Here is a 576,716-nt window from a genome sequence, read left to right as displayed (position 1 = left end):
AAATTCCAGAGAAGCAGGAACAAGACCAAAGATGAGGCAGAGAAAGACAAAAAAACAAGGGATGAGGTGTCAAGCTGGCTATAGCTTCCTTAAAAGCAGCGTTCAGTCCAGTTGGGCCTGAGCATGGAATGGGGGATTGGAAGTGGCTCTTGCGGAGCGGCGCTGCCCAAGGCAGGGACACCGCGTTGCCGCCCCACCAGGATGGTGACAGAGCTCAAGGAGCCTGCTTTCAGGCAAGGGCAAGCCCTCCCCTCTGTGCCCACCAGAATGTGGTGGCTGCGGGGTGATTTTCCCAGAGCATCACTGAACAGAGAAGCACTGCCCAGCAAATCCAGGAAGGGGCATGGACTGGCTCCACGACAGTAGTTAAAAAGTGTGGCCTGTGATAAGGAGACTGAGCGGCAGGGGGTCTAGGAAACATGAAGGCAATGGAGAGTTGCAACTTTAACAGAGTGGTCAGGCAAGACCCTCTGAGTAGGGGATGGTCATTGAAACACTAGGGAGGAAGCCCAGAGGGACACACATTCTAGACAGAGAGAGGCAACAAGACTGGAGGACAGCATGGAGGCAGTGAATCTGGAGAGAACAGGCTGGGTAGGGCAAGGGGTCAGGGAGTGAAGGCGGCTGCCAGGGAAGGCCACCCTGGGACAGGCCTGTGGCTGAGCTGTGAGGGAGGTGGCAAGCCCTCAGATGACCAGCCTGGAGGACAGACTGATCCTGCACCAAAAAGGAGGTGGAAGGTTATGAAGCCATGGCAGCAACCCGGGCAAGAGGCTCTGATGAGGTGCACCAGACTAGAAATGGCAGAAGGCCGAGAGGCAGACAGGCCTCAGACAGACTATGAGGGCAAAATGAACAGGATTCCGGGAAAATGCATGTGGGGTAGGAGAGAGAGGGAGTAGTCAACGAAGACTCCAATGATTCTGGCTGACACAACAGAAAGGCCGGAGCTTCCAGTAACCTTGACAGAGAAAGCCTAGGAGCGGCAGGTTAGAGGGAATAGAAATTCAACTTTCAGGCATCCAAGTGGAGACGTCAGGGTTGTTTGTAAATTTGGTCTGGAGTTCAGGGGAGACGTTGGTGCTGGAAGTATGACTTTTGGACCTGTTAGGAAGTAAATGGCCATTAAAGCCATGAAACAAGTAAGATAATTGCAGATAATGAGAAGTCCGATGAAGAAAAGCAAACAGGATCATGGAAGAGAAGGCACAGCAGGGAGAAAGCTGGCCAGGCAGGACAGTCGGAAGGCCTCTCTAAACAGGGGAATGGTCAGCTGAATCCTGAACAGTGGTAAACATCTCCACCATCCTTTATACACAACCCCTAGGGAAAGGTCAGTTTCAGAATTGGAATTTTGGGGTTTTAGACAGAGAACACAGTGCACATACCAGATTGTATGACACCCACAGCAGGATCTGGGGCAGCAACTCATGATCAATCTTATGAATACTGCCACAGAAAACATGTATTTATCACATGAAGTGGGATAAAACACACCAATGGCCTCGTCAGTACAGATCACATTTTACAGCTACATGAGTTTGCAAGAAACTTACTTTTTTCACTTTTTTTTTTAATCTGACATAATTTACTCAGATATATATATATTTACTTTTCAATGCAAGGCACTGTTTAAAGTGCTCACACACATTAATTCATTTACTCTTCATTACAATCCTAGGAGGCAGGGGCGCTGTCACTATTACCATATTACAAATGAGGAAATGGAAGCACAGAGGGCTTTCTTGCATTCCCATAACAGCAGAGCCCAGCTTGTCCAGCTCCCAGGTCAGCCCTCTTAATCACCCTGCCACAAGCACATACTAAAGGGCCTGAAGTGAGAGTAAGTGCAGAGTGTTTGAGGACCCAGAGGCTGGAAGTGGTGAACAGCAGAAGTTGGACAGGACGAGACAGAAAAGCCTGGCAGGGCCTGATCCTATGAGTTCTTGTAGACTCCTCTGCAGGGCTGAGTGCCCTGAGTACAGCATCTGTTTCTTCTAAATGTTTCTGTTTGTTTGCTTTTGAACAAATTAATCTGATCCATGTCTTCAGAAATCCATGCCGGCTGCTCTACAGGGAGGAACTGAGGAGGGTATCATGCAACCGGGCGGTCAGGTCACCCCCAAATCCCACATTCTTATGTCTGCCACCCAGCAAACTCTAGCAGCATATAGAGTTATTGAAAATGAAGGAAATTTAAAAGTGGGAATTTTCAGGTTTTCTTGGCCCCAAATTGGACACATTTAATTCATTTACTATTTTTTTTAATCTATTTATTTTGAGACAGGGTCTCCCTCTGTTGCCCAGACTGGAGTGCAGCGGTGTGATCTCTGCTCACTGCAGCCTCATTGCCTGCGCTCAAGCGATTCTTCCACTGTAGCCTCCCAAGTAGCTGTAACTGCAAGCATGGGCCACCATGCTCGGCTAAATTTTGTATTTTTTGTAGAGACTGGGGTCTCGTCATATTGCCCAGGCTGGTCTCGAACTCCTGGGGCTCAAACAATCCTCCCACCTTGGCCTCCTAAAGTGCTGGGATTACAGGTGTGAGCCATCACACCCAGTATGGACACATGTCATTAAAAAGCAAAATCAGCCCAGGCACGGTGGCTCATACCTGTAATCCCAGAGCTTTGGAAGGCCAAGCTGGGAGGATTGCTTGGGTCCAGGAGTTCAAGTCCAGCCTGGGTAACACAGAGAGACCCTCATCTCTACAAAAACTTTCAGAGTTAGCCAAGTTTGGTGGCACATGCCTGTGGTCCCAACTACTCAGGAGACTGAGCTGGGAGGATTACTTGAGCCCAGGAAGAAAAACAAGGCAGCAGTGGGCCATGATGGAGTCAGTGCATTCCAGCCTGACACAGAGCAAGACTCTGTATTAAAAAAGAAAAAAGGGGGGAAGGAGAAAAGAAAAGAGGAAGAAAAATTTCCCCCAAACTTCACTTGCCATCTACAGTTATATTCCATATAAATCTACTCTATTTCCTCACATTAACATGTCAGTACTTTTTGTCTTAACCTTACCTAACTGCCATCTTTACATTGTTTTGTGTCTTTTAAGGTTTTTCCTAACCAGTTATTTCTAGTAAATATTCCCTTGGAGCCCCTTGATGTCTGTCTCACTTTATCACAATGATCAGAATGGGGCCCATGTGTGTGCTTCAGGCTGCTAAACCCCACAGAGGGTCATGTTGTCCTTGTGCCCGCCAGTCAACAGACTTTGGGAATATTCTGCCTGGCAAACTCATTTGTGGGCTCCTGAGGAAAATTTTTTCTGATACATCATTGCCATGTAGGGTTGAGATCATTAAATATCTAAATGTACAATCAAGACCAAGGCATTTATAAACTGGCACATAACAATATTTCCTATCACAGCCGTGTAAATACTTCTCCCAAAACTAGAATCAAGCACATATTTGTTAATGCCACTCTTTCCTTTCCTCCGACCTTTACTGTCCAATACAGAGGCCACAAGCCACATGCAGCTGCTAGGCACCTGAAATGTGTCTTGTCCAAATTGAAATGTGCTGTAAGTGTCAAACACACCCCAATTAAAAAACTTAGTACCAACAAAACAAAAATACTATAATATGTCTCTCTAATAATGTTTACATTGATTCCAATTAACATAACATTTGGGGTATATTGGGTTAAACAAATTTGTTATTTAAAATGGATAGGTTTTATTTTACTTTTTATTATAGCTGCAAACCACAAGAAGAGAGGTAAAGCAAGAGAGAAAGAGGGAGAAGGGAGAGAAGAAAAGGAGCGAGGGGAAAGAGAAAGCGACAGGAAGGGGAAAATAGAAGGAAAAACTATATTTTTCTTAATACCATTATCTATTTTATCTGGTATGTCCTGATTCAAGGTTTCCAGGACTGAGTGGTATTTCTACAGTTCAAAAATATCCCAATACTCATAATTTTAGTCTACGAAGCCACTTTTATCTTTGCAAGAAGAAATCAGCTACTTGTTTCCTTTCATCAACTATGTGTTTCCTTTGATCTCCCTGAGGAGTCTTCCCCTGGCCGCATCTCATGCAGGTGGAGCCTCCTCTCTTCCCAAATGTTACCAGAATGAATGGGACACCTACCTAGCCCACTGGGGGCTTTTAAGATTTTTATCTTAAACCGTGTAGGTAAAATGCCTCAGGCCCACACCTAGCTGGGGTCTGGTTCATTAAAAAATAAGAAGAAGATGGAATTAATCATTTCTTTTTCTTGCAATGTCTTAAAAACTTATAGAAAAAAAAAATAAAACATAGGTTTTTCTCCTTGGAATGTCTATTTTTGAATACCATTAAGGGCAAGCCTTATTTTGCTATGTTGCTAAATATTATAATGTGCCTAAATGTTATATCTTTATGTGACTGTTTTGTAAACTTAGCCTCAGTTAAATTTTTAAAATATTGCAAATGTACCTTCTCTAACAACATCCTTGGAAAAGAAATGAGTTACAGCATAAAAGGATATTTTATAAAATTCTAGTGACTTGATGTGATCATTTATAAAGGAAGTATACTTATCAAGTTAAACTAAAGCACACATTGGGCCTTCCTCATCTTCTTTTGGAGTTTGGAAGTCATTTTACTATACACATCAGAAGACAAACTTTGGGGCTCTGACTCAGCTCTGGACAAGTGTCTCTTCCTTTCAGGGTATTAACTCTAAGAGGAGGATTTATCTGGGCAACATCCTTGGAGAATGCATTTTCCAGTTCTGCAACATCAAAAAGTAACTATTTACCTGATTATATGGTTTAAATTACTTTTTTCTCAGTTATGAAAAATGTCCTAATTTTGTTTTGTTTTTGTTTTTACTTTCTAACTCTAGAGAGCACTTAAAAGTCAGGGCTTAGAGTTTTAAATGATTGTCAAGTGGTCGTAATACTAAGCCACAGGATGACTTAATCGTCTCCGCTCTTCGGCTTCAACCACTGATTGTCCGGAATACAGACCACAAAAGTGACTCAGCCTTTGTCCTCCAAAGCATATAATGAGTGTCATGCATTTTCTGGGCCACAACCTTGATGGTCAGACCTTAGAGCATGGACTTAACATATCCTGCCATTCTTTTATGTCCGGGGATCAACCCTCACATAATAAATCGCGGATGTTTGGCTTCTAAGTAAACAAGTGGAGGAAATTTTATGAATATCAGAAGACATTTATTGCATTCTTACGGAGCCCAGGACAGCAGAGCTCAGCGTGACTGCCAGCCTCCTGGCCAGCGGGTATCCCTGAATCCTACCCAGGACCTATCCTTTCCTCCACCCCACACAGAGAAATGGAACAAATGCCTCTGAAGCCAAGATACTAATGCAATGTGCATCCATAGAGAGAAAAGGCAAGGGGTCAGGAAGAGTAGGGGAGAGAACTGATGTTTCCTCTAGCAGCAAAAATTACTCCATTCAGCTTCCACATATGCCTTCTCGAGGCTGGTCCACTATAGAAACACACTAAACCTTGAAAAGACTTTGTCTCACCACACATAGAAGTGCGCTTACTGCTTGGAGCTGTTTTGGCTAAAGAATTAAGTTCAGAGAAGGAAAAGGGCAGCCAGGCGGGTCATTTTCCATCCACGGCAGCCTACTGGTTGCCTCCCCAATATCCATCTACTGTTCTTTCTTGGTCACAGAAACCTGGACCAAGTGCTCAGCAGAGTGTCCCACTGTCCCCTCTGCACATCCAGTTAGACACAACCATCTATGTGGAACCAAACAAAAGTCTCAATCCATGCATTGAAGTGCTGACAGATAGACTTCGGTACAGCCCTGCAGATTAGGTTGTCCTATTTCCAAAAATCCAATAAAAAGACCATGTATTAGTCAGACTCTCCAAAGAAATAGAACAGGATGTGTACAGATACAGAGGGGTTATTGGAAGGACTTGGCTCACATGATTATGGAAGCTGGCAAGTCCAAAATCTGCAGGGTGGGCGAGCAGGCTAAAGACCCAGGGAAGAACTGTGGTTGCAGTTCGAGTCGGAAAGCAGCCTGCTGGTTGAATTCCCTCTCCCTCAGCGAGGTCTGTCTCTCTTTGTCTCAACGCCTTCAGCTGATTGGATGAGGCCCACCTATGTTATGGAGGGTGATCTGCTCTTCTCAAAGTCTACTGACTTAAATGTTCATCTCATCTTAAAAGTGCCTTCACAGGAATATCTAAAATAGTGTTTGACCAAATATCTGGCTACCATGGCCTAGCCAGGTTGACACATAAAATTAACTGTCATAAACCACCAAACAGAAATGCCTATGAAAAAAATGTAAGGAAACTTATGCCTACGCTAGGATACACAGTGTCCAATCGGGATTAGGAGCTGTGTGGGGCTGCTGTGGGCTTCCTGGTCCTCCCCACTGCCATCCGGCAAGGAGCACCCATCTCCTGCAGTTGCTGACAGTTGTCCAATTCTGGGTGTCTGTGCTGAGACTGCCAAGGCTGGGGTCTTGGTATGGGGAAAAAAATGAACCTCAACACTCACCTCACTCAAGAGTGAAAGCAATTAACTGGAAATGGATCATGCACCTGAAAGAAAAGCTAAAACTATACAACTTTTAGAAGAAAACATTTAGAAGATACTATTCTTGATAGTTAAAAACAGGAAGTGCTTAATAATGTAACGTTGGATACATACGTGTGCATATGGTAAATTCTAAAGAAATGCATGGAAACAATTATGTGATAAAACTCTAAAGAAATGGACGGGAATAAAGTCAGGACAGTGGTTAATTCTATGGGCGAGGAAATAACACTCGGGGGAGGTTCTCAGGGAACTTTAAGAATCTGGTAACATCACCAGCCAAGCAGTGCACCCTCCTCAGAGGCCTACATTTTATCTCTGTGGGTTCCTCCCCTAAGCTTCTAAGTTTTAATAATTTCAGCATCTTCCTTTGTTCTTCTAGCTCCCAGAGTGGTAGCTGCTCCTACAGTTTTGGCCTCTACGACACCTCTAGTGCTTTCCCTTCACCCTCTGCCTACCTAGTTAACAACTGCAGAAGTACTTAGCAATTCTTCATATTAAATTCACTTTGCTCAAATAACTAGCATGGCTTCAGTCAGCCGATTGGACCCTGGTTGAAAAAATATTACTTAAATTGGTTTGGAATATCCTGTAAGTATTCATTTCATTAATAATCTTCATCATGCTATATGAATGTAACAAATATTCTTTTCTATCAAATATTTTATCATTTACAAAACAAAATGATTTATACATCAGATCACATTACTCCCCTGGTTAGAACCCTCCAGTGCCTTCCTACTGTGCTGGGAAAATCTCCAAGCCTCCAGCCTGGGCTGAAAGGCTCTCTACCATGTAACGCCCTCACCAAGACCCCGTGGTAGAGTGCAATCACAACAAAGTGTCATCACATTTTAGAAGCCGTTAGACCAATATTCTTTGATCTGAGAATGTTCTGTTCTCCTCCTACTCTCCTCCCATATGCTTGCTCCTAATTCAGTGAGAAGTGCCTGCTGGAATAAGGAGCATAAACCACTCCAGGAGTTGTTAGCAAGTGACACCTGCCTGCTTCTCACACAGGCAGCATAGAAAGAAGCCCGATGATCAATGATCAGAATACACACCCCATTTTCATGACAATAGTTACCACCCTCCCATTCCAGGAGGAAGTCTGCAGGGATAACAGACCTACAGTTTCAGAGGAAATCCACGCCAACTGCCTATGCAAACCAATATAGGTTGGTTACATTTATACATGAACAGTATGGGCTGATGTTTATTTATCTGAGACAGGGTCTCTTTCTGTCACCTAGGCTGGAATGCAGTGGTGTTATCACAGTTCACTGCAGCCTCAAGCTGCTGGGCTTGAGTGATCCTCCCGCCTCAGCATCCCAAGTAGCTGGGACCACAGCTGCACACCACCATGCCCAGTAAACTTTTTTTTTTTTTTTTTTTGGTAGAGATGAGGTCTAACTATGCTGCCCAGGCTAGTCTCAAACTTCTGGGCTTAAGCGATCCTCCCACCTCGGTCTCCCAAAGCGCTGGGATTTCAGGTGTGAGCTACTATGCCCAGCCCGTATGTATGCTTCATTACCTAATCTAATACAATATCTATCACTGATACATATATATACACATACACACGTATGTCTACGTGTGTATGTATATGTATACATGTCAGGTTTTTGAAGAAAACCAACATCATAAAAGAACAGGAAGCAAATTGTATTCTTGTTAGCAATTTTTTACTTCCCCTTCTTCTGACGGGATTTTGTAACTCTATTGATTGTCTATTCATCAATCTGTAATTCATAGAGCCTCCTGTGGAAGAAACATACTTCCTATCCTCTTGATAGTGGATTTACCATAAGACTTGCTTTGGCAATAGCATGTGAGCAGATATGATGGACCCCATATCCAAGCAAAACTTTTATTTTATTTTTATTTATTTATTTATTTTTGAGACAGAGTCTCACTCTGTTACCCAGGCTGGAGTGCAGTGGCACATCACAGCTCACTGCAGCCTCTACCTCGCAGGCTCAGGTGATCCTCCCTCCTCAGCCTCCTGAGTAGCTGGGACCACAGGCACACACTACCATACCCAAGTCAATTTGTGTATTTTTTGTAGAGACAGGGTTTTGCCATGTTGCCCTGGCTGGCACCAAATTCCTAGACTCAAGCAATCCACCTGCCTTAGTCTCCCGAAGTGTTGGGGTTACAGGCAGGCATGAGTCAGCAAAACTTTTAAGAGCCCTTGTGTGCTTCTCTCAGTCCTCCTGCTCTTTTCCTTCTTCCTCAAGAAAGGCATAGCCCATTTTAAGTCCCCTTGTTTAGCCTCTTGGGATGAAAAGATACAGGGAGCAGAAGTGGAACCGGTATTGACTTTCAGCCAACATAAACAATAAACAAGAAATACATCTTTGTTCTTATGAGCCATGGCGGTTTCTGGGATCACTCGTTACCACAGGACAGCTGACAAATACAAGGAAGAAGATTAATAAGCAGCATAAGGAAAACTGGAAGGAACAGAAATAATGTGGAAAATGGAGAAAAGCCCAAACGTATAAGGAATAGCCTCAGGATGTTTTGAGATGATATTGCATCCAAAATCAGGTTAGATTGTGATGAAAATGAGTAATCAAACATTTTTAAAGAGTACATAAAATTTAAAATCTTATCTGAAATAAAAATAGAATGGCCGGACTGTACAATAAAATCGGCACAGTAAAGACTAAGTGGTCTAGAATGGGGCTTCTCAGCTTTGTGGTGTGTACCAGTCCTGGGGGTCTTGTTAAAATGCAAATTCTGATTTCATACGTCTTAAATGGGGCCTGAGAAATGCATTTCTAACATATTCTCAGGTGATTCTGATGCTGTTCATCAAAGATTCAGAATTTAAGAACCACTGTTTTAGATTCTTGCTACTCAAAGTGCTTAGTAGCTTCATCACCTGGGAGCTTATTGGACATGCGATACTGATCCTCAGACATGCTTTGAGTAGCAAAGATATGGAGGTGTGCCTCGCAGATTGTTGGCCCCATCCCATTAGCCTCAGAATCACCAGATAATTTGTCACAAATGCAATTTCTTGGACCCCACTCTAGAATCGCTGAGTCAGAGCCCAGCACTTTATTTCTTTAACATGTCTCCGAGACGATTCAAATGCACAATACAGTTTGAGAACCACTGAGTTAGAAACAGTAAAAGGCATCTTTTACAAAAGACATACATAACTAAAAAGACAAAAAGAAAATGTGAGAGAAAAAGTAAAACAACAGATGCTAGACCGTCTGTCAAAAGAAGTCATAGAAAAAGAGAACAGGTACAGTGGAAGTGAGAAGGGAGAAGTTTTTCACAAAACACCAAGCAGGATGAATAAAAGTGGACCCACATCTACATACCAGCATATAAATGTGCAAAGAGATAGTTCTAAAATCGTCCACATAGAAAACACTTTTTGTTCAATGAATCCCAGGCAATTCACTTACCCTTTAAATTTATGAACTCTGTAACTCGAAGCTGGTACTTCTAACCTCCTACCCAAGATGAGTAATATGGAATTAAAATAAGTAAAGATTAAAACCTCTCAATGTTCCTCCCACCTACTCTTCAAATTACTTTTAAAACCTGTTTGGCAAATTATTTGGTGTTTTTTAAATTTATTCAGGAACACTGGAATAAAACAGGCGTGATGTCAGTAAAAGTTAGAGCTTACATAGTTTTTTCTTGATGAGGTAAAGTACTTAAATTATATGATATTTGGGTTTTGTTACCTTTTAAATTTATTTTATCTGTTATACCAAACAGGTTTTTAAAAAATACAAGTAATTTTAATTGCCAGTTGTTAGAGAGAAGCCAATCTAGCTACAATTTCTTTAGCAATTTTGAGTCTAGCAACATAAATACTAAACTATGTAATTTATTTACTCTAAAATACATATACATTAAATTTTAAAAGGTACAAGATTTTAGACAATAAATTTAGTCTATGAAGGATTTTATTTTTATACATTAGAAAAATTGAACATACATTTGTAGAAGGCAGAGGTTACAGATATATGAGAAATTTTCATGACCTTTATGCAATTTGGCTATGAATTCATTGTGACTCAGTTCCAAACTGGTACACATTCATTATGCACCTAGGAGGCTCTGAGACAGCAACAGTAATGACAGCCACTGTATCCTCGTGGAGCTTACATTCCCCCATTGAGAACAAGCAGGAAAACAAGTGAAGAAAGAAACTCACTACGGATAGTGATAGATGCTACAAAGGAAATGAGCAAGGTGCTGGGAGAGAATCAAAAAAGTAGAAGGGCACCCTTCCACAGGAGGTCAGCAGCCCGGGTAGGGTAGAGACCCACAGGATGGTCAGCAGCCTTTCATGCAGAGTGAGGGCAGCTCTGGCAGGGGGAGGAGCAAATGTACAAGTCCTGAGAGGGGAAAATGTTTAGGGTGTCCTGGGAAGTCAACAGACACCAGTGTGGCTGGGGCATATATTGAGTGGCAAGGGAAAGGCACCAGATGTGGTTAGGAAAATAAGCGGGGCTAGATATATTCAGGACTGATGACTATGGTAAGGAGTAATTAAAAACCATGGAGAGTTTTAAGCAGAAGGAGACATTTAAGTTCTGTTTTTAAAAGATCACCCTGCACACCCATTAGAATAGCTATTATATTGAAAAAAAAAATCCTGAAACAAAGTAACACATGTTGGCAAGGATGTAGAGAAATTGGAATCTTTGTGCATTGTTAGAGGGAATGTAAAACAGTGCAGCTGCTGTGAAAAACAGTATAGCAGTTCCACAAAATATTAAAAATAGAATTACCATATGATTTAGCGATTCTACTTCTGAGTATATAGTGAAAATAATTGAAAGCAGGGATTCAAACAGGTATTTGAACAGCTATCTTCATAGCATCATTATTCATAATAGCCAAAAGATGAAAACAATCTAAATGTCCATTAATAGATGAATGGATAAACAAAATGTGGTATATATGGGACATTGTTCAGGCTTAAAAAGCAAGGAAATTCTGATGCATGCTACAATAAGGATGAACTTTTAAAATATCACACTAAGTGAAATAAGCCAGACACAAAAGAAACAAATATAGGATGATTCCACTTACATGAGGTAACTAGAGTAGTCAAATTCAGAAAGAGAAAGTAGAATTATGGCCATCGGTGCTGGGGAGAGGGAGGAAATAGGGAGTTCATTATTTAATGTGTACAGAGTTTCCGTTTGGGAAGATGAAAAAGTTCTGCAGATGAATGGATGGTGGTGATGGGCGCACAATAATGCATGTACTGACCTGCACACTTTAAACACTTAAAACGATACATTTTATGTTATATATATACGTATTTATTTGGGGGTTTTTTGTTTGTTTTTGAGACAGAGTCTTGCTCTATCACCAGGCTGGAGTTCAGTGGCACGATCTTGGCTCATTGCAACCTCTCTGCCTCCTGGGTTCAAGCGATTCTCCTGCCTCAGCCTCCCGAGTAGCCGGGACTACAGGCGTACGTCATCACGCCCAGCTAATTTTTTTGTAGTTTTAGTAGAGACAGGGTTTCACCATGTTGGCCAGGCTGGTCTCAAACTCCTGACCTCAAGTGATCTGCCTGCCTTGGCCTCCCAAAGTGCTGGGATTACAGACGTGAGCCACCGCACCCAGCCGTGTCAAGTATATTTTACCACAATAAAAAATGCTAGTGACCTTAAAAGATACATATCACTCTGGTTGTTATGCAAAGAATGGTTTGGAGGGGAACAACAGTGAAGTGGAAAGACCAATTGGAAGACAGTGGCAGCAGCTGAGGTGAAAGGGACCTGGAGGATTAGATTGGGGAGAGGGAGACCCTCTTCCCATTGGTGAGGCCATTTTAATAACGGATTCTGTAATGACTATATGAAACAGGCATCTTCTACATCCACACTGCAAGGAGGTTGAACAAGGATGTGGACATTCTTATTCCAACGAGTTCCACTTTCAGTCAATTCAGTTACCAACCAACAAACAAAGCTAATACTCATCACTGTTTTGCGTGTTGGTGTGGGTGTGGGTGTGGGTGCATGCATGCCAGTGCTTTACAGTACCATGCTCTAAAAAATGAGCAAGTCTTCATGTAAATCCACATGTGCTATTAGCTCAGACTTCCAGATTTTTTTTATGTAAATGAAACCTTAAAATCACAAACAAATTAGATAAAAACGCAAATCCCACCAATTCTAAACTTTTATATGACATGCGTTAAAATATTCCTAAAGACTTTATTTCCACAAATTACCAACATTAACTCTTCTGTGTGAATTTTACTTGATACACTTTTGTATAGTGTAAGTAGATAGACATTTTATTTGACTTACATGATATACACAAGCAGGAAAAAGAGTGATTACTATAATTTTAACTATTATTTGTGCAAAATATCCTTTCTCTAGATTGAACACTGGAAATATACTAAAGGCTTTCTAGATATGTTTCTGTTTAATTTCACAGGAAGCTCCTTGGATTTCTGCAGTACAAACTGCTCCTTGATACATTGTAAAGATGTGAGAGCAGCTTCTATACCAAGCCCCAGGTAGGGAGGCTTGACATATTGACATACCATAACACAAAAATACAAGAGGATTTTTTTTTTCAAGAGTGTGTTTGACAGACTGGGGCCAAAGTGTGAAATGACTACGTTTATCTAATACCTATGTGCAATATTTGAATATCCTCTTTCTATCCTCCCGATCTGCTTAGGAATGACCTTTTTTTTTTTTTTTTTTTTTTTGAGACAGAGTCTCGCTCTGTCGCCCAGGCTGGAGTGCAGTGGCCGGATCTCAGCTCACTGCAAGCTCCGCCTCCCGGGTTCACGCCATTCTCCTGCCTCAGCCTCCCGAGTAGCTGGGACTACAGGCGCCTGCCACCTCGCCCGGCTAATTTTTGTATTTTTTAGTAGAGACGGGGTTTCACCGTGTTAGCCAGGATGGTCTCGATCTCCTGACCACGTGATCCGCCCGTCTCGGCCTCCCAAAGTGCTGGGATTACAGGCTTGAGCCACCGCGCCCGGCCGAGGAATGACTTTTTTAATGTTATAGATGAAAGCTTGACTTAAGGGATACTTTCAGTCTGTACTTTGGCTTTTCTCTCCTTCCTTTACAAATTATGAAAACTTTTAAGTGTATTACTTGGTGAAATATTTCAGAGTGCATTATTTAATTCTGTTCTGTTCTGAAAGGAACATTATAAAGCAATTCCCACTGGCACATGAACAAATAGCTTCCATTTGTTAAACAAAGCCTTTCTGGTTTTTAACTCTCTGACTTCCTGAAAGTTATATCCAAGGAAACAAATTTGAAATGCTGTATTCTCTTTGTTCAGATGGAATTGCTACTTCCTAATGAATTAATGTTCAAAAATTTTGGCATCTTGGTCAGCAGCCAAAGTCCTGCAAACTTTGCTTGTAACGGCAGCAGAAAATGAGATGACAAAGAGGTCTCCGCAAATCCGCTGTAGATCACTGTGTAACCTTGGACCATGTATGGGGAAAATCTTGCTACTAATTGGAAGCATACACACACTTAATGATTCTGCAAGCTGGGTAGCTGAAACTTTTCAAATGTGAGCAGGAAAATGTGCTAAATGACTTTTCAGTTGAGGGGTTTTAAAAACTGGTATTTTCACATGACTATTCCTGCACAGCAAATAGCTTGCTAGTAAAATTAATAGTTTCTAAGAGCTCTCAAACAAAACAAATTAGAAGTAACATTATTGGGAAGTTAATTTCTGATTTGTTCTCAAGGAAAAAGCAGCTCACTTCATTATAATCTTCTGCAATATGAGACCAGGAATGGGATTTTATTTTTCCTGTATTTACTTGGAATTCTAAATTAAACCATATCATAGTTTTCAACTAGGCCTAGCTCATTAAGTATATTTCCCCTTGCTATGCGTAACAGCAGTTCCTCTTCAAAGAGCTCATACTAAGTAATTATGTTCTTAATGAGTCAAAAGCAAAAGTTATTTTAGTCCTAAATATATATATGTAAATTGCTTTTTAAACCGTCTGATTTAGAATTTTAGACTAAGTATTTGAAAATATAAGAGATGATTCTATATTAATTTTTAAAACTACTAAACTGATATTTTTACTTTCTATAAAAATGTAATGTGAAAATCATAGACTTTATTGTTTACTTTAGCCAAAGTATAGGAGAGCTATTGCAGACATCATATTTTAGGAAAGCACTTTACATATATATTTTTTTCACACCCATTTGTTCACCCAAGGAGCATTTTGCATTTTGGCATCAATGTCACGTTGAACAAGAAAAGCCAGTTGCTTCAAAGCACAAATTAAATGGCCATATAAATGTCCAGAATTGTGTTTTACAGGTTTTCCAATGAAAGTAATAATAATTGCATTTGGTTCTTATTAAGGCCATGCAAATGTTGTATTCCACTGTGCCTCAAACTTTTATGTGTGTATGAACGTCCTGGGGACCAACATGTAGCAATTACATGGATTAGGCCTGGCACAGGGCCTGAGAATGTGCATTTCTAACAATGCTTCAGGGTATGTTGTCCACCACAGTCTATGAAATGCTGTACTTTACCCACTATCTAAAATTTGTACATGTTTTGACATAGATGATGTTCATCATCAATTGTTAAGTAAAGACAGCAGATTTCTAATAGTATATATTATAGGATACCATTTAGGGGGAGAAGAAAAGCATTTCTTATACGCCAAGAAGAGAAGGTGAAAACTATTTAAAACACCCAGCCAGTCAGAACTATTTCTGCCCACCAGCGGAATGGCATGGTTTCTCTCTAGCCTGAAATACCCGTTGTTTAGGAAGATGCCTAAGCAGGCTTGGGTGTAGCAACTGAGACACTCCAGAAAATGGTCTGGAAAGAACCATCAAAACAGACCAAACATTGAATTGTTCCTGACAAGGACAGTCACAGGATCTGGAGCAGGAGGAGGGCTGAGTGAAGAGAAACATTAGCTGAGAGACAGACAGACAGACACAGACAGAGACTGCCCAGCCCCGCGATGCAACAGGTGGCTTTCACTCTTGTATAGCAAGGCATCCTCAGGATGGAGTAGCTGAAGGAATTTTGAAAAGGGAGATGTGTTGCAAGCATGCTGTGTTCTTCTGTAACATTTTCCAGCCCCTGACTCTACCCCCGGCAAAAGGAATCTCAGGATCAAGGACTAGGAGCTGTGTTCCATGTCTGCATCTACACAAGTGACTAGACACAAGGGAGATCAAGACAGCGGCAGAAGCAGGAAATTGAAGCAAGATGTGACCAGGAAAACTGCCCAGCCTCCAAGAATCCCTGGGGATATGGTGAGGAATGAAAAGTTTTCCAATGTAAAGGAGGTCCTGGGGTGAATTACATGTAAAATTCCCAGAACAGAATGACTCCCACCAGTTATAGGACTTGGGGTTATTTAAGCAATTGATATTTATGCAATGCAGACAAAGAAAATAGTTGGAAAAATAGACACGAAAATGTTAACTTTGTTTTCTTTGAATGGTGGGATTGTGGATGATTTGTTGTTGTTGTTGTTGTTGTTGTTGTTGTTGCTTACCTACATTACCTAATTTAGGAAATAAAATGGATTCCTTCAAAATAAAAATATTTTTAAATCTCACCCCCTCCCTCAATGATGCCACACTCCAGGAGAAATGATATTCAAGCTGAGATGTAAAGAATAAAAAGTGTTATCTGAGTTAAAAGTGGAATGGCTGGGAGAGGTTTCCATGTACCAAAGCCCTAGGACAGGGGAGAGCTAGTTGCAAGGAAAGAATGGAGCAGGTCAAGTGGGGTTAAAAAAAAGCAGATGACCCAAGCTAAGACTACACCAGCAGTCATGGGAGGAGCACAGAGAGCCTCAGAGGCTAAAAAAGCCGTGTTATTATATTCTTATTGCAATGGCAAACCATCAAAATATTTTAAGCAGGTAGTGACATGATCTGGTTCATGTTTTTTAAATATCAGGGTAGGAGAAGAGATGGAAGTGAGAAAGCTGGGGAAGAGTGGAGGCATAAGAGCCCTTTTCAGTTCCCAGGCAAAAGGGAACAATGGAGTTAGTGCCAGTGATGGAGTTAGAATTGACAGGTTTTAGAGACAGATGGGCTAAGAAATAGGAAATTAAAAGCAAACAAGCAAGCAAAAATCAAACACATACACACACATAAAAACAGTCTCCAGTGTTCAGCACTTGAGCAAATAAGTGGTAGAAGTACCCTTTTCTGAGATGGAGACTTGGGAGAAATGGGTGTTAAAAGAAACAGCAAAAGTTCAGTTTTAGAAATACTAAGTTTGAGGTGCCTGTAAAATAGCTAAGGAAAGATGATTGGTAGAAGATTTGATAAATAAGTCATGGATGAGCTGGAAACCATTGGTCTCTAAGTAAGGAGCGTATATAATTTATCATCCAAACTAGGACACTTCTGAGAGTAAAAGGATATGCTATTAAGAATTTTGCTGAGACAACAGGCATAACTATGGGAGAGTATTAAGGGAAAAGAGAGAGAGACCTAGAACTGACCTCTGACGAATTCCATTATTTATCATTAGGCAGTAAGTGAAGAAGAAAGAGCTCAAATTCCCCAAACATAGTTTGGAAATTAAATCCCCAATGCAACAGTGTTGCAAGGTGAGACCTTTAAGAGGTGATTAGATCATGACGATTCTGCCCTCATGAACGGATTAATACCATTATTGTGGAAGTGGGTTAGTTATCATGGGAGTGTTTTGCTAATTAAATGAGGAGTTCAACTCTCTTCTCCACCCTCTCTCATGCCAGTGCTCTCTTGCCCTTCCACCTTCCACCATGGGATGAGACAGCAAGAAGGCCCTCAGCAGATGCCAGCACCTTGATAATAAACTTCCCAGCCTTCAAAACTATGAGAAATAAACTTATTTTATTTATAAATTACTCAGTTTGTGGTATTCTTTTATAGCAACACATAATGGACTAAGACAAAAGGAATGCTTAACTGCATCAAACATAGTTAGCAGCCCTAATAAGATTGCTGAAAAACATTCATTGAATTTGGCAATATGGAAATCATTGATAATCTCAGCAAAGGTAGTTTGGAAGAAGAGAATGAGTTGAAGAGTGAATACAAACTGAGGAAGTAGAGACAGTAGAGGCAGTTACGTACCACTCTTAGAAGAGTCTGGAAAGGAGAATATAGATATCTAACAGTAGTGGCAAGGGAATATGAGGCAGGGATAGGGACAAGTGAATTTAGCATAAGAGACTGAAAGATTATAAAAAAGATCCAGAAAAATCTTTCTAGTAGAATAAGTGTACCAGAATGTTCATAGTAGTGTTGCTCACAGGAGCCAAAACCTGGAAGCAAACCAAGTATCCATCAACAGAAGAGAAGATGAATACACTATGGTATATTTATACAGTGGAATATTATACAGAAGATGGATGAACTGCAGTAACACAGAAATGTGGCTCAATCTTGGAAATATATTTAAAAAGTAAATCCAAAGCAATTACATACCTTATTATGCTCTTTATAAAGTTAAAAATAAACCTTTAAGATTCTAAATAAATGCAATAAAATTATGTAAAATCAGAAAAAGGAAATGATGAACATGGAATTCTGGGTGATGGTCATCTCATGTCATCTCATGTCAGAGATGCAGGGTGATGACAAGATGGAGTGGATTCTGGAACCTGGGGTTAAGATGAAGATCATTGCAGGTTCCCAGGTTGTGTTTCAAGAAGTGGATTTATAGATGATTACTACACTGTTAAAAAAAAAAAAAAAGCCATGAATAGATCAACGTTGGGAGTATTTTATGAATCACGATAATAGGTGTTTGCACTCAGGCTTGATTAATATAGTTGTTTGCACTCAGGCTTGATGGCCAGGGTGCAAGTATAGGGAAGAATTTAATTGATTAGTTCTATAATGATCTAAAGACACTCACAAAATGCTTCCATAAAAATACACAGCCATCTCCAACATAACAGTTGAGGCAGAGGAAAAGATATTGCTACAAAGACAGAAGCTAAAGAGAAAAATTATTCTGTCTTTACAAGTAAGGTAGTTCCAGCATTTTCTGTAGACAGTAGAGAGATGTTATGCCATCCTCAATTATGAGATTTCCTCTTACCTTTTTCTGGGCATCAGAGAATATTCAGTCTACCAAGATGAGTTGTTTGGGGGCTATTTTTGAAATCTGCTATTCTTCCTGCTTCAATTAAAGCAGCAACTTAATTGTTTCGTGTATGGTCTTTTAAAAATTATTTTATTTGTGATCTTTCTATTGATGTAAAACAATATACCTATTGTTATTTTAACACACCTCACATGATTCATAATCATTACATTAATAGCCAAATCCCCAAAAGCTTGCTTGGCAGTTTTATGGAGAATAGATTTTGCCCAGTTGAGTGCTATGTTTTTATTTCTCCTCCCTTCATGTATCCTATTTATCAAAATCAAATTGCGTTTTAAGAACATCTCTCAAACTATTTGTAATTCCTCCCCAATTTTTTATCATCGGCATCTCATTCCAGTAGAGTACTTTCCACTTTCACTTCTGAATGCTTCAGAAACATATGGGGAAAAAATTGAAACAGACACTCAACAGTAAGCAAGTCAGAATTTTGTTAGACAAAAGCAAATAGGGTAGGACAGGCTCAAACGACTCATTTCCCACTGCTTAGCTGGCAGCTGTGATGCACACTTGTGAGAAAATTCCCAGTAGCTTGGCTTTTGTTCTATCTTTATGACAATCCCAAAACACTCTTTAAGACTGTGGGTAAGGGGAGATCACTGATTTCCTAGGGGTTATATTAACCGAATGTTTTCCCTAGAATCAGCTTTGGCCCCTTTCTCTCCTCTAGGAATTCTTTTGAGTAGAATCCAAGACTATATAATGCAGTGCTCTAATCAGCACCAGAAGCACTGTGACCACTCAGACTGTTTCTGCAGACTGCAGAGCACCCTGAGAATAAGACAGACAGCTGGCAGCTAGATTTTCAACTCTTCTACTGGGTTCTGATTAATTCATTGATTTGTGGACCTATTAATCTCTTCATTTACTTAAGTAATTATAAAGTCTAGCATGAATTTGGCCTATTAAGGGTTTGGGTCTAGAAGATCTGAGTTAGCTGGTTACACTGTGAAGATCTCACTATGGCTCCCCCAACCCACATTTCAACGCTGTCTTCCTCCTCCACGTGGATCCTCCTCTTGACCAGAGAGGTAATGATGCTGCAAGCCAAGCCTTGTGATTTGCAAGATCCAGCATCCTGGAACTTAAAAAGCTTGGCCATAAAGGATATTAGGCCCAGAGTTCCTGCTATGACAAAGGATTGGAAGGAGAGTAGAGAAAAGTCAGGCCATCCCACCTCCGCAGACACAGTCTGTTCACACCCATGAGCAGCACTTTCAGATAGGTGAAAAGAACAGCTTATAGGCTGTGTCTGGTCAGCCCCATTCTGGCTTAATCCCAGAGAAAGAGGAGCACCATAGAACTTTCTTTAGTTATGACAGTAAGGACCAAGGCACCTGTGCCTTGCTTCCTGGGTGAAATCTAGAGAATGGAGAACTTCAGGGGCAAAGATCCCTACAATAGCAAGTCCTGGAAACAGAACACTTCTCTCTGGGTTTGCAAGAACAGAAAGCCCCACAGCACTCCCCATGCCACCCTGCATGGGAGAGAGATGTTTACATGGAGTGCTAGGGCCTTGGTAAGCTAGAAAGTCCATGTGTTGATGATAGGACATGTGATGAGGCAACCCAATGTTTCCCCTGGCAGCAAAGAACAATGCAAGTGGGATACTGAGAAGCAGCAGGCAGGTGTGGATCTTACATTACTAGTGAGAAGTCACAGACTCTGGTGAGAGTACACAGCCCAAATGGCACATGGATTGGGTGAATTGAGCTCAAAGGGAGACTGGGCTGCCTTAATAGGTACCAGTGGGGGCTGTTGCTGATCACTACAAACAGTGGACCACTTGCATTGCCAGAAGATGCCAGGAAGACCAGTAGGACCATCCTGGTCTAGAGGTCCTACCTAAGAACACAGCAGGGACAGCAAGGTCCCCTCCACATGCAGATACAAAAGAGAAAGAAGAATAGGGAAGAAAAAACCCAAATTGACTGAGAACATCTTGAATTTGAATAAGAAAAATCACTGAAGGAAAAAAGTTTACCTGGAATTAAAGAGAATGGGTTTTCTGAATCAAGAATAACGTCATCTCAAAATAGAGATTGGGTCACTATAGAAAATTAAGTTAAATTCTACTTGTACACTCTTGGGCATCTGACCCATGAAACAGTATCTGCTACACAGATAATTAAAGAAATATTCCTTGCATTCAAGGAACCCATAGTCTAACAAAAAGAAATATACTTTGTGCTTATAGTATTTATCATATTATTGTTCCTTGTTCCTAAGCTTGGTGTGGCACTTCCTCACAAAATCCATGAGAGCGGAAACTACTTCTGCCTTTATTCACTATCATGGCCCCACTGCGTAGCACAGTGCCCAGCATACTGTAGATGCTCAACACTTATTCATCATATTTATTAGGGTAAAGACTTTGTTAGTTATACTGAAGAATATTCATTGTTGATTACTGAAATAATTATTAAAGAAAATAATTGTTTTAAGTGACTTTTATGTGCTAGGCATTCCACCAAGACATTCACACATATTATTTGACAAATATATAATCTTATCTTCAGTGCTGAGTAATATGAGTTGAAAAGTGCCATTAGAATTTGATCACAATAGGATTATAACTTAGGAGTCCCTGTATCTCATCTTGGTCTCCTCCAACACACACTATAGTCATAATTATCTTTCTGAAATGCATATCTGACCATTGCCCATATGAATTTATAGCCATAAACTCAGATAAACAGGAAACACCGTGTTTCTTTAACTGTGTGTAAATTTCATTCTGAGCCCATAGTCAGACATACTGTGGAGAAATTCAATCTCAGTCATAAATGTGCCTTCTTCTTTTTGGGGGTCACACAAAGACCCTTCACGGTGGAAGTTTCTTTCATCTTTAGCCAACAGGGTTCACTACTGAAACACCCAGTGTCAGCCCTCCTGTCCCTCAGAGTTGAGGAATCGCTGCTCCTGTGCCCAGGAACAGGCGAGGAGCCCCTGTGATTAGCCAACCTCGCCTGGAGTCTCTCTCATCCACTCACCACTAGTACGGGTCCACGCATTAACTCTCAGCAGAGTCAGAACTCATGGACCACAGGTCCTTCCCAGACTTGGGGAAATTATTCTCTCCCCCACTAATACCCTTACAGGCCCTTCTCCTCTACTCAAAGTCAAGTATCATTTCTCCTGCAACCTTAGCTTTTCAAAATCTAGACATGCCTGTGTCATTGAAGCAGCTTCTCCTTCACTCACCTTCTGTCCCCACCAAAAGTCCCAAAGCAAGAAGACCAAAAGACTAGGATATCAGAATCATTGAATAAAGGAGTAAATAAAGGGAGAAAACACATTTTTAAGATTATGCTACCATTTGATTATATCACTTCCTTGTTTAAAATCCTTCAGTAGTTTTTCATTGCTCCTAAGAAAAAGACCAAACTCCTCTATATGGCCAACAAGATAGCTTCCCTCATACCCACCTCAACTGAACAGGGAGACCCAAAGGAGTCTGGTCTCATCCCACCTCTGTAGCTTTATGGTAAAGAAAGCTGTCAAGTACCCAGTGAGATGATTTTTTCCCAGTTTTCAGGAAACTGTAAAACACCAAAGAACTAACTACCTCACACTGTAAGATCAGAGACCCAGAGAACTGCCCATTGTTAGGGCTTTCTGCCTACTCTCAGGGCTGACAGAAATTGCTATTTCTGCGTATAACCTTAACCCCACTGTCACCACAGCCAAGTTTTAATAATAAGAGGACTGAGTAAAGAGAAAGTTTGCATTTTAGAGGACTGCAGTGTCTGTGGAACAGACTATCCCGGCCGGGCTCGGTGGTTCACACCTATAATCCCAGCACTTTGGGAGACTGAGGTGGGTGGATCACCTGAGGTCAGGAGTTCAAGACCAGCCTGGTCAACATAGTGAAACCCTGTCTCTACTAAAAATAGAAAAAAAATAACCAGGCTTGGTGGCGGGCATCTGTAGTCCCAGCTACTCAGGAGGCTGAGGGAGGAGAATCGCTTGATCCCACGAGGCGGAGGTTGCAGTGAGCCGAGATTGTGCCATTGCACTCCAGCCTGGACAACGAGAGCAAAACTCTGACTCAAAAAAAAGAAAAGAAAAGAAATATACTATCCTTTCCCTAAGCTAACTCTAAGGGGAGTAAAGGGAGTTGTTACGATCCCCAAATCCAAGGGAGGCCCAAGAGAATGACTCACAAAGAATGGCGGTGCCTTTACTCCATAAGTCAAGGGCTAATGATGATTTATTGCCTCTCTTGTCTGAAAGCTGTCTCATCACTAAAACCCTAGATCATCTGATGCTGCTGAAACTGCCACTTCAGGGCATTGAGGGAGTTAGCGGGGAGGTAAGGGAAGAAGCCATTCATTTCCTGTGGGCAAGTAGACCAGAGGAAGGTGGCTGGGTTTGAGCAGTCTTGCTAGTGCCCAACTAAGATGTCCCACTGCTGGTTAAGTAAAACCCAACAGCAAGAGATCATGGAATAGAACATGTAAGGTGGGGATTAGGGAGTAGGACAAAGAGGTTAGATCTCAAGCAAGATCTTCCATAGGTTCTACTCAAGAACCACACAAAGGCCTTCCTTTTGGACAATGCTTGCCTCACAGATGCATCCAATAGGAAGTCAGTATTAGCCAGAGGAGAGGCCAACTGAGTCATCACACAAGGAGATCTCAGCCTTTGTCTACCATCTCTTCTGCCTCAACACCAGAAAGAAGCATAGGAAAGGGGAGAGGGGGAAGGGTGTGAGAACTGACCATATCTGCCTTCCATTTCTTTGTGGTTTTTCTTGTTTTTTTGTTTTTTGTTTTTTTGTTTTTTTTTTTTTTTTTTTTTTTTGAGAGATGGAGTCTCACTCTGTCGCCCAGGCTGGAGTAGAGTGGCACAATCTCAGCTCACCGTAACCTCCACCTCCCGAGTTCAAGTGATTCTCCTGCCTCAATTTCCCAAGTAGCTGGGACTACAGGCGTGCACCACCATGCCCAGCAAATTTTTGCATTTTTTTAGTAGAGATAGTGTTTCACTATATGTTGGTCAGGCTGGTCTTGAACTCCTGACCTCATATGATCCACCCGCCTCAGTCTCCCAAAATGTTGGGATTATAGGCCTGAGCTACCACGCCCAGCCATGCCTTCCATTTCTTAGTTTACATATCTGCTCACATCTCCTTGTGACTCTAAATTCTTCTGCCTCCTATTCTACTTTAAAGAACTCTTGTGATTATTGGACCCACCCTGATAATATAGGCCCAGCTTCCTATTTTAAGGTCAGCTGATAAACAACCTTAATACCAGTCACAACCTTAATTCTCCTTTGTGATGTAATATAACATGTTCCAGGATTAAAATGTGGACATCTTTAGGGAGCCATTATTCTGCCTTCCAAAGCATTTGTATTAGTCAGGGTTCTCCAGAGAAGCAGAACCAGTTGGGTGCATAAAGGGATTTAATGAAATGGCTCACATGATTGTGAAGGTTTGATGAGTCCAAAATCTGATGGGGGAGGCTGGGAGGCTGGAGACTCAGGAAAGAATCACAGTTTAAGTCCAAAGGCTGTCTGCTGCAGAATTTCCTCCTCTTGCTGGGGAGAGGTTAGCCTTTTGTTCTTTTCAGGCCTTCTGCAGATTGGATGAGGCCCAATTTGGAGGGTAATATATGCAGAATATAAGAGAGCAGCTGCTTTACTGAAAGCCCACAGATTTACATGTAAATTTTATCCAAACACACCCTCACAGAAAAATCCAGAATGGTATTTGACCAAAGAGCTGGGCCCCATGGCCCAGCCAGTTGACACATAAAATTTACCATCAGATTGTTACCTTACCAAAGAGTCAAAATGTCTCAATAATTCATTTATACTTATATCTACTCACTCTCATCAAACTTGCCCTCTCTGGTATAGCCAGAAAGCAGACATTCTCATTTCAATCTTTCCACCATAGTGTTTCTAACTCCAACTCACCCTTTGCAACTTTCTTGAGGAGTCCTTTTTCATGTACTTCCACAATAATAGCTTCTATTTATTGAGTGTGAGAAAAGAAAAATATCTCAGAGCAGTCTGAACTATGTAAAGTATGCAAAATTTATCAGACATAAAGACATAAGACACAAGCATGGGAATTCAGTCACCTCCACCCCTACACTCAAGCCAGAGGCAACTGTTTAAAGGCATTTTTTTCCTGACTAGCTGCCTTACCCATTGTCTTTATGTTCCTGGAATTTGTGATACAGAGAATGTATAGCCAATCAATAACTTAAACTGTTTCAATACAAATTATTGGTAAACAACTTAGGAACTGCCTCTTTTTTCCTTTAGAAACCCACTTGTAACTGCTATTAATTCAGGGCAACTTGAATCTATGCTCTGGGCTGGCCATCCTCAAGCTTTGAGTTCCAATAAACCCTACTTAACTGTATTCTCTGAATCTCATTATTTGACTTAGACAAATGTGTGTCCAACTGTGGATTATGTGCCAGGCACTGCTCTGTTTTACATGCATTAACTATTGAGCCAATTAGCTGCAAGGCCACTAAACTGACTGCTTTTGAAGTCAGTTTTGAAGAGGAGAAAACTGAGGTGCCTGGAGGTGAAGTAACTTACCCAAAGTTATTAAGTTGAGCAAGCGGCCACAGCTATGAAACCTCCTTTGCAAAATTATGACAGTAAGAGAAATTTGACATAGTTGACTTCATCTTGCTTCTGACCTTCAAGCTGTCGTTGGTCATTCTTGGGCATAGACCAAGCTAACTTTGGGAGGAATTTAGTTTATAGTTTATCTATGAAGCAAGGATGATAACAGTCCCTCCCTAAAAGTACTCTTCTCCCTGTTCAGGGGCTAACACTGCCTTAGTAAGACTAATGAAAGTCCATAATACTAGGATTATGGGAGGGACCTGAATTCTGCTAAGAGATAGGTGTAGTTTCTATACTCCCTTACTGCTCAGGAACCATTGTAGCTAGAAGTCACAAGATTTGAGACTTTCCCAATTGCTCCTAGATATAACATTACTATTATAGAACCTAAGATTTTTTTTTTTTTTTGAGATGTTTTTCAGATGGATCCAACTCAGCTTTGAGACTCATGACTCAACTGTGGTCTAGTCCTGTGGCCCCACTCAGAGGCATATTCAGCACACAAGGACCATTTTCCACACCCCTATGGATTTATCTCTAACCAATCAACAGCACCCATTCCCTAGCCCTCTGCCCACCAAATTGTTCATAGAAACTCTAACCTTCAAGCCTTCAGGGAGACTGATTTGAGTAATGACTCCAGTTTTCCCATGTGGCTGATCTCTAGTCAATTAAACTCTTTCTTTATTGCAGTGCCTTGGTCTCAGTGAATTGATGGCTGTGCAGCAGACAGGAAAAGCCCGTCAGGTGATTACTGAGCAAATGGCAAAACTGGGATCCAAACATAGTGGCTTTCATAATCTTCCTCTTAATTTCCCGGCTAGAGAACCCAAGCAGAGAAGGTGCCCATGGAGTATATGAAAATTGCCTGTATTCCTTCCATACTTAACATAGAACCATAAAGTAGACTGCTAAAGAAATGTGCCCCTAGTAGGGGTAGTGGTAGAACTATCTAGAGTTTCAAAACTGTTGAATCTGAATACCTTTTGATGAGCAACAGCCTCAAATTCAGTCACAATCATCATCTCTCCCTGATTTTTCTATTTCCCCCATCCTCACTTCCTTCAGGCATTTATGTTACCTGCCTGACCTAAGAAAGCAATGGAATCTGCAACGCCAGTTTCAACTTAGATAAAGGCCAAAACTACCTTTATCTTGTTCACAGTTATGTCCCAGTGCCTAATACAATCATTGGCACATAGCAATGTCTAGTCATCAAAATAGGATCCAGTTAGAAGTGACAGTGAGCAAACAGGGTCAGAGAAATTATATTGCCTAGTATCAGAAAGTCAGAAGGGAGCAGACCTAGGACTCTTTATCCTCAGACTATAAAGCCCACATTTTAAAAGCTCACTACAATATTATGTGTAGATGATGTTTGATTCTGTCTGTTTATAGTTTTGGTCAGTTATTTCAAATAAAGCTGGGATATATAAATAAAAAAGAGAGATTGGCTTAGGAGAATAACTTATCTTTTGACATAATAAATCAAACTTTACAAAATGCATTGGTACCAGACACAATGGTGCTTGCCTGTAATCCTAGTACTGTGGGATGCTGAAGCAGGAGGATCACTTGAGCCCAGGAGCTCAAAACCAGCCTGGGAAACATAGCGAGACCCCTTCTCTGCAAATAATTTTTTAAAATTATCTGGGCATAGTTGGCATATGCCTGTGGTCCCAGCTACTCAAGAGACTGAGATGGGAGAATCGCTTGAGCCTGGGCGGTTGAGGCTGCAGTGAGCCATGATCATGCCACTGCACTCCAGCCTGGGTGACAAAGTGAGATCCTATCTCAAAAAACAAAACAAAACAACACATTGCTATCATATGTGGCATTTGGGGCCAGGAGAACTCTGCATAGTCCTATTCTCTAGGAACTTACCTCTAGAGAAGCTGACTTGGATCAGTTAAAATCATGAGCTATCCCAATCATGAATGAAGTTTTGCAAAATAAGGTTAACGAGTCCTATACCCACAGGATTTCAAAGATTAGAAGTCTATACAGACTTCCTTATCTGTGTGTACTTTCCTCAGACAACTGGCCTTTGAAGGAAATAGATAAACCAAGCCACAGACCAGACAATTACCAGTTTGCCAACTTCGATTATGATTTATTAGACAAGAAAGTAGAACAGTGCTACTCAACTATTAAACAACCTCTGATTTACAAACGTCATTGTTCTGGCCTAACACACATTATGGAGATGGGATGAAAAGGGAACAGTGGTGAAGTTAATGGAGGTTCTACACGTTTTTCAGTAAATCACACAAGAGCTTGTAGCAAAATAATAAGCTATAAAGTTATCAAGGTGGATGTAACACACAGATAAAATGGTATATGTTAACAAGGGCCAGTGGGCTTTCCCCAAAAACCTTTAAAATAATGCATGCAACAGATTTAAATCCCCTCTAATCACAGAATCTGGCATATTGTTTAAAATAACACAAGGCCCAGCAGGGTGGCTCACACCTGTAATCCCAGCACTTTGGAAGGCCAAAACGGGTGGGTCACTTGAGGTCAAAAGTTTGAGATCAGCCTGGGCAACATGGTGAAACCCCATCTGTACTAAAAATACAAGATTAGACGGGCATGGTGGCACACACCTGTAATCCCAGCTACTGGGGAGACTGAGGCAGGAGAATCTCTTGAACTTGGGAGGCAGTGGTTGCAGTGAGCTAAGATGGTGCCACTACACTCCAGCCTGGGTGACAGAGTGAGAGTTCTTCTCAAAAAACACACACACACACACAAAATATAAATTTAATATAAATTAGATCTAATAGAATGTTCTACTTTGTAGCATTTTTCAGAAATGAAATTATTTAAACAGTAATTTTAATTTCCTTTTATATGTCTGTTTTCTTTATTGATAGAGATCCCCAATCCACATGCCCCTTCCTTCTTAGCATCAGAACTCGTTTTCTTTGATTCAGCAATGCACTTAGCTACAAGGCCGAAGTTCCAGTTCTCTTTGCACCTAGGTTTACCTGTGCAATTCAGTGGTCAGAGATATAAATTGAACTCCTGTGTGGAACATCTGGGAAGGCTTCTTAGTGGGAACTGACTCAGCTGGGAGAAGGAATATTTTGTTCTTTCGTCCTTTCTCCTTTTTTTTTTTTTTTTTTTTTTTTTTTTTGAGATGGAGTCTCACTCTGTCCTCAGGCTGGAGTGCAGCAGTGCCATCTCAGGTCACTGCAACCTCCACCTGCCAGGGTCACTCAATTCTCCTGCCTCAGCCTCCAAAGTAGCTGGGAGTACAGGCACCAGCCACCACACCCTGCTAATTTTTGTATTTTTAGTAGAGACAGGGTTTCACCATGTTGGCCAGGCTGGTCTCGAACTCCTAACCTCAAGTAATATGCCAGCCTCAGCCTCCCAAAGTGCTGGGATTACAGGAGTGAGCTACTGTGCCCGGCCCCTATCTCCTTCTTTCTTGCAGCTGGTACAAACAGAATGGATAAGATGCAACTAAGACAGTGGGGTAGGAAGAAGGAGACCAGGGAGATGCCAGAACAGCCCTGAATTCCCTAACTCCAGACTCCTTATTTCTGGGAGAGAAAGAAACCTTGCTATTTAAGCTAGTAGTATTTCTCAATCACCATAGCCGAACCATATCCTAAGTGATAGACCACAAGGGATCATAATCTCCAGTATCAAGATAGAGTATGTACAGCCTGGCCAACATGGTAAAACCCCGTCTCTACTAAGAATACAAAAATTAGCCAGGTGTGGTAGTACATGCCTGTAATCCCAGTTACTTGGGAGGCTGAGACAGGAGAGTTGCATGAACACAGGAGGCAGAGGCTGCAGTGAACCGAGATTGTGCCACTGCACTCCAGCCTGGGGACAGAGTGAGACTCTGCCTCAAAATAAATAAATAAATAAAATAAAATAAAATAAAATAAAATACGTCATAATTTTTTGGAGGGGGTGCATTTTCAAAGTGGCTAATCCTAATCTTTATATCATTTAAATTGATTTAAAGTGGTTTAATTCTAAACTCACTGAAATCTCTCCACAAATAGTAGTTTAGCAAATCAACAGGAGACTAATTTGGCAGACTGGACAGAATAACCAATTCATTCTTTCAGATATGCATCAAGTTTCTTCTTTGTCACTACACCGATTTCTGACAAAAAAAAAAAAAAATCAGAAAAGTCTGTGAAGAGAATCTCTATGGGTTTCTCCATTAGCAAATGAATCTGTCTACAAATCTTTCAAATTCAGATTCTGCAACTTTACAAAATTGTAGGATTTTAAAATTTTGAATGCATATTAGTGTACCACCACTAACAACTTGTAGAATACACAAACTTATAGAAGCACAGTCAGTTTTTCTAACACTAATTTACTCGAAATGTTCCATCCTTTGTGAAAAGTCTATTTAAAACTTGAAACTGAGTCAGTCAACATAGCAAAGGTCCCCCACCCCAGTTCTGGCTGATCACCTTTGTCGGATGTTGTTTAACTTATTCTATCCTGTTTCCTATGATTTGGAAGTTAGATTTCTAACTAATGTTAATGAGACTCAAGTTTGATTTCTTTCTTTCTTTCTTTGAGGGGGAGGGGGACAGGTTTTTTGAGACAGGGTCTCACTCTGTCACCGAGAGCACTGGAGTGCAGTGGTGCAATCTCAGCTTACTGCCGCCTCAACCTGCCAAGCTCAGGTGATCCTCCTGCCTCAGGTCCCTCCAGCTGGGACCACAGGCATGCACCACCATGCCTGGCTATTTATTATTATTTGTAGAGATGGGGTCTCCCTATGTTGCCCAGGCTGGTCTCAAACTCCTGGGCTCAAGTGAACCTTCTGCCTCAGCCTCCCAAAGTGCTGCGATCATAGGTGTGAACCACTGTGCTCAGTCAGGCTTTATTTTTACATGATTTTTACTTCACAGATGGTGCCATGTATTTCACCCTGCATCATATCGGGAATACCTCTTGTTTGATTTTCTTACTTTTAGTAATGCTTAAGATTAATCAGAGTTCAGTTCTCTACCACCATTTCTTTCTTTTTTTTTTTTTTTTATAGGGAGTCTCGCTCTGTTGCTCAGGCTGGAGTACAGTGGCACAATCTTGGCTCACTGCAACCTCCACCTCCCAGGTTCAAGCAATTCTCCTGCCTCAGCCTCCCGAATAGCTGGGATCACAGGCATATGCCACCATGCCAGGCTAATTTTTGTATTTTTAGTAGAGACAGAGTTTCACCATTTTGGCCAGGCTGGTCTCGAACTCCTGAGTTCAGGTGCTCTACCAGCCTCGGACTCCCAAAGTCTTGGGATTACAGGCATGAGTCACTGCACCAGGCCTCCACCACCATCTCAATGACTATTACCTGCACCAGATATTTTATTAGAGCCTACAAAATAATTTTTTTCAAATTCTATTATTCCTTCTGCATTTATTAGCCAGAGTTTTTCTGCACTGAAAACTTTTTCCTCATCAACCAATGCCATTTGATTGTCCTGAAAAAAACAGTTTATACCAGAAAGCTGAGATGAATGGTTCATCATTTTCCTTTAGTTATCAATGTTCAGAGTAATGAGCTGGGTCCTGGCTCCTCTTGTTCTTAGCCTAAAAGACTTCGAGTACAGCTTATTCATCATTGTACTGGCCCAGTGCATGTTAATGAGTGTTTAGCTACTGCTCTCTACAAGACCTGTTCCCTGACTCTATTAAATTTTTCTTTATGTTTGAGGAGCACATGGGAGCAAAATAAAGCAAAAGGACCAAGTTAGGGCCAATTTTGATTAAAATTGTAAAAACAGGCACTTCCCTTCTTCCCCTGTTCAATACCCTGCCTGGTCATCCTCCCTAATTCTTAGATGTCTTAAAATGCCACTTGGCTACACAGAGCTGTTCTAAGCCTGCTCCACTCGATGAGGCCTAATGCCTCTAAATTATTCCTCTCCCCATCTGGGTACAAACGCCTGTAAGTCCCATATTCTTCTTTCAGTTGCCAACTACTACAGGAGTCCCCAGCCCTCAGGACATGGACCCCAGTACTGATTGTTGGCCTGTTAGGAAAAGTCCCACACAGTAGGAGGTGATCAGGCATTGCTGCCTGAGCGCCCCCTTCCGTTGCACCAGCAGCAGTATTAGATTCTCATAGGAATTTGAACCCTATTGTGAAATGTGAGGGATCTAGGTGGCTCCTTCTGATAATCCGATGCCTGATGATCTATCACTGTCTCCCATCACACCCATATGGGAACATCTAGTTCCATGAAGCAAGCCCAGGGCTCCTACTGATTCTACATTATGGTAAGTATGTAATAATGGGAGAAATAAAGTGCACAATAAATGTAATGCACTTGAATCATCCCAAAACCATGCCCCCGCCCTCATCCCTGGGAAAACTGTCTTCCGTAAAACCAGTCCCTGGTGCCAAAAAGATTGGGGACCGCTGAACTAGTACAACTTAATGCACATGGGGTTTTAGAATGGAATACTGAAGAAACATGATACTATCAACTTAAAGTATTACAGTAAGAACGATGGTTGATGCTGACTGGTATAAAATGTTTCCAAAGTCCTTTGCTATTACACTTTTCACCTCACATTGTAGATATAGCCTGTTTTACCCTCAAGTAGACTGTGGACTTCTCAAGTATAGGATTTCATCTATTCTTGTTTGTATCCTTTAGCACCTATCATGGTTCCTGACCCACAGTAGGTGCTCAGTAAATATTTTGAGTGAGAATGAAAAATGAAATATTTTCCATGAATAAAAGCTAGTACTATATACTACAGACATACCATCTATACCAGAGCTTGGTATCGAATAAGAGAGGCACATCCACCTTCTGATCACGAATACCTCAGCCACAGCAAGTCTAGGGGCTGGCAGAAAATGGAGGGGGTGCCTCAGAGTGTCTGCATCTGTTAGGAACTGAACAATTCAATTGTAGCTATTGAAAGAGGATGATGTTTCATACCATATAGGTGTTTATTTAAAGAAAAATGTTGGCCGGATGCAGTGGCTCATGCCTGTAATCCCAACACCTTGGGAAGCTGAGGCAGGAGGATCCTCTGAGCCCAGGAGCTTGAGACCAGCCTTGGCAACAGAGATAGACTCCATCTTTGCAAAAATTAATTTAATTTTTTTTAAAAAGTCAAATGCCATTCGCAGTAGCTATAGCACTCTAGTTATTGGCCATTGGGAAAAATTCAAAGTCATAATGAACCATTTCTTTAATTTTATTATTATTCTCTTTATAATTCAGGGGATTTTTTTCTTTTTAAATTATCATTTATTATAGGTTTATTATTATTCTACATTTCCCAATCTACACAAGCCTATAAGACAACTAAAAGAGATGCGAAAACAATTAATCACATGAAGGCTCAGCATTCAATTTCCTTTCGTCCCATAGTACCTTTCACAATAAATCTTGAACATGATGTATTTTCATATTCTCCCTGAACAAGGCAGATAGCTTTTGGAAATTTTAGTTTGATTTAGGAGAACCTAACATGTTTTGCCAACCCTTTGTTCATATAGGTAAAGGTACATTGTTCATGTTCATTTTCAATTACACTTGGAAATGTAGTCATCACTGCTAAACTAAGTGTATTTCAATTTGTAGATGTTTGAATCACTATCATTCTCAATATTTCAGTTTTAGTTGAGGTTAGCTATTCAATTCATGCAAATCTTTGTTGAGAACCCTAATTTACACAAACCTAGACATTCATTTTATTACCAAAAAAAAAAAAAAAAAAACTGTGACAAGGATAATACCACAAAGATTGTGATTTCTAATTGTAACTGTGCAAGGAGGCTGCTGCTCTGTGCGTGTGTAGATTTAAATCCTTAAAAAAACTTCAATATCTCTTTGAGCTGACAAGTATTTTTATCTGACCATTCCCTGATAATACAAACACATAACCTTCCAACTATTTAATCTCTTACACTTTAGACATATTTATAAGACAAAGCTTTTGAAGCTTAACTTTCAGATCAATGTATTAATAACTCACTTCTTCTCCTTGTACTTCCAATACACTAGTGAATCATCCCACAGTGCCCTTCAGTACAAGCAATAGGAACAACAGTCTATTTCCCTCTCTGCACCCCATGTGATGGATACTGGGGCTCTGTCTCAGCATTTACCAAACAAAGATTTGCCTCCTTTCTTCATCAGACCAGACCTTTCTTGATTATTTTTCCTTTATTTGATCAAAGTGAAACAAAAATTGTAGGTCATCAAAAAAGAGATCAGTCAAAAAAGACAGCGCACTGGCCGGGTGCAGAGGCTCACACCTGTAATCCCAGCACTTTGGGAAGCCGAGATGGGCAGATCACAAGGTCAGGAGATCGAGACCATCCTGGCTAACATGGTGAAACCCCGTCTCTACTAAAAATACAAAAAATTAGCCGGGCGTGGTGGCGGGCACCTGTAGTCCCAGCTATTTGGGAGCCTGAGGCAGGAGAACGGCGTGAACCCGGGAGGCGGAGCTTGCAGTGAGCTGAGATCGGCCACTGTACTCCAGCCTGGGCGACAGAGCGAGACTCCATCTCAAAAAAAAAACAAAACAAAACAAAAAACCACTGCACTTTCCTCTTAATCTCTATCAAAATCAATGTCGGGTTATATTTGTTTACTTTTTTAATGTGGTTACTGGAAGATGTAAAATTACCTATGTGGCTCACATTTGTGGCTTGCATTGTATTTCTGTTGGATAGTGCTGATCTGAATCCTACTCATTCTCCCTTAGCCCTGCCCTTCCCTGGAAGGTGGAATCCTTTCAACTTTTGCAAGAGTGCCCAGTCGGTTCATGCCCTGTTAGGAATCAGGCAGCACAGCATGATGTGAGTGGCAGGCAAGTGAGCATTACCGCCTGAGCCCTGCCTCCTGTCAGATCGGCAGAGGCATTAGATTCTCATAGAAACGCACATCCTATTGTGAACCGTGCATGCGAGGGATCTAGGTTGGCACTCCTTATGAGAATCTAATGATAAATGCAATGCTCTTGAATCATCCTGAAATCATCTCCACCACCCCCTCCTCCCACAAGTCCATAGAAAAAATGTCTTCCATGAAACCTATCCTTGGTGCCAAGACCGCTGCTCTATGGAGTCCTGAGCTTTAGAATTGACCTGGTCACTCTGTTGTTGGACAGAGGACAGAGGAATTGCCTACGGCTTGTAGCCAAGCCTATGTGGACACAAACCTACCTGGGCAATGTTCCGGGTGAGGAGATGGGAGTAGCTCTGACCCCTTTATTGCTTTCCAAGGGACAGAAACTGTGGCCCCATTATAACATCCCACTACTCTATCAGGAACACAGGGGAGAGCAGCCTTCTTTTTTAGAAACACAGGAAGCAAATGAGCATGGTTCCTAAACCAAGAAGGAGGCATAGGTAGGAACTTAGCCAAAGTCACATGTGTTCCTTCTTCACATAGATCTTGTCTTGGAAGGGAACGTGGATGTGAATAAACCCAGGCAGAGAATAGTCCATCTCCATTATCCTCTAGTAAAATCCGTTTCCATCACAAACAGAAAAGGTCACCTGGTGATGTTAGGAAGCTCAAGACCCCATCAAAAAGGAATTTTCTAAATGTCTTACACAGAAGGCTCACTAACTTCCAAGGCTGAAGAGACCAGCACTATGTCACCTGTGAACTGGGCTATAAATATCTTGGTGAAGAGAAAATAGCGCATCCATTTTTAAAGGTTTGCAAAAATACTAATTATCAGGATGACCTGGGGGGAGCTTTTCAAAAGCCTGGTCTCCACCCTAAACCCACTCAGTAAGGATCTCTGGAGATTGGTCAATGTAAGCCAATGTCCAGAGCCTGCATGATGCTCACCCTTCCTACTAGGCAAAGAGAAATTCTTACAGAAATGAAATGAGGCCAGATTCTGTCTCTTGATTCTCTAGTGAGTTTTTATGCTGTACGGGAAGAAAGGGTGGTGTGGGACATTGTGCTAAGAACTGAAATGGGGACACATGTTAAGGAACATGTATACCATAAAATGATTCATGGATTACATTCAGCAAGCTTATAACGTATAATATATCCAAACAATATTAGTTGTTAGATACATTTAGACATAAATTCTATGTATTGTTCTCACAGTATTTTAAAAATACACTAATGTGTCATTATGATTCTGTTCTTAAAAATTAATACCTGAGGATGTGGTTTTATTGCTGGGAGATATTAGCTCCTTGTTGAAGAACAGAAAACTCAAGTATAAGGTAGTATGAGCATCTATTGTTCTTATCCATTAGGTTCTCTCTTTCCACGAGGAAAATGCTCTTTCCTGATCCATGTGATATGGGAGTAAGTGTCAATTATAATTATAGGATCTTTCCTGACATCTGTCCACAAGAGTGAGCAAATGATCCAATCCTTGGCTTCCCAATTATGATATTCCATACTGCCATCGATCCAAGGATCAAACAAGATCAAACCCCAAAGTAGGGGATCACACTGTGATATCGAATATATGGATCCTGAGTGAGTCTTTTTCTTCTCCCTGAGATTTTGACCTGGGAGAACCTTGAAGCCTAGAGCATCTCAGAATCCTTTCCATTTGTTCCCAATTAAGTAGGACCCATGGTATAGAGGACTGGCAAAATTCAGCTCCAGGGATGGACACAAAGTTTCATAACTATATTCTCATCTGTCTGGCCACAGTGACCATGCCCATCAGTGTAACATGCAGGATTTCTGTTTGGTGACTAAGGTAAAAGGGAACCCCTCCCTTGTTCTGGACAATATGGTGTATCGCTGGGACACCCGAGGCTGCTACAGCCATTTGACTAGCTGGGAGAAGTCAGTACAAGAATGTGGTCAACACATGAAGGACAGAGCCAAAAGAAACATTGACATGGAGACAGACTGGATCAAACCTCTGCAGTGCAACCTCTAGTTATATAAACCATGTAACTCCTTCATTATTAAAGCCAGTTTAATTACATTTTCCTTCATGTGCAACTCTAGAATTGCACATAGAATTAAGTGCTAAGAATGAGAAAATAAACCTCTTAAAGACAGACTTGGCAGAGAGGAAGCAGGCCAGCAGAGGGCAGTGTGCAACCCGGTGTCCCAACCTAAAGGTTGGTTATCCCTACCCAAAGGCTGTGTCAGCTGCCATTTATCTCCTCAAATTACACCATAATTTCCCTCACAGTAAAGAAACTTTTTCCTGTGCTGATGACTAAAAAGCATGAAAAGTAGAAAATCTTTTCTATTCTATTTAAAGTAGAAAAACTAAAGATAGCAGAGAGTATTGCCTGTTTCAAGAAAGAGGAGAGAAGGATCTCTAGTACTGCTGCGCTCATCAGACATCATGGTCTGATCCCTGTAGGCATTTGAGTTTACAAATCCTGCAGAAACTGCCACACAACTGATTTAGGGAGCAGACGGAGAGTCAGGGAGGAATATGGTATTTAAACATAAGTCCAGTTTAACTGAGAGGGGCAGAAAGAGTATTCTGACAAAAAGGAATATCACGTGCAATGACCCCATGGCAGAAGAGCATCAGCATACAAAGGCAGCAGAGCCAAAGAGGCTGGAATGGAAAGATCATTGAGGAGCCTATAGTTGGTTGACTCTAAAGAATCACTCAACAGCATTTATTCTCGAAGCTTAAACATATGTAATTGTAACCATATGTAACCAATATGTAATGGAGGTCTACAACTTAAAAAGACAATGTATTCTAATAGTTTCTATTGATTTCTTCAGACTATGTTTAGTCACTTAACTAAGGCATGCATAGAATCAGGAGGCTATCATGATCAAAAGAGTATCGCCATGTGAGAATCTTTTTTAAGTTATTAATATATAACTGCTTCAAATCTTCTCATTCATGAGTTTTTATTATATCAAAGTAGCTCATGTCATGTAGTATGCTAAATTTTTTTCCATTACTCAAGCCCACCAAGAGGCGTCAGGATCTTTTTAAGAATACTTTCAAATACAACACCGAGAATATCATACAAAACGCAGTTCAGATGTACCTGTTACTGTAGAGGTTTTACAAGATGAATGATATGTGAAAGTGGGACATAAGGAAATGTATATTTATTTGTGTTTTTCTTTAACGGCATAAATTCCAGGAACAGAGCACTAGGAAAAGAAAATTGAATTGTGCACTCTTTAAAAAACTAATTTTTCAAGGGTTAAATAATAAACTTTAAGACGATATCCAAGAGGTAGGATAATTATGGTTCTGTGTTAGAGTTACAGCCTCTGTAGACACATTTTGAGTCAGAATTTCTAACAGCTTCTGTTTCCAGTACTTCTTACCTCCTGAGCCAGGACTAGCCTGAATCAATTTTTTAAATGACCACGATTAATATCAGATGTTTACAAAATCTTACTAAGCAAAAATCCATGTGATTTTATGTAAGACAGTGAAAGAGAATCAAATATAACCCTAGATTTATTAATATATTCTCTTTAGTTGTAAAGAAAAAAAGATGGGATATCGTGTGATGATATAAAAGACAGAGGGAACTTTCCAAGTGAAGCATATTTCTGCATGGTGAGATAGAGCTAGACTTGTTAAGAGTGAGGACTAGGAGTGAGACTGCCTAGTTTATACCATTTATTACCTGTGAAACTTTGTACAAGTTATTTACCCTCTCTACATTTCTATTTTTTCATATGTAAAATAGAGATGATAATAGTGTCTCATCAAGTTGTGAAGATTACATAAGCTAATCGTGTTTAAACAGAACAGCATCTGGTGCATAAGAGGGTCTTCATAAATATTATTATGTCCCTGGTACATAAGTGTTGTCATTTGCAAGATGTCTAGTAAGATGAAGAAATATTATAGGTTTCCATAGCTTGCTCTTTCTAGGAAACTGCTGATCACTGTCTTAGAATTCATAGACTTCTCCTGATGACCTGGAACTTTGTTGGAAGCTTCAGAATTGATTCCCTAAGCTATTTACCTGCAATATTTCCTAAAGGTCAGTTTCTGAGAATGTCTGAACAATACTTGAATTTTACAGTTCCATGTATTAAGTAAATTATTTTTGTTAAATGATTTCATTTTTGAACACTTATTGGCACATGACACAATACAATGGCTGATGGCCACTTTTCCCTTTTGCTTTATAACAAAACTCTTCTTAAGGTAGGACAAGGAGCTGCTTCTTTAGGCTTAGGAATTTCCCTGCACAAACAGAATGTATGTCAAGTAAAAATTGGGTTACTGTGCAAACAGGGGAAAAGTGATGTGCACATTACTTATTATCCTATTTTTAGATAGCAGCCTGCCACACTGCTGCTAGAGTTATATCTGAAACACAGATGGGATTGTGTTATTCTACTACTTAGTCTTCAAATGGCACTGCCTAGAAAATGTCCAAACTCCTTAACAAGTCCAAGGCTCAAAACAATCTGGTCCCAATCTGCCTTTGTAAGCCTGTCTCCAGTCATTCCCTTCTCTACATCCATGCTGATTTCTGAATGCATCTTGCACTTGCTTCTACTCCTTTATTCATGTGGTTCCTATGATTAGAACACTTTCCTTATCTGGCACATTCTCTCCCACCAAGCTCAACTGATATGCTATGTGTGTCAGGCTTCATGCTTACTTCATCTCTCACTCGCTTCCAGGCAAAATTAATCATTTTCTCTCTGGATCTTGTAAAGGCTTTATTTCAAGTACTGTGCTGGGGATACAATGGGAAGTCAAAACAGACAGAGATAATGTGCTCTGCCTTTGTGGAGCACACAGTTTAATGGAGAGTAAGACATTAATTAATATCCCAAATATAAATTAAAACTATATAAGAAGAGAAATATGGGGATATAAAATCATTTAGGATTTTTAAAGGATTTTCTAAAAGATCTGAAGAATAGCAGTAAACTAGGTGATGTGTGTAGGAAGAATATTCTGATTAAAAAGAATATCATGTGCAAAGGCCCTGTGGCAGAAAAGAGCTTCAGTGTGCAAGGGCTACAGACCCAAAGAGACTGGAATGGAAAGATCATTGAGGAACATAGGCCCTGAAAAATCACAAAATAGCCTTTCTTCCCAAACCTTAGTCTCCTCCAGTTAATCAACCCTCTTTGTCATCTGGAAGAAGATAATGTGAGATTTCAAGAAAATTCAATATGGAATTAGTCGTATTTTCAATATCCTATTGATACTGAAAATTGGCCCCATGAACTACATAATTCATATTTCATAAATAAAATTCATAAGTGATCTTCCAGAACTACTTCCAGCATTCATAAATGAAATTTTTTTTTTTTAATTTATAAACGAAAGCGGTTTATTTGACTCACAGGTCCACATGACTGGGGAGGTCTCACAATCACTGCAGAAGGCAAATAAGAAGCAAATCATGACATACATGGCAGCAGGCAAGAGCTCATTTTATTCTTTTTAGGTCTTTACGTACTGCTTCTGACTGGCTGTTCGTGAGGTACAAAAGCTGTGCCCAGAACCGGGAGTTTTCACTGCTCAGAAGATAAGGTAACAGCTTGTTTTTACTGGAAGGAGTAAATCAACAACTTTCTCCTGACTTCCACCGCCAGTACAACCCTGCCCAGCACCCCCAACACACACACGCATACCCAATATATCTTGTAGGGTGTAAGTAAACTAATTGTTAGGGAAATCAACAGCCCCTTATTTATTAGGTTACATTCTTCACAAGATTTCTAGTATCATTGATATTAGAAAATTGAGCATATTGTTCTGAAAGTAAACTCTTTCAAATATTCCTGAAGAGACTGGTTTGCTGAAGCCTTTTCATAGAAAAAAGAAGGGGGGGATACATTTAATCATTCAGGGTTCATTAAAAAAAACAAGGTTTTTTTTTCTCTGTTTTTTTCTTTAAGACGAATAGTTTTATATTTGAATTCTGCATATATTATAATTATGGTTAGGATATGCAGTGATTTGACATTTATTCCAGTTACTCATTCAACACATATGTATTAACACAACATGGACTCCTCATTATGACAGTTATGATCACAAATATTTTTGATCTATATATTTTATTTCTTTAATTCACAAAACTGAAGTCTCATAGAAAACAAAGTAATTCCTATAAGACTTACACATCTGTTTTATCCACTTGATCTTCATATGCAGAAATATCAGGTATTAATTTCCACTTTGTGATTGAGGATATTAGCATGCCATAACTAATTATAGCGCAGGTCCCAGAAATGACGGATGAGGCGGCAAGAATTTTGAAGATGAGTCCAGAATCAAAGCACTCTATCACTTTTGATAGAATCAGAACAAAACTTTCCATTCCGTTTATGTGAAGTAGGTTACAGAGTAAAGCAAAAATGTAACCAGTTTCTCTCTCAATTCTAAAATTAGGGTTTTTGTGTTTTTACTAAATGCCTTTGTTGGAGCTTCTCTCTACTCAGGACAAGAAGTCCCACGTTGATATAGAGAAAATGGAGTCATGGCAGACAGGGCTGTGCCAAATTTGTGCTGGTAACCCTGCTTATCACTATAAAAAGACCATCATCTGTTTGTCCACAGGCAGCCTGTGCTCAACTAGACATCCAAGCTCATTGTAACTATTCCCTGCTAAGTTCAACTTCAGATTCTCTCTGTTCTCTTTAAAGGAAAACTTAACATGACTCTTTCCTTGTATTGCAGTAGTTTATACTTCTGTCTCCATCTGTCAGGTCTTTAAGTCCTTATAATATCAAACACTCAACCAGAAATTTATGGCTGTGGGGATATTGAATTGCCTCCAAACAGAAATAGGAGAGACGGCATATTGAATTGCCTCCAAACAGAAATAGGAGAGAGAATTTTCCTCCGTTAAATCACTGTTTCACAAATAGTTATCTTTGTGATTTTGGAGAACACACACTCAATATTTTATTTACAACCAAGGGTCACCCTGCTTCTTATGTTTGTGTGTGTTTAGAAACACTTTAAGAAAACAGTGCATTTGCAATAGGATGACCCCTTTAAAATCAGATCCTCGAGAATTTTGAAATTATCATGAGTAGAAGCCGGAAAAAAACTAAAAACTGACATTTAAAACCTGTAAAAATATTTTATCTTGCAAGACATAAGTCACTTCAGTTCTCTTATGAGACTTGCTATTTCTTTGTTTTTGATTAGGAGTGAATGGGCTCCCTTAGCTATAAAAATAAAAAATAAGTATTAATCCATTGTCTTTGGGGATAACTCTGAAGCTCCATAAACACTGAAGCTGGCATTAGGAAAGAGAAACTATCAGCTCAGTGCACTGATATAAACTGGATGGAGTCTCTGCAGACATTGTTGCTTTTTTTATGGGACAGGCAGTCAGGAAGAGAAAATGTTTTTTTTCCTTTGAAACTTAGAGTATACTACACCTAAAAATTATTCCTCATTTGTGTGAAGAGATTGTATTTTTGTTTGAGCAGAAACTCTGAGATGAGAAGCTAAAATCAGAAAACCTGGGAAAAGCATGTATAAAGCCTTCTTTGAATCAAATTAGAAAAGGGACTCAGAAAAGACTGGACAAAACCTAATGACTTGCAAGCAGGAACACACTGTTAATGTTCTTTTTGTGCTGCTTCACCTGAGACAACCCAGACTTTGAGAAATATGCTGATTTTAGATCATTATGTTCTGAGGTCATTAATTTATTGGCCAGAGTATGAGGTCACACCCACACCCAGTAAGTAGAGTTAGGACTGTCCTTGAAGAAGACAGTGGATATCCCACTGTCAATTACCTGTGAAGAGGCAGTTTCACAAACCCTTAGCCTTTGGTGAGAGCAAAACCCTTTTACCTATTTCTTGCCCCATGGCTATTTATAATACACCTACAAAAACAAACAATTTCTGTTGCTTTCCTGGTAATGAGGATCAAGTCACTGTCAGCTGCCTGGAGGTAGGCTGGGGAGCAGCCCTACCTGTTCTAGAGCTAAGCATGAGTGTCCTGGTAAGACTTCCTAGGAACACGAGTCTGGTTCTCTGGATTCTAAAGGTCGCCCCATCCAGTAGCAGTTGTACATTTTTCAGTGCTAAACTTCCATTGGATTATATCCAAGTATATGGTTTAACAAAACAGTAAATACAATAATAACTAAAATGAAAAACTCGCTAGAGGGGCTCAACAGCATATTTGAACTGGCAGAAGAAAGAACCAGTAAACTTTAAAACAGACTAGTTAATATTATCCAGCCTGAGGAATATAAAAGAAAAAGGGTGAATTAAAATATATATAGTCTCAGAGATCTATGGGACACCATCAAATGTACCAGTATATGCATAAGGAAAGCCCAAAAAGAGAAGACAGAAAAGGGAATAAAGAATATTTAAATAAACAATGGTTGAAACTTCCCAAATTCAATAAAAATGATTAATCTGCACATCTGAGAAGTTTAACAATTCTCAAATAGAATAAACTCAAAGACAGCCACACCTAGACATATCATACAGTTAAATTATGCTAAATTTGACCCTGAGGCTGTCTTCATATCTTTATGCCCTACATAAGGAACTGCATCCTAACTTAGTACATAAAGACTTAACTTAGAATATATTTTTGGTAACAACTGGCTGCGTCTCAGCCAATAACAACAGTCAAGCTTCAGCCAATCCCAGACAGCCAACTGATCAGACCATGTCGACATAAGGCAAATGCCAAGCTATACATAATCAAGCTGTTTCTGTACCTCACTTCCATTTTCTGTCTATAAATACTCCTTGTCCATGTTATGAAGCGGAGCTCTCTGAACTACTGGTTCTGATTGGCTGCCCAATTCACAAGTCATTAGTTGCTCAATTAAACTGTGTTCAGTTTAATCTGTCCAACGTTTTTCTTTCAACAATATTGACACTGTCAAAAGACAACAGCAAAGAGAGAATTTTGGAAATAGCAAGAAAGTGATTCATTATATACAAAGGATTCTCAATAAAATTGACAGCTTACTTCTGATCAAAAATTGTTGAAGCCCGAAGGCAGTGGGATGATGATATTCAAAGGATTGAAAGAAAAACAATCTGTCAACCAAAAAATTTACATCCAACATAACTAGCTTCAAAATTGAAGGAGAACTTAAGATGTACTCAGGCTTTAAAAACCTGAAAGTCATTGGCAGTTAACTCCTGGCCAAAACCAACCTATCTTAGATTATTTATACCTTGTGGCCTAATGGGAACTTTATGCTCCCATTATGGCTCCCCTTATCTTAGAGTTGAAACATTTGATCCTCAATTTATTCCAAACTAAAAATGGGACTGTATCTCTGAATTTGCTTCGAATATATTTTATACATCAATGGGAATTGATAAACACTTATTAAACTTTAAGGTAACCAAACAGCAGATTTAAAAGTACACCTTCTCCTATTTTCAACTGAAACGTGGATGCAATTCTGTCTCTCTGAATCTAAGCATATGTCCGTAATGTAATTTGTGTTCTTTCTCTAAATGTATTTATTGGTCCATCAGGTAAGAATCAAGAGAGGTCACTAGGAAGGTGGAAAGAAGTTACTAACTATAACCATTTTCCAAAATTTACATCAAATTTTCAGTAACTCCTAATAGTTGCATAGGCGAATACACCTCAGAAAAAGATGCTCATCGTTTGACAGCTCTGAGTATAGGCTTTGCTCATCTTTAGCAGAGATGATGCTTTTTTAAAAATCAAGCACTAGCTATATTCATTTGCTCATCTGGATATACTGACCTCGGTCTGATTATCTTTGACAATTGTGTTCAAATCAGCCTCCTCTACTCCTAGAAATCCTACCACAGGGCTCTTTGTATGTTTCATTTTTTTTCTAACTCAGTAGCTCCATTAACCTGTCTGGATTACTTGTCTTTTAAAACCAAAATACATCGTCCTCTATAAATCCTTTTCTGATATCCTGAAAACTGGTCATTCCCTCCTTGGCAGTTCCATTTCCACTTTTATTTCTGAAAAGTACATGTCATATTATCCAGTAATTATCTGCCCACATGGCTGCCACTACCACTAGACTCTGATTCCTCCAGGAATAGCACCTCTCGTGGATCTCTGTATCCCTGACACTCAACACAGTAAGCAGCAAAGTGAAGGGCTCAGTGAGGACTGGTTTAATGAATCACCTGAAATACGTCATTAAACTTCACTAATGAATTATATATATAAAAGACTATAATGCAGTAATTGGAGATTTTTTTTTTTTTTTTTTTTTTTTTTTAGATGGAGTCTTGCCCTGTAGCCCAGGTTGGAGTGCAGTGGCGCGATCTTGGCTCACTGCAACCTCTGTCTCGCGGGTTCAAGAAACTCTCCTGCCTCAGCCTCCCAAGTAGCTGGGATTACAGGCACATGCCACCATGCCCAGCTGATTTTTGTGTTTTTTTAGTAGAGACAGGGTTTCACCATGTTGGCCAGGCTGGTCTTGAACTCCTGCCCTTGTGATATGCCCGCCTCGGCCTCCTAAAGTGCTGGGATTACAGACATGACCCACCGCACCCAGCCAGAGATTCTTAACGTAACAGTGTCTAACACCAGCAACCTGAAAATAAGATACTCTCTGAGAATTCACCAGTGTAAAGAAAATCCTCCGCTTCTTCATGACTACTAGTGATATAGAAGGACATGAGTAGTCAGTCAATGCATTAGGGTACTTTGTATATATTTTATTTACTCAAACACATGAAGCAATACCCTTAAGAAATAATGAATATTGGCCAGGCACGGTGACTCACACCTGTGATCACAGCACTTTGGGAAGCCGAGGCAGGCAGATCACTTGAGGTCAGGTGTTCGAAACAACCCTAGCCAACATGGTGAAACCCCATCTCTACCCAAAATACAAAATTAGCTGGGCGTGGTGGTGCACGCCTATAGTCCCAGCTACTTGGGAGGCTGAGGCGGAAGATCACTTGAACCTGGAAGGGAGAGGTTGCAGTGAGTCAAGATGCACTCCAGGCTGAGTGACAGAGCAGGAAAAAAAAAAAAAAAAAAACCGGAATCAGTGTTAACCTCAGCAATTTGATCACTCATGCCAATCTATGTCGGATCAGCTCTCTTTACAAGTATTTCAAATGTGCCAATGTGTGTCTGAAAATAACAGTGAATTCAGCCTTTGTCCCCGAATGCAGTATATACAGTCAAGTAACTTACAGCACCTACGTTAGTCATTTTATCTCCTTTTACCTAGTACAACGTTTGGCATAAGGTCAATGATAAATGGGTGTTGAGTAAGTTAATTAAACACAATTGTCTTGATTTAAATAATATGAGTATTTCCTGCATCTTTTTCTTGTATTTACTCCTGCTTCTATTCCTAGTCAAAGGCATGATCCTCTCTCTCAACACATCTTGTCACTGAGGAAATAAATCCTTTTTTCAGAATGATTTTCTGTAGCTATTCCTCTAGAGATCAATTCAGCCTCCATCTGCAACACTTGATGTCTCAAATAGAATTGCTTTCCTAGTTTTCCATTTCAGAATTTGCACTGAAATAGTAACAAGTATAATTTGATCACACAGAAATAGTCTCTTTTCATTAAACTCACATCCCTTGTGAACCTTCTTGAGTTTATTCTCAAGACCTTTCTAAATGATTTTCTGCAAGACAATGATAAAACTTCTTATCTCCTAATTTTTCTTCAACCTTTTCTTTTCTAAAACCTTTAGTATTTCTTTTTCTACATCAACTCTTATTTACATTTATTTTCCCAAGACCCACACATTGGTCTAAAGATCAGTCTCAGTAATGTTATCTCCTCTTGTCCTACTTTTAAATACTATGGAGTCACCCTTTTGTCTGTGGTAAAATACATTTCAGTGTAATCAACATATTGGAAAATGAAGTGCTTCCTCACTCTCCTCTATACAATGGGTCATTTGGAAAGAATTATATCTGTTGTATGAGAAACAATTCTAAATATATTCATTGGCCATCTTAGATGAATTCATGCTGGTAGAATATCAGTTTCTTACTATATTAGTTTGCTTGGGCTGCTATACAAAATACCATTGACTGAGTGACTTTAACCACAAATATTTCCCACAGTGCTGGAGGCTGGGAAGTCCAAGATCAAGGTACTGATAGATTCAGTTCCTAGTGAAGGCACTCTTCCTGGCTTGTAGACAGCTGTCCTTTCTCACTGTGTCCTCACATGGGTGAAGAGAGAGAGAGAGTGTATGTTCTCTGGTGTCTCTTCTTCTAAAGCCACTAATCCTTACATGAAGGACTAACTCATGATCCCATCTAAGCCTAATTATGTCCCAAAGGCCCCATCTCCAAATACCATCACACTGGGAGGTAGGGCTTCAACATATGAGTTCTTGGTGTACACAATTCGGTCCACAGCACTAACATAACCCTGTTAAACAGAATAAGTCATAGATAAAACTCAGCCATCTCATTCTTCCTTTAAAGTATACATCTTTCTGATTCATATTAGAATTGTTATCAAAATTTCTGAAATGGTAGAACTTTAAAATAATTGACAATACGACTAATGATCACAATGAGCAGCACAACTCTCTGCCAGGCACTCTGAATCTTTTTTTAAATTTCATCTTGGCCAAAGTAGGCAGGTCAGTTTCAGAGGTTTCAACTTCACTTTCTCCACTATGCTATTTCTTATAGCCAAAGGCTGCAATGTGGGTATTATTCCATCTGCTGAATATATCAATCCCAATTATACATTTAGAGAGGCTGGGCATGTTACCACTAGGTAGGTCTGCAGAATGTGAACCTGACTTTAATCAGGACTGCATTTGTTACTGGTCTCCATAGGTCTCCACTTGGGGGTCTCACGATGAATCTGTTCTCCAGATAGGAATGTCAACTCAGATCCCGAGTCTGCTCTTCAACTGTGTGCACTCTTCCACTGCAGATGATAAAGACATCCTTATTATTTAAGAAGAAGATTATAGAAGAATCTTCTACAATTAGATTATAAGGATGCCTCTGGCTCCCACTTAGAATTTATTCTTTTTGTTTCCGTATACCTCTTCTGTGGACACCACTTATTAATCTACTTACTAATCTCAGTCAACTACTTATTAATCTCAGTTTCTCATCCCTCTGCCTGGGAGCAATAAATCATAGCAATAACCAGCTACCTCCACTGTCTTTATAGGCATTTTTGCCCTCTATCTTTTAATTACCTGAATTATGGCATCTGCAAGGGTGTTCTCATCCACAGGGACATTTTCTCTGATCACCTCCAGTGAAACCTTTAGAAATTGGACCACCACCATGCACCAGAAATAATCAATGCCCTACACATCATCCAGGGTGGTGCCTTTTTGCCCGATGGGAGTAAGCAAGCTAGTTCCCAAATATTCATCTTATTGTCAATTTTCTTGGACCTCCCCATGTCCAGTACCATCACTTTAGTTTAGATCCTCAAGAAATAGATGCATCACAGTTCTAAGAAAATTTTGGCCAGGATGGGAAGACTTCAAAGTCATCCATTAGAGGAATCTGGTGTCCTGCACTGGTACCACTAACATGTTCAGTCATAGGCTGGGAGCAGCCAGGGTGAGCCTTGGCTAGTAAGAATGTGGTACTAAATTAGCTGGGTTTGTCAGTTAAGATCTGAAACAGGAGGTCTAAGTGACACTTTTTTTTTTTTTTTGTGGTTGCTACAATAGGAGAGAGTCCTTGTTTGGAGAAATTTACACTGTTATATTTAAGGATATTGGGCATTATGTCTAAAATTTGTTTTTAAATGTTCCAGAAAAATGATAATAGTGAGAGATTAAACAAATGTAGCAAAATGTTAATAGTTGGAGAATACAGATGAAGGTTACATGAGAACTTTCATGCTGTTCTTGCAACTTCTCTGAAAGTTTAAAAGTATTTCAAAATAAATTAACTTTTAAAAATGTTTTAAATCTAAGTTGTTTTGTAAACCTAACTCAAAGGAAAAATAAAATGTTTCACACTTAAGTTAATTATATTATAAGGAAGTGAGTCCACATTCCTTTTACATATAAATTAAATTGGAGGAAGATACAAAGTGAAGAGAAGACTTTTTAAAATATTAAAGTAGCTTTTTATTCTAAAGGAAAAAGCCTTGTTTTACCCATATGAAAGCATATATATATATATATATATATATATATATATATATATATGTGACAATACTGGAGGAGAGAGAACATCTTCAGAAGGTAAGAAGAGGGTGAACCCAGAACACGTGAAGAGGAGTATGCTTTCTACAGGGGGATGGAAACTATTGTAACTAGAGACAAAGCAGACACAGCAGGTCAAAATGGTGCTGGAGGGTCTATAATATTTTTTGGAAAGTTTCTATATTCTCAACGAAAGATGAGGCAATGTTAGACAGTAGGTAGGGAGAGGTATAAGAGGAGATTTGTGAAGAAGGTAGCCTTGAAATAATCATTTGGGAATGACTATTTCAGTAGGAAACAAGCACACTAGGAGGAACAGGGCTATGGCCAGATGGTGGTCAGTGAGTGGTCATCTAAGATTTGTTCTATGTATTGGCTTCTTATTGATGCTGTATTACCACATTACCACATACTTGTGGCTTGAAACAACAGAAACTTTTACAGTCTGAGAAGTCAGTACTCTGAAATCAGTTTTGTGGAGTTAAAATCAAGGTACAATCAGGGCCACATCCCTCTGGAGAGTCTAAGGGAGATGCCATTTCTGCGCTTTTTCCAGCTTCCTACATTCCTTGATCATAATCCCTTTCCCTATCTTCAAATCCACCAGGGTAACATCTTCAAATTTCTCCCTCTCCCGGACCTCTGATTCTATCTTCACAATTCCTACTTTGAACTTCAACCTCCTACCACCCTCTTATAAGGATTCGTGTGATTACATTAGGCTCACCCTGTCATCCAGGATAATCCCCCCATCTCAAGAGCCGTAATTTAATCACATCTGCAAAGTCCCACATTCACAGGTTCTGGGGATCAGGACACGGGCATCCTTGGTGGGGGCATTACTCTGTCTATCACATATGATGACTGAGAAGTGAATACAGTCAAAAAAGTTGCGTTTTTCTACAGCTGATGGGAAAGAAGCCATGGAAGAAGCAGAGAGCTTGGTTTTTACCACAATTGTAACTCTGCCAACCCTGGAGGGAGAGAGGACTAAACAAGCTAAAGATAATTACAATGATAGACCTTAAAATCTAAGTTGGATAAGAAAGAATGAGAAGACACATTGATGGGGGTGAGGGTGATTCATAATGAGACAGCAGTAAGGCCAATGGGCTAAAGGTCTGGATGGTGTCAAAGCATTGCTAAATAAGATGCCTCAAGTAGACTAGTAGATGCTAGGACTCAAGACTTCAGAAGCATAAAATCATGAGGTCAAAGATGTGACCACAGAAAAGAAGTGCTGAGGTGAGGTGAAAAAACACTGATTGGATTCAAAGGGGCCACTCAGGAATTGCTGTGATTAAGAAAGCTGGAAAGAGGTAATTCACTGAATAAAAGGAGTTAGGTTGATATTTGTTGACAGATGCAGGCCATGGAAACTAGAGTAAAACATTTGTTTCTAAACATGCTTATTCCAGCTAATCCTGTAGTTTTGCCTTGTTAACATACCAAAAGCCAATTCCTAAGTATTACTAGATAGAAAATTAAAATCATTCCTGTGCTGATCTCTTTCGTGAATTGCTAATAATCTGGGTTACTTGGTATTTTGGGCTAAATTGTGCCCCCAATAATGCCTACGGCGAAGCCCTAACACCCAGTACCTCGGAATATGAAGGTATTTGGAAATAGGACACTTAAAAAGGTAATTAAGTTAACATGAGGGTGTCATAGGATGGATTGTAATCCAATCTGATTGGTGTCCTCATAAGAGGAGGAAATTAGGACACACACACACACAGAGACACCATAGGTGGGTGTACAGAGTGACAATCCTGATGACATGGCAAGAAAGTGGCCTCCTGTAAGGCAAGGAGAGAGGCTCAGGAGAAACCAAACCTGACTCCTTGACTTCTGACTTCTAGCCTCCAAAACTCTGAGAAAATAAATTTCTGCTGTTTAAACCATCCAGTTGGAACCACCATGCCTACTTTGTTTTAGAGATTATTAGCTAGAAATTGTTCCTCGTTTTAACACTACTTTAGAAATTTCTTCCTACCTGGAAAGTTCTTTTTCTTTAGGATCTCGGAATTCATTTCCTCTTACTTAATTCCGACTTCTCAGAGTCTTAGTGAAAGCGAAGTGAGGAGTATTAATGGGAGCAGAGAGAGGTGGTGGGCAAAATCCCATTATGGTCTGGACTTGACTTTGATCTGCATGGAGGCAGTCTTGGTATATGGAGACTGTGTTGTGAAATGCTCCTTGGAAAATATGCACGAGTGAGTCTTCCACAGGCTGTGTCTGGAAAAGTCTGAGTGCAAGCCGGCAGTAATTTAAGACCAACTTAGGAGTCCAAGTTCTTTCTAGCCTGCCTCTACCACATGTTTTCCTTGTGACAACTGATTTTCCCTTGACAGGCCAAGGGGTTTTGTCATTTTTGAGTTAATATGTTTTTGCTAAAACATTCAGGAAACAAGCAGGAGTAGGAGAATAGGATGTACAGTTCTAAGCAAACAAGCAGTGAAACATAAAAATTAAGTGCCTTATGAAGGAGAGCTTGGCAAGATGATCCGCATTCTCCCACCAAAGACATTAAAAAGGCAAATGTCTCCATTTGGAAATGTTACAATGGGAACATAATGTTGTGTTCTTGTGTAGTCCAACTCATGTTTTTTAGCTACCATGGCATTAATTTGTGGATAGGTTTCTACTCTTTTGGATCTTCAAGTATTGGTAGAAACCATGAAAGTTTTGGTCACCAAATAATTTGTGGAGTTCCAGTAGGGAAAAAAAGAGCAGATATTGGTCAGTAAACACAAGCTGGGTAAAAGTCTTCACATTGTTTATTTCCTGTGTCACCCGTCTGACTCATCTTTGGCAGCAGAGGCCTTTTGTAAAAGTCTACACCTGGTGTCCTCAATTGAGGCAGGCCACCTGCCCCAAGAGGAGCCAATCCACTGTAACTACTTGGAGAGCAACCTTCACAACCTTCACAGCCTTCACAGCATCCATTAGGTAGCACACTCCATCTTTAACTTGTCCTATGAGGCCTTCCTGCTGTTCCGTCAGCTCCTGCACCAAGTGCAGGGTGGATGCTCTCATCCAGAACATATCTGGATTTAATGATGCTCCATTTGACAGCCAAGACTGTGCATAAACAGTAGTCCTGCCACGAATGCCTATCACTGCCAAAAATGCATGACAAGAGGAGAGCGTGTGTTAGAATGCTTACAGCACAAAGGGGTACGTGCATGTATTTTTAAACAAACAGCAAAATTTAAACTGTAATTATTACTCATGCCTCCTTCATATGAATTTCCCTCACTGTGAGAAAAAAATCAATTTTAATGTGTTTCATGAAATCAGAGAAGCGAAACCCCTCATTTTACCAGTGAGACCCAAAGAAGTCTTTGTTCAATGTCACACAGAAGCTCACGATGTTTGCTTAATATTTGATCAAAGATGCTTGTTAAAAGTTCACATGGTCTTAGGATTGCAGGTTCTAATGGAGTGAGCCTGGGTCAGGACCCAGAAATCTTAATTTTAACAACCACCTCCCCTTCAGTGATTTGAATGCAGGTGAGAAATACTTGGAGAATTAATTGCAGGTCTCAGTCACTTCTGTCTTCAGTGGCAGCAGCTACCCGTGACTTCAGTAGCCTGAAGGTCTCTTGCCAAGTACCTTCACCATAATATTCTTGTTTTAAATTAGAAACAAATCTTTGGAACTCATATTGAGCTACAGCTGCTACAAGCATGGCTCACAGGCAGCTAAAGTGTTTGTAATTATTCAGGAGGCAGCAAAAGGATGTTTATAATAAACATTTTATTTAGAAAAGTATTAAATCCTGGAGATGAAATAGTAAAATAAATAGCACTTAGAAAATTGTAAGGCCTAGGCTAAAGTGACTGCCTTTTAAAGGCAGACAAAGCTGGAGTTGAGAAAAGTCTCCCTGATTTCCTCCAAAGCCCTATATTTACCCAGTGTCAGCCAGTCCACATAGGAAGGGACAACTTGGCAGGGAGGGACCACTGGCAGGTGACAGTGGAAAGACACTAATCTGGGAGTCAGGAGATGTGGCCACTGGCTTTCACTGTTCTACTAACTAGGTAGGTAGACTCAATTAGGTCACTAACACTATTGAATCTTGGTTTTCTGTCTGTAAAAAACAAGCCTGCAGTGGCTTCTAATCTGACAGCTCATGAGAACTACCTGGGGGTACAGATTATTTGACTGTACTCCCAGAGATTTTCATTTGATAGGTCTACCTCCCCAGGCACAAAGATATTTTCAGATCCAGTAGGTTCCATGGAAACTCACATCCGCTTCAATGTTCAAAGATTCCACCATAGCCCAGCCTGAAGGTGGAGTGGGGAAAAGACATGAGCAACAAGAACCAGAAAACTGTGCCCAGTGAAACTGGCTTCAGACTCAACCTGAGAGCAACTGACCTGGTTTAGAGGTGACATATTCTAGAAAGTGCTTTCTGCCTTAACTAGGAATCCTGAATTCAGTACACTGAACACTGTGAATGACCTGTTTATTTACATAAATTTACCTTAGAAATTGTTCATGAATTCTCCTTTAGATAGGTTATTTTAATTTTTTAAGTTGACAGATAATCTTGTATGCTTTTATCGTTTATAACATGATGTTTCGAAGCATGCATATATTGAGGAATGGATGTTTTGATTCTTATAGCATCCCACAGCACATCCTATGTTCTCTTGAACACAATTCAAGGTATAAAAAAATCTAGCGGTTGGATCATTTGGAGCTCGATTCTCTTTTAAATTCACTTGTTTCTAGTCATGAATGGATCTCAAATGAATTCAGCCATTTTTCCCTCACTCTTTTGAGGGAAAATGAATGCAGTTATTATAATTTTCACTAGTGAAAGAGTATCTGATGCTTAGACTCACATAAAATTACAATGGCCAAAGTAACACACATAATAAATCAGAAGACAAGGGTTACCTTGTAGCAGTGGTTCCCAGGGGGGACTGGTTTCATGGAAGATAATTTTTCTACAGCCAGGGCAGGGAGGGGGGCCTGGTTTTGGATGAAACTGGTCCACCTCAGATCATCAGGTATTAGTTAGATTCTCATAAGGAGCAGGCAACCTAGATCCCTCGCATGCGTGGTTCACAATAGGGTTCGCACTCCTACGAGAATCTAATGCCTCTGCTGATCTGACAAGAGGTGGAGGTCAGACAGTAATGCTCACTCACCCCTTGCTCACTTTCTGCTGTGTGGCCCGGTACAGCATGGACTGGTACCAGTCCACGGCTGTGGGGTTTGTGGACCCCTGGCTTATAGAATCACTCAGATACTTGGGCAAGTATGCTATGTACTAGAATCACTAGAACTTTTCTACAAATGTTCATTGAGAAATACTGTCTGGAAATCTCTGTGCTACAGGTGTTAGAGGAGAGTCCACATTCTACAATCTTCAAGTTATGTGACTGGGGTAGAGGATGAATATAGAAAGGCAACTACCAGTACCTACTTCACTCACCTAAGTTGCTTATACTACAACATGCGGCATAAATAGAGGTGTGCTGGAGCTGGCTAATATCAGCCTGCAAGATTCAATTGTTAAATTTTCAGGAATTTTGCAAGTCAGTTGTTAAATATAGCCATAATTAAAAATTAAACTATATAAATGTATAATAAAATTATATTACAAGTAATGATGATGAATACTCAAAACTCATCACTTCCTAATAATTTTACTACATTTTACTATTGTCTATACTCTTGGAGTGATTTATATCCATTATATCTGTTGTATGGTGGAAATACAACAAAATAATATACATCTCTTTCCAGCCTCGAATTCAGTGACATCATGTTGGTAGCTTGAAATCAGCCATGATGGTCAGGTTTACACCATAGAAAACAGCAAATGCTACAGACCAGGGCTTGAATTACTGTTCTGTTGATTGTCTAAACTGGGGGTTGGCCAACATCTTTGACAGAAGTTCAGAGAGCACATATTTTAGGCTTTACAGGCCATACAGTCTCTGTCGTAACTACTCAATGTTACTGTCATAGTGAAAAAGCAGCCACAGACAATTTGTAAATGAATATCATGGCTATGTTCCAATAAAACTTTATTTACAAAAAGAGGTGGCAGCCAGATTTGACCCATGGACAGTGGAGCCCAAAGGTTGAGGTCAGCTGAAAGAAATGAGGATGGTCCTGTCACATAGAAACTGGTCCTGTCACATGGAAGCTGGTCCTGTCACATGGAAACTCAAGAGATGCCCCTCAAGGCAGAGAGGGGTTGGTCAAAATACACTGGCTTCTTCCCTCCTCCAGCCCTCCAGTTGCTCACCAAGGTATGCCATTGATCAAACCCTAAGAAAAGCCAGATGACGGTGATGAGAGGAAGCACTGTCTGCAGCTGTCACTCCATACTTAACAAAGTGATGGAGAAAATATTCATGCACATCACATTTAAAAGGATGTTGTGATATAATGCAACCATTACATCATAAAGAGCGCAAAAAAGTTGAGGAAACATTTTTCCAGTATTCTAAAACTATTTTCCAAGTCAGCAAATTCTTCTCATCTCATTGATGAAACAGCATATATCATGGCAATTTCACTTTCATCTGAATTGCTAACATAAAATATCAACAAACACGTCAGAACTTCTTTTAAAACATATTTGTTTTAAAAATAATGCGTCTCTAGACTTTTTGTCAGGTGATTGGTCACATATAATTGGCTGACATACAATCACTTAGGTGTTTTTTTTCCTTCTTCCTTTTTCCTTTCTTCCTTTGTTTTTTAACCTTTAGACTCAGAACACTTACCTCTAGCACTTGTTTTCCTAATTTTCTGTACAAATTAGGATAGTTTATACTACAAGGTAACAAACATCCTAATTCAACCTGCCTTTGAAATGAAGGGAGTTCCTTGGCTTAAATAACTGGAAGTCTAGAACACTAAGCAGGTTTCAGAGTTGATAACGTCTGTGTCTCTGGCTCCAAGTCCTGCTGTTTCGCCCTCTGGTGCGTGTGGCTTCCTGCTTATGAAGTGACTGCAGCACTTCTGGGCACACATCAGCTGCCAACAACATTCAGAGGAAGCTTAGAAAAAACAAAACAAAACAAAACAAAACACTCTCCCAGAAGAGAAAAGATGCACTTTCCTCATAATCTCTAGCACAGCACTCTTTAGTGCTTATTGGCACAAATTAGGTCCTATGTCAATTCCTGAACCAGTCCTCAGAAAGGGGGATAAGCTTATGTATAGGCCCACCCCTGGAGTCTTGAGGCAGGCTGGGTTGAACACCTGAACAAAAGGGAGGAGGGAGGATTTGGATGATGAAAAGGCCACTGAAGAGATCCACTATTATTTATTTCTCATTTACCTTTTCTTTTGGTTCTCATTTTCTCTGCAGCTTAATCTCAACTGAGATTGCTAAAAAGGAGGTGTGTTCATAGCGGTTACGCTAAGTAAGCATTGAAAATTACCCCGTTGGATATGATAAAATAACTCCATTGGTCTGTAAAAAAGACCCATAGCTCATTGATCAGAGCTTCAGTTAGTTCCAGAAAGGTCCAAAGTTCATAGCCCTTAATTGATTTCAGTCAGTTAGAGCCAGTTGTGATGAAATTCAATATTATGTTTTATATCTCCTAGATGAGAGTAAAATATTTTCTTGCCCAATGCAGTGGTGAGCACCTGTAGTCCCAGCTACTTGTGGGACTGAGGCAGGAGGAGTGCTTGAGCCTAGAAGCTCCAGGCTGTGGTGCACTATGATCACACCTGTGAATAGCCACTGCATTCCAGCCTGGGCAACATAGCAAGACCCCATCTCTAAAAATTAAAAAATAAAATAAAATTATTTTTATATCATTTTGAACCCATATCAATCTGCGTTCAGCAAGAAACACAGGAACCACACTAACATTTAAATACAGAGAATTTAAGTCAGAGAATTGGATACACAGGAGATAAAAGAGTTGAAAAATCAGAGGAAGATAAGAGATTAGCAAAAGCAAGAAGCTACTACCCCAACCCTAGGCTGGGGGAACAAAGGAAAAGTTGGTGACAGTGGAGCCCAAAGGCTGATGCTGTCTGAAGTGAGGACCTTGATGGTCCTGTCACATAGAAACTGGAAGAGATGTCCCTCAAAGCCGAATGCAGGGAGTGGTGGTCAAAATACCCTGGCTCCTTCCTTGCTGCAGCCCTCCAATCTCTCACCAAGGTGTCCCATTGGTCAAACCCCAATATAAGCCAGATAAGTGGGAAATTGAGGACAACAGGAAGCACTGTCTGCAGCTGTCACTCCAGTTCCCATCCTTTGCCTATAGAGCAGAGAAAGAATGGATCTGATCACAAATGGATCTGGTACAGAAGGTCTTGGAGGTATGTGTATAAATGTACATTTACAGAGACACTCCTAGAAGTTCATCTACACAGAAGAATGTTATTGTTTTTCTGGGTTATAATAGTCTTATTTTCTTATATTTAATTGTTTTTATTCTCTGATTTTTCTTCAATGAATATATATTACTAAAGTTATTTTTTAAAGATTACAAATTGTTTTAAAGAATTACATTATTAAAAAAGGAATTGCAAATATTTGGTCAACAAGTCACTCTGCTTTCATAAAATTTTCCGTATTGTTGTTCATGTCCATGTTGCCTGGGAGGGCATGTAGGTGTAATCCATCATGAGAAATAAAGTCAAATTCTCCAGGGTGGAGTATTTGCAAGGAAAAACAAACTTCCTTTTGCCACTCTTAGCTGCTTCTCAAGAATAAAATATTAACATGTCAATGTGTTAACAGAACTGATTTTTTTACTCTCAGAAAAGATTCTATCTCTTCCAGGGATAAAAAGTGGAAGTAAAATAATGGTTGAAGAAAAAGAATATTTCATTCTGCCACAGTTCTCATGGTTCAAATATTTGCTCCCTACGGAAGAGTAAAGTGTAATTGCAGGATTCTCACAAGGCTGGCAGGATGCAATTGACAGAAAGGTGCTGATGGACAAAGTTACATGCAAATATATGTAAAGGAGACAGTTTACTGCAGATGAATACACAAATAGGGAGGGTCATATAGTAGCATGTCCCAACTTCCAAAGCCCTGTGAATATACCACGTTACTGGGGGAAAGCAGGGAGGTAGTGTGGAATCCAGTGGGCTCATCAGGAAGGCTCTCCTTCACCATTCTCATAGTGTTTTTATAGTCACGTGGCGCTGTCTGCAGATGCTGGCCACCTGCTTGCTTGAACAGTAGATATAAGTAACTACTAACAATGCCAACCCATTCCCAAATGCCTCTTAAATGATTAAGAGACTAGATGAACTGAAAATCAATTTTCCCGGCATGCTACTCCCTGGTACAAAGTATCTCAACATTGACTGCCCATTAAATTAAGCAGGGAAGCATGTTTTAACACCAATACCAGGATCCCATGCCTAGAAATTATCCACATGTTCTACTTGTCAATTGCAGCCAGGGTTTGAGATCACTCCCGGTGAGGACCAGGCCAAAGTCCACCAAGGTTTATTTCTGAAAGTGTTCCCTGATGCACATACATGAATCTCCTGCTAGGGATAGGATCATAGCTACTCTGCCTCTCTGCCTCAAAGCAAAGACTAAATGGAATTTTCTAGCTGTTAATATTAGACACTTTTAAAAAGACATTTTGCTTAACTATCACCCACTCAAAAGGAGAATTGAAGACAACAAGGTCAATTTAGCCTGTGGCTAGGCAGCAGCCTAAGACCTCTTTCCGCAACACAGAGTGATGTTCAAGAAGGACAAATCATTTACCTAACTTCTCTACAAGTGTCTTGGCTTTGTTAATTTTTAGTCCCAAGACACATCTGTAATAAAATTTAGGCACATATCTATAAACACAAAAACCACAGATAAATTTGCTGGTTTTAGCCCAAGTCCTACTTTGAGCAATAGGACCTTAGCTATATAATTTTCCTCATTTGCAAGGAAAAACAAACCTTCCTTTTGCCGCTCTTAGCTGCTTCTCAAGAATAAAATATTAACATGTCAATGTGTTAACAGAACTGATTTTTTTACTCTCAGAAAAGATTCTATCTCTTCCAGGGATAAAAAGAAACTGAAAAGGGGTGATATGGTTTGGATGTGTGTCTTCACCAAGTCCCACGTCTAATTGTAATCCTCAGTGTTAGACACGGGGCTAGGTGGGAGGTGACTGGATCATTGGGGTAGTTTCTTGTGAATGGCTTAGCACTAGCCTCTTGGTGCTGTTCTCAGGATAGCAAGTTCTCCTGAGACCTGGTTGTTTAAAAGTGTGTAGCACCTCCCCCTCCCTCTTGTTCCTGCTCTCCCCATGTGAGACACCTTGCTCCCACTTTGCCTTCTACCATGACTGTAAGTTTCCTGAGGCCTCCCCAGAAGCTGTGCAGGTACTAAATCATGCTTCCTGTACAGCCTGTGGAACAGGGAGCCAACTAAACCTCTTTTCTTTATAAATTATCCAGCCTCCAATATTTCTTTATAGCAATATAAGAATGAACTATACAAGGGGGTCATTTGGTTTGCAATTTAAATGTCTCTTCTCCCAGGAAAAAGTCCCAGTTCCCTAAGTTCATGTCCTTTTCATATGGTTCTGCCACCCCCTCTACTTCCCTATCAGACCACATTTCATCCTGTTTTATACTGTCCTGGTATTACCCAGTAAAGCAGGGATTCTGTTCTCCTGTTCATCCTTGTCTCACCAATGCCAGGCAGGGTACACACTGCAGGGGAGATAGATAGCTATTCTTCTACTTTCATCAAGTGACTCTCTTCTTCTTTTTATTTTTATTTATTTATTTATTTATTTTGCATGCTTGGAGTCAAATATCTTAATATCTCTTTTTAAAAACCACACTCTACTTAATACTTTAGGGAACATGATAGAAACATGAACTCCTTCACATCCTCGTCACTGTTGTCATACATAGTAACACCTTCAGAATTGACTTGGGAGTTTAAACCAGGTCTACTAATTTATAAAAACAAATCTTAACAGACAACTGAGTAAGACTGAGGAAGGTAGCCCAAATTGGAAAGAAACTCCAAGAATTTATTTCTAGGGAAAAGAAAAATAAACTTGAAGGAAAGTAAGTCAAAGAGTGAGCACAAGCATCAGAGGTGAATTGAAGGGGAGCCTGCTGACTGACACGTGGGAGAATTGTTAGATGATGACAGGCCATTTAGGCGGAGATTTACACTCTTAGTGGTTGGGAGTGCTTGGAAAATAATCAGCAGTCTGTTATCACTGAAAAAAATAATGTTACAAGATGTGAGCCAATAGTACAAAGTAATAATCTCAAATACCTAAAAATCTTCCTGATTTTGTCTTAATATTGTAGAAGGAGATGTCTAATGGAATGTATATTTTTAGAATCTCATACTTTTCCAAATGTTCTCACTTTTCTTCAAGCAAAGCAAAGGTACATTTAAGCCATTATTTTAAAGAAAAAATATCTTGTTAAAAATACATTTTTCCCAGCTTCTACATCAATTTCCTACAGCCTTGAATAAATAAATGTTTGGCTAATGTTATCTCTTTAAAAAAAAAAGAAAGAAAGACAAATTATCTTGTGTTTCTAGGCACTAAAAGCCTCCACTAAGTAAATTGCGTCTTTAAAAATTTGCCCCTTTTCCATGAAAATGTAGGAGGAAAAAAACCTACTAAATCTCTTTCAAACAGTTCTATAGAATTTTCTTTCTCTTCTTGCTGTCTCCATTTTGTGAACACATGCTTGACTCCCAATACCTCCATCTGTCTTGCAAAAATGAAGATCTGGTACATACATTCTTCTCCTAGGTATTTGTCAAAACTCAGAGACAAGGCTGTACTCTCTTTCACACGCTGTCTTTCCTGCACTCCGTATTCTGTCACAGGCAGGATGGAAGTGCTCTTGGTATTTCTCCACTTTTCTCCTCCCCATCTCACCAGCAGATCTTTATATTCCCCCTTCCTGGTGGCAGAAGAGGAAAAGAAGGCTAGTTTCTACAAATACAACGTTTAGCCAAAAAGAAAAACTGTGTCAGTAAAGCAGACTCCCCTTGCTGATAGGGGAAGTAGTCAACTGAGAAATGCTGTTGGAAACCGTTGCTTAAGAACAAAAAATAAATTCAAGCACTCAAACAACCAGGAGACAAGTTGATGGGTTGTGAGCCATGCTGAATTAGAAACTAAAACATTAGGAGACAGTACTAAACAACACGCTGTTGGGCTTAACCTCAGTGGTCAACATCAGTAAGGTCAATACCAGTTTATTATCAGCTCTTATGCTAGAAGTCCTTGTTTAAGGCAAAAGACTGACGTTTCCTGCCGGGCCTGGGAATTATGTACACATGAAAAGCAGGTCAGGTCGCAGCGGCCTGACAGCTACCCAGTATAGTAGGATAATATGTTTAGGGATTAACTGAGGTTTCTCTCCCTATCCCCTGTTTTAAAAAACAAACAATAATATTTAAACAAATTAGTTATGAAAATATATCAAAATTGTACTAAATCTTGCTTCAAGGGAAAAGTCCTTAGCAGACCAATTGAAAGATTCAGTAGGGTATTTTGGAGGAATAAACAATGACTCTATGGGTGTTTCTCAACCTCAGCACTATTAGCATTTTGGACCTGATAATTCTTCATTGTCAGGATGTACAGGATATTTGGTAGCATCCCTGGCCTCTACCACTGAATGCCAGTAACACCAACACCCCAAGTTGTGACAATCAGAAAATACCCTCAGACATTGCCAAATGTTCCCTGGGGGACAAAATTGCATTTGGTTAAAAAGCACAGTTAGATTAACATTGTTAGACTCAAAAAACAAAAACAAAAAAGAATGGTTTGTTAAACGTGATTAAATTCTTGACAGACATCAGCTGGCTAGGTGAGTGACTGGATTCCCAAAACAAGTTTTGATCCCATTAAAATCCCTCAGGAAATTGCTTAAATATTTTTTCAGGAATGCTATTTCCCACCCCCCTCGAAGGAGACTGTGAATTACATCACACAAAAGTTCTGTCCCAGATGAGCATTGGGGCAATTTTCTTTTACAGTCTTCATGGACACATTTATTTGTGTTCATTACCCTCTCCTCAAGCATTTAAGTGATAACAATGACAGCTTTTCATCTGTGCTGCCGTTGAGGGAAGGAAGCATGAAAAAGTAAGATGGATGAATTTCTAAATATTATTATTAAATACCTAGCTAAAGCAATCATGGAAAGTTAGTCCATGAAAGCCAGACCTCCTCTTGTAAGAACTCGGCTTTTTGAAAGACCAAACATGTATTAAACTCAAAGTTTTAGAATCTGGAGCACTGAGAGTAGAAAAAGATGCAAGATGCAATATTCCCACCAAAAGGAAAAAAATGGTAGAAATAGAGATCAAATTAGATACATGGAGTTATTTCTGAAAGGGCTCTATCCCTGACCTCAACCAAAGTTAAAACACAGATATGGCAGAGGGGGTGATACATCAGGAAACACACCCAGATCCCAAAGCAATAAGGGCAGGTCAAAACAAACTCTAACAGGCTACGAAGGGCTGAAAAACTGACTCTGTAGTAGAGAGCTAGTGGACTGACCACCCAAATCAAGTTTCAAATGAGAGTCACAGCTAGACCTTGGAGAACTTACAGCTTCACCAAGAGCTGGGTCAGCTGAGTCAGCAGAATGAGACCTCTCCTCCACAGGTCATGGGAAAAGTATGAGGGAGTTAAACCAGTGGTGGATACCCCAACAGTGGATGCAGCAACAGCAGAGTGGGAGGGGAAAAAGCAGGGCAGTGGAGAAGATAGATCTCAGAGAGTACATGATTTAAAAATTTTAAACAGTTCTTGATAGCAAAAGACAGCACTAGATTTGTGAAGCTAAGAAAACTATACTGACCTCTCCCCTTCTGAGGAGTTCAGGAAAATACATCTCACCTAAACACTAGCAACAGAATGATTGTAATTGAATTCCCCATAAAGTTATAAGCAAAAAGTGAATAAAGAGTAGAACAATATTACTGCAAACAACAAAGTCATCCAGAAATTTATGTACAAATATAAATATATAATATTTTAAGCAGCTTAAAATAATTTAAGGTAATAGTAGAAGCTACAAAAGTACAACCTAAATCATAACTTTCAAATCTCAGAAATGAGATGTTTGGGCAAAAGAGAGCTGACAGAGCAGAAAAATCATAAGGTAAGTCAGGAATTAAGACAAACTAGAAGGAACACAAGAGAAAACAATTGTACCATAAAAGAAATAGGAGATGAAAGGAAGAAAGTTTTAAAAACCAAAAGGAAATGAAGATAGAAAAGATTAAAAGGATCTGAAAGAAAGTAATATAGAAGACAGGCAAAGAAGCCTCAGCATACATATAATAGGAGTTAACAAAATATCTATAATTCAATAAAATTTCCTAAAATAAAAAGAAAGGTACATATTTGAAGGGCATTTTGTCTACCTGGAAAAAAAATTATACCAGGCAGTCAAACATCAAAACATTGTCTAATGAAACTATCACCCAAAAGAATAGGGGATGTGAGGATTCAGACTAACAGACCAAGTCACTTATAAGGGAGAAAAATCAGATTGACCAGACAGTTTAAAACCGCAGTATTTTATGCCAGAAGACAATTGAATAACATCAAACTGGCTCAAGAAAAGAAAATATGACCCAAGTATTTTTATTTTATTTTATTTATTTTATTTTAGAGATGGAGTCTCACTAGGTCACCCAGGCTAGAGTGCAGTGGTGCGATCTCGGCTCACAACCTCCACCTCCTGGGTTCAAGCGATTCTCCTGTTTCAGCCGCCTGAGTACCTGGAATTATAGGCGCCCACCACTATATTTGGCTAATTTTTGTATTATAGATAGAGACGGGATTTCACTGTGTTGGCCAGGCTGATCTTGAACTCCTGATCTCAAGTGATTCACCTGCCTTGGCCTCCCAAAGTTCTGGGATTTCAGGCATGAGTCACCGTGCCCAGTTCAAGTATTTCATATGTAGGTATATTGACCTTTCAATATAAAACCACAGAAAAAGTGTTGTGAACATATAAGAATTGAGTAAATATTGTTCCCATCAATACTTCCTAAGAATTCTAGAAAATGAGTTTTTCTAGAATCTGGAGAGACAGGCACAAAATGACTGTTGTTGAGCATTAAATACATATTTACCTGTAATACTCACTTTTCTTTAATTTTTATATTGTTTTATAAATTGCTACTTTACTAAATTTTTGTTTATGGTACTTTCCACATTGATTTTTGGAGGCTATTCAGATACATAATCATATTATCTGCAAGTAGATATAGCTTTGTTTTTTCATTTTAATTCTTATTTCTCTGATTACTTTGTCTGATTTAAATTTATTGCCTACTACCTCTAACATAATGTAGAGATGCACAACCTTGCAATGTTTCTCATTTTAGCAGGAAGTCCTATTATGCTTGTCTATTAAGTAAAACTGACTTTAGTAGTCTGAAGTATACATATTTTATCTTGTTTAGAAAGTATCCACCATATTCTATTTTATTGAACTGTTGTCTAATATTGTCAAATTATTTTTCTGCATCTATGGAGATAATCATATAATTTTTCTCCTTATTTGTATTAAAATGATAGATAATATTAGCTGATTTTCTCATGATGAGCTTTGCTTTGCAGGAAAACAACTCATTTGGTCATAATGTATTATCTCATTAATTGGTCATTGGGTTCTTTTTGACAATATTTAGAATATTTTAATTGATGGCGATGAGTGCTATGATCAAATATAAGTGTTCTCCCCAAATTCATGTGATGAAAGTAACCCCCAAGGTGAAGTATTAAGAGGTGGGGGGTCTTTGGGAGGCTATTAGGTCATGAGAGTGGAGACTCCTTGAATAAGATTCATGCCTTATAAAGGAGGCATGAGGTTGCCTGCTCGCCACTTCCGCTATGTGAGGATACCACAAGAAGTTGCCCTCTATGAGGAATTGTCCTTCACTGTACACCAAATCTGCAGTGCCTTGATTTCATACTTCTCAACCTTCACAATGGTGAGCAATAAATTCTCTTGTTTATAATTTACCCAATCTGAGGGTATTTTGTTAAAGCAGCCCAAAAGGAACAAGACAGTAAGAGTGACCTGTAGTTCTATTTTTTGGAGCAAATTTTGTCAGGTTTTGGGATCAATTTACTTCATAAAAAGAATTTGGAAGATTTATTTTTAAACCATGTTTTGGAATAGTTTAAATACTGTTAGGATTAACTGATCTTTAAAGTTGTAGTAAATTCCTGTGTGAAACCATCTGGGCCTCATAGTGGAGTGTTGTTTGACTTTTCTATTTCTTATCTCTTAATTGGTCCATTTAAGCTTTCTATATCTACTGTTAAATTGCATTACACCATGAATTTACCCATTTCAAATTTATTTTCAGAGAGTAGTGCAAAGTAGTCTCATAATTTTTAAAGTTTTCTCTCCTCTGGACTTTTTTGTTTCTAATTTGTGTATTCTTGAGCTTCCTCTGTTATTTCTTCATTAATTTGGACAGTGGTTTGTCTATTTTGTTGATTTTTCCCAAAGAACCAGATTCTGAACTTATTTTTTAGTACTCCTTTTTTGTTTTGTTTTCTAATACATTATTTTCCCATTTTATCTTTATTAATTGCTTCCTTTTTTGTTTCCTTTGTAATTCTCTAGATTTTTGTGTAAGGTATACCATTCATTTACTTTCATTTTATTGGCATAGTTATTTAATGCTTTTGTAGAAACAGGAGTCTCATTATGTTGCCCACGATGTGTACTACTGTTCTGACATACTTATGGCAATAAAAGCACATTCTGAAGATCTAGCCTGATATAGAAACTAAGAACATTACAAACACATGAGAGACTGGTTGATTTAATAGTGTTCCACCCATACCATAATGAAGCCATGAAAATAAATGAGTTAAATGTATACAGGTTGCCTGGCAGAAATTTCTACAGAGAGTTGTTTAGTGAGAAAGCAAGACGCATAAAAGGCTATATAATTTTCTCTAAAATAAACAATGATAAGCCTTTCAATACATACTCAAATATAATTAATATCCAAGGAAAAGGACTGGAAGGATAAATACATTAGTTACTTGGAGGAGAAGGGAGAGTAGGTGAAGACAAGAATATATACAGAAAATGTTTTAAAATATGACCAATAAAATAATGACATAATCACATTTAAGATAAATTATAAATTTGTGGAAATAAATATAAAGAGAAACACAAAAAGATGGTCACTAAAATGTGGAATCCTGATACCTCAAAATGGTGTGATTTAAGATGTTTTTAACTTTGTTCATTATATTTTTTTAAGAAAATAAGAGGATAATTAAAAATTTATGATATGGGGAGAGCTTCTCGTAGTTATACATGCTCATCCTAACTGATTCTCATTTTTACCAACATATAATTGTATGTTTTCTATTATTACCAGCTATTTTCCTTATAGACTAAAAATCTGTCAAAGAGAAGTTGATTTTCTGAGTTGAAAAGAGGTGATTTAAAAATGATTTTTGTAATGACTATTATATAAGAATGAGTAATTCTCCTACTAATCTCAAAAATGTTTAGAAATATACTAGCATTCCATGAAAACCTGAATCCCACAATTTTATAGTAGTATGGTAGGCTTATTAATGATTCAGAGAAGTATCAAAAAGATAATTAAAGGACCTGAGAAATAAAATTTATGGGGCAAGTTTAGAGGAAAGTATTGTTTAGCAAAGTAGTTGACAAACTGAATCATTTTTATATCTATAAAACCTCTTATACAGAAGGAGGAGGCCAGCTGGTTTTAATATCCTTTAATGATGTAACCAGAAAAGGGGGTAGGGGGAGGAGGAAATTGCAGCAGATGAGACATGGACTAACTACAAAGACCCTGGTGGCAAGAGTTGTCAAACATGAGATGACTTACTAAGCGAGGTTGTGGGATTACCTCTTCCCTCTCCTAAGGGGTGCTTCCCTCATCTCTCTGGAATGGTTTAAATGCAATCCAGCCTTAAGAAGGGTGAATGCCTTCATGACTTACAGGCTCTCCTTGTGCTGTACGTGAAAGACAAATTTAGACAAGGGTAAGTTTAAAACCAAAACAATTACATTCCCTTCTATCACTCCCCACTCCAGTGTCCAATAATGGGATATTTATTGTAAAAGTTTATGAGGCAACATGGCAAAGACTGGCTCCAGCAGGCAATTTAACAAAGAGAATGGACCGTGGAACAGCATAGCCCTGGCTCTACTACACACGAATTTCAACAAAGAAATTTCATTGTGTCCTGTAAACCTAATTAAAATGCTTTTGCTGGTCTCCTAAACAATTTGTTTTACTTTGGACTATTCTGTTGATATAGGATTTTTTTTTCAAGACAGGGTCCCAACTCTTTCACCAGGCTGGAGTGCAGTGGCGCAGTCACCGCTCACTGCAACCTCAGTCTCCTGAGCCCAAGCTATTCTCCCACCTCAGCCTCCCGAGTAGGTGGGACTATAGTTGCACACCACCACATTTGGCTAATTTTTTTTTGTTTGGTAGAAACAGAAGTCTCATTATGTTGCCCAGGCTGGTCTCAAACTCCTGGGCTCAAGGGATCCTCCTGCTTTGGCCTCCTAAAGGGTTGGGATTATAGGCATGAGCTACCGTACCCAGCCTTGATATAGAATGTTAACAGTGGCCATAGAGCTGGACCTCTTTGCAAGATGACTATATCTTATTTTGCAACCATATCTCATAAGTAGTCACTTGTATTTATCATTTTGATTCTGAATATTAAGAATTAAGTAAATACTTGTCATAAAGTAACAATGAAGAAGAGATCAAAGATTATTCCGTAGCATAAGCATGGGATAATCAAGTTAACGGTGGGATAAAGATCAAGGATTCTCCGCAAAGCAATGTAGAGAAACCTAGGAAAAGCAGGCCGAGAAGTTAGTGAAGAGACTTAAAGTGCCTTAGAAATATTAATAGCTAGTGCCTATATGACCTAATTTTTTAACATTTTTAATTATGGTAAAAAGACATACACACACAACATATAATGGACCATCTTAACTGTTTTCAGGTGTGATGTTTAGGAGTGTTAAAAACATTGACATTATTGTATGACAGATCTCCAGAACTTTTTTATCTTGTAAAACTGAATCACTAATTCTTAAGCCAACTCCCAATTTTCCTCTCCCCCCAGCCCCTGGCAACCACCATTCTACTTTTTGGTTCTCTGTGTTTGACTACGTTAGATGCCTCATATAAGTAGTATCATGTAGTATTTGTCTTTTTGTAACTGGCTGATTTCACTTCACTTAATGTCCTCAGGTTTAATCCCTGTTATAGCATGTGGTAGGATTTTCTTCTTAAGGCTGAATAATAATCCACGGTATATATATACCACATTTTTTTATCCATTCATCCTTTGATGGACATTTGAATATGCCCTCTAATTTTCAAAAATTAAGCATAAAGTATTTCAGAAAGTGTGTCAGTTATGATGCTATTATTTCTTAGCTTCAAATCGACCCTTCTATAAACTGTTTCAGGCTATTGGACCTGAGACTCTGTGAATTCCATTTCTGCTTTGCAGGCTGACTCCCAGTTAGGTTCTTTGAGTAAGGGGGCGCAGGAAGAGTGCTGCTAGGGAAGGAGGAAAGCACTGTCTCCTTGACTCTATTACTTGTTGTACTCTTGTAGTTCCTGTGTCACCCTGCGGTATACTGCACCAAGCAGGGCGGTTCCCTTCTGTGCAGTAGCAGCAGCTCAATGCAGTTTGCAGTTTTTCTAACACTTGCAGAACCAGCCTTAGTGCACTCCCCTCAGTGGACCAGGCTCTTTCCACCTGCCTGAGTTTTACCTGTACAGGTCCCTCCTCCAAACTTCTGCCTTTCAGAAATTTCAACCTGTGCCTTTTGTCCCCAGCCTTAGTGGAGGGCAGTACCTGCAGCTGCTACCTCTGAGATGGAACAGTGTTTTCTTTTTTCCTTTCCAGTTATCTTTCCATATAACTCTCTATATGAAATTCACACCTTCCAAATAACTGGTCTGGTTTCTCCCTCCTGTCTACACCCAAACCGATAAATCATGCAAACATGCCACCTGAAATTCTCAGAACCTTCCAGAAAGCAAGAACAAGCCTGAGTGTAGCCAAATAACTGAACACATCTGTTTAATCATTCATAAGATGAAAGTGAAGATTACGGCACAGTGTAGTAAGTCTTATTAAAAGGAAACGTAGGTTGTTATGGGAAGTCAGATGAAGGGCCCTCAAAGACAGAGAGCAGTCAAAGACAGCCAAGGGAGGCCACCGTGCACCTGTGCAAGAGTCATTGTTCAAGAGGGGCTGGTGATGCTTCAGGCCTGCACTCTCCACATTCAGATAGGAGGCCTGCACCATCTAGTGCTGCTTCTGCACTCTGCCGCCGCCTCTCTCTAGGTGATTCTCTGTGGTCATCCTTGAAGTTACAAAAAAAGTGTGTGTGTGTGTGTGTGTGTGTGTGTGTGTGTGTTCTCCTGTCTTCTTTACGTTCTGAGTTCCAAAGACAGCAACAAGAACAACAAGGAAACTTCTGTCTTGCCTTCCAGCCCCTGGGGTGGGGCAGGGGGCAGCCAGAAGAAACTCAAATAGACAGTCTAGGTCTCTGTGTGCTACAAAAACTCATTCAGATGGAAGGTGTGAATGAGCAATCACAGGGACAAATCCACAGGTGCTTATCAGAATAATAATGACATTTCCTGCAGAAGGGCTATATGCCAGGCATTGTCCTGATTGCTTCATATCCATTAACTTCTATTTTTCAAAAACATTATATCATTATTTTCATTACCACCATCTTACTGATGCTCAAAGAAATTAGACTCAAAGAGAGGTTAAGGAACTTGCCTGACCTCACACAAGCAGGATTTGAATTGTTTTGTCTGATGCAAGAGGTTGCAGTATTCTCTCTACTGCCCTGCTACTGCCCATTCTTATTTTTAAAACTTTTTTTTTCTTCTTTTTTTTTTGAGATGGAGTCTCGCCCTATTGCCCAGGCTGGAGTGCGATGGCACGATCTTGGCTCACTGCAACCTCCATCTCCCCGGTTCAATCGATTCTCCTTCCTCAGCCTCCCAAGTAGCTGGGATTACAGGCATGCACCACCATGTCCAGCTAATTTTTATTTGGTTTGTTTGGTTTTAGAAACAGGGTCTTACTACATTGCCTGGGCTGGTCTCAAACTTCTGGGCTTAAGTGATCCTCCTGCCTCAGACTCCCAAAGTGCTGAGATGATAGGCCTGAGCCACCGCACCCAGCCTACCCACCCATTTTTATGAATGAAAATAATTTTAATAAAGTATTCTGTCTACTGATTTATCTTCTACTTAATTATACTGTTTTAGATATGTTTAAGAAATTTTTTTAAACCATGCTGTTGGCTTTTAAATATAAATTAACTCTTGCTTGACAGTAGAAACTATTCAGTTTATAATATTATATGTAAATATAAAATTATTTTTACATTAAACTTTTGGGAGTTAGACTAATAGAGATATTCTAGAGAGTACTTAGTCAAAAAAAAGTGTGCATATACCCTATGACCCTACTGTCCCTCCCCCTGGGTATCCATCCCAGAGAAAACATCACACAGTCTAGAAGAATCTTCATTGGAGCTTTGTGGCAGGAGAAAACAAGCAATCTGGTTGTCCATCTTAGGGAAGTAGATAAGTTAAAAAGTAGGTAAGGGCTGTGTGTGGTGGCTCTTGCCTGTAATCCCAGCACTTTGAGAGGCCAACGGGGGTGTATCACCTGAAGTCAGAAGTCTGAGACCGGCCTGGCCAACATGGCAAAACCCCCTCTACTAAAAATACAAAAAATTAGCTGGGCATGGTGGCAAACTCCTATAATTCCAGCTACTCCGGAGGCTGAGGCAGGAGAATTGCTTGAACCCGGGAGGCGGAGCTTGCAGTGAGCCGAGATAGCACCACTGCACTTCAGCCTGGGTGACAGAGGAAGACTCCGTTCCAAAAAACAAGAAATAAAAAAAGTAGGTAAATGTGGTGGATGCATATTACTGAGTTCTATGCTAGAAAGCCAAATAATTGCATTTCCCAGAGTCTTTTGCAGCTAGAAGTTAAAATAGAAGTTAATGGATTGATGCTACTCTATCAGATGTATTTGTGTTGCTGTAGGCGCTTCCTAATCATAAGGGCTCTTTGGGTTGTGGCAGGGCAGCTTGATTCTGGCACCAGCAACTTCCCAATACAAGAAGCTTCTTGGTAGCCTTTAGGGGTTTTTTTTGTTTCTTAGACAGTATTTGGCTTCGTCAGTCAGGCTGGGGTGCAGGGGGTGATCTCAGCCCACTGCAACCTCCACCTCCCACGTTCAAGTGATTCTTCTGCCTCCGTCTCCTGAATAGCTGGGACCACAGGTGTGCACCCATCACGCCTGGCTGAGTTTTGTATTTTTATGTAGAGATGGGGTTTCACCATATTACCCAGGCTGGTCTCCAACTCCTAGGCTCAACCAATCTACCCATCTCTCCTTCTCAAAGTGCTGGGATTACAGGCTTGAGCCTCAGCACCTGGCCCCCTTTGGGTTCCTAAATCGATTTTTGAAGGCTCAATCCTTAACCTTCCCAATGATTCTGTAAGCTGATTACCCTGTAATAAGTTTGTTTCTGCCCAGACTTAAGTAGCATTTCTGTTCCCTGCCCTGACCAAAACAAACACCATTGTGTATCTTGAAAAAGAAGCCTTGGGAATAACTTGTCAGGACTGGAGAAGAGCAATCTGCCCCTCTGCAGCAGGGTAAGCAGGCTTTTGGATTTTTTTTTTCTTTTGCTAAAAATAAGACTTTGGTGTCTAGCATGTTAGTAAATTTATTGTAAAAAATAAAGCTTTTTAAAACTAAACATACAACGATATCGCTTACCAGCTATATACACAAAACGCTTAGAAATATAGCCTATCTACATCAGTAGGCACAAATATGACTTTATTTATACTCATATCCTTGGTGCAAGACTCGCAGGCACCTCAAGTGAAACCTTGAATCATGTTTTGTTTTACTTTATACTCCGAGCTAAAATGGAATATACTTTGTTTGTACAGTTTTACTTCAGCTTATATGAAGCTAGCGATGGAATCTGAGGAATCTCAATGAAGCTTCTCATATTCCCCTGCAGCAAAATCAGCAGCCATAATGCTGTATGAGATACAGACCGTGTCACTCCTCTTACAAGGTACTTGCTTTATTTTTCCAGCTAAAAACAGTCATTTTCACCATCTAAGGAAGGAGTGACCAGCCTTTAAAGCTAACGTTACAGAAGGGAGCAGGATTGGACCAGCTGGAACTGGTGCTGGCAATGAAAGGAAGCCCCCATTCAATGGCAACAGTTTTCCAACCACCCAGGCCTCAGGCCCCAACACTTGTAATGTACCTGAACTTTGGGCACCATGGCTAGGCTGCTAGGCTTTTTGTTTGTTTGTTTGTTTGTTTTGAGAGAGAGTCTTGTTCTGTTGCCCAGGCTGGGGCAGTTTTACATTTTTAGTAGAGATGGGGTTTCACTATGTTGGCCGGGCTGGTCTGAAACTCCTGACCACAAGTGATCTGCCCGCCTTGGCCTTCCAAAGTGCTAGGGTTACAGGTGAGCCACCAAGCTTAGCCTTACCTCCATCCTTAATGGTGTAGTCAGCTGTACTTTGGGAAAGAAATTGTTGGGGGCAGGGGTGGAGGAAACCCCTGTTTTCATTTGCTAAATTACATTTGGAAAAAGGGAAAAGTTTAACCCTTAATATTCTAGAAAGGGAAAATGATAATACCAAACCCTAACATCTTTGCTTTTGTTATTTGTTAAATGCAGAACTTGAGAATTAAAAATCTACACATAAGTGTCCACCCACCCCACTACTTATTAGCTCCAGACATTGGGCAAATCACTCAGTGTAGGTTTCATTGCCTCACTGTGGGGATAATTTCTTTCTGATCTAATCCCAGAACTGGAACTGTGAACGGAAAACACTGTGTATGAAGCCACCTTATGAACTTGTGGAAAATCATATCATTGTCAGGTGTTAGTGTAAAAATATGTTACATTCTTGTCGTCCATGTTGACTACCAAGTTCCCAAAACAACATCTGCTCCCCAAACTATTGCTAACAGACATTGATCATACTTCTTTAGTAAATATTTATCAGACATAAGTGTCTGTTGAATGAACACATATGTGAATGACTACAGCTGCGCTCCAGGAAGTGATTGATTGCAGTCATGCAGGGTGTGCATGCCACAATGTTGCACAGAACCAGAAGAAACTAAGGCAGATGCTTCTTTGCTTCATCATCTGTATCTCTCACTGAGAATACAGCAACTGAACTGTAATCACTTTTGAAATCCCTTGCAGGTATTTTTGCTTGTCTCCTCTGCTCTAGCTCCAATGACTTTCCACATTCTGGGATCTGTGGGGATGTCTGATAATCATATGTGGTGACAGTCATTAAATTAGGAAAGAGAGGAAAGTATGTGTCATGACTGCTTCCAATGGATCCAAAACATAAATCTTGCATCTACTATGACACTAGAGCAGTTCAGTAACAGGTGTGATAGTAATACCCAGTGTCTTAATAGACTCACTGATGTTTTTTCCAAAGAGTCATTTCACCAGCGTGGTGCATCTGTGTTAGTAAGTGCACAGCCTTCTAATGCACATAGATAGCAATTGCTGGGTCTGTGAGCAGCATAGAAATACCAAAGAACTGGGAGACAATTTTGTGAGATATGTTATCCAGAAGCTTCTTTCACTTCCTCTTTGTCTAGGGATACTGCTATGTTTGATTTTAAAGGTAGAAGATTCTCAAATAACACTGAAATATGAACTCAATTTTGATTTGTATACTCATCAAAAATCACTTTTCAGATTCACTTAATTACAGTAATGACTAGTTACATGTGTAAAACACAGGGTCTGACTTGACTTTTCTTCCAAAATTTAAAACTTCAAGTTCTTGAAGTTATTTCTGGGCTAATGTTTTATAGAAGATTTCTTAAGACTCTACCATCGCAAAGCAAATAACATCAGAAATGAGAAATCTTGCCAAACTTTTTATATTTTGATGTAGGCAATCCAACTGTCTGGAAAGTGTCCTCCCAAGGATTACATGAGACATATACTCTTTCACTAGTCCAAAAAAACTTCTCCTAATACATTTACCAGTCTTTGGGTGGAAACCGTTTAAGAAAACTTTTTCTCCAATAATAGCATATTCCCATGCCCCAGGCAGGCCTGCTAAATTAGTAACAGTGTGGGGAGGGCAACAATCTTGGGTTTAACCAGTACATCAGGTGATTCCAATGCAGCAGTTCTCTAACTTTCTCAAACTGTAGCCAGCCTGAGAATTTGCACGTCTATGAAGTTCCCAAGTGATGTTGCCGGTCTGGGGACCACTTCTTTACAGTATTTTTTAAATACTAGTATGACTGTCTGACAAGCCAAAACAGGCTTTCCCAAGTAATTTGACTAAAATTATCAATCATTTAAAAAATCTCAGGCCGGGCGCGGTGGCTCACGCCTGTAATCCCAGCACTTTGGGAGGCCGAGGCGGGCGGATCACAAGGTCAGGAGATCGAGACCACGGTGAAACCCCGTCTCTACTAAAAATACAAAAAATTAGCCGGGCGCGGTTGTGGGCGCCTGTAGTCCCAGCTACTCGGGAGGCTGAGGCAGGAGAATGGCGTGAACCCGGGAGGCGGAGCTTGCAGTGAGCCGAGATCGCGCCACTGCACTCCAGCCTGGGCTGGGCGACAGAGCGAGACTCCGTCTCAAAAAAAAAAAAAAAAAAAAAAAAAAAAAAAAAAAATCTCCTTTCTTTCATAGATGCAGTATGTAGTGAATAGATAAAAAAAGGATATTATCCTAAGAAAGCCCCCAATTGATATTTTAATAATACCATGCTTTTTGCAAACAGCTGAGTTTTGAAACCTCTGTTTTGTTGCCATTTGGTGTCTATGGACACACCCCCTGTGAAGCTACTGAAACCTCTGTTTGGCTTTGTCGCTTTCCATGAGTGGTAGACATGGGGAGAGGATAACACTTGATTCCAGAATCCCCCTAGTTTCAGGTACAAATCTATTAAATGCTATATAAGTTATTTCATGGTAGAATAAGCCTTCAGCAAAGTTGAGGACAAGGATGTGACAGCAAAATTCCAGGGGAGCATGATTCACATTGTTGCAGAACAGTGGTGTCTGGAGTTGTGCTGCACACAGCCTGTACAGCCCACTCAGTAACCCACTCACCAGCTACACACATATATTTAGTACTTTCTTTTATTCGTGGCCATTAGTTGACAGTGCCTAGAGTTAACCATCAAACCCTCTGTCCTAAAGAGACAGCTCTGATAATATGCTCATGACTTCATGCAATGTAGGATAACTACTCATCTTACATTTGAGAACCGACACTTTTGGGGGTGCCTGCCCAGCCAGAGCTCCTGTCTGAAACTGCCTTCTTACTTAGGGAAGTAAACTCCTACAGTCATATCCATACTACACGATCTAAACCTCTGGTCATAGCTAATTAGATTATGAGGCGTATCAAACAAAGAAAAGAGGCTAGACTGACTGACTTGTGGCCAACAAAAATCTATCAAGAATTTGAATTAAGAATGTGGGGACTGAAAGTATTAGGAACTGAATCATCATCAGTGCGAAGCATTAGCAGTAGAGTCCGAGGAAGTGCTAAAGTTTCTGTACCTGGCTGGGATACCACTCTTTCTGAAGTCTGGCAGCTTCTGTTGATCTACAAGACAGTCTGTTCTTCTTTACTGGTTATATTACATTTATCTCCGCTTTCCCCAGACCAAGTTTCCCCGTCCCCCCTCTTTCCTGCCCTGGGAGCTGACGAAAGTACTCTGCATCACTCTGGTTCTCTTGCTACCTGACTTCCCTGGAGTTGGCCAATGGGAGGCACTTGCAGGTCATCAAACGGTGGAAGAAAAAGAAACCAGAGTGTTGTTTCCCTTCTCCCTTCCTTCATGCTTCAGTGCCTTCTCTGCTAGTAGCTGCATTCCTCTACAACTACAACCCCCCATCAGGCTATCTAGAAAGCTTTCAACTTTCATCAAGCTCTAGCAATATTATTTTCTCCCTCCTCCCTTTAGCCCTAGAGGCAGTAATGATTTCACACTGTTGCTGGGCTTTGTTGCCTCACCATCCCTTATTTCTTTAAACCTGCATTTGAGTTTTGGGCCCTCATCCTAAAATACACAATCCTGAATGCCATAATCCACAATGTTGAAATCTTTTTTTTTTTTTTTTTTGACACAGAGTCTCTCTCTGTCACCCAGGCTGGAGTGCAGTGGTGCTATCTCGGCTCACTGCAAGCTCCGCCTCCCAGGTTCATGCCATTCTCCTGCCTCAGCCTCTGGAGTAGCTGAGACTACAGGTGCCCGCCACCACGCCCAGCTCATTTTTTGTATTTTTAGTAGAGACGGGTTTTCACCGTGTTAGCCAGGATGGTCTTATCTCCTGATCTCGTGATCCGCCTGCCCCGGCCTCCCAAAGTGCTGGGATTACAGGCGTGAGCCACTGCGCCCGGCCAATGTTAAAATTTTGAAAGATGAAAATCCCAAAAATATAATCCTGGAAAAAAATCTTTTTAATTATTTAAAAGACATTTATTTACACTGTAAAAGAAAATTTAGTTGAAAAACATAAAAACACAATAGAAAGTTTCATAGGACACTTTGCACAAAATTGGCAATAACATACATATTTTTGCAAGCACAAACACATAAGTATACTGACAGTCACACAGTTACGAACAAACTATATTTATAAAGAAATAGGCCTAAAAGCTAAATGTATAAACACATATCACTGTGGTTAGTAATTGTGTGCACCCAGCTTTATAACTGCAGTGACATGAAATACTGTGATGCACAACCCCAGTCTTTTGATGAGATCAGTCCAAAACCTGGATAAGTTATCACCACATCACCACTGCACCAGTAACTCCAAGATCCAAGATCCTGAGAAATTTTATCTTTCATAAATACAGATATGCAAAAAGACGTCTCTTCATTTACTGAGGAAGTCTCAACGTTTTCCCATACAGGCACAATGCTTACACACACAGTCAATCTTGTGATAATGCACTTTCATGGAGTCACATTTGCCAAAAAAAAAAAAAAAAAAAATGCATAAAATGAATTACAACTCTCTAAAAGTCTATACATAATTTTGTACCTCCTGTATTGAAAATGATGTGAAGATGAAATACCTGGCATAGCAAATTGTGAAAAATAATGCTGACAATTTAAAATAATGGAAAAATTTTTTTTTAAAAACCCTCAAAAAAAAAAAAAAACCTAAAATGAAAATGTGCCATAAGAAAAAGTGGATTACCAGGCTAGATTATGGGCAGTCGCACAGAGAGAATCCATAAGAGCTGGCCAACTTTCACATCAACTGTTTTGAAGTCCTGCATCCCAATGAATAGCTGCCTTTTTTTTTTTTTTTTTTTTTTTTCCTTTTAGAGTGTGGCTCTCCTCAGAGAATACATTCACATTCATTTTCTTTCTTTCCTTCCTTCCTTCCTTCTTTCTTTTTTTTTGGGTGGGGGGGGAATGGAGTCTCACTCTGTCACCCAGACTGGAGTGCAGTGGCATGATCTCAGATCACCTCAACCTCCGCTTCCCAGGTTCAAGCAATTCTCCTGTTTCAGCCTCCTGAGTAGCTGGGACTACAGGCGCCCGCTACCACGCCTGGCTAATTTTTGTATTTTTAGTAGAGACAGGGTTTCACCATATTTGGTCAGGCTAGTCTCGAACTCCTCACCTCAGGTGATCCACCTGCCTCAGCCTCCCAAAGTGCTGGGATTACAGGTGTGAGCCACTGCACTCGGCCCATTCACATTCATTTTCTACATGACTCTACTTTTTTGAAATTCTTCTACAATTTAACATACACCAATGTGAGCATTCCTTATTAAATTTCTTCAGCTTCTGTGTCATGCTTCTATGTTATTTTGGGTACTCGGAAATTCATTTTGTTCACACTCATATACAAACCACAAATTTGGCAGAAAGAATACTGGTGATGGAACAGCAACACCATTGCATAACGTGTCTTTTTATCCTACTATTCCTGCCACACACATAATTATTTTCTTTTGTTTCTCTCTCTCTCTTTTTTTTTTTTCTTGTGACGGAGTCTCGCTCTGTCACCCAGGCTGGAGTGCAATAGCATGATCTCGGCTCACTGCAAGCTCCACCTCCTGGGTTCAAGTTATTCTCCTGCTTCCTGAGTAGCTGGGATTACAGGCATGCACCACCATGCCCAGCTAATTTTTGAATTTTTAGTAGAGACAGGGTTTCACCGTGTTGGTCAGGCTGGTCTTGAACTCCTGACCTCATGATCTACCCGCCTCAGCCTCCCAAAGTGCTGGGATTTCAGGCGTGAGCCACTGCGCCCGGCCACATAATTATTTTCAAACCAGTTAGTAACTTCACTGGCTTCTTCAGGCAAATGTGGCTTTAATTTATTAAAAGCTCTTAGAATGTCATCAGCTGGAAGAAATGCTCATTCAGAAAAATGACACATTTTTGAACTGAAGTTTCTATCATTGCTGTGTCGTGTGGCCCATCCACTCATCTGAATTTTCTGCCAAATTCATTGGACTGAACAGAAAAAATAACTTTTTGGTAACACTTTGAAATTTGCTTTTGGAAGCCTCGATTGCACCTGATTCCAAATCTGTCATTATCATTTGAGGACTCTCTGAAATTCATTTTCTTCTGCAAATTTCACCAACTCTTCAAGTAAGAGTTTATAAAGTGCTTCGCTTTTTCTGTTGATACATGAACAAGCAAATAAGTTACAGAATTTTTGGATCCTACAGGGCCATGAATTGCATATAGTTGACAAAAAAAAAATAGGAGGGACTTTTTTTTTTGAGACAAAGTCTTGCTCTGTCACCCAGGCTGTAGTACATTGGCACAATCTCGGCTTACTGCCAACCTCTACCTCGATTCTCCCACCTTGGCTTCCAGAGTGGCTGGGATTACAGGTGGGCACCACCACACCCAGCTAATTTTTGTGTTTTTAGTAGAGACAGGGTTACACCCAGCTAATTTTTGTGTTTTTAGTAGAGACAGGGTTTCACCATGTTGGCCAGGCTGCTCTCAAACTCCTGACCTCAAGTGATCCACCTGCCCATTACAGGCATGAGCCGCCCTGCCCAGCCAAGTAGGGACCATTTTTAAAGTGCCATCCATTAGTCAGAGTGAAGCATGCACTAGTTTTTCTATGTTAGATTTAGTGTTACATATTAAAAAGTCTATCTTCTTCAACAAATTCTAACAAAACCTAGTTGTGTGTAATGTACTTTTTAATATTAGAAAAACCTCTATGTCAGCAAGTGTCTTTGGTTCAGAAGGTCGCTGATCCTGTCAAATTCTTTTTATTCTCTAATGAAGAGTGATTTTTGAAGGCAAGCATGGCACTATGTGAAGGGACATGATTGAATAATTTGGCAGGCGAAATTTCTTGTATTTTCTGCCTGTGTTTTCACTTCTATGACCTTGAAAACCCTCACTGCACTTGTATTTGGAGAGTGGTTGTGGCCTATAAATCTTGCAAGTCTATGCTGCCCATTTGAAAGTCTGGTTATTGCTCAGCCATTCCAATTAAGCAATTTTCTGCTTTCACGACACCAATAATAATTAAGCCAGTGAGCCTGGAGTTCTGATGTCCAAGGCAACAGAAGAGAAGTCTGTCTCAGCTCTCAGAGAGAGAAAATTGTGCCTTCTGAATTTGTTCTCTCCTGGCCCCCAGCTGATTGGATGGTGCCAGGCAACATTTACAACATCTTCCCGACCTAATCCACTCAGATTCACACACTAATCTCCTCTGGAAACACCCTCACAGACACACCCCAAAATAATGTTTTACCAGGTCCCTAGATAGTCCTTAATCCAATCAAGTTGATGCCTAAAATTAAGTCTGAAAGTTCACCCCTTGTCAACTGGGCACCCATACACATCTCCTTAGACTGTACTTAATTTCCAAGTAAAGACAATAACAGGGTAATAATTCCACCTAATATGATGCAACTAACATGATGCAACTATCAGGCAGCCAAAAATGCACTAACCCCTTCCCCAGAATTCAGCTTTTAGGATTTCAACATTCAGGATTTTAGTATTTTGGAACTGTGATTTTCAAAATTTTAGACATTAGAGATTTTAGAGTTTAGGGATTTTTATCTTTCAGGATTTCAACATTTGGGATTATGGCATTCTGGATTGTGTCTTTCAGAATTATAATCAGCACTGCTGAACCTCTGTAAGCATTCTTCTCATTAATGTTTATTTGAACCATATGGGTGAATTCTATTTCCTGCTGGAAGCCAGACTAACACCTTCCAGTACAACTTCCTATTACTACTAGTAGTAGAATTTGTTTAAATTGGTATGATTGAGCTGTGGCACTTGCAAGCAAACATTACTTAACTTAGACATGCTGCCTTTTACAGGGGATTGAAAATTCCAAAAGATATCACTTCCAGATAAACATGGTAGATGTATCTCCTTTGCATAAAAAATTCCACTGACAGAATTAAAACATTTAACAGGTACCAATCCATAAGAATAAAGGAATGAAAGAGAAGGCAACAGTGAACTAGAGAAGCAAAATTTAGAAGATACTAAGTGGACAGAGAAATAATAACCAAATAAATACAGCACAGAAAACTGCAATCTGGCAGACAATACTAAGAGGCAACAGGCTGATTTCCCCTCGCCACACGTGTGAAAAAGTAAGGACTTAGAAGGAGCAGGGAAAGGTGGGGTGGGAGGTGAGGAGCTGGGTGAGACATTTGCCTTTAAAAGGAAGATAACTTGAAAGCCTGTATATGACGTTACTGAAATTCTGGATCTCCTTCTCCAGTCCCCAGGAGATCCAGAATTTCATTTGCGCTGAAGACATGTAACCAGGATCAGCAGAGGATGAGACTTATGAAGTGTGGCTGAGCTCGGGGGGATTGTGTGGGAGTCTGAACATCTATTCAGCCTCCAGAATTCCAGCAGCCAGAAGGGATCGGAGATTTCTCCTCTGGAGAAAGTGACCTACTCAGAGAGAACACCCTCAAATACTGACAACTGGAAATCTAACAAGGGGCTGGATGCATGCCTGTTCACCACACAGAGATCCCTGCAGGTTGATGAGCCTCACTGTTACACCCTGAAAAATGTCTTCTTAGTCCCCTTTTCCGTGACGAGTGAAAAGCCAGAGCAGAACCACTCTTGGGCCTGGACAGGGGTAGCCCCTTCCCTAGCCCTCCATTTTAGAGATCCCCATATATCATTAGTAGAAAACTTAATTTATTAAAGAACACAGTCACTCTGGACTTATCACAAAGCTAATATAATGGTCCATAAGCTTAAACATGCCCTCTAAATATCTTGAACAAAAATGAACTTTTTGACAATATACACAAAAAATAAAATTTTTACTTATTTTACATTCACTTTAACTTAAATTTTCGATTAAAATGTTTATTGTCAATAACAAGTTATGTAAAAATCTTCCTTATAACATACTTAGTGCATTTGCTTAAAGGCAAGAAAAATAATTTATAGAATAGAATATATAAATTATAATATATATTCTATAAATCTATAATATTCTGTTACATATTATATATTACATTTTATAAATAGAATATACAAATTATTTTATTACTCATCCACACATCTATAGATCTGTAGAACACCCAGAAACGAGCTATAATAATTAAATTCAATTGTCTTTGATGCTCTGATGACTTCTAGTCCTATAAAAGCTAGCTTTACATAAATTTATAATTATTATCATCATCATCATCATCATTGTTTGGAATTATACTTGTCAAGATAGGAGAATTGCAGTCTGTTAGCTTGAATCATAATTTTTAAATATTTAGGTATATGATATACAGGCTTACATTTGTTTCTTGTACCGGGCCCCACAAATATTAGTGGCAGCCCTGAACCATAATTCCCAGGACGTCTGAGGAAAGCCTCGATAGAAAAATGAAGAAAAAATATAAAACAAACAAAGCAAAGGAATTTCCCAGGGATAAGATAAATGCAGATGTCAGAAGAAAGCTCCCTCTAAGAAATCTATATGATTAATAATCTCAGAAAAGTAAGAGAAGCCATTGTATCCCATTTAGAAAATGGATCAGGATCATTTTTATTTATTTTTGGAATTCAGAGAATAAGAAATATTCCATGGAAATAGAGAGTGACCAAAATAAAAATTTTAAACTATGTACTGGTCAAAACTCAAAGGTAAAAAATATTTCAGTTAGAGCATGGGCAAAAGATATGAACAGACATTTCACCAAAGAACATACACAGGTGGCAAACAAGCACATGAAAAGATGTCCAACAGTGTTAGATATTTAATTTCCATTAATACAAATTAAGTGCCAAATGCCAATTAAAACCACAATAAAATACAAATTGAAACTACAATGAGATGTCATGACATACCTGTTGTAGTGAATTAAATTTTGAAAAGTGTAAAAAATCAAATGCTGGTGAGAATGTAGAAAAACTAGATCATTCATACGGTGCTGGTGGGAAGACAAAATGATACATTACTCTGGAAAATACTTTGATAGTTTCTCATAAAACTAAACATGCAACTACCATACAATCCAACATTTGTATTCTAGGCATTTATCCCAGAAATATGTAAAACTTATGTTCACACAAGAATCTGTACAAGAATTTTCATAGCAGCTTTATTCATAGTAGCCCCAAACTATCAACAACCCAAACATTTTTCAACAGTTGAATGGTTAAACAAACTGTGGAACATCCATGCTGTGTAATACTACTTGACCATAAAAAGGAACAGACAAATAATACACAAAACAACTTGCATAAATCTCAAAGGAATTATGTTGAATTTAAAAAAATTGCAAATTTATCTGCTTTATGACTTTGTTTATAACATTCTTAAAATAAGAAAATTATAGAACTGGAGAATAGATTCGTGGTTGCTAGGGGTTAGTCTGAGCATTAAGGAAGGGAAGTGAGTATAGTTATAAAGGACCAGTTAAAGGATCCTAGTAGTGATGGAAATGTTCTGTATCTTGACTATATCAATATCCTGGTTGATATTGTACTACGGTTTTACAAAATATTACCATTGAGAGAAAATGGGTAAAGGGTACACAGGCTCTCTCTGTTTTATTCCTTAAAATTGGACACAGATCTACAATTATCTCAGAATAGAAAGCTTAATTTAGAAGTAGAATAAATACATTCTCAAATATGCATAGATTTCCTAGAAAATAAATTGCCAAGCGCCTTCTAGAGAAAACTACCAGCAAGCCAGGCAGCAAATCAAATGAATACATAAAGGAAAAAAATATAAGACATAGTATATAGGAGACTCAACATAACTGATCAGCAGAGAGAAATTCTAAGATGACGGTTAAAGAAATCTCAGATTAACTACTTAGAAGATCATGAAAGCATGTATTATAGAATGGAGAGAAGAAGTGGTGACTTGGAAGGAAGAGATCAAGTGGGAGAGGAGGGAGAGAGAACTGATAGGTTTTATTTAAACATACTATTTGAAAAATAGTATTGACAGAGGATGACAGATCTGTTCCAGTTTGGGGCCTAATTAGTAATAGGTTGCTATGGTCAGGAATGCTTGTTTCCCCAAAATTAATATTAAAAGTAATTACCAATGGGATGGTATTAGTAGGCGGGTGGGGCATTTGGGAAGTGACTGGATCATGAGGGCAGAAGTCTCATGAATAGAATTAGTACTCTTATAAAACAGTACTCAGAGAGCTAAATAGCCCTGTCCACCCTGTAAGGACAGAGCTAGAAAGTACCATTTATAAACCAGAAGCAGATCTTCATCAGAAACTGAATCTGCTGGTGCCCGAATCTCAAACTTCCCAGCCTCCAGAACTGAGAAGTGCATTTCTATAGTTTATGAGCTATGCAGTTTATGATGTGTTGTCATAATAGCCCAAAAAAGCATGTGAAAAAATGGAAACAGTTAAGTCCAAGAAAAGAGTCATGAAAAAAGAGAATAACACTACAGTATTTGACTAGCAGAGACTAATATTAAACAGCCAAAATAATTCAAATAAATACTGGCTATGGAACAACTGTGTTGTAACTATATTGGGAAGATAGATGGAAGAGAATTGGAAGTGAGAGTTACATAAATACTAAATACTAAATTCTCATCTACTAATAAAATATAACAAATTATGTCTCCAATTAACTACAAGAAGTGATAATTCAAGCATTTTATATTAAAATGTGGAAGTAGTATCACAAGAAATAGTTAAAAATGTTGAAAATGGTTTATTCATTGGTGAGTGGGACCAGGGTGTGTGTGAATGAGGCAGTGGAATGGCTTGGGAGGAAGACAGAAATAGTAAGTCATTTTCTCATTGACTTCAAATTTGTTATATATCCTTAAATTCTATATACCTTTCTAAAACACGTGCTTATTTGACTCAGACAAAGTTAAACTGTCTGAGCTGTTTAACTGTTTTAGCCCCACTATTCTTTCAGTTATTAAAGTACCTCTGTTCTCATTTGCTTTACATACTGGACTTCTATTTGCATTAATTTTAAGGCTTTTTTTTCTGTTAAAATATAAATGAAATGAAAACCTAAATAATATAATCTAACAAAATAATTGTGTAATTAAATAAAATAATAATATAAAATAATAAAGTACACTTGGAAAGTACCACCTTAAGGCCAAATAATAAATGTCTAATTATAGGATGTTACATATGAGAAATAGGCTACTGCAGAGATCATTGGAAGGCGATGGGTGGTTTTTCTTGTCCTTGCTGTAGGTCAACCTACACTGGCAATAGACAGCAAGCCCTACCTAACAGTGAAGTTATAATTCTTCTTAGGAAGGAAAATATTCCCTTCTACCTTTGTTCTTATAATAGCCAAATCTTATTGATGTATTTCCAAATTAAGATCTCTTAATTGCAACTGTCATAAGCTCCATTTAAATTATCTTAAAGGTTATTCCAGCTTTCTTGTGATCAGTTAAAAAAAATTAGCTTAAGAGGAAATAAAATGGAACTTACTGACTTGTGTAACTGAACAACTTAAGAATAAATTTTTAGGCTAGGTAGATCCAGGAGCTCAAATATCAGGCATCAGCCAGCAGATCTTACTCTGTTCATCCTTCAGCTTTACTGCTCTATATTGGTTTTATTTCAAGGCAAGTCCTCTACTCACAGAATGGAACTCCAACCTGATAGCCAATAATCTCAGTAGCCCCAAGAAAGAGCCAGTCTTTCAAGACAACTTCACAAAAGTTCCAGATTAGTTCTGATTGAATCAATTTGAGTCATGTGTCCTTCCATAAATCAAAGCCTTCTAGATCCACATGGAACACTACGAATGGGAAATAAAAAAAAAAGGATCCATGCAAATTCTTTGGCAGCATCATTCCTGCTGGGCAGGTACCAATCCAGGAACTGATGCTGAAAAAGGATACAACTTATCCTGCCCTCTATGAGAGTAAAGGTTGAACAACTTGTGAGGGTGATTCCACTCCCTGCTGCCCCTGGATCCTCAAGCAAGGCCACAGTAATGGAGGCTAAATTTTGCCTCTTGGCTAAGTTGTCTTAGATGATAGCTTGGAAGAGAACTGCTTTCCAAAGAAAGTAAGCGACCTGCCTGAGGAAGGTTCTATTAATTTGAGAGTTGTTGATTTGTTTGTTTGTTTTTTTAATGCTTGAGTGTATAGCATTATTATTTTTAAGCCATTAGGTTCAACTTACAATTTCTTTAAATTTTTATGAATCTAATAATTGTTATATTATTGAATTAAATGAGCAGGAGGCCATTGGCCCAAGGCATTCTCCATACTTTTAGTTCCTATGTAACAAAACACAACTAACATAGGATGTAAACAAACTGAAAACCTAACTGAGGAGTATAACAAACAGCAGAGTCCAGTCAGTGAGCAGCTAAGCCTCAGTCAGTCACAGGCAGTCAGCTGATCAGACCATGTCCAAATAAGGCAAACACCTAGCTTAAGGAATCAAGCCGTTTCTGTACTATATTTCTATACTTTACTTCCACGTACCATCTGTAAACACTCATTGTGTACTTTGCAGAGCACAGCTCTCTGAACCTCTTCTGGTTCTAAGTGCTACCCAATTTATGAATCATTTTTTGCTAAAATAAACTGTTAAATTTATCAAAAGTTTTCCTTTTAACATACTGAAGGTTCACATTTGATCAATAATAAATTAACTGACAAGGCAATTTATAAAAAAGATACCTCCAAAGACTGAACCAGGAAGAAACTGATTTCCTGAACAGACCAATAACAAGTTGAATGAAGAAATTTGATCAGTAATAAACAACCTAGCAACAACGACAAAAGCCTAGGACTTGATGGATTCACAGCTGAATTCTACCAGATGTACAAAGAAGAGCTGGTACCATTCCTACAGAAGCTATTCCAAAAAACTGGAGGAGGAACTTCCCCCAACTCAGCTCATTCCATGAGGCCAGCATCCTCCTGATACCAAAACCTGGTAGAAACACAACAAAAAAGAAAACTTCAGGCCAATATCCTTGATGAACACTGACGCAAAAATCCTCAACAAAATATTTGCAAACCAAATCCAGCAACACATCAAAAAGTTTATCCACCATGATCAAGTAAGCTTCATCCCCAGGATACAAGCAAGGTTGGTTCAACATACACAAATTAATAAATGTGATTCATTGCACAAACAGAACTAAAGACAAAAATCACATGATTATCTCAATAGATGCGTAAAATGCTTTCAATACAATTCAACATGCTTCATATTAAAAGCGCTCAATAAACTTGTATTAATGGAATTTACCTAAAAATAATAAGAGTCATCTATGACAAAGCCACAGCCAACATTACACTGAATGGGAAAAAGCTGGATGCATTCCCCTTGAAAACCAGCACAAGACAAGGATGCCATCTCTTACCAGTCTTATTCAACATAGTATTGGAAGTCCTAGCCAGAGCAATCAGGCAAGAAAAAGAAATAAAGACATTCAAATAGGAAGAGAGGAAGTCAAACTATCTCTGTTTGCAGACAACATGATTCTATATCTACAAAACCCCATATTCTCAGCCCTAAAGCTCCTTCAGCTAATAAAGACCTTTAGCAAAGTGTCAGGACAAAATCAATGACAAAAATTACTACCATTCCTATACACCAACAACAGCCAAGCTGAGAGCCAAATCAGAAAGGCAATCCAATTCACAATTATCATAAAAAGAATAAAATATCTAGGAATACAGCTAATCAGGGAGCTGAAAGATCTCTACAATGAGAATTACAAAACACTGTTCAAAGATATCAGAAAAGACACAAACAAATAGAAAATCATTCCACGCTCAAGGATAGGAAAGATCAGTATCATTAAAATGACCATACTGCCCAAAGCAATTTACAGATTCAATGTTATTCCTATCAAACTACCAATGACATTCTTCACAGAAGTAGAAAAAACTATTTTAAAATTCATACGGAAACAAAAAAGGACCCAAATAGCCAAGGCAATCCTAAGCAAAAAGAACAAAGTTGGAGGCATCACATTACCTGACTTCAGACTATACTACAGGGATATGGTAACCAAAACAGCATGGTGCTGGTACAAAAAAACAGGCTCATAGACCAATGGAACAGAATAGAGAGCCCAGAAATAAGGCCACACACCTACAACTACCTGATCTTCAACAAAGCTGACAAAAACAAGCAATGGAGAAAAGACTCATCTCCACTAGTGCTTAAATATTTTTGTTATAAATGGAGAGGATTTACCATCTCAACAAAACTGAGGTCATTGGGTGGAAGGCCTGGGATGCTGATAGGTGCCTTATCTGTCAAAAGTTCTAGGCCAGGACGTGGCATCTGAGGTAAATTACAGGATGAGTCTACCTAAGCCACGGGTGAACACTGTGAGCCCTTTTTTCATAGTTATTCACAATCTGTGATGTCAATAAGCAAACCTAAGTCCACACCTTTTAGTTAAAATGTATTTTGCCAACCAAGTCAATATGCAAGGTATCTGTCAAGTTTTATCTTTACCGGTGTTTGCTGTTCCATTTGGGTAGAATTCTGGACTTCTTGATGGCAAAGTTTTATTTCACCACTATCTGTTTATTGAATAATAAAATTATATATTCTTTTCATATTCACTTGCCTGCTTATAATCATTCTATTGACAGTTATGAGTGCTTAAAAGAGAAAGAGAAAAAACGCAGAGCTGGAGGTAACTCTGCTATCCTTCTCTTTCTCCCCCATGTCTACTAGTACCATTCTAGTAGACATGGGGTAGGGGGTGCAGAAAGAGGCAAACGTAGCTCTACCCAGTAATGAAACACTGCCAATGTCCTCTATACCTTGATGCTTGTGGTGGTCCCAGCCTGCCCACCTGCTTCTCACTTGTGTATGCACTGCCCAAGAAAACCTACCTTGATTACTCAGACCTCAAACATCCCTTCACTCAAGACATAGTGGCATAAACATGTTAAAATTATAACTAGTAGAAGACCTAAAAACAGAGGGGTCGGGTTAAATTGGGATACAGAAGGATTACAAATATTATAGCTCATTTTATGTCCTACATGTCATTTTCCCCATGGTTAGCATATAGTACATAAATAATAAAAAGCTCCAAGAGGGTTGATACAAAGTCAGTTTTGTCCACTGCTTTATCCCCAGTGTTTGGCCCACAGTGTTTATGCTGAATGACTGAAAGCCTGGGTGGATGGATAGGTAATGAGCCATTCACACAGTGAAATACCATACAGCGATTAAAGCAAATAGTTGAATCTCTGAATTGATATGAAAATACGTTATGTTGTTAGTGTTTTGGCTGCAAATAACAGAAAAATTCCCAAATCAATAAGACATGTAAAATAAAAAATTCTCATATAAGGAGTTCTTAAGGAGAGAAGCTATAGTTAAAAAAATCCAGGCCAGGCATGGTGGCTCAAGCCTGTAATCCCAGCACTTTGGGAGGTCGAGGCAGGAAGATCATTTAGGACTAGCCTGGGCAAAAAAGTGAGACCTCGTCTCTACAAAAGAAATCGAAAAAAATTAGCCAGGCATGGTGGTGCAGGCCGGTAGTTCCAGCACCTCAGGAGACAGAGCTGGGAAGATGACTTTACAACTCACAGCAGTCCTGACTGCCTGGGCTAATCATGCCACTGCACTCCAGCTTGGGCAACAGAATGAGACACTCTCAAAAAAAAAAAAAAAATCCAGTTTCTATTCCTGTTTCCACGGTGTCAACAGTAGCACAACAGCCTGTCCTGAGACTGGTTCTCCTCATGTTACAAGGTAGCTGCTAGAGTTCCATTTGTCACATGCCAGTATAGCTGTGTCCAGCAGAAAAGGGGTGGTCACTTTTAATTTTTTTATTTTATTTTAGAGATGGGGGTCTTGCTGTGTTGCCCAGGCTGGTCTCAAATTCCTGAGTTAAAGAATTCTCCTTCCTTCCAAGTAGCAGGGACTACAAGCACACACCATTATGCCTAGCCTTGCGTCACATTTTAGGAAAAAGAAAACCTTTTCTACACTTTCTAATTGTCTTCCCCCCATCTCTCATCGACATTGTAAACACTCATTCCTAAATCAGTCCCTGGAAAAAACAATAAAATTGTAACAAATAGCTTGATGAAGCACATGTTCCTGTGGTAGAGAGATGAGTACCTGAACCAAATCAGAATTCCTTATCAAGGGTGAAGGGGAGAAATGGATGGTCTTTGGCTATGCCACAAGCAGTTCCTGCCGTAGATGTCTGTAATGCTGTGAGTAGAAAAAATGACTTGTAAAAAAAATGTATAATGTCATTCCATGGTGTTAAAAGTAGATATATAGATATTTATAAATATACATTTTATAAATATGTATAATTTATTTATAAATTATATTTTTTATTTATAAATTATATTATTTATTTATAAATTATACATATTTATAAACATATTTATAATATTCATAATATATGACATATATTTATAATATAGATATTTATAAATATATATAATTTATAACTATATAGAGAAACACATTCTATTTCTAGATTTCTTTTAATACTTTGGGTTTTGGGTTTGGTACAGTGAAAATATACATATTCCCTATATGGTAAATAAAAAATTCTGTTACAAAATCTAAAATCCTTTGTCCTTTGTTAGATTTATTACTAAGTATTTAATTCTACTGTGAGTAGTATATTATTTTTTAAAAATTATATCCTGTGTTTGCTGTTTGTATCTTTTAGAAAGAGTTTAATAGTCTTACTACTCGTATCCTATAATCTCCCAAACATTCCTCTACCTACTGAAATATGGTTTTCAACCCTAATACTTCTTGCCCAAAGCGGGAATATCCTCCTTAACCCACACCTTACACTTCATAGAATCCTTTCACCTGGAGGATCATTTCCACTTTCTGGAAATACTCTCTTCCCTTCGATTCTGTGACTCCTCTCCTACATCTCTGGCCTTTCTTTTCAGTTTCCTTTGTGAGTTCTCTTTCTTTGTTCATTCCTTAGGTTAGTATTTCTCAACATTGTTGCCCTAAACCCCCTTCTCATTCTGCATATTTTACATTGGCAATCTCTTCTTCATTCATGACTTTACATATTATTTATAACCAAATGACTACTAACTCTGCATCTTCTGCTCTGTTCTTCCAGGAACCATGCCAGAGACTGTTGATGTTCACCAAAACCCATATTCTCCATATTCTCCTCTTAGTTCTCAGGTACAAGCTAGAATGTATTTTTCAGCCATTTGTGCTGTTCAGAGTGATTATCTGATATTACTCTGGAAGTAAAATTACTACTTCTAGGGCTGGCCCATAAAATCCTCCCATGGGCAATATTCATTCTGCCGGGTGAATAAAAGAATTTCAGAGACCTGAACAAAAGTCCTGGATGAAAGGAGCCAATTAGCATATGGAGCAGATTCCTTTTCTACCACTCCCACCCACATTGGACTTTTAAGTGACTATGAAATAAGCTTTTGTTGTGTTTAGTTTAAAACAGCATTCTCCCCTTATCCACGGTTTCGCTTTCTGTGGTTTCAGTTACCCACAATACAACAATACAATTTGCTATTTAGAGAGAGAGAGAGAGAGAGAGAGAAACCACATGTATATAACTTTTATAACAGTATATTGTTATAATTGTTCTATTGCTATTGTTGCTAATCTCTCACCATACCTTATTTATAAATTAAACTTTATCTTTGGTATATATGTATAGGAAAAACATAGTATATATAGAATTCCACACTAACTGTAGTTTCAGTGGATACTGGGGGTCTTGGAATGTATCTCCCATGGATAAGATGGGGACTACTGTACTAAAGGGTTGTCTGTTTCAATAACTAACAGTATTTACCTTAACTAATAGAGACCCACATATTTAATTGCGTCCGCAGCTTTGTTAAATATAACCAGACACAAAACAAGCTCATCATCTTCCTCTTCCCCACCAACCTCCCTCCTAACCTTCTCCTATAGCTCTGATCTCTCTCAGTTATTACCTCATCCACCTAATTTTTAAAAAGGGACATCTGTCAATATTGAGTCCTTCCTCCTCTGTGTTATACAAGGCTAATTGTCAAGAGCTCTCTGGAATCCAACCACTTTTCTCTATGCCCACTTTTGACACTTTCATTCCAGGCATCATCACCTGGCTCGATTACTGCAATAGACTCCTGATTTCCCTGCTTATATTCTTGCTTTTCTCCATTTTGTCCTCCATAGTGCAATCAGATTTGTCTTGGAAAAGTGTAAGTATAATCATGTTACTATTCTCCTTGATATTCTGAGAATAAAGCTCATCCACCTTAGCCAGGCTTAAAAAGTCCAGTATTAACCATTCCTTGTATATCTCTCTAGCCCCAACACCTGTGCCACTTTTTCTTATACTCAATCTTCTACCATGCTGAATATTGTTCTGTTCCTCGAACATATTATAAACTTTGTTCTTCTCTCTGCTACTGCCTATTAATGTGAATAATGGTGGTGACAACATTTAATTTTTATGCTATTGTGTTTTCAGAGTGTTTGGTATAAGTGAGGGCTCAATACTTTTAAAGTGATTGATAGAATAAGTTTGGTTGGACCGCAGACAAAACCCACATGTATATTCCATATAAAGACATGTCAGAGTTCTCTTCGCATTAATATCTATAAATAGAAACACCAAAATCAACTGTACTTTCAAAATAGTAATTATATTAGAAGAAAAGGATGTACATAGCTGTAACAAAGAGACTCATAAGGAAAGTGGCTTAAAACAAAAAATGTATTTCCCACTCACATTACAGTTCGAATGTGGGTTGTCCAGGTTGGCAGAGCAACTATTGTCCATATGGACATTCAAGGACCTGAGTCCTTTTCTCATACAGCTCCTTCACTCTCTTGGGGATTGTGCCACCATCTACATGGTCAAAACTAGGTCACCATGAGTTCTAGCCAGTGAAAAAGGAGAAGAGAACATGGAAGAGACAAGAGAAAAGAGCACATATCAGCCTGGCTTCTAACAGAAAAGCAGAAGCAGTAGGATAGACATATATTGACGTGGTTTGGCTCTGTGTCCCCACCCAAATCTCACGTTGTATTGTAATTCCCAGTGTTGAAGAAGGGACCTGGTGGGAGGTGATTGGATCCATGGGGGCATATTTTTCCCTTGCTGTTCTCATGATAGTGAGTTCTCAAGAGATCTGGTTGTTTAAAAGTGTGTTGCACTTCCCCCTTCACTCTCTCTCCCCTGCCACTATGTGGAGACACACTTGCTTCCCCTTCACCCTTCTGCCGTGATTGTAACTTTCCTGAGGCCTCCTGTACAGCCTGTGGAACTGTGAGTCAATTAAACCTCTTTTCTTCATAAATTACCCAGTCTCAGGTAGTTCTCTCTAGGAGTGTGAGAACAGACGAATACAAAAAATTGGGGCCAGAGAAGTGGGACATTGCTATAAAGATATCTGAAAATGTAAAAGCAACTTTGGAGCTGGGTATTGGGCACAGTTTGGAACAGTTTGGAGGGACCAAAAGAAGACAGGAAGATGTGAGAAAGTTCAGAACTTCCTAGAGACTTTTTGAATGGTTTTGACCAAAATGCTGATAGTGATATGGACAGTGAAGTCCAGGCTGATGAGGTCTCAGATGGAGACGAGGAACTTATTGGGAATTGGAGCAAAGGTCACTCTTGCTATGCTATAACAAAGAGACTGGCAGCATTATGCCCCTGCCCTAGAGATCTGTGGAACTTTGAACTTGAGAAAGAGGATTTAGAGTGTCTGGTGGAAGAAATTTTTAAGCAGCAAAGTGATCAAGATGTAGCCTGGCTGCTTCTAACAGCATATGCTCATATGCATTCAAGAAGAGATGGTCTGAAATTGGAACTTATATTGAAAAGAAGCAGACCTTAAAAGTTTGGAAAATTTGCAGCCTGACCATGTGGTAGAAAAGAAAAACTCATTTTCTGTGAAGAAATTCTAGCTGGCTGTAGAAACTTGCATAATTGAAGAGGAGCCAAACGTTAATAGCCAAGATAATGGGGAAAATGTTTCCAGCACATTTCAGATATCTTCACAGCAGCCCCTCCCATAACAAGCCTGGAAACCTAGGAGGGAAAAATGGTTTGTGGGCTGGGCCAAAGGCCCTGCTGCTCTATGCAGCCTCAGGACATGGCTCCCTGTGTCTTCACTGCTCCAGCTATAGTAGTGGCTAAAAGGGGTCAAGTTAAGCTCAGGCTGTTGCTTCAGAAGATGCAAGCCCCAAGCCTTGGTAGCTTCCATGTGGTGTTGGGCCCGCAGGTGCACAGAAGACAAGACAAGAGTTGAGCTTTGGGAGCCTCTGCCTAGATTTCAGAAGATATATGGAAACAAACGGATGTCCATGTAGAAGTCTGCTGCAGCAGCAGAGCTTACATAGAGAACCTCTACTAGGACAGTGTGGACGGGAATGTGAAGTTGGAGTCCCCACACAGAGTCCCCCCTGGGGCACTGCCTAGTGGAGCTATAAGTAGAGGGCCACTGTCCTCCAGACCCCAGAATCGTAGATCCACCAACAGGTTGCACCATGCATCTGAAAACATTTCATGCACTCAATGCCAGCCCATGAAAGAAGCTGCAGGGGCTGTATCCCACAGAGTCAAAAAGGAAGAGCTACTCAAAGCTATAGGAACCCACTCCTTGCATCAGCATACCCTGGATGTGAGACATGGAGTCAAAGGATATTATTTTGGAGTTTAAGATTTAATGACCATTCTGCTGGGTGTTGGACTTACATGGGACCTATAGCCACTTTGTATTGGCCAATGTCTCCCTTTTAGAATGGGACAATTTACCCAATGCCTGTGTCACCATTTTATCATGAAAGTAACTAAGTTGTTTTTGATTTTACAGGTTCATAGGTGGAAGGGACTTGCCTTGCCTCAGATGAGATTTTGGACTTGGACTTTTGAGTAAACACTGGAATGAATTAAGACTTTGGGGACTTGTCAGGAATGACGGGTTGGTTTTGAAATGTGAGAAGGACATGAGATTTGAGAGGAGCCGGGGTGAAATAATATGGTTTGGCTCTGTGTTCTCACCCAAATCTGATGTTGAACTGTAATCCCTAGTGTTGGGGGAAGGACCTGGTGGGAGGTGATTAGATCATGGGGGTGAATTTCTCCTTTACTGTTGTGATATTGAGTGAGTTCTCAGGAGATATGGTTGTTTAAAAGTGCGTAGCACTCCCCCCTTCACTCTCTCTCTCCTGCCACCATGTGAAGATGTTCTTGCTTCCCCTTCACCCTTCTGCCATGGTTGTAAGTTTTCTGAGGCCTCTCCTAGCCATGCTTCCTGTACAGCCTGCAGAACTGTGAGTCAATTAAATTGCATTTCTTATAAATTACTCAATCTCAGGTAGTTCTTTATAGCAGTGTGAGAATAGACTAATACATATATCAAGAGATTTATTGCAAGAAATTGGCTTCTGAGATTTTGGGTAGGAATCCAAGGAATAATGGCTAGGAAAATCTCAAATCTATAGAGCAGGCACCTTAGGAAGGGCAGGCTGTAGTAAACTCTACAACAGAAACTAAAGTTCACAGATAGAATTTCTTCCTCCTCAAGGAAATCTCACTTCTGCTCTTAAGCACTTTCAACTGACTGGATTGGTCCCAGTGCAAGGATAACATCTTTTTTGTAAATCCAACTCAGATATCAATCACAGGTACAGAAGGTATCTATAAAATACCTTCACAGGCTGGGTGTGGTGGCTCTTGTCACCCCAACATATTGTGAGGCCAACGCAGGAGGACTGCTTGGCCCAAGAATTTCAGACCAGCTAAGGCAACATAGTGAGATTCTGACTCTATTTAAAATTAATTAATTAATTAATTAATAATAAATAAGTAAAATGCCTTCACATCAATACCTCAATTCTCATTTTATCAAATTAATGGAGACTATCGCCTAGCCAAGTTGGCACATAGAACTGACCATCACAGAGGAGAAAGGAACATGGAGGAATGCATAGAGGAGAAGAACACTAGAGGAGAATTACCTACTGTGTTCAGGCCCAGGGAAGGAGGTACCTTCACTTGCACTCACATTCCACTATGAGATCTTAGTCATGTGGATGCACCTAATTGCAAGGAGGACTAGGAAATGGAGTCCAGCCACGTGCTCAGTATAAAAGTAAAAATAGTTTTAGTGGACAACTAAGTGGTCACCATGGCAATGGTCAATTTTGGGAAAGTGGGTCTCAGTTCTTTAGTTGTGCATGTTTGGTCCTCATGCTACAGAACTGAGAATGGACTTTTCTCTTTCCAAATAAAGTCTTACTAATACCTAAAAACCTGAAATCATTGCTGATACATATTGGCTTACATATGCAATAGACCATACAAGGCTATCTCCTTGGCATTGCTTGTCTAGCTGCTATTTTTTCCAGCAAAGGTATGAGCTTTGATCAAACTTCAGTAATTTATGCAAATTTCCATCATATAACCCTGCTAAATGTACTGAGTCCATATTCTATAATTGACATTCTACTACCTATTTTATAATAAACAATTGAGAACGTCTAGTTCTATCAATTCACCAAGAGAGAATGATAAACACTGAAATATTTTGACTGATTAAACCAGAGAGATTTGATCATATAAGAGCAAGCTTCCTGACTTTGAAACTTGTGAAAGACTGTGAGATAACTCTGGGACTGGAAACATGTTTCATTTCTCTTAGCAGCTTTATTTCATTTTCACTCATTCACTTTTTTTTGAATCTATAGACATGACCCTGAAATAACCTTTCTGCTGCCACCCTTCCATTCATTTTCTCCTCATTGTCACTCTTCCTAAAATCTAATTACCAAGCAAGGAAGGAAGAAATAGAAGGAGACAGCCTGGAATTTCACTGAGTTTGGCTTCCTTCCAGCTCTGATTTTTCCACATGCATTCCCAACACTGCTAAAGTTAAGACGCTTAAGTGACTTCCATGTTGGTGAGATATCATTATCACTATGTTCCTATCACTCCGGGGTCCCTAAAACATTATGTGTGGCCACGTATTGTAGTTACTCTTTTAATATGTCTCACTTTCAAATAAGGTGAAAGGTAGTGAGGAATCCAGTTAAGATATGGTGCCTGTTCTCCAGAAATTTACCAGCAAGGGACATGATAGATGTGCACAGAACAAAATTAGGGCCCATCCCTTACTAGAAGAATCTTTAGTTCTTTATGAACATGCTCCCCTCTTTCCCTCCAGGTTTTGTCTCCAGATTTTTCTGAAAATATTACTGAAGCCAGCTGGGAAAAGGAGCAGTTTGGATGAGACTGGGATAAGAAATGCTTAATAAAACCCGATTATCTATTCTTGAAAAAATAAATAGCTGATACCACCATTCAGAACTATTACAGTGAATTCCACATAGGCACTGGAGGTGCAAGCTTTCATGAATTGCTTGCCTTTGAGTCAGGTACTGTGTTAAGGACATTATGTTTAGGACTAGATTTACTTCTCCAAAAAGCTAATTCCATGAGGTAAGTATAATTAGCCCCAATTTTCAAATAAGGACATCAATATTCAGAGAGATTAATTTGCCCAAAATCAAATTGCTAACATGTAGTAAAGATGTTAACTTATCTGTGTTTTTTTCTACTGCACATAAACGCACAAGGACTGAGTTAAAAGGAATTGTCTCTGGTAGTATCTTAGTGCAAGATGCTAGTTTTAAAATGTTGTTTAAGCCTGGGAGGCTTAAATAACAGAAACGTATTTCTCAGTTCTGGAGGCTGGGAAGTCCAAGGTAAAGATGCCAGCAGACCCAGTGTTTGGTGAGGACCAGCTTCTTGGTTTGTAGATGTCCATCTTTTCATTGTATCCTCACATGGCAGAGAACAGAAGGCAGAAAGCAGAGAGCAGAGAGAGATGCTTTCTCCTGTATTTTTATAAAAGCACTAATCATTTATGAGGACTCCACCCTCACGACCTAATCACTTCCTAAAGGCCCTACTGCCTAATACCATCATATTGGGGATTCGAATTTCAACATATGAATTTTAGGGATAATACAAACATTCAACCTATAGCAGGTATCTTTAAAAAGAATTATTTCCACTCATTAAAATATGAAAAATAAAGATATGAATTATTAAAGATTTTAATATGTATGAGACTGACTTCAGAATCTATTTTCTAGAGATCACAGAACTACTTAGATAAATTGAGTGCAAGTTTAAAGAGTAAAAATGGCACAAGGACAAAGAAGAGGGGAGGAAGAAAGAGTACCTCTTTTTATCCTTCAGCTGCTGAAAAGCTTGGATGAAGTTAGCCTTAACTAGGTTCAGAAATAAATTCCAACACGTACTCAAAGTTAGTGGGTCTTAAGTTATAATGGTATTAGATTCATTTACAAACTAAAGATATTAAAAAAGAAATTTTATTTGTATATATTTTTATTTTCATTAAATATGCCTTTTAAACTATCATTACAAAATAATGTAATTATCACTTTCTAAATGAAATGACCTCAATCTATATTCTACTGGCCCTTCAAGACACCAAGTCCTCAGCTCACATAGTATTTTCATTCACAAAGACAATTCTCAAAGCACCAAACTATTTCTACTTCTATTAACATACCTTTTACATTGTACTAAAATTCTACTTATGTATCTATGAATGGTATCTAACATGGCGCCTGCATAGATAATAGTGGATGAATGAAAGAGGGGGAGAAAGAGAGAAATGAAGGGAAAGAAAAAGAAAGAATACTGATTGATCCTCTTGAGGACAGAGACATTGCTAGACGCAAGAAAAAAAAAAAAAATCTTTGCCCATGATCCACTCACACACATGGAAAAGAGCAACAGCATTGCTACCCCTGGTAGCATTCACTGAGCACTTACTATGTGTCGGGCCCTACTCTATATAAATAGTTGCCATCATCCTTCTCATTATTATCTATGAGTACACTGAGAAACTGAGATTATGCAATTAGCCCAAAGTCACAGTTAGTAAATGATGAAGTCATTATTTAAACTTTAGCAACCTGAGTCTAGTTCCCATAATCATATCCAGGACTTTCTACTACCTTCCAAATAAACAGGTAATTACAGTGTTCCATGCCCAAAAAGAACTCTGTTCCAAGTGCGAAAGGAACAGAGAAGGCGTAGTCTGTGCAGGTGGGAAAGAAAACAAGCAGGCAAAGAGAAAAAATTATCTCAAATTATAGAGATTTGAAAGCACCTGGCAAATTCCATGTGTGAAGAAGGTAGTAAGGGGTGGAGTAGGGGAGCAGGGCTAGAGACTGAATGTGGGCTGGGAACTGATTGTAAAAGATACTTTCATTCAACATTTCACAATCAACTATCTACTGAACACCTACTACATGCCAGCACACAGCCATGAATAAAGCAGACAGAAACCCTTTATGGGGCTTACATCCTAGGGGTGGAGGTGACAGACAATAAACGTGTATATTGTGGCATGTGGTAATGAAACAGGAGAAGTTTTCCCTTATCCCCCTCACGGGGTATGCGATGGGGCTGTGGCTCGCTTCTTCTGCGTCCCCCTGCTCAAACCCCTAGGGGGAACATGCAGAGGGGCAAGTCATGGGGCTCCGACCCCACAGCACATCTAGGGTTGAGTGTTTACAGCTCCGGAAGCCCCAGTGGGCGTGTGTTACAGTGCGCTCTTTCAGTTTTGCCATCTGCAGGCGGCTTGTGTTAATCAGCTCAATCAGACCCTCTGCCTTACCGCAAGGACAGAGGGCTTTCTGTATCCTGGGATTCTTGCCCTAGTGTACTGGAAAAATTAGATCACATGTGGACTTGGAGGATGGGTGCAAGGTTTTATTGAGTGAAGGCAGCTCTCTGAGAGGTAGATGGGGAAGCCAGAAGTGGGATGGAGTGGGAAGGTGGTCTTCCCATGGAGTCGGGCCACCCAGCCACTAGACTCTCTTCCAGTGAAATTCCCCTGGGCATCTGCCTCTTTCTGCCGTCGATGGCCTGCCGGCATCTGCCAGTGTTTTCTTCTGCTTGTGTGTTCCTCTCGACTTCCAGTTGCTTATTTGTGCGCCCACTAGGGTCTTGAGGGTTTTAGAGTCACAGGATGAGGGATATGGTGGGTCAGAGCGGTCTTGGAAAAAATGCAACATTTGGGCATGAAACAGGAGTGCCTACCTCACTTAGGTCTGTGGGCATAGGCCTGAGGGTGGATCCCTCACCAGGGACCCTGCCCTTCTCTACCCAGCACTGCCCTGTCCCCGTCCTGTATCAGTGGTAAGTGCTACGGATGAAAATCAACCAATGTCTGTTCATATCCTTTGCCCACTTTTTGATGGGGCTGTTTGTTTTTTTCTTGTAAATTTGTTTGAGTTCTTTGTAGGTTCTGGATATTAGCCCTTTGTCAGATGAGTAGATTGCAAAAATTTTCTCCCATTCTGTAGGTTGCCTGTTCACTCTGATGGTAGTTTCTTTTGCTGTGCAGAAGCTCTTTAGTTTAATGAGATCCCATTTGTCAATTTTGGCTTTTGCTGCTGTCGCTTTTGGTGTTTTAGACATGAAGTCTTTGCCCATGCCTATGTCCTGAATGGTACTACCTAGGTTTTCCTCTAGGATTTTTATGGTATTAGGTCTAACATTTAAGTCTCTAATCCATCTTGAATTAATTTTCATATAAGGAGTAAGGAAAGGATCTAGTTTCAGCTTTCTACTTATGGCTAGCCAATTTTCCCAGCACCATTTATTAAATAGGGAATCCTTTCCCCATTTCTTGTTTCTCTCAGGTTTGTCAAAGATCAGATGGCTGTAGATGTGTGGTATTATTTCTGAGGACTCTGTTCTGTTGCATTGGTCTATATCTCTGTTTTGGTACCAGCACCATGCTGTTTTGGTTACTGTAGCCTTGTAGTATAGTTTGAAGTCAGGTAGCATGATGCCTACAGCTTTGTTCTTAAAAGAAGACATTCATACAGCCAACAGACACATGAAAAAATGCTCATCATCACTGGCCATCAGAGAAATGCAAATCAAAACCACAATGAGATACCATCTCACACCAGTTAGAATGGCAATCATTAAAAAGTCAGGAAACAACAGGTGCTGGAGAGGATGTGGAGAAATAGGAACACTTTTACACTGTTGGTGGGATTGTAAACTAGTTCAACCATTATGGAAAACAGTATGGCGATTCCTCAAGGATCTAGAACTAGATGTACCATATGACCCAGCCATCCCATTACTGGGTATATACCCAAAGGATTATAAATCATGCTGCTATAAAGACACATGCACACGTTATGTTTATTGCGGCATTATTCACAATAGCAAAGACTTGGAATCAACCCAAATGTCCATCAGTGACAGACTGGATTAAGAAAATGTGGCACATATACACCATGGAATACTATGCAGCCATCAAAAAGGATGAGTTTGTGTCCTTTGTAGGGACATGGATGCAGCTGGAAACCATCATTCTTAGCAAACTATCACAAGAACAGAAAACCAAACACCGCATGTTCTCACTCATAGGTGTGAACTGAACAATGAGATCACTTGGACTCGGGAAGGGGAACATCACACACCGGGGCCTATCATGGGGAGGGGGGAGGGGGGAGGGATTGCATTGGGAGTTATACGTGATGTAAATGACGAGTTGATGGGTGCTGACGAGTTGATGGGTGCAGCACACCAACATGGCACAAGTATACATATGTAACAAACCTGCACGTTATGCACATGTACCCTAGAACTTAAAGTATAATAAAAATAAATAAATAAATAAATAATAAAAAAGAAAAGCCATGATTGTGGATTTCGATATGAATAAAACTCCCAGTTCCACAAAAAAAAAAAAGAAAAGAAAATCAACCAATGTAAGGAGACACAGAGTGAGGGGTGGGTGCTATTTGAGATAGGGTGGTGTCTGATAAGGCATCTGCACAGAGAATGCAAATGAAGGAAGCTTTTATAAGCAGGGACAGTTCATGAAGGAGTTTAAGTAAGGATGTGATTTGATAAGATTTCCTTTTCTGGAAGCCACTTTTGGCTAATGGCTTGGAGTGGTGACAGGGTGACAGGGAGTTGAGGTTGAGGAAAGCTAGAGGACCACTTAGAAACTATTGTGAACTACTATATTACAATAATAATGAGAAATTATGATAGACTAAACCACGGCGGCAACATGTCTGTGGTTGTTAAATAAGAATAAGCTCCTCGTAGAACCTGGAACGCTGAGGAGGTCTCTTTCCAGTAACTTGGACCAGAGACAACTGTAAATGTGCTGAAAGCCAGAAGATGTTGGGGAAGCTGGCAGAGAAAACCTGAGTTATGTATTGCTCACCCTGCAGCATCCATGAGTGACTGAAGGGACTATCTGGACCTTTTCCTCACTTCCAAAAGCAAGTGCTACGAGAAAGGAAGAAGAAAACCTTAAAGTGGTCTTAGCTTACAACAGTGATATTATCCAATATCTTTTTTGTCCTGGATGAAAATGGGAAATAAAAGATTCTGATGGCTCCTAACTCCTTCCCACTCACACAGACATTAACCACACCATGGTCAGTCCCCCACCAGCATGTGTGCCCACCACAAAGGTCACTGCCACTCGACACAGACGCAGTGAGGGTAGGTACTGCCATACAGCAGAGACAGGTGAAGGCTGGAAGCCTGGCAATGGAGAAAAGAGCAGGGGTGAAGGTGGTATGCAGACAGGAGTAAGGGACAACGAGGGCCTGGGCTGTGCCTGAGCTAGCTTTCTGTTAGAAGACTAAAAGAACTGAAAGTAGGCTGGGCTCTGTGACTCATGTCTGTTATCCCAGCACTTTCAGAGGATGAGGTGAAAATCACTTCAGGCCAGGAGTTCAAGATCAGCCTGGGCAACATAGCAAAACCCCATCTCTTCAAAACAGTAAAAACTATGCTGGGCACAGTGGCCTATGCCAGTAGTCCCAGCTATTCAGGAGGATCACTTGAGCCTAGAGGTTCAAGGCTGCAGTGAGCAATGATCACGCCACTACACTCCAGGCTAGACAACAAAGCAAGACGCTGTCTCTAAAAAATAAAAATTTAAAAAAAGAAATGAAAGTCAACAACCTATAATGAAGACAAACACCAAAGACCACCGTAGAGAAGGGCAACGAGGGCTTCAGGACAGTGCCCAGCCTGGAGGCGGTGAATTCTTTCTTTCTCCTTCCCTAAAATTTTTAGAGGGCTGTGGGTCAGATTTTAGGGAAAAATGAAAGAATTCATTAAACTAGAGGTTCTGCAAATAGATAACAGGTGTGCTACAAGATATTGATGTTTGTACTTTTTTTCAGTGATGACAAAATTGAGTCATTTCCAAATTTACAACAGTTGAAATTATGCTTGACAAGTATTTTTGTAAAGGTCTCTCTGAATGTTTCCTGAACTCATGAATTCTTATCTTGCTGGTAAGCTTGGATGAATAGCAATCTACAGAGAGCCCTCTATAAAGGCTACAATATAGCACAAGTCCAGGTGTGTAACACAAAATATAATTTTCCTATGTGCTCCATGAGGTACAAAGACAGGTGGCACTAGGTTAAACTCTTGTTTGTTTTTTAGAAGGAATGTGATTTATGACTAAGTTTTGTTTCCCACAGTGTCCTTGTTACCTAGCAGAGAGCCTGGCACCATAAAAAGTTTACTAAAAGCTTGTTGAGTGGAAAAGCTGATTTAAGAGCCCTGGGAAGCTGTTTCAGGGTCTCTAGTGGCCACCTTGTCAGCTGGAGGTCCACTTGGGGGCTGGAGATACCTTCAATCTGCAGGTTATTTTTTATTCTGAGGAGCTAAAAGGAACTGGAGCAGGGCAGAGAAGAAGGAAAAATCAAGAGACAGAGAAATAAAGGGGCTTCCAAAGCAAAGCTTTCCTTGAGCGTAGTCAGCCCAGGCTCTCCAGAGAGGTAAGATGGCTGGGACTCTAGAGGGATCTAGCAACCACGTGGTGGACAGTAGAGTTGCACGGTACATACACTTAGCTTTCACACATTCACCTACTTCTGCTCCACAACAGGGAGTGAGAGAGTGAGGGTAGGAGTTGAGGAGAAGGAGTAAAGAGAGGAGACTAGAAAGAAAGAATAAATGAGAAATCGCTACATTGTTTTCCAGGCACTGAGCACCTCCAAATGGGAGATATATATCCATTGTTCCCTTAGCCATTTGGTACCCACATGCCTCTCACAATATAAACATCTTGCTGAACTAATCTCTTCAAACATTTAATTTTTTGTAGAGTAAGGCATCTAAACGTAGGTATTTAATCTAGTGCTAAATTATAGAAACAGAAATCCATTCTAATACTTTGTCAGACTTGTAAGAGATGGTGTTTGATCTCTACCATGACACCTTCCTAATGGATTTTCAAAGGTTTGACCTTAGGGGCTGGGCTTCATGTCTAACCTTAGGAGACATTTGGCATTGTTATGTTGCTCAGGGACCTATTCCTCATGAAGCCCTAGTTTTGTCCATTTTTCTCTGAGTAGCTATGTTCTCTTGTTGAGGTTACCCTCAGCCCAGGGACTGAATCATGACTGATTCAAGCCATTCATGGTTGTTTTATTCTCTTGCCAGGTAACTGGTTTAAATATGAATGTATAATGTAATTCTGTCCAGTTATAAGCGAGGGGAAATCAACTGGGATGATTCTAGAAAGGTTTTCATTATTCTTAAAAAACAAAACAAAACAAAAAAGCAAAAACAGGAATATTTCCCCTTTTCTACCTCTGGATATTCTTGTCTTCATAAGATTACTTGGAACTAAGCAGCCACTGTGGGAGTCAGCAAAAGAGGATGACATAAATAAAAGTGTCTCTGTTGACATTTGAGGCAAACTTAGAATTGCCCTGCCTTCAAACTTCTAGGTATGCAGTATAGTAAGTATTCTTATTACTTAGGTCACTTTTTGGTGTGTTTTCCTTTTATTCCTTATAGTCTATGGTAGATTAAAGATGTCCATAAATTATTTACTTCTCTTATTGAGCAGTATTGTCCAGTTCCTCTCCCCTTGAATCCAGGTGAACCCTAGTGGCTTGCTTGATCAATAGAATACAATGGGAGACTTATGAGCTTAGGTCACATGAAGCTTTGCAGTTCCCATATAGTCTTCTTTTTATTTACTTATTTATTTTTTTAGAGATGAGGTCTCACTATATTGCCCAGGCTGGTCTCAAACTCCTGGGCTCAAGCAATCCTCCCACCTTAGCCTCCCAAAGTGTTGAGATTACAGGTGTCAACCACCATGCCTGGCATCCATACTGTTTTCTTGAAAGGCTCCCTCTGAAAGACAGTAGTGGCAATGTAAGAAATTCAACTATCCTTAGACCGTGATGCAGTGAGAAGCCCAAGCCACATGGAGAGGAAACACATAGGTACTCTAACTGATAGCCCAACCTGACTTCCTAACCAGTTTCAAAGACAAATTGCATCGAATAAGTTAAGCAGGCAAGAAAGACTTTATTCAAAACTACTGCAATAGGGAAGAGAGATAGAACTGAACTCTGAATACAACAGTAGCAACTGGGGGGTTAGAGCTAACAGGCAGGATAAGGAAGTCAGTGGATGGAAAAATAATAAGGTGACCTTGATAAGCTGTAAAGGTAGAATATTCTTGCTAAATTTGCTTGGCAGGATTCTTGATAAAACTAGGCTAGGCAGACCAAGAACGAGAGGCCGAGGATGAGGTCTGGTAAAGAAGATGGCTTGGAGAAGCCTGACTGAAGTTTGTTCAAGTAGGGATTCCTTGTCACCAACAGCCACATCAACTGCTAGTCACATGAGTGACACCTGGGATATCCAGCCCAGTTAAGTCTTTAGATGACTCTAGCCCAAGCTGCCATCTCACTGCAACCACACAAAATATACCAAGCAAGAACCACCCAGCTGAGCCCCAACAAATTATAGAATCATGAGAGATATAACAAATTGTTTTAAAACACCAAGGTTTACTTTTTTTTATGCAGCAGTAGATAACCAAAGCACAACCAAAACCATTCCAAGTGATACAAATATCTAGAAGATATGAACAAATTTATTTGCACACAAGTATCTTCTGAGGAATTCAAATGTTGAAGTGACATAATGAAAAGAGTACCAGGACTACTCAAAGGACCTGTATCACTGCAACAGGAGAGAGGGTGCTGCTAAGGCTTAACATATAAACAAGGGTATAGGTCCATTCTTACACTGCTATAAAGAGATACCTGAGACTGGGTAATTTATAAAGAAAAGAGTTTTAATTGGCTCAGCTTCTGGTGAGGCCTCAGGAAACTTGCAATCATGGCAGAAGGTGAATGGGGAGCCAGGCATCTTACATGGTGGAGCAGGATCACGAGAGAGAGAGGGCAGGTGCTGCACACTTTTAAACAACAAGATCTCACAATAACTATCATGAGAACAGCACTAGGGGGATGGTGCTAAACCATTAGAAACCAACCTCATGATCCAATTCCCTCCCACCAGGCCCTACCTTCGACATTGGGGATTACAATTCAACATAGGATTTGGGTGAGGACACAGATCCGAACAATAACAGGACTCACAGGGTGGCAAGAAATTTGAACTAGATATGTTTTGGAGCCTTCTCTGTTGTCATATAAGAATTGAGGAGCTTTAAATAATAGTTGGAAAACTCACTGAATCATTCATTATACAATCATAAAATAATGAGAAACTTACCACAGAGGTAGACCAACAATAAATGAGTGAATGGATAGGATATAAACAGAGCAGGAAACTGGTAGTCCACAGTGATTGTCATTTTTGCTGCCACTCCCTTTGCTACCCTACATGGCTGTGCTGTGCCTGGCCTGGCCCTATCCCTTGAGTGTGCTCTCTGAGTACACTTATAGGCACCCCTTTCCACAGCTCTCTCCTCAACCTCAGGCATGGTCACAGAGACCCTCACTGATGCTCTCAAGGCACTTGGTGTCTAGTGCCACAGCCATTGTCCAGCCATTCCTTATCTGTCCACTGCATGCAAGTTGGGCCTGGTGCTACCACTGAAGGAAACCCTCAGTCCCCATCATCCCCCCTTTTTCTGAAGATGACTTTCTGTCTCTTGGGTTTGTCCACCCTTGCCTGGTCTAACCCTCAGCCATTTACCTTTGGGACAATCCAGGCTAATCCAAATCAGTGATCTAAAAACCCTTCAACTGCTCTACCCAGAGGACTGACAGGTAAGGATGGCAGGAGGGAAAGGAGGCCCGCCTCCAGGGAGCAAGGTCAGATTTCTCTTTTCTGGGGTGGGGGTCGGGTGTGAAAGGAAATAGTTCACAAGAAGGAGAATAACAGTTTTTATTTTCTTTTTATTAATATCTCATCCTATCGCACATGGTATTTGAGAAAGGAGAACTTGGTATTCTTGTCCTTGGGAAAAAATCATTCTGAACTCCTGGAGTACATTTAAATTGTTTCTTGAACTAAAATGATGAAAGTATATTTCAGAGGACAGATTTGAAGGTAAAAAGTTCACAGAAAAGGTTTTCCTTATTTATAGCCCAGCCGTCCTCTGAAATGAACAGTATTTCAGTTCACATCAAGATAACTAATAAACCCGAGAAAGCAATAATCCTAACAAAGATGATACTTAGAAGTGCCTATTTCATTAAAAAGCAAAATATACTACACAGCATCAAGTTGTCCTATGTGTCCATTTTGTAAATTCAATCTTCCCCAAAATATAAAAACATCATAAGATTCAGCACTTCAGAAATTAAACACAATCAGCTAGACATGAAAGCAGGTTTTGATATTGATAGATGAAAGTGCCAGTTTGAAGCAGTAACATTTAACACAAACTGACAGCAATTTAAAAGCGGTCATTTCCAGAGGTATAATCATTCAACCATAGTTTTTTGTAATATAGACAGAGCAAAATAATATGAGAATTACGACTGATTGTTCCATCATGAAGGGAACATATCCACAGGGAAGTTCACTGCAGTTGGAGTCAGAAGCCATGGCACTTGATGGCATTGCAAATATCACCTGGGGGAGTAGAAGCCATGGCACTTGAAGGCATTGCAAATATCACCTGGGGGAGTGGAGGCAAGTTGCTGACCCAGGAGCTCCTTTCCTCACCCCTGTGATGAAGATACTATCACCCACACTGCCTGCCTCCCTGGGGCTCAAATGGGAAATATGTGAAAAATATGTGCAACCTCTTTTCAATATATAAATGCTAACTACCACTGTGGTTATTGTTGTCAAAGCCAGTTTTGATAGTACTTGAGATATAGTGCTTAAAAAATCTTAAGAAATGTTAAATTTCTGTACTATATAGAAATAATAGTTGACGTTTAAGTCCTAAAAATTTTTTTTATGGATCTATTTGTTTTGCTGTTGTGAATTATGTAGAAGGTGACAAATGCTAATTGGGATGGAAGACCAACCAAGAGATCAAGCTATCTCTGCGAATCAGGTAAATAATAGCAGTAATTATTGCGTAAATCTTGCATTCTATTTATTCTTTCAATTAACATTTATTGAGTTTTTGCTTCATGCTAGATGTGGTGCTAAGTTTTAAACATTCAAGGAAAAGTGGCACAATTTTTGCTCAGGGCTCTTACAGTATACTTGGAAAGATAGTCATGGCCCAATATGATAAGAGCAATAAAGGAAGTGGGTATGTGTAAATAAACATAGGACAGAGGTAATTGCGCTCCAAGAACTTAGAGAGCTTAAGGTTACAATGCTATGTGTAGGAGTGTGTATGTGTGTTTGTGGGTGTGAGTGTGTGTATATGCAAATGTGTTGATCATGTCCCAAGAGGACAATAAATAAAACAAAACATTTTCATGAAGAAATATTTGTTTCAGCAAAATGTTTCCATGTGTTAGCTCAAGGATGCAGTATTTTTTAACTCTTTCATTATGAAAAATTTCAAACATAAAACAAAAGTAGAGAGAAATATATGATGAACTCCCATGTATCTATCATACAGAATCACAAAGATCAACATCCTGCTTGTTGTGGACTGAACTATGTCTCCCCCTAATTCACATGTTGAAGCCCTAACCCCCAGCACCTCAGCATGTGACTGTATTAGGAGATAGATCCTTCAAAGAGGTTGATAAGTAGGTTAAAATGGGGTTATTAGGGTGGGCTCCAATCCAATCTGACTTGTGTCTTTATGAGAAGAGGAGACTCGGGCATAGGAGAGACACCAGGGATGTGCATACATAGTCACTGTATGTGGCAGAATCACCGCATCATTCATTATACAGTCAACAAAGGAGGAGGCCATGTGAGGACACAGCAAGAAGGTGGCCATCTGCAAACCAGGGAGAGAGGCCTCAGGAGAAACCAAATAGAACCTTGCTCACTTACAGGGCTGTCAGCAACATGCGAACACCTATGTCAGTCTTGGATAGGATAATAGCCTGGCAGCAACTCCAAAGAGATAAAGGTCAAGGTCAGAGCCCACAGCATTAGGCCAAATGGGAAAGGTTTGAACTGCAGGAAGGTTGGCCCTTGCCATACTAGAGCCTTATGAATTAGCCAAACACATTCTCAGGGCCTATAGGCCAGAGGCTATTTCCACGATGTCCTTCTAGTTCCATCTCTAAAACCATGGCAGCATTCAAGACTTGTGAGTAAAGAAAATGAAATAGGAGAGGAATGGAGCCCAGATGTTGCACTTGCACTTCCGACCAATATGATGTAACAGAGACCAGATTTATCTTCCTGTGTGACACAACTAAAAAACCAAAATATGCATATATATATGAAACACTGACATTAAACATTGCACATCTCCTATGACATTGCACATCAGGTAACAAAGAACAGTGATATATAAGAGATGGGGAATAGATGAGCCCCATGAGTGCCCCAGATTACTGCCTAAAGAAAGTTTTATCCAGACTATGATGTAGGGAGCAGGAACCGAGGCAGAGCCAGTGATCTCTCTGTGTTGAAGATATACAAGGCTGGGAATCTAAGGAGCACAAGGTGGCTGAAATTCAAAGGACATGGTACTGGAAAGGTCATAGCTACACAGAGAGAGAACTCGAAGGGTCCCCCTCAAGTACTCAGTTGAGTAATGATCAGAACACGTATTTAAGGAAACAACCTGAGTTCTTGGCTGGGGTACGGGGTGGGGTGGTAGCTGGAAAGGATTGGCAAGAATAGTGCCCAAAGACCACATAGGATCAAGAATAGCTCCTGCTCTGAAACCAGAGTGGAAAACTTCATCATTAATGGAGCATTGGTTAGAGAACTAAAAAGTCTTTTGCTTAAGTAGTAGGAAAAAGTTAAAGCTTGACTAAACACTATAACAAGGTTTGAGTGCAAGACACAGAAAGATCTAACTGTTTCTAAAAAGCTTAACTGCACTGCAGAATATTGCAGAATAAATTATGTAGAATATTTAAAGGATTACAAAAATAATATACAATTATTAAAATATATTGTATTTTATATATTATTAAAATATATAATATATAATTTCTGGCATCCAATCAAAACTTGCTAGGCAGATAAAAAAGCAAAAATATACAACCCATAATAAGAATAAAATCAATTAATCACAATGGATCCAGAAATTATGTAGAAAATAAAATTAGTAGATAAAGTCATTAAACAGTATTATTGTATTATTTTATTATTGTAAATGTACCGTAACTGTTATTGTAACTGTATTCCACGGGCCCAGTAAATTACAGGAAAGATTAAACTTGTTAAGTAGAGGCATGGAAGATATAAAAAAGACCCGGTTTGAACCTTTTGGAGATGTCTGAGATGAAAACCTCATAGATGGCATTAATAGCAGTTAGATGTTGCAGGACAAAGATTAGTGAATTTGAAGAGATAGCAATAAAAACCATGCAAATTGAAACAGCAAGGGAAAAAAACTGAAAAAAAAAATGAACAGAGCATCAATGAACTGTGGGACAATTTCAAGCAGCTAAATATATATGTATGTAGTTAGAGTCCTGAAAGGGCAGAATGCGACATAAAATATTTTAAGAGATAATGGTCAAAATTTTTCCAAATTTGATGAAAAGTATAACCTCCCAGATCATACCAACAAGCTGAACAAATCTGAAGTACAAGAAACTTGAAGAAAATTACACCAAGGCATATCAAAATCAAATTCTTAAAATCAGTGATAAAGAGAAATCTTAAAAGTATCATATCTTAAAAGATATGCTATATACAGAGGAACAAAGATAAGAGTGACAGTATATTTCTTGTGGGAAACAATGCAAGCTAGAAAACAGTGGAGAATCATCTGGAAAGTACAAAAAGAAAAAAAGTGGGCAACTGGAATTCTTTACCCATTGAATATATCTTTCAAAACCAAAGATGAATATAGCAAATTCTACCAAATATTTTAAAAAGAATTATCACTAATACTTCTTAAACTCTTCATAACAATAGAGCTAAAGGGAATACTTCCAAACACATGTACAAGGCCAGTAATACCTAAACAATTAGGTATTAGTTTGATACCTAAGCCAGACAAAGATACCTCAAGAAAACTACAAGCCAATATCTCTGATGAACGCTGATGCAAAAAATCTCAATAAAATATTAGCAAACTGAATTAAAAACACATTAAAAAAATTATACATTGTGACTAGGTGAGATTCATCCCTGGCATGCAAGGCTGGTTTACCAAATGCAAATCAATCGAGATAACACATCATATTAATAGAGTGAAAGATAAAAACCACATGCTCATCTTACTCAATGCAGAAAAACATTTGACAAAGTTCAGCACATTTTTCTTGATAAAAACTCTGGACAGTTTAGATATAGAAGGGGAGATTCTTAACATAATAAAGGCCATTCACTAAAAACCCACAGCTAACACCATAACCAATAGGGAACTACTAAAAGATATTTAAGAACCAGCACAAGTCAGGCAAGCCCACTTTCACCACTTCTATTTAACACAGCACTGGAAGTGCTAGCGAGAGTAATTAGACAAGAAAACAAGTAAATAGCATCCAAATTGAAAATGAAGGAATAAAATTATCTCTATTTGCAGATGGCATGATCCTATATGTTTCTACATATAGAAACCCTAAAGATTTTACAAAAAAAACCTTAGAATTAGTAAATGGACTTACGAGTGTTGCAGGGTATAAAAATCAACATACAAAAATCAGTAGCATTTCTGTGTACAAATTAGACCTAGTTGAAAAAGAAATCAAGAAAATGATCCCATTTATGAAAGTATTAAAAAAAAAAACTTAGGAATAAATTTAACCAAGAAGGTGAAAGATTTGTATACTAAAAACTACAAAACATTGATGAAATAAATTGAAGAAAACAAAAATAAATTGAAAGAGATTCTGTGTTTATGGATCAGAAGAATATTGTTAAAATATTATATTATTGAACATAATATAAAGATTTAATGTAATCTCTCTCAAAATTCCAATGGCATTCTTCATAGAAATAGAAAAAACAATCCTACAAATTGTATAGGACCCTGCCTGCCAACAACAAAAAAAAAAAACCCTGAATAGTCAAAGCAATACTGAAAAAGAAAAACAAAGTTAGAGGCATACTTCGCGATTTAAAATTATATCATAAAGCTACATTAATCGAAACAGTATGGTACTGGCATAAAAACAGAAACATAGACTAATGGAACAGAACAGAGAGCCCAGGAACAAATTCAAACAAATAGTCAATTAATTTTCAACAAGGGTACCAAGAGAACACAGTGGTAAAAGAATAGTGTATTCAATAAATTGTGCGGGGAAAACTAATCTCCACATGCAAAAGAATAAAATGGGACCCTTATCTTACACCATACACAAAAATCAACTCAAAAATTAATGAAAGACCTAAATGTAAGCCCTGAAACCATAAAAATCCTAGAAAAGAACACAGGGGAAGAACTCCTTGACATTGGCCTTAGCAACAATTTTTTTAACACCAAAAACTCAGGCTACAAAAGCAAAAATAAATAAATGGAACTATATCAAACTGAAAAGTATTCACAACTCACATATTGTATGAGGGGTTAATATCCAAAATGTATATAGAACTCTTACAACTTAATAACAAAAAACAAATAACCAGATTAAAAAATGGGCAAAGGACCTGAACATACATTTCTCCTAAGAAGACATAAAAGTTGCCAACAGATACACAATGTACTCAACATCACTAATCATCAGGGAAATACAAGTAAAAACCACTGTATCACCTCACACTTGTTAGGATGGCTATTCTCAAAAAGATAAGAAATAGCAAATGTTGGTGAGGATGTAGAGAAAGAGAAACCCTGGAACATTGTTGGTGGAAATACAGATTGGTACAGCCACTACGGAAACAGTATGAAGGGTCCCAAAGGAATTAAAAATAGAACCACCAGATGACCCAGCAATCCCTCTGTTGTGTATATCCCAAAGGAGATTATATAACCACCTCATAAAGATATCTGCACTTCCGTGTTCAATCCAGCATCATTCACAATGGCCAAGGTATGGAACCAACCTGAGTGTCCATCAGATGAGTGGATAAATAAAATGTGGCATATATGTACAATGGAGTATTACCCAGCCTTGAAAGAGAAGATCTTGCAATTTGCCACAACATAGATAAAACTGAAAGGCATTATGCTAAGTGAAATAAGCCAGACACAGAAATAAAAATATTGCATAACCTGACTTATATGTGTAATTTATTAAAAAAAAAAAAAAAAAAACTATGGAACCTACAAAGATAAAGGAACAATGGTTATCACAGGAAGCGGGTAACAGGCAGATTTCATCAAAGGATATGAAGTAACATATATGTATGATAAACAAGTCTAGAGCTCTAATGTACAAAATGAGGATTATAGTTAATAAAATTGTATTAAATATTTGGAAGAAAATATAGAAGAAAATCTTTGTGACATTTGGCCAAGCAGAGTTTTTAGATATAACAACAAAAGTACAGTCTATAATACAAAGAGTTGACATATTAGACAATAACAATTTAGAACTTTTTTGCTCTGAAAAAAATGTTAAGAAATGAAAAGACAAGCTAGTGACTGGGAGAAAATATGTGCAAACCATAAATCTGACAAAGGACTTGTATCCAGGTTCAAGAACTCTCAAAACCCAACAAGCAGGAAACAGACCAATTTTTTTAAATGCACCAAAAATTTGAGCAAACACTCCACTAAAGATATACTGACAGCCAACAAGCACATGAAACATCAGTCAGCACTTTGGGAGGCCGAGGTGGTGGATCATGAGGTCAGGAGTTTGAGACCAGCCTGGCCAAGATGGTGAAATCTCGTCTCTACTAAAAACACAAAAATTAACCAGGCATGGTGGCGGGCACCTATAATCCCAGCTACTTGGGAGGCTGAGGCAGGAAAATCACTTGAACCCAGGAGGCAGAGCTTGCAGTGAGCCAAGATCACACCACTGCACTCTAGCCTGGATGACAGAGCAAGACTCTGTCTCAAAACAAACAAACAAACAAAAACCACAACAACAACCATGTAAATTAAAACCACAAAGATGACCAATGTATACCTATAAGAAAGGCTAAATATAAAAAATACATAACAAAGAACTACTCATACCAAGTGTTGACGAGGATGAGGAGCAACTGGAACTCTCATATGTTGCTAATGAGATTGCAAAATAGAGCTGCTCTTGAAAACAGTTTGGCAGTTCTTATAAAATTAAACATACACTTTCCATATGGTCCATCAATTCCACTCGAAAGTATTTACTCTAAAGTAAGAGTCACACGTTTTTGAAAATGAAGTTGTATTGGAACACGGCCACACTTATTTATGTAATGACTGTGGTTCTTTTTATACTTCAGGGGAAGTGCTGAGGAGTTGCAACAGAAACTATATGGCCAGCAAAGCCTAAATATTTATAATCTGTCCCTTTACAGAAAAAAGTTGTTGATCTGTCCCTAAAGAAATGAACACAAATATTTATAGCAGCTTTAGTCATAATTGCCCCCCCCCCAAAAAAAAAAAAACAGAAACAACCCAAATGTTCTTTGATATGTGAAGGGATTAAGAAATTGTGGTAAATCTATAGAATGGAATTTTACTCAGCAATAAAAAGGAATGAATAATTGATACATGAAACAGCACAAAATAATGAATAATGAAAAATAATGAATACATGAATCTCAAAATAATTATGCTGAGTGAAAGGAGGCAGACAAAAATGAAGACTACATATTGAATGATTCCAATTATATAAAGTTGTGGGAAAAGGAAAACTTATAATGACAAAGTGCAAATCAGTTGTTGCCTGGAGATGGGGGCTGGGGCAGAGAGGCAGAGGAAAGGATTGCAAATGGTCAAGAGGAAATTCTAGGGATGATGGATATGTTTGTTATCTTGATTGTGACAATGGTATGTTTGTGTACCCACACACACACACAGGAAACAGACCAGTTTTTTAAATGCTATATAAGTCAAAACCTTTAAATATGTGGTTTATTATATGTTAATTGCCTCTCAACAAAGCTATCAAAAGCCCAGACCTGCATTGAGTCCAATGCCTGCACATTTCACCATGATGTGCTACCTTCTCTTGCATGACAGGAAGGAGTTGCAGCATGGAAAGTCTAACCACTGACACCAAGCTGTAAATAACAGCCTGCCATGTTTTAATCCTGCATGCTCTGATCTTGGAGTGAGGCTATTTAGGAAGACACAAGCTGCCTCTTCACAGAGGAGCTTCGCAGTCATCAGAGTCAGAGCCACAGGCCTTCCCAGGAATAAGCCTGCGTCCTTGCCTTCCACGCCTCCCCTTCCACCCTGACTGCCTGACCTGGCCCAGGTGGAGCGTCTCAGAAATCCTAAGAGAAACCTAGGTACCTCTATTTGTGAGACTCCAAGAACCCAGAAAGCATAGACTTATTTAAAATAAATAGTGTCATTCACTGTCACAGGTTGGGTTATCTGAAAGCAGATACTGATACTGAGTTGGGGGCAAGAGATTTATGAGGAACCAGCCTGTGAAAGGAAAGGGACAGGACTGAAAGAGGGTTGGGCAGAAGGATAATCAAACTGTGGCCAAGGCCAGCAAAGCCTTGGTCAGCTTGGAGGGGAACTCTGAGGTGTCCCTGGTAAGTACGTCCCAAGTCACATCCAGACAATTGGTTCTTTGTACCCCTGCCACACTGACTCACTACATGCAGCTGACCAGGAAAGGGTCAGCATAAGCTGAGTACCCTTCTGCAGCTAAGGTGGATCCTGAAGGAGCTAATGGCTAGATGCTGTCATCTGGATCACAGGGTCTCTGTAGAGTCAGGGTGACTTGAGATAACTATACTACGCTCATTTGTCGTTAAAAAACACAGGCCAAAACAAATCAGTTGCAAAATATAAATGTGGTCTCTTGACCATTTTCACTAGCCGTAAACACAAGACAACAGAAAAGAAATTGGGTCCTCTAATTACAGGCAGATCAACTTCACTAATTTATCTTTTGTCCCTTTCATGTGCTGCCCGAGGTTTCCAAGCCTTGTCACATTGTGAGTGATGATGTTGGATGGCAGATTTCCGAGTTAGCTGAAAAGAAAAAATTAACAAGTAAAACCACACACCTGACCTGTTAGGAAGAAACTGTGTATTATATTCAGAAGGAAAAAGTAGAAAACTACTCGTTAATTATGGGTATGCTTGACTGGCTATAGAAAACCCGATAGGTGTAAAGGAGTAGAAATCAGATGAAGATAATGAGGCAGCCAGCAGAGGCCGAGGATCCTATTTATGGTGCACCAAGCTTAAAATGGGTGTCGGCAAGAGCAGCAGGAGGCACGTGGGCTGTCAGGTCTGTGATGAACAACAGGAGAATTTCGGGGAACAGTTGCTGCGATAGTAAGATTTTGCCAAATACTGAGAGCAAAAAAGTTAGTGTGCTGCAGGATCACAAATACAGACAAGTGAGTGTGAGTTGGTATTTCTCAAAAATGAACTGTCAAGAGTAAGCTTTTATGAATCAAGTGATAATACTTTGCTGTTGAATGGTACTGTTTGCAGAGTATGGAAAAATAATGAATCGGAATTCACAGAATGTTTGAAATGCTGGTCTATGAAAATAAAATACCCTTGCTTTTAATGATGAAGGAAAACTTCAGGAATTTCCATAGAAATGAAAGCAGGGGACAAATGTAAGCAACAGTAGCAGTGAAATACATGGTACAAATGGGCAAAAATGGGCCTCTGGAACTTTCTCTCCTCTCCATTTTGGTCACTTTCACAACTTCATGTGGAGCTTTGGTCCCTGCCAGCTTACAGATCATCTCCCTCTTTGAGACCCCTCTTCAGCCTACTCTGTCCAGATCAGCCCCTGTTCACCGACTGCTTTCCAGCACACCTGCTGTGTGTTTTTTATCCCAGAGGATCTTAATTAGAGTTTATAGCAGAGAGCTACTGAATCTTATATTAATCTCTAGTTAAACAAACTAACCCTAATGTATATGATCCTTGCAGGAGCATTTTGATTTTTTAAAAAGGACTCCAAGATATAGTTTCCTGCATGTTGGTGAGAGAAACATTTTCAGGTTGTTTAGGAGTCCTCCAGGGATTCTCAAGTCACACAAGTTAAGCAGTTACATCTCTGCCTAGTAGTCAGACTAGCGCAGTATCTAACCTTCACTAAATAAAGTTCGTCTAAGCATGAAGAACCTCCCATCTCCCCTCATTTTGAGCACAGTATTTTTTTTCCATGACTCTTTTCCTGCTTCCTTGTCTATTCTCTTTAGATATAATCAGAAGGCAATTGATACAATAGAAAGAACAAGATGACCTGGACTTAAATCCTGACTTTCCCATCATCTGAATGAGGTGCTTGGCAAGTTAAACCTCTCTGAATCTAAAATTCATCTGTAAAAACTGGTGATTATGTCTACCTTTATAGGGTAGCTGCGAGAACTGTTTGATGCTTGGCACATCCTAGGCTCTCAAAAGTCAGTTTCTTTTCTCCAAGACAGAAAGCCATGAACTGAGACTGCCATGTGTTCTCCTGGGCAGCCCAGGCTAGCCAGGACCATAGAAAGAATCCCTGATGCTGAGTAAACAGGAACAGGGACACTTGTTCTCATGCCACTAAAGGCCACATGAGGGAATGTGCCAAGGCTGGAGCTAGGAGACCTGGCTACAAAGTTCAGCTCTGCCACACAAAAGCTGTATGATCTTGGGACACTTAAGTGCCTTCCTGAGCCTCCAAGTCTTCAAATGGAAAGGGAGGGTGACACCCATGGCTCTCTCTATTCCAGAAGAGCATAATAAAGGTCAAGTATAAATACAAATGTCTTTGTAACAATAAATTATGCAAGGTAAACATCACAATTCTAGAAATCCCTTGAGTAGCATAAAGAAAAAGATTGTTAACAACTTTTTTTTTGAGACAGGGTCTCACTCTGTTGCCCAGGCTGGAGTACAGTGGCATGATCACAGTTCACTGCAATCTCAACCTCCTGGGCATAAGCAATCCTCCCAGCTCAGTCTCCCAAGTAGCTGGGACTACAGGCTTATACAACTATTCCTGGCTGATTTTTTTCTATTTTTTGTAGAGAAGAGGTCTCACTTTATTGCCCAGGCTGGTCTCGAACTCCTGGGCTCAAGCAATCCTCCTGCCTCAGCCTCCCAAAATGTGAGAATTACAGGCGTGAGCCACCATGTCTGGCCTGTTAACAACTTTCAACGGAGAGCTGAGAAATAGTGATTTAAGAATCAGTGCCTTGATTTTCAGCCATCTTACTTTCCTCCCGACACAAGATTCAACCTGGCTTCAGATACTACCAACATCTACAAGGTTAAACATATTCTTCTTATTTTAAATTTAAGGCAAAATTAATTTTTGTTTTAGTAATGTTTTAAATGTGGAAATGTCAAATATCGAAATACTGAGGTTATGAAATTTATACACGAAGTTAGAGACTTACAACACATAACACATTTCTTAAATTAACCAGAATATTTTTGGATGAAGAAAGCTGTACTTATACTATATCCTATATAACTCAAACTAAGTTTTGGTTACCAGAAAGAAATTCATACCAAATTGATGTAACCACTGCTATTTACATTATTGTGACCATGACATTTCTGTTCCAATCACCACATCACCTCTTGCTCCCAAACAAATCCTCAGAGAGGGGTCAGAAAGGAAGACAGTATGAGAAAGGTATTTGTAAGCATGTGAGATGTTCCCTGAGGACTCTCAGCCGTAACTGGGTGAGGTTTTCACCTAAGTGGGACTGCAAGTCCTATCACAGTTATGAGGGTTAGAGGGATAAAAGTATGGATTACTTTGTTTAACGTGACCTGCATGTGTATTCATAAGCTATGGAGCTGAGGAAACATCCTGACACCTATACTACTTCCTGACGTCTATAGATATTCCCATCGACAAAAATGCAAAGAAACAAAATACTGATAAAGTACCTCTGGCCCTGAATATTCAACACTGAAAGTCTTCTAAGGTTCCTCAACAGAAGACTTCCAAAGTGAATTGGGTCAAATCCTTTCAATGTCACTTTCCCTGGGGTATTTTAATTAGGAAGAAAATGTATTCACCACCAGCTCTGAATCCTAATACAGTAATTAAATGCACCAGTGGAAAAACCTGTGCTGTTTGAACTAACACCATTATCTTAAATGGTTTCGTTTGATTTAGTCTCAGTCTCTACAAGGATCTTAAAATAGGATGCCATTATACGCAAATGGGAACACGTGTACAAGTGAATAGGCACAAGGAAAGCCACAGGGTATAGTCCAAGTAGAGAATTATAAGGGGGCGGGAAGGCGAAGAGAGACGCCTTGGGAAACATGGTAGACATAGTGAGGTTAGGGTATTTCCTTAACTGCAAGTGACTTTTAAGGTCCTGTACTTGCTTTGCTTGCAGATAATGAAATAAAAGAACAAGCTTTTCTGGAAAAAATTTGTATTCTTAAGTTATGGTTTTTCTTTCTAAAACCTCTTAAAAGCAAAACTTTAGCTTAACTTGAATAAGCAAGAGGTTTTGAGGAGGAAGAATCATGGTTTACGCACACTTCTCTTCAAGTAGAGTGGAGAAAGATCACTGGACCCAGACACAACTGGTACACATTCAAGCCCTACAAGACCACCCATAAGCTGCTGAAACTCTCTAGAAAACATACTTCAGTGGGTTACCTAACCTTGGTCGACAACAGGTGAAATTCTACCTTGTGGAGTTTATAAGTTTCAGGGGACATTGAGTTCTGTGTGAGACTCAGTGTTTCCAATTAACCAAGGCAATTTCAGCTTCTCCACCTCTATCACCTCCCAGCAAAAACCTGTCTGTATAAAGCAACTCCTCCTGGGAATAGTCAGAGGTTTCTTCCCATCCACCAACACCTCTGAATCCCTGCTACATTCCAGGGAACAAGGGACATCACTTACCCTCCATGTGCCACAGATCCATCCTTTGTGGGAAGAATCTTCTGTGAATGTACAGCGTGATATCCCCAGGGTACCTTGACACTGGTTTCGGTTCTGTTTGCCTGGTCAAAGTCTTTGCCCATTTCCTTCATGGATTATTTCTTTTTATTAGGAACTCTTGTCATTAGCTGACAAGCTAGCTGGTATTCCCATAAGCCTGTTCAGCTCCTCTGGTAGGAGACAAAGTTACCTCATCCTCCAGGTTGTCAACTCCTCCAGATCAGAGTCCATAGCTTTTTCTCTGTGCCCCCAATTTTGTTTAATGCTTGTAAAAACAAAAACAAAAACAAAACCGCAAATACTGTACCCAGTAATTCCTGTTAAACCAACCAGCATAGATAGGAAGACAAGCCTTCTTTTGCCACTCTACATCAGTGACTAATTGCCTTGAGAGCAAAAGGTTTCCACAGTTTGCTTTGTAATCCTTCAGAAGATCTCCTAGAAATGTTCTGTAGAACCTGCCTGGCTTTTTCCAGGGCTCCCAGAAAGCCTGCCTCTCAGTTGTCCGTTCTCACCCTTTTTTTTTCCATTCTGTACAAATCTCACGAGACAGAAGCACTGCTTTCCTCACAGAGGAATGACTAGTAGATCCAGATGTCAACTGCAGAGTACAGGGGGTTAAATAGTGTCCCACCCCAAATTCATGGCCACCTGGAACCTCAGACTATGACCTTATTTGGGAATAGAGTCTTTGCAGGTGTAATTAGTTTAGAATCTCCAGATGAGATCTCCATCCTAGATTATGATAGGCCCTAAATCCAATGACAAGTGTCTCCATAAGAGAAATAATACAGAGGTTTGCAGCAGAAGCATAGAAGAGCTGCAAAGAAGGCTACGTGAAGACAGAAGCAGAGACTAGAGTGAGTCAGCTACAAGCCAAGGAATGCCAGGATTGCAGGGAAACTTGATTTCAAACTTCTGGCCTCCAGAACTGCAAATAAATGTGTTAAGTCACTCTATTTAGGGTACTTTGTACAGCAACCTTAGGAAACAAATACACAGAGAAACAGTCAACCTTAATATGCCCAAACCTGTCCTTCACTTTCTGCCATCCCCTTTTAGGAAAAAGGGATGGTAACCTCGGGTTCCGAGAATATAATCTGATAGACGTTGATGAAGACAGTGTGGAATAGTCAAATACCAGCATTAGAATCAGATCGTATGCCACAAATGTGACTGTGTTATTGAGTTACACGATGCCTGCTTCTTTTTCTGGCAAAAAGTAGTACATTCCCTATTAATGAGATTATTCTGATAATTTAGTGAGATGATATGGATAAGGATATCTTGAAAGATTTAAAATAACCTAGTGTATCTTGATTAAAACTGGAATGTAGGCCCATATGTCAGAGTGATATTGTGCAAAAAGAAACATTTACCAAGTTAAATGTTAATAATCTCTAAGGTGATTAAGCCAATCAGTCTTGGTCAAACTTTGGAATCACCTGGAGATCTTTCTAAACCTATGTAAGTCCCACCCCAAACTATCCTCTGTGAGTGGGGGAGGCATTGCTAATTTTTTTCAGTCTCCCTTGTGTAGCATTTCAAATTTGTTTTCATTTCACCAGACATGCTTCTTTTAATAGATCGTATCTACCGACGTCGCCAATAATTTCCTCCCCTCATGTCGCATCATAGAAAACGGGACAAAAGAATGAGGTTCAGTTGCAGAAAAACAGTCATGCCCCAGTGACCCTTGCTAATATCCCTAACAGCACAGGCACTTGGTGACAAGACACCACTGAATACAGCTTTTATCTCCATGACAAATTTCACAGTTAAGATGGCTGAAAATAAACCCTTCTGCTTTAGTGCTTGAGCATGCACAGTGGCTGTTTATTATTCCATGATGTCCACTGTTTTGCTGTTGATGGTGTGCATGTATGTATGTGTGTGCACGTGTGTATGTGTGTGTGTTCCAGTTAGCAATGCCTAATTTGTTATTTTCTATCTATCCCCATTCCTTTAGCTTATTCCAGTGCCTAGCCATACAAAAACTTCCAATAATGCAGCATAGCAAAGCCCTTTAAACATAATCCATATTTTGCTTCCTTAGTGAAGAGGCATTGATTATCTTCCCATCTCAAGCGTGTATAACAAATAAGCCATTTCTGCAGTCACGGTGCATCATAATGCGTCCAAAAATAAATATTATTAAAGCAGATAGCTTTGCATCTCAAATACAGAGCAAACCTTAAGAAAAGCTGGCAGTGTTCTTGGTGACAGAGTTGCCTGTTGCCATGGGAATGAGTCCAAAGATTCTATGACATTTCCAGGGACCACATAAGCTGAGTGGAAAGGACTCCTTTTAGACATCAACCCTGTGCTCATATATTTACCTGGTAAAATTCTAGAGAAGGAAAAACTCAAGATGAAAGGAATATATAAGTAGTCTTTATGTGACTCAGGCATTACAAAATTTCTACCTGAATGTTCTTTTTAGTTGCTATACAAACTGCAAAAAAGCAAAATGAGAGAAAATAACAATAGATTGCCTAAATTGTAATCCCATGAAAGCTTGAAGTATAATGTACGGGATAACAACATTCTCACTGAAAACACCAGTAGACTTCTCATTTTCATGTCTCTAACTCTTTCCCAAGACAAGCAGTACTAAGCTTTGCAATTCACACAATCATGAGGCCTGTAGCCACTCCATTGCCTACCTTCGTGCACATTTTGTCTTAATCTGGGTTTCAAATAAGCGTCCTAAGGATTAAGCTGACTGGTTTTGCTGCAACGGACACTGAACCAGGAAGTTATTCTGACTTCATATAACTCTGTCCTTCATCACGGAACTCATGTTTGGAAGTCGTGATGAAAGTTGGCCTAATCAGCAGTCCGTGGACACTGTGAGGTCATCGCCAAGAAATAGGTAGCTTAGTGCTACATTCACAGGGGTAGGGAGTCATTGGCCAACACCCCTACCAGTCTGTACCTCAGGAAGGCCCATCCTTTTCTAAAAGTTGCTGCATTTTGGATATTAGGTTTAAAAATAAGGAATTGCCTATCTTCAGCCTCTTTTGACCTATAAAAATGGCAATTTCCACCTAATAAATTGTCATTCTGCTAGGCTGTACTTAGAGTGCAGCTACTAAACACTTATATTTGATATTTAAAATGCTGTATGATTTAAAATCTATATAATTGTATAGACATAACTATATCATTTATGCCCTATCTAACCTGGCTAAAGGAATTTATTTTTTAGACATTTCTATATTTTTAGTAAGTACTGAGTATTTACTATGTGTCAGGCACTGTGCTAAGAACTATGTGTGGTTTTTATAATTTAAGACAATAACTATGAGGTAGATAAAGTTATTACCCAATTTTAAGATCAAATTGAGGCTAAAGCAGGTGGAATATTTTGTCCTATTTCTTATAGCCCAGAAGATGTGAAGTGAGACTTTGACCTTGGGCAGTCAGACTCCAGAGCATAACCAGTCAGGGTCTATGGTGAGCTGGGGCCGGGAAGGAGTTCATTTAATCTAGAGTTTTCTTCACGTTTTTTAACAGCAGCAGGAAGCTGGTATTAAGCAAAACTTTATGTGGAACTCCCAGTGATAAAGCACTGGGAACAGAGCTGCTTTGGTCTGTTTGGAGAAAGCAGGGACTGTTGAGACTGACCCCACCGGGCATTTACACCTTTTTAAAATTGTAGGGCACTGTTGTGTCCCTGCTTGCAGGAGTCATGCAGCAGCACATTATGTCCAGCTGCAAGTTCTTGCTGTCTCCAGGAAGCCTGTCTTATGGGAGAATTCCCCCAGGTCAATACATCCCCTTCTGCAAGCATTGTATTCTATTTCCCCTGATCCAACACTTTCAACAGCCCATCCCACGCGGTTCTCCTGGTTTCACCAGTATACATTAGCCAGTTTTCTCCATGAGTAAGCTATGTTCTCCAGGAGCAGGGACGTACTCCCCTCCATGCTGAGCCCTTACCTCAGGTACTGGTCTGGAGGAATGAGGCTAGGTGATGATGAATCTTGAGGAAGACAAGCCCCACCTCCCACGGCATCTTCCTCAGGTCAGCGTTGTAATGGTCTCCAGGCTGCTTTCTCCACCTCAAGACACGGAGAGAGTGGCTGCTTCTGCTGACTGAGATAGTCCAGAAGAATCTGGAGGCTCTAGCATTTTTGGACTCATGCATCCAAATATTCCCAGCTTAAGTCTTCTTTATCAGGGCCCTCATTTTCTGCACAGGAAACCTGTCACTCCGTGCGTTTTATCCCCTTATCTCTGCAATGCAGGCCTGATTTTCAACACAGTCTGCCTGCGGCTTTAGGAGAAGAGAATCTCTTTAAATGCTCCCTTGAAGGACTTTCAGATTTTACACTCACTCTGAGTTGATAGTAAATGGCTAAACTGACCCAGTGGTTTTCTTTCTTGAGGACTTTTATAGCCAGTGCCATAATCTTTTAAGTTACCACGCCCCTCCTACTATTTCGGTGCTTGAGCTATTGTGTGGGTAAATCCCTCGCCTCCCACCTGTACCTCATCTGAATCTACCCAGGTGAGTCTTCGTTTTGGGGATACGTCAGCATGCCACAGGTTACATCAGGAATCAGCAACAGGTCCTTGTAACTATTTGACAGGTGAGTGAGTGTTCCAGAATCTATCCTAACCCGCTGCTTTCGAAAGCCATTCCTGATACCAATTGGCTTGCCTTAGCTTCCCAGCAAATCAGTGCCTGAAACAAGACCTGTGTGTTAGTAGTCTATTTGAGAGCTGATTCCAGGACAGAGGAATGAGCCACCAGGAAGAGTAAGAAAGGGGGAAAACAACAACAACAATATAGGCGAGTCACTGCTGTTGCAACAGTGATGGCAAGGGTTTGAGTTCACCAGGACCTCCCGAGCAGCATAAAAAGTATCTCCCAAATTTGTCCCATGAGAGGACTAGAGGCAGAGAGTTTTATTATTCACTATGTCACACTTTTCACCAAAGTAATCTGGAAGCCCAGAGCTGACCCTTACAGAATGATAGTAAATTCACTTGCTAACATTAGCCATATTGCAAGGTACCAAGTCTGGAAATAAGGCAAAAGAGATTACATTGTCTTGAGTACATAAACATGAAAAACATCAGCTACCCTTGCTATACAAAGGGCAGCCTACTATATTAAACTCAAATTATAATAATGCCCTTTTTCAGAGATAAGATACACAGTAACAACAGATACACTAGAGAAGAAGTTCAGGGTTTTTTGGTGGGGGTGGGAGGTGGTTGAGATGGAGTTTCCCTCTTATCACCCGGGCTGGAGTGCAATGGCACAATCTTGGCTCACTACAACCTCTGCCTCCCAGGTTCAAGCAATTCTCCTGCTTCAGCCTCCCAAGTAGCTGAGATTACATGTGTGCGCCACCACGCCTGGCTAATTTTTGTATTTTTAGTAGAGACGGGGTTTCACCATGTTGCCCAGGCTGGTCTCAAACTCCTGACCTCAGGTGATCTGCCCGCCTTCGCCTCCCAAAGTGCAGGCATTACAGGCGTGAGCCACCGCACCCAGCCAGAAGTTCAGTTTTAAAGTGTAGAATTATTGTACCTGCAAAAATATTCCAGTGGAGACTAAAGAATTCCAGAATGAATCCTTTTCAGGAAAAGTCAGCTTTTCCCGAAGTCTGATCTTCCCTATGCAATTTCTGTTAGCTAATTTATCATATGTTAGTTGCTTTATAACCTTCATGAATCAGATATTTATAGGGCATATCCTATATTCCAGGTACTGTACTAGAAGCCAGGGATAGGTTGGTGAATAAGACAGATGAGGTCTCTTCATGTTTATATTTTACTTGGAGAAGGCAGATAATAAACAAGGAAGCCAACAAATAAACAGAATGCTCCAAAGAAATAAAACAGTAATTAGCTGGAGAATATTTGGGGACATTACTTCAGATTGTGTGGTCAGGGAAGGTCACTCCAAAAAGGCAACATTTGAGACCAGAATGACCCAAAGAAACCAGTCACTGGGAGAGAAAGATCTGGTACAGAGGCAGGTATAATCTTGTGGGTTTGAGGTTAGAATACAATGGCAGAGGGACCAGCAGACGCTAAAGGCAGTAAGTAGGCAGGAACCAAAGTTTATGAGTCATAAGGATCATGCTTAGGAATTTGGGTTTTAAATGCAAACAGAAGCTATTTGACGGTTTTAAGTAGAAGCATGACACAACTATACACACGCGTATCATTAGACAGATACAGATATACACATATATACATACATTTCTTTCATTCACTCTGACTACTGCAGAGAAAAACAGACTAAAGGGAATTTAGTTGGAAGCTTTTTCAGTAACCCTGACAAGGCAATGCTAGGTGATACAAGTAGATGACAGAATTCTAGATAGAAGGAAGCAGGAAGATCCCAGGAGATATTTAGGAGGAGGTGCTGACAGAAACTTGTCATAGATTGGATATGGGCAGTGAGAGGAGTGACATGAAGATGGCCTTCTGGGCTTCAAGCCTGAGCTTCTAGGAAGATGTCGATGCAGCTGAGGAAGAGGGAGAAGACTGAGGGAAGGACAGGTGGTAAGAGGCATGTACTTGTTGAGAAATCAAGACTTTTTACATGATGCTTTGGCTTCAAACTTTTCTAGTTATGATGGTAGTGAATACTGCCGGCATGTTTATGACTTAAGAAAGGAGGGGGAGGTTGCAGTGAGCCGAGATCGCCCCTCTACACTCCAGCCTGGGCGACAGAGCGAGACTCCTTCTCAGAAAAGAAAGAAAGAAAGAAGGCATTATTTTGTAAACTGCAACAAAGAGGCATTCCCTGCACATACCTTGGGGAAACAACACAATCTATCACTGATAAAAAATGAACACATAATCCATGAGGCTTATTCTATCCGTGGAACATATTTTTCATAACTATTTAGAAACTGTTAAAGGACAGAAGTAATGAATGAACACTTTCTTACTCAGAAATTTATTTTAAATCTTAGAGGTGTCAAAATGTTCTCTCCAAACAAAATTTGGTAAAATCTGACACTGGTAACAAATGAACAAATATAGAAACAAATTTTAATAGCATTGATTTTTAAAGTAGCAGAATTGTAATTCCTCAAATTGTCATGTTGAATTCCTCCTCACAACTACATTGAATTGACAGCACAGAGAAATTGATAGTAAAGAACTCTATTGTGATATTTAAACCAAAACAAAAGCCTCCTCACTTGGTGACTGCTACAATACACAGCTTCAGTGTGAAAGCCCTTTGTTTTCACAATGGAGGGTGGTTCACCAGGAAATGTCTGGCCCATGGAACAGGTTCAGAAACATGTCTTCTTCTAGAAGAATTAATCAGTTAGAAGTTAGAATGGCACATAGGAGTTAAAAATCCAATAAAGATGGCACAAGGATAATAGAGGATTTGATTTGTTGGAGGAACAAACGCAGAGTGTTAATTGCCTTATCTTTGTATGGTGGTCTATGAGTGATGTTTTTAAATATTTCCAGACAGCTTGGTATTTCTTTTGCTTGAAAGGCTAATTGAAAATTTGAGCACAGGAGGGGGAATCAATGAACAGATCATGGAAACAAAGAAAAATATCCAAAGTGTAGTGGAGCAGCAACAAGAAGACTGCCATGAGAAGGGAGAGAAGAAATTCAGAATAAGCAGCTATAATTGTAAACCAGGATCTTTTCCCATGTGTCCCCCTGCTGCTCTGCCAAAAGGAATACAGGCCTTCATAGGTACTATCCACTGAAACCTGACCCAAATCTGATGGCAAAGAGGTTGGAATACTGCAAATTCAATGTGTTATTTAGGCCTTTTTTTAACCTAAGTCGTTATATTCTATGAAGGAAAAATCAGAATACATAGTGTCTCAAGTATAGATATACTGATGAGAGACTCTGGGCAGAAAATCTAAAATCTGGACTCTCCAGCTTGCAAGGTCAAATTACTTATACTATATGCACTGATTGGTAGCAACTGTATATTCTAAGTAAAACAGATAAAGAGAACTTTAAAAATATAGACATTAATATTAGCCACTGAGCTAAACTTTTAATCATTGGATAGCTACAATGCCCTTAAGATTTTATGTGAACAAAATTTTTTCCCATTCAGCTGTGTCTCATTACTTTCTTTAGAGATAAGAGATGCTGTACAATATTTATATAAAAGCTATTGTTATTCTCGCCTATGTCAATGGTTTGTTTTTCTCAACAACGAGTTGTGAATTCCTTGTTGAGAAATGCTGAATTTTGTGGTTACATAAATAAAAGACAGTTAAAAGGACTTCTAAGCAATATGTCAGAAGCTGTTAGTATGTTTGTTTATTTTAGTAATTCTAAAATCTAAACATTTATATATTATATTCTATGAAGACATAGTACAGAGGAGATGACAATATTTATGTGGCACATTTGGAAATGGACCAATGCAGACACAAAAAAATCAGTAGAGCAGCATCCAATCTACCAAACAACAGACAACAAACGAACAAACTACAGTTGTCCCTCAGCAACTGAGGAGCAATGATTCCAGGACCTCCCTTGAATACAAAACTGTGCAAATACTCAAGCCTCTGATATAAAGTGATATAGTATTTGCATGTAACCAATGCACATCCTCCCATATATATTAGATCATCTCTGGATTACTTATATTTCATACAATGTAAATGTTGTGTAAATAGTTGTTATACTATCTTGTTTAGGGAATAATGGCAAGAAAAAAGTCTGTACATGTTCATTAGAGATGCAATTTTTTTCCAAATATTTTCCATCGTAGTTGGTTGGAATCCAAGGATGTGGAACCCATGAATATAGAGGGCCAACTGTATACACATTCCTATAAGTATATATTCCAACTTACATATTTATTTTCTAACATGTATGTATATACATTATATACATAATGTATGTAGGTATATATATTTTATATATATATTTCCAGACAGCTTGGCATTTCTCTTGCTTGAAAGGCTAATTGAATAGAATATATATAACTCCTCTAAGATTTAAAATACATTTTGGAGCAAGAAACTATTCATTCATTACTTCTGTCCTTCTTCCACAGTTTCTAAACAATTATGAAAAATATATTTCACAGATAGAATAAGACTACAATATAATACATATCTTTGTGTATACACACATACACACACACACACACACACACACACACACACACACACACACACACACACACATATATATCCAATATATGTATTCATTTTTTCCCAATCTGGGCCTGTGGAAATTTGAAGACTTTAGGAATAATTTAGAGCCTGGAAGATCATTTTTATGTAATGTCACCATGATGCCAATAACATGCTCACTATGATCACTATGATAAAGAAAGGAATCCAAATGCCTATCATTACATCCTCAGAACTTCCTTGAGTTTAAACTGAAATCAGCTATGCCCTAAAGATATTTTGAATGACTTACTTTCTGGTTTCCTTTATCTTGTTCACAAGATACTGCTAAAATTCTTGTGAATCAATAATAAATAAGGAGCCAGTCAGTATAACTTTTAGGATCTACTAGAAAAACAAATATGCTTTGGTTTCCCCAGTAGCCAAATGAAGATGTTAAAAACTGTTGTAAAACATTAGGAGTGTTGCAAAACAAATCATTTCATAGATACTATACACTGAAATGAAATTATTACACCATTTAGGAATAAAATAAACCACTGGGTGCAGTGGCTTGCTCCTGTAATCCCCACTACTCAGAAGGCTAAGGCAGGAAGATTACTTGAGCCCAGGAGTTTGTGACTAGCCTGGACAATGTAGCTGAATCCCATCTCTAAAAATAATAATAAAATTGTATTTGAAAACCATGTAAAGTCATTCTCCTTTATTACCATATAGTTGTTTTTTTAATTAGGAAGTGAAACACTTGCACTTTGGTTTGTTTTAGGTCCTTACCCCTAAAATAAGAAGATCACTAAATAAATAACATCAGATTCTGCAGCTTAAGACCACATATTTAATTTTTCACTCAAATTTAAGAATTTTAATAACATAAAACCCAAAAAGAGAATCTAGCAAGAATAAATGCATGTCATTTTTTAAGGAAAAAAAAGGTTTAGATAAAAAATTACAAGAGTAATCAGAAAAAATCAGAATGAATCTTACAGAAATATTTTGTAATATAAAGTAAGATACTGTAATACAAGACCACATAACATAAAGAAACAAGAGTAATGTAAGGTCACACTTGTTAAAGTTTTAAATTGAATTAGCATCTCTTTTATACTCAAATTTAAGAAGAACTGATTTCTATGAAATAGGAAATCCCAGTGCCATTAATTATTGTATGACCTTATAAAAATTGCTTAATTTATTTGCGGAATAGTATAATTTTCAAAAATGGCAACCACAACATTTCTGGTTTTACATACTCTTCCAGAACCTTGCCGTTACCTCATGAAGAGTTCATGTTTATCCCACCCACCTCCCTGATATTGGGTGTACCTTTGTGGCTGTTTCAATGAATGTAATGTGATAGAAATTATCTATGTGACTTGTAAAGCTAGGTAGCTCATAATACATAGAACAATTTCTTCCTGGCTTGCTCTATCTAGAAACACTCACTCTTGGAACCTAACCACTATGTTGTGAAGCAGCCCTGGCCACATGCAGAGACTACTTATAGTCTTATAGACCTTAGCTCTACTTATAGCTAAGGTCTAAGCCAACAGTCAGCATCCACCGCCAGGCATGGGCAAGAACAAGCCTCCAGATAATTCCAGGCTTATTCCTTCAAATTGCCTCCCAAGTGATGCCAGTAGAACAGAAATGGGCACCCAAGTTGAACCCTACGTAAATTGCAGATTTGTAAACAAAATAATGGGCTTCAGGTTTGGGTGTGATTTGTTATGTAGCAGTAGATAGGCAGAGCAGTCCTTCAGCCTCAGTTTCCTCTTTTGAAATGAGAATTATAATAAGACTGTATTAGTCCATTTTCATACTGCTATGAAGAAATACTCAGGACTGGGTAATTTATAAAGAAAAAGAGACTTAAGTGACTCAGTTCAGCAGGGTTAGGGAGGCCTCAGGAAACTTACAATCATGGCAGAAGGGAAAGCAAACATGTCCTTCTTCAAATAGCAGCAGCAAGGAGAAGTGCCAAGCAAAAGGGGGAAAAGTCCCTTATAAAACCATCAGATCTCATGAGAACTCACTCACTATCATGAGAACAGCAGCATGGGTGGAATCCTCATGATTCATGGGCTCCCTCCCACAACACGTGGGGATTATGGGAACTACAAGATGAAATTTGGGTGGGGACATAGCCAAACCCTATCATTCTGCCCCAGGGCCCTTCCAAATCTCATGTCCTCACATTTCAAAACACAGTTATGCCTTCTGAACAGTCCCCCAAAATCTTAACTTATTCCAGCATTAACCCAAAAGTCCAAGTCCAAAGTCTCATCTGAGACAAGGCAAGTCCCTTCTGCCCATGAACATGTAAAATCAAAAGCAAGTTAGTTATGTCCTAGACACAATGGGGCTACAGGCATTACACAAATACACTTATTCCAAATGAGAGAGATTGGCCAAAACAAAGGGGCTATAGGCTCCATGCAAGTCTGAAAAGCAATAGGGCAGTCATTGAACTTTAAATTTCCAAAATGATCTCCTTTGACTCGATGTCTCACATCCAGGTCACACTGATGTAAGAGGTGAGCTCCCATGGCCTTGGGCAGCTCCACCCTTGTGTCTTTGCAGGGCACAGTCCCCCCCAATCCCCACCCCCAGCTGCTTTCATGGGCTGGCATTCAGTGTCTGCAGCTTTTCCAGGTGCATGGTGCAAGGTCTCAGTGGATCAAGCATTCTGGTTTCTGGAGGATGGTAACCCTCTTCTCACTGCTTCACTAGGCAGTGCCCCAGTGGGGACTCTGTGTAGGAGCTCCAACCCCACATTTTCCTTCCACACTGCTCTAGCAGAGGTGCTCCATGAGGGCCCCGCCCCTGCAGCAGATTTCTTCCTGGACATCCAGGCATTTCCATACCTCCTCTGAAATCTAACTGGAGGTTCTCAAACCTCAATTCTTGACTTTTGTGCACCTGCAGGCTCAACATTACATGGAAGCTGCCAAGGCTTAGGGCTTGCACCTCTGAAGCAATGGCCTGAGCTGTACCTTGGCCCACTTTAGCCATGGCTAGAGCAACTGGGACACAGATCACCAAGTACTTATGCTGCACACAGCAGGGGGGCCCTGAGCCAAGCCCATGAAACCATTTTTTCCTCCTAGGAAAATGATTGATGTCTCCTGTCTCCTTAAAATGTATAAAACCAAGCTGTGACCCGACCACCTTGGGCACATGTCCTCAGGACTTCCTGAGGCTGTGTCATGGGTGCATCCTCAACGCTGGAAAAATAAACATTCTAAATTAACTGAGACCTGTCTCAGATTTTCTGCATTCACATTCTGTTTCAAAAACAAAAACAAGAACAAAAACAAAAACAAAAGCAATCTTAGAGGTTGGTATTTGATAGGTCTGTGATGGGAGGGGCTGCTGTGAAGGTCTCTGACATGCTCTGGAGACATTTTCCCCATTGTCTTAGTGAATAACATTTGGTTCCTGGTTACTATGCAAATTTCTGCAGCTGGCTTGAATTTCTCCCCAGAAAATGGGTTTCTTTTCTATCACATCATCAGGCTGCAAAATTTTCAAACTTCTGTTCTCTGCTTTCTCTTGAACACTTCACCGCTAAGACATTTCGTCCCCCAGATACCCTATATCGTCTCTCCCAAGTTAAAAGTTCCACAGATCTCTAGTGCAGGGGCAAAATGCTGCCAGTCCCTTTGCATAGCAAGAGTGACCTTTACTCCAGTTCCCAACAAGTTCCTCATCTCCACCTGAGACCACTTCAGCCAGGACTTTATTTTCCATATCATGATCAGAATTTTGGTCAAAGCCATTTAACAAGTCTGGAGGCAGTTCCTAACTTTCCCTCATTTTCCTGTCTTCTGAGCCTTCCAAGTCTCTAGGAAGTTCCAAACTTTCCCACGTTTTCCTGTCTTCTTCTTAGCCCTCCAAACTGTTCCAACCTCTGCCTGTTATCCAGTTCCAAAATTGCTTCCATATTTTTGGGTTTCTTTATAGCAGCATCTCTGCAGCATCAATTTATCATATTACTCCATTTTCACACTGCTAATAAATTAACTGAACCTGGGTAATTTATACAGGAAAAGAGGTTTAATTGACTCACAGTTCTGCAGGGCTGGGGAGGCTTCAGGAAACTTACAGTCATGGTGGAAGGCGAAGCAAACATGTCTTTCTTCACATAGTGACAGCAAGGAGAAGTGCCAAGCAAAAGTGGGAAAAGGCCTTTATAAAACCATCAGATCTTGTGAGAACTCACTCACTATCCCAAGAACAGCAGCATGGGGTAACCACACCCACTATTCAATTACCTCCAACCACAACCCTCCTACAACATGTGGGGATTATGGAAACTACAATTCAAGATGAAATTTAGGTGGGGACACAGCCAAAACACATCAAATACCAACCTCCAAGATTACTTTTGTTTTTGTTTTTGTTCTTGTTTTTGTTTTTGAAACAGAATGTGAATGCAGAAAATCTGAGACAGGTCTCAGTTAATTTAGAATGTTTATTTTTCCAGCATTGAGGATGCACCCATGACACAGCCTCAGGAAGTCCTGAGGACATGTGCCCAAGGTGGTCAGGTCACAGCTTGGTTTTATACATTTTAAGGAGACAAGAGACATCAATCAATATATGTAAGCCGTATATTGGTTTGGTCTGGAAAGGTAGGACAACTTGAAGCAAAAGCAGGAAGACTGGAAGCAGGGAGGGAGCTTCCAGGTCACAGATAGGTGATACACAAATGGTTACACTCTTTTGAGTTTCTGATTAGTCTTTCCAAAGGAGGCAATCAGATATGCATCTATCTCAGTGAGCAGAGGGGTGACTTTGAATAAAATGGAAGGCAGGTTTGCCCTAAGCAGTTTCCAGCTTGAGTTTTCCTTAGCGATTTTGGGGGTCCAAGGTATTTTCCTTTCACAAGGGTCTCACTCTGTTGCCCAGGCTAGAATGCAGAGAATGCAGTGGTGCAATCATGCTCACTGCAGCCTTGACCTCCCAGGCCCAAACAATCCTCCCACTTCAGCCTCCTGAGTAGCTGGAACTACAGGTGTGCACCACCATGCATGGCTAATTGTTTTTATTTCTTATAGAGATAGGGTCTCACTATGTTACCTAGGCTGGTCTTGAATTCCTAGGCTCAAGCAATCAATCTTCCCATCTTGGCCCCCAAAGAGCTGGGATTACAGGCATGAGCCACCACACCTGGCCTCTAGGGCTGTATTGAGAACTAACTAAGATTATGTATGTGAGCATTTAACACAGTACTTCACATATAGAAGACATAGTAAACGTTAATTATTAAAGATGTAATCAATCAATCATAAGAAAAAAGAAGGAGCTGGATGAGGAGATAAATAAGAAATGCTTTGACATGCAAAATGTGGTCAAGTACCATAAAGGAAAAGTGTATGAAGTTGAATTTTTGTTGCATGGGAAAGGTACAAGAATATTTCCCATGATTCAAAGGAAAGTGAAGAAAATCAACACGATTACAGAAAAGATGAGGGAAAGGATATAATGATGACATGGCCAACTGCTGTTCCCAAAGAATCCAAAGCAGCTGCAACAAAAGCAAATATTTCATATTCTTATATATTTCCATGTGTGTGCTGTGTGCATGTATGTGTTTCTAATTTCAAAACACACACATACATGCACACAGCACACGCAAAAAAGAATAAAAATATGAAAAAGAAAATGTCTATAAATGGAAAAAAGCTTAATCTATGAATTCACTAATTCCAAGACAAAAGAAAAATTCAACTATCTCCAGCTATCTTTTTGTTTTGCTTTGTTTTTTTTTTTTTTTTTTTTTTTTTTTTGAGACATCATCGCTCTGTCACCCAGGCTGGAGTGCAGTGGTGCAATCTTGGCTCACTGCAACCTCCGCCTCCCAGTTCAAGTGATTCTCCTGCCTCAGCCTCCTGAGTAGCTGGCATTACAGGTGGCTGCACCATGCTCAACTTATTTATTCGTTTATTTTGTATTTTTAGTAGAGACGGGGTTTTGCCATGTTGCTTAGGCTGGCTTCGAACTCCCGAGCTCGGGCAATCCGCCTGTCTCAGCCTCCCAAAGTGCTGGGGTTACAGGCGTGAGCCACTGCACCCGGCCAAATTCAACTTTTTTATTTATTTTTATTTTATTTTATTTTATTTTTTTTTTGAGATGGAGTCTTGCTCTGTCGCCCAGGCTGGAGTGCAGTGGCACGATCTCAGCTCACTGCAAGCTCTGCTCCCAGGTTCACGCCATTCTCCTGCCTCAGCCTCCCAAGTAGCTGGGACTACAGGTGCCTGCCACCATGACCAGTTAATTTTTTGTATTTTTAGAAGAGACAGGGTTTCACGTGTTAGCCAGGATGGTCTCGATCTCCTGACCTTGTGATCCACCTGCCTCGGCCTCCCAGAGTGCTGGGATTACAAGCGTGAGCCACCGTGCCTGGCCAATTATTATATTTTTTAAAAGCTGCCTTAAAATTATTAACTTAGAGGTGCTCCTATGTATTTCTAAGAGCTTTATTGAGATATAATTCCATAAAACAAACTGCACATATTCAAAGTATACAATTTAAATTTTGACATATGTCTAACATGTGAAAACACCACCACAATAATAATCATATATATTATTCCCAAATATGTCCTTATCCACTTTGTAATCTCACCCTCCCCATTCCACACTGACCCCAGGTAACCACTTATCTACTTTTTGTTACTATTCATCAGTTTGCGTTTCTAGAAATGTATATTACTGGACATACAGCATGTACTTTTTGTCTGAGTTATTTAACTCACCATTTTCAGATTTGGCAATTTGTGTCTTTTAAGCAATTTGCCCATTTCATGAAGTTGTAGAATTTATAGGCAGAAAGTCTTCATAATGTTTGTCTACTATCCTTTTAATATCCTTAAAATTTGGAGTGTTATATTCTCACTCCTTTTTTTGATTCAATATTGAAATGATGTCTGATCTTACTCTTGATGTTTGTAATTTGAGTGTTCCTTTTCTTCTTTGTTTAATTAGAGGTTTACTAATTTTATTGATCCTCCCAAAAATTCAACCTTTTTGTTTTATTGATTTTCTCTATTGTTTGTTTTCTGTCTTATTTCTACTCTAATCTTTATTCTTGTTTCTATTTTGAACTTAATTTTCTCTCTTTTTTCTAGTTTCTTAAGATGAAAATGGAAGTCTTTGGTTTGGGAAATTTCTTTTTTTCTAATACAGGTGTTAATTGCTCTAAATTTCCTAAGTATAGTGTTAGTGTTATCCCATGAATTTTGATGTTTGACACTTAAATTCAAAGTACTTTCTGATTTCCTTTTTAATTTCTTCTTTGACACAGGAGTTATTTAGAAATGAGTTATTTAGTTTTCAAATATGTTGAGATTTTTCAAAAATATTTCTTTTATTGATCTCTAATTCCTTTGTGGTCAGAGCACATACTTTATATAACATTAATTCTTTTAAATTTATTGCGATGTGTTTTATGATCCAGAATATGGTCTATATTGGTAACTGCTTTCTGTGTACTTGAAAATAATATGTACTCTGCTGTTGGTGGTGGAGTGTTCCATAAATGTCAATTATGTCGAGGTAGTTGATCATATAATTTAAATCATCTATATCCTTAATGATTTCCTGTCTAGTTGTTCTCTCTATTGAGAAAGATATTGAAAATTCTGACTATAATTGTGTAATTGTGTGTTTCTCCTATCAATTCCACTGGTTTTTGCTTCATGTATTTTGAAGCTCTGATATTAGTTGCATAAATGCTTCGGATTATTACATCTTCTTGATTAATTGATGCCTTAATTATTATGTAATACCTTTCTTTATCCCTGGCAATATTCATTGCTCTGAAATCCGCTACATCTGATATTAATATATCCACAGCAGCTTTCTTTTGACTTGTGTTGTCATAGTGTATCTTTTCCGATTCTTGTCCTTTAAACTAATTGTGTCCTTATATTTGAATTGCATTTCTTGTAAGCGGCATATTATTTGGCCTTTTCATTTTATTCAGTCTGACAATTTCTGCCTTTTAATTTCATTACTTATACAAGTTACAATACAATAAGAGATTTAAGTAGTACACCTTTTACAGTTGTACCTCAATATCAGCAGAAGATTGGTTCCAGGCCTCCTCATTCACCGCTTGCAAATGCCCCATTTACCCCTTGCAAATACCAAAATCCTTAGATGTTCAAGTCTCTTTCATAAAATAACATAGTGTTTGCATATAACCTTTATATGTCTTCCTGTATACCTTAAATTATCCCTAGACTACTTATAATACCCAATTAAATGTAAATGCTATGTAAATAATTATACTGTATTTTTATTTGTATTTAATTTTGTGTTGTTATTTTTATCGATTTTTTAAAGTATTTTTAATCCATTATTGGTTCAATCCACAGATGCACAACCCCTAGATACAAAGGGCCAGCCATATTTATCCCTGCAGTTACTATTTCTAGCTCTCTCTCTCTTCATCTGTTTTTGTACATCCATATTTTGACCTGGAATCATTTTCCTTCAGCCTGAAGGATTTCCTTTAACATTTCTTATAATGTAAGTCTATTGGTGATGAATTCAACTTTTGAAAATTTTTTTGTATAACCTTCATTTTTGAATAGGTATAGAATTCTAGAATTCATTTTTACTGGGTATAGAATTCTAGGATTACAGTTTTTGCTTCATTTTCAATACTTTAAAGAAGTTACTCCACTGGCATCTCATTTGCATGGTAACAATAAGACATATGCTATCTTTCTTATTTTCTCTGTGCATGTCTTTTTTTACTGACTGCTTTTACGATTATCTCATTGTCACTACTTTTGAACTATTTGGCTATGATATGCCTTGGTTGTTGCAATAGTTTGAAGGTGTCACCAAAACTCATGTGTTGGAAACTTAATTGGATTCCCAATGCCAGAGCATTGGGAAGTGGGGCCAAATAAGGGGTAATTGGGTCATGAGGGCTCCACCCTCATGAAGGGTGTTATCATTGGAGTGGGGTAGTTGTAGAGGAGGTGACTTTGTTATAATAGCAAAACCTCCTTCATATGGGCTCTCTTGACCTTCCACCTTTTCCCCTTCTGGCATGGAATTACACTCAGCAGATGCCAAAGCCATGCTCTTGGACTTCTCAGCCTCCAGAACTGTAAACCAAATAAACTTATTTTCTTTGTAAATTACACAATCTGTGACATTCTATTACAGCAGCACAAAACAGACTAACTTGTTTTTCTCATGTTTCTTGTCCTTGAAATTTTTGAGATTCTTGGATCTTGGGGTTATAGTTTTCATTACAAAAGAGAATTTTTTTAGCCATTATTTCTTCAAATTTTCTTCTTTCCTGCTCTTCTCTCCAGTTTCATATATATTAGATTCTTGAAGCTATTTCACTATTCTCTGATACCCTGTTCATTGTTTAAATTCTCTTTTTATTTCTCCTTTTATAACCCTTTTACTGAGATAATTTACATACCATAAAATTCACTCTTTAAAATATACAATTAAATAGCTTTTAGTACATTCACAAATTATGTAAACAAACATCACCATTATTTCTAATTCCAGAACATTTTCATCACACCAATAAGAAAACTCATACCCATTAGCAGTCACTCCCAGACCTCCACAGCCACTGGCAATCATTAGTCTACTTTCTATCTCTATTGATTTGCCTATTCTGGATATTTTATAAAAATGGAACTGTATAATATGTGGCCTTTGTGCCTGATTTCCTTCACTTAGCATAATGTTTTCAAGGTATACTCTTGTAGCATGTATCAGTACTTCATTTCTTTTTATTGTTGAGTAATCCAATGTATGAATATGTAATTTTTGTTTATCCTTTCATCAGTTGATAGACATTTGGATTGTTTCTACTTTTGACTATTATAAATAATGCTGCCATGAACATTTGTGTACAAGCTTTTGTGTGCACATATATTTTCATTTCTCTTGGGTAGAAATCTAACAGTAGAATTTCTGGGTCATATGGTAACTCCGTGTTTTTTTAACCTTTTGAGGAAGTGCCAAGCTATTTTCCAAAGCAGCTGGACTATTTGACATTTCCACCAGCAGGGTAGGATGGTTCCAATTTCTCCACATCCTTGCTAACACTTGTTATTATCTGTCTTTTTCTTATTATAGCCAACCTATTTGGTGTGAAGTAATATCTAATTGTGGCTATGATTTATGCGATCTTAGTTGTTAATGATCTTTAGCATGTTTCTATGTGCTTATTTCCTGTTTGCATATCTTCTTGGAAAAAAGTCTATTCCAATCCTTTGTCCAGTTTTTAAAAATTTGGTTTTCTTTTTAATAAGTAATAGTTCTTTATAAATTTTGGACGCCAGTCTCTATCAGATATATGACCTGCATACCTGTTCTGTGGTTTCTATTTTCACTTTCTTGGTAGTATCCTTTGGAGTATGAAAGTTTTTACTTTTAATGAGATTATTTAGAGTCAATGAACATATTAATATGCATCCAATCTCATTCTAGATTAAAGATAAAGAGAAATAAGATTTTTGTAACTTAGAAGATTGGCAAAGACGAAAATAAGAAAAATTAAATTTATCATTAGCAAAGATTTGAGCACCCTCATAAACTCCTGGTGGGGTTTTAAATTGAACAAGTTTTCCAGAGACTATTTGGCAATGTATCTCAAAATCCCTAAAAACAAAAAACAAAACAAAACAAAAAATCTCTGTATCCTTTGACCCAAGAATTCCACTTTTAGAAATGTATCCCAAAGAAAAAGTTGAACAACTTTGCAAAAATTGATTTTATTACTGGAATGTTTATATAACAAGATATTAGGTGAGTAAAGTCTAACAATAGGAGATTGGTTAAATATATTCTGGTAAGCCATATAATAAGATACTATGTAATTATTATAAATGATCATTAAATTTTTTTTAATTTTTTTAAAGACAAAGTCTTACTTTGTTTCCCAGGCTAGTCTCAATTCCTGGCCTCAAGCAATTCTCTCATTTTGCCTCTCAATAAATGATAATTTTCATCAAGTTTCACCACCTATCATGTCCACAGGGTCCAGATGTAACATAAATGAATGAAAAGACTCTCTAGAAAACTGGACAGCATATGCCCCTTTTGGAGAGGGCAGTTTCAATTAATTGATGCCAAGCAAGAAAGTATATGTGTGGTGGTTTTGAGGTGGGGAGTGGGAGGTGTCCTCTGTTGTTAGATTATCCAGTATTTTAAAACACGCAGGACATTGAACTGTACGTAACATTTTCTGAATTTCAAAAGCTGTCTGTTGCTTAAACATTTTTTTAAAATGTTCAATGACCAAATAAAACACATCGTTTTTGGACTAGATTCAGTTCAAAGGCTTGGAACTCTAATGTAAATACACATTTATTGACATAGAAAGATATCCATAACATATTGTTAAAATTTTAAACACCCTGCTACAAACAGTTTATATAATATCTCAATTTTGTTAAAATAAAAGCATATTTACATGTATGTATAAACTCTAAACAGTGTCTAAACGGATATAAATCAAAATGTTAATAGTGGGTAATTTTGCTTTTCTGTTGTATATAGTTCTCTATTTTTGTATTTTTATATTGACCATTGATATTTTATATTCAGAAAATAAATGATACAGCTCTTTGTATCTGTAGTTATAAAGGTAAGAGTTAATAGTCTGGTTTAAAATGTTGAGAATAAATTTAAAATCAAAATCACTAAGTATATAATCTTGCACATGAAATCAGACAGACCCGAGTTCAAAATCAGTTATTCCATTTATACCTCAATGGCCTTGGGCTTTCTCACCTGTAAAATGCCAGTGATAATACCTATCATCACCACCTCAGATCCCATTGGTGATGTAAATATGAATAAATAAAAATAGAATTAATATCTAAAACACTACGTTCCTAGCATCGGCAAATCTAAGTAGATAGAAGAGAGAAGGGGGCTTTTTCTACCACAGTTCAAGTCTAGAAAGGAGGCAGATGCTCCTCATAGAATGTAACAATGTCATGGAGGCATAATACACACACAAAAACATTGTTTGTTTTTGCTATTCTATCTGGAGACAGCAACATCACAGGAGGCTAGACTTTTCCCTTGCCACTGCTCCACTCCCAGAATCCAAAGCTCCTCCTTGCTCCACATCTCACTCCTCATCTAGCAAGGACACCCAGTGGAATGAAGCAGAGTATGGCTGACGACCCACTGCCAGCAGTAGCATCAGATGAGGCAGAATCCATGTTATGTTTTCGAGAAGTGTTGGGTAGGTCCTAAGTGTGAGTAGAGCTCTAGGACAAATAAAATAAACTAGGGAAGCTACTTCCAAGGATTGGATTTGACTCTGGAGTAAATAAATGTATAAATATTGTTTGAGCATTTGCCATCCTTTATCTTCTCTTCCCGCCTAACCGTATATCCAGTAAAGACATGGATTTACCAAATGGAATTCAAGTAGATGAAGAGGTACACTAGTAAAATCAACCAATCAGCTGATGTGAGGTGGGTTTTGTTTCTGTCTTTAGAACCTCTTTTTCACCGCAAAGGGTTTAACAACTGCATTCCACTATTCCTCCCACCAGCAAGTTAAATATAATAGAGGGTAAAGAAATTTTTCAGGTCATTGTAGTATCATTGGAAACTTGCCTTCAAATGACTTCAGGTACCTCCTCCTCGAGTGCCCAGTTTTAAACCCAGGGAATAATTTCATCATATCTGGTCCATGGAAATAGTAAACTCTTTAAGATATTTTTGATGTAGTAACTCATTTTCATTAGCTTTGCTTTTTCAATTTGCAATAAAAGAAAACAATAAGTGTTTTTATCATATCTTTACTCTTTCAGTAATGTGCAACATGAACGTAATAGTGTTAAGAAGTCAGAAATAACACAGAAGCTATAGGAGATGTTTATATTTGCAAAATTTCAACAATTATCTTCTCTAGGTTTCCCCAAATTAGCATATTTGTTAATCAAATTAATTAAGAAGCTTTTCAAAATAAAAGCAATGTTTTAAATAAATATATTCTTTCATAACCATAGAACATCTAGTTCTGTTGGAGGTAACAAACATTACACTCAAGTACTTTATGAAGACATTAGGGTAAAAATTATCTAGATGCAATTATAAATGTACCCTAATTTGTCATTTCTTTTTGCACATATGCTTTTCTGCGTGTGTTAGGGTTATATCATAGATGTTTGGTAAATGGTTAGTTCTTCAATTATCACAAAGATATTATCTGACCCACAGAATTTATATCAGCTCAATGTGATGACATGATATTCTTTGAACAATATCTTTAAATTTAAATTTAGTACCCTAAATTACAAACAAATAAAGCCAAGACCTCTAAGCTGCCATATCTGTTACAGAAAATGAGTGCTAGACTCTCAGTTTGGAAGAATGAGACCTTCCTACAAATCTTAAAATTATACAACAATATTATTGTCACATCAAAATCCTAATTGCAACAGAGCTTTCAGTGTGTTTCAGAGTACCACACAGGTAGGTATAAATTCACCTATGATCAGCTTTTCTAGTGAAATAATATGCTTAGTAAATGACTACAGAAAACTTCCTAAAATTTGATTTTATTTAATAAATATTTTTTAAAGTTTTTTAACTGAAGAAATGACTTTGCTAATCTTTCTAGAAATTCTGATCATCTGTTTAATCTTTCATTCACTTTTATTTCTACTCTGATTCTTAGGAATTTTTCTAATCTATATTTAATCTACCAAAACATCTATGCTTTGATAAATTTGGCTTCCTTCAATAATAAACTATGCTATGATCACTAAATTAAATATCAAAGGCAGAGAAGTAAAATTAAACACAGCGACAGGTTACAGTAAGTGCTCTTCAGAATTTCAGATGAACACAATTGTCCCAAAATGATCAAGGAATAACTCACTAAATGAATAATGCAACACGGAATACATTGTAACAGAATTTCTCTCTCTCTCTCTCTCTCTCTCTCTGCCACACACACCCACACACACACACACACACACACACACACCCTCTTCCACAGGCATCCACACAGGGGTGTTGACACTTGTCTCAGAATTTAAAATACTGATACTAAAGGCTTTAATTTAGATAAATTAACTACACTAAACTACTGACATTGTGAAAATATCTATATGCAATACCCCATAGAGGGCATGATTTTGTGAACTTCTAAAACATTTAAAGAAAGAAAACAAGAATGAGAAACCAGAGTCCTTGATAAGATGGGTGAACGTGTCAATAATGCCCAGTCACAGCTTCCCATTCTCCTCACTGCTTTCCTTCTCCTCTATGGCTTCCAGGCTTCGCTTGCTCTTGGCCTCAGCACTGCTGCTGGGGGCTTTACTCAGTCCACAGGACAAGCATGCCAGCTGGATCTGCTTCATGTTTTCTAAAGCTTCATTCTTGGCATTCTTCAACAGATCTCCTTGGCCCTACAAACAGAAAAAAATAGGCATGAAAGAAGACAGTTATGGGCCAGGAATGTGCTGAGTGACATCACTCTGTGTCCTTACTGCCCATTGCTGAATAAGGAAACAGACCCAGACCTACAAGCTCACTTTTCCAGGGTTTAACCCAAGGTTCTTTTCTAACATTATTAAGTGACTTTGCTTGTTAAGCCAAGTACCTCAACCTGAGCCTGACCAACTGGCTGTGGTTGCTGGCAGTCTGTTGAGATTCTTGTTGTGAGGAACCCTCCTCTTTATGTGCTGAGGACATCAACTCTTCCATCACCATATGGTGTGAGACTCTGCACACTGCTGCAATACCTACCCCACCCAGATCCAGCATTCCTAGTCTCGGGAGAAAACAAGGAAAGAAGCTCTTCCTTAAAGAAGTGAAAATAAAATCTCCCCCTCTGTACAAGAGCTTACAAAGCAAAGTGTCTTCTGTAAAGTCACATACCCTTATGCTTGGTGAGCTGGTTTTTAATATACTGGGTCATCCTTGCAATCTGCCTGTTGTTAAATTATTAGTTACCCACATTACTTCTGCCTTTCCCGTCATCCTGAAGACAATGTTCCCACCTGGCAGATGGAGAAGAAGAATCTACAGAAGCTCAACATGTTAATCAAAACAAAAAGGAAATGAAGATTACAGGAACACATTAGCTGTCATTTACATCAGTGCCCAACAGAGCTCTTTTCCTGCTATTTTTATTTCTTATTTTACTTCATTGTTACAATGGTAAAGTGCATATGCTGGTACTGGCCCAACGGCTGAAGGACTGAGTGTGGGGGAGCGGGGACAGGTGTCTACGGTGCATAGACAGAGGAGGAAGTAGCTTCTTCCCTCTCCTCTCCATTCTCACGGCAGTGCCTGAAAGTGTGACCTTGAAAGTAAAGGACAATATGGAGGATGTGGGGTTATGACGATTGCTGGAGCATTATTCTACAAAGCAGAGGGTCAGAGAAAGGATAATTCACCTATTTTATGAAAGGCCATTCTATATTTTTAATTTGATAAATGTTTTTTCCTTAGGATGTACGAAGAAACTTGTATTTTACAAAAGCTTGGAATATTTTATTTCTCAAAACCTAAATGTGCACCTGCCAATTCTATCCTTTGTAAAAAAACAAAAACAAACAAACAAACAAAAAACAACAACAACAACAACAAAAGCTAAATCCTTCTAATAGCAGCTTTTAATTATATGGGATGATTAAATAGTTGGGCTTTGCCTGATGTTTGTGTTAAAGCGGACTTCTTCTCAAGTACATCAATTATGGTATGGGATTTTGAAAGAAGAGTTGGAGGTGGATAGTTCTGCCTTCTCATGAGGAGAAATGAAGCTGAGCCTGATAAGGTTAATTGACTGGCCCAAGGTCACAGCTGGTTAATAGCAGAGCTGGGACTAAAGTTCAGGCCTTCAGCCTCCTGGATCAGTGCTCTATTCCCCACACCATGTTCACAATCTAGTCTGAGACTAAAGACTAGAGATTAGAGCCTAAAGACTCTGTCAGTGAGAGATATATTTTCTAAAGAAAAAACATCCACTATACCAGCAGACTTTGGGAAGTCTGTTCTTAAACAGGTTAGACATCATGAATGAGTCTGCTCAACAAACCTGCACGTTCTGCACATGTATCCCAGAACATAAAGTTAAAAAACAATAAGTGAAGTCACATCCACTTTGAAAAGTGCAACTCTTCAGCAATAATAATAACAGACCAACATATGAAGCACTTGCTCGGTGTGGTCACTCTTTGTGCTTTATATATGTGCATTCAATCATTCATTACAACATCCCTATGAGATAGGTACTTTCATTATTCTCAATTTACTGATTAAAAAAAACTGAGGCCCAGAGCACAATCACCCTTCCCAAAGTCACACAGTTGCTAAGTGGTAGAGCTGGAGCTTAAAGTCCAGCAGCTGGCTCCAGGGTCTGTGGTTTTAACCACTACCTGATAGGCATCTTTTAACAGCAAAGCAGGCACTCTCTGCAACGCACCCTAAAGACTCCTATTCATTGTTACCCATGGAAGCAATGCAGATAAAAAGAAAAGTATTGCCCATGTGACACAGCCTGACACAACTTAGAGATAGCATCCGGAATCAGAAGACAGGGCAGAGCAAGAACACACTGGCAGGGACGAGGGTCAGAGCATCTTCCACCAATTTTTATCTGGGCCATTTTCTCTTCTGCAAAAATGATGAAAATATCCTTCAGCCTTCCTCACAGTTCTAAGATTAAAGACAATATGTTGAAGGGCTCTTTATGATTTAAATGATCATAAGTATAGGAGTCACAATGCTATAAGGTAATTTGGAAAGTGGTTAACATTATCTGCTACTATATATAATAAGTATCTTGGTACTATCTATATTTTATTAAGAATTTGACTAATATTTAAAATGCATCTACTGGAGTCTGTTTTACAGAGATATGTATAATGTATATGTACTACTATTTTTACAAATGGAAAGATTCCTTTAAAAATAATCTATTAGTAATGAGATTATATCCTCCTTCATTTTCAGAGTATTACTTTTAAGTGTTTCCTTTTCATTTAGTTTTGAAAGTTTCATCAAGCATTTTAAAAGCATAGCAGTAGAAAAACTGGCAACTTTCCTAATTGCAAGAGAACAGTGAAACATGCAAAACCATCATTTTATCCTACTAATGCACAAAGTTCTCACATCCCCTTTTCCCACAACATTGCATGAAACATATTTTAATAATCCAGAATGTCGTCTCATTGGTTCTATGAGGTGGCATCCAAATGCCAGACTGTGCCATTTCTGGTAAATAGAAGTCAGTCTCTGTAGAAAACAATGGCCAATGGGAGAAAACAGTTTGTACCAGGGCATAACTAACACAGCTACATCATCTCCTGAGAACCCTGGAGACAACACACACTGGCTGTCCCATACAGGCGGAAAAAAGTCGTTAAACTATTAACTACTGAAAGAAGCAAACATGAAAGGCTATGTTGTGAAGAGTGTACACTGAAACACCGATATAAACTTTTGTTTTCTCTTTTTTTGTGAAGGAGAAATAGCAGTCATCTTTCCGTTCTGTGGTTCAAGGAATCACAACCTGCATCTCTTCTTTGGATCTTCCTAATCAAGGCACCAGAACCAGAAAAGACACATTCTGGTGACAATCGTAGAGAGGGCGAATTTGATTGTTAACAACCACCACCCTGGCATTTTCCTTTGGCATGCTGGCTTTTTTCCCATTTTATACGCAGCAACTTTCCCTAATCATCTAGCAATCTCTTTCTCTCTACTCTGTCACAAACACCCCCAGACTTCTCTTAACCAGCCAGCTTATACCAGATCTCCCTCTAAACATCTTTGTCCTGTATATCATTTCCTCCAAAATGTATTAGGTACAGCAGGTATCCCCAGCCCTGGGCATGGACTGATACCAGCCCCTGTGACCTGTGAGGAAACAGGCTGCACAGCAGGAGGTGAGCGGTGGGTGAGTGAGCATTTCTGCCTGAGCTCCACCTCCTGTCACATCAGCGGAGACATCAGATTCTCATAGGAGTGTGAACCCTATTGTGAACTGCACCTGCAAGGGATCTAGGTTGTGTGTTCCTTATGAGAATCTAATGCCTGGTGATCCGAGGTTGATCCAGTTTCATCCCCAAACCATCCCCCGACACGCCCCACGATATTCAGGTCAGCCAAGCCATGTAAAGGTATTTGTCTGTAGTATGTATTTAAAAAATAATCTAACAAGTCACTCTTAAGAAAGTGTTTTAATCTTATTCTCCCTAAACAGAGGTCTTAGGGGAAGAAGAGGAACCCCGGGAGAATTCATTTTCTTTGGCGATATAGAAATGGAAACACTTCTTGTATACTAAAATAAGTTTAGGGTTGTTATGACATGAAATGCAGAATTAATGTATGAGTTGATCACTGAACACTCAACTTGAAAAAAAATGTCAAGCTGCTGCCGGCATTTCTATACTAGCAATCTCATGGGGATTTGAAGTATCCTCTGGTACTGCAGATCCTTCAGGAAAAAAAAAAAGAGAAGGATGCTTTAACTCAAAAGAAAGTAAGGGTAATAGAGAGCAGCTCAGGTAGATTGATGCTGATGGGACAACAAGACTAACAGAACTCCCAAGAGCAATGTCCACCATTTAGCCTCCACAGTGATTTGGCTTCTGGATGTAAGGCTCCATTGGCAGGTCCAACACATTTAGAAAGTGACATGGACTCATGCAAAGCCACAGAGATCATTATAGAAATTCTGAATTTAAAATGAGTGATGATTAGTGAATATTTAAAAAACAAACATTAAGCATTCCTTATTAAATCTTTCCAGCTGCATTAACTTATAATTAAAATACATTATCTAGAAATCAGGAAATAACTGATGCAATTTAGATTGCAAATTGGGCTGCCATACACTGCTGTGGTGATGTATCTCCACAATTTTGATTACCACTAATAAATTTACTACTGACAAGAAATATTGTCACAACACTAAACAGCAGCTAACATTTATTGAACACTTAATATACTAAACATAAACCAATTCACACACATCTCATTATATCCTAACCATAAAATAGGGTAGAATTCTACACGTAAATTATCTTTTAGTTATATATCTTATAATCCATCAAAAGCTGTTTAGGATTTCTGTGACTTCCATTTTTACCAAGAAATGCAGTCCTCCTCCCACCACCACTGAAAATGGTTTTGGCTACAAATCTGGCAGAATTATTCACAAAAGACATCCCTGGCTTCTTCACAACCACTTTTCCCATGAACCGCACTGTCCCTTGTGATATTAGTACACAAAAGAGCAGGAGAACATCATAACTAGTGTTCTCATCATGTGTAAAGGAAATGAGTGGGTTGTTTCAGAGCACAACACAAATATTTAAAGCAGCTAATTGGGACTCTGGGAATAGTAAAACCCTCACATATACAAAACTACACACATAAACAAATGCAGCTCTGTCCACAGGTCAACTCGTGTGGGTATTTCTCAGCCCACACTCATCAGCAGACTGAGTTTTCTGATATTCTTTTATCCATGAGAGAATCCATACCCACAGTGGAATCACCCTTGGACAGTGCTGCAGTAGAAACCAGTCACGGACATCATAGTGGGATGAGTAGTTCTTTATTTGGTCCACTGGTGGACCACACTGGTGGACCATACTGTGGAGGGCTATGCACAACTGCCATCTTACTAACTCAAAAACCATCCTTTGCGACTCTATCATTTAAGAAGTTTACTCCTTTGCTCTGAAGAGGTAAAAACAACTGCTACAATGTCCTCCATTTGAGAAATTAAAACAACAGATCAAAAATGTTTTGATGTCATGTCAGACTTTTTTTTTTTTTTTTTTTTTTGATGTTACACTCTTGGTATGTTACACTGTTTGGAATACTGGGTGAAGTTATTAAAGATGGCCTGGAATTCTTGCTCTTTAGAATGAAAGCCTATCTGTGAAGGAAATATATACAAGATGTTAACAAGAGTTAAAAGGCACAAAGGTGTAGCTATTAGGAAATTGCATATAAAATACCTTAATTTTGCACAAAAATAGAAGTGTCCACTGCACTAAGTCATCTATGTTCAGATTTATTGTTTTGCAACACCTCAGCAACCAAATATTTCAACTGCCTTCTACTTGCTATTTAAAAAGTTAAATTTTTACTCCATGAATACTCAAGAAATATGGATGGATAGTCGTAGAGTAGTTCTGTTTTAACAGTCTTGGCTGAATGAAGCTTTATCTGTTATTCTTCTGAAACTCTAAACCCAAAACAAGTGAAACTCTGCTTTTCAAATCTTTATTATATAATGCAATAAAAATAATCTGTATAGGAACGTGAAGAGAATTACACTGGACATGCTCACCTGAGACACTGGATTTTGTAACTGTATATAAAGTTCATTTTTTAATTAGTTATGTAAAACATGTATTTTAGGATTGGTCATGAACTCTGATTAATTTGAATACCTCTGAAAACTATGGAAACCGAATATAAATACATCTTTTTAGTTCCTGAGAATCTAATTCTCAAGAAAAAATAATTTATAAAGTATAGAAGACACTTTAAAGAAATGTTAAGAATAATTTAATGCCAAAGAGTCCCCAGAAAATTGTTAAATGTAGCAGATGACATGTTTAATAAGCCATATGAAAGGCTCAAAAATTTTTGAAATCATACCCTGTTAAAATTCAACATAATGAAAATTAAATTTGAAAGTTAAATTTGAAAGATCTTCTTTTCCCACATTTCCTTCTCAAATAACACCTGCATTGTTACAATAGCTTTCTTATCAAGCTTTCTTTGTTACAATAGCTTTATTTATCAAGAAATGTCAACTAACTTGAATGTTGAAGAAATGAAGGACTCCAGTTACTTCAAAATAGTAATGACTGCATTTTAAGCAAAAAACCCTTGTATTAGCCATGTTTTTAAAAATAGTTTTAATATAAGGAGACAATTTTTATGTCCTTGTATATATAGAATTCTACATATAAGTGAAGTCTTTCAACATTATTTAAACACTACTCACTAATAATAATATAATAAAAACCTATTAATAATCCAGTGGCAACAATGCTGACAACAGGTCCTGTTACTGGAGGAAGACATCTGTATCACTCAATAAAACCCACTGCATTGAGATGCACTTGGTGACCAGAGCTTAACAAAGAAGTATGGGCCAGGCGCAGCCAACATGGTGAAACTCCGTCTCTATTAAAAGTACAAAAATTAGCTGGGTGTGTTGGCGGGCGCCTGTAATCCCAGCTACTCAAGAGGCTGAGGCAGGAGAATTGCTTGAACCCGGGAGGCGGAGGTTGCATTGAGCCAAGATCACGCCACTGCACTCCAGCCTGGGTGACAGAGCATGACTCCATCTTGGAAAAATAAAAAGTACTAAATTTAATGTTTCAAATTCCCATTTATTGCCCCTGTTATACCTTGTTCAAAGCTAAGTATATGTGAACTGAGATACACCCATCTCTTCCCTGTACTCTGGGAACAATGGTGGTCTCTCTTAGCTATTAATGAGGACTTGCACCTTAGTTTTCATTTCATTCACTTATCCAGCAAACAAATATTTGTTAAACACTTACTGTATACCAGACTTTGGCCTGTGGTTCTCAACCTATCAAAACCAACCCTTTGAAACAAATATTTTGTAAGGTTTCCTTTATTACCCTAAACTTAAATTCATAGATAATATAACCTATTTATTTCTTATTAAAATAAAGTAGATATAATACCCTAGCTATAATATAAAGGAGAAAAAGGGAATGGTCATTTAAAATAAAATAACATGTATTACCTTATGTGAATGGTCAGGCAGGCACACCAGAAACCTGAAGTAGGCAGATGCCTCTACTTAATATGAATGCAATTAGATATGAAAGAGAAATAAGATCAGATGCCATTCCACACAAAAAATACATATTTATAGAAAAATGACAATGCAAATGTACAGATAGACACTAGTATGAAAACAAATAATGGCAATAGAATGGATGTATTTGCATAGAATAAAAGTAGGAAAGAAACAACCTCAATTAAGGTAGGCATAACATGCCAAGACAAATACAAATCTTCACTGTGGAAAGAAAAAGCTGATAATCCCATAAATGAGGAAGTAAATAATGTCCATACACCACATCAAAACTACTGAACCTGTTTTTTTTTTTTTTTTTTTTTTTTTTTTTGAGACTGAGTTTTGCTGTTGTTGCCCAGGCTGGAGTGCAGTGGTGCAATCTTGGCTCACAGCAACCTCCACCTCCCAGGTTCAAGCAATTCTCCTGCCTCAGCCTCCCGAGTAGCTGGGATTACAGGCATGGGCCACCACACCCAGCTAATTTTGTACTTTTAGTAGAGAAGGAGTTTCTCCATATTGGTCAGTCTGGTCTCAAACTCCCAACCTCAGGTGATCCACCCGCCTCGTCCTCCCAAAGTGCTGGGATTACAGGCGTGAGCCACCATGCCCAGCAAAACTACCAAATCTTTAAAAGTACTTCAAAGGCCATTTTTCTTGTGATTGATAATATCAGCTGATACCTTGTGGGACCCAGGCGGATGCCTACCATGGATTATCAATAATAAAAAATAAAGCGTCAAGTTAAAACCATTATCTCTCTTTCCACTTTGTTCCAATATTACTGTGTAGCAATTATACGATCAAGTGGACAAAATACCCAAGGTGAGTAAATTATTCAATAGTTTGGAAACAATGTCTTTATTTCATTTAGACATACCTCTCAATAACTACCTTTTACACAAGTACTGGCCTTCAAACAACTTCTTGTAAAAAATAATAATAATTAATTAATATCATACACTAAAGTATTCTGATTTGCATTTTAGCGGGTGATACGGTTTGGTTCTGTGTCCCCACCCAAATCTCATGTTGAATTGTAAACCCTAGTGTTGCGGGAGGGGATTTGGTGGGAGGTGAAAGGATCATGGGGGCAGATTTCCCCCTTGTTCTTGTGATAGTGAGTTCTCAGGAGATCTGGTTGTTTGAAAGTGTGTAGCACTTCCCCTTAGCTGTTGCTCTTTCCTGCCACCACGTGAAGCGTGCTTGCTTCCCCTTTGCCTTATGCCATGACTGTAAGTTCACTGAGGCCTCCCCAGGCACGCCTCCTGTGCAGCATGGAGGACTGAGTCAATAAAACCTCTTTTCTTCATAAATTACCCAGTCTCAGGTAGTTCTTTATAGCAGTATGACAATGGACTAATATAGAGGGTTTACTCAGGCAGGAATTATTGGAAATCTTGCAGGACACAGGGCAATTTTTCATTATGTTGTACTGTCCTGCCCAGAGCATGACATCAAATATTCCTGTCTGTTTCCAATAAATGGCAGGAGAATCCTCCCAATCACCTCCACAATTTTCCAGAACACACCCTAGGGGGCAGTACTGGTGATTCATTGAGAATCACCAGGCTGGACTCTGGGGAGTACAAAAGTGAGCACAGACATCATCCCTGCCCCTACAGAACCTAAGTTTAGTGTGGGATACAGGTATATATAAAATAACCACAAAAATAAAATTATATCTAACCTTAAATTATGCTAAGTACTTGAGGGAAAAGAATGTATTGCTGTGAGGACTAGGAGATTAGACAAGCCTTCCCACAGAATGTAACAAGAGAGCTATGATTTGCAAGATGAGTAGGCATCTTCATTTATTTCTTGGCATCTTATGATCAGTGAAATGCAGTACAAGGATTTTTTTGATACTTGCCTGGAGGAGAGGCAAGAATCCTCCTCCAGTCTTACAGATACAGATATACATGGTATGGGAGAGTGTTCTGGAAGGTTACCGCCTTTATGGCACAGCACCAAATTGCCTAACACATTCCATTTTTCCTTATGTTTTCTCTATTTAGGATTTATTTTGTTTCCTTGACATTTATACTGAAAGAAACACTGAAAGTGGAAAACAATGAAGTGTCTTTTAGTAACAGTATCGTTGAGTTCTGTTAAATAACAGTTCTTAGTAACTATTTCAAATTTCTGAGCTATTCAAAGGACTGCTTTTATAACTTTACAGGTGAATATATGGACCCAAGAAAGCTAAAACAAACAAACAAACAAACAAACAAACAAACAAAAAAACAAAAAAAACATTGCCCAGGTTCACACAAGAAACAAGTGTGAAGCAAATAACTAATAATGCCGGCTTCCCAGGCCAAGAGTTGTTTTTCTTAATCACTATATTGTTTATTTTTGTGTGTGTGTGTTTTGTTTAATTTAGGTACATTACATGATATGGTGCACATGTCATCAAATAGATCTTAGAAATGCAGAAAAGAAAAATTAGCTTAAGACTTCTTTGGTTTACAAAAGAATTTCTTGATAGAACTTCATGAATGTCCCAGACATAAATACTATCCTTGCGCTGATATTTTGATTTCTAGCTTTTGTTGTTGTTGTTGTTGTTGTTGTTTTAAATTTATTATTATTATACTTTAAGTTGTAGGGTACATGTGCATAACGTGCAGGTTTGTTACATATGTATACTTGTGCCATGTTGCTGTGCTGCACCCATCAACTCGTCATTTACACCAGGTATAACTCCCAATGCAATCCCTCCCCCCTCCCCCCTCCCCATGATAGGCCCCTGTGTGTGATGTTCCCCTTCCTGAGTCCAAGTGATCTCATTGTTCAGTTCCCACCTATGAGTGAGAACATGCGGTGTTTGGTTTTCTGTTCTTGTGATAGTTTGCTAAGAATGATGGTTTCCAGCTGCATCCATGTCCCTACAAAGGACACAAACTCATCCTTTTTGATGGCTGCATAGTATTCCATGGTGTATATGTGCCATATTTTCTTAATCCAATCTGTCACTGATGGACATTTGGGTTGATTCCAAGTCTTTGCTATTGTGAATAGTGCCGCAATAAACATACGTGTGCATGTGTCTTTATAGCAGCATAATTTATAATCCTTTGGGTATATACCCAGTAATGGGATGGCTGCTGGGTCATATGGTACATCTAGTTCTAGATCCTTGAGGAATCGCCATACTGTTTTCCATAATGGTTGAACTAGTTTACAATCCCACCAACAGTGTAAAAGTGTTCCTATTTCTCCACATCCTCTCCAGCACCTGTTGTTTCCTGTCTTTTTAATGATCGCCATTCTAACTGGTGTGAGATGGTATCTCATTGTGGTTTTGATTTGCATCTCTCTGATGGCCAGTGATGATGAGCATTTTTTCATGTGTCTGTTGGCTGTATGAATGTCTTCTTTTGAGAAATGTCTGTTCATATCCTTTGCCCACTTTTTGATGGGGTTGTTTGTTTTTTTCTTGTAAATTTGTTTGAGTTCTTTGTAGGTTCTTGTAGGTTCTGTAGCCCTTTGTCAGATGAGTAGATTGCAAAAATTTTCTCCCATTCTGTAGGTTGCCTGTTCACTCTGATGGTAGTTTCTTTTGCTGTGCAGAAGCTCTTTAGTTTAATGAGATCCCATTTGTCAATTTTGGCTTTTGCTGCCGTTGCTTTTGGTGTTTTAGACATGAAGTCTTTGCCCATGCCTATGTCCTGAATGGTACTACCTAGGTTTTCCTCTAGGATTTTTATGGTATTAGGTCTAACATTTAAGTCTCTAATCCATCTTGAATTAATTTTCGTATAAGGAGTAAGGAAAGGATCCAGTTTCAGCTTTCTACTTATGGCTAGCCAATTTTCCCAGCACCATTTATTAAATAGGGAATCCTTTCCCCATTTCTTGTTTCTCTCAGGTTTGTCAAAGATCAGATGGCTGTAGATGTGTGGTATTATTTCTGAGGACTCTGTTCTGTTCCATTGGTCTATATCTCTGTTTTGGTACCAGTACCATGCTGTTTTGGTTACTGTAGCCTTGTAGTATAGTTTGAAGTCAGGTAGCGTGATGCCTCCAGCTTTGTTCTTTTGACTTAGGATTGTCTTGGAGATGCGGGCTCTTTTTTGGTTCCATATGAACTTTAAAGCAGTTTTTCCCAATTCTGTGAAGAAACTCATTGGTAGCTTGATGGGGATGGCATTGAATCTATAAATTACCTTGGGCAGTATGGCCATTTTCACAATATTGATTCTTCCTATCCATGAGCATGGTATGTTCTTCCATTTGTTTGTGTCCTCTTTTATTTCACTGAGCAGTGGTTTGTAGTTCTCCTTGAAGAGGTCCTTTACATCCCTTGTAAGTTGGATTCCTAGGTATTTTATTCTCTTTGAAGCAATTGTGAATGGAAGTTCATTCCTGATTTGGCTCTCTGTTTGTCTGTTACTGGTGTATAAGAATGCTTGTGATTTTTGCACATTAATTTTGTATCCTGAGACTTTGCTGAAGTTGCTTATCAGCTTAAGGAGATTTTGGGCTGAGACAATGGGGTTTTCTAAATATACAATCATGTCATCTGCAAACAGGGACAGTTTGACTTCTTCTTTTCCTAACTGAATACCCTTGATTTCTTTCTCTTGCCTGATTGCCCTAGCCAGAACTTCCAACACTATGTTGAATAGGAGTGGTGAGAGAGGGCATCCCTGTCTTGTGCCAGTTTTCAAAGGGAATTTTTCCAGTTTTTGCCCATTCAGTATGATATTGGCTGTGGGTCTGTCACAAATAGCTCTTATTATTTTGAGGTACGTTCCATCAATACCGAATTTATTGAGCGTTTTTAGCATGAAGGGCTGTTGAATTTTGTCAAAAGCCTTTTCTGCATCTATTGAGATAATCATGTGGTTCTTGTCTTTGGTTCTGTTTATATGCTGGATTATGTTTATTGATTTGCGAATGTTGAACCAGCCTTGCATCCCAGGGATGAAGCCCACTTGATCATGGTGGATAAGCTTTTTGATGTGTTGCTGAATCCAGTTTGCCAGTATTTTATTGAGGATTTTTGCATCGATGTTCATCAGGGATATTGGTCTAAAATTCTCTTTTTTTGTTGTGTCTCTGCCAGGCTTTGGTATCAGGATGATGTTGGCCTCATAAAATGAGTTAGGGAGGATTCCCTCTTTTTCTATTGATTGGAATAGTTTCAGAAGGAATGGTACCAACTCCTCCTTGTACCTCTGGTAGAATTCAGCTGTGAATCCATCTGGTCCTGGACTTTTTTTGGTTGGTAGCCTATTAATTATTGCCTCAATTTCAGAGCCTGCTATTGGTCTATTCAGGGATTCAACTTCTTCCTGGTTTAGTCTTGGAAGAGTGTAAGTGTCCAGGAAATTATCCATTTCTTCTAGATTTTCCAGTTTATTTGCGTAGAGGTGTTTATAGTATTCTCTGATGGTAGTTTGTATTTCTGTGGGGTCGGTGGTGATATCCCCTTTGTCATTTTTAATTGCGTCGATTTGATTCTTCTCTCTTTTCTTCTTTATTAGTCTTGCTAGTGGTCTGTCAATTTTGTTGATCTTTTCAAAAAAGCAACTCCTGGATTCATTGATTTTTTTGGAGAGTTTTTTGTGTCTCTATCTCCTTCAGTTCTGCTCTGATCTTAGTTATTTCTTGCCTTCTGCTAGCTTTCGAATGTGTTTGCTCTTGCTTCTCTAGTTCTTTTAATTGCGATGTTAGAGTGTCAATTTTAGATCATTCCTGCTTTCTCTTGTGGGCATTTAGTGCTATAAATTTCCCTCTACACACTGCTTTAAATGTGTCCCAGAGATTCTGGTATGTTGTATCTTTGTTCTCATTGGTTTCAAAGAACATCTTTATTTCTGCCTTCATTTCGTTATGTACCCAGTAGTCATTCAGGAGCAGGTTGTTCAGTTTCCATGTAGTTGAGCGGTTTTGATTGAGTTTCTTAGTCCTGAGTTCTAGTTTGATTGCACTGTGGTCTGAGAGACAGTTTGTTATAATTTCTGTTCTTGTACATTTGCTGAGGAGTGCTTTACTTCCAATTACGTGGTCGATTTTGGAGTAAGTACGATGTGGTGCTGAGAAGAATGTATATTCTGTTGATTTGGGGTGGAGAGTTCTATAGATGTCTATTAGGTCTGCTTGCTGCAGAGATGAGTTCAATTCCTGGATATCCTTGTTAACTTTCTGTCTCGTTGATCTGTCTAATGTTGACAGTGGAGTGTTGAAGTCTCCCATTATTATTGTATGGGAGTCTAAGTCTCTTTGTAAGTCTCTAAGGACTTGCTTTATGAATCTGGGTGCTCCTGTATTGGGTGCATATATATTTAGGATAGTTAGCTCTTCCTGTTGAATTGATCCCTTTACCATTATGTAATGGCTTTGTCTCTTTTGATCTTTGATGGTTTAAAGTCTGTTTTATCAGAGACTAGTATTGCAACCCCTGCTTTTTTTTGTTCTCCATTTGCTTGGTAAATCTTCCTCCATCCCTTTATTTTGAGCCTATGTATGTCTCTGCGTGTGAGATGGGTCTCCTGAATACAGCACACTGATGGGTCTTGACTCTTTATCCAGTTTGCCAGTCTGTGTCTTTTAATTGGAGCATTTAGTCCATTTACATTTAAGGTTAAGATTGTTATGTGTGAACTTGATCCTGCCATTATGATATTAACTGGTTATTTTGCTCGTTAGTTGATGCAGTTTCTTCCTAGCCTCGATGGTCTTTACATTGTGGCATGTTTTTGCAATGGCTGGTACCGGTTGTTCCTTTCCATGTTGAGTGCTTCCTTCAGGGTCTCTTGTAAGGCAGGCCTAGTGGTGACAAAATCTCTAAGCATTTGCTTATCTGTAAAGGATTTTATTTCTCCTTCACTTATGAAACTTAGTTTGGCTGGATATGAAATTCTGGGTTTAAAATTCTTTTCTTTAAGAATGTTGAATATTGGCCCCCACTCTCTTCTGGCTTGGAGAGTTTCTGCTGAGAGATCTGCTGTTAGTCTGATGGGCTTCCCTTTGTGGGTAACCCGACCTTTCTCTCTGGCTGCCCTTAAGATTTTTTCCTTCATTTCAACTTTGGTGAATCTGGCAATTATGTGTCTTGGAGTTGCTCTTCTCGAGGAGTATCTTTGTGGTGTTCTCTGTATTTCCTGGATTTGAATGTTGGCCTGCCCTACTAGGTTGGGGAAGTTCTCCTGGATGATATCCTGAAGAGTGTTTTCCAACTTGGTTCCATTTTCCCCCTCACTTTCAGGCACCCCAATCAGACGTAGATTTGGTCTTTTTGCATAATCCCACACTTCTTGCAGGCTTTGTTCATTTCTTTATCTTCTTTTTTCTTTTGATTTCTCTTCTCGCTTCATTTCATTCATTTGATCCTCAATCGCAGATACTCTTTCTTCCAGTTGATCGAGTCGGTTACTGAAGCTTGTGCATTTGTCACGTATTTCTCGTGTCATGGTTTTCATCTCTTTCATTTCGTTTATGACCTTCTCTGCATTAATTACTCTAGCCATCAATTCTTCCACTTTTTTTTCAAGATTTTTAGTTTCTTTGCGCTGGGTACGTAATTCCTCCTTTAGCTCTGAGAAATTTGATGGACTGAAGCCTTCTTCTCTCATCTCGTCAAAGTCATTCTCCGTCCAGCTTTGATCCATTGCTGGCGATGAGCTGCGCTCCTTTGCCGGGGGAGATGCGCTCTTATTTTTTGAATTTCCAGCTTTTCTGCCCTGCTTTTTCCCCATCTTTGTGGTTTTATCTGCCTCTGGTCTTTGATGATGGTGATGTACTGATGGGGTTTTGGTGTAGGTGTCCTTCCTGTTTGATAGTTTTCTTTCTAACAGTCAGGACCCTCAGCTGTAGGTCTGTTGGAGATTGCTTGAGGTCCACTCCAGACCCTGTTTGCCTGGGTATCAGCAGCAGAGGCTGCAGAAGATAGAACATTTCTGAACAGCGAGTGTACCTGTCTGATTCTTGCTTTGGAAGCTTCCTCTCAGGGGTGTACTCCACCCTGTGCGGTGTGGGGTGTCAGACTGCCCCTAGTGGGGGATGTCTCCCAGTTAGGCTACTCAGGGGTCAGGGACCCACTTGAGCAGGGAGTCTGTCCCTTCTCAGATCTCAACCTCCGTGTTGGGAGATCCACTGCTTTCTTCAAAGCTGTCAGACAGAGTCGTTTGCATCTGCAGAGGTTTCGGCTGCGTTTGTTATTGCCCTGTCCCCAGAGGTGGAGTCTACAGAGACAGGCAGGTTTCCTTGAGCTGCTGTGAGCTCCACCCAGTTCGAGCTTCCCAGCAGCTTTGTTTACCTACTTAAGCCTCAGCAATGGCGGGCGCCCCTCCCCCAGCCTCGCTGCTGCCTTGCCGGTAGATCACAGACTGCTGTGCTAGCAATGAGGGAGGCTCCCTGGGTGTGGGACCCTCCCGGCCAGGTGTGGGATATGATCTCCTGGTGTGCCTGTTTGCTTAAAGCACAGTATTGGGGTGGGAGTTACCCGATTTTCCAGGTGTTGTGTGTCTCAGTTCCCCTGGCTAGGAAAAGGGATTGATTCCCTTCCCCCTTGCGCTTCCCAGGTGAGGCAATGCCTCGCCCTGCTTCAGCTCTCGCTGATCGGGCTGCAGCAGCTGACCAGCACCGATCGTCCGGCACTCCCCAGTGAGATGAACCCAGTACCTCAGTTGAAAATGCAGAAATCACCGGTCTTCTGTGTCGCTCGCGCTGGGAGTTGGAGACTGGAGCTGTTCCTATTCGGCCATCTTGCTCCGCCCCGATTTCTAGCTTTTGTCTTCAATGTGGGTACAGGGTTTGGAGGCATTTAGTAATTTTAATCTGAGTCAGAGTTTCAGAAAATTGAAATACAAAAGCAATGATAGAGGATTCACGAGTGGGAGAAGTGCTGGAAAAAATGACTAGTTTTCACTCAAAGGTATCATCATAAGCCCTGACGGATCAGAGCCAAAAAGAACATTATTAAAGAATCATACTCATGACAGGCATCCGCTGAAGATTTTGAAAGATGCTACTAATGTGAGGCCTCATCAGTCCATTCTCAGGGCCCCTGTACCGATTTCTCCTTGCAGCACCCATGAGCCCCCACAAGCCTTCCACATAAGCTGGCTGCCCAAGATGGCAGAACACACAAGCTGAGGAGTGGAACCCCAGGAGTGATGAAGAAATAAATCTGATTCTAAGGATTCCTCATTTCTCTCGCAGAATAACAATCTAGACTAGAGACTTTGAATCGTAACCATATCACCATTCTTACAAGTGAATTTACAGCATGAGCTCCACTCTTACTGTAGCTGGGCTCAAATCCTGGCTCCAAGACTTACTAGCTTTTTGACCTTGGGCAAGATTACTGGGTGCCTCAGTTTCCTCATCCATAAACTGGATATAATCATTGTACTCACCTCATAGATTTTTTGTGAGATTAAGAGAGATAATACATCTAAATTCTTTAGAACAATGCCTGCCATACGTGGAAAACTCTAATGATGGTTAGCAATTAATATTCTATTATATAAACAGAAATAACAACGTTGTAGATGAGTCCACTGTCCTTTGCCTCGTAAAAATGTGAGGAAACAAAAACACTTTGAAACTTAAAAAGACAGGTTGACAAAGTGGAGAGAATAAAATGCGACGGAATAAAAGCCAGGATTGCATTACTCATTAGTCCAATAAATGACAATTGCATTAATGTGGCAACTTTCCTTGGGGAAACCCAAAAGGCATCGTTCTCCCCTCTCAAAAGCTTATTTTCTTATTCATAATTTAGAGACTACAACATTGTTCAGTGTCAAACACAAAAGCGTTGCTCCTATTGGAATAAAAAATGTAAAACAGCTGTTTCATTTAAGCCAGCGGAGAAAGTAAAAATGAACTGAAATCATTTGTCACCAAAAGAAATTAATGCCAAACATTATCTTTTGTGACAGACCTGTTTTATTTCTGAAGATACCATAAGATAGGTTCCTACGGGGGTGCTCTGTTTAAGAAGCCATCTGTCTGCTTTGGGCAAATGACTGCAAGCCTAATCCACTTACAGAAAATGTCAACAAAATTGCTTCAACACCAGTGAGCTGAATAATAGAAAACCCCAAGCTAAACTTTAAAAATATGATTCAACTGCAGGAAGCCTTATGAATTTAGGTTTGTGTGATGATACTGGTATTCTAAGAATTTTCTTGCAGTCATTTTGATAAAAGAACCATTCAATAAAATAATAGCAGTCACTGCTTGCTGATTCCCCTGCTCTCTGCTCTTTCCTTCCCATCATTGTGACCATCTCCCTCTATGTCAACAGAACTAACAGGATAGGACAGAAGATTAATGTCAATCTTTAGCAAGGTGATGAAGGTAATTAATTGCATTTCAAATGAGATTTAGTAATAGATCGTCATTAGCACAATAAACAAACACTGTTTAAAAGTTCCAATATCTCAAATTAACTTTCCATGGATAATAAATGACCCTGAGATCTGAATTCATACTACCGCCATGAGTGTCATAAGCTGAATACAGAAGGAGCTTCTATAGAACTCTCTACCTGACCAATTTATGCTATTCCCATTTCAAAAAATATCATTTATAACAGCTTGAAAGACAGAGGATGGCCCAAACCCCACAGCAAAGGCTATCAAGATAGTTATGAATATTAGTAGAATATTTTTTAAATACATTCTGGTATTTGGTTGGTAAAGGTTTCGCTCTAAAAAGTTACTGTTAAATTGTTGCTCAAATTATTGGTTACTTGATCCGTCCAAAAAGTAATTCTGCAAACATGCCAGAACAAAAGTGCAGACACAATAACAACAGTATACCATAGAGTGAACTGATCACAAAAACGGCTTCAACTGCTTCATCACCTCCACAGTGCTGGATTTTAGCAAGTAAATGGTTTTTCATGGCATCTGTCCCTTGTTACACAACTCCAGGGGCACAATTCACCCTGCCTTCTACGTGCATGGCATTCCCTATAGCCCAATGACAGTTGCATTACATCTGGTCTAGATATGTCCTTTTACCAAGGACATTTATTCTTTATTCTCTGCAAAATCATAATGCTTTTTAAGAGGCTGAAATCGTCCTCTTTGAGAATGAATCATGGCATGTGTATGGCTGGCCCATCCAGTAGCCTTGTAGCCACCCTTCTATGCTGACATGAGTTCCAGGTTCAGTGTTAGCTGAAGTGGCCAAATAGTTATTAGCAAGATATTTCTAAAGGGGCAATTTCTTCCACCCTCCACCCAATGAGTCAGGTTTTAATGAATGAGGCTAAGGCAGCTATCAAATAAAACATGCTAGTTCTTAGTTAAATCAAGGATGTGGCCAACTCAGCTTCCTCCACAATGACTGGTTTGTAGATTTGGTCATTAATGAGATATTCACTCTCGGTGCCCCAGATTCAGCAAAGCATTCATTTAAACACCAGATTAATGTTACTGCAAGGAAAGTCAAGACCTATTTTCTCTAATCTGAGACTGGCTACAATTTCAGATCTCAGACTCAAGCCATCTACACCACCAGACTACTAGTTACGCTTTTTCCTCTAACTTTTTATATTTTTCAAAGATTTTTCAACCCTACACAAAAATTGAATGAGTAGCATCCATATTTCCCAGTTTTTCAGATTGTATCGTGTTGGCTTGATCAACTTATCTATCCCTATCTGTCTAACAATGCATACTTCACCCTAAATACCTCAGTGGCAGATCATGAAAATGAGGACATTCTACATAACTACAATACTCTTATTAACCCCAAAGAAATTAACATTCATTCAGTAATTGCATCTGATATACAGTACATATTACATTTGCCCAGTTGTCCCAAAACATCTTATTACTTTTTTAAAAAATCCAGAATCCAATCACACATTACTAGCACCTTTGAAAATAGCAACTCAGTTATGTGAAGTTAGAGTAAAAGCTTGAGTGAGGGAGAGTGTATTGGCAAACGGAACAGCAAATTCACAGCAGTAAATACCACTCACTCAAAAGACAAACATTTCCACAGCTTCACTCCTGTCTACTTTATGGAATATGCACCATTAAATCATCACATACACTTGTCAAAACATTTCTTCTAAATGTCAAATACCATCACTCTTACATTCTTATTTTTAAATCAACTTTATAAGTATATATGCCTGGAAAAAATTCACCATACATTCACCCAACCCATTCAACTTTGTGAGTGTCATGATAAGGCCTCCCTAATCCGTCCTATCCAGATTTCTTCCCAGAATATCTTACTGTGAAAATCAAACTATCAGCATCTAGTGGGAGAGGACATTCATATTCAATTCCTTAATATGTCAGTAGTTGAGATTTCTTAGAATTTTGAATTGTGAACACTCCAAAAAAACACATTTTTAAAGAAACTTTAAATTATCACCATGTAGGGAATCCAGAGGTTTATTTGACAGCGCTTATGCAACGCTGTCCACATCCACAGACCTCTGCTAAAGAAAATAGCCCCAGGCTGACCCTGAGTTGGAATGGCCCTGCTCTGCAATGTTGGAATCAACTTCCCCAGCCAAAACTGGTTGGACCAAGGATTCACACATGGGCCAAGTACCGCCTATCAGTAGCTGACCAGTGACCCATGAGATGTCCTGATGTCAGGCAGTAATGACAGTAATTAGATAAAGCAATTGGATTAACTCTTTCTGAGATTGAAACTGAAAAATTCTAAGAGTCTTAGTTGTGAACAGAACGAAGCGCTAGAAAATACAGAGAGGAAAGAAAGAGTAGCAGAGCTGAGCCCCTGTAAGGACACAGCACTAAAGTGAAAATCTACAATTCTTGCTCTGAAGGCAAGGAAAGGGGAAATGTAAAAGGAAAAGATAACACAGTCCTCTAAAGCCTGCTTCAAATGTGAAGGATCTTCTAGCCTGAGATTCCATAAGCTGTCCATTCTGTGGCTCCTCTTCTTCCTAGGAGATGTGTTCCCTGCATTGTCACATGCAGTCTCACTTCAAGAAGCCTGAATGAGTCCTGTTTTATTTTAAATGAGAAATGACAGGCCTGCTACAATTTTAACCACACCATTTGATTGCTTGATAACCAAGGCAAAATAGAGTTTAAACCATGTCCCAGCTAAGGCTTTCAAGCTTCTTGTAGAGAAAACCAGCGTCAGTCAAAAGGATAGAAAGAATTGGGGTTATGGCTGACGTCTGCAGTGGGAAGAATGATTATTAAGTTATGAATTGACTTTGTGACTTTGGAAATGTCCCTAACTCCAGTGGGCAGCAGTTTCCTTTTCTCCAAAACATGGGGATTTAATGAGACGTTCTTTGATTTGACCTCAGATGCTAAAAGTCTATTGTTTATATAATTAGGGATCAGGTTAAAATTGCTATGTTAAAATTCATCACCTAATTGCTTAAAATAATACAGACTGTCTAGTGAAAGATAAAAAAGCAATTAAAGTGCTATGATAGTGGAATAGCAGGGTTCTGTGGGAATCCATGCAGGGATACCTAACTCTGTTGAAGATGGGAGGCAGGAGAAGAGGCATCCTGAAGACTCCGTACCTGAGCAAACACAGGTAGCACAGGTAACAGTGCCCCATGCAGTGTGAAAACAACAGGATGGGGGCTCCCAGGGAGCAGGGATACAAGCAGGGTTACACACTTTCAAGGAAGAAGGGACAGTCCATGTGACCACGCAGCACGAAAGCATCCCTGGTGCCACTGAGGAAATGGAGAAAGTTCCGTGTGGCTGAAGTAGTGCATGGAAGAGGAAGGCAAAGAGAGACGAAGCTGGAGAGGAAGGAGGGGAGCTGAGAAGGCAGGCCACAAAGAGCTTCAGAAGAGAAGTTAAGAGGAGCTGTGGGAAGCCGTGGAAGGGCTTTAAGAAGGAAGAATGGTCATGACCAGCTTTACATTCAAAGAGATCACTCCAGCTGCTGGGCTATGGGGTGGGACAAGGAAAGAGGAGAAATGACTTTTCACTAACTCAGGTGATAAATGAAGATAACCTAAGGTGACAGCTATGGGAATGGAGGTTTCCTAGGGAGGTATTTAGGAGGTTGACCCAACAGTGCTTGCTAACCAATTAGAGGTGGAGGGTTAGGGAAAGGATCAAGGATAACCCCCAGGATTAAGGCTTGGATAACTCTGAGTTATCATTTATTCATTCAAGTAGGAATTCCAGAGGTGTCACTGAGGGTAAGCAGGACATATGGATAAAGAAGCACAGTTTGAGAAATGCCGACATTGCTGTGGCTGAGTGACCTCCCAGGTACAATGCCTGGGAGGTAATTTGGTGTATAAACTTTGTGGGAGGATGAGCAGAGAACATCTAGAGATAAAGAGTGACACCTGGGCCAAAAATACACACTTGAGATTTGACAGCCTGGTGAAGATAATCAAAACCCTTTGCATGAACAGTGTCCCCCAGGGACAGAAGGTGGAGTGAGAAGATAGTCTAAGCTAGAACCCTAAGAAATACCAGCATTTAACAGAATAGCGGAGGAAGGGGAACCTGCAAAGGATTCTGGGAAGAAAGAGCTAGAGATGTAGGAAGAAGAGAGAAGGGGATGGTGTCCCAGAAATCAAGGGTAGCAGTGTTGCAAGAAGTGGGGAGTCAGCCTGGGAAACATCACAATATTCTATCTCTACAAAAAATAAAATTAGCAGGGTGTGGTGACATGTGCGTGTAGTCCCAGTCACTTGGGAGACTGAAGCAGGAGGATTGCTTGAGACCAGGAGGTCGAGGCTGCAGTGAGCCATGATCATGCTACCACATTCCAGTCTGGGTGACAGAGCAAGACCCTGTCTCACACAAAAAAAGAAAAAAACAAGTAGGGAGTGATTAGCCATGTAGAATGTTCCCAACTAGTCAAAAAAGATAAAAACTGAAAAAGTGTCCATGAGATTTTGTGACAAGGACGTTATTGGTGACCTTGGCGAGAATGATTTAATGGAGTGTCAGGGGAAGAAGAAAGATTAAAGTTGGCTAAGAAGTGAGTGGGAGGTAAGGAAGTGGATTCAGCAAGTATAAACAACCCTGATAAGAAGTTTGATTATGTAGGCCAGGGGAAAGAAAGAGGAAGGAGATGAGCAGGAGGAGGGGTGAAAGTCCTTTAGAAAAGCCCTTTTATATACATATTGTTGATGAAAAAAGCCAGCCAAACTCTGTAAAATATTTGAAGAGAGTTATTCTGAGCCAAATGTGAAGACCATGACCTGTGACACAGTCTCAGGAGGTCCTGAGAACATGTGGCTAAGGAGGTTGGGTTACAGCTTGATATTTTACATTTTAGGGGAACATAAGACATCAATCAGTACATGTGAAGCATCCACTGGTTTGGTAGGGAAAGGCAAGACAGCTCGAAGCCGGAGACTTACAGATCATAGGTGGATTCAAAGATTTTCTGATTGGCAATTGGTTGAAGGAGTTAAGTTATTATCTAAAAATCTGGAATCAATAGAAAGGAGTGTCTGGGCAAAGATAAGGGGTGTTGAAGACCAACGTTCTTACTATGTACATGAAGTCTTATAGGTGGCCATCCTTAGAGGCAATAGAATGCTTCCTATTCATACCTTTAAAAGGTACCAGACTCTCAGCTAAACTCTTTAGGATCAGAAAAAGACCTGGAAAAGGAAGGGGCTTCTCTAAAGAATGTAAATTTTCCCCACAGGAGACAGCTTTGCAGGGCCATTGTAAAGTAAGTCAAAGAAATATATTTTGGGGTAAAATACTTGATTTCTTTCAGGGCCTGCTATCTGTCATGTGATGCTATACTGGAGTCAGGTTGGAATTTGGTATCTTATTGCTACAAAGAGTCTACTTTGTCTTAAGATCTCTGTTTTAATTTTAAGGCTGATCGGTTCAGCTGAATTCCCAAGGGAGGAGACTATAATGCAGCATGTCCAATCCCCTTTTACCATTGAAACTGCCTTTGCAAAATTATGACTGAGACAGTGAAAGAGATCCAACCTAAATGACTCCATCTTGCCTTTAACCGCCAAGCTGTTCATTCCTGGGCATAGGCTTAACTAACTTTGGGAAGAACTTAGTTTATAGTTTATGGTTTAAAACAAGGACAATAACAGCCCTTTCCCAAAATAAATCCCCTTCTTGACTACTAACATTAGCATTAGAAATTATGGTTTAGGAGTCATGCAGCTGGAGGCTACAAGATTCTGACCCTCCCTAAACTGCTCCTAAGATCAGTACTTGAGATGTTTTGCAGACCCTGAACTTGATGGATCAACTGGCATCACCAGATCAAGAAACTGGCCCATCTGATCCTATGATGCCCACCCAGGAACTGACTAAGCGCAAGAAGACAGTAACGCCCCATGATTTACTCTCCATGATTTCATCTCCGACCCAGCCAGTCAGCACTCCCTGACTCACTGCCCCTCCCCTCCCACAAATTGTCTTTCAAAACTCTGATCCTGGGGAGACAGATTGGAGTAATAATAAAACTCCAGACTCCTGCACAGCTGGTTCTGTGCGAATTATTCTTTCTCTATTGCAATTCCCCTGTCTTGATAAATCAGCTCTTTCTAGGTAGCGTGAAAGGTGAATCCATTGGGTGGTTACACCATCAGGTTCCCATCATGGTCTGAACTAGCTTTTTGGATTTTTTTGGAATCCCCTTGTCCCCAGAGGAGAGGTCCATTCAGTCGGTTAAGGGGCTTAGAATTTTATTTTTGGTTTATAATATAAATGCAGTTAGGCTGAACTACGAGTAAAAGGAAAAATTCAAAATATGAAATGGAATGACTAAAAGCCTCTACTTCTAGGATTGATCATTGTGTTCAAATTTGTGTTTCATAGCATCCTAATTTTTTTCTCCTTATTTTAGAGCCCCTTTATTTGTGTGAAGTGAGAAATTTACTCAGCAAAACACAAAGTACATAAATTTCAATATGTAAGTAAATCTACCTAAACTTTAAAAAAGCAGGGATGACTACCTCCAGAAAATGAAGATTTTTCACACAGGCCAGCAGGTGGCTCCCCTGCTTTGGACTTAGGGAGGGAGTGCCTGCTGTCCACAAAAAGCTTGTGCTCCAGTGATCAGAAATGGCTTCTAAAACCATGTGGTTTATTCCTCTGCTTCCATGTAGACTTGCACCTAAGTCATTCTAAGCATATAAAAATGACCTCAAATAGATTTTGAAAACTTACGACATCATCAAAAAACATTGGTGTATCCCCAATCTGTGTAAATAGGCATTTAAATTAGAAGTAAACACTATGTACACACAGTTTCAGATGGAAACTATCTTTCTTAGTAAAACCCGAAACTGTCATGCCTCTTCAAAGGGAGAAAGCATATCTAGCTATGTGCTTTCATAATTTGGTGAAAGTAGAAAAAAATGGTAATATAAAAATATGTCCAATAAAGTTTACTTCATATAATTGAAAAAACAGGTTACAATAGTCATACCTCATATGTAAAAGACAGTATCTTTATCCTTTTGGAAAATTTTAATATACACAACTTAGTCTAATATGATGTAAAGCTCTCAGGTTTAAATAATTTGTTGGTATTATAAGACAACGTTCTTTCTTCTACTTGGTAGGGGTCATTAGCATGATTTAGCATGTGGAAAATGTTATCATTATGCATTTATGGTTATTCACAGTGAAGAGGGTATGTGGATGGAAGGGCCATTGAAAAGGTACACCATAGACACCTCCCTTTGCAACTCTCCCATCCTGCTGTGCTGCAAACTGCCTACTAACATCAGAAATAACATGGGAGAGAGAAGGGCAAAGGTCAGTCTTTCAACTGTCAGTGTAAAAGGGACTAAGAACACCCCCCCCCCCACACACACACACACACACTCATTCACTATACTAGCTAAAACCAGCATCCCTCACCTGCCAATCTGCTCAGGAAATGGCTCTTTTTGTTGTTGTTGTTGTTGCTGTTTGAGACAGGGTCTCACTCTGTCACACCGGCTGAAGTGCAGAGGTGCAATCATGGCTCACTGCAGCCTCACCCTCCCAGGCTCAAGTGACCGTCCCCTCAGCCTCCCAAGAAGCTGAGACTACAGACACATGCCACCATGCCCAGCAAATTTTTTTATTTTTTGTAGAGATGGGGTCTCACCAGGTTGCCTAGGCTGGACTCGAACTCCTGAGCTCAAGGGATCTGCCCACTTCAACCTCCCAAAGTGCTGAGATTACAGGAATGAGCCAACACGCTTGGCCTGGCTCTATCATTTTTAACTTGCTAATGGTGCAAAATGAATGTGAGCACCTAGATTTGGAATCCCCATGGTTATGAGCTCAGCGCTAAAGTAGGGGTGGTTCCCTCCACACAGCCCCTGGGTGGTCCCCACAGCCCAGGGAGCAAATCATGTCACCTCTCACTTTTTCCATCTTTTCTGATTTTCTGCAAAACCTAAAGACAAAAAAACCTGAAAAGATTAGCCAGTAAGCAAAATCACCTCAGAAGGAGACAAGGGCTTTTTTTTTGTAGGACAGGCACAGATTTATCATCATAAATGCAATTCTTGTTCAAAAAGATGTCAAGGCTGAGTCTTCTAGATTGTAGAGGAGATGGGGGGTAAGCACAGAAGAGAAATGGTGTATGCAGAGACATAGAGGCAAGAACACACATGGCATATTTGGAGAATTGCAGAGGGATGGCCATGGTAGGAGCAGAGGGAGTAAGTGGAAACTAACCAAAGAAAAACAAAATCTGTTGTAGGGAAAGTGTCCTACTTTACATGAGGGAGCAGCCCCACTAGAAACAAATTAAAGAATTATATACACCTAGACAGGATTTTAAAACTTTGTTATCCTAGAGACTTGAGAAGCTATATTCCACTAAAGAAAATATATGTTGAATAATATTTGAATACTGTATATGTCTGCTGTGTTGCTAAAGCAAAAATTTACACATGTCTGTTCAGAACAAACACTGGAGCATTCTGCTGAGTCTACAAGGAGAATGCCATGGCCCATTCTTGCTTACGCTTTACTTTTCCCATATCTTTTTGTTCAAACAGCCAGGCTGACACCTGCCAGAGGACGTTTTAGTACTAGAAAGAAATCGATGGATCCTGGCAGCCATCTCAGCTCCCTTCAAAGAGTGACCTTTAGGTGTGGCAGCCAAAGCGTATCTCCCACCATGACATATTATATTTTATAATCCTCAGCTTCAGGTTGCATGTTTTAATAAAGTCTTCTACTAATGTCAACTTCAAGGGTATTAAACCATCACAGCTGATTTCCGTATTCTCCACCCACATATTTTTTTCTTCTTTTTTCTCTTGTACTTGAAAAAAAATGGGGATTGGTGGTACTGAAGCCGACTTTAATTCTTTCAGCTGTGAAAAGCCCAAACATTGCTATACTATTTTAAAGTAACAGACTCCAACACTCCTCATATCTGTAAACCACATGTTGTTTATTTTATGTAGTCAGATATTTTAAATAAAAAGGAAAAATATAAGAATCCCCTAGTTCCTATGGACAACTTGCTCATACATATGAAAAAGAGCACTCACAAAATGCAAAACCCCAATACTCATAAGACTAAGAGGAAAGGAAATCTGTCCTTGGTTGAAAACCAAGCCCATTCTTCATTTTGAAGGCCAGACTACGAGGAGATTTATACTATGGCCTGCAGCCAAAAGTGGACTATTTTGGTAGATATATATATCTTCTGTTCTCTAAGGAATTAAGTTAAGGGCTCTCTTTCTTGACTTTACTGTTCTGGCACCACTCTAGAGCCCAGATAGCATTCTCTGGTGAAACTTGCAGCGATGCAGGAACATTTTATATCTCTGTTGTCCATCACGGTAGTCACTAGCTACATGTGGCTACTGAGCACTTGAAATGTGAAGAATGCCCCTGAGGAATAGAATATCTAATTTTATTCCATTGTAGTTATTTTGTATTACTTAAAATAGCACACTTATGGCTAGTGCTTTCTGCATTGGACAGCACAGGCTAAAAGGTGCCAACCTTCAGCAAGATAATGAATTAAATAAAATTATTTTTCATTCTCTCTAGCCTCTTTCCAGAGGTAGCACTTGCCACAATTACAATTAAATAACTAATTATGGCTTGTACTTTGTAATATCTGTATCTCCCATAAGAACATAAACTCTGAATGCAATAGCTGCTTGTATCATGTTCATAGAGGTATCCCAGGAATTAGCACAGGGCCCGGCCAAAGTCAGACTCCAAAGTGTTTGTTGAATGAAAAAATAAATTGAGTGCCACTGAATACCTACTGTCCTCAGCCTAGGTCCCAATTTCCCAGGACCATGACTAACCACCCCCAAGAAACCTCATTTTCTGACTTCTTAATTCTGGCAAGGAATAGTCAACTTACCCAAAAATTAGCCCATCCTTTTATAACTAGTACATTGCCCCCAACATTTTATGCAGGCCCATTTTAACAAGAGTTTTCTGGAGAAAATTACCAAAGGACTGACCATTAGGCTAATTAGTAATTTCAAGGTCAGAGGGAATTATAATTATTTTAATTATATTATATTATGACAGGTATATCTGGGAAAGGCAGAAGCCAGCGGAGTAACAGTGTGTGTATTTGTTGAGAGATAAGCTAGTGAAATTCTAATCATGCTGGTTAAGAAGACTGTCCCATCTGCCCACATAAAGAACAAGTCATGTGGCCAAGGGCACCCTACTTTACATAAAAATGCATCCTAATTAAATTACATTTTTCTGCCAAAGATCAAAAGAAAACTGTGGAGTTTTGTTTCCTGATGAGTTTTGCACTAGGAAACTCAAACTTTAGCTTTCTCCTCCTGGGTCCCTGTATTAGTCTGCTAGGGCTGCCATGACAAAGCACCATAGACAGGGTGGCTTAAGTCAGGGTCCCCAACCTTTTTGGCACCAGGGATTGGTTTCATGGAATACAATTTTTCCATGGACTAGGGGGCTGGAGGCGGGTGCATGGTTTCAGGATGAAACTGTTCCACCTCAGATCATCAGGCATTAAATTCTCACAAGGAGCAAACAACCTAGATTCCTCACATGCACAGTTCACAATTGGGTTCCCATTCCTACGAGAATCTAATGCCACTGCTGATCTGACAGGAGGCGGGGCTCAGGCAGTAATGCTTACTGCTGCACGGCCTGGTTCCTAACAGGTCACGGAGCAAGGGTTGCTCCGTAGCTTAAGCAACAGAAATTTATTTCTGACAATTCTAGAAGCTAAAAGTCTCATATCAAGGTGTTGGAAGGGTTGGTTTCTTCTGAGATCTCACTGCTTAGCTTATATAGATGGCCATCTTTTCCCTGTGTCTTCACATGGTCTTCCTTCTCTACCTGTGTAAGTCTAAATTTCTTCTTCTTACAATGACACCTATCATATTGTATTATCCACCCCCCCCCCACCACCACCACCAATTACCTCATTTTAATTTAGTTACCTCCTTAAAGGCCCTATCTCCAAATTCAGCCACATCCTGAGGTACTGGGGGTTTAGGATTTCAACATACAAATTTGTGAAGGGGACACCATCAAGTCCATAACAGTCAACCCCTCCTAATGTTCCGATCTCTGTTGCAAGTGGATTTGTTATCTGCAGCCAACCACACTAGAACCCTCTGTGTTTAAAATTGAGGGAGAGTTTGCCTATTGTAACATGAATAACAAACCCTTCCCTCCCCATCTGAAGATGAGCATCTATCTCTTTGCTTTTATATATTTACAAGTTTAGGAGTTTAATTGTTATTATGAAGTGTGGATTTACCATTGTTATTGAGCTTTTTCATTCATTGTATATTAAACAGCTATGTACCAGGTGGGGCAGTCTTGTCAGACTGTGGACAAGGACTCTGGGTCCACACGGCCTGGGTTTCAATCACGGCACTGCCAATCATTAGCTATTAGCTAACCTTTCTGTTCCTCGGTTTTCTCCTGTAGAAAATGGATATCATAATACTGTGTACATATATCACATAGTTGCTATTAGAATTTACTGATTTATTAAGTACAAAACACTTAGAACACTGTCTACAGAGAATACATATTTTATAACAATAAGTGATTATTTGTTGTTGTTTAAGTGTATTTTACATTTTAAAAATATATTTTAAAACTAGAACAAATTCAGTTCCAATCAGTCATATGCTTGATTTCAGCTTTATGGTGAATATTCTGATTTTCTCTAAAATGTCCCACTTCTTTCTGGTATACCCAATTTGTTTTACAATAATTCTCTAGTTTATTGAATAGAAATAATGAGATCTCAAGATGAGAGGATTATTCCAAAAGTGTAACTGAGACCAAAGGGTTTGCCAATTTGGAACATAAGTGAATACCAGGGAGGAGAGCATTTTCTAAATGCATTTTTATATATTTATGGCACTAGATATATGATGAGTTCTTGGTAAATATTTAAAGATTGGCAGTGATGAAGATGGAGATGATTCACAAAGGAAGGAAGAAACTCAAAGATAAAAGTTACCCAGATTTTAAGAAAAGATCATATAAAAAATCTAAAGTTCAGTCACTTTGATTGTTAATATCTGAACCATGCTGGAAAAAGACAATAAACCTAAAAGGAATTAAAGTGTCTTTTTTTAATCCTCTTACGAGTAACCAAAGGCAACAGTGACCAATGTCTTCTAGCACTGGGATAATTGTTAATATTTTTATAGATTTAAATTCATGTAATTCAATTCATCAATCACATCTTGAGCACATTTTGTGTGCTTCTTCTATAGTAACAATAAAAAATTAAATATAGGCACTAGAAGAATAGAATGTAGAATAGGGCCACCAAAAATTGTATATACTGTATACTCAGGATATCTGTGTACCTATGTATATGGATGCCTGTACACAGTATGAATTGAGGGAAATGGCTTGAAGGAGCTGAAGCACTGATCTAGAAACCTATGCAATTATATCAAATAACCCTGGGAACAGTCACCAGTTGCCTGATAGTCAAAAGATGGCCACCAGAAGGAAGAGAAAAATAAAGGTGGACACTGGTTCTATTGAGAGAAAAAGCCAAAAGCAAATTACCAGTCCAGTGCATATGGGAGCCTGCCTGTATTCTGAAAAGATGGAATACTCTGGTAGGAAAAGATGAAACTGAGTAAAAGAGTAGGCCAGGTTCTTCAAATTATAAGACAGAGCTGTAATAACCAAAACAGGATGGTGCTGGCATAAAAACAGACATATCGACCAATGGAACAGAATCGAGAACCCAGAAACAAATCTACACACCTATAGTAAACTCATTTTCGACAAAGATGCCACAAACATACAATGGGGAAGAGACAGTCTCTTCAATAATGGTGCTAGGAAAACTGGATGTCCGTATGCAAAAGAATGAAACTAGACCCCTGTCTCTCACCATTTACAAAAATCAAATCAAAATGAATTAAATATACGACCTCAAACTATGAAACTACTACAAGAAAACATTGAGAAAACTCTCCAGAACATTTGTCTGGGCAAATGTGTCTTGAGTAATACCCCACAAGCACAGGAAACCAAAGCAAAACTGGACAAATGAAATCACATCAAGTTAAAAAACTTCTGCACAGCAAAGGCAACAACGCACAAAGTGAAGAGACAACCTACAGAATGGAAGAAAATATTCGCAAACTACCTATCTGACAAGGGATTAATAATCAGAATGCATAAAGATCTCAAACAATTCTATAGGAAAAACTCTAATAATCTGATTAAAAACTGGGCAAAAGATCTGAATAGACATTTCTCAAAAGAAGACAAATGGCAAACAGGCATATGAAAAGGTATTCCACAATACTGATCATCAGAGAAATGCAAACCAAAACTACAATGAGATATCATCTCACCCCAGTAAAACAACTTATATCCAAAAGACAGGCAATAAAAAATGCTGGTGAAGATATGGAGAAAAGGGAACCCTCATACACTGTTGGTGGGAATGTAAATTAGTACGGCCACTATGGAGAAAAATTTGGAGCTTCCTCAAAAAACTAAAAATAGAGCTACCATACAATCCAGCAATCCCACTTCTAGGTATATATTCAAAAGAAAGGAAATCAGTATATCTAAGAGTTACCTGCACTCTCAGGTTTATTGCAGCACTATTCATAATAGCCAAGATTTGGAAGCAACCTAAATGTCCATCTGCAGATGAATGGATAAAGAAAACGTCATAGTACATATAGACAATGGAGTACTATTCAGCCATAAAAAAAGATTGAGATCCTGTCATTTGCAACAACATGGATGGAACTGGAGGTCACTATGTTAATTTAAATAAGCTAGACACAGAAAAACAAACTTTACATGTTCTAAGTTATTTGTGGGAGCTAAAAATTAAAAGAATTGAACTCATGGACATAGAGAGTAGAAGGATGGTTACTAGAGGCTGGGAAGGGTAGTGGGGGATGAGGGGAGATGACGATGGTTAATGGGTACAAAAAAAGTTAGAATAAATAAGACCAAGTATTTGATAGCACAACAGAGTGACTATAGTCAATAATAATTTAATTGTATATTTAAAAATAACTAAAAGAGTATAATTGGTTTATTTAAAACACAAGGGATAGATCGTTGAGGGGATGGATAACTAATTTTCCATGATATGATTATTATGCATTGCATGACTGTACCAAAACATCTTATGTACCCCACAAATATATACACCTAGGTAGCCACAAAAATTAATTTTTTAAAAAGAGTAGATCAGGAAAAATGAAACTCCCCAGAGGTTGAAGTAGGAAGAACAGGACAAAATTTCAACCCCATGAGAAAATGGAGCTGCCAAGAACTGCAGAAATGCCCATCCTCCCAAATGACACATGGTGTCATCCAATGGTGACGGTGGACACAATGTCCAATATGAAGAACAAGCTTTGGTACACAGGCATGTACAGTTACATTGGACATCATGACTTTGGATATTAAGGACAGGTTTTGGAGTCACACAGATCAAAGTGTTCACCCACCCTCATGGCTTACTAGTTAGTCGCATCATCTTGAACAACTTGCAGAGCTTCTGTAATCCTGTTTCCTCATCTAAAACTCAGCACTGTACTAAGGCACAGTCCCCACCCTGAAGGAGCTGGATTTTGTATGAGAAAAAGACATAGGGACACATCATTAACATTTAGTGAGTCAGGATGGTGAGCACGGGAATAAAGTTGTGAATAAGATACAGATCTGGCACTAAACAGGAGATAATTTGGTTTTGATGAGAATTGCGGGGTGAGGGGTATGGAGGGACAAGAGCAGGGAAGGCTTCACTAGAAAGGCAATGGATAACCCTAGTGCTGGATCTGAGTGATGAAGAGGGGCTGGCGGGTGACTAAGGAGGGAAAGAGCATCACAGTTGGCAGGAACAGCAGTGCGAAGGCATGGAATCCCAAAACTGCCTGGTATTTCTAAGAAACAGAACTGCGGGCACGGAGAATATAACATGGGAAGAGACCGGGGTAAGCAAAGACCCCATCACAGAGGACCTTCTATCGAGGTCAAGAACTTGGCATTTTTTCTTGAAGCTAACAGACTAACATCAAATCATTTCTCTCACTCAAGTCTTAGGCTTTTTAAAAGATTTATTTATTTTTAACTCTCTTAAATGAATTTAGAGCATTTTTCAGAAGATTAAATGAATTTAATTAAATTTTCTTACACAAGAAGGATGTATTAGATTTGAAAAGAGGACTGGATATTATTTTCCAAATGTCTACAGTTTCTGTTGTCAAGTTACAAACTGAATCAACTACGTTTGGTCGTCAAAACCAATCAAAGTTAAGATCTAGCTGAGTTACAATTGACATTTTCCTCATCTGATGTATGACTCTGGATTCTTGGGCTTCTCTACTGTGCTTCAGTACACAAATAACGATAGTTTCACAAGAAGACACACTACTGCATATGAATCCTTTTGAAGTGACTGAAGATTTATCCTAAATGTAAATCTTAGTAGGGAAAATCACTACATTAGACAATAATTATAATTAATGTAATAATAGTTAAAGACACTCAAAACTTCATGGAGAACAAAAGGCTAGAGATAGAACAATGCTTAGACTGACAACTTCATGGTAACTACATGACAAATCCAGAGGGCACTACTCACACACATACATTCAGTGGGAATGGCACCCCCTACGGTTGTGCGGTACACAACCGACATAGGAGTATGCAGCAGCTCTGGCCAATTCAGGGATTAGACTGTTAAACCTTATGCTGCAAAAGAGAAATGACAGACAAACTGGTATAGAAATGTCTAATCAAAAGCTCCAGGAAAATAATTCTGGTTGTGCTGATGTTTAACTTCAATGAAACTCATAAAGTTTCATGTAATTAATTTTCAAGGTTCCTGTAGTTCAGAGATCTCTATGAAAACTCTTCCCGGGTATCTCTGACAACACCGCCAAAGGAGCTGACCTTCCCAGGAGCTGTTATTTAAAGAGTAAGGACAGTAGTAATCACTTTATTATTTGCTCCTCTCTCTCTGTCCTCTCTCTCTCTTTCTGACCAGAGAAGAATCTCTAGAACAAAATTATACTTCCTGAGATGAACCCAGCAATTTTTAAGGTGGTGTTTATTAAGTAGAGGATGACCGAATGATTCAGTATGGTTGATAAAACTGTGATTTAGTAGCAAAGACTCTATTTTTCAGAATTTAAAAATGTAATTTCCATCGTGATGGCATTTGTGATTATTATATTGCTTACACATTTTTATGCTTTTCATAAGAACAGCTGAGAACATATTTAGTTAACCAAAACCTCCAAGGAAAATTTCATTCCTCTATTATTGTTATTATCATATCTACATGTATTATTACAGAGCTTACAATAAGCAGGGTTTAATAAATGAGTTGTTTAATATAAGAAACCAGAGCCTATGATATAACACATACACAAACACACACTATGCATACATACAATTGTTCCTTTCGATGGTATTCTTCCTCTCCCAGGCTAAAATGTACTATTGATAAAGTAGAACAGGAAGGAAGTTGCTGGCTTTTTCCCTTGCTAGTTTCAGAGTACATGTAAGGACTCATGGATTGACTGAGAGGATACACAATATACATTGTTAAGAAGCTTCAGTCTCACTTACTCAAATTTAATACTAGGACATAGCTACCTCTAAAACATACTTTTTCATATACAAGACTTTATACGCTCGCTTTGTTTTTTAGCAGTCTTAGATATCAGTTTCTTGGTTGATAGCAAACCCACGATAAACAAGAACCTGTTTCCTGCAACATGTGTGGTAAGTGTGAAGAGCCATCTGGAAGGTAAGGGAATGAGGAAGTGGTGTGTAACCATCCATGATTTCACCAGCAAATAAACTGTATGTAACTCTCAAGTGTCTATAGGACTGTTAAAGCATATGTTCAAATTGTGCCCATCCAAGCAGTTTGGAGGAATACACTTGTTACAATAATGTACCACCAGAGAACATGAGTAATTCTAACGCATTTAACTTTCCCTTTCTATGTATCTTTGCTTACAAAAAAGTGAAGCCCAATTAAATCTGAGAAAAAAAAGAGAAAAAAAAAACAGAAAATGACTGATACAGACTCATATTTCTGACCCAAGGAAATCAGAATTTGTTGCTGAAATCCAAGTTATATTTTGAGGGCATCCAGTATATTTTAAATGTATGTGAAAAACACATCTCTTAACACATGCTTAAGAAAAGGAGCTTAACTTTCTGAGACTAGATTTATTTGTAATTGATCAGGATCTTTTTTGACCCAAGAAAAGAATAATTTCCAGGCAACAGATTCACGAACCAATTTTGTTCTAGTTTTTTTCATAATGCCAGCCGCTGAGTAGCAGACAACTGGGAGATCCAGAATATTCTAGCTGATTAAGGAATACCTCTGAGAGATTTGAATCGCAATATTTTTTCCCTGGAAAACATCGTAAAGCAATTTAAAAACTTTCCATCCCTCAGTACAACTGACTCAAAAATCCATTGAGAACAGTTATCTTTTAAATAAACACTCAAAGACTTTAGCTATTTTTAGAACACATAGCTTTGTCCTGGCAGATTTACAAATCCCATCATGAGGGATTAGTGCATTTCACTGTATAGGGAAGGATTCTCTTCTTTGTCTCTGAAACCCTGGAGCGTCTACGTAACTACTTGTTAACCTTTCCATAATATTATGCAATGATGCCAAAGTCTAATACTTAATTCTAAGTCATGGTTCTGTGAGAGTCTTTTCCTTCCAGAAGTTACCTTTTTTCAAAGCATTAATATAATTATAATAATGATCTGTATTTCCTGTCTTATTTAAATAGTTATCTGAAGAGTTATGTGTAAATTTTTATGAATCTAAACGTATTTTTAAAACTCCAAGGGGATATGTTTTTCAAAGAATCTATAATTAATCTCATAAAGCCATGAATTTTTCCTCAAAGGGAAAATTAATTATTCTGCATCCATAGATAGGTATCTTCACTTACCACAAATACTAAAAGTATCAATAATGTATGGAGAGTAATTAATAATACAAAATCATTTTATAAAAAGTGGGAAATGAGATAAAAAGATATATCCTTCTGGCCTATTACTATGAGTATGTAATCTCATATATGATGTTTCTTTGAGCACACTGTATCTACTTGAAATAAGAAATGTTTAATTAAACTCGAAAATAACCACTTATGACTCCAGGGTAACTTTCTTGCTGCTCCATAATTATGATCTTTTCAATGTGACTTTTAAAAAGTAGCATCTAATTTCATTATACTTAACCTAAATTATCCTTTAGATTTTTACATTTACATATATGTATGTACACATATACGTATATACATATAACATTTTATATATACACATGCATACATATATATTTATATGTATCTATTTTTATATATTTAATAAGTATATTTTTATATATTTATATGTATATATTTTATATATTTAATAATTTATATTTAATAAATTTATATATATATGAGATATGGCTTGGCTGTGTCCTCACTCAAATCTCACCTTGAATTGTAATAATCCCCATGTGTCAAGGGCAGGGCCAAATGGAAATAACTGAATCATGGGGTTGGTTTCCTCCATACTGTTCTAGTGGTAGTGAATAAGTCTCATGAGACCTGATGGTTTTATAAATGGGAGTTCCACTGCACAAGCTCTCTTGCCTGCCACCATGTAAGACATTCCTTTGCTCTTCTTCCATCTTCCGCCATGATTGTGAGACTTCCCCAGCCATGTGGAACTGTGAGTCCATTAAACATCTTTCTTTTATAAAGTAGCCAGTCTCAGGTATATCTTTATTAGCAGCATGAGAACAGACTAATACAATATATAAATGCACATGTTGACAATGTTCAACTTTATCTGAACCCTGTGTTCCAGGAAATCAGGGATGGTTAAGAAATCCCCCCATCCTTTTGTGTTCCTCAAAAGACCTTACTCACTGCAAAGAACGCCTCTTCCCCATAGGACTCAGCTAAGACTCACGGAATCTCCCTTGTTTATCTGTAACAAGGCCAGACACAGACCTTTCAGATTCCCTTTCTTGCCTCATAAATTATTAGCTGAACTGTTTGTGTCCACTAACCAATCTGGACAAAATATTAATACCTATTACCTGGACTTGGCCAAACTTTAATTAGGCTACTCTCTTCCCCTTAGGCCCTGGAATTTTGACCCACTCTCACCCTAAGCCAGCACACAGCCTCTCCATAATCACCTCTTACCAAGAAAGGGCTGACCACAGGAAAGATGTTTCCTAACTGTAGGATCAACTGTGGGATCACGCTACCCACTCCCTCATATGTGCTTCTTTCTGACCTCCTTTGCCCTTCCCTATAAAAGAAAAATCCTTTCTGCCTGGCCTTTCAAATGCTTATAGATCTTAAGGTAGGAACATTCTCCCTGTTACAATAGTTCCCCTATCACAGTAGTCCCCTCTCCTTATTGTGATAATTCTTTTGAACAGATTCTCTATCTAAATTCAGATTTGATTTTATTTGACAATGTCTGTGTTTGTACCATATCTGTGTGTGTGTGTGTGTATATATACACACACACACACATTCAGAGAAGTGAAATCATTTTGCTCTGATTTGGGTTAACAATAAGGAAATTAGATAGATGTAGCCCATTTTTGTCTTCCTTGAGTAACAATATCAGAAAAGAAGCTTGTGACTATAAAACCTACAAGGGCTGTAAGAAACCAGAATGAAACAATTTGGTTATCAATGTTTTCTTTCCACTTATATCACTGTAAGAAATAGTTAATGCAGAGTTAAGACATCAAACTCACTTAAGCTACAACTCACCTTAGGCTAAAATTCTGTGTGTAAGAAAAAATTTTCTCTAAAGAAAATTTTCCTGAAAGAAAAGTAAGACCTTCAGTAACTTCACAAGTTGGAGCCAAGTCCTCTGGCCTATGATGCATCTATTCATTAGGATCCTGCCACTTTTGAATTATTCAGATTCATTATAACATGCAGCTTTCATCTGAAAAAAAAAAAAGTGTACCTCCAAGAAATGCTAAATTTAGTTCTACTGGAGATAAAGTGGTGTGTGCTTCCATAATCATGTCAACAGCCTGGCTTTTATTTCTACTAAACTCCTGGGCAGCACAGCTGGGATGCAGCCACCCAAGGCAGAAATCTGGACACCATGTAACCAATCTGCCTATTGCTAAGAAGCATTAACATTCTATTTGAACTGTCCTATATAGTTAGATAAGAGCTATTTGAAATAATGTTTTAAACTTGTGGCTTTTCTTAAATTATAGATGAATCAATTATACTTCAAAAAATTTACCCATATATCTAACACTAATACTAATATTCTATATTATATAACTCTCTCTCTCTCTCTCTGCATCTTTTCAGCTTTAAATTGTAGATATTTCTCAAAAACCAACCTTATGAACATCCTCCTCTGCAACTATAAGCTATCAAATGAATTTTATGGATACACATGGTTATAAAACTTTGCCGCAGATTATATTTTAGAAGGTGGATGATTAAATTAATTTGTTATTAATACGGCCAGATTTGATATAATAACAAATTAGCCATAATGCTAATGAGTGGTAATTAAATGAGCAAGGCAGAAATTTAGACCTCCCTAGACCATGTTGAAGAGATCCAGCACATCTTTATTTTGATGTGTTTTCTTTTCACCATTATTTTCAAATTGTTTTGACAACCACACTCAAGTATCAAGATACAAGGCAGGGTTTTGGAATCTATGAAAGGCTAGAATATTTACTCACCGCTGAACCGGTATTTCCTCATGGAAGACTTCCCTGACCTCTCCGATTAGATCAAACCCCATTGCACACTCTCATAGTGCCATGCACTTTTTAAAGGCACCCATCATAAGGACAAATCTAACACACATTGTGTGATTGTTAAGCGACAGCTTCCCCCACTAGACTGTCAGCTCTGAGACCAGAGGGCCACATTTTTATTCACCAGTACATTACCAAGCACAAAGCCTGTCACCCAGTAAAGATGCAACAGATACATTTGTTGAATTAATAAATTTGGTTTCACCAAAAATAAAATAAAAGTTTGTTAAATTATTATTTGCTCATTTATGGATTAGAAGCCTCATTTATGCATTGCACTTCCTTATCTATAAATGTCGATGTGGAAATAAATGAAATCACCTTCTTGAAGTGGGAGAGAAGGGTCTTTATTTTGCACTAATTAGCCAAACAATAACAATATTCTACAAATGTGTCTAGGAGCATCTTTTCAAATACCCAGTCCAGGGATAAATATATCAAACTTAGTTTATAACCCCCAGATAGATGTTATACCTTCTAAATGTATACTCTACACTTTATAAGGCCTAATAATATTTTCTTTTGTGTATAAAAATAATGGTACTGACACATGAGATTCAAGCTGTTTTTCTAGAACTGATCTATCCATTCTCTCCCTTCTGTCACCCACCTTCTTCCTGATAATCAATGATATCCATTGTAAAGCAGCTGGTTAAGATTCCAAGTGAGATTAGGGCTTACTAGGTTGAGTGAGACTAAACTGGCTGCCGTTGGAATAAGACCCTCAGTTTTAGCTTCATCCCTATTTTGACCCTCCCAGTTGCATTCACCAAATGTTTCTGGCTGTTACCATAACTGTTTGCCAAAATTCCAACATTCTTTTTAAAAGTTTAATAGACAAAAAAAAATTAAAATAAATTTTACAACAAAATGAAAATTGAAGAAGTAAATGTTGCCTAGAGAAGACACAGAATAGATTCTGCTCTAACTCCTCAGTTGATAAAGGGCAGATTGTAGGTCTGAACAGTAGAACTGTGGCTGTGGAGGAGGGGGCATGAGGAAGGAATATGAAAGGAGTATAGCCTTTGTAAAGTTTTTGCTAGAGGCATGGCTCTTAAACTTCCTCTGTCCCATCAAGAAATGGCAGCTGGCAATGTCCATACTAAAAGCCAATGAAGAGCAAAGCTGTCCAAGAGAAACAAGAGGAGGCTGACTGGGCTCTCAGGGGTCCTGGGTCTGGTCTTCTGCTTTGGTATTGTTGCTGTTTTGCTTTGCTTTCATGATTCTCAATTATACCTGTCCAAGGACTCAACTGTATCCATTCGCTCAGGGGTGATCAGGCCCTGGGAAGCTGATTCATGCTAACCAAGCTCACAGGAGATGGACCAATAAAAAAGGAAGTTAACTGATTTACTTACAAAGAGAAATGTGACTACCAGGCAGATGGAACTAGTTATGTCACTTGGTCAATTCATTCTATTTCTCACTAGAAAAGTATACCTGGGAAACTAGATTGAGAAAAAAGAGTTGCTTTGTAAATATAGTGTGAATAAATTATTATCAAGCTACACTCTCTCACTGTAGCTTTCTGCACTAACCACTGACTACTGACAGTAGGCATATTCTGTCAAGGTGATTGAAATAGTCATACTAGATGGATAGGACACTCACTCCCTTAGATAAGTAAAATAATAAATATAAAGCACTTGGTAGGATAGTTAATACATAGTTAGTGCTCAGTAAATACAAACCATTATTATTATGGTGTGCAAGTATTTTGACAATATAGCATAGTGGGATGACAACATGGCCTTTAGAATTAAATCCTTGCTCCATCACACTTCCTATATGCCAATGGGAAGGTTCTTAACCTCTTGAGCCTCATTTCCCCCATCTGTAAAATGAGTATAATAGGAGTAATTTTACAGGGTTATCCTTAAAAGTAATTAAAATGTTGATTATTGTAAGTACTGAATGTTCATTTTTATTAATAAAAATAACAAACACTCGTATAGCATGTGCCAGATACTGTTTTATATATATTTACTCATTTAGTCCTCATTATAACCCTAGGAGGTGGGGATAGTTGAAGAACCTGTCACTAGTAGACCGTATTTACCAATATCTGCTCCTCTTCCCTGAGAAGGTTTACATTTGTCCCACTCCACTGAAATCAGACTTGACTGTGGCTTGCTTTGACCAGTCAAATGTGAGTGGAAGGGACATGTGACTCTACTGGGCAGAAGCTTTTAAAGCCCATTTTTCATCCCTACCTCTGGGATTGCAGAAGTGTTTGCTGGGATGGAGTCCCCATTAGCCTGTGTTCCTGAGTGACCATTACTTACCTGTGATGGACACGTAGTACAAGCAAGAAATAAGTCATTGTGTTATATTGCAGCAGATTTTCAGATTTTGGTTACTATAGCACAACCCAGCATACCCCAATTGATACAAGAGCGTAGAGACAAAACAAAATTTTCCCAAGGACACACAGCTAGGAAGTGTCTGGTTGCAGCGTCTGTACACTAAATCACTTTGCCTGCTGTTTCTCAATAATTGATAGTATAATAATATCAATATTAAGAATGGTTTATTATTAAAGCATTATTGTTGTTATTTGGAGGTCTGTTTCTAGACTTGTAAATATGTGCTTTTTTCTGAATACTCAAAAGGAATCCTAGCCTTTCTCTAGATTCTACAGCAACAACAGCTGGCAGATGCCAGAGACACCACCGGAAAAGTTCTCAATGGACAATGTAGATGACACTGGGCATGTTCCTTCTTTATATACCCTCAGACAGCTCCCAAAGGCACAGTCACTATGTCTGTTAGAAGAGCCTGGTCTGAACATTCACACTAACAGCCCCCTCTCCACAGTATCTCATAGAATGATTTTAAATATCTATGGCCAGTAAGTGAAGGGTAGCCCACTTCTCACTCTCACTCAGCTTTCAGAGATGGATGCTTCTCCTCATACTTCTTTTCTCATTAGCCCATCATCTGTTTCCTTTCTTTTGTCTCTCAACAATGAACAGAGACTTCAAATGTGTTTTCAGGCTCTGACTGAAAGCATGTTTCTTTGACAGTGAAATTACAATGACATCCATGTAATTTCCCCTATGTAGCAAGATTCCCCAGAACTGTGAGGTCCTGAAATTTGGGAATTCTGCGAGGGAATCTGCCTGGGTTAGAAACACAACTACACGTGGAGAAGTGAGAAGCTTCAATCTCGGCTCTTCCCACGGAAATTGAAAATGTTTTAGATAAAAGCAGAAAGAGCAAAGGCTTAAGTAGTGATAAAAGGCAAAAGCGTTAGGGGGAAAAATAACAGTCACATATACTAAACATAAATTTATAAAAGCAGCCCAGAATCGTGGCACACATTGGAATCCATTAAATTATAAGTTGGAAATCTATCCAGGAAAAGTGTAAATACATATTTAATAGGAATGACCATTGAAGGGGTAATAGTTTCATTCATTTTTTATTTATTGCCTGTTATTCAACTAGTAATCAATGAAATTCATGAATAAATAAGAAGGGTAGCTACTTCTTAACCCTTTTATTTCTTCTTTAAGCCCTAGTGATTGCATACTTCATAGTTTTTCCTTTGTAATAAAATACTTATTAATTATATTTCTTTAATATTATTTTTATATATCTGTACTTGACACTTCTCCAGCCTGCTAAAACTGATTTTTTCATAAAACCTTTAAAAACACAAAGTAATAAAATTTAGTTTCTTAAAGTAGCCAACAGGACAAGGTAGAAAAATACATATTGGGAAAGCTCACTAGAATGCTCCCCTTGGGTTCTTTCTGATTTCAGTTTTATAGATGTGATCACCTTTACAATGCAGTTGGTTTTCTACTTAAAAAGTCAAATCACTCTGGAGAGAGTTCAAGACTTTAGATGAATTCCACTTCATTGCAAATAGCATTTTATCAGTGATATAGTGTAAGTCCACATCTTGCTCCCAAGAGATCCTCAGAACTCTCATGAGTGAAACACTTCCAAAATTACTAACAACGTACTAGAATATGTTGGCTATGTAAGTGAAGTTGTAGTATCCCTTTCTGAAAGCCTTAAAAAAACAGGAAAAATTTCCATTGTGAGTTTTAATATTTTGCTAACAACCAAATTTCTATAGTTTGAATGTTTGTGTCCCTTCCAAAATTCATGTTGGAACTTAATCCCCAATGCAATAATATCAAGAGGTGAGGCCTTTAGGAGGTGATTAGTGCTTTATAAAAGGGCTGAAGGGAACTATCTAGGCCCTTTTGCCTTATTTTGCCTTTCTTTCCCTTTGGCCATTTGAGGAGACACCATTCCTCCCCTCTAAAGGACGAAGCAAGAAGTCACCATCTTGGAAGGAGAGACTGTGCTATCACCAGACACCAAACCCACTCCTGCCTTGATCTTGGATTTCCCAGCCTCAAGAACTGTGAGAAATAAATTTCTGTTGTTTATAAATTACCCAGTCTCAGGTATTTTATTATATTAGCACAAACAGACTAAGACACAAAACTCATTTTTGAAGGACATCATGGAGAAGAAACAGAGGGAAAGTTCTGTTAACATGTGAGGGTGGAATGGAATGGAGTTATTTTGATTCAGTGATTGTCTTGAAAAGGTACTGAGGACTGAGTCATCCTATCATCCTAAATAAATACAGTGGCTATGTAAGGAGACCAATTTTGTGTACAATAGTGAAAAAGAAAGAAAGGAAGAGGAAATTGACTGCTACAGTTGGATATAGACATATGGCAAAAGTGTGGAAAAATGCAAAAGATACGCTAAGCAAGTCCCTACACTGGACCCATGTAGGTGCTAGAATATGAATTAAAGAAAAACACAAGTATGGGATCTTCCAGAACCACCTTGATTTCAGTTTCCTTGCTAAATACTAAGTCCTGGTCTCTGGAACAATTTGGACACTGTAATTATAATTCTTATTCATTATATTGTAGAGTTAGTCATGTTTATTTCTGCAATTTTTTCTCCAGCTTCCCTGTCATTTTTAATATCAGATAAATGTAATATTGAACTGCAGAAAACACTAAACAATTTATTTTTCAGTCTCAGCTCAATTTACTCTAAAGCCTATGCCCCTTTGCACCACTCCATGCTGTCAATCCCCCAACTGGCTGAGGGCACATTTCTCATTTTTTTCCAGCTCCTTCCTTACTTATTGGAAATTACACTGGAATTAAATATTTTTTAGAAATATAAACCAACATATTTAACCAGTATTGGTTAATTCCCACTCTCTCTCTCTAGATAGTGGGGAATACTAGTCTAAATCATTTATAAGGAAACTTTTTCTGTAGGCAATGCAGAATTGTATAGGTAAGTCATGCCACAGCCTCCTAATTCAGTGATAATGTCTTTCCAGGATGGTTATTAATCATTCAACCACCTGGAAGCAAGGGTAAATTGAATCTAGTAAACTTATAAACAAAGAGTATTTATTAAAAGACTTTGAGGAGCTCAGAAAATCAACAGCAAGGCTAGAGAATCAAGTAGGAACCAAGTGTTTCAGATCTAAGGCATAAGAACTAAAGGAAGAATCTTACAGAAAAAGATGTCTTCTTAGAGCAGCACCACTGGAATAAAAAGTCTTCAACAGAGCCCAGGTTCTTTTTCTCTCAGCTAACGATTCAAACTCAGAGGAGGTCATTTGTCCAGTTCTTGAGGAAAGGACACCAGATTAACAGGCCCCAAACTCAATGGAGGAGAAGAAGGAGCTATAGGAAGTATGGAAATATTCTCTACTCTTGTTGAGTAGTAGTCCACTACTCTGGTGCTCAAGCTGAAATACCAGCAGCTAGTATGTGAGTTATAATAATAGAAGATCAATTCTGTCTGAAAAGCTTTCTCTTGGAATAATTTGAACAGCATTTGCTCATTCACATCTAGCAATAAGCTTCTGTCACTAAACCAGACACATTAACAAATCTCTGACAACACTAAGTGGCCTTAAGTCAGAAGTTAACAAAGAAACAAAAATAACAAAAACTAGTTCCTCCATGTTCATCCTCACCTGGCAAACAAACAAAACTAACAGCCAACATATATACTGTCTAGTTTTCTGCATTGTGACTTACATCTTTTGTATGTATTATCTCATTTAATTCTCACAAAATCTGGGATGTAGGTATTATTACCACCCTGAGGGAGATTATATAACTTGGCTAGTCTCACCACTGTCAGGTAATCACACGGGGCCTGCATTCTTATTTCTGCACTAGGCTGCCTGAACCCAACGGGACTGATATGGTTTGGCTGTGTCCCCACCCAAATGTCATCTTGAATTGTAGTTCCCACAATCCCCATGTGTTGTGGGAGGGACCCGGTGGGACGTACTCAAATCATAAGGGAGGTTACCCTCATGCTGTTCTCATAATAGTGAGTGAGTTCTCACAAGATCTGATGGTTTTATAAGGGGCTTTTCCACCTTTTGCTCAGCACTTCTCCTTGCTGCTGCCATATGAAGAAGGACATGTTTACTTCCTCTTCCACCATGATTGTAAGTTTCCTGTGGCCCTCTCAGCTATGCTGAACTGTGAGACAATTAAACCTCTTTCTCTTATAAATTAATTACCCATTATCAGATATGTCTTTATTAGCAGCATGAGAAAAGACTAATACAGGGACTCAGCCACATGGATGGAGTTTTAGAGGAGGCAGAACAGTGTAGTGGATAGAACCATGGGTATGAGTTAAAAATTGCAGGCTGGCCATTTACTAGCTGTGTGACTCCAGGCAAGAAACTTCAACCCCCCACAAGCCTCAATTTCCTCATTTGTGAGATGGAGAGAGTCCTACCAGAGTCAGCATGTCATGTTGCAAGATTGCACTGTTGTGGCAAGGAAGAAAGGGGAAATGTCTATAAAGTACCTAGCCTTGAGTGCTGATCACAAATTAAGTGCTGAACAATCGATGGCCATTATTACATGTCTGTCTCTCCTTATAGACTAGTCTTAGAGACCCAGGTAATCTTCTTGTTATTTGAATCCCTAGTACCTTTCTGTGATTGGTACATTAACAAGCCCATATAAAATCTTCTGAATATAAAGTGTTTATATCAGGGTTTACACTGCCACATTATAATCTAGGGTTATAATAAGCACCTCTTTAACACTACAGCTCTAGGTCATCCCTGCTCCTTAAGCAAATGATGCCTTATCGATCCCCCTCCTCCACCGGCCTCAGACTGCTAACTTCATGAGGTCAGGGTCTGCATCTCGTGATCTCCATGTATCCCTCAATGCCTAACACAGAGCCCAATGCATAGTAGGGGCTTATCACTTGTGGACTGAATTTTTAATAGACATTTGTAATATGTTTTACAGTTAACCTAACACTTTCACATAAATATGTGAAAAGTATCTCTGCAGCACAGGTTAAAGACATAGGGTCTGGAGCCAGACTACCTGAGCTCAGACTTTAGTTCCACCATTTACTAGCTGAGCAGCCTAAGGAAATATACACAGACTTGCAATGCCTCTGTTTTCTCACCTGTAAAATGAGATTAATAACAATACTGAGGTGGTGTGAGTGTTAAATTGTTAATTCATATAAACCTCATAAAACAGTACCTAGCACAAAATGAGTGTTCTTTAAATGTCAGCAATTATTAATTTTTGTAGCTATTTTTCTCCCATTTAGCTGTAAAGAATATATTCCGTTTGCCTAAATCATTTCTCTTTTCATGTAAGAAAATATAAAAGGTACCATATTTACTTCAAAATCCTAAAATTAATGTGCAGCAGAGAGCAAATCATATTCTCAAGAAAATTACTTCCAAAGCTATTTGCAAAAAGAAATGTATTTATAGGAACTGTTCTTAAAATAAAAATCCTCAATGGCCCTAGATATTCTGTACTTTGTCTCTTCGAAATCATTTGTGTTGGAACCTTCCCCAGAAGCATTTGTCATTATTCTTTCCACAAATAAGAACAGCCATATTAACTTGAACGTAAGTGTTCATGTGACTAAACACACACACACACACACACACCAGGCAAATTAATCTTGCACATGGGCTGTACCCTGTCTGCACCAAAAACCTCATTGCCTCATTAAGGCAAAAACCATGTCAATTCCAGTATGCAGCTCCCCATCTCCTAGAGTATGAACCTAGAGATCAAGCCACACATTCCTTAAGGCATCACATGACCCAACTTCAAACGATACTACAAGGCTACAGTAATCAAAACAGCATGGTATTGGTATAAAAACAGATATATAGACCAATGGAATAGAATAGAGAGCCCAGAAATAATGCTGCACACCTACAACCATGTCATCATCAATAAAGTCAACAACAACAAGCAATAGAGAAAAGTCTTCCTATTCAATAAGTGGTGCTGGAACAACTAGCTAGTCATGTGCAGAAGATTGAAATTGGAAGCTAACCTAGGAAATAGCATTCTGGACATAGGACCTAACAAAGATTTCATGACAAAGACACCAAAAACAATTGCAACAAAAACAAAAATTGACAGTGGGACCTAATTAAAGAACTTCTGCACAGCAAAAGAAACTATCAAGACAGCAAAAAAACAACCTACAGAATGGGAGAAGGTATTTGCAAACTATGCATCCAACGAAGGTCTAATGTTCAGAATTTATAAGGAACTTAAATTAACAAGCAAAAAATAAACAACCCCATTAGAAAGTAGGCAAAGGACATGAACAGACACTTTTCAGCAGAAGACACACACGCAGCCAACAAGCATATAAAAAGGTGTTCAACATCACTAATCCTTAGAGAAATGCAAATTAAAACCACAATGAGATACCATCTCACAGTCAGAATAGCTAAAAATCAGAAAATAACACATACTGGCAAGGTTGTGGAGAAAAGTGAATGTTTATACAATGCTTGTGAGAATGTAAATTCTTTCAACCACGTGGAAAGCAGTGTGACAATTTCTCAAAGAACTTAAAACAGAATTATCATTTGACCCCAGCAATCTCATTAGTGGGTATATACCCAAAGGAATATAATTCCTTCTACCATAAAGACACATGGACACCTAATGTAAATGACGAGTTGATGGGTGCTGACGAGTTGATGGGTGCAGCACACCAACATGGCACAAGTATACATATGTAACAAACCTGCACGTTATGCACATGTACCCTAGAACTTAAAGTATAATAATAATAAATAAATTTAAAAAAAAAAAGACACATGGACATGTCTGTTTGTCACAGCACTATTCACAATAGCAAAGCATGGAACCAACCTACATGTCCATCAACAGTGAACTGGATAAAGAAAATGTGGTACATATACACCACAGAATACTACACAGCCATAAAAAATAATAAGATCATGTCCTTTGCAGCAACATGGATGGAGCTGGAGGGCATTATCCTAAGCAAATAATGTAGAAACAGAAAACCAAATACCATATGTTCTCACTTGTAAGTGGGAACTAAACAATGAGACCACATAGACACAAAGAGAGGAACAGCAGACACCAGGGCCTACTTGAGGATGGAGGGTGGGAGGAGACAGAGGGTCAAAAAACTACCTACTGCATACTATGCTTATTACTTGGGTGATGAAATAATCTGTACTGCAGCCCCCTGTGACATGCAGTTTACCTATATAACAAACCTGCACATGTAACCCTGAATCTAAAGTAGAGGTTAAAAAATCCAAACCATCATATTTAATCCTTGACATTTCTCTACACATTGGAGAGATGAGGAGGAGAAAAGCAAAGGCAGAGGGGACTTCTGAATGTTTCATCTACCTTCAATACTGTAATGTTCCAAGCAAAGCTCTCGGTTGCTTTGTTGAGTTTTCTTCCCTTCAAGCCTTCTTTTGCCCCCAAATTATGAAGTTCTTCATGGAACTCCATCCCTTTGAAGAAAGAATGCATAAGAAATCTGAGTATATATCTCAGAAAAATGGGCATCTTATAATGAAAATATTATCAGTAAAATATAATTTCACATTCCTGTCTTCTCATAATTTCCAAATCCCTAAATGAATCATCCTTTTCATTCTGTTCATCCCACCAAGTAGTGTCCTTATGCACAAATTGACAATAGTCAATGCATTGGACTAAATTGCATTTAAAACAGCCAGGAGCCATAAAAAATGTCATGAGAAGTAAAAAAGTAAATTCCATGGGTCCAAAAAAATAGGAAGAGTGAATAAGACCTAGTATTTACTAATACAAGAGGATGACTATAATCAGTAATAATTTAATTGTACTTTTAAAAGTAACTAAAACATTGTAATTGGAATGTTTGTAACACAAAAGAGAAATGCTTGAGGGGATGGATACCTCATTTTTCATGATATAATTGTTACACATTACATGCTTGTATCAGAACACCTCATGTACCCTAAAAATATATACACCTCTGTACCCATAAAAATTAAAAATTAAAAAAAAATTTATTAAGTAAATAAAAAGCAAATTATTCCAACAGGTTACATCGACCTTGTTTGTCCTCTTCCTGGTTTATGCATGAAATGATCTGATGTGTCCATGGCAACCATATGCGAGGAATGCATATGTCTTATTTTTCTTTATGAACCATCCCTGTGGCTTAATAGTAGGCCCTGGAGCCCACATAGATAACAATAAGTAATTAGCAATGTTGACTAAAAATAAAAAGACTCTTTTAAAAATACCATTCTGGGAAACACCCAAGTGTTTCAGATTTGGGAATGACCTTAAAGTGTTTTTAGCTCAACCATCTACTTGAGCTTGAAGATTATGAAAACCATCACCATCATGTTTCTTCAGCCTTTGTCTTAGCACCTTAAAGATGGAAGTCACATTCTCTTATGAACAGCTCATTCCATCTTCGGAAAGCTATGACTGATATCGAGTAATAGCTTCCCTGGAACTTCTTCTCCTTCCCTGGAACTTCTACTCCTTGGTGCTAGCAGGATGCAGACCAAAAAGCTCTAAACTCTTTTCTACAGTGCAAGCTTTTGGATATTTGAAGAAAGATATTGGGTAAAATCCCTTTAAGTCTTCTCTAGGTTAACCATTCGAACATATTCAGCTTACCAATGAAACTCTTCTTTAAGGATGGCATCCAAGCAAGGCCACTGCATTGCCCAGTTTCCTGGAGCTGAGCTCTGTGGGAACCTGCCTCCAGGAGTGAACACTATGCTCAAAAGCTTGGAGAAGCCCACATGAGGTCAGGGATCTACCACCATTCTCTTTGTTCTAGTTTTTATATTTTTATTAATGCAGCCTAAGACCAGGTTAACTTTCCTGGTGCTAACATCACAAACATAGTGCATAGTAAAGAACAGGAGTGTGGAGTCCAGCTCGACCACTTACTAGCTATGTGAGCCTAGGGAAGACCCTGACATCTCTGGGCTTCAATTTCCTCACTGGTGACTTGTGGTTAACAAGTGGGTTTACCTCATGGGATTGAGGTAAAGTTTAAGTGAATCAATACATATAAAGATCTCAGAGCAGTGCCTGGCATCATGTAAGTATCAGGTATTATTATTTTTGTGCTTCCTGTCAACAGAAACATCTAAGCCTGCTGGTCAGTCAGTGAAAAACACCATTTTAAAAGTTTGGTCCGAATTCATAGGGCAGCTCCACCACGTGTTGATATGGGACCTAGGGTAAGTCACTCGGTCTCTCAGAATTTCAGGTGCCTCATCTATAAATCTGATATAATGATGATTACTTTGCAGAGTTGTCATAAGTAAAACAGTGTGTGCTTGGTATAGCATATGCATATGTATCAAGCAGTTGCTACTGTTGTCGTCTTCCTCGTCATAATCATTATCATCATTATCATGTGTGTGGATAGAGAAGGCTGTGGATCCAGAAGATGAAAGCACAAGGGTATGGATGAAGGTGAACAGAAATAAACAAGTGCACTCTCACAGATATGTGACTCATCGCATACTTAAAAAGAAAGAACAAATCTAAATCTAAAGTGAAGACTAGTAATGGGGCACAAGCCTAGAAGACTAATAGGATTTTGGTTCCAATTGTAAAATTGAAGTGGGTTTTAAGGGACTGTATGGAATCATAGCTTCAATACCAGCAGTAGAAGATTTTGATGGGGTTCCAAACAACAAAACTAGATTCAGAAACCCTCATCCCTCTAGACATCTTCAGATACCACCCCAACCCTGTATACTCACATACAACCCACCTATTATCACTTGGATTTCGTCTGTACTAAACAAAGACTAAAGTGTAACTTAAAGTATAGTTAAGCAATGCTATAAAATAATTGAATTTTAAGAGAAGCAGCAGAAAGTTTTTGAAAAAAAATCTACCAAGAATTATTATAGTTTCTAAACCAAGTAGAAAAAAAAAAACAGAAAAAAAAAATAAAAACAGTTACCTGCTTTCTGACACTGTACAATCTTTTCCTGGACTGTGTCCGCCATTTCTATGAGAAACCGGCTCTCTTGAATCATCTGTTACAAAACAAACATCAAAAAGGTGGTTGTCAGAATCCTTGAACTGGCTCATTGGGAAGATGACATACAGAAAGACCCACGTGATACCTCCAGTAACAGGAAGCCATAGTCTCACCACAACAGATGGGATGGGAAGGATGAGCTCTGTTCCAACTCCCATTCATCCTAACACTGAGGCTAGTGTCACCTTCCTTATGATTACTCCTTTGTGTAACACGCTTGGCACACAGTGGGCACCAAATAAGTAGCTGTCAAATAAATGTACATACATTCCTTATGTCCCAGGTCATAATCATAAATACCTAATTCCACTCCCTTAACACCAAAGATTACTGCAATATCAAGGCAAGTGGTATTGGAACATAATAGCAATGAGAACAAGAATAGGGTTGTTTATCCTTCCAGAGGCAGCAAAGTCACCCTTAAAAATATTATCTGCTCCATTTTATCCTCCCTGTCTCTCCCCCACCCCACTCCCACCAAAAAATGAAGTATCTCCTATCTTCTCCAAATTCTCTCAAAGCTCCCTGTGTAGCACTCAAAGGTGGGTTTGAAGTCAGCTACCAGCAGGCTCTGGTCCTTCCCATCTCACTCCTTCCTAAATGCCACTTCCAGAATCATCATCCAAAAGTACAGTACTAACTAATTCTCGGCTTTGTCATTTTCTCCCTTGCTTACTGAATGAAGTAAAATTTTTCTAACCTAGAGCTATGGTGTTCCAGTTCCCCTAAGTCTCATATGACATGGATGAATCACGCTTCTCTAAACACACCCTACTTGTTCCTCCTCCCACACATTTTTCTGTTAGGGAAGCCTTCTTAAGCCATCTCCCCTGATCAAAATCCTGACAGGCCTCAAAGCTCACTTCAGTGCCTTCTTCTCTACTTGTTTCCTGATTTCCGCTTCTGTCTCCTTCTCACTCCCCATATTCCCAAAACATTCTATTTTTTAAATCTGTTCATGGAATTTTTTATTTTCTGTCTTATAATTTATTCTTTAGCTATATTCTTCCATCTTATTGCTTCTCCAGTAAATTGTAATTCCAGTAGAGCAGGGACTCAATCTTATTCAGCTTTGTACTCCCAGATGCATCCATCCATTTACATAATCACTTTGTTCCCCTGTTTTACTTTTGTGATACTTATTTCTTCTCCCTCTCTACTACCCACATATGTGTGTGCAATAAAACATTTTATTTATTACTGACCACTTCTTAAACTTGTAATTATCTTTTTGAACTCCCATCTCTCTTTTTGTCTCTAGATTTCTCCACTCTTTTTCTTTCTAGGCTTCCTCATTTTTCTGTAATTTTGTATGCTCTTAATTCTCTTTCAAATTAAGTACTGAAAAATAAGCATAAAGCTTTTAACAGGATTACCCCTATAGAAATATAATACTCAAATATCAGAAAGTAAAACAAATGTTAAAACTTTATTACATGCTTATTTGAGGTAAAATAAATTTAGGATCAAAACATACTCCAAAACCTTATAGTTCAAGTTCTTCTCAAAAGCCCCCAAGTAAATATTTGTTAACCCGGTGGTATAAGTTGTTTCTGTTTTTCTCATTGTCTAATAAACCTCATAAAGAGATAATCAAGTATAATTTTACCTCAAAACAAGCTTCTCTTTGAGATTCCTCAGAAATAACCTGAAATCTTTTAGTAATAAAAGTCCCAAATTGTGCCCTCACATATTTCATCATTAATACTCTCAGAACATAAAATCATTGCTCATGTGAAATTGTTTCATAAGGGCATTTGATTTTCTCTATGTCAACAGCTTCTATTGTATTGAGAATAATAAATTTATTCTATTTTCTGCAGTCAGCTTTCAATTATTAGTAGCTAGAGAAAAAACAAATGAGATGAATAGTTAAAATGCACCAATAATCCAAATCACAATTTAAGTCAAAAATTTCAAATTTTCTTCTCAACTAAGTAATTTATCTAAGTTGCAGGGAGAAAAAATGGTCGATTTGAGTTTCATCTCCTTCCTAGATCTCTAACTGATACTGATGTAAATAAAACACAAAGCGCAAAAGCCAAGCAGAGAAGGTGAGAAGATGTCCTCAGATAATCCCTGAGCCTGGAAGTCAGCACGACTCAGCCATGACGGCTGGGTTGACTCAGTCGATAGAATCTGGCAGTGGCCTGATTTACATATCTGATGTCTCAGCCTGAGCTGCTAGTTGCCTTTGCCTGTTGTAGTAATACAAAGAGCTTTTCTCTGGTTCTGTCACATGAATCTCTCCTAATGCATCTTATTTCCTTGTCAGGGCTTTGTCTCTAAAAGAATAGAGGACTTACCCAGATAAAGGTTGACATTACTTTATGCATTAGATGTATCCAGAGCAGGGGTGTGTAAAGTTACCAGTTAAGAGTAAAATTATGTCTTTTAAAAGAAAACTTTACTGAAGGGGGCAGTGATACTGTTACTCAAAGATGGATTAAATTGTTCCGCTTTTGTGAAGAAAGTATCCTTCCAGCTCTTTCCAGTAAGAAGTTTAACTAATTGCCCAGAATCATTGCAGAGTCAATGTAATTATTTAATAATACTGAAAAGATGAACTTTCATCATATCAGGACTCAAAAATCTTGCACAGATTCCCATTTTATCCTGAATTAGATCTAAATTCCTAGAACCAAATCTTTCTACTTAGAAGTCATCTTACAGACAGCCTATCATGGACAACCACATTTTATAGATTAAAAAAAACTGAGCTAAAAGTTAGCTTGCTTAAAACCACACAAATAGCTAGTGAAATAATTTAGACTAGAATCTAGGCATTCTTGAGGAGCAGACCATATTAAAGTGTAGAATTCCTATTGCAAGTGTAAGTTGGTGATAAACACTTAATAAAGTAACATTCATCAAATTAAGCATCATGAAAATAAAGTTTGCCATGACTGCTTTTCCCTCCAAGTCTAATTCACAACACATATCAACCATGATAAATATTTTTTCATATGAAACATAGGAAGAAATGTATTTCCTTGAGTCCTCTGCTTTTTCAGGAAGGAGTTAGGAACTTTGGAGAAGCTATTGCTCGAGAAAATGTGAGTCAACAAAAAGCTACACTACTCTAGACTTTTTTCGTCCTCTCCTTTTCAGAACACTGGAATAATTCCTCTAGCTCTTACTTTCCTTCTAGGCAAAAAACAAAAACAAAAACAAAAACAAAAAAAAACTGGGTTTTGATTCTATGGTTCTGCAGTGGCTCATCTTTTCAGATCACTTAAAACAAGATGAGTTTTATTAAACTTGGTACATTTGTAAATCAGATTGCTCTTACATATATAGTTGCTAACTAGAATGAAGATTATTTCCTTTAATTCTTGAGTTCCTTAAATATTTAAAATGAAGCAAATAAAAGCATTGCTAATAGGTTGGCATCTTGTTTTTAAGCAATCAAGCCTGTCAATGTGATCAACTCTCAGTCATACAGAAACAAGTGTAAAGTCAGAATATTTGCACGTTCACTGGAAGTCCACTGCCTTTCGTGTATGCAGAGCTCTCCATCCTGGGACTAATGCATCACATTTGCAAGCCTGATTTGTAATGGCACAGGACAAGTGAACTCGCACACACAACAGGTCAGAGGATGTTTGTCTTCCCATTCACAATGGTGACAAAATCTACTTCAGGGAGCCCTTTCGGCATAAACAGATCATTTTTTTTCTCTTGTTGTTTTGTTCCCCAAACAGTTGTCAGCTATACCTTGAGTAGTCATTAGAAATATTTGTTTTTATCCAGCTGTCATTACAATTTAGCTCCTTCATAAAACTTCCAGGTGAGTAGCCTTGGTAAACCTTCTCCAGCATTTTCAGGTCAATTTGACTACCTTACTACCTTTAACCAAAAGTGTTACAAAGCCTGAGGATTCAAGAATGCAAAGCGAACTTTGAGTATGCATGGACAAAATTCTGCAAAATAGCCAACCTGAAATACTTGCTTATGGATATGTATCTCTGATATCCATGGTCCTAGAGATCCCGGTACGAAGTGGAAATTTTGTCACTCCTCAAAATGCTGATAATTTTCCCCTTACACAGAAAACGTGTCCAAAGACATTGCTGTACCCATATGTGAAGGAAGGTTCCATGCCCCAAGTGCACAGCATGTTGTTTTTAAACACCAAGCCCTGGTTGGGCACACACCAGCAGACAGTTCTTTTTTTAGGTTCTATTACTATACAAGCAAAGATACTTCTTGAAATGCAAACTAATAGAGTTCCACACAAACTTCACAATGAGAGACAGTGATGGAAGGAGAGTATCTTTGACTTAACCCAATCTTAATTTAAATGGATTTCAAAAAGCAAAACTAAATTAGGGAACTGTAGATATAACTACAACTCTTTCCCATCCTGAGGCTGAATATATACTGGTTCTAACACTGATATAAGAGAATGTGTTTAATCCAACCATTACACCTGGCTTAACTGTAATACTTACTAGTGTATTTGTTCCATTGCAAGCAGGATTAGACAGCAATTAGCTCTTTTTTGCTGGATTCCTGCTCACTCTAGCACAATCAACCGCTCTCCAAATCACCCCCCAACTGACTTAGTAAAAGATTAAATAACCCTTGACTTATGTTCTCTAGATTGTTTTGATTTCCTTTTTTTAAACAACAAATTAAAAAAATTTTGTTTTTACCATAGTAAAGTTTTAACTTTTATGTTAATGTTAAATAAGTTAGCACAGAAGTCACCTTTGGAGAATGCTTTGGGCTTCTTTCTTACAGCTGTAACCTTCTGTATCTATTCCACTTCAGAATGATATATTTAAGATACTACCCAAATATTTTCATAACAACTTAAAATACTGGAAATGATCAAACATATTAGGAAAATACTTCTTGACTGCATGAAAAATTAGAAAGGTGAGAACGCTGAAAAGGAAAAGCTCAGCCATCTAAAGAAAAAAGTATATAAAGTCAGATAATATTTATCTTTCAAATGTACTTGCAAATAAAATTCTGCTGAGTACCACGTGGCAGAGGGGGTAGAAGAAGTGTGTTATAAGTCACTGTGAAAAGACCATCATCGGACTAAATGATCTAAGACTCCAACTAAGGACATAAAATACCATGTGGTCAACTCTGAACACTGCGTGTCACTACTCCTTCCCTTTTCAGGTGTAAGTCTTCCTTTCCCATCAGGGTTGCCCATTCCTCAAGGACAGAAGTTTTGCTTCATACTATTTCTTTCTCTAGCACCTTGCACACTGCCTTGCACATAGTAGGTGTCCAAAATATGCTTGCTTAGTTGACTAATTAAAAGCCTAAAGACATATACAAAATGACATATCAAATGAGAAAATGTTATTTTACAAGCGACAAACTTATGTGTTCCCACACATTTTCCTATTTATCTTGAGTTACAGAACTGTCATTCTTTCTATCACGACTATCTGTGCTGATTCTGTCCCTGTTTATTCATCTTTGGTTACATAGAAAAAAATGTAGAAATTCTCTTGAGTTACAGAATTGCCATTCTTTCTATCACGACTATCTGTGCTGATTCTATCTCTATTTATTCATCTTTGATTACACAGAATAAAATGTAGAAATGTGACTAGAGTAAAACATTAGGGCTGGAGCTAAATCTACATGCCTAAAAACACTATTGCAGAATGAAAAAAGTCAAACCCATTCAAACAAACTAGTTTTGATAGTGCCCTACTAAAATTACAAAATGTTTTCCAATCTAATCACCTGCTATTACAACTCCATGTTAAATGATGAGTAACATGTTCACGTACTCAATCATAGACTCCTAGGGCTGGGTAGTACCTCAGCATGTTACATCTCCTGCTGGTAAGCTGCTGAAGCACAAGGTCTGCTGAACCTTCCACAGCATTTAATGCAGTGGCTTGCACATTAAAAGGAGTTCAGAAAATGTTTATCAAATTAAACATCTCCATTTTCTGGCTATAACACTAAGTAACTCTTTCTGTAACCAATTTTCATTCTTAACAACCCCCAAATTAAGAGGAATCCTAAATGAAAAAAAAAGTCATATTACTTTTATTTGCAAATATAATATGACATTATGAGCCTTAAAAGACAATGACTCTGTGACTATACTACCTACTTCAATGGGGTATTTTTCCAGAGAAAGTAAATATCCACAGTGGGGAAGTGATGCTTGCTTTTTCAGAGACCTGAGGCAAAAAAGAAGAATCACAGTAAAATAAATGGAAGAGTCACTTAGAAATGGTCTTCTGATTTCAAATTAAGCTCCAGGGACAGTTGGTGGAAAACTTTCCTGATGAGCAGAGGGCCACTGAAATGGCGCTGTAGTGAACAATCCAATGCCAACAGCTCTTCTCTTTGTGTATTTAGCCTGCGAAAGAGGCATCCATTCTACCTTTGACTTTGAGAGCCTTTTCTACTTGCCAGAGTTATTAACTGATAGTGTTCCCAGTTCCCTCTAGTGCTGTTTTAGAAGCTGTACACTTCCCACCTCCAGCCATGACACGTTTTATATCAGCAAAGTCATCTCTGCTTCAGTTGCACAAAATATTAGATAGGCATTTACATAGCAACATCCTATTCAGAGTATTAATGGTAATAGTAAACTGGGCTGCCCATAAGCAAACTGCAATTCTTTGAGCAACCCCATCTTCACCTTACCTAGACTTGGTGAACCCTCTGTCATTACCATCTCTCTCTTTCCCAGGTTAAAATCCACTTGTAGAACAGGATCTGCTAAACTCACTAGAAGGTATGAATGAATTACTAATAGCTCAATGTGTTATTACTCACAGGGATGTTGCTGCATTTAAAATAGATAAAAAGTCTTAACCCTAGGGAACTGGTTGTAACTTTGAAATTTCAAGTCCCAGGAAGCAGACAGAAAACGTACACTTTAAATAAGATGTGCTAAGACAGGGGAGAGTGTGTCTTCCCTTTCTTCTGAAATTATGCCATGGCAATAGGCCCATTTTGCTACAAATACATTTGATTTTTGATTTCTTGATACCAACACAGTTACTATAATGGAATTATAATCGCAAGACTAATATTAAAAGGACTTTTAAGGCTGGGCGCGGTGGCCCACGCCTGTAATCCCAGCACTTTGGGAGGCCGAGGCGGGGGGATCACCTGAGGTCGGGAGTTCGAGACCAGCCTGACCAACATGGAGAAACCCCGTCTCTACTAAAAATACAAAAAACTAGCCGGGCGTGGTGGTGGGTGCTTACAGTCCCAGCTACTCGCGAGGCTGAGGCAGGAGAATGGCGTGAACCCAGGAGGCGCAGCTTGCAGTGAGCTGAGATCGCGCCACTACACTCCAGCCTGGGCGACAGAGCGAGACTCTTCCATTTCCAAATTAAAAAAAAAAAAAAAGGAGAGAAAAAAATTACTTTTAAGACTGAATTTTAAAACCCTCAGGAGGAAATATTTTCAAATATTTAATGAGCAAGTGTTTGGTAATAAATAGTGGGATTTATTTATTTATTTATAGTGGGTAATAAATGGGGAAAGTTAAATTTAGGGGGAAAATCTGTGCAGATGAACTCAGGCTCAGTGTTTTCTAGAATATTTTATTTTATTCTCCCTTGATAATAGTATAATTTGATGGACTCAAGTCTGCTTTCAACAAATGTAGGCTACCAACTTGCCTGATTTATTTCTTTCCATACTGAAAAAAGAAAACATCTGTATCTGTTCAGGAAAGATTTCAGGTTGTTTTTTATTCTAAACATATTCTGCATTTTTTAGTGGTAACAATTTTTCCTCTTGGATGGCATCTATGCAGTTCATTACCATTTTTGAGAAATCCAAACATTTAAGCAACTTAAGTCTAAATTGAACCCAAGCGTTCATTTTGGAATACCTTCTCCCCACGCCAACCCCACCACTAGGCAATAAATCCTGGATTTGCTTTTTCCCCTTATTCATCCAAATCAGTTTTTATTAATAGTCTGTGGTGGGCGGGGGGTGGGGTGGTTAGACTGTATTTTTATGAGAATTTTCAATTTACATAAAAAGTAAATGGAAAGTACAGAGTTCTCACCCTCTAACTCTACCCCCACCTCCCAGTTTTCCCTACTGTTTACATTTTGCATTAGTGTGGTATATTTACTACAATTGACAAGCTGCTATTGATACATTCTTATTAGCTAAAGTCCATAGTTGACATTAGGGTTGACTCTTTGTGTTGTACATTCTATAGGTTTTTGACTAGTGTATAATGACATGTATCTGCCATTACAGTATCATACAGAATAGTTTCACTGCCTTAAAAATCCTTTGTGCTCCACCAGTTCATCCCTCCCTGCCCAACTCAAAGCTCCTGGCAAATAGTAATCTTTTTACTGTCTCCATAGTTTTGCCTTACTCTGTAAGTTTTTTAGCCAAATATAAGACAGGGAACAATTCAGCAAGGGTGGTATCAGAGAGGTAAAATCAAGGGGATTTAATAATTTATCATAAAACATATTCAATTATAGGATGGAAACTACATGATTTTCACCAACAACAGATGCTTTTATTTATTCTTTTTATTCAATGAACACTACCTCGTTACGTGCTAATGTGCCTACATTATTTTGGGTGCTAGAGGTGACAGTAATAAGTAGACAGGATCTCTAACCTCATGGAATTTACATTCAAATTGAGGGGTAAAAGAGGACAGAAATTAAAAAGTTCAAGCAAAGTATTTTTCAATACTGCTAAGAAGGAAGATGGAAATAAAACATGGCTATGTGACAAAGGGATGGATGGGGAGAGTAGTTAGGGAAGGCTTTTCTGAGAAAATGACATTTGAGCTAAGAATTAAGAGATAAGGAGGAATAAATTATAGTGTTCCATTGCACAGTAGTGACTACAGTTAACAATAATATATTGTATATTTCCAAATAGCTAGAAGAGGTGGTGTCAATGGTATAGTGGTAAGTACAGCTGCCTTGCAAAATAGCCAGAAGAGAGGATTTTAAATGGTCTCACCACTAAGAAATAAATGTTTGAGGTGATGGATATGCTAATTACTCTAATTTGATCATTACACATTGTATACAAGTATGGAAACATCACACCATACCTCATAAATATGTGCAAAGAAAGCCAGTGTGGCTGGAAGAGGGTGAGCAAAATAGAGGGTGTGGGAGTGAGGCTGGAGAAGCAGATGAGGCTGGAGAAGCAGATGAGGCTGGAGAGGCAGGTGAGGTTGGGGAAGGCAGGTGAAGCTGGAGAGGCAGGTAGGCTAGAAAAGGCAGATGAGACTGGAGATGCAGGCGAGACTGGGAGAAGCTGGTGAGGTTGGGAGAGACAAATGGAGCTGGGGAAGCAGGTGAGACAGGCAGGTGAGGCTGGAGTGGCAGATGAGGTTGGGAGAGGCAGATGAGGCTGGAGATGCAGGTGTGGTTGGGAGAGGCAGTAAAACTAAAGAGGCAGGAGAGATTGGGAGAAGCAGGTGAGGCTGGAGATGCAGGTACAGTTGGGAGAGGCAGGTAAAACTAAAGAGGCAGGGGAGGCTGGAGAGGCAGGTGAGGTTGGGAGAGGCAGGTGAGGCTGGAGAGAGGGTGAGGTTGGGAGAGGCAGGTGAGGCTGGAGAGATGGGTGAGGTTGGGAGAGGCAGGTGAGGTTGGGAGGGGCAGGTGAGGCTGGAGAGATGGGTGAGGTTGGGAGAGGCAGGTGAGGTTGGGAGGGGCAGGTGAGGCTGGAGAGATGGGTGAGGTTGGGAGAGGTGGATGAGGTTGGGAGACGTAGTGAGATTGGGCAAGGATGGAGAGGCATGTGAGGTAGACAAGCAGGGGCAAATCATAAATGACCTTGTAAAGCCACAGTCAGGAGTTTCCATTGTATTTTAATGGAAGCCACTGGAGGATTTTAAGCAGGAAAGTGACTTGATTTGATCTATGTTTTTATTTCATTTTATTTTATTTTTTATTTGAGATGGTGATTGAGATGGAGTCTTGCTCTGTCACCCAGGCTGGAGTACAATGGCAAAGTCTCGGCTCACTGCAACCTCTGCCTCCCGGGTTCAAGCGATTCTTCTGCCTCAGCCTCCCGAGTAGCTGGGATTACAGGCATGTGCCACCACGTCCAGCTAATTTTTGTATTTTTAGTAGAGATGGGGTTTCACTATGTTGGCCAGGCTGGTCTCAAACTCTTGACTTCAGGTGATCCACCTGCCTTGGCCTCCTGAAGTCCTGGGATTGCAGGTGTAAACCAGACCCTTGATCTATGTTTTTAAATGTTCACTCTAGATCTGAAGAGATCTTAGAAGACCTATTTAAGATTAATACAAACAGTAAGACACTAAGAGCATTAAAGATGCCAACCATAACAATGCAAATCCTAGAAAGTAAAAATGGTGTTTTAATTTCAAGGCCAATATCCTCATTACATGTATCTGTCCCCACCCACCCCATCCCTCAAAATAAATACTCAACAGAGATGACAATGGTGTTTTTAACCACTTCTGAATTCTACCAAGTTTACCATGTGGTATCGGGATATTTACACTCAATTCCCTCCCAAAATGGTTTTCCATAGAGAACTGTACATGAAAGACTTCATTATAAGTATTTCTGCCTCCACCGTAGCCTTTTATATTAATCTCTGGAAAACCATGCTCTGCCTGCAATTACAATTTGCATTTTAATAATACAGATGAGAAGAAGGCTAATATTTCAGTCTTGGCGTCAGCAGAAAAAACTGAAAAAACAAGACACTGTCACACGCTCGGGGATGTGAAATGGAAATTGCCCAGCCCCAGACCAGGTATCCTTCTGCTTACTACAGGTCAGCTTCAGGGAGCTCCCTCGCCACGAATGATTTCTCTTTCTTAGCTTAAAAGAGTAGTGGAGGAATAAGTGATTTCTACTGTCTGTCTCTATGGCAACTAGTACCCTAATTTCACCTCTTAGATGGCAATTATACCTATTCACTGAATAGCTTTCAGTCCTCATTTTTATGTTGAAAAAATTGATTTCATGAAAAATGAGATACAGGTAATAGGTAAACTTTTCCCTAGCAACCATGAAGTACAGTTTATAACAGGTATGGTCATTCATAAGCAGAATATGCCCTGTGGAAATTTTTATTTTTCATTCATAGAACGTTTACCTCAAATATCTTTCTTCTAGTTGTTTTTTAATGATAAAATCTTCATCTTTTCTTCCTGAAGGTTAATTTTATTCAATTATAAAATTAGTTGGGTTCATTATAGTTTGGTGAATACAGAAAAAATATAGAAAAGCATAAACAAGAAAATATAATTCACTCTCATATAAAAACAATCACTATTAATAACCTGCTAGCAACGTAGGTACATATACATAGAAATGTAATTTAAATCCTATTGCCCATTTTTTTGTAATCAAAATTTCTACAAAACATTGTAAAGACTTCTCCATACCATTAAATATTCTTCTAACACATGATTTTAATATCTTCAAAGGAATCTATAATATAGATTATTACATTTCACTTAGCTAATCTTTCTATGTTGACATTATTAACATAAATGTTTATGCATCTCTCTATTGGCTTAGAATAAATCCAAGAAAACGAACTCTATAGATCAAACTAATAAGCATTTTAAATTGCATTGCCAATTGTTTCTCCAAGAAATATTATATCAATTCATTTTTCCACTAGAGGTAGATGAATGAGGGTATCCACTTCCTTAAATCCTTGATCAGAGGTACTATTTTTAAAGAGAAAAAAACATGTCAATTTAATGTTGAGGGGAATATCTTACTATATTTTCTTAATTTCTAATTTTAAGGTTAACTGTTTTTCATTTTTCATTGTTATTTGGTGGGGGGGGGGGTGAATTGCTTATTCACCTCTCTAGCAGACTATTGGTTGTCCCTTGACATCCATTCTCCCCTTATTACCTCATAACAGAAGAGACAACATTTAGCATATGGCCCCTTGAAATGATATTTTCCATTCTCCTTTGCAACTAAGTGTGGATATGTGCCAACTCCAGGCTGATGAAATAAATAAGTGTGGATATGTGTCAACTCCAGGCTGATGAAATAAAAGCAAATATGATCTATTCTATTTCAGATAAATGTCCTAAAAGGAAGAAGCTATGTCTTACTTCTTTTCATCATTCCTGATGGTTAGAATGCAGATATTATTGTCGGAGCTCAGCACCCATTTTGGACCATGAGGATAAGAGGTACATCCTAGGGATTAGCGGAAAAATACAGATTCCATATAAATTTTGTCTCAACCATCATAAGGCAGCACTGAGACACGTTTGGAGTCGCAATTTCTTACCAGATCATAAGCAGCCAGCATCTTTTTCTGCACATCTGGAATTGCACTCAGAGGCTCCAGGTAAGGAAAGCTGTCTTTCATCACAAGTGAGACTGAAGGAGTATTGTCACTGGCGATGAGCCGAGATGACAGAGTTAACAGGCACTGCTTCAGACTGGCAATTGGAGGGAGTCCACATAGTTCCTTAATAGACACGATTGCGTTCTGTGAGGAAGAAAACATGGAATCACACTTCTGACCACCTGACACATCACCCCCAGCACTCCCAGGTTTACAGAAAAGTATATTCATTTTTAAAAGATAATACACACAGCTATTCATGACTATACTTCATCTTGCCCAATTTTTACCAATAACCACAAACATCCCATGAAAGCAAAGCAGATTGGGACACAAGGCTATGCAGTGCTTTTCAAAGCAGAGCACTGGGATAGTCACACAACTAAGTACTGGCTGATCATGAATGCCATGTATGATTTGTATCATGGTGATCAGGAAAACATAATGGCAGGGGTTGTATACTGGAGTGCATTTCGCTAGGGCTTTTTTCCTCAAGGTAGCAGGATGCTATTGCTCACCACCCTCCATCTGACTAATCAATGGCATTCCTTTGTCACTTCATCAGTAAGGCACCTGACAGACACACACACTGAAAGTACATTTCATGTAGAGCTACATTTGTCCATGTTACGGTCTTTTCAAAAAATTTATTTGAAATAGAAATTATGACTATTTTACATTTTACCCACAGCAAACAGTACCTAATTTATTATGTGTCTCATGAATTTCATGACAATGATCACCTTCATTTTTCTACTGATGAGACTCCAAAAAATCCTTAACCCCAAAGACTTTACGTTAAGATAATATGAACTATCAACGCTACCTGGATATGCTTTATCTATAACTCTTCTTCTATGTATTTTAAATACATAATATAAAATATGCAAAGTACATATTTCAAGAATTATATAAAATATGTAAAGTCTAATCTATAAAGTTAAGTGCAGAAATGGTTTATAAGTAATCTAACATAGGGATTTATAATAGTACTAGAATTATGTCAGAAAAAGGTACATAGAATATGCTGATATTATTTGGATTCTATTTTTTAAATGGTGGCTAAGACAACCCACCACAAGTATTTAACTGTGTCATGGGTTTGTGGTTCTGCATCATGTGAATGATAATGGTAATGGATTTTGGTATTAGGCAATCCTGGATTTATTTTCTTTAATTTTTAACTTTTGTAGGTACAGAGTAGGTATATATATTTATGAGGTACATGAGATGTCTTGATACAAGCATGCAATATGAAATAAGCACATCATGAAGAATGGGGTATGCATCCCCTCAAGCATTTATCCATTGACTTGCAAACAATCCAATTAGACTCTTTACGTTACTCTAAAATGTGCAGTTATTATTAACTATACTCACCCTGTTTTTCTATTAAATACTGGCAATCCTGGATTTAAAGGCTAACATTGTTATTTGTTAACTTGCAATATTTAGGAAATGCATTAACCTTTTCAAATTTATTCTCTATCTTGAAAACAGGGATTTTTGGTGAGGATTATTATAAACACATCAGCTAAAGAAATAAAGTGAATTGAATAATATCCACTTTGCATATTGCAGGTACTCAGTTAATATCTGTTATTGTTTGCATCTAATAACACTAGCCTAATAAGTATATTAAGTAGTTTTTTTTTTAAGTTTAACACTGTCTCAGATTATAAGCATTAATGAAGGAAAGAAAACTTAACATTGAATTTCTAAATGTTGAGGCTAGTCAATTTCCATATACTCTAATTTTACTCTAATAATAATCTTGTGATAAGTATAATTATTTTTCTTTCTTTATGTGGAGAATATTGATGAGCAGAGACCTGAAATAATTTGCTGAAGATCGCACAGGGATAGAGTTGATCAAGAACCCATGTTCTTTCAATTAAACCACATTTCTAAGACAAGGTTAAATATTTTTCAACAAGTTTGAGTGCTGATTTTTGTTTAGTTTTACTTGTTCTTGTGGGGAGTAATTTATTATTGTTGTCATTATACATAATTTAAAACTAAAAAATAACCTAATAGGCATTACACTTGTTTTATATCACTTCAAATTCTCTCTCATGTTCACATCTGCAAATATGTTATATATACACTGGTAATTAGTATGTGTGTGTTTGTATAATTTTTTATATATTACACACATATATTGTATATTCTACTTTTTTCCCATTGTTTCAGATGCACATTTCCATATATCGATTCAGTTTTGTACTAAGGATATTTAATGGATATACAGCATTTTGCTACATCTTAGTTCAGTCCGAACTGAACACAGCATTCACAGTTAGAAACATAAAATATATCTGTTTTATCACAGACAATACTGAACTTAGTTCAATGGTACACAGGTTTACACATCTTTCTTTCTTTTTTCATTTTCAGACAGGGACTTGTTCTGTTGTTGCCCAGGCTGGAGTGCACTTGTACAATCACAGCTCACTGCATCATCGACCTCCCAGGCTCAAGTAATTCTCCCACCTCAGCCTCCTGGGTAGCTGGGACTACACATGCTCACCACCACACCTCGCTAACTTTTGTATTTTGTTAGAGATACAGGGTTTCACCATGTTTCCCAAGCTGGGCTCGAACTCCTGGCCTCAAGTGATCCACCTGACTCAGCCTCCCAAAGTGCTGGGATATAGGCATGAGTCACCGCGCCCAGACTTAAACAATCTTCCTGATAAATTTTTGCAAACCAGTTCATTAATAAAACATTATAAGGGTAGGAATAAGCAGGAATAGGGAAGGAGAGTGCAGGATGTTTCTCCTACCTGCATATTTTCTCTCATATCTATGGCTTCTCGTAATGGATGAACTGCTATTTTAAAGATGTCATCAATGGTTTTAAGACCGATATTCCTGAGCATGGTATACTCCCGAACTTTCTTCCCCATTCTCACTGAAAGACTGCGCTTCTGTGCCTTTCCTCCTCCACTTCGATTAGTTATTGCTATGTGGACAAAAAGGGTTACGTGCTCCATGATGTCACCCACAAAAGAGCGCAGGGGAACATGCCGATATCCAGGCTGCAAACATTCAAATGGTATCGTATATTGCCCTATAAACTCATCCCCAATGTAGTCATCATCCAGAGCAACAAAACGGATCATGGCCAGCTCAGGTAGGTTTACTTGGAACTCAAAAGTTTCATCAAAAATAGGATTATCACTGTTTTGCTGTACAGTTTTAGTTCTTTGTTCCGAACAATCCGCTGGAATTCCGTGTATCTCTATACACACATAGGGATCTATGACATCCCCTTTGGCACAAGCTCCCTTGGGCTTTGGGAAATTCTGACCACTGATGATCTTGATATGAAGAGCTAGAGGAGACACCCCAGGTACAATGCCCTTTGTATTTGCGCTGAAGTAAGAAACTTCATCTCGCATGATAGATGGCCTTAGAACATAACCACATCCCCCATTTTGAAGAAACCAGCCCGTGTGAAGGTCCATCATTGGACCTGGAGTCTGAAAATTCATTGCTACAATCTGACAGCCACAATTCCAAAAGTCCTGTGGATTCAAGTTACTGGAATCGATCCTCATGGCACTGGGATAGATTCTTGATAAGAACTTCTTATTATAATTAACAAAATCCTCTGGGTACTCATTTGCAATGCGGCTGGCCTCTGTTTCACTAAATGAACAAATTTCCCAATAGTTTTGGCTTTTCATAGATAGTTCAAAATCCCTGTACTGAACAGATTTACAAATAGATACCAAATCAGAGAGCTCCCTACAGAGTCTGATTTGTTTCTGCTCACCATTGTAATCTACCGACATCCTTCGAGACATTTCAGCTTCTTCATCTTCATCTGTTACTTCTCCTTCTAACACATCTGGATCAGAAGGCAACTTCTTTCCTTTCACAATGATCATTCTTTTTAATTTTTCTGGTGATGGGAGGTAGGATTCTGAGGGCAAAGGTGCTTCGGTATAGAGTTTATTGCCAAAGACCTTTTTCATCTGTTGAACCATTACCTTCTGCTGTAGCAAGGAGCAATGATTTCCCAAGCAAAGAATGAGTGGGTATTCAGAAGCAACAAAGGCAAATTTATTTATTACCTCTATGACACTTCGAAAGGAAACATGTGTTGTCATGTTATTTCGATTACAAAGGATTGGTTCATTATCGGAACCATCACTTACATCGAGTTCAATGCTTCGACAGCCCATCTTCAAAGCTCTAACATACCCATTGATGTCAGCTGGCCCCCTGAACTGGTCTTCTATTAGATAGGTGTTATGAGAGGCATTGATATAGTAGTGAGATAATGGCTGGGTCATATCTTGGGCAACCTTCTTTTGCTCAGGATCAAAAATGTCACATTCTGATGACAATAAATACTGGGTAAAGCCATCAATTGCAAGAAACCCTTTTTGACGTCCCTCTTCAGAAAGTTCATATCTCCTTATGATGTCTAAGCACATATCCTCGGTGATATGGGTGACTCCTTGCTCAGCTTCTAAAAAGAGCATGAGATCATTGGCATCCAAATATTCTTTGTTTTTAGATATCTGTACAAGTAAGAAATACACTTCTGGCCTGGTGCAAAGTTCACAAAAAGCTTCACAAAATTCCTCTTCGGTCACACGGGTGGTTAGTTTTTCCTTGCTCTTCTGGATTTCTTTAAACTTTAACCTGATCTTGGCTTCCTTCAGAGTAGGGTTGAGTTGTTTTATTAACTCTACCGAGGTGTCTTCCAACATAATCCCATTCCCATCAACATCTGCTGCTTCAAACACTGTTTTCAACCACATGAACCGTGGTGTGTTCTGGTTGCCCTCCATAAAATCAAGAGGCTGCTTACTTCGAGAAACCAGGTACCGTAACCCAGACACCCAGATGTTTGCCACATCTGCTGAATTAGCAACTAGGTCCAGAGACTCATAGTTTTCCCCATGGAGTATGGAAAAGGCACAGTCCTCACAGATCTGGTCAGCAAGGCCATTGTTTCTAAATGTTTCTGTGTTTTTCCCCAGTCTGATCTCTTTTATGGCAGAAATATCAAGCTTGGCTTTCTCGAGGTCTTTCTTTGAAGGTTCCCAGCGAAGAGCTTGGAGGTCTGTGTCCAGAGTGAAAAAACGGTTGTAAATGCGAGAATTTGGCCGGACTTTCTTCAGCTCACAGCCAGCTTGCATGAAGCTGATGCAGTCATTTGCACTGCTAATTTTCTTTTCCGATGGCATGCTGCTGAAAGACACGGTTTTCTTTCTTCCACCACATTTTTGGTTTGAAGGATCCTGTAAAACAATTTGAAAAGAATGAATCAATATCTTTTAGAAAACAGACAAATTCAGTAACACTCTATGAACTCCTCAAACTTCAATTCACATATTGTGATTATTTGAATAGAGGCTAGCCTAAAGTTTACCTTTTCACTGTTTCAGAAAAGAGAAATTGCTAAGAAAACTGAAATTACAGGATTCAGGCAAAAACTTATTTTTCAGATGCCTGTGTGGTCTTTGAAACAAAATCAAGTATTAAGTACAAATCACTCTGATTTGTTCCTTAAAGCAGATTTCTTAAGAACCTCATGCTGGTGCCTCAACTACCTAGCTCAACTCCCAATAGATATGCAACAGAAATAAAGCTGTATATTTTTAAAGGTTTCCTCATTTATACTTTGCAACCTTTTAAAGAGGTTTTCTTAAGGTGGATTTAAATAAATGGTTTTACCTTAACATACTTTGTATCACAAAGTGCTTAACTGAACAGCTTAACTAGAAATCACTTTTTTTCTCGAGCTTTTTCAAGGTGTCTTGAAAGTCAAATTGAGAGCTAACAATAGCCAATCACTCACATTTGAGCAAATTTTCAAACTGAGGTAAACAATTTGATTTTAACATTATAGGAATTCACACCTGCATTTCAGTGTAATGTTATTAGTAGGCACAGCTTAAACCAAATAGAAATATGAATGGCTCTACTATCTTTTTAAGGATCTTCCAATATAAGTTAAATTTCAAAGCCCTTTCCCGGAAGATTTTACAGGAAACACTTCCACCTTGCAAATGCCATTTCTGGAAGTGTCCTTGGATCTTAGTGTTATAGAATTCCAGTTTCCTCAGCCCATTTCACCCTTCCCTGACCAACAGGGCCAACAGGTCATCAAAATTCATCCGTTCAGAAGAGAGTATCTTAAGCAGGTTTATTATTTTTTGAGACTGTTTCCCTCTTGATTGTATCTAGGCCTTCTCCCCTATCATCCTTCCTAAAATACAGTTCCAGTCCTCTGAATACCGATGAGATGATGGATTTCATTTCAGTCTTGGACTGTCCACTGTGTCTATCATTCCCAATTCATTTACACTGAATATCTGACTGATGCCACTTAAACTGGGTATTTCTTTATACTAGTCTCTGTTCTGACCACAGACTCAATTAATGATGCTCCCAACCACATCCCAATTCACATGACTGCCCCAGGAACAAATTTCCCAAAAGCATCATAATGCATGTTTACCATGCCCAATTTTATAAGCATACCAAAGAGTCAGCAAAATGTAGAGTCCAAAGTACCTTGTCCTTGGAGAAAAAATAACTGTTCTTTTTTTTTTTTTTTTTTGATAGAATCTCGCTCTGTTGCCCAGGCTGGAGTGCAGTGGCATGACCTCAGTGCAATGCAACCTCCGCCTCCCAAGTTCACGTGACTCTCCTGCATCAGCCTCCCAAGTAGCTGGGATTACAGGCACATACCACCATGTTCTTGAGTTGTAATTATTCCACTCCCTAAATATATGACCTTGAGTAAGTCACTTAACCTCTCTCAATCTTAATTTCTGATAGGAATTAGTAATCTTTTTATATAACATAGTGTCATTGTGAGACTGAGTGCATGACTGTTCTTTATAAACTGTAAGGGCTTCAAAGGTTATGATTTTCAAAGGAAGAGGAGCATTGCCTTATACACCCAGTAACTGTAGGACTGAGTAGGTACTGACCAGGATATTGGGTATTATACAGAAGTTAATTCATTCCTGACTTCTGAACATTTCAGACAAATCTTCAGTGATAAATTGAAAATATTTTTAAAACAACCACATGAGATTACTATTTCAAATACCGAAAACTATAACCAAAGTAGTCTGGACTGTATCCTTCATTGGAAATATTTTAAAACAGGGTAGAATATCTTCTCTGGGATCTCATTTCATCAGTTCTGCCTATATAAACTTGCCTATCCTATGATTCAGAAAAGACAGGACAATTTATTATTCAATTGACTAAAACTCTACCCATGAAAAGGAAATAAAATTTGCTTTAGTTATGAGATGTTGGTGGGATGATTCATTGACTCCAATATATATCAGATCTTCAAGTGACAATGATAGAAATTACCCAATTTAGATTACAGAATATTGCCTGTTGGTGCCCTGGCATTTAACAACTTAGCTCCTGCTTTTACAAAGAGTTGCTATTTTTAATTATCCTATAGTGGTCAATTTCCTCATCCTTAAGTTAAAAAACACCTATAAATCTTCAGCTAGTTATACACAGATGCTCTATTAGAACACATTTAAATTTGTCACAACTCACATGCTTAGAAATATCAGATGTTTGTGTGTATTTTTCCACACCATCAAGGCAGGCACCTAATGGCATTGCTGAGACGGGATTAATCTACCAAGTAAAATAAAGAAGAAAACTGTGAATTCTGATGGTAAATGAGATTGTGACTCAGCTTTTAAAACTAACCATTTGACTTGCGTTTTAAGCTAATGAGAGTTTTCACATTAAAAATGATTTTTATATAAGCAGTTCATGTTCCAAATAGAATTGTTGTCAGCAGAGTGATAAAATCTATAATAGTTTCTAACAAATATTAAATGGGAAATTAATGCTACTCTAAATGAATGTATATGGTTCCTATACCCCAAGTATGACATTACGCTAGCATTCTCCATAGTCTATCGCTCTGTTACTGACTTGAGCCACTGTTTATTTGTAAGAACAAAACCACTCTTATCAGAATAGCTTTCTCTTACAAGGCTCTCCTCTGCCATATCTCCTTAAATCAAGACATTCCCCCCTAGCATGACAAGCCTTCAAGAAATATATGTTTTATATCTAGCCTGCAAAAGAATCCACCTGCCCATAATGCTAATTTCTTGTTTTGACCCACAATTCCTACATGATTATAAAACTTATCAAAATCCCACCTAAAACTTGGAACCAGCAAAAAAGATATGATTCTTAGGTTGTCATTTCACAAAGGACAGAATCCAAAGTCATTACAAGTTTCCAAATGAGCTAAAACTTGGCCAGAGCATGTGTGAATGAATAATTAGTTTGTCTGCTGATTACTACAGCCAAGATTATGTACATTCAAAATATGCTGGAAAAGGTTCAGGACTCTGATATTTCTCCAGGTCTGCCACAGGAAAGGAAAATGTCTGGATTCAGGGAGCAATCATGCTGTTCTTTCAATAGCCATGCTATTGGCTCTGACAGGCTGGGAAAGAAGAGGGGAGATGGAAATGGTGCCTCAGCAGACAGGAAGGGTGGAAGACTCCAAATCTTCTAAGCTTCTTCACCACCAGAGTCCTACACCCCTACATCTGTATTCCCTCAAGAAGATCTTGGCAGATTGGTGGTGGGAAAGAAGGAATATTAAGGTAAACAGACTAGAAAAAGTTGAAGGTTAGGTATCAGTTTTCATTCTTGGTAAATACAAAATATAATAATTATGATGATGATGATTGAATGAGAGTCAATTTGATTCACTATACACTTAACACAATTCAACTATATACTTAAAAATGGTCAGACGGTAAATTTTATGTTATGTATGTATTGGGAAGATGGGTACTTTCGGCACTTTCCAAAAGAAACCAAGTTTATTATCAGTTCAAGTGTGCTCCAGTCAATGTCTAGCTCATTAGATGACTGAACTGATTCCAATGACCATAACATCTTTCCAGGAGATTTTTATAAACTCCAAGGTCTTTCAGTTTATTTCAAAGCTAACTCTCCTCACACGAGAATGAAGGCAAGAGGCTGAAGTACCAATACCACTTCCACCCGACTCCTGTCCCACAACCAAAGTTTCTCTTTGAGCAGCTTACAACAAAAGCTTTAAATTTATTAAGATAAATAGTGCATTGTCATTCCTCTGTCCCCTACATTAAAGCTTAACCTCACACTGCAGTTGAGTCCAATAATTAGTCAGACATTGAATTCAATCCTTTCTACTTTCTAACATTCTATACATAAGTCTCCACATTATCATTTCTCAAGAAAGGAATCACATTTAAATAAGTTAAACTAAAAAAATAAACAAAATTGGGTTTATATGGTCTCTGAATGTCTCTAAATAATACTTCACATTTTGGATCTACTGTCTTTTGAAATCAATCAATATCTTATAAAGGATTCAATCATCAGAATCAAGAAGAGTCTCAGGAACTAGTAAAGCAATAGACAAATATTTTACTCTTTTGTTAAAACAACACAAGACTGATTTATCTATAAGCACTGTTTCTAATATATGTATATAATAAAGATAATTTCTATCTAATCTTATGCTATAAGGTCTGATTTCTAAACTTAGAAATCATTTCAAAATACAGGGGGAAATGGCCAAATGTCTTTTCAATTTTTTAATTATTTTCTACAACATTGTTGCTTATCTACTACTGTTAGGAATAGGATACCAATCATGATTAAATGGGACTCTTCACAACAGTAAAAGATTTTCAGCTTCCTAAATATTTAATATTTTAATACATTTATTTAAATATTTAATTATTTTATTAAGCTAAAATTGGAAACAAAGTTCAGATAAATCAAATAAATTTCCATTGACATTTGCTTTCCCTAAGCCCAATAAGATTGGATATAATGCAAGCTCCTTAACCAAAATAAAAAAACACAAAATCATTTTTCTTCAAAACACGTTGATAAGCCCCCCCAAAATTCTACTTATTCAATGGAAGTTTTGGGTGTCAATCATGAAAATATTGAATTATTTAAATATAATTTCAGGAAAAAGTATACTGAAATTGCACAAAAAATGTGAATGTACCTAATGCTTATACACTTAAAAATGGTTATGTACTTAAGTGTACTTACACACTTAAAAATGATTAAATTGTAACTTTTATGTTATGTATATTTTAACACACAGGGGGAAAAATGCACACTGAAGCACTGTACGAAAATTTAAAAGTGAGTAAAGGAAATACCAAGCCCAAGCTTCCCTGCCTTTGACCTCATTAGCATGTTTAAACATCTAATTATATCATCACATATACTTTTTGGTGTTTTGGCAAGTTGTTTTAAGCAAACAGTTCTAAAATGATTCTTTGTTAGAACAAATTTACACAACTCTAAAGACTAGAAATCAAAACACCAATTGTCAAACTGTGATGAGAAGGAATCTTTGTTTCATAACACTGAACTCCAGCTACGTAGTGTAAGGGAGGGAAAGATTTATATTTGAAAAGTTCTCTTAAGATATGATTAATAAAAATTTAATAGATTATACTAAAAGATAAGCATATAGCACATAGGTTTGATTTTCACCATAGGGACCCTATCTGTTCTTATATACAACCTATACACTATAAAAATATGCTATTCATTCTGGTTTTGTGAAGTTCCAAGGAAAACTGAGAAACAAAAATTTGGTTGATACATGACATTCTCAAAGGATGGTAGACAATACACAATCTAGAATCCAGATAAGCTCCAACCTTGGATATTGAGAGACCTCTGGTCTTATTCTTCATTTATTCATTTGACAAACAAGAATAGGTACCTACTCTGTGATGGAGCCTAGCACATTACAGAGTTTGGAGGAAACTGATAAGGTTTCATTTTTATCTTAGATATATCATTCTGCATATGTGCTAAAGGGATTTGATATGGACAAAACTGAAGATGGTACATTAGATGACTATTTCATTCAGCATTACAATAAAGAGATAATGATGGCCTGAGCTAGATTCCTAATAAAAAGGATGAAAGTATTAGGTAGATTAGGAAGGTATGCCAATAAAAAGGATTCCTAATAAAAAGGATGAAGGGATTAGGTAGGTTCCTAATAAAAAGGATGAAGAGGAGTGGTAAATATCAAGAAACATGAGGTAAAACAAGAACTTCTTGACTGAATAAAGGATGACTTCTAGGTTTTTGGTTTGAGTGAGAAGTGAATGGAAATATTACTAAATGAGGTATGAAATATCAGGGGAAGTGAAGTTGAAGTGGAAACTAAGTTTACTTTGAGCCATGGTGGATTTTATATGACTATGGGCCATCTAGGTGAAGTTGTCCAATGGAAAGTTGGATATATGAGTCAAACCTCCAGGGAGAAGTCTGGGCTGCAGTTTCAGTGTTGGAAGTTACACCTGTAAAGGGATAAACAGAATCTTGAGCAGAGTAGAGTCACCTATTAAATAAAAGCAGTTGGAGATGGGCTAAACCCAGAGGAACACCAGTATTTAGAGGCTGGGCAGATAAAAGAAAAAAAGAGCTGAAGGGTAAGAAAACCAGGAGTATGAGCTTCCACAGATGCCAAGACTAAAAGGAAAGCGTACTGGAAATTAAGATCTGAAGATAGCTTACTGAATTCAGCAGTTAAGCAGTTACTGCAAATTGGGCAAGAGAATGTCTTATGTTCCTTTTAAGATGCCTAGGATAGAGAACAAAATGAGACCCAAACTGCAGCCATGATATGAGCTGAGAGTAAAGGGTTCCAGGGAAGGAACAAAAGTCCTGCAGTGGGAAAGACAGCCAGGATGGCTACCATACACTAAGTGAGATAGAGTGGCCCCAAATGAGACTGAACAACAGGCAGAGGCAGAGAGTAATCAATCCAGGAGAGGGCTATCCTCAAAAATGTTGGCTTCACTAACCTGGATTGTGATCACAGAATGGAATTCAGCTCTGATGCACACACTTTGCCTGTCCAATGGGCCTATGCCCAAAATCACATCCATGTTTGGCAGTTAAGTGGTCTGGAGAAAACCCATACCCATACACAAGGCCTAACTCTTCACACAAAATTCAAGGTGGTGGGGGAGATGGGATCATCACTATATCTGTTGCCTTCAAGTTTCAGAAAAGGAAAGACTGCAACTGTAGAATTATACCATTAATTTCGTGTTAAAATTTCCCAAGTATTATTCCCACGGTCAACTCCAGTTACTTAATGCAGAGACACAAACAGGTGATGCACTTATTTATGGTTAACACCATGTGACTTACCCAGGGTCACTGTGTGATACAGTGGGAGCGGAGGTCCTAATAGCCACTATTGAGAAGTAGCTGAAGCATAACCCAAGTAAACCATTGACCTTCCCTAGTGGGTGCCTTATTGGTGAGGATCTGAACAGTTATTTTATGATCAATAAAGAAAGCATTTATTGTCTACATCATCTTCTAAGTCAACAGAATTAATTAAAGGCAATGCTAAGTGTATGCACGCACATTTCTCTAGCCAAATTAAGTTCTATGTCTTAATTTACCATTAAATTTTATTTATAAAAGGTGATTCATTTAACAAAATGCACTAAAGCCATCTCCTTTAGGAAACCCACTCTGATACATATGCTGTGGTGCGGATGGGATACTAATTAAAATATAGGCAGCCAGTGACCCTCTAAATTTTACACATCTTCTCTGAAATGACTCTCTTCACTTGGAAGCAAAAATAATTGATGTTCTACAGGCAAAGCTAGCGATAGAGTGCAGAGAAAAACAAAAAACAAAACAAAACAAAAAAAAAACAGTCAATTTCAGAGTGGGTAATTAGTACCATTGATTTGTTTCGTTAAACAGAAGACGCTTCCCCTGTGCTGTACCTCACTGCAATCATTTGCTCATTAGAACCCATTAAGAAGGGACACTCTAAATAAAAGTGATTATCTCAAGCTCTTCTTCTGCATAGTTTCCATCCAGTTAGCGTTCTTCTGCAAGAATGTTTCTTGTTATACACATCCCATGGATTATTTCAAATACAACTTTCATTTACACAAAGATTCACTGAACCCCTACTCTGGGCTATGCATTGTACAAGTGATTTGTTCTTTAAAAAATCATTAATCCCAACACTAATGTTGTCTGGAATAAATATTAATGTATGAATTTTGTAGCTAATTAAATCAGTAAATAAGAACAAAGATCATCAAATTTAATAATTAGGGTAAAATGTATAAAGAATGCTTCTAAATAAACAATAAAAACAGCTTTAAATAACATTAAAGATGTTCATGAGCCAAGCCCACAAAGGAGCATAAAAGGCTGATGAGGCATATTAAACAGAAGTACTACACTCCTTTGTAGTGTCAGCTGCTTTCATGGAAAGGCCTCATTTCTTATTTTAATCTTGCCAATTTCCTCTTGTATCCTTCACAGTCCACTGCTTCGTATACAGTTATGAGGTATGTGAACTTCCATTTTTCTAGTCAACAACATGGTCCTTTTCACTAATCCCACTGCTGCATGCAATGAGTAGTTTTGTTAGTACTGTGCTTTAGCTGCGTCAACTTGAACAAAATGAGGGTGACTGCAATAAAGGTCATCTGACGATTTATTCCGCGGCCTCTGAGGAACAACTTGCGTCTATCAGTCCCTCTAAGACAGATGTCTGCCTCACACTCAAAAACAATACATTTAAAATTAATAGGTAGTCTGTGCAACTCTTAGCAGAGGTGCCAAGAACCAAGTGGGCTTGGAGACTGAGATATGATTCTGCCCTTCCTCAGGAGACCCCTGCACAGCAGGGCCCAGGAATCCTGGCAGAGCTTATGCCAGCACTTACTGTTGTTTCTGGTGTGACAATTAATTGGATGTTCTCTTTATGGAAAACAGGATGTCATGTCCCTTTAAAAGGAAAATCAATGATGAAGGCTAGCTAAATGTATACTTTTAATACCTACATTGCTAATACATCTCTTTCAATGTATTGTTATAAAGATTAAATGTAATGCTCCAATTATTTCACAGGTATAAACATATAACTTGATGCTTAATTAGGGCATTCATCAGAAACTTATATGTAATTAGGTAGGCTTTCAAATTGACTCATACTTTTATATTTTATTCTAATTAATGTTGCACATTTACTTAAAATACTTTATCTGAAAAATTAAAATATCAACAGAAATAAAACATTATTAAATAGAGTTCATGTCACAAACATTCCTGACAAAATTTCCCACCTCTCTTTGTGTCCTATGTAGTGAGTTCACAGAAATGTTATTCCTTCATTGCAACTTTTCAGTTTTTAATGGTAATATTTGCCCTCAACTATGACACACCAATATATTATTTATATTGATTTTAGTCACTTTGGAGTCCAAATATATTCTTTAGTCATCTAAATTTGAATTAAGCATATTTAAAACTGAAAAGGAAATACCCAATGTGCCTCAATATTATGTGAGTTTTGCCATTTATTATCATAGAGTGTTATTGGAGCTGAGTTTTAGAACAGATATGATTTATAAAAATAAAATCATTCACAGTTATACCATCTTAAGTGGAAATAAGAGACATAATCAGCCTTTCTTCAGAGCATAAAGTTTTCATCAGTGAAATAGTTTGAAAAATAGTCAATTTCCAGGAATTTATGGTTTTCTGTGCAACATTTGCTAAGGACAAAACTCCAGGTTATATGCATCACTTACAAATTCAACTCAATGACATAAAATATATAACTACTAGTGGTAGTTCTTAGAAATGAAATCAGTTCTATTGTACTGTACAGTAATATACACATGTAGGTTTTTCATTACAAAAAATATTCTGTAGAAGATTTAAAAACAGTGAATTTGCTTTTTAAAAATATTTTATAAATGTGTGTCACTTGGGACAAGGAGACTAAATTTCAATTTTTAAAAAACCCAATTCTATTCAAACTTAAGATATAATACATTAATAGTCTAAACTGATCTTTCTATCTTTCTCTAGATTTGGAGAAGTCTAGTCTACCATTTAATAAATTGGTGTATATATTAACAAATGGACTCCTTCTTGCATTTGTATTAAGTCTGTATTGTAAAACTGACATTTAAATTATTTTAAACTGCCTAATTGAGTATTTCTTTTGAAATAAACCCCTTAAAGCAATCTCTGAGTTTTCCATAAGACAGATCCCTGAACCCCATATAAAATAGAATGTCAATTATCTTGACCCAATGCTATGTGCAAACACATCCTTAATATGTTTTCTCTTAGGACAATAATAGAATATGTCCTTTGGGACTAGTTATCATAGAGATATAGAACCTTTGGCCCAAATAGCCACCTTGGCTTGAATGTCAAGATGAATCTGATTAAAGGTTTTAAATTTTACCCATAACTTCCGGAATGGGTTAGAACTATCTAACACTTTAATCCTTATTGCATTACCTCTGATTAACTGAACATCAGCATCTGCTCATGTTCAAGGAACAGATGGCAGATTTCAGAGAATGAATATTCTCAGCTCAGGGACTCCTTTAGGGTGAACTCTCCCTCACCCCCATTCATACCCAGTGAAGGCTCCATGGTCAAAATGGAAACAAATTCATTCTCTTAACTTAGAAAAATGTAAAAGAAAACTATGAAAGCATAGTTCTTATTTGAGATAATAAAACTCAAAGTCCATAAATTTCATACTGATAGAAATTACTGAATTAATTAAATTCCTTCTCTCCAAACCAAAGTATTGGATTAGAGATTAATAAATTTTACTCACCATCACCACCTACTTGCATGACTTTTTGCAAAGCAAATTTCTATGTCTATAATTTTTATTTGTCAAAAAAATATAATTCCTAGCCTGATTCATAGGGCTGTGTCAAGGAATAAAGGAAATAAAGCATGCTAAAGTACTTTGTAAAACACAGACCACAGTCTGACAAAATTCCACAAAAGTGAATTATAGATCTTTTTATGAAAATAAGTAAAATACGGCAATGTATTAAATAAATATATTCTTCAAGAAGTCAGATTTATTCCAGGAATGTATGAATGAGTCAACATGAGACAGTCGATCAATGAAATTCAATAAGTAAACAGATTAAAAGAGAAAAACAATTGATCGTAACTAAAACTACCCCAAAGACATCTGACAAAATGCAGTACCAATTCACAACAAAACTCTCAGTAAACTGAGAAGAGGAGAAAACTTCCTTAACATAATCAAAACCATTTCAGAATCCTAGAGGAAACATTTTACCAACTGGTGAAGATTTAGAAGCATTCTCATGAAAATCAAAACGCAAAACAAAATTTAAAAGCCTACTATTTATTTACTTTATATTTTAATATAATTTTGGATAGTTAAGTCAAAGCAATAAGGTAAAGATAAGAAATTAAGAGTAAAATATTGTAAAGAAAGTGATAGATCATTGTTACTTGCAGAAAATATAACTGTTTACCTAGAAAATCTCAAAAGATCAAATGAAAAACTTATTAGAACCAATAAAAGTGATAGTGGCAAAATATAATGTAAATATAGAAAAATTAATAGCTGCCTTATATGCCAACCTGTTTCTAAACATAATGGCAGGGGTGAGTGGGGGTGAGAGGAATACCATTCAAATTAGTAATTAAGACTATATAAACAAGTCAAGAATAAAGTTAACAAGGTGTGTGCAAAACTTAGATACAGAATTTTATTTTACTTAAAGTTAAAAAGGAAAAATTAAATAAATAAAAACATTAAAAATTACCAAAAATATACTACTGGCAAAATTCAAATTCTTCACAAGTTAGCAGAAAAACACAATAAAATTGTAATGAAAAGCCCAATGGGATAGTTTCAATGGATGCAGTTGTAAGAGGCATTTTAAATAACAAAGGAAACAATATGTTATTCAATTATTAGTGTTAACAAATTCAGTATTCATTTGAAGAAAAAAACTAGATTTCTGCTTCATGTCAGACAAAAAATAATTTTAAATAAAGATTAAATAAAACACAGAAATACTAGGAAAAACTATAAGAGTATTTTTGTATAGTTTTGGGTGAAGAAGACCTTTTCTTAACAAATATATTAAGACCAGAAAGCATAGAGGAAAAAATTGATAGATTTGACCATAGAGAAACTTAAAACTGTATTAATATTTTTTTAAAATTCAAACTGGAATATATTTGCTCCATGTTTCTTAATTTATAAAAATTGTTCACAAATGAATTTTGAAAAGACAAATTCACAAAATTATACAACTGTCTAGAGAATATATAAAAAGATGCTCAAACAAATAATTATACATTATGTGTGTGTATATATATATATACACACAAAGGTATACACAAATAAAATGACTATTTTTGCCTATCAGATTACTAAAGTTTAAAAAATGTGAGATTGTAGGGAAATGGAAATTTTTATACAAGAGTACATTGAATATAAACTTGCACAACTTTTCTGGAAGGTAATGTAATAATATGTTTTAAAACATTCAAGATGCATCCACTTTGATCCAGCAATTTAATTTTTAGGAATTTAAAGAAATCTGAAGGAAATACTCGAGTAAATGAGCAAAGATATAAGTAAGAGGTGGTTCACTGCCATGCTGCTGATATTTTAAAAAGTAAGTTCAAACTAATAAACTAAACATTCATTCCCAGTAAGGACTGGCAAAATAAATTATGGTACATTTCATGTAACAGGATTCTATACAGCCCATTTAATGGGTGATGTAGACCTATAAATCTTAAAATGCATTGTGTGTGTGTGTGTGTGTGTGTGTGTGTGTGTATACTTAAAAAGCAGATAACAGAACAGTACTTATAGTATAATATGAGAGCTTGAGAGCTTACCATTTACCTATGACAAGTCTGGAAGAATATATTTCCATTGGTGATAGTGGTTATCTCTAGAAAAAGGGAGCAAAATTATGGAATTTTCTTTCTCTGTATTGCTCAAATTATTTAAAATTAACATATATTAGCATATATTATGAGAAAACATATTAAAGACAATTAGAAAGCATTAGTCCTATAATTACCTCATGAATTATCAGAAAGATAGATACACCTTGTAGAGATTAATGACATCCATCTTTTTAAGCTTTTCTGAGTCATAACTAAAATGGTTAAAATTTCAAAGACCCCAGGAATTCAAGGGCTCTTTTGAAATTATTTTTATTAAAATAATTACACTGGTGTTATTTTAGTTAAATACAATTTTTGAAATATTTATTATTCTTGGGAATGGTCAATGCACTTCTAATACAATATATAAAAATAGCCCTTAAATATCATGTCAGATCTTTGATTTGGAAATTATTTTAGTATCTTACATTTTAGAACTACTAATATTAGTTAGCTATGGTGAAAAGAATGTCCAAAGCACAACTCAGTTTTTTAATGTATCTGGAAAATTAGTCTCATAAATATTTAAACAATCAATTTGAATGAAAATGTGTATCTTCTCTTAAATCAAATTTTTTCTACCTCTAAGTTTTGAGAGTAGATGTAAGCATATGAATGTTCCCAGAGGAGGAAAAGAAGGTTAAACTTGAGAATTCCTTACTAGATGTTTAAGTCAATTTGATTTCAATTAAATGCACTCCATTGATAATAAGATTCAAATCTGCTATATTGAATTAGGATTTAAGTATGTCCCAAAGTACTGGGCTCAGTAAGAATTCCATATAGGTTACAAGGTCTTTTACCTTTCAGAGCATACATACTATTAATAATTATAAAATTTTCAACCACAATCATCAAATATAGAATGTAGCCTTAAAAGTTCTCCATCAGGTGAACTTGGCCTATCCCTCTATTTTCATGTCTAGATATGTAACTACAAACTTGCCTTTGCATTCTGCCCCCCAGTACACTCCCAAATCTTCAGAAAGTATACATTAGTTCACCAAAAAGTCTTTCATTGTCTTTTAATCCTCATTCCTTTATTTCTTCTTTAATAGAGGGTCCTTATCTGAACTCAACTAATCTTACCCCTCAAAATAATTTCTGCCCATCTCTGCCACTTAAAACACTCTTCTACTAATTGTACTTAACTCTACATTTAACATGTGAAATCTCAGGACATTCAACTACTGAATGCAATATTTCACTCAAAATGTTACTTAAAATAGCAGATACTTTCCAAACCATATTTACACTGTCAGGAAAAATATAGTTGTCAATATATTTTTTCAAAAAACTAAATCTGTTCAATTACCACCAGGCTTATTGCCTCCTGAGAATATCCGCAGAATGAGAATATAATTACAAGTAATAAGAAATGGTAACTAAAATTTTAAAAATGCTCTCATAGCCCATGTAAATCTGAGCCAAATTCAGGTGAAATATTAACACTCAATTCTGGTGCATATTTTTTATTATGAGTCAGGGTCTTGCTCTGTCACTCATGCTGGGGTGCAATGGTGGGATCATGGCTCACTGCAGCCTTGAAAACCTGGGCTCAAGCAATCCTCTCGCCTCAGCCTCCCAAGTAGCTGAGAGTAGAGGCGTGCACCACCACTCCAGGCTGCTTCTTTATCTCTGTAGAGACAGGGTCTTGCCATGTTATCTAAGCTGTTTTCAAACTCCTGGGCTCAACTGATCCTCCCGCCTCAGCCTCCCGAAGTGCTGGGATTACAGACATGAGCCACCGTGCCCAGCTCTGGTGCATATATCCTTGTGTGTTGGTTCACTTAAAAAAAAAAAAAAAACTGCCAGGTCGTTTGCTTTCTTGGTACTGAGAGAAGTTTACAAACTCTTATGAAATTTCACATAGTTATGTTTGGTTATCTAGGCAATTTTTAAATGGAATAAACATCACACTTGTTTGCAGGACTATAAGCTAGCACATACTGATCTCTAGGCTATCAATTTGTCTGAACATAAAGATATTTAACACACATTTGGATTTGTGTAGGGTGTGGTTGTTACATAAGTTCATTCATTTTACTAAGGGACCTTGAATTCCCATTTGTTGATGAAACTGACCGGCACAACCCATGAGAGGATAAATTTCTAGTACATCTACTAATAGTCTCTGGAAAGAATAAGATATTTCACCCCAGGGAGTGTGAATCCCATGATGTAGAAATAAAAGAAAAATATTCACATTACACATTCTTCTTTAGTATTTAATCATAAAAGGATCATGGGCAGCAAAGATTCCAAGCCATGCTAGGCCAATTGAATTAAATTTGTTTCAAAATAATGTTTCATCTTTTAGATCTCATTTAAATTATCAGTAAAAAGAACATTAAAGTCATTTATTTCTGTAGAACTGGTATAGTGACAGGGAAATAAAGTACTTAATGAAACCATTTATAATCTATAATCATGTTATTAAAACAGCATTTCCACTAAACACTTTACAATGAAAAAGTATAGTAATTTACAAATAGCTTAGGGACTGAGCTCTAATTAATCTCTTAGAAAAAAAGACTTGACACCTCAACATATTTAAACTTTATTAGCTTTGCTATCAGGAAACCTTGTAAAAAATGAGAAAGGCAATCCATAATGAATTCACTACACTTAATTTCATATTATCATCCCTAGTGGTTTCTTAATAATAACTTGCATGAATTGAGAGAAAGTGACAGCTAGTCTTATCTATGAGAGTGACTGTGTTCATTATTATTTTAAGAACCCCCAAGTAAAACCACGTTATGGTCAAAAATGAAAATCAAAATAAGGAGGGTAAGAGCATCTCACCTTTCTAAGAAGTTTTAATCTTTTCAAAGGGTTTCCACATTTGTTTTCTGTTGAGATCTCTCAAGATTTGAGATGAGAAAATGCAAGACACAGGAGACTGAACAACATGCCAAAAACATAAATCAGTGGCAGAGTCGAATGCCAACCCAGGTATTTCTACTCCTGAAGAAATTTTTTCCTCTAAATTTATACCACCTCTGCATTTTACTACTATACTTTTCTAGTTCCCAGTGTATTTTCTCACCCTTCACTATGGGAAGGAATACAAGTTTTACCATTATTGATATTTTCCCTCACTGAATGTTGAATAAAAAGAACTGTTACACTAATTATCTCTTTCCAACAGTGCTATATTACTTGGCAAAAATGCCACTCAAAAAGAGGGCCAGAAAGGCCGGGTGTGGTGGCTCACGCCTGTAATTCCAACACTTTGGGAGGCCGAGGCGGGTGGATCACCTGAGGTCAGGAGTTCGAGACCAGCCTGGCCAACATGGTGAAACCCTGTCTCTACTAAAAATACAAAAATTAGCTGAGTGTGGTGGCGTGCGCCTATAATCCCAGCTACTCGGGAGGCTGAAGCAGGAAAATCACTTGAACCCGGGAGGCAGAGGTTTCAGTGAGCCGAGATTGAGTCACTGCACTCCTGCCTGGGTGACAAGAGCAAAACTCCGTCTCTAAAAAAAAAAAAAAAAAAAAAAGAGGGCCACAAAAAAGAGGACATGGTATGGAAAATTCTTCATATTTTGGAATATTTGAAGTCCTTCAACACATATTTATGGAGTCCCAATTTAGTGCCAGACACTGAGCTGGATGTATAGTGCATATACTGTAATGGCACCTGTAGAAGAAAGATATATTAAAGGATAATCACACAAACATGTAATTTAAAACCGTAAGAACTGCTCTGAAAGAAAATACGGGGTATTTTAGGTAGAGGTGAACTAATTTAGACTGGAGCGGGGTACTACGCATCCCCTGAGGAACTAACACAAGCTAGGCAAATTGCCAAGCAAATAGTGTGGGAAAATTATTCCATGCAGAAGAAACAGCACGGGAAGATCCTGAGGAGACTCCACTAACACAGGCCTCTATAGCAAATGCATAGGAGAGGAGGAAGGAAATGAAATGAAGCTGTCGCAGGGGGCTGTGAAAGCCATTTTTTATAAATCTGGAGTTTATTCTATGGAGGTTTTTAAGGCAAAGAAGTAAAAGTTCTTACATTTTCAAAAGAAAAAACATATCTAGCTGCTAGAGAATGGATTTGGAGATACAATTTAATGGAGTAACCACTTGGTGATTGCAAGAGAGTTCCGAGTGTACTGAACTAGGGTGAGAACAAGAGAGAAGTGGATTTATTTGAGGAGCTACTGATGAACTGGAGTGGGAGCATTGGGGAGAGGCAAAAGGATCCCCAGATCTGTGGTTTGGGTAACTGAGAGGCTGGAGGAGCCGCTTGCAAAAACAGAGAAGTCTATAGAAGGAACATATTTGTAAGTGGCTCTAGAGTATTGAGAATACAATTGTAAATAAGGAACTAGATCCCAAGATAAACCTCTGAGTTTAAGATAAAAACATGGGATTTAGAAACTGTCAGGTTATTAGTGGTTTTTGAAATCATGGGGCTGAATGAAATAACTTAAGGAAAGAAGGCAGAATAAAAAGAGAAGAGTACCTAGCAGTGACCTTTGAGAATGTAGAACATTTTGAGTTTGGTTAGGAGAAAAGCTAACAAAGGAGAGGGAAAATGGTGGTATCAGTAATCTCAGGATTTCCACTAAATAAATCATATTCCTTGAAATTTTCAGTAATAATAATGCCTAGCCCTCTGATATTTGGTATAATTAGGAATTTGACATGATTATTAATATCATATGATAAAAGTGAACAAGCTATTTAAAAATAAAGTTGTTTATAACACTCTTTTCTCTTGTCTCAAGCTTAAAGAGATATTCAACTTAAATGTAAAAATGGCATAATATAAAAATCCCTCAGAATCTTATCAACATCTAAACTGGCAAAAGGCAAATTAAAAACATGTTTTACATCCAACTTTGTATCCAAGGCGAGGCAGAGACTGATATTTTCCTATAGTTTAATCAACGGAAAACAGGCCCTTTAAGTTCTATTAAATTATTTAACAGCCACAAACAGATGCAATAATTCATTGTTAGCAAAACAAATCATTTTCTCTTCTTTCTCAATGCCAATAAAGCAAACATTCACAGGTGCTTAATCAACATCCTTGCATAAGGCCAAACAATACAAACATTTTATGAATGACAAAGAAAACATACATTAATAGGGTGACAGAATAATGTGTCATTGATAAGCCAAAGATTTGGGAAAGTTTAAAAAATGATTCTGAAGGATATGAAAAACAAAAATTTACCATAATTCTGAATGTGAATGTCATTTCATTGAATTGACATTTACCAAGCAATTGGTGGAGAGAATTCTGTAAGAAGAATTAGGTTATTTAGACTAGAAAAGCTTTCTGACTTATTTACTTGGTCTGGAAAGTTGAAAGCCTTACTCATCCTGGATTGAGAGTACCCCTTGGAATAAAGAAGTTTTTTTAAAGAAGTTTCCTAAAGTTTTCTGGCAAGGTGGCAACTAAACCAATTGAGAAAGGACTACCACTGAAGAAAATGAAAAACTTAGATTAATATTATTCTGATTTGCTAAAAATTCCCCTTCCTTCAAATAGAGTGGAGCTTTTCTCTCTATCCTAATCTTAGAGGATATTGAGTATGTCCATTATTCCCTACAATGCAGTCTACAGAATGTAGGTGTGTGTATTTGCATAATCTATGTTCTTGAAAACTACATAAATCTTGGCTGCCCCTCATTCTTAAATCCTAATCCCTTGAATTTTCTGTCTCCATAAGCTTCTGTCTCCATAAGCTTTCCTATACCAAATGGTCCACTGAAATTATTTGCTCCAACAATTCATTTGCTGAGGATAAATGGGTGCTCTCTTGTCTGCAAAACATACAGACTTTTATTCAGTCTTTGCTTTAAATTAGTTAAAATCCTATAGAAGAAGTACAGTCATAAATGAATCACAGCTAATAATTAATACAATTTTGGCAAAGTTCCACAAAACTAAAATAGTACTCTCCTTTTGGCCCAGGGAACAAATTTTACTTAAATTTTCAAACAAACTAAGTCTATAAAAATGGTGCAGTTAGAGGGAATCAATAGCTTCCTAGATTTTGTAGTTAAATTTGACCTCAACAAAATGAAAATGATTAAATTATATAGAATTTCTAATAGATTATAAAGTGAACATAAATACATTTTAATTGTGGCTAAGCCGTAAATTACAAGCACATCAAATAGAGAATAAAAACATAAAGTTCGCTATTATTTGCACTTGTAATATGGACAAAATCTATTAATGCCTAAGAGAGGATAGAAATGAAGTTTAAGTTGCAAACTAATCTCTGTTAAATCCCTGAATTAAGGAGCTCAGTTTGATGAGTAAAATAGCAACCTAGTCAGTAAATCTAAGTCACATGTGACTTTTGATGAGCTTATGGAAGGTAAACAAATTAGAATATAAGGCACTACACTGGAACTTGGAGGAGTAGGTACTTATGTTTTAGTTTTGTTAGTTGCTCCATCCTTAACACCTACTATTATTATATTAACTTTCTTATTCACAGGTTTCTTGCCTGTCTCCCAGAGCTCCCTGAGAGTGGATATCCCCACTACCTGCCACCATGCCTAGCACTTCTCAAGCACTCAATAAATACTTGCTGAATAAAAGCTTGTAGAAATCCCATAGCTATGTGCTATGATGATTACTAGCTTATTAAACACTCCTATGGCAACGGGATGGGCCCTAAGAGGTGAAAGCAAGATTGGAACCCAGATATCTGACTCCTGGGGTGATTGCTCTTAACCACTACTCCAGGAGTTCAATTCCGTGGGAACACTATCTCCACATAAGGCTTCTGCCTGAACATTGGATTTTACACCCAAATTGGCTTATGTTTTTCACATCATCAGAGAGAATACAAATACTTCCCATGAAAAGCTGATGAAACACAGTATACGTATTTAAATAATGGTTTGAACCCTAAATGTGATGGCTATATTTCTTTCTCAGAAAACTAAGTTTACAAATATGTCATTAGTCATGTGTATAAAAAGAGGAGGTAGCAATGATTTTATCCTCACTGACATGAAAAACAGCCTTCACATGATTAGTTTCTCCATGTCAACATTGTTTTCTTCTTTTCAGTATCTGAACTTTCAGAATCTCGACAGTAATGATTCAGACAAAGCATTCAAATTAATCAATGCTATCATACTCATACAGCAAAGTGACCTTTCTCGTCTCCTTGCAAAGTAAACAGTTAGCTTGACTTTTAATAAGTTCACTTTGAGTTTGCTTCTGATTATGTTGTTTTGCTGGGTTCTGGTTAACTCTAGGACACAGTTATTACTTTGCAGACCATTCATTCTCCCTGGAACCTACTTCTCAGACTCCTCCTTGCTCTCATTTCTGCCTCCTTCTTCTTGGTTTCCATCTGTGCTCCATATTTATTCAAGGTAGCATTTATACCCAAGCATAATATATATGTATGAGCGTATACATTTATTTAAAGATATTTTTAAAAATTGAAAATAAAGAAGAAAAAGCTCAGTATATTACAGTATTAAGTATTTAGTATAGTATTAAGTAACTATACTAAAAACTTTCCAGCTATTAAATGAGACTGGAACCCAGAAGTGTCTCATCTCACGACTACATTCTTTCCTCTACATCAGTGGTTCCCACAGTGTGATCTTTGGACTGCCAGCAACTGCATTACCAAGGACCTTGTTAACACTGCAGATTTTCAGACTCTACACCCACTGAATCTGGGGGTGGGGTTCAGAAATTTGGTTTTAATAAGACAAGGGTGATTCTGATACACCCTTAAGTTTTAGTGCATTACATCATTGGTCCCAGTCTTACCTGATTATAAGAATCACCTGAGATAGCTCATTGACCTAGTATATTCCCAGGTTCTACACATCTGATTCAGTAGGTTAAAGGGGGGAGGCCAGGAATTTATTGATACCCTAGGCTAACCCCCAAGTGATTCTTATGGTGAGGGAAATTTGAAAACACTGCACCAAATCAGAATATTCAACTTCGTACACTTATGAAAAAACTAGACATTGCATTTAATTATATGATGGTTCCATATTAAGAATATAAGGATACTGAAACCATGTTTTTTCAGCACTTGAATTTTAATTCCATTGTTAGTTCAGAAAAAAAGAGGAAGGGTATTGCAATATAATAGGGAGTCACCACATTAAATGTGTTAAGAAATATTATTTTATATGAGCAGTTCTAGAGAAGTACATATAATTGAGTTACTTGTAAACTGTAGGTAACCGAGAAAAGTCCAACCTCCATTCAAATACACAGAAGTTAATAAAGAAGCTTTATTTGCATAATAAAGGATTTCTTCCTTTAAGAAAGAATTTATCGCAATTGTCTTGTATAAATCTGGAGCTCCCCTAGAATAGATAAAACTTGTTTTGTAATGCACAAAATTTATCAGAAAGGATAATCTTTGCCATTTCAAAAAAATAACGTGTAAATTAGACAAATAATTTGAAGGGCAGGCTTGGAGCATTCTGGGGCTTCCTTTGAATCTTCACTTCATTTCCTGGAATTAGGCTCCAGAATCTTACCATGTTCTAAACAATTCAAATTTCTGACTAATGAATTGTAGCCGTTCAATGTACTCAGATGAAGAGGAAGGGAGCTGTCATTGATTCAAGTCCAACCACTGCCATGCTAGACAGGATCGAATACATTTCTTCTCAGTATTGTGCGATGTATATTCAGGGAAAATGTAAGAATCAACATACCTATTGACCTTTATAATACCTTCGCAGCCAGGCACAGTGGCTCACGCCTATAATCCCAGCACTTTGGGAGGCCAAGGCGGGCAGATCATGAGATCAGGAGTTCGAGACCATCCTGGCTAACACGGTGAAACCCCGTCTCTACTAAACATACAAAAAATTAGCTGGGCGTGGTGGCACATGCCTGTAATCCCAGATACTCAGGAGGCTGAAGCAGAAGAATTGCCTGAACCCAAGAGGTGGAAGTTGCAGTAAGCCAAGATGGTGCCACTGCATTCCAGCCTGGGCGACAGAGCGAGACTTGTCTCAAAAATAATAATAATAATAATAATAATAATGCATTTGCAATGGAGGAATGATTTGATAATTCCTAAATCAGTGCTTCCCATTATCCCAGATCATATACCCATGAAGCCGGCTTCTCCAGTTCCCCTTCCCTCCCTTCCTTCCCCTCTCAGGCAACAGCTGTTCCTCTCCCTGCCCACCCTCCTTCACTCTGGGGGCCGTTAAAGAGGATTCGAACAGTTAACATCCCTTTATCATGTGTAGGTAGTACAAATCACACTGGAAAACATTATTCACACCTCAAGCATTTCCTAGTGTTCAAGAAATAATAGAAATTGTACCTGTAGGATATAAGTTGTATTGAAAGTTACTAATTAACAGAGTGCACGTTTTAGATAAAATGTTCACATCTTTATAACACACCCCCACTCCCACCACGATCATTATTTTCACTCCCACACACTGAGTTCCTAATTATAATCATCTGTAATCTTTTTTTCACGAGCAGATGGAACTAGAATTCCACAATGGGACATTTCCATTGCTAATCATTACACTTGGCTGGGTTGATTTGCAGTCCTTACTTCCAACTGGGATTTGTTTACCCCCAAAGTAGCTTGCGAGAAAAGTTAAATAGAAAGTTCCATAGAGTTGCTGGCTTATTAGGGTTAATAAATACTTTCAGCTAATAACCGCAATATTTGACACATCAATATCAGTGCATTGATCCTGAGACAATCCGATTAACATTCCTTATGTTCATTTTACTTAATAGTACTTTAAAGGAAGGCGGCATTTTTCAAGTCACCTCAAGGGATGAAATCTACCATTTTATAACAACAAAAAAAATCAACATTATTTCTTTAAACAAACAGTGATGCAAAGGTAGAAAGCTCTGATCAATTGAACCTAATTATTTTCAAAACATAAATTTGAAATATGCTAATCAAAAAGTTCTGTACAAAAGTTTGGGGCAGTGGAAAGGAAGGAAAGAAAGAAATCCATCCAGATTCCAACAGCACGTACATGTGTGTCAATCCATTCCCACAAACTATCTCCATGGATAAACTGACAGCATGATGGTGAACTGTAGGACTGGAATGTTCCAACTTGGCCAGAACTACTGTGTCAGCTCAGCAGCAAAATTCATCTGAGACCAATTCAACAAGCAGTGCATTTGTGTTGAACACTACAATATTCAGCAGTCTCCACACCCAGCAGTTTCTATGTCTTTGCTAAATTTAACATCTGTAATGACTTAACACAGACACAGCTTCAATTCATTGGTAATTCACATATCTCTATCAAAATTAGATCAGAAATTTTCTGCTGAATTTTGAATTGGGATCCACTGCCCTTTACTGTAGTCATTTAAAGTTAGTACACTTTTCGGCTGTGAAGATGGCAGGAAATGAATGGACAGACCATCGGAGGTTTTGTTTCTCCACATTTTAAGCGAATGGTCGTTTCTGATTTGTTCATTTTTAATGAAAAAGAAGTGAGAAAAGCCAACTAGTGGTCTTTTTCAAAGGACTCAAATTCAGTGGGGTATCAGAAGCTTGTGAGCTGTCAGCAGCACCTGTGGCCCCTGCATTTGTACACAGGGAGGGGACACCCCAGGCCCGTAACAGTGCGCGCAGCCAGATAACCTTGCACTGCCCTGCCAACCTAACACTTTTAGAGATCAGTTGAAGCATGGCCTGTCTCCAATTCCACAGCCCACGACAGTGCAAAGCCCCCCTGTCCTCGTGCATCGACGGAATTCCTGCAACAAGAATGCCATCTCTTTCCTAATCTGTTTGCCTGGGCTACCTCTGTTCTCAAAGGTCTCCCCGCCTGCAAAACAGAGAATTCAGAACCTTTCCCAATTTCCTGAGAAATCCACACATAATTAAACTCCATGATTGTACATAAGATTCTGATTGTGTGTGTCCTGGGTAGAGGAGGCAGAGGGCTCGCTTGGCTGAACCCACTCTCCCATCCTCTCTCAGCTTTCTCCTCCGTCAGTGCCAAAACTACTTTCTTCCAACTACACCAGGCTCCTTGGGGTCTCTTCTCTGTCAAGCAAAGTACTTCTTCCCCCACACATGAAATGCCTTGCCTAAGTAAAAGAGATGATGTCTGTCAGACACAGTTAACCTAAAGATAATTTTCTAACTCAAAGTATGTAAAATATACAACATAAAAATCAACTTTACTGTACTACACAGAAACCAAACAGATGTTTCCAGATAATAACATCCTGATTCCTCATATATTTTTTTAAAATGAGATATGTCAAATTTAAATCTTTGATTTCTTTTTATATGTTCTAAGACTTTTCATATGTATCAACTCACAAATCAGAAAGAGAATTTTGTCAGGTCATGTTGTCCCTTTACATAGGTATACATGTTTAGAGGGGAGTGTTGGCTATGGCCCAAAAGCTTGAGTTGGTCTCTGATGGATAAAGTCACACAAGAATGCAGGAGAGTAGCCAGAATAGGGAACCTGCTTATCCAGAAGGGGCAAATGGCAGGACTGCTAAGTGTTCAGGGGGTAGTAATTATATGAACTCAGCCAGAGCTCATGATTCCTGTTGGGGGTTATAGGCAATGAAACAGCATATATTAATGACACCCACAGTATGATGTACTCAGGATTCTCTTAGGTTAGTTGCTTAGAAATCTCTAAGAAAAAGACAAAAATGAAAGTCATATCCTGCTCTATAATCTGTTTTTGCATGAGTATTTAATGCGCATAATTTTAATTCTGTCTTCAGCCTGATTGAAGGAATCGCTAAAATGGAATGAAATAGAATAAAATAGGCTGGGCGTGGTGGCTCACGCCTGTAATCCCAGCACTTTGGGAGGCCAAGGCGGGTGGATCACAAGGTCAGGAGTTTGAGACCAGCCTGGCCAAGATGGTGAAACCCCGTCTCTACTAAAAATAAAAAATTAGCCGGGCATGGTGGCACACGCCTGTAGTCCCAGCTACTCAGGAGGCTGAGGCAGGAGACTCCCTTGGACCTGGGAGGTGGAGGTTGCAGTGAACCAAGATGGCGCCACTGCACTCTAGCTTGGGTGACAGAGCAAGACTCCATTTCAAAAATAAATAAACAAATAAATAGAATAAAATAAAATAAAGCAATTATATGTCTTTATCTTCATACTAAAATCTAAAAAGAAAGCAGAATTTTTCAAACTGACCTATATAAGACATATATTTGTATAAGTAAAACAGCTATTTTTTAGATTGCTATGATATCTGGTACAGGTAGATAGAGCAACTTGCTTATATAGAATATAATTAAAGTAGTTCTTAATTATATTTATTAATATAATTAAAATTGTTTATGATAATTGTTAATTTGATAAACTACATCCCTCAAAATGATTTTTTAAAATGTTCACAGAAGCCAAGCAGCCTGGTAATTGCATGTGTTTGATCTTATTAAATGGCACTTTTTATTCCTGAAAATTCTTTTCTATGATTTGACTATAAAGTAATTTAATATTATTTTGAGTATCGAAACTCATACACTAAAATGAATTCTTCCTCTTTCACAATAGACACCTTGAGAAGGGATATACTTAATTTGAGATGCCGTCTTTGATTAAAGGTACTGTTTGATTAAAAAATTAGAATTTGATGTATAGAATTGTAGGAAAGCAATGTCTATATGAAACCAACCATACAGAAGGACATAAAATGGGAAATAAAATTCAACCAGTATCACAAAAATGCAGAGGTATCACTATTAATACTTTGGCAAATATCTTTCCAGCCACTTATTTATACAAATATGTTACATAAAGAAAAAACGACTACAAAAATATCATACTATATCTGCAGTTCGAAAACCAGTTTTCACTCCACACTATATCAGAGGAATCATTCAAAATAGGTAAGTTTTAAGTCACATAGTATTTATTTATTGAATTCCTCTTTGATGGATATCTCCATTTTCTTCCAATTTTTCATTACTATAAACAACTCTGCAACAAGCTGAATGCATTTTCAGAACACAATTTTGAAATAATCTTCTAAGTCTAACACACAGACATCTGCAGTTTTAGGAAACTATACGTCTCTAAGTGTATCTTCCCTTGGAAATATTCAAGTCTTTCAAAATTGGGTCTAGTTAATAAGAGTAGCACTATTTCTTGCCACACCTAGCTGTGACTGATGGAGGAAATTCCTTGTAAAGCACTTGGAGTTCCATGCATCATACTTTTTTGGTGGCAGTATGATAGAAAAGAGCATAGACTTTGTCAGACAGATCTGTTTGTTTTTATAAGTAACTTTTTATTGAAGTGAGCATATACACAGAAAAGTACACAAATTATAAATATGCATATTGATGGATTTTCACAAAATATACTAGGTAAGCAAAACTGTTATTTTCTCATTTTATTACTACTTTTCTATTCACTATGTAATCTTGGATAAATCATCTCTCTGCACCTTTGAAATAGGCATGACAATACCTGCCTTAAAGGTGTACCTAGAAGACTAAATGAAACAATGTGTACAAAGCATCTAGTACACAGTAAATAAAGGTTAGTATCCTTCCTACCACCCCCACACCAGGGAACAGGTCCTGGCCACAACCTCACCAGCTCCTCCTCTCCTTCAACCCAGCACCATCAAGAGCCTGGAATGCCTTGTTCCCCAGACTGCTTTCATGATGAACCTCTCCATTATAAAATAAGTTCTTAATACTGTTTGAGAGGAATACAATCACATCGAGGACTCTAATTTAGAACCACAGACTATTAACTCTTAAAAGATAAAGAGGCTCATCTCCATTAAGAAAAGTGGTTGTTCGAATGATTCACAAGTTTAATTCTGCTACTTGCTAAGCATTATTAAAAATATAATGAAATGCAAAGCTCCCTGAGTTTTCACCAGGGCACCCACACATGCCAGGTGCAGTCTCACTGAGCAGCTCAACGTGTGCTATATCCTCTAGCATAAAACCCTGTTTTTATTCAGAAACCCCAAATCAAGGATTGTGGATAGCACTGACTGAAATGGAATTCATCTTTTGCCATTGCTGCTAAAGCTATGCAGGTGCTGAATGTGGTATCCAGGGGTGCAAATGAAAGTCAGCAACACCCAACTCTTTGACAGGTCTATCTACATTGTGAGGTCTCAACCATCGCTCAGGGACTGCCCTATCAAAACAAAACTTAGTAATGCGGTAAGCACACTGCCAAATGCTAACAGTCACAAAAGAAAATGGTGCAAAAATAATTTTGTTAAAAAACAGCTACCATGAATGTATATGCCAGGCTCTCTGTTATGTAAGCTCTTTACACATATGATCCTATCTTCCCCTCATAACAGGTCTTCGTGGTGGTTTCATTATCACAATTTTGCAGATAAGGAAACTGAGACTTTGAAAGATTAAGTAACCTATCCAAGATCACAAAGTGGAAAGATAAATTGAGATTCAAATCTGGGTCAAAGGAGAGATAGCTTAAATGTAATCCTAGGTCTGTCTGACTCAGAGGCCTTGGTCTCTAAAAACTACATAGTACCAGAAAAGTCCCACTTTGTCCCACTGATGTTTGTATTCCAGTCAAACACCAATCTTTTAAACTAATCGATTTTAAACTAATCAATCCTTATAGGGGGGAGGGGAACAACTTGATATTGTAAGGATAAGAAAAAAATTATTAAACCAAAAGCCTTCCTGATGAAAAATTTTGTTGCTAGGATTTTCCCAGTTGTTTTGTTTTTAATTAGCAGGTAATTAATAATGTGATAAACAACATGAAGACAGAGAAATGTTATTGAAATGGTTGTTGTCTATAATAATTTTCTCCACTTCTTTGAATGCTTTTAATTTTCAAATTGATACAGAGGCATCTTAGTGTAACTCTCTCTCAATTTGAAGCCAAGAAATTGTGGAAATTTCATATGGAAATTTAAATAATCCCTTTATCTCCAAAGCCAATTATTTCTCTTTCCTACTTGGAACCAGCCCACCCCATTTGACTTCCAGCCATGAGCTTGGAAGTTGGTTGGAAAGCTGTAATGAGCCGAGGCTGCCAGCATGTCAGGTTCCATTATGTGTATGTGACCGCTGATCAGGGTGATGAAACAGGGATTAGTTCATCCCTATCACTATAAATAAATTTGATTTTATGACAGCACTGGAGCTTTCATCATTTATTTAAAAAGAAAGAAAAAGATGTAAAGGTGGCTATATAATTCTTATCATAAAAATCTGCTTGCTCCCTGAGATCAGCAGTTGATTTTAATTTTATATTATCTACATTGTTGTGAGATAAAAATCCTTATTAATGTAAACATCACTCCAAGGAGAACCATGCTTCATGCTTCACCTCATCATATTTTAGAAGTACATAACACAAATGGTTTTCTCCAACTAAACCTAATTCACTCAGAGTTGAAAAAAAATACACAGAAAATAAAAGGTTTGAGAAACTATAGAATATTGATGTATTTAAGATTCAAATGAATCAATTATTCAAGTATCTGGAGACTATCTGGAAATTAGATGTAATGTGATACTCCATAAACATCTGGAATAGATCTTTCTCTCTCTCTGTTTCTCTCTCTCTCTCTCTCATACACACACATACACACACACACAGAGACAGACAGAAAGAGAGAGAGAGAGAGAGGCTTTGACCAGCAGTCCTTGAGGTTTGTGAATATTATGGGTTTGAAAGTTTAAATCAATTGGTTTATGCATTTTTCAGCCCCTAGTTCCTACAAAACAGGAAACGTTATATTTGCACAACGCAGGTCAGAGCACTAGCTGTTTCTTCCCAGAACCTTCGACCTGTACAACGTGACTAAGAAGTATTTGGGAAGAGAGTTTAGGAAGGGTTTCCTGTTTGTCTTCATTTATTAGACTCTTCTCTTCTTTCCCAACACACATATACTATATAAAACATCATGAATGCCATATAATGTGCACCTTCTGATTTGCCAAAATGTTTTTATATTTGTTGTTCATCTGAGGTCATTTCTTAATATATCTAGATATTGTTTCCAAAGATGTGGAGTCATTTCTCTCCCTCAGAGATCATTATTTTCCACAATGCCCCAGTACATTGAGGAAGTGGATTCCAGCTTGCTGTAGCAATGTGGGCCATCCCCACTATGAACTATCTTAACCCACAGGGAAATCAAAATCTCAAGTATCTGCTGTTTTACTTATTAAGTCTGAACCTAAAAGCCAGTCCCAAAAATGTCTCTGAAATTTTGCTGGCCATTTGGAAGTCAATTTTTATCTCCTCCCACAGTACTCCTCTTACAAATGTTGCACTGACAAAAGGAACAGCCTGCTCATCGTGGTCCCTCGGTAAAGAGCTGCTGCCCAGCTGGCAAAGAATGGGTTCCTATTCTACTCCCAAAGAAGTTACAGAGATGGGGCTGGAGACAATGGTGTTAGATGTGTTCCAGGCTTAGCAAGTCATCAGCAGGCATTCCCTTCTGGGCCACACACTGCTGTCCTCTCTGAATTTTGTTAAGACTTGTCTTGTGACCTAAGACGTGATCAATCCTAGAGAATGTTTCATGTGTACTTGAGAAGAAGGTGTATTCTACTGCTGTTGGATGGAGTATTCTGTATATGTCTGTTAGGTCCATTTGGTCGAAAATGTAATTTAAGTCCAATACTTATTGATTTTCTGTTCAGATCATCTAAACAAAAAATCAATAAATATTGGACTTGAATTACACTTTTACACCTATGTGTAAATGTGTGAATATTGGACTTGAATCACATTATTATACCTATGTATTTAGGTGTTCTGATGTTGGGTGCATATATATTTGCAATTGTTACGCTTCTTGATGAATTAACCTCTGTATCCTTATGTAATGACCTTCTTTGCCTCTTTTTGTAGTTTCTGACTTAAAGTCTATTTTTGTCTGATATAAGTGTAGCTATCCCTGATCTCTTTCCTCTGAACTTTTTTTACCCTTTCCCAAGAGAGAAAGGCAACTCCATAAATACTCTCGCAGCTGCAATACACTGAAGTGGGAAAGGCAAAGGGTTCAGAGGCAGTGACATCATGAAGTTTATCTTCTTTGACACGCTCTACACCAAACCCATAGCTTCTACACCCAAACCAGTTTCCCTTCCAAAGGCCTGTCTTCAACAATGGCAGTTACAATTATCTGAATTGCTTGATTTCTCCTGATCTTTTCCCCATCTATCTAATAGGTTACTGCTCTGTCTCTTTATCTTTGGCAGGTCTCTCCTTCCTTTCTATTTCTATCACAACCAGCCTAGTTGAAGTACATCAGCTCACAGCTAGATTACTGAAATGGACTGGATCAATCAGGGTCCAATGAGGGAAATAGGAACCACTCCAACATTCTAAAGAGAGGGAATGTAATACAGTGAATTGGATAGACCATTGCTAAAAGAGCTAAGAAGCCAAGAGAGAATACAGAGGCAACCCAGAGACTAACAACTGCAGGTAGCTACTAAAACTCCTTGGCTGGAGGGACAGAAGGAGAGGGTGGTATTACCAGCACCAAAGGGCCAGAGTCATGGAAAAAGTTGGAACCACAGTGGGCCTGTCTTACACAAGCTGGAGCCATAAAGCAAACACAGCAGCTGTGCTTGCCTGCCTGTCTCCTGCCAGTGCCTCCCATTGGCTAAACCCAGCTAGGAAAGAGCTAGGAAATCAGCCTGCAGGGGTTGAACCCTCAGCCATGCAGATAACAGAGTGGGAGCAAAGGAATAGATCTGACAGCAAAAAGGCCAATGATTAGCTCATAAGATATATTCACTCTTACATGTAGCTCTCACTATAGATCACTGACTTCCCATTTTATATAACAAAATATAGCCTCAAGAGGATAAGTACCAAACCTAGGGTCAAAGTACCAAACCTAGGGTTCTATCCTGCAGCCCAGGCTAGAACTTGAAGATCTCTCAGACCTAAAATCCCACTTTTTCCCAAGTCTCCACTGCCTTCTCTTGTCAGCTGCTCTTCAGCTACAACATTTATACCATCATGGGCTATAGCATGTGATTACTTCTAATTAATAAGCAGCAACTGTAACTGTAATCTCGAGGCTCCAGTCTTCTTCCAGGATGGGAATGAAGGGGGAGGTACCTCATTTTATTTAGAGGCCTCCAGCACCTTGAGGAGATACTTAACCTAGTCAGTCCCTTCTCCCCCGCCAGGCCAAGGCCCAGAATCAGCAGACCCTGTCTTACCTGGAATGAGTGAGCACTTCCCAGGTGGGATTTGAGGAGACACAGAAAAGGCCCCACATTTCAAAATGATATTCCTTATTTTTACTCATTGCTTCATTTCATGAATATTTATCAAAAATTCTATGATATCCAATAAGGACTATGGGAAACCTATATTGGTTGGCGCTGAAATAACACTTCCAAAATTTATGTAAATTAGTGTAAGGTAATGGCTTTTTCTTTTCTTTTTTTCAACCTCTATAGCTATAAAGACAAAACAGAGTGAACTCATACCACCAGAGTTTGCACACTACCAGAGACCACCAAAGAGTCCCATTTTAAGCGATCTCTTGCTTTTAAAAATGCATAAATTTACATTATATCCCACAATAGTTTCATTTTCATCTAAAAAATAATGAGATTTGGGCTGGGCACCATGGCTTACGCCTGTAATCTCAGCACTTTTGGGAGGTCAAGGCGGGCGGATCACGATGAGGTCAAGACATTGAGACCATCCTGGCCAACATGGTGAAACCCTGTCTCTACTAAAAATACAAAAATTAGCTGGGCGTGGTGGCGGGTGCCTGTAGTCCCAGCTACTTGGGAGGCTGAGGGAGGAGAATCGCTTGAACCCAGGAGGCTGAGGTTGCAGTGAGCCGAGATCACACCACTACACTCCAGCCTGGGGACAGAGCAAGACTCCGTCTCAAAAAAAAAAAAAAAAAAAGGTGAGATTTGCCAAAGAAATTTCCAGTCAAAGCAATTTTCCAGGATAAAATGCCATACCTAAATGGCATATTCCAAATTTAGGTAACATACCTAAATTTGGAAAACCTGGGCATAAAGTTTTGCATCCTGTTAAAAAAGTAAATAACCCAGAGAAGTGCTGTTTTTTAAGATATGATCAGGGTTTTGTTTGTTTGTTTTTGTTCTTCTTGATATGAATGCAGTTGGAAGATATTACATATTCTTAAAGTGTAAACAAGAATATAAATTTTCAAGTAGAAAATTATTATGTCTAATTTTCTTCTAATACTATAAGAAAGTAGTGACATCTATAAATCATAGACTCATGTTTATCATCACCATTAAAAATATAAAACTGTAATATGCTAGCATTAGGGGAAGCTGGATATAGAGTATACAGGAACTATTTATGCTATCTTTACAAATGTTCTATTAATCTAAAATTGTTGCAAAATACAAAGTTTTTTTCTCAATCCTCTATTGTTAAAGTCCCCATAGAACCTACGGATTTTTTCTTCCCTAGATATGGAAGATCCCTGTATTTGTTCCTTTTGTTATCCATTTTTCAGTTCCCTTTCTAGTGAGTTTGTTCTCCTTATAATTTTCTTGTATCTCTGACCCTTCAATTTGATTTCATTTTGTGTTCAAGCCAGGAAAACCTACCAATTTGAACTTGAAAGAGACAGAATCACTCAGCATAATTTCATTCTTTACATTGTGATTATACGACGTTAAAATGTTTTCCCTTCAAATTCAGAAAATCAAACACAGCTCACGAAGGTGCTGATTGGATAACAAACTCAATCCAGGATCACAGATGCCTCTGAAGAGATAGTTGCCAGATGTTCTTTTGCATGTGGGAGAAGATAAAGAATTAGGAAAGAAGAGGCAAAGGAGAGAACAATCACGAATGAAGACAGGGACTTTTTAAGGGAAAAGCTACAAGGGGAATTTTTAATTCCAAACAATTTCCTGTCCGTCAAACTAGCCAACTGATATATGTAAGTCTTAACTTAAGTATCACCACCTAAGCCAGAGGAATGTTGTGAAACATATTTCAAAATATTTGTCTGTCATGTTTAGCATTCAGCTTTGAACTGAAAAAGATCTAGTAAGTGGTGTATTTTTCTTTTTTTATAATCAATCTCAAGGTTCCCAAAATGATATCTTTACTACATCTCCATTTTATATACTCAAATAGATGATATCTTCTTTTTCTTTTCCCTTTTGCCCTTATTCCTCCCCTGCACCTCCCACCCCCGACCCCAGCACCCCATCTCCTGAGACATAAGAGGGATAAATGATCCTCAAGTATCTACATATTAACTATGTACTGGGTATTGAAGAGTTACTTTTACTTTCTTGTTTAAGTCTGTTTTCCTCAAGTCTCTTATTTCTTCCAAATCTCACCTACCACTGTCTACAAATAGTAATAACAGCCATGAAAAAGTAGAGGAAAAAAAAAAACAAAAACAAAAACAGGCCTTGGCAGACAGATGTCTTGAATATTAAGCTGGAGCTGTTTCCATGCTCCAGCCAGGCAATTGTGAGCTAGAACCTTTTCTGTGTCAGACTACACACTACAGGAGGCCAAATTCCAACTCGCGAAACCTCACCTTGTTGCCCTCCCCAACCAGTCCGGCCTGCAGAAACCCATACTTGTCTAAGTGCTGGGGCATTTATCCTTGCCAAAGCCTTTCTCAAAACTTTCATACAAGGTCTTTCAGGACACAGTGGCCCCGTGGGTGATAGATGTGCCCATCAACTCTTCATATTTACCAGTCTTTTAGTTACACACAGACCAGCTTCCTTGGCATCCTCTTCCTGTCTTCTCTGCAGAATCTTTCAGCCACCCAATCCATCATTACTGGCCCTGGCTCACCCAGTTTCATCATTCAATGGAAGTTGTCATCTGTTAACATTATTGAAGTCAGGGACAGTGTGACTACCACACAGTTGTGAGCTGGAGGTGCCAAGTTTCACTCAAGAGGCATGAAGGATGCTATGATTTACAGCACTTCTAATGAGCTGGGGATTTCTGGACCTATAGGCACCTGCTGCTTTTGTAGCCTCTGCCAGCTCCACCACCACACCCTGGAGTACTGGACAGCACCATCTCACTCCCTTAAGAAAATTTATGGTTAAGCTTTATTGAAAATCTCGCTCAGCCATCCACCTTCATTAAAAAGCAACACCAACACTCAATTGAGATATGTAAGAGAAGGGGTCCTGCCTTTGCTTTTTCTTCTTTCTCTCTGTGGCTTCTCTCAAAAGGAAAGAGACTCCCAACCAGCTCCATAGTGAAATAAAATCAGGAGGCAATTTTATTTACTTCCTGTCTACATCTTATGCTCTTCTATAAAAGATTTAGAACAAAGGGTCAAAAGGCTACAGGTGCTGTCTATTGTGAGAGAGCATTTATGCTGTTGCATTTTAGTCACTTGATGTTCCTTTCCCTCCAGGAATGTGATTTGTCTTCAGTTACAACTTGGAGCAGAGCAAAACAATCTCAGTGATTCCCAAACCAGGTAGACCTGTGCACACTGCTTGGTCCCCCTATGATTCACTCTGTGAAATGTCTCTAAGCATTAAACACTCAATCCCATAATGTAACGGAATCACAGAAACTAGGCTGACCCAAGTGGTGCCTTAGTTCCCTTATGTTTCACTACCCTCCCACCCTCATCTCCCCTCACTTTTCTTACTACTCAACTAATCCACTCAACTTGAGGCATAAGCCATTCACTTTGCCCAAGTTCTTCTACACAAATCATGCTCATTGCTGAATATGGTCTGAAAGCTTATGCTCCCCAAAATTCATATGTTGAAACTTAGTCCCCAGTGCAGTGGTATTGGGAGGTGGGGCAGCTAGGAGGTGAATATGGTTAGTGCCTGGTTATTTGTTCCTTCCATATCTCATGTTGAAATATGATCTCCAGTGTTGGAGATGGGGCCTAGTGGGAGGTGTCTGGGTCATGGGGATGGATCCCTCATGAATGGCCTGGTGCCCTCCCCATGGTAATGAGTTACATGAGATCTGGTTGTTGAAAAGAGTCTGAGACCTCCCCACTCTCTCTCTTTCTCCTTCTCTGTTGTTCCTTATCTCATCATGTGATGCACCTGCTCTCTCTTTGCCTTCTGCATGACTGGGAGTTTCCAGAGGCCTCACCAGAAGCAGATGCTGGTGTCATGCTTCTTTGTACAGCCTGCAGAACTGTGAGCCAGATCAATCCTCTTTTCTTTATAAATTACCCAGTCTCAGGCATTTTTTTATAGCTACATAAAATGGACTAATACAGTGCCCTTATAAAAGAGGTCTGAGAGAGCTTGTTTGCCCCTTTGGGCCTTGTGAGAACACATAAAAGGTATCGTTGACGAGAAACAGGCCCTTACCAGACACCAAACCTGCTGGTGCCTTGATCTTGAACTTCCCATCATCTAGAACTGTAAAAAAATAAATTTCTGTGTTGTCTATAAGTTACCCAGCCTAAGGTATTTTTTAATAGTAGCCCAACAGAACTAGGAAATTCATTCAAATCCCAGAGTCACCATCTTGCTTCTTTATAAAGGCAGCTTCATACTTTACTCAGAACAGAAACTGAGAGAAAATCCAATATTCTCCATAAAGCTTTTCCCAGCTAGTCCAGGCCACCACATTGACCTCTTTTTTTATTTTTATTTTTTGACTCTATGAAATTTTGTGGTTGGCAATGTGTAACAAAATGGTTCTACTACAGGAGATTTTTAATCTGCCACCACTCACGTGGAAGTTATGCAAGGAGTATACCTACTTCTGATTTTAACCTCCCTGCCCTCTGATAGCTACTTCAATATAGAGCAGAAACACTCCACTCTTTAAAGCTGGAATCTGCTTTATTATAATGCAAGACACTCAAGATACAAAACCAAATGTAAATGACACAAATTACCAATGTATCATCTTGTGTTATTTATGTTCACACATAAGTTCACATCAATTTATAATTGCTTCTAATGCCCCTTCCAAGATCACCCTTTTCCCCAATATATGTTCAATTGTGTGCCATGTTATTTATTCCAGCTCCATTTAGTCCTTGAAGACAGATTTTCAACATGTTTTAATCCCAAGCCTCCCTACCTAGGTCCTATTAAAATTGTGATGGCATCCCTATATACTGATCATAGAACTATGCGAAATAACTGTATCTTTTGGCCAGGCATGGTGGCTCATGCCTATAATCTCAGCACTTTGAGAGGCCACGGCGGGTAGGTCACAAGGTCAAGAGATGGAGACCATTCTGGCCAACATGATGAAACCTCATCTCTAGTAAAAATATAAAAATTAGCTGGGCATGGTGGTGTGCACCTGTAGTCCTGGCTACTCAGGAGGCTGAGGCAGGAGATTCGCTTGAACCTAGGTGGCACAGGTTGCAGTGAGCCAAGATCGTGCCACTGTACTCCAGCCTGGGGACAGAGCAAGACTCCGTCTTAAAACAAAACACACACAAACAAATGCATCTCTCCTGACTCATACTCAAGCAAGCCTAGTACATCATCCTTTCTGACCCCACAATTTCTAGAAAAACTCCAGATTCCTTTAGAATCCTGGCTAACCCAGATACAACTATATGGCACAAAGTTGATGCTCCCATTTCTAGATGAAAACATCAAAAAATATCCTACTATATTAGTATGCTAACTGCAATTTTGAGAACTTTAGAACTCTGACTCTGACCAGATTAAAGTGACTTTCAATTCACATATGACACAGAATATATGAAGGTTTTGGTTTTTTTGTTTTGGTTTTGTTTTTAGAGAAAGGGTCTCACTCTGTTGCCCAGGCTGGAGTGCATGCGTGCAATCACAGCTCACTGTAACCTTCACTTCTCAAGCTCAGATGATTCTCCCACCCCAGCCTCCCAAATAGCTGGGGCTACAGGCACACACCACTACACCTGGCTAATTTTTTGTACTTTTTGTAGAGACAAGATTTTACCATGTTGCCCAGGCTGGTCTCGAACTCCTGAGCTCAAGTGATCCACCTGCCTGGGCCTCCGAAAGTGCTGGGATTACAGGTGTGAGCCACTGGGCCTGGCCAGGGTTTTTTGATACTATCATACAATTTAGTCCTTGATTATAAAGTGATATATCTTCCTCTGTTTTACTTATTTATGTCTTATCTGAAAAATTTTTCAAAGCAAAGGTTTCTTTCTCCTTTAGCATCTTGGTAATTTGATTCCATATTGACATGTTAAACAACAGTATACCATCATGTTTAAGAAATACAGTACTATAAGGGACAAGTTTAACTAAACTTAGTTGAAAATTTTTTTCAGCGAAGAGCTAGATACTAATATTTTAGGCTTCGTAGTCTAGATAGCTCCTCTTACAATTACTTAACTTTGCCACTGTAGCATGAAAGCAGCTATAAACAATACATAAAAAAAGATTGTGTCTGTGTTCCAGTAAAACTTTATTTACAAAAACAGATGGCAGGCTGGACTAGGCCTGCAGGCTATAGTTTGCCAACCTCAAACTTAAACTATAAAAACATCAAAAGGGACAAATACTACCCCTCCACCAGTCACTCTTTTAATTCAAACTCAACAAGCAGTTTTTGATTGCTCGTTACATTGAAATGAAAAGTGGTAAGATATATGCAACGAAGATCTCTGTCAAATAAAGTGGTACATATGTACCCTGCTAGGGCTCACTTCCAACATCCCTGAGGATTTTATTTCAAAAATAATCACAGCTAAACCTAAAGAGGCAATTGTATGCTATTACTGACAATTTTCAGCTGTTTTTGCTTTTCATCTGAGTCCAAAGAAATCAATTTCTAAGTAAATGTCTACTCATTAAAAATTAACATATGAATCTGGCAGAGCCATTGATTCCTGGCAGTTGAAATTCATTACTCTAGAATGCATATCCATGAAAGTCTTCCTCCTTTCCTCCCATTCCTGGTTACCTCTCAAGGGCTTATATTAAATATAAATTAATGCAAAATAATTATTTCTTTTCATTGTCAATTTGGAAATTCTATAAAACAAGATGAACTGACTCATCAAATATTTCCACAGTTAAGATAATAGTGAAAATGCCCTATGTTATAAAATGAGGAGAACCTATCTAAATTACAGTCTAACTTTCCATCTAAAATAATGCAATATGTTTCATATTATCTACATTCCTATGATTCATAACCCTCATAAAAGTACAATATTAAACGAAACTGAATAAACACGGGGAGATTAAATCAAATCTGTCTTGAATAATCAGTTGACTCTAATGGACATGTGAGTTCCATTAGGAAACATAATACCAAAAAAAATATACAAATGTTAAGAGAAAAATAACTTGACAACAAAAGGACTTATCACCCCAAAATAATTTTTATATTTTGGGATATAAATAAACGATTCTAATCAAGGTATAAAACTAAAATGTTCTATGCTTAGAGTTAATCCTGAAAAGAATATGGTATAAATCATAATAAAGTTAAACATTGTTTATCTTCTACAGAATAGTGACATAGGAGATTTCACTCATTGCAACCACATTTTTCTGAGTAAAAAGTTACTAGAGGTCACAGATTAGTCAGCCTTTCTATTTCCCACAGAAATAAGCTATCTGCTAATTCTTATGTTATATACTACCTACTTCTAATACCTTTGCTTGCTGACCTTACAGTTTTCAGAAAATGAAACTAGAATTAAAAGTTAATTGACCTATTGAGGTAGGAAACAAAGGTTGTTTAATATGATTCCAGTTTAAAAAAATAAAAATAAAGTGCCCCTTCCCTCACCAAAAAATAGGTGAAGAGTGATTACCTCCAGGAAGTTGAGATTAAGGACAATTTTTATTCTTTCTATTTTTCTCCATTTTCAAAATTTCTACCATGAAAATGACTCACTTGCAAAAATCAGAAGAAAATTTAAAGTCTTACTAAATTAATCATAATTTGCATTGATTATTTTAAACCCCTATGGTTCATGTGTGGTTTTTACATAATAAAGTTAGTACTATAACATATATATTAAAATTTGTCCCAGCATACAGAAATTATTCCTGAGTTAATATAAACTTGAGCTTCGCAGGATTCCTCCTGAGTTGAGAGCAAAGTTCTTTATATAGTTCAATTACAGTGTGGAAGTAACACCACTTAGGAAACCATGAAACACACCATCTGCCATATAATTAAAGTAGCATGCTTTTTTAAGGACATTTTAAAAATTGTGTTTCATGGAAATCACTAGGAGAAGCCACTGTGAATGGATGGCAGGTTTCAGTAATACTGTAGAAACCCAAGGTTGAGTTCAGCAAGAGGGTAGTTGAATGTGTGGAAGGGGAAAATATTGCGAGAATTGGAACATTGATGGCTTTTTACTTTGTATTTAAGAAGTATCACCAAAGTGAGATAAAACTCATTAAATGTGTACCTTATTTATACTTGGCCTCAATTTTATCTATAAGTAAATAATGCACCAGAATATATTGAAAATATGCTATGTAATTTTGCAAGGGTGGTAGACTTAGTAAAAGATAGTTTTAAAAAGAGTGAAAACCGGGAGGAAAGAACTTCGTGGAAAGGACCAACACTTAAGTGGAAAGAAAGGTACAAATACACAGAGAAAGTAAAAGAAATGTGTGACAAATTAGTCTCTCATAAAGAAGAAGAAGAAGAAGAACAACAACAACAACAACAATAACAACAAGAATTAAATCTGTACTTGTAACAAGCTGCTGTGTCCAGGTACTCAGAAGCAATTTTTGGATCTCACCATTTCAAGGTCTGTCTGAGATTTGGACTTACTCTGCTCAAGTCACCATCCCTTTCTCTGCCACCTCCCCCAAACAAACCTGTTCTCTGGACAGTCTGCCCTTGGACTTTAACTTCTTCCTGAGAACACTGGATTTCTCCTCCCTCTCCAGGAACACTGTTATAGATTCTCTCCCCTTCACAACTCCCTAAGAACCTCCACCTGATGCTGGGTCTCCTCCTCAGCTTCTAGTTCTTTGCTATGGTCCTGCCTGAGAAAGATACAAAATCACACAGCCTTGCCTTTGACAATCCTTGCCACTTTGATGGCAAGGCTGCGTGATTTTGTAACCGCATGAAGTGGCAAGCTCCCCTTTCACTTCTCCCTGCCACCAGCCTAGCTCCTAACACCGGACTTCACCTACCCGGTAGGGACAGCTGTTTACAAGTATATTTGCTTCCACTCATTAGTTTCCAGAGCCTCCTTGTCATCCCTGCCTCCAATATCAAAGAAATATCTGAACTGCCCTGAAACTAAAGTCTTTCTCCAACATTACACACTTCTTTAACTTTCTCTGTGTGTTTATACCTTTCTTTCCATTTAAATGTTGGTCCTTTCCATGAAGTTCTTTCCTCCCAGTTTCACTCTTTTTAAAACCATCTTTTACTAAGTCTACCACCCTTGCAAGAATCAGCCTTTCTCAATTCCCAGCTCCTTCAATGAACGATCTTTCACCACCACTTTCATCTTCGACTCCTTTCCCTTCCCACTTGCTGCTCAGATCTGGGCAGCCAATATATTCTCTCTTGGAAATCATTGGTGTCCTGTTTTTACCAGATTCACTTTTTGTCAGATTTATCAAATTCTCTCCTCATTCCTCACCTTTCTTGATCTCTCTAGATCACTGGATACTGATGATAACATATTCATCCCTGTACCCCGTATTATATCCTTTCTCTGTCTCTATTTATGCAAACGACCTCTTTTCTTCCTCTCAACTCATAACATCATTTATTACTTTTCTGTCTCTCCATGCCCAAGGTCATAGGCATTGTATAGATTCACCTCAATTCAAATGCTGAATTTGTGACTATGCACATAACATTTCCACTTCGATGTTCCATCATCATAATCTCAAACTCAACATACCTTAAGACAGAACTCATCTTTACCATTATCTGCCTATCCCCAAAGCTGTAATGCAGTCCCACTTATCTTTCTGATTAGAAACTTTTACGTTATCTAGCTTCTTCTATCCTTCACTGAATCTGCACTGAATACTTTTGCTTCTTCTCTGAGATGTCTGCCTTCCTCCCTGTATTCCCCTGGCCACAAGTCTTGCCCAGAGCTTCTTCACCTAAGACCTATATTGCTAAAACCACCACCTCAATTCTCATCCCCTTCCAGTTCAGTTGGTGTGCTATTGCAGATTAACCTTTCTAAAATAATGTTAAAACACTGCCAATAACTAAAACCGTAACTCATATTGTTTTACATAAACAGAGGTTGGTTTCTCTCACATAACAGGAAGTCCAGAGGTAGACAGCTGTTGGCCTGGGTTTAGCAGTTCAGCAGTATCAGAAACAATACCTCTTTGCCTTTTCCTCATGACAGCAAGGTTGCTGTATATTTACAGACCTTACAGCTTCATTCAAGGAAGGAGGAAGGGAAAAGGAGGTGCCAATATTTTATCAAAGAACAAAAACATTTCCAGAAATGCCATCAGCAGACTTCAGCTTGAAGGCAGAACAAGATCACAGAGCTGCCCTAGCTCCGAAGGAGACTGGGAAGGCAGAGGATAGAATCATCATGAATGGATTAGACCAATCATGATTCATCACTAGCAGACAGGCACAAAATTAAGGTTCACTTATCAAGGAAGGTGGAATACCCAGCTTTATTTTTTTGTTTCTCTTGCATACCAATTTTTGTCGTCTGGCCTCCTCTTACTGTCTGAAACACATGCCATGCTCAACTCCATGATCAAGCTTGTTACCTTTGCTCTCTTCACCTAGAATATTCTCTCCTCCACTTACCAGTGCTATTTATGTTTCATGGCTATGTTTATATCCCACCTATTCAATGACACATTCTAGTCCACAATGATTTCTTCCTTGAATGAACACTTCATTCATTCATTTATCCATATTCAGTATTTACTTACAGGAGATTCCTATCGTGAGCACTACACAGTTGAACATTTAATTGTTCTTTGTGTCCTCTAATTTGGTTTTATTTCTCTACAAATACTGTAACCTACATGAAGACTTGAACCACGCCTCAGATTTCATTTGTATGGCTCAGTTCCTTGCATAGTGCTGAAAACATGATATGTGCTTAGTAAATTACTGACTGAAAAATTCTATAATTACCTAGAAATAACAATGTGTGAATTACTGAGTGTAAAACAAGCAAACAAACAAAAAAAAACACTGTGGTTGGAACTTAGAAAACAGAACATTACCTACTTATTTCAGTCAAAATATACTCTGTAAGACAAGAAAATAACAACGATTATATTTGTACTTCAGTGGCATAGGTAGCAAACTATAATCCGCTTCTTCTGAGAAAGCTAAAAAGAGCAGCAGAGCTAAGTAAAATACAAGATTGTCAAACAAAGAAGCAGTTTTCAGACATTTCCAATCTAAGGGTTAGTCTCCTAAGCCATTCCCTGCAATGTTAGGCAGAAAACAGTCAAGTGATTTATTTTAGAGAGACGCTGATCTATATGAGGATTAAGAGATCTCAGCCTAACACTGCTGGCAGCCACAGAGCAGCTTTGGGAGTGTACTAAGAAGATTTCAAACTGGGAGCAACTTATGCAAAAGACACAATTCCCCCAACCCCCTTTTGGCCAGGGCTTTAAACAGTCCTCGTGATTTGCTTGTTGCCCTTTCTTTGGCCTATTTACTGAGTAGATACAATCAGTCCCTCTCCATTCACACAGTCTTCTGGTTCACTTACGTGGGTAAATTTATTGTTTCATCTATCAGTTTCTACATGAAACTGTAGCAGAAGACCAAATGAAGGCACACTTCAATCATGAATCTCAGGCTTTCTTCTTAGCCAACCTAAAATGTATGGGAACATGTTTTCTCCAATTAGAAAATCTGCAACTTCACCACTCAGCTCACAGAGCCTGTAGAATGGAAAGCTTTGTAGTGTGTTCCTCATTCCTCCTGGGGCCAAATGAAGAGAACCTTTCAGAAGTTGGAAGAGAAAGCAATTCCCAGGAAAGCTCATAAGCCTCCTCAGGTCCTCCTCCAGAACTGAAATTCCACCCGCCAAGGAGAAGCAGTTTGGACCCACTGCACCACTGCTGACAGCTGGGTTCCTCTCTGCCTCTCCTCCCCTGTCTCCACCAGAAGAAAGAAGATCTAATGATAGGTCTTGGGGAAAAGCTTTTCAAAAAGCATCCTTTTTCTACCTTCCTTTCTCTCAACACCACATGACAGTCATGATAGTCCTAGGATGGCTGCATCCTCAGAAAAAGCAAAGGCTCCTAAAATGTCTACGGGTATCAAAAATGAATAATCCATGCTGCTCGGCATAAACTATGGGCAGATAGATCACTAGAGTTTAGAATAATGTTTTCCATGTTGAATCTAGAAAAACTACATTGCAGGTCCCAAAACAACCACGCCAACTACTCTTCTTGAGAATGAGAAACTATGTCACTTTGACTATGAACCCTGTTCAATATGAGCTCCTTCCTTAGTCCACTACATCCTGACATGTTTACCCTCCAGAAAAATGTACGAAGAAGCTGTCAAAATGAAGCAGACAGGATTTGTTTTCAAGCATTCATTCAATTACCACCCGAATATAAGGGCTTTTAGTATTTCAAAAAAGCAACATTGCACTGAGTGGAAATACCTTTTCATATTCAAATACCAGCTTAATGTGTAGTTTAACAAATTACTATCTTACAGCTCTGTTTCCGGTATTTGTGAAAAAACACAAGATAAAAAATTGACTGAATTCTTTTTTCCTTTTTTTAAACCTTTAATGAAAGGATCAAGGCAATATTTTCCCTTTTTGTTCTGTTTGTATATAACAAAAGCACTTCTTTGCTTCACTGCTTTTATAAACTACAGAACTCTGTACAAACACAGTCTTTTTTGTTGTTTATATTTTATTATATTTTAAGTTCTAGGGTACATGTGTACAACGTGCAGGTTTGTTACGTATGTATATATGAAAACATAGTCTTAATTAAACCTGAGAAGTGATTGTTGTATTCTACATTTCAAAAGGAAAAACTGGTCTGCAATAGAATAACTTGTTTTGTTTATGCAGCACATACAAGTACAGATGTTAAAAATTCTTAAATAACAACATACTCTTAACCTTCACTTATAGGCTGCCATGGGACCAAGCCTAAGAGAACATAGATAGAAATCAAATATTATTTATTACACAATATTTTAAGAACTTTTACTACAAAATAACACTGAAGAAATACACTAGTAGTAAACTTTGTTCCCAGTCATGAACCATGTGTATATATATATATGGACCACTCCCAGAGAGAAATTAGATTTTTAAGTCTAATTTTCTTCAACAAGGCATTAAGCAATCCCACAGACCTACAATAAAGTTGAAAAAAAAACCAAAAGCAGTGTGTCAAGAATGCCAAAGGGTTCTGAAGACAACTGAGCCTGGATTGAGGAAATATGGGCAAAATCTATGTGGAATATTTTAAAACATACCACAAGGGGTGTGTGTGTGTGTGTGTGTGTGTGTGTGTACACACTTTGCTTTGTGAAGTCTTCTCTTTAATTCTCCTCTCTTTCTCTAGAACAAAAGCCCTTTTCTGACTTAGTATACATGTTTTATTTAAATGTGAGGCTTTTGAGTATGGCTCCACTAATGCAAGTTCTCTACTTGAACTCTTTCTTGAATAATGATACATTTCAGTTTCTTTAAAATGCATCAATAACTTAAAAGATGCTTACAAAGTAAGTCGTATTAGAAATTCTCTTTTATATTTTCCCAAATCTTTCATAGTTGTCCTACCCTCACCTTATTTAATAACACTTTCAGCAATTGTTTTCCAGAGTCTTTCCAAAGCATTTAATTTATTTTTCAAAGAAACAATAACTCTTTATATTTACACTCAAAAGTCATGGGATTATGTAATATTTAATTAAGTTATATAATTGTAATTACAAGTACAAATAGAATAAAATGGTTTTGGAAAAAATCTCAATTGACTCTTTGTAAGCACAGAACTCAACTGATAGAGAGTATTTAAGAGAGGTGTCTATTATCCTCCAGTTCTATAAAGGGAATGCTGAGTGTCAGTTAAGTGGATGTTGAAGGAAGCTTCTCCTATAGTCTCTAAAGCAATGTTTTCTAAAGCCTGTCCCAGGAAAAACTAATTTCAAGAGTGTGATGGAAAAAAGGACTTGGAGTCAACTAAGTTTGGGAAATGCAAGGTCGAACAAAACTAAGCAGATTTCCTTTATTGCAGGACATTAACCTTTAAATAGCTAACATGCATTTTTAATTTCCAAGATGGCACTATAGTATGTAATGTTCTCCCACTGTATTTGATCAAAGACTGTTTTCATGAAGAACTTCATGGGACTGAGATTCCTAGGTACCTCCTGGTGCTTAGATCATCTCCTCCTCTTCCAATTCCATTATGACTTGTGTAATTTACGCATAAAAACTTCAGTATGAACAGTGTGACATTATGTTCACACCAGTTGTTAGTTCAAGTTTTAACTCTGGGGCAGTAGATTGCCCTAATCAAGACTATACATTTATCCAGTATTTTATCAGAAAGGTAATACTCCAGAAGCAACCACTATAAGTATTTCTATTACCCGATTTTTATTAACACCTAAGACTTTGATAATCAGTATAATGTATGCTAGCAATGGATCTTAATTGGTAAAACTAGTGGCTTATTAATATGAAGAAATATGAAGAAATGGACTCTCTCAAGTAAAATTAAAGACAACCAATGATATGTGGAGTAGCAAAAATATTTTAGAGATATTCTCTCTAGTGTAATGGAGGATAAGGATCCAGAGAGGCTCTTCCCCGGAGACAAACCTGAGGTTTTTTCCCTGAATGGCCCAGTGTCCCCCTGCTGATTTAAGAAGATTTGGCGTTGCCTGCTGGAGTGATAAAGGTAACAGGATCCGGCCTCTGGGATATTGCCCTGTCTGCCTTGGAAGAACCTTTATGCAAGGTAGCAGAACTGGGACTTCCTAACAAGTTGTATAACAAGCTGTAAAAAATGTTTTTTACTTTGCTTGCTGTTAAGTATTCATGTAATCAATGGTCTCTGTGTGTAGCAGAATTTTGTTTGGCTTGCTTTCATTATGAACTAGTGGCAAAGTTTTGTGTAGTGCTTAACACTCACTCAGTTCAGTTCAAACCTCTTTTGATGTATGAATCATGGAGGAAAAAACCACTAAGGGCTACAAATGACCAAATCAGCTTAGGTCAATTCTCAACACCTGTCTTCAAGGCAGAAGATGAAATTATAGGCCCATCTATTCTATGATATACAAGGAACCCCAAAAGTCTCACTTGCCCCTAACGGACTCTCACTTATCTGCTTCCCAGGCAGATAGGTCCCTCTAACTTATCCAGATTTTATCAATAGCATGTTTGAAAATGCACTTATGTTAGCTGGAAATGAAAAATGCTTCTAGCAAACTTCTCTAGCATCTCATCTTAATTCAAACTAATAGAAAATTAGCTAAGTGTTTCCTTCGAACGTGTGAAGAATCTAAACAGAGATGAGGTAAGATATTACTTCAGTAGTGGAAAAGCAGCGTTATTTTATGGTCTTAAATATTCACACACATGGTACAATGGGAAGGGGAAGCTCAGCTTAAGAACTGATTTGACCAAGGCAATTGTGTGCGAAAAGTTGTGTGCTGAATGGATGAGGAGAAGTCAGACGAACAAATCTAATGTTATTTAAAAAGAGAATTCACTGATGATTCTTGCCTCAAACAACCACTATATGGTAGTTAACAAATGACGATTTTTCAATCAATCATACTATATACATTTTTTTTTTTTTGAGACAGAGTCTTGCTCTGTTGCCCAGGCTGGAGTACAGTGGCACAATCTTGGCTTGCTGCAACCTCCACCTCCTGGGTTCAAGGGATTCTCCTTGCCTCCGCCTCCTGAGTAGCGGGGACTACCAGTGCACACCACCATGCCTGGCTAAGTTTTTGAATTTTTAGTAGAGATGGGGTTTCACCATGTTGGCCAGGCTGGTCTCAAACTCCTGACCTCAGGTGACCTGCCCACCTTGGCCTCCCAAAGTGCTGGGATTACAGGGGTGAGCCACCACATCCACCCATACCAGATATGTTTATTTGTTGGAATTCTATTGTAATGAACAACTAACTTTCCATTTTACATATTTGTTCATCTATTTATTCTTATCAATATGGACTCATGGATTCTTATTCCATTTGTTACTACCATTTATTTTTATGGTCACATTGTCCTGTATTTGGCTAGCAGGAGCCCCTTCAAGCTGGCTCATGTGTCCTTTTGACATGTCTCCATCATTCTTCCCTCACTCTCTTACTTTCAAATGTAAAAAAAACACAAACAAACAAAAATCAAAAAACAAAAAACAACACCTGTTCCAGGCTTATCTTGTTCTTTTCCTGCACCAGCAAGGAAGAAGACTTGCTTGATTTTTATTGGTGAATAGTATTTAGAAACCAAGATAATGGTACTAGTTATGCTAATTGCTACTGAATTATCACTGCTTCTTTATCCTCTCAGAGGATAGAGCTAGGCAATTAGACTGATCTACATAGCTATAAAAACCATGAATTCATACAGTTATCTCTAATCTCAATCCAACAGCACACGGGTTCCCTCTAGCATTCTACCTTTTCATATCTATAATTCCTTTCTTCTTCAACAATGAGAAAACTGACCATCATTATCCCTAATAGATACATTTATTTTCACAGTCTCGGTGTGTCTCCCACAAGATAGTTATTAATTACAGGGGACAAAGAGTAATTTTACAGTGCAGAATATGGTAGATACCACATTAATTAAGTGAACACAAGTAAGGGCAGAAATAGATATCATGATGAGACATGAAAAAAGGACACAACATTCTTTCAGTGCTGTTCTTGCCAAAAACATATAATCTGAATCTAATCACTAAACAACATCAGATGAAACCAAAATAACTGGCCTGTACACTTCAAAAATGTCAAGGTCATGAAAAACAACGACATACTGAAGATCTGATCTAAGTTAAAAGAGACTTTAAAAATGACAGCACGTCACATATGATCCTGGATTGATTTCCTAGACCACAAAAATTGGTTCCTGCCCTTTGTTAGAGATGACATTGATGAGACAATCAGCAGAATCTGAATGAAGTCTATTAACGTTAATTTTTAGGTTTTGATAATTGCATTGTGTTAGTAATACAAGAGAATGTCCTTGTATTTCAAAATGCACACTGACGTATAAGGGGACAGAAAGTCTGTAACTTACTTGCAAACATTAAAAACAACAACGTGTGCACCACACACAGACACACACACGAGGCAGGGCAGGGCAGGCAGTGGTTACCTCCCAGGCAATTCAATGCATAGCCAGCCAGACAAAGAATTATAAAGAAGAGGGCTGGAAACAGAATCTTAGGAAATAGCCAGCTTGAGGGAGTGAAGACTGGAACCCAGAGAAAGAAAGAGCAGCAGCAATAAATCATGTAAACGGAGAATCAGGAAAGTTAAAGAAAGTTTCCAACAGAAAAGGGGATGGGTGATTTCCAACGTTACACAAAGGTAAACAAGATGAGGTTGGATAAAGGGTTACAGTCAGCAGTCTGGGCTTAAGGGTACGCATTCAACCACATGTGTGTTTTGAATACTTGGATAGTATGCATTGAGGAAATACAGAGACTCAGATACTGTTCTCAAGAGGTTTACACTGTACTGATCCCAAGAGAAAATGGTACTGGTAAAATCTGTCACATTTGAGAACACCCAATATCTCCAAATCTCCATCTTCATGGTACCCTTTCATGGAGCACTCTTGATGCCAGTAAGTTCTGGGGTTTGCTGTCTGGGTTCCCTCCAATGAAGGGGCAATTCTTTGGAAAATATGGTTCTCCCTGCAATAAGGGATGAAAGCCTTTGTGAGAAGAACCTGCATTTACCAAAGAAACTTCATCTGGCCAAGTTTAATTAAGATAAGGCCTCAGAAAAGTGCTAATGCTGCTCTTGGTATAAATGCACTGCACAGTCTTCAGTGCTTCTCTGATTGCATTTTATCTTTGCTGTTCAGATTCCAGGTTCGTCTTCATCATTAAAATTATTCTTTTGTTCCCATTTATAAGAATCACATTTTACCTGTTCTACAATAAAACACATTACCAACTTCATTCAGAAGCTGAGAGGAAAGATAACCCTGCTCTTTCCATGTTACCTGATGATCCTATTATTATTTGACTTTGTAAAGTTTAGGAAGCTGGGCTAGTGATTCTTTAGCAGCAAATCCCAAGTCCCAGTTCTTAGCAATTAAACAGATGCACCAAAGCAAATTCCCAAATTCCTGATAAAGTAATTTGGGTCAGAGGGAGGGGTGGAATAAACATATGCATTTAACTTTGTTTTCCAGACAATAATTAAGATAACAAGTAATATTTTATATTTCACAAAGCTCTTTCTAGTATGTTCTTATTTGATCTTACAACTTTAAGGTAACCTGAATAAATAAAATTTCAAATCAAAAACCATTTAAGAAAGTGATTTCCATTTCCAGATTCCTTTATCTCTATAAAACAGTCTGTGATATAAGATTCTAGAACACACTAGATTAAGCCCCCAAACCAGGAAATCCACCCATAAACTAGATTTAGAGATGTAATGGCCTAAAAAAAAAGTTAATTTATGAAAAATTTGGTTCACCTGATGCTTAGCAAATTGTTTAATTTAAAAAGTAACAGCAAAGTTATCTGGGTATTTGATTTCTTGCACAATCCTTTTGTCTTCATGAAAGCCAAGGACACACAGTCTTATTTTATCTTTCTGAGGCAATCTCTTGTCACTGATGACACACAGAAGCTTTAATTAAAATGGCAATTAGGTATTAGAAGGAGTTTTTTTTTTTTAATTCTCATTTATTTTGAGTCTGCTTTAGAAATGTTAATGTCAGTGTGTTTGCCTAGTGCAGCCGTATCTCAGAGGAAAACGTCCAAATATTTAAAGGCTCTCTTCTTTTGACGTTTTTAAAAAAGAAAGAAAGAAAGAAAAGAAACCAATAGGTTTTCACAGTCTGCTAGCACACAGATAGTTTGGTTCTTAGAAAATGATTAGTTTTTTGAGAGACATGTGATTAAACCATCATAGAGACCACAAAGAAATTTTAGTCATTATCTTTTTTTTTTTCCAAAACAGAGAATCAATATTTTATGTTTATCTAGATATACATGCAGAAATAAGCTTTATTTCTACTGAATTTATTGTGGATTCATTCTACATGCCCAACAAATGAAGGATAACCTAAATCTATATGTACCCATCTTACATGACAATGCTATAAGATTTGTGCTCTCAAATTATTTTTGATGCAATAATTATTATTAGTTTTCTAAATGTCACCCAACATATTTAGAGGCACAAATTTCATAGTAACAAGTAACATTCAGTCATTTGTGACATAAATATTTATTGAGAACCTATGAAATAAAAAACATTCAAAAAGCATCCAATTCAATAGGGGGGGTGACAAGACATATATATGAATAACAATAATATAAAAACAAAAGTGATGTGTAAGAAGAGAGATTTAAAAAAAAAAGCACTGGCCATTCATGGTGGCTCATACCTGTAACCCCAGCACTGGGGAGGCTGAGATGAGAGAATTGCTTGAGCCCATGAGGTCAAGGCTGCAGTGAGCCCTAATCACACCACTGCATTCCAGCCTGGGTGGCAGAGGGAGACCCTGTCTCAATCAATCAATCAATAGTATTACTGAATGGTCAATTCATACAATTGGTAAATATAAAATCTTACCCCTTCCTTTAATTTTGCTAATCTTTCTATAATTATATAACCACAAAAGTTAGAAAACATTATATATTATATAGGTGTGTGTATATGTATAAAGAGACAGGGCCTCTTGCTCTGTTGCCCAGGCTGGAGTGCAGTGCTGTGATCATAGCTCATTATAACCTCAAACTCTTGGGTTCAAGCAATCCTCATGCCTCCCAGGTAGCTAGGACTGCAGGTATGTGCACCCAGCTATTGGCTATTTTTTTTTTTTTTTTTCGGTAGAGACAAGGTCTCACTATGTTGCCCAGACTGGTGTTGCGCTCCTGTGCTCAGGTGATCCTCCCATCTCCACCTCACAAAGCACTGGGATTAGAGGTGTAAATCACTATGCCTGGCCAGGAAATATTTATTTAACATTATATTACTAAAGCAACTAAGGCATGATGTATGGGATTTTGTTTAAATATGTTTTAGGGCACTTTATTAAGGAACTGATATTTCAATTGAGCTTATCAATTTTGAACCTTTGAATAAAACATAAAATGAAGCAAAAAAGGAAATCCTTAGCAGACTCCTGTGCCTTACGAACATGGAAAGTCTGTCTTCTAGATTACAACACTCAATAGCTCAGGTGCCTACCATCGCCATTCCTCCTGGGTCAAATCAGAAACAGTGGAGTAGAAAACACCTTGGTGAGAATTCCGCCTCTGCAGTGTGTTAACTGTAAACTTGGTTAGGTTACTCCACTAAGCTCCCTACGCTGCAGTTTTTTTATTAGCAAAGCAGAATAACAATACACTCACCTCATAGAGTTGGTAAAGAAACTAACCACATTGATGGTATGTAAAGCATTTACACTGCATCAGGCACATAGTGGGTGCCAGAAAATGATAACTACTGGGATTATCATCATACTATTGCTAGCATGTGGCATCTGTACACACACATTCAACTACCTTGCTGGCCTTCAAAGAGGGGAAGGCCCGTACAAACCCCATTACCATCTTCTTTGCTTCCTAAACATTTTTATCTTCCTTTCCCCAAATGTGGAAAAACTTTTATTTATTAATTAATCTGGAATCCAAAATTTTGGGGTGACAGAGTGAGGTGACACTATCACCGGGCAGCGTTCCCCACCCCTAGCTTAACAAAAGCAAGCAAGAAAGAGACAGAGATGGAGGCCATTATCCTTAGCAAACTAACACAGGAACGGAAAATCAAATACTGTATGTTCTCACTTATAAGTGGGAGCTAAACGATGAGAACTCATGGACACATATAGGGTAACAACATACACTGTGGTCTACTGGAAGGTGGAGGGTGAAGGGTGTGAGGAGGTAAAAAATCAGGAAAAATAACTACTGGGTAGTAGGCTTAATACCTGAGTGATGACAGCTGTGCAACAAGCCCCATGGCATGGTTTTACCTGTGTAACAAATCTGCACATGTACCCCTGACTGAACTTAAAATTTAAAAAAATAAAGAAAGGCCCAGCATGGTAGTTCACCTCTGTAATTCCAGCACTTTGGGAGGCTGAAGCAGGTGGTTCATTTGAGGTCAGGTGTTCAAGATCAGCCTAGGCAACATGATGAAACCCCGTCTCTACTGAAAATACAAAATTAGCTGGGCGTGATGATGCACGCCTGTAACCCCAGCTACTCAGGAAGCTGAAGCAGGAGAATCACTTGAACCCAGGAGACAGAAGTCGTAGTGAGCCAAGATAGTGCCACTGCATTCCAGCCTGGGCAACAGAGTGAGACTGTCTCAATCAATCAATCAATCAATCAATAAAAAGAGACATGGCTGGAAGAATAATCAGCCACTCCAGCAGTGGCTGCAGAAGGCTCCATTTGGTGATGCCAAGCATAGCCATCAGCCCAGACAGTATATCCCTCTTTCATTTGTCTAAAATCCTGCTTTTCCTGCACTCCAGTTGTTCTTCATGAGTATAGTGATAACAACACACAAAAGTGCCTGCCTCAGAAGTAATTTAGATCCCAAAGAGAATGACATCTCATCCTCACAAAAGGAAAAATATAATGTCTCACAAGTGAGCTTAAATAATAGATACTCTCTAGTAGAAAATGTATGTTTGTGCTAATCTGAAAATTACTCTGTAAATAATTCTATTCTCTAAGTTTGATAAAATAAACATAAACCTGAGGTTCAGGTGTTTGACCTATACAGTGTAGTAAATAAAGCAAGCAACTGCACATGCCAAAAGTAATTACGCTGTAAGAATCATCAAAAAAGCCAGACAGGAAATATCACCCTCCCAAAGACAGAAAGTCTTTAGGAAGATGAATCACTTTTAGTCTCAGCATCAGAGAGTTCTTGAACACCTGCTGAAGATCATGACCACGCTCTGAAAAACGAAGTAAATCTCCTTACTCCTCCACTGATAGGCTGTGAATATACCAAGTTAAGAAATGTCACTCATGAATTTGTCTTTTTATTTATTCAATTCATCTGAATCCAACTACATTTAATTTCAGAATGTTTGAATAGTATTGTATATTTGTTTGTAATATCTTCTCTTTAAATAGACTTAGTATGTATGTTCCATAAAAATCAGAAAAACGGGGTGGTGGCACTGGCAGGGGGAACTCCAAGATGGAATAATTTGTATGAATGGGCCAAAGTCATGTTAGAAACCTCAAAGAAAATAGGTTCATGACATTTCATGAAATAACAACTTTAAACATCAAAAGCTAGAGAACTTGGTGAGAAAGCAGGCAATAAATACCCTTCTCCCCAAACAGGAAAAGGTCAATGTGATGTGATGTACAGAAGGTTTGTGTAGAAAAAAATGATCGTGATCTCTCTCTTCCAGTGTCACATTAAGGATAACTACTTTTACTCTAGTCAAGGGGGAAAAATGTCAAGGAAACGGAATGACTGAAAAGATAAACTGTTTGAAGAGTAAAAGTAATTCTTTCTCTCTGCTAAGTTGAAAGCAGGATAAATCCTCCCATCAGGGTTTTGATTGCAAGGACTCTGAGCAAAGGCAATGCCATCTGATGTACAGTATTTACATACATCCACAGGCCCACATCTGTAGCAGTGGGAAGGCCAGTGGCAAGCCCAATTCCACTCCTGCTGAATGGCCTAGAAAATGTTTTAGTCTAAAAAAAAAAAACCCTAATAAGACTAGGAAATTTTTGCATTAGATAATAACAATTGATGTAATATGTGCATTTTTATTTCATTTCATATATATTGGTATAATTTTTTACTTTTAACTTTTTATTTTGAGAACGTTGTAAATTTACAGAAAAGTTGTAAAAATGATCCAAAGTTCCTGGCCGCACATGGCAGCTCATGCCTGAAATCCCAACACTTTGGGAGGCTGAGATGGGAGGACTGCTTAAGGCCAGGGATTCAAGACCAGACTGGGCAACATGGCAAGACCCCATCTCTACAATAAATGAAAAGATAAAAAATTAACCAAGTGTGGTAGTGCATAACTGTAGTTCCAGCTACTCAGGAGACTGAGTTGGGAGAATTACTTGAGCTCACGAGTTTGAAGCTGCAGTGAGCTACGATTCGTGCCACGGTACTCCAGTCTGGTTGACAGAACAAGATCCCCATCTCTCCAAACAAAAAAAAAAGAAAAGAAACGAAAAAGATTCAAAGTTCCCAATTACCCTTTCCCCAGCCTTCCCTAATGTTTACACTTTATATAACCACACTAAAGTTATCAAAAACTACGATATTAACATAAGTATAGTACTATTAAGTAAACCACAGATATTATTTGAATTATATCAGTTTTCTACTAATACTCTTTTTTCCTCTTTCTAGGATTTTTTCAACTGACAAATAAAAATTGTATATATTTATGGCATACAACATGATGTTTCAAAATTCATATACATTGTGAAATGGCTGAATTGAGTCAATTAATATTTGCATTACCTCATATATTTATCAATTTTTGTCATAAGCCTACTTAAAATCTACTCTATTGGAAATTTTCAAGTATACAATACATTTTTATTAACTATAGTCAACATGTTGTACAATGGGTCTCTTCAACATTTTCCTCCTAACTAAATTTTGTGCCCTTTGAACAGCATCTCCCCAATCGTCCATTCCCCCAGCTCCTAGCCACCACCATTCTACTCTTTGCTTCCATTAGACATTTTCAGATTCTGCATATGAGAGAGGACACTTGTCTTTCTGAGTCTGGTTGATCTCACTAAGCATAATTGCCTCCAGGTTCATCCATGTTGTTGCAAATGACATGATTTCCTTTTTTTAAAGGCGAAATAGTATTCCTTGTGTATATATACCATATTTTCTATATCCATTCATCCACTGATAAACAATTAAGTTGATTCCGTATCTTGGCTATTGTCGGCAATGCTGCAATGAACGTGAGAATGCAGCTGTATCTTTTCAACATACTAATTTCCTTTGGATATACACCCAATAGTGGGTTGCTGGATCATATAGTAGTTCTTTTTTTAGTTTTTTCAGAAATCTCCATACTATTTTCTATAATGACTTCACTAATTTACATTCCCACCAGCAGTGTGCAAGAATTCTCTTTTCTCCACACCCTTGCCAACATTTGTTATCTTTGGTATTTTCTATACTAACCATTCTAGTAGGTGAGTGGTGATATCTCATTCTAGATTTAATTTGTATTTCCCTGATGATTAGTGATGTTGAGCGTTTTTTTTTATATAGCCTGTGTTAAATGGCCTGCCAGCCATTTGTATGTATTCTTTTGAGAAAGGTCTATTCAGGTCCTTTGCCCAATTTTTAATCAAGTTATTTATTTTCTTTCTAGTTAATTGAGTTCCTTATACAAACTGGATATTTTTTAAGAGGATTGCTAAACCCTTGCCATACTTTTTATTCCTTTAAGTCTTTAAATATGATGATGTTGACAATTTACAATCTAGAAATCTGTCTTCAATCCACGGTAGGCAAGTCACTAACACTGAAGCCTCAGTTTCCTCTCCTGTAACATAGAAATGATAACAACTACTCTGTTCAATTAATTCTCTCTCTCCCTCCAATTAACTCACTAAATCATTCACAATTATAGGAAACTTAACCATTACATCTAACTTTCCCAAAACATGCTCCATGAAAAATGCACTCCATAAAGGAAAAAGTCTGTGAAAACCAGCATTTTCTATCCCTGTCTTGAGAAGTCATATGCATATTAGTTATTAGAAGCTCTAAGAAATCTTGCAATAAATAAACTTAGATCTTTCCAAATGTATTTGATTATGGAACTCTTTGTTCCCAATAATACACTTTGTTCCCAAGAGAACACTATGGCAAATACTGCATGAGTTCATGAGACCAATGCATACACCACACCTATCTGAAGGCCTCTTTCAAGGTGGCAGACACAGTGCCCAGGAATTAGAAAAAATAGATAAATAATTTTGCAAAACTCTTTAATGCCAGCCTTAAAACTAAACCTATAAAGAGACAACAATGGCCCCATCACAAATATGATTAACTACATGTTGTTTTACATTTTGAACAAAATCTTTGGTCCAATGGCTCCAGAGCAAGTCACCTAAATAGTTTATGAATCACTATTTTAAAAATTCACAATCTTAAAATTTTTAAGATTTTCAGAAAAGGTAAGTCCTAAGTGATTGTTACCACTCTCCAAACACTCTTTGATCTGGGTTCTCCATGTTTACATAGGAGTTTTCCCAGGCTGTCCAGGGTTAGTTCTCCATGGGATCTGGGGCCAGGCTTGTCACAGTGCTTTCCTCAAGGTTGTGCCAAAACTAAAGAAATGATATTCAACTCACACAAAAAAATTGATTTCTGTTAGGTATTAGTCTCCAAGAGACATATAACCACCAATGGACAGACATTCAGATTACCTGATCAGCCACTTGGGAAATACTTATTTAAAGCACGATATGACAACCCATATGTCTATCAATGTGCAACCTAATGAAAAAAATATTATGTAGACACACAATATGGTACTGTGCAGCTATCAAAAGAAATAAAATGATCTTCAGAATGTACTGCTACATGAGAAAACAAGGTCCAGTAGAGTGCATCTAGTATACTACATTTGTGTAGAAAGGGCAAAAGATTTATGAATAGATATATGTATAAATATTCATATTACTTTTTATATATGCATGTGTGTGGGTTTGCTTGTGCTTTTAAAAAGAAATAAGTAAGCTAAAACATACACTAAAAACTATTTTTTGTAATTCATTTGTTAAAAGGTACAGAGAGCAGACAGGAATGAATACTCCAAGTGTACCTTGTTTCATTGTTCTGATTTTGGAATCATGTGTAAGTTTTAGATAATTAAAAACCAAGATTAAATAGAAAGGAAAAAATCTCAAAACAACTCCTAAAAATAAAAAACAAACTGATAGAAATAAGCCTAATTATACATCAAGCAGACTTTAAAACATCAAATTTCAACCATACATTCCAATGGAAAATATCTTAAGGAAAAAAAGAACCACAGAGAAATCTCAAAAATTCAGTGGTCCTGTTGCTTATGGAGCTATCATTAGGAATTACATTAAAGTCACTAGGAATAATGGAATTACATTAATTAGTGAAATTAATTCATCAGAAATTCTCATGACGTCACATAAAAGATACTAATGTAAAAAATCCACTCATTGTAGTAATTCTTTTTTTCTTTCTTCCTTTTTTTTTTTTTTTTTTTGAGACAGATTTCGCTGTTGTTGCCAAGGCTGGACTACAATGGCATGATCTTGGCTCAGTGCAACCTCTGCCTCCTGGGTTCATGCGATTCTCTTGCCTCAGTCTCCTGAGTAGCAGGGATTACAGGCATGCACCACGACACCTGGCTAATTTTGTATTTTTAGTACAGATGGGGTTTCTCCATATTGGTCAGGCTGGTCTCGAACTCCCGACCTCATGTGATCCACCAGCCTCGGCCTCCCAAAGTGCTGGGATTACAGGCGTGAGCCACCACATGTAGTAATTCTTAAACATCAGTTGCTTTAAGATATGAAATGCCACTGTTCATACAAAAATAATTATGTCTTTTTTTTTCCTTTTTTAAAATTATTATACTTTAGATTCTGGGATACAATGTGCAGAACGTGCAGGTTTGTTTCATAGGTATACATGTGCCATGGTGGTTAGCTGCACCCATCAACCCGTCATCCACATTAGGTATTTCTTCCAATGTTATCCCTCCCCTTGCCCCCCACCACCTGACAGGCCCAGTGTTTGTGATGTTCCCCTCCATGTGCCCATATGTTCTCATTGTTCAACTCCCACTTATGAGTGAGAATATGCGGTGTTTGGTTTTCTGTTCCTCTATTAGTTTGCTGAGAATGATGGTTTCCAGCTTCATCTATGTCCCTGCAAAGGACATGAACTCATTCTTTTTTATGGCTGCATAGTATTCCATGGTGTATATATATGTGCCACATTTTCTTTATCCAGAGTAACATTGATGGGCATTTGGGTTAGTTTCAAGTCTCTGCTATTGTGAGCACTTATGCTGCCATAAGCATATGTGTGCATGTGTCTTTATAGTAGAATGATTTATAATCCTTTGGGTACATACCCAGTAATGGGATTGCTGGGTCAAATGGTATTTCTAGTTCTAGATTCTTGAGAAATCGCCCCGCTCTCTTCCACAATGGTTGAACTAATTTACATTCCCACCAACAGTGTAAAAGCATTCCTATTTCTCCACAGCCTCTCCTGCATCTATTATTTCCTGACTTTTTAATGACTGCCATTCTAACTGGCATTAGATGGTATCTCATTGTGGTTTTGATTTTCATTTCTCTAATGACCAGTGATGATGAGCTTTTTTTCATATGTTTGTTGGCCATATAAATGTCTTCTTTTGAAAAGTGTCTGTTCATATCCTTCACCCACTTTTCGATGGGATTGTTTTTTCTCTTGTAAATTTGTTTAACTTCCTTGTAGATTCTGGATATTAGCCCCTTGTCAGGTGGATAGATTGCAAAAATTTTCTCCCATTCTGTAGGTTGCCTATTCACTCTGATGATAGTTTCTTTTGCTGTGCAAAAGCTCTTTAGTTTAATTAGATCCCATTTGTAATTTTGGCTTTTGTTGCAATTGCTTTTGGAGTTTTAGTCATGAAGTCTTTGCCCATGCTTATGTCCTGAATAGTATTGCCTAGGTTTTCTTCTAGGGTTTTTATGGTTTTAGGTCTTACATTTAAATCTTTAATCCATCTTGAGTTAATTTTTGTGTAAGGTGTAAGGAAGAGGTCCAGTTTCAGTTTTCTGCATTTGGCTAGCCAGTTTTCCCAACACCATTCATTAATTAGGGAATCCTTTCCCCATTGTTTGTTTTTGTCAGGTTTATCAAAGATCAGATGGTTGTAGATGTGTGGTGTTATTTCTGAGGTCTCTGTCCTGTTCCATTGGTCTATATTTCTGTTTTGGTACCAGCACCATGCTATTTTGATTACTGTAGCCTTGTAGTATAGTTTGAAGTCAGGTAGTGTGATGCCTCCAGCTTTGTTCTTTTTGCTTAGGATTGCCTTGGCTATGTGGGCTCTTTTTTGGTTCCATATGAAATTTAAAGTAGTTTTTTCTAATTCTGTGAAGAAAGTAAATGGTAGCTTGATGGGAATGGCATTGAATCTATAAATTACTTTAGGCAGTATGATCATTTTCACTATATTGATTCTTCCTATCCATGAGCATGGAATGTTTTTCTATTTGTTTGTGTTCTTTCTTATTACCTTGAGCAGTGGTTTGTAGTTCTCCTTGAAGAGGTCCTTCACATCCCTTGGAAGTTGTATTCTTAGGTGTTTTATTCTTTTTGTAGCAATTGTGAATGAGAGTTTGCTCATGATTTGTCCCTCTGTTATTCTGTTATTGGTGTGTAGGAATGCTTGTGATTTTTGCATATTGATTTTGTATCCTGAGTCTTTGCTGAAGTCGCTTATCAGCTTAAGGAGTTTTGGACTGAGATGATGGAGTTTTTTAAATATACAATCATGTCATCTGCAAAGAGAGATAATCTGACTTCCTCTCTTCCTATTTGAACACCCTTTATTTCTTTCTCTTGTTTAATTGTCCTGGCCAGAACTTCCAATACTATGCTGAATAGGAGTGGTGAGAGAGGTCATCCTTGTCTTGTGCCAGTTTTCAAAGGGAATGCTTCCAGTTTCTGCCCATTCAGTATGATATAGGCTGTGGGTTTGCCATAAATAGCTCTTATTATTTTGAGATATGTTCCACCAATACCTAGTTTATTGAGTGTTTTTAGCATGAAGGGGTGTTGAATTTTACTGAAGGCCTTTTCTGCATCTATTGAGATAATAATGTTTTTGTCATTGGCTCTGTTTATGTGATAGGTTACATTTATTCATTTGTGTATGTTGAAACAGCCTTGCATCCCAGGGATGAAGTCAACTTGATCATGGTGGATAAGCTTTTTGATGTGCTGCTGGATTTGGTTTGCCAGGATTTTATTGAGGATTTTCACATTGATGTTCATCGGGAACATTGGCCTGAAATTTTCTTTTTTTGTGTGTCTCTGTCCGGTTTTGGTATTAGAATGATGCTGGCCTCATAAAATGAGTTAGGGAGAAGTCCCTCTTTTTCTATTGTTTTGAATAGTTTAAGAAGGAATGGTACCAGCTCCTCTTTGTACCTCTGATAGAATTCAGCTGTGAATCTGTCTGGTCCTGGGCTTTTTTGGGTTGGTAGGTTATTAGTTACTGCCTCAATTTCAGATCTTGTTACTGGTCTATTCAGGGATTCGACTTCTTTCTGGTTGAGTCTTGGGAGGGTGTATGCATCCAGGAATTTATCCATTTCTTCTAGAATTTCTAGTTTATTTGCATAGAGGTGTTTATAGTATTCTCTGATGGTAGTTTGTATTTCTGTGAGATCAGTGGTGATCTCCCCTTTATCATTTTTTATTGTGTCTATTTGATTCTTTTCTCTTATTACTCTGGATATCCATTTTGTTAATCTTTTAAAAAAAAACAGCTCCTGGATTCATTGATTTTTTGAAGGGCTTTTCATGTCTCTATTTCCTTCAGTTCTGCTCTGATCTTAGTTATTTCTTGTCTTCTGCTTTTGAATTTCTTTGCTCTTGCTTCTCTAGTTCTTTTGATTGTGATGTTATTATGTTGATTTTAGATCTTTCCCGCTTTCTTCTGTGGGCACTTAGTGCTGTAAATTTCCCTCTAAACACTGCGTTAGCTGTGTCCCAGAGATTCTGGTACATTGTGTCTTTGTTTTCATTGGTTTCAAAGAACTTATTTATTTCTGCCTTAATTTTGTTATTTACCCAGTAGTCATTCAGGAGCAGGTTGTTCAGTTTCCATGTAGTAGTGTGGTTTTGAGCGAGTTTCTGAATCCTGAATTCTAATTTGATTCCAGTGTGGTCTGAGAGACTGTTTGTTATGATTTCCATTTTTTGCATTTGCTGAGGAGTGTTTTACTTCCAATTATGTGGTCAAATTTAGAATAAGTGCTATGTGGTGCTGAGAAGAATGTATATTCTGTTGATTTGGGGTGGAGAGCTCTGTAGATGTCTGTTAGGTCTGCTTGGTCTAGAGCTGAGTTCAAGTCCTGAATATCCTTGTTAATTTTCTGTCTCGTTGATCGAATATTGACAGTGGGGTGTTAAAGTCTCCCACTATTACTGTGTGGGAGTCTAAGTCTCTTTGTAGGTCTCTAAGAACTTGCTTTATGAATCTGGGTACTCCTATATTGGGTGCATACGTATTTAGGATAGTTAGCTCTTCTTGTTGCATTGATCCCTTTACCATTATGTAATGGCCTTCTTTTTCTTTTTTGATCTTTTTGGCATAAAAGTCTGTTTTATCAGAGTCTAAGGTTGCAATCCCTGCCTTTTTTTCTCTCTCTCTTTTTTTCTTTCCATTTGCTTGGTAAATATTCCTCCATCCCTTTATTCTGAGCCTATGTGTGTCTTTGCATGTGAGATGGGTCTCCTGAATACAGCACATCAATGGGTCTTGAATCTTTATCCAATTTGCCAGTCTGTGTCTTTTAATTGACGCATTTAGCCCATTTACATTTAAGGTTAATATTGTTATATGTGAATTCAATCCTGTCATTATGATGCTAGCTGGTTATTTTCCAATTAGTTGATGCAGTTTCTTCATAGTGTTGATGGTCTTTACATTTTGGTTTGCTTTTGCAGTGTACTGGTTTTTCCTTTCCAAATTTACTGCTTCCTTCAGGAGCTCTTGTAAGGCAGGCCTGGTGGTGACAAAATCCCTCAGCATTTGCTTATTTGCAAAGGATTTTATTTCTCTTTCATTTATGAAGCTTAGTTTGGCTGGATATGAAATTCTGGGTTGAAAATTCCTTTCTTTAAGAATGTTGAATATTTGTCCCCACTCTCTTCTGGCTTGCAGGGTTTCTTCTGAGAGATCCGCTGTTAGTTTGATTGGCTTCCCTTTGTGGGTAACTCAATCTTTCTCTCTGGTTGCCCTTAACATTTTTTCCTTCATTTCAACTTTGGTAAATCTAACGATTATGTGTCTTCAGGTTGTTCTTCTCAAGGAGTATCTTTGTAGTGTTTTCTGTATTTCCTGAATTGGAATGTTGGCCTGTCTTGCTGTTGGGGAAATTCTCCTGGATAATATCCTGAAGAGTGTTTTCCACCTTGGTTCTATTCTCCTCATCAGTTTCAGGTATACCAATCAAATGTAGGTTTGGTCTTTTCACATAGTCCCATATTTCTTGGAGGCTTTGTTCCTTCCTTTTCATTCTTTTTTTTTCTAATCTTGTCTTCATGATTTATTTCATTAAGTTGATCTTCAGTCTCTGATATCCTTTCTTCCACTCGATCGATTCAGCTATTGATACTTGTGTATGCTTCATGAAGTTCTTGGGCTGTGTTTTTCAGCTCCATCAGGTCATTTATGTTCTTCTCTAAACTAGATATTCTAGTTAGCAATTTCTCTAACCTTTTATCAAGGTTCTTAGCTTCCTTGCATTGGGTTAGAACATGCTCATTTAGCTTGGAAGATTTTGTTATTACCCACCTTCTGAAGCCTACCTCTGTCAATTCATCAAACTCATTCTCCATCCAGTTTTGTTCCCATTCCTGGCAAGGAGTTATGATCCTGTGGAGGAGAAGAGGTATTCTGATTTTTGGAATTTTCAGCCTTTCAGCACTGGATTTTCCTCATCTTCATGGATTTATCTACCTTTAGTCTTTGCTGTTGGTGACCTTTCGATGAAGTTTTTGCGTGGTCATCCTTTTTGTTGATGTTGATGCTACTGCTTTTTGTTTGTTAGTTTTCATTCTAACAGTCAGGCCCCTCTGCTGCAGGTCTGCTAGAGTTTGCTGGGGGTCCACTCCAGACCCTGTTTGCCTGGGTATAGCCAGCAGAGGCTGCAGAAAAGCAAAGATTGCTATGTATTCCTTCCTCTGAAAGGGGTACCTGCCAGATGCCAGCTGGAACGCTCCTGTATGAGGTGTCTCTCGACCCCTGTTGGGAGATATCTCCCTGTCAGAAGGCACAGGGTCAGGGACCCATTTCAGGAGGCAGTCTGTCCCTTAGCAGAGCTTAAGCACTGTGCTAGGAGATCTGTTGCCCTCTTTAGAGCCGGCAGGCAGGAACGTTTAAGTCTGCTGAAGCTGCAACTACAGCCGCCCCTCCCTGTGGGTGCTCTGTCCCAGGGAGATGGGAGTTTTATCTATAATCCCCTGACTGGGGCTGCTGCCTTTCTTTCAGAGATGCTCTATCCAGAGAGGAGGAATCTAGAGAGGCAGTCTGGCTACAGTGGCTTTGTGGCACTGCAGTGGACTCCACCCAGTCCGAACTTCTTGGTGGCTTTGTTTACACTGTGAGGGGAAAACCGCCTACTTAAGGCTCAGTAATGGTGGACGTCCCTCCCCCCACCAAGCTAGAGTGTCCCAGGTCAACTTCAGACTGCTGTGCTGGCAGCAAGAATTTCAAGTCAGTGGATCTTAGCTTGCTGGGTTCATGGGGTAGGATCCACTGAGCAAGACCACTTGGCTCCATGGTTTCAGTCCCCTTTCCAGGGGAGTGAACGGTTCTGTTTCTCTGGTGTTCCAGGTGCCACTGGGGTATGAAATAAAACTCCTGCAGCTAGCTCAGTGTCTGCCCAAACAGCCGCCCAGTTTTGTGCTTGAAACCCAGGGCCCTTGTGGTGTAGGCACCCAAGGGAATCTCCTGGTCTGTGGGTTGCAAAGACTGTGGGAAAAGCATAGTATCTGGGCCTGATAGCACTGTCCCTCACAGCTGGGTCCCTCTTGGCTTCCCTTGGCTAAGGAGGGAGTTCCCCAACCCCTTGCACTTCCTGGTGAGGCAATGCCCCACCCTGCTTCTGCTCACCCTCCCTGGGCTGCACCCACTGTCTAACCAATCCCAATGAGATGAACCAGGTGCTTCAGTTGGAAATGCAAAAATCACCCACCTTCTGCATTGATCTCACTGGGAGCTGCAGACTGGAGCTGTTCCTATTCAGCCATCTTGCCTGGGAGCCAAGAATTGTAAGTCTTAAATGGCAAAGATACAATCTCATTTATCTTTGAAATTCCCACACAATCAAGAACAGTATATAGTACATACTTAAATGTTTACTGTTGAATGAATACCTGACCAGTGTTGCCCAGGGAATACATGTAAACTTGATGAAAAATATTTTTCGAGTTAAAGTTTTGCAGAATAAAGTTTAACATTTTGGGTAACTATGTTATTCCTAAAGCATTAAGAACATTCTTATGTGTCCCTATTGGCAAAAGCAGAGATTCTCTTAGAGCTGAGAAATCAACAAGCCAAATATCATTACAATGTGCTACACAGGTCTGTCCAAATCTTTATGTTATGTTAGAATAATGTCAATAATTCGCCTGGAACTCTTAGGGTTACATAAAGATATACAAAGAGAACAATTTCTTTTTGTCCTTTCATTCATTACATAAGCACCACGTGCCTGCTATATGGAAGATCTTTCCTAGATTCCTCTTTTATGGTAGGCAACTGCATAGGATGGAACACAACCTCTGCAGATCTAATTGGACAAAGGCACTGCCACCCTTCTTGTTCAGCCAACCTGAGTCTCCTCAGATATTACAATTTAAACCATGCCCTCAGTTCTAAGGCTGAATCCTGTAAGATAATGCTAGACTATCTTAGGAGGAAGCAGGTGTTTAAAACTGGTCAGAATACAAGGTCTTGGCCCCATGTCTATTGTTCTTTGTGAAGGTGAATTCCTGTTGTGTTTTTGGAGCATGCTAAATGGGCATCATGTGTGTCATTGTGGTTTTAATCATAATAAAAATACACTGGGCAATTATGGCAATGTATAGGGATTGTCACACGATATGGTACATATTATTTTCCTGGTCACTATCATACCTTTAAGAGTTTATTTCATATGGCTCTACCTTCATTCCCCTATTACCACCTCCCCACCAAAATCTGCAGAAGCACAGTGTGAAAAGTACCAGTCTCCATGCCCTTCATGGTCTCTAACTTTGAGAAACTTGAAAGGCAGTCCAGAAGTGACAGTATAAGCATTAAGTGCTGACTGGATGCTGAGGACTCTGCACGGCACAAGGAAGGTAGAAAAGCATAAAATGTTTCCTGTCCTCAAGACTCTCACCATGCTCTGGGAGAAATGAGGCTTACAAAGGAAACAACATGAGGATAACCTGATACTGAGCTTTTAACCTCAAGTTTGTTCAAAGTTGAGCCCTAAATAATAAGCAAAACAGACTAAGTGCCAACCATGATAGAAGATGCCTTACCTGTGTCAGTCTCATTAATCCTCACACAATCCTCTAAGGGAAGTTTTATTACCCCCATTTTAGAGTCGGGGAAGCTATAGATCAGGAAGTTAAATAATTTGCTCAAGTCACACAGCAAGAAAGAGCCACCGCTGGGATTTGAATACAGAACTACCTATGACCCCAAAATATTTCCACTAGGCTGCAGCCACCGTGCTTACAGTTGCGTAGAGCATTGCAGTTTATAAACAGCTTTCTTAGAAGGAAGACAGCCACAAGGGACTTGAAGAGAGGAGCATCAAAGAAAGCTCCAGGGTGAGCAAACTCAATGCTTTCAAGTTGAGGGGAAACAATTTTCTCACACAAAACTGGTTTGTTTTCTGTGAGCAGGACAAGTAACATGAGCATGTAGATCTTTTACTCTTCTTCCAACCTGCTCTCCTATTAATTGGCTGTTACCACCTTGACCCTAGAAATAAAAGACTCTGTTGATCAGCCAGAACTTCAAATGTGTTACTACTGACTAGATCCATTCATCTGTCCCTCCTCAGCGACATCCATCTCCCCACTGAGTGAGGTATTAGTGTCACTATTTTACGGGATACTACACAGGGCATATTAGCACTTTTGAAAGTTAAGAAAAGAGGTTTTTTTCATTCACATGTCAGACTCACTGTACATTTTACAAAAATGTTTTCCAACACATACAATCTATTGTAATTTAGAAAGATTGTGTCAGGTAAATTGTAAAAAAAGTTTACCTTCAGCAAGATAGTCATATATATTTTTTAATGCATCATTCTAAGCACCTGCTTTACCATAAAGTGTTATCACATGAGCACTCAAAATTTTGGCTCCAGTGTTTTAAACATACTGCAACAACTTCATTTATCATGCATATGCTCTGAGTACACTATTTGAAGTAGGTTACCACCACTGTGACCACTCTCGTTATCTTACTACGTATATCACATATGTAAGTATATTTTTATTCATCTGTTAACTCGGAGCTGTCTGTCTCTCTCATTAGAGTGTAAGCCACTTTATTCACCACTTGTATTACCAAGCAGTACCTGGCCCACTTAATAAATATCTGTTGAATGAATAAGTCACTTCCACACCAAGAAATAAAGTCAATATATCTCTTACTTCATTATTAACTTAACAAGTATTAACTTATTACTCACCATAACCAACAAGATTTACTATAAACCAACTAAATCTAGGTAAAAAATCTTTTGCTTTCTGATTTTTAAGTGACTACTTTAAATTGTAAAAACAAAAAAAAAGTGTGGAAAAAATATGCCTTATGAGAGAATGTGTTATATTCTTTGCTAAGTACTATATTGCTTTTTATATTTACGCTTGTAAATATATCTTCCAGTGACACTTTTTATTATGCTTGTGGGATCCCACTAAATGCTTCTTCATGATACCTAAAATGAACAAGATAGAAAGAGAGATTGGTAGATAGATAGATAGATAGATAGATAGATAGATAGATAGATAGATAGGCGGATAGATAGGCAAGAACGGTAAAATAACCAACATGCAGTTATAATCTCCGTAAGCGCTGAAATTTGATGAAATAGAAGGAAAACTGTTTCTAGTGGAGTGGAAATTAGGAGTTTCTTCATATTATCTTCCGCTGAACCTCCGAACGTGTAAGTGTCAAGGACAAAGCAGGCAATAAGTTTTTAAACATTAAAACAAATTGACTCAGAGACTGTATCAGAGGAAGCAATATGGATAACTTCATTGGTTACTGCTATACAAAATTGCATGAGGCTCAAAAATATTTGGGGGGAAAAATTCCTGTAATAAACCTACATTTTTGGAATTGACATAAAAAGGAAAACAATTTGCACAAGTAGAACACTTCTGTACACTCCCTAGAGATCAAAAACCTTAAAAGAACTGCCACAGGGTGTAGCTAGTATTAAGTGAATTATTTGTAAAGGCTAATCTGTGTGTACACTTGAACTGAGTCATGAATAAATCATTTAAAATAAACACTTGAGGAAAATGCAAGAATTGTTTGTGCAGTCATTACAGATGCTGTTGTACATTATCTGTAAAAAAAATTTAGTATTATATATTTTTCAGCATAAAACTTCCCACATGGTTATAATAAAGATAACATCAACAACAAAATTAACAATAAAAAAAGATCTAATACCTACTGAGAGCTTATCATGTGCGAGGCACTGGGCTAATCACTTCTTTATACAGAGAGTAGTACATTTAATTCCAATCAGAACCAATTAAATTATGGTTCTACCATTGTGCTCACTTTACAGATAAGGAAACTGACTATTGAAGGAATAACTTAACCAAGCTCACACTGATGGTAAATGGAGGAATTTATATTTGAACTCAAGCAGTCTGATGCTTGAGCCAAAGTTAGGCTCTTCACTAACAAGCTATTGTTATACCCTAAGAATTGTCATTCCTTTGAAACAGACGTCACTTTTCTTTCAACCCTAAACTTTTCTACCTAAGACAGCCAGAGAATCATTAAGCCAGAGCATGTCCTCATGTGTAGCACACCAGTTCCTTGTATTAGACTGTGCTGCTTTCTATGAAATAAAAGGCTACTTTTAAAACCAATTATCTAAATAGACTATGCTCTGAGATGCTTTTCTAGAAATGATGATCCATTCACATACACATTCTTTTACCTAGTTCAACTTGGGAGTCATGACACACATCATGACACACAGGTTGAAACAGGCCAAGAAGAATTAGGAGTAAAAGCTGTGGCCATAAAGAAAGCAGAGTTCACTACTTTATAGTCTCACATGCTCAACTAGCTGCAAACAACATTAAGATTTTAAAAGAGGTGTGAATTACAATAATCATGCTTATTCCAAATCCCCAGAGTATTCATACCAAAGGAAGAAAAGTTTAATGTTCACATAAAATACTGTTTTAATTTACTTCAGCTATATAAAATGATACATTAATCCCACTTAGATGTTTAAATCCCCAGCTGCACTGGTTCACTGGTGTTTCATAATTATTCACCTCACATACATTCTCACAGCTTTCTTACATGTTTATCTATAATTGGTCTAATCCCCACCCATATTTGCCTTAAATTCAGACCACCTATGGAATGCCTTCTCGGATTTTCTTAGGGAAAGTCAAAAGATTTTTAATTAAGCTGTAGTCGAATAAAACAGCAAACCACATTCTAGTATAATATTAATCAGCATGGTACCTAGACACAGTTAGAGTCTTGGAGTAAGAAGATTTGCCCAAAAGGTAAATCCCAAAAGTCAATTAATGGGATTCAGCCGGGAAACAAAAAGGCTTAAAGGAAAAACAACAGTCCTAATAAAGTGGTCACAATCAAAGGATGATGATGACAGTCTCATTCAGCCACAGCACTTACAATCACAAACTGATCTTCAATATCACCACACATAAAACCTAAAACCAGGAGCAATATCATTAAAATGGCAAAATAGGAAGCCCTGGACTCCCCTTCAACCACAAAAATATTAACTTAAAAATGGCCAATGGGCCAATGCCCCTGAGAGAAATCTAGAAACCAGTTAAAAGGATCCTGCACCCCAGGCAAGCGCAAAACCAACCATATCAAAGCCTGTTAGAAAAATTAACACTTATAAATCTGGTATAGATTTTAAAAATCTATTTAATAAAGCATAAAAAGTAATGATAAGTCTATGTCCATGGATATGAAATACGGCAACAGATAATTGTGTAATCAATAACAAACTGGGAGGGGGCAGAGATGTAAAATAGAAGTTTTTCTACATGAGTGCAGTTAAGTTGTTATCAGTTTAAAACACAGTGTCATAATTTTAAGATGTTTTATCTCATTGCAATGGTAACCACAAAGAAATTATCTACAGAATATATGTAACGGATGCTTTGTCATCAGAACACTAAACCTCTTTCAGTTTGGTGTTTCCCAGTTCATGAACTGCTTCCTACTCAAATTCATTAAGACATATATATATATATATATATATTTTTTTTTTTTACATATACACACAGATACACACAAAGGAAAAGGAGAGGAGAATCAAAACATGTCACTACAAAAAAAAAATGAAACACGAAGACAACAAGAGAAGAAATGAGGGAAAAACAATAAGAAAACAATAAAATAGCAATAGTGAGCCCTTCCCTATCAGTAATTACCTTAAATGTAAATAGCTTAAATGCACCAATTAAAAGACACATATTGGCTGAACGGCTTAAAAAAATAAGGTCCAACCATATGCTATGCCTGTAAGGGACTCACGTTAGCTCTAGAGACAGTGCAGAACAAATTCCAAGATGGCCTTGACTGACTGCACTCTTCCCCACTTTCTCAATTGTAGTTCTCAAAAATAACTGTAGGATGTGCCAGGAGTGCAGAATCTTGAGATAAGGAGAAAGTATCTCAAACAGCTTGGACTCTGTACCGGTCCCTCCAAGAATAGGATGCCCTGCATCACTTTAGCCCAGCAATCACTGTTTCCCCTGGATATACAATCCAGAGTAGACTGCTTTCAAAGTTCTTCACCTGCACTGCAAAGTAGGTAACACACAGAAAGATTCCATTCACTCTGAGCTTTGGGAAACTATGAATTCTAGGCTTCTGTTTTCCCTTGCTGCCTAACTGTGCCTATAAGGTTGCTTCACTTAACTTGTTTGAGTGTTCTGTCTCACCAGACTCATGCAGTTGATAGAAATTAGAAATTACAGATTGGCAATCAGTGAATCTGCCTTACAGACACACATAGGCTATAGTGAAAGGGTTAAAAAAAGATATTCTATGTTAACAGAAACCTAAAGAGAGGAGAAGTGACCATAGTTGTATCAAACAAAGTAGACATTAGGACAAAATTGTCACAAGAGACAATGAAGAATACTGTATAATGATAAAAGGGTCAATTCACCAGGAAGATATAACAGTAAAAAAAAACAACAGATATGTACTTAACATTACAGCACCTAAATAAATGAAGCAAAATTGAAAGACCTGGAGAGAGAAATAGACACCGATACGATAAAGTAGAAGACTTCAGTATCCTACTCTCAGTTATCAACAGAATCAGAGAGAAGATCAATAAGGAAACAGAGGACCTGAACAACACAACACACCAACTGGGTCTACAGATATATATATATAGATATACAACATTCAACAACAGTAGAACACACATTATTCTCAAGCGCACACAGAACATTCCCAAAATGGACCACATGTTAGGCCACAAAATAAATCTTAACAAATTTAAGAAGATTGAAATCATACAAAATATCTTCTCCAATCACAATAAAATAAAACTAAAAATCAATAGCAGAAAGAAAATAGGAAAATCCAGTAATATGTGGAAATTAAACAATGCACTCATAAACAACTAATGAGTCTAAGAAGAAACCACAAGACAATTTAGAAACTATCTGGAGACAAATGAAAAGAAAAACACAACATACAAAACTTATGGAATGCAGTGAAAGCAGTAGTAAAAGGGAAGTGCATAGCAGTAAACATCTACATTAAAAGATAAGAAAGATCTAAAATCAACAACCTAACTTTATACCTTGAGGAACTAGAAAAAGAAAAACAAACTAAATTCAAAGTTAGCAGAACAAAGGAAACCATAAAACTTAGAGTAGAGATAAATCAAATAAAGAATAGAAACAATCAATGACTCCAACAGATGATTTTCCCAAAAAAATCAACAAAATTGACAAATCCTTAGCTAGACTAACAAAGAAAAAAAGAGAGAAGACTCTACAGCTAAAATTAGAAAAGAAAAAGGAGACATTACAACTGATGTCACAGCAATAAAAAGTATCATAATACACCACTATGAGCAATTATATGCCAATAAATTGGATAATCTAAAAAAAGATAAATTCCCAGAAACATACAACCTATCAAGACTGAAACAGACCTATAACTAGTGAGGAGATTGAAGCAGGGATAAAAAAAAATCTCCCAAGAGAGAAAATCGCAGGACCATGTGGCTTCTCTGAAGAATTTTATCAAATATTTAATGAATAATGATTACCAATCCTTCTCAAACTCCGCCAAAAAATATTAAGAGAGAACAATCCCAAACTCATTCTTTGAGGCTAACATTATCCTAATACCAAAACCAGAAAAAGACACAAGAACAAAAAAAAAAAAAAAAACTGTATAGACCAATATGATGAATACTGATGCAAAAACCCTAAACAAAATAATAGCAAACCAAATTCAATCACACCTTAAAAGGATCTTACACCATGATCAAGAGGGATTTACAACTGAAATGCAATAGTTCAAAACACAAAAATTAACCAATGTAATACACCAAATTAAGCAAATGGACAAAAACCAAATGATCATCTCAATCAATGCAGAAAACACATTTGATAAAATTCAACATGCTTTCATGATAAATACACTCAACAAACTAGGAATAGAAGGAAACTACTTCAACATAATAAAAGCCATATATGAAATGCCCACAGCTAACATCATATTCAATGGGAAAAGACTAAAAGCTTTTACTCTAAGATCAGGAACAAGGCAAAGATGCCCATTCTTGCCACAACCATTCGATACATTGCTAGAAGTTCTTACCAGAGCAATTAGACAAGAAAAAGAAATAAAAAGCCTAAAAATTGGAAAAGAAGAACCTCAATTGTCTCTGCTCTCAAATGACATGATCTTTTAAGTCACACACACACACAAATGTTAGAACTAATAAATGAACTTAGAAAAGTTTGCAGAATGCAATATCGATGATCAAAAATCAGTTGCAATTTCTATATATTAACAAGACCAATCTGGAAAGAAAATTAAGAAAATAATTCTGTTAGCAATAGCCTCAAGAAGGATTAAATACTTAGGAAAAAACTTAACCCAGGAGATAAAAGGCTTGTATGTTGAGAACTACAAAACATTGCTAAAAGAATTCAAAGATACAAATAAATGGAAAGACATCCCAAGCTCATGGGTTGAAAGACTTAATATTGTTAAAATGTCCATTTTAACAATAGATTTTCCAAAGCAATCTACAGATACAATGCAAACTCTATAAAAATCCCAATGACACTTTTTCCATAAATAGAAAAATAATTATAAAATTCTACAGGATCTTAAGGGGCCCAAAAGAGCCAAAATGATCTTGAGAAAGAACAAAGTCAGAGGTATCACAGTTAATTTCAAAACCTATGGCAAAGTAGTAGGTTCTGACAGTGTGGTATGGCCTAAAGTAAGATATATAAACCAATGGAGTAAAATAGAGAGCCCAGAAATAAACCACTGCATATATGACCAAATAATTTTCAACAAGAGTGCCAAGATCACACAATAGAGAAAAGACAGCCTCTTCAACAAGTAGTGTTGGAAAAACAGGATATTCAAATGCAAAAAGAATGACTTTGGGCCCTTGCCTTGTACCATACATAAAAATTAACTCAAAATAAATTAAAGATCTAAAAATTAGACTGAAAACTGTTAAAGTCCTAGAAAGAAACATAGGGGTAAAAACCTCAGGACTTTGAATTTAGCAATTATTTCTTACATATGACACCAAAAGCACAGGCAACAAAATCAAAAATAAACAAATGGAATGACAAAAACTTTTTCATGTCAAAGGAAACAATCAACAGAGTGAAATTGCAACCTATAAAATGGGAGAAACTAATTGCAAACAATATATCTGAAAAGGGGTTAATATCCAGAATATATAAGAAACTTCAACTCAACAACAACAATAGAATTGATTTTAAAATAGGCAAAGAACTTAAACAGACATTTCTCCAAAGAAGATATACGAATGGCCCATAAGCACTTGAAAAGATGCTAACATTACTAATCATTAGAAGAGTGCAAATAAAAACCACAATGAGATATCACCTCATACTCATCAAAAGAGCGTAAAATACCAAGCGTTGGCGAAAATGCAGAGAAGATGGAACCCTTGTGTATTATTGGTGGGAATGTAAAATGATGCAGCCATTACAGAAAATAGCACAGAGGTTCCTCAAAAAATTCAAAACAGAATTACTATACGATCCAACAATCCCATTTGTGGGTATATATCCAAAAGAATTCAGAATCAGAACAGGATCTTGAAGAGATACTTGCACACCCATTCCTTGTGGCATTATTCTCAATAGCCAAGAGATAGAAGCAGTCCAAACGTCCATCAACAGATGAATGAATAAGGAAAATGTAAATATATACAATGGGATATTATGCAGCCAAAAAAAGAAAAAGGAAAATCTTGTCACATGCTACATATGAATGAACCTCCAGGACATTACGTTAAGTGAAATAGTCACAAAATGACAAATACTGTATGATTCCACTCATGTGAAGTATCTAAAGTGGTCAAATTCTTAGAAACACAAAGTAGAATGGTAATTTCCAGGGTCTGAGAAGGTGAAATGGGGAGTTGTTTAATGAACATAGAGTTTCAGCGTAATAAGACGAAAAAGTGGTAGCAATTTGCTACACAACAATGTGAGTATACTTAACACTACTGAAAGCTACACTTAAAAATGGTTGAGATGGTAAATTTAATGTTACGTGTTTTTTACCATAATTTTTAAAAATCTAAAACCAAACCCAAAGAATTACTTAAGCACATGCAATATAGTTTGGAAGAATTCATTGTGATTTTAAGCCAAACTTTACATTTCTGGAAATAATAAGACTTGAGGTAATCACTAACATATCTCTAACAATCTCAACTTGGAATAAGGAGTAGTAAAAGTAAACAATGAAATAATGAGCATGTTATGTTACTGGAGTCCCTTTTTGCCTTGGCTGCTGGGAGGCTTAGAAATAATTATTAGTACTCACTTTCAATGAATGTATTAGCCTATGTTTGAGTGGCATATTTATTTCCCTCTCCCTGTACAAGTGTTCAAATTATTATCTAATTGCATATGTCTTTCTTATAAACACGGTATCTTTTATGGAGGCAGTCAGGGTGTAAATCATAGATAAATTGAGAAATATCAATGGTTGTGGAGCAAGAGAGCTGGAATCTGAACTTTAAACAAATGCTTAATGAAACACAGACCAGACTACATCCAAGTGCTAAAATGCACGTTTTTGAAGGGGGTTTATGATGAAATTGATATAACTGACCCATAAAAGACAGGGTTAACATTCTACTAATAAAATGACATCCTTTACTTTGAGAAATAGTGATATTTAATTAACATCATTTCTTTGAACTGTTTCACTGAAACTTCACATCAGTAGGCTCCTTTGTGTTTGTAATACTGTAAATTAGCTATTTTTTAATATGTGTACTGAATTACACACATTATGTGTTTGTGGTCCCTGATGAGACTGATAATTCTGGCTATTCTGTATGAGTTCGTGACAGCCAAAACAACCACAAAATATAACTAAACAGCCAGTAGGTTATCAGAAGTGAATAAAAACAATCAAGAGGGGGGTGGGGTGGTTAAAACACATTTTGACTCAATTTTTAGGTGGCCAATTTCTATATTTCCAATGAGTTTTATTTTTTATCATGTGTGGTGAGCTCAATGCTGACCCCTAAAGATACTCATTTCCTGGAAAAGCAGATCATTATGCATATTATAGCTTCTTCTGCGTGTCCTGATCTGATCCTATTTTTTAATTAAAATACCACATCACCAATATTGAGGAACATTTTTAAATCCAGCCATCCAAAGCAACAGTTGTTTTCATTCACAAATCCTAATCCTTATATTCATGAATCTGTTTCTGTAATCTAAAAATTACCTTCTAATCCTTATCTTCATGAATCTGTTTCTATTTCATGGTATCCACATACAACAAGCTGCTCACTTGGTATTACAGAGATGTAGGGGTGACTATCGCTCACCTAAAGAACCTTCCTAAGAAAAGGGAAGCAGGTGCCTTTAGAAACTGGTAAGAGGCTTTGGGCACAGCTCAGTTTCTAGAAAGCAGATCAACAAGCATTCTACAGGGTCCTTTGCAGCAAAGGCATCTTTCTGTTGCTCCAACGGGCACTAAAGTAAGCAAAACGCTCTAGTCTCATTCTTGAAATATTAACACTAGAGAGATGGAAGCCCAGAGCACGAAGACAGAATCTTGGCTATAAATCAGCAGCCTCTCCAGGAAGAGAATCCTTCATCACGTTATATACACCCATCAAAGGTTCCAGACTGTTGGGAAAATTTAGATTCTAAAAATATATGTGGCAGAAATAACTGAGAATAGACATAAATATAAACATTATACATGCAATAATTAAAAACATGGGGGAAATGAGGCAACACGCCTCCAGAGTTCTTAGAGGAAAATTTCCCTCTAGTAGGGTATTTGGGGCATATATATATACTCCAAAAATTATTCTTTGTTTACTTGAAATTCAAATTATCTAGATGTCTTGTATTTTCATTTGCCAAATCTGGCAACCCTACCCTATTGTACCAAAAATTAATTTAGCCTTAAGTATGCAAGCACACATGCCCACACACATACACATTTAATGGGATGAAAGGAGCTGCCCATCTTCAGAAAATTAATGCCATTATCACCCAACAATAATGATAACTTACTTCTTCATAAAAACATCACAAACTTCATTTTCTCACATTTTCTGTCACCAGACTTCTCACCCCATCTTTTAACCACTCCAGTCCTTTTATGTTGTTTCCCTTGAAGGGGAGAAACTGGTAAACTGCCTCTCTTTTCTCTTAGTTTAAAATACCCTTTTCTAGATACCTAGGAATCATCTCTGAATATATTAAGCCTCCTTCAGCTGCTGGCCTAAGTGCCTTAATCAGCATTCCTATTTCAACAAGGATTTATTAAGCAGTTATTATATTCACACATTAACTGTGTTATCAAGATGTGGATGTCCCCATTTTTTTAATTAGAAAAGGAAAAGTCTGAGTGGAAGAAATGTGCACTGTTGCTCAGCTGAAGGAAGTCCTCAGTCCCCTGGCATCTTTCAGCATTGCCTTTTGTGATATCGACTCTCCACAACTTCCCTGCCCCTGCCACCAGCCTTGCCTCTCCACCTCAGGAGAGTTGCCTGCAACCCTTTGCGTCTGCCCAGTTAACCAGTCTCAGCCTTCCCTGACCACCACCTACACCTGTTACACATTCACAGTGCCCCATACTTTTTTATCCCAGTGTTCGTCAGCACTGGGGTGAGTCTTTAATGAATGTCTGCCTTCCCCTCAAGACTATAATCTCCTTGTGAACAGGATTGCAGGACCTAACACAGGGTCTACGTAGGGTAGGCAATCAACAAATATCATACAATGAAGAAACTGAAGTGTGAAAGAAAGACTTCTTGAACAATAGCCTGGAGGGACTTTCCAGACATGATGTGCAGTTTCCATTACAAGGCCTCAAAGAGAACTTTCCTTTGCCATCAACAGAGTGAGCATGATCTGCTGCGTATGGATGGCTGGAGATCATATTAACGCTGGTACAAGAAGGGCATTTTCACCTTTGTAATCCACTAGTGAATTTGCCGTAATTTCACAACTTTTTTACTCATTGCCTATGTAGGGAAATAAAGTGTATACCTCACTGCCCCATCACTTAGCACTCAGAAGATCTTGAAGTGAAGTTCTAAGTTCACACACACACAAAGGAGAAATAAAGGAGAGTGGAAGTGAGGGAGCAAGGGTGGAAGGAAGGAAAATTTAAAAAGAAAATCCTTTAAAAACTCACCGCCCTACCCTGCCTTGTCTGAATATTTTATTTTCACTAAGCTATCTTAGGAACCGAAAGCTAGAAAATGACTATTTCTAGATGTGTTAACGGCCTCATGATTTCCTTTCATGTTCTGCAGCAGCAGCTAAATTAGCAGTAAACACTTTTATGTTCATTGGGTAAGTTGGACCTTTTTTAAGAACCTAAAATTGAAAATAGAACTTAAATTTCAAATAATCAGTCTGACATGGCAAGTCTATTTTCATTCAAAATACCTCTTATACAATAAGATGCAGGAGGTGTTTATCCTGACCAAAAATGCTATAAATTCATATTTTTTGGTATGTGAGACTGAAATATGTTTAGATACTTGGGTTTTCAATGTTGGAATATTTTTCTTAAATCTATTCTTTCCAGTATTTAAGATTTATTAACAAAAAATGTGTAACAGTACTCATCTAATTCTTAGATTTATTATTTAAACATGACCACCCTAGACTTTATAAACAAAACTGACTACTAAATCTTTGTATTTCTTTCAAGAGCCACAAAGATTTTTTTAACCAAATACATCACGAACTTGACTTGGACGCACATTCTACAGATAAGTTAGCCAGAGCCTCTTTAGAATTAATGTTGGAAGTAAGCCTAAGTCATATCAGCAGGACATAGTCAATGCAATAAAGATATTCATTCAAAGAGTACCCCCAAATAACAAATTCATTCAGAAGGTTTTAATCAGTTAAATATTTCCTGGCATTGGCACATGCAAGTGATCCATCAAGGAACTGAATGACTAATCCACTAAACTTCCCTGTAACTCTCCTCAATCTTTCTTGAAAACAAAAAGAAGAGTAACTTAAATGAACCAAGTGTTTAAGATCTATTGAGTTTCCACAAAAGGCTAGCTACTGAGCAGAACATTTATAGAAATTGGCCCAGCTTCCAGACTTGCTTTAAAAAAAAAAAAAAAAGCTAAATATATCATGTTGAATCCTTAAATAATGCTTAAAGTTTAATTCAATTTATAGGAATATAGCAGTGAAATGACAGTTTAGTTTCAGTTTTTAATTACACTATAAGTTGGAAAACTTATTCAAATAAGAATTTCTGGTCTCATGCATGCATTGAATAATATTAATCACTCTACTTTGAGGCATAAATTAAGCCACAGACTTGGTCAAGTTCCTTCTAATGGATTCTCTAATTAGGATCTTCAGTTTTGTGGTGGAAAGAGGTCTTGAGGAATAACCTCAATCCATCAACCTTTTCCAACCACAACACTTTGTAATAGTTCCACCTCCAGCTCAGAAGTTTTATGAAAATATTTGTATAGGTCTGTATAGAGAATGTACAGTGAGAAGTTATTTGCATAGACCATATATTCTTCTGCATAGGCCATATATTCATCTGCAAACCAGTTTAATGATGACAGAGTGAACATTAGCAAAAAATATTAAGCATAGGTTGAGCCAAAAAAAGTATCTGAGAAGAAATTATCTGAAATACTACAAGTTAGATGAGGTGAAATATGTAGTTCTTCTGTCTTAAGTAGAAGGTCTAAAAGCTAGAAGCAAGAGTTCAAGTTTAAAGTTTCTGGCTATCACTTCCTAAACTACAACTAAAGTCAACGAACCAATAAAAGATTTCAGCACATAACTCCAAGATGTGACAGGTCCAAGGATGGTTTTCATGCCTGGGTTCCATAAGGAACATCTCCATTATTCATTAATTTGCTCATAAGTGCAGAACCATTTAGATCTGTCTTCCCTGCTCCCTATAGCGAATTCCTTCCTTGCCCAAAACTGGTTCAACCAATAAAGACTAAGTTAGCACAAAATGGCAAGAAGTGCCCCTTGTTTTTAAGATATTAAAAAAAATTTTTGTAAAGTAGTCTCAGTAGTTTACATTAAGAATTATATGTCTATTATTTTAAAACTCACATTATTAGTTAAAAATTGTGATTGCTAAAGTTTTCTTATGACTTTCTTATGGTTCTGTGTAGTTCATTTAACATCTAGTATAAACAAAGAGTATGAAACAACCTTTAAATCTAGAAGGGTGGACAGTACATGCATCTACTCCTTGGGAACTGATGAGAGCAGGTAACTCCTAGAAGTTGATTGCTTAGAAATGGTACATAGTTCACACAGAAGGCTGGAAATCCTGACAAGTGATTGTAAATATGGGCTCCCCTTAAGCAGGATGATGACCAAGGGTTTAGCAAAGTGCATGGTAGAGGAGCAACCAACCAAAACAGATGCTCACTCAGAAAGGATGCTGGCCTACAGCAGTACCTTATGGTACCTGCCTGCTGAATACAGGCCCCACAAGAATGGACAGACCCTCAGGATACCAGAATCAATCCTAAAGAGCAGAACACTCAAGATCCCACAGCCTGGAACCTGTACATTTTCTGGCCTTTGTAAAGCTTCACTGTTTAGCTTTTTCTGAGTTTATATGCATAAGAATCTTTACAATAACACCCTTCTTCCCCACGAGCTAAGTTACTGGAAGTGAGGCTGTATTCCATGCAATCTAAGAACATAACTAAAATAGAATGTCAACAAAAGAGAAAAACATAAACCCAGTTTTCAATGATTCAAGCTGTATTTTTGTATATCCCCACTATGACTGTAACAATTTTACAGATGTTAAAAAATATTCTATTTGTAGTCATGTAAATTGGAACAAATACTTTGGAAAATTATTTGTCAGCATTTATTAAAACCAAAACTTTGTATACCCATCCTACCACCCAGAAATTTTATTTCAAGATACATACACAACAAAAATGCATGCATATGTTCTCAAAAGACACATATAAGAATGTTCATGGCAGCACTATTCATAAAAGCCAAAAATTAGAAACAACCCACAAGCCCATCAACTGAAGAACAGATACATAAATTGTGGGGTACAACAGAACACTCTAGAGTAGCAGTCGCCAACATTTTTGGCACCAGGGACTGGTTTTGTGGAAGACAATTTTTCCATGGACCAGGGGATGGTTTCGGGATGATTTAAGCACATTACATTTATTGTACACTTTATTTTTATTATGATTACATTGTAATATATAATGAAATAATTATACAACTCCCCATAATGAAGAATCAGTGGAAGCCCTGAGCTGTTTTCCTGCAACTACATGGTCCCATCTGGGGGTGATAGGAGACAGTGACAGATCATCAGTCATTAGATTCTTATAAGGAGCATGTAACCTAGATCCCTCACACATGCAGTTCACAATAGGGTTTTGCACGCCTATGAGAATCTAATGCCGCCACTGATCTGACAGGAGGTGGAGCTCAGGTGGGAATGTGAGTGATGGAGAGTGACTGTAAATACAGATGAAGCTTTGCTCACTTGCACACTGTTCACCTCCTGCTGTGGGGCCTGGTTCCTAACAAGCCACAGACCGTACCGGGGTTTGGGGACCCCTGCTCTAGAGCCATGAGAATGAATGAACCACAACTACACAGAAAAAAATGGATCAACCTGTCAAACATAATAGGAGTCTAAGAAGCCAGAAAGGGAAGAGAACATTCTGTATAATTCCATTAGTTAAGAGTTCCAAAATGGGAGAAATTAATCTAGGAGTTAGAAGTTAGGATAATTATCTTTGAGATGAGGTAGTGACTGGAAAAGGGTACCTTGGGGCCTTCTAGGAGGTTCTATTTTATTATCTAGGTTCTGGTTATACAAGTGTGTTCACTCTGTGAAAATTCATAGAGTTGTACACTCTGTGTAGTTTTCTGTGTGCATGTTGTCCTTCAATAGAAAGCTTACTTTAAAATAACTAAGTAAACAAAAAAAAATCCCTCGATAAGTGATGTGACAGTAGCACTTCACTGTTCACAGTGCCCTTTTCCAACCACTGTCTCCATAGTAATCACAATGCCACGTGGTAAGTAGGTTGCACAGTGTCATCTCCAACTTACAGATATAGTAGGAATGCATAAACCAGGTACTTTATGTAAGTTACCTCATTTTACCCTCTAAACAACCCAAGGAGGAGGCTATTATTCCTCTATGAGTTACTTACACAGCTAGTAAACAGAAAAACACCACACCTCTCTGCCTTCAAAGCCCATTTTTTTCCAATAAAACTTGCTGGGCCTACAAGAAACTTAAGGCTCTGAAAAGTTAACTAGCTTAACTAAGTTAACTTAGTTATGATGACTTGTAAACAGGATACATATGCACATATTCATAAATCAACTACTGCTCCATGAGAGTAGGAACTGTGTATATTTCTGATGAATAACCAAATTAGAACACTCAGAACTCAGAAATATGGACCTTTAAAGTTTGAATAGTTCCTTTCAATAAAAGTCTCCAAGATAAAAAAAAAAAAAAAAAAAAAAAGGAAATAAAGTGATAGCAGGTTGTTCTCCAGCTCACCACTGTTACGACCTCGAATAAGTCACGTTGCTCCTGTGAACACCAGTTTGCTCATTCATAAAGTGAAAGTTTAAACCATATAACTTCACTGATCTCTTCCAAGTATAATACAGTAGGCCCATATGACCACACAGAAGACCCCAAAAAGGAATATTAAATGGCAAAACACTTTTGAAAAGCGACTAACACTAACAGCATTACTTTTGCAACTTTCAACTCACTAAATTTCCCTGGGAAAGAAGGGATATTACCAGTGTTAAATTGAGTCTCATTCATTTTTTCTTCTACAACTAGAAACAACTATGATCAGTAGCTGGGTGGCAAGATCATTCGTACCCCAAGCCTCAGCATCACACAGCATAGCCAGATAACAAACCTGCACATGGATCCCTTGAATCTAAAACAAAAGTGGGAAGACAATAAAAATAAATATATTTCCAAACAAAGCAGACATCTTTGCACTCACAGGTATCCATGGGGTGCAAAGTATCGCAATTAAAATGTTAGAAACTTGGCCAAAACTGAAACCTCCCTCCTTAACTACTCTGGCATCATCTTTCTTTTAGGTAATTTAAGATACACTATACATGTACAAAAAAAATTCTATTTTCAGTATAAAATTGTCATCAACTCCGGGAGGTCAGAGGTTATTTGAGATTATACTTTGGGTAATTTAACAATGAAAGTGGCAATTTGTATATTTAATGATTTGCAGGAATTTGGTCCAAACAAATATGTAATTGATAACTCATACAGGTTTTTCAGCTATGTGTGACTGCACTACCTATGGAATCTGTTTTATCTTGTTTTTTCCTGAAACTCACACATTCTGTGGATATGCATACACACACACACATGTATTACATATATAATATGTAGAAGAGGGAAGAAAGGGAGGAATGTTGGTTCTATATTATTTCCATAGCCAAATCTATATATGCAATTTAAAGTTCATGGTCCATCCCCTCCTTTCCAGAATCTGCACTAAGGCAGATGCTAATCATGGAGAGATGAAAAGACGGGCTATTTCTTTGTTATGGTATCCATTAGGGCTTCAATGCCTTACACATCTAATCTATAGAATTCTGTAGAATTGAAATCATGAAATTACAACTGTACATTTCTGTCTAAATTAAAGGAACATGTAGCTATACATTCATATCTATAGGTATGAATATCACAAAACAAACAAGTCTCACTTGAGATTATTTCTTACAAATTTTAGGATATGATAAGGGATGTTAATTATTAGGCTACAGGGAGAGCCACTTAGTTATGATATAGCTAAAATGTAGTAAAAATGTTCTAATGTTACTATCACTGCTACTACTAAACTACATTTATAGGGTCCTTTTAATTGTCCAGGTGCTGTGCTAAACGCTGGTATGTAGATCACATTTAATCCTGGCAGTTTACAACTTCATTTTATACATGGAGAAAGTGAGATGGTGCCAGCTTTTTTGCCCCTCGAGTATGATGCACCACCTTTCTGTGTCCTGCTCTGTGCCTTGGGAAGCTGACCTTTAGGGACCCTGGTCTTGTGTTTCTCTTGGGCTTCCACCAATGGGAAGAATCAGCTGAATAGAGAAAGATCAGGATACTGGTTCCTCTCTGATCTTTCCTTGACAGGTAATGGTCTTGAGTTCTCCTACCTATGGCCACAACTCCTGTTGGGAGGTTCCTTGCCAGAGCTGTAGCTCTCACTAGTTCTAAAAATGAATGTGTCTCTCTCCTCTGGCCACTCAAGGCTTAGGGTGGCAGTGATTTTCTTATGCCACCAGTCTCTAGGTGATTCACAATCATGTGGGTGGGTTACGTTCCCACCCACATCTTCGCTGAGTGTGTCGTCTGTTTGATGAAGAATGTAAGACAGTGAGGACACAGAGGTAAGAAAGTAGTTCACCTTGGATTGGGTGAATCCAAGGACCATAAAAAGGAGTGGGTGAATGAACACATGCTAACTGTGGAGAGTTGAGTCAGAGGACAAATTCATTTTAAATCATTGGGGCAACTGTCCTCCTATGGAGGTGCTATGCAGCCAACTTCTCTATCAGACTTCAACCAAGTGAAAACAAAAGCTTTTCTGATGCAGCGTCATCAGTCCTAATTTCCCATGTTGCCCCAAAAACAGGAGGCCCCCATGATGAGAGGAAGTAGTTCAGGTGGGCAATAAATACATTGGTACCTAACAGGATAGAGATGAAGGGACAAATAATGATTTTACAAAGGTAGCAGCATCTTGGACATCTATGAAACCACCACTGTGTATTGCCTGCCTCCCTACACACACACCTCACACATTTGGCACTCATGATCATAAATTCTCCAGGGAACCAAACATCATTCTAAGAAGAGGAATGTTAGTTGAGAAGATTGCATTCGATGTCTGGCTCTTCCCAGCTATTATTTCTTATCCCAACCTTCCCACAGTATCATTCAACACATACACATACACACATGCACATATGCACACAAGCAATCTCATATCACATGCACACACACACACACACACACACACACACACACACACCCTGCTCCATTCTTCTCAACGAAACTCCCAGGAAAAACTGAATAAATAGGCAGTTTCTTCTCTGGCCTCAGTTTTCACTTTGTGTCTCGTTCCATATCACTCTCCACCACTCCCACCCACCAAGCCCTCATGCTTTCTCTTCCATTTGCCTTATCAAAGTCTGAGCTCTTGGCAACTCATTTACCATAAAGGCTATAACTGAAAAGAGTAATACCCAGAAGATATTTATATTTTAACATAAAACGATAATCCTCAATCTAAAATGTTACTAAACAAAACATTAAATATAGAATTAAAGGAATCAGCCTCAGGGAACTTTTTGGGAGGCAAAGGCACCCTTTCTGCAGCTCCTGAAATGTCACTGCATGGGCCACAAGGTAAGGCCCTCTCTCTGCTGTTTCCTCTTTCTAAAGGCTCCACTCCAAGGGTTCATTAAATGGAAGATAAAGGTCATGATTGGCATGCTTCTTCAGACCTCTAATGCATCACTTGAGGTTCTAATCTAGTTAAATTCCAGAAACTATTTAGCTCCTTCACACAGAATGGGAGATATCTGGGTTTCCACACTGCTGGGCTTATCTACCTGAAACAGCCATCAGTGTGTGCAGGGCCATGAAAAGGCCTCTTTGGGTGTGACTTGTGGGGACCAGCTCGATGAACAAATAACCATTTCTACTACACATTGTCTCAGAACCAGAGGAAGGTAGTGTGGCTGCAGGTTACAATAACAGGCGTCATCACCCGTAACTTCTAATTATCAGAAATTGACCTCAGCAGATCACAAGAAACCACTCGGCTGCCACTTGAACTCTGACCCAAAGCCAGAAGAGAGAAAATGGGAGTGGACTCTGTGAACTGTGCCGCTTACACTGTGCACAGACGGGAAGGAAGAAACGCTTCGATAAGCCAGCTATACCTGTTGGCTCCCTCCCTCCCCATGGTAGTGCTACACTCTCAGGATTCCATGAGCACAGGAAAATGACACTAAAAATGTTTGACAGTTGAGTCTGGTTCAGGTAATAGGACAAAGCACAGATTCTCTCTCTCCTTCCCTCTCCCGCCACCTCACCCTCAACCCTTGCCCAAGCAAAACTCATTCAAAATGTGGTGTAGTGAGGACTAGGAGAGCCCTGGTACTCTAATGCCACCCTAATGTCATTAGTGTAGCCTTGACAGCAAGCAATGACCTCCCCTCCTCCATGCAATTTGGGTTGCTTTACTAGTAAATTTAGAAGAGTTAGAAAAACAGGATGTACTACAGCCTGCATTCTGATAACTAGCGATTTGTTCAGCTGATTATTTCTCTGTGAGGGGAGTGTTATTTTTCTCTCTTTTAACTGTATTATGTAAGCCCGAAAAAAGCACTCTCACCAAGGAGATTCTGCAGAAGTAAAGTTGCTATGCCCATAACTGATCTTCACTGGCTTTTTTTTTTTAATTAATAGACTTTATTTTTAGAGCAGTTTCAGGTTTACAGAAAAATTACACAGAAAATACAGAGCTCCTATAATGTTCACCTCTCCCCACACTGCACAATTTCTCCTATTATTAACCTCCTGCATTCTGGTGGTACATTTGTTATAACTGATAAACCAATATTGATACATTATTATTAACTAAATTCCAAAATTCACAATAGAGTTTTCTTTGTGTTATGTAGTTCTATGAGTTTTGACAGTTATATAATGTCATTTATCTACCATATCCACAGTATCATACAGAATAGTTTCACTACTCTAAAAATGCCTTGTGCTGTATGTCAGATTTTTCCTTAGCCTTCTCATCTCTCTGTGCATTCTTCAAATGACCTAGTCCACTCCTGTGACTTACACTACCATGCAGCACCAATGCCTTCCTAAATAGCACTTCTGGCCTGGATATCTCTTCAAACTCAGCAGAATTCATCATCTCCTTCCATCTTTCTTCTCCCTCCTTTCCCTTTCCCTCTTCCCCCTTACCTTGCACAAACCTGCTCTTCCTCCAATGCCCCCTGTCTCTTCACACAACATGATGTATGCAGTATCCTCCCTCTGGCTGCAGGCAGAAACCTTGCAATTACCCCCACTTCCCAAATACAAAAATGTTTGCAGAGGCACTTGTTTCTCCCCCAAATCACATTTCCTGTGCATATACTCATGTGACAATTTAACCTTTCAACTCTCATAAGATGACCATTTGTCACTAAGACAGGACAGAAAGTTCTTGCTTTCGTTTCATAGAAGTTATTGCATCTAGGATGGCAAGCAAAAGACAGAGCCAAACAGAGAAGCAGATATCAGCAGCCAGCTGGGCTCGCACATGCCCCCCGCCCCCCCATTAAGTGACTTGCTCCTGCACGCTGGCCACCCAGGGCATGAATTTAAAATTTATACCTCAGCAAAAGTACCAGTGTACCACACCATGGACATGGCTGACGCTGAGATTGTTGACTGCTCAAATGCCAGGGATTCCCTGGTCTTGGCCTTCCCATGCTGTACTCTCCGCCCAGGGTTGCCTTTCTTCTCCTTGGTTATGGAACTATTGCCATGATCATAAACCCTCAGGCCCCAGCTTGGGTCACCCCATTAGGTCCCTCTGTGGTGTTCTCATTATACCATGTGTCTCCTATCTGACATGTATATCATGTGGCAGTTTTTTTGTTTTTGTTTTTGTTTTGTTACTTGTTGCTTTCTTCTCCACTGGATGGCAAGCTCCTAGAGCAGGGGGACTTTGTGTTTCATTTCAGATTCTCCAGTACCTGGAACAATGCCTGTGACACATAATATAGCATCTCAACCAATACTTCGAAGGAATGGAAGAAGAGAAAAGGAGGGAAAGGAAAGAATGAACAGTCTGGTTCTCCAAATGGGTCCATTCCTAGGAGATTCATAGGAAACAACAGAAAAAGCTTTTTACCTAAAATGGTAGCACACGACACTACATTAATAACACAGAGAAGGCTGACATTATAAAACAAAACACAGCAAAATGATAACACATCTGCACCAGAAAGGACAAAAGTTAGTACCTGTAATTTACTAAAGTCATGGATATGTGTCATATGTTAAGACTGCAGAATTCCACTAAACTCATTTAAAACCTGAAACTCATGGGGCAAGCACTGGAGAAAGGCTTTGAGAAACGACAGCTTAATCCCTTGCTTCTGCATGGAGATGACAGGTTCCTCCTTTCTCCACTGGTTCTCTGATTAGATAAGAAAACTGATTCCTAGGACACATGTGCTTTGGGGATCACATACATAAGAAAAAAAAATGACTAGAGGTTTATTCTAAACTAGATTCAGAAATTAGGCCTTCACAAGTAAAATTTATTTAAAAGTATAAACAGTTAGATGTGAAATTATTTATGCCAACGAAACTACTCTATTGAACTCACCTGAAATTAAACAAGAATGTTTCTAGTGTGAACTTTAATTTAGGCACACCTTACCAAATGTTGAAATATTTTCATTTACCTAATTTAGTTTTTAGCTATATAAAGCTAAGAGATACTTGGATAAATTTCATGGAATTCATGAGTTATCCTATTTGGCCTGTGTTTCTACATTGGAAAAATGTCAAAGAAAGCGTATCTTATATCCCCAAATATGAAGTAATCCCAAATATAAAGCAATCTTTCCCATTTCTCACTCAGATGACTTTCTTAAAAATGTGTTTGTATTTACCAAAATATACAAACTTTTAGGGATATGGACTGCATATGATGTTTGTTACAGGGTGTTAAAAAAGAACCAATTCAGCCCCAGTTTCTGCTCAAGTTCCTAGCCCATAGCCAGCATATTCCACAATGAGGTGTGAAAGTACTGTGTAAAGCTTGCAGTTTCCTGACTTTTACCCTTCTCCTCACCTATACTGAGGGCATAAAAGTCTAGGTAGTTGGAGATTACAGAAGACTATTTGGAGACAGTTACTGGTGTGCTATGAGTCTCCTCTTTCCTGCAAGAAGAAGATACTGGGGAAGAATTTGTCCCTCACCTCAAGCCTAGAGTAAGGAGCTTCAGTGGAATTTTTAGAGCTCACATGTTTCCTGGTTGTGGTGGAAAGCAACTAACTCACACTCTTGAGAACCCTAAAGGGTAAGTGATTCACTGAAGCAGCCTAGGGCAGCAGAGGAAAGCCTGTGGTTTGAGAAGTAACTGCACTCCCAACAATGGGTAGAAGATCCTGTGGACCAAAGAGGAATTCCACTCCTGTGCTGGATATATCTTGTCTACCACTGTAGACCCAGCCTCCACCTGTTACCATCCTGCTCTATGCCCAAGAGGCTGACCTTGATGGAAAGAATCACAGACTTCCAGCTATATTTGTCCAATGGGAGGCACCTGCAGAAGACAAGAGCGAGGAAGGTTAGCACAGGTTCTAGAGAAGTCGACAGCTTCTGCTGGGCAGTCCTCTCCTGCAGATGTAGCTCTCTCTAGGCTCTCTGTCCTCATGCCTTGTTGTTGCCCCCTCAGGCCCAGAGGCAATAATGACTCTACACTGTTACACAAGGCATTTCAACATCCCTTGTTGGTATCTCAACACTGCCCACACTTCTGAGAATAATCTCTCCACCAAGCTCTCCTCAGTTCCTCCACTGGAGTGTGCCATCTGTGTGCTTCCCCGGCCCTGATGATGGGGCACACAGGGACCAGCACAGGGTCACCAGAGATCCTACCCAAGAATGCTGATGCTCAACAATAAAAACAAACAATCAAATTAGAAAGCAGGCAAAGGACTTGAATAGACGTTTCTCCAAAGAAGATATACAAATAGCCAAAAAGCACATGAATAAATGCTCAACATCACCAGTCACTAGGGAAATGCCAATCAAAACCACAATGAGATACAACTTCACACCCATTAGGATTGCTATTATAAAACAAACAAATAAAAAACAGAAAAGAACAAGTGTTGGCTAGGATATGCAGAAATTGGAACCCATGGGAATGTAAAATGATACCGCCACTATGGAAGACAGCGTGACTGTTCCTCAAAAAATTAAACATGGAATTGTCATATAATCCAGCAATTACACTTATGGGTATATACCCCAAAAAATTGAAAACAGGGACTCAAGCAGATATTTGCATACCTATGTTCATAGAAGCATTATTCACAACAGCTATAATATGGAAGTAACCCAAGTACCCTTCAACAGATGAACCAATAAACAAAATGTGGATATTATCCAGCCTCTAAAAACAAGAAAATTTTGAACACATGTTACAACATGAGTGAAATCAACCAGTCACATAAAGACAAATATTGTATGATTCCTCTTATGTGAGGTTCCAGAGTAGTCAGATTCATAGAAACAGAAAGCAGAATGGTGGTTGCCAGGAGCTGGAGGGTTAGTGTTTAATGAGTACAGTTTCAGTGTTCAGTATGGGGAAATGAAAAAGTTCTGAAGATATATGGTGGTGATGGTTGCACCACACTATAGATATACTTAAAAACACACAACTATAACTTTAAAATACTTGAAATGGCCAGGCATGGTGGCTCATGCCTGTAATTTCAACACTTTGGGAGGCTGAGGAGGGGCGTTGGTTGAGCCCAGGAGTTTGAGACCAGCCTGGGCAACATGGCAAAACCCTGTCTCTACAACAACTACAAAAATTAGCTGGGCATGGTGGTGTGTGTCTGTGGTCCCAGGCACCCAGGAGGCTTAAGTGGAAGAATCACCTGAGCCCAGGAGGTCAAGGCTGCAGTGAGCCATTATTACACCACTGCACTTCAGCCTGGGTAACAGAGTGAAACCCTGTCTCAAAAATAAATTAATTTAATAGTTAAAATGATGAATTTGTATTACAAATATTTTGCCACAGTTTTAAAAATGAATGCTGAGAAGCAAGCAAGGGGCCTCATCAAAAGGAAACTGGAGGTGTGTGCAGTGCTGAGCAAAGCATCAGGAGAGACGAATCAGGAGAAACGCTTTCATCCTTGGAAAACAAGCACAGATGAGCCATCCCTGGTGAGGGAGAGATTTCCAGGCCCCACAGAAGACAGTGAATGCTTTCAGCTCCCACCTCTCCTCGCTCTGATGACATACCACACCATGTTTCAAGGGGAGTAAGCTAGGAGAGGATGAGAAGAAGTAAAAGCACTGAGTGGGAAAGAGAAGAGCTTCTCAGCACATCTCCCACTAATGAGGGCTCGTCTGCAGCAGTCCTGCACTGGGAGAAAGGGGAAGCTTTAACTTCAATAAACTTTGAAGTTTGGAACAAATATACTAAGCAGACTGTACTTCCAGTGGAAGTAGAAGTGACTGGAAGAACCATGAGGCTGTGTCTAAATTTCAAACCAGAGCAATAATAAGTAGGAGCACAGAATAAATTTAAAAGAACAAAAGTGGGTGATAAAAATAAAGTTGCTTTATAATGACCATCTGTATTTGCCAGAGTTGTCCAAAGAAACAGAACCAAATATATGCACAGAGAGGGAAGGAGAGAATGAGAGAGAGAAGTGGAGAGAGAGATTATGAGTAATTGGCTCATGCCATTATAGAGTCTGAGAAATCCCATCATCTGCCATCTACAAGGTGGAATCCCAGGAAAGCCAGTGGTATAATTCAGTCTAAGTGTGAAGGCCTGAGAACCAGGGGAGCCAAATTATAAATCCCAGTCCAACGACAGGAGAAGATGAGATGAGAGGTCCCAACTCAAGTAGAAAGGCAGGAAGCAAAAAGGGTGAGTTTCTCTTTCCTTTGTCTTTTGTTCTATTCAGGCTCTCAATGGATTGGATGATGCCCAACTTCACTGGGAGGGAAATCTTCTGAGTTCACCAATTCAAATGCTAATCTCATCCAGAAACACCCTCACAGACACACCCAGAAACAATGTTTAATCTGGGCACCCCATGGCCCACTCAAATTGACTGTAAAATTAACCTTCACTGTCTCCAGGATTAATACTTGTTCAAACCTAATGATTATACAGTTAATTTAATTATCCATATTCTATAAAATTATATATTCTTGGAACGCTATAAATTCCATGAGTTTTATCCAGACTCTTCATTTCCACTTAAACTTTAAGTCATCAAATAGTTTTCCAAAAACTACATCTTTGCATCTGTCTAAATTGTTAGAGAAACATTTTCTGAATCTACCCTAATATGGTTTGGCTATGTCCCCACTCAAATCTCATCTTGAATTGTAGCTCCCATAATCCCTATGTGTCATGGGAGGGACCTTGTGGGAGGTAACTGAATCATGGGGGTGGGTTTTCTCATAATAGTGAATAAGTCTCATGAGATCCGACTGTTTTATAAAGGGCAGTTCTCCTGAATGCTCTCTCTTGCCTGTTGCCATGTAAGATGTGCCTTTGCTCCTCCTTTACCTACTGCTATGATTGTGAGGCCTCCCCAGCCATGTGGAACCACTCTCAGGTATTTCTTCATAGCAGTATGAAAATGGACTAACATATACCCTCGCTGGAAATCTTATCATACACCATGAATTCCAATCATATTAGGTTAGCTTTCCTTTTGTCCTGAGGTGTATGTTTGTAATATCCACAATATAAATATCTGCTGCATTGCTTTAAAAGGCATGTTTAAAATTATATCAAGCACCTGCAATTACAAACTCATATCTCTAGGAATAATAACAGAAACTGCATTCTATTTCTTTGCCTTTTTTTTTTTTTTACCCATCATGTCAGCTACATCTCTATGAGCAAATAAAAATAGCTCTGATGAGGTCATTTAAGTCTAATGTGTCTTCAAGTGGTTTGCTGCTTAAAATAAGGTAATTGAGCAGCACCCTGTAACATGAGAGACTTTATAAGGACTCCAATATAAGGTGACTTCCATAGGCTTATACAGGAACCGAAAATTAAATAGCATTCCAGACTCAATACTATCTTTAGCAAAATGGGATTCTCCAACTGTAATCTATTACCAGTAGGCACTCACCTGTACATTTTCCTTCATTTGATATATTAGTCTCTGTGTAACCTAAGTTATACCTCGGAGAATCTCCAAGTGGACTCCAGGTGCAAGTCTGAGGGGTTATTTCTCCTTAGGAAGGTTTTGATTCTCTCCTGAGCAAGCTGTTTTCTAAATTGCAGCTATTCACAAAGGCATTTTACAAACTCCACTGAGAGTAATCTATCCCAAAACACTTTTGTTCTGTTTGGTTTTGTGTTTTTTCTGAGACAGAGTCTTACTCTGTTGCCCAGGCTGGAGTGCAATGGTGCGATCTCAGCTCACTGCAACCTCTGCCTCCTGTCAAGTGAATCTCATGCCTCAGCCTCCTGAGTAGCCAAAACAGTTTTAAATGTATATTATGATCTTAGCACCAAGCTCACTTGGTCAGTTTTGGAAACCATCTCTTTGAAATGCAAATTATCTGACCTGGGAGTCAAGGCCCTCCCTAAACAAACTCCTACCGTTCCTCTGGTATTTCAAATCCTACTCATCCCCTCAGGTCTAGTTCAAATCCCTCGTCCTCATCCCTCAGAAAGTCAAGCTAGGAGAAGTGGTGTCTCTTTCCCTAAGTCACCAAAACATTGACTTACATCGGCTTGCCTTATGTAGAATATTCCATGTCTTCCTTTTTTATCTCCCCAACTTGGTCAAAAGCAACTCAAAGGCAGAGACCTTTCCCCAATGCTCAGTATGGTGCCCTACACCTAGCAAACTTCTATAAATAATTATTGAATGCATGAATAGTAACAAGAACAGCCATCATAATCTGAAAATGTTTTCATCAAATATTTTGTTGTATGCATTTTGTGGGTTCATTCAAAAAACAAGACTTTCTACTCTTCATTGTTTATTAGTTATTTTTTGCAATTCCCCTAGTTAGCTCTTTCACTCAATAGGATATAATTTATCCCCTTGGGTTTGAACTATATAATCCATCCTAGAAATTACACTTCACAAAAAAATAAGTGATTCAATGAGATATCACCTTACTCTTGCAAGAATGACTATTATTAAAAAGTCCAAAGACAATAAATGTTGGTGTCAATGTGGTGAAAAGGGAACACTTATACACTGCTGGTGGGAACATAAATTAGTACAACCTCTATGGAAAACAGTACAGAGATTTCTTAAAGAACTAAAAATCTATCTCTACCATTTGATCTAGCAATCTCACTACTGGGTATCTACCTAAAGGAAAAGAAGTTATTATATCAGAAAGACACCTGCACACAAATGTTTATTGCAGCACAATTCACAATTGCAAAGATATGGAACCAAGCTAAGTTCCCATCAACCAATGAGTGGCTAAAGAAAATGTGGTATATATACACCATGGAATACTACTCAGCCATTAAAAAAGAAGAAAATAACATCTTTTGCAGCAACTTGGATGGAACCAGAGGCCATTATTCTAAGTGAAGTAACTCAGGAACAGAAAGCCAAATATTGTATGTTCTCACTTATAGGTGAGAGTTAAGCTACGGTTAGGCAAAGCATGCAGAGTGATATAATGGACACAGAATGGGGATGAAGGAGGGTGAGGAATAAAAAATACTACATATTAGGTACAATGTACACTGCTCGGGTGATAGGTACACTAAAATCTCAGACTTCACCACTATACAATTCATCTATGTAACCAAAAACCACTGTACCTCAAAAGCTATTGACATAAAAATAAAATAAGTGATAAACACTATACTCACTCAGCTCATTTGTATATCTGACACCCCTTCTCATCACTGAGTAGGTCCCACTGTCAATTCCTTTAAACTGCCTATTCTCACTCAGCTTCTGCATGCTCCTCCTTGTGGTTGACAGTGCTAGTCCACTCCTGTGTCCACTCATCCCAGTCTCTCAGTATACACCTGCAATACCCCATCACTGCTCTTTCCTGTTTAACATGTGCTATTATCTAACATGAGGCACCTTCTGTTTCTAAAACTGAAACTCAGTCTCAGTGCTGAAATTCATTCAAAAATACACCCTCCAATCAACTTCTCCAACATAAGAAAATGAAATTCATTCATTCAGTTTACAGTGGCCCATGCTTTCAAAACTGAAACATATAATACATAGTCTGATGTTTAGTCTGATAATGAAATATTTTAAATGTGGCTGATATGGCATAAATATAAAATATATAGCAGACCCTCACTAAAACCACATCCATTTATTTAAAAGTGTGCATCATTTTGGCATTTCTAATTACTATTCCCTTGCTGTTTTATTATTCTTCAGTAATGATAATCTGGCCATGAAGCCAGGATCCAAAAAAGGGGCTCTGTCTCAGGAAAACAAGTTGTAATCTTGGTGCTGCCTAATTGGCTTACTACTTCTAATGTCACAAAATGAGTATCCTACTCTAGATCAGGGATCACAAACTCAAATGCTTCCAGGAGTCAGATACGTACCCTGAATGACTGAAGTGAGGTTTGAATGGGAAGGCAACAGGGAATGATAGTGACTTGTAGAAACTAGAAAGCAAATGCCCCCTCCAAAGGAGACAATTGTTTAAATTCAGCCTACTGCCATGCAGGAATGTGGGCACAGTGTGGCCAGATCTGACTTTTCTAAAGAAGTTGGAAATCAGGACTTATTTGTGATGTTACTTGACAGCTAAATCCATGTAATTGTTTAATAAAGCCATGTACAGGCCAATATTATACAGGCTAAGTCAAACACATCTGCAGACCAGATGAGACCTCATGGTCCAACAATTTGCCAACTCTGATCTAGATATGTGTTTCTTTCTGGTGAAAAGGTCTCTATGTTCCCTCCTCTGGATGCTTACTTTAAAAACTAATCAGACTTTATATTTTAGTTATTTTTCAGTAAACTTGGCTGAGAGTTAACATCAGACAAAATAGCTTGGCAGAGAAAACATGGGATATGAAGTCAGAAGACAAATCAAGTCCCTCCTTCACCCTTTAGAGTTGTATGGCCTTAGGCAAGTGGCTTAACTTCCTAGAACCTGAAGATGTTATCAATATGAAATAGGGATGATTCCAACCCTTCTAACTTGTAAGGTGATTATGTTATTTGAATAAAATTGTGTAAATGGAAGCACTTTGTAAACTCTAAAGCACCAAATAGCTCTCAGGAATGATGATTGTATTGTCTAACTCCCCAAAGATCAATTAAGGAGAAAAGCAGACTTTGGGATGGGAGAATATTACTTATTATGAAAAATGAAAGACTTCTCAGAACTTCCAGTAGAGGCCAGCAATTGATCTGATGTTAAATCTATCAAAATTATTAAATTGAGGCCAGACTCTGTGGCTCACGCCTATAATTTTAACATTTTGGGAGGCTGAGACGGGAGGATTGCTTGAGGCCAGGAGTTCAAGACCAGTCTCGCAACATAGTAAGACTCCATCTCTACAAAATTTTAAAAATTAATCAGGCATGGTGGTGCATGCCTATAGTCCTAGCTACTCAAAGGCTGAGGTGGAAGGACCACTTGAGCCCAAGAGTCTGAGACTACTGTGAGCTATGATCACACTACTGCACTCTAGCCTGGGCAACAGGGTGAAACCCTGTCTCTAAAATAATTTTTAAAAATGATTACATTAAGTGGAATACGGCTTCAGATCTTCAGTCATTTGCAGCACATGAAGCTTTGTCTAGTTTTGCCTGCTCTGGTACCTGAAGCAGCAATTCTAATAACCAGGTAAAATTCAAACATGCCAGGGTCTCTACATAGTAACATCTGGTTACGATCTTTTAATTTAAGATTTAGGATGATTCATAAAGACCTTTTAAGAATAACTAAATCTACTTTGTAATGAATGCTTGGAACAATTTCCATAGTTGTAGGCTGATAAAGGATGTCATATAAATCTAATATCACTCCCCAGTTTCTCCCTACTCTGTACTTGAACCACAGGAGGTTTTGGTCTGGTCCGAATGCCCTTCTGTAGGTTTTTATTCCCAACTATTCCAGAGGATCTCACCATTAATCACAGATAATCCTTGGACTTCTCTGGTGAGCCCAAAAATAACTAAGTAATGCTGTAGTCTATTCCTACAGCAATTCACTTAAAATGGATCCTCTCATTTGTGCAAACTGCAACACTTCATAATATCAGTTAAGCAATCCCCTGACAACAGCTTAGATCAAGGGTAGCTAAACTTTTCCTTTAAAAGGCCAGACAGTAAATATTGTAGGCTTTACAGGTCACAAGGTCTGTGCCACAACTAATCTGCCATGATAGCATGAAAGCAACCACAGACAATACTTAAATGAATAAACAAGGCTGAGCTGCAATAAAACAACTTTTTTATGTATCATTGATATAAAATAATTGTACATATTTATGGGGTACAGTGTCATGTTTCTCAAATCATGGTAATTAGCAAGAAAACTTTACTTACAAACACAGGCAGAAGGCCCTATAGTTTGCCAACTCCTCTGGCTTAGACTATTCACTTCATCCTATAGGAAGTGAGCTGTATTCAATATCAGATGATATTGAACTGGGTAAGAATTCAGACTACTGCCATGCAGGAATGTAATTCAGTCTACTGCCATCCTTTTAAAAAAGATTCCAAGTATAATTAACAAAACATTGCAAGATGCTCTGTATAATGAATTTCTCTTTCTTCTCTAAGCTACCCTGTGAGGTGGTTGTTTTACTCCCCATTTGACAAGTAAAGAAAATGAGACTTTACACGCTTAACCAACTGGCTCAGAGTTACACAGCTAGTGGGCGACAGTTACGCAGCTAATAGGATTTCACCCTAGGTTCCTCTGATCCTACCTTGCGCTTGCACCAAAGCATTTAGCTGCCCATGGTACTATACCTGGGAATTTCTAAATGCCTCAAAAAATTGCTGTGCTAATTTGAGATGTAGATACTCATTAAACTTTCATTTAAAAATGTACATAATGATCGCGCCACTGCACTCCAGCCTGGGCAACAGAGCGAGACTCTGTCTCAAAAAAAAAAAAAAAAAAAAAAAAGAGTTCATAATGAAAGTGAGGATTTTGAAAATTTTTAGCTGAAATGAATCATGCTTAAATCCAAAAGGAAGAATAGGGCTAAATTCCATTCACTATCCTTTTATTTTCAATTAAGGCTATAACATTTTATTTACAAGCTCTTTTGTAGAAGCCAACAAAGTACTAACAGGCCAATTTCTAATGCAGAAAGTAAGATAAATCATTCTTCTGGCAGTTTCACTGGGCCTTCTCACTCTCTTGTTATAAACAACATCAGTAGAAACATTAAACTGTTTCTTGCACTTAAATTTGAAATATAAATCTCTTTTGCAAATTTAACAACGTTGGTATTATGGACCACCCAGGAGAGAACTATTAAAAGGAAAGAACCCCATTATTGAAAAATCCAAATATTTAACAGAAGAAGCTGTGAACATGATAGTATTACTATTGAGGAAATACTATTGAGGACCTAGTAGAGCATATTTAAACGGATTATTTTTAATGTATTTTCTTAATAATGAAATGTTTTTAATGTGGCTTCAACTTCCTTGGAAATCAGAGCCAGTCACTATTGAAGATTTTGTTCCACATATCAACATTACCATCTATGGTGCTAAGAAAAATTTGTCTCAAATGTTTTTAAGGTAACCGAAGTTCTCTAGTAATTGTAAATTACCATGAGAGATAAATGAAAATTTGTAAAGTAACTCAAAAGAGCGTATTTGTCTTCTAATCAGTAATGCGCCTTTAGCTACTAAAACATTGAAAGTAAAACATGTTGAAACAAACCATTAAAACATGTTTAGAATTTCAAGAAATTGGAAAGTACCCGTTTTCCACAGATCTGCCTAATCACTACACTGACTAATCAAAACAAATCCAAAAAATTCTTCAACAAAGCAAGAATTATACTTTGATAACAAACTAGATGAAGCTTAATATAAATACAACTGCTAGTTGTATTTCAGTTATGCTTCCCTTGAAGGCATATGGAAGATTCAACTAATAAAGTCAAATCAAGAACTTTGGGAGCACAGTAAAACTTTTTAACTAGAGGCTGCTGGGGTTCCATGCTATGTTATGGAAATACTACTCTTTATTCACCTTCTATAATCCTTTGTGTATTTTTGCAGGTCTACGTATTACATTAAAGAACAGATGCATAGACCTGGTGTGTAAACTGACAGAAGGCTCCAGACCCAAACTACAAAATAGCCACAAAGCTCCATCTTTAGAAAACAAACGTAATTCTAACTCGATCCCTACAGGCCTCATTACCAGGCTTTGATGCCTTTGAGATAGTACACTTTCATCTCCTTTCTATCTTCAGTGCCTAGCACAGGGTCTGGCAATAATAGTTGTAACAACAACAACAAACATAAATTCCATCCTTCCTATAGGCCAGATACTATGCCAATAAACCTTTTATAGAAAATGCTTATTTAGCCCTGGTGCAGGAGCTCATGCTTGTAATCCCAACACTTTGGGAGGCCAAGGCGAGAGGATTACTTGAGCCCAAGAGTTTGAGACCAACCTGGGAAACCCAGGGAGACTCCATGTCTACAAAAAGTTTTTTAAAAATTAGCCAGGCGTGGTGGTACACGCCTGTGGTCCCAGCTACTAGGGAGGCTGAGGTGAGAAGATCACTTGAGCCCAGGAAGTCGAGGCTGCAGTGAGTTGTGATTGCGCCACCGCACTCCAGCCTGTTAGCCTCAGCAATAGAGCAACACCCTGTCAAAAAAAAGAAAGAGAGAAAGAAAGAAAGAGAGAGACAGAGAAAGAGAAAGACAGAAAGGAAGGGAAGGGAAGGGAAAAAGCTTATTTAATCCCCAAGAGACGCTTCCTGAAGCAAATAATAACTCCTCATTTGAACAAAGGGATAAAGGGGAAGGAAAATATGCATTTTACAAATAATGAACTAAAATGTATCCTATCGAAATTGTTCACTTGTAAGCCAATTTTTATTATTATCAATTTAAAATTAAGCAAACAACCATTTAGCTAAGAAAAATATATACATTTAAATGTTAGACAAATAAAACCATTAATTTGTAAAAAAAAAAAATTGATATTTAAAAGTTTTGAATCAATAAATTGTTGAGGCTCTTCTGTTCTTGAGAAGCCAGTTGACTTGTAGCTCAAGATGGATACAAGGTCCTCCAAGGCTTCAGCCCTGCCTTGGGGACACTCAACTCACATCTTTGTATCACAGCTACTCCCTCAGCAGATCAGATTACCCCACGTTTATATCACAAAAGGAAGCAAAAACAATGGTAAGGTCCACTTAAAATGTGAAGTGATATATTAAAGTTTATATGTGTAAGTGTACCCATACCTGATTATTTTCCAGAATGGTCAGTAGCTTTCAAATTTTTGAGATTCATAAAATCCTGGCAACAGAATGTGGATTAAACTGCAGGAGGAATGATAAGAGCTGATCTAGTACCAGGTGAAACAGACAGAAGGGAAGAGATCAGAAAACAGGAAAAGAAGATTAATTTCTTAGAAAGCATGAGGAGGCTTAAAGATAGTTAAAAGTATGGCTTTCTCTACCGCTCTTCAGCAAATTCCTAACTAGCCCTCAGAGATTATACACTTAACATTTGGAAAGTGCTTGATTATCAATAAAAGTGGAAATAATGCAAAAATAGGAAGCGCAAAAGATAGCAGAGATATAAAAGGGCTCCTAATTGCACTACCTTTTTATTTTGTTTCAATTTTAGACTTTCATATATATATATTTCATATATATATATTTCATATATATATATTTCATATATATATATTTCATATATATATATTTCATATATATATATTTCATATATATATATTTCATATATATATATTTCATATATATATATTTCATATATATATTTCATATATATATATTTCATATATATATATTTCATATATATATTTCATATATATATTTCATATATATATATTTCATATATATATATTCTATTGATTAAAGTTCATCTCTTTTAATAAAAATTTGGACAAAAATAAATTTATTCACTAATTCAGTAAATCAAATTGAATTATAACAGTTTTTACTTTCCCACGATTAAATACAAAATGCCCACATAAATTAAACTATTGCTTCTTAAGGCAATAAAATATAATTATATTTAAAAATTAAAACTATATTGCAGCTTTCTAACTTAATAAAAATACATAGATAAGCTTAAAAAAGCATAATTCTAAGTAAATATGCAAGTTTATCAAGAAATGCTACCTAGAATCCCATCCCTTCTAGGTTGTGACTTTAAATAAGACAGGTGGCCTCTCCTGGGTTATAAACTGAGGGCACTGGATGAGAAGATCCTTCTAAGCTTCTTTCCTGCAGTATGGCCGTAACTTTTATCATGCCTAGTTTGAGAAGTCTTTCTACACAGATTTATTTTACAGATTGCTATTGATAAATTCATTCTGGAAAATGAAGGCTCCTTTTTAATAACAGACAGACATTTCGGGCCCTTGATGAACTTCCTCCCTCCCTTTAGCCATCACAGTCTCATCAAAATCCTATCTAAGAACAAGATGGAAAATTAAAAGGTCAACTACTGTATTAATCTTTTCATAGTTGCCCTAAATGACTGGCAAAGTAAAGTTTGTGTGTCAATATGATTTATATGCAAATAACCTATATAGATGAGGAAAAATGAATTAAAAAGTAATTGTTTATATTTGCTTGTTCCTAAGAAACTTTTCCATTAAGAATTTAGTCTGAGTGAGTGTGCAGATAAAATAGGTATACCTTTATGATTTTGCTATTTCCTAACTTAATCTACCTTAGAATCTAAATCATTTTCCTACATTTGTTTTCATATCATTTTCCTGTTGATCTTTATCTTCATATATTAGTGAGTACAAATGAGGTAAAATTCCCCAATCCCCATTCACTACAAGCTACATGTGTGTCTTAATGTACATGGAAAGGTTTTTTTGCCCTAACCTTAGATTCTACAATGAACTACTGCTAGTTTGATTGGTTGTAGGTGAACTAAGGTGTAGAGTATTTGAAGGCTAGTGAATGCGATTTGCAGTGATTAAGAAAAGTCTGTATTCTTTTCACATTAAAAGAAGAAGGTTTTACTAGATTGGTACAAAAGTAATTGCAGTTCAGCCATTACTTTTAATGGCAAAAATGAACCTAATAAAACCTAAATGTACTTGAACTGTGCATGAAACATTCTTCCCCCAGATCTCCTTGAGGCTGGCTCCTTCACAGTTCAGCTCCATTGTAACTGCAAATAGCCTTTTCTGACCACTTGCCACCATATTACTCATTTAATTTCCCTACCTTATGAGATATTGTGAAGTTTAAATTTTAAAATTCATGTTAAATGCTCAGGACAGGTCCTGACACATAATAAGAACTCCATAGTACTAGCTATCATCATTTTTATGATCTGATATGATCTTGCTTATTTACTGTGTTACTGTTCCCCCACTATCATTTCCACTGCTATATTTCCAGCGGCCGGGAGACTTCCCAGTACATAGAAGGTGCTCAATACATTATTTATTAAATGGATTAATTTCAGTATTCTCTCACCCATGAGAAAGACATGGCTGAGTGAACTCATATTCATTCTCTCACTTGAAATGAAATTTTTATGTGCAAAGCAGTGTAGTAGGCACTGAGGATACAAGGTGAGTTAATAAGTGAATGTCCTTATGGGGAAGCAGGGCATGTCACCAGATATACAATATAATATGGAACAAACAAAAGGCATGGAGCACCTGGTACATTCAGAAATTTTCCTAACATCAACTGCTATTTGCTTGTTGGAACCTCCCAGAAACTTAATCTCAGCTTCCTCTCCTGAGCTCTTGATCCATAAATCCCATTGCACACTGGGATTTATGTGGGACATATCACTCTGATGTCCCACAGGCACCTCAAAGCTAAACTGGTCCCACTTCCCACCTGGCCTGCTCCTCCCTTTCATTTCCTGGGTCCATGGACAGCCACATACCTGTGTCACTCAAGGCAGGAATATGGGATTGGTCTCTTCTCTTCCACTTTCTGCATTCCCACACACAGAGTCAGGCACTAACTCCTCAAGTTTGTTCTAATGCATGGAGTCTCTCTAATTTGGTCCCCTCCCTGCCCTCAATGTTGTCATTTTCTTTTTTACATCTCTATACAGCCCCTTACAGTCCAGGGACTATGGTTTCTAGGTCACTGTATCCCCAGCAGTATTTAACTACCTGGATTTCAATATGTGAATGAGTGAATGAATGGCACAGGAACACAGAAAGGGGGCTGCTCTCTGAGGAAGTAGGGAAAGGCATCACAGATGAGGTGATACTTGAGTTGTTATTAAATAATGAGTGATAATGGGTCAGGGTAAGAAATTAGAGGGATCTTTCAAGCCCCAGAAGAGCATGGGTCTTTCCGGGAGTAGTGAAAATCTCAGTGTGGCTGGGGACAGGAGACACAGCTGAGCAAGTGACAAGAGAGGAACCTGGGGAAGGCAACTGGGATTCTAATCTAAAGGGACTCAGAGGTCCCACAAATGGACTTGGACTTAATTCTGGAAGCAACAGGAAATCAGAAAATGTGCATAAGCAGAGAAATGGCACCACCAGAAATTATTCTTCTGCAGACAGATAGCAGTAGGATGAAGCTAGTGGCAGAGAGGTGGTGAGGGTCAGAAGTCAGTCCCCTACAGTGTGAAGGGAGAGAAAGGGATAGATTCCAGAGGTCTTGTAATGGTAGGATCAGAAATATTTGGTGATATAGAGAACTACGTTAGCAACAACTGGGTACCTCAAAGTTAACTTAGTGATATTAGTAAAATCTTGTTTGCTATGTTTCTTTACTAAAACACTGCATCAAAACCAAAAAGACAAAAACAACCCCATATCAATTGGACAAAATAACCAGGGGAACAATTTTAGTTACAGTATTTGGGCTTTTTCCAAGCAAAATCATGTACAGTCCCAAAGGGCCTCAGAAGCCGGATGTCCTCTAAGTCCATAGCAGATACTATTAGCTTTCGTAGGATCATAGGTCAGGAAAACGGAAAAAAGTCTAAACAACTAAAACAATCAAACACCAAGCAACTGAAAAATTGTTCAAATGATACTAGCGGAAACTGTGAAAACTGGGGCTACAGAGCAACCCATAGTGGATGTACAGCAGGTCCTCGAATAGCATCACTCTGTTATTATGTTGATAAGAACAAAAACCGATTCCCAGATGGGGCCACTGTCTGTGTGGAGTTTGCAGGTTCTCCCCATGTCTGCATGGGTTTTCTCCCGTTATTCCAGTTTCCTCCTACATCCCAAAAACGTGCACCTTCGGTGAACTGGCATGTCTGCATGGTCCCAGTCTGAGTGAGTGTGGGTGCATGTCTGAGGGTACCCTGGGAGGGAATGGCTCCTGGCCAGGGTTGGTTCCCACCTTGTGCCCTGAGCTACCCTGAGCTGCCAGGATAGGCTCTGATTACTCACAACTCTGATTTGGAGTAAGTGTCTAAATAATTACGTTACTTGTTTTTACTAATCTTTCTTAAATGTATGTATAGCTTACATTTATTTTAATGTTTAATGTTAGAAGTGTTTTGTCTTCATTTAGAGGTTTGGTGATGTTTTTGTGGCCAGAAATATGCTGCAGGAACTTAATTCTTTTTTTTTTTTTTTTTTTTTTTTTTTTTTGAGACGGAGTCTTGCTCTGTCGCCTAGGCTAGAGTGCAATGGCATGATCTCAGCTTGCTGCAGCCTGCACCACCCAGGTTCAAGCAATTCTCCTGCCTCAGCCTCCTGAGTAGCTGGAATTACAGGCACACACCACCATGCCCAGTTAATTTTTGTATTTTTAGTAGAGACGGGGTTTCGCCATGGTGGCCAAGCTCCTCTCGAACTCCTGACCTCAGGTGATCCACCCGCTTCAGCCTCCCAAAGTGCTGGGATTACAGGCGTGAGCCACAGCACCCAGCCGGAACTTACTTTTTATATCAATCAGCCTATGGTAAAATTGGTTTCACTTAAAGTCGCAGTTTCCAAGAACGTATGAACAAAGTGAGGATTTTCTACAGTAAAAAATATCATACAGAGTTAAAAAGTAACCTAAGATAATCTACTACAAAATTCAGAAAAGATTGTAATTTCTTGCTGAGGATGAGAGAGGCCAGGAAAGTTTTTAAAAGAAGTGCCATTGGAGTTAGACCTTAAAGCGTACAGTAATTTCACTTGCAGAGTTGAGGGGAAGTCCTCCTCAGAGAAAGAGAACAAAGACAGAGGTGGGAAAATCTGGGGAGCAGTAAAAGAATAGTCAGGGATTTCCATTTTGATTGGCTTATCAGGTACACAAATAGAAATAATGGAAATTAAAATTGAAAATGTAGTGCAGGGCCAGGTCTTAATGGATCCCAAATGCCACAATAAGCCATCAGAACTTCAGGAACCCACAGAGGCAGGGTGAACAAAAAAGTGCCACACTCAGTGCCAGCTGCAGGAACAGCAACCTGGCAGGAAAGGGACAGGGGAATGAATGGATGGGGGCAAGGTAAACAGTTGTTGGCTGCAAGTAAGGGTAGGGGCAATAGAAACAGATATTGAAGACACTTTTGAAAGAAAAAAAGAAACAGGTAGGTGGGGCTTGATAAGATTGGAATTGGAAAAAGCTCAGAATAGTTCCAGTGAGAAACACAAGTAGGAGCTAATTTGTAATGAGACTGCAATGAAGCCAGAAGAGGTTCTAATTGTGGGTTGATATTTGTGGTAAAACCAATCAAACCCATTTTTCTGCTGAGTCTGGTCTCTGCATGGCCACTGGAAATGAAGCAGCTGGTGGCTAGCTAGAGACTGAAGCTGTCCTAATAGGACAACAGGGGGTTAGGTGGAGGGGGGGGAATGGGAAGATCCAAGGTCTTTGGTGATGTTATTGGATCACTAAATTAACCAATCATGGGACTGTGGGTTACATGCTAAAACGTCATAGTAAATTTTCCTTATCGTTAATAAAAATCGGGAATCATGTCCTTTCTTTGTACTCAGTAACACAAGAGGAGGAGAGAGATCAGATGGTGATCCCTAGAATCAGAGATTTGCAGAGCAAGTAAAATAGGACCAGAGCCTGAAGTCCATGGAGCTAACAAAAACTGAGCTCAAATGGCAGACCAAACGGTCCACATGAGTAGAGAGGCAGGTGAGGCCAGTGTAGCATGTCAAGGCAATGGATGAGGCAAGAAGCTGTTACAGTGAGAATAAAGCCAAGATTCAGCAGGAGAGAAGATTGCAAAGAGGCAGAACTGTAATTGGATATCATGCAAGAAGATCATTTCAGATAAGGGGCAGTTTCAAATGTTGAGCAGGTCTGAAGTGTGGCTGTGCCTATAAGGAGCAAGAGTGACTTAGAAATAAAGTTCCTTGGCCGGGCGCAGTGGCTCACACCTGTAATCTCAGTACTTTGGGAGGCTGAGGTGGGTGGATCAAGAGATCAGGAGTTCGAGACCAGCCTGGCCAACATGGCGGAACCCCATCTCTACTAAAAAGACAAAAATTAGCCAGGCATGTTGGCACACACCTGTAATCTCAGCTACTCGGAAGGCTGAGGCAGGAGAATCACTGGAATCTGGGAGGCGGAGGTTGCAGTGAGCCGAGGTCATGCCCCTGCACTCCAGCCTGGGTGACAGAGCAAGACTCTGTAAAAGAAAAGAAAAGAAAGAAAAGAAAAGTTTCTTAAGGTCCACAAGTCAAAGATCTCTGAGGCCAGGGATTGGAACACCAGGTAAAGTGTTTAGCAGGTTCCAGGAGATGATAGAAGAAAGAGAGAGTCAGCAAAATTGGACTCTTCTAGGGTGAGAAGTGAGCAGAAGGTGTGAGTTGAATGTAAGATGGAAGAAGTGTGGTACACAGGATAGAGTGGAGTTCACAACACAAGTTCTTGAGAGACAATGAACAAGCAATAGTCTGGATGTTCTAGTGGGAAGCAGGAAATTCTCTGGCTCCTGCTCCTCACTCTGAGAGCCAGAAAAAAGGGAAAGAAGTGACCACAAGTGACGAATTTGGCTCAGGAACTTGTAAGTTAGAATAAGGCCAACAGTGAGTTTTGGCAAGAGTGTAGGGAAATGTTAAGGGAAAAGCTAAAGAATGAGAGGTCTGTGTAAGTAATAGAATCCTAGAGTATAGTAGGAAGGTATGGTTGGGGAGAAGAAAGGTATGAAGTTGAGGATGGGGCTGAAATATTTAGACAGAAAGCAGAAGCATAAGAGAGTAGGGGTGTGTATACTTCAGGGGACTTTTTTCTGTTTTATTCTGTTGTTGTTGTAGTTGTTGTTGTTGTTGTTAGGTGAAAAGGGCTTCGCTCTGTTACCCAGGCTGCTAGGCTGGAGTTCAGTGGCACAAATATAGCTCACTGCAGCCTTGAACACCTGGGCTCAAGCAATGCTCCTGCCTCAGCCTCCTGAGTAGCTGGAACTATAGGCACGTGCCACCACACCCAGCTAATTTTTAAGTATTTTTAGAGATGAGGGTCTCATTCTCTTGCACAGACTGGTCTCAAACGCCTGGCCTCAAGCAATCCTCCCACCGAGGCCTCCCAAAGTACTGGGATTACAGGGGTGTCTGGCCCTTACGGGATGATTTTTAAAGACAGAAATGTAGATGAGAGCCAATTTGGTTTTTGGCTGGAAAGACGTAAGAGTTGATAGGAGAAAGTAGGACTGGAAGAATAAACTAAGGCAAATTTTGGCAGTTTAACAGCCTGGCAGAACAAAAATTGTATATGCTTTCAGAAGCAGACAGACCCTAGGCCTGATTCTGTAATTTACTAGCCATGTGACCTTAAGCTTCTGTTTCCTCATCATTAAAATGGAAATAAAAATACCTACCTTGCAGGGGTTTTAATATAATTTAGAGATAATCTATACAAAACAACTGGCATTGTCATAAGCATTTCATGGACACTCAGTAATGTGAAGCATCACTCTCTTACTATAGCTACCTTCCAAGCTCCCAGGCCTGTCAGGGCAAACAGCTTCTGACAGCGCAGCTGAGATTGGGAGAAGAAGGGGTCAGAATTTCCCCCAACGGCATTCTTCCCAAAGTATACAATACCATTACAGAATAAAGCCATGAGCTTAGTAATGAACAAGAGTGACAATTCTGAATTAAACTCTGCATTAATTCAGCAGCCCTGTGCTGCAAAGGACCTGAAGAGCAACTTCACATATATGGCTGTAGAAACAAACTTTGTGCTCTGCGTTTTGTTTATTCAGTGAATGAGCCTATCATCAGTACTCGCAAATTAGCTCTAATTATCAGATAAAAGTGATGTGGTTATTCTAATTGCCTAAAAATCAACTGCTACAAAGAGTCTAAGTAGTAAGCAATAATTACCATATCATTTCATAAAGGAGGGTTTCTTTTTTTCCCTGACTGAAAGTAGCACATGCTCAAGACGAATTAAAGGACTGGTTTAAACTTTTACTTATCTTTTCACAATTCACATCAGATCCATGCCAATGGTTCCCAAGTTGAAATCTCCAGCCCAGGACTTTCCATAGCAATTCAAGCTGCCTGTCTGATATCTTTCCTTCAGTATCTATTAGGCCACCCAAACTTAACATGGCAAAATCAGAACTCTTGGTAAGCCTCCAAACCAGTTCCTCCCCAGGTCTCTCCCTCCTCATAAATACACTTTTTCCAAGTCCAACACATAGGAATCCTCCTTGATTTAAGCTTTTTCTTATTCTCTTACAGGCAGCCATCAGCTAGTCCTGTGGGCTCTACTCTGAAATATGTCCCAAAGCCATGACACTTCTCTCCTTCTCCACTGCCACTAACCTTGTCTGAGTCACCATCACATCTCAGCTGGATGACTAGATAACTAATTCCCTATTCTCTCTACTCCTCCACTATCCATTCTTCACCTAGAAGCCAAAGGAACCAAGAAAAGTACAAATCAGGTCCTATCATTCTCTTGCTTAAGCCCTCTAATGGTTAACTGCTCTTATAACAAAATCCAAATTTTTCCCCATGGCCTGCAAGGCCCACTCGACCTCACACCTGCCCACCTCCCTGACCTCAACTCCTGCCATGCTCCCCTTTGCTCATGTACTCTGGCCACACTGGACTCCTTCCTTTTCCCTGAACATGTGAAGCTCCTCCCCACCACTCCCTTGCCAGTCCCTCTCCCGGAATATCCTGACATCAAACCTTTTCATGGTTTGCTCTTCTTTTCCCTGAAAGTGAAATGTTACCTCTCCTATGAGTCTGTCTCAATTTTAATTGGCACCTCATCATTCTCTACTGCATTATACTTTTTATTATTTGTATACTTCTCCCCACCAAAATGGCATATGGCAGGCACTCAAAAAATGTAGGATTCATGAATAAACTATACATAAATTTTCTTCAATTGAATTATGGTAAACACATCAGAAAGGCTTAAAGTATCATCCCACTTGGGACAGTCAGGTCTCCTAGAATTCACCTTCAATTCAAAAGTCACTCAAAAATCTGCTGAACTGGTTTCCACCAGCTCCCAAGCCCATAAGGAAAGATGGTGGTAAGCAGTTCCCAAGCAAAGTGCACTTGTATCCTTCTACAGCTTCTTAGTTCATACCTCCAGGCACTACTGTGGCTGAGAGCCTCTCAGAACAGTAGGAACTCGCCTCATGAAGACCCAAATTGTATTTCTTAAAGAACCTGAGCAGATCTCCCACCTCCTTAGGCAGAGTCACCAGCAGCAGGGCAGCTCCAAGAAGACTTGAGGACAAGGTTAATTTATCCTTTCCAGGGGGAGAATATTGCTGAGTCTCCTGCTCTGCACAGCCATCTCGTTGATACAGAACCTGTGTCAGTGGATTCTTCCTGTTTGTCAATCACTACAACCCTTCTGACAACCATGCAAAGACTTCAAAGTGTATGGAGAACTGGAAGGGACAATTGGGAAGGTCCTAGTTTTCTATCATGTCTATGAAGTAACCACAGTGCTTTTTATACCATATAAGAATTAGACCTTGATAAGGAAAACGTTTTGCTGATATATATCAAAGATTATGTGAATATATCAAAAATAATAATTTATTTTACTTAAAAAAATTAAACCTAGGAGAGACCATAGCACTTTTTACATCTAAACCCTCCAGATTAGACAAAGGAGAGAAATGGACCCAGAAAATGTAAATGACTTGCTCAAGATCTCCAGCAATTCAGAATAGTTTTGGATATATGACACCTTATATTTTGTACATTTTAAAAGACGGATAAAAGTGAACTGATGATGAAGGATAATTCCTTTACTTTACCCACACTCAGGAGTTTGAGTAAAATTAACATTACGAGGAAGTTTTCTCTGATGCTGTCAGACATGTAATTGAACTCAGCAAGGTCACATCTCCTGGGGGGAAAAAATCTCCTTTTCTCATCTCACATCTTGTTACACTTTGTTTTTCCTTTGCTCTTGCTACATGTAATTTTTTGAGGTAGAATGCCTTCATACTGAATTTATCTTGGAAAGATTTTCCAAGAAATTAGAGTTCCAAGTTTTCCAGACATTGCAAAACAAACCCTGTACTTGCTTTTCTTTGACAAAACTTGGCAGCCTGCCTCAAAAACATATTACTCAGCATGTGCCCTCATGGCATAATTCCCAAATCTTCTATAATCTTACAAAAGCATTTTTCCTTTCTGAAGAACTGTTCACTTTCAGATAAGATGCCTCCATGACCTGAACCAACTACTTCCCTGTGTCATTTAGAAAATCAATAGGAGCCTAACTCAGGGAGGAGGATACTAGGCCTATAAATATGTACATTTAAAATATTCTCTGATAACCAAAATGCATGTACTGGCAGTATATTTCTGATTACTTTTATATTTCTAATAATATGACAGTTTTATCTAAAAAATTAGCATTCAACAGAATGCAAATAATATAGACAATTTTTGTTTGGATTCTTAATCTTTGTCCTGATGTTACCCATAAATGCAAAAATGTTAGATCAGATTATTTGCTGAGTATACAGATGATACATGCTCATTTGGAGAAAAATTCAAAATGTGTAACAAAGAAAGTAAAAGTCACCTGAGATTCAGTCACCATCCAGAGAAAGAATCATTACAGTTTGGTAGCCACTGTTGTAATATTTTTCTATGCACATACACAATATGTGATTTTACGCACATGGAATAGTATATGAGTTGATTTGTGGCCAAGTTCTTGCTAATTCTATGGTCTTTTGATGAGAGTATCTATCTTCCCCTTCCCCTGTGTCACCTCCCCTGCCACTCCTTAGCCAATGGAAAAGCCTAGTATGCATCTTTCCATAACTCCTTCTGGGTTCATACACTATCATGGCAATAGCTATAATGTATTAAGCGCTTAACATGTTTTCCAGCCTATTTGGTACTTTGTGTTTCCCCCACCCTTTATTTTTTAAGGTATGTTGTTCCTTTCAGTGACTCCTTTTGCCACCTATTTTACTTTCTGTCTCACTCATCTGAAAATCCAAAGCGCTGCTTCCTCACATGTGGAGTCCCCACAGCTGATGTTGCAGAAGACTTCATGGCAGCTCCACTTCTCTTTTTCTGTGTCCTTTTGGTTTGTAGCACAAGGCCCCATGCAAAGGGGCCTGATTTAACAAATATCCTAAGTGGTAGATATTGGAAAAGAAATAAAGGTCACAACTATGACTGAACAAACGGGCTTCTTTGTTATTTTTACAAGATAAGAAAATGTAAGCCATCAGGAGTGACCTTGCTAAAAAATTTCATCAGGAGAAGTATTTAATGGGCATAACCCCACCCTTTCTATTATAGCATAAACATAACATCAAAATATAAGATTCAATTATCTGATGGTTGAAAAAGATTTGAGTTATTCTTTAGTGAAAGGAATTAAAAGAAGGAATTATTAAACACAAAAATACAAACAAACTTCATGTTGAGAACCGCATTATTTGTTAAATATTAAGCTACATATAAATGGAGACACAGTTTGTTCACTAAACCTACATTAATGTTGCATATCTCATATCCCAGACACTACTGGATGTTGTGGGGGGAGAAAGGTAAAACGGATACAACTCCTGTCTTCAATAAGCTTGTAGTTCAGTGTGGCACTATCTAACAGAAGGATAATGTAAACCATGTGTAACTTTTTAAAAGTAAAAAGTATCAGGTAAAATTAATTGTAATACTATATTTTATTTAATCTAACATATCCAAAATATTATTTCAACATGTAACTAATATTCAAAAATTATTGAGATAGTTCACGTACTTTTTGTCATACTAAGTCTTCAAAATCCAGCATGGGTTTTACACTTATAGTATATCTCCATTTGGACTAGCCACATGCTATGGTTTGAATGTTCACTCCAAAACTCTCATTGAGATTTAATTGCTATTGTGACAGTATTAGGAGGTGATCAGGTCATGGGGGCTGCACGCTCATGAATGGATTAAGGCTATGGTCATGGGAGTGGGTTTGTTATTGCAAGTCCAGGTTTTTATTAAGTGAGCCTGGCCCACAAGCTCTCTGTTTTTGCACACACTCACTTGCCCTCTTACCTCCCACCACAGGATAACATAGCAAGAAGGCCCTTATCAGACGGTGGTACCATGTTCTTGGACTTCCCAGCCTCCAGAAATGTGAGAAATAAATTTCTTTTCTCTATAAATTACTCAGTCTTGAGTATTCCGTTATAGCAACAGAAAATGAAATAAGATTCCATACTTCAGGGGCTCAATAGCCACATGTAGCTGGTGGCTATCATATTGGAAAGTACACGTCCAGTGCATTTGTCAGAATAAGTCAGGTTATGCTGTATACAAACAACCCCAAAGTCTCAATGGCTTAAAGCATCAAAAGTATATTTCTAGTTTAAGCCACATGTACTTTGCAGATCAGCAGGAGACTCTGGACATTGCAGTCATTCAGGGACTCAGACTTCATCTCTATATACCATCACAATGAATAGGAAGGAAAGGTAGGAGTTGAGCAGTGGCTATTAAATGATTTCACCTGAAAATAATTTGCATCACTTCTGATCACATTTTATTGGTCAAAGTGAGTCATCTAGCCAAAGATGGTGGAAAGTACAATCTTATCACCTTCTCAGAAGACTGAGAGCTGGAAATATTTGCTGTATGATGTCAATGATTACCATATGTATTAAGCAAACATTATGAATCAAGCAATGTGAAAAGCAAGAAGGGAGAAAAAGAGTAGATAGCTAGATCTACAACACAGGATGGAGGTGATGAAAGCTCTCAGGAAGAGAGAGATAAAAGGCTTAGGGAGTTGAGGGGAGAGTCAAGATACTGCTGGCACCAATGGAGACGCATCCATAAATAGCACTTGCCTGGAACTGTCTTACACATATGGAGGATCACTCCACCTAATTAACTTCGAGTCTAGCCTTGAGAAAGCAGATATCTCAACTCTATTATAGAGAACACTTTGCCACTACACACACCCTATAAAAAATGTACAGTACAACATATGCTAGACTCACACGTGCACTTTGAGGGTGATTTTATGTAAATTGTTCTTTTAAATCAGTGGTCGCCAAACTTTTTGGTACCAGGGATCAGTTTCATGGAAGATAATTTTTCCATGGACCAGAGTGGGAGGTAGTTTCAGGATGAAACTCTTCCACTTCAGATCATCAGGCATTAGATTCTCATAACGCACACACAACCTAGATTCCTTGCATGTGCAGTTCACAAAAGAGTTACCGCTCCTATGAAAATCTAATGTTGCCACTGATCTGATAGGAGGTGGATCACTCAGGCGATAGTGCTCACTCACCTGTAACTCACCTCCTGCTGTGTGGCCCGGTTCCTAATCAGACCATGGCCCGGAGGTTGGGGACCCTGTTTTAAATGACTCACTCTGAACTTATAAAACAGCCATCTTTGAACCAGCCGTCAGATATCCAGAACATTCTAAGATCTCAGAAGAGGGGTAAGGGGAGTAATGTGCAGTGACTGATACCTGCACTATGTTCTGAAAACCTCCAGTAGAATAAGAAACTCCGTGAAAAACCAAAGATAGTCTCCAGAAGAACAATTTTAATTTCCTAATCAGCATCCTGTGCTGGTATTGAGAGACTGCTTTGTTGAGAAACAGACCATTCTGATTAGATAAAATAATTTTTTATAGAGGAATGGAAACTAAAACTGGAAAATTAGGTTAGCACCATGGTATACTGGAAGCTCTTCAATGCAAAGAAAATGATTTTTAACTATTTCTATCTTCCCAGTTGATTGCCTTAGAGTAATATCTCTAAAGAGTTGGAAACCTAGAAAGTACCCCAAAAATGATGAATACTTTTGTTATTACTATTTTATAAGGAAACCTAGAAAGTACCCCAAAAATGATGAATACTTTTGTTATTACCATTTTATAAGGAAACCTAGAAAGTACCCCAAAAATGACAAATATTTTTGTTATTACTATTTCATAAGCGGGCGGGGTGGGGGGTTCTCTGATAATTCTGTGTGGTACATTCATGTTGCTAGGAATGATGGATTGGCCTTTTAAGGCTGCCATAGTTCCTGGGTTTTACGTGACCACTTGGGCTTAGTTCTCCCAAGGTCAGACCTCCATCCATGTTAATCTCATTTACTAGTGAAGATTAAAGAAAATAAGAGAAAACAGCTTAATTTTTGGAGTCCTAAAAAGCATAAAGTAATTTCAGAACCTTGAAATTCTAAAGCATAATGTAACACACAAAAGCAATATCCACTTAGGTAAATTAGACTTGTATGTTATCTTGAGGTAATAGAATGTCACTAGAATAATAAGTGAAAGACAATTAAGCTCAATAATGGCTATGTTCTCAAGAAGCTACTCAGCCAGCCACACATCACCGGGGGAAGCTACTAGAAGATATTGGTGAGTGGAAAAGAGTAGGCCTTACAAGAACAAGGGAGAAACCAAAAGTCATCCAAGATGACAATAGCTTTTCAAGCTTTGATGGATCAGGCTTTTGAGTTATATGAGGGAGTATATAATTTCTGTCCACGTTTCTGTCTTCTGAACAAAAATAATTCAAAGTACATATGCATTATAAAGTTCAGCATTTAAAGGCACTGACATTTTATTGATATTAAAAATAAACCAAGAGAGAAGATGTAATTTTTTCCTCTGGATTTCTTACCTTTTCATTTATGACCAGGAGGCAGACATAACTTTTCTGACCAACTTTTTAACTGTCAAGTAAATAATGAACCCACATGCAAGTCCGGGGAGAGTCACTAAAGAAACCCCCAAAGTAAATAAAGAAATATAAAATGGGGAAAGCAGTGTTCCTACTTTTGAGCAGAGTAATTATTTCAATTCTAATTACTCAGTTTAGAATGCATTCCAGTTGCCCATATGGATCTAGTGATACCCAAGTTACTTCTAAATTTAGGTCAAGGTTATCAATAAGTAAGCAGAAAGAGAGCAGCCCAGCCAACATGGTGAAACCCCATCTCTACTAAACATACAAAAATTAGCTGGGCGTGGTGGCACGTGCCTGTAATCCTAGCTACCCTGGAGGCTGAGGCAGGAGAATTGTTTGAACCTGGGAGGCGGAGGTTGCAGTGAGCTGAGATTATGCCACTGCACTTCAGCCTGGAAGACACAGCAAGACTCCATCTCAAAAAAAAAAAAAAAAAGAAAAAAAAGAAAAAAAAAACCTGCTAATGTAACATGGTGATTCTCCTGTAGAAAAGCAGTTTTTCTTGTTAGGCTACAGGGACAAGTTCTCACTGGGGATCCACAGTGTCAGCACCCATTCAACTCTCTGACCCTCTAGTCTCTGAGCTAGAGCAGCAGCCTCTGCTTCCATGTTTGGTTCTGCCCCAGACTCTGACCTTCAGAGCAAGACGGCCAAATAGTAGCCTCCATCAGTCATCCTCCCTGAAGGAACACCAAATTGAACAACTATTCATAGGAAGAAAAGCACCCTCATAAGAACTAAAAATCAGGTAAGTGACCACAGTACCTGGTTTTAACTTCATATTGGTGAAAGATGCACTGAAGAAGTAGGAAAGGTAGTATTGAATTGCCAGTGCCATCCCGTCCCCATCCCCTGCAGCAGCTGCATTGTTCAAAGAGAGAATCTATGAGCTTGGGGAAGGGAGAGCACAGTGATCGTTAGACTTTACACTGAAACTCAGTCTTACCCTGTCACAGCAGAAAGCAATACAGGCAAAACTCAATGGAGGGAGAATTCAGGCCAGCCCTAGACAAAAGGGAATCAACCATCCCAGAAGTCAGAACCTGAATTCTGGCAAGGCTTATCACCCTGGCTAAAGTACTCTGAGGTCCTAAATAAACTTGAAAGGCAGTCTAGGCCACAAGGACTGCAATTCTTGGGAAAGTCCTGGTGCTGTGCTGGGCTCAGAGCCAGTGAACTTGGGGGCATGTGACCTAGTGAGACCAGCTCATGTGCATCATCTCTTCCACAACCACAGGCAACGCAGCTCACAGCTCCAAAAGAGACTCTCCTTCTGCTTGAGGAGAGGAGAGGGAAGAGTAAAGAAGACTTCGTCTTGCAACTTGGATACCAGCTCAGCCATAGTAGGACAGGGCACCAGGCAGAGTCCTGAGGCCATTATTCAAGGCCCTACCTCCCAGATGCCCAGATGACATTTCTCGACACACCCTGAGCCAGAAGAAAACCCACTTCCTTGAAGGGAAGAACCCAGTCCTTGCAGGATTCATCACCTGCTGACTAAAGAGCCCTGGGGCCCTGAATAGTCAAGAGTGGTAGCCAGGTAGTACATGCTATGGGCCTTGGGTGAGACTCTAACCACAGTATAATAAAACTAGAAATCATTAACAAGAGGAACTTTGGAAACTATACAAACACATGGAAATTAAACATGATCCTGCTCTGAATGATCAATAGGTCAATAAAGAAATTAAAAAGGAAACTGAAAATTTTTTGAAACAAATGATATTGGAAACACAACATACTAAAACCTATGGGATACAGCAAAAAGGGAAATGTATAGCTATAAGTGCCTACATCAAAAAAGAAGAAAAATTTCAAATAAACAACCTAACAATGCATCTTAAAGAATTAGAAGAGCAAGAGCGACCCAAACACAAAATTAGCAGAAAAAAAATAGTGGAGATGAAAGCGGAAATAAATGAAGAAAACAATGCAAAAGATCAATGAAACTAAAAGCTGATTCTTTGAAAAGATTAAAAACAATCAATAAACCTTTAACCAGGTTAAGAAAAAAGGACAGAAGACCCACATAAATAAAATCAGAGATGTAAAAGGAGACATGACAACCAATACCACAGAAATTCAAAAGACCATGAGAGGCTGCTATGAACAACTATATGCCAATAAATTGAAAAACCTAGAAGAGATGAATAAATTCCTAGACAAATACAACCTACCAAGATTGAACCATGAAGAAATCCAAACCCTGAAGAGATTAGTAACAAGTAAAAAGATCAAAGCTGTAGTAAAAACTCTCCCAGCAAATAAAAGCCCAGGACCTGATGCCATCACTGCTGAATTTTACCAAATATTTAAAGAAAAACTAATACTACTCCTACTCAAACTATGCAAAAAAATGGAGGATGAGGGAATACTTCCAAGCTCATTCCACAAGTCCAGTATTACCCTGATGTAAAAATCAGACAAAGATACACCAATAAAAGAAAACTACAGGCCAATATCCCTGATGAATGCTGATGCAAAACCATCAACAAAATGCTATCAAACCAGATTCAACAACATATTAAAAGATCATTCATCATGACCAAGTAGGATTTATCTCAGGAATGCAAGATGGTTCAACACACACAAATTAATCAATGTGATATATCATATCAACAGAATAAAAGACAAAAAAACATATGATTTCAATTGATGCTGAAAAAGCATTTGATAAAATCCAATATCCCTTCATGATAAAAACTCTCAAAAAACTGGGTATAAAAAGAACATACCTCACATAAGAAAGCAATATAAGAAAGACCCACAGCTAGTATCATATTGAATAGCAAAAAAACTGAAAGCCTTTCCTCTAAGATCTGGAACATGACAAGGATGCCCATTTTACCACCATTAATTGGAACTCCTAGCTAGAGCAATCAGACAAGAGAGAAATAAAGGGCATTGAAATTGGAAAGGAAGAAGTCAAATTTCCTTGTTTGCAGATGGTATGATCTTATATTTAGAAAAACCTGAAGACTCCATCAAAAAACTATTAGAACTGATAAACAAATTTAGTAAAGTTACAGGATACAAAATCAACATACAACGATCAGTAGCATGTCTATATGCCAACAATGAACAATATGAAAAATAAATCAATGAAGCAATCCCATTTATATTAGCTACAAATAAAATAAAATACCTAGGAATTAACCAAAACACTGAAAGATCTCTACAATGAAAACTATACAACATTTATGAAAGACATGGAAGAGGACACAAAGAACTGAAAGATTCTTCCATGTTCATGGATTGGAAGAATTAACACTGTTAGAACGTTCATACTACTGAAAGAAATCTAAGATTCAATGCCATCCCTATCAAAACACCAATGATATTCTTCACAGAAAGAGAGAAAACAATCCTAAAAGTTATATAAAACCACAAAAGACACACCATAGCCAAAGCCAACCTAAGCAAAAAGAAGAAAACTAGAGGAATCACATTATTTGACTTCAAGTTATACTACAAAGCTACAGTAACCAAAACAGCATGGTACTGGTTTTAAAAACAGATACATAGACTAATGGAACAGAATAGAGAACTCAGAAACAAATCCATAGCTCTACAGCGAACTCATATTTGACAAAGGTGCCAAAAACATACGTTGGGGAAAAGATCTCCTCTTCAATAAATGATGCTGGGAAAACTGGATAGCCATCTACATGCAGAAGAATGAAACTAGATCCCTATCTCTCACAATATACAAAAATCAAATCAAAATAAATTAAAGACTTAAATCTAAGACCTCAAACTGTGAAACTACTACAAGAAAACATTGGAAAAACTCTCTAGGACATTGGACTGGGCAAAGATTTCTTGAGTAATACCCCAGAAGCAAAGGCACATCAAAGCAAAAATGGGCAGATGGGATCACATCAAGTTAAAAAGCTTCTGCACAGCAAAGGAAACAACCTACAAAGTGAAGAGACATCACACAGAATGGGGAGAAAATATTCACAAACTATTCATCTAACAAGGGATTAATAACTAGAACATGTAAGAGCTCAAACAACTCTATAGGAAAAAAATCTAACAATCTGACTTTTAAATGGGCAAAAGATCTGAATAGACATTTCTCAAAAGAATACATGCGAAAGGCAAACAGGCATATAAAAAGATGCTCAACATCACTGATCATCAAAGAAATGCAAATCAAAACTACAATGAGATGTCATCTCACCCCAGCTAAAATGGCTTTTAACCAAATTCAGTCAATAACAAATGCTGGCAGGGACGTGAAGAAAAGGGAACCTTCATACATAGGGAGTGGGAATATAAATTTGTACAACCACTATGAAGAACAATTTGGAGGTTCCTCAAAAAACTAAAAATAGAGCTAACATATGATCCAGCAATCCTACTGCTAGGTATATACTCAGAAGAAAGGAAATCAGTATATCAAAGAGATATCTGTACTCCCATGTTTATTGCAACACTATTCAGAATAGCCTACATTTGGAAACAACATAAGTGCCCATCAAGAGACAAATGGATAAAGAAAATGTGGTGCATATACACAATCAAGTACTGTTCAGTCATAGAAAAGAATGATATCCTTCCACTTGCAACAACATAAGCAGAACTTGAGAACATTATGTTAAGTCAGGCACAGAATGACAAATTTTGCATGTTCTCACTTATTTGTGGGAGCTAAATATAAAAACAAACTCATGGAGACAGTAGAAAGATAATTACAAGAGACTGGGAAAGGTAGTTGGGGGAGTGGGGAGTGTGGATGATTAATGGGTACAAAATTATATTTAGAATGAATAAGGCTTAGTATTTGATGGCACAAAAGAGTGACTACAGTGAACAATAATGTATTATACATTTTATAATAACTAAAAGTATAATCAGACCATTGTAACACAAAGAAAGGACAAATAATTGAGGAGATGGATGTTCCACTTACCCTGACGTGATTATTAGGCATTGTGTGCCTGTATCAAAACATCTCAAGTACCCCATAAATATATATACCTACTGTGTACCTACAAAAATTAAAAATTAAAAGAAATTAAATTAGTGTACGTTAGTTACCACACAGTGATGGATGGTCCAGAAGAACTCTGAGTTGAAGAGAAAAACTAATGATAAATTTTGAAGTCACTAAGGATAATCCACCTGTGGTTAATCAAGTGGTCACACAGATAAGCCGTTTACATTTTACTCCACTTTAAATGTTCCAAACTGCAAGTGGTGACTCTGAGCATCAGCAGTCTGCTCATAGCTATGCTGGGTGATCTCTACATTGACATTCTGAATGACTTATTAATACACGTACCATCATTCCTTTTGTGCTTATAGATGTTTAAAGAGAGAAGGAGGATAAGAATTAAGATAAAGGAGTTAAGAACAAACTCTGCAAGCTATTCTGAGGGCATAGAGTCTTTCAAAATATATTTTTCTCTCATTAAAAACAACTTTACTGTATACTATGCCATATAAATTTCAAGGATAGTATGATCACTTATATTACTCAAATACAAATTATTTTTGTTACTAATTATAATAGAATAACTACTTCAAACAGATACAGCCTTCCTCCCAGTTCATTTATTTATATTCTAAAACACAATATATTTCTTGTTACTTTCCATTCTTTACCTCAGTTGAAGAGGCAGGAAATATCTCATCCTTTGTTTCAAGAGAAAGCACCATTATCACCTATCCTGTAAATCAAAACAACCCCTAAGGTCTAAAGTTTCATCTCCAAAACCACTTCTCACATAGAGTCTATTATTTGGTTGGAGAAAAAAGACGTTAACTGCCATGACCCTAGGACCTAAGCTTATTTTGTCTGAGCCAAATATTAATATTATAAGACTACGGTTCCTAGCCAAAAAGCATAATAAGCAATCCTCCAACAACTATAGTCAGTCCTTTACTAAGTTTACTCCAAAAGATACTATAGGAAGCACAAAACTAGTATTAAGTATAATAGTTCTCTTTCTATGATTTCAAGGAAAAGGGATATATAAATAAACTGTTAAGTAGATTTAAAAATAAAAAAGCTATAAATCTATTCAAAATTTAAATAAGCAACTGGCTAGAGTTAATAATGACCCTAATATCTTCAAAATTAATAGAAAGAAAAAGTAATAGAAAATGTTCTAAGAATGAAAAATCTAGAGGCAAGCATACGCCTCCCAAGCAAAAAATCTAATGTTAGACATTAAAACCTATGCACACTGTCTCTCTCTCTCTCTCTCTCTCTCTCTCTCTCCTCCCACCAAATGATCTTCATATAATTTACCCACAGGAATCCAAGTATCAAGGAAAAATCTTGCACACAAAAATCAATATTCAAATATACACTATGGGAAAGGGAAAAGCATTTTTACTGAAATGGAATATGGCAGCTATTTAAAGCTAACACATTTATGACTAGTATAAACCATTATTGATTAAGATTATTAAAGAGAAACCAAATGCCAAGTTCCAAAATAAAATCTGGAAACATTCCAAAACATTTCTAAAATTGTGTGTCCCATGGAGCATAAATTTATAATCGAATACTATTTGCCAAGAAACTGACAGAGATTCTAACATTCCCGAATTACTTTTATGAAGGATGACTTCTAGAGAAACCATAATAATGCTATACATCTTAAATACATTTTTTAAACACAGAAAAGTAAAGCTTGTTTGCAAACCACATGGCTGATTGAATTAATTCTCAATTCCCTATGACAATTTATATCCATTTTGTCCCCCCAAAAATGGCCATAGACATGTTAACATGAAAAGAAAAGATGTGGCTGTGCCGGTCATACAGCACAGATGGTAAAGCAAATCTTGGTCCTCTAAGCGTCTCCATTATTGTACACTTTTCCCTTCTACAGTTTTCATACTATACAGTGTTCCTTGGTTTCATCTTTTCCCTAGTCCCCCCTGCAAAATGTATTTGCAGTATGGCTCTAACATCACCACTTTGTTCCTTTGTCAATCTAAGTCATGTGTTGCTACTCTCAATCTCTGCTATATGAACTGCTATTTGTCCTGGTTGAAGTAATCTGAGCATTCAGGGAACAAGTGGGAAAGTAATAAGGCTATGTAAAATGAAATCTTACTATTAGACTGATCATTCTATTTTCCTATAAAGCCAGCCTTGCTAAAGGGAAAGTAATTCTTACATTGAAATTGCTTCATGAACTAACAACTCCATGTAAAATTAGCAGCTTCTATTCTTACATCAATGTTCCTCCATCTTTTTATCTAGTGACCCCACTAGGTGACTCTGAAGAAGGCAGCTCACAATTTCTATCACCTCCTATGAAAAAGAAATATGCAGGAATATAAAAGCATGTTGTTTATTAATTTAAAAGAAGGCAGTGATCTGAGGAACCCAGAGAAGGGAACTCTGGAAAAGGTGATAAACCACACACACTCACAATGAAGAGATAGCTCTGTTTTCCAGCCCAAGCTCAGGCATTCATTGTGTTACAGAAATCCTAGTTCTCCCTTTGTCATTTATAATTGAGAGGTGGAGCTGCCACAGATGTTTAGTAGCTATGGAGAAAGGGATCAAAGACTTAAACACCTACAAGAGCTCTGAAGCGCACAGAATTAAGTGCAATGAACCAGGTGAATGAGACAGGAGGAGTAGTAGGCATTCAGGAGGTTGTAAGCCACTCCTACAGGTGGCATCTGTGGCTCAGCTGCACTGTTGCCATGCAGTGTTGCCAGATCATCAGTTGTTTGTGTTGGTTTTTTTCCCCAAGACACTAGAAATACATTTTTATGTAGAACTTGTTAGCAACTTCTGGTAATTCAAACAATTTTTTTAAACACTGATTGCTTTAAAAAAACAACTCCAGATGAGCCAAACTAAAGTCATCACTTTTCAGGGTGTATTCCATCGGTCACCACTTTGGTGCATCTATTATGTAGTTATGACCATCTGGCCCAATCCCTGGTGATCTTCCCATTGAGATTTGATCTATGGAACTCAGAGGGGTTGAGTGATATGATGAATAATTGTATGTGTCAACTTGGTGAATATTTTTTGGATGGGATTAACATTTAAATCTGTCAATTTGAGATAAAGTAGATCACCCTCCACAATGTGGGTAGGACTTATCCAATCAGTAGAAGACCTGAATAGAACAAAAGACCAGCATCCCCAAGCAAGAGGGAATTCTGGAGAAGACTGATTTCAGACATCATCTGCACCATCAGCTCTCCTGGGTCTCTGCCTGCCAGTCAACACTGCAGATTTTGAACTCACCAACATCCATAATCATGAGCCAATTCTTTATAATAAATATCTTTCTCTCTATATCTATATATACCCATATTCTATTAGTTCTGTTTCTCTGGAGAACCCTGACGAATACAAGTGATTTGGCCAAAGTCACATGGCTAGTTTGGGGCACACACAAAAAAATTTTCTAATTCCCTGTCTAGAGTATATTTCAGTATACTGTACTGGAACAGTAATCCTGGTAGAGTGAGTAATGATATATCTTGGCAGCTCCCCAAGATGATCCTTATGCATGCCAAAGTTTGAGAACCCTGTAGTAATTAAGAGGCAATACAGATTAGCGCTTAAGAGTACAGATTCCGAAACCAAAATGCCTAAATTTCAAGCTCAACTCTACCACTTACTAGCTATGTGAGTGGCCTTGGACAAGTTACATAGCTCCTGTGCTTGACAGTAGAGTACACTTCACAGCTCACATTATCTCTGTGGTGTGAGGATTGAATGAGGTAAGGGTGTAAATATTCATACATAGTTGGCATGTAATAAATAGTAGCTATTATTACTAAACTCTCCAGCCATGGGTGTTCTGACATATTCACTAACATGCTAACTTGACATTTATAGTGACCATCACAGTGGAATATCTTGAAATGTGCCACTTGAAAGATCTTGAAATACTTTCTAAAGCAAAGACCATTGTGGTTACATGCCATGTGTTTCATTTAATGCAGTTTTAGAATAAGGTGTATAGTTTAGTTTGGAGCAAACTTGTCCAACCTGCGGCCCATGGGCTGCATGTGGCCCAGGACAGCTTTGAACGCGGACCAACACAAATTCATAAACTTTCTTAAAATATGATGAGGTTTTCTTTGCGATTCTTTTTTGTAGCTCATAAGCTATGGTTAATATTAGTGTATTTTATGTGTGGCCCAAGACAATTCTTCTAATGTGGACCAGGGAAGTCAAAAGATTAGACATCCCTGCTTTATAACTTGGTAACTTGGTACAAAAGGAAACTAGAAATAATACAGATTCATAGAATACTTAAGTTTTCTTCCTCACCAAAAAAAGGCTAATTAACTCATATGTAAACTTTTTATCCCACCACATCCTTAATCAAAGAGTTGTTATCAGCTAATAAACTGAAACTATACAAATATAGAAGCTACTAGACAAGGGAAGCCACATGAGAGAAAATTGAGAGAAGCCAGAAATATGATGGTCTTTTTGATCATTTAGAACGGGATCACTTCGCATTTGATTTTATAAAGATTAAAATTAGTCTATTAATAAAGTGGTTCTGCTTCAGGACAACTTAAAACGTGGAAAATGTTTTGTAGATCTTGTATGATAAAATTAAATCACTGAGGGTAAAAAATTTAAAAAAATGGAAACCAACAACTATCACAGAATTTAACTTGGGATAGAAGGAATATGCTCAAGAAAATAGGGACATGGGCAAAATAAGGCATTTGGCATAAAAAGTAACATTTTTCCATTTAGAGCTTGAAGCACGATGAAGGGCTTTCTGGGAGGGATTATCCTGATTGAGCAGAGGCCAATAGGCTACAAGTGGGGACGCTGTTCCCTGTAGATGAGATGGTCTGAGAATACGTGAGGGAATCAGCAACCTGGGGACTATATTTAAGACTAGAATGCCAGTGGTCACCACTTAACAGCCTAAGGGCAGACTAACACATCTACATGTATCCAATATCATGCAAAACCCACCAACTTTATACTAGTGAGAGGCTTCTAAACCAAAGAAAGAAGCAGGAATAAAGAAGCTACAAGAAAAGAGGTTTCACCAGAACTAAAACCCTTCATCCACTGTCCCATTCAATTAGCAATTATAAAGGTCAACCCTGTGCAAGGTACTATCCAAAGGAAAATAAAACAAAAGACATGGCCCCTGCCTCAAAAAGTCATAATCTAATAGAAGGATACAACATAAAGAACTTATACACAAGAAATAATTATAACACAAGGGAACAATCATAATGCTTTAAGTGAGTTTCAGTACCCTAGCAGAGTTAAAGGAAGAAAAGATAATTCCTAGTGGAAGTGAGTTGGAAAAAATGGACGGAGTTAAAAGCTTTTAAAAAGGCCTGAATAGTTGGACTTGACTTGATTATAAGATAGAAGGAGAACAATAAAGAGGTGGCACAAGCAAATGCCTATGAAGGGAAAAACAGAGAACAACCAAGTAAAGAAAGTAGTTGACATGGGTAAAGACTTCATGACAAAAACACCAAAAGCAAGTGCAACAAAAGCCAAAATTGATAAATGGGATCTAGTTGAACTAAAGAGCTTCTGCAGAGCAAAGAAAATTATCATCAGAATGAACCTACAGAATGGGAGAAAATTTTTGCAATCTACCCATCTGACAAAGGTCTAATATCCAGAATTTAAAAGGAACTTAAACAAATTTACAAGAAAAAAACAATCCCATCAAAAAATGGTAAAAGAATATGAACAGACACTTCTCTGTAAGTGTAAAAGTGTAAAAGAAGACATTTACATGGCCAACAAACATATGAAAAAAAGTTCGACATCACTGATCATCAGAGAAACGCAAATCAAAACCACAGTGATATACCACCTCATGCCAGGCAGAATGGCGATTATTAAAAAGTCAGGAAACAACAGATTCTGGCAAGGCTGTGGAGAAATAGAAATGCTTTTATATTGTTGGTGAGAATGTAAATTAGTTCAACCATTGTGGAAGACAATGTGGTGATTCCTCAAGGATCTAGAACCAGAAATACCATTTGACCCAGCAATCCCATTACTGGGTGTATACCTAAAGGATTATAAATCATTCTACTATAAAGACACATGTACATGTATGTTCATTGCAGCACTATTTACAATAGCAAAGACATGGAACCAACCCAAATGCCCATCAATGACCAACTGGATAAAGAAAATGTGGTACATATGTTTACTGAAGCATTATTTACAAAGCAAAGACTTATAACCAACCCAAATGTCCATCAATGATAAACTGGATAAAGAAAATGTGGCACACATACAGCATGGAATACTATGCAGCCATAAAAAAGAATGAGTTCATGTCCTTTGCAGGGACATGGATGAAGCTGGAAGCCATCTTTCTCAGCAATCTAACACAGGAACAGAAAACCAAATACCACATGTTCTCACTCGTAAGTGGGAGTTGACAGTGAGAACAAATGGACACAGGGAAGGGAACATTACACACCGGGGCCTGTCAGAGGATGGGGCCAAGGGGAGGGAGAGCATTATGACAAATACCTAATGCATGTGGGGCTTAAAACGTACATGACGGGTTGATAGGTGCAGCAAGCCACCATGGCACATGTATACCCATATAAAAAACCTGCACATTCTGCACATGTATCCCAGAACTTAGGGTAAAATTTAAAAAAAAAATTAATAAAAAGTGAAAAAAAGGAAAGGAAAATAAAGAAAATGTGGTACATAAATGCCATGGAATACTATGCAGCCATAAAAAGGCATGAGATCATATCCTTTGCAGGGACATGGATGAAGCTACAAGTCATCATCCTCAGCAAACGAACACAGGAACAGAAAACCAAACACTGCATGCTCTCACTCATAAGTGGGAGTTAAATAATGAGAACACTTGGACACAGAGAGGGGAACAACACACACCAGGACCTGATGGGGGGTGGGGGAGTAAGCAGAGGACAGATCAATAGGTGCAGCAAACCACCATAGCACACATATACTTATGTAACAAACCTGCATGTTCTGCACATGTATCCCGTTTTTTGTTTTTTGTTTTAAGAAAAAATAAAGAAAAAAATTAAATAAAAATAAAAATAAAGTAGTTGAATCAACCAGGACATAGGGTTCTGGCTAGAGTTATAGGAACAAGGCTGGACTCACACCAGACTGTCAAAGACCTTCACTGCAAAGCTGCAGTGTTTGGGTTTTATTTGGTACGCACTAGGAAGCCATCAAAGGCTTTTACCTGATCCAAACCATCTGATCTATCTGATGAGTGTCTGCAAAGCTGTACTAAGAAAAGACTGACAGCCAGGAGAAAAGCTAGGAGACTCCTACAACTATCTAGAAGTGTGGTGGTAATAAATGCCTAAACTAAGGTAATGGGTACAGGAATGGGAAGGAAAAGATTAATGGAAATGATACCTGTTCCTAAAATGTAGCATATTCTAATAGTAACTAGTATATACACTGCCTAGAAAATGAATACATATCATGGCCTCTGGAATTAGAAATTGTTTCTAATTCCAGGATGATAATTCTCCACATAGCATCCTCAAATTCTTAAAATACTTTTTAAATGTTTCCTCTCAAAGAAACAATTTCCTGTAATACACTTTAGCCTCAAATTAAAATAAATCAAAATTATCACTGATTGTTAGTTCCTAGATTCTGTCAGAGGTTCTTTCCTAACTGCCATGTAGAGAAAGAGCAAAGATAGTTAGAAATAGTGCACATCTCAGAATACCAAAAACAGTCCCTGCCATTCATGAACTTAAGTGTGAAATTCATAGAAGTCAGTAGCTACTATCACTTACAAAGCTAGTCATTTCTGAATATAATCATACTTCAGCAAAGAAGCACCTCCGAAACTATTATTCTCAAGTGCACACGCATTACATGATGCCATCATATTATACTAAATTACCATATAATTCTTGACACCCACTATGATGCTTGCTCATGAAAGAAACCACAGATGCTGAAAAACGATAGAGATTAAAATCTCTCCTGATCATGTTGAAGGAAACAGGAGCCAAGACATCTGAGAAACTAAGCTGAGGCTCTCTGCAGGCCTTCCTGTCTTTAAATTCTATCCCAACACAGTGAACAACATAAAGTATGGTCAGTTTTCTGCTATTTACAAAATGTTTTGTAATCAAACCTCGGAAAGCAAATCTCCAAATATTTGGTATTGGAGAATTCTGGCTTTTAAGTTGAAATGAAACTTGCATTTCATTTCACTTCACTCAGTCACCTCATTCTAAGGCCAAAAGAAAAAGAGGATCAAGGTCCTTTAGCTGGTATGGAAAAACATAAGGCTTTTCATGCCAGTTTATTGCCCTCCATATTGTCTCTCATGAGCTTTCAGTTCTAAATATCCATGTATCCAAATGATAGGATGTCAGTCCCAGTATTATGTACTCAGTCACAGTTGGCTCAGAAAAATTTTTAAAAACAAACAACCATGTACACACAGGGCAAAATTATTTCAGTTCTGTCCCATCATGGAGATGTGCATTGTTGCCATGTTGTAAACCAGTAAAAATACATGCAGATTTATTCTACTGTGGCACTGGTGTCTACTCAGGAAGCTAGCAAAAAGAGAGCAATATTTCAGAAAAAAAAAAAAAACAACTCTGGAATACACAAAGAATTGTTTAAAACACTTAGAAAAGATAACAAAAACACATAGAAAAGATGTTGATCCTTAGATGTCTCAGATATAATCCAGTTTGGTAGAAGAATATTAATATATTTTTCAATCCAGGTGCTTCTAAAATTGAGTAAATGATGAGATGTTCATAATTGATAAGTTAATATATAAGTAAGAGCATGATTGTGGTCCATTTAGAACCTTCAGATCTGAACTCTAATATGCCTCTAGGAATCAGAATCACAGGTTCTCAGTCAATAACTCAACCACCCTAAGGTAACATGCAATAATTTCCAATTACCCTGAGGAATTAACCTCTGAGCAAAAGGGCAGACAAGCAACTTGTACTCAGCCTGTATATCATCATTTAGTGATTCTTGGTTGATATTAAGACTCTTCCACAGCTAGGTTAAGTCATGATCCATGGTGGGCTTCCAGAGGTTTTCTGTTCCCTTGGGATTAACACAGCACCCATTGCCCACACCACAACTAAAGGCAGGTAAGAAGGTAACTTATACAGGCAAGGAGTCCAATTTGAAGGAAGCAGCACTGGTAAGTGTCTTCTGGGTTTACTTGAATGGTATGGAAAACCAAACTTTGGAAATTATATAGACAAAAGAAGCTTCAGAGTCAGCAAATCCAAGTTACATCTCCCCATTAGTCATATGACCTCGGCCAACCTGCTTAATTTCTCTGTATGTTATCTCTGAGGATAACAATTCCTATTTCATAACATTGTCCTCAAGACTAAATTCAAAGAGATACAGAGTGGAGGCACCAGCTACATCTGGCACAGGGCAGCTCTCTACAAATGGTGCCTATTCTTACACTACATGAAGGCATGGTATTAGTCCATTTTCATGCTGCTGATAAAGACATACCCAAGACTGGGTAACTTATAAAGGAAAAGAGGTTTAATGACTTCACAGTTCCACGTGGCTGGGGAGGCCTCACAATCACGGCAGAAGGTGAAAGGCATACCTTATATGGTGGCAGGCAAGAAAGAATGAGAGCCAAGTGACAGGGGAAACTCCTTACAAAACCATCAGATCTTGTGAGACTTATTCACTACCACAAGAACAGTATGGTAGAAACCACCCGCATAATTCAATTATCTCTCACTGGGTCCCTCCTACAACATGTGAGAATTGTGGGAGCTACAACTCAAGAAGAGATTTGCCAACCATATTAGGCATGATTCATCCACACAAGAGCAATGATGTAGGATCCCCACCAGAATATAGACATGAAATAAAATATTGCTTACCAAGAATGGTTATGGAGAAGCTCTCCAATGAGAGAAGAATTTCAGCATCAATAAATTTAATGATGTCTACTGCTGGTACTTGGGTGCTGCTTCCACAAAAAAATTTTCCTTCTTGCTATGCGTCTTCAATCCACAACTAACTCATCTGGTGAATTAAAAGCCAAGTGCTAACTGAAAAGACCAACAAAATAGGCCATTATCAATGAATTTCACTTCCGCACAGAGCAGGTTATCACACTCTTGAACTAATCACTAACTTAGTTCAAGTTCAAGTTAAGTACTAACTTAGCACTGGGAAGGTTTAAGATAGGACATAAATAAAGTAAAAAGTCTAGAGAATGTTCTTTGACTTCCTGAAAGGGCACCTTCTTGAACACCAGGGAATCCCACAGAGAAGAAAAGAGGCTATCACGGGATAGAAGGATTGTAAAGAAAACTTTCACTGCTAAATTATGTTGCCAATAAACAGTCTTGAGTGTAAATACCCAGGCTGTTCTCACTCAGGTTTGACAAAGGACTTGTTTGCTCAGTTAGGGGTCACAGTGACAGGATCCTATCGGTCCTGGTAAATTAATCATGAATGCTTATTATAAAGACAGAACGAGTTTGGACAACTGTCCTGCTAATAAAAAGAGACAGATTAGTCTTCAGGTTTCTGAACTGGCCTTGTGAATGATTAAATATTTATCAGAAGACAATAAATCACTCAATAAATCAATAGGATTTCTACCAACACAAGTTCATGTTCCTCAGTTACGTCCCACAAGCAACCAGTTCAGAGTGTTTTAAACCTCAGAATTATTTTGATGCCAACAGTCTTCTAGTCTTTAATAAAACATCCTTCCCATGGACAGTGCCTATGTGTTCACTGGGATTTTTGCTGTTGTTAAGTGACAGAAACCCAGATTAGATTACGTTAAAGCAAAATTAAAATATATTAGAAGAATGCTAAAATAGCCTGTGTTATTAAGGGATTGAACACTCAAACTACAGGAAGTATGCTTCTCTCTACAGTCTGACCTTCTCACTGCAGACCGGCTTCCTCTGGCAGCAAACCTGGCTGTCAGAAGCTCCTGGGTTTCACCTCTTATAAATTCCACAGCCAAAGGAACTGACTCTTTCCTAATATGCTCGAAAATTTCAGGGGAAGAGCCAGCTTAATTCAGGTACCCAACCTGGCCAGTCCACTGTGGCCCTGGTAAGAGAGCAAATGGGAGCAGGGAAGGAGCAGGGTCATATGAAGGACAAGGCAGTACCCACTGGACACTCGAGTCATTCCCAAAGGGAAGAGAATGCTGTTGCCAGAAGAAAGGCTGGGGAAGGGCTGCATAGACAATAGCAGACCATTATAGGTACTTACATGCAGTTTTATTTCAGAGACAAGTATGGCATGAAAACATATGTTTGTTCACTTGTAATTATACTTTCCCCAAACTTAATCATGGACCATAAGTTTTGTAGCCATTGTAGTCATGTAACCTATTGTATCCCTGACCTTCTTAGCCCACTAGTTTCACCATTCCCACCTTCAGACTCTTACTAGAACACAAAGAGCCTCCTAAGTAGCAATTTCTACAGAAGGAAACACAATACAATGTTTCACAACCATGCTTCTCCTGTCTAAAGCAGCCCTCGGGCGAGAATTATTTTCTTGCTATTCTAGGTGTCTAATTTTGGCCTCAGATAACCTAAGCAGCTTTTGCAATGCAATTTTATTACTGGAAACAACTTCATTATAGGAGAATATTAGGCAACTGTTCTAGTGAAAAGGTTAATATCCACATATAAACCACATTCCTATCTTACAATTCTGCCTACTTATATTTAGTAAAATCTGAAGTAGCAAAATAGACTCAGTAAAAATATTAAAATATATTTTTAATTCTATTATATTAGTATTTGTAAATATTTCCTCCAAAAACATGTGTGCTTACTTTCAAGACACTGGTTCTAGGAGTTACAATACGGCTGCTAGTGAATCTTCTATTGCTTCTTCCTCTCTTCAGTGACCTTTTAAAGTTACCTGATATGCCATATTCCTTTCTGGTTTAAATCTATCTGATCATGCAACATATGGTCTTTGAAAAACAAATGCCCCACCCATGCTTATGCTCAGAAAAACAATTTCCCAGAATATTAGTCATGTCTGACCTCCCTTCCCTGGTTATTAGAGGTCTGGCTGGATTCAGGTACAACAGGGTACCTGATTAGAGGTCTGGCTGGACAGGGTACAACAGACCCCCAGCTGTGGAACTGAAGAACTGGTCTCCCACAAAGCTGAGGGGGCAAGAGAAGGAGAACAAGATCCAAAACAGAGAAAAGTCAAACAAAGGACACTCTACTAGTTGGAAGCAGCCAGTGGCAAGGCCCCTGAATCAGAAGCACGGGTTGAATGAAACATCCAGCAAAACTGAAGATGAGCCAAATCACTTTAACAGAGAGAGAACCCTAAATTTTGTCAAGAGAAATTGTCTCTGCTATCCAAAATGTTACAATGCAAATGTCACCTGGATTTGGAGTCTCCTGCCAAGCTCTGCCCCAAATTTCTGAGGATTCACCAGGCACATGCATGGTGGAGGTGGGGACAAAACTTGCATTCTCAAAGTCATCTCAACTCCCACTTCCATAGCCCTCTCTATTCTCTACCATTACACTGGATATGAAGCTCAGACTTTCTTAAGTTCCCCACACATAAATCTCACTCACACAATGCATCCATTAATATAAGAGACTTTATCAATTATTTAAAGGGAAGCATAAGGGAGTTTACATGTCAGCAAAGTAAATAATTTCCAACTGAACATTGAACATCTCCCTTCTTAAATTAAATTTCAGCCATCCTACCACTACGTTATTTCCTCAGGTCCCTTCACCCTGAAGTTTCTCTCTTCTCCCTCTTCCCTCTGTTTACCTCCTTAGAAAGAGAACAACGAATTCTCCTTGTTATGTAAGGGTATCAACCTAGCCATTCTCCTCTGCTACCTTGCGTCTAGCTTCTGATTTGTTCTCTGGTTTCCTTTTGTACTCCTAAGTGAATTATCAAGGTATTTTCACAAATAGGTTTTTTTCCTCCTTGAGAAGAACTTGAGTGACAGCTGTTAAGATCATCAGTTTAACTTTTTACCCCATTACACAAGATTGAAGTGGAATCACTGGTCCCTGAATGGGGGAGAAATGAGTGCAGCTGTCTCCCTATTTCATAATCTTCAGATATAGCATCCTGGACTAGGGAGAGATCCCACCTGCTCATTCACAAATCTGGGCATCTGAATACAGTCTGGGAACAGTTCTCAGCAGCCTCCCTGATCTCTCTAGTTGTAGAACTGATTCTCCTTACTAAAAACAAATTCTGACTTTTGGTTTATCAGAAAAGGCACTCATAGACAGATGTTGAACAGCTGTGAAATCTCAGATAATCAGCTATGATCCCAACTAGATTATCATACACAGCACCACGCTGGCTTATGGGAGTTCTTGCCTCTGATCTCTGAACATTCCCCTGGCAGGCTCTGGCATGCAGAGAAGCAGGAGGACTTTCTGTGAAAGCAGATCTCAAACTTGGGCTGATTTTGCTGAAATCACACAGATTACACTGGCTCATTACAAAGGGCAAACAGAAGATCAGAGACCTGGGACTAGAAACCCACAGGGGTCTTAGATCCTATTTACTGCCCTTTACCAAGGGTAACCCAAGGAACACAACACTGTTTATACCAAAACCCTTTGCCCCTTTGGATTCAGTGAATTCATCCGACAGTTACTTTATGGTAATAATTGAGACATAATCTTTAACCATTGGATATTTGATGTTCCATATACAGTATGATCTGAATCCACATCTTTCATCAAAATGATAAAAGGGATTGATATGTAAAAGTGAGTTCATGCATTCACTCATTCAGCAACTATACACTGAGTGCCTACCATGTTTCACCAGCCTACGCTCACAGGTTTAAGCCTCTAGAAAGTTCCTACACTGATTCTATTTACGCCTTTAAAAAGCCAAATATTTGCCATGGATGGTAGTGGGTGAAAAAAAAAATTACAGAAAAGTTTACAGGTTTCAAAATGCACAAAGTTCACATAAAAATAACCCTATCCCAGCTAGCAAAGGAGTTATCACAGTCTGTCAAAGGAGTAAGGCATCTGTCTACCCTCAGTCCCACTCCCTTTCTCTAAAAACAACCTGGTTCTTAATTGTTCCAAAAAGGCATCTTGGAGTTAATAAATCCAAAACAAAATTTTGTCATTTCTCCATAAAGCTGTTTCTACTCCAGCATTCTCAGTTAATGGTGTCACCCTTCAGCTAGTTAAAAGGTTACCTTGGAGCCATCTTTGAATTCACTCACTTTCCCACTGCTCATATCCTCCAATCCATCAGCAAATCCTTTCCACTCTACCCCCAAAATCCCATCTACCATCCTGTGTCTCATTTCTCATCATTCCCACCACTAGCACATAAAATAAGCCAACATCACTTTTAATCTGGAGCATTATGATATTTTCTGACTGGTCTCCTCACTCATTCTTAACCCCTCACAAAATCCATTCTACAACCAGCAGCCAGAAACTACCCCCTAATTATGTCCTCTACTGCTTAAAACTCTCCAGTGGTTTTCATGACACTTGGAATAAAATCTTAACTTTCCATGGCTGCAAAGGACCCCTATCCATCATTCTCAGCTTTTGCTGCTTAGTAGAATCATCTAAGGAGTTTTGAAAAATACTTAAGTGCTATCCAGATTAATGAAATCTGAGTCTCTCTCTTGGGGTGGGCTCCAGTATCACTGGAGGTTTTTGTTAAGTGTGCACTCAGAGCAGAGGATCATCATTCTGCATGGCCTATCTTCAGACTATCTTCCTCTCTGCTTTTATCTGCTGCCAATGTCTCCATTCATTACATTGCAGCCTCAGAGCCTTTTTGCTTTCTTCAAACCACAAACAGCTTCTCTACTCTGCACATTCCCAGCCTACATTCCCCACCACTGATCATCTTCACATCAATGGTTGCTTCTCGTCATTCAGGTCTCTAACCAAATATTACCTCTTTGCAGAGGCTTTCCAGGATCACCCTCTGCCCAGCTCCAGTGGTTCTCAAAGTGTCTCCAGAGCAACAGCAGCAGCAGCACCTGAAAATTGTTTCCCAGGCCCCACTCCAGGCCCCTACTGAATTAGAAACTCTGGGGACAGGGCCAAGCAATCTGTGTTTCAATAATTCCTCCTAGTAACTCTGATGTACACTAAAGTTTGAGAAGCACTATTCTGTTCATATATAATGTTTATATATGTGTATATTTATCTAAGTACCTCTACCCTTTGCTCTTTATTACCTGATTTCATCTTTTTCATAGCAGTCATCTGAAATTCTTATCAAATTTTTAAATTATCTATCCCCACTCCCCTAAAAGATAAGCTCCATGAAAACTGATGTTCACCCCTATATGCCCAATGATGAGAATACTATCTGACACACAGTAAGCACTTAATAAATATTTACTGAGTCAATGAACCCTTAAACAAACCCATCTTGTCCCTTCTCCTCCAGAAGCCCTATAGATTTGCTTTATTTTGTTCTCTTCTAGAGTGGGGGCCCCTGAGGAAAAGGTACACAGGGATCTGCAGTAGAAGGTCTCAGAAAGCAATCTCAAAACCCAACCAAATGGCCACACACCAGCCAATTCAGGCTCTTTCAGAAGGGAAGTTTTTTTAAATGTTGAACATGCTTGGCTCATATGAATGTGAAGTAATTGCTAGCTGTGACTAATGCACAGCTGGAAAACCTCATTAAATCACAGGTAACCTGCCAAGGCATTTTTCCAAGGAAAGGAGCCTGCGGGAGCGTTCTACTCAACAGAGTATCTTGAAAGCAGAGAGGAGGCCAGGTACTCAGGGCAAAGGTCAAGACAATCCTGCTCCCAGAGGATATTCTCCCTTGATTGCAGAACTCTGGAAATGGTAGTTATCTGTTCATGTATCTTTCTTACTTCCACTAGCACTCTCATTTCCAATAAATAAAAAAAAATTGTTTTAAATTTCTTCAAAATATAGTGAGGACTTTTGCTTATCTTTGCTTGCCATTTTTCACCTTTTTTTCTGTAAATGGTCTGTTCTTGTGGTTTTCTTTTAGACTGTTTGCCATTTTCCAACTGATTGGTAATTAAATTTACTCTTGTCTATCGTATGTACTGTCATCATTTTTCCCAGTTTGTGTTCCCCTCTTGACTTTGTTTTAGAGACTCCCCTCAGGCAAAAGTTAAAATTTTATTTCATCAAATATGTCAATATTCTACTTTAGGCTTTCTGATTTTTCATATAAATAAATAGAAAAGCTTCTTCTACTCCAAATATATAAAAACATTCAACCATATAGCCCACCAATACTTCTATGGCTCTCTTTGTTTTTGTTAAAGGTTTAAGTCTTATCTGTCTGGAGTTCTTTTTTAGTGTTAAGGTTGAGGAAATGTTCTAGCTTCATTTTTTTCCAAGTAAAAAGTCCACTTGGAAAACTCTGTAACCTCAGCATTTAGCATAGTAAAATTGTACATGGGTGACACTAAATTTATGTTTGTTAAATTACGAGAGGAGTGACAAAGGTACCAAATAGCTATGAATCACACTCAACAACATATTCTAATAAAAATGTGTGTACATATACATATATTACTTTGATGTAATATTAAAGTATATTAATATAAATTTTAGTAAGTAAAGTGGACAGGTGTTAACCAATGCCAATTTGGTCATCACTTGTGCTATAACAACAGAAGCAATAATAATAACTACCGTTTATCTAGCACTTATTATGCTTCACAAAGTATAAGAGCTTTAAACATATCAACTCATTTAATCCTCAAAACAAACTTGATGAGGAGTTTCTATTTCTATCTTAATTTTAAAGATGAGACTACTGAGGCACCACAAGTTGAAGAAACTTGCTCAAGTTCCCACAATCAGCAATTGGCAGAGCAGCACTCTGGAACCAAAGCACCCCACGCCTTCACCACTATGCTATCCTGTCTTGAAGAACACTGTTGACTGTGAAATGGAAAAAGCAATTGGTTGTTTGTGCTACTAACATCTAAGGGGTGTATACATTTTACTGGGACATTCTGCATTTCTAATTCTGTTTCTAATCAGAAAACTGAATAAACATGCCCTCATCCCCACCCTCACCTACCTCTCCTAAAAAGCATACCTATCTTAGAGCTCAACGCATTTGGCTAGAATATCTAATAAAGAACCTATGAGGGTCCAACGCAGGTAACTCAAAAACTGATATCTCTCTAGACCAACCCACATTCTCCCCACATCTTTTCCGTTCAAAATCTCGCCATAAACTGCTGTAATTCCCAAGCATCCTCTGATCTGAAATGTGTATGTTACAAAGCTGCCATGACTAGTTTGGTCTATATAGCAAGGTTAAAAAGTACTTCCCAGGATCTTATGCTATAAATTAGATTTTAAACACTTAGACAAGATATTTAAAATACTGTGAACAATAAGGAATGTCATTGTACAACTCTATAGCTTTTATTTGGAAAAATGAATAAAACTTTCAGTTTCATGATGGCAAAAGAAAGATACTTTTGCTCTTGTTACTTCTTTCAAAATTCCATAACCACAAAGATGATAGGAAAAAAACCACAAACTCCAGTTTCAATGAAATAGAGAAGTGACTGCAATCTAACATTTGAAGATGAAAGCAGTTGGAGGAAACAGCAAAGAGAAGAAAAGTCAAGCCGAAGACTACAAGAAGCAAGCTGATTTATCCCTGGAAATGTTTAAGAAATTGAGATGCTGGGTACTTTAGAAGCTAAAGGTAAGGGAAGTTGCTAAAATGAATGGGTATTTAGACTCTTCATCATTGGTGAGCTGCAGCTGGCTTATACCAGCTTGCAAGAGTTACTGTTAACGTCTCTTTCCAACTTTGCAGTGACCTCACATTCTTAGCTTGAAATCAATGCTAGTGAAAGTATTTACACAACATAAACTGCACATGCTACAAATCAGAGTCTTGCTTTGTTTTGTTTCAGAGAGCTAGTTGTTAAAACATTTACCAGCACACCACTGCTCCCAAGTTGTAACCTCCACCACCCACTAGAAATCTGAGGTTTATTCTCCAGCGAATGTGAGCCATAGGACCTTGAGTCTCAGGCACAGCAGTCACAAAGGAGGGCAAGCAAAAGATCCATTGCTGAAAATAGAGATATTGTGTGAAAATCTGTATATTGATCACTAAGTTCCTTCAACCCCAGAATCAGCATTCAGGTTGCATTCCCCTGATAGGAAACTGAGAATTCTTCTCTGAAGAGACAAAACTGTCCAAGAAAAAAGATTTATGCAGAATGATATGTTGAGAGGGCCTCAATGAAAAATCCAGCTAACTTGTTTGATCCACCTACACTGAATGAATCTATGCGAGCTATCTACGCAGATACACAAACTCTAAAGAATTCATTTTCCAAGTAACCTTTCTCAAGAAGTCACTAAAGGATATACCCCACCAAAACAAAGGAATAAACCAAGAAGAGAACGTGGATTTAGGAAACAGAGAAGAGAGGCAATGGACATTCCCAGAGTGACAGCGGTGCCTTATGCCCAGAGAGCACAGCGCATGCTGGGGCAGGAAGCAAAGGGCTCCAAGAAGGAGGAATGAAAAAGGAACTGGCAAATTATCTGTCTGCTTGACCACATAGAACACTGTAATGAGAGATATTTTACAGAAATGTTTGGGGATATTAGAAGACTTAGACATTCAAAGAAAATTAAAAGAAAAAATGAGGCAATGACTAACTCTAGGTAAAAATGACAACAAAAATAAATACAAAAGGCAGTCACACATTCCAGTGCAGATCACTCAACACTGGAAAGCTAAAATTTACGTAGTCACAACAAAGTGAACAACAACAAAAAAAAGATGTAACCAAAAATGTAGACATAATCAATTATATATGGAAGAAGTGAGGAAAGGTATATGAAATATAAGGTATAAATGAGTAAAAATCCTAACATACCCTATAGAAAGTAAACTGATTTAACAAGGGGAATATTATTTTCACGTAAGGAGGTAAATACCAGAACAAACAGTTCAAGTGATTCTTCTAGCAAACGGCACAAATCAATGAAATGGGACAAATCAATCAGAGAAGAGAGTGAAGAATTCTATATATATACTCACATATATATCCTATAGAAGTATTTAACAATTATTTTCATGTAATACTTTCACCATAATTTTTTAAATTTACATAATCAAGAAATAATGAAAAATAAAAATAGTTTATAAATTACGGGCAACTACAGAGAATGTGGGAATTATTCTGATTTTTTTTTTTTTTTGAGACAGGGTCTCACTCTGTCACTCAGACTAGAGTGCAGTGGCACAATCTGGCTCACTGCAACCTCCACCTCCTGGGCGCAAGTGATTCCAGGCTCCCCCACCCCCAACCATCCCACGCATGCCACTGCACATGGCTAATTTTTTAAGGTTTGTTTTTTTGTAGAGACAAGGTCTCACTATATTGCCCAGATGGGTCTCAAACCCCCAGACTTAAGCAATCTTTCCAGCTGGGCCTCCCAAATTAATGGGATTACAGGTGTTAGCTACTACACCTGGCTTGATATTCTATTATAAGGGAATTCTTGCATTGTAATAACAGGAAAAAATTTCCAAATCAGGAGAGGTCTGGTTAAAACATCTTGCAATAAACCATTTGATTATTCATCATTAGATACCATAATCAAAGCCTCACTTAGTTCTACGGGCCATTAGAGAAGAGAACCTGTGATGAACACATCAAGGATAAATCAGGACAGGACTTCTGAACTCACCCTTTGCAGGAAGCCAGAATCTTTACTGGGCACCCACACTTACTCATCAAATGTTCATGAAAGATAAAATTCATGTGTCCCTTCAAATTTCATGTGTATTTCAAATTTCATTTCTAAAAAAGATCAATAAAAATCTTTTCCTTTCATAGTTCTCTTCATACTTTTTATTTCCTGCTTTGAAACACCAATATAACTGCTAGAGGGAGAAATTGATTTTATAATTACAGGGGAAATTAGCAAGGGGGGCAGGTTTAGAGTGGTAAGAACAAGAATCACAAGTTTTAGTGGAACAGAAGAAATAAATCATTCTTTCTGGAAGTTTGGTGGGGAAAGAATGAGAAATCCAGTGGTAGTGGCAATACGGAGGAATGAATTTTCTAGATGGGGAGATCTATGTTTGTTCAAAGGCAAAGGGGCAAGATGCAATTTTTTAAAAAAGTTAAATGGTGGTGAAAAGGGAAACTAAAGATGGAAATGGATTGATTGAAAAGCAAAAGTGGAGGGGTTTGCTTTGTGATCAGGGTGCCCTTTCCTGTGAAATTCAAAGAAAGACAATGACTATCTAAAGACATGTTTCTCATATAACAAAAGGAAATATTCTTCACATGAGGAGGTAAATACCAGAAAAGACAGTTAAAAACAAAGTGATTCTTCTAGCAAATGGCAAAAATCAATGAAATGGGGCATATCAATGAGAGAAAAGAGTGAAGGAAGGCTGACTGTACCAAGAATCACCAACTCAAACAGACAGACTCCCCAGTTCCATCCCCAGAAACTCTGATTCAGTAGGTCTGGGATGAACCTGGGAGGTCATTTCTAACAGGTTCCCCAGGGGATCTCTGTGGGTAGCTAAGCTTAGATGCCACTGTATAGGGATCCCCAAGATATGAATAAAACAATTCCAAACAGTATTAAAGGCACCAGTGGGGCTAAGATGTTAATGTTTGTAATAAGCCTATTATATTTTCTTATCTTTTCCAACAATGGGAGACAGAGAGAAAGTAGAATGGTGAGGGCTAACCCACACAATTAGTGGGAATTACAGCAGCTTTGAGTTGCTGGCCGAATCTCACCTTCTTGTTCCAAAGTGAAAATGATTAAAACTAAAACACAAAACCTCATTTCTCATTCTTTTTTATTTAATCAATTTTCAACCAAAAGTAGCTCCCAGCTAGGTGTAGTGGCCCACACCTATAATCTAACACTTTGGGAGGCCAAGATAGGAGGATTGCTTGAGCCCAGAGTTCGAGACCAGCCTGGGCAACATAGTAAGACCCTATCTCTATAAAAAAATGAAAAATTATCGGGCATGATATCACACATCTGCAGCCCCAGCTACTTGGGAGGCTAAGGTGGGAAAATTGCTCGAGCCTGGGAGATCAAAGCTGCAGAGAGCTGTGATTGCACCACTGCACTCCAGTCTGGGCAACACAGCGAGACTCTGTCTCAAAAAAAAAAAAAAAAAAAAAAACGGTTTCCCCTGTCATTGATAAAATCATTACCTCAGTCCATGGGAGCACTTGCTTCCCAGGTCACTTAGTTCAACAAAAGGAAAACACATAATTTGGTTCCTCTCTTTCGGTACTTTGCTAGTGGACTTCTAGGGCTACACTTGTTTTTACACAAGGTATCTAAACTTATTGGTATAGTTAAGTCTAGTTTAATCTCAGTGCTTGGAATTCTTATAGAACTTTCAGCAAGATATGGGCACCCTGCAACTTTAGAAAATGATTACTTATTAGTTTTTTTTTTAATTTAAAAAAAGCATATCAGCAAATCTCTGCATCAGATAGTAACATACAGAAAGGGCAAATAAAAATCAACTGCTTTCCTAAGACTGTATACTTTCATCGTTTAAATAATGCTTTTCCGATCTTAAATACTGCTTCTTTCATTATTTGATTAAAGCTACAAAATTCAGCCGAAATAGAAATCATAGTATTTAAAATAACTTTCCAAAAAGATTGAAACTAAAAATACTATTAGAGCACCATGGGAAAGGCCATGTGTCTATGTGTAATATGGCATAATAGACATGGTCTTTTGTCATTGAAATAATAATACTGTTTCCTCACCCAAATGCAGGCTTCTTTTAAGTCCAGAGAGTGAAGAAATGTACACATAATCAATTTAAGCAAATTACAAAGGCAGCTGATCCATGACTTTATAACATAATCTCTGTCACAGCACTGCATTCTGGGAAGCAGCCAGCTGTTGTCAAGCCTTAATGAAAAATGCCAGATAAGTGGCTTTACTTCCAAACACAGAAATTGGCCTGATTAAATCAAGGAATTTTTATCAGATTTTGATATCATCTGGAAAGGAAAGTCTAGTCCCCTTCTGAAAGCTGAAAAACATCATTTCTTTAATCAAGAAATTACCTCACTAAAAGCTATTAAGTTTAGTCAACTTAATCATTAAAGTGTCAGTTTCTTCACTTCATTTGCTTTCTGAGTGATATGCTCAAGTTCTTTTGATTTATTTTCATTAAGCAAAAAAAGGACTATAAGTCACAAAGAAAATTATAGCACAAAACCCACATTTGATTTGAAACATAACACCTTAAAAGTATTTTGTTCATTTTTTAGACCTCAATACTACATCATTAAATATATGTCTTTCATTAAAATAACTTGTATTTATTAAGAACTTTCAAAAGGAACAATTTGGAGAAAGGTAAGAAATATGCTTCCATTTAGACAGTTAAGAAACACATATTAGTGCGGTGATATTCGAAGCTGATTACACATTAAAATCACCTGGGAGACTTTGTAAACTAACAACATCCCACCCCACACTGATCAAATCATATCTCTGAGGGTGATGCATCAGTATTGGTGTGTGTTGTTTTTTGGGTTAAGTTACCCAGGTGATTCTAATGCAGCCAGGTTTGAGAGTCCCACCTAGGGCACTGACTCTCAAATTTGGCTGCATATTAGAATCACCAGGGGGAAGACAGCGGCAGGTTAAAAAAACTATGCTTTGATCCTGTTATAGGTTGAATTGTGTGTCCCCTCCTCTGCCAAAAAAAAAAAGTCCCAATCCTGAGTACCTCAGCATGCAACTGTATTTGGAGATGGGTTATGTAAAAAGGTAAAAAGAGGTCATTAGGGTGGCCCTACTCTAATAAGACTGCTGTTCTTGTAAAGGAAGGAGAACACATGGATGCGTACAGAGGGAAGACCACATGAAGAAACCATGAGGAGAAGACGGCAGAGAAGAGAAGCCTCAGAAGAAGCCAAACCTGCCAACACCTCAATCCTGGACTTCCACCCTCCAAAACTGTGAAAAAAAAAATCAACTTCTGCCATTTAAGTCACCCAGACTGTGGTACTTTGTTATGGCAGCCATAGAAAACGAATACAGGTCCCATTCCCAGAATTCTGATTTTGTTATTGCAGAGGCAACCCTGGATCTGGGCTTTTTAAATGCTCCCAGGTCATTCTAATGTGTATCCAGGGTTAAGAGACACTGCTGTAGTTATCCTAAAATCTGATTTCACCTGTCTTCTACTCGCTATTAACTTAAAAAAGCAGAAGTTACTTATACTTAGCAACATCTCTCTACTAAAACTATTAAATGGATGTAATCAAGAAGTTAAATAGAAAATTAAGTATTTTATTGAGAACATTGCTTTATCCCAGTTAAGAACTCCCACTGGAGATAGTGCCACTGATCCTCCTTCTCACCTCTGTTCCCACCCCCATTAATGGAAGGTATGTTCTTTTCTTATGAAATATTTAATATCTGTTCCCTATAATTCACAATTTACAAACAGGATCATTCCAACCATTTGTGTTCACGAACTTGAATGTTCTTATTTCTATTTATTTTTTCACTCTTAATATTGCCGTTTTCTTGTCTCTACTTGGGATTAGCAAAACTTTGCACAGTATTTCAAAATATGGATTTTAATAGCTTCAGTGTCAACTTAGAATGCAACAGCCATGCATTATGTTTCTTTCCCCCATAAAAGCGGTCTAGTGGCTTCTGAATCACACAAACCTCAGATCCAATCAGCACTGCCACTAAACAGCTGTGCGACCTTCAGGATGCTATATAAACTCTCCAAGTTTCTAACTATTCCCCTTGAAAGGACTAAGTATGTGTTCCCCTGGCCATTTCCCCACTAACTGCTGGTAGGAGATGGTAACAAGTGGAGATTTGTGCCCAAGATAAAAACCGTGTTTTGAGGATGGTAGGACAACCCAAACAGCTAAAGACTCCTTGTCTAGCTTAGATATTACTTGAGAGATAATTAAATGTCTATCTTGTCTGAAACACTCTATTTAGAGAATACTACATCATAGCAACAAAGCTGATACCATATTCTACATATTCTCTTCTGTGGAGACAAGGTCGAGGAAACTCTTCTGGAAGTTTGGAAGAAACTCTTATGCAAGATACAAGAGCAATTAGGAGGTTACTATAGAAGTTCAAACGCAAGAGTCAGTGGCTTGTAATAATACCGTGTGGCAATGGAGGTGGACATGGAAGTTGGTAAACATACACTTTGGAAGTACAATTAACATAAACTGATGATGCACTGAATGTAAAGGAACACGTCAAAGATGGCTTCCCAAGGTCCTAAGAAGATAGAGGCATTATTGACTCAAGAAGACTGGAAAAGAACTATAATTCCAGGGGAAGATTAAGAAATTTAAACATGTAAAACGTAAGATATCTGTGAGACACAGATGTGATCAAGTCAGAGTTGAAGGTCTGTGCCAGTGACTTGGGAGTAATTTCTCTATTCATCTCCAGCCTTGGGATTGTTGCCCAACAGGTCCCAAGTACAACGCACAAAGTGAACACAGCCACACAAATACCACCTTAAATATTTAGGAAACATTATGAGACCCCAAGTCATTCATTCCTCTACACGGAAAAAAAAATCATAATTCTTTCGATCTTTTTCTTGGTTTTATTTTATAACCTTCTCTTTGGCACTAATTGACCGTAAGTTCTTTTAATCCTTTTGTAAAGCACCTGATTGATTTCTATTTAATCTTTCATTGTAGCTGTGTATAGTTTATGTTTGTTTTCAAAATTCTATGTCTAAGGTTTATTTTTAAAATGTCTTTGTCCAAACAATCTCTGCAACATTTCAAGGATGATATGGCAGAAAACATTATAGTGTGCTTGGTGACCTAAATCAACAGAAGTAGCTGGTGAGGGAGATGAGACAAAGAGGCTTTACAAAATTTATCCAGCCCATTTACAATAACTTCAAAGAAACAAAATACTTAGGAATAAATTTACCCAAGGAGGTGAAAGATCTGTACAATGCAAACTACAAAAGATTGATGAGAGAAATTGAAGAAGAAATAAACAAATGGAAAGATTATCCATGTTCATAGATTGGAAAAAATAATATTGTTAAAATGTGATTCCTATCCAAATGGTGTACAGATTCAATGCAATCTCCACCAAAATTTCAATGACATTTTTCACAGACACAGAAAAAGCAGTTCTAAAATTCATAAAGGATCTTACAGGACCCCAAATAGCCAAAACAATCTTGAAAAAGAACAAAGCTGGAAGCTCACCTCTTGATTTCAAAACATCCTAAAGGCGACAGTAGTTGAGACAGTGTGGTACTGGCAAAAAGTAGCATATATAAAGCAACAGAACAGAATAGACATCCCAGAAATAAATTTATGCATTTATGGTAAATTGATCTTTGGCAAGTGTGCTAAGAACACACAATGAGGAAAGGACTGTCTCTTCAATAAACAGTTTTGGGAAAACTGGATATCCATACGCAGAAGAATGTTAAGTGGACCTTATCTCACACCAAATTCAACAAGCAACTCAAAGCAGATTGAAGACTTAAATATAGGACCTGAAACTATAAATAACTACCAGCAGAAAACACAGGGGTGAAAGCTACGTGACATTGGTCTAGGCAATGATTTTTTTGTGTATGACCTTAAAAGCATAAGTAAAAAACCTTAAGCACCTTAAAAGCACAAGCAACACAAGCAAAAATAGACAAATGGAATTACATAAAAGTAAAAAGTTCCAGCACAGCAAACGAAAAACAATCAACAGAGTGAAGAGACAACCCAGAGAATGGTAGAAAATATCTGCAGACTGTACATCTGATAAGAAGTTAATATTCAAAATACATAAAAAACTTAGGCAACTCAATAACAAGAAAACAAATAACTCGATTTTAAAACGGGGAAAAGACCTGAACAGACATTTCTCAAAAGACATACAAATGGCCAATGGGTATATGAAAACATGTTCAAAATCACTAATCATCAAGAAAATGCAAATGAAACCATAATAAGATATTACCTCATGCCCATTAGAATGGTTATTGTCGACAGACAAGTGTTGGAAAGATATGCAGAGAAAAGGGAAGGCTTGTACATTGTTGGTGGGAATATAAATTAATATAGCCACTATGGAAAACAATGGAGGTGTATCAAAAAATTAAAAATAGAATTATATGATCCAGCAACACCACTTGTTGGTGTACATCTAAAGGAAATGAAATCAATATGCCGAAGAGATATCTGCACTCCATGCACTGCAGCATTATTCATAATAGCTAAGATGCGGTATCAACGTAAGTGTCCATCAATGTACAAAGGGATAAAGAAAATGTGGGGGTGTATGTGTGTTTAATATATGTATACATACACACAATGGAATACTACTCAAATGGAAAAAAAGGGGGATCCTGTCATTTGTGACAACATGAATGAACCTGGAGGAATTATGCTAAGTGAAATAAGCTAGGAACAGAAGAACAAATACTGCACGATGTCACTTATACGTGGAATCTAAAAAAGCTGAACTTTAGAAGTAGATCATAGAATGACAGCTGCCAGGGACTGGGAATTGGCGTAGGTGGGAGATGTTGGTCAAAGGGTGCAAAGTGTCAGAATAAGTTTGGGAGATCTATTGTATAGCATGGTGACTATATAGCATATGGTATACCTGAAATTCACTAAGAGAGATTCTTTTTTAACTTATAGGTTCAAGGAGTACACATGCAGGTTTGTTGTATAGGTAAATTGTGTGTCACAGGGGTTGGGTGTACAGATTATTTTGTCAAACAGGTAATAAGCATAGTACCTGATAGGTAGTTTTTCAATCCTCTCCCTCCTCCTACCCTCTACCCTCAAATAGGTTCCCGTGTCTGTTGTTCCCCTTTGTATCCATGTGTTCTCAATGTTTAGTTCCCACTTATAAGTGAGAATATGCAGTATTTGGTTTTCTGTTCCTGCATTAGTTCGCTTAGGATTATGGCCTCTGGCTCCATCTATGTTGCTGCAAAGAACATGATCTTGTTCTTTTTTTATGGTTACCTATTAATAGCATTCTATGGTGTCTATGTACCACATTTTCTTTATCCAGTCTACCATTGATGGGTATTTAGGTTGATTCCATGTCTTTGCTATTGTGAATACTGCTGTCATGAGCATACATATGCATGAGTCTTTAGGGTAGAATTAATTATATTCCTTTGGGTGTATACAGAATGGTAATTCTGTTTTAACTTCTTTGAGAAATTGACACACTGCTTTTCACAGTAGCTGAACTAATTTACATTCCCACCCCAGCAGTGTATAAGTGTTCTCTTTTCTCTGAAAACTCACCAGGACCTGTTATTTCCTTACTTTTTCATAACAGCTATTCTGTCTTGTGTGAGATGGTATCTCATCGTGGTTTTGATTTGCATTTCGCAAACGACTAGTGATGTTGAGCATTTTTTCACATGCTAGTTGGCCGAGTGTATGTCGTCTTTTGAAAAGTGTCTGTTCATGTCCTTTGCCCACTTTCTAATGGAGTTGTTTATTTCTTGCTTGTTAATTTGTTTAAGTTCATTCAGATTCTGAATATTAGACCCTTGTCAGATGCAGAATTTGAAGATATTTTCTCCTGTTCTATAGGTTGTCTGTTTACTGTGTTGACAGTTTCTTTTGCTGTACAGAAGTAAAAGAGATATTAAATGTTCTCACAACAAAGAATGATACGTATGTGAGGTGACTGATATGTTAATTTGCTTGATTTAATCATTTTACAACACATATATATATGAAAACATCACTTGGTATACCATAAATATATACAATCTTTGTCAACTATAAAATATTTTTCTTTGTCAACTACAAAATATTTTTCTTTCCTAACAAAGAAAAAAAAATTATCCAGAGGTCAGAATTTAAGTTTATGCCTCTCTTATCTGCAAATACCTCATTCAAATAAAATCAATCATCTTAATAGTGCTTTTGAATATGAGAGAGAAAAAAAGAAACCTTCTGTCTTGGTTGCTATGGTTACAAGAAAGGCGTTGTGGATGTGAATATGCCGACTTCACAAAGTCAAAAGCATGAACAGTAATCTTCTCAGCACTAATAAACACTCTGCCACTACAGCTGCACATTTACAAACTTCCATGAACTCAATGAAAGTGGATTCAGGGATCCATTAGGCATTTTATCACATTATATATCATCCCCAGCTCACACTACTTTTAAAAGAGCTGAAGAAAGAAATCTCTTGAAAGACAGCTTCCTGTCCATTTACAACTTAGAAGGTATCTAACAAAAAAAAAAAAAAAAAAAAAAACTTGCTGGCAAACCAAACTGTTTTTACTGAGATAAGAAAGGAACCATAAACACATTCATTTTAAAACACTCATATTTTAACTATAGCTGCTAATATTGAATGACAGTTGCCATAAACTCTAATTGGATGAGATGCATTAGAGTTAAATGTGTTGAGCCAAAATGCTCTTACATTTGCCTTACAGATTTCCGGGAGCATTTCACAGTATGTATTTCTGCAGCTATAACCATTTTTAACCCAGATTACTCTTCCAGGAAGTTTATTTTGAGCTCAGAAATTTAAATACTGTACCCAAAAAATATATAGAAAGGAAGAAAGTAAGACTACAAAATTATTATATAATAGAGGCCATAGCTCATGACAATTATCCGGTCTACCATTATGGGCATTTAATATAGAATAAGAAAGAGCTCTGTACTGTATTACATCAAGAACCTTCTTCCCACCCTTAAGAAACATCCTGATCTTAAATCACCCTGCAGGCCCAGTTCCAGTGACTTCCATTAGCTCTCAATTATCCACAATGATAATGAACCAGAACAAATAGTCAATTCAGCAATTACCCTCATTTTGCCCAAATATCACAGCCTTTTCCTTAACTAATACTTCTAAAGATTTGCAATTAGTCTATTAATCTTGTTCTTTTCCTTTCTACCAGCTCTGAGGCAATTAGTATCTGGAAACAACACAAAGATCAGATGAGAGGCAGAAAGAAAGGAAAGAGAAAAAGAGAACAACTTAGATAATTCTCCAACTTGATATTTAGCTCCTGAATAATTAAGAATTAGCTAGGATATAGTGCCCACCACACTCACTGAAATTTTTTGAAATTCTCTTTTCATACCTTCAAGTCAAGGGCAAGCATTTTGAAAAGCAGATGGCCAATAACTGCTCCTCTCACACATACTTTGTTTCTAGGAGTAGATACTTTAAACTATTTCCTTTATGAAATTCTAACTTATTAAGTTTTGTTGATTGGTCCTAAACCTCACCAAAACAAAACCAGCAGACCTAAGCAAATCAGGATGCCTCCCAATTTCAGGTGATCTCTTTTTCCTTTTAACACTCACAGTGAAGTATTTAACATGCTCTTCTATTTCTTCACCATTCTGAATGCCATCTCCCAACCCTGCTTTAATATCAATTTACTGCCACAGCTCATGTCTCACTTACCTTTGAACTCCTGCAATACCTGGAATAGTGTCTTGTGCATAGTAGGTGACTAAAAAATTGATCTTGAGTTGAAGTAAGGTAAAACACCTTTCTATACACATGCAAAATAGTGAGTTAGCAGAAACAGAAAACCAAACAGCACATGATCTCATTTATAAGTGGGAGCTGAACAATGAGAACACACAGACACAGGGAGGGGAACAACACATACTGGGGCCTGTTGGGATCAGGGGGCAGCGGGAGGGAGAGGATCAGGATAAATAGCCAACGCATGCGGACTTAAAACCTAGGTGGTGGGTTGACAGGTACAGCATACCACCATGGCACATTTACCTATGTAACAAACCTCCACGTCCTGGACATGTGTCCCAGAACTTAAATTAAAATTAAATTAAATTTTTAAAAAATGGTTGTCAAAAAAGCGTAAGTACCTCAAAATGGGAAATAACTGTGTTCAGTGCAGTGTAAAAAGAGGTCCTAGACAGCAATTCCTAAACCATCACAAGCTGAAGAAAATACCCAAGTTCCCTGCGTAATCTCATTCTACAGAATCAGAGCGCTGAAACTAGCCACATCTCATCAGATGGTAACTGTGGAATGAGTGAGTATCAGAGAACCGTGCAATCAATATGAGTAGCAATGAGCCAACAGAGAAAGTATGGGGAGGATCACAGAAGCCTAAAACTGAGAAATTGGCACTTTTTCAGGTGCTTTAGTCACACCATGTCTTGCTCATTACCCATTCAAAAAAATTTCCTTTAAAATAGTCCAGTTCTGCTCTATGCAGGATATTTTACAATTTAGACTTAAACAAAATTGAGTATACACATGTAAATTGTGTAAAATAACCACAGCCCTCCAATTTTGACAATTTAAACCTCTCCACTTCCCCTTTCATGTTCAATGTAGTAATAAAACATTCAAGAAATAATTTTATCATAGTCCTTTATGCTTCCCACTGAATTTAAAACTGGGAATAAAGACCTCTGTCCTATGGTGAAAAGGTCAGGTTATTGGTTGGCTGGGTGATTGGATGGTTGGGTGGGTGGGTGGGTGGGTGGTTGGCTGGTTGGTTGGTTGGTTGGATGGTTGTAGGTTGGTATGAGGAAGGCAAGAGGTCTGTTTGTTTCTTGAATCACACTCAATGAGGCCACCTCCAAACAGGAAGACAGGAACCCCACCAAGATCATTTGTATAAAGGTACTGGTAGCTGCTGCCATAAAAAGGAAAAGAATGGGTGGAATTTGCATGCACAAATGAATAATTTAATTGAAGATCAGCCAGTGTAGACTGCCTTATAAGTTGTTACCACCTACAGCAACAGCTGAGCCTCCTTGTAATTATAGTTCAATCAATGACTTTATCCTTTAAAGAAAAAAACAAAACCCTGAAATATCCTCAGAGCACTAAAAATGATAGCAACTATTTCAGAATGCTGCTCTGAGGTGGGTGAGGAAAGTTTAAGTCTGACTTTCACCGACCAGATCTAAACACTTTTATGGGGGCAAAGAGAGCCCAGGCTCTGTTGCTAGCAATAGATACTGCCTATTAGGCTCTGTCTTCCCATCTGAGACACCTCCCAGTTTCTTTTTCCCATCAAGGTGGCTCTTATTTTTATTCCAGCTGGAATTTACCCACACGAAACTTAAGAGGGTGAGCACATAATGTGACTTAGCCCAAACTCTTCACTTACCTGCCTTGCCATCCTCCAACTGACCCCTCCCTCATGACCTTCTGTCCACAGCCCCTGCTCATTCAGCACTGATGTAGAATAGGGCACAAATAAAGAGTAACTCTCTACCACTTTCAGCAGCCTATCTTTATAGAAAACAAGATCATAGAAGGCACAATAAACCAAATAAGCCCTTCCCAGATAGAAAAAAGAACTTTGACAGTGCTGGCCTCCTTATGTGGGAACTTTAGTGAGTTAAAGATGTTATTAATAAAATTGCAAATGTGCCCCTCCATATGTGTCCTGGTAGGAGCAAGATGGCTCCCTGAAAATTATGGAGGCAGATGACCTACTGGTTACAATTCTTCCTCAACATCTGCAGTGTGTTGCAGCTCAGAAGGCCTGACCAATGGTCGCTGTATGGTGCCTAGAGATCTATGAACATGCATTATTTTTCCAAAACATACAAGGAAATGAAAAGCATCAAAGAATAAGGTATAGTAGGAAAATGAGGCCTCTTTACACAATAAACTATTAAGAAGAAAAACAAAAGACCCAGTTATTTCATTTTATTTTAACCCCTTAATTTTCACATAAAGTCATCAAGTATAAAAGAACCCAAAGATCTTTCTCTCAAGACATTTCACCAAATAGCTCAACTGCCAAACATCTGAAGTTGAGTTCAGTCATAGCATTTGCATGTACTCTATTTTATGGAGAACAGATCTGTTGAAGTAGTGTTTCTTATTAGCAAAATTGTATGTTTTCCTGAAGCAATGTAGTAATTAAAGATTCTCCTTGACTGACAGTTTCAAAAACGTCTGTTTAAAGTGGGAGGTTGGAATATGTGGTAAGTCTTATAAAAGTGTAAAGTAGTTAAAAGATCTAAATGGCACATATTCCATTGCAGATCACTTAAGTTACTTTTAGGTTGTTGATATTTATACAGAGCAGTAGTAATGGATTTTTCTTTACTTCAGAAGTTCTAAGATTAGTAGTCATTTGCACAGATTACTGCACACTCGTCCATGCAGATTCACCCCATGGGTATGACTCTTTCCCCTTCACTATTTGATACTCAGTGAGACATCTGTGTATCACAGGAGAAAAAAATGTCAAAAGAACAACTTTAGGTAATATTTGATTCAATAAATAAATTGATATTAAGTATGTTATTTTTGTTTTCTTTTTCTTTCTATTATTCTATAACTTGACACTGATAGAGTAGAGAAAGGACGAGGCAATGCAAGTCAACGAATGAGAAACAAAGATGGACGAAGAACTAAAGGAAAGTCTTCTGTGTCACTTACTTTACTAGTTACCTAGCACTGTTTTTAATGCTCTCATTGGAATTCATACCTACCCAGAATCCAAATGTGAAGCTGTCCAGTACTCTGTTCTAAAGTCAAAACGTATCAAATGCCCAGCTTTCAATTATTCCTATAAAATATATCTTAATCACTCAATCTCTTCTACCTAACCTTCTGAAGTACCTGAAAACTGTCAAGAGAAAAGGAAGGAATTCTTGATGTGATTCCCATTAAGTCACTGTGAGTCACAGAAATGATCAGGCCACTACTGCTGATCTGCTAATAACTGAGCTGCAGCCACTTCCAAGTGAGGAGCAGGAGCCTTCCTGCCCACCGAACAAAGAGTGGAAACAGGAAAGAATCTTCATTCACCAGTTCAGGAGCATGCTGCCTCATCTTCTGGAAGATGGAGCTTCCTTCTGGGGTGTTTAAAAGACTGCTGATACAAATGTATAAAACCCAAATCAGGAGAAGGCGTTTACAGTCGGCCCTCCACATCCATGGGAGATTGGTTCCAGGACCCCAGAAGGATACCAAATTCAAGGATGCTCAAACCCCTTATATAAAATGTTGCAGTACAGTATAATAAATGTCACTATGGCATTAATGAGGCTAGAAAATGACTGGCCTGGAAACTTTGTTTATTCATTAACATAATTTAAAAACTAACAATTCACTGAAGCATATACATTAGCAATCACAGAATCTCATTTAGTTAAGTGACACATGTCAATGCTAAAATGTTCTCATTATAGAAAAGTTGAAAAAATTAAAGAAAAGTGGAAAGGAAAAGATTACCAAAGGGGAAACAATATAATCCAAATACAAGGCAATGACTATTGACATGGTGGTATATTTTTCCAGGCATATTTATTTTTGCATTGTTGTGCTGAGATGTATACATAATTGTGAATCAATTCTGTTGTTTCATTTACTATTGTAATATCTAAGTTATTAGAAATTCTTTATAAATATCATGTTTATGACTGAGTTTAATCTTGGAACTAAGCAAAGGTGAAGACAAGGACTCGTCAGTGATTTAACACCTTTTTAAAATCAAAGTTTAAGGATACACTTCCATCATTAACACTTCATCATATTGTTTTCATAAATACTTTCGGAATTGTGGGATCCAGTTCAAGTTAAAAAAAAAAAAAAGAGAGAGAGAGAGAGAAGTCCCTAACAGTGCTTAACACTTTCAAAATAATAATTCATTTCATAAATCTTCAGAGAAAAACTATACCAGTGGTAATAATGTTAGCACAGATTCCACTCAGAGCATCTTGAATATTTGTCTAAGACATATTCCCAGCATTGGCTAGTATCTATACTTCTTTAAACATGTAATGGGATCAAGAGAGAATTTTCATGTAAATTAACTTCCTGGAGGCTCCTAACAGCTCTTCATAGTTAGTACTTGTGGAAAATAAGCAACATTTGCTTGCTTAATGCCACTGAGTACAGAATCAAGGAGATTTAACCATGACAATTAAGTCATGTTGAGTGATTATATAAATTAGAAGAAATTTCTTGTCCAAAGTGAAGAGCTAATACATATATCATTCTGGATGCTTACTCATGACTAATCATGTATTGAGCAATAAATGCAAAAGTAAAAATTGACACTTGATGAAAGGAAGTTTCTAAAACTGTATACCTTTGGTTGAAATATATGCATATAATGACTAGATGCAGCTATAAAGCAATATACCAATCAAAAAAATCATACCATCAAATTTCATTTAAAAATGATCCTTGGTTCTAAATTTAAGCTTGAGAGTTTGTGCATTTTTCACAAAATGGGTCCTTCTTTGTGCTTTTCCTAAAAGAGGGAAAAACTACACCATATTTTTTTGTCAATTTTTACATAATCTGGCCATAACGTCACTGGTGCTAATTATCAGTATCTGTTTGGGTTATACCTGAGAAACCATATAGCCTTAAAATTTTCCATAATAAACATAGATTTTGATATTAAAATTATCTCATCTTAGGAAAAATATTAGTATCTCACCCATGCACACTTGAGTCAAAAGTTTGACCCATGAAAAAACGTGTCTAGTGATAGAATCCCTCCTCCCAAATAGTCCTTTCAAGTGAGCCAGAGAGAGTTTCTAAATCTGGAAACCAGCATAACCATTTCTCCAGAACTTTTGTAAAAATGCCCTGTGATTTGACTTATGTAATCCTTGGCTGTTTGCCTTGAAAACACTAATTTTGTTCATTACAATGCTACATTTGCCTTTCTACCTTTCTTCTTTGTATTTTTAGCATTAGGAAAAGACAGAAGGTAACCCTCAAAATGATATAAGAACATATCAACTAAATTCTTCTTGAAATCCCAAAGGAAAGAGATATGAAGCATCACAGAAGAGGGTGAATACATTGAGGAGGGGCTCACTGACATTGATGGCACCAAGATGAGCTAAAGTAATGAATGGAGACAGAATTAAATAACATTAAATTACATGGTAGAAAGTCATTCCTCTTTCAGTTCCCTTTCAATCCCTCTGACTACATCACAAAGAACACTTAAGTTTGCTATTCTTTAACACCCCTCTGACAATAACTGTGATAGATAAAAGATGGCCACAAATTCTTCCCTACTATTTTCCTTGAATCTGAACTAGACTTAATCAACAGAAAGTGATTAAGATGTTGTGGGACTTCAGAGCCTAGATCCTAAGAACCTCAGTGGCCACGGAGACTTCTTTGAGCACTCACTCTTGGGACTTAGCTGCCACATGTGATGACAAACCATATGAGGAAGCAACGTGTAGGCACTACAGGAAATAGCTTCAGGCGGTCCCAGCTAACAGGTAGCAGCCCTTGCCCAGCCAAATAAGACAGCCACCATGGACATCCAGCCCAGTCAAGCCTTCAGATAATCCCTGCCCCAGCTGTCAAATGAAACCTCATGCTAGACCCCAAGCGAGAACCACAGGATAGCCAAGTCAACCCACAAAAACGTGAGTGATAGTAATAAAATGTTATTTTAAACCACTAAGTTTTGGGTGGCTTGTTTTGCAGCAACTGATAACCAGAAAGCTTCCTGCTCCCCACTTTCAAGAAAGAAAGAATAGGCTACAGGTTCAGCAAATGCACAGGCCAATAGTAGATAAATGATAAAAAGACTACTTTTGATCTTATTTATGTTTGTGGCATGTGATAGTGGGTTTTTATTTATGGTCACGGTTAGAAAGGGAAACATCAAATGAATACAAAGTTGAAGAGACAAATTTTTTAAATATCATGTAAATTATAATTTGAGTTTGAAAGCTCATAGCAAAAAATGGGATGGTGAATGGCCATGAATGGCTGACATATGGGAAACATCGCATAAATATAAAGGATAACATGGAAAGTTTCTAAGGGAATAGACTAGGCTCAGAAACAGAAATCTCTTATTTTGCCTAAAGAGGTAAAATGGCAATGCAAAATCCACAAAGTAGGTTCAGCCATTGCTTGTCACATTCTGATGTTTGCTGTCTATGTGTCACTACTTATTCCTGAATCTCTACTACAAAATCTGAGAGTAACTCTGACCTCTCCCACAAGGATGGTTTGGGGCTCTACAGCATGTTATTGAATCTACTCATATACTCTTTGGAGGTAGAAAAAAATCACAGTGAGCCACTGAAGCTTGACAAGTTATTTGCTGACATACTGTGAACAGGAAGTTTACACATGTTGTAGAGCAGCACGTAAGGATTCATAAAGATGAGAGGGAAAACAGGACCCCCTCAAAGATAAACCAAAAGCCATAACTGACAAACACGGTTTGAATAGAAGGAAAGCTGACCTTCAAAACAAGACTGAATTTCATTCAGAATGTATTTAAGATCCAGAAGAAAGGCCAGATGTGCTACAAATGGAGTGACAAAATATGATACTTAAGAGCATTTAAAACTGAGTAGAAAAATCAGGCCTTCAGTTAAAAGAGAGATCAAAATGAGAAGGGTTAATGACAAAGGTGTGGGAAGGTTTGGCAGGAGGCTCTGGTGTAGAGGAGGTCTGAGGGAGGGAGGAAGGGAGGGAGTGTTAGTGAGTGCATGGAGAAAAGTTGTAGTTTAAGTACAACTAGTAGACCATTAACATTTGTGATGGATGTCCTCAGGCTTTTGTAAATACCACTACAACATATGATTTCCTCCATAAAATACACACTTGAGAAGATGTGGGTACAGGCTTTCTCCTTGGCTGGGAGTGGCTCCAGCAAATTAGTCTTGCATTCTCACTGTCATATTTATGATTTGACAGAATTACAAATCACCACATTGAAGAGCTTAAAGTTCATTCCCAAATAATAGAAACTGAAAATGTTAAATCTGGGAAAGCCAAGAGTCTACTGTATTCACTTGGGAAGAAATTTCTTCTCAGAAGCTAAATGTTGATGACTGATTAACCAATCCACTGGCTAGAACTGAACCACCCCACTCAAAATTCAAGGTAACTGATTTTTTTTAACTAACTGATTTTTAAAACTTCCCCAATATACTTCTATAGCATATAAACAAATCCCTCACAACTCTGAAAATTTTATTTTATATTTTTCACTTTATCACCCATATAAATACAGATTTTTTTTCTCAATACTTTTCAGTGTGGGAAACAGCATGTGGTGTTGATAATTTCCTAGCCAGCACATTCATAAATTCAAGATTATTAAGAACTACAACAGTGTTCACAAAATAGCCCACCAGGAAAAGTAGAACAGAAAACCAAACACCGCATGTTCTCACTCATAGGTGGGAACTGAACAATGAGATAACTCGGACTCAGGAAGGGGAACATCACACACCGGGGCCTATCATGGGGAGGGGGGAGGGGGGAGGGATTGCATTGGGAGTTATACCTGATGTAAATGACGAGTTGATGGGTGCAGCACAGCAACATGGCACAAGTATACATATGTAACAAACCTGCACGTTACGCACATGTACCCTACAACTTAAAGTATAATAATAATAAATAAATTTAAAAAAAAAAGTGATTCTCAATCTTTTCATTTATAAACTACTTTTTCCATCTTAAAAACCAAAGCCATAATATTATGCTACATTTTAGAATTGTTTGTTTGCCCTAATTTATTCAACAAATAGGGAATCAGCTAGAAATTTGCATTCCTTTCACTTTATTCTATGATCAGTTCTAGATTATTCCCAAATATTATGGAAACCCTAAATGTAATACTAAATGTAACGTTAAAAATCCTAGATGTAATATCTGAAATGCTCTGGGTTTTCAGTCAACCACTTAAGTCCAGAATACAATGAATACTTTTCTACTCATGACCCCCCAGATGAGAAGGATGCTAAATTCAATTGTTGCTCTCCCTGTGCTGACAGGCAGGCCTGCACAGTGCTCAACAGTGAGTTGGAGCCAGTCCCAGCCCTGTGAGCGCTTCATTAAATCAGTTTAGCCCTCTGTACTTCAGTTCCCTGGTCTGTAAAGTGCTGTATCAACAACAGTAGTATTGCTCAAGGGGTTGTTGTAAAGATTAAATGGAGTGATACACATAAAATACTTAGCCTAATGCATCTACATACATTTTAGTGCTACTGTTGTTGTTGTTACTAAGATTTACCACAACTCAAATTAACTAAATCTAAAGGTGAATTTCTCAGAGCTTCCTCCATTGTCAATACCAGTGGAGGGTTCACCTGAAAAGATGTTTGTGTATTTGTGATATGACTGCTCTCAACTGAGAATTCATCAATCAGCCTGCACTTGTCTCTATCTGCACCTGGAATTCTGCTAGATAGGGCACTTTCCTTCACTAACACCTCCCAAATACAAAAGGAGAAAATATAGAAACATGAAATATAAAGATAATAACACAAGTTTGCATGACTGTTATATTATGAGATACCCACTACAAGAGTTGTAAAAATTCTGATAAGAGAAATAGCAGTGTGAACTGGAGAAGTCAGCTGCATATTTCAGAAAAGATATGCAATTTCTGTTGTACATTAAACTCAAAGAAGTGTATGTCAGGTGAGAGAGACAGTGTGATCAAAGGTACAGAGATGGAACAAGAGTGGGGTGTGCATAGAAATTAAGTCATGAAAATAGAGATTTTGGTTGGTAAATACAGGTATGCTTGTTTTTCCAAGTATAAGGTAAAGAAATGCTTATTTGTTTATTTATTTATTTATTTAAATTTGATTTATATTTTTTGAACTTTTATCCATTTATTTAATTCAACTATAAAAGCTTATATCTGCCTGAATTAAGTATGAGGACATTTTTCCACACCACATATTTATAATCAAGGCATACATTCTTACCACAACTAGCAATTTTTCACCCCAAACTTTGAAAAGGACCCCAATTAATTAATAGAGGTGCCTCTTGTTTTCCTATTTCATAGATTCCATGCCATTATAAGTAACACTCAGCAACTGATAGATGCTGGTTTGCTATCATTCAATATAAACCAAATTTTCAGAAGAAATACAGTCATGCACCACATAATGCTTTGTTCAACAACCAACCTCATATATGACAGATTATAATACTGTATTTTTTACTGTCCCTTTTCTATTTTTATATATGTTTAGATGCACAAATGCCATTGTGTTATAATTGCCTACAGTATGTAGTACAGTAACACGCTGCACTCTTTGTAGCCTAGGAGCAACAGGTTGTATCATGTAGCCTAGGTGTGTAGTAGGTTATACCATCTAAGTTTGTCAGTGAGTGTATCTATGATGTTTGCATGACAACAAAATCACCTAACAATGCCCTGTCATTAGCGACACATGACTGTACAATCACTAGATACTAAAGACATAAGTATACATTCAATTGCATCTCCATAGCCTTTCTCATTGAGCTGGGAAATTAAACTGCTCATAAATCAAAATACGAAAGGCTTTCATGGTTTGCAAAGAACGTTACATGGGTTTGCAAATGCTGGATATTTGCCCACTTTTGGAAAACAGCTGCAACAAAGTTATAGAAAATATGCCAACTCATTCCACCCTTAGTTCTATACATATTCTTCAGAGGGCACAAGACCATAGCAGGTGTATATTTTACACCAGATATGGTCTGTAAGAACTATAATAATTTGAGCAGCATAAACCTATGCGAGCAACCTTAGGTACTTTTGCATATGTTATTATATACTTACTCTATTTTGCAATCATTTCATTAATTTCAATTGCTTCACTCATCAGAAATGTTATAATAAAATGAAGCAGCCATTTGGTTAATATTTTTTTCAAAATATGAAGTTACCATTTCAAAGGAGCTAGAAGAATAGTAATAATTTCCAATTCCAAGAAAGAAGTTTCAGTCTTCCTCAGGCACTCTGTCCTCCGCTTGTCACTGATGTAGCACCCCATGCTACATGGTAGCGTCCAGTTTCTTCATGTTTCACAAACCACTCAACATCAAAAGCACTGGACAGAAAGATGATACAAGTCTTCCAATGAGCATTCTGAGACAGTCTGTGGAACAGCTGTCCCTCTCACTCTCCCCTGTAGAAATAGCTGTGCTATTCTGAACAGCATTGTGATTAATGTTTCATATTCAAGTGTTTAATTTGAGGGACCACTGATAAATTTTGAGCTGCAGAGTCAAAAAGACCAATGGATGAACAATAACCCAGTTGTTACTGACTTTGTGCCAGAAGACAATATATATGATCTTATTTCATTTTCATGACCACCCTATGGCTAGGCATTATTATAACCCTCATTTTCCAGATAAGGAAATCAAAGCACAAAGAGGTTAGGGAATTTGCCCAAGATCACACAACTTGTAAATGGTGTGTAGCCAGGATTCAAACCCAAGCAATCTAAGAACTTGTCATTTTCTTCCAGAGACTTAACACAATGAGTTTATTTCTCGTTCACGCTTCAAGGTCAACACAGGTAATCAGGAGAGTGCTCTGCTCTCCTTAGTCACTCAGAGAATCAGGCATACAGAAGCTCCATTTGGACACATATTTCTCCATTCATGCAGGCAGGAAAATTAAAATTTCCTCCTGGAAGGAACATAAATCACTTCTTCTCTTGTATCATTGGTTATTAGAAGTCATGTGCCTAACTTCAAAGAGGCTAGGAAATGCATTCCTACCCTGTGTCAGGAAGGCAGACGGCCAAAATATTTTGGAACAGAACTAATGACAACTATAAAGGAAGTCAATGAATGGGGGTTTCGAAGACACGGGAAAATCATTAGAATTGGCAAGGAGGTGGAGTTTCCAATAACTACCTTGATTCTGATTTTTTTAGTTATGTTAAAACATCATGATAATAAACCACATGTGGGTAAATGCCCAACAAGGAAAATTTTGTGCTTCAGTAGAAAACTATACATTGTCTAGAAAACATCCTTCTGGGTATCTGATTCTGATCCTATGGGTGTTGTCTTACAACTCTACAAATTATAGACAACTGATTGCAATACAAAACAATTCTTGCCTATAGACATGCGCATTACATCCTGTCCAGTGGAGGTTAAATTGACTTTCTTTCCTCACAACAAAAGAAGCTAGTTTCGCCTCCATTTGCATGTTCATTTCAATATTTTTGATCTATAAATATATCTGATCTTTGGATTTATCTTTAAACTAGTTATAGCATCTGCCTGGTTCCTTCATCATGAATTAAGTAAAATCTTTAACACTATAATAATTTTTATATCTGTATGTAAGTCATTATTTTACTTTGTGTGTGTGTGCGTGTGTGTGTGTGTGTGTGTGTGTGTGTGTGACAGAGAGAGAGAGAGAGAGAGAGAGAGAGAGAGAGAGTCTCCCTCTGTTGCCTAGGCTGGAGTGCAATGGTGTAATCACAGCTCACTGCAGCCTCAACCTCCTAAGCTCAAGTGAACCTCCCATCTCAGGCTCCCCGAGTAGCTGGGACTACAGGTACATGCCACCTCACCTGGCTAATTTTTTGTTTTTCAGGTTTTTTTTTGTTGTTGTTTTTGTTTTTTTGGCAGGGATTGAGTTTCGCCATGTTGCCCAAGTTGGTCTCAAACTCCTGGACTCAAGCTATCCACCTGCCTCGACCTCCCAAAGTGCTGGGAATGCAGGCATAAGCCACTGTGCCCAGTCAACTTTATCCATGTTAAAAATCTTCTTTTAAATGGACCATTATTTTTTATAGTAAACTTTAATTTCTAGAACAGTAGCAGACTGTAGAGAAATAATGAAGATAGTATAGAGAGTTCCTATATACTCCACACTCCGTTTCTCCTATTTATATCTTACATATTATGGTACATGTTTTTATAGTTAATGAACTATTACTGATATATTATTATCAACTAAAATCCATATTTTTTTCTAATTTCCTTAGTTTTTGCCTAATACCCTTTCTGTTCTAGGCTGTCATCAAGGAAACCACATTGCAGTTAGTTGACATGTCTCCTCCTTAGGCTCCTCTTGGTTGTGATAGTTTCTCATTCTTTTCTTGTTTTTGATGACCTTATTAGTTTTGAGTACTGTTCAAGTATTATATAACATGTCCCTCAATTGGGATTTATCTGATGTTTTTCTCATGATCAGACTGGGCTTATGGGTTTGGAGGAGGAAGACAACAGAGGTAAGGTGCCATTTTTATCATATCAAGTGATAAATATGTATTTATAGAGAATACACACTATGAAATGATTTCTCACTGTTGAGGTTAACTTCGCTCACCTGGCTAGTTTTTGTCGGATTTCTCCACTGTAAGGTTACTTTAACCCACCTTTCCACACTGTACTCTTTATATCAGTATGGACTCACGGATCTATTTTCTTTGGGGCTGTGGAGCAGGTTCCAGTACCACTCTATGTTGTTGCTCAAACAGTTTCAGTGTTGGCCATTGGAAGCTCTTTCAGTTGGTTCCTAGGTCCCTTTGACATAACCCATTCTTGTGGATTTGTTTGTTGTTGTTATTGTTTTGTTTTAAGCTCTTCCTTACTTCATGGCACTACAAGATACTACAGGCTCATCTTGTATACCTCCTGCCCAGTCCTAGAATCATCCACTTACATAAGGAGACTTGGTTCCTTTTACTTGGTTCCTTTTATGGTCTTGTCACATTCTGCATTCAATCCTAGGATCCCCCAACCCCTTATTTTTTCATTTGCCTATATTACGGTTCACTCTGTGTACTATAAAGTTCTAGGGGTTTTAACAAATACATAGTATCATATATCCATAATTATAATATCATACAAAATAGCATCACCACCCTAAAAAATTCTCTATACTTCACCTACTCAACCCTGCTTCCCTCTGCCAGCAACCAGATAGTTTTACTATACTACAGTCACTTTTCCAGAATATCGTATAACCAGAATCATAGAGTATGTAGCCTTTCACTTAGCAATACGCATTTAAGATTCATCCATTTCTTTTTGTGACTTGATAGCTATTTCTGCTTATCACTGAATAATATTTTATTTTATGATATACCACAATTTATCTAATCACCTATTAAAGGACATTTTTGTTGATTATAGTTTTCAGAAATTATTAATAAAGCTGTCAAAACATTCACATGTAGGTTTTTGTGTAGACAAGTTTTCAAATCCATTTGGTAAATAACTAGGAGTACAACTTCTGGTGTGGTAAGACTATATTTAGCTTTGTAGGAAACTGTCAAACTGTCTTTTAAAGTGGCTGTTCCATTTTGTTTCCTCAGAAGCAATGAATGACAGTTCCTTTTGCTCTGCATCCTTGCCAGCAATTGGTATTGTCAGTTTTTTTGGATTTTTGCCATTCTAATAGATGTATAGTGGTATCTTATTGTTTTTCTAATTTGCAATTCCCATCTACAGCCATACTACCTTGAACGTGCCTAATCTTGTCTAACTCGCAATTCCCTAATGACATCTTTCCATATGCTTATTTGTCATCATGTATCTTTTTTAGTGAGCTATCTGTTCAGTTCTCTTGCCCATTTTTCAGTTGAGCAGGTAATAACTTTTTAGCCTACATCATTTTGCTGGGCACTGGGCATCAGAGTCCATCCTTGATTTTCCCTTCACTCTTATTGTTGGGTAGTATCGGGTATGCAATTTGAATTGGCCTTCTCTGAAAGCCTGCTCTCTTAACTATGACTCTGTCCTGTTCTCTAAGCTGCTGCAGCTGCTGCTGGTGGTGGTGATGATGATGATGATGATGATGATGATGATGATGATATATTGAGTGCTATGTGCGATTGCATGGATTGCATTGTACATATATAAGTGTACGGCATGGATTATTCCATTTCCTCCTCACTACACTAGATGTAAATACTATCAGTATTTCTGTTTTATAAATGAGAAAACTGAAACCTAGAGAACATTAAGAAACTTGTCCATGTTTACAGCTAGTAAGTAACTGAGCCACTACTGAATCCAGACAGCTTAAGTCCACAGCCTATAATCTTAACCACTATAGAATATCCATACTGCCTAGAAACTAGAAAGATAAAAAGCTAAAAACAATTTATATTCTTTCCCAGTGCTTAAAAATACTTGAAACACCAAATCAGTCATTTTTGGGAACTACAAAAAAAAAATCATTATCTGTGAAAAAGGAATGAAACAAATTACTGATAAGTAGTCAAAATAATGTTATCTGAATGCTGAAAATGTACTCCTACTAAGTAAAACACAGAGAAAAATTAGGCAATCTTTGCCTCAAGAATGTAATGCTTAGGACAAAGGAAGGTTTCAACATCTCCAAGTTGCAGCACTAATATGACCACAAGCAACCACAGACGTATGCCTACCAGGCTCCAGGCAGAGCAACTAAAGCTGGTATATTGTCTGATGCTAACTTAGCCATTTCTCCTATTGTCCTCTGAAAAATCTTACGCTAATTCTAGAAACAATAACAACTGAGATACTAAAAGAAGTGTCATTGGTAAAGAAATGACTCTCCATCTCTGTATCTCGCTCAGGCTTCCCATCACCAAGCCCCTCCAGCCACTTGAGTCAGAGTTTCGAGATGAAAGGGAAATCACCAGCTTATCATGCACAAATAGGGTATTGGTGCCTCATGGAAGGGAAGCAGTTGAGCTGGAAATCATCACTAGGTTGTCTGAAATCCTTCCTGAGGATTAACAAGCCGCTTCTGTGAAAGGAGCACATGCTGTGAAGAAGAAAGATCTCCACCTTCTTCTGCTTAACTCCCAGCACCACTGAACTGGGAACTTCATATCCTGCTGTCATCGGACTTAAAAAAAAAAAAAAACAAAAAACCTGCTTTTATCCACAGAATTCTTGGAAAGAGTGTCTTCTGACTCTTTCTCTCTTTCACACTTGACAAGTAAAATTCCTCCCAAACTGGCTCCTTATTTAAATATGGGTAGGAAATAGATTTAGACTTGGCATCTTGAAAAACGGGACTGCTGACATACAAATACTGCTACTTTATGTGGTGTTGTTGACACTGCCGTCACTTCTTTTACTGGTTGATCCTTGAGATCAGCTTTAATCAGGTGAATCATTACTGTTTCCAAATTTTGTTTTCCAGTTAGCAGATGATTTGAAGATTAAACCCCTTCTGGGCTTTAAGTTTATTAACCACTTTAATCTCATCTGGAAGACAGAATTGTTCTTACCTGAACTGCAAACTATCCAGGGCATGCAGTCAAAACAAGAATGCAGGATCTCTAGAACTCTAAATGGTATTTTGGCTCCTTGGGAAGAGTTCCACGTCCCTGACTTCGTTTCAAATAAATGCTTGTTTATCCAACTCTTAATTCCAACAACATGAGTCATATTCCAGGTTACTTTATGAGGCAACAACATACCCTTCTCAGCCACTGTGTTACTCCTTTCCAGGCCACTATTGCAGGGCCTCCTGTTCACCTGTAATAAATGGTGCGCCCTTCCATTGTGCTGCAATTGCCTTATGTTGTGGTCCTACTTACATCAGTTAAAGCGAGGCAAAGACAAGCACTGTGTCCTCTCATCTCTGTAACCCCCTCACACAGTAGGTATTCAATCACTGTTTATTGGCTTAACTGATTTAATAAATTACCCTGAGACACAGGACTGCTATTTGATAAAGTTGTTTAACAGTATCTCTTTCATGTGCTGAGTATTTTAACATAAAAATATGGTGGAGCTCAGCGGCTCACACCTGTAATCCCAGTACTTTGGGAGGCCAAGGCGGGCAGATCACAAGGTCAGGAGTTTGAGACAAGCCTGGCTAACATGGTGAAACCCCATCTCTACTAAAAATACAAAAAACTAGCCAGGCATGGTGGCATGCACCTGTAGTTCCAGCTACTCGGGAGGCTGAGGCAGGAGAATCACTTGAACCCGAGAGGCGGAGGTTGAGGTGAGCCGAGATTGCGCCAGTGCACTCTAGCCTGGGCTACAGGAATGAAACTCCATCTCAAAAAATATATATATATATATATATGTGTGTGTGTGTGTATATATATATTATATATGTGTGTGTATATATATGTGTATGTGTATGTATATATATAATGTGAAAGCAAATAGGACCTATGTATTTTCACTACAATATAAATCAGATATTCACTTTTTGCTTTTTCTTTACACCCATGTCATGATGTCTGTGACTTACCCTTAAGTGCTCCAACATTATGAATGTGTAAATTAACTTAATCTACCCTGAAGTGTTTCAGTTACCCTAATTGAGGATCCATACTCCTGGGATGGTTAGCTAACATTTAATCAGAAAGGCCACACTATCATTACTACAAATGCTTCAACTCTCTCTATTTCTAGTCATGACCAGAGGCTTTACTAATTAACACAATGAATGTTAGAAATGAGTTTTCCTTGGTGAAAATAATGACAAATTAATTAGTATAATGGATATTGAAAATGGACTGTCACTGGCAAAATTAATGTATTCAAGATAACTGAATTGGTTAAAATATATATATATTATATATATTTTATTTATATATATAATTATATATTATATATATTTTATATATATACAATATATATATTACCAAGACATTCCCTACCCTTTCATGAAAAGGAAATAGAACTTTGCCTCCACCATGGGGTCCAAGGCTGACCCCTAAACTACCATAGTTTATGTCCAGCCATAGGTTTGGAGGATTCTGGTAAAAAGTTAACTGACTTCTTCCCCTAGAGTATTCTTATTGCCTTGAGTAAATCTTTCATGCAATGTGTAGAACAAAGCATTTCTTCCTTGATCATTTGAGACTTCCTCAAGTTTATAAAACAAGCTGTCTAATAAATGTTTACCTAAAAACATCTAAACATTGTATGTATGATGAAATTTGATCAAGTCTTGCTTTTATTGTAACCTGTTAGGGGAATGTGTAGTGGAATAACTAACCTCTGCCCACCTCTAACTATGGGAAAATGTTACTTATTGAAAGAACCTAATCATTTCTCATGACACATTGGCTTAAGTCAGTTTGCAACACCCCTGTAAACTGGTTGCTTTTTGTCCCTGCTTTTATTTTACTTGCATTTTATGCTAAAAAGGCTTTAGTGATGAAGCAGTCTTTTCCCACAGCTGAATATCGTTGGTGGAGACTAGAATTAGCAACTTCATTAGCATATGGGACTCTAACTTGGCAAACTGGCCCTTGGAGTCCAAATATGTTTAACATATACATGGATATCTTCCAAGTGTTTTCACATTGGCCTTATTTTTTTCCTAGTAACTAAAAGTGACTTCTGCCTCCAGAGAGAACACCCATGAAGTCACATGACAGGGAAAGCTATTCATTTCCTATTCATTAAGCCAAAATGTACACTTTCAGCTTTGGTCCCATCATTTTATCTCTACATACTTCAGCTTACATTGTTGGAGTCAGAAGACCTTTGCCAAACCAAAATTTGAAGATCCAGTATAAGAGAAAGCTCTTCATTTTTCTTGCCTAGTCAGAAAAACAAGTTGACGGATTCTAGACAGCACCTTCTTCCCAACCATCACCTTGTGTGATAGCAAAGGCAGTTAATATAGATTCAGTGTTCCCTGTGGAAGTGTCCAAAGCTGTGACTCAAATGCATTTTTAAGGAAGTCTAAAGGGACTGGCATTAGAAAATAACCCTGGAAGCATTAAGATGTATGAAGTGGTAGCAGCTCTCTCCATTTTCTTCAAAAGTATAACTTTCCAGAGACTCCTATGCATGCAAGGAATGCTTTCCAGGGGGCCGGGAATGTTTCTCCCTGTGTTCTGACAGGCAGTCAAGGGCAGCATAGACTGGAACTCAGGACAAAAGGCAGGTCATTGAGCAAATGCCCATTGTTTTACTGAAAACTCTTGATCTATTATCCTAGTGAATACTATATGCTAAAAGTGTTCAGGTGCCAGACTCAGGATATTAGGCATTCCTCACAAATTGGGCAGGAAGCTAAAGAAACAAGAGAAGGAAAAGAGAGGAATAATTAACAGTATTAGCAACTCCCAAATCCTGGCCTAATTCATACTCTTAATGCCTGGAAGCAATGGGTGATCTTCCAAAGGTAAATAAAGTACAATATTTTATGCAGTTCTAATTAATATTTAAACCATAATTTCTGAAGCAAACCTGATTATTTTTTCTATTCTTGGAGAAAACTTGATTTTTGGATATTCCCTCAAGTACTTTTCTAAATTGCTAAACTTTATTTGTTTGTTTATTTATTTATTTATTTATTATTTTATTTTTTTGAGACAGGGTCACACCCTGTCACCCAGGCTGGAGCTCACTGGTACTATCACAGTTCACTGCAGCCTCAGCTTACCAGGCTCAGGTGATCCTTCCACCTCAGCCTCCAGAGTAGCTGGACTAAAGGGGCGAGCAACCACACCCAGCTAGTTTTTGTATTTTTGTAGAGATGGGGTTTCCCCATGTTGCCCAAGCTGGTCTCAAATTTGTGAGCTCAAGTGATCTGCCCGCCTCAGCCTCCCAAAACTAAAGTATTATTAAAAGATGACTGAGTCGGTATGCTTTTGGAGTTTTTGAATAAGGTGTATTATACCCAAAATATCAACATCTCTGGATTGTGATTCATTTCACAATGTGTTCAGGCTTAGTTTACTTTAAATAAACACCCTGTCCATTGATTTTATATCAAAATATAAAGCTTCCACTTCTAGATAATCTTTATTCTAGCTTCCCTCTTAAATTTTGCAGAACAATAATAGAAACACAAAGTTATTTTATTTTGAAGTAAATACTAAATGTAATACGCATTACAATGAACACTAAGCTATTTACTTCTCAAGTCATTTATTGCAGGATATTTGAGTCACGCAGAAAAGGTTAAGAAATTAACTCTGAATTAACCTGGAATTCAAGTTTAAGGGAATTGAGGGGAAAGGGGATATTTTCGAGTTGCTGGGAATAAAGGAATATGGTTTGATATCAGAGGCCTATGAGAACAGAGATGAATAGGATGAAGACTCTGCTTCAAAGCAATTGACCATGAAGTAGAGAAGAGACTGTTGTACAGTAAGAAACAGAGTTTTTCTCACCCAGATAGTGAGGTGAGGTGATAAACAAAAATAAACAAACAAAAAACCTGAAAGGGCAAGAAAAGGAGCAATTGTCTCTGAGGTGGTGGTGGTGGGGTGGAAAGAGGGCTTGGGTAAAGCCCTTGGAGAAAGTGAGCTAATATTTGTTGGGTGTCTACTAATTCCTGCCCAAGTAGGACAAGATGTCTGCTTAAATCTTAAAACAGTCCTCTGAGAATGGTACAGTTTTACAGAAGATGAAACCAAAGGTTACAGAACAAAATGCTTGGGCATCTTCAGTGATCAATTGTGCAGCTAGGAAAGAAGAGATCCACCAGGGAACCCAAGTGTGAATGGTTTCAAAATCCACCTCCTTTTGACTAAAAACACTTGCTTTCCTGAGAAGATATGCTAACCATCTTATATACATTAACCCACATAATCTCATTTAATCTCCACCTAAATCCCTGTGCAACAGGCATTGTTAACCCCAGTTTACAGAGGAAGAAAACAAGTCCAAATAAGCAAGTTAACTTGACCAAAGCACCACACTTTGACCAAAGGCAAAGATTCAAACACAAGTCTGTCTCACTCTCACTTGAAGATGACCTTGAAATCTGAGTAGAACTGCAATAGGTGGAGATGAAGCAGAGATTCAAAGGAGAGACTCAAAGAGAGCTCACTTCCCATTTCCCTACACTGATGCCTGGAGGTCACAGTACAATTCTGGCAAAGCCAGAATCGAGGGTCCACTGGACTTTTTATTTTCCCAAAGAATATTTACTACATCCTATGACCCTTATCAAAGGGCAGACAGCATAAACTTTATAAGCCGACTGCTACCAGCACAACTCTTCCCTAGAGAACTCCACTCCAGAATTCCAGGCCACCATCCAACATTCCAAATACCCTCAGAGAGGGAACTCTGAGGTAAACAGATCCCATCTTCAGAGAGTAACCAAGAGGCCTCTGGCCATGACTCAGGAGATTAGCCACTGCCTTGATTCATCTCTGCAAAGTCAGCCTGTGGGGCTTCCCAGAGCCAGGAAGAGGAAGTGGGCCAGGAAGGAATCAATAATTGCCACCCACAGATGTGCCTGTGAGTGCTATAAAAGGAATGACCAAGAACACCTAGGAGAGGTTCTCAGAATATGCAGCCAGTCCTTGTATGGAACAAGTCTTCGTTCTTCCAGGCACGAATTTTTAGTGCCCACTTCTGTTCCTTAGCAAAAAAGAAAAAAAAGCAGGAATGAACTTTTAATAACATTCTTTCAAACCAGAATGGGCAACAAAGGTTTTTCCGGCTATATATGGAAAAATGTCCTGGCTCTGCCAAGTACCTAAAGGAGACTCTCCAATCCTCTGACGTATGAATCATGATCTAAACAACAAATTCCGAGCTCAAAACAGTTTCCAAGGGAAGAAAAGGGAGCTCAGTTATCCAAATGTGTGCATACCTTCTGGACTAGCAGCAGTGGGAAACTGAATGCCACATTTATCCTTGAAGATTAAATCTTCTACAAGAGAAATAGCACGAGTCTTCTGTTTGGTCCTTGAGTGACTCCTCTCTTCTATAACTTTACAGACTTTTAAATAACCATTTTCATCAATCGTGAAACAAAACAATCAAGTACTTGACCACATTGAGCTAATTCTTAAAACAATTACAAGAATATTTTATTCAACAAAATATAAAGTATTTTTACACACATTTTCTATTTTTAAATGTAATTTTTAAAAATACGTAATGGAGTATAGAAAAAAAGAAGAGCATTATTTCAGACAATAATATCACTTCTTCTATACTGCAAATATATCAAGAGGGTTTTTTTAAGTTAGGATATTAAATGTCATTAAATAAAGACATGATCAGGAAATGCTTATTCCCTTAATCAGGTCTAAGGTATTTCATTAACATTTATTTTTAGCTGACTTGGTAAGAAGATGAGTTAAAAAGTATGATTACTGCAAACATATTAAATGAGGACCTGGTGGCCTTGGGCCCAAAGAAGAGAACACTTGAGAGTAAATTTCTTCTGAGGCTTGACGACTATTTCATGGAAGAGAAAGTAGACTTGTTGTGAATAACTCTGAAGACATCAAAAGGATCACTGGACAGAGGTTAGGAGCAAGGTAGATTCGGGGTCAATATAAGGAAGAACCTCCAAACTATGTTAGCTGCCCAAAGATAGAATGAGTAATTCATTCTCTTTTGCTAGAAATATGTAAGCAAAAGTTAAGCACCTGGCAGGGATTCTTTACTATTTTTAGCAACAGAGAATGCATTCCTATTTTATTTCTAGCCAGCGCTCATATTTCCTAACAATTGTTATTTTCAAAGGGATTTCCCCATGGGTTGCTCAAATTCTCTCGTTCAAAACTAAATCATTATTTTTTCTCTTAAGCATCATGTCTATTTTTGCTGTCTCAGTAAATGGCACCTTCATCCATCCATTGCAAAAGCTCAAAGCCTATGCAACATCTTATACTCATCTTCTTTCTCATGCTAAATATGTGATCACTTCCCAAGTCTTATCCATTCTCCCTCTCAAATATCACTCACGTCAGATGATAGGTAAAAAAAGATGACCCTCTTGTACAAGAGCAGTGGCCTGCAACCTTAGCTGCTCATTAGAATCATCTGGAGAGCACTTAGAATGTAAGATGATTTTAATATTCTCAAGCTGTGCCCCAGACCAATTAAATACAAATCTCTGTGGGATAGACCAGGCAGTAGTATTTTAGCTCTTGGGTGATTTCAATGTGCAGCCAGAACTAAGAACCATTGAAAAAGAGGCAAGAAGGCCAGATAAGAAGGTACTAATATGAAGTAATCAAAATATGAAATTATGCACTAGGGTAGTTACAATTGGAATTGAAATTTGAAAAATATTTTGAGATAACTGAGAGAGATATTGGAACATAGTGCCAACCTCTCATGGCAGTTCTTTTCATCCCATGCCATGGTCAGAAAAATCCCAGCATCCAGTTACTTCCCAAAGTAACTGAAGGTAAAGGTATCTCAATGGATCAGCTCAAACTTTTCACTATCCCTGAGGAACAACCTACACTTAGTTAGGCAGGTGGATCACTTGAGATTAGGAGTTGAAGACCAGCCTGGCCAACATGTGAAACCCTGTCTCCACTAAAAATACAAAAGTTAGCCGGGCGTGGTATCACAGGCCTGTAGTCCCAGCTACTCAGGAGGCTGAGGCAGGAGAATGGCTTGAATCCGGGAGTCAGAGGTTGCAGTGAGCTGAGATCATCACACCACTGCATTTCAGCCTGGGTGACAGAGCAAGACTCTGTCAAAAAAAAAATGACTATTTGAATACCCTTTATTTCTTTCTCTTGCCTGTTTGCCCTGGCCAGAACTTCCAATACTATGTTGAATAGGAGTGGTGAGAGAGGGCATCCTTGTCTTGTGTCGATTTTCAAAGGGAATGCTTCCAGTTTTTGCCCATTCGATATGATATTGGCTTGGGTTTGTCATAAATAGCTCTTATTATTTTGAGACATGTTCCATGTCTCTCTGTCTCTGTTTGCAGATAACATGATTGTACATTTAGAAAACCCCATCGTCTCAGCCCAAAAACTCCTTCAGCTGATAAGCAACTTCAGCAAAGTCTCAGGATACAAAATCAATGTGCCAAAATCACAAGCATTCCTATACACCAATAACAAACAGAGAGCCAAATCATGAGTGAACTCCCATTCACAATTGCTACAAAGAGAATAAAATACCTAGGAATACAACTTACAAGGGATGTGAGGGACCTCTTCAAGAAGAACTACAAAACAAGGAAATAAGAGAGGACACAAACAAATGGAAAAACATTCCATGTTCATGGATAGGAAGAATCAACATCGTGCAAATGGCCTTACTGCCCAAAGTAATTTATAGATTCAATGCTATTCCCATTAAGCTACCATTGACTTTCTTCACAGAATTAGAAAAAACTAGTTTAAATTTCATATGGAACCAAAAAAGAGTCCATATAGCCAAGACAATCCTAAGCAAAAAGAACAAAGCTGGAGGCATTGCACTACCTGACTTCAAACTATACTACAAGGCTACAGTAACCACAACAGCATAGTACTGGTACCAAAACAGAAGTATAGACCAATAGAACAGAACAGAGACCTCAGAAATAACACCACACATCTATAACCATCTGATCTTTGACAAACCTGACAAAAACAAGCAATGGGGAAAGGATTCCCTATTTGATAAATGGCATTGGAAAAGTGGCGTTCAGAAAACTGAAACTGGAACCCTTCCTTACACCTTACACAAAAACTAACTCAAGATGGATTAAAAACTTAAACGTAAGACCTGAAACCATAAAAATGCTAGAAGAAAACCTAGGCAATACCATTCAGGACATAGGCATGGGGAAAGGCTTCATGACTAAAACACCAAAGCAACTGCAACAAAAGCCAAAATTGACAAATGGGATCCAATTAAACTGAAGAGCTTCTGCACAGCAAAAGAAACTATCATCAGAGTGGACAGGCAACCTACAGATTGGGAGAAAATTTTTGTAATCTCTCCATCTGACAAAGGGCTAATATCCAGAATCTATGAGGAGCTTAAACAAATTTACAAGAAAAAAACAACCCCATCAAAAAGTAGGTGAAGGATATGAACAGACACTTCTCAAAAGAAGACATTTATGTAGCCAACAAAAGTTTTAAAAAGCTCATCATCAGTGGTCATTAAAGAAATGCAAATCAAAACCACAATGAGATACCATCTCACGCCAATTAGAATGGCGATTATTAAAAAGTCAGGAAATAACAGATGCTGGCAAGGCTGTGGAGAAATAGGAACACTTTTACACTGTTGGTGGGAGTGTAAATTAGTTCAACCATTGTGGAAGACAGTATGGCGATTTCTCAAGGATCTACAACCAGAAATACCATTTGACCCAGCAATCCCATCACTGGGTATATACCCAAAGGATTATAAATCATTCTACTATAAAGACACATGCACATGTATGTTTACTGCAGCACTATTTACAATACCAAAGACTTGGAACCAACCCAAATGCCCATCAATGATAGACTAGATAAAGAAAATGTGGCACATAGACAGCATGGAATACTATGCAGCCATAAAAAAGAATGAGTTCACATCCTTTGCAGGGACATAGATGAAGCTGGAAACCATCATTTTCAGCAAACTAAAACAGGAATAGAAAACTGAACACTGCATGTTCTCACTCATAAGTGTGAGTTGAACAATGAGAACACATGGACACAGGGAGAGGAACATCACACACTGGGGCCTATTGGGGGATGGGTGCTAGGGGAGGGATAGCATTAGGAGAAATACCTAATGCATGTGGGGCTTAAAACCTAGATGACAGGTTGATGGGTACAGCAAACCACCGTGGCACATGTATACCTAGGTAACAAACCTGCACATTCTGCACATGTATCCCAGAACTTAAAGTATAATTTTAAAAAAATTTAAATTAAGAAAGGAGAAAAAAATGAAGCACTTATGCAAGTAGATAACAAAATGATTTGTCAGAGTCACCTATGGCATGCCCTGAAAAATTAGATGCTAAAAAAGTTTTGGGTACCTACAAAGCTAGGAATGTGTCCATCTAAATCACATTCTAAGCTCTAATATTCACATATGTGATATTCATAAATATTAGAGCTAATTATACTTTTGATAATTGATTAAATATTATTCTTAAGATTGACATTTTTGTTTATTATATGCAACAAAATTTTTCTTTAAAAAAATTTTTCTAATTAATATAATTCAGAATTATGCACATATTATCATATGCATTTAGTTCAAAGATAAAATCACTGTCAGACCAATATACCCTGCCATTCCTAGAAACAGCCCTGATTTACCACAACTATTTCCTCAGGAAGCGGGGAGGGAGTAGAAAGCCACTAAACTCCTACACTCGTCTGTCAGCCCATGACACTCTATGATGGCACAAGAAACCCAAGAATAGGCCATGAAATGAATTAAAGTCATATACTGTAGGCACCCTACTCCGACTTCCTGGGCCTGCTCAGTGATAGCCAAGAAAAAAACCAATAAAGAAAATCTGCGACTATCCACTAAGCCAAATTTGACTATCTTTTTCTAAACTTTCTAGTACAAGAGAAATGAAATAAAACCATCTAAGAGAATGACTTTTTAAACCCTACAAAAAGAATACAAGTACATGAGATGAGACCATGAAGAAAAACAAGGGAATAAAGAACCCAAAATTCAGGTAAGGGAATACCTCTGAGGTGGAGAGAAAGGGAAGGGCCTAGGGAGGAGAACGTGCAGAACTCTAAAGGAAACAGTAATGCTCTGCTTCCTAAACTGACTATCTGATGTTCACGCCAGATGTTTGTTTTATTGTTCTTTGCACCTTTCACATATCTAATGAGTATTTATGTAATTAATAACTAAAACAATGATTAAAGATTATTTTTGGGCTAGGCATGGTGGCTTATGCCTGTAATCCCAGCACTTTGGGAGGCCGAGGCGGGCAGATCGCCTGAGGTCAGGAGTTCGAGACCAGCCTGGCCAACATGGTGAAACCCCATCTCTACTAAAAATACAAAAATTAGCTGGGTCTGATGGTGCATGCCTGTAATCCCAGCTACTCGGGAGGCTGAGGCAGGAGAATTGCTTGAACCCAGAAGACAGAGGTTGCAGTGAGCCAAGATCACACCATTGCACTCTAGCCTGGGCTACAGGAGTGAGACTTCGTCTACAAAAAAAAAAAAAAAAAATTATTTTTAAATGGAGTAAAAAGGAAGATATCTACATTTTTGTCCCAAGCCTGAAACTGTGTGACCTTTAGCCAGATATTTCTCTGAGATTTAGTAAAATACAGGCATTGAACTAAAGCAGGAGTAGGCAAACTGGGGCTCATCACCTGCTTTTATAAATAAAGTTTTATTGAAACATAAGCAAATCCATGCATTTGCATAGTGTCTATGGCTGCTTTTACAACAGTAGCTAGTGGTAAGTAGTAGCAATAGAGACCATATCTTCTGAAAATCCTAAAATATTTATTATATGATCTTTTAAGAAAAATTCCCAACCTTGGTCTGGGGAATTATTGTGATTTCTCCTAACTAACAAAGACTAATATTAAGGGACAAATGGTAGTATCAAAATATGCTAACATCTGTTGGCTCACTGATGGACCAAAATTTCTTTTTGGTACTTTTCATAAATGTTTTGTTTAGGTTAAATGCCCCATATTTGTAAAATCTCATGAACTGTATCAACAGATTTTAGACACATATTTTGTACAGTGTATCAATAGTAACATGAGTGCAGAATCAGCACTCCTGAGCCAGATGCTGAGATCTGTCTCTGAAACTAAAGCTTGTAACTGAAAACCTGGCTGGGAAATCTCTGAAGCCCAAGACACTCCACCTCTTGTGAAGACTCTCAGCTCACTTAGAACCAGAGAAGTTCATTCCCAGGACTCCCCATATGCGGGCCAAGGGTTGTCTCAAGGAGAGTTTTAGTCTCAGCATACACATGTGTGCACATGGAAAAGCCTGGCATTTGTCATTTTTAAATGCCAAGAGTGGTAAGTTCATCCTGTTCTTCATACCAGTATGTTCACTTTTATATCTGGGCAAACAATCCATTAGCCTACAAAACTGTTGGGGAGCTGCCTATTGTCTGCTCAAACTTTTTCCTGTATAGCTGTAGCTCTTTGTTCTCCTTGATGTCCTCCTGTGACACCAATGACCCAATGTCACATTCACACTTGGGACTGACAGCTGCCAAACCCAAACTTGTCATGCTGCCTAAAGTCCAACAATTACTTGGATGACCAAGTGGAATGAATGACCAGAAAACACTTTGAGTACCTAACTTCTGGTTCTGCAAAACCCATGAAATTAACTAAAACTAAGACATTGGTTGGAACTATATCCATTCCAGGGTCTATAGACTTACAAGAGCAGCAAGCCCAGAATTTCCTTCCTTGGCTGTCCTAGGATAGCTGGGTATCAGGCCCACAAAAGGGATGGTAATGCAGAAAATGGGGCTGCTCGGTGCCCCAACAGTCTCTGGAGCCACAGCCAGTATGCCATCCTTGTTTGACACATAATGTTTCTGTTGTTTTCATTTAACTGAAAGCAACAAATCTCCTTTTTCCCTCTAAAAATAAGATGTTTATGAGGGTTCATATGATTTCTTTTCCAGCCTGTATTTCATGTGCATAGATCAAAGTTACTTGCTTGATAAGAAGTGCTTAGCATAGGAAATTATTTTGGTATATAAGTCTTTAGGGAATTTTAACTTTGGACAAGAAAGAACACTTGGTGTCGAAATGAGAGGACCTGGGTTCTAGTTCCTTGTATCAAACTGGAAAGGCACCTAACCTCTCAGGAAGTATTTTTCTGAAGTAAACTTCTTGGAATAAGCAGTCCGAAGATAACTCTCATCTGCCTCCTTTCAACCAATAACTTTGCTCCCAAATCTAATGAGCTTGAAGCTTTGAAATAATCTCCTTGATGTGTTCACTTCAAGTTGCTCTGAATCTTTATCCTCTCGGTCTCTGCTTCTCTCTCTCTCTCAGTTGGAAATATCCTTCCTTCTTAAGGTACATTTTCCACCCTCGTTCTTGACTTCCTCCCCTTCTTTCTCTTCTGGAACATTGCTGTTGCCTGAACGTGACCCATAACATTCTATCTCTATGCCTCTGCTCATGCTATATTGTCATCCTACTTCATCAGAAAATCTCATGCAAGATCCAACAGAAGTGGCAGAAATGTGGCAGAAATGTCACTTCCTGCCTCTTGCCTTTTCTGAATCTTTATTGGTAGTGATCCCTTTGTCCTGTGCATCTCACCAGCTTTTATTTTATTTATTTATTATAGTACTGACCTGTATCAAAAAGATTGTATATTTTTGCCTTTTCTGCTAGATTATAAAGTCCTCATTTCTTAGTTAACTTCCCATGCCTTGTAATGTCTTACACAAAATAAGCACTCAACCTGTACTGAGTAATGATGAATAAAGTAGATTGAAAGTCTCCTCATATACTGATTCTGGATTCTGATTCGAAAAAACTTCACTTCTACTGTCTGTAGCCCTTATCATGAAAGGGGTACACTTTAGAAACACATATCTTTATTATTGAGTAAATTATCAGCTAGTCACAAATTCTATCCCAAAAGACATCACTTCTCAATGTATATGTACCTAATCCATTTTTCTGTTTCTCTAGTTTAGAGATTTTTTTCAAAATTTCAGAAAGTAAAGTTGAGTAAGAGGGAGACTGGTAACAAGGGCTTAAACAAAATGTTTACAATATTTGAAGAAAAATCATTGTAGACAGGGAAGCCTTGAGGTAGGTGTGGGACTTCCACTCCAACCAGCTTACTCTTGCATCTTCCAAGAAAAACCTTCCAGAAAAGCCCTTAGGTTTTACTGCCTGTCAAAAGTTAGCACTTTTTTCTTGTTTTGAAAAAACATTATTTATGACAACCCCTTCACTTTGTAAACATACGATAATTAGTTGAGTGAAAACAACTTAACAATAAGAGCACAAAAGACTAAGAGGTAGTAATAAAAACTGAAATGAGAAGTCAATGTTCAATTTATTTTGCCCAGATTTTTCAGGGATTTTGTACCAGGGCTAAGTTAGACAATGATCCTGAGGTCCAAGGACTATTATTTCACACATTGGCGAAACCCACAACATCTTCTGCACTCAAATGTTTCTGAATATTTATACTCTTGGACAACATATTTAAATACACAACATTAAATTCCATTTTCTTATTCTTTTCTTAAATTTCTCAAGATTTACTTTATTTCCTCTGAGCCCATTCCATTCCATCTTAATCACTATTTCTTACTCCTCTTATGGAAACAATCATTATCTTTAGCTCCATTTCACCTAAACTTAGAATTTACTGTCCTACTTAATAGATTCTAAAATATTTCCTCTGTAAAGTTGGTAAGCTCTCTTGCATGAATTTATTCAGTTAGTGAATATTTATTGGCCACTTAATATACGTACTCACTCTTCTAAGTGCTGGAAATACAGCAGTGATCAAAACAAATTCCTGCTCTCAAAGAGCTTACATTTTAGTGGTGGGGACAAATAATAAACACATGTATGTCAGGAGGTGTTAAGTGCTATAAAGAAAAGTGAGGCAGGTATGGGACTAGAAAGTGCTGCTAGGAGAGTGCTAGCTTAGGTAGCATGGTGAAGGGCAGAAGGGGGTAGCAAACCTTACAAAAGTCTACAAGAAGAATATTCCTGGTAGAAAGAACTCATGTGCCAAGGCCCTGAGGCAGAATCCTTCTTAGTCTGGTTAAGGAATAGCAATGGATAGTTAGAAAACTCTATAGCCCATCAGATCATACTAGCTGAAGACTTCATTTAATTAAGGTTCATACACATTCTACTATTTTTTAAAATACTTTCCAAATAGAAATTGTCATAGGAAACACAAAATAATCTAAACTACACTGTCCTCTTGAATTATTGCTGAGTACCTGTAAGTCATTCAGACAGTGCCAGATGGACAAAACCATTTTCTGGTGCTAAAGCATCCTAGATGTGAAAATGACTTTGTGTGACAGTAATTCAGTTCCTCCAAAGTCTTATTCTTATTCTTATCCTTAGTCTAAGTAGATGAAATGACAACCTAAATATATATAAATTATGAAATATGTGTCTAAAACTTCTTCATGATACTTAATCACTAGCATCATTATTCTTATTTATGTACTCTCTTTCTCCTCCACTGGATTGTAAATTCCATAAGAGTAGAGAATCTGTTTTGCTTAACACTATTCCGAGTGTCTGGAAAACAGTACTTGAGCTGTATACTAGACACTCAATGAATATTGAAGATCAAATAGGAATACGACAAAAAGGAGACAGAAATATGCTGTTATTTTGGTTAAAGAGAGCCTGTGTTGTTGAGGTGATGGCAATAAGAAAACCAGTACTATTTTGTGAGTCTTTATTGAATGGCAGGTACTGTGCTGAATGCTCTACAGTGCAGTATGCAGTATATACAACAACTTTTCAAGTAAATACTATTATTACCCTTATGCTGCAGTTGAGGAAACAGAGGTTGAAAAGATGAGTATGACCAATTTGCAAGTATCAGAGTTCAGGTTCAAACACAGGGTATTTGAGTCAAGGACTAAGGAAACTAGGAAATATATACACACACAATTTTATATTAATAAATTATAAGTATTGTAAAAACGTTCTATCAGGAAGATGAAACTAGGAACAGAGCACAAAGTTAAGGATGAACAGGTACTTCTCAGATAGAAGAAGGGCAAAACATGAGAGTTCTCTTGGGCATGATGCCAAGATCAGCCTTGCAGTACATTTTATAAATGGACTAGAAGAGACTGAGTAATCTGATGTTTCAAATTTTGCAAATGACACATTAAGCATCTCTGGGGTGTGAAATGCCAACCTGATAAAAATAAAACAAAGTACACTTAGAGAATGACAAGCTATAAGTTCACAGAGCCCAAGAACGGGATCTGGCAACTTCATGAAGCAGGTAGGTGTCTCTCTAATTTCCATTTCAGTACTTGCTTTCCTGGTTCAGAGCGTTCCACTGTCCTCTGATCTATCAAGACCCTTGAGCCCAGTAACCTACCTCAGGGCATAGTTAAGGCAAGAAGGCCCCCAAGAACTCAAAGAGCCAGCCAAGACCTGAAATTTGAATTAACTACACTTGGTGTTCAGATCAAGACATCCAGCCCTGCCAATTAAAAAGATCTAGCTAGTCCCAGTCTGCAAGCAAACAAATGCCAGACCACTACAACTCAGCTCAGCTGTACCTTCTCAAACCGGACAGACGCCTTTTAGCTAAAATGCCTGGCTGCTCTACATGGAGATGGTGAGCCTGTGGAACTTATTACTACAATATATGGCACAAACTGAAAATACAACTGTAGCGTAAGAACTTTTAATAAATTCATGATCATGAATCTAAATGGGATTTCAGGTAAACTAGGGCTGCTTCTGACATAACAAAAATCAGTTTCAGCTCCTGTCACATGCTCCTTGAAGTAACATTGGATATGCAGTACTAGAGCTGAATGGATCACAGATCTGGCATATAGGAAAATTCTCATATAAAATATTTAGTAGCTACCAGATCTCAGAATAACAAATTTGCCTCTTAATACTTTAACACTTATAATACTTTAATGCACATTCACCTGACATCCAAAAACCAGCAATCTTTATGTTTTTGGTCACTAAACAAGTAATTACAGCATTAAGAAAGTTCATTAACAAATAAATATCTTATTAATTAAAGCCAACAATAATAATTTTTGGGTTTTTTTCTCATTTAATGCATATCCAAAAAATAAGTTAGGTACCCTTATTATTCTGATATTTTGGATAAGAAAACTAAGGATTTTAGAAGTTCTGTGACTTAGCCAAGACCCTATGGCTATGAGTTGGCAGCGCAGGTACCCAAACCTTGACGGTATGGCCTCAGAAGCCACACTATGAACCACAAACACTCTATATTGCCTCCATTCTCTTCTACAAAAATGCAAATTCATTATAATATACATCCTTACATATTAATCTGCAAATTAAATCCTCTATTTCAGCACAACTAGATACAACATATAACAAGTTAAACAAAAAAGAAGAGGAAGAAGAAGAGGAAGAAGAGGAAGAAGAGGAAGAAGAGAAAGAAGAAGAAGAAGAAGAAGAAGAAGAAGAAGAAGAAGAAGAAGAAGAAGAAGAAGAAGAAGAAGAAGAAGAAGAAGAAGAAGAAGAAGAAGAAGAAGAGTCATATTTCTATCCCCAAAAGTATCATTATGGAAATGTTCAACCATACTGTTTGGCTTCATCACAAAATACTAAAAGCAGTATATAGTTTTCTAATGAAAATGACATGTCTGTCATAAACCCCAATTCTCAAATTTAGGGGTTTTTATCTTCTTTCCATCTGCTCTAAAATACAGAGGGTAATTTTAAGACAGAAAAGTACAACTGGAGAGTCATCAGTGGTCACATGGAACCAGTCTTAGAGATAACATTTTCATGTAAAACAGAGACCAATTACTCTGTGGACACAAACAAATTCTATCTGGAAAAAAGCCACCAATGAAAGGAAAACAAATGCAAAACTCTTTTAGCATTTTAACTAAATTGCATGGAAACAAAGATCACCAAACTTTAAGCAGCAAAAGTGCTAGCTTATAGAAAATGAGCTTGAATGCAGACATGTGCCAAAACCATGTCGATCTGCAATTTATTATACCTGATGTTAAGCACCAGTCTCACATTTTACACATCTACCATATACAATAACCATTTCAAACTGTTTAATACTGGGGATTAGTCTTTATCTTTTAGAGTCATATGCTGAAATATTTACAGATAAAATAAAAATGATATGATTCCAGATTGGAAAAAGCAGAGAGTCGAAAGAGGAACAGGTGAAACAAGGCAAACCATGAGTTGAGAATTGTTGAAGCTGGGAGATGGGCACATAGGGCTTTGCTCTAGGATGCTCTCTGTTTTTTATTTATACTACTCACTTATGCATGTTCCTGACATGTCACATAATGAAAAAAATTTTTTTAAGCTAAGAGTTTGTAAAGTACATACTATACTTGAATTAATATGGAATTTTGGTATTAATTTGTACACTAGATAGAATAATCTATACAACAGTTTAAAATTCAGAGTATTAACAGAACATAAAGACTCCACTAAACAATACACAGTTTATAATCTGCCTCATTTAGTTCAGTGAAAGCCGGAGACTACTGAGTCAAAGTCACAAGTTCAATTTTGTTAAGAAGTAGTTTGCTTTCTTCTGGCTCTCGGATTTATAATTCTAATCTCAGCCAGGTATTCCAAAAATGCATTTTAGCCCCTAAAACAAAGAATAATATTTAATGTTGAATGAGGACAGCAATTACCCAAAAAAAAAAACCACATCATTATACGTGACAGTATAATCAAAAGATGATCAATTCAGTAGGAATTGCAGGGTATGGTTCCAATAAGCTTCAAAACCAACAGGCCTTAGAGCTTCACTGATGTGTTCCATTCTCCTTCAAGGCTTCTAACTCAACGCCCATATTTCACATGTTAATGTTGGTTCTCATGATCATTCTATAACACTAAATTGCGAAGTTCCACATTTTGCTTCTAATAAACACAAATGGCCCTTGTACGGCAAGATCCAACTTATCATGGAAATGCTTCTTGATTATTTACCAAATGTGTGTGCAAAAAACTGTTTCCAGAGCATGCTATTTAAAGTACATATATATAAATGTTCTGAATTCAATATAACTAGCTACCCAAAATGATAGTATTTACTTATATTTTACAACCTGCTTTATAAATATCACAAAAGCAACTACGTCAGGAAAGTAGTGCTCCTTGACTTCATTAAGAATTACATGAATTTCTACATATGGAAATTGCTTTATATGTATATATATATATAAAATATATAACAAAAAGAAAAATAAAAATGATTGATCTTTTATTTACCTATATTCTTCTCTTAGATGCACACATTCTAATTAGTATTTTCCTTTCAAAATGGCCCTAGAATGGCACTTTTTACTTTCTCTTACTCAAGATAGCTTACTGAAGTGAAACAGAGATGAATCGAGGGTAGGGAGAGATGTCAATGGATTCCATTTTAAGGGAGCACTTTTATTCTTGGTAGAGAGTATGCTCTCTACAAAGTGATAACTTATGATAATTTTATCTGGCACTTGTATCTTTTTTATTAAACATAATTGCTGTGTATTTAATCAAAAGGGAAATCCACTGGGCCAACATTTTTAAATTACTTCCCCTTTTCGTAAGAAACAAAAACCAAACCTTTTTATCAAGGGAAATAGATAAACAGCTTCCAAGTTCAACAAGCCATGGTGTTGTATGGAAAACAAAGAACTAGAAAGAAAAAGGAAGCTAAAACACAGTGAAGTTAGCCCAGCTCTGTGGTGCTGCCAGTCATGTTCCACGTCATGAATCCCCTATCCTCACTTGGAAAAGGAGGGACCATGGTTCAGGAGGTGACCCAGGATTATAGCACAAGTCCATTTGACTCCAAAACTTCTCTTTACATTGCACTTACCCGAGAAACGGAATACACATCATCACTTGGCTGCAGCTTTAAACACACTCATGAATAGGTTTTTGCTTCTTCATAAAAACACTCAGCTCTAGGCAAACACACACAATCCAAGGCTTGCTGATCCTACACAATTCTTAAGACAAGCGGTCGCAGTGTAATTCCTATTCTTAACTAATTTACATGCATGCAGAAAATAAACATTTACAAAGGATGATAAGGTAGATGTGTAACTATTGTACCCCCTACAAAAAAAAAAATCATGAGCTAGTTATACTGACAAAGAACTATTAAGAATCCAGCATTCTTCTCCCTTCCCTTCTCCCATGTAATTATAGTTATTTAAATTTGACTTTCTCCAGAAGTGAGCAGAAAAGAGCTGCCTAGCACTCAGAAGCAATAATCACAAAATCCATCAGTGGCAGGAAACTATGAAGATGTTCACTCAATGTTTATCCAATGCTATTTGTTCCAAATAGAATTACAGTAAGACTGTGACAGGCACTGTAGGCCGGCTCACTCAACACCTATTGTCAATCACCTGTCTCCCTTGCCTGCCTCTACTTTTAAGGTTGACAAAGCTAAATATTCACTTTCCCTTCCTTTTCGTAAGGCAGGAATGGGACATGGACAGGGGATAGACAAGAGGACATGTATCAACTCTCTGGCCAATATGACTTAAATAGAAGTCAGCTGGTGGAAATTCTGGGCAGCTTTTTCTTTTCCTGATAAGAGAGACAGATGAAGCTGACACTATCCCCCACCCCTTACTGCACACACACTCCATCACCCTTCTCCCAGAGCTAGGGAAGCCACCTTGCAAGTAGGAGGAGACAAGCCTGAGAATCAAACTCAATGTATGCAAATACAGCAGAGCAAAAAGTCAAAGAGCCTGGGTCACAGAACAGCAGAACCAGCACTAGCAACTGCCTACCTCCAGCTTCTAATTATACAAAAACATTAAATCTCTATTTGTTTAAACCACTCTAAGTCAAGCTTTCTGTTGCTTGAAGCTATTTCTCTAACAGATTTAAATAACACTGTGGTAAGTAGCCACTTAAAGCCCAGCTAACCTAGAGTATTTAAGCAGCTAACTTTCTTTGGGTTTAAATTTGCATGCTGAGATGAAAAACACACTGGACTCTAGACCAGGCATTCACTGTGACTTGCTTTTGATCTCAGCCAAATCATTTCACCTCTCTGAGCCTCAGCCTTCTCACATTTGTGAAGTCACATTTGTAATGATGTCTGTGCTGCCTATCTCACACGACTGTTCTGAGGGTAAAATGAAGGACCTCCCTTTGAATAAGCCCTAACGTGCTATAGGAATGAAAAAGTTGTATACTCCTTGTATGTATTATGCTCCCTGTACAAATATTTAGTTGCCATCTATCTCACTCCCAAATCTGACAACAAACATATTATGGCACTGAGTTGACTCAAGAACACTAGACAAGATACTGGTTTTTAAATTATTCTTCCCTAAAGGATATTTATGCTTTCTAGCCAACACACAGAATCTATTTTGAAGCAAAAAGGGTTCAAATCTAAAAAAAAGACAGTATATGTGTAGTGAAGGCAAACAAAAGAGGTACTCTAAAGTTACAGATATTCCAAATTCTACTTTATAATTCATCTGTTGGTTATATCTGATTAAGAAATTTGATTAAGGAACAACTATACCAAGAAATAAGTAATGGTGGCTTTGTAACTCAATAGAGTTAACTAACTTCAAACCTCTTATTCCGTGAAAGTTCCTCCTACTCAATAACGCTTTTCAGGTTTTTTTGTTTGTTTTTTGTTTTGTTTTGAGATGGTCTGTTGCTCAGGCTGGAATGTAGTGGTGCAATCTCGGCTCACTCCAACCTTCCCCTCCCGGGTTCAAGCGATTCTCCTGCCTCAGCCTCCTGAGTAGCCAGGACTACAGGCATGTGCCACCACACACCCAGCTAAATTTTGTATTTTTAGTAGAGACGGGGTTTCACCATGTTGGTCAGTCTGGTCTCGAACTCCTGACCTCGTGATCCACCCACCTCAGCCTCCCAAAGTGCTGGGATTACAGGCGTAAGCCACTGCACCCACCTGCATTTTTCAGTTTTATGAAAACACTTAAGACTTAACTAGAAAATTGGCTCTGAGTTACATATATATTGGTTGGCTCTGCATTGAAGCTTTCACATAGTAAATTGTGAGTAAACAGGATGTTATTTGCACAGAGAAAGGGGTCAATGGAAGTAGAACTTTGTTAGGGATATTACCATAACAGATCTCAAAGCGAGCTCCCTGAAGTCTTAAGATCATAAAGTACACTCACATGTAAAGAATAAAGTGGAAATTCTCATTTAATCAAAAGCCCTCCTTTGGCACATCTACACCTGTGTAGTGCACAGATCAGAGCCATTAACATCACCTAGGAGCTTGTTAGAAAGGCAGAATCTCAGATCCTAACCCTGACCTATCAAGTAGGAATATATATTTTTCACAAGATTCCAGGTAGTTCATAAGCACATTCAAGTTTGAGAAGCACTGAACACTGCCCATCCAGCACTTAGTTTGATTTATTGTTGATAAAAATAACCAGCAAACCAAAAATTTATTACCTCTGCACAAGAAGCTGGGAAAACATTCCCATAATATTCTCCCTGTCAGATTAGCTTATCTCAAACACAGTTCTAATCATGACATTCAAAACCTTCAATGACTTCACCTATCAAAAAAAAAAATCTAAAGCCTTCAGTATGACAGTCAAGCTCCTCCACCATCTAGCAGTAATCCCCTTTCCAATTCCACCTTAGCCCCTTCATATGCCCAATGCCTATTTCTCAGTCAAGAGCAGATCACCTGCAACAACAGGACCACCTGAGGCCCCATCCTTGACCTTCTGAATCATGCTCTCTGGGAGACAGAACTGGGATGGCGCAATCTTAATCACTCTCCCAGGTGATTCTTGGGAAACAACTGCTTATGCTTTAAGACTGTCTCATCATTGGTCAAATTTCTCAGTGTAACCACACAGAACGGGTCACTCCATCCTTAGTGTCAATATCGGCCTGTTGTGGCTCTGTTGTTGTCTACCTCATGCAGTATTGCAATTACATGTTTCCATGCCTGTTTCCTCTTTGAGTGCCTAAATGTAGGAGATGCATACTATGTATCTCTGTATCTCCAACATCTAGCACATCCTTGACAGAGTAGGTGTTCAATATTTGCTAGTTTACTGCAGCATTACATATACTAAGTTAAAAAATAAATTGAAGCAACCTAAAACTCTATCATTTGGAATCTACCTAAATTAATTACAGTACAACCATCTAGTGGAATATGCATTCATTAAAAATGACATTGATTATTTATTGATTGGAAGGATACCCAGGATATATATAGAGAGAGAGAGCAAAAAAATAAAAAAGCAAATTGCAACATAGGTCTATAATGATCCTGGAGAATATACACCAAAATGTTAACAGTGGTTGTCTCCGGGTAGTAGGTTTATGAATAACATTTATTCTCTTCTTTATTTCTTAATTTGAATTTTGTATAATAAACATGTACATCATTTTTACGTTTTAAAGCTTTTCCCATTTTAAATGCTTAGGGAATAAATGCTGTTACAGTAAATGATGGCTTCACTTATTCTCCTTGCAAAGACTGGGATTTCCAAAGGTTGGCAGTGATCCAAAGGTTGGTGGTGTTGCTAAGAGGGAGAAAAAGAAAGTAGGAAATGGGTTGTCCTTAGCAACTGGCTCTCACAACTGTTCCTTCTATTGTCTGGGATTCAGAAAAAAATATTTAAATAGCCTTAAATATCTTCTCTCATAACACTTTTCTAATAAGAACTGTGGCTTCCAGTGGAAATGATATAGCTCAATTTTGACAATACCAATTAGTTTCAGCATAAAGACACTATCTGTTGTCAATTTTTTCAGTTGTGAAAATCAGTTTCCAACCTCATTTCACCTTCCCTGTTGACTCTTCTCTCACCTTTCAGAATGTTCACTGTCCAAGATGAATTTGTTAAATACTGTTTTATTCTATTTAGCATGATACCAAAGCTGTGTATGCAAGCTGATGTCAATGACCTTCTCTTACTATCACCAAATTGGGGCATTGCTTCTGCTATGAGAAGGATGAATGGGGAGGTGGAGGGATATCGCCAGTCTTTTTTCTTATACTATACAAGAAACCTACAAGCAACTTTCATTTCAATTAATATTTTACATGAACTCAAGATACTTTAAAGAAAAATAAAATTAAAATCACACCAACCACAGGAAGAACACGTCAATTTATTGGTATTTATTTCCCTAATTTTAACATTTAGCCTAAAACACAAACAAAACTAAAATTTGCAAGGAAAAAAACAGAAATAAATTTGCTAGTCATGCCAGGATTTTATAGTTTGGATCAACTTTGCATGCTTTAAATATATATTATGCTTGAATATCAACAGAAAAATGTGTGTTGGTATAACTTAAAAACTTGAACATATTTGCTTCTTGGGTTCTTCTAAAATGTCCTTACTCTATGAAAACCTGAAGTAAATAGGAAAAAAAGTTAAAATGTTTGATAGAATATTAAAACTCAATGTAAGCAGAAGTATAGGAAGAGTTTTTAAAGCCTGTTTTTTGGTTAAAGCAGCTTGAAATCGTATCTCCAAAAGAGCAAAATTTGAGTATAACTTATTACTCTCTAGGCTCAAAAACCATGGCTGTTCATTTAACAAGTTTAAGGGGTATAGCTAGTGTCATAAACCCCAAACATGTAGCAGAAATGCAACCTATGCATCCAAATGACATAGGACAGTGAAAGGGGCCCTACACAGGGAGACAGGAGACAGAAGATTTCTTCCCTTTCGTTCTGCAATAGCCACATGACTCACTAGTCACTATGCTTCTCGGAATTTCTCACTTCCTCATCTGTAAAAACAAGCCAGGGGCTAGATGATGTCTAGGTTGTTTCCAGATCAAAAATTTTTAAAGCTCTAATTCTATACATTCTCTTTACACATATACAAAACTGAAAACATCCTATTTTTATCATCTAAAAAAACTGCAAATAAAAGACCTGCATTTTAGCAAATTTTTCCAGTGACATTTTGAAAAAGGAAATAAGATATAGCCTTACCATTTCAATATAATTAATTTACTTTTCAATACTAAAGTGTCATATCATCCTTTATTACTCATTAGCATTTAATAATTGTATCTTTTATTTCTAGTTCCAATATTAGAATGAAATTTGTCTTCCTTAATTATGGAATCAGCAGGAATCATGAGATATGCTAACAGCAGAAAAACATCTGAGATATAAAAATTAGTTTTGTCTTTCAAAAAATAATTGACGACAGAAATTTCTATTTCCTGAAGTATTGTATTCCAATATGCAAGATAGTTCAGTTATCAAATCAGTAATAAAGACTAATATTCACTTAGTCTTATTTATAGAGCACTTTAACATGCATGATGTCACTAAATCTTTATGACTCTGTGAGGAAGTATTGTAATTATCCCCACTCTAAAGTTGAGGAAACTGAGGTCTCCTGACATTAAGTGATTGTCCAAGATCATAAAGCTAGAAAGTCCCGGCTCCATGACTCAACCTCTGACCTTTTCTCTCAATTTCTTGCTCTCTCTCCATGCTGTTCTGCCAGTTCATAAGCCCTTAATGTTTCTAATTAAGCCCACTTTCACCTAATTTAATGTAGACGGTTGCTCATAAACACCAATAAACAAACAATTAAGTGGGAACAAATATTTGAAATACATATGGCAGAAAGGGTTTATTACCTATCTTTAACATATGAGGAATCTTTACAAATTAAAAAAAAAAAAAAGAAAGAAAAAGACCAACAACTCAATGAAGTTAGGTGAGAAATACAACCAGAGAGTTTACAAAAATATATATATATATATATATTGCTAATAGCTTTGAAACACTTGGGGGAAAAATGCTCAATCTCAATTAAATAACTGCTAGTAAAAATAAGATTTTTTTCCTCTTTTTTTTTTTGAGACAATGTCTCACTGTCACCCAGGCTGAAGTCGAGTGGCACAATCACAGCTCACTGCAGCTTCAACCTTCCAGGCTCAAACAATCCCCCTACTTCAGCCTCCCAAGTACCTGGGACCAGAGCCACACACCACCACACTTAGTTTTTGGTAGAGACAGGGTCTCACTTGTTGCCCAGGCTGGTCGCGAACTCCTGGGCTCAAGTGATCCTCAGCCTCCCAAAGTGCTGGGATTACAGGCGTGAGCAACTGAGCCAGGCCTTTTCCCTATCTTATTAACAAAACTTTTTAAATTGTTCACGTGCTTGTACATAGAGTGTGAAATAATAGACACCAGAGACTCGGAACGGTGGGAGGGAATGAGGGATGAGGAATTATTTAATGGGTACAATGTACATTATTTGGGTGATGTCTACACTAAAAGCCCAGATTTCACCACTACCAACATATCCATGTAACATAACTGTGCTTGTACCTCTTAAATTTATACATATCAACAATATTTTAAAATAAAATTAAAATTTTTCATATATTGAATTGACCATGGTGTAGGAAAAAGTTACTCTCATATACCATCAGTGGGGAATGCATATGTTAAAAATTTTTTGAGGGCAATTTTACAATATTTAGCAGAACTAAACACAGCCTTAAACACAGCAATTGCTCTCCTTGGAATGTGTTATTTATTTTATTTATATCGGCAGAGAAAAAAAATGATCATCATGTAAAAGATGTTCCTAAGAGCATCAGCTAGTACAGCAAAATACTGAAGACAACTCAAATGTCCCCCCACCTTCAGAATTAACTGAATTTTGGGTACTTCATACAATAAAACACTACATTCCAATGTAAAACAGTATACTTTTTTAAAAAAGCAGAATATATTGTAGTTTACTCCTCATTTGCCTATGAAAAATATACATAGAGATCACACCCAAAGATCTGAGATGGTATGTGCTTAATAAAATATATCTGGAAAGATATACAAGAAATTCCCCTTTAGAGACGGGAACTAAGGATGCAGGACTGGAACTAAGGATGCAGGACTCTGGGGAATTACATTTAAGTTATTTTAAAATGTAATATTGTTTGAAGTGTTTAATTCTTTGCATGCCTATACTCAACTTGGTTGATGTGAGGAGCTAATTAGATAAAATAATGTATGTTAAAGCAGTTTGCAAACTGAAGAGAATAACAGAATATACAAACATAAGGCTTCCTGGATATTGCTTTATCACTAGCATTTCAGGAAGACTTGATTGATCCAGCACCTACTGCCCTGAGCTAAACCCAGTAAGCATAATTCCTCAAAAAATACTTTATGATGGATTGAAGAATTCTCTATCAAAATGCAAACATCCACCAAGAGCTACCTTTAAATAGTGCTTTTCAAACTTCATCAAATAGCCCCTAGTGTCAAAGACACTGAGCTTGTTCCCCCAGGGACCTAGAAAGTAGATCAAAAGGCCCTCACATTTTTAATATGTCCATACTCTTTCTGATAAGTTTTTTTTCACAAACCTTCAAATAAACTGACAATCCAGGAAGATGCACTAGGTTTATTCTGAGGCCTAGCACCCAGGAACTGGGATGCACCCACTTGAGGAATTTTACTTTTTTTTTTTTTTCTTTTTTTGAGACAGAGTCTCATTCTGTTGCCAGGCTGGAGCACAATGGTGTGATCTCGGCTCACTGCAACCTCCACCTCCCGGATTCAAGCAATTCTCCTGCCTCAGCCTCCTAAGTAACTGGGACTACAGGCACGTACCACCACACCCAGCTAATTTTTGTATTTTTTGTAGAGACGAGGTTTCACCATACTGGTCAGGCTGGTCTTGAATTCCTGACCTCAAGTGATCCACCCGCCTCAGCCTCCCAAAGTACTGGGATTACAGGCATGAGCCACTGCACCCAGCCAGAAATTTTACTTCAAAGGATATGTGTTGGCATCTTAGCAGAGGACACTTTAAATATGGGATGAAAGCTATGGAGAAAAAAAGGAAGTCAAAAAGAACTGGAATCAGATACTCTGTGATTTAATCTTCAAATTCACCGTTCTTTCAACAAGTTTTTGAACTCCTACTTCGGCCATAGTCTCTTTCCCTCATGAAGTATAGCGGATACTGTACAAGTGCCCTCTACAGAGGTTTTAGCCAATGCATTTACTCGCCACTGATGATGCAGCAGAATACATCTTCCTCCACACCGTGGTCAGTTCAGCACATGGCCAAATTTTTTGTCTATTTAAAGGATCAGGGTGGAAGTACATGTCAAGCCCTGAATTGAATATAATTAGATAGTGAGACAAAGGATGTCTTGGACATGAAGTTAGAAAGATGGTCAGAAAGGGCCTATCTGAGGGAAAAATGTTTGAGCTGAAACCCATACTGCGGGAAGGTGTGATGGTTAATTTTTGTGTCAACTTGACGGGACCACGCAAGGGATGTCCAGATTAAACATCGCTCCTGGGTGTGTTTGTGAGGGTTTCCGGATGAAGTTAGCATTGGAATCAGTGGACTTGGTAAAATATATTGCCCTCCCCACTCTGGGCATCAGTCAATCCATTTTGAATAGAACAAAACATGGAAGAAAGAGGAATTTGTTCCCACTTCCCTGTTTCTTGTCTCACCACTTGAGCTGGGAAATATCATTTCATCTTCTCTTGCCTTTGGACTGGGATTCACACCATCAATTCCTCTAGCTCTCAGCCTTCAGACTCAGACTGAATTACACCACCAGCTGTCTTGGGTCTCCAGTTTGTAGACAGCACACTGTGGTCTCCATATTGGCATACTCTAATTCTCCATAATAAAATCTCCTTAAAAATAAAAAAAAACCAATTGATTCTCCTTCTATGGAGAACCCTGACTAATACAGAAAGGGTTAGTCATGCAAAATGAGAGCGAATCTTCCAGAGCAAAAGTCTGAGGTAGTACATACTTGGTACATTTGCGGGACAGGAAGGTAGCCACTGTGGTTGGAGCATGAGAACCTGGGGACAAGGGGTAGATGATGAGTTTACAGAGGCAGGAGCCAAACCATGTCAGGCCTTATAGGCCAAATAAGAAGGTGACATTTATTTTTATTGCAATGGGAAGCTTTTGGAGGGCTTTAAGCAAAGGAACAATACAACCTCAATTTTTTTTTTTTTTTTTTTTTTTTTTTAGGAAATCATTCTGTTTGTTATGCAGGCAATGATCTGTGGAAAGCAATACAAGAAGCAGGGAATCAATCAGGAGCCAACTGAAAGAATCCAGATGACAGACGATGGTGATTTGAATTGAGGATTTAATAGTAGTGATAGAAGGTTCTGATTTCAGGATGTATTTTAGAACTGTGGTATTGCTGCTAATTTGGATATGGGGAATGAAGGGAAAAAAAGGATTGGTGAATGAATCTCAGATTTTCAGAGTACACTATCTGGTGGATAGTGATAGAATTTGCTAAGATAAGGAGGGGTGCCATGAAGAGTTTTTTTGAGAACATCGTGACTGAGATTCCTGGTTGACAGCCAAAATCACTTTCCACTTCTTCCTTAGTAACCAATTCACATTTTTATTCCAGCTAAAAGACTACATTTCCCAGTCTCCTGCTGCTGCTACGTGAGGTTATGTCGCTAAGTTCTAGCCAATAAGAAACAAAATGGAAGTATTGTACAGGACTTCTAGGACAACTGAAAGAGAGAGAACTCAACTGGGAGCTAAACTTTTTGCCCCATGCCCCATCTTCCTTCCTGCTGTCTGGAATAAGGAAGATGTCTTGGAGCTCCAACATCCACTTTGAGGATAGAACTCATGTGCTAAGAATGGCAGATTAAAGAGTTTAAATGGAGCCTAAGTGGCTGGCCATTTCAGGGAGCAGATGTACCAGTGCTAGACTCTCTCTCTCTGGACTTCTTTTAAGTGGAATACATTATTGTGTGTTTACAGTTATTTTGAGTCCTGACACAAAGATTTAAAGATAAATTGATATATATATTAAATATCCCAGTTAGATAAAACCCCCATTTTAAATATGAAAAAGTTAGGGTCAGAGAAGTTACTTGCCAAAGTCAAACTACTTAAGATAGAGTCAAAATTTGAACTAATAGCAGTCTAACTCCAAAGTTCGTGTTTTGTTTTCATATGATACCATTCTGTACTTAAAACAAAGAAAAAAGGCACCAGAGTCAAATGTTCCCAGTAGCAAAATGCTATCTAGGACCCGTTCTGCACATGATACCCAAAATAGCCCTACTCAACTTGATATAAGGAAGAATTATCTCCTATCTAAAAGTGTTACTATTTATATCATGTGAATATCACTTGCTTTACCTTTTCTAAAGGCAATACACTTTTTACTGTATTCACCTATCAATTCAGCCCTAGGTTTATTTCCATTGTATTAAAATGCTACTTATATTTATAGTTGCTCTTGCAACTAAATATATGCTGAACTTCATTCTGAAGTCCTCTTGTCATACTACTTTGGCAAGTATAATACATACGCCAACTCTAAGTCGGGACCTTCCCTTACATGATCCATTAATTATGCACCCTGTAGGAAAATAATGATAAGTTTTCCACAGCTCCCAGTACTTTATTGTAACAATCATTTCACAGTCTGTTGATGATTATTATCCCATGAGGCAGAGAGACAAATACTTTGTACAGTAAAAACTTTATGTATAACTTCTTCCTCAGTCTACCAAGTCTATCTCCTATATAACAGAGAAAATCTGATTAGTAAGGCAAGTTTTACTTTTTATATGGTCAGGCTGACAACAGATTTAAACTTTAGGTATTTCTAAGTAATCAAAAGGAAGGATTTTTTCTTTTACTTTTTCATTTAAATATAATTACATACTGTGAAGTACATAGATCTTAAATGAACAGCTTGATAAAATTTTACAAAATGAGCACACCTGTGTAGCCACCACTCAACTCAAAATATAGAACATCTGCAGTATCTAAAATCCTCTCTCAAGCTCTGTGCAGTCATCACCTACTTCCCCATCAAGTTAACCATTATCCTGACTTCTGATTCCACAAATTCATTTTGCCTGTTTTTGAATCTGATGTAAATGGAGTAGTGTAACATATAATCTCTCACTTAACATTATGTCTGTAAAATACATCCATAATGTTGCAGGTAGCCATAGTTTATTATTTTTAATTACTGCATAGTATTCCACTTATCCATTCTGTTGTTAAAGGATATTTAGATTATTTGAAGTTTTATATCTGCTATACATAGTAAGTATACATATAGTATATATTTACAGTTTTATATTTATTGTACACAATACTGCTTTTAACAGTCTTACCCAATACTTTTAGTGCATAAAGGAAAGTTTTTTACTTAGAATTTTTTATTCTTGTTTTTGTTTTATTTGTGGGTACAGACTATATTGCCTATACATTTGGGAGTAATACATTCAAAGTAAGCATGCATACTTCTTTGGCTAAAATATGTTATACCTAATTCAATGCTCAACAAAACTCCCTTGAGTGCTTTAGCATTGTTAGGAAAATAATGAAAAGAAAAGAAAGAAGGAAAAGTGACTATTATAAAGGATAAAGAATGTTTAGAAAACATAATGCAAAGTGTAAAGAGAAGCATCAAGTGTCAAGCCCTTCCCATAAATTTTTGAATTCCCATTAAGTTAGATGAACACAGTTTGGCCTTTAGGTTGTGCTATCTCCTAATACTAATATATTTCCTCAAGATGCACCCATAGGGTTGCATGTCTTTTTTTGCTTATCTTTGGCATGTACCTTAACTTCTTGGAACATGCTGGGGCTCCCTAGTGATACAGTGATTACATGTAACAGATAATGTTGCCCTTTAAAATTCCACACCACATTAGGATTCCCAATCTCTGGAAGCCTTGGCTCCTCCCCCTCCACTACCCTGAGAAATTATAGGTTAACAATTTTTAAAATGTTTTACATAGTTATAATTTGGGGTGGGGGGTGAGGTGCTTCATCTCTTACCTTTCCCAACCCACTCTCATTCGTTTATTCAAAATCATCATCTTGTTACCTAATGTATACAAGGTTCTGTGTTAGGTGCCTGAGAGGTGAAAAAACATACAAATACAAAATATTTACAGATTAAATAATAACTATCTAAGATTTGCTTCCAGATAATAAGGACAGTAAGAGGATGGGGCAGAATGAGACAGAATTGGCTATGAGTTGATGGATTGATCGTTGGAGCTGGGTGATAAATGCTTGAGGGTTCATATTATTGATCTGTCTGCTTCTGTGTGTGGTCAAAGTTATCTATAATAAAAAGTTTTTTAAAACACACACCAAAAAAATGCATAAGAACATACAGACTAATAAAAGCGCTAAACCATGCATTCAAATAGCATACTGAAGTTTAAAGGGGCCATAGCAGTTATGAATCCCAACCTTAGCATGAAAGGAGTAACTTTGAGGCCTAGAGGTTAAGTGAGTTGCCAAAGTCACATGAGCAGTTACAGAGGTGATACTAAAAACTAGCTCACTTATACACACACACACACGCGCGCGCGCGCGCGCGCACAAGGCACTGTTCCTTCTTCCAGACAGACTGCTCCAGTGCAGAGAAGTATATGGCAAAAACCATGAAGCTAGTCCAAACTAGATGCGTAAGAATTCAAAAGAAACACCACCTGGGCCTGAAACCCATGGGCTCTTTCACAAACTATGCTCTGCTCACAAAACTAAGAGGGCTGTCCCCCTATAACAGAGATAAAAATCTGATTAGTGAAGCAAGAATTTTACATTAATTTGGAAGATTGTTTGGTTAACCTCCCTAAGTCGCACACTTGCCTTGCAAGGTGCTGAAACCGTCACACATTAGCAACAGAAACACTAGCAGCTGATTACCCCTTCACTTGTCAGTTAGATAAGAAAAGTGAGCATATACTATATGCCAAGAATTGTGTTAGGAGTTGGAGATACTACAGAGATAAGCACAGTGCCTGCCCTCAGGGAGCTCACAGGCTGCCAGAGAATTTTTTAACAATTCTGAAGGAGAACCACAGAGTCCCCTAGCAACCTAAATTCCCTACAGCTCTAAATTCAGATTGACTAACCTTTAAAAGGTACATTTCTGCACATTTAGACATTTTCAGATGGGCATAATTTTAAAGCAGTAAACCAGCATAAGGTATGGTTTTATTCTAACTAGCAAATTGTCAGGCACTAATAAAGAGAAGGCAACTGCCTAAAAGAAGACAAAAACTGTCATGCATTGGTAAATGTTTGCTTTTGACCATGATGACTTTATTCTGAACATCTGTCCAGGTGATTCTTCCCATAATGGAGCTATATAAAGAATCTTCAGTGAGATTTCATCTTTTTAAAAAACAAAAAACTATAAATATTCCACTTTTCTTCTATACATAATGTTGTTTATTCTAAACTCTAGATGTGCTAGATAAAATCCTAATGAAGCATATTCTCACTTCCATTTCTTTTGGAGTAGATTGCCTTTTTCCTTATAGTCTAGGAAAGGAAATTCATTTTGTTTTCTTTCGTTTTCCATTGTGTCTTAGAACACCTGAAGACAAGTAAAACTATAAAATTACTTAAAAAGTAAAAAAGCAGTTATCAAAATTAACTCTTTCAGAGTATCTCATTTTTACTTTTCACATAAAAATAGATGTCACCTCTGGTCAGCCTAAAAAATTACAGAAGTAATACAATCTGTACTCAGAACATTCAAACATATTTCTAAAAATTTCACTGTTGGGGAAATTCAGCAAGTTATAGTGGTTTACCCAACGTCCTTTGGCTGCCTCTATGAGGAAAAAAATAGAAGAGAAAAAGAGAGAGAGAGGAAAAAAATCTAATTTCATAATCATTAGATCACTTCTCTGCTCATACATAAGCATTGCCAAAAGTGATTTATAATATTAAAAAATGCTATTGATCTGGACATTCATAATTTTGTGGAGCTTTTATCTCTAAGGTTGGGCAATAATTCTCTACCTCATTATAAAACATTTATCCATTCCCACATTCAAATCCCCTGAGCTTTTATGCATTCTAATTCATTGCTAGGCTAGCAGTATGTGAAAACAAAATTGTTTTGAAAGAAATATAATTGTTCCAAGTTAGCACACTGGCAAGTTTTGGTTTTTTTCTTTTAGACATTAAATATTAATTACCCTCACATTTATTATATTACTAAATACCTTGTTTCAGCCACTCTATCTTAATTAAACTGCAGAATTTAGTGGGATTAAAAATGGCTTCCAAAGACCTTAGGTAGAAAGATAAAGGCTAGCCCTCCAACAAGCTGAATATGAGTTTTGGCAAGGAGATTTGCCCATAACCAAAAAGGGTTGTTTGGAACAAATGGAAAGGAAGACTACCTGAATTTGCACAGCCCTTTATCCTGACCAAAATAATTAAACATTTAAAATTAGAAATTTACAGCCTCATGAATTAAAGAGACAACCCAAATCTATTAAATTTTCCTCAGGGTTTTGTCTAAAGCATAAAGAAATCATAACATCCTAGAAGTCTACATATACCATAATGCCTTTTTAATCAATCAACTCTTTGTCTTAAGGCCAAAAAAAAAATCCATTTTCTATCATCAAATTCCAGAACCAGCAAGCACAAGTTTAGTTACAGCACCACTGTAATTACAGCTTCAGACCAGCTCTGATACACAACAGAAATTGAATGTTTGTAAGGAAAGATAAGCATTTTAGGCATTTATGTTCTCTTTTATTTGCATTCCTTGCCAACTTCAAGCCCAAATTAGAAATTCTAAATCCTTTGAACCTGAAAATTATTAGATTTGATGGTCAGATATCTGTGTATTATTAAGTAACAAGGCTCTCTGGGATCAAGAAGATAGTTTTATACAAAACCTAGTTATTAATCAGAAGACTAAGGCAATCTCAAAGGCAGCCTTAAGCCAGTCTCAAACTCAGACGCCTCCAGTAGTCAAACAGGTAAATAACCGCTTGGTCTGGGTGTGAGCACATGAAGTCATGGAAGGAGGTGCAGAAGGAAGCTGTGCCCCACGGGGAGGGAGATGACTGCCCCTCAGCTCCAGCCGGTTATTCCCATGTCTTCTGATTTCTCAAGACAATGCAGAAATGCAGATCCATATGCGAAATCTTCCTATTAAAATGTTGGCACAAACATTGTAAAAGCACTGCATGGGCCAAATAAAACATGTTTGTGGGCAGGCTTCAGCCAGCTGGCTGCCAGTTTGAGATCTCAGGGAAACTAGGGAGAAAGAACAGAGTAAAATATTTCCTTGACTCTCCCTCCCCCAACCTGATAATCCACAATCTTGGAGACCACTGTGAGAACCTAGTCAAACGAGGGTGAAAAAATGGTGTGGAAACTTCAATTTGATCCTAAGGTAGACACTACTTTTCTATCATACTTTGTTCAATGAGCTTTGTATACACACACACACACACACACACGCACACACACACAGTTTTTCACAGATCCAGGATCACAGATAATTTCTGGAGCACTTTCATCCCTCATTGACTTGAGGAATATCTTGCTTGTGTATCCTAGAAAATGGAAATCCTTTGAAAATACATTCATATTCCAAAAGATAGGCTGACCTTAATCACAGTTGGCCTTGTTCTTAACAAAAAGCAAAATGTACATAGCATTTTATTCTTGGGGAAGCAAATTGTTCTTGGGGATATGAGGTAACCAATTCAAAATCCAGTAAGCTCATTTTCAGTGACAAGTCAAATGCTTGCTGCTACCTGGCCACCCTTGCTTTATTCCTTATTCAATCTGTGATGTGGTACAAGCAAAGTGTGATAACTGAAGAAAAATAAACAGAATGTCCAAACTTCTGATCTAAGCACAGCTTTAATCACGGAGAAGGTTATTTCTCATTGTCTGTTTGCAGGACAAGGCAACATAGCACAGAGGGAAATAAAAGTTTTGCATCTCAAGAATAAAGTTCTCTATGCAAACATTTTAATAACATAGGTATCATTTTATTGCATTCCCAGAAATACAGGCTCCTTTCATCTTTGTTACCATATACATAGGCATATTTTACAGGCTTGTTATATTTCCCAACTATTTACCCACTATCTCTAACACACACACACTACGAATTGGTGTAATCAATAGTTCTTAACTGTTGAGAACCTGATAAAAAGTGTAGGACCTACTTACTCCTGAAACAGGGCTTTGATTTACTACATTTGCACACAATTTTAAGAGGTTTGAGGACTCCCTGAAGATATCCATCCAAAGGCCCTAATTCAAGAACTCTGCTACAAAACTACTGTAATTTCATTTTTATTTCATTTACTCTAACCTCCCAAAACATTTAGTTTAGGATTTGCTCTAAAAAATTAAGGCAGTGGACTTGTGTTCATTTCCTTTCTTATTGACATATATTTAAGCAATTGTTTATATTTTAGAATTACCATCATTTTAAACCAGTCAGGCCTGGGCAGATCATTAGGCTACTAATTGGCTAAGAATAGTTCACCATTCACTTGGTAAAATATATGACTTCTTTTTATTTCTGGACCATAAGTGCTTTTTCCTTTCCATCATTAGGTTATTACAAATGTTAAGATGATGCGGAAAAGTGGCAGAGTATGACAGTATCACTTCCAGGAGATATTTCCCACAGCTACCCTATAATATGGGCCAATATTTTACATTTTACACAATTTTAATGGTATAATTAACTTTAAAAGCCCTTATAAACACAGGCCCCTCATGCTGCTTCCTTTATCACTAATGTTCTGCTGTCTCCCACTTGAACTTTCATTTATTTTCCCAGGCATTCCTCCCATAAAGAAGAGAAAGGATCTAAGGCATTTTCTCCATATTACCTAACAACTCATCAGCAATTAGAAAATATTTCAGAGAACCACCTTAGTGGATGTCATTACAGATGCCAGGATATGTCTATCAGGAAATGCAAAATACCATTTCTGCATAAAGGTTTTGATGCTATTATATTTTCTTTCTGTAACTGAATTTCATTGCTGAAATTTGGTTAGGCCTGACCTCTGTTTACAAACAAGGGATCCTCTATTGAACCTCACATAAAGAATAAGATGATGCACACATCACAACTGAAAAACAAAAATGTCAACCTTGAAAAGTGGCCTATGTTGGCGTTAGTATTGTACATGGGATTTTGCTTCCTTAGAGCTTTACACTCATCTAAATGCCTATAAATAAAATCTATAGCATAACCTATTTTTAAAAATTAATACCATCAACAGGCTGTATGCAGCTCAACTGAATTTATTTGTAAATGGATTTTGATATGCATGACTTGATGATGTTAGAATTCAGCTGAAATAAAATATCTGAACAACCTCAAGCCTAACAGCTCAGCACTTTAGATTCACTGACAAAGAAGGCAAGTGTAGTATTAAAGTGAAGAACTCACTTCCACCAAAAATAGCCCCCTCTAAAAACAATCCCGCAATAATCTTAACGAACAGGCTACTATGCTGCTGGACCCTGGAAAAAAAACAAGGTAGCATGAGATGTCCTATCTTCAAGGAGTTTACCATCTAGCTGCCATCTCTGGAAATTCAATCTGTTCTTTCAATTTAAAAAAAAAAAACAAAAAAAGTTCTCTAAGAATATAAAGTTTCTTAAAATTAGGAGGTCAAAATATCATGAGGGCAAAAATGTAGGAAATCTAACTCACCTATCTAGTTTTACATAAAATAAAATGCATCCCTGTATATTTCAGATTTGATTCCGGCATCCCCTCCTTCAAAAGACCTTCCAAATGCTTCTTTCCTAAGAAGCTGGTTACCAGTCCCTCCTCTGGGCCAACATTTTCCACAAACGCTGTGGGATTCTCTATTATTTCACTCATCACATTTGTATTATAGTAATATTCCTAGCTTCATCTCCTGCAGAGGCTGGCACAATACCCAATGCTCAGAAATGTTTGTTGAATCAGTGAGTAACTCCCCTCAATGTGCTTAACCATACTTCTTAAATACAAATGTAAATTTCATCTACAAAAATGTTTTTATAGTTAGTGCCTATTCGTGTTCATGGAAATCTTTTCTCTGGGAGTCCAAGATTTGGGGAAATTCTGAGTTATCTATGACTGTAGCAGTGTTATACAGTCAGACAGCACACCGGAATGCTAAAGGAACTACATTTCAATTCCAGGCTCAGCCAAACATTTACTCTCCCTGTGTCTACTTTCCTTATCTGAACAATAGAGACTGCAATACCAGCCTGTCTCACACATCTGCTGTGAACAAGAACTAATAAAATTTATCAACCATCTAGAAAATATTTAAATGACTTGGAAATTTTATCACAATAGAGACAAAACAAATGGTAGCAGTTCTACCATTTTTTTAAGCCTAATGCATCCTTGGAAACCATGACAGTAAAGCAGACCATATTTCCCTGAGGAAATAATAGGAAGATTGGGTGTTACAGCAGGAGCAAAGAGTAGATATCAAATAAATATGACTTCTGTAGTAATTATTTAGCTTTTTATACTGAAGTATATCACGCACACAGCAAAGTACACAAAACATAAAGGAAGCTCAATGCGGTCTTTTTAAAAGTGAGTACACCTTACTAGCCATCAACCAGGTCAACAAATAGATCATTTTGAGTACCCCAGATGTTCCCTCGTGCCTTTCCCAATCACTACCCTCTTCCTCCTTTCAAAAGCAACAAACATCCTGAATTCCTAACTGTATTATAATTTCCTAACTCTCCTTATCCCAGCTATAGTTTAGTTATATCTATTTTTGAACTTTATATAAATACATTCATATGGGGTTTTTTTGGGGGGTTTTGTTTTTTTTTTTTTTTTTGAGATGGAGTGTCCCTCTGTCACCCAGGCTGGAGTACAGTGGTGCAATCTTGGCTCACTGCAACCTCCATCTCCTGGATTCAAGTGATCCTCCTGCCTCAGGCTCCTGAGCAGCTGGGACTACAGGTGTGCACCACCACACCCAGCTAATTTTTGTACTTTTAGTGGAGATGGAGTTTCACCACATTGGCCAGGCTGGTCTCAAAATCCTGACATCAAATGATCCGCCCACCTCGGCCTCCTACAGTGCTGGGATTACAAGCATAAGCCATTGCGCCTGGCCTGAGTATATGTATTATTTTGTATCTGGTTTCTTTCATTCAATATTATGGCTGTGAGATTTATCCATGTTGTTGAACATGGCTATAGTTCACTCATTTTCATCACTGCATAGTATTTCATTAGGTAAACTATTATTTATCTATCCTACAATTAAAGAACATTTTGGTTGTTTTGACTATTATAAATTTAAATACATAAAAGTACACTCCAAACTCTAGAAAACAAGCATATATATAACATATGCTACCAATGCATAAGAAACCTTAGTGTACCATATGCAAATTGAATCCCAACACAACATTATGCTACATGACACAAAAATCTAACTATTAAATCATAAACAATCTAAATCTAAAACACCTGTGTATGTGTATGAAACTTAATATTTATGCTTTTTCACCTTTTAAAATTTCAAATGAAGTGTTTATTTGCTTACTTTTAAATAGTTTGGAGGACTTGGGCTTCTTTTTAAAGAAATCTATCAAGGTTAGTGTAAACAGATAATTCTGTCAGTATATTTTCCTGCAATAAGCAGTAAATTTTTTAAAATAATTTCATTATAAAAAACAAATTTTTAGCAATGGCCATCTCTGGATGATGAGATTATTAACTATTTTTATTTTCTTTTTGTTTACATATTCCAAAGCTTCTAAACTAAAACTATTATAATTTTTAAAGTTACTTTTTTCTATAATGAAAATAATTTCATCAGCCTTCAAATTGCAATATTCAAAAATAATCTAAAGAAAATAGAATATACATCAAGTAAGTTGATATTAACAAAGTGGGAAAATTTGAAATACCAGAAAGGACTTGTGGCTACATATTTACTATGGAAATGTGACTACATACCATTGAGATTGGAATCAGTCATTATTTTGACAAGTAGCTATTTCCCAGAGCAAGTGCTATAAAATGAAAAATTTGTAAGTAACATTTCATAAGGTTGCTTTGAAATTATATTTTGGTTAAAGAACCATTCTAAATACTATTGATAATACTGTGTTACTAAAGTCAACATCAGCAAGTATTAAAATTATTTCCTTTAAGAAGAAAAGCTATCAGTGAACAGCTGAGTGTGGAGGTGAAATGAACTACACTGGGTTACCAACAAAAAATAAGCAAACAAACAAGTAGCAATGCTGAGCCTTGTCCAAAATGTGTTGCATCGCAATCTAAGCTCAGATTGTGGTGTGCTAAAAATCTGGCAAAGATTGAGACATCAATGTCAGGACTTTTTTGAGATTTTCCTATTGGAGGAAGGTGGCCTGATGTATTGGTGAGGCACAGAGACGATAAAGTCAGAATGTGTGAATCTAAATGTTCTAATCCCCGCCCCCAGCTTTGGCTGTATGACACTGTAGACCGTATGGATGTATGCGTTGTGACTCATAAGTCCCAGGGATAGCCACAAATAAGGGTTCCATTATTTGCATGTGTATAAAACTCAGCCAGATGGATGGGGGTAGCAAAGCCAACGTGCTTGCTACTTTGCAGAAGCCAATTATAGCATGGCTGTGAGCAGCCACAGCCCAGAAGAACCTCTCCCAGCAAGAAAGTTCCCCACCACAAAGAGTAAGAACCTGCCCAGCACAGCTTGATGACAGTCTCTCAGCAGGGTCCATGCTATTCCTCTACTGGCCACAGGCACTGGACTCTCTGCTGGCTCTATAACCTATGCAACTACCAGAGAAAAAAAGTGCACTCCATGCCTGCAGGTTCCACCTAGAAGTTAAGATACTGGGGTTTTTTATACCCACCCCAAAGGAACATGTGTTTGTGATATGTGTATTAATAGAAAGTTTTTTGAATAATGTTACAGTAAACAATTTGTATTGAATAAACAAACATGTTGAATAATTATATTATAAAAATGAGCAATTTAGAAACCTTCCCTACATTAATCTTTCGAAGCCAGTGGAATGACTATAACATAGTGTGCGGTAAATCTTAGACCCTTGTTAACTCTGACAAACTTTGAACAAGGTACTTAATCTCTCTGTGCTTCAGTTTTCTCATCAGGAAAATGAGGTAATAGTAATAGTTCTCAGCATGCCATGATGATCAAATGAGATCACAGATGGAAGAACTTCGGATTGTGCTAATGCCTACTAAGAGCCTAATCAATGTGGGTTATTATACAAATAATTTTACTCAGCTTGTCATCCTATAGTTATTGTCTTCTTTCCTAGTATAAGAAATCTTTTACTCAAGCTTATCTTCCTGGAATTTTAAACAAACAATAATAATATAATTATAATTGTAATCACAAAAATATCTGATAATTTATTGTGGACCAAGCCCTTTATAAAGCTTACCCAATCTAATTCTCTCAATCATCCAATAAAGTGGGTATCATGATCTTTGTCATCATTGCCCCCATTTGTCAGAAGGGAAAAATGAAGTTTAGAGCAGTTCAATAACTTGCCTATGATCACAGTCTAGTAAATGGTAGAGCTGAATACAGTCATGGATCTGTGGCATAGCCCTTAACCATTAGGGCACAGTGCCTCCCAGCAAGGGATGCCAGTCATACGTTTGACATAAAACTTATGGTTGGCATTGATGCCTACAGTTTAATGGGGAAAACAGAGAGACAGATTACAAATGAGAAAGAGGGAGGACACAGGCAGGCAAAGAGATTCAAGGCCCTAAATGCCTTCCAGACTTAGTATAAAGAAATTAATAGGATAGGTTATTGGTATTGTGCTGATTTGGCTATATTTCATTCAGAGAGCTTCCTCTGCTTGCATGGAACAGGAAATTTGCAACCTAAAAGTAAATTAAGGTCATCAGAGGACCTGACGAGCTAAGCAGAAAGCTCTTGGATTAGGCCGGGGAAAAAAACTAACAAATTATTTCAGGTCAACTGGCTTTTTAAATTTTACATCTTCCAGCATTGTAAAATATTAGTCCGAGTTACTCACAAAAGGTTTGTAATCCAGAGTGGAATGTAGTGTCTACAGCAATAAGGTGACAGCACAGCTGAACAAACTAGCCATTCACCAGGAGTCCCAAGAACTAAGTACCTGCCCCCATGCCCCCGCTTCTTTCCCACGATGGAAAGTATGTCCTTGGGTTTATTAGAGAGCCTCCAAGTCCCTTTGTAGAGGGCGTAGAGGGGAAAGCACAGGCGTCCTTGTCAGATAGGTGAGTGTTGCAGTGCTGGTCGTGTTCTTATGAGTTGGATGTTAACCAGAGCAATCAATGCAAAATTAGAGATTTACTCAAAGCACTCAGGGAGGGGGACACTAAGGAGTGCGCCTAACTTAATTTAGGTAGTATTTTGTTATTTTTGTTTTGTATTGTTTGGGGTATGATATTACTATAAGCCAAGGAATGCCAAGGATTTCCCACAGTCACCAAAAGCTAGGAGACAGGCGTGGAACAAATTCTCCCTCAGAACCTCCAGAAAGAACCACCCCTTGCTGACACCCTGATTTCAGATCTCTGGCCTCCAAAACCATGAGAAAATGAATTTCCGTTTTAAGCCATCAAGGGTGTGGTAATTTGTTACAGCAGCCCTAGGAAACTAATGCACTCCCCCAAGTGGATCCAGGAGGGGATTTGGGAGCCTCAGGTGTTCCTGGTGCTTATCAACACCTGAGAACTTCTGCCCTATCCTATTCCCTCTGGTCTCAGGAGGGCCACACTGCCCCTTCCTTTATGAACCTCATTCTAAGAACAGGCCCCTAAAAATCTGAAGCCAGGGATGTAGGGAAGACGAGGGGGTTCTCCCCAGACAGCACAGGATCTGTGTCTGCAACTGCACAAGCCCCTCACATCCCTCAGCTAACTCTTCACGAGTTTAAATTAGGAGTCTAAATTCAGGAGTCTAATCAGTCTAGTAATTTAAATGTACCTCTCATTCTTGCTTAAGGGTAAGTATCAAGCCTCTCTGTGTGGCATTAGGCCCAGGAAGTATCTCTGCCTCTCATACCATCCCAAACATGGAATTTTACACAAATACAAAACGTTCACTCTTGGTCATGTAGTTTAATATCTAGAAAAACAGCTCATCTCCAGGGATGAGCATCTGAATCACAGATGGTATCAGATATAGCGAACTGGAATGATCAGGGTAAGGGAGTGTGATAAGGAACAGGGGCAGCCTGGTCTTTTTTCCCCCCAGTAGCAAGAATCTCAGCTCTAAAAAAGAGTGTCACTCCTATCTACCTCACATCAATTCCACATCCGAGGAGAAGCAGTTCTATTCGAGCTCAAAGGAAAATATGCATCTTCAAGAAACATAATTATACCAAGGCAGCTGGACTTGGAGGTATGGGTAGCAGAATAAAGAGGTTCAAAGTTTTCCACTCTTTGAATAGATGTTCAAAGTTCTCCTCTGTTCAAGGCTGACACTTTTCTCTCTTCCCTTCCTGCTAACAAATATGGTAACACTCTCTGATGGTAGAGATGCCACATATTTAGAAGGGGTTATCATACTTACGAGCCTGTGCAGAGGTTCCCTAATATGCATCAGACTCACCCAGGAAGAATAGTTAAAACGCCCGTTTCTAGGCCCTACACCAAGAGATTCTCATTCAGTGGGTCTTGGGTGAGTGGGACTGTAACGCAGCAAAAAAGAACCATAGGCCTCTAACCTACATTCTATGCTAAAAAGGTCAGTGTGGCGCATGAAAATGTGACTAGATAATGGTTTGGAGCCGAGATGTACCTGAGTGTCCCTTGTACTATAGTATCAAATAGATTGAAGGTAGTATGTGAGCAGATCAGAATTCACATCAAACAACCTAAAAGCAGCAAGGCGTCCCCTTCGCATTTACTCTAATTTCTGCATGGTTTAGTAATTCAAATTCTAGCATGAGTCAATTCTAATCAGTTCTTTGTGTAACTCATTTTAGCTAAAGTTCAGTAGAACTACTAAAACCAGTGAACTCCACAGAGAAACAAAACAAAAACTCCATGATGCTTCGTGACCGCCCAGATACACGGGAATTTTTATTACCCTTCCTGTTTCACAAAGTTTGGTTTCTGCCATTTAAGATTTCTGATAAATAACACTTATGGAAAAAAAAACTATGCTCGAAACCTTTTTACAAAATCAGATAAGAAGCTAGAAGATAATGTTGTGGTTTTCTTTCATGTGATCCCTGAATTATGTAAGAAGTCTCGCCATGAAATTTACCGTTGCAGCATACCTTCTACTATGAGCTGTTGCTGCTGTTTTTACATGACAGATAAAAATTGATGGGGAGGGATTAAAACTAAACACTAGGATAACATCAAAACTTCTTTCAGTCACATCTGTCCCCATTATTTTGCTCTCTGCACCAGCGATGGCTCAGCAAAGAAATTACTTTTACGTATCTGTTCTCTTTAATCACTACCACCAGTGGCAGTTGTCACAATTATCTTGATGCTTTTCTGGCTGTTCCTGCCTTCACATGATCCTCCCCACAACCATTTAAAGAACAAGTATGTGACTGCATGAGTCGAACATCAACAGGCCTGAGGCCAGAAATAGTATTATTAGAGTCACAAACTGAATCCATACAAAGTGAAAAAGTTATTATTTAAATATAAATCAAAATAATCATGATTTTTGTTTATACCCCCATTTAAGAAAAAAAAAGGATACATAAATTCAGAGGAGTCAGAGGTGGTTATTATTAAGTTCCTCTAAGAAGTGTATTGCTCTTAAAATAATAATTTCACTAAGTACATTTGTGGAATGGCCCATGTGGAAGCAATTTGATATGACAGAAACAATAGAGCCTTTAAATCGGACAGCCCTGGCTTTAATTCTAACTCAGTTAATTACTACTTGGCCTTGTGCAAATCATTTCACTCATCAGAGCCTCAGTTGTTCTCTAATTTTTAAAATGGTAATAATAATGTCTATCTCACAGACAAGATGTAAGAGCTAGAAAGGACTCTGGTAAGCATTGCATTGCATTGTTCAGCGCATAACAGGCACTCAATAAACTGTGTGAAGCCTTCTAACGCAATTATCAGTTTTTAAGTTAAAATGTGACTAAAACTCACTCTTTCACTAACTTTAATCATTTAAGTATTAACAAAGTATAATTTATTAGTATTTTCCTCTGGTAGTCTATTCTTCTCTCCCTTCTTGTTTGCTACTAACCAGGAGATTATATAACCGAACCAAACCCGTTAAAATTATGTGTAAAGGCCAGGCATGGTGGCTCATGCCTGAAATCCCAACTCTTTGGGAGGCTGAGGTGGGTGGTGGGTGGATCACTTGAGTCTAGCAGTTCAAGACCAGCCTGGACAATGTAGCGAGACCTTATCTCCACTTAAAAAAAAAAATTTAATTAGCCAGGCATGGTGGCATGCACCTCTAGTCCCAGCTACTTGGGAGGCTGAGGTAGGAGGATCACTTAAGTCCAGGAGAGGAAGATCACTTGAGCCCAAGGAATGAGGCTCCAGTCAGCTATGATCGTGCCATTGCACTCCAGCCTGGGTAAGAAAGCAAGATCCCGTCTTTTAAAAAAAAAAAAAAAAAGTGTAAAATTTTTTTAAAACACATTTTGCATGTGGTTGTAGAAGGGTTTTCCAGTGAATAAAGATAAAGTACACAAGAATAGGTACTGCACAGACACTGGGATATCTCTTAGGTTATCTCACAAGCCAATTCAGCTTCCTACCTGTTTCTTGCCTAGGTTCCACCTAGTTGAGATTATCAGATAAGCAACAGCTGATATGAAAGACACTGCAGTAATCTACCATTGTTAAATAGCTCACTTTTCAGTAAATGCCTGGCTATGTATTTAAATGGAAAAGACTATATGAATGCTTCTTTAGCTAGAAGTAATATTCATAAGCAAGCACATGCAGAGTTTGCAGTTTTGACCGGACACAAAAGGTTCACAAAATTTCCAGTTATAATAGCTAAGATAATACCTATTTCTAATGAATAATGCAGTGGTCACAGGGTGGGTAGGCCTTTCAATTGTAAAAATACTTGCCGCTTGTTTTCAACCATTTGGTATTTTACCTACAGGATCAATCATTGTCATGTTTAAAGTATACAGTATACTCATACAGTTGTCACAGAAATGATGAACAGTGGTTAAAGCGGTATGACTTCAAGTTGAGAAAGACAATTTCCAGCACACAGCAGCATATTCAAATTTTTTATGAGTATTTCTGTGAGATCACCACAAGAGTCAGAGTGACATCTCTAAGGAATAGCTGATAAGGACGTCTGGTTGGGGACAGTGAGCCATGCTAGAAATCCTTGAGCAGACTAGGGAAGATGATGGCAGTATTCATCCAACTACTGCCCTGCGGATCCAAGGAAACCACAGCCAGAGAAGCGAGGTGTAGCAGGGATGTGTCAGCAATAACTGACTTGATTGCTACTGGTTAAGGCTGGAAGAGATTTCCTTAGTATAAGAAAGTTCCCATTCACAAGATCATGCACAGAACTAAATGGGACTAGAAACAAAAGATTAGAAATTATGTCTATTTCATCAATATTTTATCACTAATTTTCAAAAATAAATCATCAGATGCTAATTTTACCAAGGACTCCTTGAAGAGAAAACAAAATATTTGACAATGCTCCATAATGTAATAGCAACAAAGACCAGGGGGCTTATGGTGCAAAAAAAAAAACATACCTACAGATCCTAGAAGTAACTGATATAACAGAATTTAATATAGCACCTGACAGCACAGCACAGTGGCCCATTAATCAACAAGTATTCACTATCTATGTGTAAAGTACTGGAGAAGATTTAGGGAGAAAGAATAAAATGAGATCACTGCCAACATCAGTCAGGCCAGGAAGGACATGCAAATGTAAAAGGAGGCATTGCAGAAATGCCCCTCCCTGAACCTCCAGCTCCACAGCAAATCCAAAACATTGTGACACTGGACAAGGAAGTCTCATCATTCTGACTTCAGTCTTACTCTCCAGGCTCAGCTCAGGGGCTTTCTCCCAAGGTCAGATTTCCTGTGTTTGCTAATGCATCTCAGGTCATGCTAGATAACTCTTTCAATCCATTAGTGTGCACTATTGATCCTACTGGTCCGTCTTTAGCTTTATGAATGATGCCTTTTATGTAAAACACTTGAGAATTCCTAAACCATGATCGCCATGGGGTTAATCCAGGTGGTGCACAGAAGTGTAATAACAATAATGCCTAATTTTAGGATTTAGTATGGGTTCTCCAGAAGCAGACCCCAAGTAGGGACAGTGGCAGGGAAGTGGGGAAGAGAGACAAAGAAGGAAGAGTATCTAATAAATCAGCTGCCAGAGCAAGTGCTTGGAGCTGAATTCCCTGGAGAAGCTTTGAGAACTAGTGCAAAACACAGCTTCAGTATTACCTCATCTGAGGGTGAGGGAGCTGGGGTATTTATATGTCACCTCTAGAGAGTTATTAGATGAGGGCTGCTGGAAAAGCAGGCATATTAATTCCCTAGAATGAACTGCTGTCCATGGGCAAATCAGCATTTGAGGGGCGGCCCTCAGACACAGAGATGCAGATGCTGACAGTAGAAAGTTCACAAGAGCAACGTGAAAGGTCCTGAGGATAAGGGTTGGCTCTGGTAGTATCTGCCACATTAACATTCAGGTAAGTAGCTCTATTCTTGTTTATCCACTAGAATAAGTGACAAATTAATTCAATGTGAAAGTACGAGGAAACATAACTAATTCTTTTTTAAAATAAAACTGTAGCTTTTTTCTCACTGTTTACAAAGAACATTTTCAGCCAACGCAAATGTTCAAGATATTTTTGGTGTTTAATCTAAGAAAAGCTACCATAAATTTCTGCCTAGCTATTCATTTTTGCTCATTTCTTAAACAAAATTTTTTTTTTTTTTTTTTTTTTTTTTTTGAGACAGGGTCTCACTCTGTTATCCAGGCTGGAGTGCAGTGATGCGATCATGGCTCAATGCAGCCTTTAACCTTCTGGACCCAAGCTATGCTCTTACCTCAGCCTCCTGAGTAGCTGGGACTACAGGCAGGCACCACCACACCCAGCTAATTTTTGTATTTTTTGTACAGACAGAGTTTCACCATGTTGTGCAGGCTGGTCTTGAACTCCTTAGGGTGTTCAGTTGAATTAAGATTTTTTCCTGAGCTCAAGTGATCTGCCCACCCTGGCCTCCCAAAGTGCTGGGATTACAGGTGTGAGCCACTATGTCCAGCTTAAACTATAATATTTAAAATATTAAAATATATCATTTGAAGCATGAAGTTTGATTCCACTGACATGTTTCATCTAACTTAATGTGCTAATTAGCATTTCCAATTTATATCTGTGCTTTTCTAAAGCCAAATTTGTTTGTAAAGATTTATAAAAAGATAAATTCAAGAAGAATTCACTGACCCTAAGCTTCCATGCTCTTACAGCCATATCAGTCGTTTTCTGTGCTGATCTCCCCTGCCCCTTCCATCTTATTGCATGTGAGCTCCTTAAGGTTAAAGGGACTGGGTCTAAAACTTCTCAGTATTTTCCAAATTTTTAACAAGAAGTCAGGTTTACTTTCCAATTTTTGAAAAACAGTCCTGTTTTGCTTTTAATAGTTTGGAAAGGTGAATTGGAATCTAGTGAAATTTCTTCAGTGCTGAGAAATGCTCCTTATAATATATGACCTATGACTCACCGTTATAAACTATCTGACCTGCCTCCCCTGCTGGTTTCTCCATATTTCACTAAAGGATCGCAGGACCAGGGGAGATCTCCCAGCAGAGCGCTTCATTTAGTGACTGAAACCTATTTTATTTTGAACTCTGTCCCTCAGTAGGTCACTTACCTTTCTGTACCTTAGATTCTCCAATTATAAAAAGATGATTTGTTGCTAATTAACCTTGATTCACACACTAATTGGGCACTGAAGTACAAGTCACTACGCAGAATTAGAGGGTCTCTATGTAGTGGGCTCAAAAGAAACTAACTTTAAATAAAAGGGTTTAATATAAAGTGGCTTAGATCAAGGTGCAATTAGCATTAAGAGCATTCAAGTCACTTGCAAGATAAAGACTGAGTGAACAGTGCTTTCACAAGGAAGTTCTTAACTGCTTCTGTAACTGCTAATTTTTAACATGTTTTTATGGTGTATAAAAATGTGTTCAGTTGAAATAAGATTTTTTTTAAAGAGTAAAATCAGCCAGGTGCAGTGGCTCAGGCCTGTAATCCCAGTACATTGGGAGGCCGAGGCAGGCAGAATGATTAAGCCTATGAGTTCGAGGGGCAACATGGTGAAACCCCGTCTCAACAAAACAATTAGCCAGGCATGGTTGCACACACTTGCAGTCCCAGCTACTCAGGAGGCTGAGGTGGGAAGATTGCTTGAGCCCAGTCGAGGGTGCAGTGAGCTGTGATTGTGTCACTGCACTCCATCTCAGGTTTCAAAGTGAGACCCTGTGTAAAAAAAAAAGAAAAAAAAATTCTATTGAAATATGAATTCACATTATTAAGTATTTATTAAATTACTATTATAGAATAGAAATTATACTTAACAAAGAGAATTCACTCCTTAAAAAATAAACAGAAACATAGAGAAACAAAAAAAAAAAGAAAGAGTTGATACGAGATTTGTTGCCTTCATTCTCTGGCCCTCTGTTACCATGATGCTCAAATCTTAAATGCCAACCAGAGGGGCAAGGATAACAGAAAAACAACTTCCATGTAATATAATGAAATTGGCAGGACCAACGAGGCAGGGGACAGTAGAAGACCTCTCATTGTTCTTCTAACCTCCACTGCCTTATTGAGGTGTTGTCAATTATACCATCAAGATATCTTTATCAGGCATTATTATCACAGTTTACCTGACCTGATCTATCTTAGTCTAAGAGGTGACCAGGGACATAGTTAGAGAGCTAAATCTGTCATTCAAAAAATTAATTATTCCTCTTACTAAATACTCTGCTAGAAAAATGCAGAAAGAAGCAGTGGGACTTTCCAAATCCTATTATGTCTATGAGTGTTTAAAATGTCATTAATTCTTAAAGGAAAAATAGGCCATACAAAGAAGTCACATGACCAACAGCTATCTTATCAAAGTGCTTTGCAGTATTAAAAAAGTCCTCTGACATTATTCCTTATAGAGAGAATTTAATATTAAGTGTACAGGTAATAGAAGTTGTATTGTTTACACATGGGTGACTTCAAGTCCTGGTTTGTCTAGATTCTTCCTGGTCTCCCAATGTAATTTTCCCCTGTCACTCTCAACAATGTCCTAGTTTGGACTATTGATTAGATGATTACCTATTTATACAGTAATCTATGATAATAAAAGGAAATTTTATATCTTATTGTATAAAACTCCTATACTACTTAAATAGGCCAGGTTGGCAGAAGCTAATTCACCTCTGACTTGAATTTTCCAACAGACAGAACAAATCAGAATATCCATTCTGATTTTTTAAAGGAATACATTAAATGCGTCCAAGAATTCTAGAAATGGTTATGATATGACAAGCTACCCAGAAACATGCAATAATTGATCATATTTATCTATCTGTTATCAGACTAATAGTCACAAGACTATTTTATATAACTGATGGATGCAAATATAACTGTTTTGAGTACTTTTAAACACAATTTATAAATTTTTAATGGAGAAAACATTTTAAGTTTGTCCAATGTTGAATTTTATAAACAGCATCAAGCCTTTTCATCATATTCAGTGTCTTTCATCTGTAAAATCAGAATATTATTATTGCTAAATAACTGTGTGAAAGGAACATAATCATTAAAAAAAAAAAAAAAAAAAAAAAAAAAACAACGCTTTAAGACCAGACAGTGCAAACTGTTACTTATATTTACCTAGCAGAGTTCTGAGAGCAAAATACATAAAAACTGAAAAGGCTCCACAGAAAAAGTACCTAAAATATCCTTTTCTAACAACCATCTCTAATTCAAGACATATTATTGAGCATCTACTATATTCCAGGAACATGTATGTTACATTTGTAATAGACCCTAGCTGTGTTTGGCTTGCCATGTCGGCTTTACCCTACTTTTGAAGCCTCCTATTGTTATCCAGAATCTACTCTTCCCCAATCTCAGTCTGTGGGCTTAGGATGAGGGTCCCTGATTTTGTTCCAGAACAACAACAAGTGAAGCAGGAGACAGGCCTGAGATAATCACTGTATTCCATCCTTCTAGTTCATCTGGGGTTGGACAGACACATGACTCACACCAGATTAAGCAGTCCTAAACAGAGCTAATCTCAGGCATTTTCCTGAGATTAGAAAACCATTCTTTTCTACAGTACTTAAACCAAAAGAATACAGGGAATTAAACTATTACAAGTAAGCTGTTCCCACATCAAGCCTGAGACCGGCACCAACACAGAAGAAAGAGACAAAAAACATGGAGAAAGAAAAACTGGGTCTTCATTACCTCCTCAGGCCCCTATATCCAGCTATACTGAAATGTATTTCTCTTAACTCTCCCTTTACATGACCAATAATTGCCCATTTTACATTTTCTGTCCTTTGCAACTAAATGTCTTGACTAATAGATCTGATTTCACTAGAAATAAACTAAAGACAAGTAGTAGCATGTACTTCCTTTTCCTTTTATTTTTGTATCTCTTTTCACTCATTATTCTTAGCTCTCCAATAATCATTAAATCAAGTTAGCATTCATCAGAAAATATTTATTATTGTCAGTTATATAAAGAACAGTGTTTCAAACTAATTCTCCAAATGATTGTTTTTAGTTGCAATGCTGATTATTATGATCATGGCATAACCTGGAGAACCTGGTTGATTCTCGTGATCATTTAACAGGCTTTTAAAAGTTATAGATGCTATCTAAATTATTAAACATGCATGTAACTCATCTATCTGTAGACTCGGATTAATTTAGTTACTCAACAAGCAGACAATTAATTATCACTTAAAGAAGAAAATGCTAGAAGTTTGCTTTATTGGTTTTCTTAATTACATATATACAATTCCATTAAACTGAAAAAGAAGAGTGTCATGAGCCTTTGTCAAACTGCTAAATATATTCCTTTTTCCGTATTTTAAATTACTATTCATCTTCATTCCAAAACCAAGCTTTCTTCCGCAAATTTCTTATTTGATGTTGAGAATATAGGAAAAAACCAAAGTCAGTTTCTCCTATACTCTCACTCAACAGTCAACAGAAAAGATTTCTGTGACCAAATGTAGGGGTAGGGGTTCCCCCCATGCACCAAGCAAGCAATCACTTCTGTAGCAGACACCAGCTGGGAGTCCTCTAATTCAAGTCAATTGTGACACTATCTACCTGGAGGTAGTTCAGATCCCACAGGTTGAAGTTTCAGTCCCCAAGACTTCCCCTCCTTATCCTCCACCCACCACCATTCTGATGCCAATTACAAATTCCAGGTTATTTCACCTGTGCTTCTGACCAATCGGCTATAATTCAAGTTTGATTAATTTGCTAGAGTGGCTCATGGAACTCAGCGAAACACTTATTTACAGTTTCTAGTTTATTTAAAAGGATGTTACAAAGGATACTAATGAACACCAGATAAGAGATGGATAGGGCAATGTATGGGGGAACAGACACAGAGCTTCCATGCCTTCTTTAGGTGCTCCACCTTCCAGAAACCTTCATGTGTTCAGCTATCTGGAAGCTTAGTCAAAGCTTTTATGGAGGCTTCATTATGTAGGCATGATTGATTAAAATATTGTCTATTGGTATCAACTTAAACTTTATCCCCTCTCTCCTTCTCAGAGGTTGAGGAATAGGGCTTAAAAAGTTCCAACCACATAATCATGCCTTGTTCTTTCTTGTGATCAGCCCCCATCCTGAAGCTTCCTAGGGACTGCTAGCCACCAGTCATCTCATTAGCAAACAAAAAGACACTTATCACTTTGGAGATTTTAAGGATTTTAGGAGTTGTACACCAGGAAACTCGGTGAAGACCAAATACAGCTATGTGTCACTTAAGACAGGGATCCCAACCTAGACAATACCTTTCTGGACATAGAAACGGCCAAAGATTTCATGACGAAGACGCCAAAAGCAATTGCAACAAAAGCAAAAATTGACAAATGGGATCTAATTAAACTAAAGAACTTATGCACAGCAAAAGAAACTATCAGCTAAACCAGACAACCTACAGAATGGGAGAAAATTTTTGAAAACTATGCATCTAACAAAGGTCTAATATCCAGCATCTATAAGGAACTTACAAATTTACAAGAAAAACAGCCCCATTAAAATGTGAGCAAAGGACATGAACAGACACTTTTCAGAAGAGGCATACACACCGCCAACAAGCATATGAAAAAAAGCATCACTGATCATTAGAGAAATGCAAATCAAAACCACAATGAGATACCATCTCACACCAGTCAGAATGGCTATTATTAAAAAGTCAAAAAATAACAGATCCTGGTGAAGTTGCAGAGAAAAGGGAACACTTATATACTACTAGAGGGAGTATAAATTAGTTCAACCATTGTGGAAAGCAGTGTAGTGATTCCTCAAACTAAAAGCAGAACTACCATTTGACCCACCAATCCCATTACTAGATATATACCCAAAGAAATATAAATCATTCTACCATAAAGACATATGCACACATATTTTCATTGAAGGACTATTCACAATAGCAAAGACATGGAATCAACCTAAATTCCCATCAATGGTAGACTGGATAAAGAAAATGTGGTACATATCCACTGAGAAATACTATGCAGCCATAAAAAAAGAATGATATCGGCCGGGCGCGGTGGCTTATGCCTGTAATCCCAGCACTTTGGGAGGCCGAGACGGGCGGATCACGAGGTCAGGAGATCGAGACCATCCTGGCTAACACGGTGAAACCCCATTTCTACTAAAAAATACAAAAAATCTAGCCAGGCGAGGTGGTGGGTGCCTGTAGTCCCAGCTACTCGGGAGACTGAGGCAGGAGAATGGCATAAACCCGGGAGGCGGAGTTTGCAGTGAGCTGAGATCCGGCCACTGCACTCCAGCCTGGGCGACAGAGCGAGCCTCCGTCTCAAAAAAAAAAAAAAAAAGAATGATATCATGTCCTTTGCGGGAACATTAATGGAGCTAGAAGACATCGTCCTTAGCAAACTATAAGAGGAATAGAAAGCCAAATACCACGTATTCTTACTTGTAAGTGGGAGCTAAATGATGAGAACACATGGACACAGAGAGGGGAACAACAGATACTGGGGCCTACTTGAGGTTGGAGGCTGGGAGGAGGGAAAGGATCAGGAAAAACAACTGATGGGTACTAGGCTTAACACCTGGGTAATAAAATAATCTATATAACAAACGTCTGTGACACAAGTTTACCTATATAACAAACCTGCACATGTACCCCTGAACTTAAAAAACTTTTTAAAAAGACAGAGATCTGTTCTGTAATGTGCATTGTTAGGCAACTCTGTCATTGTGCTTACATCATAGAATGTATTTATCCAAAACTAGATGGTATAGCTGACTATGCACCTAGGCCTATTACTCATAGGCTACAAACCTGTACTGTATGTTACTGTACTGAGTACTATAACAATTGTAACACAATAGTAAGTATTTGTGTATCTAAACATAGGAAAGGTAATACATATCACTACGACTTTATCACCACCACAACTCACAAGACTATGGAAATTTTTCAATTCCGTTACAATCTTACGGGAGTACTGTTGTATGTGTGGTCCATAGTTGACCAAATTTTGTTATGTGGTGCATCACTGTATATATTTCACAATTTCACAGATATAAACTGAAAAAGGCAAGACATTTTAATGTCTCATATACAAACTTTTTTTTTTTTTTTTTTTTTTTTTGAGATGGAGTCTCGCTCTGTCACCCAGGCTGGAGTGCAGTGGCCAGATCTCAGCTCACTGCAAGCTCTGCCTCCTGGGTTTACACCATTCTCCTCCCTCAACCTCCTGAGTAGCTGGGACTACAGGCGCCCGCCACCTCGCCCGGCTAGATATTTTGTATTTTTCAGTAGAGACGGGGTTTCACCATGTTAGCCAGGATGGTCTCGATCTCCTGACCTCATGATCCGCCTGTCTCAGCCTTCCAAAGTGCTGGGATTACAGGCTTGAGCCACCACGCCCAGTCATATATAAACTTTTTAAGCATTTTATTTTTAAAAGATATAAGTAGGTTTAAAATTCAATCTAATTTAAACAACAGATTAAGAATTTATAAAATTGAGTATCAGACACATCTGAGGGAGCCTTACTTATGTCTAGTTCTTCTTCTCTTCTTCCATGGAAGCTTCTCTTCTATTCTTGTTTATTTAACCTCAGCAGAAATAAGAAGCAAGGTAGGAAGAGGAAGAAGAGAAAGCTAACATATTTCAGGATCTCCTATTTCAGGCACAGAGCTTGTGGTAGACTATAAACAGCCACATTTCTTTGCAGCTCATTCTATCAAGCAGTGGAATCTACTTTTCGACTCCTTAAATCTGGGCTAATCTTATGCCTTGCTTTGATTAATAGAATGCAGCACAAGTGGGAGTTCTAAGCATAGATTTCACGAGGCCTTGCAGCTTTCTCTCTCTCCCTCTTTAAAGGCTATGCCGTGTGAACAGCTCTGAGCTAGCTCACTAGAGAAGTTCCATGAAGGAGAAACAAGGTAACCAGCTGATAGCCTGACAACTGCCAGATAATTGACTGAGGCCATCTTAGACCACCTACTCTCTGCCAACTGACTGCTACCACAAGAGTGAGCCAAGGTCAGACCAGCAGAAGAACCACCAAGCAGAGCCCAGGCTGAAGTGTTGCTCCACAGAATTGTGAACAAATAAAATAATTACTGTTCTAAGCTTCTAAGTTTCAGGATGGGCTTTTATTTGTCAATAAATAACTGATAAAGTGCTTTACATGGTTATTTTACTTAATCTTAATAAGAAACTTATGAAATAAACATGGCAGACCCAGGGATTGTGAGGCATGAAATTTATCCAATTTGGGAAGTTTTCATTAGGAAAAATAGTACACATAATATAGAAATAGGAAAATAATACAAAATATACATACAAAGGAAGTAAACACATAATTACAAATCCAAAAATATCCATGATAACTCCAGTACCACCCCACATAAGGGCAAACGCGATAGAGGAAAAATCAGAATGGAGACCACAGGCTTAATAAAAACAGATAGCCGTGTGAACACATGGCTTGGGCCATTCAGGGGGCTTCATTCACTAAGCCTCATTAACTTCACAGGAAATACACTTCAACAGTTAGCATTACTTTATTTAATAAGAGGGGCTACAATTCAGTGGCTATCACTTGCCTTGGGATCACATGGATGGCAAGCTGGAAAGCCAGGATTTGCGCTCAGGTCCCTTTGTTTCCAAAACATATGCTCTTTGCAATACTCATGCTACCTCCCTACCAATAGATCACATATTCATTTTGACCTTGTAATCTACTCCATACCAAGTTTTATATCAATTGAAAACATCTCTACTTCAGGATCCCGAAACATACCTCACTGCAGAGCCTATCTAAGCACTTCTCTCTCATGAGGTATGTTCAACAGCCCCATGATGTAGGAATAAGAGGGCCTGGTTTCCTGTCCATTTCTCTGATTAGATGAAGAAATTGCAAGGCATATTCCCTCAATTAGGGACAGTTTTGGCTTCCTTTTTTTTTCGAGATCCCTTTCACCATATGCCAACTTCCTCATGGGCAAGTTTATATAATTCCAGAAACATTGAGCGCAGCTATCTTGCTCTCCTACCTATTTTATGCCCTTGCCTTTGCATTTTTTTCATTCATTCTATTTGTATCAAGTTTCTTCAAGTGCATATATTAACTTGCTTATGCACAATAAGCCCAAAGTGAAGCCAGGTTTTAATAACGTCTAATTAATCATTCTGTGTTCAGCTATACCCATCACTGCTCACTCTCCTTTCAAATGACCTTCACTAGAAAACTAGTAAATCATTACTACAACATGGAAACCAGATTTCTTCTCTTTTAACATTTAAATAGACTGTTTGTTTGCAAAGAATTCCTAGCTTTTCACCTCACTTAGCTGATACGATCAGCTGATCATTTGTTTTGCAGGTCAGTTTCAAAGTCAGAAGCCCTGATCAGCAGTACTGTAGTAGTTTATTCAGTGTACCTATTCCTATCACAGAACAAACTTTCTGCGTAAGGTTTAACCTTGGGAGAAAAATGGAGAATATAGCTGAAGCTCTCTGTAGAGGTTGTACTGGTGGTGACTTAAAAGCATGCCAGGCAGCCTGGTATAGAGAAAAGAACACAGGAAGGGTTCGGAAATGGCCACATGCCATCTCTGGGTCTCAATCTAAGACAATTGGCCTGGGTGACATTTCTGGTAGCTTCAGCTATAAAATTCTGTCAATCTATTTACTTTCTCCTTATCAAAGTGATCTTTAAAAACAAAAAGTTCATTCTTTTTTAAATTTCCAACTTTTATCTTAAGTTCAGGGGTACATGTGCAGGATGTACAGGTTTGTTACATAGGTAAACATGTGCCACAGTGGTTTGCTGCACGGATCATCCCATCACCCAGGTATTAAGCCCAACATCCACTAGCTGCTCTTCCTGATCCTCTCCCTCTTCCCACCCCTCATTCTCAGTAAGTATTTTTAAAGTATGGGAATTCTAAATACACAATCTTCTTAAAGTTAGGCCACTTTGAAAAAACTTCAAAAAGCCTCATCATAATATATTTTAAAAAGTAGTTTTAAACAACAGAATAAAGATAACGAAGAATAATGTAGGTAATAAATGTTAAGTCACAAATATTGCAAATAATGGCAAAAAAAATGGTTCATTTCATCTTTATCTATACATTGGTCTTTGATTATCTGAACTAAACTTGGAAACAAATCAATGAAATGTCCTGTAAAGGGTTTTTCATAACTTACATATTGTATAAACCACTAGGCTAGCTGTAATTCTTCAACTTCCAAGTAAAATAGTCCAGGTTGAATTTTAATAAAATTCCAACTGATTCTTCCCTACCAGAATAAAATATGATGTTTGGTTGAGCCAAAACTCACTTTTATATAACTTGTAACTGCATACATACAATACATTTTAAAATGTTGACAATAACATTCTGTTAAAAATAAATGCTTTTCTGATTTTTTCAAGTTCATTTCCCACATATATACCTTTTGGTAAGTTGTTTTTTAAAAATAACATTTAGAAAATTATCGTTGTAGTAACAGTAAGCCAAACAGTATAAATCTAAGATCCTATAATGCTAAACAAATTTTAGCATCATTCTCCTCTAACTTATTTCAACTTCTATCTCATTTATCAGTTGTCTTTACAATAAGCATAGTTGGATATGACAACTATAAAAAAGAAGTAAATGTTCCATCACAATGTCACTATGACCTACGGGGCTGGACCTGTGGACCTCTAAGTAGTCCATGACTCCCTAAATTGGGAAAGAAAATGTTATGCATATGTGTATTTCCTCTAGGACCAGTAAGATAAAAAGCACAGCAAGACAAGTAAATCAAAATTGTCTGATATATTCTTAAAGTTCCATTCAAAATCACCTTAGAAAGTAAAGCTTATGCAATGAGACAAAATTTGGTGGGGACACTTGCTGTAGATAAGGCTGGACTCTGTCTTAGGTCCAAAGGAGGTGACCAAGCTAAAACAGATGCCCTTACTGAGTAACATTCTGAAGTGACATATTTTATGTTGCTCAAATGGCACATCTGAACAACTGACTGAGAAGCAGAGGTTAACCAGGATGTTTCTCCTGCAGTGGATTAAAAACACAGATGTTAACAATTTAGCCACTGAATTGGTCTTTGGTTGTCTGAATCAGGATTCAGGTGAAGCAGGATGGGCCTTGTTAAAGAAGGCTAGGACACAAAGACTCACCACCCAAGTGGAGAGGTGATTTGGAACAAGTGAAGGACATCAAGTTGGCAAGCCTACATTAGGCAAGGAGAAAGTTAGCTAGAGATGTAAGTAACTAAGCTCTTGGAATTATAGAAAGACGTGGCAGCAGATAAATTAAAACCCAGCCAACTAGATTGTTCTGGAGAAGCCTATTGAATCCAGGCAGCAACCCAGCACCAGACTAGCTGGGCTATCAGAAAAGGTGGAAAGAAAGTGATAGTGCAGAATTTTGGTCACAATGAACAAGAAAAAGGCTTATTAATAGAATCAGACAAAGGCATAGCAAAACCAACGAAAGATCGATTTGTTGTGAATGAGCAGACTAAGTCACTAAGAACAGGACTGGCAGAAAAACCTAAAGCAGGGCAGAACCCACAGGCGGGGATTAAGTGGCTTCAGCTCTGAAAAAAAAATAGCAGTGTGCCAGGAAAAAATGCAAAGCTAAAATGAAGGATGGGATTTACTTAGATTAGAATGGGCAAGCATGTAAGCTGAGAGAAAACTAATGTCAGGTGCCAGTCACAAACACGGATGCAAGGAACACTTTATTCCCTTAGCCCACCTCTCAGTTTAACAAAATTCTTTCTCCAGTTTCTCTAAATTAAATGAGGAAATCAGTTTACTGACTTGAATATTTATGAGCTTTATTAAGTTACTTGCTCCCAGAATATTAGCCAAAAGAGGGCCTCAACCAGCACAGGGATCTTTATCCTAGTGACTGACCATATCAGTTATCCAAAAGAATATTCACAATGACCACAGGACAAGCTGTAAAACTTCTGTCCTTATTTTAAACATGTAATTTTCAGAATAATATTTAGCTTAAGCTTTAAACCAAAAAGCAAAAGAGTAGGGGAGGGGAAAGCATGTCATTATAGTACAAAAAAACTGACAAGTCAAATTCAAGTAACTCCTGAGTGCTAGTAATTTCAGGCCCTTAAGTAATTTGCATCTTCCCTCCCTTTCTCCTTACACAAATGCTGAAAAATAAACTTAACTCATTACACGTCAACAAAAAGTATTGTCCTAGTATACAGATATACAAGTGGAGTCCTTGTATACAATGTTTTATAATATTATGTATGTATTTCTTTATAAATAAATGTTAACATAAATTATGGCATCCAGAAAACTTTATTTCAAATTCTTGCACTATATACCTTTGCAAACACTATAATGCTTAATAAAAGCTCATGTGAAGATTTTTTTTTCCTGGAAACTAAAGAAGCATGAAGACTGTCAACCAGTCAACAATCTAATGTAATTTAAGATGAAAATGGGTCCATTTTGTTCCTTTAGGAAATCTCCTAGAGATATGGCTGAGGCAGAGAGAAGCCTCACTCAGTAAGAAATCAGTATATGTTTAGATTTATGTTTGAATTGGCTTGGTATTCCACTTGTTGGGAAAAGGTAGAGTTAATCTTAACCCCATACTATTGCTGGTCACACCTATATTCCAGCCCCATTTCAATTCAGAGTGCCCTCCTTCTCCAACAAATATTTTTGTGTAACTGCTTTGTGCCAGGAATTGCACACAGGGCCAAGGATGCAGTGTTGAAGTGACACAGGGCCAGCCCTCATGGAACCTCTGAACTCACAGGCTAATAATGTGCATAAGAATCACCCAAGGGGAATGTTAAAATTCAGATTCTCAGACCCAGCACGGGTCCCCAAAGCTTCCAAGGATTCTGATGCAGGTGGTCTTTAGGAACACACCCTGAGGAACTGGTCCAGATGAAGCCCCCTGCAGATAGATCCTGTAAGTGTCTGCTATCACTGAATCCCCAGCACTGACCACATATTAGATATTTCAGTACATATTAAATTAGTCTATGAACAGGAGATGGAAGAATGAAGAGATAATCCCTATTCAGTGTCGCAGGTACAATGATAGAGGTGCCATAAAAGCATAAAGAGGGTCAATATAGCTTGGGTAGAAACAGGGACAACTTCCTAGAGAAAGCAGCCCTTGAACAAGTCTTATAGGATGCATAGGAGGAAGCCAGGTAAGAAAGGGCATTACAGAGAGAAAACAAGAGCAGAGGCAGTGAGAAATAGTAAGATTTAGGCAGAAACTACACGTTTTGTTGCTACTGGCTCTAGAGGCAAGAAATGCTGGAACTTTAACACATTATCTCTAACCCTGATAGCCCTCTTCCAGTTAAGGATGATTATTCCTGTTTCACAAATAAGGAAGGCGAGGCACAGAGAGATTAAAGTTTGTCCTAGGAAATGATATCACAGTTCCTCAAAAAATTAAAGCTAGAATTACCATATGATCGATCCAGCAATCCCACTTCCAGGGAATACACCCAAAAGAACTGAAAGCAGGAACTCAAACAGACATTTGTACACCTGTGTTCATATCAGCATTATTCTCAATAGCCAAAAGGTGGAAGCAACACAAGTGTCCATCATGAGATGAATGGATAAACAAAATGTGGCACATACATACAATGGAATATTATTCAGAATTTAAAAGGAAGGAAATTCTGATACCTGCTACCACACAAATGAGCCTTGAAGACATTATGCTAAGTGAAATAAGTGAGTCATAAAGGGACAAATATTGTATGATTCCATTTATATGAGGTACACAAAAGAGTCAAATCCATAAAGACAGAAAGTAGAACAGTGGCCACCAGGGAGTGGAGAAAGGAGAAAATGGGGAGTTTATGTTTCATGGCTACAGAATTTCAATTGGGGAAGATGAGAAAGTTCTGGAGATGGATGGTAATGGTTGCAGAACAATGTGAATGTACTTAATGCTTAAAAATGGCTAAAATAAATATATATTTACGTGGCAGGGGAGATACCATGATCACAAAGGTGGTTTTTCCAGGGCCAGACTTATCCATTGCATTCCGGATGTGCTGACCCCTGCGATTTCCCTAAATGTGGGAAACTCGACTGCATAATTTGTGGTAGTGGGGGACTGCGTTCGCGCTTTCTCTTGTTGTTATTGTGATTTAAATAATAGCTCTGACGCTAAAAAAAAAAAAAAAAAAAAAAAATGGCTAAAATAGTTAATTTTATGTTAAATATATTTACCATAATAAAACAAAATTTATATAAATAGACATAGATTTATATTATAGATGTATATAGATATCCTAGTGGCTGCTCTGAGATTCAAGCCTAGCTCTGTATTCTAAAGGGAGCCACTAGTTTCACCCTCAGGCCCAAAATAGGAGAGGTTTAAAGAAAGGACCTTGGCCAAAGCTACCAACAACCCGCCAGCATCTGAGAATTATAACATTAATTAGCAGTGACTGGCATCTATCAACATTTCTATACATATATGAACATTGAAGAAAAATCCATCAGTATAAAAATGTTAAATGACAGGAACAATATGACATATTAATCCTGAGAGCAATAGTAAAAGATAGTTACACACTTTCATCTCCTCCTTTAAACTATAATAAATGCAAGTGAATGAGCATATTAAGTGCTTCCTCTCTCTTTTTAATCACTACCGTGCCATTCCAAGCATAGAGATTTTTTTACAAGGTGTAGCAAACAGATAACAGTTATGAAGGTGGTAAAACAATATGTAATCAGATGACAATCTAGAGCCAGGATTGGTACTCTCCAGCTGCTGTGTCAAGAGTTTGACTGGCCAGGGCAGGCTGCAGCACACAGCAGTGCCATCTCCCCACCATCCTCCCTGCTCCCTCCCCCACCCTGCCACATTGCAGCTGTGCAACAGGGGGTGCCAGGAATTGGAAGGCGCATTGCCTTGAATGATATTTTTGCCCTCATTCCACATGCTATTAAGTCCCTCCTACCTCCAACTATCACCAGCCGGTACATCAAAAACATGGCAAAAGCCTGTCACTGAATTCATTCATGGCATTTGCTGCAGCTTTAAAATACACAGAAAAATCAAATGCCAACCATCCTTATTCATATATGAGAGGAGAGCTATTTGGAAATTGTTCTACATTCACCTTTTACTACTAACAGTAAATCCAAATGCCCAGCCACAAGCCATCTATCACGTGGCCTCACATTGGTACAGAAGCACAATCTTAATATATAATCATCAGGGTTTGGGTGAGGTGGAGTCAGGGGAATGGGGCCAGGTGCCGGTACTTCTTCTATTTCATCTTGTTGGGGTTTAAAGACCCCTTGAACTTTGTCCAAGGCCAGACCTTCTTGTTCTCCTGGTCTCCTCTACCATGCCTATTTCCGTATCAGGACCTTCAGGTGAGGGGTAAGAGAAGTGAAATTGCTCCCTTTGGAGCCAATGCCTTTTCTCCCGGTCTCTGCTGCTTTTCACTACCTTCCCCAGTTCCTGTCTCTTCTCTTTCTTGTCACTTGTACCCAGATTTTAGGTGTCATTGGGAAAGTCTTTCTTCTTATAGCGGCTCAGGCAGCATGCCTTCCCATAAACACCAATAGCTTCATATGCTTCTTCAACCAAAGACCACTGCAGCCAATCAGAGCACTGCTTTTATTCCAGACAGATAACTAATCAATCCTTCCATCACCGTGCAATAGAAAAAACTCTTCAGATTCTAGGTTGATTATTACTTGATAAGCTACTTAATTACTAAAAAGCATCTGTACTGACTTTTTTGTTGTATTTTTCTATGTATGTAGAACTGCTCCCAAAGTCTGAAGTTTCCAGAAATCCTATCTTCATGTTTACAAAAACTGCATTTACAAAAAACAGATGTCAGGAGGAAAAAGTTTTTCCACTGCTCTCTTAGGTTTATTTCCTGGAGGTATGTGAATTAAACTGACAGAAAATAAAATAGCACGAGAAAAGAAGGAGTTTCTTTACACGGGCAATGCACATATATATGGGAGTGCCCAATGACGACTAACTCAAAGGGGTGGTTAGAATATGAGACTTATATACCTAACTTTGTGGGGAAAGAGGAGGAAGCTCCTATGGGAAAAACAGGTAGGCTTCCTTAGAAACGGCAAATCAATTTTTAGGAGAGCAAACGGTAGATAAGAAAGTTGTGATAATGTGTGTTTATGAAGGTGAAAGTGGTCTTTCTGTCTTCTTCAAGGCCATGAAACTCTCCTGGAGAGAGGATTTATGGTAGCCTCATTTCCCACAAGTTGCTGCTTTTAGTCAGATAAGGGAAGCTCCAATATGTGTTCTTGAATCTCAAATGTCTTCAGCTTAAAATAAACTTTGTACCAACTCAGGGATTCCCACAGGTCCCCACTCCAAAGATGAAGACCTGGAGTGGGTAGGTGTAGTTGTTGTACAGACAATATGACCTGTCTTCTATAATATCGGAAGGGAAAGGAACATATAAGCTATAAAGTAACTCTCCTGATATGTATATGGCCTTCAGGTTTATTCTACTTATGAAAGCCACCTTCTATACAAGTATTGAACCCTCTTAATTTTTCTCATTCCAAATATTACTCAAAATTATATGCTTACTCATTTATTCCTACATGTATTCTCTATTTCACACAAACACACACACCATATTTATCAAGATAATTCTGACAATAATATATTCTAAACTCCATGCAGGATTCATACTTTCTCAAATAATTGACAAAAACATGCATTCCTTAAGTTCATATGTTCCAAAAAGCATTTAGCTCACTGTCCGAACTGGAAATGGCTTAATTACCTTGGGACAAGGGGAAATGGTGGGGTGAGACAGACAGGAAGAGAGAATGAGATCAATTCCTTAAAACAAAAGAGTTAGAGCAGGGAGAAACCTTGGAGAAAATCTGATTCAATCCTGTCACACTACTAATGAGGAAACCGCTAAACCTTAGAAAGCTTAAATCACCTGCCCAAGGGCATACCACTACCTGGTGACTGAGCCAGGCTTCCTGGCTGCAGTCGTGTGTGTGTGTGTGTGTGTGTGTGTGTGTGTGTGTGTGTGTGTGTGTGTGTGTATGTGTGTGTGTGTGTGTGTGTGTGTATGTGTGTATGTTTAACCTCTAAGAGAAGCACTGAAAATTTGTGTTAAAAGGCAATTTCAGATACATGCTTCAACGGTAGTGGTACTGCAAGAGCACCTAAGAGAACTTGAATCAGTCACTCAAATGATAATCTACTCTCACTTTAATAATCTCTCCAGAGAGATTGCCTCTTGGTAGACATTTCTGTATTGATTTAAGCCCAGTTCTACAGATCCTAAAGGAGATGTACTCAGTTCCTTTTATTGCTCTTTAAACCCTCTTGATTTCCTCAAAGTCCATGAGGAGTTTCTTTCTCTCACTCTCTACCCACCACCACCATTGAATATTTCAAGAAAAAAACATTTTAAGGTTATTTTTAAATGCCATTCTCCTTTTACATTTCTCCAAATTTCGTGCATTGAGCTGTATTGCTTTTGTAAGCAGAGAAGAAAAGGCAATAAATATTTATCTTTTAATTTCCATTATTCTATGTCGCCTGCACATCTCATAATTACTTTAATCATTACTTTAATCATTTAAATCTTCCTTTAAAATTCAAGGCAAAAATTAAGACCTCCCAAAAACACACATGTGCACACACACAAAAAAAAGCCTTTTTTCTTTTGCTGATTTTTTTTTTTTTAATTTTGTAGAGATGGGGTCTCTCTATGTTACCCAGGCTGGTCTCAAACTCCTGGCCTCAAGCAATCCTCCCACCTCAGCCTCCCAAAGTGCTGAGATTACAGGCATGAGCTGCCTCACCAATATTTTCTTTTCTATTGCTATTTTGTTGTGGCTTTCAATTACATATATGACAGAATACCAATACTGCAAACCTACTGTTCCTTGCATTTGTTACTCTCTTGCCTGCTATCATCCACCCAGGGATTAAAGAAGGCAGGGAAGATTGTATGTCATGTTTGTCTCCACCTTGCCAATATTCTATGGACTGTAGCCTTGGGAACAGAACTCCACCTGCCCTTTAATTCCTTCAATACCAAGTCTTCACTGTCAATTCACTTAGTCAGCACCTAGGGCATAAAATATACTTTGTGAAGTATATCAGAATACCAAACACATATAGCTCTGCAAGTACACAGGTGGACTGCAGGGTCCATCCCCTCTAGTTAAAGAAAGGAATTTTCCTTCTCTTTACTTCCCCAGGGCTGGTAGTACTTGTCTCATCTCTGTGGTCCTATATTTCTCCTGACAAAAGGTTTGGCTCCAGACACCATCACTTGGGTCAGGCCAAACCAGTCTCTAGGCAGCAACACAACACCTGCAAGTGGTTTGATTGTCCCTCTTGCCCAGAAATATTTTGACCTTGTCTATTATTTCCAAAGCCATTTGTTCTAGTTTACCTTCTCAATCAGCCCTTCTCCAGGATCTGTCTTAGATAACTTGCCACAAAATTTTTTTGTTTATTTTTTGACTCCTTCTTTTGTTCACAATGTTCTCCCACAGCAGTCTATTATGGGTTCGTAACAAATGAGTCCCCACATTTACATCAAACCTACCTCGGCCTAGTCCTTGTCTTCAGGAAGAAGTACATTTACACTCTATAAATCAACAAGAAAAACTCTCCGAATAGGAAGCCTATGAAAAAGCTATCTTTATTTCTCATTTTGTAAGAGCCCATTTCGAATCCTGAAGTATTCCCATTTTACTAAGTAAGTTGAATTTCTACATTTTCTTCTACTCTTTCTTATCAGAAATCCTAGTCTCCTTCCCTGACTTTTCTTCATAAACAGCATGTCTGTGTCAGAATTTGGTGGTTAATGAGTGCTAACCACTCACCTGTCCAAGAAGTCTGGGTGCTCCCAAACCCATTGTTTTACCTTTCAATGAAACAGTTCAGAAATTTCAGAAGCTCATCTGTTTACAATGAGCCTACCTAGTTTCATCTGAAATACATTCACTGGTATACTTTAGTATCTATGTGCTTTATCAGAATTCATCTACTTCATTCTATTGTATAAGTTCTTAGTAGTATGATCCCCTTTAACACTTTAGAAATCTGATTACAGTTTTACTTTTTTAGCTCTCTTTAAAGGATAGGATAGGAAAACGCATCTTAAATTGCACAGCTGCACTCTCTGACTCAAGCTACCTAGCAACTGTCAAAATACAACCCAAACCACAAAGGTGTTTGAAGCTGCATGTGAAAGCTTATTCTAACAGAGATACTGCCAACTCTTCTACTGTCACATGCAGCTTGGCATTTCAGCACCAATACAATAGGGAGACAGCTTGAGAGTGGGAAAAGTGTTCTGATGGCCTAAAATGTTTGAACATTCTCCTTTGCATTATTCAGAATATAACATAAATGCATAATTGGAGTCAAAGCAGTAAGTTCCATGAATTACATGAGGGAAAATGTTATTAATTCCAGTTCCTCCAAATTTCAGTTTCAGTGAGTACATGTCTACATAAAAATCCAAATATCTGTGTCTCTTAGGTCAGAGTATTTAATCCTGCTCCTCAAAACTCATGTTTCAGAGTCTGCTTGGAAAAAGAAGGTAAAAATAATTTGCCAACTGCATTGCAAGGAAACTACAGTTACCTTTATGCCTTCCAGAGGTCAAATAAAAGCCATTCTCTCTATAAAAATAAAAACACATATTGTATGAAAGACCCACTAGAAACTGTTAACAGTATTTGCCTCTGGGGTGCTGAGAATCTGGGGCACTGAGGATCTGGGGCTTACCATTTATTATATGTTCCTTTATATTGTTAAACTTTTTTCCATGTTCACTTGTTGTTTCTAAAATATGAAACAAACATTAAAAATAAGCTAACTTGAAGGTTGCACAGGTTTAATAATGAGATTATTCCCTTGGGATGAGGAATGGGAACATGTGTATGCTGGTACCTGCAGACAATCATAGGTTTCTACAGTAAACACTCCTCCACCACGTGCTTTCTGATCATATTTAAGAAATACAGCTGTTCTCACTGGGACTACTGAGAAAATAAACTGGAGTTCTATTTTGAGAATTCAAAGTACATACCATTCATGCAAACCAAAGAACACACATTTATTCAAGGACCCAGCCTACTACTTCATAGTTATAAAACGTGGAAAAGAAACCACAAGTCTCATATCAGCAATACGGCTGCACAACTCTTCAAATCCTTCTCTAAAGAATTTCCATTGTATATATTAAACCCACAAAACATCCCTGAGGATCTATCATCCATATATGTCTCCACCTGGCCAACATTTACTATAAAACCACAATACTTGTGCAACTTCTTTGCTTTCTCACCCTCCTACCCCAAACATTTGCACTATTTTTTCTTGCCTGAGCCAAATTAAGTTAGAAAATAACTATTTTGTAAATTACTGGGCACTCACCCATCACATTACACCCCAGTTGTCTTCAGTTCTTTATTCCTTACCATATTTGTCAGCTTCTTGAGGTTTAGGGGACTCTATCCTATTTATACTCACAACCCCAGCACTTACCATAGTAGGTCCTCAATAAATGTGTTTTTAAATCTAAATAAATTCCTCCCCAAAATGATTCCTAATTTTAACTTTTAAAATATATTTTCCTGGTGATTTGCCTTCTGGTCATCTGAATACTCAGACAGAAACCTAATATTTGCTTCTCTCGTACTACTATTAATATTCCCCCAGGGTTTGATTAGTTGCTCTCTACTCTATACAGAGCCTCCTAAACATAATTTGCCTTCGCAATTATAATGATCTCTATATGAATCATTTCCAAATCTAATTTTCCAGTCCTGATTGTTTTCTCTTATTAGCTAATCTTTTACTTCCTGTACTTATCAAATACCTTCACCAAATGTCATGCAGACACATAATCCTTCAAATGGCTAAAACAAAACACTTCATTTTCCATCCAGAGTCCAAAAAACCTGGAGAAAGTGTATATATAGCCTATTTTAATAGCGTAGTTCAGAACAGTACTTTCAGATTTTTTTCTTCAAATTCTATTTTATTCCCCTCTTCCTCTCAGAGTAAACTGTCCGACCAGACCCTAGTTCTTTTAATATACCCATTTCGCTAAATTTCCTAGTCTGTGGACCCTAATTTCAATTAGTATCAAGTGCACTGGGGAGGAAACCTCACCTTTCTCATTTATTCTTTTGGCTATCCCACTTAGCCTTGGTGATTTTCAAAGGATGGAGGAGAAATGAAGAAGTACATACATACAGAGGCATGTTGGAATGTCCCCGGGATGTATGTAGTTATTAACTTAACTCAATATTCTCATCTAATTTACATTTGGGGGGATACCTTTCTCTACGATATATACTATAGAGAGTGAAGCTTAATGAAGTCATCTTGGCTGGAGATAATGTAGAAAAGATAATCACCTACATATTAGGGGGAGGAAAGGTAATCAGAGTTTTAGGATGGAGTGGTAAAGATATACGTTTATCTAAAGGAGGCATGGGCTTAAAAACTACTGAGAAGCACTGTGTTGACGTTCTTTTACCTGGAATACTAATTCAAATTCCCAAGAAAAGCCTGACCACGTCCTCATTCTCTGTCCTTCCACACCAGTGAATCTTTTCTTTTCTTACCAGGCTCCTTTATGCCTTATTTTTCCATGGAGATGGCTTTCACCACTTAATGACCAACATTTCTATGCCAATTATCTCACTTCTCCTACTTCCAAAGTCTAACTCAAATGTCCTTTCTTCCTGGTCTACTTAAAAGAAATACTCTGTATTCTTCCCTCCTTAACCCTCTTCAATTACATACACTTAGCACGTGTGTGTCAAATATTTGTTTTAGTATTTAATTGTCAAACTTGAAGAATCTTTGACTTGTCATTTTCCTGAATAAATTGTATGCCGCCCCGTCAAAGGTGGGAATTCAGAGCTCTTGTGTCATTTTTTCACCTTCATCTTGATTTTTTTATCTCATGGATGTTCTACAAATATTGATTCAAATCTGAAAACACAGCCACAAGACTGAATAACTTGTTAATCTACCAGAACCTATACTCACAGCACCAAAACACTCACCTATTATCTGCCTTGAGCTGAACTGGATAAGATACCAATATATATAAATAATATGTTGAAGTCTGTCCTCCAATATCCTTGCACTGACAGGAAATCTCTATGTCTCATTTTCTTTCTTCTGAATAAACCATCATTTATAATGTCTAAATGACTTCCTAGGAAAATCGAGATGACCTTTAAATCCAAGAATTCCTTCAATCATTTCAAGAAATGCCATATATGAAGTTATAAGAACAGAATGCAGAGAGTTTAATCCTCTAACAAACTAGTTTTTTCAGGTAATATTTACTTTAAATACCTTTCCAAAGGCCTACTATATTGATTCACTGTATTCAGAAAGCTAAAATATAATACTAAAATTTTAGAGCTTATATTAGAAATCCTTAGCCACAATTTCCATGAAGTAGATTAAAATAATAAAAATGATAAGTTAAATAACACAAAGATCCTTATAATCTTAGACATTTTATACTCAGTTTCTCAACTCCACTTTAAGAGTGACGGTAAGTGTAAAAGAATCATTTAAAATGCAGAATATGGTATATGTACTCAATGGAATACTGAACATCCATAAAAATAAACTATTGCTTCACACAAAAATACAGGTAAATCTCACAAATATTATGTGGAGGGAAAGAGGCCAAACACGAAGATGCATATTATATGACTCACTTATACAAAGCTCAAAAATGGGTCAAACTAACCTATGGGGTCAGAAGTTAGCAGAGTGGTCACCTTTAGGATGAGGCAGCAACTGGGAGAAGGTATGAGGGTAGCTTCTGGGATGCTGACACCATTTTATTTCTTGATCTTGGTGCTGGTTACACAGATGGGTTCACTGTTTTGAAAATCCATCAAATTATCTATTTGAGATTTGTACCACTTTTCTGTATATATATTTCAAATAAAAGTTTACTTGCCAAAAAATAATAATAGTAATGTCCATAAGCTTCTTCCTAATGAAAAATTACTTTACAGAAAATGTGTACTTCTTAACAAAACCCATGGGTTAATTTCTAATTGCATAAAACTTGATGTGTGATAAAATAATAGTGCAATCAATACATGTTCCTCCAAAATTATTAAATAATTTTTAAATATGGTGCTGCATTGCCTAGTAAAAAGATGAAAAACCTGATTCAGAAATCCATGATTAATGTTAGCATTATCTGTGAAACTAGACAAGTCACAAATGTTCCTTGGTTCTGTTTCAACTATTTGCAATAACAGTAAGTTTCTATATTCTTCACCAGACCTACTAAAATTGTTCCTTCTCCTTTCAGATCTAGGAAATCTTTCAATTTGGAAGTATGTAAAGTTTTGGGAAGGACAACCAAATGGAAGCAGAGCATTAGCAGAGCCTGGGATGGAAACTTCCTCCACTATCCATCTTGACCTTTACTTTAAGTCAAAAGTGACTTCAGGATACTCCATTTGTGTTCATGCCAACTGTTTGAGATTTTCCTTGTGGATTCTCATCATGCTTCCATTGTGATCAACAAAATAGGATAATTAAGAATTATTTCTACCTTGAAGGAGCTAACAATATAGAAGGAAGAACACATGTACCCATACCCAATAATACCTGTCTTCACACAGGAAATATCTAAAGTGATATGGTAGTCTATAAAGAGAAGATATGTGGAATTAAAATGTAAGTTCTTTTAATTAGAAATTAATCTGAACCTTGAGGGATGTATAGAATCACACAGGAAGAATGTAAGGCAGAAGGGGGAAATATGTGGCAAACACTGGGCAATGCCCAGCTAATGCATGGTCCTTCCATCTTCCATAGCCATGGTGGACACTACTAGTCAATCATTGCAATCTCTTGCTGACTTGGTTCTGAGAATCAGAATCCTTCTCAACATAGACCTGCTCATTGCCACAATTAGCAGAACAGTCACATAAGATGAAATCTATTTGCCATCCCTGGTGTAAGATAAAACACCCAGATGAATAAAGAAACATGAGAAAAATAAGCAATATGGTTTGGCAGGAGAGGCTATAAAGGAGTAACAGAACACAAGTACGAAAATTTACATTAAAGCCAGATCATGGAGTGCTACAGTGACCTGAATGCATTAACAAATTTGGATTCTTTCCTATTCCTTACTGTCCAGCAAATGAGGCTCAGTGTTAAATATCACTCTATGCATGTATGTGAAATGAAAAAGTTCTACCTTATAACTTTCTCCCTCAAGGGAGAGAAATAGAGTTGAGAAAGCATATGACAGAGGTTCACAAGGCAGATGTGGCATAAGGACAAGAGATAAGAACAATTTTAGGTGCTGGTAATGGCCTCATTGATAGAGTTGATTGTGGATCTGAGAAAGGAATCAAGAGAGCTAATAGGTTAGAATATGGGTGTTGAGAAATCAGAAACCACAAAAAAAGGTTAAGTACAGGTTTATTAAGAGTGAGCGAGGAGAAAATAGAATTATAATGAACAGACAAATGAGATAAGAGAGATTCAAAGTTTGCAATTTTGAAGCTGGAACATTAGTTCCCAGAGATTATATGATCCTTTGAGAGACAGTGTTTAGAGGTGTTGATGGAGGATGACAATTTTGAGGAATGAGATAGTGAATGATAATAATAAAACTAAAGAGTGTGAGAGAGTCCAGGAGATCAGTGGAAAACATTAATTTGGATGAGAAAAGTCAGAATGCCAGCTATCCACTAGCCTCCAGAGAGGAGTAGGGTTCCCAGAGATGGCACTGGAACAAGAGTTTAAAGCTTTAGAAAGAGGAATCAAGGAGAAGTGTGCTCACCCTTTCTCCTCAAAACTAGAATGAGGGGTAGGAGAATAAACAAGACTATTCACAGATCATGTAAGGGGCAGGTAAGCTATGGTAATAGGGGAAGATAGGAGGAATGATAAAGAAAAAGGTAAGAATGTAGGGGAGTTTTGGCACAAAACTTAGCAGGCATTCCTAATGGGCAATCTCAGATCCTATGAGGCCAAAAAATTTGGACTTACTGAAGGCTTCATTTCCCCCCAGCTATTCTTAAAAACATAGTCTAAAACCTTCTGAGCAGTTTTTACCTAGAACAAGAATGGAGAAGGTAAGATCTTCCCTACATGTCTTCAATAAAACCAAGCTAATACATATAGCAATAGACCACTTGATTTCCAATCAATTGCAAGGGTCTCAGTTCTTAAAAGGCATCACATCATTTCTGCTTCATTTTTCTTTCTTCAAATCTACAAGTATTTGCAGAACATCAGAAGTTACCTTGACATTTCTTACAAAACTAAACATGCCCTTACCATTTGATCCAGCAATTATACCTCTTGATATTTACCCAAATGAGTTAAAAACTATATTCACACAGAAGCCTACACACAAATGTTTACAGCAATTTCATGCATAATTGCCAAAACTCAGAAGTAACCAAGATGTCCTTCAATAAGTGAATAAATAAACAAACTGTGGTACATCTATACAATGGAATATTATTCATTGTTAAAAAGAAATGAGCTATCAAGCCACAAAAAGACATGGAGGAACTTTAAAGGCACATCGCTAAGTGAAAGAAGCCAGTATGAAAACACAATACATAGTTGAGTCCAACTATATGACATTCTGAAAAAGGCAAAACTATGGAAACAGTGAAAAGATCAGTGGTTGTCAGGGGTTTGGAAGAGGGAAAGAGGATGACAGGCAAAGCACAGGATGATTTTTAGGACAGTGCAACTACTCTGAGTGGTGCTATAATGATAGATACATGTTATTATGCATTTGTCAAAACCCATAGAATGGACAACACAAAGGGTGAACCCTGATTTAAACTATGAATCTCTACCTATGGGTTCATGAAGAAAAAAAATAAAAAATATAAATAACTATGGGTCTCAATATATTGATATTGGCTTATCAAAGTAACAAATGTATCACACTAATGCAAGATGTTAATTATAGGGGAAACTGGGGTGGGTGGGATGTGAGCAGTATATGGGAATTCTCTGTACTTTCTGCTCAAATTTTCTGTAAATCTAAAACTTCTCTAAAAAGTAAAGTTTATGAACTTAAAAAAAGTTAGCCCTGAAGTGCTGAATAAATTTAACTACTTTCCAGGACTTTGTTTCTGACTTACACCAAATTTTGAAATATACTTCTATCGTCACAGGTAGCAGCTTTTTCCATGATCTTCCACTAGAAGATTAGTTTTATTCTGTTGTTTATTCACATGGCAAAGAAATAGGCCATCTCCCTCAACTGATAAAACCAAACAAAGAGGACTACAAGGGAAGCTAGGGTGCTATCGTCCATTTGGGTTCCACATATGAGGATCATTGGGCCACACATCAGCTTAAGAGTTGCCCCCAGATCATGGCATCTGCCCTGCCCTTCCTTACTGTGCATCCATTTCAGGAGCATTTATTCATCCTATTTCTAAAGAAGATGATGCTGAGAGTAGGATTTGCTCTTTCATCAGGACTTATTTGAAATAAAATGGACCAGTTTGAGTTGTGCCAAAATGCCTTACCCACCCTCAGTCTCCCCACAACACACAAAGCAAAGTAGCTTAAAAGGGTGAGCTTCTGATGATGAAATGGAGAAGTTAGTGAACAAGCCTACATAAAAATTCAGGCTTGAAAACACATTTTATCTCACCTATGTTTTATGTAGACAGATCTCTAAAACTGACAATATTAAAATTATTTTCTCACCGAGAGGCATGCTATCTGCATTTTAATCAACCAATGAAGTTTTACAAAATCTCTAATGATGAAGTGCCTTCCTGACCAGACATGGGGAAAGTAAATTGGGTGCAAAAGAGCTTCCATAGAAGGTGAAACAAACTCTCTTTAATTCATCTCAAACCTTCAAGCTGTTTCAGAAATGCTTCCAAGTTTCAGGGTGAAATAAGGAAATTTCCCTTTCCCTCTAGCCAACTATTTCATTTACCCTTCTTAAGATACACTCTTTCCTTAGAAACCTAGAATCTTCTATATTTATATATGACCTTGCACTTTCTACTATAATACTTAGTAGACAAGAGAATAGACTTCCACTGCCAGGTTTTAAACAGTTCTTGTAGAGAAGAAAAATAAATTGAACCAGAGTTACTGCTTACATTTATTTTCCTAGAATTCATCTCTAATAGGTATTTCTAGCTCACTCTCCAAAGATTAAAATCACAAAATAAATGAAAAGGAAGCTTTAGAACATACTAATGCAGTTTTTTAAAAAGTAATAATAGTATATGTGCGTTTGGCTAATGGGAAGCAAAAAATAAAAATAATATATGGATAATTTTGCTGAATAGTCTAATGGTCTTAAAGACTCTCTGGAGATATGAAATATAAAACCTGTTTCTTCTAACAACATTTTACTTGATCATGGACTGCATTCTTGAATTGAATATTAAGGTGGCTTGTTAGAATTATTATTTAAAAGAGGGGTCCCCAATCCCCTGGCTACCGACCAGTATCAGTCTGTGGCCCATTAAAAACCGGGCAGCACAGCAGAAGGTAAGCTGCAGGTGAGCAACTGAGCATTAACAACTGAGCTCCACCTTCTGTCAGACCAGTGGCGGCATTAGATTCTCACAGGAGCTTGAATCTTATTGTGAACTGCATATGTGAGGGACCTAGGTTGCATGCCCCTTATGAGAATCTAACTAATGCCTGATGATCTGCGGTGGAAATTTCATCCTGAAACCATTCCCCCTTCCCTTGGAAAAATAGTCTTCCATGAAACCAGTCCCTGATGCTGAAAGGGTTGGGGACTACTGATTTAGAGCATACGTTTGTTTGACAGAAACTGATTCCAGACTATTTCTAAAGGTTGTTTTCAAAGATTTTTGTAAAAGTACCCTGTTCAGAGTTGACAGGGAGGTATCAAATAACAAAATCTTGTGTTAGTGAAATGTTTTTCTTTTTAAATATTTAGGGTAGTATTGAGAACAACTGCTTTTCAAAAATAGATGTAAGAAGAAATAATGTGGTGTTAAATTCTTTTGTAAAAGTTGACAACAGCATGAGAGATTCAAAAACTGAACAGAGTAGATACATAAGGCAATACTTTTCCATTGAATAGTATTCAACATAAATGCAGAGGCACCAAAACAGTATAAAAATTTCACAATTTTACTCATTGTCATATTTCTAAGATAAAGCAGGTTCCTAACAGAATTCTTAACAGTGATCTCTCTAGATAAATTAGGGAGAAAATTACAACTGAACTATTGATTCTACTGTGGGTCAGGATGGTGACCAGCCCTGGCTCATGGTCTTGACACATCCAGACAGAACTAAGTCAGTTTTTCTGCAAATTCCCCTCTCTTCCCCTGTAAAACAAGAAGTGTACCGAGGCGTTCCATTGCCACTCACCCCCTTAAAGTCAAATTTCAATCATTTGTGACATACGTGTTTATATTCCTTTGATTAGTGTCTCCAGAATGGTATAGAAGTACCCAGCATACATAGAAAGCTTTTAAAATTTTTTTAATTCATGATTTTTTTCTAAAAGAAACTGAAAGCATACCGCATGTTATGTTCTTTGTGATCCAGTATTTTTCAAGTTAAAACATCATTCATTTCCTGAAAAATCCCAGCCTTAGTCTTCTCCAACACTAAAACTGAGAAAATAATAGCTGTCTAAATTTTTCTGCCACTACAGAGTAAAAGTGAGACATTACTAAGAAAAGCATTTAGAACTCTTATGATTCACTAGTTGGTTAAGTGTTTTTCTTTGGAGAAGCTAAATGCTCTTCGAAAGTAGAATAACATGGGCCCTCCCATCTAAGTGAGGAAAGCAGAAGGCAGTTTATCATACTCGACCTCTTGACATAGCCAAAGGGAAACTGAAACTCTAAAAGATGATTAGCTAGCATCACTAGAAATAACAGAACTCAAACAAACTGAGCTCCCAGGCAAGAACTTCCTGAGAAACATGCTGCTCCCTTCAAGCCGAGAGCAAATGCTAGATATTTTCATCTTTAATTTAACCTAACAATTTCAGCTACTGAGGAAAGAAACTTTATATACCCCATACAAATTTTAGAATGTAAAAATTATTAAACACACAGCTGAATTCAATATAGGAATGACTACTCTTTGAAAAATAATCACAGTTTATAGCAAACTTTGAAAAATGTAATTGGAAAAAAGGAGCCCCTAATTTCAAACAAATGCTGCTGTTTCCCTTCCCTGGTGATGCTAAATTGCATAATATTCTAATTGGATGCATATCTTCTTCCATTTTCAAGGCAGATCAATGATTTCTATGATAATTAAGGATTAACATAGCTTTTATAATAAAATCCCAAAATTTTTCCAGAAACCTAATTTTAGTTAACAATTTTACACACTAACTTTGTGCACTGAAACCAATCCACTCACTTAGTTGATTCAGTGGGACACCTGCCAGTCATAACTAGATGCCTTTCTACAGGCCTGGCCCAATCCCAGCTCTCCATCCTTCCTCCTTCAGTTCCCATCCTTAGCTTAACCAAGCTGGAATTTTGGTATCTATCTTCTCTGCTGAAAGTAGTGAAGATATATGACCTGAAGTCAGCTGATTTTGAGGCGCAATTCTAACATACTCCTGATGTCCTTCTTCCTTTCAGAAGCCACTGATTTCAAGAAAATGGCTAAGCAGACAGAGACCACAAAAAGAGGTAGCAACTGAAAACTACTGTCAAACTTGATTATTTTGTAGAATATTTAAAATATACTTACTAATTAGGGAGCAAAGTTTACAAATTGTACCAACATTCTGCTTTTTTCATTAATGCATATAAAACCGTCTATGTTGGATAGCATGCCAGTCTTTTGTCCTGAGATCCAGAGTCTCATTTAAATTAGGATATCCCATCTTCACCTCAAATATGACATGGCTGCATCCTAACTCGTCATTAGTCTCGCAAACCCCATGACTCTGACCTTCTGAAATGCAACCTTAAACTTTAATGCACAAGTGGCCTCTCTTTCCAAGGAGACTCTAAATTCTTTCAGGGAAGAGATCATGATTTAGATTTTTTTTAATCTCTCACAAAAACTGACACTTAATACTTGACGGTCAGAATCTGCTCAGTAAAGCCAGGCACAGTGGCTCACACCTATAATCCCAGCACTTTGGGAGACCAAAGCAGGAGGATCACTTGAGTCTAGGAGTTCAACACCAGCCCAGGCAACACAGCAAGATTTCCATCTCAACAAAAAAAAACTTTAAAAAAATAAGCTATCTGTCATAGATTGTGCCTATAGGAGGATCCCTTAAGCTTAGGCGATCCAGGCCACAGTGAGCCATGATCATGTCACTGCACTCCAGCCTGGGCAACGGAGAACCCATCTCTAAAAAAAGAGAATTTATCCAGTAAATATTTTTCAATTAATACATCAGAAATAGTAAAATATGTAACTTAACAATATAGGAATTTCACTAATTTGCATAACTTGATTATTTGGGTGGTTTAAATACTCTGATTCCTGGAATACAGAAGACCTGTTTTATCAGAGCTAACAAAACTTTACCAAGCTTAAGTTAAATCTCCTTTTATTTATTCTATATATTCTAAGATGGAAGTGACAGACAGTGAATTGAACAAGAGTAAGGATTTTTTACAAACACAATAATTTTAATAGGAAAATTGGAGAATGATTTAAAAACTGGCGAAAAATAAAATTCATGAGTTAAATCGCTTCTTAGCTTTCTACTGGCAACAGTGAAAAATATTTATTTCTATAGATATCACAAAACTTTGTTTAAAACTTCAATTTATAAAATGCAACAACTTGTGATTCCTACTCTCCAAGGAAAAAAAATTCATTTGTAACATACTGTGGACCAACCTGGGAAATAGGTAGATTTGAATTCACAATGACATACTATCATTACACTGTAGTAGTCTTACTGGCTCCTGCAGAAGTCATTAAAAACTTGTACAACTGAAAAAAATGAGTTAATACTTTAAGAACAAAAATAAAATAAGAATATTTTGAGAGCATTCTATATTTCTAATATCATTTATTAAATGCCTATTATGAGCCTGATGATTTACATACATGGTCTCATGTAATTCTCACAACATCACAGTAAATTGCTAGTTCCATTTTAGAGGTGAAGAAACAGAGTCTCAAAGAAATCAAACAGTTTGGCCCAGATTACAAACTAGAACATGACATAAAGTGTTTGGCTCCAGTCCCAAATTTGTCCTACCATATTACACAGCTCCTATTAATAGTGGATATCAAGTTTTCACTCTATTAAAAATGGCCTTTGCAAACTCATAGAGACAGAAAGTATAATGATGGTTGCCAGGAATGGGGAGGGGCGGAATATGAGGAGTAATTAATTATAGAGGGTCAGTTTGGGATGACGAAAAAGTTCTAGACATGTACACTGGGAATACAACAATGTGAATATACTAAGAGCCACAAAACTATCTACTTAAAAATGGTTAAAATGATAAAATTTCTGTTATGCACATTTTAACACAATGTTTTCTTTATTACACTTCATGTTCTAGGATATATGAGAAGAATGTGCAGGTTTGTTACATAGTTACACACATGCTGTGGTGGTTTGCAGCACCCATCAACCTGTCATCTATGTTAGGTAGTTCTCCTAATGCTATCCCTCTCATAGCCTCCCACCCCTGACATGCCACTGTGTGATGTTCCCCTCCCTGTGTCCATGTGTTCTCATCATTCATCTCACACTTATGAGTGAGACCATGCAATGTTTGGTTTTCTGTTCCTGTGTTAGTTTGCTGAGAATGATGGTTTCCAACTTCATCCACATCTCTACAAAGGACATGAACTCATCCTTTTTTAAGGGTGCACAGTATTCCATGGTGTATATTTGCCACATTTTCTTGATCCAGTCTATCATTGATGGACATTTGGGTTAGTTCCACATCTCTGCTATTGTGAATAGTACCGCAATAAACATATGTGTGCATGTGTCTTTATAGTAGAATGATTTATAATACTTTGGGTATATACCCAGTAACGGGATTGCTGGGTCAAATGGTATTTCTGGTTCTAGATCCTTCAGGAATTGCCACACTGTCTTCCACAATGCTTGAACTAATTTACACCCCCACCAACAGTGTACAAGTGTTCCTATTTCCCCACATCCTCTGCAGCATGTGTTGTTTCCTGACTTTTTAATGATCGCCATTCTAACTGGCATGAGATGGTATCTCATTGTGATTTTGATTTGCAATTCTCTAATGACCAGTGATGAAGAGCTTTTTCTCATATGTTTGTTGGCCACATAAATGTCTTCTTTTGAGAAGTGTCTGTTCATATCCTTCACCCACTTTTTGATGGGGTTGTTTTTTTCTTGTAAATTTGTTTAAGTTCTTTATAGATTCTGGATATTAGCCCTTTGTCAGATGGATAGATTGCAAAAATTTTCTTCCATTCTGTAGGTTGCCTGTTCACTCTGATGATAGTTTCTTTTGCTGTGCAGAAGCTCTTTAGTTTAATTAGATCCCATTTGTCAATTTTGGCTTTTGTTGCCATTGCTTTGGGATTTTAGTCATGAAGTCTGTGCCCATGCCTATGTCCTAAATAGTATTGCCTAGGTTTTTTTGTTTGTTTGTTTGTTTTTTGAGACAGAGTCTTGCTCTGTCACCCATGCTTGGCTCACTGCAAGCTTCGCCCCCTGGGTTCAGCCATTCTCCTGCCTCACCTCCAAAGCAGCTGGGACTACAAGCGCCCATCACCAGGCCCAGCTAATGCTTTTTGTATTTCTTAGTGGAGACGGGGTTTCACCGTGTTAGCCAGAATGGTCTCGATCTCCTGACCTCGTGATCCACCCGCCTCAGCCTCCCAAAGTGCTGGGATTACAGGCGTGAGCCACCGCGCCCGGACTGCCTAGGGTTTTTATGGTTTTAGGTATTATGCTTAAGTCTTTAATCCATCTTGCATTAAATTTTGCATAAGGTGTAAGGAAGGGATCCAGTTTCAGTTTTCTGCATATGGCTAGACATTTATTAAACAGGGAATCTTACCCCATTGTTTGTTTTTCTCAGGTTTGTCAAAGATCAGATGGTTGTAGATGTGTGGCATTATTTCTGAGGCCTCTGTTCTGTTCCACTGATCTATATATCTGTTTTGGTACCAGTACCATGCTGTTTTGGTTACTGTAGCCTTGTAGCATAGTTTGAAGTCAAGTAGCATGATGCCTCCAGCTTCGTTCTTTTTGCTTGGGATTGTCTTGGCTATAACAGCTCTTTTTTGGTTCCATATGAAATTTAAGACAGTTTTTTCTAATTCTGTGAAGAAAGTCAATGGCAGCTTGATGGGGATAACATTGAATCTATAAATTACCTTGGGCAGTATGGCCATTTTCACTATATTGATTCTTCGTGAGCATGGAATGTTTTTCCATTTGTTTGTGTCCTCTCTTATTTCCTTGAGCAGTGGTTTGTAGTTCTCCTTGAAGAGGTCCTTCATATCCTTTGTAAGTTGTATTCCTATTTTATTCTCTTTGTGAAATTGTGAATGGGAGTTTGCTCATGATTTGGCTCTCTGTTTTTCTATTATTGGTGTATAGGAATGCTTGTGATTTTTGCACATTGATTTTGTATCCTGGGACTGCTGAGGTTGCTTATCAGCTTAAGGAGATCCTGGGCAGAGATTATGGGGTTTTCTAAATAAACAATCATGCCATCTGCAAACAGAGACAACTTGATTTCCTGTCTTCCTATTTGAATACTTATTTTTTTTCTCTTGCCTGATTGCCCTGACCAGAACTTCCAATACTATGTTGAATAGGAGTGGTGAGAGAGGGCATCCTTCTCTTGTGCCAGTTTTCAAAGGGAATGCTTGCAGATTTTACCCATTCAGTATGATATTGGCTATGGGTTTGTCATAAATAGCTCTTACTATTTTGATATACATTCCATCAATACCTACTTTATTGAGAGTTTTTAGCCTGAAGCTGCCTCCCGGGCTCAAGTGATTCTCCTGCCACCGCCTCCTGAGTAGCTGGGATTCCAGACACACGCCACCACGCCCAACTAATTTTTGTATCCTTATTAGAGACAAGATTTTACTCCTGACCTTGTGATCTGCCGGCCTCAGCCTCCCAAAGTGCTGGGATCACAGGCGTGAGCCACAGCACCTGGCCAAATTTTATCGAAGTTCTTTTCTGCATCTATTGAGATAATCACGTGTTTTTTGTCATTGGTTCTGTTTATGTGATGGATTACATTTATTGATTTGTGTTTGTTGGACCAGCCTTGCATCCCAGGGATGAAGATGATTGTGGTGGATAAGCTTTTGATGCGCTGCTGGATTCGGTTTGCCAGTATTTTATTGAGGATTTTCGCATTGATGTTCATCAGGCATATTGGCCTGAAATTTTCTTTTATTGTTTTGTCTCTGCCAGGTTTTGGTATCGGGATGTTGCTGGCCTCATAAAATGAGTTAGGGGAGGAGTCCTTCTTTTTCTATTGTTTGGAATAGTTTCAGAAGGAATGGTACCAGCTCCTCTTCGTACCTCTGGTAGAATTTGGCTGTGAATCAGTCTGGTCCTGGACTTTTTTTGGTTGGTAGGTTATTAATTATTGCTTCAATTTCAGAACTTGTTATTGGTCTATTCAGGGATTTGACTTCTTCCTGGTTTAGTCTTGGGAGGGTGTATGTGTTCGGGAATTTATACATTTCTTCTAGAATTTCTAGTTTATTTGCATAGAGGTGTTTATAGTATTCTCTGATAGTAGTTCATATTTCTGTGGGATCAGTGGTGATCTCCCCTTTATCATTTTTTACTGTATCTATTTGATTCTTCTCTCTTTTCTTCTTTACTAGTCTGGCTAGCCATCTATCTATGTTGTTAATCTTTTCAAAAAAACAGCTCTTGGATTCATTGATTTTTTGAAGGGTTTTTTTGTGTCTCTGTCTCCTTCAGTTTTGCTCTGATCTTAGTTTTTCTTGTCTTCTGCTAGCTTTCGAATTTGTTTGATCTTGCTTCTCTAGTTCTTTTAATTGTGATGTTGGGGTGTTGATTTTAGATTTTTCCCACTTTCTCCTGTGGGCATTTAGTGCTATAAATTTCCCTCTAAATGCTACTTTAGCTGTGTCCCAGAGATTCTGGTACATTGTGTCTTTGTTCTCACTGGTTTCAAAGAACTTATTTATTTCTGCCTTAATTTTGTTATTTATCCAGTAGCCATTCAGGTTGTTCAGTTTCCATGTAGTTGTCCAGTTCTGAGCGAGTTTCTTAATCATGAGTTCTAATTTGATTGCACCGTGGTCTGGGCGGCTGTTTATTATTATTTCTGTTCTTTAGCATTTTCTGAGGAGTGTTTTATTTCCAATTATGTGGTCAAATTTAGAATAACTGCTATGTGGTGCTGAGAAGAATGCATATTCTGTTGATTTGGAGTGGAGAGTTCTGTAGATTCTATTAGGGCTGCTTGGTCCAGAGCTGAGTTCAAGTCCTGAATATCCTTATTAATTTTCTTTCTCGTTCATCTGTCGAATATTGACAGTGGCATGTTTTTGCAGTGGCTAGTATTGGTTTTTCCTTTCCATATTTACCGCTTCCTTCAGGAGCTCTTGTAAGGCAGGCCTGGTGGTGACAAAGTCCCTCAGCATTTGCTTGTCTAAAAAGGATTTTATTTCTCCTTCACTTATGAAGCTTAGTTTGGCTAGATATGAAATTCTGGGTTGAAAATTCTTTTCTTTTTTTTTTTTTTTATTATTATACTTTAAGTTCTAGGGTACATGTGCATAACGTGCAGGTTTGTTACATATGTATACTTGTGCCATGTTGCTGTGCTGCACCCATCAACTCGTCAGCACCCATCAACTCGTCATTTACATCAGGTATAACTCCCAATGCAATCCCTCCCCCCTCCCCCCTCCCCATGATAGGCCCCAGTGTGTGATGTTCCCCTTCCCGAGTCCAAGTGATCTCATTGTTCAGTTCCCACCTATGAGTGAGAACATGCGGTGTTTGGTTTTCTGTTCTTGTGATAGTTTGCTAAGAATGATGGTTTCCAGCTGCATCCATGTCCCTACAAAGGACACAAACTCATCCTTTTTTATAGCTGCATAGTATTCCATGGTGTATATGTGCCACATTTTCTTAATCCAGTCTGTCACTGATGGACATTTGGGTTGATTCCAAGTCTTTGCTATTGTGAATAGTGCCGCAATAAACATACGTGTGCATGTGTCTTTATAGCAGCATGATTTATAATCCTTTGGGTATATACCCAGTAATGGGATGGCTGGGTCAAATTGTATTTCTAGTTCTAGATCCTTGAGGAGTCGCCACACTGTATTCCACAATGGTTGAACTACTTTACAGTCCCACCAACAGTGTAAAAGTGTTCCTATTTCTCCACATCCTCTCCAGCACCTGTTGTTTCCTGACTTTTTAATGATGGCCATTCTAACTGGTGTGAGATGGTATCTCATTGTGGTTTTGATTTGCATTTCTCTGATGGCCAGTGATGATGAGCATTTTTTCATGTGTCTGTTGGCTGTATGAATGTCTTCTTTTGAGAAATGTCTGTTCATATCCTTTGCCCACTTTTTGATGGGGTTGTTTGTTTTTTTCTTGTAAATTTGTTTGAGTTCTTTGTAGGTTCTGGATATTAGCCCTTTGTCAGATGAGTAGATTGCAAACATTTTCTCCCATTCTGTCGGTTGCCTGTTCACTCTGATGGTAGTTTCTTTTGCTGTGCAGAAGCTCTTTAGTTTAATGAGATCCCATTTGTCAATTTTGGCTTTTGCTGCCGTTGCTTTTGGTGTTTTAGACATGAAGTCTTTGCCCATGCCTATGTCCTGAATGGTACTACCTAGGTTTTCCTCTAGGATTTTTATGGTATCAGGTCTAACATTTAAGTCTTTAATCCATCTTGAATTAATTTTCGTATAAGGAGTAAGGAAAGGATCCAGTTTCAGCTTTCTGCTTATGGCTAGCCAATTTTCCCAGCACCATTTATTAAATAGGGAATCCTTTCCCCATTTCTTGTTTTTGTCAGGTTTAAGAATGTTGAATATTGCCCCCCCTACTATCTTCTGGCTTGCAGGGTTTCTGCAGAGAGATCCGCTGTTAATCTGATGGGCTTCCCTTTGTGGGTAACCCGACCTTTCTCGGGGTTGCTCTTCTCGAGGTGTATCTTTGTGGTGTTCTCTGTATTTCATGAATTTTAATGTTGGCCTGTCTTTCTAGGTTGGGGAAGTTCTCTTGGATAATATCCTGAAGAGTGTTTTCCAACTTGGTTCCATTCTCCCCATCACTTTCAGGTACACCAATCAAATGTAGGTTTGGTCTTTTCACATAGTCCCATATTTATTGGAGGCTTTGTTCATTCCTTTTCATTCTTGTTTCTCTAATCTTGTCTTCACACTTTAATTAAGTCCATCTTCAATCTCTGATATCCTTTCTGCTGCTTGATCTATTCGGCTAGTGATACTTTTGATGCTTCACAAAGTTCTCATGCTGTGTTTTTCAGCTCCATCAGTTCATTTATGTTTTTCTCTAAACTGGTTATTCTAGTTAGCAATCCCTCTAACCTTTTTTCAAGGTTCTTAGCTTCCTTACATTGGGTTAGAACATATAGAACATGCTCCTTTAGCTCGAAGGAGTTTGTTATTATGCACCTTCTGAAGCCTACTTCTGTGAATTCATCAAACTCATTCTCCATCCAGTTTTGTTCCCTTGCTCGCCAGGAGTTGTGATCCTTTGGAGGAGAAGCAGCATTCTGGTTTTTGGAATTTGCAGCCTTTTTGCACTGGTTTTTCCTCATCTTTGTGGATTTATCTACCTTTGGTCTTTGATGTTGGTGACCTTCACATGGGGTTTCTGTGTAGACGTCCCTTTTGTTGATGTTGATGCTATTTCTTTCTGTTTCTTAGTTCTCCTTCTAACAGTCAGGCCCCTCTGCTGCAGGTCTGCTGCAGTTTGCTGAAGGTCCACTCCAGACCGTTTCCCTGGGTATCACCAGTGGAGGCTGCAGAACAGCAAAGATTGCTGCCTGTTCCTTCCTCTGGAAGCTTCATCCCAGAAGGGGACCTACCAGATACCAGCCAGAGCTCTCCTGTATGAGGTGTCTGTCAACCCCTGCTGGGAGGTGTCTCCCAGTCAGGAGGCACAAGAGTCAGGGACCCACTTGAGGTGGCAGTCTGTCCCTTAGCAGAGCTTGAACGCTGTGCTGGGAGATCTGCTGCTCTCTTCAGAGCCAGCAGGAATGAACGTTTAACTCTGCTGAAGCTGCACCCACAGCCACCCTTTCCCCCAGGTGCTCTGTCCCAGGGAGATGGCAGTTTTATCTATAAGTCCCTGACTGTGGCTGCTGCCTTTCTTTCAGAGATGCCCTGCCCAGAGAGGAGGAATCTCAAGAGACAGTCTGGCTACAGTGGCTTTGCCAGCTGTAGTGGGCTCCACCCAATTCAAACTTCCTGGTGGCTTTGTTTACACTGTGAGGAGAAAACCACCTACTCAAGCCTCAGTAATGGCGGACACCCCTCTTCCCATCAAGCTCAAGTATCCCAGATTGACTTCAGACCGTTGTGCTGCTAGTGAGAATTTCAAGCCAGTGGATCTTAGCTTGGTGGGCTCTGTGGGGGTGAGATCCACTGAGCTAGACCACTTGGCTCCCTGGCTTCAGCCCCCTTTCCAGGGGAGTGAACAGTTCAGTCTTGCTGGCATTCCAAGCACCACTGGGGTATGAAAAAAAAACTCCTGCAGCTAGCTCGGTGTCTGCCCAAGTGGCCACCCAATTTTGTGCTTGAAACCCAGGGTCCTGATGGTGTAGGCACCTGAGGGAATCTCCTGGTCTGTGGGTTGCCAAGACCATGGGAAAAGCATAATATCTGGGCCAGAATGCACCATTCCTCATGGCACAGTCCCTCACAGCTTCACATGGCTAGAGGAGGGAGTTCCCTGACCCCTTGTGCTTCCTGGGTAAGGCAATGCCCCACCCTGCTTTGGCTCGCCCTCTGTGGACTGCACACACTGTCAAACCAGTCCCAATGAGATGATCTGGGTACCTCATTTGGAAATGCAGAAATCATCCACCTTCTGTGTTGATCTCACTGGGAGCTGCAGACCAGAGCTTTTCCTATTTAGTAATCTTGCCAGCCACCCACCACAACTTTTTAATGGCCTTCAATGTCACACCCATTCTGTTGGTTTCCAACAAATTCTATAATTTTAATATAGAATTCAAAAGACTTTAAAATCATAGACATTTCAGTTGTATGATTGTTATAGTGAGAAATTTCAAGAACATTTGAAGCTAAACATTGAAATAATAATAAAGATTTTAAAATTTTTTTAAAAGCATTACCATAATTGATACTTTTATACCACTTATTATCATCTCGTTAGACTCTTTCACAGTATTTTTTAAATAAAAAATGTAGATTAAAGAACAAAAATTCTGAAAGACATTGATCTACATATGGCTATAATCCAATATAAAAATGTTTAATTAAATTAATTAATTAGTAAATAAGTCCCTATCATCTTTCTAAATAGTTCCTAGTCTACTTTTTCTATTATTTAATCAAAGTGTTCTTCTTTCCTCTTGAATGTTCCAAATTGCATTACATTGGATGTTCCTATGAGGAAAGTTTCCATTAAAGCAGAAAAGGTGGCAATGTGTTTTTAAAAATCAAGCTACGTCATTTAAACCATTCTCAAAAGCATATTTTTAACTAATGGGGCTTATGATGTGATGTTTTCATCTTTCTATTTAAGAGGTTCCAGTTTTGTGACTGTTAGATTTCATTTATTTATACTTATAAATGAGTGAATGTAGATCATGAATTATTACAAGATCTCATATGTAATCCCTGCCTAATTATTAATGAGGGCTAAGTCATAAAAGGCAACCAGTGTCACTCATGGGAAAAAAAACATGTCCCACAGCATGCAAAGAGCACTGGATGATTGATGGCTACAGCAGAAGAGACCGAAGCCAGCCAAGCTAAAGAAACAACCAAAGCAATGTGCTGCTACAAACTATGGTTGCTTCCCAGTTGCATAGCACAAACACAGCAATTCAGCCTTAACAAGAAAATGAAAGGCAAATCGCTACTAATCATAAAGCAAACAAAAATATTTGGTTAAACTAACGAATACTACTTAAAATAGAACAGCAAAAATCTACATGTTTTTTGAAAATTCTCATCAAAAATGCCTCTTTTAAAAAGAAAATCATTAATTTATTAAATAAGTTAATTTCTAATGTAAAATTTAAAAATGGATCTTAATAATTTTAATGATGCACAATTTCAACATAATACAGTATGAAATAGTGTATAACGTTGCAATTGAATTACTTTTAATTTCACTAACACAAACACCAATATGAGAGGTGGTGATAGGGCACAGCTCTTAAAGCTAACTCTCTAAGTTCAGGTACTAGCTTCAAATATGATTTGCTAGCTGGGTAACCAAGATATTCTTTATTTGATTCTGGAGGAACTTAGGGAAGAAATTCTGTTTCATCAGAAAAATCTGTTTCTTTACTATTACCTATAGTCTACCCAATCACGTACAGCTAGAGTTGCCAGATTTAACAAATAAAAATACAGGATGCTCAGTTAAATTTGAATTTTAGATAAACAATAAATAATTTTGCCTAAATTATACTAAAAACTTATGTGCTGTTTATCTGGAATGCAAATTTGACTGCATGCCTTGTATTTTGTCTGGCAACCACCTACAGCACCTCTGCTAATACTATACTTACTATTTTTCATTATTTTGAGTAAGCACACCATAACAATAGCATCATAAATCATGCTTTGTGCTATACGGCATGTAATTACACAATCATCTGGCAGCCTGTGTAAAGAACTGCAATGGATTCAGTAGGATTCCTAACTTTTGAAAGAAAGTGGTAACCATTTATGGAATTGTTTTAAGACAGTTAAAGACATTCTGCTTCAATCTGTTCTAGATGTGCTTCCTAAGGGGACATAACAGCTTTTAGTATTTGCTTTTACCCAAATGGCAATGATTGGGATATTCAATTATGGATTTATGTATACAATTATAAAATTGATCACAGCAATCAATTTTCTGCCCACATAAGCACATTTCACATCACTATATGGATGCTTTTACAAAAGTTCCTATGACATTGCAAAGTTACAACTTTTAAAAGATTTGTTCTAAACTTCAAAATCAGCATTACCGAATATTTTTTCAGAATCCACACTTGATTATTAAATTACAATAATCCAAGCATAAGAATTTTTAAAACCTATGTCAAATAACAATTCTGTAATCGAATATAGATATTGAATCAGCAAAAAATCAAAACTTTGACTACAATTTAAAATCACAAAGACACTAAATAAAATGTTTTGTGCTTTTTTACTGTTAGTAAAACAAGTTTTGAACTCAAAGGTGATTTTGATCATCAAAACGTCTCAATAATATAAATTTTCTATGTGGCATTTATACTATTTCAAAGCAATTTGACAACAGTTATCAGGTGAACCTACCAATCTCTTGCAAATTGTTTTATAAATAAAGCACAATTAATATAAACACCAGTGGAATACTGATATTTACAAAAGATCTATATACTCCAAACTAATGAAAATGAATCTTCTAACCCAAATTATAAAAACACAATAGAAAAACTATAATGACAAACTTTTTTCTATTCATCTCTAAAACATGACCTAAATGATTCATTCTCAAGTTATCAATAGTACTTGTAATACTAGACAAAAAAAGTTAGCAAAATTAAATTTTATTTTATCTCTTATAAAAAAATCTTTGCTAATCTGTGAGAGTAACAGAAACATAGACTCTTGACCATGTGAAGATAAAGATCAGTAAGCTAAAACAGAAAACAGTTACATTCCCTGTGAGTCATCATATTCCATTGACTAAAAATCACAATTTAAGGAAATTCTGCAGCCAACTAAACACTTAACAACAGTGCTATGACCATTTGGGGGACTTTGGAAAACAATGTAAATCTTGAAGAGCGAATATCTGGCAACTTTTCTAAACTAGATCATAATCTCAGGAAACTATAAATTTAAGATCCGACAGAGTACTTTTTTAATGCTACACTGAATTAGTTTTCAAAACCAACCCAAAAATATGTTTTTCAAAAGTTTAATGGATTTAATTATTTTCTTAACCTTTATTGTGATATTCACTTTGTTGCCAACACCGACATTATATCCTCTTGTCGACTCTAAGCTTCTCTCCCTTCCAATGTCCCTTAATGCTCCTAAAAACATTTTTCCCAGCTGTGCCAGTTTCCAAGAAGGCACGTTTAGAAAAATAAGCATAGCCAACATATATTGAGCAACCATGAGCAGGGCATTATGCCTATATATATATATATATATATATGCATATATACACAGTGTCATCTCATAGACTGGAATGTGAGAAGTAGGAAGTGGTAGGAATTGAAGCTGGAAAAAAAAGCAGGCTCCACATTGCACTGGGCCTCCTGAACCATGTAAAGAGATTTGTACGTTATTCCTAGGACAATCAGAAGTCATCAAAAAGTTTTAAGGAAGAAAATGATGCAGTTGGATTTGCCACTTAGAAATAATACTCTAGCTACTACTCTGGAGAAGAAAATGGTTGGAGGCAGAACTACCATGTGGGAAGATGCCACAGTGATACAGGCCAAGCTAATGGCCTGAACTAGCGTAGCAGTGAGAACTATTTAGGAGGTAGACCCAAGAGAACATGGTGATATATTGGATATGATAGAAGAGGGGGAAAAGGAGCCAAAGATGACATCCAGATTGCCAGCAAGGGCAACTGAGGATAGTGGTGCTATTCATGAGATGAAAAACAGAGAAGGAAAAATCTAGGAACTTGGAAATATCCAGCAAACAGATATCCAGGCCTGGGTATATTCACTCATTCAATAAACATTTTTAAGCACCTGGCTTGGAGCTCAGCTCTATACTGTACTTCTGTTACAGCACCTATATTCTATTTGGGCTTATAGTTTTAATACATTGGGTATAATGTATATCTGCCTCACCTTCAAATCTCTATATTACAAATATAGTCTTGTCATGAATGCTAGAAGCATCAATGAACACATGAATGACTAAATCAGTAACTTTGCCAAAAAGTTACTTTGCCAAATGTATTATAGTGTAGAAAGAATTGATTAGCATTGTCAAAAAGGCTGTTAGTAGAGTTAAATTTCAGTGGCCTTGGATCCACAACAGAGATACTAAGCATACATTTAAAGATTTAACATAAAACATTAAATAATAAGAGAAAAGGTCCACATTCTTCCTCACCCTCACGTATAAATCAATTATATATCAACTCAATTTTCAATATTTGAAGGAAAGAGTCAAAATCTATCAGAACTAAGAGATTCCTTTATATATAATTACCTAAAGAACACTGTTTTCATTTTAGTTGTATCTCACAGGATGAAATGTAGGTAGATGATAGGCCATCCATGCTAGACGTGGTCCATATTCACAAACATTCACTTACGCTATTGCGAACAAGGTATCTCAAGAAAACACATGGTAGTCTGACTAAAGACATGTCACATGTGGTTTGATTAAGAGATAGTGGCAGCCGATAGGACTGCTTCTCATACACTAGTCCACTGCTGTTGTGAGGCTCAGTGAAAAGCCTCCCAGAAGGAAATACTGGCACCTACGACTGCTAGGAAAGTACATAGACTGTGTCGTAAAATTTTTTAGAGAATTACCAACTTTTCATTAGTAGCCAATGGGCGGTGTTTTTATTAGAGGAACTGCTAGAAAATGGATGGTCAAGTCCTTTTTTTAGGCACAGCCTAAAATATTTCTAAAATATGTAACAGATATACTGCATTATTCACCTGCAAGCCTTATGGCAAACTTGTGGGATAGGCATTAAAATTCCCATTTTACCAATGAAGAAACTGAGCTCAGAAAAATTTTTAAACTTGCTCATGATCACACAGTTAGAAAGTAGCAAAAATGAGATTCCAGGATCCCAGATCAAATTCTCAAATCTGTGTCCTCTTACCTGCCCACACTGTCTCTCAAAGACTTAAGTTCCTGTTAAGGAAAGCAATAAGATATTATTTTAAGACCAGTCATTACTTATTTAAGGCCCCTGCCTTTACAGATCATCATTTTGGACAACAAATTGTTGTCCTGGCTTTTAAGGAATTTACAGTCTAACAAGGAAGACAGATTCTTTTTTTTTTTTTTTTTTGAGACGGAGTCTTGCTGTGTCACCCAGGCTGGAGTGCAATGGCCAGATCTCGGCTCACTGCAAGCTCCGCCTCCCGGGTTCACGCCATTCTCCTGCCTCAGCCTCCCAAGTAGCTGGGACTACAGGCACCCGCCACCTCGCCCGGCTAGTTTTTTTTTGTATTTTTTATTAGAGACGGGGTTTCACCGTGTTAGCCAGGATGGTCTCGATCTCCTGACCTCGTGATCCGCCCGTCTCGGCCTCCCAAAGTGCTGGGATTACAGGCTTGAGCCACCGCGCCCGGCCGGAAGACAGATTCTTACACAAACAAGCTGAATAGCTGAGTATGAGTCAGACATGACTTTTTTTTTTTTTTTTTTGAGATGGGGTCTCACTCTGTTGGCCAGGCTGGAGTGCAGTGGCACAATCACAGCTCACTGCAGCCTCAACCTCCTGAGCTCAAGCAATCCTCCCATCTCAGCATCCAGAGTAAACCTAGCATTGGTAGACTACATTAACTCAGGGCAAGATTCCCTTAAGGAAGGTAGAAGAGAATGAGTTGTCTTGGTTTAGTTTGGGTGGGAGACGGGAGATAAATTAAGTACACGCTTAACACTTAGTAGGAGCTACAGAGGATGCAAGAAAAGTCTTAAACGTGGTCCCTTTCTTCATAGAGTTGGTAGGAGACACTGTAATTTCCCAGTGTTTATAGGACAGTTTCTAATTTATTTCATCCTTGTAAAAACCAAGGTTATAGCTGATTCGCTAAGAGAATACTGCCTATGCCTTCTACTGAAAGAGCTTATAGCCTTAAAACTTCCAGGAACACTGGCTCCGTTTTACTGTCATGCTAGGACTGGGTCCAGTGTCATATGGCAGCTGAATTTCAGAGTGAATCCATGATTGGCTTGCACAAAGATTACAGCCAAAATTCCAATTATTTCAGAATGCTTTTGTAAAGAAAGCTATGTTTAAATCTAATAGGAATAAAGAAAGAAGTAGAAGAATGTTATATTCATTATATCCTCCTCCACCCACTGACTTGTGTCTTACCCACGAGAACCTGGCAGGTGACAAACACCTAAGACAAAAAACCAGAGGCACCTCTGATTTTCAGCATGCTTGGTCAAAAAGCCTGTACGGAAAAAAAGGCAATATTACTCCCTTAACCAAATTATTACTTATAATAAAATGAGTAATAGCTGCCAATTTTATGGTTCACCTCTTTCCTTAATTTTAAGGTTTTATTTTAAGACCAGTCATTACTTATTTAAGGCCCCTGCCTTTACAGATCATCGTTTTGGACAACAAATTGTTGTCCTGGCTTTTAAGGAATTTACAGTCTAACAAGGAAGACAGATTCTTACACAAACAAGCTGAATAGCTGAGTATGAGTCAGACATGACTTTTTTTTTTTTTTTGAGATGGGGTCTCACTCTGTTGCCCAGGCTGGAGTGCAGTGGCACAATCACAGCTCACTGCAGCCTCAACCACCTGAGCTCAAGCAATCCTCCCATCTCAGCATCCAGAGTAAATGGGGCTATAGGCATGCACCACCACACCAGGCTAATTTTTGTATTTTTTGTACAGATGCGGTCTCACTATGTTGCCCAGGCTGGTCTTGAGGTTCTGGGCTAAAGTAATGCTCCCACTTCAGCTCCCCAAAGTGCTTGGATTACAGACTGATTTTTTAAATAGTTAAGTTTTCATTCACGTTTTGTATATAGTACAAATTTTACCAAAATGGCCATAATTCCAGGGTAAAAAAAAAAAAAAAAGAGTATGAAGTCATCATCTATAAGAGGCCTTCTGCTCAGTAAAAAGCAAAATTCAAAGATGTCATTGAATTGTAAGGTGCAATCAGTTTGGATAAATTAAGAAAGTTATTCTAACAGATGTCTTCACAAAGTTTTAGGTGTCTCTTAAGTCTTAGTTTGTGTCAAGATGGGAATTATAGGGACTTTTCTAAAATTTCAATCAACTTGAAGCAAGGAAAAAAAACCATTATATATTGTTCATTAATATGAAATTTTAGATAAAAGAATGATCAAAATCAAGGACAGAATATAGTGTCCAGTTCTGTAAGTACTTAAAAATAATTTACTGAATTAAATCAAGCTATGCTAAATTCATACATAGCTCATTCTTTTACTCTAGAATTTGAGGAAAGCAGAGACCACTTTTAAACAAATTTGACCCTTTAGTAAAAATTGTGCTTTTGTTTGTCAAGAAGGAACAGAGTGAGTGACAATTACACACACTGAAGGGTGGTTTACAAAACTTCTTTGGAAGAAATTTGAAGCATAAAAAAAGTACCTACTATATCAACTCAAATCAAAGTTTCTAGGCATTTTTCTTTATAACACTGCAAGAAATTAGAGAAAACCAATGATGACCAATATGAGACACTGGAACTGCCCCATCTACCAGGAAGATGACCATCACAACTCCAATCTGGTTAGATATGGCAATCAAAAGACAAGGTTTGCTCCATGACTCAAACATACCATTTTATTCAAAGCCCTCTATGATCAGTCTTAAGAATTACTATTTCTTTATTTCTTCATATCTGAGAAGTCCTGACAATCCTTTCAAAACTAGCCTCAGATTTTATTTTCCGATTTCCAAATAATAATAATTAGCATTCATTGACTATCTACCTTGTATCAACCACTTAGGTAAGCACTCTACATTAATCCTCTCATTTAAATCCTCCCAAAAACCACCGACCATATATATAGAGAGAGAGACAATCAGTATTCCAATTCTGGCAGTCCAATTCTAGGGCCTTTTAATGGTAGTACTATACCACCTCTTAGATCTAGCACTTAATTCTAGAAACTTCTAGCCATTCTCCTAATCCCTAATTTATTTCTATTGTTTCACATAGTTATTAATAAAATCATCTTTAAGCTGGGTGCAGTGGTGCATGCCTGTAATCCCACCACTTTGGGAGGCCAAGACAGGAGGATCACTTGAGCCCAGGAGTTCAAGACCAGCCTGGACAACATAGGGAGAGCCCCTCTCTTAAAAGGAAAAATAGAAAATCATTGTAACTGAATTTTTACCTATGATTTTTACCTATAATTGCTTCCCTATTGAAGAAAAGTACAATACAAAAATACATCATATTAAATTAACTCCATCATATTAAATTGACTCCAGCTGCCATATCAAGCCTACCTTTGGTGAACTCATCATATCCTCTCAAATTCAGGAGCATAGTGTCTCACACTATGGTGGACCACAGTGCATCTGGCATAGCAACCAGTGTTGAGGTCTAGGAACACCATTTCAAATGAAACACTGACAAATCAGAACATGCCACTTACTGTGTGAATCTGGGCAAATACTTAACCTGCCTGTGCCTCAGTTTCCTCATCCATGAAATGGGGCAGAGAGTCCTTATTTCATAAGACTAGTAAGAATTGGTATGAGTTAACACATGTAAAGTGCTTAGAACAGTGTCTGCAACATGGTAAACACCCAATAAATGTCAGGGGTTATTTATTATAGTGGGAATGTGGGAGGAGACACCCACGTAACTCCCTTCAAATATGTCAAGAGCTGTCATGTGAGAACTTAAACTTACTCTTTATAGCTCCTGAAGGTAGAAATAGGATTGCCTAAGAAAAGTGTCAGAGAATAACTTGATTTGGGCTCAACATAAGAATTTTTTCAAACAACAAAAGCAGACTGAAAATGAAATTGGCTCCCTAGTAAGAGAAGCAACACCCTGCTGACTGGAAGCAAATTCTGCACATCTAGAAGGGTTCCTGCCCTAGTGTGGTTAACTGAAAAATGACCTCCAAAGGCTCTCCTAAAAGTTCACCACAGGATCTTTCAGACAGCGTGTGGCACACAACAGTTACTCAAGGCATCCTAAATTGTTCTTGCTTGGAGTTTATCTATGATTCACATATGGTATACATTTGAAAGTCAGGATAAAAAGTGCAGTCCATCTCTGTGAGACATCATTTTGAAGCTAACTGGCTCATATAGATATTGAAACAGACCCCAGTATCACATGAGCCATGTTCTGGTCAATTTTCCTAACCAGGTTAAACAATGTGAACCCAAAAACAAAATAATGTCTGATTCCCTCCTATTACAAAACACTTTGGTCCCTTCTCCAAATTAAGAATATGTCCCATGACTAACTGTTTTAACCTCCACAAAAACTTACAGTCTCCTCTTGCTCATTTCACTAATAAGAATCTCCTAATCTTTACCTAAGCACATGGCCACCCAGATAAAGACTACATTTTCCAGCCTTCTTTGCAGCTGGGTATGGCATATGACCAATGGGCCAATGGGCCAGTGGGATATGAACAGAAGTGGCTTGTGCAACTTACAGGTCACTTCCTTAAAAAGAAGCTAATCACCCTCCACTTTCCTCATCCCCCTTCTTACGAAATAGAAGGCAAATGTGGTGATAGGCCTTTTTCATCAAAGGGACAAGTCAACATCTTAAGCGGTGACCCAAAAAGAAGACCAAAAAATCTGGATCCCTGAATGACTTTATGGAGCAGAGACACCCACCTAATTTGTAATAACCTGCTTAATGTTACTTATTAAAGAAATAAACTATCTTGTTTGAGTCACTATGTGTAGGGATCTCTTTGTCAGAGCAACATAGCCTCCCATCAAATGAAAGTATTTATAAATATGGAGAGTGGACCTCTTCACTCCAAAAGTTCAGAAGTTCATGTATAAATATTCTCACCTAAATTCCCCCTTTAAAAAAGATTTTTATAGTGAAATTTTAAGTTCAGATGTAGATCAAGCCAACTATCTCCTCCAAAGCAAACAATAATTTGGAGGGCTGAGTACCACCACCAGTGATATACTTCTTGAACACTGAAAACAGAATAAACTATTCTAAAGGAGAAGACCCAAATGATCGGGGGGAAAAAGAGCACTCGAAGAAAACTACAAAGACAGTCCTTGTGGGTTATAGCACGGTGATCCTTATAGGAATAAGATAAATAATCCACCTTAACCATCTACTTGATCTTTAAAATGTTTAAGCCATTTTCAAATGTAAGACCTAAATATCAAAATTTAAACCATTAATAAGAATACAGAAAGGTTTAAAATGTAATCAGATAAACACAATTAAGCTTTAATATCCATACGAAGCCTCAGAGCAATGTTTTTGTAGCTTGTAAAAAAGCAAATTCTTTAAAAGATAGTAAGGTATTAGGCACAGTGGGTAAAGAACTTAAATCACAGTTTTGCTTTCTCCAAATTTTTCTTGAAGAAGTTCAGAAGAGCAAAAATATCCACTTCAGAATTTTCATTTTATGTAAATAAATACCTAATATCTACATCTAGAGAGTTTAAATTTTTGATTTCAACTTTTTTATCTTATTTAATGCCACTAAGCCCACTATATTCTCAGTTGATCCTAATGTCAGCAGAAAGTATTGCTTTTCTCTTCTGGCTTTTAACAGGCTTTATGCAACGAAAAACATTCCGTAACCTGGTCTTGTTATCCATGAAACCAGATTGCAACTGATTCCCTATGATGTGAGCTTACATGGAAATCACACTTTGATATAAGCAGTGCTAAGAAAACTGGGCTTTGTTCTATTTTAATATCTTACACTACCATACAGGCTGGCATACATACCCCATTACACTGACAATGCATAGAGGAACACAATAAATGACTCTAGAACTATAAGATAATAAATCTGTGCTGTTTTAAGCCACTAAGTTTGTAGCAACTTGTTACAGCACAACAAGAAACTAATACTTGGGGTTGCTGACATGTAAGTTTTGAAGAGCGAGAAGCCCAATCCCCAGCCCTAGGAGTTGTGCCAAAACAATTACTTCAGATCCATTGCTTTTTCTTAGATCCTTCCTACTTCCAACTTAAATGAAATAACATATATGCACCTAACTCAATAAATGGTGGTTGTTTTTATTGCAAAACTAGCCAGGGTTGAACCACCTTAACTTTTGTTTTTCTGCTCAAGTCCATTCCAGCCAGATGAATATATTCTGAAATCATTGCTTGTTTTTTCAGGTTGCAGGTTTGGAAGATAAAAGAAAATGAAAAGTAAAAATATGCCTTCCCCCAACCCTACTACACACACACACACACACACGCGCGCGCGCACATAACAGTGAGCCTTGGCTTCCTCATCTGTAAGGCAGAAGTGATAATGATAGCTACAGGTCTTCCCAGACTGTTACAAGAAGTGAAGCTATTGTAAGATCTTGACAATGGTATGCTCATTATCATTCTATAACATGAATGCTTGAAAGAAACCTCCACTACCTATCCCTGGTATCATAAACAGTTTTAATTACATTATCTAATTATCACAAATAATCTCATTTTAATGATTCTCTGAAAGAATGGGAGGATGGTAGACAGCTGGCTTAGTAAAATGAAAGGGTAGAATTGGAAAATGGTCTCTAAGCTCCCATTCAGCTCTCCAATTCTATAATAATGTAATTGAATAATTAAACAATCTCAAGTTGTGGTATAAACATTTTTTCCCTAACTACCCATTCTCAGATCCTCTTTGTCTCTGTGTACTCCAGTTATTACTGATAGCCTACTCAGATTCCATAGTGTATCATTCTCTTTCCATTATCAGAAGGGTTCTTTTGAGTCCTTATTCAGTCTTACTCATTTTAAAACTTCAATTTCATGTTTAATTCAAGGTCTTCTCTACTTCACAGCCCCCACGGCAAGCTAGAATGGTAGATTTAGTGGCTAGGGCTGGGGATGGGTCTACTCTACCCACTTCTCCCTTTCTCTTCCCTGCTACATTTCCTTTCTAGGCTTGAGCTGGAGGATGAATAAACGAAGCCAAAGTTCCTCCATAGGATGGCCCCATAGGGATGTTGCAGGCCCCACTGGGTTGGTTTTCTCTACTCCTCAAATTAACACTGAACTGACCACTGGTTCTCTCCAAATGCTGACTTTTGGAGAGAACCAAAACCAGCATTGGCATCCAAATGCTGACTCTTTATGGGGTTGCTTATTCCCCATAGTGCCCTTCTTCCTCACACATTTATTATCCTGGTGTGGGAGATTTGGCGTGAACATTGACCTTTTCCCTACCACCTCTCACCAGCTCCTGTCCCAGCCTTTTGTTACCAGGGTCCCTTCACCCAAGAAACCTCTTTGGGTGGGGCAGCAGCAAGAGGACTGGATGTCTTCTAGTGTCCTCTTTCTCCACAAACAGGAGAGCATCTGCTCTGATGGTCCAGTAACTCAATGTCTTTCAAGAAAAGACAGATAGGCACCAGTCCAAACTTACAGGGAGACTTGGTGGAGAAGGAGACAGTTAAATGCCACCACCATTACCAGTCCAATCTTACACTCAAGAGTTATCTCTTTGCCAGGTGCAGTGGCATGTGCTGTAGTCCCAGCTACTCGGAAGGTTGAATCAGGAGGACTGCTTGAAGCCAGGAGTTCAAGTTCAACCTGGGCAACACAGTGAGACACCATCTCAAAACAAACAAAACAGAATCATCACTTGAGTCCTTTCTCAACCTCAGTAAGGGTCATTATCTCTTCACCCTACAATGAGGTAAGTGGAAAGAATAGGCTCTCTTCAGGAACCATAGCTCCGCCTCCCCACAACCTCTAAGTCTACTTTCTCCCTTCCAGTCATTCCCTTACTCAGCCTCGGGAAAAGGGTTTGGGCAAAGAAATAGTGAAGGTGGAGGGGCGGAGCAAGATGGCCGAATAGGAACAGCTCCAGTCTTCAACTCCCAGGGAGAGCGACACAGAAGACCAGTGATTTCTGTATTTTCAACTGAGCCTCTGCCACTGATACCCAGGCAAACAGGGTCTGGAGTGGACCTCAAGCAATCTCCAACAGACCTACAGCTGAGGGTCCTGACTGTTAGAAGGAAAACTATCAAACAGGAAAGACACCTACACCAAACCCCATCAGTATGTCACCATCATCAAAGACCAGAGGCAGATAAAACCACAAAGATGAGGAAAAAGCAGGGCAGAAAAGCTGGAAATTCAAAAAATAAGAGCGCATCTCCCCCGGCAAAGGAGCGCAGCTCATCGCCAGCAACGGATCAAAGCTGGACGGAGAATGACTTTGACGAGATGAGAGAAGAAGGCTTCAGTCCATCAAACTTCTCAGAGCTAAAGGAGGAATTACGTACCCAGCGCAAAGAAACTAAAAATCTTGAAAAAAAAAAAGTGGAAGAATTGATGGCTAGAGTAATTAATGCAGAGAAGGTCATAAACGAAATGAAAGAGATGAAAACCATGACACGAGAAATACGTGACAAATACACAAGCTTCAGTAACCGACTCGATCAACTGGAAGAAAGAGTATCAGCGATTGAGGATCAAATGAATGAAATGAAGCGAGAAGAGAAATCAAAAGAAAAAAGAAGAAAAAGAAATGAACAAAGCCTGCAAGAAGTATGGGATTATGTAAAAAGACCAAATCTACGTCTGATTGGGGTGCCTGAAAGTGAGGGGGAAAATGGAACCAAGTTGGAAAACACTCTTCAGGATATCATCCAGGAGAACTTCCCCAACCTAGTAGGGCAGGCCAACATTCAAATCCAGGAAATACAGAGAACGCCACAAAGATACTCCTCAAGAAGAGCAACTCCAAGACACATAATTGCCAGATTCACCAAAGTTGAAATGAAGGAAAAAATCTTAAGGGCAGCCAGAGAGAAAGGTCGGGTTACCCACAAAGGGAAGCCCATCAGACTAACAGCAGATCTCTTGGCAGAAACTCTCCAAGCCAGAAGAGAGTGGGGGCCAATATTCAACATTCTTAAAGAAAAGAATTTTAAACCCAGAATTTCATATCCAGCCAAACTAAGTTTCATAAGTGAAGGAGAAATAAAATCCTTTACAGATAAGCAAATGCTTAGAGATTTTGTCACCACTAGGCCTGCCTTACAAGAGACCCTGAAGGAAGCACTCAACATGGAAAGGAACAACCGGTACCAGCCATTGCAAAAACATGCCACAATGTAAAGACCATCGAAGCTAGGAAGAAACTGCATCAACTAACGAGCAAAATAACCAGTTAATATCATAATGACAGGATCAAGTTCACACATAACAATATTAACCTTAAATGTAAATGGACTAAATGCTCCAATTAAAAGACACAGACTGGCAAACTGGATAAAGAGTCAAGACCCATCAGTGTGCTGTATTCAGGAGACCCATCTCACATGCAGAGACATACATAGGCTCAAAATAAAGGGATGGAGGAAGATTTACCAAGCAAATGGAGAACAAAAAAAAGCAGGGGTTGCAATACTAGTCTCTGATAAAACAGACTTTAAACCATCAAAGATCAAAAGAGACAAAGAAGGCCATTACATAATGGTAAAGGGATCAATTCAACAGGAAGAGCTAACTATCCTAAATATATATGCACCCAATACAGGAGCACACAGATTCATAAAGCAAGTCCTTAGAGACTTACAAAGAGACTTGGACTCCCATACAATAATAATGGGAGACTTCAACACTCCACTGTCAACATTAGACAGATCAACGAGACAGAAAGTTAACAAGGATATCCAGGAATTGAACTCATCTCTGCAGCAAGCAGACCTAATAGACATCTATAGAACTCTCCACCCCAAATCAACAGAATATACATTCTTCTCAGCACCACATCGTACTTACTCCAAAATTGACCACATAATTGGAAGTAAAGCACTCCTCAGCAAATGTACAAGAACAGAAATTATAACAAACTGTCTCTCAGACCACAGTGCAATCAAACTAGAACTCAGGACTAAGAAACTCAACCAAAACCGCTCAACTACATGGAAACTGAACAACCTGCTCCTGAATGACTACTGGGTACATAACGAAATGAAGGCAGAAATAAAGATGTTCTTTGAAACCTATGAGAACAAAGATACAACATACCAGAATCTCTGGGACACATTTAAAGCAGTGTGTAGAGGGAAATTTATAGCACTAAATGCCCACAAGAGAAAGCAGGAAAGATCTAAAATTGACACTCTAACATCGCAATTAAAAGAACTAGAGAAGCAAGGGCAAACACATTCAAAAGCTAGCAGAAGGCAAGAAATAACGAAGATCAGAGCAGAACTGAAGGAGATAGAGACACAAAAAGCCCTCCAAAAAATCAATGAATCCAGGAGTTGGTTTTTTGAAAAGATCAACAAAATTGACAGACCGCTAGCAAGACTAATAAAGAAGAAAAGAGAGAAGAATCAAATTGACGCAATAAAAAATGACAAAGGGGATATCACTACCGACCCCACAGAAATACAAACTACCATCAGAGAATACTATAAACACCTCTACGCAATAAACTGGAAAATCTAGAAGAAATTGATAATTTCCTGGACACTTACACTCTTCCAAGACTAAACCAGGAAGAAGTTGAATCCCTGAATAGACCAATAGCAGGCTCTGAAATTGAGGCAATAATTAATAGCCTACCAACCAAAAAAAAGTCCAGGACCAGATGGATTCACAGCCGAATTCTACCAGAGGTACAAGGAGGAGCTGGTACCATTCTTTCTGAAACTATTCCAATCAATAGAAAAAGAGGGAATCCTCCCTAACTCATTTTATGAGGCCAACATCATCCTGATACCAAAGCCTGGCAGAGACACAACAAAAAAAGAGAATTTTAGACCAATATCCCTGATGAACATCGATGCAAAAATCCTCAATAAAATACTGGCAAACCGGATTCAGCAACACATCAAAAAGCTTATCCACCATGATCAAGTGGACTTCATCCCTGGGATGCAAGGCTGGTTCAACATTCGCAAATCAATAAACATAATCCAGCATATAAACAGAACCAAAGACAAGAACCACATGATTATCTCAATAGATGCAGAAAAGGCTTTTGACAAAATTCAACAGCCCTTCATGCTAAAAACGCTCAATAAATTTGGTATTGATGGAACGTACCTCAAAATAATAAGAGCTATTTGTGACAGACCCACAGCCAATATCATACTGAATGGGCAAAAACTGGAAAAATTCCCTTTGAAAACTGGCACAAGACAGGGATGCCCTCTCTCACCACTCCTATTCAACATAGTGTTGGAAGTTCTGGCTAGGGCAATTAGGCAAGAGAAAGAAATCAAGGGTATTCAGTTAGGAAAAGAAGAAGTCAAATTGTCCCTCTTTGCAGATGACATGATTGTATATTTAGAAAACCCCATTGTCTCAGCCCAAAATCTCCTTAAGCTGATAAGCAACTTCAGCAAAGTCTCAGGATACAAAATTAATGTGCAAAAATCACAAGCATTCTTATACACCAGTAACAGACAAACAGAGAGCCAAATCAGGAATGAACTTCCATTCACAATTGCTTCAAAGAGAATAAAATACCTAGGAATCCAACTTACAAGGGATGTAAAGGACCTCTTCAAGGAGAACTACAAACCACTGCTCAGTGAAATAAAAGAGGACACAAACAAATGGAAGAACATACCATGCTCATGGATAGGAAGAATCAATATCATGAAAATGGCCATACTGCCTAAGGTTATTTATAGATTCAATGCCATCCCCATCAAGCTACCAATGACTTTCTTCACAGAATTGGAAAAAACTGCTTTAAAGTTCATATGGAACCAAAAAAGACCCCGCATCTCCAAGACAATCCTAAGTCATAAGAACAAAGCTGGAGGCATCACGCTACCTGACTTCAAACTATACTACAAGGCTACAGTAACCAAAACAGCATGGTACTGGTACCAAAACAGAGCTATAGACCAATGGAACAGAACAGAGTCCTCAGAAATAATACCACACATCTACAGCCATCTGATCTTTGACAAACCTGAGAGAAACAAGAAATGGGGAAAGGATTCCCTATTTAATAAATGGTGCTGGGAAAATTGGCTAGCCATAAGTAGAAAGCTGAAACTGGATCCTTTCCTTACTCCTTATACAAAAATTAATTCAAGATGGATTAGAGACTTAAATGTTAGACCTAATACCATAAAAATCCTAGAGGAAAACCTAGGTAGTACCATTCAGGACATAGGCATGGGCAAAGACTTCATGTCTAAAACACCAAAAGCAACAGCAACAAAAGCCAAAATTGACAAATGGGATCTCATTAAACTAAAGAGCTTCTGCACAGCAAAAGAAACTACCATCAGAGTGAACAGGCAACCTACAGAATGGGAGAAAATGTTTGCAATCTACTCATCTGACAAAGGGCTAATATCCAGAACCTACAAAGAACTCAAACAAATTTACAAGAAAAAAACAAACAACCCCATCAAAAAGTGGGCAAAGGATATGAACAGACATTTCTCAAAAGAAGACATTCATACAGCCAACAGACACATGAAAAAATGCTCATCATCACTGGCCATCAGAGAAATGCAAATCAAAACCACAATGAGATACCATCTCACACCAGTTAGAATGGCCATCATTAAAAAGTCAGGAAACAACAGGTGCTGGAGAGGATGTGGAGAAATAGGAACACTTTTACACTGTTGGTGGGATTGTAAACTAGTTCAACCATTATGGAAAACAGTATGGCGATTCCTCAAGGATCTAGAGCTAGATGTACCATATGACCCAGCCATCCCATTACTGTGTATATACCCAAAGGATTATAAATCATGCTGCTATAAAGACACATGCACACGTATGTTTATTGTGGCACTATTCACAATAGCAAAGACTTGGAATCAACCCAAATGTCCATCAGTGACAGACTGGATTAAGAAAATATGGCACATATACACCATGGAATACTATGCAGCCATAAAAAAGGATGAGTTTTCTTAATCCAATCTGTCACTGATGGACATTTGGGTTGATTCCAAGTCTTTGCTATGTGAATAGTGCCACAATAAACATACGTGTGCATGTGTCTTTATAGCAGCATAATTTATAATCCTTTGGGTATATACCCAGTAATGGGATGGCTGGGTCATATGGTACATCAAGTTCTAGATCCTTGAGGAATCGCCATACTGTTTTCCATAATGGTTGAACTAGTTTACAATCCCACCAACAGTGTAAAAGTGTTCCTATTTCTCCACATCCTCTCCAGCACCTGTTGTTTCCTGACTTTTTAATGATCGCCATTCTAACTGGTGTGAGATGGTATCTCATTGTGGTTTTGATTTGCATTTCTCTGATGGCCAGTGATGATGAGCATTTTAAGAAAATGTGGCACATATACACCATGGAATACTATGCAGCCATAAAAAAGGATGAGTTTGTGTCCTTTGTAAGGACATGGATGCAGCTGGAAACCATCATTCTTAGCAAACTATCACAAGAACAGAAAACCAAACACCGCATTTCTCACTCATATGTGGGAACTGAACAATGAGATCACTTGGACTCAGGAAGGGGAACATCACACACCGGGGCCTATCATGGGGAGGAGGGAGGGGGGAGGGATTGCATTGGGAGTTATACCTGATGTAAATGACGAGTTGATGGGTGCAGCACACCAACATGGCACAAGTATACATATGTAACAAACCTGCACGTTATGCACATGTACCCTACAACTTAAAGTATAATAATAATAAATAAATTTTAAAAAAAAAAAGGATGAGTTTGTGTCCTTTGTAGGGACATGGATGCTGCTGGAAACCATCATTCTTAACAAACTATCACAAGAACAGAAAACCAAACACGGCATGTTCTCACTCATAGGTGGGAACTGAGCAATGAGATCACTTGGACTCGGGAAGGGGAACATCACACACCGGGGCCTATCATGGGGGGGGGGGGCGGGGGGAGGGATTGCATTGGGAGTTATACCTAATGTAAATGACGAGTTGAGGGGTGCTGACGAGTTGATGGGTGCAGCACACCAACATGGCACAAGTATACATATGTAACAAACCTGCACGTTATGCACATGTACCCTAGAACTTAAAGTATAATAATAATTTAAAAAAAGAAAAAAAAAAAAGAAATAGTGAAGGTAGTGAAGGCAGCTTCTTAGTAAGGAAGAGAGGGTCATGGTTGCCTGAGTATGTGAATACTTAGAGCCTTTTTTAAAGCAGTAGTGGCTAATTCCAGCACTCACAACTACTTCCATCCTAGTACACCAACTTCTACGATGATTTGTTTGTCAGAGGTCATTTCTCCCTATCGGTAAATCTATCATACTGAAGGTGCCACAATGAAGAATCTCCCTGGACTTTCCTAGAGCTGGGGTTAGCAAAATGGCCAAGTAGACAACGCTTACTTTTAATGCCAATCATCACCACCAACAACCCAGAACAGTCCTCCCTTGATTCTTCTCAGGAATCTTTAGACCCAAAGAGCTTTGTGTCCAATGATCACTGCTAAGTGTGTGAAGGTGTCAGGTGCCCATCAGTTAAAAGTTCTCCAAAAGAACCAAAGACAATCAAAATTTAAAAAATAAACAAATAAATTCCAAAATGTACAACTTCTGGCAGAATGATTCAAGTAAACACATTTGTCAAGGCATTTACTCAGCCCATTTATAAGCATGGTCCCATCTGACTCCATTCTCCTCTAGCACACCTTGATCCCTCTTTCTCTTTGCTCCTTTCAGAAACCTCAACTACTGGTCAAGCTTAACAGCTAACATTTCTGCTTGTGACTTCTCACAGCCTATGCAGTTCTTACTTTGATGATGATGTCTCTGGATAAAGACCATCTTCCCAGTTGTAGGAAAGAAAACTGGGGATCAAAATGTTACCTAAAACCAGGCATGGGGACACAGGCCTATAGTTCCAGCTACGTGGGAGTTTGAGGTGAGAGGATCCCTTAAGCCCAGGAGTTCAAATCTAGCCTGGGAAACATAGCAAAACCTCCATCTCTACTAAAAAAATAAAATAAATGTTACGTCCTGTTGAGACTTCTGACTTCCAATATACCTAGCATAAGTATACACACGCACCCACACGCGCACACACACGCACATAGAAACATCACTTCATTTATCACAAAACTAGCTTGTTCCCACGCTAAATAAACATGAGAAAGTATCAGGAAAAAAAAAGTTTTTTAGGTTTCAAATGCTTGGGAGAACCCTTTTGGGACAAAAAAAAATCACTTTAAGAGAATGTGACCAAATACTTTATTGCATAAGTGCTGTAATACTAGAGAGAGAGCCAAAGAACTGTACCTTTCACTAATTTAACATAACTTCAGATAGATAATTTAAACTGACATACAAAAGAGAGCTGACTGTACCTTTAACACTAGGCAGTCTCCAAGTTATGGGGACAAACTTCTGGGTACCATTTGGCCATAACACTAAATCTCTGCACAGCAGAATGGATTCATTACCTTTAACACAATAAAGCATCCACAGTGGCACTAATTTCATGACATAATCATATATTTCAATTTCCCACATATTGACTTTGGAATTTCTACCAAAAATAAGAAATTAAGTGATCAGACAGAATTTCAGTTTAATGCAATTTAACAAATATTTAACATGTTCCTCCTACATATAAGGCACTATATCTACCTCAAAGCTAATTAGGAGGAAATCTCGACCATATAGCATCAGCTCTCCTACCACTAAACAAAAGTTGCAACTTCTTGGACTCGAAACTTAAATGCTCTTTATTTTATTTATTTATTTATTTATTTATGCTGGGAGACAAAGCTATCAAAATATAAAATAATTCATAACAGGTTGCAGTAATTAAGTAATGGTCCATCCTTAGCCTATATAATTTATACCAAAGTTGGACCATAAACTCTTGCTTCACGGTAAAGAAGATAACTTCAGTCAAAGAATAAAATATACAGGCATACCTCACAGATATTGTAAATTCAGTTCTGGACCATCACAATTAAGCAAATATTACAAAAAAGCAAGTCACGCAAATATTTTTGTTTCCCGTGCATATAAAATGTATGTTTACACTATACAGTAGTCTATTAAACGTGTAATAGCATTGCATCTAAAAGTACAATGTATATAATCTTAATTTTAAAATACCTTATTGCTAAAAAGTGCTAATGGTCATTAGCCATAATCACAATGATTATGAGCCTTCAGCCAGTCATAATCTTTTTGCTGGTGGAGGGCGTTGCCTCCATTTTGAACACTGTTGACTGATCAGGGTGGTGGTTGCTGAAGGTTTGGGTGGCTGTGGTAATTTCTTAAAACAAGATAAAAGTGAAGTTTGCCACATTTATTGACTCTTACCTTCATGAAAAATTTATCTGTAGCTTACAATGCTGTTTGATAGCATTTTACTCACAACCGTACCTCTTTTAAAATAGGAGTCCACTCTCTTGAACCCTGCTGCTGCTTTATGAAATAGGTTAATGTAATATTCTAAATCCTTTGTTGTTATTTCAATGCTCATAACAACTTCACAAGGAGTAAAATCCATCTCAAGAAACCAATTTCTTTGTTCATCCATAAGGAGCGACTCCTCATCCATTCAATCTTTATCATGAAATGGAAGCAATTCAGTCACATCTTCAGGCTCCACTTCTAATTCTAGTTCTCTTGCTATTTCCACCCCATCTACAGTGACTTCCTCCACTGAAGTCCTGAACCTTTCAAAGTCATCCATGAGATTGGAATCAACTTCTTCCAAATTCCTGCTAATGTTGATATTTTGACCTCCTTCCATGAATCACGAATGTTTTTAATGGTTCCTAGAATGGTGAGTCCTTTCCAGGTTTCAATTTACATTGCCCAGGTCCATCAGATGAATCACTATCTATGGCAACTATAGCCTTATGAAATGTATTTCTTAAATAACACCTGAAAGTCAAAATTACTCCTTGATCCATAGGCTGCAGAATGGATCTTATGTAACAGGATGAAAACAATCTCCTCTACATTTCCATCAGAGCTCTTAGGTGACCAGGTGCATTGCCAACAAGCAGTAGTATTCTGAAAGGAAAGTTCTTTCCTGAGCAGAAGGTTTCAACAGTGGGCTTAAAATATTCAGTATACCATGCTGTAAACATATGTGCTGTCATCTAGGTTTTGTTGTTCCATTCATAGTGTGTCCGGAATTAGTGGGTTCTTGATCTCACTGACTTCAAGAATGAAGCCGTGGACCCTCGCGGTGAGTGTTACAGTTCTTAAAGATGGTGTGTGCAGAGTTTGTTCCTTCAGACGTTCAGATGTGTCTGGAGCTTCTTCCTTCTGGTGGGTTCGTGGTCTCGCTGTCAGGAGTGAAGCTGCAGACCTTTGTGGCGAGTGTTATAGCTCTTAAAAGCAGCCTGTCTGGAGTTGTTCATTTTTCCTGGTGGGTTCATGGTCTCTGTTGGCTTCAGAAGTGAAGTTGCAGACCTTCAGGGTAAGTGTTACAGCTCATAAAGGCAGCAAGGACCCAAAAAGTGAGCAGCAGCAAGACTTCTTGCAAAGAGCAATAAGACCACAGTTTCCACAGCATGGAAGAGGAGAAGACTGGCTTGCAGCTGCTAGCTCAGGCAGCCTGCTTTTATTCCCTTATCTGACCCCACCCACATCCTGCTGATTGGTCCATTTTACAGAGAGCTGATTGGTCCATTTTGACAGAGTGCTGATTGGTGCATTTACAATCCTTGAGTTAGACACAGAGTGCTAAATGGAAAAGTTCTCCAAGTCCCCACTAGGTTAGCTAGATACAGAGTGCTGATTGGTAAACATACGATCCTCCAGCTAGATATAAAAGTTCTCCAAGTCCCCATCCAGTTCAGGAGCCCAGCTGGCTTCACCCAGTGGATCCTGAACCGGGGCTGTAGGCGGAGCTGTCTGCCAGTCCCCAGCCACACTTGCACTCCTCAGCCCTTGGGCTGTCGATGGGACCGGGCACCACGGAGCAGCGGGCAGCACCCCTCCGGGAGGCTCAGGCCACAGGGGAGCCCACCACAGTTGGGGAGCTCAGACATGGCAGGCTGCAGGTCCCTAGGCCTGCCCCACAGGGAGGCAGCTAAGGCCTGGCGAGAATTTGAGTGTAGCGCTGGCGGGCGGCACTGCTGGAGGACCCTGGAGGACCTGGCACTGCTGGGGTATGAGGCGCAACCTCCGCAGCTGCTGGCCCAGGTGCTAGGCCCCTCACTGCACTGGGCGGGTGGCACCAGCTGGCCGCTCTGTGTGTGGGGCCGCCAAGCCTGCACCCGCCGGCGCCAGAACTCACACTGGCCCGCGAGTGCAGCCCCGGTTCCCGCCCGTGCCTCTCCCTCCACACCTCACTGCAAGCAGCAGGAGGAGGCTCCGGCCTCAGCCAGCCCCGAGAGGGGCTCCCACCATGCGGTGGCTGCCTGAAGGGCTCCTCAAGAGCTGCCATAGTGGACGCCGAGGCCGGAGGCAGAGGAGTCGCTGAGTGTGAGGGCTGCTAGCACATTGTCATCTCTCAGTAGGGCATAGAGTAGATTTAGCATAATTCATAAAGACCCTAGGATTTTTAGAATGGTAATTGAGCATTGGCTTCCACTTAAAGTTACCAGCTGCATTAGCCCAGACAAGAGAGTTAGCCTGTCCTTTGAAGATTTGAAGCCAGGCATTGATTTTACTGCTCTAGCTATGAAAGTCCTCGATGACATCTTCTTCTAATTTGAGGCTTTTTAGTGTAGCCAGCTTCATCAATAATCTCTGCTAGATTTCCTGGAGAACTTGCTGTAGCTTCTTCACTTTGCAATTTTACGTTATAGAGACAGCTTCCTTCCTTAAACCTCATGAACCAACCTCTGCTAGCTTCCAACTTTTCTTCCACAGCTTCCTCACCTCTATCGGCCTTTATAGAATTGAAGAGTTAGGATCTTGCTCTGAATTAGACTTTGGCTTAAGGAAATGTTGTGGTTGGTTTGGTCTTCCATCCAGATCACTAAAACTTTCTCCATATCAGCAAGAAGGCTGTTTTTGCTTTCTTATCATTCATATGCTTCCTGGAGTAGCACTTTTAATTTCCTTCCAGCACTTTTCCCTTGCATTCACAACTTGGCTAACTGACAAAAAAGGCCTAGCTTTCAGCCTATCTCAGCTTTAGACATGCCTTCCTTACTAAGCTTAATCATTTCTAGCTTCTGATGTAAAGTGAGACACGTGAAACCTTTTCTTTCACTTGAACATTTAGAGGCCATTATAGGGTTATTAACTGAACTAATTTCAATATTGTTGTGTCTCACAGAGTAGGAGGCCCAAGGAGAGGGAAAGACACTGACAACAGCTGGTCAGTGGAGCAGTCAGAACACACACATTTATCAATAAAGTTCGCTGTATTATATGGGCATAGTTTGTGGCACTCCAAAACAATTATAACAGTAACATCAAAGATTACTGATCACAGATCACTATAATAGATATAATAACAATGAAAAAGTTAAGAATCTTGTGAGAATTACCAAAATGTGACACAGAGACACAAAATGAGCACACGCTGCCAAAATGAGACATGAAATGCCACCAGTAGACTTTCTCAACACAGGGTTGCCACAAACCTAGTTGTTTAAAAAAATGCAATATCTGCAAAGTATAACAAGGCAAAGTGTGATTATGTGAGGTATCCTTGTACTACTAGGAGCCTCACTCCTCTCAAGGAAAAATGGAATGCAATGTTAAAGTAAAGTCATGGGTATTTTATGTGAAAGGAAGGCTATGAAACTGAGAAAAAATGTATATTCAAGTAATCCTTGAGTTTCCCAAAACTGTTTTAAAAATTGTTTCTTTTTGATTTGTCAGCTGAACTTAGTGTTTAAAATAACAATAAAAAGTCTGCTATTTTTTCCACACCAGCAAAGCTTTAAATCAATACTGTTTTAGAGGATGAGAATATAAAGCATAAAGATTAAAAGAAACCTCTGGAGCTAGATTATTTGGACCTACTTCTTGGCTCTGCATTTATTAGCTATGTAACCTAAGGCAAGTCACTTAACATCTCTCCATCTGTAAAAATCAAGATAATAATAATATGCATATCATATGATTATTGTGAGAATTAAATTATTTGATACACATTAATGCTCAAAACAATGCCAGACTCATCATACAAACGATATTAGTATTTGCTATTATTATAAAGAAAATTGCTGAGGAGGAAAACCAATTCAAGATGTTACTACGTGTTTTATATATTAGATTAAACATAAAAATAAAGCTACTTACTATTAATAACATTTCTAAATATATAACATTTAATTATGATATGAAATCAATAATTCCAAAATATTTCAAAGCTGGAGTTTACTAAATGCTGTAAGATGACTTTGCATCTTTTATATATGCCTCTAGGGGGAGCATGAGGCTCCAATTCCCTCACCTCCATCCCCACCCCCACTTCCAAAAATTAGTCATCATCAATGATTAAGAAATTGCAAGTTCAAGGACATTAATGGGGTATGTTATATGGGGATGAAGCTTTCAAAGGAGAGAGAGGTCAGAGTGTACATAGCATCGTCTGCTCTCTCTCCTCCCCAACCCAACAATCAGGGCTGACCTGTAGGGGAGCAGGGCCATCACTCTTCTGACACCATTGCCCTTTTCCTGAACCAGGCCTTAACCTAGCCTGCACCAAGGGAGGCTTAGAGGGGAAACATATTCTCCCCCTGCTGACCATGTCCCTGACTCCTTATTGTCTGGCCCTAATTGGTGTGCCCCTAATTACACCCTACAGGGTGTGCCTACCCTCATTATCGGCTGTCAGATCTGGGGGGTGGGATGTGGGCTTTACATATACAGGCTATTTGGCTTGCTTTGGTTTGAAGTCATTTGGGCCTTAGGGAAAAGTGCCTACAACAAGGTCAGATCTAGCTTTCTAGAGTTCTACATTGTAATTTTGGTCCCAGCTAACACTAAAGTGTTCTTTTGTCTCTTTTTGCCTTATTTGTGCATCCATCTCCCTCTCATCAGAGAATGTCTCACAGAGAAGGTGTTCTGAATTTGAGTATCTCTGATTTCTGAACACTCAGTAGCATTACAATCCCACCATTTCTAACCGTGATATTGTACCGTGTAAATATTACAAGTTTGCCTGCTTGTACATATTGCCTGGGCTTAGTCTGTGTTTAGTACATAGCATCTTTTAAAAGGTTTTTGAAAGACAGGCATGCAGCCAACAAATATATTTTAAAATGCTCACCATTACTAATCATTAGAAAAATGTAAATCCAAATCACAATGAGATACCATCTCACACCAGAATGGCTATTATTAAGAAGTCAAAAAACAACCAATGTTGGTGAAGTTGTGGAGAAAATGGAACACTTTTACATTGCTGGTGGTAATGTAAATTAGTTCAGTCTGACTAACCAATCCCATTACTGGGTATATATCCAAACGAAAACACAGTGTTCTACCCAAAAAGACACATGCACTTGTATGTTCATCACAGCACTCCACAATAGCAAAAACAGGGAATCAACCTAGGTGCTCACCAGTGGTGGACTGGACAAAGAAAATGTGGGATGCATACACCATGGAATACTACACAGCTGTAAGAAGGAACAAAATCATGTGCTTTGCAGCAACATGGATGCAGTTGGAGGCCATTATCCTAAGTGAACTAATGCAGGAACAGAAAACCAAATACCACATGTTCTCACTTATAAGTGGTAGCTAAACACTGAATACACACGAACACAAAGAGAGGAACAATAGATACTGGGGACTACTTGAAGGGGAAGGTTGGGTTAGGGAACTTGGGTTGGAAAACTAACTATTGGGTACCATGCTCACTAGCTCACAGGATCATTTATACACCAAACCTCAGCAACATACAATTTACCCAAGTAACAAACTTACACATGTATACCCCCTGAACCTAAAAAAAAGGTCAAGAGAAAAGAAGTAAAAATGTTAAAAATTAAAGGCTCTTGAAAAAGGTCAGCATAAGAATAAAGCAGATATTATCTTTCAAAGGTATTTTAAACTTTTGAATACAAAGATGTATGGTTAAGGAAAAACACATATATAATATGCCTATAAAAACACATATGCCTATAATAGCTACACACTTTCATAAATTTACAAATACAAATTAAGAAACATATGGAAACGAAACACACTAAAATAGTTTATGTTGTTTTGTCTTGATAGATTGTATTATTTTCACAATTAACTTGCCTTCTTTCTGAAGTGATAATAATATAAACAATGCTTCTTTTCTACTCACTGTGTACAATCCTACTTTTCTCAAAGTAATGCTAGATTGATTATTAATAAGATTAGTTTAAATGGCACTGTTGAAAATAAACTAGGTTATATCTCTCTCTTACATTCACAAAAGATGTTACAGATAAAACTACAAATAAAATCAAATTTTAAATCCAATGGACTATTCCAATACTTTGCCATACTATGATTTTGTTGCCATTAAAAGTTAGCTGAAATACACAATACATTTGCCAATATGTAAGACTGAATGCTGTTGTTACAGAAGTTGGCCACTTGACCCTAATAGTTATTGTCAGTTTAGTATAATCATTAATTACAATAAACTCTGTCTATTGTTTCCTATTACAGGAACTAGAATACAGAGATGAACTAGGATAGGGTGGTGAATAAGAGTCAACAAAACTACAAATAAACCTATTTTACATTATTAAAACACTTTTCAAAATATAAGATTTTGTAGAACTGAAAAGTTTCACTATAATAAAGTTTATTGATTTATTACCTTAGATTTCAATGTAAAGTCCAACACAATGATTCTCTCCCTCCTTCTTATAACCAATGGCTCATTAACTGTTGCTGAGATCCTGCCTCTTAGCTCTGTCTAGGCATCTAAAGTTGTATAGTTTTATTTTAATATTCAGTGTTAAGCACATCTCAGTTTGGACATTGCTCCTGAATGTGGAGTTATTTTTAATATTCACAGTTATTAAAGCTGAACAGAATTGAGTGAGGGCGCAGAGAAGACTGCCACAATTCCTTCATTGAGTTACTGCCTGGGCCACTGCCGGATTAGTTTGCTGTGGCATTGCCTAGAAGCAGTTAATGAATTGCTTGTTCAGTAGCACCAAGGTAAGGTCGGCTGTCTCCTGATATCTTTTCATAATGCCCTGCTGTGCCTGAGGTGTCATTTGGCAATAAATGTTCAATTGACATTTTACTGTACAAAATTTAATTAGCTGTTTTCTCCATTGTAAAAAGGGAAAGGTTGGGAAAACACTATTCAGTCTCAATCACAATGTGTGTTTAACCCCTCAATGGCTATGTAATTAACTAACATTTTTAGCCTTAATATATTTTCCAAAAGAGAAAACAAATTTTGTAAATTCTAATAATAGTAGCAAACACTAATCAACAGACACTTCAAAAACCTTTCATCAAAGTATGACAAGGCTGTTTACCTAAAGTTTATTCTTCATTTTCTTGAGGGGTGCTATAAGAAATCACATCAGAAAGGCCCTGCAATTAGAAGAAGCCACTCCTAAGGTGAAATGTGACCATGTTACTATGGCAATTTGAGAGAAAGTAACATTCTAACTGAAGTTGCTGGGATCATAGACCGTATCTACCTAAGAGGTTCATGCCATTCATTCAGCCAAATCACATCTCGGGAGGATAGCCGCAACTGAAAACACCAGGGCACACTCTCAGCAACACTTACGGTAAAGTAAAGGCTGGCCAGATCCTCTGGTTATTTCTCCAAAATCCATCCATAAGTTGGTTATTTGGAACTTTTAACACATATTTATAGAGAATAAAATCTCTAAATGCTGATAAATGCCTATATAATCCAAAGGGTGCCTAAAATTTTTAACTAATTTTTAATCACATTTAATTTCCCCTCATAACTGTCCCTATTTAAAAAAACACACACACACACACACACACACACACACACACACACACTTTCAGAGCTCCAAATGAAGATCCCCCATTTTCTTACTCCCCTAGATTCATATATATTCCTATGACCCAGGTATTTTTTCCGCCTGCGTATCAGCCTAAAAGAGAATGCAATGCTTCACAAACTCCACTGTCTGCAGGGACATGGGGGAAGTGGGCCTGGGGTAAAACAATAGGGTGTAAGCTCCATATATTGATGCCAAGCAGAACACCTGCCAGATTGCTCTGCCTTTTCAAGTACAGCACAGGCCTAACAAAATAGCCAAAGACAGAAAAGGTTGCAATCCCTTTCTAGAATCATCAAGCTCCAAATGTTCTGAACTGAAGGAAAGAGGGTTGAGAAAAGATAATTTACCCCACAAACCGTGGGACCTAAGATGCATACTCTTCTGTCACTGTCTTACGTGTTTAGGTTGTTTCTAACCTAGAAAGTTTTCGTGGATTGTGGACTTCTTGCATCTGAGAGCCAACTCAAGAGCACAAACTCTGAAATTAAGCAGACGTGACTTTCAGTCATCACTCCAGATTTTAACAGTAGCTCTCTGTGCCTCCCTTCCCTAGTTTAGAGAGTTTTCTGTGAGGTTTAAGTGATACAAATGTACTAAAGCTCCTAGTTTAGTATATGACTCATAGCAGTAGAAACTTAATGTGAACTGCATTCCTCTTGCCCCTCTGAGGAAAGCCATAATCTTGATAGGAGTCAACTAGTACCCAAGGGGCACTTTTGAGGCTGCAGTTCAAAAATTCACCATACCAGCCCATGATGACATGATAGAGCGAGACTTGCCGTGATATGAAATAATGAGACATGAACAACACCCAAGTAGCTGCTTCAGTGCAGGTCTCAGCACCTCATTCCCAACTCCCATCTTCATCCTCAACACCCATGTCCATGAGATCCAAGTGACAATTTCTATTCTTCCTTGCCTAGAGAATTTGTTCTTAAGTAGAACAAAAGGAACTCGAAAAAAGTAGAACCCGTCAATGTATTACACACAATGGAAGAAAAATCAACTGCTATTTTTAAAATACATATGTAGCTCAGTTCCCACCATCTAATATAGTAAATAAGCTATGCTGCTTCCTATTTTGAAAACATTACAGAGTTATATGGCTATAAGCTATAATCTAAAATGTTAAATATTTTAAATACTATAAGTTTGATATCAAGTACCAGATAAATTAATGGCCTTTTTTCTTAATTGGAAATATATTTAAATGCAGAATAGTAAACAACTGTTAGGGATTATCAATACTGCAGGTATCCAACTTGTCATTTCAAACCACAAGTCATCAAGAAGAAATTAAAATGGATTCTATTGCATTATTGTGGTATATAACAATGCACTTACCAAAAAACATGCAGCATTTATCAATGTCAATGCTATTGAAACAATCACACAGAAAAACATACGAAAAAGTAGACAGATTTTTTAAAACTTAGTTTAATTCTCACATTGAATGTTTTTAAAGCTAGGATTGGTTATATAGGGGGAAGAAACACAATGACAGTAGAAAGAATTTCTGAAGATGCATACAGATAAATGTTGTCATTGTTTTCCTCAGCTCAGAAGGAAATTGTTTTCTCAACTAAACACATGTTTTCACAAATTAGGGAGGGCAAATTTACTGAAAACATTCTTTTTATTAATATACAAGACAGTCTGTTTTCTGGCAGGATAGCACTATTCTGAAACAATACCTTAAATTGAGCTGAAAAGAATTTAATATTTGATGATTCACAACCTTTCAGTGGCTCAGCATTATGAATATCAATTATTACTGCACTACAGCTATTTGGAACAGCATTTAATATTTTAATTGATATAAAATGTACTAAAGCTTTTCTTTTTGTGTACATTTCAATTCCAAATTAAAAAAACTCTTGGCAAAACTGTGAAAAATGCGTTTTCTCTCAATATAGAACATGTGCTATGTATTTCTTATATGATCTAGACTTTTTTTGGAAACTCATTTTTACTCTCCTAAAGGGAAAAAACCACGGGGCAGCAGATTCAAGAACGTCAACAGAAAGGTTTCTTGATCTCAGAGAAGGAGTGGAACAGAGCCTACCACCTGGCTTTTTTTTCCACTTAGAAGGGTGTTAAGGCCTCTGGGAACAGACCCCAATGACTGCTGCCCACCAAAGACCTACCAGATTATCCTTGAAGATTAGTTTGTTCATCACAACGACCTTAGACTAGCCTCTAGGCTTCAAAAATGTTTAAAGCTATGAGGCTTGTAAAACTCTAGCCAAATTTTTTTGTATCAATCAGGAGCTGCTATAGTTCATCATAGACACATATAGATATATATGCTTACATATGCATGGAATATTTTGGAAGCATACATAAGAAAGTGTTAACATCTGTGAGGGTGGACTACGTAAGTGGGAATGTGGAGTGTCTGAGGGTCTTTCCTTCACACTCCTTTGCCACATTTGATTTTTTAAAATTATATGTATGTGTTACTTTTTCAGTACAAACCTAACATAATAATTCACTTTATTTTCTAATATATTTAAAGGCCATTTACCAAATGTTAATTGCATTCACTATTAAATGGGGGAAAATCAAGTTAATACTCTGTTGTCTCCCTTCTTTTTTGTCACAGAAAGAAACTTCAAAACAAAAGAGGCACCATTACTCAGCAACGACCCTTTGGAGAATATAAACCAGCATAGTACAATTCCAAAGTGGCAAACTCAGTTGCAAGAATTTGTATATTCCTTATATTCCATGACTTTTGTTTTTTACAACATTATAGAGCCTTTTGCTCTTTATTGTCATATATTTTAAAGTCTCTTGTGGTGCCTGTTTTACACACACAGGACACCACGTAGTATCAATATCGTAGAATCCAAAATATATGTGTTTCCTAATTGTGATGTTTTTTAAGTTTCAAAACAGTATGCTTTCTGACCTGTGGTTTAAAAACAAAATAGTAATTTCCGTTTGTCCAAATTCACACCCAGAATAGAACACTCCTGTCACATAATCAAAAAGCCACAACATAACAGAAACTACTCCAAGTCATTTGTAATTACCACCCACTCTTCTTTCTATATTATAGAAACTTCTCCACTGATTTTAAACTTCCATGTGTCAGTGTTGGGAAAAAGACTATACTGGAGCCACATTCTGTGGTCAGTCTACCTAAGCTGGTGCTGGGAGTTTGGAACATGCATGATGGACTGGTTACGCCGCTTAACCCTGAACAGAGCTTTTGAATATATTAGTGAACCCAATAAATTCAATAGTAAGTCAAAGTCCATCTTTCATTGTCATTCATATATATACTTACATATATACATACATATATATCGTTTTATACTGACTGCTCCACCAAAATCAATTTTAATTTGACATGCATATGATTGATTGCATTTACACTGAGGCCCTTTTCCAGAGCCTGTGCGAGGGTTCTTACCCAAATAACCTTACCCCAAAGTCATGCTCCCAAAAGAGGAAATCTCAAATAGAAGAAACAAGCACCAAGTGGAAGGAAGATGGAAAGAGAAAGGGGAGGAAAAAGGTTTACAAATTCCTTGCCAAATGGATGGAGAGAAATTCTGCGAGGTGATTAGCGGGTCAGGAAGCGTTTTCCCTGGATGTGGTGGTAACCACAAGGACAAGGGATAATGCTTGGAGGATTGATTGCTTTCCGGTTGTGCTTTCTGCAGCGCAAAAACTCTGGGCTCTTGCATTGCTCTTTACTGTGGTGCAGGGTCCACTCAGAACTCTACCTGCCTACCGGGAAAGTTCACATGTCTTGGAATTTCGGGATCATTTAAGTCTAGAGGGGATTTTTTTTTTCACTTGAGAGTAAGCTGTGCATTTTCTTCATTGTACGGGAAAAGCTCACCCTTCGCTGGAAAGCAATGCACAACCATCCGGTGGGTCTGCATTTATCCTGAATTCTCCCTTCCTCCCTCCATCAACGGTTTAGGGAAGCTTGCAGAGAAAATAAGGGAAAGCATCCATCAGAACGCAAAGACGCAAAGCGGAACTTTTCCTCTGCTGTCGGGGGGAGGGGGGGAAGTCACTTGTGCGTCTCACGGCTGACAGCTAAGTCTGGGAACCTCCAGATGAGGAAGGAAGGTTTGGCGTTGAAGGAGATGGGAGAAAACAATGCCGAGCCTGGATGCCTCCGGACACCGCACATCCTGCCTGGGTCCCCGACCCGCCCATCACCCACAGCCACGCTCCCGGTGCGGCGCGGCTTCGCTTACCTTGATGATGCTGCTGCGCCGAGGGGTCGCCCGTGCCGCCTCCAGGAGGCCCGCCTCGCTGTCCGCTGGGGTCCCCGCGGTGACCGGCAGTGCGACCCCGCTGCGACGGTCCCTCATCCGGCCCCCAGAGGCCGCCGCCACGCAGTCCCCGGCGGCATCCGGGCCCACTCGGGGGTCGTCTTCGCCCCCCGCCGCGTCAGGCGGCGCTGGATCCTCCCTGCCGGCCGCGCCCTCGGCCATGGCCTGGCGCGTTTCGGGCTCCCCGGGAGAAGGCGGGACGCCCGGCAGCGGAGTCCAGCCGCTAGGCACTGGTGCGCTCCTGCACAGGGAGGCGGCCCCGCCAGACTTTGTTTCACCGCCCAGCGGCGGCGGTGGCGGCGGTGGCGGCGGCGGCGGCGGCGGCAACTTTCTGGAGAGGGGACATCGCTCGGGCAGAGACGTCCTCGGGCTTTGGTCTAGGAGGCTAGCAGTCCGGCGGGGGGACGGTGGCGGGAGTAAGAAGGAGAGGCGAAAAAAGAGAGAGAGGTATCCGAAATGTGATGCAAACGCCGGCTCTGCGCCAGACAAAAGGCACCGGGCGCCCAGCCAGGCGGCCTCTGGAGTCCGGACGCCCGCGGCCCGATAGGGGCCAGAGCCGAGCGACTGCGGCCGGGCGCACCCGCCACCTGCCCGCGGACTGCGGCGCAGCGGTCCCAGGAAGTGCGGCGGCGGCGGCGGCGGCGGCGGCGGCCTCCACTCAGCTCTGTTGTGACAGGGAGGGAGACTTGTTTTGACAGCCCGTGGGGATTGGCAGGCGTCTGGGCCTCTTAGGAGCCTCGCCTCGCCGAGGGGGCTCGGCCCGACCAATCCTCACTGCGGAGGGGTGTGCCTGAGCGCGAAGAATGGAATGTGTTCTGCAACTGGGAGCCGGCCCAGCGGGGCTGGTGTACTCGAGCCAGGGTGTGCGCGCGCGCGCGCGTGTGCGAACCCGGAGGCGCTCCGTGCATATTTTAGGAAGTTTAGATTTGCTAAACGAGCCTGAAATGCAACAAAATCCAGGTTGGGGGGAAGGAAGGGGGAGAAAGAAACCTTCTGCCAAACAAAGCAATTTGGAGGAAAGGAGGTATTGAGTATGAATGTCCCAGCGTTTGGGGTGACAGGGTGAAGCTTCGCGTGGTCAGAGGCTAATTGCAGGCTCTCAGGCCAATTCTTAGAAGTCAAGTCCTTGCAGAGATAAACTAAGGCTTACTGGGATCTCGGGGTTCCATAATTTGACTCGGGTTCCAGGAAAGGATTCTAAGTTCATTCTGCAATGTGAGTAAATATAACAAGGAAGAGGAGTCAGATGAAAAGACATGAGGGTGAAAGGAACTGAACCAACTAAATCCCTCCGAAGACTGACTCTTAACAAAGCACAGCTACAATCCAAGTCAGATAAATGCAGGTGGGGAGTTTAGTCTCTATCCTAAAACATTCCTATTTGACAATGGTTCAGCCTCCTTTCTCTATATAATCCTATATGAAAACATATTTTACTCATTTCCAGTAAGCTAGCAACCAAGAAGGGAGAGATCTTTGGATGATACATTAAGTCACTGAAATTATCCACAGAATGCTCAGATACAAACCATGGCTCTAAGGCTCCCTGGCAAGACAAAAGACTTGGCATTTTAATTTTAAACTTCTTTGATATTAGAATCTGTATTAAACCTCACTTATTACATTGTATCTTAATTATTAATAATTTAATAATTTGAGGTTTTACTTGTTCCTTAGTCTGGCTAAGAGCATGAGAAATTATTCAGCATTTTAGACCAACAATTTGGTTTGAATCTCATAATTGTAGAGATGTATGGGGATTTAGGGATCAACTAGGACATCATTTTTGTTTTACAGTTGAGACAAAGGCCCAGGGAGCCTTGTCTACTAGTTAGTGCGGGAGCCGAAATTAGAATCCGCCACCCAACTCCTCTGATAATCTCTTCACTACTTTATCTGTCTCCTCTGGGCTACAACCAGCCAGAACTGGCAGGGGCACTTGGGAGGTTTCAGATTTGACATTTACCAACTACTAGGGAAGACTGAGAAGGCTTGACTTTACCTTTTCTTTAAACGTAAGTGCAGCCTAGTAATGAATGTACTGTAGAGAGTAGCAGTGACCTCCGGTTTTAGAACCAACACCACCCTCTAGTGAGATTCTGAGAACTGCATCTATAACAGCAAAGGCTTCTTTTTCCCCCGATCTTTAAAAGACAGGAGGGGTAACCCAACAAAAGTTTCCTTTTCAACGGGTATGCCTTTATAACACACAGACTACACGAGGAAAATAAAATGTACCCAGACTTAAAACAACCATACGTGTCTTCCATCTCCTTTAGTTCAGAGAATTCCCTTCTATGCTATATAGGAAATATTTTTAATTACTATCCTCAGAAATATATCTTATTTTAGGCTATCACTTTTTTCTTTGATATTCAACTATTATTACATTTGACTTCTGTCATTTACAGTTGTCAGTGCTTCATTTTTCTTTGTTACTCTAATAAAAGTCCCATTCTTGGGTTGTCCTCTGAAAAATGTAAAATTGCCTCTATCTCACTCATCTTGTTATAGGATATTAATGTCATTTATAAGTTCCTCATCCTACAGACTTGTATACCATTATGATAATTATTTTTACAAATATTAAAATTAGCATCACTTTATTAGCAAACATTCAAGGTCAGTGATCTAAAAAAAAAAAAAAAGAAACAGAAGCCAGAAAGTACAGCACATAACTTGCAAAATGTTTTATCTTTCAACTAGACAATATTATTATGTGAATAATAGTAACAAGCAGGAAATTCAAATGTTACTACGTCAGAAAGGACTCTCTAACTACAAATCTCATGTTGCCCCTACAACCCTCAATACGTACCATGTCACTCGTATTACTGTGTTTTGTCTTCTCACAGGATTTTAGCACTGTGAACAAACTGTCTTTTCCATAGAATTGTTTACTTACATATTCTGTTTTACTTTCCCCCTATCTGCCTCACTGCAATGTAGAATGCAATCTCCGTGTGCCTAAAGACCTTGCAATTTTATTCATTGCTGTATCCCTAGCTCCCAGGACTATGTCTGGAACAGAGTAAGCGCTCAATAAATATTTATGGACAGAAGACTTTTGCAGTCCTGTGACTAAATAAAATAATCAATCTGATAAAGAAAAATGGTTCTGTCACTGTCTGCATGGTAGAACTTCTCATCCTCAAGGATCCTAGAATTCCATTTTACAGCAGAAATCAGAACAGGTCCAGACCAAGCAGCTACAAATCTTAGAAGAAGGGCACTTATAAATTTGAATGACTTGAAATCTAGAATTAGACTAAAAGACAACCAATAAGAACTAAGCAAGTTCTAGCAGTGCTGAAAATACCTAGACCAGACTAAAAGACTAGATATGTCAATATAGTCCTTCCAGCCATGAAGTCCAGAACCATGGGCCTGAGAAAAACCCAGTGAAAATATTAAAACTTTCCATATACTACCAGGAAGTCATAGTGGGGGGAAAGAACTATCTCTTTGATAACTGCTTTCTATGTACCAGGTAATCCTCTCTGGAGTATTCTGATCACTTCACAGATAAGAAAACTGAGGATCAAAAGGGTCAAGTAGCTTGCTTGAAGTTATAGCCAACTAGGAAGTGAAGGAACCAGCATTTGAGGCCAAGTTAGTGACTTCAAAGCCTACATTCTTCCTGCTACTCAAAGCTCTCATAAGATACAAGTCCAGTAGCTGTCCTGGAGAATGAAGAGCCACTCCTTCAGACCTGGGACCACTCATATTAACCATGACAACCTCTTCTCTCAACATCGGCATGACCTTTACGTCATCCACATGGACCACCAGTATGACTGATTCATTAGTGCGTGTGGAAACACATTTATCATCTCATTCACATATGTGTAAGAAAAATATTTTTATATTGAGACAGTTCTCATAATAAGTTAAAAGACGCATTGCACATAATCAAAGAAGAGGACATACAGCATTTTCAGTTAAGTTGCATGCATCTTTATATTCAGTCATAGCCCTCCCCAATATACATGGTGATCTTTTTGCTTTGCTAGCTCAAGAAAACAGACTTTGTAATTTGTAGAGTGAATATTATAGTAGAGTAAATACATACAAGTCAATAAAAGATAAGCAAAACTTGATATATGACCTCTTTGAAATTCACATTTTTTCTTGAAAGTTATTTCTTTGTCACTTATATTAGGAATTAAGAAATTTCAGTAACTAAAACATAAAAATCAACTAATCTTATTTCAAAGAACAAGTAAAGTGTGCTCCATTATAACAGTCCTACAAAAATGAGAAGTTACGAATTGCTTATAATAGGTCTAGATTCCCCAGTTTAATGAATCTTTAAAGTACTGAAAGGCAATAAATCTAAGAAATCTTTAATTACAGCCAATGTTCTTCAATGTCTGATTACTGCTGCTTCTTTTGGAGTTTTAGAAACCTCTACTGTCTGCAGGAGAGCAGAATGCCTGGGCCTCTATCCATTGGCACCATTCCCTCAGGAATTACCCCATGAAGACCCTGGGGCTAAGGCACTATCAGGAGCTCCAGGCCAATCCTCTGGTAGTAGTCTGTATTGTGCATGGCAAAGGTCTTTTAAAAATAGACAGTGTTGATTTATTTTCTATGTATTAACTTACTTTGACATGGATCCTGGAGGTGGAGCTCATGTCATGATTTTTTCCCCCACTGATGCAGAAGCCAGAGGCACTTATGAAAAGCACCACTGAAATGGCACCAATAAGGCCCCCATAAAAACTTGATTCTCTGTTTTATTTGACAACCGGCATCTTTTCCAGATACAAAGTTATGACAGAAACCTTTTCAAACCAGATATACACCCAATGCCTGATATTTTCAATGCAGAAGTGAATATACAATAGGTTCCTCCTCCCCTCCAGCCCCCAAATCCCAGGTGCATTCCCCAAATCGAAATCACCTACATGATGGTGGGGTTTTTAATCCTCCAACTTATGCCAAGGTATGAAGTTTATTAATGCTTTTTAGTGTCATAGTACCCACTGAAAGAAACCGCAGAGTCATATTTCTTTTTCTAATGCACTTCTTTTCTCCACTCATAATGTATAAGACTCTTACACCTATTTTATAGACTTTATTCATATGCCTTTGTTCTAGTCTACCTTAAACCTTTTGGCAGGAAGAAGCAGAATGCAGTAGTTGAATAAATATAAAATCATAATGCACGTTTTACATTAAAATATAGGACAAAAGTGAAATATAGTTTGTTTTGTAAGCCCTTTTTTTCCGAGTTAGTTTTTAGGTATATAGCTCTTTTGTTAAGCACAATATGAAGTTTGTCTGCTTTACAAAATAAGGAGTTAGAAAAAGTGAATCCTTTGTTTTTTTAAAAAAAGAAAAAAACCATTTGAGGCCAAATTCTTGATGAAAGCTGGCTTTCCAGCGTTTGCTCTGTCATTAACCCCTGTGAGAATCCCGCAGTTCCCACTCTCACTAAGTCATATAGGTCACCATGGATACAACTGCCTCTACTCAGCCCACAGTAGAGGAGCAACAGCTGTTGAACCACACTTGGGACTTTTGCCATTCACTGTTCTGTATAAATTGCACTGGTGAAACATTTCAGATAATGTTACGATTGTTTTTGAAATTTTGTTTAAGTATGTTGTAGGAAACATCTGAAATATTAGACAACAGTAAAGGACTGAAATTTAATTTAACTTGTGAAATAGAACAACGAGTAAGAGGTACTGTACATTTTGTGTAATAAGAGGTTGCAGCACTTTCTTCAAATTTTTTCCTAACCAAAATAAAAATTTAATAACTAAACTAATAGCTGCAGATAAAATCTATTTGGAAGATTCTTTAACAAGCAAATACTTAAACTCTGGGCAAAAAGCACAAAACAGTACTATTTTATATTATAATTTATAAAGGAAGGAATCTGTTTTCTGATTTGTGATGATCATTATATTTCTTATCAATAAACAGCTGTGAATTCTAAAATTCAGAAAAATAAAATATGTAGTTAAAATTTTACCCTTCTGCCTATCATAATTTTTCTATATTCAGAATATGAATTAAAGGGATTTTACTTTGTTTTATGAAAATGTGATGAGATGGTCTGTGATCTGTGATTGAAACAAAAAATCAAAAAGAGTGTCTTTATACTTAACACCCAGTGGATAATAAAAATAACATTTATTTAATTCTAAAAAGTAGCATACACAATGTATTTCCTCTTATTTCTCCTCTTAATTGTCACCACTCATTAATCCACCAATCATTAATAACATTCACTACTGTGATCACACGGAAACACTTCATTAACACTCTTTGTCATAAAGCAGATCTTTATACCCTGGGGGATGTTTACTGATCCTCCCTGCAGGATGGTCACACATCCTCATCTCATTGACAGTGGTCTCAGTCATGTGACTTGCTTTGACCAGTGAAAGAACCTCCTTCAAAGCAGAAGCTTTAAAAGCCAGCATAAATTTAACTATGATCTCATTTTCTCAGCCTCTAGATTGTTCACCAGATAGGGGCTGAATCCTGAGTGAAAGTGGCATGGAGCAGAACTGAAACCAATCTATAACAGACACATAACATGAGCAATAAAGCATCCTTTGTTGTAAACCACTTGGATTTGAGGGTCATTTGTCACTGTAATATAACCTAGTGATATAACCTAGTGCTGAGTGATAGACATATGTAAGTTTACTGAAAGCCCTGTGCTTTCCACAACCATGCTTTCATTTTCAGTTCATATGGCCAGATACTGTTTGATTTATATATAGCCAGTAAATATTTCTGGCATCTAGTAAACTGGTACAAACTAAAGACTTTTATATATCCAATAAAATTGCATATAGTGATTTCCATTTCTGTGACCCATTTTTCTCATTTATCTCTTTACTGCAAGCTGTGTAAGCCCCGATTCTGCCTTTCTTATTAGGTTTAGAAATTATAGCATAATGAGATCATATGTATGCTTTTTTGGTACAATTTTTTCATATCTTCTTTTGCCTGTCTTGGACATATCTTCCCTCTTCCACCCACATCAACTCTCCCGACTCCTTGCAAGGTAACTCAAGTTAACATTCATCTGTGTATATGTGTGTGTCTGTGTGTGTGTGTGTGTGTATATATATACACATAGATATATAAATAAAGTATATTTCATCATTGTTTAGCAGAAAAAATGTGGGAGAGAGATAATTTTATATATACTTGATATGGTTTGGATGTGCCCCACCCAAATCTCATCTTCAATTGTAGTTCCCATAATCCCCACTTGTTGTGGGAGGAACCAGGTGGAGATCATTGAATCACGTGGGGCAGTTTCCCCAATCCTATCCTCATGACAGTGAGTTAGTTCTCACAAGATCTGATGGTTTTATAAGGGGCTTCCCCCTTCACTTGGTGTTCATTCATTCACATTCCTGCCACCCTGTGAAGAACATGTTTGCCTCCCCTTCCACCATGATTGTGAATTTCCTGAGGCCTTCCCAGCAATTCTGAACTGTGATCAATTAAACCTTCTTCCTTTATAAATTACCAGTCTCAGTAGTATCTTTGAAGCAATGTGAGAACAGACTCATATAGTAAATTGGTATCGGTAGAGTGGGGTGCTGCTATAAGGATACCCAAAAATGTGGAAACAACTTTGAAACTGGGTAACAGGCAGAGGTTAGAACAGCTTAGAGGATGCAACAAAAAGAGAGGAAAATGTGGGAAAGTTTGGAACTTCTTAGAGATTCGGAGGGCTCACAAAATAGGAAGATGTGGGAAAATTTGGAACCTCCTAGAGACTTGAATGGCTTTGACCAAAATGCTGATAGTGATACGGACAATAAAGTCCAGGCTGAGGTGGCCTCAAATGGAGATTAGCAACTTATTGGGAACTGAAGTAAATGTCACTCTTGCTACGCAAAGAGACTGGTGGCATTTTGCCCCCATCCTAGAGATCTGTGGAACTTTGAAATTGAGATCTGAAATTGGAAATTACATTTAAAAGGGAAGGAGAGCATAAAAGTTTGGAAAATTTGCAGCCTGACAATGCAGTAGAAAAGAAAAACCCATTTTCTGGAAAGAAATTCAAGCCCACTGCAGAAATTTGCATAAGTAATGAGGAGCCAAATGCTAATTGCCAAGACAATGGGGAAAATGTCTCCAGGGCATTTCAGAGAACTTTGCAGCAGCCCCTTCCATTGCAGGTCTGGAGATCTAGGAGGAAAAAAATGGTTTTGTGGGCCAGGCCCAGGGACCCCCTGCTGTGTGCAGCCTAGGGACTTGGTTCCCTGCATCCCAGCTGCTCTAGCCATGGGTAAAAGGGGCCATGGTACAGCTCAGGCCATGGTTTCAGAGGGTGCAAGCCCCAAGTCTTGGCAGCTTCCACATGGTGCTGACCCTGTGGGTCCACAGAAGTCAAAACTTGAGGTTTGGAAACCTCCACCTAGATTTCAGAGGATGTATGGAAACCCCTGGATGTCCAGGCAGAGGTTTGCTGCAGTGGCAAAGCCCTCGTGGAGAACCTCTGCTAGGGCAGTGCAGAAGAGGAATGTGGGATTGGAGCCCCCACACAGAGTCCCCACACGGGCACTGCCTAGTGGAGCTGTGAGAAGAGGGCCACCGTCCTCCAGACCCCAGAATGGTAGATTCACCTACAGCTTGCACCATGCACCTGGAAGAGGTGCAGACACTCAGTGCCAGCCTGTGAAAGCAGCCAGGAGGGGGGTACTGTACCCTGCAAAGTCACAGAGGCCGAACTGCCCAAGGCCATGGGAACCCACCTCTTGCATCAGTGTGCCCTGGATGTGAGACATGGAGTCAAAGGAGATCATTTTGGAACTTTAAGGTTTAGTGACTGTGCTATTGGATTCTGGACTTGCATGGGGCCTGTAGCCCCTTTGTTTTGGCCAATTTCTCCCATTTGGAACAGGTGTATTTACCCAATGCCTGTACCCCCATTGTATCTAAGAAGTAACTAACTTGCTTTTGATTTTTACGGACTCATAGATGGAAGAGACTTGCCTTGTCTCAGATGAGATTTTGGACTTGGACTTTTGAGTTAATGCTGGAATGAGTTGAGACTCTGGGGAACTGTTGGAAGGCCATGATTATGTTTTGAACTGTGAGGACATGAGATTTGGGAGGAGCCAAGAGTGGAATGATATGGTTTGGCTATATCCCAATGCAAATCTCATCTTGAGTTCCCATAATCCACATGTGTTGTGGGAGGGACCAGGTGAAGATACTTGAATCATGGGGATGGTTTCCCCCATCCTTAGTTCTCACAAGATCTGATGGTTTTAAAAGGGGCCTCCCCCTTCACTGGGTATTCATTCATTCTCCTTCCTGCCACCCTGTGAAGAAGGACATGTTTGCTTCCCCTTCCACCATTACCGAGAGTTTCCTGAGGCCTCCCCAGCCATGCTGAACTGTGAGTCGATTAAACCTCCTTTCCTTTTAAATTACCCAGTCTCAGATAGAATCTTTGCAGCAATGAGAACAGACCAATACAATACTCCTCTGCATCTTTCTTTTTTCATTCAATAAGAGCTAGTAAAAAATCCCACCACCTCTTCTGCAATAGCTACTAATTCATTCTTTTAAATAATTGCATAGTATTCCATGGTGTGAATATATCATAATTCATTCAGCCCTTGCCCTATTTAGGGTATTCAATTTATTTCTAGTTTTTCACAACTGCAAACAATGCTGTAAAAATAATTTTTTTATATATATATATATCAACCAAAGGTTTTATTTGTATAAAATTTCCCAGGAGTCAAATTTTAGGGTCTAAGGGGTATATCTACCTTTGATAGATAATGCCTGATAGCTTTCCCAAAAAGCTACAATACTTCACATTCCACCTTAAAAAGTATTGTAGCTCTCATTAATTTCTGTGACTATTATAGGTATAAAGTTATAGTCTATTGTTATTTCAATTTTCACTTTCCAGATTACTAAGTATTGTTTCCAATGTTTCTTGGCCATTTGGTCTTGATCTTCAGTAAATTGTCTACAAATGTGCTTTGCCCTATTTTCTACTGAATCAAATGCCATTTTCTCAGGATTTTCTAAGAGTTTTGTGGCAAACATGGAGTTGCCACACCCAGACCCTGCTATGATAAAGGACTCAGTCCCCAGCTGCGAGGAGTATGGTTCACTGACAGCCTGCAGCTATTCACTTATTCAGGGTCTACCTCAAATTTGAACCAAGATCATAATGTTCTTATTCAGGCAGCCCATGGCCAATGAATGAGTGAGGCAGTGATAGCTGAGGGCATGCCTCTCTCCATTTCCACCATCACAGGACTCCACCAACAGACATCCTTGCTCCACAACTCCCACTTGGCTGGCTGAGTCAGCTTGTAACAAGAGTGATGGCACCACCTGCTCCTCCTTTTTCCCCCAAATATTTTACTCCCCAATAAACCTTTTGCACCCCTAACTCCATATGCTTCCCAGAGAACTCAACCAGTACATTGTAAATATTATCCTTATTATGTCATGTACATTAATAGTTATCTAGAACAATCCTTTATTGACTTTATGGAAACTTTTGCCTACACATTATATTAATTTTCACAGAATCAAAAATGTCTATCAGTTCAACTATAATTTTTGAGTCTCCATTGTTGATTAAGATGCAGTTTTCCACCGCTAAATTGTAGATGTAAATCCTACCTTTTTCTGCAAGATTTTTATTGGTTTTTGAAACTATGTATTTGGCCTATTTATAATTTATTTCTAAGTTTGGTTTTTATATTTATAATTGTTAATGAGTGTGTATAAGTGTCAAATAAATTTTTAAAAATAAGATGGGGGTCTATTTTTATTTTCCTCCAGATAAATGTCTATTTGTGCCAGCACTATTAAATAATCCTATTGCCTCCTCACTGAATAGAATTATCCTTCTTGTCACATATCACATTTCTACATGTACTTCAGTCTACTTTTGGATTGTCTTGTCCTGATTCCCATCCAATACCAATTAAGTTTATTACAGTGACCATGTGTTATGTTCTAATATCCATCTTCCCTCCATATTGTAGCTAGAGGGATTTATGTAAGTACAAATCTGACTTCCCACTATTAAGCTTTATTGGCTTCCCAGTGCCAGCTGAATAGAGTCCAGGGTCTTTGGCACACATGGACATGGCTCCTATCTATATCCCTGGAATCCTCTCTAGCTACACTACTTCTCTTCTTTCACACTCTAGGACTATTAGGCTACTTGAAATCCACTGAATACTAAATGCATTTCATGCTTTTCACATCTTGGTTATATGAAATCCCTTTCCCACCTCTCTTCCTTGAGCTAACCATCACTCCTTCTTCAAAATTCAGTTCAGACATTGTCTTTTCCAGAAAGTGTTTCCAAAACCCTCAAATCACCATTTATTCTCCTTTAACACCTTTATACCAAGTGTACTATATTTACATCTTTTTAAGTTTGTCTGCCTTTTTAGGTATTTCCTCTGCCTTCTAAAATAAAACCAAAAGAAAAGCAGATCCTGAGGACTATGCTCCTCTGTAAGAGTTTCCACACATTTTAATAGCAAATTCTTGTTGGTTTTTAAAGATGGCCATCATTTACTATGTCTCTATATTAGTATTTATGCACATTATAAAACATACACCAAAGAGTTATAAGAAGATGAAGCAAATATTCCTTTAAAATGTTTTGCTAATGGTGATGGCTTTATACCACCATTAGCTAATATCTTAAGACACAATATCTATTTAGGGCCTTCTGTTGTTGACAGAGAAGGTGTACATCCACATACTAAAAAATCAATTTTGGGGAGCTGACTTCTTATAAGATATATTATCATTGTTTTTACTTCGCGATGTGGCTGAGAACGTGCTTGCAGTAAGAATAGAAGGGCAAGCTCTGCAATTTTTGAAAAGTTCACTAAAATTATGTTTGATTTATGTTCTCTGGAATATTTAAGCCATGCATCCATCTTGAGTTACTTTAATTCAAACTAACACAACATAATTTAAAATTCATTTACCTGGGCTCATGGACCAGGCAATGAGTTGGAGCTGTCAAATTCTCCATGTTCTAGAACTCCCAATCTTCCCTCAAAGTATCTTTTTTACCCATGTATGGACCAAGTAAGGGTAAGAGTGGAATCTACATATCAAACATTAGCAAAGCTTGATTTACTTCTTATCAATGCAGATAAATAAAAATATGAGCTCCTGAAGGAAGCACTAAACATGGAAAGGAACAACAGGTACCAGCCTTTGCAAAAACATGCCAAAATGTAAAGTCCATCGATGCTAGGAAGAAACTGCATCAACTAACGAGCAAAATAACCAGCTGTCATAATGACAGGATCAAGTTCACACATAACAATATTAACCTTAAATGTAAATGGACTAAATGGTCCAATTAAAAGACACAGACTGGCAAACTAGATAAAGAGTCAAGACCCATCAGTTTGCTGTATTCAGGAGACCCATCTCACATGCAGAGACACACATAGGCTCAAAATTAAGGGATGGAGGAAGATCTACCAAGCAAATGGAAAACAAAAAAAAGCAGTGGTTGCAATCCTAGTCTCTGATAAAACAGACTTTAAACCATCAAAGATCAAAAGAGACAAAAAATGCCATTACATAATGGTAAAGTGATCAATTCATCAGGAAGAGCTAGCTATCCTAAATATATATGCACCCAATACAGGAATACCCAGATTCATACAGCATGTCCTTAGAGACTTACAAAGAGGCTTAGACTCCCATACAACAATAATGGGAGACTTTAACACCCCACTGTCAACATTAGACAGATCAATGAGACAGAAAGTTAACAAGGATATCCAGGAATTGAACTAAACTCTGCACCAAGCGGACCTAATAGACATCTACAGAACTCTCCACCCCAAACCAACAGAATATACATTCTTCTCAGCACTACATCGCACTTATTCCAAAACTGACCACATAGTTGGAAGTAAAGCACTCCTCAGCACATGTAAAAGAACAGAAATTATAACAAACTGTCTCTCAGACCACAGTGCAATCAAACTAGAACTCAGGAATAAGAAACTCAATCAAAACTGGAAACTGAACAACCTGCTCCTGAATGACTACTGGGTACATAACGAAATGAAAGCAGAAATAAAGATGTTCTTTGAAACCTATGAGAACAAAGATACAACATACCAGAATATCTGGGACACATTTAAAGCAGTGTGTAGAGGGAAATTCATAGCACTAAATGCCCACAAGAGAAAGCAGGAAAGATCTAAAATTGACACCCTAACATCACAATTAAAAGAACTAGAGAAGCAAGGGCAAACACATTCAAAAGCTAGCAGAAGGCAAGAAATAACTAAGATCAGAGCAGAACTGAAGGAGATAGAGACACAAAAAGCCCTCCAAAAAATCAATGAATCCAGGAGTTGGTTTTTTGAAAAGAACAACAAAATTGATAGACTGCTAGCAAGACTAACAAAGAAGAAAAGAGAGAAGAATCAAAGAGATACAATAAAAAATGATAATGAGGATATCACCACCAACTCCGCAGAAATACAAACTACCATCAGAGAATACTATAAACACCTCTATGCAAATAAACTAGAAAACCTAGAAGAAATGGATAATTTCCTGGACACTTAACTCTCCCAAGACTAAACCAGGAAGAAGTTGAATCCCTGAATAGACCAATAGCAGGCTCTGAAATTGAGGCAATAATTAATAGCCTACCAACCAAAAAAAGTCCAGGACCAGATGGATTCACAGCCGAATTCTACCAGAGGTACAAGGAGGAGTTGGTACCATTCCTTCTAAAAATATTCCAATCAATAGAAAAAAGATGAAATCCTCCCTAACTCATTTTATAAGGCCAACATCATCCTGATACCAAAGCCTGGCAGAGACACAACAAAAAAAGAGAATTTTAGACCAATATCCCTGATGAACATCGATGCAAAAATCCTCAATAAAATACTGGCAAACCAAATCCAGCAGAACATCAAAAAGCTTATCCACCATGATCAAGTGGGCTTCAACACTGGGATGCAAGGCTAGTTCAACATACGCAAATCAATAAACATAATCCAGGATATAAACAGAACCAAAGACAAAAGCCACATGATTATCTCAATAGATGCAGAACAGATCTTTGACAAAATTCAACAGTCCTTCAGGCTAAAAACGCTCAATAAATTTGGTATTGATGGAACGTATCTCAAAATAATAAGAGCTATTTATGACAAACCCACAGCCAATATCACACTGAGTGGGCAAAAACTGGAAGCATTCCCTTTGAAAACTGGCACAAGACAGGGATGCCCTCTCTCACCACTCCTATTCAACATAGTGTTGGAAGTTCTGGCTAGGACAATCAGGCAAGAGAAAGAAATAAAGAGTATTCAGTTAGGAAAAGAAGAAGTCAAATTGTCCCTGTTTGCTGATGACATGATTGTATATTTAGAAAACCCCATTGTCTCAGCCCAAAATCTCCTTAAGCTGATAAGCAACTTCAGCAAAGTCTCAGGATACAAAATTAATGTGCAAAAATCACAAGCATTCTTATACACCAGTAACAGACAAACAGAGAGCCAAATCATGAGTGAACTCCCATTCACAATCACTTCAAAGAGAATAAAATACCTAGGAATCCAACTTACAAGGGATGTAAAGAACCTCCTCAAGGAGAACTACAAACCACTGCTCAGTGAAATAAAAGAGGACACAAACAAATGGAAGAACATACCATGCTCATGGATAGGAAGAATTAATATTGTGAAAATGGCCATACTGCCCAAGGCAATTTATAGATTCAATGCCATCCCCATTAAGCTACCAATGACTTTCTTCACGGAATTGGAAAAAACTTCTTTAAAGTTCATATGGAACCAAAAAAGACCCTGCATTGCCAAGACAATCCTAAGCCAAAAGAAAAAAGCTGAAGGCATCACGCTACCTGACTTCAAACTATACTACAAGGCTACAGTAACCAAAACAGCATGGTACTGGTACCAAAACAGAGATATAGACCAATGGAACAGAACAGAGCCCTCAAAAATAATACCACACATCTACAGCCATCTGATCTTTGACAAACCTGGCAAAAACAAGAAACGGGGAAAGGATTCCCTATTTAATAAATGGTGCTGGGAAAATTGGCTAGCCATAAGTAGAAAGCTGAAACTGGATCCTTTCCTTACTCCTTATACAAAAATTAATTCAAGATGGATTAGAGACTTAAATGTTAGACCTAAAACCATAAAAACCCTAGAAGAATACCTAGGTAATACCATTCAGGACATAGGCATGGGCAAGGACTTCATGTCTAAAACACCAAAAGCAACGGCAACAAAAGCCAAAATTGACAAATGGGATCTAATTGAACTAAAAAGCTTCTGCACAGCAAAAGAAACTACCATCAGAGTGAACAGGCAACCGACAGAATGGGAGAAAATGTTTGCAATCTACTCATCTGACAAAGGGATAATATCCAGAACCTACAAAGAACTCAATCAAATTTACAAGAAAAAAACAACCCCATCAAAAAGTGGGCAAAGTATATGAACAGACACTTCTCAAAAGAAGACATTCATACAGCCAACAGACACATGAAAAAATGCTCATCACCACTGGCCATCAGAGAAATGCAAATCAAAACCACAATGAGATACCATCTCACACCAGTTAGAATGGCAATCATTAAAAAATCAGAAAACAACAGGTGCTGGAGAGGATGTGGAGAAATAGGAACACTTTTACACTGTTGGTGGGACTGTAAAGTAGTTCAACCATTGTGGAATACAGTGTGGCGACTCCTCAAGGATCTAGAACTAGAAATACAATTTGACCCAGCCATCCCATTACTGGGTATATACCCAAAGGATTATAAGTCATGCTGCTATAAGGACATATGCACACATATGTTTACTGTGGCACTATTCACAATAGCAAAGACTTGGAATCAACCCAAATGTCCATCAGTGACAGACTGGATTAAGAAAATGTTGCACATATATAGCATGGAATACTATGCAGCCATAAAAAAGGATGAGTTTGTGTCCTTTGTAGGGACATGGATGCAGCTGAAAACCATCATTCTCAGCAAACTATTGCAAGAACAGAAAACTAAATACAGCATGCTCTCACTCATAGGTGGGAATTGAACAATGAGATCACTTGGACACAGGAAGGGGAACATCACACACCAGGTCCTATTGTGGGGAGGGGGTAGGGGGCAGGGATAGCATTAGGAGATATACCTAATGTAAATGACGAGTTAATGGGTGCAGCACACTAACATGGCACATGTATACATATGTAACAAACCTGCACGTTGTGCACATGTACCCTAGAACTTAAAGTATAATAATAATAATAATTAAAAAAAAGATAAGGACAAGGAGCAATAAGAGATTAGGGAAAGGTTAGCAGAGACTGAACTCAGGAGTTCTGCTGCTTAGGCTTGAACTGAGACCACAAAAGCCTTGGAATTGTCTCATTAAGAGTACCTGACAGTGGTGCCACCAAACAGGATGTAACTGTCCTACTCCCTGTAGGAGGATTTGCCTATGAAGATTACACTTTGTAGCAAGAGCACAACAGAAAGGGCAGGCACTTTGGAGTCAGACCACCTCGGATTCAAAGCATGGTTCTCCTACTTATTAACTCAGTAACTGATCTTATTATGGTGGTGGTGACAATGTTGGTGCTGGTGGTGGGAGTTAGGGTATTACTAGTAGTTCAGTGACCACGCAAAGCACTATTTACAGCACCAAAATAATTGTAAATAACCCTCTCAGTCCACCAAACATATTGAATGCCTCAGTCTATATTCTATCTCCAATTGGGGTGAGCAAGAATATGATCTCCTCAAAGTGATGTTGAATGAATTAAGGCCACTGCTTGGCATGAAAATAAGCACACTCATCTTATTATATCTTATGGAATTGCAAAACTCACTGTAATCCTATGCCCAATTAGTAGATTGGGATAGGAGTATGGTCAGAATTAGAAAGGAGAGGAATACATCCATTTCTACACCATTTTATTCCTTTTGTAAACTCTGAGACCAGATTAAATAATCCATGTAGGTAAAAAAAAAAAAAGAAAGAAAGAAAGAAAGAAAGAAAGAAAGAAAGAAAGAAAGAAAGAAAGAAAGAAAGAAAGAAAGAAAGAAAATGGAAACAGAGGCATCTTCTAAACATGTCTTTTCATGTTGTTTTATCTACCAAGTTAAATCACTCCCTGGTCTAGGCTATCTCTGTACCTGGCAACTTAGCTTCTACTGCCATGCTTAGCACAATGAATGCATAAACTTTCTACTTACTTAGCTGCTTCTTGCACTAGACCACAGGCTGCCAAAGGGTCTTGCTACCAGAGCAAGAACTAGGCCTTATTTATTGCTGTATCTCATGCCGTAGCATAAAGCCTGCCCACAGGAGGCACACGATAGTTATCCACATCTATAAACTACAGAATGCATCTAAAGGGTTATCAAGAAAACAAGAGCCAGAAGTAGATATTAGGAGCTAGAATCTGAAGTTAGAAAACTCAAGAGGCAAGAAGGGAAGAACTGCCAACTAGGGAAGGCAAGCAAGAAGGGTAGGTTTGGGTAAATCCCTGAAACAAAGACTATGTTCTGAACAGATCGTGTGAAGAAAAAAGATGAGAAACATTGGGAAGCTGGAAGAAAACTTAAGAAAATGGGATGTTTAGGTTTGCAATTTGTAATGTGCTATACTTTTATGTTTATCTTGGTAAACAGTATCTCCCATATGTGAAACCAGATTTCTGAATGAGCCTCACCAATCCCTCTCCATCATCACCCATGCCCAACAGTCTCAGTTCCTCACTGGTATCTCTTTAACCTTTTCCCAGTATTTGATTCTCACTCCTGTCACCTTTGTTCGAGTCCTCATTATTTTCACTTGAAATGTTTTCTCCTCCAAATTCAATTCTCTGTTTCCAGTCTGTGCCCCTCAAAAACTCTTCTTTGATATGAAAATATCTTCCTAAAATTTGGCTCTGAATATACAACTTCTTGGTTCAATCATCTTCAATGGCCCCTATTTATAAAGGTCTCCAGAATAAAATTCTCTTTATTGCCATGTATAAGTAACATGACAAAGTGCACTGTGCCTGAACATAAATCATGCTACTATAAAGATACATGCACACGTATGTTTATTGCGGCACTATTCACAATAGCAAAGACTGGGAATGTCCATCAATGATAGACTGGATTAAGAAAATGTGACACATATACACCATGGAATACTATGCAGCCATAAAAGAGGATGAGTTCATGTCCTTTGCAGGGACATAGATGAAGCTGGAAACCATCATTCTGAGCAAACTATCACAAGGACAGAAAACCAAACACCACATGTTCACACTCATAAGTGGGAACTGAACAATGAGAACACTTGGACACAGGGTGGGGAATATCACACACCACGGCCTGTCATGGGGTGGGAGACAGGGGGAGGGATAGCATTAGGAGAAATACCTAATGAAAATGATGAGTTAATGGGTGCAGCAAACCAACATGGTACATGTATACATATGTAACAAACCTGCACGGTGTACATATGTACCCTAGAACTTAAAGTATAATTTTTTTAAAAAAGGAACTAAGTTTTGAAAATGGCATCCACCACTTACTAGCAATGTGACCACGAGAGTCACTTTTACCTCTCTAAGACTCAGGTTTCCAATGAGAGAAAGAAAAAGAGAGACTAAGAAAAAGAGAGAACTAAGACTTAAAAAGAATGTGGCTAGCCCAGCATTCCGTACATGATACAGGCTCAGCATCTTTCCCTCAGGTTTTCTGCCCAGACCAGCATTCTAACCTTAAGGACGCCCTTACGCAGCCCTGGATGCTGTGCTCTGTGATGCTATCCTCTGCGCTGCCACAGATGGTTGATCATTGTTCATATATCACTTATCCTGTTATGCCTGTATTTTATGTTCCTATAAGCATATTTATGTTACACTGTTTTGAGTAATTAGTTTTTTCTATCCTTCTAGATTTAAAATACTTTGAGAACAGAGGTGTGATCTTGTTTATCAAGCTTGTCCAACTAGTGGCCCGTGGACCACATCTGAATGCGGCCCAACACAAATTCGTAAACTTTCTTAAAACATTATGAGTTTCTTTGTGATTTACTTTTTTAGCTCATAAGCTATCGTTAGTGTTTGTATATTTTATGTGTGGCCCAAGACAATTTTTCTTCTTCCAGTGTGGCCCAGGGAAGCCAAAAGATTGGACACCCCGTTCTTCATCTTCATATCTCCTATATTATATTCCATTACGTACTGCATAGAATAGGAACTCTATAAGTGTCTACTAAATTGGGGTGCATTGCATAATTTTAAGGGGTTTATCCAAGTTTTAATGTTGAACATTCCTTTTGGTGTAAGAATTAATAGTAAGAGGCAGAACAGAGAATTGCCATACTGAAAATAAAGTACCTCTAGTACCCAACACCAGCCTTGAAATACAGTTAGTGTTCCCTAAATTATGTAAATTTTTTTCAGATTAAACACCTTTAGTCAAAAAAGATTTGGGCAAGACAGGATAGTAACATCTACCCAAATCCATCAACAGTCCTAGGAAAAAAATAATGCCCAAAGAAGATTAGTTCTACTGGTATTGAACAGTAAAATTATTATGCTTTAGAATATGAGTTTTCATCTAAATAGGTTTGTATTCTCTATTTCCACAGAGACTTAAACCTGACAAAATGAGCTTAAATTGCGTGCAGAAATGTATAATGACTTTAGGGATTCTTCGGGTAAGATAAACAAAAATTGTTTCCCATTTTATTTTGGGTAAATAATATGAAGAGCTAATCTTTGAACAAATCAAAAATTAATATAGTTACTCTTTTTTTAATTCTATATCTTGAAGGCAAAGTAACCCAAAGTCAAACTTTTATAGTAGTGTGTACAGTAGTTATTACTGGTGTAACTTTTAATAGTTGTTACTGCTGATTCTTTAAAAATATATGGCAAAATGGTTAAGATCAAGAACTGTGGGTTGGGGGTAGACCCAGGGTTAAACCTCCTACAGCTTTAGATCTTGACCAAATTACTTATCCTCCAAATCTCTGCTTCATCACGTGCTATGACGATAATTGGAGCATCTATCTGAAAGGTTGCTGTGAGAATGAAAAGATTAAATGATACTGATCATAAAGCATTGTGCCTGAAACAAAGTACTTGATAAATGGCAGCTATAATAATCATCATTACTATAAGTTTATCCAGTTGTAATCATTTTAGCTACCTACTAGAAATATGTATTCTTTCCAAAGCAGTCTTCTTTCAGCTAGGCATGGTGGCGTGGGCCTGCCTGTGGTCCCAGCTACTCAGAAGGCTGAGGTGGGAGGATCGCTTGAGCCCAGTAGGTCGAGAATGCTGTGAGCGTGAGATCGCGCCACTGCACTCCAGCCTGGGCGACAGAGTGAGCCTTCGTGTCTAAATAGTTAACTGGACGGGCAGGGTGGCTCACGCCTGTAATCCCAACACTTTGAGAGGCCAAGACAGGCAGATCACTTGAAGTCAGGATTTCAAGCCTGGTGAAACCCCTTCTCTACTAAAAATACAAAAATTAGCCGGGTGTGGTAGCAGGCACCTGTAATCCCAGCTACTCGGGAGGCTGAGACAAGGAGAACCGCTTCAATCTGGGAGGTGGAGGCTGCAGTGAGCCGAGATCGCGCCACTGCACTCCAGCCTGGGCGACAGTGCGAGACTCCGTCTCAAAAACAAAAATAAAAATAATTAGTTAATTAATCATTAATTTTTTTTTAATGCAATCTTCTTCCAAAGGCGATCACAAGGCTGTTGGAGGCTGGAGCCGCTAAGTCGCCCCCTACCGCGCGGGTGGCTTCGTCCGGGACCATTCCAGAGGCTGTGCCACTGCTGGAGGTGCTCAGCGGGGCCGGGACCCGCTTGGGGCACGGTCCGGGGCGGGCACCGGAGCCCGACTAGGCTGAGCGGCAGGTCCTGACGAAGCCACCCGCGCGGCCCCGCCCGCCTGGCGGGATGAGTGACGGCGGCAACAGGTGCAGAGAGGCGTCCGCGGCTTCTCAGGAGCCCCCGAGTTTGGCGCGTCAGGCCCCGAGAGTCAGAGTTTGACTCTAGAACCTTCTTCGCATTACACCAGTCTTCGGAAGTCGCCCGTCAATCGGCTTCTTCCAGCCCAGTAAAGGCTTAAGGTCACCTCAACCTCTCGAAACCCACCAGTCCCAGAGGCCGACTCTTCTCAAGTGGAGGAGACGGGAAGGCGTGCCGTGCATGGAGCTTTGCCCGACCGCTCGCTCTCTCTTCCCCAGCCGTCTGAGAGCAGGCGAGAGGGGTCCCAGAACAGAGCCCTCGCTCCGCACGCCCCACGCCTGCCCCGCTGTGCCGTGCGCTCTGCCCCTGAGACGCCCCGGCTCGGAGTCCCAGAGCCGCAGCCGAAACTCGCCCGCCCGCGCCCCTCTCCAGCTTGCGGCGCCCGCCCGCACCGCCGCCTGCCACCCGAGGCGACGCCGTCTGCTTCTCCCCACCCGCCAGGTGGCAGGTTCAGGGCCCGGGTCTGAGCCTGCTCCCCTGCAGCTGCCACCGCCGCCCTCGCCGCCAGGGGGCGAGAGTCCCAGGCAGGACAAGCAGCGCTGCTGCCTTGGCGTGAAGGTGGTTTCAAACTTTAGGCTTCTCTTCCCTACCCGCGTCTCTGAAGAGCAGAGAGGAAGATGGAAACCGAGTCCGGGCAGGTGAGTACGGCGATCAGGGCCCCAGGGCGCGGGGTAGTGGGGAGAAGGAGCAGCGTGGAGCCGGTCCCTGAGCGCCTGGAGGGGCAAGGTGAAGACCCCAAACGCTCGCTATCTGGTTAGGAAGAAACGTGGCCAGGTGCCCCATCGACCGCTGCCAGGAGCCGCCCGCCCGCAGACCTCGTCTGGCTGTGTCATGGGGGTCAGGAAGGCGCCGCCACGGGGCCTGGACTGGGTGTAGACGGGCCAGGGGACCTCAGGCGCAGATGTTTCGGGAGGCGGCGGGCTGCCGGGCACCCAGCGGAGTCCGAGCAGATAAACTGCTTTCCCGCCGAAATTGGGCTAGGCAGCGTCTTTGACGCTCCCTCCGGCCGAACTTCGACCCATCGGCCCAGAGCGAGGAGTTGTCAGGGCGGTCGACGCCTCCACTCCCCGACTGGTCAGCGAGGACCGGAAGGTCTGAGAGACCTCGCGGGGGCCCGCCTGTGGCCCAGGTGGGATCCGGACACTGTAGCACTGGCTGTGCACCCGAGCCAGTCAGGGCGGACTTGGGGAAGTGAAGAAAGACGGCCCACACAGGCCCGAGGCGCAGCGGCAACGTGCCGTCCCGCCCCGCCCCGTCCCGCCGCCAGCAGCCAATCAGGGAGCGCCGCGCGAGGGGGGGGACCAGCTGCGCACGAGGCCAGCGGCGGGGTCTGTGCCGTTGAGGGTTCCCGCCACTGCTGCTGGCGGATTTGCGGGGCAAAATTTCTCGCTGGCTAGCCTTCTTTTCCCTCCCGCACTTTGGTGGGGAGGGGGTGGATCCTCGTTTTGGTGCCCAAGTTCACGATGACCCGAGAGAACTCGAGGAAGTTGTCGCCGCGGCCATTTCCCCCAGTGCCGCAACTTGCTGGCCTTGGAGGGGGAGGAGCGCCGAGGCAGTGACTGCGACGGTTAGCCCGCCCGTTCCTGCTGTCTTCCTTTGCAAAATAGATGCTAGATCTCGAGGTTGACTTAAGGGGAGGAGCCAGTGAGGGCACATTGCTTTGGAGGAGAAGTTTAATAAACTCTCTAGTGCTGGAAGTTTTAACAAGCGGAGGAGACTTCAGACCCGACAACAGTCCCCTTCTAGGTGCTTCCGTAACACGTGCGGAATTTATTGCTAGTTAGAATTTGAGGCTTTCTTTGTTGTTTAACTCAATGCATCACTAATTGTTAATAATGAACTTAGATGTTGCCTCTACCTAAGCCTTGCTATTGCTAACATTAAAATATTTCGTAGGCCTGGTGTGGTGGCTCACGCCTGTAATCCCAACACGTTGGGAGGCTGAGGTGAGCGGATCACGAGGTCAGGAGATCGAGACCATCCTGTCCAACATGGTGAAACCCTGTGTCTACTAAAAATACAAAAAAATTAGTGCACGCCTGTAGTCTCAGCTACTCGGGAGGCTGACGCAGGAGAATCTCTTGAACCGGGGAGGCAGAGGTTGCAGTGAGCTGAAATCACGCCACTGCACTCCAGCCTGGTGACGAGCGAGACTCCGTCTCAAATATATATATATATACACATATACACATGTGTATATATATATAGAATATATATATATACACACATATACACATGTGTATATATATATAGAATATATATATATACACACATATACACATGTGTATATATATATAGTAGACTGCTGTTATACTGTATTCTTTTGCCTTCAGCCTATTTGGCATATCGTGAGCAGGTCTCTCCTGAAGAAATGATTCACTTTTAGTCGTTCAACAGATATTCATTGAGCACCTGCTGTGTACTGTCAGTACTTTAGATGCTGCCGTGAAAAAAGCAAAACTCCTGCCCTAGTGCATTACATAATAGTGGAGACGGATAATGGACATAATAAGTAAATTATATCGTATGTTAGAAAATGATGAGGGAGAAAAATTAAGCAAAGCGAGCCCACATTAGAGCAGGAGCCTTAGGGACTGGAGGAGAGTGAAGTGAATTGAGTGTGAAAGGTTTTTCTTTTCTCAGGGAGTATCCTTTAGTTTCTCGAGATTGGAAATAAAGCACTGTTTACTTCCGTTCATTTCATCCTTCCCTCGATGAAATATAATGGGGTTTGTCTTTTACTTAAACTTGCAAACAAATTAGTACATCTTATTTTCAATAAGAGAATTTCATGAAGAATGATTTTTTTAATTTAGCAAATAGGTAACTTTGACACTGTAAACAAATGGGCAGAAAGACAAGATTACATCTAGTAGAGCTGTTATATTATTTCTAGCAATACAAAATCCACAGTTGAAAAATACTAAGCATTCCAGAATTACCCATTCTGAGCATTATATCCTACTGAGCAAAGTGACTGATGTCACAAATAACCTCCAAGTGCCCAGAGAGAAAGTTGTTAAGATTAGATTCCCAGTTTCTTTCACTGGAAACTACAACATAGTAATTATTAAATGTGGTGGCTTTTCCGTGTTTTAAAAGAAGTATTTACGTATTCCCTTATTAGGAGTATGTACTTCCTTAAGGCTGGATGGAGAAGAGAGCCCATAAGGTCCAGCCTATAGCCCAATTGCCACTCCTGCCCTAGTCATTTCTCTGTACATCTTGCAAAGATTAATTGAGGGATTGTGATTGTATTGACCAGAGAAGAAAGAACACAAATTTGAAAAAGAACAACTCTATTACCTGAGCTGGAAATTCATTTTCATGTGTTTGTTTCTCAGAGAATTTGAATTATGAACTTCAAGATTTGTTATTTTCTTTTTCTTTCTTTTTGAGACGGGGTCTCGCTTTATTGCCCAGGCTGGGGTTGAACTCCTGACCTCAAGCAATCCTCCTGCCTCAGCCTCCCAAGCAACTGGGATTACAGGCACAAGCCACAACACCCAGTTTACTTCAAGTTTTTTGAAGCACACATTTAGGATATTAGACTGTCTCAGAAGTGTGTTTAGTGTTTCCAGATGGAAAATAATTCACCAGTTCTTGAATTGGTTTCTCTTCTACATGATTCTCAAGTCCTGGTTTTCTTTCAGTTATACCTTAAAAGTCTATTATTTTACCATTCTGCAAAGGCTTATACATTTATATATGTTTATTAAAATTTAAATTAGATCCTCTAACTTATCGTTGTGAACATATGGATATGTACTGAGCTAATTCTTTGGAATAAACATTTATGAGCTATAAGTATATAATTTTTAACAAAATCAGTCCAATCTTCAAAATGACAAGTGCATTTAAAATTTTGACCTTCAGGCTGAAAATGGTGAATGTGAATGTTACAGTTTATTAACTTATCAATGACCATTAGTTAAAGACCACCAGGAACACAAGCGTCATTTAGTGAAGTTGGGTCTGTTAATCGTTCAAACAAAGGAAAACAGAAACCATGGGGCCTCTCAATCAGAAGGTGTTAGAACTCATAGGATATAGGCTTGTGTTGAGCAATTTTTAGAGAGGGTTTAAGGAAGCAGGGCTTTACTCTGGAATGTATATCGTCAGGAAATGGTAGTAATTCTATGATTGGATGTGTTAACTTTTATCTAAAAGGAAAGAAAAATGGATCGAGGCCAAAACTATAACTAATAAAGAAGGGGCAGTCACTCATATCAGCCAGAATGGAGGGATGTTTGGTTATTATTGGATTTGGGCAATGCGTTTTTTTTAGTCAGCCTTCGAACATGATTGTGGAGTGGTCTTGTTTTTAATCTTAATCCATCAGAGTCACAGGGTGACTTTGTCTGATGTTGGTATTCTGTTAATGAGAAAACACCACAGCCTAGCCGTGAGTGCCAGGCCAACTCCTAACAACACCAGGGCCCAGCTGATTGTGTCAGGCTGGGACTGTTTTTCTCTTTCTCAAACATCTTCATGAGTTTAATATTCCCCTGAACAATTAAGTAATCGGTTTGATAATAATATAAGCATTTTAAGTAATGTACTTAATATTTAAAATCTCTATACTGGAGTAGATTCTGTGTTTCCTAGTTCTGTTGCTCTAAAAAGCTCTTAGCTCTAATTATAATTTTTATAATATTAAAAGTAAAGCCTAGAATACTATATTTTACCTAAATGACTCATCTTTTTTAAAGATACATTTTCAGTCTGCATCAAAAGCAGACTGCATTATACCCAGTGCAAAAAGTGTAAAAGAATTTTATTTTACAGCAAACATCAAACCAGATGCAAACAGATTCATTATCTCCATCCCCTAATCCTGTGTCGCCTGTGCCTTTGAATAACCCAACAAGTGCCCCAAGATATGGAACAGTGATCCCTAATCGCATCTTTGTAGGAGGAATTGACTTTAAGGTACCTATTTATGCATGCAGTAAAGTGTATTTTTTCATTAGAAGTCTTTATTTCTCAGAAATTGTTTATTTGTGCAGCTATAAAATCATAACATATTTGCATAATGATTAATAGATTTCAAATTTCCTTCTTATAAAGAATCTTTCGAACCAACATGTAGGTTACATAAAGTATAAAAACTGTTTGTTCAATGTCAAATACAAGGAAATTGAGCCTCATTGACTTGCTGTAGGCTCCTAGCCAGCCACATAGTGACAGAGTGAGACTAGAAGCCTCGTTTTCTGTCTCATAGCTCCACACTCTTCCATACCAGAACTAATTATACTTTCTTGCCTATACTCCAATAGCCAAAATAATGAATGATTATAATTTTCAGAAGAGACTCAATTCTTTAAAAACTTAGTTTTATGAAATACTATTTCTTTATCCCAACTCTTATCTCAGATTCCTGAGCAACCTCCTAGGCGTCTATTCTTTGCAAAGCACTTTCTATGTTAGAGTTTAGGATTTGATTACCAGAAAACTCCTGTGTCCTTGTCAAAATAAAGCATCTTAAAAATAATATATTTAAGCAGAAAAAAATAACTACTCAGTACTAGACTTAGTACCTGGGTGCCTAAATAATCTGTACAACAAACCCCCATGACGATTTATCTTTATAACAAATCTGCACGTGTACCCCGAACCTAAAATAAAAGTTTTTTAAAAAGTAATATATTTACATCATGTAATCAGCTATTCCACTCTTCCAAGGAAGCATAGTTCATGAGATGATGTGCAGTGCCCCCCACCCCGCATGAGTAAACACCTACAAGAAAGGCATGCATAGATACTGTAAGTGGAATACTCTTACTTTCAAATGGATATATGGAAGGATTTCCAAGACTCTATTTTACATATTAGAAATTATAGGGAGAGTTATTTTGGACAAAAAAAAAACTTTCCTTATACCATTAGGTGTGATATTTGACATTTATAACTCACTATTTCCATATAATCAATCTGTTACAATTTGGGTGGAATTTCTTTTTTCCTGCACAAGAGAAATGTTACACTTAGTGTATTTGCCAAAACAATGAGTCTTAAACAAGTATATGATTGTTTCACTAAAAATAAAGTAAGAAAAATTATTTCTTATAAAATATTTATTTTTAAAAAGGTTTTCTGTATCTGTGGAAAATACTGATGACTGGCAAAAATGTTCAATTTGGGAATTCATTTATATTACAATAGCTTAGCATGTTTTTAAAAATAAGTTATCAATAAATATAAATATGTGTATGGCCAAGTTATTTTAGGTTACTGAAGCCCATCAGCTGCAGCATGAACTTTGGAAACGGTTGTTATAAGGCAGCCATAGCTTTACGGTAACTGCTAGGGCTCCCTCCTGTATGCTTATACCTTTTTCAAAACCACAGATAAAGTCCAGCAAGGAAATAATTTACTGTAATAGCAAGTAGTCACAGACTTTTTAACCTTTCATTTTTAGAAGCGAACAGACTATCTCTCTTAATGCTTACTTTTCTTGACTGTCCCTTTGTCACTGAAGAAGTGGAGCTACAAAATTCAGCTGTGATTATTCTACCAGAGAATAGTTGGAATTAATTTGTATTCAAATATCTAGTAACAATTCTTATTCTAGCATTGATTTCATTTCCTGTTAACTGAAATAAAAGGCATTCAGTTTTTCTTAGATTGAATCAGTATTTGTCATTATCCAGCTTAGCAGGCTTTATGTTACCAGCTAAAAACCAATAGTATATGTAAGTAGTGAGGTGACAGTTGAACTCAAAAGGCATAGCTCTGCACTAAGGCATGTCTTTTTCTGGTGTATATAAAGAAATTTTTTTCTAGAGAAAAGTTACTCTTGTAGACAAACAATTACAGCTAAACCTGAAAATGAAATTGCAATGAATTTAGTGTCAGCATTCTGAGAAAAGGTGATATGAGTCTATTATCAGACTATTTTGATTAGAAAAACAGATATGCCAAAACCATCTTTGTAGATACTTTGTATGTTTTAAATGTAATTATGATTCCAATTTTTATTTTACTCTCAAAACAATGTCTGAATTTAGCTGAAATGTATATTGAGTACAGATAAGGAATCTAATAACTTTAAATCTTATAGTCACTCCATTGTTCTCACAGTTGAGTTGAAGCACTTTTGGAAATACATTCCTTTCCTAAAACTGACTTAAGAAAGGAGTTCCTGAGACTACTGATTAAAATAGAATGACTGGTGTAGGCCAACATAACCTAGTTCCAGTGCCGTGAGTGTCTCTGAGCCACAAGAGCCAATAGTAATATACCCTTACTATGGAAATAGCATTCCTAATCCAAATTGGTTTTTAAAAAACTGGCCAGCTAGCGAACAAGAATCATAAAGACTTCTTTAAATAATGAGCTTTGTAGTTTTAAAATAATTCAGCTTACATTTTTATTGACATATAGTAATTTAACAACATAGCTATTGTATAAAGCAAGGTATTTATTTTGATTTTAATCACCTGGTGGTTTATGCACTGTTTTGATCATGAGAGGCATTTTTCATGCATCTTATCTATAACTTTTTCTGTCTCCAGAGCAAGCATGAGAATTATTCATCTTTTATCAACTAAAAAATGTTTTTTAATGTTTTCTTTTTATGCCATTAGACAAATGAAAGTGATTTAAGAAAATTTTTTTCCCAGTATGGGTCTGTGAAAGAAGTGAAGATTGTAAATGACAGAGCTGGAGTATCCAAAGGGTTAGTATCATTATAGATTGTCTATAGAATTAACAACTCTATTTTCATTGGATTACTAGGTTTTTGTATGCCAGTTTACTTTGGTTCCATTTTCCAGCGGAGACTATCATGCCCTCTTCTTTCCTCCTACCTTTTGATTTCCTATTTTGTTTGTGTGTGTGTGTGTGTGTGTGTGTGTGTGTGTGTGTGTGTATTTTGGAGGGAGGAGACACTGTAGTATTTCTTAATTTGTTGGGAAGTTATTCCTGCATGGGTGGAGGGACCATTCAGTGTTAGGCAGCAAGCACTTAATGTGAGTAGCAGATGTACATTAGCTGAGGAATGAGAAGCTAAACGAATCAGATTCTTTTGGAATTGTATCCCTGCTTTAGGCTATAGAGAGCTTTATTTGAAAACAGCTGACACCAAGAAATGTCTGTAGGTTGTGCCTCAGAGACCTAATTGGGGGACCAATATGAGAAATATAATTCTAGTGAGAATGATTTTGAATTGCCCTATCAATGATAATGAAAATAAGAAGAAAGCAATAGACTGTGTCTTTAAATGTATAGAGCTGTTTCAGTGGATTGTTATGTGTACAAAGCCGAATTTCAGAAAAAAAAAAAAAGGTAGCTTGCATAGTACACTCACTTAAGGAGTTGGACTGCAAAGTTAAAAGAAAATAGATAAGGCAGTAAAGTATTGTATTTATTTTCTTGAAAGAGAGGCAAGACACATATTTATAGGCTTAAGAAAAGGGACCCATTGCGGTGGTATTAGTGAGAAACAACATTAGACAGATGGATACTCTGGAAGAGATGGGATTCTACAGAAAGGTTATTTTTAAATAAATGAGATACTTCCTCAGAATGCCAAACAATATTAAGATGAAGTGAGATTTACCTCTTTTGTTTTACTAACAGAATTTGCAATGTTTTGGTAATATCCATTTTTTAATCATTGAAAAACATACATGGAAATGTAAACTGTATTTTATGCCTTTTCCACTGGGTGGTGTGTGTGTTCTACAAAAAAAAAAAAAAATGTAAAAATAATTCCTTAACTCTTTTAATATTTGGGCAAATAGATGAAGAGAAATTCCTTTGTTTAAAAGAAGAAACTTGGTATATGATCCAGTAATTATGAATTGAAGAAAATAGTGAAGATATTTAGCATTACTCAGAAGAGTTTCCTTAAGTTATCTAAATAGCAATTATGTTTTGAGAGAGACACTTTTTCTTTCTTTTGTTACCTTTTTCTCTACCTATTTTGGCTTTTTGGACATGGAGCACATTATTTATGTGTATTTGTATCTTGAACATTATATGAATTGTGTTTGAAGTTAATTATGTATGAAAAACAGATATGAAATCTGCATTGTACATATTTTTAATAGATATTGTTTGGGAAATATACTAATAATTACATTATCAGTTATATGTGCTAATAATAATAACTAAATAATATATTTACATAGTCATTCACCAATGTAAGAAATTTTATTGTGTTGAAATGTTTAATTTTTTAGTTATTTTTCAACTTTGATTTCTCTTAGCCAAACTTCTATTAGTTTAATAGGAGATTATCGCTCTGAATTGAAATTTATTGCATCCCAATTTTTAAGCCACGGCATGAATCTCTTGTGCTTTTCTTCCTTGCATATAGCTGAGGGCTGAAGCTGTTTCAGGATCTCAGGGTTTTTTTTTTTTCTTTTAGTTCCCTGACTAAGGGAGGTGACAGTGTTAAACTGTGAGTGATTCTTCTAAGATTCCCATGCTAGTGCAGCATAGAAAGATGCCTACTTCTACAGTGGCCCATTATTTAAAAGCAAAATTTTAAAACATTTTAATATAATTAATATAACATTCTAAGAAAATGATTAATTAGTAATAATTAATGCATTTATTTAGGTATGGTTTCGTCACTTTTGAAACACAAGAAGATGCACAAAAAATTTTACAAGAGGTATGATCTTTTGGTGTATTTAACTTCATTTCTGGAACTTTTGTATTTGAAACTAATCTTTTCAGGGTTCGAATACAGTAATCAATTGCTTTTTTAAAAAGGTTTGCATTGGCATTGGTCTGTAGGAAACTTAATCTGCAGAAGAGCAAATTCCAAAATCATTACGAGTATGGTTGTGAAACTGTAATATAATGTTTCGCTTTATTTACTTCAACTAAGAACTTGGGGATATGTCTTTTGCAAAATGTTAATAGCATTTTGAATGTTTAAAAAACACTACAAATGTGGATTCCAACAGTGAGGTTATCTGAGATGATTTCCCTCCTGTGAAAAACATTATATATACTAAGAATATTCACAGAAAAAGCCTATAGCCAGCAATTCAGTGTGATAACTTTGTTAAGGCAAATATAACATTTAACTTTTTTAGAAAAATGTAGAATTTGAATTATATGTTATTAAAATCATATACAGTCAATTCTTGTTATTTGTGGCAGTTATGTTCTCTGTCATTGCTAGGAACACTGAATTAGCAAATGCTGAACTACTCTTTCTAGGGGAAATACAAGGTAAGGTTCCCAAGAACCTCTGGTCACAATATTGCCATCAACCTATCAATATATAACCTTGTTTTATGTGTTTTTCCATTTAAAGGCATCATATATAACAGATTACTGGTTCATTAACATTGAAACCATGGCCAACAGCACTATAATTCATGCTTGAATTAAGTACATCTAATATATATCTTCTCCATAAGGCCTATGACAGTCTTCTTGTGCTAGCCAGCACTTCAGCAATGCACATGGGGGCCATTTTAAATAGCAAAATCACCAACAAAAAAGCACAAAAATGGAGAAAGCGTGGCACTAAATAGAAAGCTCTCTCTTAGAGTATGAGCACTGGAACAAGAAGAAAGAATATCACCTTATTTGACCTCAGCTGGGAGCATGTGTATCAGGCTACTCAAATTTTCCGCCACTCTGCACATGTCCACTAATAACCTCAAAATTGCCACAAATATTAATTTTAGGATTACAAATAAATTTTGCAAATAGGTAAATTCACGAATACAGAATCCATGAGTAATGAGGATTGACTGTATTACAAATGGGGAATTGCGGTCAGACCCAGATCTATTTCAGTCTGAAGACTGCTCTTTCCCACTATTCCTTGCTGATTTGAAAGAATGTTATAGTCTGAATTTTTGAAATTCTTTCTAACTGGTTTTTCCTTATTTATTTTTTAATAATAGTGCTAAAATAATAAAATAATTTCCTTTTTCTTTATTTTAGGCTGAAAAACTTAATTACAAGGATAAGAAGCTGAACATTGGTCCAGCAATAAGAAAACAACAAGTAGGGATCCCTCGTATGTATTGAAAACTAATGTATTTTAAAATATTTTTGCATGGTTCTTTTTTGAAATATGAGACTTTTCATAGAACTTTATTAAAATATCATGTTTCTTTCATTTAATAGTTATTTTAGCAAAGTTGGTGGAAAAACTGAGTATTTTTTGCCACAAAATAATGTATCTCAATTTTTTTTGGTTGAGAAAAAACTTTATATACATAAAGATGCTTAAGTATATTCTGTGTAGTTATATCATTAAAGGAACAATCTTTCATGATGAAAATATCATTTAAAATAGCAAAAGTAATTAGTAATTTAATAATTTAGACTTACTAATGAGAAAAAATTTAATTAGAAAGTAATTTAAAATTAATCAGAGTAAAAATATTGAAAGTGAAAACATAGAACTAATATCAGAAACTCACTGCATGCTATGTACTGTAACCCAGCCAAGTGTGTCATAATTTTCAGAGGGACAATCCCTAAAGCTTTAGGAATTAGCTAAGTTATGTATCTACTTTCCCCAAATGTCTCTAATGCTTTCAATTCTATTATTCTTTCCTCACTCTTTCTATTTATTAAGTTAGGCATCTTTATAGTTAACTTTTTACCTTTAATATTTATTAATATTCCAAACAGTCTTTGGCTAGAAGGAGAAATGTGATGTAAAATTAATAACTAACTTATTTTCCCTTGGCCACATCCTAGTGTCTACGGGAATGTTTAAAACATTTGGTAATTATTATGTATAATCTGTTAACAAATTAATAGATTGTATTCATTTGGACTTTTATGCTTTTGACTTAGAAATAATAAATATTCAGTTAATACAGTTGCCACAACTACAACAAAAAAGAGATTGACGTATATTAAGTTTAATTTTGGCTTAGTATTTGTTAATTTAGGAGACAAAATATCCTCAGTAGGTTAATACAAAATGGAATGCACTAAATATGGCAGAACGCTGAATATTTTCAGACTATTGTTGTTACTTGCAAAGATTAAGCTAGAACATGTAGTAACAGTCCTTTAGCCCATTATCACCAGCAATATGTACTAAATAGTAACGTTCATAGTATGATCTACCAGTTGCTGAAATAGAAAATAAATCAGCACTATGCTGAATGCTTTCAAATATACTAATTGTTTTTTCAAAACTACTTAGTGGAAGGGTCAATGTTATGGGTTTTCATTTAATCTTCATAGAACCCCATGACGTATTATTATATCTATTTTTGTAAATAGAAAATTCAATCCCAAAAAGGTAAAGTCATTGTTTTAAAAATGTTTCTGCTGAAATACTCGTAGAGGAGAGTTAATCTTGGCATGTTGTGGTTCCTAACCCACTGCAGCATATTGGAATTGCAAATTTTCTTAAGTCTCACGATTTATGTAAAAACATCATGTATAATTTGCATTCTGTTCCATAATATCATATTGTTTATTTGAATATAAAAATGTTTCCCAAAAACAATTGAATAAAACTGATTCTGGAGGAAGATTACTATGTTCAGCCTCTGCTTTTTCATATCTCCTGGTATACCATCCATCCCTTATCCAACTTTGAGAAGTATGGGGTTAAATAGCCTAATGGTGAGTGGTGGCATTAGCCTTCAAATGCAGGACTGTTTGATTCCAAAGTTCTTTTGACTTTTCTGCAAAGAAAAATAGGTATTAAAAGTACATTTACAAATAAGGGATTCTTATCTTAGTTTTTTCTTAGGTCTGTCATTTCTTTCCGTCTCCATTACCAACACCTGAGTCCCAGCTAACCACTTTGTTTACCTTAATTCCTGGAAAATCATCCTAAGTGGTCTCTGTGAATCCAATCTTTCTCCCTTCCAATCCATCATTCACAAGGAAGCCGGAGTGATCTTTCAAAAGTGCACTTCTTATTGTCTTATGCTCAGCTTATTTTGAGATATTCTTCCCTTTTCTTTCCATGCTTTAGCCATCTAGCCTTCTTTCAGTTCCAGAACATACTATACTCCTGTTCTCAGAATCTAATATACTGTTTTCTTTACCTAGAATGTTCTTTGCCATCCAATTCATTCTTTAGAGCTTAGCTGAAACATCATTTCATCACAAATGTTCCACATATGTGTATATATAGAGATTTTTATATGTTTTATATATATATAATAATTGAAATGTTCAGTATCATACCCTATACTGCCTCATGTATTTATCAAAATTGTATTTAATTAATTAATTGTGTAATCAACTAATTACTATCTTCCCTACCAGACCTAACTTCTTTGAGGATACAGACCATCTCATGTCTAATTTTTTTATTTTTTGCTGTATCACTAGGGCCCAGTTCAATGCCTTGAGATAGTATGCACTGAAAATTTATTTATTTAGCAGGTAAAGCATGGTTCATGTTCTTTGAATAATAAACCATTATTGAATAATGAACCATTATCATTATCTTTGAATAATAGTTGAATAACTTTTGGGGGGAATCCATGGACCTCCAGAATTGCGTGTAAAATTGTGTTTGACTGTATATATATCTGAGGAAAAGGTCCCTGGTTTTCATCAGATTCTCAAAAAGATCTAATTAAGAACCATTAAAATAAATAATAACAATACTAGATCAAATGCAGTGAAAATATAAAAGCTGAGGAGCAATAGTATTACTTAAAGTGATAGGCCCGTGCTATTTGAAGTGTGGTTTGCAGACAGTATCAGTTCATTGGAAGCTGTCAAAATGCAAACTCTTAGGCCCTGTCCCAGATTTACTGACTCAGAATCTCTGAAGATAAGTCCCTGGAATTTGCATTTTAATAAACAATTTAGGTGATTCTAATTTATGTGAAACTTTGAGAAGCACTGGTACAGGTGGAAGAAGAATTGTCAGTTTCACTAATTTATATAACCTTGCTGGTTAAGACCCTAATCTAATTTGGCTAATTTAACTTTTAAAGTCTCCTCCATGACAAAAAAAAATATGTATATTATTTATTGTTTTTTGGTTTGTGGTGGGGGTTTATATAACTTGGCCTGGGAAACGAGATGGGGACCCCAGACTAGCCACATGAAGACTTGAGGTCATGTTTGCAACAGCAGCAGTTGTAGCAAAGGGAGACTAGATAGAGAATAGATCATAGAAAAGAGAGAGAAAAGAGAGCCATAGCATGAATGAATGTTTGCTGGTAGGATATCCAAAGAATTAGTAGGGTGGAACCAAAATGTCTTCAGGAAAGTAGAATCTTCTCCAACTCTACTGCCTCCATCATCTTTGAACTTTCAGAAATAAAAAGTCTAGCCAAGACCTTAGGAACTTTACTATAGTGTATATAGTCTTAAAGTAATTATACATAATTTATATTTGTACAAATAATTACTTTGCTGATGATAATCTAAATTGTTAAGCTCTGTGTAGCATACTGGTGTTGGAATCTGAATTGATACATATTTAGTATTTCTATTAGCATTGTTTATCTTTTCTTTTAATCATCTTAAACTAAAAGCTTTAAGGTATTGAGTTTAAAAATACATGCTTCAAAGATACTTTGACATAAGGAAGTTTTTTTAAATACCTGTGACATTCCATTTTTACCATAGCTACAAAGGTATATTAAGATAAATATTTTTCTGAAGTGTTTAGAAACTACATTTTTAACAGTTAAATTGAACGTTTTAATTATTATTATTTAATCTTTGCTTTAGGTTCTAGTATAATGCCAGCAGCTGGAACAATGTATCTAACAACTTCAACTGGATATCCTTATACTTACCATAATGGTGTTGCTTATTTTCATACTCCAGAGGTAACTTCTGTCCCACCACCTTGGCCTGTAAGTAATTTCATTTAAAAAGGATTTCTACCTATTACTTATTGATTTTTTTAATGTTTGTTTTATTTCTGAAATATTTCAACCACAGATAATTACAAATAATAACACACGTCAACTAAATTTAATAGACATCAACATTTTGCAACATTTACTTAAGTTCTTAAAATGGGGAGTAAAGTAAGACAGCTTCATGTCAGTTTTCCTTACCTTCTTTCCTGTTCAGAAGTAAGCAGAATATCTTTCCTATTCATTTCATATATTTTTACTACAAATATATGTATTCATAAATGACATCTAGTATTGTTTTAGTGGTTTTTAAACACTGTATAAATAATCTGGTTTTTACACTCAGCATTATATTTTTGAGATCAAACCATGTTTGTCTCTTTTTAGATTATATCACATTGATCCTTGTATATGTAGTTCACCTATTTTAATATTTTATAATATTTCATTGTATGAGTGTATTACAATTTTTTATATTCCTCTATTGATGGACATTTTAAGTTTTTTCTACAAACAAGGTTACATTGAATACCCAGATCTTGTATGTATTATGTGAGGGTTTTTCTGGGTGGGGCAGTGGTTTTCTAAGGTTTTACTTATTATATAAATTATCTCTGAATTTTTTTGAAATATTATGAAAACAGTCACTCATTTTTAAGTTGATATCTGAAGTTTATTATAAGTTTAAATAGTTTAGGAATATTGTATATTGTAGGTTTATATATTTTCATCAAAACTTTGTATCTGTAGATTTAGCTTACTTAATAGTGGAAAGTGTCTGCTCTATAACTCAGTTAACAAAGCCGGTCAACCAAATAAAACTACTGAATAAAACTTGCTTTTAGAAAATTCCGACTTTATTTTTAAACTCAAATAAATGATTTAATATGTATCCATGTGACCATCGGCTAATTTAAGTTTGTTCCCTAGATGAAATAAGTATCATCTCCCCTTTAATACTTCTTATGCAAGCTCTTTCTACTTTGCCTTCTCTCATTTCTCAGGGCATTGCCCTCTTGAGTTGTATATCTGTTTGATGCCCTGTTGGTATTTACATTCCTGAACAAAGCATTATAGCAAGATCCAGAAGGAGAGAGAAATACACCTTTCTTTAGGGAAGGAAAAAGGTGATGGTGAAAGGAGAGATTTTAAAAGAAGAATACATATTACACAGACACAGTCACAGGCAGATCACATCAGAAAGCAGTACATATGAAGTTTAGAATATGAAAATTCATACTCTTAAAGTTATTCATGCCCATGTATTTATTACTGGAAAATTTTTGTACTTCCCTAATGTACCTTGGCCTAGGCTAGGATATATACATAGAATTTCACATTCATGAAATATGCATATCTTTGACTAGATGTTGCCAAAGAGCTTTTGAAAGTGTACATTCTAGCCAACAGTTTATGACAGCCCCATTTTTCCATAATCTGCCAACCCTTAAAATTACCAGATTTTTAAATTTATGTCAATATTATTTTATGCAGTAGTATTTTGTTTTACTTTTATTTGCCTAACTTGTAGTAATATTGAACATATTTTCATGTATTTATTGGCCATTCTACTTTCTTCTATGAACTGCCTGTTCATATCCATTGTCCATTTTTCTGTTGGGGTGATTTGTTTTTATCTTGAGTTCGTTACATGAATTTTGTGGGTTGCCAATATCTTCTTCCAATTTGTGGCTTGTTCATTAACTCTTTTTGATTTTTTTCTCATGAAAATTTTATGATTTTTTTGGTCTTTTTTTACAAGAATTTTTTCTTCTTTTTTTATTTTTTATTTTTTCTTATACTTTAAGTTCTAGAGTATATGTGTACAATGTGCAGGTCTGATACATAGGTATACATTTGCTGCAAAAACTCATCATTTACATTAGGTATTTCTCCTAATGCTATCCCTCCCCCAGCCTCCCACCCCCCAACAGGCCCTGGTGTGTGATGTTCCCCACCCTGTGTCCGAGTGTTTTCATTGTTCAATTCCCACCTATGAGTGAGAACATGCGGTGTTTGGTTTTCTGTCTTTGTGATAGTTTGCTGAGAATGATAGTTTCCAACTTCATCCATGTCCCTACAAAGGACATGAATTCATCCTTTTTTATGACTGTATAGTATTCATTGGTGTATATGTGCCACATTTTCTTAATCCAGTCTATCACTGATGGACATTTGGGCTGGTTCCAAGTCTTTGCTATTGTGAATAGTGCCACAATAAACGTATATGTGCATGTGTCTTTATAGTAGCATGATTTATAATTCTTTGGGTATATATGCAGTAATGGGATTGCTGAGTCAAATGGTATTTCTAGTTCTAGATCCTTGAGGAATCGCCACACTGTCTTCCACAATGGTTGAACTAGTTTACACTCCCACCAACAGTGTAAAAGCATTCCTATTTCTCCACATCCTCTCCAGCATCTATTGTTTCCTGACTTTTTAATGATCGCCATCCTAACGGGCATGAGGGTATCTCATTGTGGTTTTGATTTGCATTTTCTGATGACCAGTGGTGATGAGTATTTTTTCATGTGTCTGTTGGCTGCATAAATGTCTTCTTTTGAGAAGTTTCTGTTCATGTTCTTTGCCCACTTTTTGATGGGATCGTTTGTTTTTTTCTTGTAAATTTGTTTGAGTTTTTCTTTCTTTTTTTCTTTTCTTTTTTCTTGTAAATTTGTAGAATCTAGATATTAGCCCTTTGTCAGATGGGTAGACTGCAAAAATTTTCTCCCATTCTGTAGGTTGCCTGTTCATTCTGATGGCAGTTTTTTTTTTTGCTGTGCAGAAGTTCTTTAGTGTAATTATATCCCATTTGTCAATTTTGGCTTTTGTTGCCATTGCTTTCGTGTTTTAGTTATGAAGTCCTTGCCCATGCCTATGTCCTGAATAGTATTGCCTAGGTTTTCTTCTAGGGTTTTTATGGTTTTAGGTCTAACATTTAAGTCTTTAATCTATCTTGAATTAATTTTTGTGTAAGGTGTAAGGAAGGGATCCAGTTTCAGCTTTCTACACATGGCTAGCCAGTTTTCCCAGCACCATTTATTAAATAGGGAATCCTTTTCTCATTGCTTGTTTTTGTCAGGTTTGTCAAAGAGCAGATGGTTGTAGATGTATGGTGTTATTTCTGAGGCCTCTGTTCTGTTCCATTGGTCTATATCTCTGTTTTGGCACCCATACCATGCTGTTTTGGTTACTGTAGCCTTGTAGTATAGTTTGATGTCAGGTAGCGTGATGCCTCCAGCTTTGTTCTTTTCACTTAGGATTGTCTTGGCAATGCAGGCTCCTTTTTGGTTCCATATGAACTTTAAAGTAGTTTTCTCCAATTCTGTGAAGAAAGTCTTTAGGAGCTTGATGGGGTTGGCATTGAATCTATAAATTACTTTGGGCAGTGTGGCCATTTTCACAATATTGATTCTTCCTATCCATGAGCATGGAATGTTCTTCCATTTGTTTGTGTCCTCTCATATTTCCTTGAGCAGTGATGTGTAGTTCTCCTTGAAGAGGTCCTTCAAATCCCTTGTAAGTTGGATTCCTAGGTAGTTTATTCTCTTTGTAGCAATTGTGAATGGGAGTTCACTCACGATTTGGCTCTCTGTTTGTCTGTTATTGGTGTATAGGAATGCTTGTGATTTTTGCACATTGATTTTGTATCCTGAGACTTTGCTGAAGTTGCTTATCAGCTTAAGGAGATTTTGGGCTGAGACGATGGAGTTTTCTACATATACGATCATGTCATCTGCAAACAGGGACAACTTGACTTCCTCTTTTCCTCATTGAATACCCTTTATTTCTTTTCTTGTCTGATTGCCCTGGCCAGAACTTCCAATACTATGTTGAACAAGAGTGGTGAGAGAGGGCTCTACGCAAGAAAACTAGAAAATCTAGAAGAAATGGATAAATTCCTGGACACATACACCCTCCCAAGACTAAACCAGGAAGAAGTTGAATCTCTGAATAGACCAATAACAAGATCTGAAATTGAGGCAATAATTAATAGCCTACCAACCAAAAAAAGTCCAGGACCAGACGGATTCACAGCCGAATTCTACCAGAGGTAAAAGAGGAGTTGGTACCATTCCTTCTGAAGCTATTTCAATCAATAGATAAAGAGGGAATGCTCCCTAACTGATTTTATGAGGCCAGCATCATCCTGATACCAAAGCCTGGCAGAGACACAACAAAAAAAGAGAATTTTAGACCAATATCCCTGATAAACATCAGTGCAAAAATCCTCAATAAAATACTGGCAAACTGAACCCAGCAGCACATCAAAAAGCTTATCCACCACGATCAAGTCGGTTTCATCCCTGGGATGCAAGGCTGGTTCAACATACGCAAATCAATAAACGTAATCCATCACATAAACAGAACCAACGACAAACCCCACATGATTAATCTCAGTAGAAGCAGAAGAGGCCTTCGACAAAATTCAACAGCCCTTCGTGCTAAAAACTGTCAAAAAACTCGGTATTGATGGAATGTATCTCAAAATAATAAGAGCTATTTATGACAAACCCACAGCCAGTATCATACTGGATGGGCAAAATATGGACACATTCCCTTTGAAAACTGGCACAAGATTTTTTCATCTTTTTTAGTTTTTGGGTTTTTTTACTACAAGAATATATTCTATTTTTTTATTTTTAAAGCTGTAGTATTGCCACTTTTTACTTCTGGATCTCAAATCTTGAATTTATGTATGGACTAATCCATCTATTTCCTACTATTTGGAAATTAATCTTCTGCCAAATACTATGTTTCCGTGTGTGTGGGTCTTTTTTCTGCTATTTTGTTCCATTGGTGTATTTGTTCACCTTGCCCAGTTCTAATTATTTTGACTTTATAATGAATCTTGAAATCTTAAAGTACATTGTTCTTCTTCAGGAGTCTCTCATCTATCCTTATGTCTTTGTGTTAATAGGTATATATTTTGTAATTCAGCTTGTTTAGTTCAGTGAAAAACCCTTGTTTTTCTACTAGAATTGCATTAAATAGTGTGAATAACTTGGGACATTTCAGTATTTTAAAATACTGAATCTTCCCATCCATGAGCATGATACATCTCTCCATTTATTTGTCTTATTTTACTTCTATCCATAAAAAAGTTTTCTTTCTCCGTAAAAAAGCTTGACACATCTTTTGTTGAACTTATTCTTAGTAGACTATAGTTTTGTCGCTTTGATGAATGCTGTTTTTTAAATAACATTTCCTAGAAGATTGGAGCTGGTGTATAGTAATGCTCTTGATTTTTCAATATTGATATTCTGTCAGTAACCCTGCCAAACTCTCATTTACACAATTATTTATGATTCAGTATACTTCTATTTCTTTCACTTCTTTTTTTCCTGGAGTTTTTGCACTGACAGTGTCTCTGCTACAGTATTGATGTAGTGAATACATCATGACCTTGTTCTTGAAAAGGAGCAAATTCAGTGATTCACTATTAAGCTTTACATGTATGCACGTATATACATATGCATGTATATATATGCACGCATATACATACGCATGTATATATGCACGTATATACATATGTATATAGACACACACACATGCGAATACTTTGTAAGTGGGAAGATACTCTTAACCAGACTTTCTCAATCTTAGCACTGTTGACATTTTGAGCCAGATGATTTCTTTGTTGTGAAGGACTGTCCTGTGCACTGTAGGATGTTTAGAAGTATCCCTAGGTTCCCCATAGTTATGACAATCAAAAATGTCTTCCCAACATTGCCGGATGTTCCCTAGAGGACAAAATCACTCATGGTTGAGAATTACTGCCCTAAATCAATTAAGGAAGCTATTTTCTACTATGTTTGCTAAAAGTTTTTAATCATAAAAAGGTATGGAATTTTAACAAACGCATTTTCTGTCTCTGTTGAAATTACCATTTTTTCCTCCTTTAATCTATTAATGTAGTGAATTACATTATTATTTTCTAATGTTAATCTATGATACAGTTTTATTAGCATACCATAGTCTGTGAATTGTACAAAACTATGATACTTTTCCTCAGTTTTGGGGGTGCAAACATTAAAACAAAACAATATAAGTTAGATCCCACATTATACATTGAATTTTAATTGCTATATTAGAGCCAGTTTTACTATCTGGCAATATAACTTGCCTGTTTTATTGACAATCTGGTTTTAAGTAATCTGTTTTGGGGCTTACTCTTTCACTTTGAATAATCAAGTGTTACCTCTACTTTTTTTACACACGGATTTTTCGCTTATAAGTTTGTCAAACTATTAACTCATTTAAATGTCAAATTACTAAAATAAAAATAAAATATCTTTGCTTTAATTATAGGTATAACAAAGGAATAGAACATTGATTATTTGTAACTAGTGGGAAAATTAGATATGGCTATTCATTCAGTTGTAAATACTATTATAAACATTAACTGTTTCCTGCTGGTCCTCACAATGGAAACGGGCAGCGTCACACTAAGTCTTGCTGTCATTTTCCTCTAAGTATTCTCTTAGAACTATATTTTCATAATCTTTGGAGGTGGTACATTTCAGACTAAAAGCAACTTTTCTGGTGGTTGTTTTAGCATTACTATGGAAATGAAACCACATGGAAGTAGAAATGTTGTGATGATTTTAATAAATAGACTTAGTAGAGTCGGTAATAATATCAATAAGGGGTAGAAAAATAACATTTCTAATCATAAACCAGAAGTTGACTGGGTTTAGGTAATAATTTGAGATAAATTTTATTGTGAGCTATTTTAAAGGCTTCTGCCTAATTTTTCTTTTTCCATCCTCTTATAGTCACGTTCTGTATGTAGCTCCCCTGTGATGGTAGCTCAGCCCATTTATCAGCAACCTGCATATCACTACCAGGTAAACATAAATTACAGTTAAAATTCTCTCTGAAACTTTCAGTCCTTTCTTAGCTAACTTTCATTTATTTCTCTCATGCAACTACTTTACTAATTACAAAGAGATACTTCATTAGAGAAATGTGAATCAAAACCACAATGATATACCATCTCACACCAGTCAGAATGGCTATTACTAAAAAGTCAAAAATAGCAGATGCTGGCGAGGTTACAGAGAACAGGAACACTTATACACCATTGGTTGGAGTGTAAATTAGTTCAACCATTGTGGAAAGCAGTATGGAGATTTCTCAAAGAACTAAAAGCAGAACTACCATTAGACCCATTACTGGGTATATACCCAGAGGAATATAAATCATTCTACCATAAAGACACATGCATGCGAATGTTCATTGCAGCAGTATTCACAATAGCAAAGACATGGAATGCCTATCAATGACAGATAGATAAAGAAAATGTGGTACATATACACCAAGGAATATTTTGCAGCCATAAAAAACAATGAGATCATATCTTTTGCAGGGACGTGGATGGAGCTGGAGGCTATTATCCTTAGCAAACTGACACAGGAACAGAAAACCAAATACCACATGTTCTCACTTAGAAGTGTGAGCTAAATGATGAGAACTCATGAACACAAAGAAGGGAACAGTAGACACTGTGGTCTACTTGAGGGTGGAGGGTGGGAGGAGGGAGAAGAGCAGAAAAGATAACTATTGGGTACTGGGCTATGAAATAATTTGTGCAACAAACTCCTGTGACACGAGTTTACCTATGTAACAAACCTTCACATGTATCCCTGAACCTAAAATAAAAGTTTTAAAAATAAATAAAATAAATGATTAGTTAGAAAATAAAAAATAAAAAAGAGTTAATCCTTGGTAGTGTTTTTTTCTTTTTAAAATTTTTTTCATTGACAAATGATAATTATACCTATTCATGGGGTATGTAGTGATGTTTTGATACATATAATATGGTGATCAAATCAGAGTAATTAGCATATCCATCATCTCAAACATGAATCATTTATTTGTGTTGGGAGCATTCAATAGCCTCCTTCTAGCTATTTGAAACTATGTATTATTGTTAACTATAGTCATCTTATAGTGGTATAGAACATTAGAACTTATTCCTCCCATCTAGCTGTAATTTTAGGGGCGTTTGGGATTTTTTGTTTATTTTTTTTAATTTTTATTTCCACAGGTTTGTGGGGAACAGATAGTATTTGGTTACATGAGTAAGTTCTTTAATGGTGATTTGTGAGATTTTTGATGCACCCATCACCCGAGCAGTATACACTGAACACAATTTGTAGTCTTTTATCCCTTACCCCCTTCCCGCCCCTTCTTCCTAAGTCCTCAAAGTCCATTGTATCATTCCTATGCCTTCTCATCCTCATAGCTTAGCTCCCACTTATGAGTGAGAACATAGGATGTTTGGTTTTCCATTCCTGAGGTAGCTGTAATTTTGTATCCTTTCACAAATCTCTCCCTATTCCTCCTTTCCCTCTATCCTTCTCAGCCCCCGGTATTCTTTTTACTTCTATGAGATCAATTTATTTTTATTTATTTATTTTTTGTAGCACATGGTACTCTTTATTGTGACGCTCAGTGGAAAACATCTGTAAACCGGCTTACTGTAGTGATGACAGTTGCAACTCATGCTAAGGCACTTTTATCATATAAAAAATGGATTAGGGTAGGAGTTACATTCATTTCTTTTTGACAGCAATGGGACCTGAATTCAGAGCTTTGTAGGCATATGCAACTTTTACATCACTTTATGATTTGTGAGTTTATTTCCTTTAAAAAAAAAAAATGCCTTCTTGCCATATGTAAGTCTAAATGCTGCATATACAAAAACAGGAATACAAGTTGAATTGAGCAACCAGTGTAGACCAGCAGAGGATAAGCTACTCTCTTGTAAACATTGTTTGAAAGGCAGTTGAAAAGACTTGGAATTTTATCACTTATTACAAGAAAGAGGGGGAAAATAAAACTTTTTTATTTCAAAAATATCTGTGCAGGTGACAGATTTTTGAGATCAGTGTTTTTTGGCTTCCACATATGCATGAGAACATGTGTTGTTTAACTTTCTGTTCCTGGCTTATTTCATTTAACATAATGACCTCCAGTTCCATCCATGCTGCCATGAATGATAGGATTTTATTCTTTTTTATAGCCAAATAGTATTCCGTCGTGTATATATATGCCACATTTTCTTTATTCATCTGTTGTTGGACACCTAGGTTGATTTCATATTTTGGCTATTGTGAATAATGCTGTAATAAACATGGGGGTGCAGATGTCTCTCTGAATCAATGATTTCCTTTTCTCCAAATAAATTCCGCATAGTGGGATTACCAGATCATATGGTAGTTCTACTTGTAGTTTTTTCAGGGACCTCCATACTGTTCTCCACAGTGGTTATACTAGTTTGCATTCCTACTAACAATGTAGAAGAGTTTCCTTTTCTCTACATCCTCACCAGCCTTTGTTATTTTCTCTTTTTGACAATAACCATCCTAACTGGGGTAGATAATACCTCATTGTGGTTTTGACTTACAGTTTCCTGATAATTAGTGATGTTGATCATTTTTTCAAATATTTGTTAGCCATTTCTTTGCCTTCTTTTGAGAAATGTCTATTCAGATCATTTTCCCATTTTTAATCAGTTTATTTTTTGTTTATTTTGCTGTTGTTTATTTTGTTTATCCTTGTATATTTTAATATTAATTCTGTGTCAGATAGGTAGTTTACAGATGTTTTCTACCATTCAACAGGTTGTGTCTTCACTCTGTTGATTGTTTTCTTCACTGTGCAGGAACTTTTTAGTTTAATGTATTCAAACTAATGGAATAAATTTGGGAGAATTCCCTCTGCTTCGATTTTTTGGAATAGTTTGGGAAGACCTGTATTCTTACCTAAAGGTTTGGTAGAATTCAGCCATGTAGTTCTGGACTTTTCTTTGTTGGAAGACGTTTTAATTACTGATTCAATCTTGTTACTTAAATTTGTTTCTTCAGGTTTTCTTTTCATTTTCTTTTCTTTTTTTTTTTTTTTAAAGACGGAGTCTCGCTCTGTCGCCCAGGCTGGAGTGCAGGTGGCGCAATCTCGGCTCACTGCAAGCTCGGCCTGCCAGGTTCACGCCGTTTTCCTGCCTCAGCCTCCCGAGTAGCTGGGACTACAGGCGCCCGCCACCTCGCCCGGCTAATTTTTTATTTTTTTTAGTAGAGACGGGGTTTCACCGTGTTAACCAGGATGGTCTCAATCTCCTGACCTCGTGATCGACCCGCCTTGGCCTCCCAAAGTGCTGGGATTACAGGCATGAGCGACTGCGCTTGGCCTTGTTTCTTAAGGTTTTCGATTTCTTCAATCTTGGTTTAGTCTTGGCAGATTGTGTATGTTCAGGAATTTATCTGTTTCTTCTAGGTTTTCTAATTTATTGGCATATAGTTGTTCATAATAGTCTCTACTGATCCTTTGTATTTATGGTATCCATTGTGATGTCTTTTTCATTGCTGATTTTATTTATTTGGATCTACTTTCTTTTTTTTTCTTAGACTAACTAATGGTTTGTCGATTTTATCTTTTTAAAAAGTCAACCTTTTGTTAATCTTTTGTATTGTTATGTAGTCTCAACATTGTTTATTTCTGCCTTAATTATTATTATTTCTTTTCTTCTACTAATTTTGGGTTTAGCTTGTTCTTGCTCTTATAATTCTTAGAGGTACATTGTAAGGGTGTTTATTTGAAATATTTCTAATCTTTTGATGTAAGCATTCATTGCTATAAATTTGCCTCTTAATACTGCTACTGTTGTGTCCCATAGGTTTCGGTATGTTGTGTTTCTGTTTTCATTCTTAATTTCTTCCTTCACCCACTGGTCATTCAGCAGTATGTTGCTTAATTTCCATGAATTTGTATAGTTTTGAATGTTTTTCTTCTTATTGATGTCTTCTTTTATTCTATTGTGTCAGATGAGATACTTGATATAATTTCAGTTTTTTTTAATTTTTTGAGACTTGTTTTGTTTCCTAAAATATGGTAATTCTGGAGAATGTTTTATATGCTGATGAAAAGAAAGTATATTCTGCAACTGTTCAGTTAAATGTTCTCAAAATAGCTGTTAGGTCTGTTTGGCCTATGGTGCAGTTTAAATCCATGTTTCTTTGTTTTTGGGGTTTTTTTTGGTTTGTTTTTGTTTTTGTTTTTTGTTTTTTGTTTTGTTTTGAGAAAGAGTCTCACTCTTGTCACGCAGGCTAGAGTGCAATGGCATGATCTCGGATCACTGCAACCTCTGCCTCCCAGGTTCAAGCAATTCTCCTGCCTCAGCCTCCTGAGTAGCTGGGATTACAGGTGCACGCCACCACGCCAGGCTAATTTTTGTGTTTTTAGTAGAGATGGGGTTTCACCATGTTGGTCAGGCTGGTCTCGAACTCTTGAACTCATGATCTGCCCACCTTGGCCTCCCAAAGTGCTGGGATTACAGGCCTGAGCCACTGTGCCCAGCCTGTTTATTTTCTTTCTAGATAATCTGTCCAATGCTGAGAGTGGGGTGTTGAAGTCCCCAACCACTATTTTATTGGGGTTTCTCCCTCTCTCTTTAGATCAAATAAGACTTGCTTTATATATCTGGGTGCTTTGTGTTGGGTACATATGTATTTACATTGTTATATTCTCTTGTGGAATTGATCCCTTTATTATTATATAAATGTCCTTCTTTGTCTCTTTTTAAAGCTTTTAACTTGAAGTCGGTTTTGTCTGATATAAGTATAGCTATTCCTGCCTGCTTTGGTTTCCATTTGCATAGAACATGTCTTTCTATCCCTTCACTTTCAGCCTAGGTGTGTCTTTACAAGTAAGGTGAGTTTCTTTTAGGTAGCATTCTTTTTTTAATCTATTCACCCAGTCTCTATCTTTTAAATGGAGAATTTAACCCATTTGAATTCAGGGCTGTTATTGACAGGTGAGGACATCCTGTCATTTTATTTATTGTTTTCTGGTTATTTTGCATATCTTTTGTTCCTTGTTCCTTCTCTTTTTGGTGATTTTTTGTGGCTGGGTTCTCTGTAATTATAAGATTTGATTCTTTTCTTCTCTTTGTCCTTTGTGTAATGACTGTCCCAGTGAATTTTATAGTTTTGCATGTTTCATGAGGGTTGTTATCATCCTTTCACTTCCTGATGTAAGACTCCCTTGAATATTTTTTTTGTAAGGCCAATCTAGTAGTGATAAATTCTCTCAGTTTTTGCTTGTCTATGAAAGAGTTGGTTTTTTTAAGAGACAGAGTGTAGTGGCATGATCATAGCTCACTGCAGCATCAAACTCGTAAGCTCAAGTAATCCCTCCCACCTTAGCCTGCCACATAGCTGAGACTACAGGCATGTGCCATGCCTGCTAATTTTTTTTAAGAGATAGGGTCTTGCTATGTTGCCCAGGCTGGTCTCAAATTCCTGGGCTCAAGTAATCTTCCTGCCTTAGTCTCCCAAAGCACTGGGATTACAAGTGTGAGCCACCACACCTGGCCGTGTAAAAGAGTGTATTTCTCCTTCATTTCTAAAAGATAGCTTTACTGGGTCTAATATTCTTGGCTGGCAGGGTTTTTTTCCTTCAGTATTTTGAATGTATCTAAATATATCATCCATTCTCCCCAGTAAGATTTCTGCTAAGAAATCTACTGTTAGTATAAGGGGGATTCCTTTAATTGTGACTTGACACATTTTTCTTGCTGCTTTTAAAATTCTTTCTCTTTGACTTTTAACAATTTGACTATAATGTGACTCTGAGAGGATCCGTTAGATTGAATCTACTAGGATTCTTTGAGTTCCCCAGACCTGGATATCCATCTCTTCTCCCAAGACTTGGAAAATGTTCTGCTATTATTTCATTAAATGTGTTGTCCTCACATTTTCCCTTCTCTTTTCCTTCTTAAATGCTCATTATATGAATGAATATTTATTCTCTTCATGGTGTCTTATAAATCCTGTGGGTTTTCTTCATTCTTCTTTTTTTTTTTTTTTGTCTGCCTGTGTTATTTCAAAAGACCTGTCTTCAAGTTCAGAAATTCTTTCTTCTGCTTGGTCTAGTGTATTGTTGAAGATCTCAGTTGTATTTTTATTTCATTCATTGAATTCTTCAGCTCTAGGATTTCTGTTGTTTTTTTATGATATCTATCTCTTTGTTAAATTTCTCATTCAAATTATGAGTTGTTTTCCTGATTTTGTTGAATTGTATGTCTGTGTTCTCTTGTATCTCGCTGAATTTCCTTAAAATTATTATTTTGAATTCTTTTTCTGGCAGTATGAAATATATGCAAATATTTCCCTATGATTGGGGTCTGTTACTAGAGAATTACTATTTTTATTGGAGGTAACATGTTTCGTTGATGGTTGATGTGTCCCTACATTGATTTCTACACATCTGGTACAAAAGTCACCTTTTCAAATTTGAAGTAGGTTTCATAGGGGAAGACTTATTTCTGTGAATGGATTTTGGGGTGTTGGTTCAGTGGGGTGCATTGGCCTTGGTTCTAGGTGGACATAGTAGGGTAGTCTCTGTGTAGTCTCTTAAGCTGTAATACTCTCTAGTTGTATTTGCAAGTTTCTCAGTGACCTAGGACAAGAGAGTCTGTGATAATGGTGGTGGGGCTTGGGCTTGCTGGGCTGTTCCTCAGGTCAGGGCTGTGTACATGAACATGGTAAGTCTGGCTCACTTGGCTTGGGGCCACAGGGCTGTTACTCTGGCTGAGAGCACAAGCATGCAGTTTCTCAGCCAGCCTCGGGGAGTGCCCACCAAAGGCAGCCTGTGGGGCTGTTTCTCGGGTTGGGTATGCAGGCACATGGCTCCTTGGCTGACCTGGGGGTGCATCTGCTGGGGACAACCCATGGGACTGTTTCTCAGGCCGTGGACACAGCTGCATGGCTGCTCAGTTGGCTAGAGACGTGTTTGTCAGGGACTGTTCCTCCAGCTCGGGATGCAGGTACACAACTGCTCACCTGGTCCAGGGGGCATGTCTGCTGGGGGTGGCCCACAGGGCTATTTCTCCAGTCTGGGACATAGGCACAAGGTGGATCACCTGGCCTGGAAACGTTTCTGTTAGGGCTGTTCCATAGGCCCAGAATGCAGGCACAGGGCTATTGGTCAGCCTGGGATCATGCCCACTGGAAGCAGCCTGTGGGGCTTCTTCTCAGGCCTTGGACACAGGTTCAAGGCTGCTCAGCTGTCCTGGGGATGTGTCTGCTAGAGGGGTGGGCACGAGGCCAATTCTTAGGCCTGAGGCATGGACACACAGCCACTCCACTCCCCTGGGGACGTTTCTGCCAGTGGCAGTACCCAGAGCTGTTTCTTGGGCTCTAATTATATGCACAGGATAGGTCAGGGGCTTGTCTGCAGGGCATGAGGCACCTCTGGGCTGTTTCTCAGCCCTGTATGCAGGTGTGTAACCATTCCGTCCCGGCAGCATGTCAGCTGCTACCAGGCTTGAGGACCTCTCCTGCTCAGGGGAGTGCAGCAGTTTGACCAGCTAAAGAGTGGGTTCACCCTGGGCAGGTCAGCCAAATTGTTCCTCTAGCTGGAGGTGAGGGCAACAGAAGGTGGTTTCCGTACTGTACAGAGCCAGAATCACGGCCAATCTTAAGCCTCAGGTTCCATGCTGCTGGGGTTGTGTTCAGCCACTGCTACGGACTTGGCGGAATGAAAATGGAACCCCAGTGCTGGAGACGTGCAATAGCTATTGGCCCCCTAGAAGAGGGAGCACTTCAGAGGCGGCTGTGGCCTCAAGATGCTGTCACACTGTAGCAGCTTGGCTCACAGGATGGGATTGAGGGGGTGAGGAGTACATACTTTGTACTCCTAATTTGGGACAACGCAGCCACGAATTCCCAGCAACTCTTCAAACTGTGAGACTATGGGATTCTCCTGTTGCAAGGAGTGTGGGTGTTTGCAGTAGCAATGCAGGCTGGTGGGGATCTTCTGCGTACCTTTTCCCTGCAATAAGAAATTGCAGGACTCCAGGCAGATCCAATCTTAGCAAAAGAGAAGGGGTTGCAGAGGCTGAGTGGCTCCATGCTGTGCTCCTGGATTTGCAATCACCACAGGTGTGTCTCCACTCCCCTGCTGCACTCTAGCACTCTCCCTTTAATGCTCCTATCAAATTGTAGCTGTTTATTCATTGCCTTAGTCCTTTCTTGTGGCGGGATGGGGAGCCAGTGGAAAATGAATACCAGGCATCTCTGGTCAGCCATCTTGCTGACATCATGCCTCTCTTTTTTCACGAGGGAACTAAACAATATCATACAAGAAGATGGACTCTTTGCTTCCTTTTACCAAATGTAATGAGGTCAGTTTTGCTCCCCTGGCTAACATTTAATCTAAAAAGTCTTCAGCAATAATTCCCAAAGTAAGATACAGGTATTGGACTGCAAGCTGGTTTTTTAATGTTAACATACGTCAGTTTCTGGCTATATTATATTTAACATAATTTATATTAAAGTAAATAATATATTGTGGTTTATTATATATTATGACATCCTCTTTCAGTTAACCAGCACTCTTCATTAATTCTAGTGAGAAACTGGGGATAAGTGAACTATAATGACAGACCATTTTGGTCTATAGCGGGGTCATCAGACTATGGCTTGCAGAACAAACTCTAGCAGCAGCCTGCTTTTGTAAATAAAGCATTATTGGAACACAGCCACTTTTGTTTACTTATTGTCTATGGCTGTTTTTGTGCTACAGTAGACGAGTTGAGTAGTTGGCAGTTACTCTTCTTTTTCCCCTTATCCCAGCCCTAGGCAACCAGTAATCTACTTACCTGTTTTTCTAGATTTGCCTATTCTGGATATATCCTATAAAAACAATCATACAATATGTGGTCTTTTGTGACTGGCTTCTTTCATTTAGCATAATGATTTCAAGATTTATCTGTGTCATGATAAATGAGACATGGCATGTCTTAGTACTTCATTCTCAAATAATAATATCCCATTGTATGGATACACTGTACCACATTTTGTTTATCCATTCATCAGATGATGGACGCTTGAGTTATTTCTACTTTTTGACTGTTATAAATAATGCTGCGATGGACATTCACATACAAATTTTATGTGAATATATATTGTTAATTCTGTTAGGTCTTGTAACTAGGGTGGAATTGCTGGGTCATATGGTAACTCTGTTTAACCTTTTAAGGAAGTATTTATTTTCCTAAAGGGGTGCACCGTTTTACATTCCAACCAGCAGATTATGGGGGTTCTAATTTCTCCACATGCCCATCAACACTTATGATCTACTTTTTTGATTAAAGCCATCCTAGTGGGTATGAAGTGTATTATGGTTGTATTATGGTTTTGATTTGTATTTCCCTGAAGGCTAGTGGTGTCGAGCGTTATTTCTTGTGTTTATTGGCCATATGCATATCTTCTTTGGAGAAAAGTCTATTCATATCATTTACCTATTTTTAAGTTGGGTTACTTGCCTTTTGATTATTAAGTTGTAAGCGTTCTTTATACATTCTTGATATAAGTTCCATATTTTCTCTCATCCTGTGGGTTGTATTTTCACTTGCACAAAAGTTTTGATGAAATCAAATTTAACTATTTTTTGTTGTTGCTTTGTTGTTTGTGCTTTTGGAATCATAATTTTACAAACATTTCCTAATTCAAGGTCAAGACATTTACATCTATGTTTTTTTCTAAGAGTTTTATAATTTTAGCTCTTACATTTAAGTCTCTGGTCCATTTTGAGTTAATTTTTGTATATGGCTTTAGTTGATTTTTGTGTATGGTGTGAGGGTTCAACTTCATATTTTTGCCTGTAGATATCTAGTTTTAACCCTTATTTATAATCTGAGTGGGTTTTTCTTTTCTTTTATTTAATTTTAGGCCACCGCACAGTATTTACCAGGACAGTGGCAGTGGAGTGTTCCTCAGGTAAATGTTAACTTTCAATATATAATTTTAAATCCTTCTTTCGTTATATTCTTGTGATGACTGCATGAATACTAAAGTCAGGAGAACTAGATTTGAGACCTTCCTCTATTTATTAACATTCTTTTGGCAGTTTGTTTTCAGTTTCTTCATTTGTAAAAATGTATGTAATGATACTATACCTGTGTAAGTTTCCTTATATGATTTTTGTGAATATCAAATGATAATGCATAAGTGAAAGCATTTTATAAATGTGTACTGTATAAACATGAAAACTTACTCTTTTTTACTATTAGTATTATTTGAAAATTTAGCATTTTTCTAGCTTCACTTGGATTTGGCTTCAGTTCTTATTCCGTTCCTAAATAAGTATTCTATTTTCCAACTTTTGGTGACAAACAGTACTTCACCAAAAAATTGTTTAATGACATTTTCCCACTTCCTTTAGAAGTCACAGAGCTGAGAGCAGACATTTATGTCAATTTAAATACCATAGGTCACTTTATTACAAACTTTACTGGTGATATTAATATAACCATAATTATTATCTGGATTTATATATGAGGTTCTGAGTCATTAAGAAGTTTTAGTGCTTACCAGTGATAAGATTATTTACATCTACACAATTGGAATTTATAACAGATTAGTTTCTGATCCATTGCTGAGATACTTCTGTGCTATTCCTAAAAAAAAATTTAGTAAAATATAAAGCAAATACTTCTCTCATCTGTTGGCTAAGTCATTTGGTTTAACAGAGATAAGTAATCGTATTTGAATTAGAAATGTGGTTTTGTGTTTTAGCCTCCTGCCTCTTCTGCTCCCTTCTTATACCTGCAACCTTCTGAGGTTATTTATCAACCAGTGGAAATTGCACAGGATGGTGGATGTGTTCCTCCTCCACTGTCTCTGATGGAAACTTCAGTTCCAGAGGTATGTATTAGTCTTAAAGTAATTGATCTATAACTACCTCATGTTAATATTTATTTCTTTTTCTCTTTTTTAAATTTGTTCACGACCCTCATTGAAACTGCTTCATCTTCTGTTTTGTTGATTTATTCAAATCTCTTCCCCTTTCTTATATCTAAGAATGCATCATCTTAGACTTTTTCACTAACTAGTTCTGAACCGTTCCCCAAATCAACCATTCACTCCACTATGCTAATCTTTGATTTGATCTTTTTGACATAGTAAAATTCCAAATACCCTGCATTCTCATTTTGCCTGTCAATCTGTATTGTTACTAACATTCTAATAGTCAAAAGCATATAATTAAGATGAAGAAGAAAAAAATCTCTAAAAAAATTCTTCCTACAAAAATGTAAATTAAATTTATAATTACAAATTTTAATATCCTCTTCAGCATCTTTAAATTATATTTCTGATCCATTACTTATAGCTTCACCATCTGTGTGCCAGGAACTGTGCATGGTATGTTTTATTTTATATTTTATTTATTTTATATTATTTTAAGTTCCAGTATATATGTGTAGGATGTGCAGGTTTATTACCTAGGTAAACCTGTGCCATGTTGGTTTTCTGCATCTATTAGCCCATCCCCTAGGTGTTAAGCCTGGCACGCATTAGCTATTTTTCCTGATGCTCTCCCTTCCCCAGCCCCCAACAGGTCCCACTGTGTGTTGTTCCCCTCCCTGTGTCCATGTGTTCTCATTGTTCAGCTTCCACTTACAAGTGAGAATGTGCGGTGTTTCGTTTTCTGTTCCTATGTTAGTTTGCTGAGGATAATGGCTTCCAGCTCCTTCCAGCAAAGGACATGATCTCGTTCCTTTTTATGGCTGCATAGCATTCCATGGTGTATATGTACCATATTTTCTTTATCCAGTCTATCACAGATGAGCATTTGTGTCGATTCCATGTCTTTGCTATTGTGAATTGTGCTGCAATGAACATATACATGCATGTATCTTTATAATAAAATGATTTATATTTCTTTAGGTATATACCCAGTAATGGGATTGCTGGGTCAAATGATATTTCTGCCTCTAGGTCTTTGAGGAATCACCACACTGTCTTCCACAATGGTTGAACTAAATTTACATTTCCACCAACAGTGTAAAAAAGCATTCCTATTTCTCCACAGCCTCACCAGCATCTGTTGTTTCTTGACTTTTTAATAATCGCCATTCTGACTGGTATGAGATGGTATCTCATTGTGGTATTGATTAGCATTTCTCCAATGATCAGTGATGTTGAGCTTTTTTTATGTTTGTTGGCTGGATAAATGTCTTTTTTGAGAAGTGTCTGTTCATGTCCTTTGCCAACTTTTTAACGAGGTTCTTTTTTTTTTTCTTGTGAATTTGTTTAAGTTCCTTGTACATTCTGGATGTTGGACTTTTGTCAGATGGATAGATTGCAAAAATTTTCTCCCATGCTGTAGGTTGTCTGTTGACTCTGATGATAATTTCTTTTGTTGAGCAGAAGCTCTTTAGTTAATTAAAACCCATTTGTCAATTTTTGCTTTAGTTGCAATTGCTTTTGATGTTTTCATCATGAAGTCTTTGCCTGTGCCTAAGTCCTGAATGAATGGTATTGCCTATATTTTCTTCTATGGTTTGTGTGTGTCTGTGTGTGTGTGTGTTTGTTTGTTTGTTTGTTTTGGTTTCTCTTTTTTTTTTTTTTTTTTTTTTGAGACGGAGTCTCGCTCCATCACCCAGACTAAAGTGCAATGGCGTGATCTCATCTCACTGCAACCTCCACCTCCCAGGTTCGAGCGATTCTCCTGCCTCAGCCTCCTGAGTAGCTGGAACTACAGGCACGTGCCACCTCGCCCAGCCAGCTAATTTTTTCTTATTTTTAGTAGAGACGGGGTTTCACCATGTTAGCCAGGATGGTCTCGATCTCCTGACCTCGTGATCTGCCCACCTCGGCCTCCCAAAGTGCTCGGATTACAGGCATGAGCCACCACACCCAGTCCTTCTATGGTTTTGGTAGTTTTGGGTTTTACACTTAAGTCTTTAATCCATCTTGAGTTAATCTTTGTATAAGGTGTAAGGAAGGGGTCCAGTTTCAATTTTCTATATATGGCTACACAGTTTTCCCAGGACCATTTTTTTGTTATTATACTTCGTGATCTGGGATACATATGCAGAACGTGCAGATTTGTTACATAGGTATGCATGTGCCATGGTGGTTTACTGCACCCATCAACCCATCATCTACATTAGGTATTTCTCCTAATGCTATCCCTCCCCTTGCCTCCCCCCACCAATAGGCCCTGGTGTGTGATGTTCCCCTCCCTATGTCCATGTGTTCTCATTGTTCAACTCCCACTTATGAGTGAGAGCATGCAGTGTTTGGTTTTCTGTTCTTGTGTTTGCTGAAAATAATGGTTTCCAGCTTCATCCATGTCCCTGCAAAGGACATGAATTCATTCTTTTTTATGGCTGCAGAATATTCCATAGTATATGTGTCACATTTTCTTTATCCAGTCTATCATTGATGGGCATTTGGGTTGGTTCCAAGTCTTTGCTATTGTAAATAGTGCTGCAATAAACATACATGTGCATGTGTCTTTATAGAAGAATGATTTATAAACCTTTTGATATATATCCAGTAATGGGATTGCTGGGTCAAATGGTATTTCTGGTTCTAGATCCTTGAGGAATCGCCACACTGTTTTCCACAATGGTTGAACTAATTTACACTCCCACCAACAGTGTAAAAGCATTCCTATTTCTCCACATCCTCTCCAGCATCTGTTGTTTCCTGACTTTTTAATGATCGCCATGCTAACTGACATGAGATGGTATCTCCTTGTGGTTTTGATTTGCATTTCTCTAATGACCAGTGATAATGAGCTTTTTTTCATACGTTTGTTGGCCACATAAATGTCTTCTTTTGAGAAGTGTCTATTCATATCCTTCACCCACTTTTTGATGGAGTTTTTTTTTCTTGTAAATTTGTTTAAGTTCCATGTAGATTCTAGATATTAGCCTGTTGTCAGATGGATACATGGCAAAAATTTTCTCCCATTGCGTAGGTTGCCTGTTCACTCTGATGATAGTTTCTTTTGCTGTGCAGAAGCTCTTTAGTTTAATTAGACACCATTTGTCAATTTTGGCTTTTGTTGCCATTGCTTTTAGTGTTTTAGTCATGCCTATGTCCTGAATGGTATTACCTAGGTTTTCTTCTATGGTTTTTATGGTTTTAATTCTTACATTTAAGTCATTAATCCATCTTGAGTTAATTTTTGTATAAGTTGTAAGGAAGAGGTCCAGTTTCAGTTTTGTGCATATGGCTAGCCAGTTTTCTCAACATCATTTATTAAACAGGGAATCATTTCCCCATTGCTTATTTTTGTCAGGTTTGTCAAAGATCATATGGTTGTAGATGTGTGATGTTATTTCTGAGGTTTCTGTTCCATTGGTCTATATCTCTGTTTTAGTACCAGTACCATGCTGTTTTGGTTACTGTAGCCTTATAGTATAGTTTGAAGTCAGGTAGCGTAATGCCTCCAGCTTTGTTCTTTCTGCTTAGGATTGTCTTGGCTATACGGTCTCTTTTTTGGTTCCATATGAAATTTAAACTAGTTTTTTCTAATTCTGTGAAGAAAGTCAGTGGTAGCTTGACAGGAATAACATTGAATCTATAAATTACTTTGGGCAGTAAGACCATTTTCATGATATTGATTCTTCCTACCCATGATCATGGAATGTTTTTCCATTTGTTTGTGTCCTCTCTTATTTCCTTGAGCAGTGGTTTGTAGTTCTCCTTGAAGAGGTCCTTCACATCCCTTGTAAGTTGGATTCCTAGGTATTTTATTCTCTTTGTGGCAATTATGAATGGGAGTTCACTCACGATTTGGCTCTCTGTCTGTTATTGGTGTATAGGAATGCTTGTGATTTTTGCACATTGATTTTGTATCTTGAGACTTTGCTGAAGTTGCTTATCAGCTTAAGGAGCTTTTGGGCTGAGATGATGGAGTTTTCTAAATATACAATCATGTCATCTGCAAACAGAGACAATTTGACCTCCTCTTTTCCTAATTGAAGAATACCCTTTATTTCTTTCTCTTGCCTGATTGCCCTGGCCAGAGCATCCAATACTATGTTGAATAGGAGTGATGAGAGAGGGCATCCTTGATTTGTGCCAGTTTTCAAAGGGAATGCTTCCAGCTTTTGCTCATTCAGTATGATATTGGCTATGGGTTTGTCATAAATAGCTCTTATTATTTTGAGATATGTTCCGTCAATACCTAGTTTATTAAGTGTTTTTAGCCTGAAATGGTGTTGAATTTTTTTGAAGGCTTTTTCTGCGTCTATTGAGACAATTATGTGGTTTTTGTTGTTGGTTCTGTTTATGTGATGGGTTACATTTACTGATTTGCATATGTTGAACCAGCCTTCCATCCCAGGGATGAAACCAACTTGATGGTGCTGGATAAGATATTTGATGTGCTGCTGGATTCAGTTTGCCAGTATTTTATTGAGGATTTTCGCATCAATGTTCATCAGGGATGTTGGCCTGAAATTTTCTTTTTTTGTTGTGTTTCTGGCAGGTTTTGGTATTAGGATGACGCTAGCCTCATACAATGAGTTAGGAAGGAGTCCCTCTTTTTCTATTGTTTGGAATAGTTTCAGAAGGAATGGTACTAGCTCCTCTTTGTACCTCTGGTAGAATTTGGCTGTGAATCTGTCCGGTCCTGGACTTTTTTGTTTAGTAGGCTAATAATTACTGCCTCAATTTCAGAACTTGTTATTGGTCTATTCAAGGATTTGACTTGTTCCTGGTTTAGTCTTGGGAGGGAGGGTGTATGTGTCTAGGAATTTATCCATTTCTTCCAGATTTTCTAGTTTATTTTTGTAGAGGTGTTTATAGTATTCTCTGATGATAGTTTGTATTTCTGTGGGATCAGTGGTGATATCCCCTTTTTCATTTTTTATTGTATCTATTTGATTCTTCTCTTCTTCTTTATTAGGCTGGCTAGTGGTCTATCTATTTTGTTAATCTTTTCAAAAAACAAGCTCTTGGATTCATTGATTTTTTTGAAGGGTTTTTCGTGTCTCTGTCTCCTTCAGTTCTGCTCTAATCTTAGTTATTTCTTGTCTTCTGCTAGCTTTCGAATTTGTTTGCTCTTGCTTCTCTAGTTCTTTTAATTGTGATGTTAGGGTGTCAATTTTAGATCTTTCCCACTTTCTCCTGCATGCATTTAGTGCTATAAATTTCTCTCTAAACACTGCTTTAGCTGTGTCCCAGAGATTCTGGTACATTGCGTCTTTGTTCTCATTGGTTTCAAAGAACCTATTTATTTCTGCCTTAATTTTGTAATTTATCCAGTAGTCATTCAGGAGCAGATTGTTCAGTTTCCATGTAGTTGCGTGGTTTTGAGTGAGTTTCTTAATCCTGCATTCTAATTTGATTGCACTGTGGTCTGAGAGACTGTTTGTTATGATTTCCATTCTTTAGCATTTGCTGAGGAGTGTTTTACTTCCAATTATGTGGTCAATTTTACAATAAGTGCTATGTGGTGCTGAGAAGAGTGTATATTCTGTTGATTTGGGGTGGAGAGTTCTGTAGATGTCTATAAGGGCTGCTTGGTCCAGAGCTGAGTTCAAGTCCTGAATATCCTTGTTAATTTTCTGTCTCGTTGATCTAATATTGACAGTGGGGTGTTAAAGTCTCCAACTATTATTGTGTGGGAGTCTAAATCTCTTTGTAGATCTCTAAGAACTTGCTTCATGAATCTGGGTGCTCCTGTATTGGCTGCATATATAGATTTAGGATAATTAGCTCTTCTCATTGCATTGATCCCTTTACCATTACGTAATGCCCTTCTTTGTCTTTTTGATCTTTGTTGGTTTAAAGTCTGTTTTATCAGAGACTAGGGTTGCAGTCCCTGCTTTTTTTTTTTTTTCCTTTCCATTTGCTTGGTAAATATTCCTCCATCCCTTTATTTTGAGCCTATGTGTGTCTTTGCACATGAGATGGGTCTCCTGAATACAACACACCAATGGGTCTTGACTCTTTATCCAATTTGCCAGTCTGTGTCTTTTAATTGGGGCATTTAGGCCATGTAAATTTAAAGTTAATATTGTTATGTGTGAATTTGATCCTGTCATTATGAATCTAGCTGGTTATTTTGCACATTAGTTGATGCAGTTTCTTCATAGTGTTGATGGTTTTTTCATTTTGGTATGTTTTTGTAGTCACTGGTACTTGTTTTTCCTTTCCATATTTAGTGCTTCCTTCAGGAGCTCTTAGAAGGCAGGCCTGGTGGTGACAAAGCCTCTCAGCATTTGCTTGTCTGTAAAGGATTTTATTTCCCCTTCACTTATGAAGCTTAGTTTGGCTGGATATGAAAATCTGGGTTGAAAGTTCTTTTCTTTAAGAATGTTGAATATTGGCCCCTACTCTCTTCTGGCTTGTAGGGTTTCTGCAGAGAGATCTGCTGTTAGTTTGGTGGGCTTCCCTTTGTGGATAACCTGACCTTTCTGTCTAGCTGCTCTTAACATTTTTTCCTTCATTTCAACCTTGGTGAATCTGACGATTATGTGTCTTCAGATTGCTCTTCTCAAGGAGTATCTTTGTGGTGGTCTCTGTATTTTCTGAATGTTGGCCTGTCTTGCTAGGTTGAGGAAGTTCTCCTGGGTAATATCCAAGTTGGATAATTTCCAGCTTGGTTCCATTCCCCGCATCACTTTTTGGTACACCAATCAAATGTAGGTTTGGTCTTTTCACATAGTCCCATATTTCTCGGAGGCTTTGTTCATTCCTTTTCATTCTTTTTCCTGTAATATTGTCTTCACACTTTATTTAATTAAGCCAATCTTTCATCTCTGATATCCTTTCTTCTGCTTGATCAATTCGGCTATTGATACTTGTGTATGCTTCACAAAGTTCTCATGCTGTGTTTTTCAGTTCCATCACATCACTTATGTTCTTCTCTAAACTGGTTATTCTAGTTTGCAGTTCCTGTAACCTTTTATCAAGGTTCTTAGCCTCTTTGCACTGGGTTAGAACATGCTCCTTTAGCTCAGAAGAGTTTATTAACCCCCTCTGAAGCCTACTTCTGTCAATTCATCAAACTCATTCTCCGTCCAGTTTTGTTCCCTTGCTGGCGAGGAGTTGTGATCCTTTGAAGGGAAAGAGGCATTCTGGTTTTTGGAATTTTCAACCTTTTTGTGCTGGTTTTTCCTCATCTTTGTGGATTTATCTACCTTTGATCTTTGATGCTGATGACCTTCGGATGGGGTTTTTGCATGGATGTCGTTTTTGTTGATGTTGGTGTTATTGCTTTCTGTTTGTTAGTTTTCCCTCTAAGAGTCAGGCCCCTCTGCTGCAGGTCTTCTGGATTTTGTTGGAGGCCCACCCCAGACCCTCTTTGCCTGGGTACCACCAGCAGAAGTTGCAGAACAGCAAAGATTGCAGCCTGCTCCTTCCTCTGGAAGCTTCATCCCAGAGGGACACCCACCAGATGCCAACTGGCGCTCTCCTGTATGAGGTGTCTGTCAACCCCTGCTGGGAGGTGTCTCCCAGTCAGGAGGCACAGGTGTCAGGGACTCACTTGAGGAGGCATTCTGTCCCTTAGCAGAGCTCGAGCACTGTGCTGGGAGATCCATTGCTCTCTTCAGAGCTGGCAGGCAGGAACATTTAAGTCTGCTGAAGCTGCACTCACAGATGCCATTTCCCCCAGGTGTTTTGTCCCAGGGAGATGGGAGTTTTACCTATAAGCCCCTGACTGGGGCTGCTGCCTTTCTTTCAGAGATGCCCTGCCCAGAGAGGAGGAATCTAGAGAGGCAGTCTGGCTACAGTGGCTTTGTGGTGCTGAGGTGGGTTCCGCCTAGTCCAAACTTCCTGGTGGCTTTATTTACACTGTGAGTGGAAAACCGCCTACTCAAGCCTCAGTAATGGTGGATACCCGTCCCCCACACCAAGCTCGAGTGTCCCAGGTTGACTCAGTCTGCTGTGCTGGCAGCAAGAATTTCAGGCCAGTGGGTCTCAGCTTGCTGGGCTCTATGGAAGTGGGATCTGCTGAGCAAGACCACTTGGCTCCTGACTTCAGCTCCCTTTCCAGGGGATGAACAGTTCTGCCTCTCTGGGGTTTCAGGCACCACTAGGGTACGAACCAAAAAACACCCTGTAGCTAGCTCAGTGTCTGCCCAAATGGCCGCCCAGTTCTGTGCTTGAAACCCGGGGCCCTGGTGGTGTAGGCACCCAAGGGGATCTCCTGGTCTGCGGGTGCAAAAGCCATGGGAAAAGTATAGTATCTGGGTCAGATATCACCGTCCCTCATGGCTTCCCTTGGCTGAGGAAGGGAGTTCCCTGACCCCTTGTGCTTCCTCAGTGAGGCAGCACCCCACCCTGTTTCTGCTCACCCTCCATGGGCTGCACCCACTGTCTAACCAGTCCCAGTGAGATGAGCTGGGTACCTCAGTTGGAAATGCAGAAATCACCCACCTTCTGCATTGGTCTCACTGGAAGCTGCAGACCACAGTTGTTCCTATTTGGCCATCTTGCCCTGGACCTCCCCAGCACCATTTATTAAACAGGGAATTATTTTCCCATTGCTTTTTTTTTATCAGGTTTGTTGAAGATCAGATGGTTGTAGATATGTGTGGTCTTATTTGAGTTCTCTATCCTGTTCCATTGATCTGTGTCTGTTTTGGTACCAGTACCATGGGCATAGTATGTCTTAAATCAGTGTCATTAAAGATTATGAAATTAGCATTTACCTCCCAATTTAAGTCCATTGTTTTATTACTTTTGTAATACATAATTTTGTTCTGAAACAATAATTTCCACAGTTGGATCTTAATATTTACTATCAATACTTTTACTAGGATTTCTTTATTGTTTGTTTCATGCCCCCCCATTTTTGTTTGTTTGTTTTGTTTTGAGATGGACTCTCACTCTGTCACCCAGGCTGGAGTGCAGTGGCACTATCTCGGCTCACTGCAACCTCTGCCCCCTGGGTTCAAGTGATTCCCCTGCCTCAGCCTCCCAAGTAGCTGGGACTACAGGCATGTGCCACCAAGTCCAGCTAATTTTTTGTATTTTTAGTAGAGATGGGGTTTCATCATGTTAGCCAGGATGGTCTCCATCTCCTGACCTCATGATTCACCCACCTCAGCCTCCCAAAGTGCTGAGATTACAGGCATGAGCCACTGCACCCCGGCCTACCCCACCTATTTTTTTATGGTTGCTTTTTTCTTTTTTTCCTCAACTTTACTAAATTGTAAATAATGAAAAATGGTATACATTTACAGTGTATAACATGATGGTTGGATATATGTACATATTGTGAAATGATTACCCCAATCAAGCTCATCCATCACCTCACATGGTTATCCTTTTTTTTGTTTGCGGTGAGAACGTTGAAGGTACCTTAAGTCTTAGCAATTTTCAAGTATATAATACGTTATTATCAACTATAGTCAGGCTATACAGTAGATCTCCAGGGCATATTCTTCCTTTAGAACTGAAACTCTGTACCCTTTGACCAACATCTCCCATCTCACTCCCCATCCCCAGCCCCTGGCAACCACCATTCTTCTCTCTGCTTCTATGAGTTCAACTTTTTCACATTCTACATATAAATGAAATCATGTAGTATTTGTCTTTCTGTGCTTGGCTTATTTCACTTAGCATAATGTCCTCCAGGTTCATCCATGTTGTCATAAATGACAGGATCTCCTTCTTTGTTAAGGCTGAACAGTATTCCATTGTGTATATAGGTACTACATTTTCTTTATCCATTCACCGATTGATGGAGCCTAAGGTTGGTTCCATATCTTGACTATTATAAATAATGCTGGAGTGAACATGGAAATGCAGATATCTCTTTAACATACTCACTTCATTTCCTTTGGATGTGTATACACAGTAGTGGAATTTCTAGATCACATGATAGTATTTTTAATTTTCTGAGAAACCACCCTACTGTTTTCCAAAATGGCCATACTAATTTACATTCCCACCAGCAGTGTACAAGGATTCCCTTTCCTCCACATCCTTGCCAGAGATCATTTTTGTTCCTTGTAAAGCCCTTTTTATCACAGGGGTTCTGTATTGGGATGTGGCAATTGCTACTTCCTTTGCCACTTTCCCCCTGCTTCACCTCCAGCAGTAGTATTCCTCAGGCTAGGTAGTAGACAAGAAAAATTGTAGAAACATGATGTATCTATCAGTTCTGCCTCCCCTGTTATTAAGTCAGGATTATTAATTATTTTAATTATTATCCTAATTATTAATAGGGTCTCTGTGGAGATATTTTGTGCTTCTACCTCACCCTGACCAGTACATACTTCTGCACTCAAGACTCTAAAGTATCTCTGAGGAGGTCTTCCAGAACATCGACCTCTAGGGAAATCTTTATCCTTTCTGAAGCCTAAGGAGGCTTCAGAATCCTCCCTTATGTTGGTCCAACTTGCACAGCACTTGGCAGACATTCTACATTGTGTATAGTTTGGGAGTCATAGGCATTTTCTTCTTTAATTGATGATGGCATTTTAAAAATCTATATTTTGTTCTTTTTGTTGTTTTCTGGTTTGCAAGGACAGGTAGTGAGATAAGAATGGTTTTACATTTGATTTTTTGTCAGAATCTCTTTTGGCATTAGATCATATTTTTAATTCCTGATATCAGATACTTACCATCAGAATATATGCACTATTTAATGGAATCTAATAAAGCTTTTCTGAAAATATTGCTCATCATTACCTTAAAACTTGTACTTTTTGTGGTATTTCCATACAAAATATTTGCGTGTTTTTGTTTTGGTATTGTTTCTAGTAGCGGGTATAGTCTGACTAATATATAACTTAATGAATAGAGTGGGATGGTTTACAGTTGAAGTGTTTTTTTTCCCTAAAATTAAGAACTTCAGGACTTTTCTTGTGAGTGTTATAGTCAGATTTCCTTTTAAAAAAAAAAAAGTAACCATCTTCACTCACTTATTTCAATGATTATTTTAAACTTTTGCCGAGTCCCCAGTACTACCAGATTGCACCCACTCCACCACCTGCCCATGTCATTCTGAGAATATAGCTTTGCCTTCTGTTTTGCAGAGTAAGAAAGAACCAATTTGTGAAAACCAACTCAGGCTCCAACCCCTGAAACACAAACTTACCTGTATCCTAACTCATCCTTAGCTTCTTATATTTATTTAGTGACATTCAGTCTTGTCCAAGGTTATTTCTACCTCTTGCAGTCTAGTTGTTATCACTTGCTATCAGTTCCCTCCTCCTGAGGGACCTCATTCCATCTACTGTTCTTTTTCTCTCTTGTATTTGAAGTCTTCTTCTCTCCATTGGTTTACAGCTTCACCACTTACTAACTGTGTTACTTTGAGGAATTACTTAACCCTTCATAGTCCTGCTTTCATAATTTCCTTATTTGTAAAATGAGGACATCAGGAAAAACTATTTTGCAGGATTGATGTAAAGACTAGAGATATGGTATACAAGGTTCTTTGTATAGTGCCCAGCACCTTGTAAGAGGCAATATTATCCTGTGACACACACTCCCACCAATTCCCTAATTTTCTGCTACCTTTCAAAGCCAAGCTTCTAGAAAAAGTAGTTTACATTCAGAATTTCTGCTACTTCACTACCCATTCACTCCTCACCTGCTGAAGTCTACTTCATTACCTTTCTGCTGAGGCTGCATTGGGTAAAGGTCCTCAATGACTTTCTAACCGACACAAACTTTCCTTTCTTTTTAATCTTATTTGACGTCCCAGAGACATTGTACCTACTCTCTAAAACTCTTCCTACCCTTGGTTTCCATAATACTACTCTCTTCTGGCAATGCTTTTACCTCCTTTTGTTTTCCTTTTTAAGCAGATTTCATATTTGGTTCTCCATTCTTTCACCACATATACTCACTCTGATGTTATCATCCCTAGCCATATATCTAGCCCCAGTCTCACTCCTGAGTTTTAGACTGCACTATCCACTACAATAGCCACTAGCCACATGTGGCAATTGAGCACTTGAAATGTGGTAAGACAGAATTGAGATGTCCCCTAAGTGTAAAATACATACTGGGTTTTCAAGACACAGCATGAAGAAAGAATGTAAAACATCTTGCTAATGTTTAAATTGATTGTACTTTTATATGATAATATTTAATATGTATTAGTTTAAATAAAAGACATTATTAAAAATTAATTCAACCTTTTTTTTTTTACTTTTCTAACATGACAATGGGAAAATTTTAAATAACATATGTAGCTCACATTATATTTCTATTTGACAGTGCTGGTCTAGAGCCACATCTATCAACAGTATACCTCTACTAGAATTCCTACAAATACCACAAATTTTGTATATCACAAACCTAACTCCTTCTCTCCAACCCCTCACACACAATTACATGAGTATTGAGCTTTCCTTGTGTTCTATATTCAGTGAATGGTACCACCATCTGCTGGACAAGCTATAACTGCATTTACATAATCTCTTCCCTTGCCTATTGTATCCCTATATGTGTCTATAGAACTTATGATCATTCTGACTACTATTTCCCTCATCAGATTATAAGCTAATTCATTATATTAACTCATCAGATTATAAAATTAAACATAAGGGAATGTGTTTTTAACTGTTTCTACATTGTATAGCTAGATGATTAGTATATTGTAAATGCTGAGTAAATATTTTGAATTAATAAATGAAAGGTGATATTTTTTCTCTCTTTTTTTGTAATAGCCTTATTCTGATCATGGAGTTCAAGCAACATATCACCAGGTTTATGCTCCAAGTGCCATCAGTATGCCTGCGCCTGTGATGCAGCCTGAACCAATTAAAGTAAGAAGTTTGTTTTGACTTTTTACTCTGTATTTCTTCCATTGTATTTCAAGTTTTCCAACTTTCTCTTCTAGAAAGGAACAACTTTGGATATTTACGTCATATTTGTGATCAGAAGTACAGAATTAGCAAATTCTTTCGTGTGAAGGAAACATAATTCTAAATTAACTATAATGGTCATTTTTTTATTTGTTGTGGTAACATATGCAACTTAAAATTTTTCTATTTCAACCATTGTTAAGTGTGCAATTCAGTGGCATTAATTACTTTCACAATGCTATGCAACTATCACCATTGTTTCCAAACCTTTTCCTCACCCCAGGTTGAAACTCTGCACCCATTAAGCAAAAACTCCTCCTTCGTGCTTCTTCCCAACCCCTAGTCCCTGGTAACCTGTAATCTATATTCTATCTATATGAATTTGCCTATTCTAGATATTTAATATACAGTACTCTGATTTTTATTATCTATGTTGATGACATGTGACATTTATGGGGAGATGAAAACAATTAATGATCTCCTCTTCCAGTTTGGGAATCATATTCATGCCTTCTTAGTCAGATTCAGGCCAAAGAATGACAATCTAGTTATACCCATGTATATCCTCAATATATTTTGACTATCTACTATGTAGCAGGGAATTCTTCCTATTCCCTCATGAACAAGTTTCTTAGTGAAACTCTTGCATCATCCCTTTAAGGAAATGAACTTTATCTGCAGTAAAGAGCAACTGTTGAGATGGTAATATGAATTCTGTATACAGTGTACTTTGGTGAGGAAGATAGGCATGGTCTTTGCATTAAAATAATGGATATTAGCTATTTCACACTCATATTTATGTTCTGGCCCATCCTATGTGTTGAACTCAATACCAAGACAGTCTACTTTAAGGAACCTCCCGATCTTCTCGTGTCCCTTCACCCCATTACCACTCACCGCCATTACCACTCACTGCATCCCTTCATTGACTTTACCACTATACACTAAACATGAAATAAAACAATAATTTTGACATATTGTCAAAACCTATAGTGTTACTAAACATTACTTATAGAGGCTTCATTTTTAGTATTGTTAGAATATCTAAAACAAACTTCTTCTGTCATTAACATTTACTCCAAATATACTTCTGCAGAAATGGCTGATATTGCTGTGCCATATTATGTAAGTGATAGTTATTTTCAGTTACTGAGAGAGAGCTGTATCACAAGTGATGGAAATTGTATAATTTATACAATTATACAAACTGAATATTTTGAATAGAGGACGGAGTGGTGGGTGGTATTTGGATAGGAGAAATTTCCAAAGGATGTTAATGTTAAACGTTCTTAAAATTTAATTCTTCTAGCTTAAGAGTATATATTTCTCTAAATTTTCTTAGATCTGTGATTAGGTAACATCAGAAATTGTACGGAGAAACTGGTATCTTACTCTTCAATATAGTCATATAAAGATTACCAATTCTGGCCAAGTGTGGTGGGGCATGCCTGTAATCCCAGCACTTTGGGAGGCCAAGGTAGGAGGATTGCTTGAAGCCAGGAGTTTGAGACCATAGTGAGACCCTGCCTCTACAAAATAAAAATTTTAAAAACTAGCCGGGCATGGTGGTGCACCCCTATAGTGCTAACTACTCAGGAGGCTGAGGCAGGCTGATCACTTGAGCCCAAAGTTTCAAGGTTACAGTGAGCTATGATCACGCCATTGCATTCTAGTCTGGGCAACAGAGTGGGACCATGTAGATCTCTAAAATTAAAAAATAATAATAATTACCAATTCCTCTTTTGTTAGAGACAAAAAAAATAGACTTCCAAAGTCAAAACTGAAACACAAGACAATTATGTAGAATTTTGTGTTTCTCATTTTTACTTTTTAAGGTTAAATGTTCTATGCATTTTATACTCAATATTTTTCTTTAGGTGATTTAGTGACCCTCAATACAAAATGATGCCCCACTCAGAGACAGAAACTCCAAAACCACTTCTGTAGTTTTCTAGAACTGTATAATGCTGTAGAAATGCTTTAATATGCATGTATTACTATGTGGCAAATTATCTATTTTTATTTATAGTGCATTTGTATTATAACATGGAAATCTTAATATACAAATGTTGTTCTACATTACAAAACAATGTTTTTCTAGAGCATATTACTAATATTAAAATATTAGTGAATGACATTTGAAACATTAGCCTTTTTTTACTTCCAATGCAAATTTTCTCTAGTACCAAAAATCTTGGTGACTTTTAAAATAGAAAGGTGGAAATATTCTTTGGAAGAGTTGTTGTTTTTATAAGTGTAAAACTCATTTTTAAAACTCTAATGATTACAACTTTATGAATGTTAATCGAGGATATCCCAAAGTAGGAATTTCAGATGTCAAAACTATCTTGAAGCAACAAATCTATTCCATAAAATAGAAACCTTATGCAGAGTTCGAAGCACAAGTCTAACTGCTATGAAGTACTGTTTACCAGAAATTACTCATTGACTGTAAGCCACAGCTTACATACTCTGTCAAATCAAATACAAAAACGAGTAAATACAAAACAGACCAATATAGAGGCAACTAGATAAATATGATACTAATTAGGGCCATCATTCCCTAATTCAGCAGTAACATCTCACACAGAAACAAGTTTTAGGCCACGTGTGGTAACTCACACCTGAACCCCAGCACTTTGGGAGGCCAAGGCGGGAGGATCACTTGAGCCAGGAGTTTGAGGCCAGCCTGGCAATATGGCGAGACCCCATCTGTAATTTTGAAAAAGAAAAAAAAGAGAATTAAGTTTTAAAGTCAAAAAAAGCAAAACCACATAACGTCAAAATTATCCCACTGAATTAGACTAGGAAGGAACAAAAGGGAAATCTGTATTTCTGGGTATATGAACTATTATATTTCTAAGATAAATATCAAATCCCAAGGTATGAAGGGTATGAGTGGAGAATTCTAAAGTGTTTCGGTTTTCTTACAGTGTTTTTACATTTTTGCATTAATATAAGTATCTAATAAAATTGTTCTCATATGGATTAAATTCAATGTCTATTTTATTTAACTCCCATGTCTACTAACAATCGATGAAAACATACAGCTATTAAGGATCATATTTAACCACTTGCCCAGGCTATAAGGAATTTCTTCTAGTTAAAGGACTGATTGGACTTAAATGAAAAACACAAGTAGTGGTCTACAAAGTGTGATTCAGAAATAAATTGGAGAGGGATCTGAACTACTACCACTATCTGCTTCTAGTTCAGAGGCCCGGAGCATGCACTTACCTAAAAATTAGCAACTATCTCTACTTCACAAAAAGATTCCACTACCAGTATCTTTTTCCCAACCATTTCCTCATTTGAGTATCATTAATACTTCTTGTAAATCAATTTAGAGACTAAAATTGTGTTGTATTCTGAAAAACCTAGGAAGGACAAGTATAAAGCAATGTAATCTAGAGAGCAGAGGCAGGAAAAGCTGGTGCTTTGTAGCTCTGAATATATAAGGAGGGTATAAATTTTCATGTATGCTATACATAGTCAAACAATAGACAGCCTCAGATTCTCTAGAATAAGTTTTTTACTCATAAAGAATGAAGCAGGAGGAGCAATAAATGCTCATCCACTTAGACATTAGAAATTGTGTAGGTTCTGTGTCCACCAAGCCTCTTTTTTGATGTAAATCTAAAAGAGGGGACATAGCACAGTAAGGAGAATCAAGTGTTTGTGACACCAGTTCTAATTGTCATGGGTAGATCCCCATTCAAGGATGAGTAAACAGAAAAGTATATATTTATATTATATGGATTCTGTGAAAAAAAATTGAATATGGCACTACATTGAAGGCAAGGATGAATATTATAAATATGTATATATGTATAAGAACATATGTATGAGAGGAAATTAAATATAATTTTTAAGATATATCCCATATTCTCAGTAATAGATCTTTTAAAAACAATTGCAAACTGAAAAATAGGAAAAATGAAATGGTTGCTGGCTAGTGTAAGAAAACACTGTCCAAAAACTATTGCCATGATGGAAAGAATCATATTTGCCTTTGTCATAATGGGCCAGTAGTCACATAAGAAAATGAAATCCTTGATAGAGAAGGATATTTTTAATTATTCCAGAATGTAAAAGACAATAACATGAAAGATGAAATGATGAGATAAAATGCTAGAATAGAGAGAGCAGAGAGACAGGTCCAACCAAAAAATAGTAATTCTCAAGAAAAGAGATACAGAATAATGGAATACAGAATAAATGGAACGAATACAGAATAAATGGAACGAAAAGAATGTGCAGAAATTTTAACAGCAAAACAAAAACAAAAACACTGTGACTTGAATTTACAAATCAAAAAAGAATTCATCATGCCTCAAGCAAAATTAATGAGAGGCAACCCATGCATAGATATCCTGGCAGTTATCTTTCCCCCATCATCCCATCTCATCAAATGTCCTTGGCCTTTTTAACCTGTTTTTTAACATTTTACTTTAAAATAATTTTACACTTACAGAAAGGTTGTAAAAATAATACATAGAGTTCATGTATCTCTTCACTCAACTTCTAATTTTAACAGCTTACATAATCGAAACAATTAGCAAAACCAAGAAATTAGCATTCATAAAGTACTATTAAGTAAACTACAGACCTATTAAGTAAAGTATAAACTTCACCATTTTCTTCACTTATGTTCTTTTTCTGTTCTAGGATCTAATCTAAGATCCTACATTAATTTGTCATGTCTCCTTATTCTCTACCAATCTGTGGCATTTACATAGTCTTTTATTGTCTTTCATGACCTTGGTTCTTTTTTAAAAAACTGATTATTTTGTAGAACACTCTTCACTTTGAGTTTGGCCTATGTTTTCTCTTAATTAGATAAAGGTTATGAATTTGGGACAATAATATCACAGAGGTGATATGCCCTTATCAGTGTGTCATATCAGGGGATATGAGATGCCAATATGTCTAATTACTGGCAGTGTTAACTTTGATCACTTTAAGCTTAAAAAGTAACTTGCCCACAGTAGCATAGTTGAGTAAGGGGCAGATCCAGGATTCTAATCCAAGCATGCTTTCTACCATGGAGAAAAAGTTAGCTGGTCTCTTAAATCCTCGCAGTGAAGATCCCTGACAAACCATGCACAAAGAACTTCCCATTAGGATTTTAGTGCGTCCCTCTTAACTATGAACATGCAGCCCGTTAGAAGAAAACCTCTAGAGTGAGAGAACAAAATAAACAGAAAAAAAGAAATTCATAAGAAACATACAATGCAGGGAGCAGAAGAAAATGTCAAAGAAACTACAATTAATATCCTCTCCGGAATAGGCAAAAACTAATGAGAAGTGGTACATGCATAGACAGCCTGATACTTTTTCTCTCAAACATCTGTCCTTTTAATTTGTTTAGCCTTGCATTTTGAAATAATTTCAGATTTACTGAGAAGTTATAGAAATAATAGAGTTTCTGTATATCCTTCACCTACTTCATCCTTTGGCTAGAGGGCACTGGCACAGGAAATGAACATCAGTACAGTCCTCTAAACTATACACCTTATTCCAAAATGTCACTAGTTTTTTCACTAATGTGATAACTGAAATAAATTATGTATGAGTTAAATATTAAAGGCAAAAGTTTTCAGAAAGTAGCATCAAAAAAGACTGAGGTGAATAATAATAGAGAAAAGATAAAATTAGATTAATCCAAGAAGTCCAATATTTATTAAATTGGAGAAAGAGGAATAGAGAAAATCATTTGGAGGAAATTATCAATAAATTAATACAAGAAACTTAAGGACAAGAGCCTCTAAATTGAAAGTCTCTAAACTGAAACTCCTAGAAACTTAAGGACAAGAGTCTCTAAATTGAAAGGGCCTACCAACTACTTGCCACGATTACTGCAAAAGACTCACACTAAGGCCAGTTATTTCAGAATGGCAGGAATAATAGAAAAAAATTCAGAATGGTAGGAATAATAGAAAAATTCCAAAAGCTTCTAAAGAGAGAAAATAGATCACATTTCCCCTTGATCTTATCCATTTTTTAAAATAAATTTTACAATAACTTTTACCTCAAATGTATCATATAACCTGGAAATAATTACGTCTCAATGGTTCACTTTGTAAGAATGTTTAGTGTATTTTTTGCAGTAATTTTCTGCTTTTTTTTTCATCATGCAGACTTTAAATAGAATTCTATCAATTTCAGTTAGTTTCTTTGTGTACAACTAAATCAGATAAAATACATTGAGATAAAATTCCATTCCATACATTTTCTTTGCCATTCTTTCTTAAGAACTTTAGACCTTAGGTATATCATTCAAGAACCAGTGTTATTAAAGAGCGTTGTATTTTTTGTTTATATTTAAACTTCAAAATAATAACAAATTTAAAAGTATTTGTACATTGCAGAACACTTTATCTTTGCAGAATAAATTCTTTCTGCAATGAGATATTCCTAACCCAAACTGTAGTAGCTCTTCATTGCAATGTGAAAGTAGCTGCCTATTTCTTCTTGTAAACCTTTAAGGAAGAGTTCTTCATGTCATCCTGGAAACTTAAACCAAGGTTTATTTAAAGGCCTCCTCATTCAACTTTAAAGTTTGGTCAAATAATTTTTACTTAAAAAATATTTATAGGATATCTCTTCTGTTCCATACTGTCAATTTTGTCTTATTCATATAATGCTTATATGAGCTAGAGATTACTTCAGTTCCCTTTATTTTCACTTCCTATATTGACTTTTGGTAAGTTTTTTTTCTCATTTTTGAATGCTGCTCCTTAAGTAAGTTTCTTAAAAATAAGGAACAGAAATAAAAAATCAGATCAGTGTGTTTATCCTTCTAATCTGAAAAAAAAAATGTATCTGTTTAATTGGAGGATGATATTACAACTATAGCTAAAATAGGCTAGGCACAGTGGCCCATGCCTGTAATCTCGGCACTGTGGGACGCCAAGGTGGGCAGATCACTTGAGGCCAGGAGTTCGAGACCAGCCTGACCAATGCAGTGAAACCTTGCATCTACTAAAAATACAAAAAAAAATTAGCTGGGCGTGCTGGTGCATGCCTGTAATACCAGCAACCCGGGAGGCTGAGGCATGAGAATCACTTGAACCCAGGAGGCAGAGGTTTCAGTGAACCAATATCATGCCACTGCACTCCATCCTGGGTGACAGAGCAAAACTGTCTCAAAAAAAAAAAAAAAAACAGCTAAAATAAAACTTTACTTAAGGATTTAAGTTATTATTGCCATTTCTGTTACATATTGCTACATACTGTCAAATATGGCAGAATCTTCATGTATTATGGGCCATTAGTTAACTATAAATCACATAAATAAGTTGCCCTTCACATAGAAATAACATATGGGTTCTACCATATGACAAGCCTTAAGTAAGAGCTCATCCTCAGTAGTTCATCAAACGTCCATTGAGCATGACAATTGAAGAATAATTTTGCAGTGCTATAAATACAATTAATAAGACCTTACCCTCAAGATAACTTTCAGCTTTCTTCATGACCTGAGCCCATAACTTTCTTGTAACTTTAACTGTTACTTTAGAATTGTCATTGGCTATTTCCTTTAAATATGGCAAAATTCAGTTGTACTTTTTATTGAAACTGGCAGGACCTAAGTTAAATTATCTTGTTTTGGAAACAAGTAAAAGGAATAAATGAGGGAAATATCAATAGATCTTCTCTAGGATATCAGGTTAAGTTATAAGTACCATAATGTGCATTTCTAAAAATTCTTATGTGAACATTTGTGACTCAAAGGTATCACTTTTCTATTTTGAGATGAATAAATACTATTAGTCAGCAACAAGACAAGGATGTCCCCTCACCATTTTTTTTTCAACTAACAGTAAAACACAGAATAAATACAGATTTAACTTAACCATGGTAGCAAGTGCACAAATACTTATCTTCCTAAATATCTAAACATATGTCTAGTTAATCTTGTTCTTTTAGTCTCAAAAGCACTAGTGTTTTATAGCTTCTTTCTCTCAAGGTTTCTATTAAACTTGTTATTTCTGATTTGTATTTTCATTTAATTAAAGTGAATCCAATATATTTAAGTCTGGTAATAAATTATTCCCACATTATAAAGTTGTCTTAGTTCAGGCTGCTATAACAGCTATATCATAGACTGGGTAGCTTATGCAACAAACATTTATTTCTCAAAGTTTTGGAGACAAAAAGGTTGGAAAGTCCAACACTGAGGTGCTGGGAGGTCTATTATCTGTTAAGGACTGACTTTCTGGTTTGCTGATGTCTGTCTTCTCATTTCTGCAAGGTGAAAAGCAGAGAGAGCAGAAGCAAGCTCTTTCCTGTCTCGTCTTACAAGGGCAGTAATCCCATTCATGAGAGCTCACCCTCATGACCTAATTACCTCCCAAAGATCCCGCCTCCAAATGCCATCACACTGGGAACTGGGCTTTAACATATGAATGTGGCTGGGACACAAACATTCAGTCCATAGCAAGAATATGTTCACCCTATGCTCTTAAAGCACCTTATTAAGGTTTCCTTTCATAGTATATCAGAAGTTCTCAGCCTCAAAATTTCTTTCCAGCCTAGAAAGGTTAAACCAGGGGTCACAAAAGGGCCCAATAGTAAATGTTTTCAGTTTTACAGGCTTAAATACATAGTTGCTATCAAAACTACCCAGCTCTGCCATTGTAGCATGAAAGTAGCCATAGACATAACAGAAACAATGAGTAAGGCTGTGTTCCAGTAAAACTTAATCTATAAAACAGGTGATGAGCCAGATTTGACCTGCTGTCCATAGTTTTATGACCCTTGAGTTAATCCATTAACAGGTTAATGTATCCTCTTAAAGTATAATATGAAATATAGCATAAATTCATTTGTTATAATTTCATTTTTAATTATATCTTTTAAATCTACTTTTTAGTTTAACATGGATTATCTGACCCTGAGCCTCTGGGCTGTTTTGATATTTACATTTGCCATAAGCCCTTCCTAGCCAAAATACTTAAGTAGGGGGAAAGTGTAAGTAAAAGGTAATTTGAGATATTGATTCATTCCTGTGTAAGGATGAGGATTGATTGATACAGTATTCTGAGTAAATCCTACACTTCTTTTATAGGGAAAAATCTTACTGTTTTATTTTCATATCCAATTATGGTTTTCCATTCTTAGTTTGAGCACTTACTTTCCTTGCATTCTGAGTCTATCATTCCTTCTAACTGAACATTCTTTTCTCCTTTTACCTAATGTTTTTTCTTTTCCCTTAGAACCTAGACTACATGGATAGGCAGTGTACTTTTCATGACATAAAATTCAACTTATGACACCTTAATCTCTTACAGAATAGTTTTTTAAACATTCTTTAGATAACATCTTCCTCTACTTTCAGGACATATGATGAGAGCAGGTAGCAGGATTTTGTATTCTACACATCATTAATATTTTTAATTTATCTGTCTTAGAAAGGTGTGGGGAGGAATATAGGGGTATCTTTTTTATTCCATATGAAATTATTACATATGAAATTATTTCTTCGATATTGCAATCTATTCAAACTACTCATCTTAAGATAATTACCAAGATATATTTGACAGCTTCTTATTAGCCAAATCCCAAGGGTCTTGTGCTAGTCCATGCCCTCTTAAATTTTATTTAATTCAATACTGTCACCTAGCCTGTCCTCAACTTTTATTATTCCTAAGATGTGACTCTCTTTGCCTTCAGTTTGATCTTTCAATGTCTCTTTAAGAAATATATTTCTTCATCTCTTATCAACTACCTTAATTATAGCACAATTCTCTTTGTCCTCTAAACTGTCTTCCTAAGGGAGTTTTCTAAGTCCATTGTTGTAAAAGAAGTCAAAAACAGTCTTGTATGATCAGAACCCTTCTACCAGACTGTCTAATGTCAATTTGGCACTGCGTCTTCTATGTCTTCTTCATCATTATCTGGTACTAGTTCAGAAGCAGTCATCTCCATCAAGTTGTCTTTTGTAAATTCCTCTGGTGTAATGTCTATTAGCTCTTTAATTTTTCTTAAATCTGTATCTTGAAACCATTCAATCCTCCACCATTTTTGCCATATCCATAATCTCTTTCATGATTTCCTTGATTGACTTTGTTGTAAATCCTGTGAAGTTAGGTACAACATCTAGACACAGTTTTCTCCAGTAGGAATTTATTATTTCAGGCTTGATGGTTTTCACGGCTTTTTCTATAACAATGGCATCTTCAATGCTGTAATCCCTCAGACTTGCATGATGTTCTCTCTTTTGGGGTTCTCTTGCATAGCATTAACAATTCTCTCCATAGAATATCATGTGTAATGCACCTTAGAGGTCCTTATGACCCTCTGTGGTTGAATTAGAGGCATTGTGCTTAGGGACAAGTAGATCACTTTGATGCCTTCAGTGCAAAAGTCTGGCATCTGGTGTTTATGTTTTCCCTTCAAGACTCAGTTATTAGCAGCTTTATGGATAAGGGCAGTACTGATCATAAACCTGACTGCATTTGCACAAAACACTAGAGTTAGCCTCTCCCTTCCTGCCTTAAATCCTAGTGCTTGCTTCTCTTCCTTATTAATAAAGTCTTTTGTGGGTTTGTGTTTTTTTTGTTTTTGTTTTTGTTTTTTGACTAAGGCACTTCTGCCTGCATTAAAAACCTGTTTAGGCAGATATCCTTTTTCTTCAGTGATTTTCTTAATGGCATCTTGGAACTCATCTGCTGCCTTTTGGAAGCTGTTTCTCCTGTTATCTTGACATTTTTTAAGCCAAACCTCTTTCTAAAATTATCAAACCACCTTTTAGAGGCATTACATTATCCAGCTTTAGATCCTTCACCTTCCTTTTGCTTTAAGTTATCATATAATGACTTTGCTTTTTCTCGAATCATATTAGAGTCTATAGGTATGCCTTTCTTACCATAGCAATCCCACATCCACATAAAATCTGCATTTTTCAATACAAGATCAAAAGGTATTATTTTGCAAAAAGTGCAAGGTGTTTGTGCCTACTGGCATACTTGCAGCAATGCCTTCATGAATTTCCTTTTTTTTTTTTTTTTTTTTTTGCCGTGGTCCTTAACACTGGATTCATTTGTCTTGAAATGGTGGGCACCCTCAGCTGCAGATCTCAATCTGCAGTATGTATCAAGCAATTCAACTTTTTCTTGTATTGTCATGACTTTGCTTCTTGGGAGCACTTCCTGCATCACTAGTGGCATTTCATAAGGGTTCTATGGTGTTATTCAAGGTTTACAGTATTGCACTAAACACGAGAAATATGCGAAAAGTGAGAGAGATTAAATTTTACTTTGACATGCTATTTACTGGAGAGGTGAACTGCTCACACAGAGATGATTGTCATCACACGGTATTTTGGGCAGACACAACACTTGAGCTCACCATTTGAGCTTACTGCAACAGAACAGGAAATGGCTGTGAAATTTTTACAGTAGTACAGTATGTACTACAGTAAATTTTATGAAGTTATGATATAGTGCTGCATCTTTACATTTGTTTACATTTCTCTCAACCGCAAATGGCACCATGTCTGTGTCTGTGTGTAGAAGTTTTGATAAATTTCAACTTTTTATTAAATATTTGTGTATATTTTATGGTAGTAAATGATAGAATGACCCTACATATATTTTATGCACTCATGACATGCCTAACTTTAAAAGTGCCTTATTAACTTTTTCAATATTTCTGGGCAGTAAAGCTCCTCTGTGAGTTTTTTCAAATTGTTGCAAATCTCCAAAGAATTTTCTGATATATTTACTGAAAAAACTTCACATGTAAGTGACCAGGCGCAGTGGCTCATGCCTGTAATTCCAGCACTTTGGGAGGCCAAGGCAGGGGAATCACTTGAGGCCAGGAGTTCAAGACCATCCTGGCCAACATGGCAAAACCCTGTCTCTACTAAAAATACAAAAATTAGCCAGGAATGGTTGTACATGACTGTAATCCCAACTACTCAGGTGGCTGAGGCATGAGAATCGCTTGAGCCCAGGAGGCAGAGGTTGCAGTGAGCTGAGATCATGCCACTGCACTCCAGCCTGGGCAAAAGAGTGAGATACTGTCTCAGACAAAAAAAAAAAAAAACCTTCACACATATTTATTAAGTGCACCCATGCAGTTCAAACCCATGTTGTTCAAGGATCAGCTGTATTAATTTCTCTCTCCACTGCCAAAACCCTTTTCAAAGCTCTATTACTGCCTAATGAGAATACTATATATTTATTTTCTTTTGTTTTTTTTGAGACAGAGTCTCACACTGTCGCCTAGGCTGGAGTGCAGTGGAGCGATCTTGACTCACTGCAAGCTCTGCCTCCCAGGTTCGAGTGATTCTCCTGCCTTAGCCTCCTGAGTAGTTGGTACTGCAGGCGCATGCCACCATGCCCAGCTAATTTTTGTATTTTTAGTAGAGACAGGGTTTCACCATATTGGCCGGGCTAGTCTCGAACTCCTAACCTCAGGTGATCCACCCACCTCGGCCTCCCAAATTGCTGGGATTACAGTCATGAGCCATGGCGCCCAGCCCGGGATTACTATATATTTCTTCAAGACTTCTACATCTTCACTTTCCATCTTTTAGTCATGCATAAAATCTGAATTTAGTTTTTTATCTGACATTAATTTTTCCCCTGTTATCACTCTTATCAACTTTTAGTGACACTCTTACCATTAAATATTACATTCTCTGGCCGGGAGCAGTGGCTCATGCCTGTAATCCCAGCACTTTGGGAGGCCTAGGTGGGTGGATCACCTGAGGTCAGGAGTTCGATACTAACCTGAGCAACACAGTGAAACCCCATCTCTACTAAAAATTCAAAAATTAGCCAGGCATGGTGGCATGCACCTGTAGTCCCAGCTACTCACAAGGCTGAGACAGGAGAATTGCTTGAGCCCAGGAGGCGGAGGTTGCAGTGAGCTGAGAACATGCCACTGCACTCCAGCCTGGGTGACAGAGTGAGACATGTTCTCTCATTTTCCCATATTTATCAACCTAAATTATTCATATATGAATATACTGAAGTTAGCACTGCTCCTTGTTCTCTCTAGCACATTGAGGCTTTAACCAAGTAATTTCACATACATAAAACGGTTTGACTTCATGTATCTCTATTTTCTCCTGAGAGGACCAGTATATACCAGGTTACAGCCAATAACCTCTAAGTAGTTAACTAGGTATGAATGGCTGTGTATTATCATAGTAGATCTAGTCATTCAACAAACGCTTACTGAGCACCTACCTTGTGCTTGCCATTATTCTAGACACTGGGAATACAGTTACGAACATTAGTAAATGGTACTGGACGGTATTAAACAGGCCAGGGAAATCTAGGCCAGTCTGTAGAGTTTGGTTTTAGCAAACCCAACAAATTTGAGCCACTAGAGCCATGCTGTCTCCAATATGGTACCCACTAGCCACATGAGGCTATTGAATTTCAATTTTAAATTAATTTAAATTAAATTAAAAATTCAGTTCCTGAGTTGCAACTAACCACATTTCAAGTGCTAAACAGCCACATGGAACTAGTGGCCACCATACTTAATAGTGTAATCGTAAAACATTCCCATCAACGTGGGCCATTCTATTGGACAGCGCTGCTCTAGAAATAGTGGAACAAATATGGAAATTTTTGAGCCTATTCAAAATTTAAAATATGTCTTAGGACAGCATGATTCCCTAAATTAGAAGCTGGCCTAGGCCCAAATTGCCAAAAAGGTAGTAGTAACTAGGTTGATTCTTTGACCCAAACTAGTATTAACAACAACAACAAAAAAATCCCAGGATGACACAGGTATATGGAATTCTTCTGAATTACACAGCATAAGTACCTGTATGCCTGTCCTACTTATGCCCACTTAAAGGATACTTTTGGGTTTTGGACAACTTTCTTTTTTTTTTTTTTTTTTGAGACGGAGTCTTGCTCTGTCACCCAGGCTGGAGTGCAGTGGCACAATCTCGGCTCACTGCAAGCTCTGCCTCCCGGGTTCATGCCATTCTCCTGCCTCAGCCTCCTGAGTAGCTGGGACTACAGGCGCCCGCCACCACGCCCGGCTAATTTTTTTTGTATTTTTAGTAGAAACGGGTTTTCACTGCATTAGCCAGGATGGTCTTGATCTCCTGACCTCGTGATCCACCCGCCTTGGCCTCCCAAAGTGCTGGGATTACAGGCGTAAGCCACTGCGCCCTGCAAGGGTTTTGGGCAGCTTTCTAAATAACCTCCTGCAAAAAACACTATTCCCCTTTTAAAAACAAGTTTTTAAGACACACCTAATAGAAGGAAATGTTGTAACTCATAATCTGTGCTGACCCATCCCTCATTTTATTTACTAAACATTTATACTGTAACACTAGACTAGAGATTGTCAAATACAGATTCTAAGCTCTCACAGAGCAGGGACAAGCTTTTCCTGAGTTCTGGAGCCCTCCTAATTGCTAGCCTCTCACTTTGTAACATTCTAATTTAATTTGTACCAAGGTTCTGCAAATATTTAGTGAATGTTGATTGATGGTCTGCACTCATCTGTTCTAACTTGTGTGTGTGTGTGTGTGTGTGTGTGTGTGTGTGTGTGTGTGTGTGTGTGTTTCCATTCAGTCTTCCTGATCTATATTTTCTCTTTACTTAACAGACAGTGTGGAGCATTCATTATTAAGACAATTGGGCAGCTCTAGTCCAGCTCAACTGATTTCTTGTCCAATGATCCTTGTGTGGCCGAGATCCAGCTTCAACGAACCAGCTAGAAGCTGCGCGTTGTGAAACTTAGTGTTAGTTAATACCTCACCATACTCAGTTATTCCACTATAAACTGTCTAAATTTGATGAAATTTGCTTTTTCAGCTGTTCTACAAAATTATTTAGGTAGATGTGGCATGTTGGTTTTTTATGTGCTAATCTAACTGTAATGACCTTTTCTACAACATGTTTTATCCATTCCATAAATAATAACCACATTGGGAATAGTGAGGTGTCTTTTATTTTCTCTGCTTTGTGTTATTTTTTCTTAACAAACTATTAGATGTTATGTTTCATATTATTTGATATTTATTTTCATATTTAGGATAAGAATCATTTTTAATTATAATACTTTTAATACTTTCATATATTTTACAACAGTATACTATTTAATCTTAATGACTTAATTCTATTTTTGCTTTGCTGTTTTGTCATTTAATATGCTTTTGTCTAATTTTTCATTCATTTGTTACTGTTACTCCTTATTTAATTTTGCGTCTGCCATGGTTTTCAGAATCTGAATAGTATTTATACTTCTTTTTTTATAACATTTTCCAAATATTAGAAATACCATCAACATGATCAATATTCTTGCCTTTTCATGTAATTTGACCATATTAAATTTTTTCTTCAATGTTTGAGACAACATTGAAATATTCCTATAACATAACTTATTTGGTATCAAATTTTATAAAATATGGATCCACCTTTGGAATTTTGATAAAAGAAGGGTTCATCTCTGACATGATCCCATAACATTGACTGAAATTCCACCAAATTAATGTTCTTTGAATGCTTTAATCCTTAAACCTTTTCTTCTTATATGCAACCAATATATTCAATTATATATGTGATTAATTTTTAAAAGGACAATTGTTTTCATAAAATGCAAAACTATTTTTTACACCAAAGGAAAATTTTAGATCCTGATTCTAAATAAAATTTTATAGTAAAAATTGGAAAATAGATGGGAGGGGGAGTCATTCATTGTTCAAAAGGTACAGAACAAATCATAGGGGTTTTTAATCTCTAAAATTTCTACAGTAGTACAGGAAATATTCCTCTTTACATTCATTTGCAGTTCTTTCACTGACCTCCTAATTTTAGGTGGAGGGGGCAGGGGAGCCATAAAAGTTGATATTCCCCTAATAAATCTATCTCTTTCCTCTCCTGTTTCAACCCCAAATGTATTTCATGCTCAGCAGCAGAAGAAGAAATAATAGGATATAGATCACAAAGGTTTTTCCGGTGAGTCAAATAGGGTGTTTTCTTTTGAAACCGTAATGAATATGTTTGCCATCAAATGGTTTCATGAGAACAGTAGAACCTTATGAATGTATACTAGCATACAAGGATCTCAAGTACATTAATTATTCTCAGTTTTAGGAATGTAAATAGATTAAGTCCCACAATGAAATTTCAAAAGTTTTTGTTCTGTAAGTAAAAAATTACTAACCACTGATGTTCGAGATTTTCTTTTAATAGCACTATCCTTGAGAACCAAAAAGTTTATGTTTTGATTTTCAAATGTTAAACAAGATGCTAAACAAATCCTGGACTGTTAATAAAAATTAATGATGTATTATTGGATAAGGAATTTTGATAATAATTGATACCCAAGTTTG

At 38.1% G+C, this 576,716-nt stretch overlaps 2 protein-coding genes, 1 long non-coding RNA gene and 1 other non-coding gene across 7 annotated transcripts; 3 read left to right on the top strand and 1 right to left on the bottom strand.

Moving 5' to 3' along the window:
* Positions 1 to 138,173: 138,173 nt before the first annotated feature.
* On the bottom strand, positions 138,174 to 494,597 carry PLCL1 (phospholipase C like 1 (inactive)). 3 transcript variants are annotated; one of them, XM_065525829.2, is made up of 7 exons: positions 493,871 to 494,597; positions 213,670 to 213,753; positions 208,899 to 211,373; positions 206,053 to 206,256; positions 193,726 to 193,801; positions 191,136 to 191,245; positions 138,174 to 142,792 (listed from the first exon to the last, which is right to left on the bottom strand). In XM_065525829.2, exons 1-7 carry the CDS (start codon positions 494,108 to 494,110, stop codon positions 142,610 to 142,612), a joined length of 3,372 nt encoding a protein of 1,123 aa, XP_065381901.1. In that variant the 5' UTR covers positions 494,111 to 494,597; the 3' UTR covers positions 138,174 to 142,609. The 3 variants fall into 3 exon arrangements, with proteins under 3 accessions (XP_065381901.1, XP_065381903.1, XP_005573898.2); XM_065525831.2 differs by lacking the exon at positions 191,136 to 191,245; XM_005573841.5 differs by lacking the exon at positions 213,670 to 213,753.
* LOC135966591 (uncharacterized) lies at positions 210,865 to 215,817 on the top strand. The gene is made up of 3 exons (XR_010580016.2): positions 210,865 to 210,953; positions 212,704 to 212,880; positions 214,503 to 215,817. It is a non-coding gene; the product is annotated as an uncharacterized lncRNA (long non-coding RNA).
* LOC135966689 (U1 spliceosomal RNA) lies at positions 435,656 to 435,819 on the top strand. The gene has a single exon (XR_010580234.1). It is a non-coding gene; the product is annotated as a U1 spliceosomal RNA (small nuclear RNA).
* Positions 494,598 to 515,061: 20,464 nt separating the features above from the next.
* BOLL (boule homolog, RNA binding protein) lies at positions 515,062 to 575,183 on the top strand. 2 transcript variants are annotated; one of them, XM_005573836.5, is made up of 11 exons: positions 515,062 to 515,652; positions 519,803 to 519,946; positions 522,604 to 522,695; positions 524,585 to 524,639; positions 525,935 to 526,010; positions 529,670 to 529,797; positions 536,586 to 536,657; positions 546,546 to 546,593; positions 547,392 to 547,520; positions 560,258 to 560,356; positions 574,988 to 575,183. In XM_005573836.5, exons 1-11 carry the CDS (start codon positions 515,632 to 515,634, stop codon positions 575,009 to 575,011), a joined length of 888 nt encoding a protein of 295 aa, XP_005573893.2. In that variant the 5' UTR covers positions 515,062 to 515,631; the 3' UTR covers positions 575,012 to 575,183. The 2 variants fall into 2 exon arrangements, with proteins under 2 accessions (XP_005573893.2, XP_065381900.1); XM_065525828.2 differs by lacking the exon at positions 536,586 to 536,657.
* Positions 575,184 to 576,716: the final 1,533 nt, after the last annotated feature.

Source organism: Macaca fascicularis, chromosome 12 (genome assembly GCF_037993035.2).
Source record: "Macaca fascicularis isolate 582-1 chromosome 12, T2T-MFA8v1.1".
NCBI lineage: Eukaryota > Metazoa > Chordata > Mammalia > Primates > Cercopithecidae > Macaca > Macaca fascicularis.
Note: the sequence above shows the minus strand (reverse complement) of the source record. Positions and strands in the feature narration are given on the sequence as shown.

Excerpts from the sequence above, each read along its gene's own strand:
- PLCL1 (XM_065525829.2), bottom strand. The coding sequence starts at position 494,110 with ATGGCCGAGGGCGCGGCCGGCAGGGAGGATCCAGCGCCGCCTGACGCG. Across the intron at positions 211,374-213,669 it reads CATCTGATATTTCTAAGCAT|GATCCTTCAAACCAAAAATG; the intron begins GTGAGTTGTGAC and ends ATTGTTTTACAG. Across the intron at positions 191,246-193,725 it reads TGTACAGTGTCAGAAAGCAG|GGATGGAGTTCCATGAAGAA; the intron begins GTAACTGTTTTT and ends CTTTCTTCAAAG.
- BOLL (XM_005573836.5), top strand. The coding sequence starts at position 515,632 with ATGGAAACCGAGTCCGGGCAG. Across the intron at positions 519,947-522,603 it reads TAGGAGGAATTGACTTTAAG|ACAAATGAAAGTGATTTAAG; the intron begins GTACCTATTTAT and ends TTATGCCATTAG. Across the intron at positions 547,521-560,257 it reads TGGAAACTTCAGTTCCAGAG|CCTTATTCTGATCATGGAGT; the intron begins GTATGTATTAGT and ends TTTTTGTAATAG.